The sequence below is a fragment of the Pagrus pagrus genome (assembly GCF_965226575.1).
Source record: "Pagrus pagrus genome assembly, chromosome: 13".
NCBI classification, from domain to species: Eukaryota; Metazoa; Chordata; class Actinopteri; order Spariformes; family Sparidae; genus Pagrus; species Pagrus pagrus.
The window spans coordinates 30210688-30759606 of NC_140197.1; the positions used below are offsets into that span (position 1 = coordinate 30210688).

Consider the following 548919-nt stretch of genomic DNA (forward strand, 5'->3'; position numbering starts at 1 on the left):
TAAGGAACCCTGGATGCAGTCACAGTTTACATTTCTGGTGAAAATTTGCAAATAAAAATGTGATCTGTTCCAATTTCATAATAAAATATATCTGTCTTCTAAAGATTTCATTTCAACTTTGCTCTATTTTTAAAAATTCAAGACAAACTTTATTCATTCATTTGTTTTTTTTAATCCCAACTATCTCTGGCTGGTTTGAGGAAGCTGCTTTACTTTTCATACAGCTCTGTCGGGGCCGTATATCACAATCAATGAACACACATTATTTCATAAAACAGATTTTACTGCACCGAGGTACGAGTACTTCCAAATCTGGACTAATCCAATAAAACAGACAGAGATCCGTTCACCTCTAAGTAGCTCATTAGATTCAATAAGACTTCTATCAGGACACAAAAACAGATTTTTATTATGTGATTATCATGTGATTATCATGTTATTATCATGTCGTACCTGTGAGCAGAGCTGGAGGAGACACTCCTGGCCTGCACTGCTTTTGCTTTAGGAGGAGGACTCGAACTTTCACTCTTCTTCCTTTTCTTCTTTGACACCTTCTGCTTCTCATCTGAGGAACTTTGAGAGGTCAAGGAAAGGAGAAAATTACACATCGCTATTACTTATAATTCTCACCATTTGTTATGTCACTGCGTTACAAAAGCAAGTTTGGTTGTACTGAATAGGTACTAATATTCAAGAAAAGAGTTGGAGCTACAGGTGTCAGACCAAGAGAAAAAAGACTCTTTCCAATAACACTTTCTGTGGATTTAAAGTATGAATTGTGCCAAGACAAGATCCAAGCAACAATGCTCTGCTGATTTTTTATGAGACAGGACAGATATTCAAAAAAACACCTACCTGTCTTCTTCCTCTTCTTCTGATGCATCACTGAAACACAAATGTTTCAGTCAATAATCCATATTGAAGTGAAAAAATTATGAGTAGAAAGGTTTTAAGTATAATGTATAATTATAATTTAAGAATAATGTAATAGAATACCGCTTCTTTTTCTTCTTTTTTGATTTCTTCTTCTCTCGTCGAGGAGACGAGGAGGGACTCTCTGAGCTGCTGACAGAAGGAACACAAAACGGTCAGTCGGTCTGTTCTTGGTTGTCAGGACCTTTTTCTGCTCTCATGCTCATTTTCTCACCTGTCTCTGTTCTTGTTTTTCTTCTTCTTCTTTCGACTGCGCTTCTTGGGTGGAGCATCTGAATTGTCTGAATCTTCCACCAACCTGAGAGAGCAAAGGCAACAGACCTTGAGTCAGGGGCAGAAAAAAATGCTGAGCAATGAGTGACAATTCACTGTAGTAAATGACTACAAAATGTTGGTTTTAGCTCATTAACTACAAACTTCTAAGCTTCACTGTGCTTCCAACTGAATTGGCCAAGAACACATCAAGTGTTACAGTTTCTTAAAAAGTTTTCTACTTTTGTCTGAAATGAAAAAGAGCCGTTAATCAGATATGCCCTCCAGCACTGTGGGTGTGTTTTGTGCTCATCATACTCACGTATATTTCTGCTGCTGCAGCCTCTCCCTCTCCATGCGCTCCTGCTCTCTCTTCTCCTTCTCTTTCTCCTTGCGGTCAGCTTGGAAGGATGATCCGTCCACATAGTCGCTGGAGATGCCGAAAGCAGCACGAAGACGGTCGTTCTTCTGCTGGTTGGCTGCAGCCAGAGCATGAGTCTCTGTCACCCTGAGAGAGAACAAACCACACAGCGTTGTTTTACTGACACTGTGCAATATGAACTGATGCGATGTACCAGATTCTAAATGTGGCACAGCACAACATCTGATATTGACCGTGTTGCAGTTTCAGCCCAGAGACTTTCGACAATCACATTTCATGTTTTCTAAATTTATTCTGTTTTGAAATCAAGAACTTTTCAAGCACAAATTCAAACAGGCTAGGGCAGTATACTATGAGGGAGCAATGCATAATGAAAGAGTAATATATTTCATTATTTTAATTTATATCAGCAAACGGCTTTAACATCTTTGCGGGCTGCACAATTATTCACAATGTAATCAAAATCGCAATGTGGCCAGGTGCAATTTCTAAATTGAAGAAGCCGCAATTTTTGTGACAAAAGGTAAAACGTGTGAAAAAACAGCATTATAATGAAGTACTGTTGCACTATACTGTAGCGTAGCTGCAGAGATGTCCGGGACTACAAACCTTGTTCTCCAGACATAAGAATACATGTTTGTTTTGTACAGACTCCAACACGTCACATCGTCATGATGCTCATTTTTTTCAGTGAAAATGAAAACTGTGATGCAGAAATGATCATTCCCACTAATTGTGAATAAGATTTTTTTTGACCATATCGTGCAGCCCTGACATCTTCATATTCAGATGTCTCAGATTTACACCCTACAGTATGTAACAAAGCACTATGATATGAATTTTGAGACACTTTCCAAGTATATATAGTCACGACTATCTTTTATTCCACCAGAATTGTTGGATTTCTTTTTAAAAATAATTTAAGCCATGTGGATTCTTGTTGTGCTTACGTTGGTCTGTCATTGGTGGTGGGAGCCGGCTCCTGCTTCTCCTGCAGCATCATGCGGAAACTGTTCACCTTCTCCTCGATTTCCTCAGCTGAATACCTGACCATCAAACAGAGCAGAGTGTTACATATTGTACAAGTTAAAAGCAACAATCTGGCTACTGTTCTTATTTGTGTCTTCCGGTAGGAAGCTTCTGTCCCTGCATGTTCCTGTTATACAGTAGACCTATTCTAGTAAATCATTAAAGAAACTCATATCCCTATGATGATCGTAAAATCATGATGAAAAGAAACATGTCATCACATAGTTAAAAAGAAAAGGTCAAAACAAATTCAGTAGTTCTGCGACAATTAGATGACTTTAACAAGCTGAACTGATCTCTATTTTGAGAACTGATTAATCCATCAAATAATAATAAAAAAAACCCAATACTTGACATTAGATCAAAATCAAAATGAGAGGATATGCAGCTTGGCGAAGTTTTACATACACATACATAATTTTTTTAGGTTTGTCACTGTTGTTGATCACATAAGCAATCTGAAGATACTACTTGTACTTTCGGCTCTGGTACTTGTAGTACACATATTATATGAGAGACCAAAAAATTATTGAAAACCAACAAAGCAATCAATAATGAAAATATCTCAGTAGCTGTGGGTCAGGGTTTAAGACATTATACAGCCGTTTACAGCCTGGACTTCAATAATTGTGTTGGACTCTACGTCAGACCCTACAAGACTTTTGGGCAGCAGCGATGGTTCATTTATCTTAAGGGTCGTTACAACTCCATTCGTGTCAGCAAAACCCTGTGTAGTCTGTTGGTACAGCATTTGTCTTACCCTTGCTCCTCCATCATGTCCTGCAGCTCGGCACACTTGACCTCCAGCTGCCTCTTCCGTTGGTGCTCCAGGATGTCAGCGTTGGGCTGCCTGTTGAGCTGACTCTCCAGCCTCTCCCGGTCCTTCTCATCCCGGTCACCACCACGCTCATCACGTGGCCTTTTGACCCGCAGGCTCGACAGGTTGCGTTGCACATAGCCATTGGTGCCGCTGCCCCGCGGAGTGGTCAGACCGATCCCATTGTACATGGCTCTGCAAAAAGAAGAAAACTGGTGAGAGATGCAGTAAGTGGTAGACCCACAAAACATCAAAACCCAGAAATAAGAGATAATGAACAACTATCACAGCATTAATCAGCATCTGTTTTCTGTAAGGACATTTTTGATTAATTTGATGTATATCCCTCCTTATCTTTCTGTAGTGGATGACGGTGGAAGTCATCTTTTGCATGAATCTTAGTTAAATGGCTGACAGTGACTATGAACAGGCCTTTAGTGGGAGGATTCATCTGAGGACAGCATTTGGTGATCATCTTTCCTGCTTGAAGCCATAATTATCTCCAGGATCTTACTTTTAACACAAATCATCACATAGTCAGATCTCCAAAATACAGAGAAAAAACCGGATCAAGACTTAAACCCAACATCCTAAAAATTAAATGTATATTACGTATTTTAACTTTTTTAAAAAGCCATCAGCCCAAGCCTCTGAAGTTTATCACTTTGCCATTTTACTATATTGAGGGACTCGGTATTCTAAAATGGCTGACATAAATAACAACGACCGTTGACCTGACCGTATTTTAAACTATATGAGGTTAATCGACAACATCATATAAACGGTGATGTTAATGCAGTGTCCTGAAATCACCGAAACATCGACAGAAACACCTTTAATTCAGGCGGCATTATGTTGCCAGTTTGTGTGAGGTGTGTGGCCCGTGTATCGTACAAAGCACCGTACATGCTGAAAGGCTTATGAAACACTGAGTTAATCCAGGTATAAATATACATCCTAGTTCACATTTGGTGAATTAATACAGGATAAAATGTATTTTGTCGCGCATTAGCACGTGCAACAGAATGGGCCTGTTGCTACATCTGAATCTAAAGCAGCAGATTTCTGATGACTAACGTTAAATACTAACATTAGCTAACACTGGATAAACCGAACCGTGGTTTAACTCACAGCTCTATTATTCAGTTTAATACGCAACAGGATGGATTCAATGCTACAACGCGACATTTCTAAAGGCCCCCCAGCCACACTTGTGCGTAGCGAACAATTCCAAACTAAGCTAGCTAGCTACAGTTAGCTAACGTATTTGTAACGTACCACTGTTTTCTCCGGGAGCGGAGAGAAAACGTTGTCGGAGGGAATCTGGCGATAAGTAATGTCCTGTAGAATCAGACACCGAAACGGACCTTACAATAACTGCGTCTTTAGAAATGTGAAAAAAAGAAGTTACGTGGCTAGTTAGCTATCAGCTAACTGGTGTGAGCTCCAACTAAAGGAGGAACGAGATGAAAACCCAATGACGTCAGACGCACAGGACGTCTGCGCTGCGTTGCGTTCACGTGTTGGGGGCGAAGTTGTACAATTACTGGAGATGGGATTTGATCAGAGTTTAGGTCTTTTTATCCATAAATTATGCTCCAGAAGTCCAGCTTCTCCCCAGATGAAATGGACATAATTCATTTCATTATTTTTTAAAGCAAAATATTACCTTCACAAAATGAAGTGGCTTGACAGATTGACCTCCTGTCATATTTTTAAAGATACAGATTTTAAATCATATTTGATTTCTATTAAAAATTAGAACTGGAAAACAGCAGATACTATTAAAGTATTTAGACATTTAAAATTGACTTCTTTCATTTAGCTTTCGTAGTGTTGATCAAGGGTCTCCTTACGTTGTCAAACACTGCCCCTCTGTGGCAAAGAAATAACACAATTTCCACTTTCTTGTTTTTTCTATAGTACTTCACTCATTTTTATAGTCACTCATTTTTTGTATTTTATTATTTTATATCATTGTATTTGAGTGAAAAGGCGAACCAAAAAAGGACTAGTGTGATCCTTCCATGTGACTCGTCCTTGACATAACGAATACAGAACTACATTTCCCAGAATGCCACGGGCTAATTTTGACGCAAATTTTGAGATAAAGGCACCCTGTCAAATTTCGACCGTTAGTGACGCCGAAGCCAGTGAAGAAGGCGTGTGTGCGGCTGCTCTGCGGGGTCGTTTTCCTCCAAATATACAAAGAAATTCACTATACGAACCCAACCGACGCTGGATCAGTAACGATGGCTGAAGGCGACAACAAAAGCGCAAATATGCTAGTGAGTATTAACCAAATGATGCCTGCGAATTTAAAGGGGTCTGTGTTAAAGGGTGTGTTTGTAACAGTAAAGTTAGCTTCAGCTGTTGTCGCTAACATGACGGCGTTCACGCAGCCGAGGATGGCCCTTATTTGTACATTTGTTCAATTAGCGTGAACTTTGTACCGCCAACCTTACTAGCGAGTTAGCTTTAATCGCTTATCCGACCATCCGTCAAGGTGCTACCGCAAGGCTGTGACGGTGACAGCAGCTAACAGCAGCTAACGCTAGCTGCCAGCTAAGCTAGCTACTCAGCTAGCTTCAACAGGGACGTTTACCCTCTGTAAGCTTGCTGCTGGCCTCTAACGCTAACTTGTCAGCCCTTGTACCTAAGATAGAAAGCATGACATCGATCAATGATGTTTCCACAGGATGAAAGATATGCGTGGTTAGCGCTGGTCATTTCCTTTCCCTGCGTGGAGGCATAAACTGCACAGTCATATCAATAACGAGAAATACCGTTATCAATAACTTGGCTTATCGCTAAAGGCACCCACCCATCGTAGACTTGTGACTTAGCGTTAAGTACATTGATATTCTTTAAATTCAGGGTACACTGCAGTGTGACAACTAGCCAACGTTAGCTAGTTGTCACACGCACATACGACGACGAATTTCAAATATGTCTGCAACAAGACAAACGGATATTACCTAAATTCAGTTTTTATAATTGAAGAGGTTACAAAAACTTTACTGTCCAATAATGTGAGAATTGGCTTCGGTTCCACCATGAGATACACCTTAAAATATAGATTATAAACATGCATTCATAATATGATCTGACATTCAAACACACCTTAAATAATGCTTATATAAAAGAGGAAATGTAAGACAGACATCTCAGCATTCGTCTCCTTTTCAGGGGAGTGTATTGCAGTTATCTAGAATGAATTTGGGAGAATGCGTTATTGAGAGATATCCCACCTCACTCCCAAATTGTGCTGATTTTATAGAAATGTTGAGTTTGAGGAACAGTTGTTAATGTTTGTAATTTTGTGTTGAGGCTCAGGAAACGGCCCAGCTGGAGGAGCAGCTGCAGGGCTGGGGTGAGGTGATCCTGGCTGGGGATCGCGTTGTTCGCTGGGAGAAGCCCTGGTTCCCTGGAGCCCTGATGGGTGGCACCACCGTGCTTTTCCTGTGAGTCCATTTTACTGTGTGCTGCACCGCAGACACACACACACACACACACACACACACACACACACACACACACACACACACACACACACACACACGGGCACATAGCTGGCATAGCACACATTTCCTCCCTCTCAGCAGTGAAACATCTGTTACAAGACAAAGGGTATCTACATCGATAAGTTGCTCTACACTGGTTCAAAATCCAAATCACAGATGGATGAAAGTGTTTTAAAACAATTGGGCTGAAATGTTAAGCTTTGCCCACACTTTGAAACTCAGAAGAAGGAAACAATGTAGATTATACCAGATTAGATTTTCTAAGTTGTTCTTTTGTTTGTCAGAGCAATTCTTGGCTCACATTGCAGGACATGACCAGAACACTAACACATTGTTTTCTGTGTGGTTACTGAATACCTTTTTGCTAACAATCCTTTTTTATGTAAAATATGTAATTGTGAACCTCTTTATCTCTGGTTCAGTCAGTCTCGGCGCAGGACCTTTTGTATTGTCTTTGCAGATGGTCTTTTAACATTACAGCATACATATGCAGAGATTTCTGATTCACAACAAGTAGCTATTTTGAAACTACAATAAGATAAGGGAAAGTGAACAAGTCTTAATCCCTGCATGGATTATACAAAATGCTCTTTGTTCCATAGTACTGGTTCATACCCATGACTGCCTGCTTTGTCTTCCTCCTTCCCCAGGCTGATTTACTACTTGGACCCTTCAGTGCTGACTGGGCTCTCCTGCTCCGTCATGCTGCTCTGCCTGGCAGACTACCTGGTGCCCACCCTCGCACCCAGAGTCTTCGGCTCCAATAAGTGGTGAGAGCCTGAGGATAAAAGTCATGTTGGGGATTAAATGGGTTTTCCATCAGACCATAAAGACATGTTTATTTCTCACCTATAAAATATGCCCTTCTGTTTTACCTTCCAAGGTCATTTTCCCAATGTTTTGTGAAATCTAGCAGCAGCATCCATCCGTTTCTTCCTAAACACTTTGTGATGTTATTTTTATTTTATGGTGTGTGTGATTAGAAGATGCAGTATGATTGGATGTCACACCAGTTGGCATGAGATGAAGAACAAACTCTACAAAGAGTGTACTGTAAATTACGCTGCAGCTGGAAATCTGAACTTCCTTCATTTGCTAAATTAAATTTGAACTAAATCATCAGTTTGAGATTATCACGGCTGTTTGATCTCAGTTCTCTTCTGCTCTGAGCCATTTCAGACTCACTTTGGAAGAAAATGGGAGTTTTTGCCGTCACTAAGGCGACAGTCTAAATGTTGTCACCTGAATCCCGTCTCACAGGGTGTCCAACCACTTCATGCAGCTTTGACATTACATAGTGCTTACCTAACATTGCCTTGACTCGGTTGTGTGGATGTGATGTTGAGAATCAGACACCCAGGACAGGATAGAGTAACAGCCTGCGGTTGGCACAGTGTCTTGGACGTCCATCTCTCATCGGACGCCTGCAGCCTCTCAATATATATCCCTTCATCAGCAGAGCGTGACCTGCACCCTTTTGCACCGCTGCACATTCCTCAGGCCGAACAGCAGACATACTGTCCAAGGAGGAGCAGCAGTTAATTATTTAGATAAATAAGTAGATTACATTGTATTTTTACATGCTATACTTGACATTAATTGAATTGGAGTCATTCAAAAGCACTAGCCTTTTGTCAGGGTTTACTCATGGAGGAAGTTAACTGCATAGATGAGTACCAACTTGCATGCCTGAGTTTAATAGACGGCGTTGTACTTCTAGATATGTCAGTAAAGTGTAGCTGTTGAACAGTACAGTCTGAAGACTGTTTAAGATTATGCTGTGTAGCTCAAGCTGCTGCTGATTCACTGAGCCTGCAGCAGAGTCAGCCAGATCGCAGCAGTGTGAGTCTGTTTAAATGGAGCTATTAAAGTCTGGTCATGGTCCCCATTTGGCTCCCTGACAACAAGGACAGAAATACGGAACGATGGCTAAGCAGAAAGTGAAGGCCACTTCTCCCAGCTGCTCTCCTTCTGTCCTCCAGTCGAGACCTTCAGTAGAGACATAACTCTTCACTCTCCTTCACTTCAGTCTCACAGCACTGTGACATAGAAACGCAGCGTGTTTTCTGTCCCTAGTGGTAGTAAGGAAATAAAGAATTGCCACTGCGCCATCAGGTCTTTGTCTAATGAAAAAGTAAAAATGCCCGTTGTCTCCAATTTGTTTTGTCCAATCAACAGAATAAAGCCCCCAAAATAATCGGCTTATTATTTTAAAGACAAAAAAAACAACAAATATTCACATTTAAGAACTCGGAACCAGTGAATTTCTGGCTCTGTTGTTTAAAATTACTCAAGAGAAATCGATTAACAAAATAACGTTTCTGTAAATTCACTTATGAAGTAATCATTTTGGCTCTAATGGAGATGACCTGAACAATCTGATGAAACCAGGGAGTTTTCTTTATTTGGTCATGATGTTAAAGCTTAATGCAACAACGCTAGCTCTACAGTCATGAAAGAGGGAACTTGAAGGCTATTAACAAGTGAGGAAAGCTGTCTTGATTTGGCAAACTGCACTGAACTCATCAGTTTCCTCTTGATGTCAAGGTTATTAAGAGCTGTTGGTCTGAAAAACATCCATCCGCTTCTGCCAGGATGCAGCAAGTTTTGTTTCTAATCAAGCCCTCAACCTTTCCTCGTTCACAGGACCACTGAGCAGCAGCAGCGTTTCCATGAGATCTGCGGTAATCTGGTGAAGACCCAGCGTCGGGTCGTGGGCTGGTGGAAACGTCTCTGTGCCCTCAAGGAGGAGAAGCCCAAAATGGTAAATGAAAATATAAAACTGAAACTAATCAGTTGGCTATCACACACTATAGGCCCATAGACCCATGTATCACCCGTAGAGCACTGCAGTAAATGGAGCCTTCCTGTTCATTTGACAATAGTGAACTTTCTCTGTGCTCCAGATAAAAATATCCTCAGCTGATTTGGCTTTGCTGCTCCACTTAGAAACCCTCAAACTGGGTTACAGTCTGTGATAACCGGGTTTTTCACAGTGTGCTTTAACACTGTTAGACACAGTCGTGAATTCAATGACAGCTTTGTTGGTTCCTTCAAAATGTTCTGCTAATTGAGTTATATTGCAGTACATCTGTGGCATGACTCTTTGAAACTCATTGAATGATTATGTGCGTGCAGTCGGGGTGTGCTGTAGGTTGACTGTCATGTGACCTCTGCTCTCCACAGTACTTTGCCTCAGTGATCAGCAGCTTGCTGGCAGTCGCCTGGATTGGACAGCAGGTGCACAACCTGTTCCTCACCTACCTGATTGGTGAGTTGGTAATCTAATCTGGATTGGCTTTTGTTTTATGGAATTTTTTTCCCCCCATTTTTACCTGTTTGGTCTGGATAAATGTCTTCATTCACTTAATTATTATGCCATAGTCTGTCAGTATAATGAGCAAGCATCAAAAATAAAATCATTCTAATCTTTCTGCTGTCACGAGACCTGATCACCATCATCCAGTCTTTATATGTTGTTTTAGTTTTCTGAATTCTGTCGTTCTTTAACACAAAATGTAAATACGATTATTCAGGAAGTCAGGTTTTGGTTACAAGTGTTCAGTTACGAGAAGGTGTTAACTTTTGAAATCTGCAATGAGATTTTAAAGCAGATACAGTAAAATGTTTGACGGTGATGAGCTTGTTGTGTTAAATGTAAAGCGTTGGTGAGAGATGTGAGACCTGACCTTTTTGATATAAATCAATTTCAACATATCTAGTAAACATTTGAGAAGAAAACTGGGTTCAGGGATTATGTTTCATTCACATTCTGTGTTGAATTTAATGAGACATTTAATCGATTCAAATGAGAGGCCAATTGGGAAACTGAAGCTTTGGTCATCATCTTCTATTGCTTCATCCATTGAATGTGCAGGTTTTGCTCTCTAAAAATGTCTGCTGTGGTTTACTACAGATCAGATGCTAGTCACACGTAACCTGGCAGAAACAGGAAGTGATAGTTGTTGTTTGTCAGTTGCAAATGTCACTGCTTGTCATGAGTTTTTATGCTTGTTCTCTGCGGGGAAGTGATTATTACCTCCTGCCAACGAGGGTTGTTTTCCCCCCTGTTTGTTGGTTGGTTGGTTTGTCAGCAGGATCACACAAAAACTACTGAACACGTCTCCATGAAATTTGGATGGAGTGTGGTTCTTGGCCAATAATAGACCACAATAACTTTTGGTCATTTCTCACTTTCTTTAACTATGTGAGATGGCGCATTTTGCAACATTTCCATTAATTTCTCAGGGAATAATTCATGGATTTTGATAGAAAAAATCAGTCTTAAGTGGCTGGTATCTGAGTCCAAAAGGGGACTGTTTCTAGTTGATGTATTCAGAGGCCGCTGTTATCTGTGTGTGTTGTAACTCTGGAGTACAAACTGCAGTATTCCTGCTGTTGAAAGGCTTTTTTTCTTCTCTTCCCCTCCCCATGACATCAGTTCTGCCCATGATTACAAAGCTTCCTGTTGCAGTGACTCAGAAGTGCAGCAGTAATTTAGATCAATACCTGCATCCCTGAGACACCAGACAGGAACAGTCGTATTCAATAAGCATGGTCATTGTTAACGACAGGTTTCAGGAAACCATTTAACTCATCAGTTTACTGCAAATTGAGATCACGATGGCAACTGCCAGATCAGCTCACAGACCTGTACCTTTTTTATTTTGGCTGGCTGGTTAACATCCTGTTTGGTAAATAGTTGCCCACTTCTTGAATAAACATCTGCATGAAAGATTGCATAGGTGGAGGGCACTTACAGTAATCTGGCTCACATTGAGGGTGAGAGACTGTTTCCAAATAATCTGCAGGACACAGAGAAACGAGATCCGTGTGAATAAATCGGACTCAGAAAGGGGAGAAATCACAGGGAGTACCACCCGCCTCCCCTGGATGATGGTCGGTTCAAGGATTATTACTCGTATGAGGATGACTCGGGGAGTCTCTTTTCTCCGGAGTTGACATTTTCTTTACTCGAGGCGTTCAGAGCACTCCTGGTAAACGTGAGGCGCTCTGATAGGGCGCTAAATCCGCTATAGGCTCTGCTGTGAATTTTAAAATGACGGGAGGGACACCTGTCAGTGTTACCGCTGCACAGGTGCCTCAGGGAGAATGACAGTTGGTGAATCAGTAGGTTGGCTGGCTGTGTGGGAGCCAGTCATCAGCTACATGAGCTGAGACTTGTTAAGTATTCAAATGAGGAGAAAACCTTGACGAGGTAATGACTTGAGAGAGGGAGCATGACTCTGAGACAACAAAGTGCTCTTTATTTTAATCTCAGATCGAGTTTCTATTGAGGCTTACTTGGTTCACCAGCTGTTTTGCTTTTTTTACAGTCTATTAAAGAAGCTGTCTGTTCGCCAGCCTGTACTGATTCGATCAGCTGATCATATACAAACAGAAGGCTCTGATTGGGTGTGGTCGGAATCGCATAACTTTCTTTACTTTAAGGACATACTGTTGCATGCAGCATGCATACAATTGGGACATATTACTTTGTGCGCCTTGAGCTTTGACCCTCTTTTTGGGACACACTAAATCTTTTCTGGCGTACTGAATGGTAGTGTGGGTGTTGGATTGCAGGGATAGACTTTACTTGGTCGGGTCCACCAGATATGTTCATGGCTGCCCAAGTATATTTGGCAACACATTGTAGCCAATGTGTGTTTTTGTTTTGTTTTTTTATTTCCAAGAGAGAACTTCAGAAACTCTTAAAATCCCAACAGTCCCCTGAAGTGTTTGTCTAATTACTTTAAAGGAAAGAAACACATTTAGCAGCGTTTTAATACAATGTTTAATCATAATTAAAAAAAAAAAAATGAGAGGGTATTAGGGCTGTAACTAAAGTATGATCTATGATCCTTGCTTCATCACCCACTGCTTTGGGATAGTTTTACTAAGAGAATTTATTATAGTCCTTTTTATTATTAATTGCAGTTTTAAGATTTCAGAAAAACATCTCTTTTTTTTTCCCTTTCTTTTTTTTAAGGATGACATTAGAAGTCTGTATGAAGTGCTCAATGGGACTTTATCAGTCAAACTAAAATGATGTATAATAACGTACTGTGTTTTTTTTGCCCTTTTATTATGCTCAGATGTTTATGTAGGATTTATGCAAATTTCAGTTTAATGTCAAGCACTTCTAATTAAAGTAAACCTTTCCAAGAACTGGTCATGACTATATATGATTAAAAAGCTTAACTCGTGTTTTTGTGCCCCCTGCAGTGAGCTTCCTCCTGCTGCTGCCTGGCCTGAACCAGCACGGCGTTATCACCAAGTACGCATCGATGGCCAAGCGGGAGATCAACAAACTGCTCAAACAGAAGGAGAAGAAGAACGAGTAGATGAAAGTGTGCAGGGGAATCTCTGAAAGATGAGCCACGACACGAAAAGGAAGGTGGAAGGAAGTCGTTTGAAGAAAAGAGAGGAGAGTTTCAAGTTAAAAAAGGGCCTCCTGCTCGCTTGGTCTCTGCCACAGAGGAAGACATGCGTCGTTATTTTATTTTCACACATTGGATAAGTTTCATTTCTCCTCCCACTTGTTGACACTTGCGCCTCATCACCCACTTGATTTTTTTTTTTTAATTATTTCTTTTGAATTTATCTTCATGCATGCAGCAACCACAAGTTTATCTGATGCTGTCACACTTTCATGCACAATAATGAAAAGCTCAACGCCACACATGCTCCCCTACCACGTACACAAAGGCTAAATCTTCCTTCTGTTTCCTAGTTTAAGTGTGCTTCATTTTAAGATGTCAGTAATGCTTGTAAGCCATTCCCTCTCTTAGACAAAGTGACTACTGAGCAGTTTTTGTAGCATTACTGCATCATTTTAACCTCTCAGATTCCTCACAGTAATGTTTTTTTTTGTTTTGTTTTTTTCTGAATTTGTCACATAAGAACAGGTCATGTAAATCGTACCTACCTTACATTTCTGCTTTGGTTGTTTTTAAAAATAGTGCTGAAAATAAAACTGGATTTAAAGCGGAGCTCGTCAGGAGTGAAACTGTCTAGAAACAAGCCTACTGCTGTACCGCTGCTAGCTGGACTCTGTGGTCTATTAGCTCTTCTATGAAACCCCAGTGTGTTACCGGTGTGGGGTGTCTCTGTGTAAATAGACCTCTCCCTGACTCTGTCCCTGTCAGTCATCTTTTCCTCTGTTCTTGTTATTTATCTGTGTTCTTTCCTCCTCCGTCTCCTCGTTTATGGTCTCATCACTGTCTTTAACTCATTTCATTATTTGTCTTTATTGGAGATCTTTACGAAGTGAATAAAGTTTGATTTAAATGAAGTTTTACTCTCCTTTTGTTGGTTGTTTCCTAGTTTAGCAGCTGTATTTTCATGGCTTTCATTGTTGTTTAAGGTTTTTTCACTGGCCTTATAATGTAAATATAGTATATTAACAATGTGACAAAGTTATTCATTTACGTTTTAGCTCCTTAAATTATATTTGTTGTATAATTCTGCTAATCTGAACAGTTGAAATTAAAAAAAAGGTTTGGTTTTTATGCATATTTGTTGATGTGAAAATATTTATAACATTATAGTGATGAAGGCTTGTTGGACGGGCCCCCTGGGGACGTCTGCTTTGGGCAACTGCCTAAAACAGCTGAGGAATAACCACATTTCCACCTTTTAGCAAATGCAAGAAAATGATATTACTTCAAGAAACGGGACATAGAAATCTTCATAGTTGGTCATTCCAGACAACGACACGTCAGCTGATGTTGACGACCAGATGGCTGAAATGTTTAGCCTGTCTCTTTGATTTGACATTTCTATTGATCCACAAACGTACTGATCGGGGGAGAACGTGTGTCCCAACACTTTCTTGGTCACAGGATGTTAAAAGACAAAACATGTCATATAAAGTGAAACAAGCTTTAAAACAATACGACATCAGTGGAAACTAAACCAAATACAACATGAAGACTTCCAGCGTGTATAACCTCACGTCACTCTATAAATATTTAACAATGACACAGATGTCCCAGAGGCAGCAGACCTGACAGACTCGATGGTTATGTTTCTCGACATGTTACAATACAAGAATAAACCAAACAAATGATATTTTAACGAGGCCTCTCTGGTTGCTTTTCTTTCTCTCCCTCAGACTGATCTCACAACATGACAGACTCCATGTTGTTTCCCTCCAGGGCTGTTCCCAGCTTTAACAAGTTCCTAGAGAGAGCTGTCTGGTGACATGCCACACTGAATATTTACTGTTATCTGCCGCGAGTCTGATGCACTTAACTCAGGCAAAATGTAATCTTTGAATCATCGCATTATCTTTGATAAACAGTTGCGTCACAGAGGGAGAAACAAGCTCTTCACTGGGACTTTCCCAATGAGAATTTCCGGCAACACATGAGAAGATGTTTTTCCACTTTTACCTTCACAATGTTCATCCTGGAAGGAGTCAAGCATCACAGGTGGGCATATATTTATTGTGCAGGTGTTTCCTGTCAGTCACTAGAGTGTATAAATGTTGTATTGTGTGTCAGTACAGCCTGAGTGAGCAGCAGTCTGTCTCCCAGCGCCTCGCCGCCCACAGCAGCCTGTCTCTGGACCGTCTGCTGGGACTCCCTGGACCGGCCGTCTGCCTCTGTTCACCTGCATATAATCATACATTTTATTTACATGGTGCTTTTCATGGTATATATTCAAACCCCTACACCAGACCTATTCAACTGGTGGCCCGTGGGCCGACTGCAGCCTTTAACAATCTCATTCTGGACCAAAAATACCAGAATCAGTCATTAGTAGTTTCATTAGTTACATCTCTTATTTCATTAACCCAGGCTGTTTAATCAGAGTGAATTTAGGAGAGGAAAAAGGTGCATTTTTTAACTGCACTTTTGTCTACATAATGATTATTTTTCAGTTGAGAGAACTAAAAAACAAAGAGGAGGAAAAAGCGTAAAGTGAAGACCCTTGATGCTTCACTTGAACGGCCCTGCCCTGCAGAGTGAGTGCTTTGTAATCCTTTATCACAGTATGTGTTACCTGATTGTGATATAGTACATTTTCTGGAAAATCAATTGATAAATTATGGATCAAATGTCCAGATTAGAAACATTAGAAAATGCAACACTGCTCATTGATTGATAATAACTAATATTCTGTGTGATGCAGTTCCTCACTGTGGCCACTGGAGGGCAGTGAACAACCAGGATTATAAACGCCCCCAAAACAAACAAGCACTTCCTGTAAGTACTTTTTAAATAAAACAATAAAAAGTGACAGCAATGTTTTTAATATTATAAAAGTGAATAACATATTCATAAATTAATATTTATTCAAGGGCAGTTTGGTGGAATGAATTACACGCAGGGTTTATATTGTTTAATAACAAAGTGTATATTATAACTACGACTATTGACACATAATAGGTAAAATTATAATGGAAATATTAATCATCACATTTCTGTCTCATTCCAACTGAAGAGTGAGCTGAAGTGAAACCTTCAACAGTCTCATGTTTGAATAATTTAGGTGAAATTTAAGACATCCAGAGTGAACTCTGCAGGTGTGACTGTGGACTTATTGATCACCCTGGATGTCATGTAAATATTGCAGTTGTGTGTATTGATCACACTACCTGTCAGTATGTTGTGATGGTGCCACTGTGTCGGTCTGCCACCTGCCAGCTGTGGTGAGCCGTCAGTGACGGGGAGTGTGTGCTCTGTTCTGTGGGTGGTCCGGTACTCAGGTGGATCCTGTGAGGTGGTGATCTCTCTGACGGCCTGCCCACTGTGATACCGAGCCCAGTTTTCCTTCTTCGGGTCGGTCCTCTGGAGAGAGACGTAGGTACTGAAAGGTTTGACGGACCCGGACGTGACAGGTCACAGGTGTTTTGTTTCTTAAAAAGAGATTTTATTTACAGAATGAACTAACTGTGGTGGATGAAGCTGTTCATAGAAACACCAGAACTCCAAAAAATAACCAGAAAGCAACATGTCACACCACATCCTGTCAAGAGAAAGACTGATACAGGGCTGACGAGGCTGATCTGTTATTGATTAGGAGTGGCCTGTGGAGTTTTTTGTAAACAAACAAAAGTTATAGCTACATTCAGTGTTACTCAACAGAACGTATTGTGTGTCTGTTTTTCTAATTATCAGAATCTTTTTCTAATTTTTGTTTTTTTTATTTAATTGCCAATGAATTAATGTTAAAATGCTCTAAACTTTGGCTCTGATGCAGTTTGAAAACAAATCCCATACAATCAGAAAAATCAGAAGTGTGACTATAAAATCTACAAGAATCAATTTCAAGATTTCATCACAGAAAGAATCAACAAGCTAAAAGTCTAAAACCATAAAACACATTCAGGACACTTGTAGTGATGGTGATGTATTCCTGGTGTCACGTGTTGAGTTGAGCAGCCGTACCGCTGTGATGTGTTTGGGCACTTCTTTACTGTGTGACTGCAGCTGACTCTGAGGCGGGTCCGTGCTGTCACTCAGATCCAGGCGTGTGTGGTGCTGTGAGGGGAAGCTGGGATCCCTCTGATAAAAGATTACAGGACCTCCGTCAGAAGACCTTCCAGAATAACTCTGACCAACACAAAGACACAAAGTGATGAAGACTGAGAAGCATCCTGATGGATCCATCTGACCCCAGGATCAGTTATTACAGCAGGCTGACCTGGTTGTGGGTGGTGGTGTAGCAGGGTGCCATGTCACCCAAGGTTATCGTGCTCTGATGCAGATGCCTCGGTCTGGTGATCTTTGCTTGACTTTGACAGCGACAACTATGGTGGGTCAACCTCTGGTCCATCAGACTGTCCATGTCGAGGCCTCAGCCGAAGCTCCTGAGGATTTCTGTTCTTCTCCGGACTGAAGTATGAAACAAAATAATACAAAAAATGTGTGCACAGATCCTGCTGGACTCTCAGAGAGAAAGAGACGTGTACATACAGAGTAAATCTTAATAATCTGATTCGTCATGTAGATACGACTCTGACACTGGAAACAATCTGCTCCTTGTTGTTCAGCTAAACTTTGAAAAAGTTTCTCACAACTCAACCGATTCACTCAATTCTTGTGCTATTTCTTACAACAATATTTTACAAGTGGAGTCTCAACAGTCCAGTTAAATGATGCTAATTCTGCTAAGCTTGATTTGGTCCCGATGCATCCACATGAACCAGAACATCCACATGAACCAGAACCTCAGTGTAGATGTTTCTCTGACTGAGGTTGTGTTTGTAAAGAATAAAGAGAAAGTTAAACCCACATGAAGAAATTAAGTAAATCAGTGACGATACCTCCCTCACCTGCCCGGCTGTTACTTACCTGAGACCAGTCAGGCTGCTTCTGTGGAAACTGTTGTCACGGTTACGAGAAAACAAAAACGCTGCAGGACGAATTTCAAACATTCACATGATAAATGGATCCAAGTTTACTTACGACCTTCTTATTGTGAACATTATCACACAGATTCTAGGACTGCGTCGTTCTGTCCCACTGGATAATCTACATAAACAAAAGCTACTCATATTTAATGGTGAAAGTAACTAAGTACATTTACCTCGGTACAATTTTCTCCTCCTGCTGCTGTACTTGAGTACTCTGATTATCTGTTATTTTATACTTCTGCTGCACCAAAATCCAGAGGATATTCATAAATATATAGTAAATATTGTTCTCCACTTCACTTATCAGGTACAGAATGTACTGACTTCTGTTTACATGTTGATAATGACTAAATAATATATATTGGTAATACTTTATAATATCTATCATATCATTAAAATTAACAATTATATACAATAAATGGCAAATTTATAGTTAATTAAACTGTATTTCACTGTTAACAAGCAATGTAATGCTTTTATAAACTATTTGTTCACAATTATTTATTGGAAAGTTGTTGTTTTTACCCCATAAATGTCTTATGAATCATTTTATAGTTTCTTAACAGTAAAATGACTTAACTAAATCTAATCAACTTCAAATTGACCAATTATTAATGATGGTTATTATAAAGTGTTACCCATGTCACTAAGTTCTTTTTAGCATAGAAATAAGTTTAAATAAGTTTAAATAAGTTTAATAAATGTATTTCAGAATGTGTCATATTTGTTCAGAGGTCTAATGTTCATATATGCGCTGGCACTGACTCTCAGCCATTACTGGTCAGTCAAGGTGCAGATGAAAGCCTGTATTATATTATATATTATAATATTATATTCATGCTTCAGTCTTCAGGGTGTTCTGGATGGTTCTGGGCTCAGTGTTGCTGAAGTTCTGGCTCTGGTCCACGTAATACATTGATAAGAACACAGGGGACGCTGTCGCCCCCGTGTGGCCGCAGGAGGAGCTGCAGGCGTGGACTGCTGCATCCATCTTCATCCTCCTCCTCCTCGGCTCGGTCCGTAAACAGCAGGCTGTTCGCTGGATTTCTTTTACAGTTAAAGGCTGTTTCTCGTACGTCAAAATGGCGTCTAACGGTGAGAAAAACAACGAACTTCTCTTTAATGCAATCGATATTTTTAACAGCAAGCTAGTTAGCTAACATTAGGAAATACTCCACCAAAGATGTAACGTTAGGTAACACCGGTGACTAGCTAGCGACAAGATGCTAACAGCTCGATAACAGTTGACGTTGAGGTCGATTAGTGTGAGTTATTCGTTAGCTGTTTATCTTCTCTGTGTAAAGATTTTTTATTTTCAAACCAGCTACTCGGTTATAATACAGAAAGACCGCACAGACTCCGACAGACTCACCGACTGGAGGTAAACCCACCGGCTAGCTAACACTGACTGACCGTTACCGTTCAGCTGGCTACCGGCTCAGTTAGCATGTAGCTCCCGGGGTCCGCGCTGTCAGTTGCTCGGGTCGCTTGTGCCACTGACCCATTTTCAGGAGGCGGGCCCGCCTCTCAGTCCGCTGCAGATGATGGGGACAGGATGGTGTGTTAAAATGTCAGCTGATACTGAACACGTGTGTGTTTTTATCATGTTAACTCAACGCTACAAAACAGCATGTTTGTAGACAATCTGGCTCCAGCTGTTGTTTCTGATTTGATTTCTGGTTAATTGCTCGTTAGAAGGTTTTATTTAATAATAAATGACATTACAAAGTGCCTCATGACATGTGTTTGGTTAGACTACAGCACATGCATGCCAAACAGAAGACAGCATCCAACTGATTTAATGTCTCCCCCAAACCCTGACCCCATTACTGTCACTAAAATGTACTTTTATTGTAAAATGACTTTAAAAAATATATATATATATATATTAACGCTCCATTTTGTTTGTACCACAGATTATTCCCAAACATCCTCTCAGGGGTAAGTACTTCAAAATCATTCACTTATCATAGCAGTATAACAGTAAAAGATAAGAAAATTGAAGATGAGTATGTTTATGTTTGATTTGTAAAACATTTATATCCTTGAAAGTTATGGGAAAGTGCTTATTCTCAATGCATAGTCATGTTTGTTTGTTTTTCTTGCAGCTATGGGTCCTATGGTGGTGGAGGAGGTGGAGGTGGTGGTGCTAACCAGGGCTACGGTCAGTCTTCTGGACAGAGTTACAGCCAGCAGGGCTACGGCGGCTACAACCAGAGCGCTGACAGCAGCCCTGGCTCCTACAGCCAGGGAGGATACGGCAGCTATGGTCAGCCCCCGTCAGGTAGAGGAAGACTCAGTAACTAAACCTCATTCAGTCTGTCAGTCACACGTTGTTGTATAGTTAACTTTGACTACATGTCCTATCGACTGTCTTCTCCCAGGAGGATACGGCTCTCCATCTTCTAACCAGGGCGGCGGCGGAGGTGGTGGTGGTGGTGGTGGTTATAGTCATTCTGGTCAGTCCTACGGTTCTGGAGGCTACAACAACAACCAGCCCTCCAACATGAGCTACAACCAGCAGTCATCCTTCTCTGGGTACAACCAGCAGCAGCCTCCTCCTTCATCCTCTTCAGGGTGAGCCACCATCAGCTTCTGCTTTTCTATTTTGTATTTACAAACTCAACTTTATGATTTGTATTAATTCTTTCCTTCATCAGCTATGATGGCAGCTCACCGACTTCTGGCTACAACCAGCCACTGAGTGGTGGACAGAGTGGGGGTGGTTACAGCGGCAGTGGAGGTCAGTCTGGTGGCTACGGAGGCAGCGGGAGCCACCAACAACCATCCCAACATGGAGGAGGTCACTACAACCAGCCTCCAAGCTACAACACCCCCCCTCCACAGAGCTACAGTCAGCAGAGCCAGTACGGTCAAGGTGGAGGTAAGGCATGAGTTTATATTTTTAATGTACAGGCTGTGTGTCTGACAGAGGACAAAGATGTGTACAACATCATGCAAATTTAGATCTGGGGATAATCCACAGACATAACAAGTGTCACAGGAACTGCTTCTTTGTTAGAAAAGCTCTCAGAAGGGTCTGACTGTCTCAACTCTCTCTCAGGATACGGAGACGAAAGCCCACCATTGAGCGGAGGAGGTGGAGGTTATGGTGGTCCTGATGGAGGATATGGTCAGGACAGCCGCGGTGGCAGGGGCCGTGGGGGTGGATTCGGAGGTCGCGGCGGTGGCGGATATGATCGCGGTTTCGACCGAGGTGGCCGAGGTGGACCAAGAGGACGAGGAGGCATGGGGTAAGTGTAATCAAGCGTACTGAATCTGAGTACAGTGATGCATGTAAATGTTTTCCTCACCTCCGGTTACAAAAAATAAGCAAGCTACAATCGTAGCTACATGCTAAAGCAAATGAGCGGTGTGTGCTGATGGGACAACACTTCCCTCCCTCTTGCTTTTGAGGAAAATGAATCCTGGGGATTCTTAAATTGCCACAAAGCAATTAAACATCTTCCGTCTGCAGTGACGACTGCACAGATCTGTTTGTTTTCAGAGGCGAGGGCCATGCACGCACCTTTCCCAGGTGAACACATACATACGTATTAGAACAGAGTCTCCAGAGTTGCACTGCAGTCAGATTGTATGGATATGTGGGTAATAACGCAAAGTTATATCTGATCACAAACCATACCAGGGCAAGAATCACTCATATCGATACACATTCTGGACTATGACAGAGGGAGAAGCTATGTGTCAGTATTTATACGGTGAATGCTTCATCAGTGAGCTACTTCTGTGTACGTTTTTATTAAAACTGAACTGAACTAATGTGGTGATCCAACGAGCAGACGTGCTCCCGAGCTGAAACATTTAGAAGAGGATTAAGAACGTAACGGTGCAAAGACAGAGTATCAAATCACGTTTTCTTTTTCTGAACAAAGTGTACAAGGAAATACTTACAAGCAAAATAATTCAGTTTATTTAAAAGAAATTCTGCTTCAAACTGTATTAAATAATTACATGATTATTCTATATACTGTACTCGGGTTCGGAAGTATATATATTTTAAATTTTGTATTGTGATGTAGGACCCCAGGAAGAATAGTCGCTGCTGAGGCAGTGACTAATGGGGATCCATAATAATAAACAATAAACAAGTAAGTCAGTTTAAGCACTTTTCAAGCATTTTCAAGGTGCATTTCCAAGCTTTTCCAGCACCTTACAGCTGTGGCAGATTAAAAATTACACACAGACAAAATTATTATTTGTCTTCCATCACATTCAATCAGATGTTATTGTGCTGTAAATGACCAAGATTATGTTTTGAGATGGCAGAAGGGTGACAAATTACAGGAAAACAAAAAAGTTTCATGTTTATAAATCTGCCACCTGTCTGTTAGTGCGCTCTGCATGCTAAATACTCTGACTGAACCCATAAAACAATTACTCAAGCAAGAGATTTGCTATGAAATTAATGAAGTTGCTATTTTAAGCAGTTTCAGCTTCAGCTTTATCCTCAATGTTCACTGAGGTCTTTGTGCCCTGAAGCCGCTCCTCCACCACCTGGTCACCTCAGCTCCCCTGTTCACTGTTTCATCAGTGAAAACCTTGTGAAGCAGAACATTCAGCAACTCATTTGGGCAGTTTTTACATACGGGTTGCCTGGAATCATTTACTTAAACGATGTAAAGGAGATAAAACATTAACACGATATTCAAATCAAGATGACATGATATCCTTATTGCCAGATGAAACATTAACACGATATTCAAATCAAGATGACATGATATCCTTATTGCCAGGCCTCCTGGGCTCTGGTTTCAAAACAAAACGTGAGGGCAGTGTTTTAAATGATGAGCTGAGTCTGTTAACGGTTGACATGTAATATACTGCCGGGGTTTGGAGTCTGCTGTGTAAGGTCCCTGTGGCTGAGTGCTGGTCAGAAATCACATCCCCAAAGACGTCGTTATGATTATTACCACCAAAAGCAAGAGGGCAGTTGTGTGACTAATACAAAGCATTTAAAATGGATCCTCCAATGAAAGTGCTACAACGTCACCCAGGAGAAATCACAGAAAGCCATAATGTGGGAAGGAATGAAAGAAAAGTGAAACTTTCAAAATGTAACTTACAGGCACAGACGGTAAACTTTTAAGGTTAAAGCTTTCAATAGCAAACATCTGCACTACTGAAGTGTCTCATCGTAAACGCTCTGCAAAAAGAAGCAACAACAACCAAAAAACCCCGTTTAAACTGAAGTGGAACATTAACCATATGATGCTGGTTTTTCATGGGGATTTGGTTGTATTACTAATATTAATCCCTTGTGGGGGAAATTGCGTTGTATACGGTGCATGGTGGTGCTGCTGCAGGTACTTCTACAGCCAGTCTGTATTTCAATACTTGATATAAAGTATTTGTCCTGCAACATCTCACGTCCCAAACTTTTATTCCATATTTGTTACAGAAATTGCGAAATCCAGGTTATAAACAGAAGCTGTGTCACAATACTACAGTGAATTTACTTAAAAATTAATTAAAATCTATTTTACTTTCATCTATATTTTACTTTAGTAAACTTAAACAGACTGAGCCAACTTAAGAGAGAAACACATATAAATACAGAGAAGTTGATAATTGACAGGTTGGGGCAAACTTATATAAACTAAATAAATTAAACGTGACAGAACAGATACAACACTGAATGAGTAAAGCCTTGAAGCAGACACTGGTAAGTTGATGTTTTTGTTTTTCTTGTAGCGGGTTCTTGTAGTTTCATGTAAGGTCATGATGTTGGTGCTGAAGTCACAGACAAACTAGTTTTTCATTTCATTGTATGTTTTTCATCCATTATGGACTATTATTAAAATCACCTTCCCCACATTACGATAAGTAGAACTCAGTCACAGAAGTATCTGTAGCAGGCAGACGACACACAGCATTGATCAGCCAACGCTTGTTCATCATGAAATGAACACTTAAAATAATTATGGAGCTGGTGTAACATTTGATAATGGAGGAACATGTGTGAGTAAAATAGCGACTGGTGCTTGTGTCCTACCACACCTCCACTGTTACCATGAGGTGCCTGTACTGTTTATAAAAGGCACAGTATGAGAAGTGTAAATTAAAGGCAGACTTCTGCACGGCCGTCCACACCCAGAACCATAACTGTAACGATTACTATTGCTGACAGTGGTGAACAACAGCTGTGAGATCACCTTCAGATCAAAATCCATCTGATACGACAGGAACATCAGTTAGCTTCATTTAAGGGACACGGTTTTATTTATTATTTCATTTTATTGATTTTAATATTTATTGATTTACTGATGTCCTCCTCTTTGACAATCGCCAGGATAATTGATTCTGACTCATACAAAAGTATGAATAACATTTGTCCTCAAAAGACGACAACTATATACTGTATATAAGTATATATACATATATATATATATATATATATAAGTATATTCTTCCTCCAAATCCTTTTCGAACGTGTGAATTGTGAGAATTTTTTTAGAATGTCTTTATTAAATTTATCATATTGCTTTTCAGTTTTTGTTTTCTATAAAAACATATGAATCAATCAAAAACTAGTCTCACGTTTTTGTTTTTTTTGTGTTATCGTTCATCGGTGTGGATGTTCACACTGTTATGTCAGTAGTTATCATCATGGTGATCGTCCTTGTTGTGGATGGCCCTTAACTCTAAATTCAGCTAGAAAGTTGTGTTAAAAAAAATCCAGCTAACTCGGCTCATGAGCGTCCACACACTGTAAAGTCCACAGCTAACATGGTGTTTTCCCTCCTCACGAGAGTCGTTTTGTGGCAGTAGACTGTGGTCTTGGTTCTGCCCACACGCTAACACGCCACGATACATTACCATCGCCTGCTTTTCTCACCTGTTACCACCACCTTCCCAACCAGCCCTGATAGCATCACTGTGTCGTACTCTGCTTTAATCAATCTTTGAATCTTCTCCTAGGCTTTTACCTTTTCTCCAGGCTGGCTTTCTGCTCTTAAGCCATCATTTGGGGAATTGCAAAATTGGGGAAGATTACAGACAGTTAATAGTGCTCTTTTAATTTTGAGAAAATGATTATTTAAAATAATTTGAGCTATCATGAGAAAAGTCTCAACAAAGACCTGTTTTTGGATTTGCTGCAATTCGTGTAAAATATAAAGGTTGTCTGAGACCTGAAAAGCATCCATGAAGGGATCAAAGGCATCGATGCTTGGGTTGGTTAATCGACACCAAATCAAGTTATCTGATGAAATGAAATGGGTGTATACAAGTCACTTAAAGACTTGAAGGGTAAAAATGGCAAATTTCAGCTGCTTGTGACAAAAAATGACAAGGTCTTTAAACTGGCCTCTTTACCTCGAGGTACATCCAAGAGACTCTGAACGAGAATAAGTAGGGGTTCAGGTGGACAAGCGGCAAATGATGAAGAGGGGTGGGTTTAATTAAGAGACTGTGAGAGTGAAGGTTACCCACAACCCCCTGAGAGAAATCGCTGTCAGCACCAGCCTTCAATGTGTGTCGTTTCTCTCCTCCTCATCAGAATGGGCGATCGTGGAGGATTCAATAAGTTTGGTGGTAAGTGACAAAAAAAAACACAATCATAAAAAAAGGTTTGAGTTCGAAGGGTCAAAGTTAAAAGGAGTGGAGATCAGTGTACATGAAGCATGAAGGGAGTGAAAAGAGCTGTTAAATTAAGAGATGGTTTAAAGTAAAGTAAAAGTCTGTTTATGCCGCTGCACTGAGGTAGAGTGTGGTGCCTAGTGTTTCCATAATGAAGCCTGGCAGGTGAACCCTCAGTGTCGGGCTGGGTGAAGTATTAAAATAACATCACATGAGCGTTGGCTGCATAAAATAATGGACAGCCGTCACCCACAGGGTTCGGAAGAACGAGATGAAGCCCAATGTTGGATGTACTGGCCGCGCCGTGCCCCACTCCGTCTTACGCCAAGCTGATCACAAATTGGCAAAGAGGTGGAGCATGAGTGGAGCTGCAGCGAGCCTAGTTAGTCAAACAAGCCCACCGAGCTGGAAGCTGCCGAGCTAGCTGAGGCTAAGAAGCTACTGTATCTCTGTTCACACATAAAGATTAGATCAAGTTAAGTGACTGGAATTACCTGAGGTGCAGCCGAGCACACAGCTGGTGGCTGCCTGCCACTCAAAGTGACCACGGCCATAATATTGCACAATTTTAAGCCTTAATATAATTTAAACCTGTGAAGGAATAAATTAGGTATAGAGACCGAAACCGTTTTTTGGCTGTAACCATTTAATTATTTATTTATATTTTATTGTGTGTTTCTGTCGTAAAGCATTTTAACACGGGCTTTTATGGGGATTAACTTACTTTCGCATTGGCTTCGTTTGTGGTTGACAAAAACAAATAACACAATATTTTTGACCAAATAATATTAGCACAAGTAGTCATCCATATTAAGTCACACAATGAGATTTGTTATCAATAATCGTCAGTAATGTGGATATAATGATCAAGTGGGTCAGTATGAGAACAGTCTGGTAAGCTCACAAAATTACATCACATTACTGTAATGTAGCCTTTTAAACCAGGAAAACACAACACCTATGTCTTATCACAATAATGATACATTTTATATATAATGCCCAGTTATACCTTAGTGTGATCAGATGTTATCTAAACGGATGATCTGGGCGTTCAGAGCGTTTGTCTCCTATGAGTCATTAAACTTTGTGTTCGATGGTTTCGCGTGTCAAGTCAACAAAAGAAATGTGATTTTAAAGACAGAATGGGATGACACATTTTGCAAGTATGATGCAGGTTGAGTGTCACACATGAGTGGATAAAACAACGTTGATGTGTCGGTCGTACTGTTCAAAGATGAGATTAATAGTAAAACTGGTTTGATTTCTATCTGATCGGGTACAAGGAACTCGATGCTGTAAAGGAAGGAAAAGGTTTTGGTTTTAAACAATCTGATGAAACAACAATAGACCGGCTTGTTTTAAGTTTAATCACATGACTCCCTCTATGGTCTGAGTGAACCACATGCAAAGGTTGTTTAGTTAACAAGGTTAACTGCTTTAATTATTATGAGCGCACGTTAGGCCGGGCTCACACCACAGGAGGACCGGGCTGATTTAACCACCAAATGCTCCTCCTGACAGAAAATAAAATAAAAGATAAGGATGTGTTCCTTTTAAGAGGAAAAAGACTTTACGGTAACAATTTTCTAATGACATGTTGTTTAATTGTTTAATTTGTAGTTACAGTGTTAGCCATCGGTTCAGATTATTGGGAAAACTGCTATTATAGTATATAGTTCAAAGAAAGCAGTTTGAAATAACTAACTAATGACGGCCAGTGAGAACACAATCTATCAGAAGAGCCTCTCTAGATTTTCTCAAATCTTAAAATGGACATGAATACCACATAGCTGAGACGTAAACGAGATACTTCTTCTGTGAACAAGGCAATTACGTTGGATTGAATATTTGTTGTGACGTTCCCAACTGATAATCCTCCAAAGATGGCTGCGTGTGGAGACGCTGGATCTGTGTTATTTCTGAGATTACTTTGAAGAAAGAGCCTCAATAACGTGGGACACGACCAAAGCATACGAGTTAGGTCACATGGTGAAAATGTATTTTTAATGTCAGGTGCGTTTGTTGTACGTTACATTTATTTAATCTGAAGACGTTCAAATAAGTTCCCTGTTGCCAGTTAGCTGTTCATATCAGTCATGGTAACAGCAAAAACACGTGAAATCACTTTCGAAAGACAGTGATACTGGGATAAAAGCTTTCTGGTCAGTTTACTGAGTCACATTCTTCGATGTAAAGAAGAATCATCAGTTAAATAACTTCTGTGTTGCTGTGAAAAAAGGTTCACTGGTTTCAGTCACTTCTCGCCTGGTTGGTTGTGGGAGTGACTCAAATGTTGTGTTGATGCAAGAGGTTGGGCTTCGGCTTCTGATGACAATTTAGTTCCAGAAACTCTGAAAATGCTGCCAATGACGCAGGATTCAGCCCGTCCACCAAGAGGTGATGGGATGTAACAACAAAAATTGTCGAAGGTGTTTTACACGGGAAGTTGGTTTTAAGTCTGCGTCACAAAACGCTTTGAAATCTGTCACTTTCACAGAATGACAAACATGGCGGTCACACTTCCAAGATGTGTGTTGGGACAATTTCCAACAATCTTTTGTTGAGCTGTGTGAAACCAAAACTAGACAAAGGACTGATTAATGGACAGGTAATAACAGTTGAAGGTGTACATGCTCTAAAAGGGGACGGTGTTGCAAAGTGTTTGGACATGGCTCAGAGAGTTGGTAATGTTTGTGTGAAGGAAATCATTTATAGCATATAAACTAAAGACATCGAGTTCAGGAGCCTGACCCGTGTGGCTCTGCATGAGGAGCCATCGAGTTAAACGTGGCTGTGTTTACGTGTTGGATCAAAAAAAAACAACCAAACCAAGGAAATGTGATGATGTGGGAATTATGGTGGTTTTCCTGATGCACAAATATTTCAAGGTAGGATCTCATTGTGGGCAATCTTGTTTTGTTCACCTGTTCCTGGGATTTAAAGATAATGTCAGGGATACTGTCGCCTCATGCAAATGAAAGAAGTGATGAAATAATGACACGTTTAAAAGACAGGGTGGTAAAATGTATGTTCAAATACACGAGGTGTTAGATCATATCTGTACACACAGAAGCTTAATACTTGTCCAGTTGTGGTTGGAAGAAGTAGATAAAACTATATGAAGAATCTTTAGTACGTGTTTGGTGTTTATGTGTTTGATCATTTGTTCTTTTCCACAACTAATTTCTGTTTTCTTGCCCTCTCAAGGACCAAGAGAGCCGGGACATGGAGGGCCTGGCTTCAGTAAGTCCTGTGTTGTTTTATTCTTTCCCTGCTAGCAACAACGCCCAATACTGTGTACACCAGACATTTTCAGCCATTCATGTGACGCCTGACAGAACACTGCCTCATCAGTTCTCATCAACTACTGGAAATCAAGCCAGAGCTAAAAGAAGGTTAATACTGGACTTAAATATTGGATGTGATTGCTTGATAACTGGGTGGGTACCATTCACAGTCTAACTGGTACAGGAACCTGAAATTCAGTGCCAGCAGCAGCTCTTTGCAGTGGCTGAGTGTCGGCATTTGTTGTAAAAATGCGACTCGTCAACCAAGACAGTGAAAAAAGCCCAGTTATCTTCAGCAACAACTTCTCGAACCTGCTTATTCATTACCTGACGTATTGAAAGAATGAACTTTCTTTCAGTGTCAGTCAGTTACTGTAGGTCAGAAGGTGACCTACACAGAGTGGCAGTTAAACATTTAAACGGTTACACGCCCAGCGTTAGCTTCTTGTTGCTGTGTTAACGTCTCCTCCTGTTGTCCTCCAACAGTGCAGGACCAGGATAACTCTGATAATAACACCATCTTTGTGCAAGGCCTGGGAGACGACTACACTGTTGAATCAGTGGCAGACTTTTTCAAGCAGATCGGGATCATTAAGGTATATATCTTTATGCATTGTGTTCACAGTCTGGTTTTGCATTTCAAAATCAGAAACTTTCTACTATTTTATATTGATTTTGGATTAATTACTGATTAAGGTTTTCAAATTTAGTTGAAGTTTGAGACAATAGATTTTCTACGACCAGTTCGCTCCGTTACCCCCCGACACTGCCCACATGTTTCTGCACCTGGATCACTTATTTTATCATGTGACCTTATTCACTCACTGCATCGTCCCTGTCCCCTTCTGTCCGTCCTCGTAGGTCAACAAGAAGACGGGCCTGCCGATGATCAACCTGTACACAGACAGAGAGACAGGGAAGCTGAAGGGGGAGGCCACAGTCTCCTTCGATGACCCCCCCTCAGCTAAAGCCGCCATCGACTGGTTTGATGGTGAGTTGTTTGTCTTCATCTCACAACTCTTAATGTTTGATCGCAGACAGGACGACATTATATTTGCAGTGTATTTAGCAATATTTTGGTTAAATATGAGATTGTGGATCATTTGTTTTAAAACTTTTTTCTTCACAAGACACTGATTCATACGTACAAGGTGATCACAGCTGCTGTCTCTCTGCTCTTTAAAGGACAGAACTAAAACGTTTAAGTCACGTTTTCATTTTTCTTTCTCGTCTGATTCCTTTCCGTCCTCGACAGGTAAGGACTTCAATGGAAATCCCATCAAGGTGTCTTTTGCCACCCGCAGAGCTGACTTTGGAGGCCGAGGTGGCATGAGAGGAGGTCGGGGACGAGGAGGTGAGCCTGTTTTTTTTTTTAAATGTATCATTTTGTAATAGCAATGTAAGATGTTTTTACAATCTCCTGTCTCATTTGAAACAAAGAGTGGTGTAGTCTGTAGTCCTTAAACCTGGAAATCAGTTTGTGTTTTAGCACATCTGGTTCCCTCGTCTCAAAGTCTGAGAGTTTGTTGAATTGATTTTCCTCTAAATGTCTGAAATAAGGTGTGTGGTCACCACAGGCTGAAGATATTTACAGATTTTGTTCTCCAACATAAATCCATCATTAAATGTCCCACAGTTTAATTATAAAGCTCTTCCGTGTGTTAAAAACGGTTAGCGGTTGCTAACAAGTGTCTAAATGAGACTACAGGGGTTGTCGGGGACATTAAACGTCCTCACAGCGAACACGGAGACTCATCTACTCACTCGTCCGTCATTGATCAGTTTAGAGAAAACATGTACGTTTACTTTTAGCGACATAATTTACGCTTCAAAATCACAAAAGTGGTGTTCGTCTGTGAAGTCACAAGTCTGTCTGTCTTATAATATCATGCAAAGGTTACAGTACAGATAAAGGTCTGAGTGTTCAGGAAGCAGTTACAACAGCTGTAAACGCTTGATAATTAATAATGTGAAGGCATCACCGGTTACACTGACAGAAGATCTGACTAGTTTGGTTCTTTGCTCTAGGGCCGATGGGTCGGGGTGGATTTGGAGGGGGTCGAGGTGGAGGGTTCCCAGGAGGCAATGGAGGCGGTGGAGGAGGTGGAGGAGGAGGTGGAGGAGGAGGAGGAGGAGGAGGAGGAGGCCAACAGAGAGCCGGAGACTGGAAATGTTCAAACCCGTGAGTCAGAGCTTCTCACTTGCAGAGGGATCTGGATAGAAACTTGTTTCAAATATTTTTTTCAAAAGAAATGTCCTTGTACATTTGCACACACTTTATTCCTAATACAACTATGCAAACACTGTCAACACATCTTGTATTGCTTTGGTTCCAGAAACTGTGGCAACCTGAACTTCTCGTGGCGTAACGAGTGTAACCAGTGCAAGGCGCCAAAACCTGAGGATGCTGGTGGGATGCCCCCAATGGACAGAGGTTAGACATGTGCAGCATTTATTTTATATACCACTCGAGATGGTCAGAAAAAGTGTGTCATTAGAACGGAGTAAAAGTGGCACTTTCTGTCAGCTATTTATAAATCATGACCAAGTTTCTCGTCGCTGTCAGGAGGTTACGGAGGCGAGCGCAGAGGGGGGTTTGAGAGGGGCGGCTTCAGGGGCCGAGGTGGCGACCGCGGGGGCTTCAGAGGGGGGAGAGGAGGCGACCGGGGAGGATACAGCCCTGGGAAGATGGACGCAAGGTGAGATACACTCAAACAAACAGCACAAACATAAAGGCATCATGGCCACTTTGGTTCAAAACATCAGAGGTTTATAATACTGTGTTCTCCACATGCTGGCTACATGTCGTCGGTCTGTAAACAATACTTACATGGCCGATTGTTGAATGAGCAGTTTTGTGTTGTTGTGATTGTTCCTGCTGTTCACACTGATTTGTAAAGTCATCTGTTCTTAACGTGACTTTAATGAAAGTGACGGAGGACAAACGTCCATCTGAAGCCTGTATGAGGAGCTGCTGTCACAGCAGCGTTTAAAATGGCCCAAACTGGCAGAGAAATCAATACATTTATATGAAATTGATGCATTAGTGGATTTACACATGTCAGTGAATACACTATACACTACAGACTGCAAATTTTTTAGATTAGAGTTTAGATTTGTCTGTGATAATATCAAGATATGATGTTGTACACAGTGTATAAGCTCCCGTCGCTGAGAGAGTATTGTCACTACGTCACACTTCAACACTTTCATGAAGACGTGCGGATGATTTTTTTTGGTGTGACCGCCGTCAAACCTGACGACCAAACGTGTTTCCACCGTGTTAGTTTTGTCTGAAATAATTCTATCATGAAAACTGAGTGTGTTGAAATGATGATACAGTCACATAGATGTGTTTCACTGTTCACCAGCATATCATTTACTGTACCAACACACACCTGTTCATCATGTGGACGCTGCTCATTGGCTGGATGATGATTATGTCATCGATGTGTTGTTTTTTTTCAGGGGTGACCGCAGACAGGAGCGGCGGGGCCGTCCCTACTAACTCACCCTTTAAGGACAACCTCTCACCTCGTCCCACCTCGGTACAGATACCATGTGTGAACTGTCGTCCACAGCGGGCCCGGCCCACACCAGGCCCGGCCCACACCAGGCCCGGCCCACACCTTCACCTTTTATATAACTGTGTAAACGCTGATCCTCTTTATTCAGTGTGAAGAAAAATGTCTGTCCCTGTTTTGTTTGTTTTTTTGTGTTTGCTCTTCTTCTTCACATCTATCCACTTCCTTCTTCTGCTCAGTGGGGCCTCATTTAGAAAAACTAGAGTGGATGATCATAGAGCGCATACCTCCGCCAAAACCTTCCTGGATCTGTTTATTTATCCGGATCCACTCCCAGAGTTAACGATGTCTATTCCATCCTCCAACCAAATTTTGTGGAAATCCCTTCAGTAGTTTTCACGGCAGGATTACATGTAAGCGCAGCAGCTAACTGTTTTCATCCTTAATAAATCTGCAGCGTCACTCTCACAGTTAAGTTCACTCAAATCTTTAGCGTATTGTGGGAAAAGATCTTTATGATCAAGTAAAATCCACTTTTGTAAATGAGGTCACGTCTCTGTAGATGTTCAGACAGAACTGTTGTTGGTGTATTTATTATTTATGAGTTGTTTTGTATTGTGCACGTGATGGTTTTCAAATGAAAGTGTTGATGAAACCAATTAAAGTGTCTGTGGTTCTTGTTCACTTCATATTTGTACATTGAATGTTTCTGCAGGATTTGTTAGTGAGCTCAGACGAGAGGAGACACAGCAGCTCCAACACGCTTTGTCTCAGCTGTCCATTAAACTGACTGAAGCAACGGTATTTTAATGCCCGCCTCATACATCAGTTGTGTTGGTCAGACATGGGTAGCTTTAAAATGTTGTTCCAATAACTGGAAGAACAAGTAGTTCATCCACAATAAGTCCTCTCCATCTGTCAACATGTCAACGCCTCTGGTTTTCTTTGTACATGTAGGTTTTGGCTTTTGACACATGTTCTGTGAGTAGCACTCCTGTTCAGACCTGACATATTGTTTGTACAGTAACATTACTCCTTGTGTCATCTTATGTGATGTATGTCTGAGAAAATACCTCCTTACAATGCTGCTGACAGTCGTTACCGTCCACATCATTTCAGTTGTCCCGCCCAACACTGATGTAAAGATGAATCCATGTCAAAACCATTTTTAGGTCTGAAGCACAAAAGCTGATTCTCCAGTTCAGGGAAAACGTTTCTGTGACAAAAATGAATTCATGTGTCGCAGCAATCTTTTGATTTTGAGGTTCAGTATTTTTCTGATCAGACATCTGACACACAGGCTGTTTCATTATTATTTATGTCGTAAAACAGCAGTGACGACGTGAAAATAAGATGACTAACGTGGAAAAACCCCTGCGCTTCTCATCAGCCTTCAATTTGATTAATAGAAAAATAAACTCAAAAGCTTAATACAAACATCTGTTAACAGGAGATCCTGGTACAGGCTCACAAACAGTTTCATTAGGTTGAATTTTCTATTTTAATCATCGCAGCTCTGGTTAAGGTTAGGAAAACATCATGATTTGGCTCGTAACACCTGTTTTGGTCGCCATGATCACGGATGGACTTTCTTCAGGTTTCCTGAACAAACACACAGGAACCAGCTGGAAGTCTCCACAGGTGCGACTCAAACTGCGGTCAGTCGTTTGTCTGTAATAACAACAACTGGTTTCTTTCTAAAGTAAGGAAAGTAAGTTATTTTAACTCTACTGTTTAATCGTCCAACTCAACATTTCGAGTCGAAATTAAAGTTTAATTAAAGTTTAATTAAAGTTTATGTGCTGATGTTTTGATATCAACTGAATGGAGGAGGACATGACAGGTGTATCAGACAGTCAGACTCTCCAGGAGGGGAGGAGACACGAAGAAACTGCTGTTGGCCGCTAGTTGAAATCCTGCCAACCAGCAGGTTCAGGTCACAGTCAGCTGCCACAGTAACCCAGCCAGAGTTCAAGTGTCCTCCTCAGCCTCCCTCATCTCAGGGTTTCTGGGGCTCTCTCAGATTTTTCAGCAAACCTTCCTTCTGAAGTGGAGTCCTGGATTTACACAGAACAACTAATCTGGATTACAGTTTCTTCAGGACTGTGCTGGTCTGACTCACAGAGATGCACCTTATCAACACCAAACATGTGACTGTGGCCCTGCTGTCAGCGCTGCTGCTGGGGTGAGTTCATGTACAAATACTACCACCACTACTAGTACTACTACTTGTTCCCTGTTGTGGGACTAATGAAGGATTATTTTGTTTCAGTACCAGGGCTGAACAAGTCTGTGCTTAATGAGAATCTGTATTTTGTCCCATCATTCTTTGGACAGCTTGTCTCCAGACAGACAAGAAACTAATTATCAGCTGCTTCTGATTTTAAAATCAATTCATCTGACAGTTATTTTCACAGTTAATTGATTAATAATGACTTCCCAGAGCCCACAGTGACGTCTTCAAATGTCTTCCTTTGTCCAACAAACCCAAATAATTCTTCTTCTTTCTTTAAAAGAAAAGCAGCAAATCCTCATTTAAAGACGCTGGAGCCAACAAATCTTTAACATCTGTGCTTGAAAACTGAGTGAAAACGATCATCAGAGTAGCTGATGATTAATCTCTCACTGCAGATTAATCTCTTAACTTTATTGTTCTTTCATCAAATCGTTGCAGCTCTAATTCAAACAAATTGCTCAGTTATCAGCTCATTCTGGGGTCGACTCTCAACAATGATTTATTTAAATTAAATAAAAAAATAAATAAAGGCGTGTTTCTGTCCAACGCAGCTCACCTGTCCTCGGGTGTAACCTGTGATCTGAAACTCTGAGGCTGTTGGTTACAAAGAAAGTTCTCAGTTAAAAGCTTTTTGACGTTAAGACGACTTCAGACGAGGATTCAGTAACAAATATCACCTACTGCTCTGTTATAACTGTTAATGTCACACTGAACTCATTCAGTTCATCCACACGACGAAGAGACAGTAACTCAAGACTGTCATTTTAAAAACCTACTAGAGCTGAGCAACATATAATATATAACATATTGTTATCATGATATGAGACTGTAAACAATACAAATAAAAGAATTGAGATTTATTCAATTGTTTCTGGTCATTTTTTTATGGGGGATCAAAATCTCAATATTTCTATAACTCTTGCTACAGCAGCTCTGCCTGTAATGCGTTATATGATTATTTAATAAGTAGGTGCATCACCAAATATTTGGACACGTTACACACTGGGACTGTTTTACATTAAACAAAACACGCATACAGGAGTTGTGTGATTTGCATGGTAAACAAAAGACTTCTTCTGACCTCTTACGTTTCTGTCAAAACAGGTAGAACAGGTGAAATCGCCCAGGTGCGTTTTCAGTGCGACCCAGGGTTGAGGACGGTCTGATTACAGTCAATAGCTCAGGAAGGAAGCGTAGGAAGCCTTTTCACCAGAGGTTTCAGGGTTAGTCTATTTGTATAAAGTGTGTGTCATATATATTACACACATACACACCCATACATATATATTAAACGCTTAATGTATGTAAACAATGACTAATTCATTGTAGCTTAAACAGCTTTCTAAATAAAAATGGCGGTGAATTGAACTGCAAGGCACTAAAATAAAAGCTCCTTCCAAGTTACGATTGTTATATATCAACTTAAATGATACAATGATACTTGTATTTAAGTGCATCAAATTATATTTTGATTTAAAAGCAAATGTATTTAATGGATCACTAGTTGTTTTCAATTATTTTTTATTTCATCCACCCCTCATAAAACATGTCAGCCTGTTAACACCACACTGAACATACAGTGAGGAAATCTGTGATTCAAATATCTGTCAGTGTAACTGGCACGTTAGTAATTTAACTGTATGTTTACTGCCCTTAATGTTCATGGCTCATACAGAGAGCCGGTGGACCTCCCGGGACCTCGTTCATGGTCAATGTAGAGAGACAAATACATTTTCAATCCTGTTTGAACTGTGACAAGAATCACACATGTTCCTCTGAATGATGATGAAGGATTGTTTCTGTTTCAATCCACAGAGGGCTGCTCTTCATCTCTCAGTCCTGCAGGTAGCACACACACACACACACGCACACACACACACACACACACACACACACACACACACACCATATTTTATCTCTGCACATTAAACATCAGAGCTGCACATAACAACTTCAGGTTTTATATATTTTATGTCTTTAAAGGACAAAGTCTACACAGAATATTCAGCTTTTCACACCTCTTACGTTCTCGAAGATTAGAAATGTAGAGTTAGAGTTAATATTTAATATCATGAAGCCAAGAAAAGCTGCTCAGTCTGAAACTCATCAAATATAAAAACTGAAAAAAATAACTGTTGCTAATTAATTTCTAAGAGCTAATCACACGGACAGATTGTGACAGTGTGTGTTTGTGTGTTGCAGAGAGTCCGGTGTGCAGGAGGAGATAACAGCTAACTTCAGGTCAGTCACACAGACACTCCCTCCTCTCTGTGCAGGTTTGCCTTGGGCGTGGACTGACCTACCTGTTCACCTGAACACCTCCAGCTGTAGTTCTGTGTATGGTCTTATGCAAAATGCTGCCAGTGTATTTCTGTACGAGTAAAAACCTGTTGAAAGTAGGAAAACCGATACAATGAAGGCATTGTATGTATATTGACTGGCACATCTCTTTTTCATTGGATTTTTTCTCCTGATAATTTATATTAAAATGTATATTTTAGCATCAACAGCAGTCAGTCGACAGCGAGATTCAGGTTCAGGTGTGATCACCTGGTGACACCTGGTGGCAGCTGAGAGAACTACAACGACACAGACGACAGTTACACTGAAACTGAAATAAAAATCTTGAAGAAAAATATTTTTCCTTGATTATTAATGATCAATGTTTAAGTGTCACAAAATGATGATGATTGTGTGTGTGTGTGTGTGTGTGTGTGTGTGTGTGTGTGTCTTGCAGATATGCTAAGCTAAATATTCATAGCCACAGCTTCCGCCTGGTGGCTCCTGAAAAGTAAGAGCTCTGTTCAGTATCTTTGTTGAGTTGTGTACTAACGTTATTACAAATGTTTCCAACATTGTTTAAACTTGGAGAAATCTAAATCTGCTCGCCCGTCGCTATAACTTCCAGGAGAGGGTCAGCGAGAGAGGAAGGAAGTCGGCGAGCGTAACAAAAACATTTCCTCGTCCACGAACATTTTGGTCCGAGTCATGTCAGATAGGTTTAATCAGCAGTGGTTGTTGAACAGTGAAGACAAACACTCCCATGATGCCACGCTGCTTACATCTTTAGTTTCGATTGTGAGACCCCTAGTGGCTGAACTGCTTCCGTATTGACATGAACGCTATTTACAAGTTGGAAACTCATAATTACGCTGCATTCATCTGCGTAGTCGTGCTTCTGACTTAAGTGTGTTCATGTTGCGTCAGTTCAGGATGTGGGAGCAGCGTGGACGATGTTTTACATTTCATCGCTCAGAGCGTTTAAACAACACGCTGACAGCTGTTTTACTGTATCTGAGTGACAAGGAAGAGCAAAGGATCATGTCAGCCGTGGAATATATTTTACAAATACGCATGTTAGAATCAACCCAATGTTGACTTTTGTCCGCCATGTTTCGGCAACTTGTGTAAAATTTTCTCTGACTTCATGAGTTGTTGCTCCGATTAGAGAAGAAATTGTTTCGACATCACGTGAACGCAGTATAAAGAAGTTAACCTCTCAGTATAGAGGAATTCTGGGTAATGAAGTCCTCAGCAGTTAAACAGAATTTTTTGGGTCCTGCAGCACTTTGCTTTGGTGCAGTAGATTTAAGGCTAATAGAGCTAACAATGCTAACAGAGCTAACAGTGCTAACAGCGCTTCAGACTCTTGTTCTGTTTGTGTTTCAGGCAGCAGTATGAAAAGCCCAGTGTCGTGAAGGGGTGCGTATCACTGACTGTTGTTGTCTGAGAGTCTCCATGTTGTTGACATTTGTTTGTTAGTGATGTCAGTCTGTGTCTTCGATCGTAGTCGTACCGACGTGATGACGGTGACGCCCTGGTTGGCTCCTGTCATCTGGGAGGGAACCTTTAACCCGGCTCTACTCGACGGCATCTACAAGCCACAGAACATCAGCATCGCAGCCACTGTGTTCGCTGTTGGAAAGTAGGTACAAAATCACAACGCTGTTGTTTCCACGCCACCCTAAACGCAGCATTCTGGTGACCCCTGTGCCCTTCTGGACAGGTACACCAAGTTCCTGAAAGACTTCCTACAGACGGCAGAGCAGCACTTCTTCGTTGGTTTCAACGTGCGCATGTATGTGTTCACCGACCGGCCAGAGGAGGTGCCCCAAGTCAAAATGGCCGCCGGCAGAGAGGTAAACAAGCTTTTAAAGAAAAGACACGGTTACTAAACAAAGCCACTGCAGGTTCAACAGATTCATTACCAGTAAAAGCAACTTCACACTGATCTCAGCCCTTTAACTCTTCTACCTTTGGAGTTTTGGTTTATTTTCAGAGATGAGTTATCACAAAAAGAGCAGCAGCGTTTCTGGACATTTCATTTCTTCCTCTTCCTCGTCCCCGTTCAGCTGATTGTGCGTTTGGTGCCCAGCTCAAACCGTTGGCAGGAGATCTCTGCTCGAAGGATGGAGATCATCCAGAAGCTGATAGAGGAGCTTGTTGACCGAACCGACTACATCTTCTGTCTGGACGTTGACTCTCTGTTCCGCGCCCGCTGGGGGACCGAGTCGCTGGGTGAACTGGTCGCTGTGATACATCCCGGTCAGTACACAGTGCTGCCCCTCCAGCACTAAAACACATTTGTAAGCGTGACGCCAGTTGTGCAGTGTGTTCCCTCCCACCTGTGTGTCTGCAGGTTACTTCAAATCTGAGCGCAGGGGGTTAGACTACGAGCGGAGGCCTGCATCCAGAGCCTACATGGCTCCTGACGAAGGGGACTTCTACTACTGTGGGGGCGCATTTGGAGGCGCCCTGAAGGACGTGCACCTGCTCGCCAAAACCTGCCACGAGAACTTCGAGGCTGACGCCCAGGAAAACATTGAGGCTAACTGGCAGGAGGAGAGTCACCTGAACAGGTAGGCAGGAGAGAGTCGTGTGAACAGGTGTTGACCCTGACTGTGTTTTCTGATGACTTACTGAACACCTCCTGTTCCTGTGTGTTCAGGTACATGTGGCTTAACAAACCCAGTAAGCTGTTGTCACCTGAGTACCTGTGGCAGGACATAGCGGCCAGAGAACCTGAGATTCGGATCATCAGATTCTCTGGAATTATCAAGAACTATCAAGATATACGACCCAACGTCTGAGAGTAAATGGATGTTGAATTGCTTTACACATCCTCTTTATAATACGTATGCAAATTGAGCAGGACCCAAATATATGGATATTGGTGGACATGAGTTGTAAAAAAGTGAACCACTACAAGAAATACTTTATTTTACTTGCCAGCACTGCAGTGAGAAAATGCATCCTAGTCAACTGGAAATCAGAAGATGCTCCATCCCCAAGACATTGGATCAACGAGCCTGTTTCTGCACAACTGACAACCTTTCAGAACATCTGGTCCCTTAATTAAATTAATTCTGCCCTCTTTAACCGACCACATTCATTTTATTGTCTCCATTGACATGTATTTATGTCCATCCATATAGTTAAGTGTTTTTTTTGTAAGTTTCTTTTGTTTAATATCATTATTTAGTATGTGTATTTTGTATTTTCACTTCCCTTCTTCTTAAAATAATATTTTATATGAGATTTATATACGGTATCTATGATGGGACCGCTAGCTGCATGGCCAACTGAGCTAACTAAGCTAACAACAGCTACAGTTGGCAGCAGGAAAACATGATGTTGCTATGGGGAAATATGTAATATCATGATTTGATCCAGCTCCATCCTGAAGTTTAACCCATATTTCGGGCACTACAGTGGCAGAGAAGAGTCTCCACCACCACAAGTGTCTTTCCTGGAGGTTAATAACAACAGAGGTCATCCCTCCCTTTAAAACCACGTCCTCCTGATCTGTTCTGAAGAGGGTCTCAAAACAATATTCATGTGCTGACACTACAAATACTGCTTTGTACGTTTAACAATGACACGATCAAGAGAATTTGTAATATGTGTTTTACATTAAAGGCTCCATGAACTGCTCCTCCGCCATCAATGCTAATGCTACATGCAAAACATACACACATTTCCACATTTTGCTTATTTCTTGAACAACATATAATGTACTTGTGGCTTTTGTAAAGTCTTTAAGGTTCTCACTGATTTGAGCCAATACAGAAAATAACACGTTGGCTGGTGGTTTGCTGCCCCCTGTCTGTCTGGAGGATGAACTTAACAGGTGGCCCATTCTTACATTTTGCACCTTTAAACAAACATTTAAACTGATGATGATTTGAGTTTAACCTGATGAACAACTGGAGACAACAGCTCACATTTAAGTTGATTCAAACTATAAAATATACAGCTGAAATAAAAAGATATATAGAAGAAACATTTCCTCAGGACCGGGAGTATACGAACCTCAGAGGAGACTTAAAACATCAGGACTCAACCACTGCTGGTTCAACTAACTGTGCGACGCGTGACAGACGAGGTCAAACTTGTGTAAAGTTTCAATATGCTACCGAATGTTGAGTGTGGTGTATATTGTTTCCCAGGTAACAAACCTGCAGGGTGCTAAAACGTTATCTAAACGGATAATAATCTCAGGTGCTGCAGGTGTGATCAGTGGCTGAAAATCCAGCAGAGGGAGATAAATGCTACATCATGGCTCCACATCTTCTCTATCCTGGATCTGTGGACGCCGTTCAGTCTCCTGTGAGTCATAACTTGCCGTGTTTGTGTCACATCAATAAAAGAAATGCGATTAAATAAAAAAAAAGGTGTGTCAACGTGATGCAGCAGGTTGTTTGCCCTTGTATTTTGATTGTATTTGTACCCGCCGCTATGATAACCTAATTTCCCCTATTAATATTAGTTATAGACAGATAGATAGATAATAAAGTTATCTATCCTATCTATCTATCTGTCTTGTCACATGAGAGGATGATATTTATGTTCATAAAGTGTAAGAAAGTGGGAACTTGCTCCTCGCCAGGCTGTAAAACTTGTTGCTCAGTGATCCGATCGGTAAAAACTGGTTTGATCGCAATGCTGTGGGTTTTTTATTAAGTACCGGTAACTCCATACGGTACACCCTGTACTGGTAAACTGTACTCAACAATGTGGTGAGACAAATAATAGACCAGCTGGTCTGAAGCTTAATGGCACGACTCCCTTTATTGTCAGAGTAAACCGCATGCAAAGGTTGTTAACCACACGCTCATTACCATCACGTTATCAGGGCCGCAGCTTCCACTGAGGTCACTGAGGTCACTGAGGTCACTGTTCCTAAACAAACTCAATCTGATTCAAATGTTGCCCGTGTTCATAAATCTTTTTAGTGTAGAAATAAGTTTAAATAACTTTAATAAATCTGTTCTTTTCTTCCTCTGTCAGAATTTGAGTCCAGTTTTTTCGACACTGATATTATTTCATCAGTGATTATCGGTCCTGTCATACTGCAGTCTTCAAAATGTTCTGGATGGATGGGTCGGGGTCGGGGCATGACCCTAGTAATCCTTAAATCCTAGCTACGGTCCTGCATGTTATCAGTTCACTGCCAACAACTGAAGGTTTTAATCTGTGGACACAGATACATGCTGATATTTCAAATACATTAAATATGTCGCCGGCTCCCTGTTCATATCAGTCACGTCGACACGGCAATCACTTTCGATAAAGCTGAGTCATCCACCTGTCGTACCAAGATTACTGCTCTGTGATCAGTTTGATTAGTTCCTTTGAAAACGGTTCGCCCGGTTTCACAGTGATCACTTAAACTGTTTGTTTTAAAGAAGGGGAACTTAATCCAGCTCCAGAAACTCAGGTAGATCAGGCTGCCAGTGTCACACGGACATTTGTACAGGTTTCACATGTAATCCCATGTATTTCACATGTAATCCTATAGGTTTCACATGTAATCCCATGGGTTTCACATGTATTCTCATAAATTTCACATGGGTTTTTACACGGGCTTCCCGTATCACACTGTGAACATGTTCCAGAACCTCGGTTCTGACGTGCAAATCTCGTTTCTTCAGTCTTAAAGTCATCACTCAGCATCTCTGGGTGGACGTGAGCTGAAGGTCTCGTGTTTCTCTGTTCATCAGCACATCATCCACTGTTCAGACACACACACCTGTTCATCCTGTGGACGCTGCTCATTGGCTGGATGATTATTATGTCATCAGTGTGTTGATTTTTCCAGGGGTGACCGCAGACAGGAGCGGCGGGGCCTCAAGAACAAAGTCTCCCCCCGCCTCACCTCAGTACAGATACCGTGGGTGAACCGTTGCCACACCGGGCCCGGCCCACAACTTCACCTTTTGTATAACTCGGTAAACTTTGATCGTCTTTATTCAGCGTGAAGAAAAAATGTGACTATCCCCGTTTTTAGTGTTTGCTCTTTTTTCTGTCATTCAACATGCTGACGTCCATCCACTCCTTCTTCTGCTCAGCGGGGCTCAGAGAGTCAATCATGTGGCCATCGGTCTTAGAGATTGTAATGTTTTATTCTCCAGAACCATCACAGCTCTGTGACACGCAGTCTGAAACCTTTCAAAGAGGTCCATCAAGATCAAACCCAGAGAGACAAGCTTTCTCATTTCCATCAAACATTGTTCAAACACACGTGCATGATGAAGCTGGATGTGGAGGTCAAGTAACCATCTCAGACATCCCTGCTGTCGACGTGTCGACTGCACGCTGCTTCTAAACGTGTGACATCGGTGTCATTGTGTTGTGTGGTGACACTGCAGAGTCATGCTGTTTAATGAGCATCATGATTGAAACATGAAAGCTAAAAAGCGTCGCGTCCACATTTTGTTGAGTGTATTTTTAGCCGAACACTCAAATAAAAAGCAGCTCGGCGGTGGCAGTAGCTTCACGGGTTTCACCTGTACCTGAGCAGGAAGAAAACTTCCCGGATCCAAACTGCTCACAGGATTCACACGTTGACTCCGACTGAATCCAGAACGACAGCGCTGATCTGAGCCATCACATCACTGCATGTACAGAGACTCGCTGCAATGAAGAGCCAGTTTGCCCCTCGGAGATGATTTTAGCATCAGAGCTGACAACTTGATTTACAGTAAATTTTAATGAGCAGATATCTGAACAAATGGTTACTCAGCTTATGTAAAACAATTAATTTGAAAATGTCACCTCAGGCTTTAAAAGATCAAACGATTCACAGGAAAATAATTACATGCTAAACCGAGGTGTATAACCTGTTTCAACGAGCCACTGCTGTAAAAAGTTTTACTGTCAACCACGTGGGTGTTCTGCGGATTTCCTGGAAAATATCAGCCTCTCAGCGTGGGCGTGCCGACAACACATACCTGTCACAGTCAGCCGACCTGTCGCACATCAAGGTCTGTCTGTGTGTTGGTCGCTCCATCGCTTTATCAGGGCTCACATATCTCAACCAGTATTTGGTGATTGCTTCATGGTCCTCAGAGGAGGAATCTTGACTTGATGCTCTGACTTTTACTTTATTGTCACCAGCTGGGTCAGATATCAGAGAATATCTATCAAATTACACTTAAGAATCATCAAAAACAGATACAGCAGTACCCGAGGCAAAAACAATAAAGACATGATGAAGCCCAACTAAGGTCACATAGAAACAATAAGCAAACATGTCTGGTATAATCATATGCAACAATAAAACAACACAAAAGAGCAGGAAGAAGAAGATTGTATGTTAGTTGTGCTTTTGTTGAGGAAATAAGACATTTTCTGAGTCTCTCTGGTAACACGTGAGGTCCAGTACTCTGCTGTTTGATGCTTTCTTTATTCTTAGACAATCATTCATTATTAGTCATCTCACTGGTTCAGATCTCGATCTTTTCTTTCTTCCATGAAGTCATTTTTTCCGGTGCTGTGGGATTTTCCCTGCATGACTTTGCACTTCTACATTTTTACCTCAGACTGTTTGCAGTCTTTAACTGGCTGATCCAGTTTGCCTCAACGGTTCAATGCCGTGTGAGTTCAGGGAATAAAAACACATCCTTGACGACACTAATCCGTCTTAAACTCTCCTGTGAGCATTATGTCCTGCACAGCTCAGTCACAGGATGTTTACGTGCTTCCAAATAAATCACAACTGTGCTGCGGTTACCCAAGACGTGCGTATTACCACAAATAGATAAAAATATAGGAACTTTAAAAAGTGTTGCCTACGTTGGCAGTTTACATTTCACTGTCACTGACTTAAAACAGATTTATTGTGGATTTTCTTGTCACAGATCGACAGAACTTTAATTTATTCTACAAAGTGATTTAAAATAATAACAAATATAAAAACACAAAATACATGTTTGCAGAATATTTTCTCCTTCTCTTATAAACCTGAATCATCAGCGGTGCAGCCAGTCGGTTTCTGAAGTCACAGAGTTAAAGATCAGCTGTGTGTTTGATTGTTGTATCAATACACTGAATATCGAGCGTTCGGTGAGTCAGTAAACAACGAAGACGGAGGAAAGAGGATGTTTCAAAGGTTTATCTGTTACTTTAGCTAATCGTTTACACTCCCTCAGTTCAACCGATGTGACAGCGGATTCAATATGTGGATTTATTATTTATCTTAAATGTGGTTAAAACAGTTTCAGTTTAATGCTGACGAAATGAGACCATCAGAGACAAGACTGGCTATTTCTGTAAGGCTGTGATAGTCATTCTTACAGCGTTTCACCGGCTCGTATTCTGCACATTAAAACATTTTTGTTGGCAGATTGATGACGATGAATCGAGGAACGAAGCTGCTCTGTCGCCTGGTGAAACGACAGCGATTACTTCTGTATATCTTGTCAGACGGCAGCAGATCAACTGGCTCACATGGTTTCATGTTGAGTTTAACTATCTTGATAACTTAAACAATAAAATAAATACATTCAAATGTTAATAAATGAATAAATAAAATGGAAAGGTAAATAAAAAGGAGACAAATCAAAACAACATTTACTCAATGTTATTCTCAATGGCATATTAATTCATGTATTCAGTCATTTATTTCCTTATTTGTTTTTGATTTTGGCGATTTCAGTCCTCCATATGACGACACCTCTAACTGCAAACAAGCTCAATTATGACTCTATCATGAATCTTTATCCAACCAGGTTTCTTTTGGAAAAAGTTTCCTCAAACCACGAAAAGTTATTTTCAAATCTCAGAATTCATCAAAGTCTGAAGTTATCAGAGAGGAAACACTTCAACACATGATTCAGGAATTAAACCTGGAAGCTACAAAACATTTTTGGCATCAACAAAAAAATAATAATAATAGTTCCTCTCGTTGGGAAGAAGGTGATTTTTTAAAGACCCAAGTTCAGTGGATGGTTCAGTTCAGTCAGTATAAGAAATGAACATGAATCAGATCACAGTGAGTATTTTTACAGAACAATTACTTTTGATTCTTTACACACATTATCTGATACAATACTTCTGCACACTACACACAACACTTCTGCACTTTTACAGAGATATTGATGATTTTGAAGAGAGAACTTTGACTTTCTTAACTTAAGAAAAGTGTCTGAACTTCTTCCACCACTGAAAGGTCCAATCTGGTGACACTAACCAACTCTCCTCAGTCACTGTCTTGTTTGTTACGACACAAACATCCAAGTTATTTGCTATTTTCGGAGACATCTGGATCTTGTTGAAACTGCGGTTTAGTTAATCGTGACGTTTTGCCTCGGTGCTGTTGAAAGCTTTTTCCTGGTTGGTGCTGTTTTACGAGCAATATCTGATGAAACTCAATGAGTTCATGTGTTGGTGGGACGTCAGACGCTGTTTGACCAGTTCACCACTATTGTGTACGTCTCCTACAGTAAGTCACGATGAGTCACACGGAAAAAACATTATCTTAAAAGAAACATTATCTTAAAGTTTCATGTGAAGGGTTGAAAGTCAGGTTGTGGCGTCAGAGTAAAAGTACTCAAAAGTCAAACTTGAGTCAAAGTATAAAATATTACAAAGTGAAAAACAGGATGCAAGGAGAGCTGCTCGGTGCTGAAAGTGACGTCCCTCTGGTGCTCTTCAGTTTACAGATCTTGTTCTTTCAGACTCATAGAAAAAGTCTGAGGCGCTCTGAGTCTGAAGGTTATGAGTTATTATAGCCCTTTTCCACTGGTCAAACGTCGCACTTAAACACTAAGATCAGGCTTTTGTGTGCAATGGGAGTGTGTAAATATTGTGTGCAGGCAGTGTTGCAAAACAGTCACTAAAAGTTTGGTTACACTTGAAGCCTGACATCACAGCAAAACAGCCAGTTCAAATAATAATGATTGAATTTAGGTACAAGTTGATTTAATATTAAAAACACATCCGTCCTGATCACTATAGGCTTGATGTTGAGAAGTTAACGGCAGGTGGTCCTTGATCTGAAAAAGTTTTAGAAACACGGGTGTAAGAGTTGAACTGGGATTGGGCCGGACTCTGTTTGTGTTTTACAAAACATGAATTCAGTATATTTATTTCCAGTAACTCTTCTTCTGCACGTCTCCATATTAGTAACTGAAAAAACAGATTATTCTATGAGCATAGTTCAGTACATAATGAAATAATACTGCCATCCCTGTTGTTAAGTATTCATTTGACAATAACCATGTCGTGTTTTTAGGTCAGAGAATGTAGGTCAGTTTCCTTTGTTTGGTTTCAGTTAATCACGTCTGACTCACTGATTCAAAATGAATCACTGCGTTATCAGATAATTATAATGTACACTACTTTTTATTTACATCTTTAGTCACTGTGCCAGGTACGATTTTATCTTAAATCAAATGTTACGTTTCCCCAGAAAACAAAATCTGAAGGACAGACGCACGGATCGCAACAGGCTCAGACCAAACGAGTCCCTTGTTGTCTAAAAGGTGGCGGTGGGAATAAAACCCACTTATTCACAACACAACAACTAACACACTAATTCTATCCTCAGCTGACTGATTGCAGCCAGCTGACTGAACATCACAGGTGAACCCAGTAGCTTCTGATTACCTGAGACCTGATCTTGAGAAATCCTTGTTCACATCAGGACCTTGTCCATAACACAAATAATAATAAGAAAACACAAGTTCAACAAATAAAACATGATTTGTTGTATAAATTAAACAATCCAAGATAAAGGTAGTAATCAATAATAATACTCCAATGTACTGTTTATAATAATATATCGTCCGGCAGCTAACAGATCAGGTTGATCAGTAAGAGTCATTTTGTTGAGTTGAAGCTAAAGTTATCAACATTTCTTGGCGACGTTTTGTCTCATGTTCATGAGCCAACAGAAACATATCGCTCAGCAGCAAAGTCAACATAACAGGTTATAATCCAGCCGCTCTGCTGCCGCCTGACAAGAGATACAGAAGTATCTGCTGCCTCCAGACTACAGAGGCAAAGTTTAGTAGTTCAACTTAAATTAAAAACTACTGTTATGGAGAAGAATCTGTTGAAAAAGCTATTTCTAAATCAGCAACATGAGTCGTGTCGGACGAGGAAACATACACCTGTAAGGTGTAAAACAGACGTGTGAGTGAAAGACGTCTGACTAATTGTGGGACAGAAGTGGTGTGACTGTTTCAAATTCAACAGGAAATCTGTGCAGAGACGCAGGAATGTCGTCAGGTGAGATCTGTCAACAATGTTACAGCGTCCGGGGGGTCAGAGGCGTTTAGGAGCACAACCATCCCTCCTCGTCCTTCACACATGATTCCTACTGAACATAAACACTGACTGAACTGGTTTGAAGACCTGTGAAAGAAGTGTTTGTACTTCTTACTGAAGCAAAAGTGCTGGTACAGAAATGTAACTACAAGTAAAAGTAATTATGTGACCTTATTACAGACATTACGTACTGATGCATCCACTTTAGAGCAGCTTCATCTCAGTGCTTTTCCACCAGAAAATAAAAAGGTGCTGTGGACACAGGCCCCGAAGAATCTAATCTGTTCTGACTTTTCTCTGATCTTTGAGTTATTGTTCTTCATGTGAGACTCAGCAACTCATAAACATCTACGCTTGTAGGTTTTTATAAGCCACAGAGGCAGAATCTATAATAATATGATGTATTTTAACGGTCTTATCATGTAAAATCAAGTGTCAAAGAAAATGTAAAAAGTGCATTTTCCACTGAAATGTAGTGGAGTAGGACATAAGAAAGAGAAACGCTCAAGAAAAGGACAAATATCTCCAAGAACAGCACTTGAGTGGATCTCATCTCAGAGACGGACATGTTTGCCGTTAGGAGGTTGAACAGGTGATTTGCGGTGGAGCGTGTTGTTTTGTTAAGCATTGTTTGTGAGCCAGGTATGCTCTGAGAGAGAGGGAGGGCGGAGGATGGTTATAAACCCCGCTGCACATCTGAGGTTATGGATTTACAGTCATGGCTCTCTACAAAGTGACCTGTGTAGCGGCTCTGCTGACTCTCCTGACACCAGGTAAGGACCCGTCCTACTCGCACACACCTGATCCAATCATGTTTGAGATCTGCTGACGAGGAAGCACACTGAGGAGGAAGTAAAAGCTATAAAATCAGTAAGAGAAGCAAATTCTGCTTTCAAAACTCAAAACTTGTGCAACAAAATGCACAAAATCAAAGTGTTCAGTGGAGCTTGGCATTACGTGGTCAAATCTGTGAGAGATATTTGTGCCTTTATTAATATTTACAGACCTTTGGTGTCTAGTAAGGATTGTGTGAATACTTAGTAATAATTTTGAAGAGACCAACATTTAGTAACATTTAGTCAATCCAAGACACAGAATCTGTTCATTTTGACACGACGTGCATGGAGATGAGTCACTTTAAATGGTATAATTATTATAATTTTATCTTTGATAGGCTGAGTAAAATCTTTTCACACCTGTGGATCGACAGGTGTGTACGAGAAGACCAAGGGCCGACAAAAAGCCGTTATCAGGTCATCTCCTGATGAATCTGTGTACAGAAACGTTGTTGTTAAAATTCATGCTTTCAGTTCATTCTTGATTGCAAGTGAGATGAACAGTGTGTGGGAGGTTTGGTCCTGATCCTTGACCGACCAAAAGCCATAAACTTTCTTGTTCTTTTCAGTCGTAGAAAGATTAAGAGTGTATGTCCCATAGCGGCTAATGTCATGTCACTATAGCACCTGTGATTTGTGTTTGTTTTCTGCGTTTCAGAGTCTCACTCACAAGCAGATGGTAAGTTAAAGTTTATTTTTTTATTTCCTCACTGTCCCTCCGTCATTTAGGAAACTTTTGTTTTGTTGATATTTTCATATCTGTAGTATTTTCTGTCAATCCCAGACTCAAAGGGTAACTCCACTAGTTTTACACATTTAAGTGTGTTTACAGGTCCGTCTCCAGTGATGTCACTCAGTGGCTGAATTGCATTGTGGGTAATGTAGGTACCAGGTTTTGGAAAGCAGTCCACTGGTCTATTTTTGAGAAAATCAAAACAGCAGAACCAGAGATATCACCTTCTTTGTTCCACGCGTTCTTTGTCCTTTTCAAAACCTGCTGCCTACATTACCCACAATGCAACTCAGCCACTCAGTGACATCACAAGAGACTTCATGCTAGTTTCTACACTTAAACCCCCTGAGACCTGCAGACACGCTTCAATGTGTGATAAATAAAATAAAAATACAAATTAATGTCACACTATTGAGTCATTTATTCTTTCCTATTTTTGATTTCAGCAATTTTGGTCTTCCAGATAATCGGCAACTGATTGATTGTTGAATTACTGAGACACTGTAAAACTGCAGGTGGTTCAGGTTCAGGTCGCGAGAATCTTTGCTTGATTCACAGATGAACACCTGGCAGGTGTGTGGAAAATCAGTGGAGTGACCCTTTAAGACGGCATGTAAAAGCTATGAAACATCTCGACTAATTCTGAAATGAGATAATTTACCTGTATAACTAAAGAATGATGGATTAGTCACACCTGAGACCACCGGCACACTCCCAGGATCATGAAGCAGCAGTTAAAGGTTATAATCCCGCTCGGCGCTGTCAGAGGCCACAGTGGTAATCCAGGCAGGAGACAGGATTTCTCACTCTGTGTTTGTATCATGTCTCTCCTCAGTGTGTGGTCAGCCTCCTCTCAACCCCAGGATTGTAGGAGGGCAGGTGGCCCCTGCAGGCGCCTGGCCCTGGCAGGTCAGTGTGCAAAGTGGATCTCACTTCTGTGGAGGATCCCTCATCAACAACCAGTGGGTGCTGTGTGCAGCTCACTGCTTCTCAAGGTGAGCAACAACATGCTGCGATGTCTCTCTAAGGCAGTGGCCCCCAGCCTGGAGGTCGAGACCAAGGACATTACATTAAAACCTGGACACAGCCTTGGAGACAGAGCCCCGTTCAGTCCTACGAAAGCTGCTCAGTTAATCCAAAATGGCTCGACCTCCGTGTTGTGCGGCCCGTAGAGCGAGCGCACTGGAGACTTCCGCTGACAGAACCGGTTAATTTTCTGTTTAGCGCCCGGCTAACTTGAATAGAGGTAAAATAATTTAACCGTGCGGCTCTTCTAGACTTTCCAAATGTTATAGGACCTAATGGCTGAAATTTGAAAGTCAAACAAGTCATTTCTCCAGGTTGTGATGCTCAAAAAAATTTATCCACCATTTTACAGACGCCTCTTTCCCATGTTAGCTAATAGGAAAAAGTATTTTTGGGCCGCAGTGCATCACGTGACGATGTAATTACACAGTTTGGCCAAAACGGAAACTGGCTTCAAAGCCTAGCACCTTTCCTGGGGGCTTGGTCTGGACCTTCAGGATACATCTGGATTAATATTTAAACTGAAAATGACAAAAAAAATATTAAAAAATACAAGCGATTCAAGTCATCGTGTCTCCGGTCAACTCGGTCACAGGTCTTCACTTCCAAGTCGAGTCTCATGTCTTTTATTTTCTGATGAAAATTTGAAAGTCGTCGACATAATGACTCAAGTTGACTTGAGTCCAAGGCACAATGACTCGAGTGCACGTCTCCGTCAAGAGGCGAGGGAGAAAATGAAAAGGGAACTCCACCAAGAGTTCAGGCTGTTTAATATCAGGTTCATTTCTGCCCTAACTAGCACTCATGCTAACAAGAAGGGTGAAAGGCCCAAGAGCCCTTCTGTGTGACAGAGACACTTAGTTTTCTCGGCTTCTCATGTCTCATCGTGTTTCTCTTCTGATCACCTCAGTACCAGCACAGGCGGTCTGGTAGTGAGTCTGGGTCGTCAGAGTCTGGAGGGATCAAACCCCAATGCCGTGTCTCGGACACTGGCACAGATCATCATCCATCCCGACTACAACCCCTCTACTAGTGACAACGACATCTCCCTCCTGAGACTCTCCTCACCTGTGGAGTTCAACGACTTCATCCGGCCCGTCTGCCTCGCAGCTTCAGACAGCACCTTCTTCAACGGCACCGACTCCTGGGTCACCGGGTGGGGAAGAATTGGATCTGGAGGTGGGTCAGAGAGCAACTACATCAGATTTAATTCCAGAGACAGTGTGACTGAACTTGTGTAGGGATACTTTTACCTTAATATGTCATTGTTGCTTCAACTGCTTTGTGTCTCTTCAGTGGACCTTCCTTCCCCACAAAACCTGATGGAGGTGGAGGTGCCGGTTGTGGGGAACAGACAGTGTAACTGTGACTATGGAGTGGGTCGAATCACAGAAAACATGATCTGCGCCGGCTTACGTGAAGGCGGGAGGGACTCCTGTCAGGTGATCACTGTCACACCTGTGTTTGTGTCACATTTTACCTGCTGCAAAGATTCCCTCTCCTAAATGTTTGTCTCCTCACAGGGAGACTCCGGCGGTCCGATGGTGAGCAAGCAGAACGGTCGCTGGATCCAGTCTGGAGTCGTCAGTTTTGGAAGAGGGTGTGCTTTGCCGAATTTCCCAGGAGTCTACACCAGAGTGTCCCGGTATCAGACCTGGATCAACAGCCAGATCTCCACCAACCAGCCCGGATTCTTAACCTTCACGTCCACCGGGACAGACGGAGACCTCAGCGTCAACTGTGCTGGTCTGCCACCACCACCGACCACCATCGCTCCAACAACCACCACCACAGCTCCAACAACCACCACCACAACTCCAACAACCACCACCACCACAACTCCAACAACCACCACCATCGCTCCAACAACCACCACAGCTCCAACAACCACAGCCCAACGTGAGTGTCTCTGAGTTTGTAAGCGCAGACTTTTAGTTTTTAAATGAGATATTTTTCTACACTTTAATTAGTGATGAAACTTTTCATCAGTTTCATAAATAATGTAGTTCAGCTTCTTCCATCTCCTCATCGAAGCTGTAAAATGTCTAAACTGAGAGAAACATTCAAACAAAAGTTCTGATGGGTCTACAGTATCTGGTCAGAATCATTCAAAGAAGATTTGATTGTGTACCTTTTGTTTTTCTCTCCAGCTGTGGTCTGTGGCCAGGCCCCGAGGAACACTCGTATTTTGGGAGGAAGCTCGGTGGCGACGGCCGGTGTTTGGCCCTGGATGGCGAGCCTCCAGAAGAATGGAAGTCACGTGTGTGGAGGGACTCTGGTGGCTGTGGACTCTGTGTTGAGCAATGCTGACTGCTTCCCCAGGTGAGACACCTGGAGTGACGTCATGGACGGTCTGTTAATATAAATGAGAGCAGCCACACGTCACAGAGCGACCGCGCCGCCCTTTGGGTGAAAACAAACGCTGTAAAAGTCAACAAACAAACAAAAATGTCTTTAAGAAGCTGTGAAGGTCCAGTCCTTGTTGTAATCAGATGTTTTGTGTCCTAATTCAGTCAATTCTGTCTCCCTCAGTTCTCCTGTAGCGTCTGAATGGACCGTCGTTTTGGGCCGTTTGAACCAGATTGGATCCAACCCCTTCGAGGTGACGCTGAATGTGACAAACATCACTCTGAGTAACCTCACTGGGTCCAATGTGGCAGTGCTGCATCTGTCAGCCCAACCCACCCTGTCCGACTACATCCAGCCCATCTGCCTGGACAACGGACAGACCTTCGCTGTGGGCTCGACCTGCTGGGCTGCTGGCTGGAGCTCCGGGCGAGGAGGAGGTGAGTCCGTGACACAGTGTGACACAGTTAAACTAACTCTCTGCATCAGTTTGCCTCTTTAGATCAAACATGTAGGCACTGCCATCTGTGTTTGACGAGCTGTTTCACATCATTCTCTCATTTCTAGCGGAAGAAGCTCTGCAGGAGATCCAGACCTCGGTGGTAAATTGTGGGAACGCGTCATCGAGTGACAGCATCTGTACAGGAACTTTTACACTGGAGCAGGTGAGCAGGTCATACTTTCATTTGTCGATGATTAATCTGAAACTTTAGTAACTTACCCTGCATTCACGTACCCACTGGATCGTCCCATTTCCAGAGTTGGAAGTTGTTCTTCTGACTTCGGTGTGTTCATGAGCTTTAAGTCGTCATGTGGAAACAACATGGACGCCATAAAGAAGATGTGTTGTATTGCATTTTCACCACATGTTTCGAGCCGTTTGAAGTCTGAAAACTTATATTGCAAAGTGATTTTAGGACTTTTCACACTGTATATTTCAAGTCCTGGGCTAAGAGCACCAGGCGCATGTCCGAGCCGCCGACGTCTGTGGACCTATATGTTGTTGTGTTCCTCGCCGCTGGCACTGGTCCACTCTTGAAAAATTCTCTGACTGACTGTACAGTTCGGTGAATAAATGCACAAGGAGAGAAAACAAAAGGAAAGCACCTTGAGCCTGTCGCTCCAGATTTTTCCGACACCACATGATGGAAACAACACAGCTTCATATTTATTTTATTGTATTCAGTAATTTTTTTCAAGGACGTCTTGTGATCCAAAGGCCCATTTTCAACTGCTGTGCTTCTCATCTGACTCTCATAAAATGTTCCTTTAAGGGATAAGAAAGTATTGTCCACAAAGCAAATTTATTGAAACTAAAGAAAAGAGAGATTTGTTTCTGTAGTACAAGTCATTAACTGTGATATTACAAACATGTTGTTTTTGACTGTACCCGTCTTCCTGTTTGTTCAGGGTGATTCTGGCGGTCCAATCATGTGTAAGCTGGACGGCTCCTGGTTCCAGGCGGCTGTGTTAACGGTTCAGAACAACTCCACCAGCAGCACCAACAGCAGCACACGATCAGAAACCAGAGAGGATGTGATGGTCTTCACCAAAATGAGCACCTATCAGACCTTCCTGGCTCGGACTGTGGGAGCGTTCTTATCTCCAGCCTCCAACAGCACCGCCACCAACAGCACCAGCTCCAACAGCACCGACTCCAACAGCACCACCACCACTGGGGGCGCACCTGCTCACTCCACCTTCCTCTTATTCTTCCACCTCCTCGTCTTGTTCGTGTGTGTCCACCTCTTCTAATAAGAACTTTACATGATGTCACAGGCACAAATGAATGTAAACAAGCTCAGATGTGGCTCGAAGCTGCATTAACTGATCTGAGACCTGATTCTTCTTCTGGTGCAAACCGACAGGAACAGAGGAGGGTTTTATGAAACGCTACGGGGTCGTACAGTAACACTTCTGTTCACCTGTAGCGTCTCAACCTCCAGCTTACTTCTCCACTCTGTCACAACAATAAAACGTGATTCATCTTAATTATCTGATCAGTCTCAGGAAATTCAGGACACTAAGTGCTTCCAGTCTAAAATGAAGGGTGTAAAATAAAGAATATTTAAGCTGTACTGAAGAAATGTATGAATGTTATTGAACCTGATGATGTATGTTTATTTAATCAATATTTGTCATATACATATTTTTTCATATACTGATGATTATTTTGTCCTTTGGCCTTATTTCTAGTAAAAACTATAGTTACAACTTTGCAAAGGCTCTTTTTTGATTCACTTCGATCTACAGACACAATCAGCTCAAGTCATTTACTCAGTGACATCATTAACTAACCTGTGATGAGGTGTTTGACACAGGCGGACACGCATTGACTGGCTCACGATTTAACATTTCCATCCTCTCTGTGGACGACCTGATCACAGATCTCTTCTCTTTCTGTCCTTCGTTCTTTGGGGAATTCAATAAAATCATAAACTTTGGGATTTTTTATTGTTTGATGTGAAAAATGCAACACAGCAGCTTTTAGTCATGTGGCTGCTCGCTGTTTTCAACGTGGCGTCAGCCAAAGGGGGCGTGGTCACGCCAGGAAGGCGACATGTGGCTGCTCTCATCAAAGTAAACAAACAGTGTGATTGGTTACTTCGCAGTTCTCCCATCACTGTGTCAGTCTGACATGTCTCACATGTTGTTGATTGTCAAAGTTTAATTAATTATTTTAATAAATTAACTAATTAAAGGCTACCTTAATGGAGGAAAATCAGTCTAAAACAGAAGAGCCACTTATTAACAACAAACACTGAGTGAGACAGATTGGGACAGCAGACGCTGAGTGTCAGATTCAACGCTGTAGGAATGTCGTCAGGTCGGATCTGTTAACGACGGTTAAAGTCTGTCAACGTTGCTCCAAACGTCCGAGGGGAGAGAGACTCGTGAAACCCTGCCACATCATTTGTAAACCAATCTCTGCCAGTTAAAGAAACAATGATGAAAAGAAAAGAAATTGTTCCATTGTAAAGCATATTCATGAGATTAAACTCATATTCATGAGATTAAACTCATATTCATGAGATTAAACTCATAATCATGAGATTAAACTGATAATCATGAGATTAAACTCATAATCATGAGATTAAACTGATAATCATGAGATTAAACTCATAATCATGAGATTAAACTGATATTCATGAGTCAGTGTACATGCTGTATTTATGATCTTCATCAAGTTTTTTCATGTAAAATCTTTGAAAAACAAAGAAACCTCAAGTGTCAAATAAATGTAAAAAGTACATCTTCTGAAATGTAGTTAAAGTGAGGAAAGCTCAGAGACTGACAGGATGATGTGGGGTGAAACAGGTGATTAGCAGTGAGGCGTGGGGCGTGTCACTGGACAGGTAAGGCTGTGTGTAAGAGAGGTAGAGGTGTGTTTGTGTTGGAGAGAGAGGGAGGGAGGGGAGAGGAAGGTTATAAACGCCGCTGCACATCTGATGTTATGGATTTACAGTCATGGCTCTCTACAAAGTGATCTGTGTGGCGGCTCTGCTGACTCTCCTGACACCAGGTAAGGACCCTCCTCCCCACACACACCTGAACCAATCATGTCTGAGATCTGCTGACGAGGAAACACACTGAGGAGGAAGTAAAAAACTATAATCCAGTAAGAGTAGCTGTTGCACAATACGGCAAATCCTGTGTTCAAAATTCAACTTTTTAAAAACGTTTTTATAACAAAATGCAGAAAATCAAAGTGCTGAGTGGAGCCTGTCACACTGGATCAGAACATGCATGAAGAAAGTGCATGAAAACGTTCTAACCTGCAGAGAAGTTTTATTTTTTTAAAACATTTCTTTAAAGTCAGAAAGTGAAACGTGTTGAAACTTTTGGGAAATAGATTTCTAGAGGGTAAAAACAACCATATACAATAAATGTTTAACAACATATCAGCAGCCAGCAGCTACGGTCATCAGATAAATGTAGGAAAGATTTAATCGAGAAAAACTTCCTTCAGTCTCAGTTCTTTATACTTCTGGCTTTGGAGTTACAGGAAACGACATGTTGCAGTTCGAGGAACTCACTCGATTTTGCCTCGAGGCATAAAAATAAAATGATGAATGATTTCCTTCTCTGCAACATCATAATGAATGAGTTCATTGAGTGTCAGTCACTTTCTGCTTTCACACTGAACAGCTGTCATTCTGTCAGGATTTATTCATGTTGGGTATTTTTTGGAGGTTTCTTTTCACTTGATGAACCTAAAGAGATGAACTGTGACTTCTGCGTTGATGTTTCTCATCGTCTTCTTCAGAATCAGAATCAGAAATACTTCATTGATCCCTGAATGTGACAGCGGCTCCTTCTAGAATAGAAAATATCACACTGTAAACATAAACAAGGTTTAAAGAGAAAGATAACAGGACAGAAGTAAAAAAAATAAAATAAAGTACTATATTTGTCATTTGTCTGTATTTATTTTCCTGAACTTCATGCGTCGCCTCTCTGATCTATTCCTGAAGTTTCTGTTTTTATTGCAGTTTTGTGTGTAATATTATTAGAATGACACTTTTTATATGTTATATAAAATGTATGTATATAGTTAAATCTACATTTGTCACACGTGTGATTTGTTAATTTGACTGACGAACCCACAGGAGACAGACACAACATCTTCCTCTTGCAGATAAATTTACAATAAATACAAATTATTTTTTATTTGGTCCAAAACTGAGATTATTTTTATTTTTCCCCTCAAACCTAGAAACGCTTCTGGGCTCCTCACTCTCCTATATTTACTCTGAAGTTTCAGTCCGGCTCATTAAAAGTCACAATTTTGCATTTGTTTTTTTCTGAGAATGGATGAATTTACCAGAATAATTAAAGCAGAACAGCCGTCAGACTTTGGTGGTTTTTACTGTGGACCTCAGGACGTTTACTTCTCTTACTTAAACGACGTGTTTGGATGTTTTAAACTTCCACATGAATTTGTATCTACTTCAGACCAAGTTAAAGATGTTTATTATAATATTATCCTCAGTGTTTTCAATAAAAACAGGCGTAATCCAACATTTAATTTTCTGCAGTGTTGTAAAAAAGTACCCAGAAGTCATACTAACAAGTTAAAGTAAAGTTATCGTGTTAAAATATTACTTTGGTCTAACTGAATGTCCCCAACTTGAGTAAAAGTGTTCAAGTATCTGATATTAAATGTACTTAAGCATCAAAAGTACAAGTAAAAGTAAATGATACATATTTTTTTACATGATGATACTGTATGCTTTGGGTCTGGATGATTATTTAATGCTGAAGTAATCCTAATGATCAGAATGTGATTTCTTTTGTTTTGTTTGTATTTTTAATCTGATTGCCGACAAAGTAAAAACATTTATGTAATCTAAAAAGTAACTAGTAACTAAATTACCAGATAAATGTAATGGAGTAAAGATATAGAGGAGCAAATGGAAATACTCAAGTCCAGGAACCCAGACAGACTTTATTACTGTGCAATAAGTATCTTTTGTTTTAAGTGTCACATCTTCGCACTGATGTGTGTCGTTGTTCATTTATTACTTATTTAACCAATTTTAACGATGTTTGACTTTAACTGAGGAGAGATTAGTGAAACTGTTTGGTCAGATTCAGGTCTTTCTCTGGTTTGTAGACCAACAGGGTGTGTTGAGGAACAAGTCCATTCATTTTACACCTTTGAACATTTCACATTAACATCAAAGTGAAGTGCAAAGAAAACCTCCTTTAATGGAAACAAACATGGACTCTGATCCTTGAAGTCAGAGAAATAAATGTGCATTAATAAACTATTTACAGATCCTTGGCGTCTATTGAGTAGTGTGTGGATGTGACTTCGAGGATGTTGGATACATTAATTAAGTTATTGTCAGGAACATATGGTTTGTAGAGACTAACATGTCGTAAGATTGAGTCAATCCAAGAAACACAGTCAGTTTTAAACTCAAACCCACGTTAAATGACATTAACATGATGTGTGCACTGAGATAAGTCACTTTAATCACCATAATTATGTAATTTAATCCTTGAAAAGAGTTTTTTGTAAGCGTGCAGATTAAGGAATATCTGTGGCTTTAATTGGGGACATTTACGGGGACTTTAGTTTCTCTTCAGTCCTCAGAGGAATGTCAGCAGGAGGTGGGTTTCAGGTGAACATGCAGCCACACCTCATTGTGTCCATGATTGCAAAATGTTTACTGAGAAAAGAAAAGAAAACTATTGACTGAACCATCAGGAAGGAGATTTTTCTTATCACACGGAAAGACTTGTCTGTTCGACAAAATGTGGAAAATTACAACTCAAACGTGAAGATGTTCTCTGATTAAAGTATGAAAATCGATGAATGATCAAATCAAATCAAACTACTACCTCATCTACACTATAATTATGGCTTCAGTATATATAATGATATCTCGGCTTTAAAGGAACAGCTCACCCAAAAATGTAAACTCAGTCATCATCTCCTGCCTCCATGCTGATGGAAAGTTTCTGTTTTAAATCATCTCCAGCTGCTTCAGGTGTTCAGCAGAATGCTGCGACTCTGTTTGACTGTGAAGCTCCAGAGATGTTCTGTGAAATGTTCCTTTAACGAACGCACACAGACTCACAAATGTGTTGCTGATGCACACAGTTAATCATTGTTTGAAATAACTGAAAAACAAACAAATATATCTACTGCAGTTAAATATTTTTGCATATTTGGATTATTTATAAACCTTCACGCGTGAACTTCTCTGCACTCACACTTCTCACTAGCTTATTAGATGTGTCAGACTTTAATGTGTTTTTCTTTTTGCAATGACTCATCGAGATCCATCTTATTACATTTATGTTGTCCGTGTTTCCTGTTGGAGCAGAAAATAAGAAAGTATGTTAACCACCCAGTCGGACGAGACAGCAAACTGGTCTGATGGGACAGCGGTCACACGCAACTGCAGACAGATCCGTTAAAACAACATGACATTGTGTAAAAGGAGGTTGTCAGGAGAGACATGAGGCTGAACGTCACTCACTCACTCACCTCATTAAAATCTTTGCTTTTTACTGCGTTTAAAGGGGACTATTTTTAAACAAGTCTGTAGTTGTGACAGGACATGTTAAAGCCTTATTCAGCTGCGTGTGTGCATTCTTTATATGAAGTGTTTGAGTGTTTACACTCAGAACAACCCGCCTACTCATGAAACGTCATGTTAGACTGAGGTGGAGGGTGAGGGGTCACTGCAGGCGCCGCTCTGCTGGCTTTAAGGTTCATTATGTCACAACAGTATGACATAATGTCTATATACAGAGGAGTCCACACAGTCTCTCCTCCAGGAGAAGTTCAGATACTTGTGTTAAAAAAGACTGATCCAGCTTCTTTACTCAGGTAAAAGTAATCGAGTACAGGCTCTGACATGTACTCAGAGTATCAGAGTAAAAAGTCTCCCTCTGAAGGACATCTGTGGTCAAAGCTAACTGAAGCTCACGTCATATTAATATAATTCAAAGACTATTAAAGTTAAAGGTAGAGTCAGCAGGATTTGTCCCAGCTGTTCCTGAACGCACCACAAAGATAGTTGATTGTTGAGTCTCATTCCCAGGACGTCAAATAGCCACATGTTGGGTTGGTAAAGCGTCCCGAGCAGCAACAAAGAGAGAAAATAAGAAACTCTCTGCAGATACGAGACACTAACACGCCTTTTCTCCCCATTCAGCCTCCCTCTCTGTCTGTTCACGTCTTTTACGTCTGCCGTGCGTGATGTGCACTGATAGATTGAAATCAGTCTTGTGATGTTGGGAAATAATCTATATTTGCCCTCAAATGCATCAAACTAAAGTAACGAGGCTGTTTTGAAGCTGTGAGGAGGAGAAAGTTCAGATGTTTGTGTTCAGATGTAGAGAGGGAGAGTCACAGAAATACAGTAAGCACAGATACCTGAAGCATATACTGATGCTGTCACATCTCAGGTAGTCTGACTCACCAGATGTAAACTGTCGGTATAAACCTCCCATTTGCTGACTATTTAAGGCGGCTAATGTCATCACATGTCACTGTTATCAGTAAATACAAACACAAGTGTTGTCTTAAAACTGATGTTTGTTTGTTTTCTGCTTTTCAGAGTCTCACTCACAAGCAGATGGTGAGTTAAAGTTGATTTTTTTACTTCCTGACTGTTCCTCCGTCATTCACGAAACTTTAAAATGTTGTCGGGACGTTTCTTTGGTGTATAATAACATTTTTGTTAGTATTTGCTGTCAATTCCAGACTTAAAGTGTGTTACAGGTCTCTGGGAGGAGCTACTGCATATATGAAATAGTCGTATTAAGCCTTTTTTGGCTCCAGAGGAAGCTCAGTGTAAGATGATAAATTACTACCAGTACTCACTCACTCACTCACTCACTCAGCTACATTGCATTGTGGGTAATGTAGGTGCCAGGTTTTGAAAAGCAGTCCACTGGTCTATTATTGTCAAAATCAAAACAGCAGAACCAGAGATATCACTTTCTTTATTCCACACGCTCGTCGTCATTTTCAAGACCTGCTGCCTACATTACCCACAGTGCAACTCAGCCACAGAGTGACATCACTAGATCAGAGTCTCTGTACACACTGTGGGTTTTTTTCTGCACTTGCGTCTTCTCTCTATGACACGATATCTTGATCCACTCGGATCCTTTGTGGCTTAAACTCTGGGCTTTATACTACTTTCTCACATGTGCAGTACTACTCCCTGTAAAGACCTGTAAACACACTCAAATGTGGAAAATCGGTGGAGCGACCCTTTAAGAGAGTAAAAATAAAGCTATGACACGTCTCGACTAATTATGAAATGAGATCATTTACCTGTATAACTAAAGAATGATGGATTAGCCACACCTGAGACCACCGGCACACTCCCAGGATCATGAAGCAGCAGTTAAAGGTTATAATCCCGCTCGGCGCTGTCAGAGGCCACAGTGGTAATCCAGGCAGGAGACAGGATTTCTCACTCTGTGTTTGTATCATGTCTCTCCTCAGTGTGTGGTCAGCCTCCTCTCAACCCCAGGATTGTAGGAGGGCAGGTGGCCCCTGCAGGCGCCTGGCCCTGGCAGGTCAGTGTGCAGAGTGGATCTCACTTCTGTGGAGGATCCCTCATCAACAACCAGTGGGTGCTGTGTGCAGCTCACTGCTTCTCAAGGTGAGCAACAACATGCTGCGATGTCTCTCTAAGGCAGTGGCCCCCAGTCCCAGGGGTCGGGACCCCTACAGGATGAACCTGGATTAGTATTTAAACTGACACATAAAATAAAGACAAGTCATTCAAGACATCGTGTCTCAAGTCAAGTCAGTCACAGGTCTTTCACTTCCAAGTCGAGTCTCATGTCGTTTATATTCTGGCAAATTGACAGTCAAGACGGCTTGAGTCCGAGACACAATGACTCGAGTTCATCTTTTCAACCTCAGTCACAGACGTCTAAAGAACTTCATGTGGTTCAAAATTAAAGTTTTAATGATGGCCAAATTTTACTTCATGCAACAAAAGCTACAGAGTGGATTCAAACCCCGAGCCTCGACCTCAGCAGGCTGCATGAGGCATGTATTTTACCAGGAATGCTACAGGAGAGCAAGTACCATGTTTTGGTCATCCAACGTTCATCAAGTCGGTTAATATTCCAAGGTTGAATGATGTCTCTTGGGCATCAATAGTTAACGTCTAAAAAACTTTGATTCTGGCTCTCCACTGCAGAGCGGTGGGTCAGTGGGTTCAGGCTGTTTAATATCAGGTTCATTTCTGCCCTAACTAGCACTCAAGCTAACAAGAAGGGTGAAAGGCCCAAGAGCCCTTCTGTGAGACAGAGACACTGTTAGTTTAATCAGCTTCTCATGTCTCATCGTGTTTCTCTTCTGATCACCTCAGTACCAGCACAGGCGGTCTGGTAGTGAGTCTGGGTCGTCAGAGTCTGGAGGGATCAAACCCCAATGCCGTGTCTCGGACACTGGCACAGATCATCATCCATCCCGACTACAACCCCTCTACTAGTGACAACGACATCTCCCTCCTGAGACTCTCCTCACCTGTGGAGTTCAACGACTTCATCCGGCCCGTCTGCCTCGCAGCTTCGGACAGCACCTTCTTCGAAGGCACCGACTCCTGGGTCACCGGGTGGGGAAGAATTGGATCTGGAGGTGGGTCAGAGAGCAACTACATCAGATTTAATTTCAGAGACAGTGTGACTGAACATGCGTAGGGATACTTTTACCTTAAACTGTCTGTGATTTTAGCAGGCACAGTTTAAATTTTAAATTTTATAAGGTTTTATAAATAAGTTTGAATATTTTTTATTACAGCTCACATTACAAAGGGGCAGACCAAACAAATGACATTCAGATAATTGATCTTCATCCTCCATATAATGGAGTAACTGATTGATTGTAAAATTACTGATACACTGTAAAACTGCAGGTAGTTCAGGTTCAGGTTGTGAGAATCTTTGCTTGATTCATAGAGGAACACCTGGCAGGTGTGCCACACACCGGCTGATGGGAAACAAGTTTCAACACTTGTGCTGTTTATTAAACTGCTTTGTGTCTCTTCAGTGGACCTTCCTTCCCCACAAAACCTGATGGAGGTGGAGGTGCCGGTTGTGGGGAACAGACAGTGTAACTGTGACTACGGAGTGGGTCGAATCACAGAAAACATGATCTGCGCCGGCTTACGTGAAGGCGGGAGGGACTCCTGTCAGGTGATCACTGTCACACCTGTGTTTGTGTCACATTTTACCTGCTGCAAAGATTCCCTCTCCTAAATGTTTGTCTCCTCACAGGGAGACTCCGGCGGTCCGATGGTGAGCAAGCAGAACGGTCGCTGGATCCAGTCTGGAGTCGTCAGTTTTGGAAGAGGTTGTGCTTTGCCCAATTTCCCAGGAGTCTACACCAGAGTGTCCCGGTATCAGACCTGGATCAACAGCCAGATCTCCACCAACCGGCCCGGATTCTTAACCTTCACGTCCACAGGGACAGACGGAGACCTCAGCGTCAACTGTGCTGGTCTGCCACCACCACCGACCACCATCGCTCCAACAACCACAGCCAGACGTGAGTGCATGTGACTCATTACACTGAAACAGTTTGATTCATAAAGTGGTTCAGCTGCTTCTTCCACCTCTTCATTGAAGCTGCATGATGTTTACACTTGCGATATAGTCCGCCACAGCTGTTCCTGTAATGCTAAGAAACTGGAGACGTACACAACGACTGAATGATGTGGAAAAGCAAACCAGTTCTTACAAGGTTTGCAGGTTGAACCAACTTAGAACCAGCACTAGCACCAGTCCAGAACCAGGACTTGGTTCACTTTGATCGATCGATTTGAGATATTTGTTATATTTGGAAACTTTGGGTTCTCCCTGTTGAGTTTATAGATGGGTATACAGTAGGTCAGACTCATTGTAAGAACATCAGTGATTGTGTACCTTTTGTTTTTCTCTCCAGCTTTGGTCTGTGGCCAGGCCCCGAGGAACACACGTATTTTGGGAGGAAGCTCGGTGGCGACGGCCGGTGTTTGGCCCTGGATGGCGAGCCTCCAGAAGAATGGAAGTCACGTGTGTGGAGGGACTCTGGTGGCTGTGGACTCTGTGTTGAGCAATGCTGACTGCTTCCCCAGGTGAGACACCTGGAGTGACGTCATGGACGGTCTGTTTAACACATTTGAATTCATCCTCTGAGAACCATGAATCTACTTCTACATATGAGATCATATAGATGTTTTTGAATATTTAGCCAAATTTCCAAAAACATGCGGTATGTTGATGATGTCTGAGTGTCCCTTAACGTCGACCGTTCCCTTTCATTCCTTTTATAATGTATGAAAACACTTTTGGGGACAATAATAATGACAGTGAGCATCATGTCTCCTTTGAATGTTGTTATTTAGATTATTGTTGTTCCGCTGACTTTTTAAATCAATCTGTACTGCAGATATGAAGCTTTCCATTACAGATTATTGTTGTTGAGCACATTTGAAGTCTGCGTAAATTGATTTTCATGCTGAGGTGAACTGAACCCAGTGGCTGCAGAAGAGGAGTAAAACACTACAGTGTGTTTTGGAAAGTCAGCTGGTGATATATTGACATGTTCTAACACTGGTATTGAAGCTGTGAAGGTCCAGTCCTTGTTGTAATCAGATGTTTTGTGTCCTAATTCAGTTACTTCTGTCTCCCTCAGTTCTCCTGTAGCGTCTGAATGGACCGTTGTTTTGGGCCGTTTGAACCAGATTGGATCCAACCCCTTCGAGGTGACGCTGAATGTGACAAACATCACTCTGAGTAACCTCACTGGGTCCAATGTGGCAGTGCTGCATCTGTCAGCCCAACCCACCCTGTCCGACTACATCCAGCCCATCTGCCTGGACAACGGACAGACCTTCGCTGTGGGCTCGACCTGCTGGGCTGCTGGCTGGAGCTCCGGGCGAGGAGGAGGTGAGTCCGTGACACAGTGTGACACAGTTAAACTAACTCTCTGCGTCAGTTTGCCTCTTTAGATCAAACATGTAGGCACTGCCATCTGTGTTTGACGAGCTGTTTCACATCATTCTCTCATTTCTAGCGGAAGAAGCTCTGCAGGAGATCCAGACCTCGGTGGTAAATTGTGGGAACGCGTCATCGAGTGACAGCATCTGTACAGGAACTTTTACACTGGAGCAGGTGAGCAGGTCATACTGTCATATGTCGATGGTATGTTCATGTTAGACCTAAAGACAAACATAATTTTGACATTTTCTTTGCTCTGTGGCCCGACAAGCAGATAAGCTCTCCAAGCGAACATCAGTGAGTGCATCAAAGCATTTATCGTCTGTGCAGGATGGCAGGGTTTTCTACCTGAAGTTATTATAAACAGTGTGTTTGGTCCTTTAATTTAGGCGCCTTTGTGTAAATATATTTTCAGGGGATATCCCCACAAAGTCGGGCCAGCAGGCGCTGGGCTAAAGTCGGGGTTAGCCCACTTAGGAAGGTGCCCGTGTGAACACTCCCTCAGCCGAGGACCAAGAAGGGTCTAAGAACGTGTTTAGCCCGGTGTTAAGTGCAGCATGAAAGCTGCACCAGTTCATTCCATAAAAACACTAAAATATTGTTTGACCTGACTGGTTTTCACAGTTAATGCTAATACAATGTTGAGCGATTCCTTTAAGGTATCGGAAAGTATTGTCCACAAAGCAGATTTGGTGAAACGAAGAAAAAAAAAGGATTGTTTCTGTAGTTTCATGATAAGATATGACTGAATGCTGAATTCATTAAACTGTTATAACACAAACATGTTGTTCTTGACTTTGTTCAGGGTGATTCTGGCGGTCCAATCATGTGTAAGCTGGACGGCTCCTGGTTCCAGGCGGCTGTGTTAACGGTTCAGAACAACTCCACCAGCAGCACCAACAGCAGCACACGATCAGAGACCAGAGAGGATGTGATGGTCTTCACCAAACTGAGCACCTATCAGACCTTCCTGGCTCGGACTTTGGGAACGTTCTTATCTCCAGCCTCCAACAGCACCGCCACCAACAGCACCACCACCACTGGGGGCGCACCTGCTCACTCCACCTTCCTCTTATTCTTCCACCTCCTCGTCTTGTTCGTGTGTGTCCACCTCTTCTAATAAGAACTTTACATGATGTCACAGGCACAAATGAATGTAAACAAGCTCAGATGTGGCTCGAAGCTGCATTAACTGATCTGAGACCTGATTCTTCTTCTGTTGCAAACCAACAGGAGGAGGGTTTTATGAAACGCTACGGGGTCGTACAGTAACACTTCTGTTCACCTGTAGCGTCTCAACCTCCAGCTTACTTCTCGACTCTGTCACAACAATAAAACGTGATTCATCTTAATTATCTGATCAGTCTCAGGAAATTCAGGACACTAAGTGCTTCCAGTCTAAAATGAAGGGTGTAAAATTAAGAATATTTAAGCTGTACTGAACAAGTGTATAAATGTTGTTCGTGGTTTTTGAACCGATGATATCTGTTTTTATTATGATTTATTGAATCAATACTATGTAAATGTGAGAAATCTTTGGCATATATGTTGATGATCTACCTCACATTATCAGACAGCTACTGTACCTTAATGTTTATCTGAAGCGACACAGCACTTAATGTGATCACAGTGTTTGCTCTACAAATACTTTATTTAGACTTTTGCTAGTTTATACACATATGCAGTGCTACTCCCCAATGCACAATTTTTGATGTGTAAAATTGGGGGAGTTTTCCTTTAAGCTGCACTTTACATTGATAGATATTTGGTTTGAAGGATAAATGTCAGCTGTAAGTCTTGCCATGCTTTGCTAAAGAATAAAACAGTCAGGAAAATGTGAAAATACTGAACAATTTCCCTCTTTGTCTTTTTGTCATGAAGTAAAAATCCTGTTTTCTTGATTCAGTCACATTTTCCATGGTGCTGTGAGCGTGCATTAACAGTGTGTTGTCTGTGAGGTGCTTGGAGCTAAATGCTAACGAACATCAGCAAGCTTATATACTCACACTAATACAGCTAAAATGCTGTTTTAATCCATTGTCTTCACAATATTCAACTGACGTGAATTTGTGATTTTCACGTGAGATGGCGTATTTCACAGGTCTAATGTAAAGATGATTCAATTATCTTCTGTTTACCATTGGAACCATCTTAGATTAGTTTCTAAGCAATGCTAACATTTGCTGATTAGCAGTTAAAGGACATATTGGTCATAAGCCAAAGCTCTATTGGACACATTAAAATGTTGACCTGATGAGATGAAAAGTTATATAATCCATCCTCAGGGGGTCTTTAAGTTAACGTTACCGCAGCAGGGGACATGAGTCGTGGGAACAGAGTTTGACAAGAAGACATAAAGTGGAATCAATCATGGTAATCACAATCTACAGAGAGAGTCTCTGTGCGACTGATGAATTCAAACTGTTGGAACAATTTTTAAAACATTGTAGAATTTAATAAAAATGTCGAAAAACAGAATTTATAAAACAAGAACGCAAAGTTACTTTAACCAACAACGTAGTTTACACCAAATGTAGATTAATCCGCTGCTGAAAGTAGTCCCAAACAAATGCACTTCCTCCTGTTTGAAAAGACATTGACCAGTGTTTAAGGCAATCACTTATATAAATATAAACACCTTACAACACATTACTGATTTGTGAGATGTATTATCAATGACAACAATATCGATTAACTCCAGCTTTAACTTAATGAATCGTCCTTAATAGAAAAGGCAACATATAAAATAAAGGAACACTTTACAGTCACTTTCATCAAAAATAAAAGATATACGAGATATGATCTCATATTCAAAATAGAGTAACGAACAACAGGTTGGTGTTGGTCGCCCTCACGAACCTGTAATTGTCCTGTGTTAGTGTTGTGTGAGACCACTGTGGCGTTTCAGGTCAATGAGCAGAACTTTTTGATGGTCACACTGAATGTTTATATCATTTTTGTAATCAGTGTAATAAAGTATCTTCATTAGAAGGTACTTATTTGCCAGATGAACAAAATAAGAGACATTTCCTGTCTGGTTATTTTATCCATTAACTGTTAATGTTTTAGCAGGGAACGTCTAAAACATGCAGGACGGAGGGCCCCAGGATTGAACAACACTGTCTTAACTGATTTTCAAAAAATGTTTTATCTCACAATATATTGATATTTTGATACAATATTTCATACAGTGGGGGGGTTTATCTTTGTCACACACTCCTGCTGAACACTTGGAGTCATTTGGTTTCAAACAGTCAAATTTAAAGACAGTGAACAACAGCAGCAGTTCTGTGACTTGTTGACCTGTTCTCTTGAAAATGACGGGAGGCTGCCACCTGGTGGCAGTCTTCTTCGTCAGTCTTCTACAAAGGTAAGAGAGCAAAAGAAAAAATCCCAGAGGAATAGTCATGAGGCCGTGCTTTAAGGTGCAGACCATCAGGGACATGTGCTGTTACTCTATGTCTCCATTGTAAACACTAATAAAGACATACATGTGCTCTACTTGATCCTGATCTCGAAGCAGAGACAGTTACAGGAGTCACACTCCGGAGGCTGACAGGTGCAGGCACAGTCCCAGTTGGCACACTGTGAGGAAACATAACACACAACTCACTGAAGAGAAACACATTGTAATGATCAATGATTCAAATATATGATATGATGTGTGGTTAATGTGCTAAATGTACATTTGGATGACACTTACATTAGAAGGAGGGCACGATGATTCCCTCCAACAGGAGTGGACGGTTGGCAGACTGCAGTTACACATTTCTGCCAGTCTGAAGCACTGCTCACATACAGAGATGTTTGGACAGCAGGCACCACAGTCTGAAGAACAGCGGTCCTTTGGGAGACAGAAAACAAACATCAGCATCACTTCTGCACTATTTTACTTCTCTGTGGTGACAAACAGAGGTAAAGTGGAGCATTTAGCCACTAATACACCAGTTTGTATTTTTGATGCATTTAAAAGCCAAGTTTAAACAATAAAATGATTAAAGCATGGTTAAGATATTACCAGCTGCTGCAAACTGGACGAATAAGATCTAAAAAGAGGACATCAAACACCTAATTCACTCTATATAAACATGGTGAGAGGTAAGTTCCTAAAATCGTACATTTTACAGACTTTAATAAGGAGAAAGGCCTCTCTTTAATTAACAGTGACCGGACCAGCAGCACCAACCTTGAGGCAAGATCTGATCCACAGCCCAATCCCCAGGACAATCATGTAAAGACTCAGAGTGATCATCAGCACCGCTGGGAGAGGGATGGCAAGCCCCCAAACAGGCAACACCTGAGGAATAAGAACAAGGAAATATAATAACGCATCCAACAGAGTCGAGCTGACATATTTCATGAACGGTATCCAGATAAAAGTATTCTTGCTTACTTGCATTGTCCGTTTCTGAGAGGACACCTTGAACTGTCACATCGTATCTGGGAATTCTGACAAAAATAACAGAGTTAAAACATGAATTATTTCAGCGTTTCAAAAGCTTCTGTTTATTTTCTTCTTCTGTGAATTTTTGCAGATAAATATGCAAGATTATTTCCATCCAAAGACTTATACGCACCACAATCTATGAGTGTTGTAGGTTAATTTGTCATGTTTAGTATAGTCAGTAGTGGAAAGAAACTAAGTTATTTCATTCAAGTACTGTACTCATTAAGTATTACCTTAAGGTATGTGTATCTTCAATTTGTGTTACTTTATTCTGCTATCTCAATGTCTGGGTTGTGGACAAAACAAGATGTCAGGGCCTAAAATAATATCATATATTATATGCTGTACTGAGGTACACAACATGTATTTCAATATTTTTAAATCTCCTCAGAAGCTCTTCATAAATGCTCGGACTGGGCACAAAAAAATAAAAAAATAAAAAAATTCACAATATCACAATATCGACCAATTACCTCAATATTGATACCGTGACATTATTGTAGGGATGACCACTGTTGCTTTGACAAAATATTAACACAATGAGATTTTTTTATCAATAATCATCAGTCATGAGGATGTAATGACTGTAGCGCAGCCTTTCAAACCAGGAAAAGACAACACTTATGTAATAATCCAACAACCTAAGAAGATATATGGTCTCTTACATTGATAATGACATAATATTGATAAAAATCTCACTCCTAGAGGACGTCATCTTGAGCTTTGGGAAACACTGATCAATAATACCACCATTTCCTGACATTTTACAGATCAAACAACTCATCAATTAACTGAGCAAAAGATCAACATATTAATCAAAAGTGAAAATAGTCATTAGTTATAATGTGAATTATTGTTATTATATAACACAGACACATAGAGAATAAAAATGTAATGCAGAAGTGTCAAGGAGTGATCTTAGAAAATATAAATACTCAGTTAAAGTACTTATACTTAATAGTTGAATTATTTTTTTTTACCACTGAGTATACAAGTACTACAGGCACTGGAAAAAGTTATTACCTTAACCAGCAGAAATGCTTGCAACCAGAGCAAGAAGATAAAAGCTTGACATCTTGTTCCGTTTAATATCTCCGGCTTCAAGTGGTGGAAAAGTACTTAAATCATTTGTTCCATGTGGAAGTAACTAAAGTGACTAAATACTGTTTCCAAAATGCCACTTAAAGCTAACTAAGTCAAACTGTTGGCAGTAACATGGACTCAAGTATCAGTACTTGTGTTGAGGAATCGTTCCTCACAGTATTAAATGCTCATGAACATGTAAAACTTAAAAAAGAAACATTAAATATGAGAAAACACCAGTTTTGTCAAACGGAACAAAGAATACAGCGCGTACCGTTTTATTTTTAACGGAAGCTAACCATGCTAACGTCTTACCTCCGTTACGGTCCTGTACTTTCATGAACACGTCTTATTTTATAAATGTAGAAGTTCGTCAATTTGAGGTAAAGTCACATTTTCCCTTTATTAGCGTTAATTGCAGAGAAGAGTCGTTTTGTTTGCCGCCTGCAGCTGAAAACAAACTGGACTAGCAATGGCGCTAGTTGCGTTGCCATGGAGTCAGAAGGGTCCCCAGAAGGGACAAATCAGGTGCACAGTAAGGCGAATGGTAAAATACCCCATATGATACGAGGTGAATTGAAAAGACATAATTAAGGAAAACCGTTGTCTAAAAAGGGTTTTAGGGCTAAATAAAATAATATACCTAATAACATGTTCACTGATTGTTTCTATTTCATGTTCGTTTCCCCCAAACCGACCTCTATTATAGTGAGTTTATTAGTGACAGGAACAAATTGTACTTTCTTTGCCTGGGTCACAATAGTAAATATGTATATAATCTTGATCTCCAACTGACTAGGAACATATGGGGGAGTTAAAGTATGTTATCATATAATTACATGTTAACCAAATAAACTTCAATATAGTACCTCTGTACTGTTCTGAGTGCTAAAGTAAATGTTACCAGATGTTCACACCCAGCACTGTGCCGAGTACAGTCATTGTTAAACCGTAGCAGAGATTGACAAACAATACACAGGACATGCTGATCAACTACAGAATTTTTATTGAACCAAATGTGAACTTTGCAAAACAGGCTCGCTCTCCATCACCGTCAGTCACAGGAGCACAGTATGACCTGGTCATGGCTTTGATCTTTACTGTATACATCTTAACGCATGTTCATAAATTATTGCATTATAGTACTGTAAATTAAATATTCAAGTGTCCATAATCGCAGGCCACATTACAGACCTCAATCTGACCAAAGTTAAGACCACCACTGACCACCCCTTTAGTTTTAATACTTGAATTGGCAGATAAAGAACAAAAAGAAAAATTAAAAAGAAAAAGAAAAATGTGCCATTAAATAAGCAAAACCAAATTTGCTGGACGGGATGGTGGAGAAGGTCAGTACTTTACACCCTCACTGCTCAGTAACCTGGGAGCAGGCAGCTGGGAATGTAAACAGACAACGTGGATATCGAAGCAGACTGAAAAGAGGGAAGTCACTAAATGTTGGCAAGCTTCAGAAACTAATTTCTGCAGCAAATGCCTCAACAGAAATCCCCCTTCTCCTCCCAGCTGCAGCCTTTGTTCTTCTACATTTACCCACTTCAGTCACAAACACACACCCAGCCCCCACCCCATTCCCCATGACACCACTCCACTCCAACATATGGACACTCATCGTTTTATTGAAACACCTTGAAGTACAAAACAAAAAGTTACACACGGTAACCACTTATCGTGGCACATGAACCTAAAAAGAAAAAAAAATTTAAAAAGGAAATAAACGAGGGGGAAAGGAAGGAGGAAGTGTGTGTGGGAGGGTCATCACCACTCATCCCTGATGTTGTGTGGAGCTGCAGTGGTGCGTCTTTGTGGGAGCGACCCTGCCCCCTGGTGTTGTAGGGGGGCGATGGTGTTACACAGTCCCATGTTTGTCAGAGGTAATTCACGTGTTAGCTAATAGGAGCTGGTGGGGCTGCAAGGGGGTAGAGGAAGAGCAACAGCAGCACATAGGAGGAGGGTAGGAGAGGGTGAGGGGGAGTTTAATTGCCTTCAAGGGGAGAAGGGGGAGAGGGCTGCTAGCAGCTTCTAGAAGCCGTGGACTTTGAGCTGCTCCTCCTTGGCCAGTTTAATCTGCAAAGAAGAAACAACAGATCAATTAATGAAATTGTCCTTTGACCTCCAGTCTGTGCCTCAACTTCCAAATCAGCATCGATCCCTCAAAGCAATAGTGTACAGTCAGTGAAGTGTTTTGGTATGTGTTTGCACCTACCTCCATGATGAAGTGGCAGATATTCTTACGCTGGTCTCCCTGAAGCTGGATCACTTCACCATACTCTGGGTGCTCAATCACTGTCCCATTGCAAGCGAACTTCTGTTGGGGTCAAAGAGAGCAAAACAATGAGTCAGTATAAGCCGAGCCAGACACCAAGGACATACACTGCCCCACCCCACAACAGCCAAAGGCTAGCAGCATGCTATTAAACAAAAAGGGTACCACCAACGAAGACTGAAACTGCTCGTTTGGTGGTGGAGCTCTAAAAGAGCAGTAAAAGCATCTGAAGCCCATCCCCCACCCTAAAGTCATACCTTCTTGAAAGCCTTGACCAGCTTCTTCAGATCATAGTCCGCGGCAATGCCCTGCACAGTGGTAAGGGTCTTCCTGCCGTTCCGCTGTTGGATTCTTATGTGGATGTAGTCGTCAGTCCCGGCTGGGAGGCGTTCATCACCCTTAGTTGCATCAGCAAAGGGGTCTAGAGGGAAGACAGCGGCAGAAAACAATATTGTAATAACAGTTTAAATAACTTTAAAAACAGATTGGCCTAAGAAAATACATTATACAAAAAAAAAGGATTGATCACGGATCACCCATGTCAAGCAAATTACTTGTTTATTAAATGAACTGTCTACTTCATAGACTACACAACGTTGCCGAATCAGCTTTCCATCTGCTCTGTGTTGTCATCTGACAAATCTCTTTGGAAGGCTCATATTTCAGATCAGGAACTGCGCAGACGTACGTGCTAAATATACAGCGCAACAGCTTATGGGCAGCGTCCGCCAGCCTCTGCTAAGCGGTGCCGTTAAGCCGTCCCAAAAAAAAAAAAGAAACAAAAAACGGCAGACATGACATGGCAACTTTCCTTTTCACTACATAATCAAAAGCCGAAAATAAGGTCGAACCAGGTGAACTGTGTTTTTCCAGCTGTGATACGATTTTCTTTCCAACGCAAAACAGACATGAAGAATAAGCTAACGAGCCTGTAGCAAAATTTAGGCCAAATGGCGGCCGCTAGCAAAGGCCTGCGAGTCGACCAAAATCACGGTCCAGACTGTCAGATTCTGACGCAAGAGATATAAGTACGAGTCACTCGTTTACTTCAAATGGATTATGATTGATAATATTAAGAAACAAGTATTATAACACATAGACAGCAGGTAAAACGTCGAAATAAGTTTCGGCAGCTTGACGTTAGCTTCGTGAACACTCGCCCTTCCCCCACCCCGTCTCAAGGTTCAGTTTGATTAAAAAATGACTTACCAAAAGTATGGAGGTTCTGGATACCGGACATACGATAAGATTTGCTTTCCTTTCGTATGATAACTTGGTTAGCGAGCGGTTCGTCGGCTAACTTTGACTTTTTGTGTCGATTATGGGTTTTGCCTTTTCACGGGGACGTCGCTCGACCCTCCTTCAACAGCTCTCACAAAATGGAGTTTGTCGAGCTCTTAGGACTGAAAAACAAGGCTTTATAGCCCCGCCCCGAAAGAAACGTCAGTACGTCGCTGACGCACGAATGAGACGTCGCCGGAAGCCACGCCCTGTTGTTTCTCAACTTTACAGTAAAGGTGATGTCATCATGTAGTCATTTTTGCAAAAGGAAAATTACACACACATATTATATTATGTTTTTGTTATATTAATGCACTTTTATCACATTTATTCTTTAAACATTTTATATTTAAAAAAATGTCTTTTGATCGTCTCAAATTCAAAAGGCTTTGCTGCTTGAAGTCACAGTATCAATATCATGTAAATTTTTCCTAATTTTAACCAATGATACCCATGATAGACCTACATTTACTACAGTGCTACACATTTTTATATTATTATCTTCATATATTTTTATTGAGACTGATTATTGTGCTCACACAAATCCACTATTTGTAGATGTCCATGTTTGGAACATAATGACTTGTTTTGTTATATGTATTAGCTATTTTTGTATTACCTAACATAACTTAATCAACATTTTCAAGTAAGATGCCTACATATGTTAGAGGTAGCATTAAGAAACTTAATAAAAATGTTGGGTCTAAGGCAAGGCCAATAAACAACAATGATAATAATAATTCTTATTCTGGTTTCACGTTAGTTATCCACACTTTAATTTAATTTGCAGCATGCTGTTTGTGAAGGGACAGATTGCAAAGTATCCAACAGTACAAACGTATGTAGAGATCCACTTCAACCTGTGGGTGAAAGAAGTGGGTCATCTGCCTTGACTGACAGGCTTCTGAGTGGAATCTAATCTAGCCGGTGTAACAGGTGTGGAGCTCAGTGCTGTCAGACAGCCAGCGGCCAAAACAACAGTGTTATGACCTGTCTTAGTCTGAGATATTAACATCAGGAGCCAACAGGAGATTAATATGTCTTTGTTCGAACAGACAAAGTCTATTTCTGTGTGATGGCCATTTTAGGTATTAATCACACACAAATGGATATGATTTTAGACAAGACACCTACTCTATCTGCAATTTTTGGCATAAGATTCCATTTTTGAAGCATGAAGTTGTCATGTACAACTTAAAAGTACCACAGCAGCTGTCCTTTTTTTGTATTTTCATCAACTGAATGTACAGTATGTAACCACAAACAGACATAGTGCCAGAGTAATTAATGAGAAGCCTTTATAGACCAAACACCAAAATCTTTAAGGATGGTCACGTTATGTCAAAGTTGGTAGGTCAGGATATATTGATGGTACCTGTTTTAATAAAAAATTAAACATTGAAATAATGTTAATAATGATATTGTGTGGATAATGCAGTGCAGATGTTAAGTCTTGCAGAGGAGGCAAAAGTCCACACATTTTTTAGTCAAGTATTAGTACAAAAGACTGTTGTATAAGTAGTACTGATTCAACTTCTTTACTCAAGTAAAAGCAATAAAGTCCAGACTGAAATGTACTCAGAGTATCAGAGTAAAAAGTCTCCCTCTGAAGGACATTTGCGGTCAAAGCTAACTGAAGCTCACGTCTAATAGAATTCAAAGACTATTAAAGTTAAAGGTAGAGTCAGTAGGATTTGTCTCAGCTGTTCCTGAACGCACCACAAAGGTAGTTGATTGTTGAGTCTCATTCCCAGGACGTCTAATAGCCACATTTTGGGTTGATGAAGCGTCCCGAGCAGCAACATGTTTAAACGTGTTCAGACTTAACAAACCTGTTTTGAAAATGTAAGGAGAAAGTTCAGATATTTGTGTTCACATGTAGGGAGGGAGTCAGAAGTTTAAGTACAGCAACAGTCTTCGTACTTCATTACTTCCCACCAGCTCACTTGTTGCCTTTTTGTTCATTTTGTAGTTTAATTTCACTTTAATTACCAAGAGACACAGTAAAATAAGTTAGATAAATCTGACCAATACCATTTTTTCCTCAAACTATTAGATATCTTGATTATATTGTTATTGTGACTTTTGGCTATAACCACGTAGTGAAAATCTGATAATGGGACAGTCATACTTGGTGTATGATTGCTGTAGACAGTTAAACTGAACTCGGGAGTCCTTTCTGTACAAAATACTGAACGTGAAAGTAAAGAAACTGGTTACCAGTTTGACTTCATGTGCAGTCTTTAGCGTCTGTGGTTATTTCTTGTCAGCCCTCCTAAATTTGAAGCAAGTTCTTGTACAACTTGTCTGAAATGTGTTGCCGGCGTCAAATTCAGATGTCAAAAAGGACTAACAAATCATCACCTTCTGTTTTGTTTTACACATCATAGTGTTTGTGGAGTTGGGGTTGTATGTAAATGTGCACAACAAAAACAAAACAGAGACCGTTATAGACAAAACACCAAAATCTTTAATCAAAGTCACATTTGTCATCCATGACCATGTGGGGGGGAAAAAACATGGCATTGTACAAAGGATGAGACTGTAGCAACTGCACCACTGGTAGTCACAGGAGCAATCTGGAGAATACTGGAAACATCCAAGCACTCAGCAGAGCAACACGCCACCTTAACAGCTAACCAGCAATATCAACTGCTACACAACTGCGCCTAGTGCACAAAAAAAACAACATACAAGCAGGATTAGGATCAAAAATTAAAAAGAAAAAGCAAAGACTGTGTCTGGAGTCCTGTGAGATTAAATGATCTTTCAATAACCTGAAACATTCCATAACCAATTACTTTTAGACTTTACATCACCAGTAATTTTACTGTAAATGCCATTTACAATTATATTTAACACATTCAATCCCAGGAGTTAAAATGATCTACTGTCCCGTTTAATAAAAGACACCCTGAGCTGCTGAAATCAAAGACAGTAAGGAAGCAGGTAAAGTTTCTGAGGGATTACTACTGTTTGATGAAATGGCTGCACTGATATGAAAACAATAATAAAAGCAAACTTAAGTTGGTGTGGATTATGTCACTTTGGATTTTTGTTTAAATCTCATGCTGAACAAGTAAAAGTAACAGTAATAAATGGCTTCTTCAGATGTGAGAGAAATGAGCCCTGATGTGTCGAGTATCCGACTGCTACACCACAGGCCTGTATCACAGAGCCATATGATTGTGTTAGCCATCTAACTCTGGACTTTACCCGAGCCATTAGGTATCAAGAAGCTGAGTCACTCACCAGGATACATCACCATGGCAAATGTGAAAAGAATCTACATTTCAACAGGATCTGCACACGGATGAAAGTATTAAATTTACCATGAAGTGAGCCCTCAGTAAAACATCAATTCAGCTTTCGCCATCTCCAATGAAACTGCAGCCCAAGAAATATTAGAAATGTTGCTTCCCATAATAATCATATCAAAGATAGGCTGAACAAAGCCAAAGAAAGCTTGTCACTTGCTTCTTGATACAGGCCAGGGGGTAGAAGAACTTAAAGCAAAAGGGGCAACTTGAGCCAAAAGTACAAAACTAAACATGAACATCTTTGTATATTATCCTGTGTGATCGGAACAAAAGAACAGAACAGAAACTCCTCTCCACATTGAACTGGATTATTAAAATGTTATGAAGAAATAAAATCACAGCACATTGATGAAATGGGGAAAAAAAAAAAGCCTGTTTGCGGCAAAATGAATAAAACAAACTAAAGCATGGAAGACACAATAATAACCTTTCACAGCAGGACACGGTTGCTTGCGTCGGATCCAGTCTTGGACTTGGAGTTCGGAAGTCACCTGAAACTGTCAAAACAGGAAGAGTTAGGAAGGTTTTCTTCTTCTTTCAAATCCCACCAGAACACTACATGAACTAAAACTATTAAAACTTTTTTTTTTTTTAAAAGTTGATACGAAAAATCTGAACTTTGACTCAACCTGGACTGATTTCAATGTTTAGTTCTATAGAATGTGATTATAATTATCATCTTGACTTTTAATGCAAAGCCACATATTCATATACATCACCTATCAACTCATATTTAATTTAATCCATTGGTTGCTATAGTACAACATAAATCTTGCATGCTATAAATAATGTATTTGTATAGATCGCATATAATGTACATAATCTACTCACCCCATGTTTGCATTGTATTCATATTCTTTGTAAGACATGTTAAGACACCATTTTGGGCACTGGGATGATGTGACAGGGTTTTTATTTTTGACACTAAAAAGACGAACCAATTAAATCGCAAAAATCAGCAGATAATAGATAATGACCATAATCATTAGTTGCAGCACTCGTCACAATCCCGGGTTTCACTACAATATTTGATTAAAAAAAATGAATAACAGCTCTTCAACTGGGATAATTGGTAATCTACAGGAAGCAGTTTAGAGGAGTAGAAAGATAAACACTGGGTATTGGAAAGTATTTGAGCTCGGCATTAATTTAGTATCTGAGCTGGTCTGATTCATGGCCTTCACTGCAGTCTAACTCAGTACATTTTGATAAAAGTTTTAATTGGAAATCTGTGATAATGAACAAAAATAAATGTTAGAATAGATGAAACTGAACAAACAGAGTGGGACTGACAAACCTCTGTGCCTCTCGAGCAGCAGCACCTGGATGTGGACGTGACCTGGAGGACAGTTTTATGTCCAGTGGTGGACAGACAGACGTACCTCACCACCAAACCCCAACACTGACTGCCTCCACCCTGCTGCTGCACAGACAGCCTCACCAGGATCAGGCGGGCAGCTCACCAAACACCTTCTAACTGCTCATACTGCCTCAGCTCAGCTCAAACTCCGCTTTAGCAAACAGGATGCCGCAGCTTGGGAGGGAGAGAATTCCACATCGGATTTACTGTCAGAACTGTTCTTAAAAAACACGTCGCTAGTGAAAATTATGAGCTTAGGTATGACTGAAAGTTATCTTTACAGGGGGAAAAATGTCTTAACTGCTAACTGGTCTAGATCTAAATGATGTCAGAGTACCTCCTGAATTGGCTGCTAATGGGGATAAACATAATAAAAGATATCAGCTACAGCCAATTTTTAACTAGCCTGTCGCTCACCCCGTTACTGACAACTGTAACAAAGAGACTGGAAACAGAACTTTAACAAAAGAAATCTCTGTTTGTGCAACAGCAACATCTTTTCCAAACTCACCTGCTGAGCTCTAAGGGGATTCGCCTCCATTTTCTGCTGCCGACTTGGGCTGGCTTTTAGATCTCGACCTGGACTCTCTTTTGGAGGCGGGGGTGGGGGTGCGGCTTCTGGACCTGGACTTGGACCGGGACCTGGATCTAGATCTGGAACGAGACTGGGACTTGGCCTTGGCCTTCTTGGTCCTGGGAGAGTGGGACTTGGATCGGGAGTAGGACCGGGACCTGGATTTGCTGTAGCGGGATCGGCTTCTGGATCGAGAGCGGCTCCTGCTGCGGGATCTGCTCCGTCTTCTGTGTCTCGGGCTGGGGGAAGAGCTGCATACATTCAGTGGGTTGAGTTATCATTTTTAATTAGGCAACAGATGGACCTGAACTGAGGACAACATGATCTTCAATGATGCTACAGTGATACAGAGGAGATATTTATACAGGTCTGTTGAGGGTTTGTTAACTCTCATTAAAAGATTAAACCGATTGGCTGGCATTAGCAGACACTATAACCTAATGAACACGACTGAGGGCTGTTCTAATATATTAGGTCTTGGACTTCAGCTGTTAGTTTCTATAACAGGAAGAACAAGAACATTACCACATAACTAACAGAATAGGTCAGATGTACAGCTGCAGAACACTATGTGCTCCTCCTGTTTCTTGCCGAATGATCTGGCTGGTTCACAAAACACTTAAAAAAAAGGTGCAATATGTAGTTCTGGGGAAACGTTAATGAGAAGAGAAAGCTCATCATCAAGTGATTTTTTAAAAAAATGCCTGAACGAACAAACAATCTCATGATTTTCATGACCGAATGAACAAACTGATCTTAAAGGACATGTGGCGGACCCCCTCACTTTTCTACCTTCAAACAGTGTTCTTGGACCTTATTTACATCTGAGAACAGCTTGTTTTTTCACTTATGGAAATGTTTTAATTTCTGAGTTTTTATTTTTACCTCATTAATATTGTAAATATTAAAATTCTGAGTTTGGATTTCTTCTCCAAAATTGCATAGTGCCCCTTTAACGTGTGTTCTATGGGCAATGTGTATTGAACAGTGACCAAGGCAACCTAAAATACGCCATTTTTTAAATGGAGTCTGGTAACAGAGCGCGTGCAGTCAACTAAAAGAAGCTATCCAACTAGCCGTTATGTGCTCGTTCTTACCTCCTGCTTCGGCGTCCATGCCCGCTGTATCTCCTGGGCGGCCCTCCTCCACCTCGCCGTCCTCCACCACCGCCGCCGCCGCCACCGCCACCACCACCACCGTAGTGGGAATCAGGGGGTCTTCCGTACCGGGCCATCTGGACCCGCAGCTCCCGTCCATCGAGGAGCGCGCCGTCCATGGCGTCCATCGCGTCTTCGGCGTCCCGTTTGTCGTGGAACCGCACAAACGCGAAACCGCGACTTTCTTTCGTGTAGCGGTCTCGGGGGATGTAGACGTCCCCTACTCGACCATACTTCTCGAAAACACGTCTGAGGGTTTCGGGGGATGTTCGGTACGTTAAGTTGTCCACTTTGAGGGAAGTCATGCCATCAACGTCTGGCGGTGCCCTACCGTAACTCATGGTGATTAGCTAGCCGTTGAGGCCTTGCAGCCTTCCGCCAAACAGTTTAAATCTCGGCTACGATGGAGCCTACTTGTTTCTGAAAGTACACGCACAGAAACGAGAGTGTAATTTAAATTGAATCTCCTTGCCTGTGGTGTATTCTGGGCTGCACGATCACAAAATAAGCGATTTCTTCCAGCACAACTCCGCTCACGTCGTTTTCAACCGCCCGAAACCAGTGAGGAGAATTTCTTCTTCTTAAGGAATGAGGCGCTCCGCCGTATATTGGCCGCATTAGCGCCCCCTCGCGGATTTACTTTAATTTATTACAAAACAGAAAATAGCGCCAAATATGTCAAACAATCAAAATAAAACAATTTCCTAACTTTCTGGGAAGCATTCGTTGGCCTCGATTTATAAGATCATTACATGTTAACGTGTTTTATGTTTATTTATTTCTTTTTTAATCAGGCGTTATTTTATTTTTGACCGGAAGTACTTTGAACTAGCTTGCTTGCTAGCTGTTAACACTCCCACAAAAGAAATTATTGTGAGCGTTAAAATAAGCAACGTGTTAGTATTCATATAAGCTTATTTAAAAAATATATCAAATGTGCTATATAAGCACTTACATCTACGCTGCCTTTTGATTGAAGTATAATTAACGCTGCTAAAACAAGGGCCCGGAAGTAGAATCCATTTTCCACAAACAAACTAAACAAAACTGGATCGGTTGACGCAGACTCGCTGTTGGTGAAGTTTGTCCGCTCTGAACGTTTGTACATCAGGGATGTCATGCTAAAATGTTAGCTAGTCACAGCGGCACAGCAGTCAGCTGACTAATTCACATGACATCTCAGTCTAGTTTCGGGCAAGTCCTGTTTACCGGTGCTGTTAAAAGTATTTCAGAGAATCTGTTTTACGCGACGGAAAATTGTCATGTTAAGTTAAATAAGGAGCCAAACGGAACAGATGAATGGCTACAGACATCGGACCTTCCTCAACGAGCAAACTATGTCACTAAAAGCACACTGAGTCCAGACGAAGAGTTAGCTTAACAGCTTCAGCATTGTTGGTAAGTTGTATTTTGCTATGTCAACAGTACATTAGGTTTTTTTTAAAGACTGTAGTTACACGTATGACAAGACACATCTGTCTCTTGCGATCAGTCATCGTCTTGATCCTTTCTGCTTTCTTCAGTTTAAGAAATAAACCCCAATACAGCCCTCTAAGAAAAAGCCGTCAATTAAATTCTCCTTTGATTATAGTCAGGTAAAATGTCTGATAGAAAACACATTTAGGTCTTGTGGTAATCCAAGTGATCCACTTTATAATTCGGCTGATAATTAATTAACCAAACAACACGTCTTTTAAGGCAATTTAACTTTCAGATAGCCCAGCTCCTGTAGGCTGTAGGCTGTAGGCTCCAAAACGCATCTAGGTAAGTGGCAGCGCGTGATGGGAAACTTTTCTACAAGTTATATTTTATCGAAATAAAATTGTTGTTCTGTAGATCTTTTGTATGCCGAAATTATCAGTGTGCCCTGTCAAATCATAAATGTCGCAAATAATTTAGGACTTATCACAATCTTCAAAGTTCTTATGTGTTTGTGATAAAACAACCGATTTTTTTATTAAGTTTGGTATGAAGAGATAAGTTTCTTTTAATGAGGTGCAATTAGTGCGTTAATGTTGCTTGAATATCAAACACTCTTCTGATTTCTACTTCTCTTCTTCTGTTTCCAGATGTGCTGTTCTCTCCAGTAGATTTTTTTTCTCGTCACTTCCTCAAGGAATATCCTGCAAAATGAGTCCAGAGGGGAAGAGGCTGCTAAATATCATTATCCTCGGCTTCGGCTTTATGTTCATGTTTACTGCCTTTCAAACATGTGGCAATATAGAGGTACACACTCCAGATTGATCACACATAACTTCAGATAAGATCTATTGAGTCCTAAACAGTCCTATGTCTTCTTCTTTACAGCAAACAGTTATCAAGAGCTTCAATAGCACTGAGTTCCATGGGAGCGGATACACAAGGTAAATTACTGCTGGTGTCCTTACAGCTACACTTAAGTTATTTAGTTTTACATTTAGTTTTTTATTTGATTCCCCAGAACACAATATCTGTAGATATTAGGCTGAGCACAACATGCCCCGGACTCATAGAGACACATTGATACAGACCTCATGCCACCTCCCATAATTAAATCTGTCACAAACAGAAATCCTTACAGGATAATTGAATCTATTAAGGGAACAGAATTAGCTCTGAGTCCAGTTTCTGGGAACATCATTCATGAATGTGATCTTCTTTAAAAGCACGCAAAAACAATGAATCAGTCTTTGTCTAAACCACGCAGCATCTTCTCTCCAGAAAGTTCTCCACAGTCTGGATCGTGTACAGTGGTCCATTAAGTGTCCTGCTATCTGTCTCTTGTAGCATGGCCATCATCTATGGCGTTTTCTCTGCATCCAACCTGATCGCCCCTTCAGTGGTGACTGTCATCGGACCGCAGCTGTCGATGTTTTTTAGTGGGCTTCTGTACAGGTAAACCTAACACAACTCCTGCTCCGTCCTTTATATGCAAATTCAGGTTTCTGATGTCTCTTTGTGTTGGTTTCTACAGCGGCTACATCGCCATGTTCATTTACCCGTACACTTGGAGCTTCTATACAGCGTCTGTGTTTGTTGGAATAGGAGCAGCAAGTAAAGAAATGTTATCTAATCACCTTTTCTACCTCAGGAACACGTCTTCTCCATGTTTATGTTTCCTCTTATGTTTCAGTCTTGTGGACGGCTCAGGGAAATGTGCTCGCCATCAACTCCACTGATAACACCATCGGAAGAAACAGTGGAATATTTTGGGCGCTGCTGCAGTTCAGGTGAACCTTTTTGAATCTAGATGAGTTTGATGGAGGTGTTTGCTGTTTGTATTCAGTTCTTAATGCAGACCTTTTTCTCTCTGCAGCTTATTCTTTGGAAATCTTTACATTTACTGTGCCTGGCATGGACATGATCACATCACAGGTAGGAGGGAAGCTGTATTCTCTAAAATCTCTGCCTCACATGCCTCAAGCAAACACACAAAGGATGTATTTACTGCTATTCATAGAGTCCAGCTGCCATGCCGACTTCTCATATGAAGTTTCATTTTAAGCGTGTGACTCATGCTGTGTGTCTCAGACAAGGACCGTCAGACAGTGTTCATCTCTCTCACGGTGATCAGTCTGGTGGGTTGCTTCCTCTTCTTTCTGATCCGGAAGCCCGACCCTGAACCGGCTCCCTCTGAGGCGTCAGAGTCGCTGCTGCAGGCGGAGTCCACAGAGAGCTGCTCCACAGCGAGGTGAGCGTCATCAGAAGTCACATGAGTCCTGGTTAACCTGAGTTCTGTTACTGTCGCTCACAAGTCATGAAAAAGTCCTGGAAAGTGACAATTCATCAAACAGTCTGGGAGAAAACAACCAGTTGTCCTCGAAAACTTTTGAATGTGCAGCAGACTTATGATCAGGTGTCTGTCTGAACATTTATTGGGGTAAAAAGCCACAAAAAATAACTTTTGCTGGAGGTCAGGGGATCATAACATGAATTTCAGCTGGTAATGACTTTCAAAGGTGAGTGAGAACAAGCACGAATCCGAGTCAACTGACCAAAGATCTGAGACGGAAACTAGACAAAATAAAAAAAAAACTAATCCAGATTTGACAAACCAGGTTACTGCAAGTCAGACTTTAAGTGTGAGCTCCAGAAATGCTGCATTATAGTACACATGAAAACATATGGGAGCTAGTGAATGCAGAAAAGAGGGAAACTTTAATACAAACTATGAGCACAAATATAGACACCTCAGTGTTTCCTCTGTAGTTGTTTTGCAGCAGTGGTGAAAGGGCGTCATTTTTGGTATTTATTCCACGTCGATCCCTGTTGGTCTCCGTTTTGATTCTAGTTATATAACTGGTTGCAGCACTCATTGAAACATTCATGTTTTCATAGTTCCATATCTACTTCTAAGCACTCTGACTTTTAGGCTTGTTGTGTCTTTTCGTTGTCCAGATCATAATGTCCAGTTTCCCATTTTCAGCTGAGGTAGTGGTGGTGTGAGGAAGGAAACGCTGCACTTGCTTAGAACAAATCGCATACAGAAAACAGCTGTGATCAACAATGACTCTGCATTACAACGCATTTGAAATGTGGTGCTCTTCCTCAAACAGCATCAAGACGTTTATGCTGATGTGTTTCAAGAAAGAAAGAAAAAACAGGAAGTGACGTGATAAATTTCATAACTATAAAACAGTCGTGGGATGCTAACAGTATGTCTGATTCTCACATATGTCAGTTTACAATGTTCATAAGGATAGACACTGAAACACATAACAATCAGGAGATAGTCTCGGTTTATGACAAAGACCGAGCAGGTATAAACTCAGAGTATACAAATATATAACAAAAGGTAATATACGCAGCTCAGATGAAACAAGCTAGATCTAATTCCTCAATGAGCCCATGAAGTGACATCATGCCCCGGCTAAATATATAAACCTCCATCTAACTCTGTTTGTAAAAAAGAAAGTAAATAGCTTAATTAATGCAGCACCTTTCAGGAGCGGAGACGTCATGGAGAGCTTCACAGAGGTGATAAAGCATTAACATACATGCAGACATCAAACACTATAAAGGAACAGAACAGAAAATTCACAAAGCAGAGCTGCTTTTAAAAGTGTCCACAGTGTCGACAGATTTTAAGTCAGGATCCAAAGTTTAGGAGCCAGAACCTCCAAAGCACGACTGGATCGAGGAACCAGCAAACCCTGATTGTTGGACCTTAAGGACCTACTGGTGACACAGGGCTACATCTCTGATGTAGGCAGAGCTCTATAGATGATCCTGTGAACTTTGAATTGGATTTGATACTTGATGGGATTAAAGTCAGTCTCAAATTTGGTGCAGCTAAAAAGCGACGATCACGATCACCTCCACCACCAGAGGCTGCGATGAGTTCAGTTTTCCTTGATGGAAGTTCATTGAAGAGTGCTGCTGTTGTGTCAAACATGCTGCAAGGGGTCACAATTCATTCTGCTCGTTAAGTGTTTGTTATCTCACTGCAATTAGTTTCACTGATGTATCGTTTGGGGGAAGGGCTCTCAGTGGCTTCCATATTCCAGGAAATGTTGTCTTCTGAATAATTCCCTGAACAGAGACCCTGCTACTGTCCACTGATCAGAGATATTTATTGTGTAATTGAACTGTCTTTAGGGGGCCCAAGATGTTTTAACAGTGCCCCAGCTCTAGGATCGTCCCTTAGTCTCATCGTCAGCGTTGAATAACCTGACATTATTAAGATTTAGGACTTCATAGATTGTTGAAAGCGCCCTGGAAATGTCCTGGAAAATATCTTTTTTAAAAGACAGATGGTCGCCCCGGCCGTCCCACCCGGAGCAGAACTGATATTTATTTTTTGTAGCGGAGACAGGTGACCTTTAACTGTAAATGCTATCCTTTGTTGTCCACTGTGATACAGTCGCCACGGCAACCGAGTTGAGTTTAGGGACGAGTTTGAAGGTGAAAATGTCCCAGAGGAAATATGAGCCTGTGAAAGGTCAAGGGACAGAGTGTTTTAAGACGAAAAGTCATGAAGTCCGTTATCATCGTGAGTTTATCAGTTTTTGTCTTCCTCTCCTCAGCTCACCTCACTCAGGCCTCTGCACACAAGCTCTGGACGCTTTTGGTACGTTTACTAAAATAACCTCCACCTCATGAGCTTTGAGCCTTCGGTGTAACAGTCTGAAAAATTAACCTTTGCTCTCTTTTTTGCAGTTAAAGCCTGTAAAATGTTTGTCACCAAAGAGATGCTGCTGCTGAGCACCTCCATCGGATACACAGGTGGGTGAGAGTCAGACGTGTTCAGGTGGAAGTCAAACTAAACTGGATGAGTTCATGCACACTGCTCCGTCTGCTCCGTCAGGTTTGGAGCTCACTTTCTACAGCGGGGTGTACGGGACGTGTATCGGAGCCATGACGCAGTTTGGCAAAGATGCAAAGAGTTTGATCGGCATCTCGGGCATTTGCATCGGAATAGGCGAGATCTTAGGTGAGTCCTCTGACGGGTAACTGACCTGAGGACTGTCACCAGGCACAGACTTAATCTTCCCCTTCCTCTCTCTGCTCTGTTCAACCAGGAGGGGGCGTCTTTGGGATGCTGAATAAGTGCAACCGGTTCGGGAGGAACCCGGTGGTGCTGCTGGGGCTCATCACTCACTTTGTTGCTTTTTATCTGATTTTCTTGAACATCGCCAGCGACGCTCCGATCGCTCCGGAGGCAGGAACAGATCTGCAGGCCTACATCACCCCCAGGTACAAAAAACACACATTTTTTTTACCTGAATCTGTTTATTCAGACTCGATTTGTAACTGTGATCTCTCTGTGTCGCGGCTCAGTCTCGGGGTGGCGTTGCTCTGCAGCTTCCTGCTCGGTTTGGGCGACAGCTGCTTCAACACTCAGCTCCTCAGCATCATCGGCTTCATATTCCGCGACAACAGCGCTCCGGCCTTCGCTGTCTTCAAGTTCATACAGGTGAGTTTGAGATGAGCTCACAGTGACGGTTACATTAAACGAGCTTCAACATTGATTCAACGGTGTGTAAGAAGATAATTCATTTATTTTTATTTGAGTTTCATTGTTGTTTTCTCTGCAGTCCATCATGGCCGCTCTGGCCTTCTTCTACAGTAACTACCTGCTGCTGCACTGGCAGCTGCTCATCCTGGTCGTGATGGGTTTTCTGGGCTCCATGACCTTCTTCATGGCCGAGGGGCTGGCCGAGTCCACCAGGCGAGAGTCGGACTACGACAGCATCTGATGTGAGTCTGAGGATGAGGAGGGCACAGCTGGAGGTGCTCCGCTCTCCACAGCTGGATGACTCTCCTGGGGATGATGCTGATGATGATGATGATGAAGGTATCCCAGCCTACAGAACCATCTCTGGCTGCAGGGACCAAACATTAAATCTCAATTCTCTTTACTAAATCAAAAGGTTTGAGGAGGCGTACACAAGATATACCTCAGTTTGGTTCGGCCCCAGCCTCGCTCTGATTATTCTCTGCACACCAATTTGAAATGAATCTGAAAATATACTTTAAACAGACTTCACTGAGACATGATGGATCGAGATCTGTTAATCAAATAAAAAGCACTTTTGATTCAGTGATATAAAGACAGGTGGGTCAGGGTCCCACTGTAAGTGCCTGCTTGAAGAAAACCTGATGAATAATGCTGATTATTGTGAATCAGCTGCAGGTTTCAACACAAAACTCTCCACAACTGAAGCAGCTGTTTCCAGCTGCATGTATTGACTTACAGAATCAGTCTGGTGATAATCTGTATTTTTCCTCTTGTCAACAAAATCCCAATAACCAGCAGTGAACGTATCTCCTGACAGGTATTGTCTCCTTTCTTTGTGCCATAGAGCTCCATTATTGTTAAAAAACTATTAAAAAAACAAACACATCACTGAGCCACACTGTTCCTTCATCACCATCAACACACACTGTAGTTTATTCACTAGAGCACCAAATGTGGATTCATCCGCTGCTGAAAGTAGTCCCTAAATGCACAATTTCTTCCTTTTTGTTTGATAAAAACTACAGTGTGCAGCTGTTTGAGGACATTTATGAACCTTGTTTGAACACTTAATGTAGGTACTAATGGGCTCAGAGCTGAAGCCACCGATAGGAAGTCAGAAAGTATCGACAGTCGGACTTATCGTTGGTTTTGCTGCTTTCATGGGATTTGTAGACGATAAAAATACAGAATAATGCCAGCCTGATTCTTCAAACTTTGTCCCCTCTCTTGTGACGTCTCTTGTGCTCATAAAATCATGTCAGGCCGCAAATTCATCCTTGATAACAATGAAATGCTGACAAAATGGCCACCTGCGGGCTCCGTACACCTGTTATAATATTCTTCTTTATTCTAATGTGCAAAGAACGCTTTCAGAGACTTTGATTCACACAAAATGAAGCAGCTGTGTTGTCTGACCACTGCTGCACTCAACAATGTGTCCGACATGCTCAGCTGTAGTTCACCCAAACAGTAAAACCCAGTCATCGTCTCTTCCCTCCATTCTGAGATTATTTTTCGCACCCGTGTGGTCGAGCTCGTGCACCCACTTCAGAGGAGGTGCGTGCTAACACTTCAGATCAGTTTGTGAACTCGGGGCTTCTGCAGACTTGGATTACAGCAGACGCGCTGTATGGAGACATCTGATGTTATTTTGGTTGTTGTTTCTGTTACTTCAGTTGTTTAGCAGCAGAATGCTGCAACTCTGTTTTACTGTGAAGCTCCAGAAATGTTTGTGAACTACGTAACTTCACCTGACTTTATATCAGCATGGAGGGAGGTGAACTATTCCTTTAAAATGTATCTTTCACAACACCTTCTGTGATCTCAAGTCATTTACCTGCCAAGTCTTCCTCGGCTTTGGACAGTGACTTTCATTTAAAGACATCACAGCATATTTGGAGCAAAGCAGTTAAAAGGGAAACATTATCAAGAAACTGAACTTGTTCTCATTTTTGCGTAAGTGTGAAATCGATTTTCAGCCTTATGTTGTTGGTGTTCTTTTCTTGTTCCTTCAACATACATTTAGTGCTGTATAATTGGTTTCCTGTAATAAGATCTTGATCATCAGTACGACCCGTGACTCTGCATTCCCGGAAACATTTCATAATGAGAAGTGGGTGACAGCGTTTAGTTCAGATGTCATTAGTAGAGGCTCAGAAGAAAGAAAAAACAGTCCTTTTCTCTCCCTTGCTACTTTTCTACTGTTTCTCACTTCCTAGTATGGATTTGGGTTATGAGACAGTCAATCAAGGAGCACTGGATGTTTTTTCTTTCACATTTTCACCTCAGTGACAACACACAGTTTTTATCTATGCTAGCAGCTCGGCTCTATAGATGAGTGCCAGTTAACTGGGTCCACTGCTTTGGTTTGAAATATCTGAGTGAAATATCTCCTCAAATATTAAATGTGTTGCCATGAAATTTGTTTCAGACATTCAAATTCCTCACAGGATGAATTATAATCACTTTGATAATATAAAGTGGTGTAAAGGGTCAAGAAAGTCACAGTTTGTTGAAACAAAAGTGAAATATCATTTAGTTTTGTGTGAAATACGTCGTCGTGAGGAAGGAAATGCGCTCAGTGTGTTTGTAAAACCTCAAAGAAAAGACATGATGAGTTTAAGTGATGATGAGTAAATGAATCTTGTAGTGGAGTGCCACTTTAACATATATTCTTCTCTGATGTCTTTCATGCTCCCAACATGATAAACCCTTCTGAATTAAGTTGCCAAAAGACCTTTTACTCAAAATCTGTCTTTATTTCTAAGCAAACTGTGGACCTTAACTTTAATCTTTCTCACAGTTTTGTGATGATCATTACAGGCTCACAAAGCTGCTAGCATGGCTGAAAACGCTGTCTACTTCCTTTTTTGTTGGTTTTAATTACCGTGGTCGTGTCACAACACTCATTTTAAACTGATCTGATGCCAAACCAACACAGTGCTAAATATGGGCCTTAAGAGATGTTGTCTTTTCCAGAAAGCCTTATGTAAAGTTGTTGTGGGAAAGGGCAACAAGGAACTTTATCATAGATGCTGTTTATTTTCCTTTTGTTAAAAGTGTCAAATGTGTGAATTATAGTACATTGTTCCAGTTAATTTATTGCTAAATGAAACATTACTGGGTGAGTTTGCTGAAGTTTTGTTTCACATTGCGACTGTTAAGGATGCAATCAATCTCAAGGATATTAAGGGAAATGCATGTGTACTATGAAGGTGATTTTATACTTGAATGTAGTAATTCAGAATGGCACCCAAACTTTTGCTTGCTTGTTTTTATTATCAATAAAATATTATTTTGAACACTAGTTGTGTGGTTTACCTTTTATAAACCCCAAACTGTCTGATAAACACTGGATAATCTGAGAAGAGCTGTCATTAATAGGAATGTGCTGGAGGTTCAATTAATTTTAAATGAGATTACACAGATTACTCACTTATGGTGATATGTGATATTGGCGAAAATTGTGACTTTGTTGTTGTATGACTCAACGGGACAGGAGCAACTACAGTTGTCAAGGTCACATGATGTGTGAAAACATCCAAGTTTTGAGATGTGAAGTTCCCCCATCTGATGGTAGTTCTCTTTTTAAACTCTTTACTCATGTTTAACTCATATACAAACACATGTAGCATACATAAACCATAACAAACTATACAAATCATTTTCAGTAAAACAGAAATTGTTTTTAAAAAAACAACTTGGAGTCATTGTGTTGGGGTATTGTACAACAAAAATCATATTTTCAATGTTTGATTACTCTTTTTGTTTTAGGTTTTTGGCTGTGCTAGTTTTAATTTATTCTTAAACTGATATTTGTTTTTATGAATAAAATATCGTTCGAATAAAATATGAAGATTGATTTTATTGTCTGTAGTATCATAAAAATTGTCGCGAATGTTGTAGACTGGAGGAAAATCCGACTGTTTTTCCCAGTCCGTTAACGTAGCATGATCGCCGCATGTTGCCTAGTAACCGGCAGCCGCGAGTTGGTTGATTCCAACGTGTGAATCTGCAGAGACAAATGACGTCAAGCTACAACCAACAACGGTTAATACTACATCCGGTATCAAGCGTGAAAATAAAAGATGGCGAACCCCAATGTGGCGATTTCACCATTAAGTAAGGAAGAAGTGTGGAACCAGCGGGTGAATTCATACCGAGAATTAAAGTTCTGTCCCGTTTTCATGCTAATTCAACACCGTGGTTCTTATAAACGTTCTTCTCCTTTTCGTCAAAGCTTTACTTTGCAGGGTAATTCGTTGTGTTTCCGGTAAATCCGGCTAGCCTGACGCGGCAGAGCGCGGTCGCTCCCGTCTCTTGGACATGACAACATTCAACTACCAACCTCCGAGATTACCGGCGCCGGCGGGACACGGGACAAGACAACTAACGTCAACAAAGTCATTTTAAAATTTGTCTTTATATTTTATCAAAATAAAAAAAACGCCATTAATCAACACAGGGGTCGTCACAAGCGGAATTTGCTAAAATATGGATATAGCGGTTTAAGTTTGATAAGCTAGCTAACTTTAGCTTAACTTTAACTTCAACTAATTAACGGCCGTGTTGTGTAAAAACAAAATGTCGGAGCAGAACATCAGCTTGTATGATTTGTTGAACTTATCCATCGGGACGCCTCAGAAAGGAGCTGTCAACTTCGCCGCCCTACACGCCCTGCTCCACGCCGTCCTGAGGCAGCTGGATATCCGGGAGATGAAGACCCGGTGGAGGGGCGCTACTCCCGGCGACGGGCAAACCGATGCGGTGGTGGGTGTAACGGCTCCCGAACAGGTCCACTACACAGAGGAGGACGAGGTTCAGAGGGACCCGGTGGAGCGGGAGGTTCGGCCCGGCACCGAGCTGCAGGAGCGGAGAGCCTCCTCTTCATCTCCGACCCCCTCCTCCGGTCCTGGGGCGGGCGGACAGGAGGGGCTCCGGCCCCGCATCGAGAGCTGCGAGGACGAGGTGTCCAAGGTCAGTTACAGTTTATTATTTATGTGACAACTTCTTTTCTATTATAACTGGTTTTATTTTGAACATTTACTGAACACAACGTTATAATTAACTTTATTCCCCAAACTGTGAAGTAAGAACTGGTCTTTCTCTATCAAACCAAATGGCTGATAACTGCAAAACAAACTTTTATATCATATTTCTCATCAGATTTATTATTTATATTAGGCTATGTGCAGTGGTGGAATGGATTTAAGTACATTTACTAAAATACCCTACTGGAGTATTTTCTTTTAATGCCTCTGCTCCACTACATTTATCTGACAGCTTTATTTACTTTACAAATTAAAACTTTAGCTTTTATAATAGATTAAACCACACAACGTTGTATAAAATAGTTAAATTTAAGTCCATCTCGACCAGCTGTAACAGTTAATACTGCTTAATGCATCACTAATAGTAATAAACCATTTCTTTCAGAATTATAATTACTTTTATTTCTTTGTCAAATCTGTTGATCGTCCTCAAATGTCTTTTTCTGTCCACAACCCACAGATATTCAGTTTACTGTCATAGAGGAGGAAAGACACCAGAAAATATTCACATTTAACAAGCTGACATCAGAGAATTGACAAACTGATTAATCAATCATCAAAATAGTTAACTAATCGATCAATCAATGCAGCTCTACTTTTGTTACAAACACTTTTAAGATAGTATTTCATTTTCAGAAAACAGTGAAAAGTGTCACATTGTGGTTTCCCTCATTTGCAATGATGTCAAGATACACAAAAATATATACGACGAGTTACAACATTTAAAAATAACAACATTTGAGATCATCAACAAATGTCTCGTTCTGTCGGACCAACAGTCCAAAACCCAAAGATATTTAATGACGAAAACTTTAATATAATAAGACAAAGAAAAGTGGCATCTACTGTTTAAGAGGCTGGAAACGTGGAATCTATAATAAAAGATTAATTAAATCGAAATTAATCAAAATAGTAGCTGAAAATTTTTTCGTTTTTTCTCCTGGACTAATGAATGAATGAATTGTTGCAGCTCTACACTAGATTATCAGCTGTTAATCAGCATGTTAAGACATATTGATCATCCTCAATAACACACTCACGAGGAACTGGTCATTTTTGTGCAGGTACTGACCACACCCTGTGCGGTGACGTCACAACAGGCGCTTCTCTTCTGTCACATGATGAAAACACCTGGTGACATCACTGATCAGGGTGACACCAGGTGTGCAACATGCTTCACAGTTTTTTTCTGTGTGATTCAGTGTTGATTTGTAACTCGTCCTCTCTCTGATCTCTCTGGTCGTTTGGTTAAACTAGGTTTTCTTTAAAGCAGAAGTCGTCTGAGCCTGAGGCGGCAGGACACTCTTCTTCTCCTCCTCCATCTCTGGCGGGCTGCAGTGAACTTTTCAGCGTAGTATTAAGCCGTTGCTGACAGAGCGGAGGACAATAGGAGATGGGCACCACCCTGACATCTCAAATGACCTCTGCGTGTCTCTGTTCAGGTTTCTGTCAGGCCGCCTCCAAAAGAGCGAAACAGTAGAGAGACGTGAGGACGTTCAGAAAACTGTTAGCTTTTATCTGAAAGAGACAAAGCGCAGAGTTTGATCAGAGCAGAATGTGTTGGAGGTGTTTTTGTGTCATTGTCTGGAGTTTCCATCATCTTTTCCATCTCGCTCTTGATCCTCCCTTCCTGTATGTGATAGGGGTAATTAGTCCCCTGCAGAGATGACTCTGGTTGTCAGGGGATGAATAACCCTCAGGTGAAAAGCAGGACATCAGGCAGGTGCAGGTGATGCTGCGTCTTTCAGAAGCCTGTCTGAATCATTCATGTCCTCTGTGGGCATCATCAGGGTCAGCTGGTGTATCCGCTGACTTAACTATGATGAGGTGACCCGGCGTGCCCTCGTCCACCAGTGTCTCCTCTCTGAAGGGCCCGGTTCTATTAGAAAGCCCTGTCTACAGAATGAGCTACATGTCGGAGGGTTCAGGCAGCGTGCCATGATCCACCTATTACTCTGTCAGAGCAACTGTTTTAATAAAACGTCTGTTTGGCTGAGGATCCCCCCTCAGAACAGCTGAGTGACGTTTGCTGCTCAAAGTGCAGCAACAGTCGGCTCAGTTAATGACTGACTGTTTGAATTAAAGAGTAACGAAGGTGAAGCGTAAAGCTGTTTCTTTTTCTGTCGCTGAATTATGACTCCTGCCCGGGAGGTCGTTTTTATGGTCCCGTTTCTTTATATTCATATATATTCATACCTGAATTGGATAAAATGTTGCCATGAACAAAGGAAGAAATGAGTTGTTGTTAGTTCAACAATTCCAACTGTTATCACTGAATGTAGTGCATGCTTCAGAAGATTAATCCTTTTACATTGATCTGCAGAAAATAATGAGCTAGATTAAATATAAATGTAATATTTCTGTTCCAGCTTCTCATATGTAAATATTTGCTGGTGTCGTAGTCTTCAGTGGGAGGAAATGAGACGCTTTTGAGTTGAGGACTGTTGGATAAACAAAAAAAGCATTTCTGTAGACTTTAAGCTTCTGTACACTCTAACAGTATTTTTTAAATTAGTTTTCTGATATTCATTGTTCTAAAGATTAATCTATTAATCAAGAAAATTATTGGTAGAAAAATCAGTAATGAAAATAATTGTTAGTTGCAGCTCTACTGCTGTTCACATCTTAGATTGTCTTGTTTAAAGAAAATTAATCTCCAACTATTTTGATAATCAATAAGTTGTTTCTGCCACGTTTCAAGCAAAATCTCAGCAAAATCTTTTTAAATGTGAGGATTTTCTGCTTGTCTTTGTCATTTATGACAGTACATTTCTGAGACTCTTCTGTGACTGAACTTATTAACAAGCTGTTAGTCATTCAGACGCTGCTGAAGCTCTGTGGGGTCGCTACGCATCATCTCATGTCCGGACACATTTGGCACAAGTTAAACACACAGCTCAGGAATGTCCTTTGTTTCAGTTTGTGTCTCACACACACACACACACACACACACACACACACACGCACGCACACACACACACACACAAAGAACAATTTGAATGTAACCGTTGACTCTGCCAACAAACCCTGACAGCCTCACAGGAAATTTAAATAACCTGGTTGAAGGAGGGATTATCAGCCTGAGAGAGCTCATGTGAAAAAGTGTAACAGCTGGATTTGTCTCTTCTGTAACACCTGGATCAATTTTCACCCTGTTTGTCAGCTTCAGTCTGCTTTCACTGAGGTCAGAGGTCAGAGGTCAGATGGATGAAGTCAGATTCCTGAGACATTCCTCAGATCTCTCAGGCAGAACAAACTGAGTCATTTTTTACATAAATCCATGCGTTGATAATCCTTTTATATTCTACAAGTTGAAGACAGAAGAAGTCCTTTGAACTGTATATGATCAGTGGTTGATTTTAAAGTGTCTGTCTGGTTTCTCTGTAGGTCATGAAGCTCATACAGGAACTCCACGAACAAAAAGACAACGTGAAGGAAGAGATGAAGGAGCTCCGCCAACAACACAAGGTGAGACGATCACTGACAAAACAAGACTCTAATCTTCATACTGTAACCAACAGCTATAATATTCAAAGTATTTTATGTAGCTGCTCCTCAAAGTTAGGCTTATGATCTGAGAACATGATAAGAGCTGAGTCAGACTCAGGTTTGCAAAAAGGAACCAAATGCAACTCCAGGCAGGTGAAGGCAACAAAAAGCAAGACAACATGCAGAAGCAATCCAATAACTAAGGAAATACAAAAACACAAAAAGTAGAAACCAGTGAAGCGCTGGGAACAAGAACACTGACATGAGCAGCAAACACAGACGTACTGACAGAGGGAAACACACGGGTGAAACAAATCAGGACAATCACAAAGACAAGGCAAGTTTATTTGTAGAGCACAACTCAGACACAAGGCAGCTCAAAGTGCTTTACAGGGGCCATCAAGTTCCATTAAAAGGCAAGAGACAGGAAGTGAAACAAAACATGACACATAAGCAGAGACTCTTAAGGTCAAACAGGACATCACTAAACCAGAACCACAAACCATCACCATCAGCTCTTCTCTGCTCTGAGAAAAGAGGACACAGTCCAGAGATTTGAATGAATTAACAATATTATTCGAACCTCAGTGGAGAAACAGTGTTGCAGTAATGTATTTCCTCTCCTGTGGTCAGATGGTTGGTGTAGAGACGGTCTCTGCTGTGGAGAAGTGCTGCCACCGTGTGGACGACCTGGAGGAAGCTGTGGTGAGTGAGAGAGATGAAGGACGTTCTCTCTGCAGGAGAGTCTCACTGCTCTCACAACTAAAAGTTGTTGCAATGACCTTTTGTCTATAAATAATGATTAAAGCTTCATCTCGTGTTCTCGCTGCGTCAGAGATCTTTGAAGGAAACATTTCAGAAGTATCCAGAGCCAGAGGAGCTGATCCAGTGTGTGACCTGGGACGACATGCAGTCGGCTCTGCTCGGTGAGACAGAAAGCATTCAGAAGGTGAGAGATGAAACTGGTATCAGGAAGGGGGAGGTGCAGTAATCCAGACTGTCATGACTAAATCCTGATGTGCACTGAGTTAACGGTTAAAGGGGACTCTAGTGATGCTACTTGTGTAGAAATCAGCAAAATCACCAAAATGACTCGCTTAGAAAGAGCAAAGAAGAAAATATTCGGAGAATCTACAATCCTGCTTTAGATTTCAGTGATTGAAACTGAAATCTCACAGTACACAGGTATGTGTCCCAATGTGGTGTTAATCATTAAGTCAGTTATCTCTCTTTATGTGGTTTGTGTGGAAAAGCTGAGAAGCGTTTGTTTGTAATCACAAAGTGATAATACCAGGCTGAGATCAAACTCTATAAAATCACCAGAAACCTAAAATAACCGTCAGCACGTCTCTATTTTTTTACAGGAGCGTGTAAATTCAGGGGTTATTGTGGTCAAACCCACACACACACCTTTCAGCAGCACCTTCACTGTAAACACTGCAGCCTCTCATACCAGCTCGTCCTCCTCCTCCCACCCTGTCGAGGGAACCGACAGGTCAGCAGCTCCTCGTTCTCCATCGATTAGTGGACAAATTTCAACTCTCCAGAAAGCAACTGACACCCAGCCGGACAGAGAGGCCTCTCCACAGCTGACTCGTCCACGAACAGGCCGGCCGTCTGCTGTTGTGTTTCAGTCTCTAAAGACCGGCGGCTCAGAGCGCTACCCAGAGATGGTGGCGGCTCTGAGGAACATCGGCAAACAGAGGGAGACGTTCAACAAGCTGGAAGCTCGTGTTGCAGCGCTGGAAGAAGCAAAGGTGGAGCAGTCAGAGCTGACACACCTGAGAGAGCTCATCACTCACAAAGGTAACTTTACATCACCTGATCTGCCCTTTAGTTACTGTACAGTGGACAGTGGTATCAGACTGAGCTGCTACTTATTGCAGCAGAATCTGTTACTTCACTGACTTGTACTAATTTCTTGATATCATATTCGACATTCAGGTTCACAGGATGTGTCGAGTCACCTGATGGATCAGCTGAACCAGCAGAGAGCTTTAATGAAGAACCTGATGAGTGAGCGGGACAAGGTGGGTGAAGTTAAACACGATCCAGACATCAGCACCAAGATCAACTCCTCAGTATCACATAGTGTGTTTTCTGGTTGTGATCATATGAGCTGATGTGTCTGTTTAAAGCTGGACAGTCTGGAGGACACGTTCATGAACCTGAAAAACTAATGTGACAGAAATTAGTGTTTAGTGTGTGTGTGAATTAAATATGTATGAATCAAGTTCTGGTGGGTGATGTTTTTATCTACTGATCCAACACTTCATTCACTTTCACTAAACTGATGCAGAACTGTATATTTTAACACTAATGTGTGTGTGTAATTGTGTGTGTGTGCGTCAGAACGTGGAGCTGGTGGACGACGTGAAGAAGGCGATCCTGCAGCTTCAGGCCGAATGTGAAAAACTTCATGAGAGCAGCCGGCGTCTACAAGAGGACAGCAGACAGAGACAGACACACATAGAGGTGGACAGACAGACAATTCACCGTCCATGTTGCTCTTCTTACTTTGTCTTTGTATTTTCAAGGGCTAGGATCAGTTTGGTGTTTCGTCTACAAAATGTCAGAAAATGGTGAAAAATGTAAAATCAGCATTTCGTCTTCAAATGTCTTGTTTTGTCCACAGTGAGAAGATATTCAGTTTACTAACATAGAGGAGGCAAGAAACCAGAAAATATTCAGATTAACTAACTTTTTTTGTGTAAAAAAATACCAAAGAATTGATTATCAAAGTAGCTGACAACTAATATATATACATATACATATATACATATATATATGTATAACTATGTATTGTTCCACTTTGACCCGTGCTTACTGCCAGATGATGTATTAACTTTTACAAATTTAATAGACGTCCAATACCTAAGATAATTGATCATCGCATACTTTTATTACTTTAAACATGGTGTTTGTTGTAATAATGATATTATGCACAAACTGTAATTGTTGCATTATGAATGTCTACTTGTCTGAGTCCTGAAGAAGTCAGATGAACTAATGATTTGTGATGGAAAAAGGAGAAAACTCTGGAAATATTCTGACCTTTGTTTAGCAGGAATGATTTTCATTGTTGCTCACAGTAACTGCTGAACTCTGTCTCCACAGGAGCTGTACAAGGCGACGGAGGAGCTGGAGGAGAAGAAGGCTGACAAACGGATGGTTGAGAGAGAAATCGTAAGTGGGTTCATTTTAACTTAGTGATAATAAATACTGTTGATACGAGAAGAGTCGGGCGGGTCTGTACAGATAAATACACAAGTTCATATTAACTACAGAGACAGAAACTCATTGTTTCAATGGGCAGTTTCTGAGATATGATCAGTTTAAAACATTCAGCAGTGTGAACCTTCCTTCAGATATGTTTCTGTAATGTGCTGCAGAGACGTATTTGTCCATCAATGTTGTAAAATATCACCTGTCCAGAAAAACTGCAGCTCTTAAGGTTCATTCAGCCGGTTTCATTATTCCAGCCTCCACAATGTCTCTGACTCTGTGAAATACAGAGACTCATCCTATTTTTGAGGAAGATAATTTATCTTGCTACATGAGCACAGTTAGAGGAAGGTTACTCACTGGATTTGAAAGAAAAATGGCTAAATGATATTTTGTATATATGTAGACATATGTTGAAGCAGAAGTATGACACTGGACCGTGTGTTATCTCGGTCTTTGGTCTTTGGTTGCACAGCTGAGAACAGGAATCACTTCAGAGGACAACAGGTTGTGTGTATACATGAATGATCTGGTTGTTTATGTTTAATGCTTATAACTTTGTTTCTAAAGCTCTAAAACATCAAGATGGTTGATTTGTTTAGTGATATTTGCAGTTTGTATGTTGCTAACCCTTTTTTATATTGGTGTCTTGTAAGCCTGTTCGGGTAATAAAATCAGTCAGTCAATTAATATATATTAATATATAGTCACAGTTCTAAGTGTGTTATGACTATCATGGAGCTTTCATATTTCTGATGATATTTCATTATCACCAGACTCTGAAGGCCTCTTGCAGTCCTGAACTTCTTGTTGTCCCTTCACACCTGCAGAAAGCAGATAAATCTGCTCTGGAGAGCAAAGTGAGCCGCCTGCAGTTTGACTCTGTGACGGAGCAGCTCAACGCCACGTTCCACGAGCTGCTGAACAAGGTGACGGGTCAGGAGCAGGACTGGCACAGAGTCATCGACAAACTCTCCACAGAGATGGAGTGTAAGGTGAATACCATCTGACAGGCGCGTCACATGTGAAGGTTTGATATGTGACATGATATCTGACCTCTGACCTCTGTAGTTGAACAGGATCGAGTTGGACTCTGTGAAGAAGCAGCTGGAAGGTCGCTGGAAGAACATCCACGAGAAGCTGCAGGCTCAGGAAGCTCCAGAGCACGAGGACGCTGCTGCTTTAAGAAAGTACGTGTTCATATGTCCATCTCATGGTTACTAATACACACAGCTGTGTATCTTCAGCTGTGAGGAGAAGTGACGTCTCTTTGTGTTTATTTCCAGACAACTCGTGGGCAGATTTCACTGCCTGTCCTGTGACCGACCTGTTGTCAAGTACACCTCTGGAACGTGAGTCAAAGCTGATAACACCGACCATTGAGATCCCAGATTATCTGGCATTTTTTTAAATGATCCCTCATATTACAAAATAAAATGACTAATTTGCTCTTGTTCGTTCGTGTCGCCCTTTTGGACAATAAAAGACATTTGGTGAAGCTTCCCTCCTCTCCTGGATTCCCGGCACACAAGTCGATCAGGCCGTTTACTGTTTACGCTCTGGAGCGGTTTCGACAGCACTACAGGAGGTGAGATCAGTAGTTACCTCCAGATTAACTGCTCTCACTTTATCTACTGTTCCCTCTTTCACCAGCAGGGGGCGCATGAGTCTCGAAAGCTTAAAGTGCTATAGCTTAGCAGTTAAAGGATCAGTTCACCCAAAATTGAAAATCCAGTCGTTATCTCCTCCCCCCACATGCTGATATAAAGTCAGGTGAAGTTTCTTAGTCCACAAAACATTTCTGGAGCTTCGCAGCAAAACAGCGTTGCAGCATTCTGCTAAACAACTAAAGAAACGGCCAGAAAGACATCAAATGTCTCGATACAGCTCGTCTGCTGTAATCCATGTCGACAGAAGCCCCGACGTCACAAACTGGTCTGAAAAAACGTTGTTTACGCCCTTTTTTAAGATGAAATCCTCACTGTGGCTGCTAAGCTAGAAGTGGGGTGTAAATGTGTAAAACAGAGATGCTGTAGATACTCTGTCCTCACTCTCTCTGACCGAACAGCGAGCGGATCTCTGAGCGGACCGACTACAGTCACCTGACTGTGTCGCGGAGCTGTGGGGGGAGGCACACTGTCACCTCGGCCAGCCAGCGACGCACCGGCCTGCACAAGCACCACACCCAGACCGAGGTGGACACGACGATTCAGGTACGACAAACAGGAGTTTATACATCTTTTATTATATATAAATTCAGTATAGAGTCATTTAATGTGGGAGAGACACTGAGTCACGCCTCCATCAGCGGCTTCTTTTTCTTTTGCAGTGTAAAGTTTCCACAGTTATTCTAGTTGTTCCACTGTGACCTGTGGACAGTGACCGGGGAAAACAATGCCTCTTCCTCTTTTGGTTGCACAATGGCAGCCTTCTTTGTGCCGGAGTTCGTCCTTCATTTTTGCATGAAAGTCCAGCCTGGTGTCAGATTGAATATCATAGTGAAAGTGATGTTTAAAGGGAACTAATCCATATGTGGATGGTGTCATTCTGCTACTGACGGTACACTGTGACATCAAGATTAACTTCAGAATGAGACGTTTAGAAAAAAAAGAATATTTCTCTCTTTTCAACAAATACACCGGATCGATCAGATGTCAATAACTTTCTTTCTCTCTGTGTGTGTGTGTGTGTGTGTGTGTTAGTCAGAGGAGGTTGATATTATTGGAATGGACGGGCATATTTACAAAGGCCGCCTGAACACACCTGCTGTCAGAAACACAGACAGTAAACTACCTACAATCTCCACCAAAGACGGTAAATTTTTATTTAAACATCCATAAATGTGACCAAATCACACTATGTAACATATTTGTAAACTTGTAAAATCCTTCTCTTTATTTGCCTCTCAGGTGTCTGCAGGTAGCACTGTTTGTATATTATTATTATTATTATTATTATTATTATTATTATGTTACTTTATGAGCTGTCAGGAATTTTAGCCCAGGTTCTTTGTTGGTTCTTTCAGCCTTGAACCTGAAGTTTCATGTGAAATATAATAAGAAGTGATTTGACACCTGCTGAAGTCCGTCCCTGCTGTCTGCTGTCCAACATGATTTGTGAGAACAAATGTCATTGAATGTATTTTGGCTGAGAGGCAACAGACGCTCTGTTTGCTCTGTGCTGCCGGTTGTTGTTGAACATCGTCGTGTTGTGCTCTGATGGCTGCAGGCTTGTGTAAAGACAAAAAGTCCTCTCTGTCCCACAAACCCGCTGCGTCTCCAGAGGTCGGACACGCTGCTCAGCTTCATCACACCCACAGTGCCAAGAGCGCCCAGTGCAGCCGCTCAGGTGAGTCACACACACACACACAGGTGAAGGTGTGACAGTTCTCCTCATCCCATCCGTGGTTTCCTCTCTCAGTGTACAGACGTCCATGTTGTGCTCATATTAATATAATATGTGAAAGCTGTTTGAACTGAAACCAAAGACCATCAAGCTGATTATCAGCTGTCTCTGTTCATCATCACAACACTGAGCAGAGACTTTTATATGAGATTAAACGTGAAAATTAGGTTGTTGTGGCAGAAAAAATGATATTCAACAAAGTCAAATATAAAATATAGTCACACAACCAGAGAAGAGTACACACCAACTTTTCTAGATCCACGCAGCCAACATGATTGATATCATGATGATATTAATATATATATATATTAATGATATTAATATAAAGGGGGAGACACTGCAGTGGAAAAAATTACCTGATAGATAGATACCACCTTTAAATTTCCAATTTCAAAGGTTGTTACAGAGGATTTCTCTTTTTATCACTCCATAAATCTGAAAATACTGTTAAAGGCCGTTAAAAAACATCAACACTCAGCATATTTCAGGAATAAAATGTTCTATAAATCAGGCTGTGAATGATATATGTGCTAAGCCCTCTGTAAAACCTTCAGAATATAGGTTTCTGCTTTTAAGATATGTATTGTAAGATTTCCGACGTTTATAGACAGAAAAAGATGAATAATGTGAACAGTTTTACTGACAGATAACAGCTTAACACTTTGAAGAAATGTCCAGAACAGAAAAACACTTAAATGTGTATTGTGGATGTTTTCTATCCACTAGTCTGAGAGAAGTCATGTGATGGCAGCAATGCATCGACCATCATCCTCCAGCAGGTGACCCCTGCATGCCTCCTCTAACCCCCCTCCTCTCCTCCTGTGTGTCCAGCCTCCAGCAGCTCGGGTCGGGACTGGCCCGTGTCGGCTCTGGGCTGCACGTCTCAGAGCTCCTTCACTCAGGCTTCAGCTGCAGCAGACAGCAACGCAGGGCGACAGGCTGACGAGCCGCTCGACCTATAGGGGGCGACAGAACGCTCTGTACTGTTTTATATGTGATTCTGCAGAGAGAAGGTAACCTGCTCGATACATGTCCCATAATGCACCTGTCAAACACCACTAGAGTCCACTACTTGCTTTTTTTTTTTTACTTTGTTGATTTTTTTGTGATCAGACACTTTAAATGTTGTTCTTATGAATGATAATGTCAATAATAATCAATAAACTTGAGTGTAAATTTGATCACTTCCTGTTGCTTCAGAGGATTTTTCCACTCAGTGAGACACAAGATATTGAATCAGTAAAAAGTACAATATTTGCCTGGAGTGGAAGTATAAAATAACAGAAAAAAGAAATACTCAAGTAAAGTACCTCAGAGTACTTGAGTAGATACTTATTCTTGCTTCAGTCACAATAAAACAGATAAAAAAATTGAAAGTGTCTTGAATCAAACCGAGTTCTTCAAACAGGACAGGAAGATGAACAGTTCAGAGTGAGTTCAGTCCTCCTCGTCTGTTTCATCTTTACTCATCAGCGAGTCCTTCCTGCCCTCAGCCTCGTGTTTCTGTGAACAGGAAGTACACTTCAGTTCGTAGTAGTGATGTGTTTCCCCTCATGATGCAACTCCCCAGGGTCCTGGCCTCCTGCCACACAGTCTGACAGTTGAAGGGAACAACACATGGAGGCTTGTATCACTGACTGTCGCCATGTATATATATTTATACTGCATGTTGTTTGGAGCAGCCAAGTGCGTCTCCTCTGCTGCATGTGGCAGAAATGTAGTGGAGTAAAAAGTGCAGTATTTGTCTCCAAAATGTAGTGGAGTGGAAGTGTAAAATAGCAGAAAAGTACCTCAAAATTGTACTTAATTACAGTACTTGAGTAAATGTACTTAGTTACATTCCATCACTGGAATCAGATGTCAGACTCAGGAGACATTTTACTTTTACTGCTGATATTCTCAGTGTATTTCAAAGTAATAACACTTCTGTGTTAGAAGAATTTTAAATGCAGGACTTTATAACTTATAATGGATTACTTTGACAGTGTTGTAATTGGCAGTGTTGTAACAAGTAAAAAAAAAAAAGTCATACTTGAGTAAAAGTAAAGATATGGTGTTAAAATATTACTTTTCTAAAAGTTAAAGTCAGACATATGAATAGTACTTGAGTAATACAATAGTATCAAAAGTACAAGTAAAAGTGAGTTACACATATTTACATGTATGTATAAACTTTATACTATCAGTTCTGATATTCAGCATTTTTGCTATCATGTTTTTGTTTTTTTCAATAAAATTACTGATAAAATAAATAGATTTAAAATGCACTACTACCAACAGGTACTTTAACTTCTGTTTAAATACATTTTGCTGATAATATTTCTGGACTTTTACTTGTAATAGAGTATTTTCCTGTGACTGTATTTGTACTTTAACTTCAGTGATTAATCTGAATACTTCACCGCTGAGTATTGTCTTCAGTCATGTCTGTGGCTCTTTAAAGCTCCGTGACTCACACTGTTATTGAATCTGTATTATCAGCAGTTGATTAATTGTGTCATTGAACGTAACTCTTCCTTTCTCTTCTTCGAATACGCTCTCGTTATCACGCATCATCTGATGAGAATCAGCAGCTCAGTTTGACACTTCCACCACTTCCTTCCTCAATCTTCAGTCACTTCAGAGGAACGTTTTTGTGCTTTCTCAACCGACCGTCAGCTCTTACAGTAAAAACACAGTGATGTAACACCGTCAGCAGTGAGGGAAAAGCACACAGGACGTAGCAGATCATACCTTGTTTTATTAAACATATAAATACAAATTTCAACAGAGGAAATGAACACAAAGTACTTGAGAGAAATCTCTAGAAAAGAGCCATGGATTAGAACAGAGTGAATAGCTGACAAAAAATACCATCGTCCACTTGGTGAGAGCAAAATAAGAGTTGACTGGGAGGTAAAGTGTCTTAAGAGGACGTCAGCCAGTTGACTTCAGGGTGGCTGGGACACATCAGCTGTCAGAGCTCCAGAGTCACCAGTTATCTGCTCTGCAGGAAGCTCGAACACAAACCTCCCAGACCTGCAGCTCGTTCATCAAAGACACATCCCGTCACCAAACTAACCAGGCAGCTCAACACATTTCAGACGTTTGTCTCAACTTGTCCACAAACAGCTGCAGCATTTGATTTAAAGGAAAAATCCGCCCTCAGGTCAAAATGTCTGCTTTTAAAACCACGCTGCTTATTAGAAATAATAACGCATGACGCCACCTTTCCACCGCAGGGACGAGGAACCTGAGGAGGAACTCGACCTTCCACCACCGAAACAAGGGTCTAAATTAAGTTCCTGGGACATTTTTTTTATTTGTCAAAAAATCCCTGCTTGGAGGATTGTACTTTCCCAAAGTACAGGAAGCCCTGAACGTTTCTGATTGGTCGAGTACTGGCAGCATTTTATTTCAGCATCCATTTTTAAAATCTGCTGCAGCAAACCAGTTTGTTTTTAGCTCACGGTGCTTCGACACAGAACAAAGCAAACGACAGACGGAACAAAGATAAAGTTGTTGTGCAGTCGAGCGTAAAAACACGTAGAAACAGCCGGCGCTTTTTCATACGTCAGCGGAGTAATTCATCAAATCTTCACGGGTCTTTAGGCTGCAGTGGAAACGCATAACGAGCTTTTAGTTCCTTGAAAAGTTTGTCCTGGGACTTCAAATTCTGGGTACTTTGTGTCCGTTGACCTACATTCACTTCAGCCAGCTGTAAAAATCAATTTGCAGACTGTTAACAGTGTGATCCATCACAAGTCTGCTGTCGGGACATTTTCCAGGTGGGTTACAGTCACAAAACCCTGAATTTAAGCCCAAAACATGATGATTTCCTGACAATAACCACGTGATTTTAGCGCCAAAACCTAACCAGACTGAACCGTCTCAATCACAACATATCTGTCGTTTGCAGTAACGTACTGAGCCAACATTTATTCTGCTGAACTTTTAAATAAATAATAATTTATCAGATTTTGAAAGCGGCTCACAGTTTTTGCATGAAAAGTAAAGTATTTCCTCTAACATGTGGTGCAGTAGAAGTATAAAGAAGCATCAAACTAAAATACTCAAGTACAAGTGCCAAAAAATTGCACTTAAGTACAGTACTCGAGTAAATGTACCTCGATACTTTCCATTCGTTATTATCAAATATTCCAATAATTGATTAATAGACGATGTAAAGTCATTTTTGAAGAGTAAAAGAGTATAAAAGTCTTGAAACATTTTAAGGTTTCAGCTTAAAAATGTGAAACTTTGCCGTTTTTACTCGTTCTACAAGATACTAAACAATCTGTTTCATTGTGGAGCGCTGAGACCGGCAGACGTTTCAGACCACACAAGTGATTATAGTGAAAAGAAAGAACTGCAGGTTGAGGCCTTGGAGGTGAGACTCAACACCTGATCCTGATAATGTTCACTGTGATGGATCAGATGAATAAAAACATCTTAAAGACTGCAAACTGAGTCTCATACTGTGAAAAAACTTGTCAAAAACACCTGTAACAGATAAAAAAGACTAAAAATGTAAATCTGTCTCACATTCAGGGCGTTTTTTAACTTGCACCAGAACCAGAACGCCTCATTAACAGGTGTTTTATAGGACGGATTTTTCCTTTACGTCAGCTCATTTGATTCATTTCTGCATCAGATGTTAAAATCTAATCAGATGTTATTAATGAAGGGAAAACAGCTGCGTCGGTGAAGTCTGACCTCCCCGAGACAAACAGACAGACCTGCAGGAAAAGTGAGCAGGCGTGAAAAGAAACAAGAAAATCAGAAACAGTTGATTGTCTGTGTGAAGCTGTGAAGAAAAACCTGTTTTCTTTTCGCGTCATCGCTCCCTGACGTCGACAATAACAACTTTCTCTCATGAAGTGAAGGTGACTGTTTGTTTTTTGACGCTAACCTACGGGTGAATCTTTGTGACCTACACGAGATCCTGTGTGCAGAGTCTCGTCGAGGTTCAATCGTTTAAGACTCTGGACTGAATTCTTTCAGCAGCAGTTTGTACTTGTTCAAACCGTCTGATCCTGTCTGTGTGTGAATACATTCAGAGCACATGAGGGGCCTCTCCCATTCAGACAGACAGAGGTAGGAGTGGTTGAGCGTCTGAAAGGTTGTGTGGAAAATCACTGAGTCGGCCTCTGACCCACACAGACGGACAGAAACATCATCGAAATATTCTCCAATCAGATTCATGTGCTTTTCTGTGAGTCAGTCGTCAGCGTGACTGAAATCATTTGGCTGAGGTTTTATTTACAGAACTGCCGCTCATTATCAAACTACCAGGAAGCCAGGAGCGACCGGGAACATGTAAAAACGACTCTCCTGCTCCTTCTTCTCCGACAGTCGGCCTGAAATGATTCCTAACAAAACTACGGTATAAACGTGGCAGCTCTCCGTCTCCCAATGATCAAATTATTGCAAACATTGCCGACATTTCTTTATCGTTCATCTTTCTTCACTCTGTTTCTCTGACACATCGTCCAACTGAACACCAGTTTGTGTCTCTCTTGTATGACCATGTTACTACAGTTCAGAAAAACACTTCCTGCGGTTCTGGAGGGGTTCAACAGAACCTTCTGAAAGGCGCTGCTACAAACTGTTTGAAAAGGGAAGGCCCTTTCAAAAATACTTGGCAGGTGATTGGACGAACCATCCGTATATCACAGGCTTACTTCAACCAATCAGATCAGCAGTAGGAGAGCACAGCTGGTGAATCAAACTCTTACTGAAGTCAGTCTGGAGAAGAGTGGAAACAGCACGTAGCAGCTACGCTAACCTCTTCAGGATACGCTAACGAACAGACGCTTCTCTCGTGGACTGACGCTGATTGGTTTGATGCTGCAGAACGTTTTGTCACCTCGACAGGTGAAGATTCCTGAAACACCTTCAGAACTGCAGGAAGTGTTTTAAAGCACAGAGATCACCTGGTGTCTCTGACGTTAACGTCACACACAACCAGCCTCAGTTCAGTGTCACTGAAGCGTTCATCAGGCTGTAAATCAAACTCCGCCTCCTCCAAACCACAGAACAGACGTGTGGAAACATCTGGGGATTTGAGCTCCGTTCCTTTTGTTTATCTGCTGGTTATTGCCGACTTCCTGCCTCTGACAGAGGAGTTTCTAAAAAAGAAAAGATCACTTCAGCAGATCACATGGCTCCTATCCTCAGTGAGTGCTCTGTCGGGTCCTGGGCTTGTTTGCATTGATGATGAAGAAGAAGTTTCTGCATTTTCCCCCGGACTCTGTGAAGTGTGTCATCAGTGAGCCAGGCGGTTCTTCCTCGGCTCGATGACGAAGATGAAGACGGAGTGAAAAGTGTCTCCTGCAGAGCCGAACTGCTCGTCTTCACTTAGAAAAACAAGAGGAAATCAGCAGTGTCTTTGTCTTTTTCCATTTCCTCTCATTCCACACATGTAACCCCCCTCCCACCCTCGACAACCCACCCCCGCCCCTCCCCCTCCCAAACAGATTATTTGGCTACACTTGAACCAGCCGCCCTGCCCCCCCGCAGCCCGCTACTCAGTCTCATCTCTGGCCGTGGAGCGCCGATACAACGGGGGGCTGCTGGGAGCCGCTGGGCTGAGAGACGGGGGGCCACATGGGAGTCTGTTGCATGTGGTGGTGGTAGTGGTGGTGGTGCATGTGGTGGCCGGTGGGCGATGATGGGGGCAGCCAGGCCGGCTGGTGGCTGGGTGGCGAGGAGGCCCAGAAGGAGCTGAAGCCTGAAGTAGAGGAAGGGCCCGGCGGGGAGCACGCCATCGACACCTGGGAGGGGCCGCTGCCGGCGCTGGAGCCGCACTCTGACGCCCGCAGCTTGGAGAACATGGTGATGGCGTCCGGGAAGTTGGGTGGCGTGGCGGGCGTGTTTCTGGGAGTGCACATCTGTAGGACAGACACAAGAGGAGGAAGTTAACAGGAAGTCGTTTTAACCAATTCTGTGTTCGCTTTTCTAAATGTTTTTAAAATTACACGGACAACAGCGAGCGAGTGAGTGTTTCTCCTCAACAACTCACTAAATTGAGACATTCTTTAAGGGAGTCTGGGGACTTTCTCCACAGGGACAAAGTCTGTTAACTTTGTCCTCATGAAACAACTCTTAAAATCACTACACTTGTTAAGGGAGTCCGGTGATGTTGTGGTGACTGGTTCAATGGTTGGATCAGTTGAAACAGACGGTTGTTCACAAACAGCTGCTGCTGACCAAAACATTTTTTCCTTCTCAACTTCTTAACTACCGATTGTTAATGTTCAATAATAAATTAAGAGTTAATTTAACTTTGCATCTGAATCAGAACGTTTGTGAGAATGTTGCAGGCCGCGTGTTTAAGGATGGAGGTGATGGAGGCCTTTTTAAAGTTGAGCTGCCACCAGGAGGTGTTTCACTCATCAAGATGATTTAAAAACAAACCAATGAGGGCTGAAAGTTCACGTCCAGGCCAGAGCTCACCTCGGGGAGGGAGGGGGGGGGGCGACCGTCAACGAGTAAAAACAGAGCAATCCCTCAGTCTGACGCAGGGATCAGAGTTCACCAGTTCAAGTCCTAACATGTACTTTGTTTTCATATTTATTCAGTAAACTATAGATTATTTCTCCAATGATTTAATATCAGCATCAGTCGAAACAAGACTGGAAAATCAAATATCACAGTTTGTGTTCAACACTTTGTTTTGTTGATTTATTATCTGATCACATGTTTCCTCTTTTAAATCAGGAAACTTTTGTACGTGTGTGATGTCATCACGTTGTGATGAGCCGTTAAAACAACACTGTGTTTTCTCTACAGTCCTCCGGCTCCGAGCGAGGCAACGTGAGCCGAGAGCGACACACTGCTAAATGCCAAAAGTCCTCAGTGAGAAGAACGTCTCACACACACACACACACACACACACACACACACACACACACACACACACACACACACACACACACACACACACACACACACACACACACACACACACACACACACACAAGCTGCCAGAAATGGAGGAAGGGTCCTCTCAGCTGTGCAGCAGGAGGCCGGGGGAAGGACTACCGGTATATTTAGAAAAAAAACACTCAGGCATGTGCACACACACATAAACACACACATTTGTGAGGATGTTTGTGTGACAACCAAAACAACTCAGTCACACAACTGAGCTGTTTCCCTCCTGAACTCTGTGTTTAGATGATGAGACACACACTGCGGACGCTGTTCCCTCCACCAGACTCCATTAACAAAACTGCAAACTGTAATTCATGTTAATGCAAGACTGTGAACGTTAGAAACAACAACACCTCTCAAGTGTACAGCAGACCATTTCTATCATCAAAAAGATCTTATCCAATTGTTACCAGCGAACTCAAACATGTTCTTGAACAACAAGTACTCAGGTCGCCTACCTCTGATCATTTTTAAGTAGTTTTACAACATTTAACATTTTTTAATAATCAAATAAAGACGTGAAATGTGAGAGATGTTAATAAATCGATTTAACGTTATTTTGTTGTCGACAGTCGTTCAGGACTCCTGTCCTTAAATAAAAATCAGATGTGGATCAGTGAGTTATAAGTTTGAGAATCCTTGCACAGTTTTGTTTTCACACGTCTGTTTATTTTATTGATCTGTGCTCGAGTCTATCAGTTTCTGTCTGAGACTAACTTTTCACAATAAGAGCTCTTTTTCGGAGCCTCCTCTCTGTGAATTTCCTCTGTGGTTAACTTGTCGTCAGCAGAGAGAGTTAATATTTGATTACGGTTTCATTATTGCTGCAACACTGACTTCTTTCTCCTGCACGCTCCTCAAGGCCATCATGGAGGAGATGGATGGGGGGGAGGAGCAAGAGGCCGTCCTGCAGCTGATGCTCACCCTGAGCGTCTACTTGCTTCGCTTTTCCAGTGAACAATCCTGTTCTCTCTACACACCAGAGCCTCGGGCGAGATGATGTCACTGCACTGCACCCAAAATAATAACAAACCATGGCCGCCGCCTCTCACACACTTCCTCGTTCTGTTGAGCTCCAACACGCTCCACCCAGAGAGACGGAGAGGCACGTACACCAACGAGAGAACAGCCGGAGGAAAAAAAACTGCTTCAGACTGAAAACAAAAACACGGCTGCAGATGTTGGCGTGCTGTTTCTGCACGATCAGGATGGGACAAATCCCAGGATGCACTGTGGTTGGTTAGTGGGAGAAGATTCAGACTGTTAAGAAACATGGTTGCATAAGCAGCAGTGGACCAAGGACACAGACGTCTCTGTTTGCACAGTGACGCAAGTTCTGCACCAACACAGTCATTATTTGATTCATTCAAACGGAGTGAATCCTCCTCATGAGCCGATAATTATTGTGTTACAGATTAAGTGTTATTATGACTGAACACACCCTCCTTATAGCACAAAGACTCTTAATGTAACTGTGATCAGAGGCAGACACTCCCTCTGGGATCGGTTTCAGCCCAAATGAAGTGAGAAGTCTGGAGTTTCCTGCCGAAAAACTAAATTACCACAAATAATAAAGAAGCTAAATGTGAATTTGACATAACAGAGCAGCAACGTTCAGAAGAGCACCGACTCTCAGCTCGGCCAAATAAACTCGTCCATCACCGTAACGAGCAGACCTGATGTTTTTACACAAAGTTAAGTTCCCCTCACGTGACAACTCTTAAAATCACAACATTTGTGAAGGGGGTCTGGTAATGTTGTGGTTACTGGTTCAATAGTTGGATCAGTGTGTTCACAAACATCTGCTGCTAATAATGGCAGGTTAAGGGAGCCCCATCATCATCATCATCATCATCTTCTTCAGACTGAGGTGTGATATTCTCCTCACACAACAACTCTTAAAATCATGCAATTTGTTAAGGGAGTCTGGTGATGTTATTTTATTGTTTATGTGTTAGCATTGAGCTAACAGAAGAGGCGCTAGTTGTATACAATTGATCCAGGAATGGTAAAAAACAGAATCATGATTCTTTAGTGAATGTATTTATTTTATTCTTTGTTTAAAGGTAATGGGGATCCAGCTGTGGGTAGTTCACAGGGCCCGGGAATTCAGAGCATTCGACAAAAGCAGTGTTTAGGAAGCTTAACACATCAGCAGCTGAGGACAATAAGTTGTACTGTGACCGTTTTATTACACTGCATTACTCTAGTTTATTACTGACTGTAATAAAACTATTCTTTATCCGACTGTTTCACATTTCATTAAAAAAGGTTTTGATTAAAAAACTGGATGTGCTTTTAAAGCACGCTTTTAGTGCTGATCCAGTTCACTGAGCCCTGCTGGTGTGTGTGTGTGTGTGTGTGTGTGTGTGTGTGTGTGTGTGTGTGTGTGTGTGTGGACCAGCTGTGTGTCTCTGCAGGTCAGTGGGTGCATCCATCCCACCATCCTGTACAGAGGAATCAGCCTCCGCTCAGCCACACATGCCTTAAGTCAAGTCTTTTTTCTTTTTAGAGGAACTGAATGCACTTACCATCTGGTGGTGGTGGCTGGGGATGTTGGCCTCCTGGAAGAAGGAGCTTAAGGCCGTCTGCAGAGAGACAGACAGAGAGGAGGTGTTATGAGCAGTTTGATTTATTCAGATTAGAAACACACAAGATGAAGAAGAGGAGATGTCAAACGTTAGAAGAAGAAAAGCTGACCCCTCCTCCTCCTCCTCCTCCTCCTCTCCAACATCAGTCCACGGGTCGGTTAACACAACAGGTCACATGAGCTCAGGGTTAAAACTATTATCTCCACGCTGGGATCTAAAACAGGGTTTGTCGACCACACAGGCTTTTACAGATTAGCTGTGAGCTAACTGACTGATAGTGTAACAGGAAGGCTTCAGATGAATTTGACTTCCTCTGAACAAAAGCTCATTTTGTTATATTAAAGGAGAATATCGACTATTATACACCAATCAAAATCCTCTTTGCTGATTAAAATCTATGTGACGTGACTCAATGTTCACAGACGAGGTGATGTTTTAAAGTTTTCTTCGTATTAACTTTAGTCTCATTCACCGACTTCCAAATCCCAGAAACAGCGACCAAACGAAACGTACCGTTACTTTGAGTAAACCTGTGGATCTCTGGTTTGAACATTGCTGGACTCATTTGGAATAATGTGAGTACACAACTCGACAAACTCTGTGAGACGGGTATCATGCAGGAAGTTTCTGTCTGAAAAACTACTAACAAATGTTCATGTTGGTTCAAAACTAATCTGAAAAACTTATTTTTTCAGATTAGTTGAGTTGAGTTGGCAACTACTTTAATTAAGAGTCAATAATATATTTGGCCCCAAAACATCACTGACTGGCTCCAGGTCCTCAAAAATGAATTATTCTCTTCTAAACTATAACAGCTGAAATGATTGATTGATCTATGGATTAGATGATTAATCGTCTTCTATATTAAAACTGGTTCCAGCTGTTAAAACGTGGATTCTTTGGCTCATTGATGTTAATCTGAATACTTCGGTTCAGACTGTTAGAAAATACAAAGAATTTCAAGACGTTACCAAAGATGGACATTTTTCACCACTTTCTTCATTTAAAGCCCAAACTATGGATCAATTAACTGGAAGAAGAATCTGCTCAGTAATTATTCATAAAGATGATCATAAGTCGAGTCTCCTTCCTGCTGGAGGACGAGAACCCGACTGACTGGAACACCGAGTCACTAGAAAATGTAAACAGCAGGTTTCATGGCTGCCTCCCTGTGTTAACAAGGAAATGAGCTGGCTCCTCGTATTGTTCCTCTTTGTTGTGAACGCAGACGAGGCCGGCGTGAACACAAACACACCGGATGACCTGAGAGAGACAGAAACAACCGTCTGATAAGAGAGCAGGACCAGCCTAAACACGTCAGGGAGGAGAAAACATTCCTCTGGATCTCATTCACGCTCATGTCGGGAAGAGCTGCTGTGATGTCATTCGTTAGGTAAACACTCACTCATGTGTGAAGTTAACTACCAAGATGGCCGACTCTATAACACAGTAGAGATCATTCAGCATTGGAAGATTCCTCCTTCTCCAAACGAAGTTTAGTAGTTTTTGATGCCACCCATTCAGAAGTTCATTCACTTTTTAGAAATTTAAGGGAAGATGGCGATCAGCCTCTAATGTTGGACACGATTGAAACGGCTTTTTCATCGAGCCATTTAACACAAACTTTGTGAGGTGTTTCCTGCTCATGATACGTAATCATTAGTCAGATTACTACTGCTGATGGAACAAGTGAAAATAGTTTAAAAATAATGTGTAATGTATTTCTGATTTATCTCACTGAAGTGCTTCTGTGTAGATGTTTGTCTTAGTGTAATGAGACGTTCTTGAACAGTCATTACACAAATATACTTGGTGAGATTTTGAGTATTTGTCGTGTTTGGAAACGAGACAAAAATCAGAACGTGTTGTGAAACAATATATTCATTTAAAGACGAATTGAAAGTTAAACTATGTGAACGTGATGGAGACACACGAGGCACCAACAGGACAGACGGTATGAGAGCAGGAGGGAGTGTGAGCTTGTTTTACTGCTCAGTGTAGCCTCCATTTCCCCTCCACCGGAGGCCTCTCCTCCTGCCAACACTTCAATGAATGCAGTGGTCCCCCCCCACAGCCTCCGCCCACCCACTCACCCCCACCCCCACGCTCTGGTTGTTTGACAACAGCAGCGGCGGTGCAGGAATGTCTGCCGTACAACGTGACACACATATCAAAGCGTCAAAGTGCTTTGCTGCTATTGTGTAAAGAGCCAGTGAGTCCACGCTGCTCTTTGTCTCCGCTCAGTTTATTTTTCAGGACCAGGTTCACTGAGCGTCACTCACTAATGTCACACTGTCAGCTCACATTTCCTGCTGCTGCAAACACAAACTGCACAGAGACACTAACCTACCGCTGACTGCCCAGTTCACCAAGGTTTTCTTAAAGGATCCTCAATGAAGAACGTTTCATTTCCTCAGTGGTGACCAAACAAGAAAGACAGAAAAGATAGTTTATGTAGTAATAATAATACCAACTGATCCAACGTCAGTTTAGCAGTTAAAGGAACAGTTAATCCAAAAGGTTAAGTCAGTCAAGGTTACGTCTCCTCCCTCCATGCTGATATGAAGTCAGGTGAAGTTTCGTAGTCCACAAAACATTTCTGGAGCTTCACAGCTGCAGCATTCTGCTAAACAGCTGAAGTAGCTGGAGACTTCTACAACGGAAAAACAACCAAAAAAACATCACATGTCTCCAAACGGCTCGTTCAGTGCAATCCAAAAGATGTTATGTACATCCTCAGCAAGCGGCACGCAAACACTTTTAGCTTAGCAGCTAACGATAGCTAAGATTTCCTCATATAAAAGGATGTAAATAACATCTTTTCAGATCAGTTTGTGATCTCGAGGCTTCTGGAGACGAGCTGTGTGGACACATTTGATGCTTTTTGGTTCAGGGAACTCAAACAACAATGACCCGCTGAAAAAAGGTTTTGTACTATCGTCAAACCAAATTGTTTTGTCCGACCAGCAGCTCATTATTTCTGCCTCTGAATATGAATTTTAATCACATGGTTATATAAATGACTTATGACGCTCTGTCCTGAAGGACAGCATCTGTAAAATTAAATGTTTATGTAGAAGGACGCCCTTTTATCCAACCTGAACTTTCATCAGTCAGATGTTTTCCTCTGTGTCTGTGGTTCTGCACTGTTTTCTGTTCAGGTGACATGAAGGTGAGTGACTCACTGCAGTGACAGGACCGTCTCTGAGAACTTGAGTCAGTTACCAACACTTAGCTTACACTCCTGTTTCACTTCACTGTCATATCAGTCTGACAGCAGCACAAAACTGTCTTACAGAGAAGCTGCAACCAACAAACTGAAACTGTATCCCCGCCCTGCAACTAACAATCATTTCATCATCCATTAATCTCAAGATTATTGCCACAATTATAACATTTATTGTCTACCAGGGCTGCACAATATAATTATTATAATAATACGGCAAATTAACTCAAAAGATGTCATGCTACAACTTCTTTACTGCCTGATACAGAAGGAAAACGTCCTGTAACCTACAAGAGCCTCGTTGAGTAATTCCATCTGATTTTAGGGAGTTTGTTGCTTCTGGAATGATTCTTTATTTCCAAACAGAGCGACTCAAGTTATGTTGTAACAATTCCTATCTATCGCAGAAAACCAAAATATTGCAATGTCAGTTATCCAATGTGCAGCCCAACTGTCTACAATATGTCCAAAAAAAAAGTTCCCAGAGTTCAAAGTGACGTCTTCAAACTGCTTCTTGTGTCCGACCAACAGTCCAAAACCCAAAGACTCTTCATTCACTGTCAGATATGACAAAGAAAAGCAGCAAATCCTCACAGTTAAGAAGCTGGAACCACACAATGTTTGAAAAGTGACTGAAAGAATGAATCAGTAAGTGGATCGATTATCACTGTCAGGCCAATATCAAACCTAAAATAAACCTCCTCCTGACTCCTTTGCAGCTCCACCTCTGAGCTCCTGAGCGAGTTAAGACAGCGATCACAACACAAGAGAGCAGCTGAGCCGAGCCGCCTCCACCCGCCCCTCTGGTGAACCACCTGGCCCGGCTGTGGCCCAACGCTGGCGGCACAGCCCCGACAGATTGGTCATTAACGCAGGCGGAGGAGTGGTCTGAGGAGAGAGCCATCTGGAAGATCCTTCAGGTGTCTGTCAGCTGTTCTGAGGCCAGAGGGCTTCTCACAGCCACTCATGTTAGGATCACTTTGAGGAGATGTCGGTAATACGGCGGCCATTTTGACCCCCAGTCAGCTGACGTGAGCAGCAGAGTTGAGGGTAATAACTGCAGGGCAGCAGATAAAGTCTATTTTCATTTCCTTTGACAAACTCTCTTTGTTTTCATGACTGAATATACTGAATACACAGACTGACCCTAAAGGACTGCACAACTTCATACTGTTTTACTTTGTTTATATGTGGCGGACCCTGCCACCTTTCTAGCTTCCCTTCCAGCCCTTTAAGCTGACAATTATGTTCTTGATTTTACTGAAACACGATGCATTCAAACGTCTTGCAGGGCTGCAACCAACAACTATTTTCATTGTCGATTATATTCTTGTTGAATAGATTAATTGTTTGGTCTGTAAAATGTCAGAAAATGGTAAAAAAAAATGTTCAGTGTTTTGTCGACAACCCAAAGTTATTCAGTTTACTGTCACAGAGGAGGAAAGAAACCAGAAAATATCCACATTTAACAAGCTGACATCAGAAGATCTGGACTTTCGATTTTCAAAAGAGTAGGCGATTAATCTAACAGCTGAGAGCCGGTCGATTAATGTTGCAGCTCTTGTTTTAACTCGCTCTCTCTGCTGCTCGTCGCTGAGAGATACAAGGTTGTTGAGCGGCGATGAAGAAAGTGTCTCTGATGTCGTGTTTTGTTTAAAATCCAAAATTAATTCAATTTCCAGTCGTGTAACGCAGACAGAAGCACATCAGAGGCGCTGGGAGCTGAGAATAGATTAACAGTCTAATTATTTCAGCTTTAAATAACCGTTCATAGCAGAGGAGGTTTATAAATGAGAACAGCTGGAAGGATAATACATCTTAATCAGTCTATATATAACTGAACAGGATCAATGTCACACCTCTCAGCTGTGAGTACAGGGAGTGTGAGCTCTTTATATCCTCCTGTAAAATGACTAAAACCTGAAATAATCCAGTCATTAAAGACATTTTTAAACCCTGTGATTGGCTGATTAAGTCCAAACTGTCCATCCACGCAGGAAACGTGATTACAGGGTTGTTTTGACTGGCAGGGATCCATCTATCATCCTGAGGGCTGACCGAACCAGCCCGACCTGTTTCTGATGTGGGTGCTGTGTGAGAACATGTCATCGGACGGGCCTGCTCTCACAAGATGGCATCACTGATCTCCACGTTAACATGCAGCCGTTTGTTTGCTGACAGCCATTAAACTACAGCTCAGGGAGCCAGCGCCAGCCTCCATGTTGTTTTGTGAGGAGTGGGTTATCACGACGAGCTGAAGCTAACAACAGTTAGCTCGGCGATGACACGGTGGATTCCTGAGGAGGATGTAAACAAAAACGGCCGTTGACTCAAACACCACGTCCTCAGCTGCTAGCTTAGCTTCTGCTAGCTCACAGCGGCGCGTGGTCGCGAGGAAGGACACACAACACTGAACATAACCGACACAGGAAGTTGCCGTGAGTGTGTGGAAACAGTGTGAAGGTTAAACAGCAGCTCGCCCACAGGAGGACACGAGTACACGCTGGGTAAAGCTCGCTCACCTCGAACTGCCAGTGGGCCGCTTGTAGGAGCTGCTTCGCCTGGTCGGCGGCGCAGCCCGCCGTCAAAACAAACTGGTTGATCATGACTTGGTGCCTCAGCTCGTCCATATTCACAGACATGGCCTCTTTCGTCGCCACGCGCAGCTGCTTTAGGGTCGAAAACAAAATAAAAAGTCAAGCAGTTCGCTTCGATGGACTCCTCTGAACCCTCAGACCCGGTCCTGCCTGCTGCCTGCTGCCTGTCTCCGCCGCTCAGTCTCCGCAGCCTCCGACCAGCAGCAACAACAATATTTTCATGTCATCACCAACAACAAAGACGAGAGCGCCGCTGATTGGACGGCTCCGCAGCGAGATAGTACTACAGAGGCGCTGATTGGTTACCACTGGCAAGCGTTTAAATTCACTGGAGCGCTTCTTTTACTCATCCGAGACACTGCCGGTGGGTGGAGTCAGTTAGTAATCACATCTCCGCCCTCTGTGGACATCCGGTAGATTTTGTACACGCGCTTTTATCCATGTCCGTTACACTGACGTAATGTGTGTTATTGGAGATCAGCTGAATACGGGCAGCTGATTGGCTGCTTCGTTTGGCAGGTAAACACAGGGAATAGTCCAATGTTTACAAATATTTTTAGATATTTCTGTTAAATCTAATAAATCCTATCAAAAGAGACCCAATGAGACAGAGCTGCGATGTTATTTTATTTATTTTATAGAGATTATATATAATTATTATTGTTAAATAAAGGACTATATTGAGTATTTTACAAACATAGACACATATTTATTAAATTACTCTTTAGCATGAAAATTACATGTGCTCCTATGTAACAAACTACTTTTGCAAACATAATATCTTTATACTTTTTATTTTGTATATTTCACTATTATTTAATACTCTGTTGTTTTTATTCTCATAAATATGGACCAAGTGTGTGACCCTGACCCTGGGAACCCACTTGTTGTTACTGTAATGTTTTATCTTTTATTTTTTTATTTGACTTTATTTTATTTTATTTTGAACAATCTCAGGCACAAGAATTTCCTTTGGGATTATAAAGTTTCTTTCTTATCTTTATCTTATCCTATGTAGTTGTGCATGCTTTTCTCAGATATGTTGTTGTGATTAGAGCTGCTACCAAAGATTATCTTTGTTGTTGAATAATCTGTTGTGTATTTCCTCGATTAATCGATCAGTAGTTTGGTCTATAAAATGTCAGAATAAGGTGAAAAATGTCGATCAGTGTTTCGTCCTCAAATGTCGATACCAAAGATATTCAGTTTACTGTCACAGAGGAGGAAAGAATAGAAATGTTGTGGCTGTAATCTGTAAACTCTGATTTTGTTGGTCTGTTCTGTACATGCAACATTAATTGCTGCGTGGTTTGTGATTTTTGGCTGTTTAAATCAAACTGCCTTGACTTCCACGTTGTTTTTACCGTTTTCAGCTTCAGTTTCAACATATTCAAATGATCCTGACTGTTATTTAGGTAAAATAGGACCTGGGTGGAGAACGGTTCTCCTGACAGAACAGCACTAATCTTCTTATCATGAGGCTGCAGCTCTCTTTGTGCCACCGGCCTGAATAATTCAGCCGTGGTGTAGGTGAAAGCACATGTGACAGAGGAGGCCTATTTATTATGTATTGTTGGAGGGTGTTGTTACCTGAAGGGTGTTTGGAGCTGGACCACAGAAAACTTGCATCTGAAGAGACCCGGCTGACAGTCCGACGGGTCAGAATTAATATAATATTTTATTATAACATTTTGTATCTTTGAGGTTAAAATCCTTTAACTCCACACCTGTAAAACAAACACATGTACACAGTCTGTTGTGTATGTGGGTGTTCTGATTATAAAGGACTGACATTGCTAAAATCAAAAATCAAAAAATTATTCAATCAATAAAAAACAAACAAATTCTATTCTTAAAAAAATGTTTTAAATAAAACTTTGTTTTTTAAAAAACCTGCTGATAAAGAAACACTGCATTCAATTATGAAATATTCTCCTGACTAATCACTAAATGAGTCATTTGATAAAGACAACACACATGAACATTGTAATGAAAAACTAACACAACAGAGTCAGTGAATCTCAGTGTCTCTTTTTTTAAATGAACTTTTATTGAAAAACATCTTTTTTAACAATACAATATATCAAAAGTCTTCAGGGAGCGTACTGTAGCACAATATACAGAAACCATAGAATTAAAGAAAAACAAAGATAACAAGATAACAAAGATAAGGAGTTGTTGTTCAGTCATCCTATCACGCGCTGTCTGCGATCAGCTCTCTGAAGCTGATTGGTTAAAGGTCACCTCAAGGTCGCTTCTCCACCATAACAACAACATACAGTAAAACTTAAAGCTCTGCGGTGAATGATTAACATGAAAACACCTCCACGTGCTGGACTTTGTCTCAGAGGGCCTCCTGTAACGTCCTGTTTGTTTTATGTTGGCTCCATAACGTGACTCCACCTCCATCCACCCACGTGTTCATCACACATGACAGAGTCAGTTTACACACAGACACAAGTTTCTACATCAGCGTCTGACTGTCAAACACCTCTGGTCAATAATGTGTTCAGTAAAAGTTAAAGTAAACTTTATATCACTTTACTGCCCAAAGTTAAAGACTTCAGTGTCTTTAAATACAGAATATTAACATTTAATATTGTCACAAACATCTAATAGGTTAGTTTACTGTCCAATACGTGCAGTACAACACACTACAACTAGCCAATGATGGAATGTAACTGAGTACAATTACTCAAGTACTGTACTTAAGTACAAATGTGAGGTACTGTCACTTTGTGCTTCTACTCTATTACATTTCAGAGGGAACTATTGTACTTTTTACTTCACTACATTTATCTAACAGCTTTAGTTACCAGTTACTTTATAATGAACAAATACATTCAGATCTGTGATTACAGACTCAGCAGTGACGTCATCACACTGAGCTCCTCTCTCACCAGCTGCAACATTAAAGGGACGAACACATGAAAGCATCAAACACTGTAACTCAGTAATATAATATATACTTATTATCCAAAGTACTTTACTTCAGTTACAGGTCAGAGTACTTCCTCTACCTCTGTAACTGACTCTCTCTGGTAATTAAATGGTGTGTGGCGCCCTCTTCTGTCCAAGAGTGAGTATTACTTATAAACACAAACGAAAGCAGCTTGAAACATATTTATAAAATAATTAATAAGGTAACAATGTGAAAGGTTGATTGTGAGGTTAAACTGTGTGGTTGTAGGTATTTTGACTTTTTAACTGACTGTAATGTTGTGTGTGTTTACAGGTTTTGGGAGAACTGCTGCATATGTGGAAACAGCAGCATGAAGCATCTCTGTGGCTCCAGAAGAGGCTGCATGTCATCTGATAAACGCCTCCAGAGATGTCACTCAGTGGCTGTGTTGCATTGTGGGTAATGGAGGCTCCAGGTTTTAAAAAGGAAGAAGATTGCGTGGAATAATAAAGTTGATATCTCTGGTTCATTTGTTTTTAAACTGTCCATAATGAGTCTGATGCAGCGTGAGACCAGTGACTGCTTTTCAAAACTGGAGCCTATATTACCCACAATGCAACACGGCCACTGACTGACATCACTGGAGGCAAGTTGTCAGGTTACATTCAGTTTCCTCTGGAGCCATAAAAGGCTTTACACGACTTTTATCTGCTCGACATGACTGTTATCTAAATCTGTGTGTGTGTGTGTGTGTGTGTGTGAGTGTGAGTGTGTGTGTGTGTGTGTGTGTGTGTGTGTGTGTGTCAGTCAAGTCCACCAGCAGACCTCTTCCTCCTCTTCCTCTTCTTCCTCCTCTCTAATCCCTCTCCCTCCCAACCCCTCTCTCTCTCTGTGAGGTCACTGTGGTTGGCTGCTCCAGCTCTGACCTTTGACCTCTGATGGAGCTGATGTGATGGTCCGGTGGGTGGAGGAGGAGGAGATGGAGGAGGAGGTGGAGGAGGAGATGGAGGAGGAGATGGAGGAGGAGGTGGAGGACTCTGACATGAAGGAGTTTGTCTTGTCAGGATCAATGACCCTTCAGAGTCTGAACAATGAGGTTCCTCCTCCTGGTCCTGGTTCCTCTACCTGGTCCTGGTCCCTCTTCCTGGTCCTGGTTCCTCCTGGTCCTGGTCCTGGTGCCTCCTGGTTCTGGTTCCTCCTCCTGGTCCTGGTCCCTCCTCCTTCTCTTGGTTCCTTCTCTTGGTCCTGGTTCCTCCTGGTCCTGGTTCCTCCTCCTGGTCCTGGTCCCTCCTCCTTCTCTTGGTCCCTCCTCCTGGTCCTGGTGCCTCCTGGTCCTGGTCCTCCTGTCGGCACCTGTTGATCCACAGGTGAAAAACTGAACTCTGTTTAAAACTACAGATGAATCGACAGAATGACAGATGCACTGAATGTGAGCGCAGTGTAACCTGTAACGTCTTTAAAGTAAAACATCTGAGGACGGTTTCCTCAAAACATACCTGAGAATCTAACCTGTGTGTGTGTGTGTGTGTGTGTGTGTGTGTGTGTGTGTGTGTGTGTGTGTGTGTGTGTGTGTGTGTGTGTGTGTGTGTGTGGAGACGTCAGCTCTGTTTATAGCTTTACAGTCGTCTTTGTGAGGCGCTTCAGGAAACCACTCAGCCACACTAACACTACGCTCACGGGGCCAAACCTTTTTGTTTCCCTTTTCTCCGTCTCTCTGTCGTATGAACAAAAGTACATTCCTTCACACACACACACACACACACACACACACACACACACACACACACACACACACACACGCACACCCTCCCCCTCTGCCTGTAAGTCCAAACTCTGGGTCCAGGTTGTTGTTCATTAAATAAATTCAGACATGACAGCAGAACTCTGTTTCCTTCTTTTGCGGTCAGCAGGAACAAATATATTCAGATCCGTTTCTGAAGTAAAAGTACCAATACCACAATGTAAAAGTAATCCATTACAAGTGAAAGTTCTGCACCCAAAACGCCACTTCATTTAAAGCACGGATGTATTGTTCTAAAACTAGAGCATCGAAAGTAAAAGTACAGCGTCTCCTGTAACTGATATCTGATTCCAGTGATGGAAAGTAACTAAGTACATTTACTCAAGTGTGATTTTAAGGTACCTGTTATTTACTTGAGTATTTCCATTTTCTGTTACTTTATACTTCCACTACATTTAAGAGGCAAATATTGTAATTTATTTAGAGTACTTTAGTTACTTTGCAGATTACATGCTGCATCAGAGCCATAAATTAATTCAGTAATCTACACGCACGTCGGCCTAAATGTAAAATGTCTGTACTTTCGATACTTAGGTACATTTAATGTCAGATACTAAAAATACTTTTACTCAAGTACTTTGACTTTCACATTTACCAAAGTAATATTTTTACACTACTACCAGTAAAAGTACTGCTTGTGCAGTAAAATGTCTCCTGTGACTGATATCTGATTCCAGTGATGGAATGTAACTAAGTACATTTACTCAAGTAGTATTTTAAGGTACCTGTACTTTACTCGAGTATATCCATTTTCTGTTATTTTATACTTCCACTTCACTTTGTAGAGGCAAATATTGTTATTTTTACATTCTAGTTACTAGTTACTCTGCAGATTACATGCTGCACCAGAGCCATAAATTAATAAACCTGATCAGTAATTTACACACTTGTCGGCCTAAATGTAAAATGTTTGTACCTTTAATATCAGATACTCAAACTACTTTTACTAAAGTAATATTTTAACACTACTTACTTCAGCGTTACTCTACAGACATTACATGTAAGTAGAAGTAATTTTCAGGACTCAGAGTGTTTGATGTTCTCACATTAATCGCATTTTAGAGTTTAATTACTGCAGAATTAAAGTAATCCCTATTTAAAGTCCTCGGAGGTCCCCTGGTGAGTCCCCGGGCCTCAGTTTGAGCACCTGCAGCCACAGTTGCCTTGAGAGTGATTAAAAATGAAGCGCCATGGAAACGAGCGGGCCAATGGAGGCGCGGGAAGCTGTTTACAAGGGGGAGTCCCGTTTCTATGGCTGCAGGACAAACCTCCTGCTGCAGGTATTAAACTGCCTCCCGACGGCCTGCAGCCGCTGACAGCACAGAGCCGAGCGCATCCGCAGGAATCCGGCTGCGTCTTTACTCACTGGACAAGTGAACAACAGGTGCACTTCACTCAGACTGAGGCTGAACATCCGACAACTGCTGCAGGTTTGGATTTACAAGGTCTCCATTCAACAGAGGAGCAGAAAGAAAAGGTGAGTCTGGAAGTTTATCATGAAGAGATTAAATCAGATTATCACACCTGTAACACCACAGCTCCGAACAACATACAGCACTTCACACACAAGCATCATTGAGGCCAATAATGGAATTAAAATATTTTTACTTTGCTTGTTTTAGTGAAATTAAACGGAATCCTGGATGCCTGAATTCTGAAAAATGCGCATTTTACGCGTTTACGCGTATCAAATATGAGGATCTAAATTTTGATAACGAAATAACAATTTGTTTTTAAAGTTTCTTTAAAAAAACAAACAGTTTAATGTATTTCTGCGCGTCAAAACGCTTCAGGTGCAGTTATAGTGGTGACGTGCGCTCTTCCCTGCGCTCCGTGCGTAGCGGAGTTTTTCGGGAAAGTTCTGTGCCAGAGGAGGCTGCGGCCCATCCAGACTTCACTCTTCTTCTTTTTAAAGGTTTTACATTTTTTTCTTGTTTTGAGTATTGAGTTTTAGTTTCTACATCTCCTCACCAGACACACACTCTCTCTCTCTCTCTCTCTCTCTCTCTCTCTCTCACACACACACACACACACACACACACAGGTGTCAGACAGGATTTAAATGTGGATCTGAGCGTCTTTACGCACGCACACACAGAGGCTCTGTTTTCAAATAGGGCCATCATTGTCCGGCCTTTCGCACTTTGTTGAAGTTGGGTGTATATTTTGGTTCCTGTCAGGCGGTGGCAGGAGGAAGAGGAGGAGGAGGAGGGTGACAGAGAGAGAGAGAGAGGGAGAGCCATGCTGTCTCTGAGCTGTGCTGACCCCTGGCCTGAAGGCTCGGTGGGGCTGGAGGAGGAGGTGGTGACGGCGGCGGCTCAGGCAGAGGAGCGGGACGGTGGTGGTGACAACAACAACAACAACAACAACAGTAGCTGCTGCAGCTCCATCAACCTGGACGACAGCCTGACCAGCTTGCAGTGGCTGCAGGAGTTCTCCATCCTCGGTGCCAACGTGCCGCAGCAGTCCCACCACCAGCCGCACCTGTTCGGCCACCAGCCGCCGGGCTCCGACGCCCCGGCCTCGCCTCTGGCCGGGGACCCCGCCTCCATCGGCATGCCTCTGACTCCCGGGAAGCCCACAGCGGCGGCCTACAGCAGGATGCAGTCCCTCCCGGGCATCGTGGCTCACGGCCACTGTCCCGACGAGGTGGACTACAAGACCAACGCGCACATCAAGCCGCCGTACTCGTACGCGACGCTCATCTGCATGGCCATGCAGGCGAGCAAGAAGAGCAAGATCACTCTGTCCTGCATCTACAAGTGGATCACTGACAACTTCTGCTACTACAGACACGCGGATCCCACCTGGCAGGTAACCGACCACACACACACACACACACACACACACACACACGCACACACACACGCACACACACTACACTGTTTTAAAGGACGCATCATTCTCACACACTTCCCTTTGTTTGAGCTTGTGTCAGGGGGTCAGGTCACAGCTGGACACAGGCTTTGCTTCTATTTAAAGAACAGAAAAATGTCATTTTAAAGGAACAGGACACACTGAGCGGCTCAGGCTGACCGAGCTGTGAGCTGGTTAATAACTGCAGAAGACAGAAACTGAGAAACTTCCCTGAACTGCACAGAAAACATGAATTAAACACTCAGCTCACTTCTTATTTTCTATCACTTTGCAGCTCACTGGTAGTTCTGACTGGACACACACAGGTGTTGGGGGTTAGAGGAGGAGCAGCAGAGTAATTCTCGGCAGAAGTGCAGGAATTTTGAAGAAAAGTTTAATTTCGCTGGATAAATGATTGATGAAGTTTGAGCGTCTGGTTCAGAGCGTTCTGTTATTGTAAGGCCGTGCATGGGGCAGATAATATTTAACAAAGGTCAGCGGGTCACTGCTCCATTTAGACTTCAGTGTGTGTGTGTGTGTGTGCGTGTGTGTGTGTGTGTGTGTGCGGTGCTCTGCCATGTGTACTTCCTGCCTCACAATCAGTTTAAAGTTTATTAGTTTAAAGGAACAGTTCAACATTTAGGGAAACGTACTAATTTGCTTTCTTGCAGAAAGTTAGACGTCAGATGAAAACTACAGTGAGTAGGACTTTAGCTTAGCTTAGCACAAAGACTGTAAACAGGGGGAAACAGCTAGCCATCGCCATCTCCATCCAAAGGTAACGATATCGACCTACAAGCTCACAGACTAAAGGGGTAGTTTGGGTCTTTTGATGCAGGGTTGTATGAGGTACTTATCTCTTAACTTTGTACTGCTGGAACTGTACCAGCAGCAAAACATATGTTTGCCACCAAAAATACATATATGTGTTTAATTGTACGCTGTGTTTTCAACATATTTGCAGCTTCACGTTGTCGTCAAACAGACTTTTGCTTTGGCACCACATTCTGCCTCTGCGTAGGAATACGGTTGTACGGTTGAGGGAATGTCAAAGTGCCAAAGGAAGAAGCTGCAAGTATGTTAAAAACTTAGCGTTCACTTAAACGGATATATATTTGTATATATTTTAGGTGACTTAAATACATCTGCTTCTCCAGAGAGAGCTGACGGTCATTTTCCGACATCAGGAGAGCTGAACGATCCCTTTAACATGTGATGTCTGTGTGAAAAAGACACACTGGGGAACCTTCTATAAACTGGACTATATAGTGAGTTCGCCATTATGTAAATGTACAGTGAAATGTATTATACCCTTTATAGTTAACTCAGAGTGTCCCACAATGCATCGGGAAAAGTAGCGTACAACCGATGGTCACTAACCGAGCGTTATTTACCATCATGCAAAGATCCAAACTGCGTCCAAAAGTATTTTTTCATTTGACCGATGCGCTCACAGTTCAGTCCACTGTGTAGAGCTCCCTGTGGTGTAGTGAGCAGTGAGTAAGTGGGTGGTTTCGGACACTCGGATAATTATCTGTGACTTCCTGGAGTACCGGCTGGTTGCCTGGCTGCAGCTTGGGTCTAATAGGAATCACCATGGCGACCTTCTATATACTGGACTCACCCAGACAAGTTTACGCTGCTCACGTCACACGAGATGAATTACTTCAGCAAAGTTTGGTTTCCTCAGTGAACCTGCCGTGTGATTAAGATGCAGTGTTTCATAATAAAGTAGCGTTATCAAAGCTGCTGTTAGCATTGTTGTTGTTTTTCAGCTAACTTCCCCTGAAGGCAGCAGTGTGAGGTGACCTCAGAAGAAATAGTGATTTTAAGCTAAACCCGGATATTTTCCTAAAACTAACAGAGTCGTTTTATGTTAAAAGTGTAACTGGACGTTATTGCTAACTTGACGACGGTGTTGTATTCGTGGGTAGGTGACGAACGTGACAGTGAGACCGTCGTGATGAGATAGTTTTGTTTTTTACTTAAAAATGTTTTTGTTTGCGTGCAAAGTGCTACTTCTGGAAAAAAACTCCCGCTGCAAAGAAATTCACTGAAGGAGTTCATACTGACCAGAGTGGCTAACTTTGGGTTTCGCCGTCCGCTAACATGACTGAGGATAAAATTACGTAATTGTGCATCTTGTTCTAAATGTTGTCAGACTGAAAGCATCAAATTCTGATAGTGAAACGAGTCTTGTAACCGGGTTTGTCTTTCAGAGGCTACAAGTCTGCAGGAAGGGTTGTTGGTGTTTTCTTTATAAATCGCCCCACAGTCCAAATATAAATATTTAAAGCTCCAGTGTGCAGGATTTAAGAGGATCTAATGGAATATAATCACCTGAAACGAAGAACTGTTGAATTTCGTTTCCTTCGTATAAGCTGGTCGTCTTCCACGGAGAACGCCATGTTTCTACAGTAGCCCAGAGCGGACAAACCAAACACTGACTCCAGCTGAAGGGTCATCCATGCATCACTGCTCCAGGCCAAGAGTTACCATCAGAGTTACCATCCCACATACGACCCTGTGAAACCACAACGTGTCATTTGCACAGTTTGGTTTCAGTGAATGAAATGTGAGATGATAGTCAGCGAGCTTCAGAGGTGCTGGGAGGTCGATATTGTTACTGTGGGAGAGAAAGGCTAGCTGTTCCCCCTTGTTTCTAGTCTTTATGCTACGCTAAGCTAAGTGGCTGCTGGCTGCAGACATGAGAGCTCAATCAATCCTCTCATCCATGATTATAATAATCAATATTTCCCATATCCTTCAATGTGCCGTCCAGAATAAGTAGAAGTTTGATGACTTTATTGCGTCTGTACTTTCAGAACTCGATCCGACACAACCTGTCGCTCAACAAGTGTTTCATCAAGGTGCCGCGGCAGAAGGACGAGCCGGGGAAGGGCGGTTTCTGGAAGATCGACCCGCAGTACGCTGAGCGTCTCCTGAGTGGCGCCTATAAGAAGAGGCGAATGCCTCCGGTCCAGATCAACCCGGCCCTGCAGAGCCGGCTCAGGATCAACCTCCAGCCCCAGTCCAGAGGCCCCTGCAGCCCCGCAGGAGGTCAGAGCGGTCTGTGCATCAACCCAGAGTCCCAGCAGCTCCTCCGGGAGTTCGAAGAGGCGACCGGTGCCGACCAGAACTGGGACCCTCACCTGGCTGAGGGGACCATGCTGGGGTCCTGGCCAGTGGTCAGAGGAAGAAGTGGGCAGAAGAGGAAACAGTCGCTGGAATCCAGACTCAGTGCCACCAAAGCTCCCCGACGCTCCAGCTCCCCGCTGCTCTCCGCAGACGAACAGAAGGAGATCGGACCTCTGAAGGGGGACTTTGACTGGGACGCCCTGCTGGACTCGGCCCTCAGTGGAGAGCTCAGTCTGGAGGGAGGAGAACCTCTGAGCCCCATCATGAAGGAGGAGGACCTGACGGTGCGAGGGACCCACATCTCTCCTGTTGAAGCCCCCGCAGGGACGGCAGACATCCACGTGTTGGTGGAGACTCAGAGGAATAATGACGTGTCAGACTTTGATGAGGAGACCTTCCTCGCCACGGCCTTCCTGGAGAGCCCCTGGCCGGAGGAGGAGGAACAGTGCCGCAGTGACTTCCTCTGTAGCTCCTCCGTCAACCTGGACCAGCTGTTTGACCTCGGAGACTCGTTAGGGGGAGACCCGAGCGCCCGGATCGACACCCTCCTTTGAGGAATAGTTGCTCTCCAGTTGCGAAAACTCTTGGCTACCCTACTGAGGAATAACAGACTACTTTTTTTTTTTTTTTTTTTACACTTAAACAACTTTTATTGTCCTTTTCAAGATGTTTAAAGTATTTTTAGATTTACCTTTTGAAGCTGATTCATAGAGGAAGTACATTCCCAATGCCTACTGAACAATGATGCCACAACGTACAGCAGCAGCTCACATCATCGCAGGGAAAATGTCAAATCCTTTTCAGGTGAAGATGTAATGAATGAAAATGAAAACTGAATATGGCCATTTTCAGAATTTAAGGCCTGGTTATGGCAAAATAAATCCGTCTTCAGAAATATTTCGTTCTTAAAGTGCAGTGATGTGGGGACTTCTCGCGGGTAGGTGAACCGCTAACATGCTAGTAAGCGAGGACATGCAGCGCTGGTTGATCACGTCACAATCTCGAGCTTCTATTTTCTCCTTAATGGGCTGTTTACTCCCTCCTGATGTTAACTGTCAGGTAGCAACATGCAGGATGAAGTGCATGGATGTATGAAGGTAGAACTGGATACAGCGTCGGAGGCGAGAAGGCAAATCTGGAAGTTAAAAAACATTTTCGGTTTATGGGCTCGATGAGCAGTTTTTACTCAGTTGAATGGGAGCCATCTTGGATTCTGGTATCCAGTTCCTGTAATACATCCATGGTTAGCAAGCAGTTAAAGTTAGTTAGTTCATTACTAACAGGAAAATCCTGTCTCGTGTGTGTGTGAGCATGTCTCTGTTGAAGAGCTAATAAACTACCATAGCTTCCTCCATTTTGGATCATCTGGCTCTTCATTCGTCGGCTCTGTTGAGATGTTTTGCTTTTGGCCAACGATGCTAATTTGTGTGTTAAACATGCTACAAGGAACTTTTAGCTGGTTATGAAACAGTTTAAAACTGACGCCTCTAATTCTCATAATCAGAAGGATTTTTTATGGCCGAGTGCTGAGGATGAAATCAGGCTTGAAGCTGCTCTGTGGTCTGCTGGTACGGCAGCGGATACTCCTGTATCTGCTGTCAAACTGGCTTAAAACATAACATTTTCTGTTGACCTTGCAACAGAGTTACATCTTGCTGTTGGCTTATTATTATAAAGATTATGAAGGTTAATTTAGCTTCAGGTAAACAAAATGACTATAACCGAGCAGCCACTCTGTAGCTGTAGGACTACATGTGAATGAACAGCACTAAAACAAAGCTAATCATGTTACAGTTATTAATCTTACATAAACACAAACTGATTCAAATTTAAAATACATTACAATTTTCCACGCGCCAGCGTGATCAAAATCGTTACCACTTTCATCCACAGGGGGCGCCAGAATCAATAAAAACAAAGATCCTTGTCGCTGCTTTAACCAAAATTGAACTCAAAGCAAACAATTCATGTTTTACTTAATGAGCTAATCCACTAATGTAGCAACTCCATTTGATAAAAATGTCTTTTGGTTTTTTAAATGAGGACGTGAACGGCCTTTAGGATGACACGTCATGGTCACTGTTTACATTAAGAGTGTGTCTCCATGTTGTTATTGTACATCAGGCTGAATTTATGGGACAAAGAAGATAAAAACAGGTGACCTGAATATTTTCAGAAGACGACGATCTTCAGTTCTTTCTGTCTTTAGAGAAGAAGTAACAGCTGAGGCTGACAGAGCAGTAACTTGTTTCTTGTTTTAATATGAGTGTAAATATTGTGACAGCAGCACTACGATGATGAAAAATGAGATATTTGCCAAATGATGTTTGGTGTAGAAGTAATTTACTGTACTAGTTGCGTTTGTGTTTGGGGTTTTTGGTACTAACTGTTCTCTGTCTGCGTTTGTCAAAAAATAATTAGGACCATTTTACCTAGAAATGTTAATTATGCAGGTTAACTTTTTTTTTTCAAGAGGAATGAAAACAGAATATTCTCATACAAGACTGAAAACATTTAGATTAATGTGGTCACAGATCTCTTTGACCCTGTGAACAGCAGATTGAAGGCAGTAGAGGAAACGTCCGAGCTTCATGGTGTAAAAGTTAAAATGGACACAAAATGGCTCAAGGCAAAATTCTCCAGCAAAGACCTATTAAGACTTTAAAATGCTGACTTTAGAAAGGACACGGCGCCTGTAAATGAATACCTGACCTTCTATGTGCCAAGAACAACACTTGGGACTCGACAGGGTGGCTGCGTTTTTATTACAGAGAAGAAAATGTCTTTTATTTGTGGCGGTGTTCATGAAGAGACGTTCACAAAAGATCTGCTGCAGCCTGGATTAAACAAATCAGACCATATTAACTCTAAAGATGCAGCTTTTGTTGCTCCTGTTTCCTCTAAAATGTGTGAAAGTGCAATCAATGTACAGTTGTTCTATTTTACATTCGGTCTGTTCATGCAGTTTACGTTGGAGTTTCACAGGTTTGTGTATTAAGAGGTGTGAATAAGGACTCTCTATAAGAACAAAGCAACCCTGAAACGTTTGTGTATTAGCTCTTCTCGATCAAATAACACTTTTAATGTCTCTTACCTCATGATTGCTTCTGTAACGTCAGACGCACTGTATGCATTCCTATACTTTCCTCTTTTTATTTTTTCACTTTTCTTTGTCAATAAAAAATACGTTTCACTGCATCTTGTTTGTCTAAATAATATATTCAACTTGTCTTTTGTCGTGCTAGCACGGATACGATGGAAGTCGGTCACAGGTGAGTTGTCAGCTGAGCAGTCAGTCTGTATGATGATGTCATAGTGAATGGTGCATGGCATTCATGTTTTTTTGTATTAATTAATTAACGGTCAGGATTCGTTTTGTACCACAGCAGCCAACAAACACAGAACAGGTCAAAGCATCCAGAGCAACTACACAGTACACAAAAGCAAGGAGATGACGGGAAGAAAGTCACCAGACTCCTTTAGAAAAATGCTCACTTTTGTTAATTGCTGCATCAGGAGAAACTTTACAAATGTTGTTAAAGGCTATCTATGATTAATTCTTAATTATTTGGGCCTTCTTGTAAATTCGGCAAAAGTTCTACTTTTCCATCAACATGGGGGGACGAGATAGTGACTCCATGAATCCACTTAGAAATTCTCAAAAAGAAAGACAATCCTCACATGCAGAACTTGCCTTAGAAACATCATGTTTTTAAGTTTTTCAGTGTTACAGTAATCCAGTGATAGTTGTCTGTACATCCATGAGTACACTGCAAACAGGAAGAGCTAACAGCTAATTCGGAAAAGTTTTAATGGGGTTTTGGAGCGTTTCTTCTGGGGTTTTTCCTTTTCCCCAGCTACTTCAGTTGTTTAGCAGAATGCTGCAACGCTGTTTTGCTGTGAAGCTCCAGAAATGTTTTGTGGACTACAAAACTTCACCTGACTTTATATCAGCATGTGGGGAAGAGATGATGACCATCCACAAATAAGACACTCCTCACATGTGCAACAACAACAGCCAATGCTACATGTTAGCATTTAGCTCAAAGCAGCACTAAGTCTCGCTGAGCTGCAGACCTTCTTGTTTTCTTGCTGTCCTACTCCCTCCTCCTCCCCCCGGTGCTTTAGTGTTTCTGTACGTGAGATTTACGTTGGTCTTTTCCTGCTCATCTCTTTGGGGCTCTGGCTGTGATCAGGCAGTGGATGGTAATAGTAGCAGGGGGTGGCTGGGTTTCTCTTTCAGGGCTTTGTCTGTGCTCAGTCACACTCTTGTTCCCCATGGCTCTTGGATCTGTGGCCCTTCATTGGGTCGGTGTGGGGTCTAACAGGGACAAGTGTCCCACGGCCCCATATATCACCGGCTGTCTGCGCCGCTGTAGACCACACCGTCTCTCTCTGACCCTGCTGCAGATTAGCTAGGTGGCTCGCGTTCAGAGCGCCACATGAATAGCCGCAGTAATCAAATGCAAATACGTAGAATTTAAGAAGGCAGCGTCCCCCCAGGGTCGCGAACAGACGGCTTCTCTGTCAGTGAGCGTGTCTGTCTGTGGTCACTGATGAGGTAATGATGGCTGAGAGATGAAGGGCACAGATAGTGCGCTGTAACGCTACACCTCCGTATGATGGACACCCAACACTCGGCTGGAAGGCCAGGATCCTGCAGCTTCAGGCCCAGCCTCAGAGCTGTTTTCCTGGAAAGGAGAGCTGACGTTTCCCCTTCCCCCCGGCCTGAGCTCCCTGCAGGCCCCCCTGGACCGCTTTTACCTGCTGGACTGAGCTCTCCAGCTGGATTGCAGGGCTCATAATTATAATGTGGCAGGCCGGTCAGATGAGAGGCCCGTGGTAACCTGATGCAGGTATTATTCACTGGCCCTGCTGACGGCTGCAGGTAAGAGGAGCCTCCAGGTGAAACGCTAACCCTCGCTGCTTGTTCCAACCCAGAAACGCTGCAAACTGAAAGTGCTAAACGCCAACACCCGATGTGGCCGGGACGATGATGCAGCCATTTACAGAAGAGCTCAGCTGCTCTGGAAAGATGAGGCTCAAACCAAGAGTTTGACATTTTGTGCTCAGAGATGATATTTACATTTACTGCAAGTTAATCCAAAGATCTCAGGGTTGAAGGAATCGCATGTTGTCTCGATCTTAAAGCTTTTTGAGGTGATGTGACATGAATAATATCAACTTGACTTTTAAACCAACATCTGACCACAAACTTCTACAGACAAAAGTCACGGCAAGTTATTTAAACTAAGTTACATAGTTTATAAGTTATGTCACAAGCGTAATGTAGCTGAAGTTACATAATTAGGTACGTTCGTAACGGAAGTTGTAACAGAGTGAGCGCACATACATCCTGCAGACGTCGGCCAGACAAATAGATTTATGTTGGAGAGAGCGTTTGCTAACGGGGAAGAAGTCGGCATTTGTTTGACGTCTTGCCAACATCTTGGAGAGCAGCTGAGTGAACTTCATGGTCAGAATCAATGTTCAATCTCATCGTGTGACGAGCTGCGTCGGACACTGCCACTTAAACTGGGAAAAGAAAAAAGGAATAGATTTATTTTATGAATAAACAAACAGGAAATTACAAAATGACCCAGCTGTTGGGTATGTGACATTTAAAAAGGGTTTGACTCATCTAATCATAATGTAAACTATTCCTCTGCTGAGATGTCGGCTTTACAACTAATCCAGACTTTTTCCATTTTTTCCTTCTTTAGCCTTTACTTTAAGTCCCGTTGAGATCAACGATATCTTTTACAGGGGAGACCTCTCCAAGAATGGCAGTTCGAACAGTAAATTGACAGAAAAACACACTGAAAAAATGAGTTTGGTGGTGTTAACATGCGAGTAACCAAGTGAAGGAGAGAGATCTACATGTAGTGTTTAAGTTCGGACTGCGTCGGCCTGAATCTGATGAAACTATCAGCCGTTCCTCCGTCCGTTGCCCCACGACTCGTCTGGTATTCCTCTGGAGGAACTCTTACAAAACGGACGCTGGTGAAGGATCTGCTGCGACTGGGACTGAAGCTTATCTCCAGGTCCAACCACAAAAACAAAGATGTGAAAAAGTGGACGGAGGAGAGACGGGGAATACATCTTTTTTATCACACAGCTAATGAAAGGCCTGTTGCCGAGGAAACGGCTGGTACCATTGTCATGTAGGGCCGGGGGGGGCGGGGATGGGTGAGGGTCTCTTGCTGGTCTGACTGGAGCTGTGGGGATGATTAGGACTGTGGAGGGAGGCTGGATGGAGCCCCAGATTTATTACAGAGCTGCTGTTTGTGAAAGTTCACTTACCTTCGCAAAGAGAGGCTCCACTCCTGTCAGAAAAACAGATCCCAGGGTCTTTGAATCGGAAATACCCCCTTCTGCTGAGTGTGACGCTTCGCTCGGCTCAACTTCATACATGCAGAACTTTACACCAGATCCAAACGTTCAGATCCTTTACTTTAATTAAAGTCTCCACAATATAAATGTTGCCACTTTTACGTTCCTGCAAACCATGAACATGTTAAATTAGTACGTTTCATACGTATCATCAACACTTCTACAAAACGTGTAAGATTACATTTATATGAGCTGATTTACTGTCAGGGGGAGCAGGGGGTGGTGGTGCTGTGACAGTCAAGCCAGAGACAACTGTTCAAGACTGTGTTTCAACATTTGTAACAGTGAAACTACTGGACATTTTTAACGAGACCTTTGGAGAATTTTTAACCATGTTTGTGGCACAGAAACCCGATATTTTAACGAGACATCGCAACGTCTTCCAGTCAAGTTTGTGGCGACAGAATCAGATATTTAAACCAAATCCGGATCTTTTCCTAACCAGGTTGTTTTTGTGCCTAAACCAAACCAGACTGTTGGCACAGCGTTGTCACAACATAAAACTGACAATTGAACATAAAGAAATGTAAAGTTGCAGCATATCCTTCGTTTTCGATTCTGGTGATTTGGTTGAAAAATGCTAATGTCACAAACTGATTTGAAAAGGTGTTTATGTTGTTTTCTTCAAGCCAAAATCTTCAACGTAGCTGCAAATTAATTTGGGATCTGCAGACTTGGATTACAGCAGACAAGCTGTATGGAGCCATTTTATGTTTTTTGGGTTGTTTTTTCCGTTTTAAATCATCTCCAGCTGCTTCAGTTGTTCAGCAGAATGCTGCAACGCTGTTTTACTGTGAAGCTCCAGAAATGTTCTGTGGACTACGAGACTTCACCTGACTTTATATCATCAGGAGGAGACGATGACTGAATTTGAAGGTGAACTGTTCCTTTAAATCCGGCTCTGAAATGACCTCTGATACAAGCAGACACTTTAAGAATATTTGATGGAGAGTTCAACAGGTTAAAAAACACTTATAAAGATCATATCAATCAGCTGATGTAAACATTAACTTTTGGTTTGTTTTTCTCTCCTGTATTTCCTGATGGGGATTTATGCTTTTATTCAGCACCACCATGTGTTTGAGGACGTCCTATTTTAGCATATTTGTGTCTTTGTGTTGTGTCAGTATCCATCAAAATGCACTAAAACACACTGTTGACTATAAAATCATAAATATTCTGTCAGAGCCGTACGGACACTGGTGTCGGGGTCAGGACAAAGATCTGTAGATCATTGTATGCAGGATGTTAAGGATGACGGTGGGTGTATGTTTGGGGAGTGTGTGTGTTTGCATGTTTGCCTCTGTGTGTGTGTTGCAGTGCAGGCTGATGCCCTCTTTGTCAGGAAGACACAGGCAGAGGGGTAATCCGACATCCATCACAGGCTTAGTGAGCAATACACACTCTGCGTAACAACCAGGAAACAATACCCGGGGAAACAGTGGGAGGGCCTCTTTATTCATTACGCAAGGCCGGGGGACGCTCTGAATGAGGCAGCAGAACACCAGCATGACAAAGCCAATTCTAGAGCGACCAGTAAAGCTCCACTGAGAGCTGGGAAAAACACTGGGACCCAGAGAGACACGACACTGAACGCCTCCTGAAGGGCCGATAGTGTATCTCTTGCTTGTTGCAGAGGACAGCTGGTACAGCAGGATTTATTGTGTGTTGATCTTTACAAACCTGTCTCCATCACATCTTTACAGAGACCTGTCCCCACCACATCTTTACACAGACCTGTCTCCATCACATCTTTACAAAGACCTGTCTCCATCACATCTTTACACAGACCTGTCTCCATCACATCTTTATAGAGACCTGTCTCCATCACATCTTTACACAGACCTCTCTCCATCACATCTTTACAGAGACCTGTCTCCATCACATCTTTACAGAGACCTGTCTACATCACATCTTTACACAGACCTCTCTCCATCACATCTTTACACAGACCTGTCTCCATCACATCTTTACACAGACCTGTCTCCATCACATCTTTATAGAGACCTGTCTCCATCACATCTTTACACAGACCTGTCTCCCTCACATCTTTACAGAGATCTGTCTCCATCACATCTTTACACATACCTGTCTCCACCACATCTTTACAGAGACCTGTCTCCATCACATCTTAACACAGACCTGTCTCCCTCACATCTTTACAGAGATCTGTCTCCATCACATCTTTACAGAGACCTGTCTCCACCACATCTTTACACAGACCTGTCTCCCTCACATCTTTATAGAGACCTGTCTCCATCACATCTTTACACAGACCTGTCTCCATTACATCTTTACATAGACCTGTCTCCATCACATCTTTACAGAGACCTGTCCCCATCACATCTTTACACAGACCTGTCTCCCTCACATCTTTACAGAGACCTGTCCCCATCACATCTTTACAGACCTGTCTACATCACATCTTTACACAGACCTGTCTCCACCACATCTTTACACAGACCTGTCTCCATCACATCTTTATAGAGACCTGTCTCCATCACATCTTTACAGAGACCTGTCTCCATCACATCTTTATAGAGACCTATCTCCATCACATCTTTACACAGACCTGTCTCCATTACATCTTTACATAGACCTGTCCCCATCACATCTTTACAGACCTGTCTCCATCACATCTTTACACAGACCTGTCTCCATCTTTACAGAGACCTGTCTCCATCACATCTTTACAGTGGCCTGTCTCCACCACATCTTTACAAAGACCTGTCTCCATCACATCTTTACACAGACCTGTCTCCACCACATCTTTACACAGACCTGTCTACATCACATCTTTACACAGACCTCTCTCCACCACATCATGCAGAAAATTTCCTGTCATCTCATTAAAATTATCCAGTAATTTCCGTTTACAAATGTTGAAACACTGTCTTAAAAAAATGTTCTGTGTCTTGGCAGCCGTATCATCAAACTGTAACGTGACTGCCATCCCCTCTCTACTTCTGACATGAAGGTCAGCTCATATACACGCAATGTGAACCTGATATGACACGTTTTGTCGATATGTGAATACGACACATATAAAACATACAATTTCAACATATCTGTGGTTTGCAGGAACATTTAATGTCAACATTTAATTCTGGCGACTGGGCTGTTGATCCACAAGTTGTAACAGGAGACATGTCAGACTAATATTATAACTTTTAACGTAAAAACCACAAAATTTTAACTTCCATTTCACTGGTCTGGTAGATGAATACTTAACAGTAATGAGTTCCAGGGAGGTGATATATCATTTATTTTTGTTCTTTTTATTAATTTCGAGACAAACTGAAGGACAAAAACAATTCATGCTTCTGATGAAAGCTGCTGCAGACCGCTGGACACCGACCCCTGCCTGCAGCTGCAGACAGACTCTGGTCCTGACTGTGGTGATAAAACACGTCGCCATGTGAAATCACAAATCAGCCGGCTGCCATTAAACGGTCCGACTGCAGCGGACTGATAGCAGAGAGAGAAAGAGCGAGATGTTACAGAGCGCTGCCAGAAACATCCCGACTGTGAGCCATTTGGGAATCGTCCTGGAGGGTCGCTCTCTCACTCTGTCCCACGTCCACTCTCATCAAGTCATTCTGTGGACGCTCTAAATGGAAACACAACAGAGACGCTGAGCAGCTCTTGCTGGGGGTGCGAGGCTGCTCCGGTGAATGGGGTCAGCTTCTGACTGGTGAGCAGCGAGGGGGTCTGAGGCTTGGACCGGGCCCGACCGGGTGTGTGTGCAGGAGGCCTTTGTCACTGTTGTCGCCACGGCAGCTCACCTATTGAGGGTAGAGTCTAAGATATGTAAAGCAGCAGCGTTTCAAAGCGTTCCCTCCGCTGTGGAACAAACAAAGAAATAAAGAAATCAAATTAAAGTTTGGAAAGGAGTGAGTAAAGAGAGGGAATAAGAGAGAAAGTATCCTCTGTGGTAAATGCTTATGCAGCGGGCCAAGCCATGTGTTGGAATCCGATGAGTGTTGAGGAATGGAAAAAGAAAGGAATGATTAAAAGACGGAGCGAGGTGGAGGGAGGCTGCTATGCTCTTGTTTGCAAGGAGAGGTATTTTCAGTTCTCATTGAGCCCGTCCAAGTCCTGCAGGCGGCTTGGTGAGTCTCCCACCCAGCATTGAGAGGCAGGCCTGGGCATGCCCGGCCAAGGTCAAACCGTGGCCGCCAAGAACGCACACGGCTCAGCCCGCCCCCAGCAGCCACCGCTCGCTCTGTTTATGTTTGTTTTTGTCGGTGAGTTTCCCTCCTCAGGGATCGCCTCGGCGGCTCGGCCCCTCCAGAGGGTTCAGCAGCACGCAGCAGGTGTCAGGTGACTCTTCCTCCAGGACGGCGTGTCCGAGGTGAAGAGCTGCTGCAGCGCTCCATCACACTGTATATAGGCCATCGGTATAAAGTCACCTGTTCCTGTTGAGTTATTTCAGGTGAGATGTCGTGTTATTGCCTCGTCGCTGCTCTGGAAGAGAACGAGCAGCTGTATTTGGAGGAAACAATGCTCATAGCTGGTGTGAAATGTCTCAGACAGGAGCGTAAGCTGAGAATCTGTTTGGTAACTGACTCTGGTATTTAGAGACCATTGTTCTGTCACTGCAGTGAGTCACTCACCTTTATGTTACCTGGACAGCAAAACACTGCAGAACGCTGGAAAACAACACAGAGGAAAAACATCTGACAAAAGCACAGACTGGTGAAACTTACAGTTTAATAAAGGTGTTAAAACCACGTGTTAGAAACGCTAACGCCTCCGATGGATCCCTGAACCTAAACAACTGAAGAGGTCGACTGCAGGTGACTCCCAACACAACATACAGTCGACGAGCGAGCCTGAAACAACATGGCATCTACAGCGGACGGGACCTTTATCATACGGTCGCAGTTGTGGTGACTTAAATCTGCCCGAAACAGGCACATGATGTTATTTACACAAAGACAGAAAGAAGTTCATGTAGAACATTTGCTGAATCTACAAGAAGGTCCAAATAATGAAGAATCAGTCAGAGACAGAGTTTCACACAGTTTATAAAGTGTCTCCAACTCAACAACTCACTAAACTGACACATTTGTTAAGGGAGTCTGGTGATGTTGTGGTTACTGGTTCAATAGTTGGATCAGTTCAAACAGACAGTGTGTTCACAAACAGCTGCTGACACTGGAGACCAAACTTCTTCTTCTTCTTCTTCTTCTTCTTCTTCTTCTTCTTCTTCTTCTTCTTCCTCTTCCTCTTAAGCATGACTGTGGACTCTCGTTCTGTTTTTCTTCTTCTATCTTTCCCCATTTTTCCCAAAATAAGGATAAAACCAGTGCTGGAGTTCCAGGTTCGGGGTTAATAGTTGATCTAATAACTTGTTTAGTCGGGGAATGATTGACTTCACAAGAGGGAAGAAAAACTGACAGTTTGAAACAGTTTCAGCTGCCAGAAAATGTTTCTCCACGACCAACCTGCAGACTTTAATCATCACACAGTCAGTATTATTGATTCACACTGTCCCTTCAGATCAGACCTCAGCTGTTTGTGTTTGCTCTGTTTGGATCGTTACAACCTGCTGCTTATTATAAAAGTTCATGTCTGAGCAGCGTGTCTATGAAATTTATGACACCTCCTCCTCCTCCTCCTCCTCCTCCTCCTCCTCTGTTCCTCGCAGCATCACTCCTGTCGTCTTTACAGCCGGGTGAGTCGGGGGGAGGCGGGACGCTGTGTTTGTGTGTGAGGAGGTCTTTACACCCCCCGCCGGGGATCAGACAAACACTTATTAACTGAGAGGAATGCAAACAGGCCGGAGCTGCTGCTGAGACGCAGGACGGTGGAGGGTGAGGGGTCGGGTGGGAGGTAGGGGGGAGGATGTGAGGGTGAAGAAAGGGAAAGGAGAAAAAGGAGAAGACACCTCCCTCCTCCTCCTCCTCCCCTCCTTCTCCTAAACTTCTTGTAAAGTCCCCACCCAGGAGATCCATCCAGAGTTTTCCAGAACAATGAGGCTCCAGCAGCAGACGAGGTCCAGTACGGAAGAAGATCAGAGCCTCTGTGAACAGAACAAAACACTCATTGAGTTCTGACTTCTTTCTGAGAATTTACTCTTTTTTCTTTGTTCTTATTCAATTTTAAACCAAGAATTGTGAAAGCTCAGAGACTTAATCTGAGAATTATGAGAGAAAAGTCAGAATAAGAAAAAGACTGAAACAGAATTCTGACTTTATTCTTTCTAAAGAAAAAAGTCAGAACTCAATGAGTTTTTGTTCTGTTACAGTGGCGCTGATCCTCTTTCGTAGGTCCAGAGACGAGGTGACCGGATTGGCTTCAGACGGCTGTCCACCTCCTGACATGTGGACCCTGTTTATTTCAATCTGAGTTATTCTCTGAATAAATGTTTATCTTAAATGTTGATAACCTTGTTTTTCTACAGTTAATAATAAAGATTAGCCTTTATTGATCCAACGAGACATTTTAAAGACGTCAATTAACTTCCTGTTTGATTCTCTTTATCTAATGAGTCCTGATGTGAACGAGCGGAGGACGTGCATCAGTGCAGCAGCAGGTTCCTGCAGAGGAGGGAGGGTCAGTGTCAATGAGGACAGACGACAACAGATTGAGCAGATTAGTGAGTGTGAAGCTGCGGCAGTGAGAGGACGGCCGAGGTGTCGCCGCTCTCTCTCTGAGCCTCTGTTTGTTAATGGATTTGACTTTTCCTCAACGCTTCAGATCTGTTTGCAAACGATCCACAGCTCTCAGATGTCAGAGGATGTGAGGCGGCGTTTAGTGGGCCGTGGAGTGGGATGAGGAAGTATTCAGATCCTTTAACTAAAGATATAATACGTAAGACTTCTGCATTAAAATGTCCCAGCTGTGTCTCATATTATCCTTAATCTTTCCAACAATGTTTAAACCAGAGAAATACACAAGTTTACTCAGGGTAACGACACTTGTCACCTTCAAGTGAGGCCTCGAGCTGCTTTTAAAGACTTCGTGGGAGGAACAACATTTTTACAGTTGTAGAAAAACACATGAAAAATGTCGTCAGTGAATGTTTCATTGATACTTTAAATTAATTAGAGAGTTTGTTCTAGACCTGCTCTAAATGAAAAGTGTCACGAGAAAACATTCGTTCTGAATTTGCACTATAAATTACAACATATTGAGGAAATCAATTTTTACGCTGCCAAGCCAGAGACCACTGTTCGAGACTGTGTTTCAATATTTCCAAAAGTGAAACCACTGAATAGTTTTGACGAGTTGTCAGGACATTTTGCAGCCATGTTGAACAGATTATATAATCCAAGTCTCCAGAAGCCCCGAGACCCCAAACTGATCTGAAAGGACGTGATTTACACCCTCGATGTGGTGCATGCTAACAAAACCTCAACTGACTTTCCATCAGCACGGAGGGAGGAGGTGATGGCTCCATAAATCTGCTTGGAAATCCCCAAAAAGACGCTCCTCACATGTGCAGAACTTGCCTTAGAAACATCGAGGTTTAAAGTTTTCTCAGTATCAAAGTGATCCAGTGATAGTTGTCTGTACACACAGGAATACACTGCAAACAGGAAGTGCTAACAGCCCATTCAGCAAGGTTTTAAAGCAGTTTTGGGGCATTTCTTTTGTTTTTTTGGTTGTTTTTTGCATTTTAAATCATCTCCAGCTACTTCAGTTGTTTAGCAGAATGCTGCGACGCTGTTTTACTGTGAAGCTCCAGAGATGTTCTGTGGACTACGAGACTTTATCTGACTTTGACTGAATTTAGACTTTTGAGTGAACTGTCCCTTTAGATGTGTGATGTTGGGCTGTATGAATAAAAATGTAAACTTTGAACTCTTCACTGTGTTTCTGGGTCGATCTCGTCTCTCTGATTCGTCCACATGTGAGCAGTATACGATGACCTTTCACCGTGACCTTGCTGGCAGTCGTCCCCTCGGTGTCTCAGCCTCTCGTCGTCCTCGGGGCTCGTTTTGCAAGTCAACAATTCACATAAAGCAGACGCACCCCGCCGCCCCTGGACCGAGCATACAAACGGCCGCTTTATTCAGTGCAGGATTAAGGAATCAGGGATCCTGAAAGGCCAGCGGACTCAGGAGTTAAGCGGCCGTGAATGAGATGTGGCGACTCCAAAACAAAGATACTGTGTCACTCACGCAGCACCGAGGGGAGCGCTGACGTCACGGCTCACAAAGGAGGCTGTAAAATACTGAACGCCACCAAACACTGCTGCTCTCAACTCAAATATGCACCAGAGCTGCTGCCAGCTCGCTCCTTTGAGTCCAAACAGAAAACCTTTGCAGTGTGACTCTACATTTTGATCCATATTGGGTAAAATATAGGCCCGTCTCCTCATGGGTGGCCCGGTTTGGCCACAGGACTCAGGACTGTGGACCCTCGTAGTGGTCTCCATGGGGATGAGCAGGACTTGGGGAGGTATCCGGCTTTACTGGAAACACGGTTTATTGTTGACTTTCAGGAATGGGGAGGGGGCTGCTGCCTCAGGAGGAGGGGAGGGAGGAGGAGGAGGAGGAGGAGGTGGAGGAGGAGGAGGTAGAGGAAAGGGAGGAGGAGAAGGACGATGAAGAGGAGGAGGAGAGGAGAGGAGGATAAAGAGGAGGAAGACGAAGAGGAGGAGGAGGAGGAGGAGGAGAGGGAGGAGGAGGAGGAGGTGGTGGAGGAGGAGGTGGAGGAGGAAGAGGTGGAGGAGGAGGAGGTGGAGGAGAGGAGGAGGTAGAGGAAAGGGAGGAGGAGGAGGAGGAGAGGAGGTGGAGGAGGTGGAGGAGAGGAGGAGGTAGAGGAGGAGGAGGAGAGGAGGATGAAGAGGAGGTGGAGGAGGAGTAGACGGAGTTTCCTTCCTGGTTGTGTGAACATGGTCTCAGCTGGTTCCCGCTCCCCTCACAGGTCAGGTGAGACGAACTGAGGTGCTGCACACTAAACTTATAATACAGATGTATCCGGATACTTTACTGAAATTAAAGTACCAAAACTTCCATTACAAGTAAAAATCCTGCATTCAAAACATCACTCTGTAAAGTGCAGTGTGTTATCAGATAAATGGATCAAAGGTTAAAGAACCCAACAGTCAAACTCGAGTGAAAGTAAAGATTAAACCACACGAGTAGTACTTGAGTAAAAGTATTACTAAGTACAAATAAATAATACATACATTAACATGTATGTATAAACTGTGGCCAACCAATCATTAAGTATTTTAAAACCATCTTTGTTTTTATTTTTTTATCCGACTGCCAAAATGTGCTTCTGATGCAGCATGTAATCTGTAAAGTAACTAGTAACTAAAGTTATCCAATAAATGTAGTAGTATAAAGTAGCAGAAAATAGAAATACTCAAGTATAAGTACCTCAAAATTGTAAGTGCAGTATTTGAGTAAATGTACTTAGTTACATTCCAGACAATGCTGCAGTACTTCAGAAGAGAAGTCAAGTGATGTTTGTGACAAATGTTGTGTTTTAGCTCCCTCTGCTGGGACTCTACACACACACACACACACACACACTCACACACACACACACACACACTGTGCTGCCTTCAGGGTATCAGACGTGAAAAAACATCATTGTATCCAAAGTTAATCAATTAAATGTATAAAACGTCAGTTAAAGTAAACAGGAGCACCAGTCAGAGCTCCACGTTTCATTTCATTCATTGAAAACTCAAAAATATTCAGTTTACTGTGAAATAAAACTCAAAAATCTACAAATTGAGGAAACTGGAACCAGCAAATATTTTACATTTTTGCGGAATTATTTTCTCTCAGTTAACTAATTGATAATTAACTATTAATGCTAATCTAACTAACTAACTACTAATCAGTTGGTCACTTTGGGGGGAAAAATACTTCAAATTCAGTCATTTCAGCTCTTAATGTGAATATTTACAGGTTTTCTTCGTCTCTACTGACAGTGAATTAAACTTTCGGGGGATTTGAAGAAAACAAAACATTTAAATGTTCTTTTACTGAAGGCTGCTTTTAATAAAATTACTAGAAATATTTATTATAATAGTATTTCACATGAGTGTATTTGCACGTGACATTTTAAGCCCACCTGAGTCTGTCTCTGCATCAACCTCTTGTTGTTGTGATCAGCTGACCTGCAGCTCCGCTTCGTCACATGACATCCGTTTCCCCTGTTCCTATCCGACGGACTCAGCTGAACTGGGGACAGAACCGACACAGACAAGCACATTAACACTGAAAACACTAGTTTGGATGTTTTTTTGCCTGTTTCAGGCGAAGTAGCTGAAGGTTAATACGGAATGTTCGCTCGCCGAACTCGGTTGAAAAACACAGTAGTTTAATGTAGCTTAGCTCCTGTATCTTGTGGAAGAAGAGCGACCTGGTGGCGGCTGGACAAGTTTGAATCTCACCTGAATAACGATTGTTTTCTGCTTTTACTGTATGCCGAATTGACAACTGGATTCTACAGATTCTCAGACGTCTGACGGCTTTCTCTAACAAGGTATGTAAATCAGATCAGAGCTGAGGAATGAATTAAATTGAGTCTTTTCTAGACGGAGTTTCGCATTCTGCATTTTCACGCAGAGAATGAACCAGACCCAGAAGGAATCGTGTCTTAAAGTAAAAGTGAACGTGGACAGGATTTTTAAAAAGCAGGTTATTGCTTATTTGTTTCTTGGAACAACATTCAAAAGCGCCATGAGAGCATGAAGAAGATCAGAGGTCAAAGTCAGCGGCTGCACCTTCACTGATAACTTATCACAGATCACAGATCAGATTTAACACTGCTGCATCTCTCCCTGGACACTTCACATCCAGTGAAAGAAGGAAATTAAAAGGAAAGTACACAAGAATTACTTTCATGTTCTTGTCCTGCTTAGCTGCTCAATAAAGAGACTTATTGCACATTTCTTAAGTAACAAGAGATAAAAGTCTGCATTCAAAACCTCACTGAAGTAAAAGTGTAAGAATTATCTGCTAAATGTGCTCAAAGTATGAAATATTCCCCGTCAGTGTTTTCCTCATGTCTTTTCCTGTTTCTGTAACACAGAGGAGCGTTTGATTTACTCCGCTGTGTCTCCCAGTCGTCTGAAGCAGAGTGGACTGTCTCCACCCGCCTGCTGAGGGACAAACATGCCGTCTAACAAATCAGTGTCAGACGCTCCCATCACTCAGTTCGTCAACTGCAGGATACTGAGAGAGCACCGGCTGCAGAGGTAACACACACCTCACCTGCTCACACACACCTCAGGTTAACAGAGCAGGCAGTGACTGTGTGTGTGTGTGTGTGTGTGTGTGTGTGTGTGTGTGTGTGCAGAGAGGACCTGTGGGTGCGTGAGGGGAGGATTTTAGATCCAGAGAAGCTGTTCTTTGATGAGCAGGGCTACGCCGACAAACGTGTGGACTGTGAAGGCAGCATCATCGCCCCGGGCTTTATAGACGTTCAGATCAATGGTAACACACACACACACACACACGCACACACACACACACACACACACAGTGAGACTCAGCATGTTGATGAGGAGCTTCTCTGCAGTTCATCTATCACCATCATGTCATGCTGTTTTTCAGGGTTCTGGTTCATTCGCTGTGTGAAAATACACAATGCCAGACTCCATCCAGAAAAGACTCAATTTAAGACTTCATTAGCTCTGATCTGATTTACATGCCTTGTGAGAGAAAAACAAATGATCAGATCACCAAGATTTTACAAAAATGTATAGATATGATTATGAAATGTACCTAAAGCCAAATATTCAGCAGGTCACGTCTCACAAATGTGAATATTTGCGACGGCCGTTGAGAGAATAATTGGCAGAGTAATCATCAGCGCGTCCTCTCCCTCCAGGTGGATACGGCATCGACTTCTCTCAGGCCTGCGAGGACGTCTGCAGTGGAGTTTCCTTTGTAGCCAAAAAGATCCTGGAGCACGGCGTGACGTCTTTCTGTCCCACGCTGGTCACGTCTCCTCCGGCTGTTTACCACAAGGTGCCGCCAACACTTCAGCTTCATGATAACCATCTTTTTCAGAGTATTGCTGACAGAATTATTGATTTGTTTCAGAAGGATTATCATGTTTTTGTCTAACTGAGCTGCATCGTAATCAAACTGTGTGTTTCAGGTTCTGCCTCAGGTCAAAGTTCACAATGGAGGATCTCATGGAGCTGGAGTTCTTGGTAAGACGTCGGTGCTGCACCAAAGCTCCTCCATAAAAATAAAGTTTAAATCCAGCTTTTAGAGTATGTCTACATTAAAGGTGTCAATATGCTAAATCCTGTCGCTAAATCCACCAGACTCCATTTACAGAAACAGTCATTTAACATCGAACGTTTTGTGTTTTTGGGCCAACTTTCGCCAGAGGGGTTATATTGGCGTGACATTTGGTGTGTGGGTGCAGCACAAGAGTCATCAAAAGTCCTGAATATTTCAGTTCTCTGGGTCTTTTCGTTCTAGTCAAGATATCGAGTTTCACCCTCATTTTCTTGCCTTAACCTAACCCCATGAAAACACCAAAACCAACAACGCGGCTGTCCGTCTCTCAACACTTCCTGTCGCTCTCAGCTCGAAGCCCATTGGTTGCTACTGACGACGTAAACCTTTAAAAACGCCTCACAAGTATAAAGTTTCATGTAGATGTCGTCCCACAGGCAGGAGGAGATTATCATCAGACTAATCTGAGATAATATTCTGCTCTTCGCTCGTCGCTCTGCAGGTTTCCATCTGGAGGGTCCGTTCATCAGTCTGGAGAAGAAAGGCGCTCACCCCGCACAGTTTCTCCGACCCTTTAAGTCTGGAGGCATCGACGACCTCATGGAGGCCTACGGCAGCCTGGACAACGTTGCCATGGTGACGCTGGCTCCTGAGCTGGCCAACAGCCAATCAGTGGTGAGGGAGCTCTCCCAGAGAGGCATCACTGTGTCTTTAGGTGAGCATCGTTTACTCAGTCACATCCACTGTGATACAAGCGCGGGACTGATGTGGCTTCTTCTACACCTTAAATGTAATAAAAACACGATGCAGTCTGGTGTGTTTATGTGCGACCACCTCTGACTCTGTTAACGGGATCTTTGCGCCCGTTTTCCTCATGTAGGTCACTCTGTGGCCAACCTGTCGCAGGCCGAGGACGCTGTCAAACACGGAGCCTCCTTCATCACTCACCTGTTCAACGCCATGCTCCCTGTGAGTCCTCACCCTCGTTCAAACCCTTTATCTATCTAATGTCACTGCATGATCGGAAAAAAAGGTCCTAAATGTTGTACTGTATGCTCCAAAATCATTCAACTATTTCTTTTAATGTCCACGCCCAGCAGCTTCATCCACCTGACAGTAGGGATATGTGATCAACATTTCTGCTATTAATCTTGAGGCCAGACCCAGACGAGCTTTAAAAGTGATCAGTGAAATCTTAAAATCAATTCTCAATCAGCCAGCGGAGGGAAGGTTTATTTTGTTTTGCGTCACAAAGGAGTCAGAGCAGCCGGGTCGAGTGCAGGAACGACCTTTTCCAGGTCAAACTGTGACAGCAGCGGTTTGATTGACGTCAGACTTGTTCTGTCTTCTTGGTAAACTAACAGCTTCTTCTTCTGTGCTCTCCTGTGTTGTGTTGTGGTCCAGTTCCACCATCGGGACCCGGGTATAGTGGGTCTGCTGACCAGCGACCAGGTTCCTGCAGGCAGGACGGTCTACTATGGGATGATCGCTGATGGGATCCACACCAACCCTGCAGCCCTACGAATCGCTCACAGAGCTCATCCATCCGGTCAGTGAAGGTGGTCCTCACAGATCTGACTGGGAGTCACATTTTATTTCAGTCTTTATCACTTTTTGTTCCTCTGTGAAAATGTTTCACTCAAACAGGCGTGGGGTTAAAGTACGTGATGACACGAGGTCATCAGGTACTCTGGTCCAATATGTTTGAAGCATTCACATCAGTGTTTCCTTCAGCGTGCCCTGCTAGCTCCCGAGCTCTTCAGGTCTTAGACTGTGGTGTATTAACGATCCACTCTGGGCTCGTCATCAGCCGACGTGACTGTGTTGTTTGTCGCACTGTGTGTACAGTTGGTGTTCCCAGCTGAAGACGAGCTCTTTTTACAGACCAGTACGCCCAGTAAGACATTACAGCGAGTGTAACAGCTGGTAGTCTCTTTGTTCAGGCTGTTGGAGTGTTTAGGGAGTCCCGAAAAATAGAACAGGACGTCTTTCACCATCTGTATCTCCCCAAACCCTCCTTCAGTTTGTCTCCACTGAATTAACATGATGACGCACAATGTGAAACAGTCGGATACAGTTTTTCTCTTAAACACCTGCAGAGTCGCTCTGTAGATGAAGAGAAAGATTAAATCTGGTCTTGTATTTGTTTGTCCCTTCAGGTTTGGTGTTGGTGACGGATGCGATCACCGCGATGGGTCTCCCTCCAGGTCGTCACACTCTGGGTCAGCAGGTCATTGAGATCCAGGGACTCCACGCCTACGTAGCAGGTCTCTGATCAGTTTCTACATCTATCAATACGTCTTCTATTAGCAATCAAACTGATTTTGGTTTGAAAGAAGAAACACAAATATAGCTATAGCCATATTTTTGTTAGGCCTGTATGTTCTGAACTTTACTTCATCTCACTCTCTCTGTGTCTCAGGCACTACGACGCTCTGCGGCAGCATAGCCACCATGGATATGTGTGTACGGCACTTTAAACAGGCTTCAGGTGAGGACAATATAATTAGTTTTTTTTATATAAAAAATCTTCTGTCTTTTTCTTAATATCCTTTTCGTGTCTATCCTTGTGTGTGTGCATGTGTGTGTTGACAGGCTGCAGTGTGGAGGAAGCTCTGGAAGCAGCGTCACTCCACCCGGCTCAGCTGCTGGGGGTCAGCAACAAGAAGGGAAACCTGGACTACGGTTCAGACGCAGGTCAGGATAAAGAGTTACTGTGATTGATTGGAGATTGAAACGTCTACAAATAAGTTCTGATGTAGCAAACATTCAACTCACTTGACTGATCAGCTGATTCCACTGAGGAGGAAGAAGAAGAAGAAGAAGAAGAGTTTAATTCTATGAGTTTAATTGGCGGTTGTCAAAAAGCTGATTTTGCGTCCTGGTTTTTCTACTTTTTCTTTTTTGTGACATTTCAAAAGTTCACTTCATATTTGCTCAACAATAAGATGAAAAAAACGAGTGATATCTGTCGAATACTGATGATGTTTATTGTGTGTCTGACTGTCTTGCAGACCTTGTGTTGCTCGATGATGCCCTCAACATCAAAGCCACCTACATATCTGGAGAGGAGGTCTGGAGAAAAGGACCATAGAAGAAGAAGCCTGCAGATGGAAACGGACCCGCGGTGCCTTCAGGGGACGCTGTTCACCACAGAACCACAAATCTGTTGAATGTTTTAATTCATCAGAACACACAGTGAACTTTATCTTCATCTAAACAAATTGGATGGATTCATCTTAAAATTCCCCCAGAGGATGATATCTGGTGACTTTTCTTCTAGTCCTGCAAAAAAGTCAAAACTTCCATTTGTCAAACGCTTTAGTTCATGAGAAGACACATCTAAAATCTCCTTAAATACAGTGAATGACTGCAACTCCCATGAGCCTCAGCTGTACCACCAAAAAGAGTCACTTTATGTTCAAAGTGCAACTTCAGCTGATGAAAGCTGACTGAAGTCTGATGTACAGCTGAGTCAGCTCATTCAGACGGGTGGGTGATAAAATATTTACCCTCCTCCATCGTCGACATAAATCCTGTCTGGTGTTCAGATGTCCCAAAAAGGCCACCGTACAGAGGTTAAAAACATGTCATGTTTCTGGAGAGTTGCAACCAGTGTGGTTACAGTAGTCTTGTTTACTTCACTGACGGCCAGTACTTTGATTTTCATTAAAAATACGTATTTTTTTTGTTTAAAGTATCTTTAAATCAAATAACAGCGATCGAGTTCTGAATCTGACTGTTTGCACTCTTATCTAAATTTTGTTGAAGGTGGGAACATGACAAATTAAGGGTTTTATAAATGCTTAAGCACTTACTACAAATGACAATTTTTTCTAAGCCTGCATTCGGATGCTTTACTGTGTGTTTAAATCACATTTATATAAGTGGACATGATGAAACATTTTGGTATTAAACGAGATAAATCAACTTTCAGAATGTTTTTACTGTAACATGATTGTTCCTCTTCCAAGCAATAATATTCACTTTGGTGATATCATCTGTTGTTTGGCTTACGTTGCTTTACGTTTTCACATATCATACAAGTGTTTTTACATGATTTTGCCTGTTTATTACACTTATATTCACCGTACAAGTCATAAATATGGGAAAATCGGTCCTTTTTGGAGAGAAAAAGCCATAAAGAATATGATTTTAAGAAAAGCGTCACGAGGAAAAAGGGCTGGGACCGGCTGCTTAAAAGCATCGCTGTTATTTTTTATGATGACGGCCATTTTACATTTCTGACGTTTAACAGACAAACACATCTGATTGGCTGGGCTCCTCACCGCTCTACGTCACATCAGCCTGAAGACGATTCGCGCTCCTTCAGACCGTTATCACAATTTCAGAAAATGGCGGCAAAAGAAACAAAGAAACACTACAGTGAATATTCATGCAACAGGACATAAAAGTACAATGTAGGTTTAACTGCAGAGGAGGAGCATTATAAGTAAAGTTAGTGTTCGCAACTTAAAGAAATGAGCAACTTTGGTGAGTCACTGGTGCCGAATTAACACCAAATATCCACTGATTCATCTGATGAACTTAGCTAGGTCAGGTTTAGCCTGTAAGCTAACTGCTAGATGTTAACTTTATTTCAGCTATTTTGCCGGGCAAGTTCTGACACATAGAGCTAGCCATTTAAACAGCGTTAAACGTCTGTGAAACCATTAACCGAGGCAAAACCAATAAATGTAGTCATATGTTCTGGTGATAAAGTGCTGCTTGGTGTATTAAAGCAGCAATGATTTATAAGAACACTTAAATTGATGCTTTACAAGGTGTACACATGCCTGAGAGCCAGGCAAATTACTGATAGATTTATAATGGAGTTTGGTGTGGGGAGATGGAGCTGGACAGACACGAGTCATTATCCAGCGTCCATCCTCCTGAGCCCTGATGAGGGAAGAAGATATTCATCTTGACCGGATAAGAGGTCGATTCGCCCCGGCTGCTGCCCGGTGTCCCGTCCTGTCCTGAAAATGTCCCCGGAGATGAGAGAGCCTCCACGGCGGCGAGCTGAAGGAGAACAGCGGCAAGTTAGCAACATTAGCATTAGCCCCGGTGAGACGTTAGAGGGAAGTGCCCTTCAAAATAAAAGAGGAACTGATGTGTGAGCATGCAGAGAAGAAGACTGAGGATTATTTTTGAATCGACTTCGGCACCAATAGTCTGACACGAGCTGCTGTGAGATCAATAACACACATTACTGCCTGCTGAAAAACCTCATTGATGATTTTGCACTGAAAATGATAGTAATATGCCATTAAATGCACCAATAATAATAATAAAAACAAATGAAGAGGTGATAATTTTATAAAATGTGACATAAGTTGATATTCCTGTTTTAAGTCATTTGCATAATGAATCAGAAATGTATAAAGAACATATAAATAATTACATTTTTAAAACGAATAAATTAATGTAAAAGATAGAAAATAAAATGTGACAGTGTATAAATATTAAATTTTATTAAAGAAGTAATGCTGAATTATCAATTTATGTCATTTATGAAAATTAAGGCCTTTGTTTATTGTCAATGTTATTTTTGGTGCATTTAATGGCATATTGATTTATTTATTGAACCATTTATTAATTTTTTGTTTTGGCAGTTTCGCTCCTCCATAGTATTTCCACTTGTTGAACTTCATTTTTACAGTGTCACCACGACCATTTACCTTCATTTTCATTTAAACAAGTTAATCAAATACAATTATTCTGTCACATACATTGTAAAAATAAAATTCAACACTTCTCTAACACTAACATTGTATCTGGTTATATAAGATCAGACTGTCCTCTTAGGGCTGATAAATACAAAGCTATGTGTGATTAATATATTGTTTTATTTATATGCCATAATTTTAGGCCATCAACAGAGTAGACCTTTTATTTCATTGTACGTGAGGAAGTTGGCTTTACTCAAGGAAAGTTTTATTCTGAACAGTTTGACAGGAAGTGTGATTTATTGCCTGCAGCTTGACGGTGGTGATGAGAGGGGAGCGTGGTGACGGTGCATCTGAGGGCTGAGATTAAAGAGGATGCATGGAGACCTCAGACCGCCGGCAGGAACATCCATCCCCTCCTCGCCTCCTCCAGCGTGTCCGGTCTGCAGTCGGTGAGTCCGCGTCCTCACAGAGCTGCTGCTTCTTCTCATCCTCACGCTGCTCTGCAGTTTCTCAGTCAGCCACCAGCTGTACTGCAGGTGCACCAGGTTACCTAAAGTCTATGTGAACTTCAGTATCAGCAGGGATGCATCTGCATTGAGGTACAGAGGAATTCACCTGCATGCAAACCACACAAAGAGGATTTACTCCGTTTTTACTCTTGAAATTTGGATTTTTGATGTATTGATTGTTATTTTTATCATTCAGAGACAAAACAGGCAAAGAAAGGACAAATTCAGTGTGACGTGATTGTGGTTTTATAAGATACAAGTTGTGGGTTTTCAGCAGAGAGCAGACAGTTTGTCTCTTCGGATCTGTGTGTCGTGTCGGAGACATCTGAAGCCGGAGCTCCCGAGGTTATCACACAGATTTTAAGTCCTTGTTCAAGGACAAAACTGTGTTGTGAGCAGAGAGGGAGCTGAAGCCAGCAGATAGATACCACAATAAGCAATACATGATATCTGTATGTCCCCTCTGAGTCAAACCAGCAATGTCACTCTCTAATGCAGCTGTGAATACTGCTCCTTTGCAGGACACTGAGGCAGATTTGTCCCTGTCAGTGCTGATTACGTGATAATATCATGCAGTTTTAAACTAATCAATATAAAACAAGTCATCAGTTTGATGTCTGTGTGAGGTTAAACTATTAAAATGAAGATTTAGGATATAGATTTTCAGTATTGTATGAAATAAGTATTATTATGGTGTGAATGTGACGTTATGATAGATAATAAATCATTTACCAGTATTACTGAGTGGTGGAAGTTATAGTTTGGTTATTTAAGTTTGGCTTTATTTAAAACTACGAACCAGACGTACAGAAGACTGATTGGTTTTGGGCTGAAAGTTAATTCTTGACCTTGGAAACAGCAGCTGGAAGAACAGTCTCACCTCAGGGTCCATTTTATAGCTTTCCACTGGATCAGACGATATTTCTCAGCAGATAATGTGTTTGTAGATTGTTGAGACTTCTGTCCCACTTTGGCTTAAAAGTTGAGATTGAAAGTTCTCTCTCAACTAAATGTTGAACATCAAAATTAAGTTTTAGTGATCACACACTGACCTGAAACGACGTTGTTTCCACCCTTTATTAAGATGCTGAGCTAAATGTGTTAGCGTTCACCCCGTCTGAAGTGGGTGCACGAGCTTGACCGCACGTCGAGGGTGTACATCACGTCTTCTGACATCAGTTTGTGATCTCGGGGCTTCTGAAGACTTGGATTACAGCAGGCGAGCTGTATGGAGACATCTGATTATTGTTTTTCTGTTTCAATCATCTCCAGCTGCTTCAGTTGTTCAGCAGAATGCTGCACCTCTGTTTTACTGTGAAGCTCCAGAAATGTTCTGTGGACTACGAGACTTCACCTGACTTTATATCATCAGGAGGAGATGATGGCTGAGCCTGACTTTATATCATCAGGAGGAGATGATGGCTGAGCCTGACTTTATATCATCAGGAGGAGACGATGACTGAGCCTGACTTTATATCATCAGGAGGTGATGACTGAGCCTGACTTTATGCCTGACTATGGATTTTTAGTTTTGGGTGAACTGTTCCTTTAATGAAACTTGTTTAAACCCTATTTTGTGGTTATTTGACAAAAATTCTAGCAGCTGTCAAATAAAAAAGACGGCCATGTTTCATATCAAACTGATATTCAGGTACAGAGAAGACGGATGCTACGCTTGTTGTCTACAGGAAGTTGTTTGTGTGCACACTTCTAATATAAATATTACTGATACAAACTGCTTGTTTTATCTGACCAACAGTCTAAAACCCAAAGATATTCAGTTTCATATTATGTGACAACAAAAGCAAAACTTCTTCGTAGTTTGAGACGCTGGAGAAAAATATTTTGTTGGAAAAATGATTGAAACAATGAGTCACCCTCCTTCTGCCTCCTCCCTCAGGTCCCCTCCACCTGAGCCAGCAGCATCATGGGAGGGTCCACCTCCTCCCTTGTTGAGGAGGCCGAGGGTGATGCACCCCGGGGTGCAGCTCTGCCTCCCTCCCCCATCATGGGATGTCTGAGGAGCAGCCAAAGCACCTCCATCCCTCGGCAGCTTCCCAGACCTGGCAGGCACAGAGAGCGCAGGTAAGAGACGAGACAGACTGCAGACATCACAGCAGTGTTTGGGACAGAGACTCTGCAGAGCACGGACTGAATCACATGTTTCAGGGTTTCTCAGAGGAAATCTGTTAGCGGGGATGGTTGATGCTTTTCTTCCAGACGCTGCTGTGTGCTGCTCCGATTAATTAATGCAAAGTGATCAATCAGTTACTCACCTGCTGAGCCTCATCTGATCTCATTATCAGTGAAGTTACTAGACAGAGGTTTAAACCATCTCCTCATTAAGCATCTGATCTTTTCAGTGTAATGCAGTTTTCCCTGGAGCCTAATAAGGACAACGTTGATCACATAACAGTGTAAAGATATGACGCGTCACATTTTTGCTTTAAAATGTCTAAAAACCTTTAATGTTATCAACAATGTTACAATAAATAGTTTTTCTGAATATTTAAACCTGCCACTGAGCCTAAACGTCCTTACTTGGACTGACTTGTTGGCAAAATGTAAATTAACATGAGTCACTCTAATAATCATATTCCTACGTGACCCTAACATTCACAGGAGCACATGCTTTAAACTTAACTGCAATGCTTGAATAAGATGATTTTTAATGATGATTTTTCCAGAAATCAGTCTCACATTTGGTTTAAATGATCTTGAAAGGTCTTCAGAAGCATTAGATGTAAGTCTGGACACATTTGACTTCTGCACTGTGTTTAATGTACCAACACTACAGTCGTTAGCTGTAAGCTAACTTGCAACAGCTCACCATGCTTGTGCTAGATGGTTTATTTGTGTTATTTCTACAACATCATAATTATTGTCGCTTCAGGACGATTATTGATTTTTTGAATGAACAAAAAGCATAAAAAGTCTGTGAAGGGAACAGTTTGTGGTGGTTAAGGTGGTAGAGTAGAGGACTTTGGTCCAGGAGACTGAGGTTTGTTTGTTTGTCTGTTTTTAACTTTCATTTTTTTTTTCCTTTTACAGTTTGGTTAGGTTTAGGAAGAGATGTTTTGGGATTAAATTCACCCTTTCACAATGTTAACCACGTCTTAGAAAGCTTAACTTCTGCCATGTGTGAATTACTTTTTCCCAAATCACAAAAAACTGAGTGTGCAGTTGCAGTGATGCTCCTGAAGCAACATCAGCACCAACACGCTGATATACCACTGAGCAAAAGACATCCAGTGGAGAGCCGGAGTGAAAGTTTACAGATGTCCGAAGTTGAATAGATGTCATACATCAAAAAAAATGATACTGTTTAAACTTCCCTGTCCCTGTCAGGATGTCACTTGGACATCAGTAGTGAATGACGTCTAAAACGCTTTAACTCCGGCTCCTCTGGACGTCTTCAGATATGTTTTTGTCAGATGTGTCAGATCAGGTGTGGTGATTTGTCAGTGTCTATATGTTGAGTTCGACCTCCAACTGATCTCAGAAACTCTCCCTCGTCTCGTTTCTGATTCATAAAGCCGAGGGACACGTGGGAACGATTTCAACATCAGGATTTCACATAATCAGGGCTCAGCTTCCTGCACTTGAGCCTCGTTCGATGTTTAAATTCAGAGCGTTTGCCTTCAGGCTCAGTTCTGTCTTCACTGCCAACTCTGTGCTAATTGGTCTGTTTATCTCACACTGCATCAGCTGATAAAAAACAACCCAGAGATACTTCAGTTCCTTCACTGGGGATAGCAGCCTGCTCCCAGCCACCAGTCAGTCACTTTTCTGGAGGTTTTCTCGTCCAAACTGCTGCACACTCGTCACAGAACCGGTGAAGGCCACAGTCCAGTTAAGCCTCTGTAGCTACGTTATTGCCAAAGTCAGAGGTCATCAAGCCATGAACTCCCCGACTCAGTCTGTCCATGGAAATCACCAACAGACACTGGAGAGAAATACGTCTCAGTATTAGTGACAAATGTAGCGACACCGGTCCAGAGAAATGACGTCAACCCATCGTTCAGATGTGAGTTTTATTTGAGCTTTCTCTCTCGTAAAAATTAAAGGACAATAAAAGACATACAGTCCCAGGGCTGTCTTTCCTCAGCAGCCATGTTGGTTCTGACCCATAATGCCACTGACCCATGACATAATCCCATGAACCTTAACCTTACCAAACCTCCCATAAAGAAGACTACATTTCTCTACCACATCATGTTAAGGTGCTCCATTTTAGACATTTAAAAACAAATCAATATAACCCTTGTTGAAGGTGCTCAGTCATCCGGGTCATGGTAGTTCTGTATCGTAGGCAACTGGACTTGTTTCAGTTTCTTGATCAAGTTCAGTTGCCTGCGATACGGCGCTTAGAATAACCCTTTTAACACCTCATGTTACATTTTTAATCACTTTTTAATGGTTGTATGAACTCAAATAATCACAAATTTATGACACCGAATGTCTCAATGAAACATCTCTGAGACGATCCCAGCGCGTTTCTTGGAGCCATCTTGTTTGGTCTTGTTTGTTTGTTGTTTCTACATGTAAAAATGTGATAATGATAATTTATTAATGTCATTGTGCCACACATTGCACCTTAAATGTGACTGGTGTTGATGCTTCATTTATATTCTGTACTTCTGTGGACGTCCTAGGCTCCAGTATGTGCTCATGAATTTCTTATGAATCAGTCGATATGAAGTAAACCCCAGCCTTCCCGAGTTTTGTTCAAATCTCCACTTATTAATAATTACTGTATCTCTGTCTAATGCACTGAGCAGATTCAGTCTGCTGCCACATTGTCGCAGCCTCCATCAGAGTCGGTCCCTGCAGGAGTCAAGTTACTCTCTGACAGGAAACGTAACGCTACCAGGGAAATCCCTGGTGATTGGACTGTCGGCAGGAGTCTGGAAACGCTCGTGCAAAGGGAGTTTGGGTCGGCGGATCTCTTAACATTTCGTTCGATGCATAAAGATCAAAATGGACCAGAAGTGACATGAAAGCAGGAGGTTTTAAAGTATCATTTCAAAATCTGTAAAATCAACAATTTTAGTGATTAAGTAATGAGTCAGACATCACGTCTTCATCTCCTGCGCAGGAAAGTCTCTCACTAACAGGACTGACTGTGTTTGTGGGGTTGTTTTCCGGTTGTTGGACGTGGGTCGGCCTTCCTTCCTCACTCTCTGACCCTCTGGTGGGAGCTATACTGTAGAGACAGGCCACCAAATGAAACGCACCCTGAGTGAACTTGTGGATCTGGTGTGAACATTGTTGGAAACATTTGGGATAATTTAAGAACACAACTCAACAACATGTAGAACAAAGGTCGAGTCGTTTTTAGACACTTTAATGCAGATTACATATTGTCTCTCCATTAGAAGCATTACCTTTTAAACAGTTGTCAAAAATAATTTCTTATGGAAGAGAAACTTGGTGGACACAAACGTTTTAACCTTCTGATACAGAACAGCAGTTCAGCTTCAGAGCTTTATAATCTTTTTCCATTTGATTACAGATTAATTAAAAACCAGCTTCAGTAAATGAAACTGAGGCACCCTCCAGTCTGGAGACCACTTCCTGTTTACAAAATATAATTAATCGCTAATAGTTTTAGTAAGTTATAACGGGAGTTTGTGTGTTTGTATTTCTGCATCAGTAATTAAGTCCTGCGTCACAGAAACACCTGCACCTCACAGACGGTTTGCGCTGCAGTAACCCGTCCAGGTTGGCGCTCTGCTGGAGGTTTCAGGAGTGATGCCAAAGCCACTTAGAGCGCAGCTTCAGAAATGTGGGCCAGCTTCCACACAGATGTCCCACCGGCTCCTCCTGTCTAAATTTCCCCCTGGATACCACCACACAGATAATCTGGGTCTGTTTTACAGTCGAGGCCTCTGAGCACAGAGAGGAACACGAGTCTCAGATGTATGACAGCGTTTCTGAAGCAAATTCAGTGGATTACAAAAAAGCCGAACAATGCACACACTGTAAACTGATCTGACTGGTGGGGAAACGGCTCCAGTAATACACAGGGAAGGTGGAAATCATAAATATTGTATAAAACGACCAGTTGAGGAACAGTTTATTTTGTTGCTGTAGTGCAGCTTTTTACATCATTTCCATATTCATGCATTTTAATTTCCTCCCCGCAGCCACTGCAGGGTATAGAAACACAAGAGCTGCTAATGCACCCGTTTATATTTGGATTTTTCCTTCATCCTCCAGCTTCTTCTTCCCTTTCTCCCCTCAGGATTTTACAGTTTCATAACTTTTAATTAGCAGCATAGCAGATATTTGTGGTGGTTATTATCAGAGAGTTTTAACACATTCACACCAGCGTCACAGGAAATACCCAAAACTGAAACTAATCATCACTGAAAGATATTTTTGACACATTCAAGGTTTAGTTTTCTCTGAAAAACTATTTCAGAGAATGGCAAAACTCTTCCAAGACCCATCATTATCATAAAAATAATTATTTACTGGAATAAATTTAAATGAAATACTTAATTGAACCAGTTATCACTCATGTCTTCATCGTTCTTAAATCCAAGTTATAGCAGCACAGACATCGGGCAAGAATTATTTCAATCAAATCAATAAAAATAAGTAATTAAATAAAAAATGAATTTTACAGGCTATACAGGAATAATACACCACCACAAAATACATTAGAGAACATCATATATCAGACCACATAAGTCTCAGGCTTCTGAGTGTCCTGCAGGTCTCATGTTTCACTGTTTACTCCTGTTATTATATTTTCTGTCTGTTCTTCTTCTTATTTATCTGCTTTCTGCTTTATTCGCTCTCACCACGTCTCAATATTCATCTTATTTTATTGTACAGCACCCTGGTTGTTTTTTAACGCTCTTTGTACTGAAATAAACTTGATTTGACGATCATAATAGAGCGTATGATGTTATGTATAATACAGTAAAATATAAAATCTGGACTGTGATTCTGAACTTTGGTGTTTTCTCTCCAGTTTCTCTTCTGGTTCGATGCCCATGCAGAGGAGTCAGTGGGCTTGTGGCTGTTGCACTTTCCTCAACGCAGCCGGCGCCCCCCGCTGCTCCATCTGTGAAGCTCCTCGTCGAGGAACCGACCCCCGCTGGATGTGGCCCGGAACCAGCAGGGAGGAAGGTCGCTGGTCCTGCCCGCGCTGCACGCTGTCCAACTCCCCTGACAAACTGTCCTGCTCTCTGTGTAGCTACACCGGAGCACTGGACCGAACCCAGGGCTCGTCTGAGGACCAGCCTCGGCCCCAGCGCTCCAGCAGCTGCTCCGGTCCCCTGAGGCCGCCGTCGACTGAGCTGTTCAAGCAGCAAAATAAAAAACAGCCTGAAGACGCAGATAAAAACAGCCTGATTTGGGAATGTTCGCGCTGCACTCTGCAGAACACTCCTACCTCCATGTCCTGCTCAGCTTGTGGCGGACCACGCAAACTGTCTCTCCCCCAGATCCCTGCAGACGCCCTGCTCCTGCCTGATGTCTGCAATCAGACCGGAGCAAAAGCAGAACCTGCAGCTGGGGCGCTGTCTCTTTCTATAACAACACGAGGGGAATGTTTACCGGTGGAGGCTTCGTACCCACACACGAGCTCCTCAGTGCTCAGCGCGGCGTCCTCAGCTCATAATAATCCTGTCCCCTGCAGCCGCAGAGAGGTGCCCCCTCCAGATGTTTGCCTCAGTCAGGCACATAACTTAAGTCCTTCTCCGTCGACGCTCACTGTTTCACACCTCTCTGCCCAGCCTGAGCTCCTGCCCAACAGACGGCTCAGCATCCTTAAAGAAGAAACATCACCGCTGTCACCTTCACCAGCTGCACTGTTTCCAGTCCCCGTCAACAGGACGGAGGAGTGGTCATGTCCGGCATGCACCCTCATCAACAAGGTCAAAGCCAAACACTGCCTGGCCTGCCACACGCCTCAGCAGCATGTCACGCAGCTGAAACCAGCGGCGTCCCCGAAGAGGAAGGAGAGCATGCTGGTGGAGGCGCTGCGACAGAGTGACGAAGGAGAGGCCAAAGAGCTGTGGGAGAACATCGTCAGCTTCTGCAGAGAGGTTTGTGTACGACTCCGTCAGAGATCACATTCAAACCAAAGTCATCTTTGACGGGCAGTCATGAGATTTCTTGTCCACTTGGCTAAAAAGTTGAGATTGAAAGCCAATCTGGACAAAAGCAACGCAAAGATACAGATTATTATTTATGTGAAAATAAATGCCGTCTGTCATTATATATGTGAACATCATCTCCTCCCTCCATGCTGATATAAAGTCAGGTGAAGTTTCGTAGTCCACAAAACATTTCTGGAGTTCACAGTTGTAGCATTCTGCTAAACAGCTGAAGTAGCTGGAGACTTAAAACAGAAACGCAACCAGAAAAACATCAAATGTCTCCATACAGCTCGTCTGCTGTAATCCACGCCTGAAGAGACGTTATTCACACCCTGAAGTCTTCACTGTAGCTGCTAAGATAAAAGTGTTAGCACAGCCCCCGTCTGAAGTGGGAAAAGGAAGAAGAAAAGGACAGACTGGAAATCAGATCAATCATTTTCTATCATTTTATCATGTGAATCTGAATATTTAGCAGAGCTGAAGCCTGGAAACTTCTACATGGCCTTTTCCTTATATTTTGTCATGAAGTCAGTTACGTTACTTTTTCTACAACATGCTTGAGGTTTTGTTGTTTCTGTTTCTGATTTACTCTTTCAGAAAGCTGAAGGACTCATCCTTTAGCCAATCTGACCTTGTTCTGTCCAGTGAATTCACTGTTATGCCTTCAGGCCGGAGTTATGTTATCCCCCTCAGGAGAACAAGCATTACTCTTAAGTCCTTCATTTCTGCCACTATTGGCCCTCTAAATACCGACAGAAATCATATTAAATGACTGTTACATTCTTTTACACTTAAAAACTACAACAAAATATTGTATTTGATCCGCTGCTGCTCGTATGTGTATATATATATATATATATATATATATATATATATATATAATATGTTGATCTGCTGTCTCTGACATAAACCGAGTTTGGTGTACGGACAGGTTAAGCTGCGAATGAATAATAAATTAAGTTCTCTGAGTCTGAATCTGAATCTTTCCCAGAACGCGGTGACGTTTGTGGACGACAGCTTCCCTCCTGGTTCAAAGTCTGTGGGCTTCCCTCTGGACGACAGCGTCCAACATCGGGTCAAAAAGTGGCTCCGTCCTCAAGAAATCAACTGCTGCAACCTGAGAGAGCGGGCGGTGAAGTGGTCCGTTTTCCGCACGCCTCGCCCATCTGACATCCTGCAGGGACTTCTGGGTAACTGCTGGTGAGCCAGCGCAGCCACACACAGTTACTGCTGAATCCAAACACACTGCACATCAGCAAAAGTTAAAACTGAAACCAGCTCTGCAACAGGCTTGGGCTGACATAAGATGTCATTGAACAATCACAGCATTTGCCATCATATGCGATATGTTTCACATTATCAAATATCGAACAGCTGTTATGGCATCTTTGGGCTTTTATTTTGAAAAGAACGCTGAGCTGTGGCATTGATATTTGACAGGGTGGGGAGCCAGTGACAGACCAGCTGCACTTGATATTGTAGGCTATCCTGTTTATGTGTGCACATCATTCTTTGCACTAAAGTTCAAATTAAAGTTCTTACTTATTTTAATTTAAGTCCCCAGAGCACATATTTGATATTTCACTGTGACACCGGGGAGCGTCTGTCATTTAAAATGGTTCGCAGGTGTATTAAAACACTGTTTTGGAGAGCAGGTTCCTGAGTGCCTTGGCTGTCCTGGCTGAACGTCCCGAGCTGGTGGAGAAGGTGATGGTGACTCGCTCGCTGTGTGCAGAAGGAGCCTATCAGGTGCGTCTGTGCAAAGACGGCTCGTGGACCACGGTGCTGGTGGACGACATGCTGCCCTGCGACGAGAACGGACACCTCCTCTTCTCTCAGGTCAAACACGCTCTGAACACGCAAATGTACTGTATGTTTGTGTGTTTGTGTGTATGTGTATGTTCATGTATACTGGGTATTTTAGCTTCTGGTTTCCTCAACACACACACACACACACACACAAACTGGGACTTTTTGCTTTAAAACAGCTACTGCAAGTACATGTAGGAACTAAGTAAACAGACTTAATTACCATTGCGATCAATATGTTTGTACAAATGCAGCGTGGAGAGTGGAGCTGCTGACACAGTGATCCAGAGATACTCGGCCTATAATACCGTTAACTCTGTTCTTCAGCTCAGATGAATCATGATGGTGCATTCTGCTCCAAACTCCTGCGTATTTATCAAACAGACAAACCAGGCTGGAGTCAGTTTTCACTGCTTTCTGCTTTTTTATTTAAGGGAGGATCATGCAAACAATTGGAGGAGACGTGAGAGCAGGTTCCCAAAGGTCCTTGGATCCTTGAAAGTGTCTGAATTCTTTGTTTTAATGACTGAATAAACAAACTGACCTTAATGCACAACACAATTTCATACTATTTTACTTTGAATCTAAAAAGGTGGCAGGGTCCGCCACATTGCTCTTCAACTCGTGAATAAGTCTCTATCCCTCAACTTATACAATATATTGTTTTGCTGTGCTGTTACAGGCGCCAGAGGACCACACAGTCTGTTGTGACTCCCACAGCAGCTCAGCTGAGAAGTGTCCGCACGTTACAGCCTCTCTCTCTTTTATTAGTTGTGTGAGAGCTTCTGTAAAGCCGCTAGTTCTCATTATAAAAAAGTCTCAGCATCGTAACAGTAATTAACCTTGATCCATGAGGAAATTAGGCCTGTGAGGTCTTTGAAAAGACTTTGAATTTGATGTTTTAGAAGGTGAGGTTGATGTTGAGCGATTTTAGATTTATATTGTGCTGGATTTACTGAAGCTTTCTGCAACGGTCGGGTCTCTGCAACAAGGAAGACTGGTGTGAAAAACATTTTGGTTTTTTTACCTCTATGCTGCAGAAATATATAGGACCTGAGATACAGAGCACTCCGTAAAACTAGAAAATAAGTAAACTGTTGAAAATACAGACCTAAAGTTACAGATTGTGCGTTTAAAGAAACTAAAATCTGACTGTATTCTTGCCACAGGCTGGAGCTGATGTCGGATGAAATACCTGAAAAATAAGTTCTGTTTCCGTTAATCTCTTAATAGCCTGATGTTCCTCTGCTCATCAGGTTTTTAAGCTGTGGTCCAGGAGTTAATTACTCAACTATAAATTCTTCTAATCCTTCTCTCACATCTTCCTCTGCAGGCCCAGCGGAAGCAGCTCTGGGTGGCTCTGATTGAAAAAGCTCTGGCCAAGCTCCACGGTTCATACTTTGCCTTGCAGGCGGGCCGAGCTATCGAGGGCCTGTCCACGCTGACCGGCGCCCCCTGCGAGTCGCTGGCCCTCCAGGTCAGCTCCACAAACCCCAAGGAAGAGCCCATCGACACGGACCTGATCTGGGCCAGAATGCTGAGCTCCAAAGAAGCGGGGTGAGCGTCAGGAGAGTTTCTAAATTTAATCAGTTCAACGATGAATCTTTCAACTCGTCCTGTGCTCGCAGGTTCCTGATGGGGGCTTCCTGCGGAGGAGGTAACATGAAGGTGGACGACTCGGAGTACGAGTCTCTGGGTTTACGTCCACGACACGCTTACTCTGTCCTGGATGTGAGAGACGTCGACGGTCACAGGTGAGGAGTAAACTCTGGTTTGATGAAGAAGTTTGAACTGTCTTGGGAAACGTGCTGGTAGATTAAGTGATATATCATCCACAGTAAAACTTCTGAGCAACATGTTCAGTCGTATTTTTGAAATGAAATCACAGCAGGTTGGGATTTAGGGATTATGCTCCAGGAGGCTCTTCTCTCCATTAAGGAAGAAAACACAAACTATTCAGAGCTGCCCAATCTGACTTTTTCTCTCCTGATGACCAAACTTGAGCATCTGCCACTCCAGAATCTGCCAGGGAGAAATGATCGATTCTTTCCCTCACCTCTAACCAGATCACCCTCTCAACTATAAGTGGAAAATATTCACCGTTTTCCTTTTAAAGCTTGTACATACTGTGTTTTTAGATTTAATTGTTATAATGCAGTATCCAACATCTGCTTCCTGCTTCAGATTACTGCAGCTGAGGAACCCGTGGGGGCGTTTCTCCTGGACTGGACCCTGGGCCGACGACTGGCCGAGCTGGCCTCCGCACCTGAAGAGGGAGCTGTGCGCCCAGAGAGCCGAGGACGGCCTGTTCTGGATGGACTTCTGGGATTTCATCAGGTAGATCAGGAGTTAACAAAGCTGCATTTTTTTCCTCGTATAATCTGATTGATTTAAAGTATTAATGCATCAATAAAATAAGGAAATTCATGAAAATCTTTTTATGTATTCGACAAAGATTTAAGCATCAGTCCATGTTGCAGAAGTGTGTTTCTCTGTTCACACATGTCTGTGAGTGTGTGTCTGACCCTGGCAGGTACTTTGACTCAGTGGATATCTGTAAGATTCATTCAGACTGGCAGGAGGTTCGAGTGCCGGGTGTTTTCCCTCGAGGGGCCGACGTCCCGGTGACGGTGGTGTCCATCACGGTTCTGGAGAGAACGGCCATGGAGCTGGCGTTGTTTCAGCAGGGCAGCAGGTACGACGACGCCCGACAAACACGGAGCAATCAACATGATGTTGTAGTGTTAAGGGACGTTTATAGACGAGCTGCTGAGTTACATCAGAGCTCTGTCCAACACAAGTGAGACACAACAGCTGTGACTGGTCAGTTTGGGCTGCCCGCTTTGTTTAGAAATTTAGATTTTATTGAATTTATGCCTCAAGAACCTTGAAAGATTTGAACATTTGCGATTTTGGACTGATTGTGTGCCACAGGAGCTATCCGGCTGTGAACAAGTGCATTTTCTAGCATTGAAAACTAAACAAAAATGTTTGAACACGAGGTTACTTGTCTTGTTTTCTCCGTCTTCTGTGGGGTCCCCCAAGGTTTGATACCTGACCTGATCCTTTTCTCCTTTTTTATGCTCCTGTTGGGTCACATTATCTGAAAACACAACCTCTCATCAGCAAACCAATAAATCCCTTTTTGTTGTCACATTTATCTCATGTAGTAACATCCAAACTAAACAGAGTGCCGGTCAGAAAGCCAGAGTGCAAATATGAGATCAAAATGACTTCAGACTGATGAATGTATAAACTCAACGTTTCTCCTCCTCCTGTGTCGTCAGGCGCTGGGACACAGCAGAGAGCCACCTGTTGGATCTGTGTGTGTTGGTGTTTCGGGTCTCCTTCGACAGCTCAGGTGTTCTGGCGCTCGGTCGCCTGCTGGCTCACAGCCGCCGCTCGGTGAGGAGGTTCGTGGGCTGCGACGTCATGCTGGAGCCCGGCGAGTACGCCGTGCTCTGCTGCGCCTTCAACCACTGGCACACCGCCGCCACGGAGGGGGCAGGTAGGAGCTGCAGCATCAGGCTGTTTGTCCGGATTAATGCTGATTTTTAAACATGTTTATTTCTTATTTAAAACAGACTTCAAAAATATGCATTCAGTAATATTCCTCGGCCTGTTCTTTAGAGCCCATACGGTTGAATAAGGTGAAGAAAGACTCATCTGACCGCTTCACTCTCTCCACATCTCTGTAGACCACAATTTCCAAACCTATTTACTGCTGTTTCCCATAAATCTAAATGTGTTTGTCACTTCAGTTTCCGTTGAGCAGCTCCTGAAACAAAACTCTTTTTAAAGATCTTTGCCATCTTGATATAAAAACAGAACCAGCTGACCTGCTCAGCGGTTTGATAAACCCGGCGGCCCGAGCACAAATCTTGTGCGAGGCCCTATTGGATTTGCTCGGATTATTATTATTATTGTTCCATCCCCAAGATCGCATTTTTGGTGGCCGCAACATACCCCAAAAGTCACCAAACTTGGAGCATACGTCACACCTGGCAAAAAATGTTATAATCTGTCATCGTTGTGAATTTCCACCAGTAGGTGGCGCTATAATCAAGGAAAGTGCATTTTGGCTAATAACTCCCACACACTTTGTCACACATTCAAAAACCTTACAACAATTTTTATTAATTTTTATATGTAAATATTAGCATTTTAGCTCAATAGCTTCCAGGTCATGTGATCAATTGACTCAAAATCATGTTGGGATCATGTAACTACACTGGCTGCATGAGATACACCTCTTGTTTTTACATTTTACATCTTTTCATATTTTTTATTAATTTTTTATTAATTTTTATATGTAAATATTAGCATGTTAGCTCAATAGCTTCCAGGTCATGTGATCAATTGACTCAAAATCATGTTGGGATCATGTAACTACACTGGCTGCATGAGTCATGGGTCACCAAATTCGGCCCGTAGCTCGTTACACGAGTACGTTAATTCGACACTACAACTGCCCTCATGTGCAGCACGATAGCTCAGTAGCGCCCCCTAACGCCCCCTTATGGCTTTTCCCATTAATTTTTTTTCATTTCTACGCCTCGTACTTTATCTCACTAGTCCTACAGATTTAACGCCACAGACTTCACACTCACTAAATATCATCTTCAGACCTTGATGATGACACCTTGTCAAAAGCTTTTGCCTCCGATATACATATGTATCATGACCAGATGCACAAAATACCCCTCGGCACCGAAACCCTCAGTCCAACAGGAAGTCGGCCATTTTGGTTCACAGCGGCCATTTTGTCAAACTTGAAGCCCCGCCTCCTACATGCACATACACTAACGAATTTCGGCACGCATAAGTATCGTGACCAAACGCATAAAAAAGCCTCTTGGACCCACAACCTCAGTCCAACGGGAAGTTTGCCATTTTGGTTCAAAGTTGAGATGTTGCCGCCATTTCCACCCATTTCCATGGCTCGTACTTTAATTAACTTGCCCTACAGATTTAACGCCACAGACTTCACAGTCACTGAGACTCATCCTCATACCTTGATGATGAAGAGTTGTAAAAAGCTTTCGCCTACGTTATTCCTGGTGGGCATGACAGTCTGAACTTTCAATGCTTGGCCACTGTAAGAGCCACGTCAATGTGTGGTGTGTGTTGGACACAAACTGTCCACTAGGTGGCTACGTTGTGTTGTGGGTCAGCCTGATATCAATCAATCAGACGTCATTTATATCGCACATTTAATACAAATACAATGTAGCACAAAGAGCTTCACACAATAAAAGCAAGCACAACAAAACAGAAGTGAACCAAAAGACACACACACACACACACACACTTTCTCTCACACATCACACACACATGCATTTCTGACAGAAGCTCACTGAGGCGCTATCTTTCGCTCAGCTATGTGCTGTGACGACAAACATCATCCAGTTTACATGACATTCACAGGCTGTTTTCTCCAAATCATACATTACAACATGACATATAATTGATGGGTGAGCTCTCGGGCCACATAGTGGACAGACTCGCCCTCTGCGTCTGCCCTCCGACGGCGCCGCGGCCCGACGTACGTGGGGGGGCGAGGGCCCGTTCATCGCTGCTTGCAGCTTTAATTGGATTTGATTTTCCGCCTCTGTGTCCTCTCAGCGAGCTGCAGCAGGTCGGAGGTTCCTGGTTACATGCTGGCCGTCTACAGCTCCCGACTGGTGATGGTGGAGCAGGTAACGGCCTCCAACACCACCATCGCCGACGCCATCATCCAGCTGACAGAAACTAAAGGAGAGAGACACGAGGTAACGCTGCGTTCATTTGGAAAATTAGTATTTACATGTTTGAGTTTGCAACAGTTATTCACAGCTTTCGATGCTGTTTTAAAATCCTGCTGGTAAAAGTGTTGACGAGGAGCTCCTGAACGCATCACAAGAGCCATTTTGTATTGGTTTACTCTTTGTTTATTTATTAATTATAAATAATGGATGCGTGTCATCAGGAAAATAATGTTTCTCTGCTCAGGATTAGATAAAAATAAATGTAATTAATATCTTTTATTACCTTTCACTACTTCTTAATGTCATTTTGTCTTCTCCCTTTTTTATTTTCGTTTTATTCTAGTTTACTTATTTTTCTAAATGTATCTTATTTTCATTGTTCTTCTGTTTGGCACTGATGTTAGTATTTACTCCTGTTACACTTTTTCTGTATTACTTTTATTGTGTTTTTGTTTTTATTCTTATGTTACTGGGATTTCTCAGCGGTCTCTGGCACAAGAAGGATTGTTGTAGAGAACAAGACGATTAAAGTCTAACAGAGTTTGCATAAAGACGCCTTTTACTTTTGAAACTAAGCTAAGTACTTTTACTTGTAGTGGAGTATTTTCACAGTGTGGTATTAGTCCTTGTACTGCAGTAAAGTATCTGAATCCTTCCTCGTCGTTCTTTCAGGGTCGCGAGGGGATGACGTGTTACTACCTGACCCACGGCTGGGCGGGGCTCATCGTCATGGTGGAGAACAGACACCCCAAACATCACCTCCACGTGTCGTGTGACTGCAGCGACAGCTTCAACGTGGTGTCGACACGCAGCAGCCTCAAAGCCATCGACAGCATCCCTCCTCTGCACAGGTTCACTGCAGCACACGTCGCCGCTCCTCGATCAGGCTGAGAGAAAGTTACTGATGACAAACAATTCATTACGGTCTTTATTTGTCTCTCAGACAGGTGCTTGTGGTTTTGTCTCAGCTGGAGGGAAACGCTGGATTCTCCATCACTCACAGGCTGGCTCATCGTAAAGCCGTCCAGGCTTCTCTGGGAAACTGGAGTCCCTCGAAGGCAACACACAGCCCCGCTCTGAGCCCCGAGACAGCAGGTCTGCATCAGCCTCGACCGCTCTGACCGCTGCCAGACAACAGATCTGTCCATACGCTGCACGTGAGATCACAACATGGAGGCAGCTTCACTGTAGGAGTCACACGTGTTCGTCTCATCTGACTGTTGCTTCGATGGAAAACTTCCTATAAATGTTGGACTGTTTTGCAAAGAGACGATCACTTTAGTGAGCAGGCTGAGCGCTGTTAGAGAGTCGGAGCTCCTCTGAGACAGAAATAATCTCATGGTTCAGTTGAATCTATGTGGGCTTTTTAAAGGAACAGTTCACCCAAAAATGTAAATCACCATTATCACCAATTATCATTTCCTGTTTTTCTCTGTTTTATATCATATTAACTGAATATCTTTGGGTTGGACTGACACACAGATCATTTAAAGACGTCACCTCGGACTTTGAGAAACGCTTTTCAGTATTTTCTGACATTTTTAAATTGATTAATCTTGGAAATAATCCTCAGATTAATGGATTATGAAAGTGATGGTTAGTTGCAGCCCTAGTGAATTATCCAGACTGTTGTTAGTTATTGTTTCAATATATTTTAAAGTGAAACAAAACACATGATCATAAAAGCAATATTACAGCAATAACAGTCGTCACAGCCACAACTACGTTACAAAATGTAGTTTATCTACTTTTTCTGTGTTTGATACCTCCAAAACTATTATTCATAAAAAGTTATATTTCCACCTAATTTTATCAACATTGTTGCAGAAATTTTCATTAAATGTTTAATTTTGACGGCAAAAAAAAAAAAAAAAAGACCTGAACATGCTGAACAGAAGCTTTTGGAGTGGCGTTGGGAGGAAAGTGTCCGGTTTGGGAAACTCAAAATTGCTCTTTGCAGAAGACGTGGTTTTGTTTGCTTCTTGGGCCGTGACCTCCAGCAGGCGCTGGGGGGGTTTGCAGTCGAGATGAAGGTCGGCACCTCTACGTCTGAGGCCTTGGTTCTCTTCCAGAAAATGGTGGACTGCCCCCTCCGGTTGGGGGGGGCAGTCCCCCAACCGGCGCCCCACCGATGGCCACGAGCTGTGGGCAGTGACCGAAAGAGCGAGGTCGCGGATACAAAATGCTGAACGATACAGGCTCAGCCTTAGAGGTGGGGTGAGGAGCTCGGTCACCTCTCTCTGTGCAAAACCAACATCTAAAGTCAAAGCTCATTTCCACATGACAGACGTCACAGACATTTTCTTGACTGTCTAGCTCCTCACTTCATATTTTATTTGTTTTAACTTGAATAATGAGCGACCTGACTCATTATTTGTTGAGTATTTTATAAATCACTGGATTAGAAAAGTAAAATAGATCACAAATGTAACTCACAGATCCAGTAAAATCCCTGAAAGAGACTCAATCAGATGTTTATAATCGTCCACAGTCGGAAAATGAGGGTTTTGAGCCAAAAAGTGAGATTATTAACGTCGTCAGAGCGGCTCTGCCTCGAGCCGACGTCCGGTCCACAGACACAAGTTGCACATTCCTCCACAAAGACATTAGAAGTGAACACATGAAGCACTTTATATTTTCCAAACACATTTCAGGTCACAGGCTGGTCTTCAGGTCCAAACCGTCTTAATTGCACTGGTGATAGATTATTAGAAGTTATTAGTTAGTCGTGTCTGAAGTGGCTGCCAACAAACCCGCTGTGTGTTTCTCCTCCTCAGTACTCTGCGGTCTTCACAGTGACACGTGTAGGGTGTTTAAATAAAGTTTTAGTTTTAGCGTGGAGACTCGCTGTGTGACGGCATTAGCACTTTATGAACTTTATGATGGGTTCATCGTATTGTTAGAGAAGACATGTAAACTATGCAAATGTTTGAAATGATGCTTCGTCGATTAAAACATGTAACTCTTTATCTTTGGCTGATCGATGTCCTTATATCTGAGGGGATAAAACTGAATTTTGATGTATTTTCTGGTGATTATTCCGTTTTATTTATTCATTAAGTTACTTTACAACTAAACTGCTCTGTTAGATTTTTCCATAAACCAAAGCTTAACTATTGTTGTTTTTTATCTTTATTGAGAAAACAGTCAAAGATACAAACAGTGCAGACATGAGGTCAACATGAAACAGTTGACATGATGGTATACAAAGAAACAAGAATATGAATTTAAATAAATACATTTAAACATTATTTATATGAAATTATGATTTTAAGAATTCATCAAATTACATTTTGACACTCAATTTTCATATTACGATTAGTTTTTACACAATATATTAAGTAACTGAATGTAAACAACGTTCAAATGATTATTTGTGCTTCAGAGTTGTAAAACATTACATTTGTTTTTTAATATCTAAAGATTTGGGAAAATGTAAAATCAATAAAATAAAATATTAAAAATACAAATTTGACACGATATTTTTTTGTTATGTTGAATTTGTATAGAAGAGATGTTTAATATTAAAGTAATGAACAGAATGAAATATAAATGTAATGTGTTTATATCATTTGGATATTTTTATTGTGAATATATTTTTTATACACAATTTACATTTTTATAACATTACTGTAACAGTATGATATGATATTTATAATAAATTAAATAGCAATAAAATATATACAATAAAATAAAATGTATGGTATTTGTAATATCATTAATATATGTACGTATATATTTTATTTTTAAAACGTATTGATCTGAACTGACGTTTACTGTCACTGTTGTTGGGCGTGTCTCCCGATGACGCGTTTTACGTCACCGATGAAAACCAAAACATCTGCCTGCTGCACGTCTCAACAACTTGTAGCTCGACAGTTAGCCACCGAGCTAAAGTACAGCAGCAGCTAGCAGCAGCTACATTCACCCGGGAGGTCAGACTGCAGCCGCACAGGTGACAGTCTCATGTTATTGATTATGTGACGGCACAGTTACAGTTAGCTTAGCGCGAGGAACGTGTCGTCATCAGGGGACGTTAGCTGGTCAGCGCTGAGGTGTGTTAGCTTCCTGCTGGCAGCCAGGCTAACTGCTAACTGCTAACTGTGAGACGAGCTGCGACACGGGGCTAGCGCGAAGCAGAGGGGAAGCTAACGTTAGCTACATGCTAACACAGTTTAGATGTGATGTTCGCTCAAAGGGGGAAATGTCTGCCTGTGTGTATGTGTGTGTGTGTGTGTGTGTGTGTGTGTGTGTAATGACAGCAGAGAGGAAACATCAGTGACGTGTTAGAACCAGGTAGAGGCAACACCTGAGGGCTGACAGAGAGAGTGTGTGTGTGTGTGTGTGTGTGTGTGTGTGTGGCTACAGATGTTTCTTATCTTTCATCCTTCTTCACTTCACTCTTCATGTTTTATATTGTGTGAAATTAAAATATAGTTTGCAGTTAATCCAGTTTACAGTGTTCAGACTGACACTGACACTCAGTTTAAATGATCTGATTAGTTTTACATGTTTCATCTTTAGTTTGAGTCCAAAAGTAACTGAATGTAAACGACTTTAAATGTAATAATTCTGACAGCGTTGTAAAACTTTACATATGATTTGTAACATGAACATTTTTTAAAAAATGTCGGAAAAATCTTTATCATTTTTCTATAATATATAACATGTATGATATAAAGATAATGAACATAAAAGTATATATTATTTGTAATATGTTTTGTAATTTTATAATATTTTATGTACTTTTTTACATTTTTAATATTAATATAATGTATTGATATATAAATTAGCTTTATTTGTTTTCTAGAAATATATTTTTATTTTACACAATAAATGTAATATTTATAACATTACTTAAACAGTATATAACAAAATATTTTTAATATTTGAAAACAATAATATCAATAATATTATATGTGCATATATATTTATTTTTTTCATTTATACAACAATTTTTATTTTATATTACATTGTCGTATAATATGTTTAATACAAAATAATAAACATCTATAATAAAATGTTACATTTTAAATATTCAAAATTGTATTATATCTTATATTTTTTTCATTTCTTTAAGTTATTGTTGTTTTGAATATGAATATATAGTGTTTAGCTTAATTTGTTTTCAAAGTTTTTAATTTAGAAAAATATATACTTGTTGTATGTATATATGTGTATATATATATATATATAGAGAGAGAGAGAGAGAGAGAGAAAGATGTATATAGATATTAGCCATGTAAGACATGGACTAAGTAATGAAGTGAAGTCACTAGTAACGGCAATATCACCAGACTCCATTACAAATTGTGTGATTTTAAGAGTTGTTGCATCACGAGGAGAAACTTAATCAACTCTGTGAAACGGCTTCGACACATTTTAAATCACTGGTGCCTTCTTGTAAATTCAGCATTAAATACAAAACATTAAGATTTTTCCTTCCTCGTAGAAAAGTGTCAGTTTAATTGGTTGTATTATCAGTAAAGATTTTTTAAATTACCTTCCTTGCCTGTTGTCTCCTATATTATATTATGATTCGGTAAATAAATCAGCAGCTCGTTCAAACACTAGACGATGTATTAACTTCCTGTTCTTTGATTTTTCTCGTCTCAGTTTCCGTCCCGTCCGTCGGATCCGAGCGTCAGGATAGGGAAGCAGAGTGAAGGGGCAGCTGCCGCCGGAGCAGCGAGCCTGGTGGACAAGATGTCCGAAAGCCCGGAGAAGAGCGCCTCGGTGTCGGCTCAGGAGCTGAAGGAGCAGGGGAACCGCCTGTTTCTGAGCCGCAAGTACCTGGAGGCTGCTGCCTGCTACAGCAAAGCCATCGTGAGTGAGGACAGAGTGACGGGGAACACCTGAATCTGATGTTTTGATTGAGACAGAAATAACATAGTGTACGGTTAAATAAGGCTGATCAGTACGTACAATCAAAATCAATGAACAGCTGGTAAAATAAGGAAACGGACAATATACAGTGATTGCTGCGGGTATAAAGAAATAGTTTAAACTTTATTTCCTGCAGTTGCATTTACTGTTACAATGTAGATGTGATTATAAAAGCTTCAGTCTGGAAAGTTGTGCTTCAAATGTGCTCGATTTTGACTCTTCAGAAGCTGCGATGTAACATTCAGTGTTTCCACTAATCAGTCGGTCAGTTTGAAATGCCACGGCGGCTCCACACACGTGAGGTTCACACATTATAACTTCGGGAGAAGTTGAGCCTCGGTATCAGCTCATGAGTCATGTCGGCAGATCCTCTGAGCTGAGCTGTTGGCATCTTTATCTGCAGAGTAAAAAGTTGTATTGGTGCATCTCTACAGTGCACGTCTTCGTCTTGTCCCCTCTCTCAGACCCACAGTCCGTCCGTCCCGGCGTACTACACCAACAGAGCGCTGTGCTACGTGAAGCTGCAGCAGTACGACAAAGCGCTGTCCGACTGCAGACACGCTCTGGAGCTGGACAGCCAGTCGGTCAAAGCTCACTTCTTCATGGGTCAGTGTCACCTGGAGATGGAGAACTACGACGAGGCCATCGGCAACCTGCAGAAAGGTACGATGGATTTAAAGTCGACAAGTCCGCGACAAACACACCTCAGACCTACAGCTCATCTGTGTGTTGTTGTTCCAGCGTATAACCTGGCGAAGGAGCAGCGTCTGAACTTCGGCGACGACATTCCCAGCGCTCTGCGGGTCGCCAAGAAGAAACGGTGGAACAGCCTGGAGGAGAGGAGGATCAACCAGGAGAGCGAGCTGCACGCCTACCTCAGCAAACTCATCCACGCCGAGAAAAAGAGGCACGCTCGACCCAGAAAACACGAAGATTTATGTTTTCTTCTTGTTCCTTTTTAAAATAAAGTGTGTTTGGTTTAACCTGCAGGGAACTGGAGGGCTGCAGACAGAAACAAGAAGACAAGTCGGACGACAGCCGAGTTCAACACAACCTCAACGAGATCCACACCAAACACGTATGTTGATTTATAATTTACATTTACATTTAGGGCGTTTAGCAGACGTTTTTGTCAAAAGCGACTTACAGTAATTCATACATTTATACACTGATGGCGGTGGCTGCCATGCAAGGTGCTGACCAGCACATCAGGAGCAGTTTGGGTTCAGTATCTTGCCCAAGGACACTTTGACATGCAGACCAAGAGAATCCAACTAGCGACCTTCCGATAACAAGATGCTGGCTCTACCCCTGAGCCACAGCCGCCCAATGAACTGGACTCATGAACCTCTGGTCTCTGTGTGTTGTTATAACCGAGGTGTTCGGCTCCAGACAGACAGACGGACTCTCGTCCTGCAGGTTTCCTGTTTCTGCTGCAGAAATGTTGCTTCACCTGAGAAACCTGTAGAAACACGTCGCAGTATAACCTTCTTAAAGGACTAAATGCAGGGATGTTGTACACCTGCACGCTTTAAGAAAAATATAAATAATCACAAGTCACAAGCGAATCAATGAATCCATTAATCAGCTGTCTTTCTCCAGAACTCTTCACCTCATCTTAAACAAAGACCTCAGTGATCACTGGAGGCATCATGGAAACAGACCTGAGAGAGTTGACGTCCTGCTGTTCACTGTGTTTCTCCTGCAGGACAAGTATCTGTCAGACATGGAGGAGCTGTTCTGTCAGGTGGACGAGAAGAGGAAGGTCAGTGATGAAGACTGAACTGTTATTCTCTAACATTTACTTCCAGAGTTTCCTGCTTTTGCTTGTTTGTCAAATCACTTTGCAATCCGTGTTTTTAAAGGTGCTGTAGAAATAAAGTGTATTGTTGTCATTAGTATCTTCCTTACTTACTTGAGGGTGACAAAAATAATCAAATCTCAAAGCGACTGTGACGATAATGTTGAGTGTTTGTTGTGTGTCTGACAGAAGCGTGAGATTCCCGACTTCCTGTGTGGAAAGATCAGCTTCGAGCTGATGAGAGAGCCGTGCATCACGCCCAGCGGAGTCACGTACGACAGAAAAGACATCGAGGAGCACCTGCAGGTAAAAACTGCCCCGCAGGAACACACCTGTGTCACCTCCACCGTCTGAGTGACGTCTTCATACAGTCGCTCAACATTTGTGTCTGACGTTAATGATTCTCGTCTCTCTGGATTCATTCTGCTGATGGTTTGTTGAAAATAGTGAATTCAGTGAATCTGAAACCAGACGATGATTTTACAGGAAAAATGACAAAACGTTATCAGAATAATTGATCATTCATTGATTAATATACTGAAAATAGACTGAAAATAAAAACCTGTCATGTTTCAGCAGCTGTGGCGCCAAAAGATAACCGAACACAACTCGAAAAAACTGAAGTTTATTCAACGTTTTTGTTTTGAAAAATGCTATAATTATAAAAAACAAATCTATTAAAACTACAGAACAAATACTTCTACTGCTGCTGCCACTAAGTTTATAAATATAAATACAGTATTAAACTTGACTGTTACAGTTTCATCTATTAAATGTGAAATTATGATAAATTAGCTATGAAGTATTTTCTGTTTCTGTCATTTTATTTGATATTTTTGTCAAATTAACATGAAAAACTCTTTAAGATGACGGATGTTGTTTCCTTTAAAAACTGTGCGATAGTTTAATTTATAACAAAACATCAGATTTTATAAACTCTTTAATATGTTTTGAGTGTAAAAGCACGATGTGTTTGTTGTTCTCTCGCAGCGAGTCGGCCATTTTGACCCGGTGACGCGCACTCCTCTGACCCAAGACCAGCTGATCCCGAACCTGGCCATGAAGGAAGTCATTGATGCTTTTATTTTGGAGAACGGATGGGTGGAGGACTACTGACCAATGAGAGGACGGAAGGGAAGTTATTTTTCCACAGTTCATGGCTGGAGACGGATCGCGACGTCTGTTCAGAAGAAAAGTTCAAACCTGCAACAAAATCACAAACTTTAAGGCTTAAACTCGACTTTGATGATCGACACAGCAAACAAAGTTTATTCTTTAAGAAAACAAAGTTACAAAGTGAAGAACTGAATGAATTGAGACAGATAATATATAAAACGAGGAGAGACGAATGTACTTCAACCCTCCAAATAAAAGTCGGGAGGAAGAGAACGGTCTGAAGACGCTTTTAGAGGATGTGCAATTATTTATCATCGGAGTCGCCACTAGAGGTCGCTGTTTGTTCAACCTGCAGAGTGTTTCAGCAGAGGAAGCAACAGTTCAACTAAACTAAAAATATGCTTAAAAGTCAGATTGTCCAAATACACAATCAAGTAAGAACCAAAAGTAGAAGACCTCAGTGTGCAGACTGGCCCAGAAACATATTTATTATATTTTTATTATTGATGCTTTAATGTTTTAAAGTTTTATTCTCGTTATGTTTAGTCTCGTTTCCCCCGATCCCTTCTGAGACGACCAAACGAAACGCAGCGTTACCTTAAATTAACTTGTGGTTTGTTGGAAACATTTGGATTAACGAGAACGCAACTCGACAAACCGAACAAAGAAACAGAGAAAGTTCCTCCGTCATCAGATGGACGGTGAATCACTGGACACGGTCCTGATGGACCCAATGTCCTGATTCTGTTTACCATCAGTGACATTAATAAAGTGAGATTTGTCTTATTTTATTTTTGTCTGAGGGACGACAGGAAGTCGTCTCTTCTGACTGAGCCCTTTTTTCACAATTCTGACTTTTTTTCTCTCTTTAATTCTGAGTTAAAGTCAGAAGTCACTCAGTCTTTTGTCTTCTCCACACTGATACGGATATTTAGCAACACAAACATTTTCCTGTGGCGTCCCGTCCACACAAACAGGTCACTAAAAACTGAGATTTTCTAAAGTGCATTTGTTGAAGAAACCTCCAACGTCTCACCTCAATACACAGCACGCGTCTGTAGATAAATGAATAATTAGCTTCAACTGTTTGTGTTTAAGTCACTGGCCCGTTTCAGTGTTTGTAATCGTTTTTCTCGGTCTCGTGTGTGTGGAGATATTTTGCTAAACGAAGGTCGTGTGGACAGGATTTTTAATTTTTTTTAAGCAGAGGGGGAAAATGTCCATGTAGAAAAATGGACCTATAAATCTGAGATTAAAGTCAGAATTGTGAAATAAAAGGCAGAACTTTATTTTTTCGTGGCACTAATCCTCTTCCGTACGCCCTCGGCAGTTTAGTCTCTGCACTTTGTTCAACAGGACGAGGACCAGTAACACCAGTAAAAATGAATCAGATGAGACGTTTGAGGACCGTCTGTACAGTCCTGACTTCACTGTCTCTCTGTGACCGTGTCATTTGTACAGAACCCAGTATTGACGACCATCAGTTAACGTATTGATCCGTGCTGCGGCTCAGAGAACCAACAGATCAGATTATCATCATTCCAGGTGGACGTGGAAGAGTGTTGCGTTTGCTGGCAAACTAAAAGACGGGAAACTGGAGCGTTGCAGCTGAGAGAGAAAGAGGAGGGACCAGATTTAGTTGTAAATTTAAGATCGTGTTTTCAGATTATTTTCTGTTTTTTATGAGTGGACTCTGGTGCAGCTTTGTGCAAAAACTACAGTTCTGCTTGTGATTTTTTCTTTCACAGAGTTTCCTTCTTGAATTGTTGTTGCTGCGTGTTCATACCAAGTGTGCACATAAAACACTTGTTACAGTTTGTCAGGACTAAGTTGAAGTCAAAGATCTCGGACTTTCTGTGCACATAAAAGATAATTCTCTCAAGTTTTGAGCACAGATTTGTTTCAGTGGTTTAATTCTCTCCTTTGTGAAGTGAATCCATCCATGAGTGGCCTTTCATTGTGACCGGCAGAGGAGAAGCAGCCACTAACATGGATTTTAACAAATCACGACAGAAGCAATTCTTTTGTTTCCATAAAATTCTTAAATCTTTTACTTGAACTTGTGAAAATAGAAAAACAAAAGTGAAGCGTTACATTTTTGCGTCGTGTTCATCAGAGTGAGGCCGCGGCTGCTTTCTGAGGCTGGAGCCTGACGACTAAATGAAATCTGAATCGTGTTTGTTTCTGTTTAAATGTGACGATTACAATCCAGCTTTCACTCAATCAAATGAAATCTGATGTTTTAAAAGACTGTAATGTGATAAAAATAAATGTTTCATGTTTTCTACGTCGGACTTTCACTCTTGAATAAAAGTGTCACGTTTGCTGAAACATCTCAACAACTGTCGGATGGATTGTGACGAAACGTTCCCGTCAGGATGGATTTTAATGTTTTCTGTGACTGAATGTCAAACTGAGTCTCGTTTCATCAGAACAAAGAGTGATGCAGCCGTCTGAATGTTCAGTTTCCTTTCTGGAGAAACCACAGTTTGACTTTGAACTGATAAAGATCATCAGATAACATTTATCAGTCAATTGAACTGTGTTGAAGTAATAAAGAGATATCAGAGATACATTAAACTCACAGACTTTGAGACGAGGGAACTGGATGTGCTAACATGCTAACTGAGTTCTGGGTTTTAGGACTAGCGACTACACGACTCTATAAACATTTAAAATAATCCTCATTATTATTAGTAGTATTTACCACTGATGGTTTATTAATTGGTCCTCATTCACCGTGGATATTCGAGGGTTTCAGGTTGTCTTTATGTTCAGTTTAATGTTGTGCTCTGGTTAGGTTTAGACACTAAGACCACTCGGTCAGGGTTTGGAAAACATCGTGTTTTGTCTTAAAATACCTGGAAAATGTCCCGACGCCTCGTTGAATATATCCAGTGGTTACTACACGTCAACAACAGCGGTAACTGGAAGTTATATGAAGGAATTGTACATAAAGATACCAACATTTTATTCTGGCGACTGCAAAGGAATTCAGTCCAATGTATGATGGCGCTGACCTCAACCAGTCACTAACATCTGTCAGCGGCACCTTTGAACACAGACATGATAACACCTCCCACACGAGCTTTCTTTATGTCGGAGCAAACGGTGCAACATTAACGCTGCTATAGAAAGTTAAAGGGTCACTTATTATACGACAGGCGAGTGAAGAAATGAAAGTTATAGTCGCTCAAAATAATGAAGCATTGTATTGTGAGGTGTGGATGATGAGCTCTCGTGACGAGAGGAGATGCTCTGTCATCAGATGATACTTCTGTATCTCTGGGCAGCAGGATGAGCATGAAGGCTGCGGTGGGTGCTTCAGTGTCCTTTGGACTGTCCACACCTCAGATATCACCGACGCTCCGGAAACAGAAACTATGTGACGTGGTGATGTAACATCAGAGCAACGTTTACCATGAAAAGCAATAAACTCCACGCTATCAGGGCACGGCCGCAACTCTTACCGTAAAGTTGCTCCTTCGACCTTGAGATAAGTGGTTTTGACATTTAAAAAAAACAACTGTTTATTAGTTAACTATTGAACAGTTTCAATCATTAACTGATGATAAACTTTATTTATGCAGCATTTTCCAAAAACAAGTTTGAGCGGGCAGAAAAAAAAGAAAAGGTACGATAAATTCATTTAAAATGTGCTACTTTGGCTCTGATGCAGCGTGTAATCTGAAAAGAAGTAACTGAAGTGAGTAAAGTAAATGTAGTGAAGAAAAAAAAGTACAATATTTGCCTCCAAAATGGAAGTATTAAGTAGTAAGTACACTCAAAGTACCTCACACGTGTTGAACTTCACAGTGTGGGCGGCCTCATTTGACTCTCTGCTCCTGAACATCTGCAGCTTTACAACTTCTTCCTCAGTCTGAGCGAGTGGAGTCGACCTCCCATATAAATATCGCAGGTCTCAGCGAGGCTCAGTCAAACCTTCCTGCTCCAGACTGATCAGCTTCTCACCTGATTACCAGACACAGTTGGCTGGAGGATTCACATCATGGAGGTCAAACTGTTAGTGTGTGTTGTTGTGGCCTTAGCGGTTACAGGTGAGTGCTGTTAATAATGTCTCAGAGGAACAGTGTGGATAATCTCATTTATTTAGTATTTATCATGAAAAGACGTCTGAACCATGTATGAATCTTCTGTTCAACCGAGGACAGTTCAGTCTTTGTGTTTTCAGCTGTAAATAATCGTCTTTTCTAATGAAGGGTGTGTTCAGTACATGGAATTACGAGTTAAAGTCAAAATTATGAGTTAAAGTCAGAATTATGAGTTAAAGTCAAAATTATAAGTTAAAGTCAGAATTATGAGTTAAAGTCAGAATTATGAGTTAAAGTCAAAATTATAAGTTAAAGTCAGAATTATGAGTTAAAGTCAGAATTATGAGTTAAAGTCAAAATTATAAGTTAAAGTCAGAATTATGAGTTAAAGTCAGAATTATGAGTTGAAGTCAAAATTATAAGTTAAAGTCAGAATTATGAGTTAAAGTCAGAATTATGAGTTAAAGTCAGAATTATAAGTAAAAGTCAGAATTATGAGTTAAAGTCAGAATTATAAGTTAAAGTCAGAATTATGAGTTAAAGTCAGAACTTTAAAGGGTGACCAGTTTTCTAACAACTTTTCTTAAATGTTTGATTTTCTGAGTAATGACACGTATGAAGAGATTTTGAAATCACTGTACAAAAAAATAATAATAACACGTTTTATTCTTTGTCTCTCCCACAGGAAGCAACGCACAGTTAGATGGTGAGTTTCGTTCTCTTACTTCAGTTTCTCTGTTGAAAGGTTTGAAACAATGCAGGTTTGACGTGCAGCAGGTTTCAGTCGCCTGGTCGAGAGTGAAATACTGATTTCTACACAGAAGTTGGTTAAAGGGTCATAAAATCTGATGGAGACACTCAGGACGAGTCCTCATAACTCTGATGATCAGATGACAGAACACCTCTAAAACTGACTTCCTGTTCGCTCCTGCTCTGCTTCAGGCAGATGCTAACTTGCTAACATTAGCTCACACATTTTGTTTGATAAGCTGCTTTTCGTACATTTATTGACTTTCTTACTGCGAGTGAGATGAGAGGATCAATATCAGTCTGTTGTCTGTGTGTTACGTATTGAGCTGGAGGCAGGAGGTGATTAGCTTAGCTTAGCTTAGCATAAAGACTGGAAGCAGGGGGAAACAGCTAGCCTGGCTCTGTTCAAAGTTTAAAAACAAGATGATGATGCTGATTTCCACACTATAAAAACCTGACATGAACTCTGACTGTCTCTCTCCAGTTTGCGGCACGGCACCGCTCAACACCAGGATCGTAGGCGGTAACACTGCTGCCGTCGGGTCCTGGCCCTGGCAGGTCAGCCTGCAGATCACAGGCCAGCATGTGTGTGGAGGCTCCCTGATCAACAACCAGTGGGTCCTGACTGCTGCCCAGTGTTTGGTCAGGTGAGCTCTGATCCTGTCACGTGACTCAGCACCTCACCCGTCTGAAAACAGTGAGCAGGAGACAAAAACACTCACCGTGTTTGTCTTCATGCTAACAGTCGAATAGCATTACAGCTGCTTCAGGTCAGTTCAGAACGTTTTGGTTCCACAAGCAGAAATTATTTTTGCAGCATAGAAAAAATAAATAAAAACAAAATAAGACCACTGAAGACATTGAAATTACTTCTACTATACACATGAAACAGAGTCAAACATGGTGAGAGTCACAGGTTTCTAGCGTGATTGTGTGTGAGCTGTTTTAAAAAATGCAGTCATCTGGTCAAATCACCAACAGAGGTTACGAGTAACAAAGTGTCCTTTGGGTGCCTGTAATCACAAAATAAAATGGTTTTATAGTTTTATCACTGATAAGGACACGACGTCACCACTCACATGAGAATCTTCTAGTGTCCGTCCTGTTAATGACTTACCAATAAAACCATCCGATGTTTGACAGCTGCGTGAGTCTTTCGGTCGTTGGATAGTCACAAGCCTCAACTCCAAACATCACATAAAACATTTTACAGTTTTATTGATAAGCCACCTACAGTAACCCCTTGTAAAAAAGACATAACTGAAAGAGCGGCCGTGGCTCAGGGGTGGAGTCAGCGTCTCATTATCGGACGGTCGCTGGTTCGATTCCCCTGGTCTGCATGTCGAAGTCTCCTTGATACTGAACCTCAGACTGCTCCTGATGTGCTGGTCAGCACCTCGCATGGCAATAATATCGTTATCCATTGCTATCAAACCTTGTGGTTTATCGCTTCATGGCATACCACTCACACACACGCCCATCCAACACCCACACTGGGCTGTAAAGATCAACACATTCGAAGGTTCATGTACAGCCGGCGACACGCCGTCTGGACAATGTGAAGAGCTTTGACTGTTATTCTTTGTCGACTCATTCTGGACAGTTTAAAAACAGAAATATCACCTTTTTTATTCCTCTTCTTCATTTTCTAAACCTGGTGCCTACATTACCCACAGTGCAACTCAGCCACTGAGTGACGTCATTGGAGGCAGTTTATCAGACCACATGCAGCTTCCTCTTGTAGCAGTCCCATCGTTTGAAACTTGCTATCTTTCTTTCTTTTGGGCTGATTTTCCAAAATCCCTCAAGACTAACTGCAGGTGATTCAGATCTTTTAGTAACTTCAGTTTATTCTGGATCCCCTTGAAACCCTGCAGCCCCGCTACACCTTCAGTGTGACATTTGTTTATTGGTTTATTGTCCAAGTAGCGGACATCGGGAATTTCCCGTAGCTGTCCCTGTTTTTTGTTGATATTGGTTGGGCCGGCCTGTGAGCGTGTACTGCCGGTACCGCCACACTCTGGAGCCGCAGGAGGCTTTTTATGACCTTTTTCACACGTGCAGTGGTCCTCCCTGTGAACACACCTTTGTGTGGAAAACTTTGACTTCATTTTAAATTATAGCCTCATTTCCCACAGTGAGCCTTCTGTTCCACTGTGGCTGCTGCTGACTGACGTTTTCAAATTAAAGGCTTATTCTGCTCAAACTGACGAACTAATGAACTTTCAAAAGAATAAAACTTTATACATATCAATGAACTCCAATAACGACCATATTTCTCATGTTGTCTTGTTTATTGAACATCATTAACAGTCACAGCAGAGTAGAAACATTGAAACATGTTGTCTTTTCTGTTTCTCAGCCCGTCGACATCCAGTTACAGGGTCATCCTCGGACGTGACTCACTACAATCCACGAGCCCTAACGAGGTGACCCGCACCGTGTCCCGGGTGATCAGCCATCCAAACTTTAATCCCAACACATTCGACAACGACGTAGCCTTGGTGCAGCTCTCTTCACCTGTTACGTTCACCAACTACATCAGACCGGTGTGCCTGGCGGCGGACCGCAGCGTCTTCAACGCCGGGTCGAGCTGCTGGGTCACCGGATGGGGAAGAATCCGAACTAACAGTAAGAATTTATTCTTCATTTCTAAATGTATTGTTTGTAGTGAATGATTGTACGGATTAAATCTTATCGAACTTCAACACAAGACGACACAAAGATATAAATCAGTGGCACAAGAAGATGACGTGATGAAAGAGCACCAAAAAAGGAAAAACAGAGGTGGAAGAAGCCCTTAAACATTTTACTAGAGTACAAGTACAAAATAATTAGCATCAAAATATACGTAGACAGTCCACACAGTCTGTCCTCCAGTAGAAGTACGGGGACTGGTAAAAGTAGAAGTACGGAGTACAGGCTCTGACATGTACTCAGAGTATCAGAGTACAAAGTCTCCCTCTGAAGGACATTTGTGGTCAAAGCTAACTGAAGCTCACGTCATATTAATATAATTCAAAGACTATTAAAGTTAAAGGTAGAATCAGTAGGATTTGTCCCAGCTGTTCCTGAACGCACCACAAAGATAGTTGATTGTTGAGTCTCATTCCCAGGACGTCAAATAGCCACATGTTGGGTTGGTAAAGCGTCCCGAGCAGCAACAAAGAGAGAAAATAAGAAACTCTCTGCAGATACGAGACACTAACACGCCTTTTCTCCCCATTCAGCCTCCCTCTCTGTCTGTTCACGTCTTTTACGTCTTTAACATCTTTGGTTCGTCTTTCTACGTATGCTGTGCGTGATGTGCACTTCAGTGAGCCACCGGGGAAGTTTTGTTATCTGGAGAAATGATAAGGAGCTCAGTCTTATCTGTGTTTAGTTGTAAAAGTAGAATAGATACTGCTTGCTGCACTGACCTTGAGAGGCTGCATATGAACAGAAACGGCTGGATGTCTCTTACCTCTTTAACGCAGGCGCCTCGGTGTCACCCAGCCACACAGCAGACGTCTTCTCTTCAGATCAAATCCTGTCCAATCCTGTTCGTGACGCCAAGTCATGTTGTAGATAAAATATTCTTCAGGAAAAATGCAGAGACTGCAGCAAAGGAGTTTAATTACAACAAAACTGTTTATACAGAATCAAACAATTAAGATTTGATCACAGGAAGGCATCTGTTTCTTGTTTATGTACTTTCAGTACACACCTATTTCCTGAAACATGAATTTAATAAAATATCCACACACGATGTCTCCAATACACTCAGTAATGCAGATACATGATATCAGCCATCAGATTCTTAAGGTCAGCCAGAAAAACAGACAGTTTGTCAAGAAATAACACATTTTCAAATAATCCGACCTGAAGAACACATTAAAGCAAATAACATACAGAACTGGAGGCTCACCACCGTCTGATGTGTTTTCATGGCGCTCTGTGGCTCAGAGCAACAACATGCATCAGATCAAATATACAATATATTTGAAATGTCTTCTTTTTCATCAGCTGATCTTCCGCTTCCCGAGAGGCTGCAGGAGGTGAGCATCCCCATCGTGTCCAACAAAGAGTGTAACGACGTGTTCAGGACGATCACCAACAACATGATGTGCACCGGCACGAGCGGCGGAGGAAAGGGCACCTGCTCGGTGAGTGTGTCTGCAAAACTCTCCATCGAGCTGTCAACACACACACGTTTAACAGAGCTGTCCATGTCGTCTCCAGTTAGCGTCCACGTTAGTCAGAGTCCCATGATGCTTCAGGGCGACGTTAACATTTTCACTGAACTGCCGGCTTCAACATGTGTCTTCTGTTTTGGGAAACGCGTGACATGGAAACACTTCAAAGGAAAAGTTTGACTTTTTGGCAAATTGTCCCATACGGGGTACATTCTGCTGGCCCGCATGAAGGCCGGTTGGGTCAACGACCCACAAGTGGTCCTCACGACTCTGAAACTCAGAGCTCACACGTGTCCTTAACGACTCTGTAAGGACACTCCCACACTATGTAAGGACACTCCCACACCATGTGAGGACACTCCCACACTCTGTAAGGACACTCCCACACCATGTAAGGACACTCCCACACAGAGTTTAAAGTCTGCAGCTCTCCAGTTAGTTAGAAGTGAAGAAGCCTTTGGGTACTTTTGGGTAACTAGTAACTAAAGTGTGCAAATAAATGTAGTGGAGTAAAATGTACAATATTTGCCTCCAAAATTTAGTAGAGCAGAAGTATCAAGTATGTACAAATTAATTTTAAATGCTCTGATGCAGTAGGTAATCTGCAAAGTAACTAGTAACTAAAGTGTTTAAATAAACGCAGTACAGTTAAAAGGACAATATTTGCTTCTGAACTGTTGTGGGGTGGAAGTATAAAGTAACAGAAAGCTGAAATACTCAGTACCTTTAAACTCTTCTTCTTCTTAAGAACACTACTTGACTAAATGTACTTAGTTACTTCCCCCTCTGTTTGCCGGCGATGTAACTGAGGCTTGTGTCTCTGTGCAGGGCGATGCAGGCGGCCCGTTGGTGAGGAAAACCGACACCACGTGGGTTCAGGGTGGAGTGGTGAGTTTTGTGAGTGCAGGAGGCTGTGCGCTGCCCAAAATCCCGTCAGGCTACGCCCGAGTATCCAAGTACCAGTCCTGGATCAACAGCCAGATCCCCACCGACAAGCCCGGCTTCGTCTACTCTGGAGCCGCTCAGCTCGCAGCTCCTCTGCTGCTGTCCGTCTCGCTGCTCCTCTCCTCACTCTTCGTCCTCTCATAGGAGGCTTTGTAAAAGATGTCCCGTTATACTTTTGATTGGATTGTTATTGTTTACTCCATCGTTTTGTCTTCAAAATGTCAGAAAATGCAGAAATATGTCCATCATAAGACCAACAGACAATAAATGAGCCTTTGTTTAAATGTTCAAAGATTCTGATTCATTTCTGTAACGTGTATGAGATTAATTATTATTATTATTATTATTATTATTATAGATGAAATATTAAGAAGTTGTGAGCTTGAATGTTGGGATGTGTCTGGAGCGATGGTGAAGATATGACTTTTATAACAGAAGGATTAAAGGAGAGGATCTTATGTTAAATCAGATATTAAACATAAACTGTGTCGTGTGTCCAGAGGATTCAAAGAGGTCCACTCCTCTGCAGTGTAATCTCTTCTTTGTCTCTGTGAGCGTCACGATCGAGGGAAACTCTGCAGATCTTTATTTTCGGCGCTGGTACACAGAATATCTTCTGTCGTGGCAGCTTTACCCTCAACACTGCAGAAAGGTCTTGTTATCTGTTGCTGTGCTGATGTGAAGCTGTGTTGATGTGAAACTGATGGAGGAATCAAATCGCTTCTTCTGGATCGTTTTTGAGTGTTAGAGTCGCTCCCTCAATCATTTCAGCTTCTGACTGCAGGATCAGTTAAAGGACTAGTCTAAATAAACTAAATAAAGATGTTATCATCGTATCTTATTGTAATTTTTAAATATTATTTTTGAAATACATTTCCACAACAACAAATACAATCTGTGTATCTACCCTGTTGACTTTTACTCGAGTACTATTCATACGGGAGACTCTTTTTACCAAAGTAATATTTTAACGTGATATCTTTACTTGTACTCAGTAAGTACTTCAGTATCAAAAATATACATATGTCCATATGTACAGATTAATTTAAAATTGATGCAGCAAGTAATCTGCAAAGTAACTAGTAAGTAGTAGTGGAGTAAAAGTACAATATTTGCCTCCAGAGAAAGTATAAAGTACGTCAAAGCCGTACTTAAGTACAGTACTTGAGTAAATGTACTTAGTTACATTCCATCACTGCTTATACCACGCTGTGAAAATACTCTGCTCGTGTTAACTGATGGAGTGTTTGATTCATCATGAAACATCATGAACTCTTCAGTTACTGGACTTTGGACCTATGAGGAGCAGAGATGTAGTCCGGACGGGTCACAGGCGCCACCTGGTGGTCGTTTGTACGCACTGCAGCCACGCCTGGAAACAGCTGGATAAAATAATAAGTGTCCTCCTGACTCCTGCTGCCACAGGACAACTTCACCTGCTAACAGCCTGAACTTCTGATCTTTATACTCGGGCGTCTCTGTTGGTCGGACACAAAACCTTGTTAGGAGGCAGAAACTGAAGCTTCCTCGACAGTTCGTCTACAGTCCGTCTATTAAAACATAATTTTGTAATCCAACATCTGAATAATTTAACATGTAAACCAGAAAAATTAAACCAATAACCAGAAAAAAATTATTTTTCATCTTTATTGCAAAGTCCAGCAAGGCAGAGATGAAAAACACATGAACGTGACAGAAATGATACAAAACTTCAGTATTTTATAAATCTTTAGCTCAAATACAACGACATGAAGTGAGAGATTTATTTTAAACCGCAGTCGTGATCCTGGTGAAAAATATTTACATGGAACGTCTTTAGATCGATAGATAACTTTATTAATCCCCAAGTTAAATTAGGTGACTGTAGCAGCGGGTACATTCAAATACAAATCTTTTAAACATCTGCATCTTCATAACTTATTCAAGACAGATTAAGTGACAGACCAAACTTATGAATACCAAACAGTCCCAGTGATCAGAGTCCAGATGAAGGGCCACTCTAGTCCACCTCCTCGATGGTGGGCCCCTGGGAGCCGGCTCCTGCCTGCTCTCCACAGCTGCCTGCAGGCGTTCCTCCCTGATACAACCTGCTGATGATGGGCTGACACACTTTCTCCAGCTCTTTCTGCTGGTGCTGGTACTCGTCTTTATCAGCCAGCTGGTTGTTCTCCAGCCAGCTGATGGTCTCGTCACACTTCTCGATCAGCTTCTTCCGCTCCTCCTCGCTCACTTTGCCCTTTAAGCTGTCGTCCTGCGCGGCGCTCTTCATGTTGAAGGCGTACGACTCCAGGGAGTTCTTGGCAGCGATTACTTCCCTCTGACGGTCGTCCTCAGCTTTGTATCTGTCGGCGTCCTGCACCATCCTCTCGATCTCTTCTTTGCTCAGACGGCCCTTATCGTTGGTGATGGTGATCTTGTTCTCTTTGCCGGTGCTTTTGTCCACCGCGGACACGTTCAGGATGCCGTTGGCGTCCACGTCGAAGGTGACCTCGATCTGTGGGACCCCTCGTGGAGCAGGTGGGATTCCCGTCAGCTCGAACTTGCCCAGCAGGTTGTTGTCCTTGGTCATGGCTCTCTCCCCCTCGTAGACCTGGATGAGGACCCCGGGCTGGTTGTCAGAGTAGGTGGTGAACACCTGGGTTTGTTTAGTGGGGATGGTGGTGTTGCGTTTAATCAGGGATGTCATGACTCCTCCAGCTGTCTCGATGCCCAGGGACAGAGGGGCCACGTCCAGCAGCAGCAGGTCCTGAACGTTGCCTGAGGTATCGCCTGTGAGGATGGCGGCCTGGACGGCGGCACCGTACGCCACCGCCTCGTCTGGGTTGATGCTCTTGTTCAGCTCCCTGCCGTTGAAGAAATCCTGCAGGAGTTTCTGGATTTTGGGGATTCGTGTGGAGCCTCCAACCAGGACGATGTCCTGGATCTGAGCCTTGTCCATCTTGGCGTCCCTCAGGGCTTTCTCCACCGGCTCCAATGTTCCCCTGAACAGGTCGGAGCACAGCTCCTCAAAGCGAGCCCTGGTGATGGAGGTGTAGAAGTCGACGCCCTCGTACAGAGAGTCGATCTCGATGCTGGCCTGGGAGCTGGAGGACAGGGTTCTCTTGGCCCTCTCACAAGCTGTGCGCAGCCTCCTCAAGGCTCTCTTGTTCTGGCTGATGTCCTTCTTGTGTTTCCTCTTGAATTCCTCCACAAAGTGGTTCACCATGCGGTTGTCAAAGTCTTCTCCGCCCAGGTGAGTGTCTCCAGCCGTGGCCTTCACCTCAAAGATGCCGTCCTCGATGGTCAGGATGGACACGTCGAAGGTGCCTCCGCCCAGGTCAAAGATCAGGACGTTACGCTCTCCTGTCTTGCCTTTGTCCAGACCGTACGCGATGGCGGCTGCCGTCGGCTCGTTGATGACCCTCAGGACGTTCAGTCCTGCGATGACGCCCGCGTCTTTAGTCGCCTGTCGCTGGGAGTCGTTGAAGTACGCTGGGACTGTGACGACTGCGTTGGACACCTGCTGGCCGAGGTAGGCCTCAGCAATCTCCTTCATCTTCACCAGGACCATGGAGGAGATCTCCTCAGGGTAGAAGCTTTTGTCCTCCCCTTTGTACTCCACCTGAATTTTAGGCTTCCCTCCTTCTCCAACCACCTTGAAGGGCCAGTGCTTCATGTCAGCCTGAACCACCGGATCATCTATCTTTCTTCCAATCAGCCTCTTGGCATCAAACACAGTGTTGCTGGGGTTCAGAGCCACCTGGTTCTTGGCCGCGTCCCCGATGAGCCTCTCGGTGTCAGTGAACGCCACATAGCTGGGCGTGGTCCTGTTGCCCTGGTCGTTGGCGATGATTTCTACTTTTCCGTGCTGGAACACCCCCACACAGGAGTAGGTGGTGCCCAGGTCGATGCCGATCGCTACACCTTTAGCTGGAGCCATGTCGATTGTTTCAGTTTGTGTCCTACAGATGCAGAGACAAAAATCAGAAAGGAAAGTCAGAAAATTAAATACCAACAACAAACATTATTGCTTCTGTAAGAGCATATTGTTTTCTGAAAATGCAACAGAGCTGTCTGAGCCCTGGACTGTGGAGTCATAAGCATGGAGCACAACTGGCCATTACAACCTTAAACAATTATTGACGAGTCAAAGAAGAGATTATTGTCTTTGGATAAATAACTGACTGTAAATTAAAATTAGTCTGACAGGTCCAATGACCACTGCAGTCTAAATCTGACAGCTATTCAGATGCAGGTTGGCGAAGTGTTATCTTTCTATTAACCTCATTACAATATTCACAAGGCGACACATACTTTATCACATAGCTTATTTTAACACCAGTAGCTTAAATTTAAACTCAAGGAGAAAGCTGTAGCACCTATTCAAACGCCCAATGCGTCCAAAATTGACAGTTTTTCTAATGGAGTTTGGTGAAATGTTCATTCAGTATGAGAAGATACCAAGTAGCGATTTAATCCAACAAAAAGTAACAATATTTCTATAATTCGCACATAATGTTAAGGATATTTCAGACGAAAGCAACACAGATTGAACTGAAGTAGTGTACTTACCCTTGTTAAAAGATGAAGATATAAAGAAAAGAAGAAGAAGTTTTTCTTCTGTGGTGTCTCCTCTGGTCTCTGTGTGGCTGCTGTATGATGCTCTCTTCATCCTCGCCCTCATTTATACTCTCTCTCTCCAGTCTGGTTGTTTCTCGAGCTTTCCCCACACCGTCTGCTGTCGTCCAATCACAGAGCTCAGCGACGGTTCTCGGCGTGATGACGTAACCCGGAAGCGTGAGTTCGGGAAGTTTCTACAAGCTTCTGGTCGGACGGAGAAACAGTCCGCGTGTGAAAACAGTGAAACAGTCAGTTTAAAGTACAAATAGAGCAAATACTGCGAGTCTCAGACGAACTGAGCAGGAAGATCATGTTTCACATTTATAAACGCAACCAGATAAATGAGTACACGAATTAAATGATCCGTTAAACACCTGATGTCCATACTATCAGGCTTAAATGTACACTTCGTGCCTGATTAACAAGTTGTTTTAATGCCGAATATTTGGTAAGACGTTAATGATGAGTCCTAATTAATTAAATGACTTTCACAAGACTGCATATTATTCAGACGACCAAAAAGGCCTAAAATTGATAGTTTTTCAGATGGAGTATTGGTGAGAGGCTGCTTCGAAACGAGAAACACCTCTCAGAAGGACATTTTTAAACGTTTTATTCAACATTTAACCAACAGTTTGTAATGTTCCTATTAAACCAGACAACAGTTAAGTATTGTAATATATTCTGATGCTGTTAGGCTAATGGTTGCAGCCAAGACACAGCAGTGAAAAAGGGACTATATCACTGTTTGTATGTTAACTTTAAAAAAGTAGTGAGTTAGTGGCCCCAACATAGTTTTATGATTAGTTAATTAAACCTTTATTTAATACGTGATGTGAGCTGGAGGTCACTGAAATCATTATTACCACCAGGTTCACAGCGTCACTCTTTATTTTACCAGCAGGTGGCACCAGAGGGAGCTTCAGATCCTGCACAGGTCAGAAAGTAAAGAGACTCGTGATGACCGGAAGCCGACTGTTCTCACTCACTGAGGATTTTTGAGTTATGAGGTCAGGACTAACTCAGCTGTCCGACAAACTGTTTATTTTATTATTTTATCCAGCTACACACCGATGCCACAGCCTGAAAGACTGAGAAAAAGTCATTTTCTTTACCAATATATTTTAGAAATACTTTGAAAAATACTTTGCACATCTATTTCATAGCTCAGGTTGTGCAGGAGAGGAACAAGTCGATCAGAAGTTGCAATCAAACTTCTGCATGCTGTCTGACTTACAGAAGAATTACATGTATTTTTGCACTGAGACAGTGATTGCAACTTCTGTCTGATTTAAGCAGAGGATAATTTAGGGCAGGCCATGTGAAAAAAGTAAAATCCCCAGGGGCCAGACTTTTATCTTGTCTGAACGGCACCACAGGAACCTGAAGAGCTGAAGTGAAGCAGCAGCAGGAACAACTTTGTGATGGAGCTGGACTCCACATCACAGCAGACACAGTGTGACACAGTCAGGGCAAAACAAAACATATTTGGTTATGTTTATAAAGGAGGGCGTGTGTCAGGTGTGTGAGGCGTGTCAGGTGTGTGAGGCGTGTTGCCTTGGACAGAGCATGACAGTAGGACAATGCACCTGGCAGGTGGGCAGGTTCACAGCAGACACACAGCTTCCTGTGCATTTACGAGCAGCCACAGTCCAGAGATCACATCATGGAGCTGCAGCTGTTAGTCTGCGTGCTCGTGGCCTTCACGGTTTCAGGTGAGTGATGTTTAATAATGTCTCAGTAGAGCAACAGTGTGATAATCTGATTTATTTATTGATTTGAATGTGAAGAAATCTGAATAGAACAGGTCGACTCTTCTGTTTCTGACCGTTCATTTTTACTGTATCAGGATGTGTGTTCATGTATTTACTGGGAGTTTTCCTGTCTGGACAGTCTCATGTGCTCGTTTAAAAAAGAGGTGAAGAACACACTTGTAACCTCACCTGTTCCCACAGGTGAGGTAAGGTAAGGTGAGAGAGGGAATGATAGAAACTTCAGAATCAGAGGTTTCATCTCAAAGATATTTCACTCAGCACGAAAATCCAGAAGAGCCAGTTTGACTGTGAGTGTTGACTGTTGACACAGGACAGGTCCAACACCTGAGCTCGGTGATTTGTCAGGATTTATTAGGTAACAAAGGAATCTGTCATCTCTCTTTGTGATTAAAGGAGCATTATGTAGATTTTGTGAAGAATTGTTCAGATCTTTGACTGATCATTGGCTGATTTTTTTTTATACACGTCTAAAAAAACTAAACAAACAAACTCATGAATAAACAAACTGACCTTAAAGGACAACACAGTTTACACTGTTTTATTTTGTTTAAATGTGGCGGACCCTGCCACCTTTCTAGCTTCAAACAGTGCTCTGGGAGCTTATTTTCCTCTGAGAGCAGCTCGTTTATTCACTGATGGAAACAGTTTGTATTATGACCTCATTAATATTGTATATATAAAAATTCTGAGTTTGGATTTTTTTTTCTCTAAAACTACATAATGTCCCTTTAATACATACATATATATTAGTGGTGGAGCGCTGAGGAGGGAGTGAGGACAGCAGCAGCTCTGCAGTCTGATGGTACACCACTAAGAGTCCAGGGTCTCACTCAACACCTGGTTTTCACCTGGATGGACGGTTCTGCAGGACGCAACACTTCCTGACCGTCTCAGCCGTGACGTACTTTATTTGAGCATTTCTATTTCAGTTTCTTTACAAATTAAGATTTTACACAGAAAATAACTCACTGAAAGAACAATAATCGCAGACCTTTACCTCAGTGCAGTCCTCAGTGTAACACCACGTTACTCTGAAAGTTATTCTGGAGAAAGATATCTGGGTTGGTCTGAGCTGAACCGCCAACCCAAGTGTTAATATTTGACACAGGACAGTCAGATATCTTTTGTACTTAGTAACTTATTGGTCTGGATCTTATCACTATAATAATAATATAATAATATAATAATAACTTTATACAGCACCTTGTAAACAGGGTTTACAAAGTGCTTTGACAAACAAAGCAGAGGCAGGATACTCAGGAACAATTAAGACAGAAACAGCAATAAAAAGATTTCATATAACAGAGAGCTGAAGCCCCGCCCCTTCCTGTTCCCCTCATTGACCTTATTGATCAGAGCTTTGTCTGTAGTGATGAAGAGACAGATGATGTATTGATCCTGTTTGAATCACGTCATTATAAAGACGACAGCCGACGGTGTCGTTAGTGACGTCATCTCCTGACTGAAACACTGTAGAGCTGCTCCTGTATATCAGCAGCTCACAGAACTGAACCAGAACCAGAACTGCAGTTGTCAATACGAGCAGATTTATTGTGATGTTCATCTTGTTTACGAGCTTTTCTGACCCAGTTGGCTCCATGCTGGTGTTGGTTCTGGTGCTGATGAGACGATGTAGTTCACTGAGCGCTTTAACACAAAACTACATGAGGTTTGACTTTAACACAACAAACTGACAAACATCATGTGACTCATGACCCAGTTCAACTGGATCAGTACATCATTAGTCTTCATTCACTACCAGACAAAGGGGTCGGAGCTTCAGCTCTCTGTTGACAGACACTCAGTATCAGTGATTATTTGTGGCGGTCCAAAGCATCATAGGATGTTAAAATAAATCATTTAAACACGACTCTGAAAGATTTGACGGATATCAGCTACGTCTCTCACTTCTTCTCTTTATTTATCGTTTCCGTCTGTGGTTTGAGCTCATGCCATGTTTATCATGAACATGTGAGAAACCAGATGGTCCAGTTTTATTCAAACGCGTGAAGACATTTTAAAATCACTGTGCAACAAACAAGCTGACGGTTTCCTGACTAATGGAGCGATTATTCTTTGTCTCCCCGCAGGAAGCAACGCACAGCTAGATGGTGAGTTGAGTTTAATTTATTCGATTAATTTCTCTTTTGCAAAGAAAACACACAGCGAATTCACAAAACACACACAACACAATTAACACAAACACACACAACTGTCACAGTTCAAACAGCTTTAAACTCTCAACATTAATCCAGAACAGCAGCTTCCAGACAAACTCATGAAACTGGAGGGAGAGAGAAGTATTTCTTTTATCCCCACTGAAGTTTAACTGTCATCAATCTCATGTCTGCGTGTTAATTACAGAGCTGGAATCAGGAGGTCATTAGCTTAGCTTAGCTTAGCTTAGCTTAGCATACAGCCTGTGAGGAACAGTTAGCCTGGCTCTGTCCAAAGTTCAGACATGAGATATACTCACGTTATTACAATTTATCAATTTTTTTTACAAAAAACCTTTTCTTGTTAAACAACATGCTATTTATCAGGTCATAGAGCTGTTTCCCCATTCCAGTCTTTACGCTAAGCTAAGCTAATCGCTCCCTGGCTATGAGTCTGTTCATAACGCACAGATATGAGGTTAATATCCACCTGATCAGCTCGTTCACACCAAGAAAGTCAAAAAAATGTGTTTCACCAACATCAAACTGACCTGAGAGCAGTCACCCGCCTCCCTCCTGCACTCTGATACCCATCAACACTGGGCTAAATACAAGCTCATGATGACAATGCTAACACGCTAACATCATCGACCTACAGCAGTGTCATGACCTCTGCCTGTTTCCCTCCAGTTTGTGGCACCGCCCCGCTCAACACCAGGATCGTGGGGGGGGAGGATGCTCCTGCAGGGGCCTGGCCCTGGCAGGTCAGCCTGCACAGGAGCGGCGGCCACTTCTGTGGAGGCTCCCTGATCAACAACCAGTGGGTCGTGACTGCTGCCCACTGCTTCACCAGGTGAGCTCTGATCCCGTCACGTCCCAGCACTTCACCTGACAAATGAGGGTATAGACCATAGTCACACGGCGGCCATTTTCTGATGATGTCACTCCCAGGGTGGGAAACTCAAATTCTGGGATGTTGTGAGTGGAAACGTGAGGTATCGTTAGATAAGTCACATTTTTGGTCCACCCCACAGTTTCTAATTAGGTTTTTAGAAGAAAAAGGTTGAAAGAGTCATTTCTCTATTCTAAGATGATCAATAATTGAAACCTTCCTGTGGGTGTGTCCGTCGCATATTTAAACATGTTGTCTTTCTTTGTTTCTCAGCACCCTCACGTTCGACCTCATCGTTTACCTTGGACGTGAGACCCAACAACTCCCGAACATTAACGAGCAGTCCCGGACAGTGATCAGGATCATCAACCATCCGGACTACAATGACAGGCCAAACAACAACGACATATCTCTGTTGCAGCTGTCCTCACCTGTTGAGTTCACCGACTACATCAGACCGGTGTGTCTGGCGGCGCCAAGCAGCGTCTTCAACGCCGGGACGACCTCCTGGGTCACCGGATGGGGAGCCATCCGAACCGACGGTGAGATTTGTTCAGTCATTTTTACATTTATTGTTATTTATTGTTGTGTTTCTGAGCAACTACAACACGAGACCCATATAACTCAGTGAATTAAGGGTTAACTGTGACATAACCAGAGTTGCTGATTGTTAGAAAAAGTGGAAAGATGAACCGAGATGGTTTTGGTGAGTTTTATTTTGTTTGTTTGTTTTTTACAATGATAAAATGACTGATTCTGTAAATGGAGTCTGGTGGTTTTGGCGAGAGTGATTTTTGGTGGCTGTTCTCATCCATCCCATAATGTCAGAATAACAAGCCGAGCCAGTCGTTGGCGTAAACAAGAGCTTTAAGTGGACGCACCGTCAAAAAGATAAGAAAAAGGGTCCAAGTTGAAAAGTACTGAAGTTTCCCTTCAACATTAAAACCTCAAAATGGGGAAAACAGCAGTGGAGTAATCCTAATGAGTACTTTTACTTTTGGTACTGTGATGTTAGTACTTTGTGCTTTTCCTGAAGTCATGCTTAAATGCAGGATGCTTGTAATACAGTATTTGTTACACTGTGGTGTTCATGATATCAGATCTGCTGGCAGCGCTGGAGCCTGAAGGCAACAGTTTTGATTTACGAGTCTGTCCAACCCTCACCTGAGCATCAGGGCGAGACCGAAAGAACAACAGAGAGAATAAAAGATGAATATGACTGTGACCACAGGATCAAACCTGTTGCTCCTCATACCATCAGTTCCTCCATCAGTTTATGAACCTGCCATGACGTCACCAGTGGTGCAAAGTGCAGACGTCTGTCCTCTCATGAGCTCGAAGGAGCGATCCAAAGGGATGAGTCACTCTGAGAGGCTCAGCAGAAAGAAAACAACCATTAACTCTCTACAGCTTCAGCCGCAGAAACATCACATTGTTCTCTCTACAGGGAAGTTAATATAATCATTTTATCATTTCAAGGAACCCTGAAGCACTCACGGGAGCACTACTGTAGTGCTTTCACACTGCACTTAGCCTGAGGGAGACGTTAGCCCCCGGCTAAGAGAGATGTTAGCCCCGAGCTGAGAGAGATGTTAGCCCCGAGCTGAGAGAGACGTTAGCCCCGGGCCGAGGGAGATGTGCCTCTAAACCAACATACACAAACAAGACCGACAGTGAGTTGTATAGTTGTAATAATTCTTAAACTGGTCCGATTCTGAACATTAAACACAGTTCAGGAGTCTCACAGTCTGAGGGCTGGTGGACGGCAGATACTTCTGTATCTCTTGTCAGACGGCAGCAGAACAACACATGCTGAAGGCAGTGGTACAGCCTGTCGGCAGGTTTAACACTGATGTCTCGGTCTCCTTCAGTTCCCCTGGGCTTCCCTCAGCGGCTGCAGGAGGTGAGTGTCCCCGTCGTGTCCAACACTCAGTGTGACGCTGCGTACGGTTCAATCACCAGCAACATGATCTGCGCCGGCCTGGACGAGGGAGGAAAGGACTCCTGCCAGGTGAGTCTGTGGAGAACCCTCCTCCATCAGCCGCTAACACTTTGAACTGGAGCAGAACCAGAACCAGTCTGTTTTAAATCTGATTGTTGATTAAGTAAATAATGCTCTACTTTGGCTCTGATGCAGCATGTAATCTGCAAAGTAACTAGTAACTCAAGTTATGAAATGAATGTAAAAAGTACAACATTGGCCTCCAAACTGCAGTGGAGTAGTATGAAGTAGCATAATGAAAAATACTCAAGTAAAGTACAAGTACCTCAAAATTTTACTTAAGTACCATACTTGAGTAAATGTACTACTCAAATATTACTTACAACAGAAAGTGAAAGTAAAAATACCAAAGTAAAAAAAAATACTTGAGTAAATGTACTTAGTTACATTCCATCATGGTGATTACCCACAAACTAAAGCCATCATAATAAATACATTAATTAATTATACTTTGTATTTATAATCTCAATCTGTGAAGTAACTTGTAACTGAATAAATAAATGTAATAGAGTAAAATATATCCCTCTGAAATGTAACAGAGTTGAAGCATAAAGTAGCTTAAAATGGTATAAACATTATATTTCTGTAGATGACTCGAGTAAAAGTACTCAGTTACTGTCTGCTGGTGCTGTAACGCTGTGTGGCCCTCAGGGGGACTCCGGCGGCCCGATGGTCAGTAAAAGCGGCTCGACGTGGGTTCTGGCTGGCGTGGTGAGCTTTGGACGAGGCTGTGCTGAGGCCGGCTTCCCCGGAGTCTACACCCGCGTGTCCCAGTACCAGGACTGGATCAACGGCCAGATCACCACCAACCAGCCCGGCTTCGTCCAGTTCCAGGGAGACGGGTCGACCTCCGGAACCACCAACCTGGTGTCCCTGTCTCTGCTGCTGTCCATCTTACCGGTTCTCTTTGTCTGTGTCCTCTCATAGGAAGTTAATGATGCACCAGATTAGAGTCTATATATTAATATATATAAATATATTATACATTATAAGTATTATAACACATTGAACCCTGCGGCCTCCACAGCAGTTTGTTGAGATTAAGGTTTTATAGAAAAGACAGAAATCACAAAGTAATGTCAAAATGTTTATCATTTAAAAGCAGTATATTTAATGTTAACACTGTTTTACTGTGTGAGAGTTACTGGAAGATGTCTTGTTATATTTCTGACCGGGGCTGAAGCTTATTAATATTTTGATTATTAGTTAATTAATATATTTATTTTCCTGATTAATTATCGTAAAAGTTCTAATTGTTTTTTATTTTATTTAAACAACATTCTAAGACAAGTTTATTGGTACGAAATTGGTTCATATTTTTAACTAAAATAAAGAAGTTATTGATCATTTTTTTAACTTTCTTAACAGAAAACTCAACTTAAGTGTCTTTAAAAGTTGTTGGTGTCGACCATGTTCTCACTGTTTCTTAGTCAACGAACCCACTTAAGAATTAAACATAGTTCATCAATACTGACAGTTAATTTCCTCATTTTGTGTTTAATGATGAATTGATTAAGTTTGTTTTTCCTCCATTTAACGACATCACTCTTTAACAGACGTGTCACCTGGAAATGAAAACGTTGAGTTATTAAATTGTAACACGTCAGTCAAAGTAATTAAAAAAAACAAACTTAAACACCAAACTGATCAGTTTTTGTCCTGAAACCGATCAAACACGCAGAAAATAAGTCTTTGTTCGAATGTTGAAACTTTCTGATGTTTTTACCTGAAAAACTGTGACTGTTTGAAATGTCTGAGCTCAAACATGAAACGTTTGCGACGTTGAATCTAAGAAGTTTATGAAGTTCATCCTGTGAGTGGTGAACGTGTGTCTGTCATGAACTCATCACTGTAACTACTAATGCACTGAACACCGACAGCTGTGATTGACTTTATGGAAAACGATCAATATTTACATGGACGGAGGTTTAACATGACACTGAGGCAGGATTCACTGCTCATCGCCTCGTACGGATATTTTTTATTATCTTTCTTTGTTTGATGATTGTGAGTAAATTCTTCTGGGATCCATTTAAACAACACCGAGTACAATCTGTATGTACATCTGTCCTTCACACTGCATTATGTTCAATAAATGATTGGAGTTATGAAATAAACATTTTTATTGTCTTTTCACTGTATCACAGTCTGTTTTTCCTCTACAGATGTCTGAGGAAAAAAGTCAGAATTCTGAGGAAAATAAAAATAAAAAAAAATAAAAAATTCAAGAAAAAGTCTGAATTTTGACTTTTTATCTAATAATGTTGACCTCAATGGGAACATTTCTCTCATCAGGTCTCTTTCTTCCTCCATTATTTATTCATTTATCTCCACCTCTAACCTTCGTTATCTGAGAGACCAAAATATCTCAGATGCAGGTGGCCGCTGCACGGTACCGCTGAGAACTGATCCGTTATCGCTCCCCACCACCGGCCCTCAGCACATAATGAGAATCACCTGAACTCTTCATCTTGTCTTCTTGATTTAAAGAACTAAGAAGTCAATGACAACACAAGAAGTATTTCCTGAAGGACTTCCTGAAGGACTTCCTGTCTACTATCCTCTCCTGTCTCTGTCTTCTGGCCATCTTCTCAAGATCCCTCCTGTGAACAACAGAGTAAACGTACAGTTAGAAACACAAACATCAGTCGCTGCTAACAAACACATTTTACTCTGAAATAAGACTCATCCACATGTTGGGAGGAAACAACTTCTGTCAGACTGTCACATGACTGCTCATCATGTCTGAGTCAAGAAACTCTGAGAAATTCTGGAAAAAAGTCAAAATATTTTGGAAAAAATGTCCAAATTCTGAGTTATAAGACATAATTCTGAGTTTGAAGTCAAGATCTTCTGAGAAATTCTGGAAAAAAGTCAAAATATTTTGGAAAAAAGGTTCAAGGTTCATCTTGCCTTCTTGATTTAAAGAACTAAGAAGTGAATGACAAACACAAGAAGTATTGATCACACAATCAAATACAAAACAGACCTTTCCCTCTCCTCTCTCTGTCTTCTGGCCGTCTGCTCAAGATTCCTCCTGTGAACAACAGAGTGAACGTACAGTTAGAAACACAAACATCAGTCGCTGCTGACAAACACGTTTCACTCTGAAATAAGACTCATCTTCATGTTGGGAGGAGACAACTTCTGTCAGACTGTCACATGACTGCTCATCATGTCTGAGGTCATTATCAGTGAAATGTGACGTTAACTCAATGACCTCATCACGTCACACATACTTGATGACGTCGAACTGCTTCTCCTGCGTCCGACACATCTCTCGCAGGGCGTCGGCTGCATCCCTCAGTGATTGGCTCACTTCAGACACTTGAAACATCTCTTTCCATTTGTTGATCCCCTGATGAACGACCATCGCCAACTCACAGCCTCCTCTCAGCGCCTGATGGTGAAGACAAATGACGTACGGATCAATACTTGATTTATTTTCATTACTGAAGTAAAGTCTCAAGCCTTCACTGTGATTATATGATATTTAGATTAGATCTCATTTACTGCGATTATCAAACAATACATGCATGTAGTTAATGAATCTTACCTCCAGTCGTGGGTCATCTGGGACTTCTGTGTTTCCAGTTAGAGATGAGAAGAACTGGTAAATGTTAACGGCCTGATCTTTCGCTGCAGCTAGTGCTGAATGAAGCTCCTTGGAGCTCGGCTTGATTTTTACCATTTTCTGATCTGCATTAAAATAAAACTCTGTGCTGTCATCGTCTTCCTGCTTCAGGCCACTTCGTCTGGCCACGGCTCTCACGATCTCAGTCACGACGTGTCGGTCCACCTCATCTGAGCCTGCAGAGGGAAACTTCTCCTTCACCTCTGCCCTCAGCTGCTCGAGCTGATTCTGGATTGTTTCTGTACACATGTTAATCTTCGTTACTATCTCCTCTGCCTCTTTCGAGGTGATGTAGTATGAACCGCGCTGAACGACCTCAGCAGTGGCGGTGATGATGAAACTTACACCTCTACATGCTTTTTCTAAGGCCAATAACACTGGAGCTGCTTTACTGGCGCGGGGCCAAAGGATCGAGATGTTAGCCAGGATCTTAAATACAGCTGCCAACACCTGCGCTATGATGCCAACCAATTCTGCGATGCAGCATCTCTTCCTGACCGACTCCAGCTCACTGGCCAGTTTCTCCAGCAGCTTCGCACAGCGAACTCCCTCCTCGATCCAGGAGAACATCAGCTCCAGCAGCTGGTCAGCTGTATCCATGATGGAGGTTTGTTCGTGTCCGTCTGAACCTCCAATCAGAAACCAGACAACTGTCACACCGTGATCAAGTCTGTAAAAAAAAGTCAGGAGAAGAGTTAGAGATTCAAACTCATTGACAGGATGAAGTGTCACAGACGTTGTTTTTAGTTCCTGTCTGTTTCCTGGATATATTTGTACGTGTGTGAATGTGTAAATGAGAGACATTAACTTTAGCACTTTGCAGAAGGAGCTTTATAAAGTTCACTCCATTGACTTGTATTAGTTCACGGGGCTGAGCTGCCTCCTCCAATATGGCGGTGACGTCGACGTACGGTCCAGCGCTCAATGAGGCGTCTACGTATATATGTCTATGGTTATAGGTATGTGTTGTGTTGGATGTGTAGGATAAGAGCTTGTATTTGTCTCCTTTTGAAGTTTTTGTGCTTTCGTTAATAGTGTTTTATTTTGAAAATCAGCCGGATGTAATGTTGTTGTTTCGTGTCTGACTTCCTGTCTGCTCTGTGCTGAATGCGGCTGGTTTGCTGCGGCACAAATACTTTCTCTGGAGTCTTCATGAACTTGAACTCTCTCTCAGTCTGTCCTCGTGTGCATTAAACATACACAAGTAATTAACTTCACCTCCAGCTTTTTACACATGAAGATATCAACATGAACATCTTCAGCATGAGAAGTCAAAATAGAAAAATAAGAAGAAAATAAGAAGTCGTGTTCAAGTGAACTCAACTCTGTGGGTCGTCTGACTGCAGCAGAGGTTCTTCCTCTCTGGACTTCCTCTGCAGCTCAGTTTCTGTAAGTCATGTGACTTCTTGGAAAGGGAGCAGCTACAGATAAGAAACTGAGGGAAACACCTCAGTTAGTCGTCTTGTAGAAGTTGTTATCTATAAAGTTCATCTGATTTGATGTATTCTGACTTTTTGGACTGTAATAAAGTATCTGTGAGTTCCTGTAAACGCCTAGTTAATTATCAGTGAGCAGGTGAGTCACGTAGCACTGCTTCATGAGGATTTAAACACCTGTACACCACCTGAACACTCTGGACTTACAGCTCATATTTCTGTTTGTCAGTCTCATTTCATGCAGCTCCTCCAAACACAGAGTCAGAAAAGAGCCATGAAGAGCTGCAGGATGACGTGTTTCTGTAGCTAACTGCAGTTAGCATCTCTCTGGTTCCTCTGTGGGATTATTGAACTGGATTCTGGATTATTACAGAAGATAATCTGAAGGTTCTGATCCTTCCAGGTTCTGTTCAGCAGATAATCTCCACAGATGAACTCCACTCTGTGATGTTTGAAGGTAAATTAAATGTGTAGCAGTAAAAAGCTAATGCTAGGCTACAAACAGACGACATCACGGTCACATGACTCAAACGTCTCCACCACTGAGCGTCTTACTGCACAATTACTATCCAGGTTTCTATAAACTGATCAATGTACAAGTTGTAAAGTCAGAGTGAGAACAGTGTGTAACTAAAGTGGGCCTGTAAAGACGGACTAGTGAGGAGACGAGTCTCCGTGTTCGCTGTGAGGACGTTTAATGTCCCCGACGACCTCTGTAGTCTCATTCAGACACTTGTTAGCAACCGCTAACCGTTTTTAACACATGAACAGCTTCATAATTAAAGTGTGGACATTTAATGATGGAGTTTATGTTGGAGAACAAAACATGTAAATATCGTAAAGGTGCAATATTAGAATAACTACTTATTGCTGCTAACTGAAGCTACTGTTAGCGAGACAGCTCAGTTAGCTGTGCAGCTAGTGGTCCAGACTGGGAGCTCAGATCATCGAGGGAGTGTCAGTGTTTACCCTGCTAACTCAGGAGCCTTGGACTGAGACAGGCTAGCCGGTTAGCGTGCTAACTTCAGTAGATCTCTCTGCAACACAACACACTTTCAGGCATCTCAGGAAAAAAAACACTGACTTTGAGTTTTTCGTGACACCTCCCACACCGGACCCCTGAGGACCACACTGGACCACTGAGGACCCCTGAGGACCCCTGAGGACCACACTTCTCAGACACATGGACAAGATGGATGACAAACAGAGTGTGAATCAAGATTTATTCATTTAAAGAAAATTCTGCTTTGAATTGGACAACAAAGTTAGCGTTAGCTAGCAGAAGCGTGAGTTCCTAACTATGACTGCAAACACTCATCTGTTAGCTTCTGCTAGCCTGCTGCTAAAGGAACTGTTAGCTCACATAGCCCAGCTCAGTGTCTAATATTTAGTATTGACTTAATGATTGTGATCATTAATCTTCACCAGCTCAGTGATTAAACTTATGAAACTAAGGCAGCAGATGTGTGTTCGCTCACCACTGTAGCTGCTGTTTCCCACCGTTGTTCTGACATGAATCTCCAACTGTCTCATCCTGCAGAGGAAACTGTCTCCTGTTCCCACCGACACATCCCTGTGACGGGTTTAAAAGCGTCCTCGTCTCTGCAGCACATCCGTCCCTTTGCTTTGCTCAGCCTCATGTGTATAAAACAACAATGGCATGGTTCATCCGCCCGGCCCTGTTTTAATGATCATAGTGATCAAACTGTTGATTGGCTGTTTGTGTTCTCAGCCAACAGATAACATGAACACATTTCTGCAGAAAACACTGTGACTACTCAGCTCTGACACTTAGTGAGTATTAAAGGAGCCTGTCTGATGAACCAGCTCCTGCAGGTTCTCGTTCACCTGAGTGAAGTGCTGCTGAATGTCACGCCTCTGCCTGCCGTACCTGTGGTCATAATAAAGCTCAGAACATTTGTTCCAGCTGTTGAACTCTCGTGAAAAGAGATGCCGCTCAGAATCTTCATCAATAAAATAATGAAACAGGACAGGTCCTCCCCCTTGGAAATCAAAAGAGCTGAAATCATAACTACACTTCCCTCTTATCATCTCCCTGTGCTCCTTGAACAGCAGGTCCAGGTCTCTCAGGTAAGCAGAGAGGAGTCTCTCTACAGGGGCGCAGCTTTGACTCCCTCCCAGTCTCACCAGGTGAATCAGCATCTGGACGTGGAAGGCTGCCCCGTTCACCCAGGCCTTCAGAGCCTCAGACGTCATGTGCCCGTCCCTCACCATGGAGTTCTTCAGCTTGGTGATGGCGGCGCTCAGCTGGACCTCGATCCGTCTGATGTCGGGCCCCAGCTCCTCCGCGTTGTCGATGTGCATCGTGCATCTCTTCAGACACTCGTCGATGTGATCCCAGACCCCGGAGGCCTTCTCTTCAGCAAACACACTTCGCAGAGCCTCCTTTGTGCTCTCCTCAGGTGGACCGGAGGAGCTGATGTCGATGAGCATGGCGATGGCCAGCGCGCCGAGGCCCGCCAGTTCAGGAGCTGGAGTCAAGTCACCCATCTTCTCCGTCAGGCTCTTGATCAGGTCTTCAGCGTGGCTGCCCGCCTCCTCTTTCCTCTTCTCGTAGTGTTGTTTCAGGTGGTTTGAAGAATCCAGACTGGTGAACATCTTGATGGTCTTGTTGACTCTCAGATCTGGACCCTCGCTGATTTGTCTCACAAATCCCTCCCTTTCTCTCTTCTCCTTGTCCCTCCTCTCCTCTTCGCTCATCCCGTTACCCATCTTCTTGTTTTGTCAGGATCAGATCAAAGATGGAGGCTGTAGTTTTCTGTAACACTGCAACACACAAACAAGTCAAGTTCAATTAAAAACTCAAAGGCTGAATAACTTTCATCACTGAGGTCTTCAGAAGGAACCGACCCAACCTGAAGTCGATCTGTTTGATTCTGAGGGACGAGTTCGTTTAAGTGCGACGCCTGTAAACAGCAGAAACTACAGTGTGTTGCACAGTGAATTCAAAATGGCTGCCAAGAGGCTTTTTTTCACATCTTGGGATGTTTCTACATACAGAACGTACAGCGAGGGCTTCTCTGTTGAAGTATCTGAGGTCACTGTGTTGGTACCTGCCCTTTGGTGTGTCTTACAGGGAACTGTTTGAAAACCACTGATTTAAACAGACTAAAGATTGTTTAAGTATTTGTTATTAATGGAGATTTGAACACATCGACATGATGAAGCTGAAAGTTTATTAAAGCACAGAGAAAGTAAAAGGTTGTTGTCTGAAGGTCTCGTTCATTAGAAGCAGGAAATAAGAGCGTCTCCTTAGTACAGACTGAGCAGATCTACAGGAAGGATCTTTTTCTGAAGCGTCTTCATGAACTTGACCTTCCTCTCACAATCTGTCCTCATGTGCATTAAACATACAAAGTGTGTTGAGACAGTAATTAACTTCACCTCCAGCTTTTTACACATGAAGATATCAACATGAAAATCTTCAGCATGAGAAGTGATAAAAGTAAAATAAGAGGAGTTTCTCACCTGTTGCTGGAAGTTCAAATCAAGAAGAAGGTGAACTCAGCTCTGTGGTTCTGTCTGACTGCAGCAGAGCTTCTTCTTCTCTGGACCTTGTTCAGCAGCTCAGTTGAAGAGGGTCTGGCTGCAGCTTCCGGTGCAGCCTCCAGTCTCAGGCCGGGAAGTGCATGCAAGAAACTTCAAAATAAAATCGTTTAGACACAATAAACTTCAAAATAAAATCATGTAGACACTTCCGGTGGAAGCGCAATTGTCGCTGATTTATATTTAATTAGTCAACATTGTAACGTTAGTATAGAGTACACTTTAATATCACCTGTAGTAACAAAGCTCTACAGTAGGTATCATAGTTCCCATTGGACCTGAACGCAACACACGTCCCGGTCAGGTGGTGGTTTCTGATTGGCTCTCTGACCGGAAGCGACAGCGGCTCAGTGCCTTGGTAAAATGAAAGTTGCTCCCCTCAGACGGAGCCAGTCATCTCCAGCGGACTCTGTTTTCCTCTGAATTAGTCACATTTCAGTCGCTGGTGACAAAGTTTTGAATGGAACAGAATAAAGTTTTATTGAACACGTTCACACAGTTTGTTCTGTTCTGTTTCGTCGTCCTGAAGGCGGAGCAGCGGTCAGATGACGGAGGCGGCTGGTGAGTCTCAGTGAACTGACTTATTTAAAAGGTTATTTTAAAATATAATGTTTGTGATTTACATGTTTGGACTTTTCTATAAAATCAGTTGCACGACTTGTAAAATGCCGCCTAGCTTAGCCCCGATACACGCTACTCTGACTGAACTTCACACCAAACTCCATTTAAAATTCTGTCGCTTTAACGTCCAACTTGCTTGACACGTCACGGAGGTTTTGAATCGCTAAAAGCAACTTTTCAACTCACAACCGAGAGTTAGAAGAAACACAAACTAAAAGAGAGAGAAAAAGTGAAATATGAACTATATTGAGAATAATGTGGTGAGAGTTCACAGAGAGGTGAAGGGGACCAGATTTATATAATCTCAGGTGATGAACTTGAATGGGGAATAAACTGCATTTGAACTTGACCGATATGTTTATGATCACTGCTCAACTGATTTGCCAAAATGTTTTATAAGCTAACTAACACTAAACTCTTCCTCGCTTGACTCTAAAGTAAAATATAATAAAAGTTAAATGAAGTTTTGAATGGCAGTGATAGAACGTGATCCCCTATTCTGATCTTCATGTCTGTGTTCAGGTCGTTGAATTCAGACTTCAGTCTGCAGGATGAAGGTCCCTGTACCATCGACGTGTGGGACAGCTCTTCACTGTCACACCAACAGTTCATCGAAAGGTACAGATGACTGTTTCCAACAGCTGGATGATGAATATATTCAGTATTGATCAATAATATCAGGATATTAGATACATTTGTGTTTATAAAGTGCACCATGGAAACCACCCACACCACAGAAGCAATTTAAATATCCAGGCAACAGAATAATTTCAATATCAGTTAATCAGCTGATTAATTTCTCGATTAAACATTTGGTCCATAAAAAGTCCTGACATACTGGAAAATGTCACAATATTCATCAAAATTGTCGCCGAGCAACCGGAGCTTCAACGACTGACCGACTAATTGATTATTTGTTCATTATTAAATGAATCGCCAACTATTTTTGATAAACAATGAATCGGTATAAATAAATTTTTTAGGGGAAAAAGTCAAAATTATCTGATTTCAGCTTCTATTATTCTGACTAATTTTGATTAATAAGATTTTTTTTTATCATAGATTAGTCCGTGACAGTAAAACTGAGTATCTTGTGGACAAAACAAGACATTTGAAGACACTGATGAACATTTTTCACCATTTTCTGACATTTTATAGACAAAACAGCTGATCGATTAATAGAAAAACTACTTGACACATTATTCGACAATGAAAATAATCATCATGTTGCAGCCCTTCCTCGGCAACCACGAACAAAAATGAATAAAACAGATTAAATGGAAGATAAATGATTGTTCTTCGGGTCTATTTCTCCGAGACGTTCATTTAAATTTGGACAGAGTTTCTGTTTTGTTTCTGTTCATATTCACACATTCTGATAAACGCACATGAGCAAGTGGAGATCACAAGATTTAAAAACTTTCTTGGATCTTTCTGTGAACGTGCGCTGACTCGCAGCTGCTGACCAGATGTTTGGTTTTTCCAGATATGCGTTCAGCCGGCCGGTGATCCTCAGAGGTCTGACTGATAACACGGTAAGTTTTGGATCAATCATTGACTGCATGTTGACACACTTAAACACTAACGAGCGGTTCTGTTAATGTGTCGAACAGGAAGTCGTAGAGCTGCGTTTGTGTTTCTAAATGTTTTAATGTATGAAGTGAAACATCCACCCACTGACAGCTGACAGGTGGGGATGATTGACAGGACTGTGGTGGGTCATCAGATAATTTAAAAAAAGGTTTGGAGCCACTTTATTATGAGAATATGACTTATAATTTTGCATTTGTGTGCCGCGGTGGATTTTTCCTTTAATGCATGCAGCATGCAGACATTATATAAAAGTTATATAAAACAAACTGTGCAACACTTTCTGTAATTATCAGGACAGAGACACATTTTTGTGTTTGGAGTAAAGAAACTTGATCTGAGGTGAAGATGAACACCTTCAGACTGAAGCTGACGGATCCAAAGTGCTTTTAAAATACAGAACCAGAACTTTCTAACAATGTGAGTGTAGAGTCATGAATACTGGAGTTAAACAAACTGACTTTGTTCTAGAAATTCAGGTCGCTGTGCTCCAGGTGGAGCTTACTACAAGAATACGGGGAGCGGCGGGTTCGGCTCAGTACAGCTAACACTTACTCGTACAGGAAAGGTATGCACGACTCACACTCCCTCCGCCGTGACGGCCTGAAGGAAATCCTGCACGGACTTTAATTATTCACATTTTATCTAACGAGTAAACGCTGAGCGACTGTCTGTGATCACTCTGTTCCAGTGGACGTCCCGTTTCAGGAGTACGTGGACATTTTACTGAGGCCTCAGTCTGCAGACGCCCTCGGCAGCGGTGAGACGAGCGTGTTTCTACCTCAGGAGGCAGAAACTGTTTTACATGTGTGTCTTTGTTTCCTGAGGGAGATGTTTAGTTTTACCTGCTGAGCGAGGAGAGAAGGTGTCTGTGAAGGCAAAACTAGCATTTTTTAATTTTGGCTGAAGTTGATTTAAAATGAAAAGTTCCTACTGAAGACGTCAACAACACGTCAAATATTCAGGTCTGTCAAAATACTTAAGTAAAGATATCGTGTTCAAATATTGCTTATTTTTATGCAACTGCCGATAAAAAAAAAAGTTAATGCTCTATTGGCTCTGATGCAGAATGTAATCTGTAAAGTAACTAGTAACTAAAGTTATCAGATAAATGTAGTGGAGTAAAAAGTACAATATTTTCCTCCAGAAAGTAGTGGAGTGGAAATATAGAGTAGCTGAAGAAGGAAATACTGAAGTACAAGTACCCCAAAATGGTGCAAGTACAATGCTGGAGTAATTGTACTTAGTTACATCTCATCTCTGTAGCCTGATAAGAATTTTTGTGAAATATTATTTGATTACTTTATATTTCAGAGTAAGATTTGACGTCTAAAACATGTTAGAAGCTGATAAAATACATCATGTTGTTGAAGTTTAAACCTGTTTGTCTTGATTTACATAATAAGTACAGTACTTGAGTAAATGTACTTAGTTACTTTTCGTCACAGCAAATATATAGTTTAAGTTTTAGAAAGAGTTTCAGCTGCTCACTGTTTTTATCAAACAGTCAGGAGGAAACAGTGCTGCGGGTCGGGGACTATTTTCAGCGGTGGATGAATCCAGGTTGGGTTCTGCAGTGATGAAGGACGGTGTGGCTCATCATCAGGCTGAGACACGCTCACTGTTGGTTTATTGATGAGGAGAGAAATACAGAACAACAGCAGACGTTTCCCTCAAGATCAAAAGTATTGATCGCAGGAGCATCGGAACAATAAACAGACGTGTGAACGTGACTGAAGGTGGATCTCTCGACCTGACGGTCGATGTTGTTGTCCCTGTCTCTCTCTCTCTCCTGCAGACACGCTGTATTTCTTCGGAGACAACAACTTCACGGAGTGGCAGAGTTTGTTCGATCACTACGAGTCTCCGCCGTACGTCCTGCCGCACACCAGCGGAGCGTTCAGCTTCGGGATCGCAGGTCGGTTCAGTTTGAAGGTGGAGCAGCTCTGTGAGGACGCAGAGGTGAACTCTGAGCCGACCTCTGTGTCGTCTTTAACTTCAGGGCTCGTATGGGCTCCTGGGAGAGGGACCCCCCCCCCCCCGTCAGCGTCTCTCATTAGACTCCTGCTAGCAAAGTCGATCCATATTTCAGCCCCATGATGTTAGAGAGACTTGAAGTTGGGTTAGGTGACAAACCCACCATGAGCCCTGAAGTAAAGACGACACTGAGGTGTTTTACCTGTCGCTCGGGTCAGATCCTGCAGAATTTAACTTTTTCTCAGAACTTAAATTTCAGTTTAATCCTGTCAGAGCTGTAAAAAGTTCTGACATCCAAACTCTGATAAAATACGTCTCAAACGAGCGTCGAGGAGAATGAAGGAGTCGACTGCAGCTTTCACCCTCAGATCTGCTCTTTGTGTCCAGGTCCTGGAACCGGAGTCCCGTTCCACTGGCACGGTCCCGGTTACTCTGAGGTCATCTATGGACGGAAGGTGAACGAATGACTTTTCCTTCCTTCGTGTGGTTTTGGTTTATTTCTGTGTCGTTTCCTGAATCTGACAAATGAACACAGATGAACTTGAACGATGTGTTTGTGACCACACAGCGCTGGTTCCTCTACCCGCCTGATCAGGAGCCTCATTTCCACCCGAACCGCACCACCCTGTCCTGGCTGACAGACACCTACCCCCACCTGCCCGAGGTCGAGGCTCCGCTGGAGTGCACCATCAGACCTGGAGAGGTGACCAGTCCGTCCATTTCTACACAACTCAGACAAAATAAAAACGTCTTGTCAAAACTCTCATCTCCCCTCTCCTCCATCAGGTGTTGTATTTCCCCGACCGTTGGTGGCACGCCACTCTCAACCTGGACACCAGCGTCTTCATCTCCACCTTCCTCGGCTGAGCTTCATTTTTAAATTTTTAAAGAGTTCGTCCCATCAGATTTATCAGTTTGTTCCTCTGACTGACGGCAGGAGAAACACTGTGATGTTCAGGTGAGACGCAGAGTGACGAAGTGGACGCAGGAACGTTCCAGGTTCAGAGGTTGTTCTGAAATTAAATCTAATGATAATTATTAATAATAAAATACTGTGTATTTTATGACCAAAGAAGCTAAAAGAGACGACGTTCCTGCTCACCCTCACAGATAGGGACAGGGTCACTTCCTGTGGGACCAACTGAAGGAAATACGTGTGAGAATTATTGATCTGCATCATGATATTGTTTCATAGTCAGTTGAACTGTGTTGACATAATAAAGCACAAAACATCTGATCGGTCAGTGTTGTTTCAGAAGTAAAGATGTCTGCCTCTCGGGAAGGATCGCTGTGGTTTTTTCCAACAGATAAAGATTTGAAGGTTTCACTGAAACATCATCATGTGTCTGCTTTCTTTGTTTCTTCTGATGGTGACTGAGCTGATGTCTGAACCTCAGGGAGTCTTCAGAGTTATTAGACTTCATCCTGAGGGGAACATGAACGTCTGACCGAGGTGTCACGACAACACTGTCCCAGGAATAATTACAGTAAATGATAATAATGTCATTTTAAGACTATTTTATGCTGCTGATATAAAGATAATTTAATAGTATATAATAATGGAAAGAAAAGGAAACATTAAAATCTTGATAATCAGACAGTGGAATGTAAAATAAACATTAAAATCCCTAAATCTCTGGTATCTGAAGGGTGAACATAGTATAGTTTATCTTTATTATTATTTACTAGGTTTTTTTGTTATTCTTTATTTTGTCTTATGTCAATTTATCTATCATGTATTCAGTTTTCCCCCTCTGTTTATGACTCTTGAGCTACTTGAACAAGTGAATTTCTATATAATAAAATGTAAAATTAATTAATAAAGCTACACAATAAATAAAATGTAAAAAACTGATTATCAGATCTGATAAACAGCATTTCTCTGATTATTGGAATATGTGTTTGGGTTTTCAAAAAAATACAGTTGATTAAAAGAGTACAATATTTACCTCCAAAATACTAACGTAAAGTACAAGTATCTCAAAATTGTACTTTAGTACAGTTATTGCTTGTACTTTTACACTCCATCACTGCTCAAAGATGGTGCTGATATTTGGATATGATGGGAAATAAATTATTATTGTTATTATTATTATTATTATTATTAATAATAATTCTGGTTTTTGCTCCAGAAAGTTCTCAAACCTACCAGAAGTATTACGTCATCACGTCAGGTTGCTAAAGATAGATACGTCAAGCGTCAAAGCGAATCAGAAACATTCCCGCTTTAAATTATTTCACCCTTCAAAATAAGACAACATCGCGTTGCTTGGTAGTTACTTACACCGGCTTTTAACGCGTGGGCGTTTTATTTTGAAATCGTAAACAGGAAGTTGTGTCTGTCATGGCCGCTGACTTGACGGAGTTGTAGTGAAGCGTCTAGAAACAACCAGACGGAGTCCAGAGGTTTAAAACTGCTGGTCTGAGAGCGGAGAGAGCAACAGACCAGAGAGCAACAGACCAGAGAGCAGCAGACCAGAGAGCAGCAGACCGGAGAGCAGTAGAGGAGCAGAAGATCCAGAGAGGAAGAAGAAGTCCATCCTCTGCATCACACTCAGCACTCAGCACTGAACTGTGAGTACAACACTTCAGAAAAGTAGTTTATATGAGAATCTGATGCTTTAATGTTTGGTAAACTTATTTTGAAGGAATAGTGGAGCAGCATTTCACCAAACTCCATATGAATAACCGTCAAATTTAGGTTGCAATGGTCGTCAGTCATGTCAAACAAATTTAAACTAAGAGATTGTAATGTATAAAAAAATATTTAACCTCTTCGTAAAATTTCGGATTGAAATAATAACCCATATGTTTGTTATTAAGACATGTAGCCACTGATAACAATTTTACGAAGCCATTAGCTTCTACACTTTTCCAAGTGATAATATACTGCAACACCAAACTCCATCTGAATAACTGTCAAATTTAGCCCGCATTGATCGTCAGACCTGTCAGACTAATTGAAAGTGACAGTTATTTATTATTATTATTATTTATACAAAATTATGAATCTCTTCTCAATAATTCGGCATTGAAATAATTGACAATGGCACTTGATAACAATTTGCAATGCTAGTAGGTACTACATCTTTTAAATAATCACTTTCACTGACAATGACATTTTTTTATTCACAGAACCATAAAAATATAACTCATTCATAATTGTTTAAGGTTTTAATGGCCAGTTGTGCTCCATGCTTATGACTCCACAGTCCAGGGCTCAGACAGCTCTGTTGTATTTTCAGAAAACAATATGCTCTTACAGAAGCAATAATGTTTGTTGTAGGTATTTAATTTTCTGACTTTCCTTTCTGATTTTTGTCTCTGCATCTGTAGGACACAAACTGAAACAATCGACATGGCTCCAGCTAAAGGTGTAGCGATCGGCATCGACCTTGGCACCACCTACTCCTGTGTGGGGGTGTTCCAGCACGGAAAAGTAGAAATCATCGCCAACGACCAGGGCAACAGGACCACGCCCAGCTATGTGGCGTTCACTGACACCGAGAGGCTCATCGGGGACGCGGCCAAGAACCAGGTGGCTCTGAACTCCAGCAACACTGTGTTTGATGCCAAGAGGCTGATTGGAAGAAAGATAGATGATCCGGTGGTTCAGGCTGACATGAAGCACTGGCCCTTCAAGGTGGTTGGAGAAGGAGGGAAGCCTAAAATTCAGGTGGAGTACAAAGGGGAGGACAAAAGCTTCTACCCTGAGGAGATCTCCTCCATGGTCCTGGTGAAGATGAAGGAGATTGCTGAGGCCTACCTCGGCCAGCAGGTGTCCAACGCAGTCGTCACAGTCCCAGCGTACTTCAACGACTCCCAGCGACAGGCGACTAAAGACGCGGGCGTCATCGCAGGACTGAACGTCCTGAGGATCATCAACGAGCCGACGGCAGCCGCCATCGCGTACGGTCTGGACAAAGGCAAGACAGGAGAGCGTAACGTCCTGATCTTTGACCTGGGCGGAGGCACCTTCGACGTGTCCATCCTGACCATCGAGGACGGCATCTTTGAGGTGAAGGCCACGGCTGGAGACACTCACCTGGGCGGAGAAGACTTTGACAACCGCATGGTGAACCACTTTGTGGAGGAATTCAAGAGGAAACACAAGAAGGACATCAGCCAGAACAAGAGAGCCTTGAGGAGGCTGCGCACAGCTTGTGAGAGGGCCAAGAGAACCCTGTCCTCCAGCTCCCAGGCCAGCATCGAGATCGACTCTCTGTACGAGGGCGTCGACTTCTACACCTCCATCACCAGGGCTCGCTTTGAGGAGCTGTGCTCCGACCTGTTCAGGGGAACATTGGAGCCGGTGGAGAAAGCCCTGAGGGACGCCAAGATGGACAAGGCTCAGATCCAGGACATCGTCCTGGTTGGAGGCTCCACACGAATCCCCAAAATCCAGAAACTCCTGCAGGATTTCTTCAACGGCAGGGAGCTGAACAAGAGCATCAACCCAGACGAGGCGGTGGCGTACGGTGCCGCCGTCCAGGCCGCCATCCTCACAGGCGATACCTCAGGCAACGTTCAGGACCTGCTGCTGCTGGACGTGGCCCCTCTGTCCCTGGGCATCGAGACAGCTGGAGGAGTCATGACATCCCTGATTAAACGCAACACCACCATCCCCACTAAACAAACCCAGGTGTTCACCACCTACTCTGACAACCAGCCCGGGGTCCTCATCCAGGTCTACGAGGGGGAGAGAGCCATGACCAAGGACAACAACCTGCTGGGCAAGTTCGAGCTGACGGGAATCCCACCTGCTCCACGAGGGGTCCCACAGATCGAGGTCACCTTCGACGTGGACGCCAACGGCATCCTGAACGTGTCCGCGGTGGACAAAAGCACCGGCAAAGAGAACAAGATCACCATCACCAACGATAAGGGCCGTCTGAGCAAAGAAGAGATCGAGAGGATGGTGCAGGACGCCGACAGATACAAAGCTGAGGACGACCGTCAGAGGGAAGTAATCGCTGCCAAGAACTCCCTGGAGTCGTACGCCTTCAACATGAAGAGCGCCGCGCAGGACGACAGCTTAAAGGGCAAAGTGAGCGAGGAGGAGCGGAAGAAGCTGATCGAGAAGTGTGACGAGACCATCAGCTGGCTGGAGAACAACCAGCTGGCTGATAAAGACGAGTACCAGCACCAGCAGAAAGAGCTGGAGAAAGTGTGTCAGCCCATCATCAGCAGGTTGTATCAGGGAGGAACGCCCGCAGGCAGCTGTGGAGAGCAGGCAGGAGCCGGCTCCCAGGGGCCCACCATCGAGGAGGTGGACTAGAGTGGCCCTTCATCTGGACTCTGATCACTGGGACTGTTTGGTATTCATAAGTTTGGTCTGTCACTTAATCTGTCTTGAATAAGTTATGAAGATGCAGATGTTTAAAAGATTTGTATTTGAATGTACCCGCTGCTACGGTCACCTAATTTAACTTGTTATCTATCGATCTAAAGACGTTCCATGTAAATATTTCTCATCTGGATCACTTTTTATCTCACCTTCATGTTTTTATCATTATTGTATTTGTAATAAATTTTCTTATAAGATACTAAACTTTTGGATGATAAGTGCCACATTAATGTTTTTATCTGCTGTTTTTCATGCTTAAATTTTTCATTATTAAATGTTCAAGAACTCTTCAGTTGTCTAAAGAGACTTAAAGGTCATGAGAGAAACAATAAACCACTGATACTCAGAGAAACTGTCCAGATGTTTGTGGGTGTTTGTTCTTTCAGCGATGATGTGTAAGAATAATAATCAAGACTTTCTGACAGCTGGCCTGTCCACATGTTTAGTGTTGTTATGCTGCTGGACCTTAGTGATGAAACAGTGAGTCATCAGAATTTAACATGAAATCAAACTTAAGATTATTAATATTCTACAAACAAACTGCAGGAAGAATTTCTATAAATTATTTAAAAATGACCCCATGTATGTTCCCTGAATAACTGAATAAGTATGTAAAAAACATAATTTGTAAACTTTATCATCTGAGATTACTGCTACTGCTTGTAATATTTGTGATGTTTGTTTTATTTTCATGTGATTGAGTCTGTTCTTATTTTGTGGGTTTTATTATGTCATTTTTTATAAATAAAAATAGAGAGAGAGAAAAGAAAATACTTAAAATGAGAGTCCATAGTTGTTTCATATATTGAAATAAATGTCATAGCCTTTCAAACTTAACTAACCCCTAACCTCATTCTTCTGAATTAAACAAATATATGTCAAAATAAATAGATAAATAAGTAAATAAATACCCTATGTAATCAAAGCGTTTGTTTCTTGTACATTTTTCAAAAAAAAGATAAATTATGAAGCTGTGATGAATGTTGAGCGCTGCAGTACACACAAGCACCACTAGATGTCGCCATTTCATTTGATTTGGCAGATTACCTCCCTGTCCTCTACTTCATGCGAGAAAAAAGACTTTTAATGTCTTGATTTAATATATTTTTTTAAGAAAATATGACATTTTATTTTTTTTTGTCTTCTAGATGTGTGTCCTCAGATGACATCACTGAATTTACTGTGACAATAACCATCAGCAGACACACAGGAAGTGTTAATAAGTGAACACGAACCTGGTCTCAGTTCAGGGTTACATTATCCAGGTTACATGTTTTTTTCTTCAGTTGTATCTCACACTGCCAAACTTCACTGTGAACAAAGAAAATAAAAATAGGATACAATACGGATTTTGTAAGAAAACAGAAAAAACACACTTAAGGAGCCTCAGTTAAAGCTTGTGAGAAAGTTTCCTATAAATGTATAACAGGGACACCTGGCTGCTGACGGGTTGTCCTGTCATACAGGGACACCTGGCTGCTGACGGGTTGTCCTGTCATGTCCTTCTCTCGTTTCTAAATCAACATTTTCATCAACAACACTGAACATTTTCATAATACAGAGTTTCTATTGCGTGCTGCGCCTCAGCGTTATTAAATGTGGCCAACATATATGAAGTCCCTGTAAAAATAATCGTTAAATGAAGCCTTCGAGCCTTTGTACCAGATTATTAATATTATCTAGGTCGATTTATTTATACCCTTTTATTTGTGAAGCGGAAACCTCACCGGAAATAGAACCCATCGGTTTCCGGTCAGCGCCTGAGTCCCGCCCCACCAGTCTGTGCCATCTTGTATTTAGCAAGAACAAAAACGGTGTAAGAAGCAAGTCCAGCCTCGGGATGGGGCGCAGGGTTTAGGACGGATTCTAGGAGTATATTTGAATAAGGTCCGGTGCGACGGGACAACATGCTCGGAAGTGGGGCGCCGCGGAGACACATCAGCCACACCCCGTAGAATAGCTAATGTTACCGTTAGCTTGCAAGCTATCAAAGCTAAGCTAGCCAATTAGCTAAGGCTAGTAACCCAGTAACGCAGGAGAGACAACTGGCGAGCTGGAAGTTTCTGCTCGAGCCAGCTTTATTAGCAGTGTATTTTCTGAAAGCGTAATTTATTTCACTGCTGCCCTGAAACCAGGAGGGACTTCGGTGGAAATGGGCCAAACGTCGTGCTGATTATCTGCTGAGAGGAGACTCGGGCTATGAGGATAGAGGCTCGCTAGCTTGGCTGCTAACAGTTGTTTTTCGTTCCAGAGCGGAACCACAATAAGCCGCGGTAAGTGATGCTACATTTAGCTAGCTGCGGTGCTAGCTCATCGAGTTAGCCGCTCCAGGGGTTTTCAAACTTGGGTCCGGGGACGCCCTGTGGTCTTTGATTTGTTTTCAGATGCCTTCAGTGAAATGAAACATTGTGTGAAATTGCTGCAGCTAACAGTTAGCTTAGCAGACTCTGGTGGGTCGTTTTATCGGCTTTTATTCAGTTAGCAGAATTTATCGCTATTTTTCTTTATGCCGAACAACCGAGATAAAGAATTCAGTGAGTCGGGAACAAAAAAGTAGGCAGACGTTATCTAACAGTGTCCTGTGGATGTTGTGCCTTTTCCAGCTGGGGGTCTGTAGATCAGCCCTGCTGAAAAAATAAAGTAACATTAGCTCCTGCTGTCATGAAGTGTTAGCTTCGCCCTTCATAAACATTTATCGGCATTTGCTAATGTTAGCACGTGAATAAAATGGCTGATTAAGAAATAAACTGTACAGTTGCATCTGATGCAGCTGGTTTCATCCAGGTGGAGTGAATCCTCGATTTTAATGAGCAACTTTGACCACAACAAAGAAAAACTGAGGCTGTGATGAGTTGAGCTGCTGACAGGATGCTACAGGCCGTCCACAACATTTACCACCAGCTGCATCACACTCATTTCTTTTGATGAGGAGTTCATCGGGGTGGTTTACAGTTTATTGATGCTGCTGCAATGCCCAAACAAGACTCACTTAATAGATCTGAGGTTTCACTTTTAGGGCAGAGGTTGATGCAACGCTTATGTAAACTTAAAAGTCAAAGCTTCACATGTTGAGTGTCTCCTTTTCATCCGAAATAACTGTGGAGAGATTCGGTTTGATATCAGGACGATGTCTGCCTTCAGGAGATTTGGTGTCAAATCACATAAAAGCATTCAGTTTTCCTTTGTATGCTCCCACAGACATGCGAAGCTTACAAGCCTCAGTATTACAGTTAGAGTCAAAATGTATTTATTGTCATAGTGGTGCAGTTTGTGGATATTTCAGATTTAATGTCAAAGTACGAACTTTTCCCAAAAGGTTGGACCACGCCCGGTGAACCGTGCTGATGCCTCCCAGCCTGTGATCAGACTTCTTTGCTGTGAAATCACATCAGTTTAGTTTTTAAGTGGTGCTGCTTATTGGTGCTAATAAACACTTATATACCCGCTTTGTGTGACTGTTTCACACGTTCACAACAAAGAGCTTCTGTTATGCAAAACTGTTTTCAGTTCAGTTCAGCCATGTGATCTCGGTCATTCGGCTCCACTGACACACCAAATTTCACGTCACGTCTGAGGCTTCGTTTCCCTTTTCCCTCCTCTGTCTTTAGTGTCGTCTGCTGCCTTCAAATGCAACTTCATTGAACTTGTGTGAGTTTGTTTTTTCCATATAGGATGTTGAGGAAACTTGCGTCCCCAGAGTTGTGTGTCTGAACTTGTGAGAACAACCTTGTTCACTGGAAAATAGCTGAAATGGAGCCGCAGGATGGCTTCTTGTTTAAAAATGGGGAATGATTTGGTGTTTTTTGCTTTTCAACGTGAAGCTGAGGAATCAGAAAATGGTTGACATCAACAGTGACGAACCTCTCTGTACTTTTTTTCTTTTTAAACACCAGTCTGCTCCTATGTCATCGTCCACGAGCTTTGGTTTTCAGAGAATTTCCATTTAGTCATGAATACCACAACACTGGGTCATTAAAGGACTAGTTCACCCACAAATGTAAATGAGTCATTATCTCCTCACCCCCATGCTCACCCTCACCCTGACAACAGCATTGCAGCATTCTCCTAAACGACTGAAGTAGCCGGGGACTTTTAAAACGTAGAAGAAACAGCCAGTTAAACCATAAAATGGCTCCATAATGCTCGTTTGCTGTAAACCTCCAGTCTCCAGATGCCCCGAGATCCCAAACTGATTTAAAAAGACATAATTTACACCCTCGATGTGCGGTTGAGCTCCTGCACCCACTCCAGACGGGGTGAATGCTAACACTTTTAGCTTAGCAGCTATATAGATAGTTTCTGATCTCGGGGCTCCTGCAGACTGTGATCACAGCAGACGAGCTGCATGGAGACATCTGATGTTTAAATCATCTCCAGCTGCTGCAGGTGTTCAGCAGAACGCTGCGACTCTGTTTAACTGTGAAGCTCCAGAAATGTTCTGTGGACTACGAGACTTCACCTGACCCGATTACATAATGACTGAATTTACATTTCTGGATGAACTAATCCTTTAATATCACGACCCTATTCGAAGGCAACATTTACTTTACTTTTTATTGTGAAAATGTTGTAGTGCAGATGATAGAAAACCGGAGAGGAATGTCATGATGAAGACTCCTGACGGATCAGAACCAGTAACATCACAGTTACAGTTTAGGCTTCAGGCAATCAGGACGCCCCATTTCTCTCCTTCTAATTAAAGAGAACTTGTTGTTCCTCCTGTAGAAAAATGTCTTTCCCTCTCACAGTTTCCGGCTTGCCTGTTTTCCTCCTGACTGTAGACGGTTGCTGCAGGCGTCTGAGTCCTCGGCTTGGACTGAACACCATCAGGCCACTGAGTGCCACATTATATATGATTGGAAATTGGTTCACTGCGTTCTGAAGAAACGTTGGGTTGGGGGTGGGAGGGTGGTAATAATCTGTCTCCTCGTCTAGCACAGATTTACTAGCACGTTTACACAGCAGTGCTTTAAAGGGAACACGCCCGGCAGTCCTGCATTAAACAGGGACCCCGAGGCCGTGTGTTCATGCATTCACCGACTCACAGAGGCCCGGTTATGTTGCCGGCTCTCCTCAGGGCTCCAGCTGACACTCAAGGATGAGCAGCTACATTAACCCCATTATAAAATGATGTTGCTCTCGTCAATAACCTAGGCTCCGTGTGCAGGCTGAGAATACATTCAGAGGGCTGAATCAGTCAGATGACTGAGGCTCACCCTCACGTCTTTATACAGACCTTTGGGTTGAGTTGGACGGTGAAGATCTTGTCAGTTTGGCTCTCTGCTGCGCTCTGAGTTCAGACGCACGAGGCAGCACAAGTGTCGAGCGTGTAATTAAATTACACGTATGTATAGATGCATCTTTCTCTTCATATTTTAAATTCTTTGTGAGCCTCTGATGGGCTGTTTTATTATTGATTTTCTTTTACGAAGGAGGACGTCTTCCCTCACATGACTTGAAACAAGAAAATGAAAAAAGAAATGTATCGACTGATCAACGATAATTAAGCTGCTGCAGCTTTGATAGTTGATTATTGGTAAAATGTCCACAATGTGCTCACGTTCTTAAATCAATCATCAAAATAGTTGGTAATTAAAATAATACTTGACAACTAATTGAGTAATTACTGCAACTTTAAGTTCTCGATGCAAATCTCCAAGATGATTCTGTCAGATATTACGTGATTAACTGTGATTTAAAGGACCTGTTTGTAAATAAGGTTGATTTTCTTGTCTCATTCCCGACTTGTCAAATACTGACGCTTTGGGATTACAGGACGGGCTGACCCTTTAAGTTTTCTTGACTACATGGGAGTTTGTTGTTTGATTGATATGAAGGCAAACAATCACTGATCGTTCTTGATCTAATCTGGTTCTTACAAAATCACCCAGTCAGTCCAGATTGATTATTTCCAAGTAAATCTATTCAGGTTATCTGGAGGGGAAATCCCTGTTTGTTCATGTATTTGGCAGAAAACCAAAAGGCAGAGTCGGTTTTTCCGACGTCACGCAGCCCTGATGCACGTTTCATCTTCAAGTATCTGCTCAAGTTTCTGATTTTAATTTGCATTTTCTGGCACAAAGTGTGACACTTACTGTCGCCGTTAGACTCTTAACTGATTGTAAATCCTGACTGTAGCTACGTGTTCTTGTTCTGGAAACCTTCGCAACATTAACGTATTTCAGTTAATAATTGAAATCATGTTGTGCACTTTGTATAAAACCAGCTGCCATTTTGTCTCCGCCACATCAGTACTCAGTCTCTGCTGTTCATGTCACTCTTGTTCACGTCTCCGTTCTGTTCAACTTGCTCGCTCCAGTTTTTCAGGACTTTCACAGTTGTTGTTTTTCTGTTGAACGTCTTCATGTCACAACCTGTCGGGCGGTTACTGTCCCAGATAGATCAGCTGTGGAAGATAGAGGCTGTTTTCCATCAGAGCCGTGATAACTCCAAACATTTACGCCAAACGCAGCCAGTCATGACATTCCTGAAATATTGCACAATATCTGAGACATGCTCCATAGATTGTGAACATCAGGCCGGCTGACGAAGTCTCTGATTTTCGGTGCACATGAGGGAGTTTTGCAAATGGGTCACTTTACAAGAGTACAAGAATGCATTTTCCAGCATGTTTAACACATTAATTAGACGGTTTTCTGCCCAACTGAAGTGGAAAACAGACGCTTCACATCCTTCAAAAACAGAATGGGCACACGCTCCATGATCCAAATATAAACCAGAGGGAAGTTCCTCCAGCAACGTTCAAAACACAGGGCTGCAACCTGCCGTCACACCCAGCCTGATGAACACGTCTACATCAAATATAAATGATTCATAATCCTTTTAAAGGATTGTTTAAGTCGGCGGCGTCACTGTTGTCCTCAGGGTTTGTGGCTGCGTGTATTTGTTCAGGGGTTTTAGGGCCCTCAAGGATTTTTAGATACAAAAAATGTAAATACAAATATTATGAGAATATCTGTGAACTTAAAGCAGATAATAAACTTCGACCTCAAAGCTTCACGATGAATCTTGTAGAATATGTTCGCTGCAGACGAACGACAACCATGTGATCCAGGAAAAGTCCTTTAATTAGTTTTGATGCTTTTCACATTGATTTTACATAATTCTGCTACAGTGGTGCCCAAAATGTTCTGAACTGAAACCAGTCAGCTGTGAGGAAACGTACGGGTTTGTTTTATTCAGCGCTGAACCCGACTGTGATGATCCAGGAGACGGATAACTGATAACTGGAACTGATTTACAGTAACAGGAAAAATCTGTGTGTCAAAGTCGAGAACAACCAGTGATGTAACGAACGACTTCACTTCAGTATTTCTATTTTCTGCTTCTTAAAACTTTCACTCACTTCATTTATTTGATCAGATAGTTGAGTGCTGATCAGCTGTTACTCCTGACATCAGGTAGTGTCGTGGGCACTGAGACCACAGAGGAGTCGAAGGACTGCAATAAAAAAGATAAAACTTTTATCTGACACAAAAAACACAGATAACCGTAAAAGTGTTGAGTATCAGCGCTGATGATCGTTCTGCCCTGACGAACGTGCCGACAGATCAAAAGTCAAAGAGATTCAATTAATTATGACGTGAATCGTCATTTCAGAATCTAAAACCTGTAAATGTTTAATATTTAAGTGTGAACAACAGATTAAATCAGAATTGTTGCCAACTGATTTCTTGTCTGTCGACTTGGTGATTGTTTGTTTCAGCTCCGGTGATTAAATCTTACAGATCAGACTGTTGTTGTTATTGTTGATTCATCTCTCGATTGATTAATTTGTTATAGTTAATAAAATGTCTCGTTTTGTCCACAACTCAAAGATCTTCAGTTTACTGTCACTGAGGAAAGAAACCAGGGTGTTACCTTGTTATGACCTTTGTCCTCTCCTCACCTGTCCTCCTCTCCTCACCTGTCCTCCTCTCCTCACCTGTCCTCCAGGCCCTGGCCATGCCCTCGAGTGCACGGGCGGGCAATCTCAAGGACCCGGAGGTGGCTGATCTGTTCTGCAAAGATGATCCGGAGAAGCTCTTCGCTGACCTCCGTGAGATCGGCCACGGCAGCTTTGGAGCTGTTTACTTTGTGAGTACAACATCAAGTCCATCAGTCAGAAGTGTGGTCGGTCACGTGTCTTCACGGTCAGCACGGCTTCTCCACGCCGTGGTAATCTGAACAAGAAGGAACTTGATTATTGGACTCGTTTTTCATGTTTGGGCCGAGTGATGATAGAAAAGGACGAGCTGTCTGATCTCGTGGGGGGACAAAGTTGTGTTAATACCTGTTCTGAACAGCTACACTTGAAGGTGGAGGATCTCCTTTAAATATGTGTTAACAGCTCGTTTTTATCTTCTCTCCTAGAAGATATTCATGGTTTTGAACTCTGCACTCTGCTCACTTTCTCACCTCCACACAGCTGCCAATCACAGTGTGAAGTGGGTGAGAATGAGGGGTCCACCGGGCTGATGTTCTGGTCTCATAGCTGATGTGAATACTGATGTTTTTTGGGGGTTTAGTTGTTTTTTATTTCCCCTTTTTGTTTCACTTTAAAACGCAACAATTCAATCGTACAAATCAATGAAACGATCCCAAATATAAGTTTCTGACGCATGAAATGAATCTCTTATTTTGAAAAGTAACTGCTTTAAAGCAGAGACGTCACGAGCCAGTAAATCATGAATGTGAGAAGTTGACGTGACGACTCAGAGAAACATCTGACGCTGCCAGCGGTGAATGTCATCGTAGCTGCTGATGGGCTGTTAGCTGTTTGTCCTGTACTGATGTTTGGCTGATGTCAGTGCATCATCAGGATCTCCTCCCCGTGCTGGTGGAAAGTCTCGGGGATGATTTGGTGTTTGTTGCGTTTTCAACATGAAGCTGAGGAATCAGAAAATGGCGGACATCAATAGTGACGAACTTCTCTGTTCTTCTCTCTTTAAACACACCAGTTCGTTCCAGTGTCGTCATCCATGAACCAGGGATTTCAGAGAGTTTCCACTTAGTCATGAATACCACAACACCGGGTGATTAAAGGAACAGTTCACCCGCAAATGTAAATTCAGTCAATCCAAGTCTCCTGAAGCCCAAAGAGCCCGAACTGATCTGAAGATAATTTATTTCCATCATTTTTTAAAGCTGAAATCTTCACTGTAGCTGCTAAGATAAAAGCATTAGCGTGCACCCCGTCTGAAGTGGGTGCACGAGCTCGACTGCACACCGAGGGTGTAAATAACATGTTCCCAGATCAGTTTGGGATCTCGGGGCTTCTGGGGACTCAATTTTGTGTTTTTTTTTTTTTTGGGTTGTTTTTTTACGTTGCTTTTAATCAGGGATGTGTTTCAGGATCATTGTAGAGTTGAGGAGTTGATCTTGAATCTGTGCCGGTCTCATCTGAGCTTGTTGTTGTTTTGTGGCTGTTTTTATGCAGCTTACATCAGGGATGTATGTAGAAGAAGTTCAGGTTGATATTCATAATCGTGCTGTAATTGGTCGATCGTTCACCACCTGGTGTAATCCACCATCAGTGAGCACAACCAATCAGATGTTTGACGCTGTTTTTGGAGCCAGAGAAACCGTACCATCAGAATAAGATTATCTTCTCCTTGTTTCTTCGTAGTTTTCTGCTTTCTGTGTAAATCTTGAGCAACAAGATCCTCCGTGTGCCGTTCCTGCTGCTCTGTGCTGCCGAGATTGTGTTGAAGTAAATCAGATGGTTCAGATCTTTATCAGATTTTTCCAGAGAAACGCTCCCTGAGCCCTGGAGGCCGGAGCAGTGTCGGTCTGTGTGGGTTTTCTAACAGACAGAAACTGTCTCATCTGCATCTTATCATTAATAAAGAAGCTGTGAATCTGAATATGTCCCCGTCTAATTATGAAAACAGTGGGAACACTGTGTGTGTGTGTCAGTTTACCTTCAGTCTTGAGGCTGTGTGGTAGACTCACACCTCCACAGTGTTCTCACCGCCACACCGAACGTCTGAGTTTCAGAGGATCCTTAAAAGGCCATTAGAGATGTGCTACAAAAATAGACGATGTGCATCAATTTGCATCAATTTAACAGGAGTGCCGCCGCTTGATGCTGAACTTCCTCTGAGCTCAGCCTGTGTTCGCTCGGTGTCCTCAGATGACCGCTCATCACATCAGCGGGGGCTGCAGAGCCTTATTTAATGTTGACGTGTTTTTAAATAAGCTCACGGCTCCGCTGGCTCATTCTGCCTGACGACTCTGTGTTTTAATGTTTGTATTCAGGAGTCATTCTCAGTACAAACAGTAATGAATGATGCAGCGTTGAGTTGTTTACAGTCTGGGTCGGGTCTGACTTCATGTTGTCGTCACAGTGAAACGTGCCGTCGTCTGCTGTCTGACAGCAGCAGCAGCATCCTCACTTGGGATTTGAGGATTAAGCCCTCTGGAGGATTAAAGCTCTGGCAATAGATTTGAGGAAATATGAGCATTTTATCTAAAAAAATGAATAATGAAGTTCAGCTGACGAGCAGATCGTTTGTACGTCTTTGTCCTCGGCTCACCGACGTGTCCGACTGAGGTTTTGGCTCCACCGAGTGGTGGAAAAATAATTCAGGATTTTATTAAAAGTAGTTTATTCACAGAAGCAGTGATGCAAAATTAAAAATGTAAGATGTTGTTGCGTTATAGCTGAATGTAAACACACTATGATTGAATGAATGGACAACAGAGCAGCAGATAAATAAGTAAAGCCTCATATTTAATGTTTTTATTGCTCTGATCCTGAAATTAAAATGAAATTGAATTGATTCTTGTGCCGTGACAGATGAACACCGATGATGATGATGATGATGATGATGGTGCTTTTGTTGGTGTTCTCAGTCGTATAAATGTAGTTAAGTAACCGGGTTACAGTCGGCTTTCTCCTCTAAGCTGATTTCTTAAACCTAATGTGAACATTAAACCTTGTTTCTGTAATCAGGGATTAGAGGAACCTAAATGTTCCCTGGAGAGGCTGATTTCATGTGTAGATGTTCCTAATCTGTGTTTTAGACGTAGAGCTCAGCTGATACTCGATTTTTGGGACTGATGCTGATTTTATGGAGTAAACGTGTTCATCAAACCGGCTACAGATCACATCGAATTAAAATCGGTGCACTGTAACTTCAAACTTCACTGGGATTTTAATAATGATAAATTACCCAGAGCGTCTTCTCCTGGATTATAATCTCTAAAATTTCTGACTACAGATCGACCGATGTGGTTTTTTCAGGGCCGACACAGATACCAGTTATTAGAAATCAGTCAGATAACTGATGTTACATATTTGCATCAAAAATGAAAATCTCTGTCTCAAACTTTAGAGATCCAGTGAGGGATGAACGTGAGTTTTATGTTTAAGGATAATTTAGACGTTTCCATTTCCTGCTACTTTATCTATCCACTGCTTTACATTTAATAACTTCTGTTACTCTCCAGATTCAGGTTATTCAGTGTTGATAGGCCGTGGGGAGACAGAGTGAGACCAGAGTGGTGACTTTAAATCAATTTACTTTATCAGCAGTTGGACACGATGCAGATTACCAGTCTGTCCCTACTTCTAACAGAACAGCTGGCCGAAGCGAGATCATTAAATGTCCAGGTTCATCCTCTCTCCTTCAAAATAATTGTATGTTTCTGTTCGATTTATCCATCAGACGGAACAAATCTCACACAAAGACTCTTAGAAGTCCAGATAACTCGGTTTGCACTCCTGAAAGATCACCAGCCGTCAGACACACAAACAGGAGGCAGCGCGTTGCATCGCGTCAGCAGTAGAAAAATATGAAACGGATTCTTTTAAAATAATGTTTGAGTAGAGAGAAACGTTTGCACGGATTAAGTCACCAGGTGAATACTGACGCTGCCTTCACCTCCAGACTGATGTCACAAATAAAATAACCAGCTTCGTCTGAGTAACTTGTTTTCTTTAGTGTTTAACGTTCTGATAATTGTGTTTGTGTCGTCAACAGGCCCGAGATGTGCGCAACAATGAGGTGGTGGCCATTAAGAAAATGTCCTACAGCGGCAAGCAGACGAACGAGGTAACAAACCACAAAGAGACGACTCGTTTCCCACACCCGAACTTTTCCTTTCTCATTCTCAAAGTATTTAATCTGAACTTTGGACACATTTGAGTTCAAGAAACTAAACTTCCTGATTATTCTTCATGTGATCTCATCCTCCATCTTCTGAACACATTATTTCTTTCTTAATGTTGATGAAGAAAGATGTTTAAAAAAAATACAGGACATCAAGGCTCTGGTAGTTCACTAAAATATCTCTCTGTAATATCAATGTGCTGAGAAGTCCAGCGGTCAGGATTGACTGAGTGTTGTGTTGCTGTGCAGAAATGGCAGGACATCATCAAAGAGGTGAAGTTCCTGCAGAAACTTCGCCACCCGAACACTATCGAGTATCGAGGATGTTACCTGAAAGAGCACACAGCATGGGTACGTACCGTCCGCTCTGTTTAGATAAAAACAATCTAAAAAGTCCTGTATGATCTGTGAACGTGATGGTACAGAACAACACGTGTCTGTTGATGATCCTGTTGAATGTTTGGTCCCTCAGCTGGTGATGGAGTACTGCCTCGGCTCGGCCTCGGACCTCCTCGAAGGTTCGTTCAACACCTGTTCAGTTATTAAGACGTGATTATTTCATCAGTCTCTTGTTGTTTCTGACTCTTATTCTTCTTCTCTTTTCCTCCCAGTTCACAAAAAGCCGCTCCAGGAAATAGAAATAGCTGCTATTACCCATGGTGCACTGCAGGGATTAGCATATCTTCACTCACACAATATGATTCACAGGTAAAATCTTCAGTTCCTTACACGGTGATCTTTGTGTGAGATTATTTTATTATTGCTATTACCAGTTTACTGCAACACATCCTTGTAAATGCTCCGTTCCAGAAAAGTTATTTTCTTTATAAAACATTTTACAGAAACTAGAACATTTTAAAAAACGTAATCTCACCCTGCGAACCTGTTTCCACAAATAAAAACACACAAATAAACAAGTTTAGCAGCAATCAGTCAAACATCAATAAAAAAACAAAGCTAAAATAAATGTAGATATGATTAATAATGACGCTTGTCTTTACAACAAAAATAAGACTAAATATATGGACTGTAGTGTTTCTCAGACGGTTAAGTGTGTTTACATGTTGAACATAATCAAGCTGTCCCGACGATGTTTTTACAAATAGGTTTTGGCTCCTGAAAGTCTTAATACGACCTGTTTATAACTTACTGTGCTGGACACGACTTGTTATCATTAGTCAGATTCAAGAGATATCTTGAATGTTACCGCAGCTGTTGTGACACAAAGGGAGTCGGTTACACAACTCAACTGTTTGGACACTGAACAAGATGAGCTGATGAGATGTGCGTGAACATGCCGTCAGAATAAACATGCACAAAGTGGTTCTTCCTGCTGTGAAGCGTCCAAACTGCCAGAAATATAACAGTTGACTAGTTATAACAAGTTTTTTTTCAACTTTATCGAGAAAATTCATTCGTTCTTTAGCTCCGCTGGTTAAAACGAATGATAAAAGACCCACACGGCGTCCTGGGAACACCTTTGTGTTCTGGTTCGGTGGATTGCAGCTTTGTCCGTCTTTTCAAACGCTTGTTTCAGCAGCTCGTTGTTTTGAGCTTTTCAACCATCGAGGCGTTCAACAATCTTTAAATCTGTGAAGATCTCCAGTTAAAAATGTCGTATCTGTCACAGACCAGCTCTGATTGGCTGCTGCCATGTTTCTGTCCCTCCTGAATTTTTCTCCCATGTGAAGCGAACGTGCTCCGGAAAAAAAAAAATAGATATATAACAAACTCAGATTAAGTGTTCACATGTTTTATATAATATTTTCCTATTGAAGAGATTCAGGCCAGATCAGATGATTCTCTTCTGACGGAGGTGTTTTTATTCTGAATGCTGTTAGGGTCCATGTAAACACAGCCAGTGGTTCTGTGTCCTGTTTGTGTCCAACCAGCACCACAGTCTGTTGAAGCCACGTGTCTGTGGATTCTTGTTAGAAGTAATACAGCTTGGAAACGTTAGTATAGACTCCAGACAAACTGACTGTGGTTTAACTGAGCTCGTCTCCCAGAGCTAAAAGCATCAGTACATAAACGTTAAATGTCTGTTGGTGCTGGTCCGATCTTCTGCAGGGACGTGAAGGCAGGAAACATCCTGCTGACGGAGCCCGGTCAGGTCAAACTGGGGGACTTTGGTTCTGCTTCGATCGTCGCTCCGGCCAACTCCTTCGTGGGGACTCCCTACTGGTGAGCGTTTTTGTCTTCTTCTACAGCGACTACGTTTAATCATCGAGCCGGATTGTTTGTTGAAATGTGTCGATCGAGGTTGTTTTAAGGTGTTTAGGTCGTCATTCCTCCTCTAAGAGATTTCATCTTAACCGGTCAGTCGACCTCGTGTTGTGCTGTAAATCATGCCGTCTTTAAAAAGAGTGAGAGGAGAATTATAAAGTTCCTGCTATGACTCAAGTGTTGTGTCTGAGAGTACTGCAGCTGTCTGCCGTAGTCTTGTTTCTAAATTCTGACGTATATTTCTAGTAAATGATCTTTAAAGCATGTGTTTTTCTTCAGAGCAGGGTCAGTGAAAGTGCAGATCGATGCCACGGCACTCTGAGGCTCTTAACTCTTCATGTATTATTGACGTCCTGCTGTTGTCTCTGTCAGGATGGCTCCAGAGGTGATCCTCGCCATGGATGAGGGACAGTACGACGGCAAGGTGGACGTCTGGTCGCTGGGCATCACCTCCATCGAGCTCGGTAAAACCTGCCGTCTGTGCAACGATAAATCCAGACGTGAATTTATAACAAACGAAAAAGTTCTTGACTTTGTGTTGTTCCCACAGCGGAGAGGAAGCCCCCACTGTTCAATATGAATGCTATGAGTGCCTTATATCACATCGCTCAGAATGAAAGCCCCATCCTTCAGTCCAATCACTGGTGAGAACATTTCTGTTTGATCTGCTCTCAGTTTGATCTTTACAGAAGCCATCATCTGCTTTTATCTCCACATGGAGACATAATTCCCTCAGAAAGCTTCGTGCAGAGTCTGAGAAGTCTGAAAAAGTGCTTAATTTTAACCACTGAACTCAAATATACTCCTTGTTTTCATCACGATCTGATGTTTCATTGACAAATCACTCGTGTAAACTAAACATCGTCTCACATTTAAAATGAAATGATCCCGTCGTTATAGTTGTTTGTTGTCTCGTGGCGTGTTCCCTCTGTCGATCCCTTCCTCTGTAAGAATTAAATATTTATTCATAACTACTTATATGTAATGATAAAACCTTTGAGTGTCTGGGATTTTTTGGTTTACGTTACTTGAGAGTGCTTGAATTGTCCCCTAAAAAGCTGCACGAGAGCCGTTAGAAACTCTTTTCTTTAAATCAGAAGTTTTAAATATTTAGATTTGTTTTTGTAAATTCTCTTCTTGAACTTCTCGAGGCTGAGAGCAGAGACAACATGAATAAATTATGACAGTCTATGAAATGTGGTGAGATGTTTAAGATGTGACGGATATCTTAATAATGTTAATATGAATTCTTAATCTCGGGATAAAGGACTTTTAAGAACTAAGTAGAAGTTTGTATCTTCAGAGGACGCAGACGATCCTCTCAGCTTCAGCAGATCTCTTAAAAATATAATCTCATGTTTCTCTGCAGGTCTGATTCCTTCCGCAACTTCGTTGACTCTTGCCTACAGAAGATTCCCCAGGACCGGCCTACCTCGGACGTGCTGCTCAATGTGAGACCTCACACGGATGAACCCAGCACACACACACACACACACACACACACACATATACACACCTCCTCTGCAGTGTCGTCAAGCTCACCTGTCCTCTCCGTCCTGCAGCATCGCTTCTTGTGCCGCGAGCGTCCGCTGACGGTCATCATGGACCTGATCGCACGAACCAAGGATGCAGTCCGGGAGCTGGACAACCTGCAGTACCGCAAGATGAAGAAGATCCTCTTCCAGGAGACCCAACAGAACGGCCCCGTGTCTGAAGGAGGGGAGGATGAGGAGGTGAGGAAGGAGGGGGAGATGAAGGTTGTGTGTGAGCAGACAGTCACAGATCCAGACTTAATTATTACACCATGTAGTGATATCAGGAAAAATAGGATGCATCCTCCATCAATAGAGTTTTCAGCACTTTTCAGATTTCAACAGGTCATATTTTTTGTGGTCCTCAGGCTGAGTATCCTGCTAGTGATGGTTACTATACCAACAATATGTAAAGACACGCTCCTTTGTAGTCAACGTTCAATTCAGTGATCGTTATAAATACTCCATCCATACAGAAAGCCTTTCCTCTGGGAGATGTCCCGGGTTTTGTCCCAAGCACATTTTCTAATGTTCTCGTGATGACGGGATGCTTTTAGTCTTGAGTCCTGGGGAAGTGGATGAAGGGAAGAAGGGGAGTGAATGATTGTGGAGGAGGAGGAGGAGGAGGAGGAGGAGGGAAAATGTGTAGAGAACGAGGAGGAAAGAGGACAAAGAAAGGAAGTAGGATCATGAAATGAAGGCACAGAGGTGAGGAGACTGAGGAAGTGCAGGAAGAGAGAATAATGACAGAAAGATTATGTCTGAATAGTTTAATGACTGAAAATGCTAAAAATAGCAGAATACACTGCAGAAAGTCTCTGACTGTTATTTTGCACATTACACACGTTATTTGTCCTGAAATAATACTCGAGAGCAAAAGGAACAAAAATGTTAAAATGCAGCGTCTCCATTTTATTCTCCATCTGCACTTCACATGTTTGTTCCTGCTACTTCTTCTCTTTTTGTGCGACTGCTGTAGAAACACGTGTTGTTGCACAGTCGGCCTGTTTCAGTCTGTCTGAAACACAAGAAAAGACAAATTATACAAGCAGACAAAGATGAAAACTTGAAGGTGTGTCCCAGAAATAACATCTTTATTGGATCTTTGTGTTTGTGTCAGGAGGTGGAGCAGTACCTGCTGCGGACCGGCACCGTCAACAGCATGGAGAGCTCCCAGTCTGTTCCCAGTATGTCCATCTCAGCCAGTTCACAGAGCAGCTCCGTCAACAGTCTGGCCGACGCCTCCGACGACAGCAGCAGTGAGATGGCCATGATGCAGGAGGGCGAGCACACCGTCACCTCCAACAGCTCCATCATCCACCGACCCACGGTAAATACATCCACCGGCTGTGTCTCAGAAAGTTCAGCTCCGGTTCTCCTGCTTCATGAGCCCCGATATTTACAGATGTTTGTCTTGTGATACCAGCGAACGTATAGTTTGCAGATTTGAGGATGTAGATCTGAAACCAAACTAAAGTTGCACCGTCCAGTTTCAGGAAAAATACATATGATGATATATTTGTAGTTTTGTGTGTGATATAAAAGTATCTCCTCCTCCTCCTCCTCCTCCTCCTCCTCCTCGTCCTCCTCAGGGTCAGGATAACATCTATGATGACCCTTACCAGCCAGAGATGGACCAACCACAGGCTCCGTCAGCTGGACGCCGTCGAGCTTACTATCGTAACCGTGACCACTTCGCCACCATCCGAACCGCCTCACTGGTAAGTTCACTCTTCAGGACTCTGTCGGTTCTGTCGGCTCAGAAAGAATCCAAACATTTGACTTTCAGTCTTTTGATTTAACAAATTATTAGTTTGGTTCTTTGGTGAAATGAATCAAGATTCTCATAATCTGTGATTTGGAGGTATATAATATTTAATAGGCTTTTTTTCTTGTATTTTATTAATGTTATTCTTGCTGCTAATCCAGTTATGAAGCACACAGCTGTGACCTTTAAGGTCTAAAGGTCTAATTAACTTTTTGTAAGAAAACTTTATGTTCCACAAAACTACTGAGTGCTGGATTTGATGTTCATCCTGAATAACTGAGACATCTTTTCTGTGGGCTGTTGCTGCTGACGAGGTTTTTGTTTTTACATTCTTGAGCTCAGCTCCATGAAGAAACGTCCTGGAAGTCAGCGTCTGATTTTATTTCATTATGTTTTATCTCAGTTGGGTCATTGTGTGCATTAGTAGTGATTTGGGCGACATGACGCTCTTAAAATTAAACAGTTCAGCTGGAGATGACTGATCGATCACACCACAGTTTACATGTCAGCTTTCAGAGCCCTCTGCTGGTCGTCTGTAATCATCTTCCTCATTCAGACATCAGTGTTGATCTGTTTGTTACCCCGTCCTCCAGGTGACCCGTCAGATCCAGGAACACGAGCAGGGCTCGGCGCTGCGGGAGCAGATGTCTGGGTACAAACGAATGAGGCGGCAGCACCAGAAGCAGCTGATGGGGCTGGAGAACAAGCTGAAGGCGGAGATGGACGAGCACCAGCTGAAGTTGGACAAAGAGCTGGAGAACCAGAGGAACAGTTTCTCCACTGAGGCTGACAAACTGGTGAAGAAGCACCAGGCCATCCTGGAGAAAGAGGTGAGACAGTCTGCTGCTCGTCTGGTTCATCAGCAACAGGAATCTGTGCTGGATCAGTATTAATGTGGTTTGTGTCGTCCTGCAGACGAAAGCGGCTCTGACAGAAGAGAAGAAGTTCCAGCAGCACATACTGGGCCAGCAGAAGAAAGAACTCACCAGTTTACTGGACTCACAGAAACGCCAGTACCGCCAGCGCAAAGACCAGCTGAAGGAGGTAACAGCCAACACATTCACACCTCAGACACCAGATACTGAGGATATCACCAAACCAGAGCACGAGCAGCTCATGCTACTCGTCCACTGGATGTTTGTGGCTCCTCGTTCCCTTCATTGTTCAAATGTCCACGGTTTCGTCTGTTTTCAGAACCGTGACACCCTGATGTTGTGAACATCAACATCTCTCTCTGTCAGCAGTTGTTCACAGCAGGTCTGACAGGATCCACTCTTTTTTCCGTTTTGTTCTTCAGGAGCTGAACGAGAACCAGTCGACTCCAAAGCGGGAGAAGCAGGAGTGGTTGATCCGTCAGAAGGAGTGTCTGCAGCAGATGCAGGCGGAGGAGGAGGCCAGTCTGCTGCGGAGGCAGCGGCAGTACTACGAGCTGCAGTGTCGTCAGTACAAGAGGAAGATGCTGCTGGCTCGACACAACCTGGAGCAGGACCTGCTCAGAGAGGTACAACAGCCTCATGTACACAGTTTAAATCCCACCTAGACATATGGTTGTTGGACATAGACAGTGATGTGAGTGAGAGTCATGGTGCCTTCCAGTGATCCCATTGGCCTTCAGGCCTCTACACACCAGGCTGACTGTTGTCGGAGCAGTCAGTGATGGTCAGTGGCTGTAGGCTGAGTGGTCTGTCTCGCACCATTAACACACGACAGCCCTTGTCGAAGGCTTTTTGGCTGATTCAGCAGAAAGAAGAAATCTCTCTGATTGGCTGTTCAGGTCAGGAGATCGGTGCAGAAAAGGGAAAGATCTTCACCGGTGACATTTACAACTTTTTAGCAGACATGTTCTCGAGTTGGAGCCGTTATAATAGTGAGAGTGGCGTCAAAATGTTGCTCAATCATAACAACAGTTTGTACGTCGGTACGATTTTTCTTTCTGGAGGCACAAAACATACAAACTTCTTCTGTCGTCTTTGTGCTCAAGTGCAGCTTTTTGGCCGAGTTAAAGGAGACGCGAGGCGAAGGAAATCGCTTGTCACGATCTTCCAGAGCTCAAAGTGACGTCTTCAACCAGGCGCGCAAAACCCAAAGACTCTTCACTTACTGTCAGCAGAATCCTCACATTAAAGAAGCCGGAGCAGCGACTGTCGGACATTTTTGTTTAAATAATGACTGAAGCGATTAATTGATGATCAGAACTTTCTTTCTTTTCGACTAATCATCGCAGCTCCAATGAAATAACAAAACATATTTGATTATGACACAAATACATTTTGTTTAATGGACCATAAATTCAGGCCTGGAGTTTAATTCACTGCTATCAGTCAGAAATAATCTCCTTTGTTAGAGAAGGTTGAACCCATCTCTGTGCAGCGGTCTGTATTTTCTTCCTCTCCCTCCTGGTTCCCTCTGACCTCGGTCTCGTCTCTCCTCCAGGACCTGAACAAGAAGCAGACCCAGAAGGATCTGGAGTGTGCCATGCTGCTGCGGCACCACGAGTCCACCCAGGAGCTCGAGTTCAGGCAGCTGAGCTCGGTGCAGAGAACTCGAGCCGAGCTGATCCGAACGCAGCATCAGACGGAGCTGACCAATCAGATGGAGTACAACAAGCGCCGAGAGCAGGAACTGCGACAGAAACACACCATTGAGGTCCGGCAGCAGCCCAAGAGCCTCAAGGTAACGAACGTCTCACAGATCCTGAAAACAACCAAACGTCCTGGAAAAGATTCAATCGAACACAAAATATTAAACTGTTAAAACCTGTTTTCAGTCCAAAGAGCTGCAGATCAAGCGTCAGTTCCAGGAGACCTGTAAGATCCAGACCCGCCAGTACAAGGCCCTGAGGAACCACCTGCTGGAGAGCACTCCCAAATCTGACCACAAGGCCGTCCTCAAACGCCTCAAAGAGGAACAAACACGTAAGCTGGCCATCCTGGCCGAGCAGTACGACCACTCCATCAACGACATGCTGTCCACACAGGCTGTGAGTAAGGCAAGGAAACCTCCGCGCACCTGCAACACCTGCACCTCAACACACCTGCAACACCTGCAACACCTGCACCTCAACACACCTGCAACACCTGCACCTCAACACATCTGCAACACCTGCACCTCAACACACCTGCAACACCTGCACCTCAACACACCTGCAACACCTGCACCATCATCAGCACAACTATCAGGATGAAGATGCATCCCCCAGTCAGAGAATAAAGGCAAAAGGATGAACTTTTAATCTGTGTAGGAAACATAAATGAATGATGAGCAGTCAGACCCACAGAAGGTTTCTACAGACGATTAATACAAACTTCAGTTCGTTTATTTCTCCCAGCAAAACAGAAATGTAGAAACAAGAGTCGATACTCTAATCTGATTGTAATCTGAATATCTTTTAGGTTTCGACAGACGGTCAGACAGAATAAAAAGAGCCTTTACTGTCATTGTACAGAACACAACCACATGAGCTGAACTCCTGATCAGTGCATCATAAAGAGACCGGACATAAAAACTACAAAACTCACAGGAACAAGAACCGCCTCGACAAACAAACATCTGCAGCAGAACAATCAGTAGAAAATGTCGACTTCTGGAATAAAACTAGTGATTGAGAACATGAATAAAGCTTTAAGATGAATTTGTGGATGAACCGTTCCTTGAAGCAGACGTAGTTTTAGTGTTTCATTTATTTTATTTAATCACACATAAGACAGTCAGATAAGTTGGTGATGACCGAGTTCCTCAGTGAAACTCTTAAATATTCCTGTTCTGTCTTGAAGGAGAGAAGAAAAAACAAATTTCCACTAAAAATCAAAACGTCGCTTCACATCACATCTTTAAATAAAACAGTGTTTCCTGCTGTCGGCTGCTGACGCTCGTCCCCGTTTGTCCCCACAGCTGCGGCTCGATGAGACCCAGGAGGCCGAGTACCAGGTGCTGAGGATGCAGCTGCAGCAGGAGCTGGAGCTGCTGAACGCCTACCAGAGCAAGATCAAGATCCACACCGACACCCAGCACGAGCGAGAGGTGAAGGACCTGGAGCAGAGGGTGTCCATCCGCCGGGCGCTGCTGGAGCAGAGGGTACGAACACTCGCCTTAACACGACCTATGAGATGTCTCAGGAAAAAGTGGAGTACGCTTCTTCTGGGTCAAGTAGATTATTAATTTTTTTTATTATTATTATTTTCATCGTCCAGTCCAGTCCCCATTTCGCAGGCTTCTTCTGGTGGATTGTTGTGAGCTAACAGATGATTTCATCAGTGAAATCTGCTCATAGCTTCTGATGTCTTTAAAATAGTTTGATTTATCCCACCAACAGTAAAATGAACCCCAAAGATCTTCAGTTAACTCTCGTATGACAAAGAAACACCTCGGATCCAAATCTGAGACTCTAAACCAGAGAACCAATCAGCAGATCATTGATCATGAACAGAAAGCATCAGTTGAGGACAGATGTTTGCAGCTGTAGAGGAAACGTTTTGTTGTGGTGTTGAATCGATCGCTGACTCTCCGTCTGTCTGTTGCAGATCGAGGAGGAGATGCTCTCCCTGCAGAACGAACGTTCGGAGCGGATCCGGACTCTCCTCGAGCGTCAGGCTCACGAGATCGAGGCCTTCGACTCTGAGAGCATGCGTCTCGGCTTCAGCAACATGGCGCTGACCGGCATCCCGGCCGAGGCCTTCAACCAGGGCTACCCGACCCCCAGCCCGTCCTCGGGCTCCAGCGGCTGGCCGTCGCGGCCAGTCCCGCGCTCGGGCAGCCACTGGAGCCACAGCGTCCAGAACTCGGTGGCGACTCCGTCCTGGCGCAGTCAGAACCACGGCGGAGGAGGCTTCAGCCGCGCCGAGTCCATCACCTCCGCCTCCCACGGCCTCGGCAGGGACAGCGAGCTGCACAAGAGCGGCAGGGTTCACTCCTCCTCCTCCTCCTCGTCCTCCTCCTCCCACCATCACCAGCAGCACTACCTCCCGCAGCACTACCAACACCACCAGAGCACGCCGCAGCTGTACCGCGACGAGCGCGACATCAGGGAGCGTGAGCGTGCCCGGGAGTGGGTGGGAGGCGGGGTCCACTACCCCCATCACTCCCAGGGCCACCACCACCACCACCATCACCACCACCTCTCCACCCACGCCTCCTCCCAGTCCCTGGCTCTCCTGCCTCCACCGCCACCTCCTCCCCCCATCTCCCTCTCCTCCTCCTCCCCTCCCTCCTCCGCCTCTTCCTCTTCATCGTCGCAGGGAGGCTACGGAGGCGGGGGCCTGAGCGTCAGGGGCCCCACTCTGATGGCCCTCAGGAACAGCCCCCAGCCGCTGAGGAGGACGGCGTCCGGGGGGCCGGGCGGCGGGGGGAGCGACGGCGGGCTGAGCCGGAGCACATCGGTCACCTCCCACATCTCCAACGGCTCTCACCTGTCCTACTCCTGAGAGGCTCCTCCTCCATGACCCTCTGCTTCTGTAAACAAACAAACAAACAAACAAACAAACAGGGCTACGACGTGTTTCAGATATCGAGAACAGAAGTAGAACCAGGCCCGTTAGAGAGAGAGTTCTGTTTTTAGCATGTTTTAAAAGGCTTCATAGAGCTAAAGTCAAACAAACCAAACCCCAGTTTAAAAAGTGTAAATTTTAAGATCTCCTTTCCTGAAGAAAGAGAGGAAAAGCCTTTTACAGTCACTGTTCTGAACGAGTATTCGCGTCACTGTCGAGCTCTTCCACACGTTACAGAGTTGCACAGAAACGGTGACGAAACGAAAACCAACGTCACGACACGTCCACGCGTGAAAATGAGCCGCGTGTCGCAAAATGAACGAGTCGAACCGTTTAAGATCCGAAACAGAAAACGCACTCGAGTCCATTTGTTGATTTTGCGACACGCTGATCCGTTGCACAGTATTGAGTCGCCTGTTGGACCAGTTTGAGATTCAGGTTTAAAGTCGAGCCGAACGAGCGGGTTTAGATTTTCAGTTTGTGTCGAGGTGAGCGACAGGTGTGGAGCTTCCACTTGGCTAGCGGTGCTTTAAAAACCACTGTAACTATGTAAATAACGGTAAATTGTAAACCCAGTTTTTTTTTTTTTTGGATCTGTCAGTGTTTCATACGTTCGGCGGGCGGCGGGGGGGATTTCTTGACGACACATTTCTTTTATTTGTAGTGATAAGATTCTGTATATGACAACTGAACAAACACTGCCATCTCAAGACGACTCGACCACTGCCCTTTAAATCTTCTTAAAGGGGCAGTCCAACAATTTGAGATCGTTCCTCCGTCTCAGCTCGAGTCAGACGACGAGATGAATCATGGGATTGATCTGTGGGTGTTCAGAACAGAACACGATCCAGTTCATTTATCTTAACGGTCACATTTACGAGCTGGAAGAAAGAAAGTACAGAAGAGATGTTTCAGCTCCATGATGAGAAATAAACACAGTCACAGTGAGAGGAGATTAATGTTGTGATGTCGACAATCGTGTTGCTCATTCATTTCATTTCCGCTGCTCATTCATTTCCATCATTACTGAACGGTGATCCCGACCTTTTTATTCTGATTATTTTTTGAAGCCTTTTAGTAGAAAGTCTTCAGTAGCCTGACGACAGAAAGTCGCTCATAGAGAATTATATGATTATGGGTGTTTAATAACATCCAGTTAAAATCCTTTTTACGTCTTTTTCACGTTGTTAACCTGCGAGTTCACAGGTTATTTTAAATATGCTGAAGATCAGACTCACTAAATACAAATCTGTGGAGCGATATATAGACTCATAGTTAGTCCACAATCTTTCCAACATCCACAAACAGATCGTTTTATTAGATTTTCTCGTCTTTCTTCCAGTTTCTGTTCTGAACTCAGAATCTGACTCGACGAGAAGAAAACGTCTCAAACTGTCGACGTGCTCCTTTAACAGGATTGTGTGTGTGTGTGTGTGTGTGTGTGTGCGTGTGTGTGTGTGTGTGTGTGTGTGTGTGTGTGTGTGTGTGTGTGTGTGTGTGGCTCACCTCCACCTGCCCCCCCCCCCCCCCTCCCCCACAGTCTGCTCTGCATCTGTAGATACGATGTTACATTACAGACGAACATGTCGGTGCATGGACTTTGTGTACAGGCGGCATTTGTATGGATCAACATGCACACTACCTATTTATATAAATGCATATAAATGTAAGTTACCTGTACATGTGGCAGGTATCCTGAAGATTGTTCACTGTCCAACACTTTTGACTTGCATTGTACTTACCAGTGTACATAAAAGCACTAACTTGAGACTGTGTTAGAGTAATAATAATGATTATTTTGTCACGTGACTTCGAACCGATTTGTACTAGATTCAGACGAATAGATGCTATCATTATTATTACCTCTACTGCAGCTGTAATATTTATGTTGTATGCTACTTTTTAATATGTAATTGCCAATTTTTGACCACTAGGTGGGTGAATAAGCGCAATGTTACTGTGATAGAGCTATAAAAAGACAAAAATATTAGTGTTTTTTAAGGAGGACAAAAAGGACTACCTTTCCCAGCATTCCTGTCGAGGTCTCAGGGAAGGAGTCTCCAGTTCTGGGCGGGGCTGCGATCCACTTTTTAATTTTTTATTTTTGAGCCAGTATTAAAGCGTGGAGCGTCCACGGTCGAGCGGAGCGATGTTTCCAGATTCTTTCACTACGTTTTGGTGCCATGTTGTTTTTTTTAAAAAACTTTCTTTGGTTTTATGTTTCGAAGTCTTCGGTCGCTGCGCAAAAAAGGACGTCCCCCCAAAACACACTGTAACCTGTGAAATACGGAGGCTCAGAGTGGACAATGTCAGATAATCACAGAGGAATGAAGAGTCGTGTGAGAACGTGTCAGATATGAAACGTGTGTCGCGATTAACTGAGAGAAAATACTGAATTTCTTTTGTTCAGTCGTTTTAATTTAAGACATTTTTATTTCAGATTCTCCTTTTTAAACTTTTTTTGTCCAAACAACAGTTAAAAATGACAGAGACATGCAGCAGATCATCACCTTTAAGAAGCTGAAACTGATTTTTGTCTTTGAAAAAAATACTGACATCATAAATCGATTTTCAAAAAAGTTGCTTTTAAATTTTCTTCTCGATCTGAAATCCTTTAATCGACTGATTGTTGCAGCTCTGACATTTAAATGATCCAATAAATGGCGAAATAATTGACATTTTTGTAAAAAAATTAGTTTCAGTTTTAATGAGTTTGAATGTTGAGCTCAGTTTATTCACACGACTCTTCGTCCTGACGTTGTTTGTTTGACGCTGAACACTTTGTGAACTCGACTCTGCGATTTAACGCCTCATCATTTTATTTTGCACAGTCCGAATGGGTAGAAAAATCCTCGGGAGGCTTCCTGCAGCAGGTGATCAAACCAATCAGCTGATCGCTCTGACTTCCTGTCACATGACCCTCGTGACGTCGCCGCTGCAGGAGGCCGACGTCCGTGTGATCTGATGCTGTCTGTCACGTCTACCTCATTTGCACTGATAGTAAAAGAATGTTTGGTGGGTTAACAAAGATCTTTAGTTTCTTTCCCGTATTTTTCTTTGTGCAAATGTTGCCGAGATGCTGAATGAGAGCCGGAGGGACGCAGACGAGCTCCTCCAGAGAGAAACATCAGAGTGGAAGCTGCGCTCAGTTTGATTTCCCTCCGCTGACTCGTCGCTACAGGACGTGCTGGACTTTAATCTCAGACACTAAAGACGCTCGCTGTCGATCTGTGGATGGATGTTTGGTGGGAACCTGCTGGTGGACGAACTTTTCCCCATCCTCAAAAAAAAAAAACTCAAGATGTTCAAACCGTGAGATTTCATTTTGCCAACTTTGTTTTTTCTTTTTTTTTTTAAATGCGTCTTTTTGTAGGGAGCTTCAGTTTTGAACCATTCCTGTGTTAATTCTGCCAATTAAAGCTGCACTGACGAAGATCCTGTGTCCACAGAGACGAGTGGACGTGGATCCAACATCACGTGTTCACGTGTTCATGTGTTCACATGTTTCAGGTCCCAGCAGCAGATAGACATGATCGTGCTGTGAGTAGTTCACTGACATCAGGAGTTCTGTGTTTTCAAACAGGAATGTTTTGGGAGATTTTCACGTTTGCTGTCGTCTCTGGAGTTTAATTACTGATTCATCTGCAGATTATTTTAATGATTCTTGATGATTTGATAAAATGTCCTGAAAGTAAGAAAAAAAATGCTTTGTGTAATTCTCTTAATCATTTTAACACAAATATTCAGTTTAGAGCCGAAACAGTCGACGATGGACAGAAACAGTTCATCTGATTACAGCTGCTGAAATGTGACAGTTTGTTTTTCTGTTTGATGATATTTTTATATTTTCAGACATCGTTTGAATGTGAGGAGCAAATTTCTGCCATAATTAATTAACAGACGGTTCATTCAAAGCTGATTTGATCAGTAACTTGTAAAAACTTGCTGGTTTTGTTATTTCACAGAAAAAAGAATATTTTAAAAAATTTGGGACAGAAAAAAGACATTTGATGACACCTGGATTGGGATGAATGATGAAACACTGGAAGTCCATCTCTCAAATGAAAAAGCCTAAAATAATTTCAGTTCCAGCTTCTAAAATGTGAGAAATTGATGTTTTTTATCTCCGTTTGATTTTAAAGTAAAGAAAATATAAGACGTAATCCGACTTGTGACGAGCTAATCCTTCATTTCTGACACGTCAGAGTAATCAGTCGATTAATCTAAAAAATAATCTGCAAAATGATAAAAATGAGTTGATGTAATCGATGATTTTCATTTTCTAAACAAAAAAATACAAAAATCTTAGTTACAGCCAGTAAATGTGATAAAATTCACAGTAAAACTGTATTTTTTAAAATTTTGTTTGTAAAATGTTTCTCCAGACTCGAGGGCAAACAAGCAAATTTCCCAGAATGCCGTTCTGTTAGTGTTCCTTGTTTTCTTCATGTGGGTCCATTTTGTTTCCTGGTGCAGTTTTAACAGCTTCCCCCCTCTGAAAGACTCAAACACCCGACGGTCCTGCTGTATGTGGCCGCAGGTTCAGGAACTGACAGCTGTGATGAGGATGAGGAGGATGAGGATGAGGATGATGATGAGGAGGATGAGGATGATGATGAGGATGAGGATGAGGATGTTTGTGTGGCGAGCAGGATGGATGTTGGATTAACACGAGTTTTAAATGTTCAGGTTCAATGCAAAATGTTCGGAGGAGCCGAGAGACGAGTTGTACAGAAACGTAACAAAATACTTTTGGAGAAATAAAAGAACAAAAAGAGACGCGTGGTTTGTTTTTATTGGGTGTGATGGTGGAGAGTAACTAAGTATTTACTCAAGTACTGTAATTAAAGGAGCAGTTCGCCCCCATGCTGATGGACCAAAACTTTTCTGGATGACGACATGACTCCATAAGTCCATTTAGAAATCCTCCACAAAGACGCTCCTCACTTGTGCAGAACTTGACTTAGAAACATCATGTTTCCTCAGTATCACAGTGATCCAGTGATAGTTGTCTGCACGTCCACAGGTCCACTGCTAACAGGAAGTGCTAACAGCTGATTCTGCAAAGTTTTAATGGAGGTTTTTTTTCTTTTTTTTTTCCGTTTTAAATCATCTCCAGCTGCTTCAGGTGTTCAGCAGAACGCTGCAACTCTGTTTTACTGTGAAGCTCCAGAAATGTTTGTGGACTACGAGACTTCACCTGACTTTATATCATCAGGAGGAGACGATGGCTGAGCCTGACTTTATATCATCAGGAGGAGACGATGACTGAGCCTGACTTTATATCATCAGGAGGAGACGATGACTGAGCCTGACTTTATATCATCAGGAGGAGAAGATGACTGAGCCTGACTTTATATCATCAGGAGGAGACGGTGACTGAGCCTGACTTTATATCATCAGGAGGAGACGATGACTGAGCCTGACTTTATATCGTCAGGAGGAGACGATGGCTGAGCCTGACTTTATATCATCAGGAGGAGACGATGACTGAGCCTGACTTTATATCATCAGGAGGAGACGATGACTGAGCCTGACTTTATATCATCAGGAGGAGACGATGGCTGAGCCTGACTTTATATCATCAGGAGGAGACGATGACTGAGCCTGACTTTATATCATCAGGAGGAGACGATGACTGAGCCTGACTTTATATCATCAGGAGGAGACGATGACTGAGCCTGACTTTATATCATCAGGAGGAGACGATGGCTGAGCCTGACTTTATATCATCAGGAGGAGACGATGACTGAGCCTGACTTTATATCATCAGGAGGAGACGATGGCTGAGCCTGACTTTATATCATCAGGAGTAGATGATGGCTGAGTTTACATTTTGGGTGAACTGCTCCTTTAAGTTTATCCAATTCATACTTCTGTACTTTTTACTGAACTACATTTATTTAATTAATTTTTTTTATGTTTCTGTGATAGAAAGTTGAGTCGCACACTTTTTTTATTTTAGTGAAAAACTTTATTTCATTGAAGCGAAAGAATCAACTGGAGTTCAACATGTGAAACAACAACAACAACAACACAACCACAACACAAACAAACCGACTGACACCTCAGTGACACACGGAGCTGCAGCGACCATCAGCAAACATCCTGATCAGTTATTGATCATCAAAACTCTGACGTCAGCGTCTTAAACATTCACACTGACAGTTTGTCAATCAACTTTCATTTTTATTTTTGGTGTAACGATTTCATTTTCAGTATCGGCGTCTTTCATCTTCCACACAACAGATCAATACTCCACCACCTCCAACAATCCTGGATCGTATCTGCATTATCTTTAAACTGAAGCCGATAACACTCAGAACAAGAACAGTTTCAGGACCCAGTGTGAAGACTGAAGGAACCGATCGACATCTTAATCATTACATCTTAAAATCAATATATTTGATCAATTTAAAGGACTAGTTCACAACGCTTCACTGTCACCTGAGGACTTTTCATTTTCTTAATTTTAAAAGACACATTTTTAGCCGCCGACAGAGTGAAGCATGAATTTAGACAATCAGAGATGAAAAGTAAAAATGATGCTGAAGATGTGAGAAGTAGAGCAGCAACGATCGATCGATCGATCGATTGGTCGGTCGGTCGTCAGCTACTGAAACAAAAAGTCAAATTCTCTGATATCAGTTTTCTGGTTTCTTTCTGAAGACGAAACACTGATCGACATTTTATAGATCGAACAGCTGATCGATCGATCCAGAAGATAATCGTTAGCTGGTCTTTTTTTACACCTGTGACCATATTTTTAAGATTCTTGAGCGTTTTAATTCAATATTTGACTTTTCATTCAACATGCGTGCATTAAAATTGGTAAATGAATTTAGAAATGTTACATCGCAGCTTCCACATGTTCCCGATCATGTTGTGTGTGAATACAGCAGGTCCGCCCAACGTGGGGCCCGCGGACCAGAGTCGGGCCGTCACAGGTTTGAGTCCAGAAAAACATAAAAATAAAGAATCGCTGTTTTTCTTCTGATTTATTTTCATGAGGTAAAAACGCTCTTTAAATACGTGAGATCCCGATCAGGAAGTCAGTCAATTAAGGTAAGTACGGAAGCCCGGAGGGACAAAAAGGAAATTTAGATTACCCTGAGAAAACATCAGCTTTTGGAATGGATCCCTTCAGTTTGTCTTTTGTCCTCTCGGGGCCTCCGTACTGAGCTCCGTGCAGCCATGTTGCATCTTATCAAAACATTATACGAGGTGCTTTGTTTTGGTCCAACGATGAGCTCCGGTTCTGGTCGTCTGAGGGGAAAAGTTTGGGCCAACGACCGATCGATCAATCGGGAAAATGATCAACAACGAACAGCGAAGCTTTAGTGATGCGTTCACTGTTCGTTGTAAATGTGCGTTCACGATGAACAAGGCAAGAAAAAAGGCAAAATTAAAGAATTAAAAGATTCACGAAGAGTCGAACGATCACGTTTGTGTCACGTTTCTCACTTTCACTGAAAAATCTGTTAAAATCGTGACGAAGTGACTTTTTCTAACGTCTGGAAACAAACTGACAAACAAACTGCAGCTTCTGATGTGGATGATGTTTGGATGATGTTTGGATGATGTATCGATGAGTCGTGCAGCTCCGGTCCGGACGGTATCAGGAGGTTCAGAAGTCGAAACACTTCATGATGGCGTCTCTGTCGAACTTGAAGTTGAGGAAAGTCTTGGAGGAGAAGCTCTGCAGGTCTCGGTCGAAGCTGTCCTGCAGCCGGCGCGGTTGGATCCTCTTGTCGTCCTTCTTCAGCTGCTGGCCGCCGGAGCCGTTGTTGTTCTTGACGTGAGGAGAGTCCTGACTTCTCCTCTCGTTCCCTCTCAGCTCGTACTGACCCACGGTCCGGCCCGGCTTCTGTTTGCTCCAGGCCTCTCCCGGGATCACCTCGGTCCCGGTGAGTCTGCGTGACTTGGACCGGCTGTCTGCGGGTTTTCCCGGAGTGTTGGTGAAGTCCTCGTCGCTGTCCGTGGACTCTCCTCTCAGCCGGCTGATCCACTCCCTCAGAGGCCTTATGAACGGGATCGCCATGAAGAACCGGTTCGGGGCCAGACCCAGCTTGGACTTGGGGGTCATGTCGTTCCGGTGACACGGCAGCTTCTCGATAGGAAACCACTCGATGTTCCGGATCTCCTTCCGGGTTTTGGGGTTGAACTTGGTGTCCTTGGACACTCCCGGGATGATGTAGAGCCGGACCAGCTGGTCGGTGATCTTCTGCTCGATGTACCGGTCTTTACTGATGCGGTTCTTGATATCGAAGCCGGTCTCCTCCATCACCTCCCGCACCGCGCAGTCATGCGGAGCCTCGTCCTCGTTCACCTTCCCCTTCGGGAACCCCCAGCCGGACTTGGCCAGGTAGCCCTGGACCAGCAGCGCGTTCTCCAGAGACTCGTCCAGGATGATCGCTCCGTACGTGGGCACCCCCATCTTGTACTCCTTCCACTGCTCCAGGACCTTCTGCACGTCCTCCCCGTGCGGCAGCAGGAAGGGGCAGTGCTGGAAGACCGCCTTAGCGAAGTCCCGGATCCCGCAGTGAGGAGCTCCCGGCGTGTTCTGCATGCAGAAGTCCAGGTAGAACCAGTGGGCCAGCTCGATCTGGAAGCACACCCGGATCGCGTTGTCCCGCTCCTCGCTGGGGATGTGCAGGATGAAGCGGCTGCAGAGGTCGTCCAGGACCCCGGTGGGGATCTCCGGTCTCTTTGTGTCCATGTTGGAGGAAAACATCCCGACTTCCCTTCAGAACATCCGCACACAGACTCACAAGGCCCCGCAGAGGAGAGCTACTCCCGCATGTGAGACTCAGCGGCTTCGGTTCTGATCCAGAAACTTTCTCCTGCGACCAAAACAAACCGACAAGTCCGCTCTGCTTCCGGTAAACCCCGCTGCATGCTGGGAGGGAGCTCACATGACGTCACGACCCAACCGGGGCTGCGGCTGCGCTGTGGACGCTGGCGTCATCAAGCTGGACAGAAACAGGAAACACAGACCGGAATATATATTTGGTCTTAAAATAAAAGCACAACTTGAAAATGTTTGTTTTTTTCCCCCTTGTTTTTATTTTATTTCACATTCTATCTTATTTTTGTATTTTGTTTATTTTTTTATTTAAAAATGTTTTGTTTTATTTTATTTTATTTTATTTCATATTTTATTATTTTGTTTTATTTTATTAGACTTACTCTACATGTCTGATGTGAGCAGAATGCCAAACACACAAGAAATTTAAAAAAATATTTAAAAAAATATTATTAAAACAAATTATAAAACTATATATAATGAAAACATCAAGTTAAATAAAGACATTAGATAAAATATTTCCATTAACAGCCTTTTTCTTGTGCAATATTTAACTGACAGTAAGTACAGTTCACACTTTTTATGAAAAACTGAGAATAGAGAAGTTTTTTGTTGGCAAACCTAGCTGAAATAATGATCATAATAATAATAAGAAGAAGAAGAAGAAGAAGAATTAGGTTGATGGTGTAGGCTTTGTAAGCTTGTTTCTTCTTCTTATTGCATTTTTTTAAAACAAACAGAACATATTTATAAGGTAACGTAAAATCATCTATAAATGTAACATGTAACTCGGTCACAGAAAAATAAACAGTGTTTGAAGTATTCAGTAAAGGTACTAATACCACACTGTAACAATACTCTGTAACTCTGCAAAGTCCTGAATTAAAAAATGTAACTTAATTAAAAGTATATAAGTACAATTAGAAAAAAATGTGCCCACGTATTAAAAGTAGACATACTGACTGCGGCAAAAAACGATTCAGCAGAAATAAGATGAAGACACTGTGCCACGTATTGAAAGATCTCATTGATAATATTTGATCAGATTCAGTTACACTAACGCGATCAGGATGACGCTTTTATTCTGAAATCCACCGGAAGTTGTGCTGTTGTTGTGGTCTGAGAACTGACGCTTGACTGTTAGCTGCTGTGAGGAAGTCGTCTCTGAAACAAACCTTCAGGCTGCTGCGGTTCGTCTGAGAGGACGGGTCCAACACACGGAACCGAAACAAGAAGACGACGAGTTTCCACCACAGAACCTCCCCGAACATCCAACATGGCGCAGGACAACATTTTCCTCTTCGTTCCCAATTTAATCGGTGAGTTATTACCGCCGCTGCTAACAGGGAGCTAGCTTAGCTTTAGCCTTCGTTCAGTGGATGCTGCTGAGAGAACAGTGTCACACCAAACTCCATTCAAAAAAGTGACAAATATAGCGATTAGATCAAACACATTTAACTTGTGTCTATCTACATATGTGTTTTTAAATCTGGTTCTTTTTCCTCTGATTTACGTTTCCATCAGTGTGAACTATTGAACACTTAGAGAAGTTCAGGCCTCTGAATCCTTCAAATACAATAAAATAACAGACAATCTTTGGCAGCTCATCACCAAAAACTATGACAAGAGACAGAAGGAGACTTTTATTTATGGGGGTCACAAATCAAAAGGTTTGGGGGAAAACTGCTCCAACTAATCCCACAATTATTCACCTGCTAACTGTTTCAACTAACCATGAAAGAAAAGAATCAGCATCACACAATTAATCTACTTTGTTGTTTGTTGTCAAAGTCCTGACAGTAATGTCATAACAACGCACACGGCAGGATGCACAATGACGTGAACAGACAACAGACAACAAAACCAAGTGCAATAAAAAATATATAGTCAAAAATAGACGCTCTTTTCCTGATGTTTATCCCAACATCAGGGTTTGAACAGAAAGTTTAATGTGAAAATGAAACTTTGTTCATTTACATCTTTATCACAGACAGCAGAGAGCTGACAGGAAGTGCAGCCTTAAACTGTCATGGCGGTTTCAAACTTGCCGCCCTTCATCTCTATTCTCTCACTTCCTGTCTGTTTATTGAAGGCAGAATAATCCTTTACTACACACATCATCCAGGTGTGACTTGTCATCTGTACCTGCAGGTTACGCCCGTGTTGTTCTGGCCTTCATCGCCTTCTACCTGATGCCCTGCTGCCCGTGGCCCGCCACCTTCTGCTACCTGCTCAGCGGTCTGCTCGACGCTTTCGACGGCCACGCTGCCCGGGCGCTCAACCAGTGTACGTATCTGGAGAGGCTCATCTAGTATATATTTGTATACATGTTAATATTCTGCTTTATTTTCTCATGGAACCCAGCCGACAGTGTTGTGTATCTGTACAAGGAGAAAACTGTCATTTACTAAAGAAACGTGTGGAAATATTCCAGCAGTTTGTGATAGTTTATGAGTTAAACCTGCTAAAACCGTGCTGAGAATGAACAGCCGAGTTTCTCAGATAAAATTAATCTGACTTTCTGCATTTTTTACTTTCAGCCACCAAGTTTGGCGCGATGTTGGACATGCTGACAGACCGCTGTGCCACCATGTGTCTGCTGGTCAACCTGTCCCTGCTCTACCCCTCCTACACCTTCCTGTTCCAGGTCAGCATGTGTCTGGACATCGCCAGCCACTGGCTGCACCTGCACAGGTACATCATCAGTGTTCCCGCAGTTCCACACGTGATTTTAAGAGTTGTTTCATGAGCAGAAAGTTAACAATCTTTGTGAAACGGCTACGACAGATTCTGAATCATCGGTGCCTTCTTGTAAATTCAGCAAATGTTCTACATGAACTTCTATGTCTTTGTGTAAAAACATGGAGTCTGTTTGTCTGAATATAGAGCAGGAAGTGAGATCTGATCACAGGTGGTCGCTCAGGATGGATGTTAACACCAGGTCTGATGAGGGCCTTATATGTGCACGTGTTGGCTCCGAGGACAAGAACTAAAAATACAGCTAGAACCGTGAGAACCAGCTCTCATCATGTTTTTTCTTTCTCAGCTCAACAATTCAGGGATCAGCCAGTCACAAGACTATCGACCTCTCCGGCAACCCCATCCTCCGTATCTACTACACATCCAAGGTGAAGAACACACACACACACACACACACACACACACACACACTGAACCTCTGTTAATGTCAGCGTCAGTAGAAAAGCTGACTGAATGTTTGTTCTCCTGCAGCCGGTGCTGTTTGTGATGTGCGCTGGGAACGAGCTCTTCTTCTGTCTGCTCTACCTCTTCTATCACATCGAGGAGCCTGCAGGTGAGATGTTCCTCCTCTTCACGTGACGTCCAAACGTCTCAGAGGCTTTAAAGTAAACCCATCCACTGTGAGCGGCTCGTGGTAATGAGTTGTGTTGTGTTGTGTGTGCTGCAGCGTGGCTCTACTGGCTGCAGGGTCTCTGCGGGATCATCTGCCTGCTCAAGTCTGGCATCAGCCTCCTGCACCTCATCACCGCCTCCCAGAACATGGCCGCCCTCGACACCGCCGAGCGAGAGAAGAACACGAAGACGCAGTGAGAGAGAAGCGGGCGAGAGCTTCAGCTACAGATCCACCATGTTTTTATGTTTTATTTATCTTTATTTTAGGGGTAACGGTAGACTTCATACACTTGAACCAAGGTGACTTAAATAAGACGTGAATCAGCGAGAACACACTTCAGTTTGTCACAAAACATCAGAGAGGAAGACGGAAGATTTATGACCAGATGTGACAAAATTAAATTTCCAAGCCGGCAGCAAAACTTCACAAGCTTCATTTATTTCAGAAGCCTCAGCAGAAAAGTCTCTGTAGCATTTTCATCTACTCCGTTTATAATAATCATGAAGATGTTTCACGGTCAGACGTGTGGAGTTAACCGTCACACAGCTCAGACAGAGGGACCACATCCACTCTGGTTTCAGCTGCTCCTGTTTTAAGGGCCCAGTTTGTTCAGTCAAAGTGAAAAAGACAATCAGACGAACACAAATATCAAAGTTATTCAGAAATGTGTTCGTAGATGTTGTTTACAGTGAAGCCAGATTAAACACTGTTGTGGGATTAAAGCAACACAATCTCCAGAATAAAGTCAGATACGTTTCTGTAAAACCACAGATAAATTCAAACTGAACGTTTCTTCATGTCGCAACTTTAAGTTTGTTTAGGTTGAATTTTCTGTTTCTCTCGTCACAACTCTGTGATTACGCTCTGGTTAGCTTTAGGCACAAAAACAGTTGGTAAAGGTTAAAAAAACATCAGGTTTGGCCTGAAATACCGATCACAGATGGAAATGTCTGCAGGTCTCCGTTAAAAAACACACAAACAGTGAAAGTCAGCTGATGAGCATATAATGTGAACGTGATGACACGTTTGGTACAAATATCAAGCTGGGACGTATCTGTGGTTTGCTGACATGATATCCTGGTGATGCGGCTGGATTAACAGCAAGTCAGCAGAAGTTAGAAAATCAATATTACCGTCGGTGTTTGGATATTTGGGTGTTGGAAATCAGAAGAAATCACAGTGATCTGTAGAGTTAAGATAAAAACATGACAGATGATCTCTGAGTTTGACGTGTTTTATCTGAACTGTCACGCTGACGGCCTTCATGTCTTTATTAATGATGAATAAATCTTAAATAATGCTCAATTTATCAGTTAGAAATCTGCCGAAACACAAAAACTCACTGGCTCCATCTTCTGTGATGTGAGATTCTTCTCATCTTTGAGCTCTGGACAGTTGCTCAGACAAAACCATTTAAATATTTCATGTTTTTTGGACCAAATATTGAACAGAGAAATTAATCTACAGATGAAACGATGAAGAAAATAATGGTGAGTCAGATTTTGGTCCCGAGGTCGTCATCCTCTTCAGGATCGCCCCGACTCAGCCTGACACTAAAGTGTTTCTGATTCCTGGTTTCTCACTGATGACTGATATTTATAAAAGATTTATTGACCAGCTGTCAGTTTACTGACACGTCGGACCTGAACTGATTCATTCAAACCAACTGTTGTAATGTTTTTGGACAAAATGGCCGCTGCGTCTTCGTCTCCTGCCGGGTGGAAGAATGAACAGAACGCGTAAAAACAATGAAATTGTGTCCCTGAAATCAAAACCAACCATAAAACTGAAGCTTCGATCACTTTATTCAGACGTCTTTTTGTTCTTGTTAAGAAAAAGTTCACCTTTCCTTTTTTACTTTATTTTCTTTAAATGGTTAAGATGAACTTGTGTCCCTGAAAGCGTCGACAGACCAAAACACTGAAGCTTTCTTTGTTTATTCAGACGTCTTTTTGTTCTTATTCACAATCTTTTACTCGTTGTTTGTTTGTAACGAAGCACTTAGTAGAAGACGTTGAAATATGCTCAAATATTCCTTTTGTGACGTCCGAGCCACTATTTTTTGCTGTTGTTGTTGATTTCTTGAGATTCCTGCTCGTATTTCGGTGCGGTTGAAGCGGTGATAGTCACATTAGAGGGATTTTGCCTATTTGACATTTATGATGCTGTTTTATTTTGTGGTAGACGAGACGTGTTTCCTGTTTGTTTTAGTCACTTAGAAACAAATAGAGAGTTATGCAGGTCATAAGTTATACCTCACGTGAAGAGCACCAAGTATTCTGGTTTATCGTTTTACATTTTAACGTCACACGTTTTTGTGCTGCTTATGGACGACTGTAAAGACAAGTGTCGACGCAAAGTGTGTGAAAAGTGTTAACATACAGATTTGCCTCTTTTTCCTAGAATGTATTATTATGAATTATAAATGTATATCAACAGCAAAGCCAAGTCTTATATTGTATTTAAGACACCAATTGTTGTAATTAATATATTTGATGGTTATTTTGTTTGAAGTGGTTTGAATTTACTGTAAAAGCAGCTACAAAATAAAGAAAATGAAAAACACATTTGTTTTTTTTTTGTTTCTGCAGGTGTGTGTCTGTCAGCAGTGTCAGTGTCCCGTCCTGATGTTAATTAAACCCTCTGAGACATAAACAGTAACTGTTTCCAGGATGTCTCCACTAATGAGATCGGTTTTATTATTGTAAACATTGTAAACCTCTGAAGAAACTTAGACAGATGTTCAGCTTCATGTGTATGAGGGGTCGAAATAACAAATTAACTGATAGAAATGGTTTAATTTCACATGCATAGAAAATATGTGAAATTAAAAATAGAGGGCGAAAAATGGATTTGAAATGTGAAAAAATTACATCACATTTGTTTTATTGTTGTTTTTTTATGGCATTTTGTATTTTGTATGTGATTGTAAAATTAAATTATGTGTATATGTATATGCATTAAAAATATGTATTTTCCTGCTTTCCATAGATTCATGTCCTCCAATATTATGAACAAATTCTCATTTAATTTACCCTCAAAATAATATAGACCAAGTCCAACTTCAGCTTCTGTCACATAATGAAAAAGTTTAGCTTTTCTTAAACAGGACACTGCTCGGTGTTTACATGCATGCCGAATTTATGAGCGACTATTACTGAATACAATAAAACATCGTTGGCCCTCTTAGTATTATTTTAACTGTGGGCGTAAAGCAAGCGTCGTGAAATGTAAGATTTTGTGAATGGAGTTTGGCGTGCCTTTCCGTCTGGCCCACCGAAGAATGGACGTCATGCGGACCGAGGTTAGATCCAGCTGTTGCACTTGCGCGCATCGTTACCTTTAAGATGCTGGAGGATAAAGCCTTGATTTAGCTAAACCCGACACCATTTTAGCTAAGAGTTCGGTGCGTCTGCTGCGCGAGGTCCGGACGACCCGCCGTGGGCTCGCAGCGGTACCGACGGACTCTCTCTCTCTCGAAGGCGACGCGGGGAGAAATAACGGCCGAGCTGATTCCATAAATGTCGGATTTCATTATTTGTCGGCCTACCGTGAAGAGGCGGCGGCGGCGGGGGCGAGAGGGACGGCACGAGACGAGCCGGGGTCCGCCAGGAGGGTGCATACACAAAATACTTTCCCTTTAAAGCGGAGAGGGACAGAGGGGGTGAAGAAGAGATAAAAAAAGAAAAGGAAGAAAGACCGAGAGGGAGGGAGGGCGAGAGGGAGTGAGGAGAGGGGGTGAAAAAAAGAGAAAGATGTCATCCTGTCGATTGAAACACCGAGGCGGAGCCATGGACCGCGGCCGACCAGGAGCGCTCTAGTTAGGGGACGAGCAGTACGCAACGCCGAGGCTTGGGACCCGACGCTGCGGCCTTTTTTTTTTGGAGCTATCGCAAATAAATGACTCCTGAACAGCTGCTGACTATGATTAGCACGTTTCGACTACATCCTTCTCATCTTCTGTATACAAATACTCTCTATTTTGCATGCAATTCACCAGATTTGATTACAGTAGACATAAGCAAATGATATTAAAACGCACCATTAAAGAAGCAAAGCATGATACCAACCATTTTGTCGCATTTACAAAACCATCTTGTCAGTGCCTGTTTACCGCCAACAGATCGCCATATTAATTCATAACTCATAGCAGCCTAATCCCTGATAAGTGTTGGGTATTTAAGCTAAATCTCGTCCGGTGTCATCATATATTTCCATGAATTAACCGGGCGGGAGAGCCGCGGTACAGGCCTCACATTGTGTTTTCATAGCAGCAGTTGGAGCTTTTCTTCTCGGCTCTGTTGCCCTCCTCCCTCCCCTCTTTGCTCCCCGGCCGTTAGCTCTCGGTCCCCGCAGTGTTCAGGATGGACACCTCCTGGAGTAACTTCCTCTTTCAGGTGAGTGTTAACTGAAGCTGGAGCTGCTGGCTGGTGGAGGGCACAGACGGGGGGTGTTTGACATCTGTGTGGGGTAAAGAAGGAGGGAGGGGGGCAACAAAGATGGAGCAGGTCACAGAGGGGTCAGGGAGAAGCTGGATCCGGGTTTGGTCTCCTCCAGCTGGCAGCTGTGTTACAGGTGCTCAGGAGGACATGGTCCTCTGAAGGTTTCACTCTCAGGTGGATGTTTACCTGTAACTCTCCCTCCTCCTTTAGACTTATGTTTGGAAACTTATCAATAATATAAACATTAGTTCTCTGGACCCTCGGGGGCCCCACGAGGCCCCGGGTCACTGGTTACAGTTTGGTGTAACTTGATTAATTGATTAATTTAATTTGTTTGTGAATATACACAATTAACTGACGTGACCAGGGCTCCTTCATTACTCCTGACTGTTGTGTAGAGCTGCAACTAACGATCACTGTCATTATCCATTAATCTGCAGATTGTTTTCCTGATAGATCGTTTAGTCTATAAAAAGTTTTAAAGTGACGTCTTCCAAATGCTTCTTCTGTCCAACAAACCGTTCAAAACACAAGCATGCTTCATTTATTAGACTCGGTGATACCCAGAATATTATATCACGATATTTTCCCGCCCAAAGAGAGAGGTTCAGTAATGAGCCGTAAAACCCAGATATCAGTTAGCATGTTAGCACGCCCAGTCCTCCTCTCAAAGTCTGAGCTTTTTTTTAATCGGTTTTTCGGTTAAATATCTGAAATATAAACACGTTTTGTTCTCCAACATAAAACTCATCATTAAATGTCCCACAGTTTAATTATAAAGCTCTTCATGTGTTAAAAACAGTTAGCGGTTGCTAACAAGTGTCTGAATGAGACTACAGAGGTTGTCGGGGACATTAAACGTCCTCACAGCGAACACGGAGACTCGTCTCCTCACTAGTCCGTCTTTACAGGCCCACTTTAGTTACACACTGTTCTCACTCTGACTTTACAACTTGTACATTGATCAGTTTATAGAAACCTGGATAGTAATTGTGCAGTAAGACGCTCAGTGGTGGAGACGTTTGAGTCATGTGACCGTGATGTCGTCTGTTTGTAGCCTAGCATTAGCTTTTTACTGCTACACATTTAATTTACCTTCAAACATCACAGAGTGGAGTTCATCTGTCCTCTGCTCTGATCTCTCCAGGGTCAGCCAGGTGAGAAATAACACTGTAATAAAGTCAGAGCGGTTCCTCTCAGGTGAAGAATCACACACCTGTTTCATATTCAGATCAATATTGTGAAAAATATCACTTATAACATCAAATATCACGATATTCAATATTATCTAATATCGATCCAAGTCTGTCAAGAAGCTGGAAGCAGAATTATTTTTGACATAATTGCTTTTAAAATGACTGAAATGATGAATCGAGTATCAGAGATTGATTTTGTCATGTTGTGGACCTCCAGTCTCAGCCCGCTGATCCGTCACCCTGGTGGGATCAATAAGGTGATCGGAGGAGCAAAAACATTCCTTCTGTTTTAGTTTGTATTAAAACCTGTGAAGCTGCCAGCCCGAGGCTCAGCTGTGTATCTGAGATTAATAAATATGTTCCTGTTGAATTCTGGCAGACGCCGTCGACTCAGAGCCAACCTGAGACGCCTCTTCAGTCTGAGCTGCTGCCCGAGCTGACCGGCGCCGCTCAGACTCCTCCAGCTGAGCACATCGTCACGCCGCCGTCCACCGTCGACACCGCCGCCCTGAGCGAGGAGCCGCTACCTGGTGAGAGGGGCGGGGCCTCACACTGTCACCACAGGGGCCCAACTCAGATCCACTTTGTTTACTTTTGTTGTTGTTTGTTCTCTGGACGTGTTTATGCCCCGATGGAGGGTTAGAGACGGGAGCCTGCCCGGAGGTGATGACACTTTGTATCTTCACTGAACGTGTAACATGAATATTTCTGGTGAGGATGTGAAGAGCGCTGAGAAGGCAGATATTAACTTACAACACAAACATCACTCGACATTCAGGCTGTTGGTGCCACGTTGGAACAGAATGATTTGTTTCTCCTTTCAGTGTTTTATTGACGCTTGTGTTGTTGCATATACTCAATCCAAAAACAAACTATAATCAGTGTCAGCGTTGGTTTATAACAAACAGGCTGGAATAAAAAGTGTAATCCTGATCCACATCATAAAAATACCTGTAAATATAGTTTATTTATCAATGATTTAGTTCTGTTTTCACAACTGATTCATCGTTTATTCATTTTTAAGCAAAAAAGCCAAATAGTCTCCAGCTTCAGGTTCTCTGATGTGATCACTTAATACGACCGTAAACATGTCGGTGGACTGTGGGAGGTTATAACAGACATTTTATTATTCAGAGAATTTTAAAGACAAAATGATTGATCGATAAAAAAGGAGCAGATCGATTGATTAAAAAGAAAATGTAAACGCTAACGGGGATGGCAGAAAGGGAAAGTGTAACAATAATAAGTATATTAAGGCAAATATATGGAAAATAAATATTGTTTTTTTTTATACCTCCATTAACAAACATCTGAACAACAAAATAAACGTGACCTTGATTCTCACTTTAAACTCGACTGAATTATAAAGTTTAAATCAAAGTTTATGTTTCTTCTCTGCGTCCGTCAGTCAAGCCGCTCACCAAGCCGAGCCGGCCGGCCCACATCTGCGCCACCTGCAACAAGGAGTTCAAGAACAGCTACAACCTGCGGCGGCACCAGTCGGTGCACACGGGCATCAAGATGAAGGACCGAGCCACCCGAGAGAAGGAGGAGGCGGGGAAGGTGGCCCGGGTGGAGAAGCAGATGGTTCCCCTCTCCCTCCTCCACCTCACCCTGCCCACCCAGCCTCCCCCTCCCCCCACCGCCGCCGTCCCCGACGCCCTCCCCCAGCCCGGCCAGCACGCCGACCAAGAGAGCCAGCCGGTCTCTGTGTCCATCGCCCCGGCAACCGTAACCATGGCTGCACCGCCTCAACCCATCCAGGCAGCTGTTGTGGTCGTGGGCTCCATGGAAACGGTGGGTTCATCACAGACCGTCATTAAAGGGCAGTTCAGGGTTTTTTATTCATGTGCATGCATCATGTAGAGATCTCTTCTCTTACCTGATTGGACGAAGCTTCATGACTTCTGCTGCTCCACAGAATCAGAACCCCAACCCGAACCCCAACACCAACCAGGTGAGGAAGAACCACGCCTGCGAGGCCTGCGGGAAGGCCTTCAGAGACGTCTACCACCTGAACCGCCACCGTCTGTCCCACTCGGACGAGAAGCCGTACTCCTGCCCCATCTGCCAGCAGCGCTTCAAGAGGAAAGACAGGATGAGCTACCACGTGCGCTCGCACCAGGGCGGCGTGGAGAAACCTTACATCTGTCCGCACTGCGCCAAGGCCTTCTCTCGGTACCGACCCAAATCCATGTCCTTCACACTTTTATCTCTTCACGACATCGCAGTTCTGTCTGCTACTGTTTCTTTTAAGAGGCGACCACACTGCTCATGTTCTTCTAGTGTGAAGATATTTAGTCGTCTGTAATGACCCGTTTTGTTTTTGTGGATTTTTTTCAGACCGGACCACCTCAACAGCCACGTCCGACAGGTTCACTCCACAGAGAGGCCGTTCAAGTGCACGGTAACGTCTTCATGTGTCTGCTGACTGACAGAAAACGTGTCTCCAGTGACCTCCTTCACATCAATGTGTTATATTCTTCAGTAAATTTGGTCTAAATGGTGAAATCAGCGTCTTCAAATAGCTTCAAGACGCAAACTGACACTTTTAACAAGGAAACAAACAACTTCATGTTTTCATTTAATGCTGAATTCACATGAAGCTCCAATGATTCAGAACTTGTTGTAGAAAGTGTTTCACAAAGTTAGTTCAGTTTCTCCTCATGAAATCAAATCACCTCATTTGTAAAGGGAGTCTGGTGATGTTGAGGTTACTGGTTCAGTAGTTAGTTTAAACAAACAGTGCTTTCACAGATGTTCACTGCTGACATCAGCATCTTCTTCTTCTTCTTCATCAGTTGAGTAAGTGGTCCTTCATGTGGTCCAGGACACGCTGCCTAAAGAACGAGGTCTGAGTGATCAGATCTTGCGTGTCCTCAGTGCGTCAGCTGTTTTGTAATCGTGGTTGTTTGTAGGCTGGACTTCATACCTGCCTTGTTGTCTGTCAGTCTTTGTGTCTTACTGAATGTATTCATGTTTGTCTGGTTGTTTTCTACAGACGTGCACGTCAGCGTTCGCCACGCGGGATCGTCTTCGCGCCCACCTGATCCGTCACGAGGAGAAGGTGCCGTGTCACATCTGTGGGAAGCTGCTGTCTGCCGCTTACATTACCGACCACATGAGGGTCCACAACCAGTCGCAGCACCACGCCTGTCACCTCTGCAACCGCAGTGAGTCGCAGCGACGTCACCACGTACCTCTGACCATCACACTGACACGTAGTCCTGCTGTGAACGAAACATACTCAGCCTGTGTGTGTGTGTGTGTGTGTGTGTGTGTGTGTGTGTGTGTGTGTTCCAGGCTTCACCACGCTCACCTACCTGCGTGTCCACGCTCAGAAGCATCACGGTCAGGAGTGGAAGGAGAGCGGCGGGGCGCGAGGGGGCTTCGGCGGGACGGGGGCCGGCGGCGTGCTGCTCTGCCAGCTGTGCGGCGTGCAGTGCAAGACGGCCACGCAGCTCCAGGGTCACATGGGCACCCACGCCAACCAGGGCGACCCCACCCCCGACCAGACGAGCGCGGGCCCCGTGGGCACCACCAGCGTGGCTGTCACTGTGTCCAGTGCGAGCACAGTGGGACTGCTGGTAACTGACTGCTCCAGTATCGCCCCCCAGCCCCACAGCTAGCACGCTGGACGGGCGAGGGGGGGAGGCTGGGGAGGGACGGGTGGGGCTGGGGGTGGAGGCGGGGGAGTTGGTTAAATGGAGGCAAAGGAGGAGGCGCAGAGGAGGAGCCAGAAGACGGCGTCCGATCCAGGTGCGTTTGAACCTCGTTCTTCTTCTGTTTCTCTCCAGCAGCTGTTTCAGGAATAAAACGTGTCGGTTGAAGACTAAAAGTTATAAATCTGTTGCCGTGGAGAAAAACAGATGTCTGCTGCATCACACACCCCAACGCTGAGTGAACTGTCAGTGCTCAGGTTGCATTGTGGGTAGTCTGACTCACTTGATGACTACTTTGGTGTAAAACCTGCTGTTAGTTGTCAGTCGGTGGTCATACTAGCAAACCATCACGATTTCAATCTGCTGAACTTCTGAGCTTCGTCCTCCTCAGTGTGTGAGAGACGAACACATCATTCAGACGCCTGCAGAGAAGAGTTCCCGCTTCCTGCATGAAGTCTGTAACATCTGACGTGACGTCACTTACATCCTGAAATCTTCTCTTCAGCTGCTGAGCTAACAGTGTTAGCACGAGCTCGACCACAGCTGAGGGTGTAAATCTGGTCTCCTCAGATCAGGTTGTGATCTCTGTGATCACAGCAGACGAGCTGCATGGAGACATCTGATGTTTAAATCATCTCCAGCTGCTTCAGGTGTTCAGCAGAACGCTGCAACTCTGTTTTACTGTGAAGCTCCAGAAATGTTCTGTGGACTACGAGACTTCACCTGACTTTACATCATCAGGAGGAGACGATGGCTGAGCCTGACTTTATATCATCAGGAGGAGATGATGGCTGAGCCTGACTTTATATCATCAGGAGGAGACGATGGCTGAGCCTGACTTTATATCATCAGGAGGAGACGATGACTGAGCCTGACTTTATATCATCAGGAGGAGATGATGACTGAGCCTGACTATACATCATCAGGAGGAGACGATGACTGAGCCTGACTGTAAACTAGATCTTCTCTGACTTTCTGAGTTGTCGCTCTGACTCACGTGACTTCTCCCAGTTGGAAATATGTTTTGATTATTCCTACGTCCCATGAACGCACTCTTAATGACTGATTTTTATTGTTTTGGGTGAACTGTTCCTTTAAAGCTGAATAAAAGTATCCAAACATTATTAGAAACTTCTTAAACCACGTCTGCAGCACGATCAGCTGATTCAAAACATAATCCATTTTTCCATTTTGCAGATTTTTCCTAACCAGACTGCCAACACAGGACACCGAGCGGGAGAAGCTGCCGGAGGTCGTCTGTCCTCCTCAGCGTGGCTCCTGGTGTCACGAGGACGTCCTCTCACCTTTGTCTCCAGCTCCATCAGCAGCGTTGAACAGCTCACCTGCCACGAACACTGTACATGTTTCACACTGTACAGCGTCCTGCAGACCGGACGAGTCGGGGCCAGGGAAGAGACTGTGGGTTAGACAATAAGGAAACCTCTGCTCATTCATTCAAAAGGAAGATTAATGTGTATTTTTATCCTCATGGCTTTTAGCAGTTAGCTGTTTGTATTTGCCATCATGTCATGTTTTGATTTCCACCTGACCTGCACAGCCCGTCATGATTTTGTAAAGCCGTTTGCTGTTTTTAGATCATTTATATTTCATGATATGTGTGTTTGTTTATAATGAGGAACCTGAGCTGAAGACCTCGAGGATGAATTATCTCAGTTTCTCCCCTAATTTATGACAAAAGTCTCCAGTTTGCCTTCGTCAGGCTCCTGGGAGCAGGGACCCCTGACAGGACGGGAACAAGTGTCTCAGACGGGCCATCATGTAAATACACTTTTATAAAGCTGATAAAGGCAAACTACTAGTTGTTTGTGTATATTCTCCATGAACATTGAATGTTGCATAACTTCTCTGCTTCATACGTTATGATCTTTGCTCTTAACGCTGGATGCTGATTTGTAATTCTTGGAAAAGGTAAATTGTACTTTGTAGCTACCTTGGTGACACATTTCTGTGGCTGTGCATATTGATTGTACTTGATGCATAGTGCATAGCGCCTCGTTACTACTGTATTAAAAGGCAGTAAAATGCATGTGTGGATTCAAGTGGAGGTGATCTTAATGGGCGTCTGGGTGATTATGCACTTTATCTTAATCGTCTCAGGTGGTTACGTGAAGCTAAGTTAGCGTTAGCATTGTTTACAGCGGGGTGAAAAGCTCCAACCCTCCCCCACCCGGCTTTACCAGCTCCTCCTACTTCATGAGCTAGCCAGCTAGCTGTAGCTGTCGCTGCAAACGCGACTGGAAACCCGGCTGGTTTAACATAACACCGAGGGCCTGCTGGATGAGACATATTCATCCGGAGAACACAAACAGCTGCCTTTATGGGACTTTCATTCTGTGGATATGACGAAGCGATGACCAGCTAGCGAGCAGTCCGGAGCTAGCAGCCGCTAGCTGGTCAGCTACATCACAGTGCAAGCTAACAATCCAGCTAGCTCCAGGAGCCGGGGAGCAGAGCTCCGCCGACGAGCATCCAACTCGGATTGTTCGCCTTTTGGGGATTTTTTCGTGCCATACGTTCACTGATTAACCGAGTTCTGTTTGTAATTCGGTTAAATTAAGTCACCAGGAGAAGGATTTCTACTGAAATGTGTAGCTAGGTCACCGTACCCGACCGATGATCGTTATATGGGTCACAGACATCATCGGGTTAACCTATTAGCTGGAACAGCTGGTTAGCAGGTAGCTAGCTGCTCGCTGACGGCAGGGCATTTTTTTTATATCAGTCATTTCAAACGGAGAGGCAGTAACGTTAACGCACATGCTCGTGTTGGTGAGAATTACTCTGCAGCTTGCCTGGCTGAGGTTCACATCGGGTGGGACTTTTAATTTTTTCATATTTTGGAGACGTCGCTGAGCATCGTTAGCTAGCTGGGTGCTGTTAGCAGAGTTAACCGAGCAGCTTCACTAACCAGGTAAGAGCCGCTCGACACAAACAAAGATTAATTATCTCTGCGATTAAAGTGTTTGGACCTGTGATCCGTCTGTTAGCCGTTAAAACACATCCAGGGACGTGTTTGATGAATCTACGTGTGTTTAAACCGACACGCTCCAGACTTTTAATGTGTTTTGTACGTGTTAGCTTGGTGGGTTAGCATCGTGCTGCGCTGTGAACACGGCAGCTCTGCTTTATCTTGTTTACATCAGGCTCAGTCTGTCATGTGATACATCAGGCTCAGTCGGTGCTGTTACATATCAGGCTCAGTCTGTCCTGTCTGCACACAGGACACTGATGGATCATGCTGAGTGACGAGCCGAGCTTCCTCCGCGCCTAGCCGGCCAGCAGCAGCAGCAGCTCGGTGCACTCAGCGGACTGTTTCGGGGAGAGGATGGCATTTCACGGCGCAGGCCGGCAGACCGTCTGCGGGGACCTGTTTCCGGGCTCTGAGCTGGGCCACAAGTATTTCTGTGTCAACTCCTCCTGCGGAGCCCCCTCCACGGGCCTCAGCGCCACGCCGTGCCTGACCGGACCCACTGCCCCGGCAGGAACCCCTCGTCACCCCACCGCCCTCGGAGGGAGCACCGGCGGCGGAGCAGCGGTGCCTCAGCCCTACAGCAACCCGGCCAGCGAGGTGCCCAGCCCCGCAGAGATGGAGCCGGACCGACCCATCGGTTATGGCGCATTTGGTGTTGTCTGGTAAATATACATTATTCAGGACCGAGCCAGTGTTCTGGTGCCACCCTGCAGTCCTGCTGGCCCGGTCACAGCCCGGTGCTGTTTCCTGTGTTCATCAGGAGACAGTTTGTCACAGGGACCATCAGGTGTCCTGTAAACCAGCCTGAAAGTTCTGTATGGTAGGAAACTGGACCTGTTTCAGTTCATTGAAGACGTTTCACCTCTCACTGACTGGAGGAGTCGCAGGTGTTAAACTCTGTGTGGGAGTGTCCTCACAGGGTGTCACCATTCACACCTGGGCTCACCTGGCAACCCACATGAAGGCCTGTTGGGTCCCTCAGGACCAGCTCACACGTGTCCTTACCGACTCTGTGAGGACACTCCCACACTGAGTTTGGATGAGACGTGAAACGTCTTCAACAAACTAAAACAAGTCCAGTTGACTGCGATACCGGACTGAGAGTCACCAGAACCTGACTGAGAACCTTCATCAGCAGCCTGTGTGTCAGCTGATCTGATCCAGGTTGTTGAAGACGATGTGTGTTTGCAGTAACTGAGCGGAAACATACAAAAAATAGATACAAAGATCCTGAATTTCTGCATCTTCTGACTCCGACTGGTGATAATTATCATTCATGAGTAATCAGCTGATCGTTTCCTCAATCAGGTGATTAAAGTTTTGATTATAAATCAAGAATAACGAAAAACGTCCATCAGACTTCCAGAGCTCAACACGATGGCCTCAAAATGCTTGTGTTTGTCCAAAACCCAAATCTGTTCAGTTTATTATCATGTGAGACAAAGAAAAGAGGAACAGCCTCACGTTGGTTAAAGGAGCAGTTCACCCAAAAGTGAAACATCAGCCACCGTCTCAAAACAGTGTTGCAGCAAAAAAACATCGAATGGCTCCAGATTGATTGAAAAGATGTTATTTACACCCTTTAATGCCACAATCTTCACTGAAGCTGCCAAACTAAAGGTCGATTGCACAAAACATCTTTCAGCTCAGTTTGTGATCTCGGGTCTGGGGACAGACGAGCCGTTTGGAGCCGGGCTCTCCAGAACAAACACCCTCGTATCAGAGGAACTCAGTAATCCATCAAATTAAGTCTGCGTTTGATTAGTGGAGCTGAAGCGACTTGATGAATCAGTCCTAGTCGACCTACTGAACGTTCATCAGCAGCTATTTTGAGAATATTTAAGCAAAACACCAAAAACTTCCTCCTGAAACACCTCCGATGATTCATCACGCTGCTGATTAACTCTGAGCTGTCGTTGAACTTGAAGAGCTTTTGGCTCGTTGAAGTAAAAGTTAACTTTGTCGAACGTGCGTTAAACTTCCTGTCCTGCTCGCTCTCTCGCAGGTCGGTCACAGACCCACGTGACGGCCGCAAGGTGGCGCTGAAGAAGATGCCTAATGTCTTCCAGAACCTGGTCTCCTGTAAGAGGGTGTTCAGAGAGCTGAGGATGCTCTGCTTCTTCAAACACGACAACGTAAGGACGGGACGCAGCGGCAGCAGCTGACTGTAGCTGATGACGTGTTAAAGAAACTAAATGTTTTGTGTCTGCAGGTTTTATCAGCGCTGGACATTCTGCAGCCGCCACAGATCGACTGCTTCGAGGAAATGTATCCTTCGTTTATATGTGAGAAAACAGCTGATCAGAGCAGGGTCGGGCTTCATATAGACACATCACATACATTTACTTCCTCACACCTTCTGTCCCAGTTTCTCTTCTTTTAATTGTCCCCATCACGTCCTCCTTTTCCTCCACTTAATTTAGCAGCTCAGGTCTAAATCCAGCTCCTCGCTGCTGGTGTGAGTCCGGCGGCCGCTGGTGTATATTTAACGCGGCGTGTTCACGATCCTCTTTGTTGTATTGACACAAACCTAAAACGAGACCTGAGCTGGGAGGAGTGGTGTGTCGGTGTAGGCGGAGGTCGTCCGTGTGTGAGCTGTTTCTGTTCCTTGACAGCGAATCTCCCCGCAGCTACGTGATCACAGAGCTGATGCAGAGCGACCTCCACAAAGTGATCGTGTCTCCTCAGCCTCTCACCACCGACCACATCAAGGTCTTCCTCTATCAGATCCTCCGAGGTGAGTGGACACGTGTCAGCTGAGCAGCAGAGAGGCAGCAGTGTTATATTTAGTCCGTCTATATCTGGGCTGTTATTTTCATTATTGATTACTCTGCTTATTAAAACGGACACAACGTCCTCCTGAACTCTTCACAGTGATTGTTTCATCTGATCATCAACCAGAAGATATTTCATTTACTGTCACTGAGGACAAAGACTGAATATCTGCAGCTTCATCGCCTATAAATTAATTTACTGATTATTATCACAGTGATTCTTAGCAGAGTGAAAAGACATTTTATTATAATTTCCTAACATATTGAGTCCTGACAAACATGAGACTTGATTATAAACCTGAGATTTAATTATTTATTTATTTTAAACAACACTGATCAGGTAGAGTTCTGTACCCGAGATAAATATGTATGATGTATGATAGTTGACATTTCCTTCCACTAAACTGAGAAAAAAGTTTCAGTTTTCCAAAATGTTGTTTTAATGTGAATTTAATTGTTATTGACTTGTAAAATTGTCTTCAGCTGCAGCTTCTTCTTCTTCTTCTTCTTCTTCTCCTTCTCCTCACTTTAGTTACATTTGAGATTTAAAAAGTTGCGTCTCAGCTGTGCCACCAGTCAAGATAAACATTTAAACCAACACGGCTGTTTTGACACCAAGTCTGAGTTTAATACGACGACTTCCTGTTTCCTCTGCAGGCAGAAAGCTGCTTCAGGTCTCATGTAGCCGCTCTGATCAGTCCGGCACACATGAGGAAGAAGACGTGCTGCGTGTGGATGAAATGTATTATTGATGATTAATAAGTGTGTTTGTTGTCTCCAGGTCTGAAGTACCTGCACTCTGCTGGGATCCTGCACAGAGACATCAAACCTGGAAACCTGCTGGTCAACAGTAACTGTCTGCTGAAGGTAAAACTTTACGACCACCAGTCAGAACCTCAGTCTGACCCTGACGTCCGACTTCCTGCTACATAATGTGTTTGATGCACCGACTGCTCACCTTGTTGCTTGTGAAGGTTTATATCAGAGCCAGTTCAGGTTGCGTCGTGTGTTTTAGCTCGACTGAACTTTAACTCTGTCTCTGTCAGATTTGTGACTTCGGGCTGGCGCGGGTGGAGGAGCCCGACCCGTCGCGCCACATGACCCAGGAAGTGGTGACGCAGTACTACAGAGCGCCGGAGGTTCTGATGGGCTGCCGACACTACGGCTCGGCCATCGACGTCTGGTCAGTGGGCTGCATCTTCGCCGAGCTGCTGGGACGACGCATCCTCTTCCAGGCTCAGAGCCCCATCCAGCAGGTGAGACGGGCTCCACCCTGACCCGTCCGTCTGGACCTGTGTGTGGGTCGGACTGGATGTCTTCACTATGTCCTGGAGAACTTGAGCATATGTTGACGCTAGTACTTATGAATGCAGGACTTTTACTTTTCCACAAAGTTTCTACATTTTAGTGGTAAAGATTATTTATACTTGAGTAATACTTGAGTGTAATCTGAGTACTTGTCCCAGAACTGTCTGTAACTCGTTCCTCCCGTTCTGCTCCAGCTGGATCTGATCACAGACCTGCTGGGAACGCCTCCTCTGTCGGCCCTGGCGTCGGCCTGTGAAGGAGCCAGAGCCCACATCCTGAGGGGGCCGCACAAACCGGTACGTGACTGCGTGGTCCGCTCACGCCGAGCCCGCCTCCGACACCGCCGACAGAAAACACCAGAGAACCTCGACCGAGCAGAAACTTCCTGCTGCCTCGTGTTCAAGTGTTTGTTTTTTTTTATAGCTTTTAACATTTGCGCGTAATTAAAGATATAAATAACCGTGTGAGGAGTCGCAGACGGAGCTGAGTGTCGGTTTAATTAATGCTGAGAAGAAAAATATGTGAAAGGTTGATTAAATACGTATCAGACAATTTGAACCAGCAGCCTCCAAACTTCTGCATCTTTATCTCCAGTTTGTTGCTCTGAATATAAAGACAGATTAATTAGTTTAATCTCAACGATGCCACAAAACAGCAGTAAATTAGCTGTCAGTGTCACAGAGTGATGCCTCTGTCGTCTCGTTAACTGTCTTTGACTGACAAACAGGATCAATACATCATCTGTCTCATCACTACCAGACAAAGCTTTATCAATCGGGTCCATGGGGGGACAGGAACGGGCGGAGCTTCAGGTCTCACTGAAGACCTGAAGACAAAACATCAACACTTAAAGCTGCTTTGTTGGTTTTTGGCCACCAGGGGGCAGAAAACCATCAGAGTCACAGTCTGCAGCAGGAGAACTTTTTATTCACAGGTCCAGATAAAAAGCTCCGTAAATCTAAAAGGGATAAGATTTATTGAATGTTTTATTGATCACCAGAGGTAAAAAATCCACAACAGGACGTAACAAAACTAAAACAAGAACACAGTTTAAAACACAGTGACAGAGCGGTGTGACCCCTGCAGCGTTTTATAATTTTAAGATAAACTGGGGTCACATTTTTACATTTGATTAAGCACTTGTACATTTAACATTTTAATCTTTCACTGGAAATTAGAGCTGCAACAATGCATTGATTAGTTGTCAATTAATAGTTAATACATCAGTTGATTTGTGTCATAATTTAAGGAAAATTCTCTGTCGGCTTCTAAAATGTGAATATTTCCTGGTTTGTGTGACGGTGAACTGAATACGAATCGCTGATCGACATTTTTCAACATTTGCTGACATTTTAGAGACCGAACATCTGATCGATCAATCAACAATGAAAGTAAACGTACCTGCAGCTCTGCAGGAAATCAAATCTCTGATATCTCAGATTATTTTCCAGCTCTGAAGTCTTTCAGTCATTTCTGACATGAGACCAGAGGCTCTGCTGTGTTTCATTAAACGTAACTGACGGCAGAGACGCAGCGTTTTCTGATGCGCCTGATGAAGAATGTGTTTGTTTTGCAGCCGTCGCTGTCGGTGCTCTACATGCTGTCTGACGGCGCCACACACGAGGCGGTGCACCTGCTCTGTCGGATGCTGGTCTTTGATCCGGTGAGTTCAGAAGGTTTGACTCTTCACACTGTTTAATGTTTAATGTTTGTGCTGAAAGTCTTCAGCTGACAAAATAAAAGTTCTCACAGAGTTTCTGCATGTTTTCACCTCGTCTCAACCCGCCTGTCCGACCCGCGTTTGTCTCCAGGCTAAACGGATCTCCGGCAGCGACGCTCTGTCCCACCCGTACCTGGACGAAGGTCGCCTGCGTTACCACACCTGCATGTGTCAGTGCTGCTACTCCGTTCCCAGCGGCCGAGTTTACACCCGGGACTTCGAGCCGGTCGCCGAGCGTCCGTTCAGCCACAGCTACGAGAACAGCCTGCTGTCCGTGTGGCAGGGAAAAGGTACGACGGGTCACTTCCTGTCCCGTAACCAGTGTTTGACCCTCGTTCTGTGACCCTGTGATTTAAATCCTGCTGTTCTGTCCCCACGTCAGAGTTAATCCATCGCTTCATCACGGAGCACCAGCAGGGCAAACGAGTGCCGCTGTGCATCAACCCTCAGAGTGCTGCCTTCAAGACCTTCATCAGGTGAGGAAGAGGACGAGCTCGTCATGAAGGATTATGTTTCCAAGATCTGATTCAGTCTGTCCGCTGTTAGCTGTTAGCTGTTAGCTGTTAGCTTTGCACTGAGACAAATCAGTTGTCTTCTAAAAGAGAAAAGGGACTCGAGCCTTTAACTCGAGACGTGAAGCAAACACATTCAGTGTGTAGTCGACCTCCAACAGACGTGTTTTCTTTGGATGTGAAACAGGATTTCAAATCTGTTGGATGGTGGATTATTTTCTTCGTCTCTGATGTGATCAGTGAAAACTGATGTGACACAAAGACTCGAATACAAAAAGTAAAAGTAGTTCTTCTTTAAAGGTAGTATTTTTAAAGGAGTAAGATTTGTAGACAGAGCTGTAGTTTACAACATTATGAACAGGGTGAAGAAACGACAGTGTTGTTGTTCTGTGTTCCAGTCTGAACACTCTGTGATCTGAATGTCTTAAACTGACGGACAAATGTTTTATCTCCTGTTTGTGTCGCCAGGTCGACTGCGTGGCACTCGTCCAAGGTGTCCAGGAAGGAGGAGAGATGAACGCTCCTCCTCTTCCTCTCGAGGAGCGACAGCAGTCTGAAAGGATTTCATCGGCCGCAGCATCTGAAAATACCGAAGAGTTTGGGTCTTTTTTTTTTTTTCTCTCTCTCTCTTCTTCTGGAGGACGCGGAGGGAAACGACTCATCCAACCACCAGAGAGAATAAACACCCGACCCACCTGAGCTCCTCCTGAAAATCCTCCCTTCGTTGTCTCCTCCTACAAAGTTTCCAGAATCTGAGAACGACTGCTTTCCTTTTCGAAACGACCCAAACAGCTGATGCTCGAGGCGTTTTCGGTGCTGAATTAAAAAAAAAAAAAAAAAAAGAAAATGCTGCTGAAGAAAGAGGAAAATAACTGAACTCGGTACTAGATTGGGTTTTTCCATCTATGTTAGTTGAGAAATAATGGTTTTAATTGTTTGGTAGATTGTTGCTTAGTTGATTTTTGAAGTCATTCCAGCCCTGTGCAATATGGTTTAATTTAAACAAGCGATAAACACACTGATATCAGACTTCTGCTGTAGGACGACGTTCAGATCGGTGTGTGTCGAGCTCCCGGACGTAATAACCCGCCAAACAACACGACATCATTAACCGCCAACACCTCCAAGTTTTTCCTTTTTTTTCCGAACTGCATTTGAACGCATCACTCACTCACTCACTGTGTTTCCTGTCATCGCGCGGCGTCTGCGTGCGTCGACACGGCGATAATAATGCAATCTAACAGATGTAGCAGGTTTTAACCACAGATCTCCACACACACACACACACACACACACACTCGGCTTTGTTTGTTTCTTCATCGCGGTGAGCCGTCTGTCGTTTCTGCCGTCTTTAAAAACAGGAAGTCATTCCCCCGCAAGTCTGTGTGATTTTATTTTGAAAAATATGACAGGAAATTGTGACTTTTAAGTGTTTTAATTTGACGGAAAGATGCCGAAACTTAAACATTTGGCTGTTCCTGTCCCTCCCGTCTCGTCGCGTCTCATCTGAACACCGTGTGGACTGATCGTTTTACCTGCTGACCTCCTCGGCCTCGACTTTTTTGTCCCACCAGCGGAGAAACGACGGCGCTGATGGTTTCTTTTTTTATTTCTTAATTTATTGAGTGTTTGTTGAAGAGTGTGTGTCTCCACCCTTTTAGTTTTGAAGCGACTCCTCTGCAGGTCTGCGGCCGTCTCGGTTACCTCAAACCCTGGAAAGACAAAAAAAACAAAACCAGAACTGATGTGCATATCTGTAACCCTCCCGTCACAACTTTATCGTCATTCCTCCAGATGGTTGTTTTACCTCGTGCTCGCTCCTCGTCTCTCGCCCCGCCGCTCAGAATCAGCGTGAGGTTTTTGAGATGTTGTCGGTGAAATGCTGCTGTTTTTGTTTCTGTTCTCCAGTTTGTTGTTTTAGTTCCTGTTTTTTAGTTTAAGGCTCAGGTGTCCCGTTATAAACAGACTATGAATTGTACAAAGCTACGTGAGGACGCTCCAGTATTGATCCTGGATCGGATGATCAGATTCTCCACTGTAAGAAGTTTAGTAGAAGAGTGTCGGCTCTGTCGTGGTGTGATGAAGAGCTTTTCTGTTCTGTGACGACAAACTGATGGATCATGTTTTAATGTCATCACTCAGGTGACACGGTGACGTCTGATTGGTTGAATTTGAGCGTGCTGGTGGTTTTGCATGTTTAACCCGTTAAATTGTGTCGACTTTGCTTCCGTCAGTTTAACGAATCGTCCTGGAAGTTTGATTTTCCAGCTGCTTGTTTGAGTTCAGGGAAAATGAACCTGCACAGACGTGAAACTTCTGATTCAAATCGATCCGATGGTGCATTCAGGTGCACCATATTTCACCTGGAAAACTCAGAAATCTGTACATGAATGACCAGGAAGGCAAAGTTTTCTATATTTTTCTTATTTCAGTTTAATTTACAGCATTCGTTCTCTCAGAATCTTTTTCTTTTCAAAAACAACATTTGTATTCTGACTAAAATCTTTGTAACTGAATCAACTTAATCGAACGTTTGGTTGATCAAACATCAGCAGCTCGAGCTGACGTCTGAAACATTAATGTCAAAGCTCCGATTAATTTTCTGTCCAACAAAAAAAAATGTATTTACCAACCAGCTGTGTCCAGCTGTTGTTATCATCTCCATCTGAAGCCATACGGAGCAGATCTCCACTGTGATGCGTTCAAAGACGCTCCGACTCTCTAAAACTAATTTGTCTAATATGGAAATTGTGGCTCGGATCTTAATTTGCCTTAAAGCTGCGATCCAAATCACATTTAGACTCAAAACAGATGTTGTCTAAACACTTTGGATACAGAAGAAGATGAAGGCGAGTGTGATTTAATCTGAGAAAAATGGCAGAATTTTTACTTTAAAGGCCTTTAAACTCTTAAGATTAATTCATTAAACCATCAAAGTGACAAACAAACGGACCGATAGAGGCAGAGTTGCACCAGCAGCTCTGTGAGGTTAAATGTCGGTAAAACAAATATTGAAATTATCACACAGACATAAGTCACAATTCTGAGGAACAACATCAGAACTGAAATAAATAAATGCCTGTGATGTCGCTGCAGAGACCAGATGTCTGCAGAACGTCTCCAGTCTGTGCAGGTTCATGTTCATGGAGATAAACTGAGTGGAAGTTAAGTTCCTGCTTTGACAGCTGTGACAAACATGCAGATCCATCAGCACCATCCTCTGGTTTCTGAGACGTCCGGCCCCTGTTTGACTGCAGGAACCTTTTTTTTTTTTTAGGATCTCAGGAACTTTTTCTCGAAGAGGCTCAACTAGTTTCACCTCAACATTCAAACATCGCAGCAGTTTGTCTCGTCACACGTTAACGATTCGGTCTCTAACAGGCTGTTTTTCTTTTTAAATCCACGTTTGGTTCCTTTTCCTGAGAACACACTGAAGGAAGCTTCAGCTCCTGGTTCAGTTCCTCACTTCCTGGATCGTGTGTTTGAAAGGTTTTGGTTTTTTTTCTTGTACATGCCCTGAACCTCCAGCAGGCGGGGCCCCTGAGCCGCGGGGCCCCTGAGCGTCCTCGTTGGTCCCTGACAGTTTCCTGAAACCTCAGCTCCTCTTCTCCAGGAACACACAGCGAGTCTCTGTTCGTCACGAGGCTGCCACGTTACCTGACTTGTATATCTGCATGTGTATATTTATTATCCCATGGAGAGCATCTGGGTTTGAATGCTGTGCAATGGTTGAGTTTGTCGACGATGACGCAAACGTACATTTTGTGGTAATTTTTATTTAATTCATCTTAGGAAGTGATTTTTATTAGAAGTTTTTGTTTTTGTTTGTTGTGATCTGATTAGATTTTTACAAAAGGCCAAGAGAACGTTTTGATGATTGTTCCCTCAAAATATCAGAACAGCGGTTGAACATCTGCGCTGTCGTATTGAAACGTTTGTTAGTTCATCAGTGGTTGTTTTTAAAGTGGTGACGTTTCATTTTGATCATGACTGAAACGTTACGACCTGAAATAAACTTATTGGTGTAGAATTATTGGTATAATTTGTGTCTTGATGGATTAGTTCCCTCAAATTACTTCATTTCTTCAAATTGCTGACTTTGTTCTCTCAAACTACCAATTAACTTTCTCCAACTTAAAGAATTGGTTCCCTCAATTACTACTTTATTCCTCCAATTGTTTTGGATTAGTTCCCTCAATTCTAATTCATTTCCTCCATTTTTTTTAAACTAGTTCCCTCAAATGACGACTTAATTTTCTGCTATTTTAAGAATTGGTTCCTTGTCTTCATCACTCCCACTGTGGATTTACACTTTGACTCCCATCACACAGATGAAATTAACCTGCAGCTGCAGCGTTTAATCGATAATTAATCCCACGATCGATTCTTTATTTTGAACATCGAGTCTATAAAGAACTAAAATATTCTGATTGTCTCGTTTGAAAGTTTTGGGTTTTCTTGTGAAGGCGGATGAACAAAGTTTACATCTCGAGTCCCGTTTGTGGCGACATTTTGGGAACTAAATCACTTCTGTGAAGTCGAGGGAAAGATGATGTCAGTGAAATGTTTAAAAAAACTGAACATCTGTTGGTGTGTTTGGACAGAAGACGATTAGAGCTGTAACTCGAGTCTTTGACATTTAAAATCAATTAAAATGATGAATAAATGTAAAAAAGGAAGCTGATTCATCCATTGAGGTAATTTGGGAACGTTTGTTATTTGAAGCTGAAGCGTAAAGATTTAGGGAACAGTGAATCAAAACTTTTCCCTCTTGGACTTTTCCTTTTCTTTTCTTTCTTTTCTGTTGTTGTGTTGGTAGAGATCCTTCCAGGTGAGGAGCAGTTTTTTAAACTAGATGACCTGTTTGGTCTTCTCCCTCCCTGCACACTGATCAGAGATCAGCTGACGAGTGTTTCAGCTCTCGTCTGTTCAGTCTTCAGCCGGCGGACGTTGAAGGGAAGCAGAGACGGACGGACGGACAGAAAGACGGCTGGTCATCTGTAGAGATTAGACTCGTTTTTCTTCTATGAAAAGAAACTTGATGTTTTTATTATTCTAAATATGAAACTGATGTTTTAAACAGATGTTTTGTCTTCGTTTTAGCAAAAAGTTTTTTGTTTGTTTTTTGACTTGTGTTCCCGACAAATACTTGAATTTCTTAAAAAAAAAATGTTTAGACTTAAAGTAGTGAATGATAAATAAATAAATGGACACTGGATAATATGCAGAGGTCGCTTCTTTTCTCACCAGCTTCCCCTGAAATCTACGGGCTCACGTGAGGGACAATAAGGTCCAGAGTTTGTGAAGTGTTTGGATTTAAGGATACTTGTACTTTTTATACTAAAGTACATTTAATATCAGATACTTTAAGACTTTTATTCAAGCGTGACTTTCACTTTAACCAACATAATATTTTAACGTTATCTTACTTTTATTCAAGTCTGGCTTTTGGTTACTTCTTTACGACACTGACAATACCACAATGTAAAAGTAATCCATTACAAGTTTAAAACTCTAGTAAATGTACAGAAGTGTTATTACTTAAGAAATACTTGGACTCTTGGAGTATCAGCAAAAGTACTGGCTGTGCTGACTGATATCTGCTCGGAGTGTAACCAAGTACATTTACTCAACTACTGTACTTCATATAAACCACAAGACAAACAGGTTTAAACTTCAACAACAGCTTCTCTTGTTTTTTTAATGTAAAATCTTCTCTGAAATGTAACTAAGTATCAGATATGTAATGGAGTAAAAGTAGAAAGTAGCAGAACATTGACAAACACAACTGATACTTTAAGTACATGTTCAAATGACTTATGTGTTTTTACTTAATTAGGATCTTCATTTGTACTTGTAATAGAGTACTTTTACTTGAGTACTTCCCCATGTGGTGACAGGTGGCAGCAGGAGGCTCCTCCCTCCTGATCCTCCTCTCTGAGCTCCTAGAAACCTGCCCTCATTTTACACTCGCAGCACATCCAGAGAGTGTGTGACTCCAAACACACACACTCACACACGCACTCACACACACACACAATCACACACACTTTAAAGACACACACACACACACACACACAGTCCCAGGTGAAAGCAGGAGCCATGTTGGCCCTGGTGGCGGCCGGCTCCGTCTTCTTCCCCGGACTCTTCGTTCTGTCCAAACAGACTCTGAAACACTTGATGGGATGGAGCGAAGGAGACGCTGCCATCGTGTCCACACGGTAAGAACACACACACACACACACACACACACACACCATTGACTTACATTCATTAAAAATCTAAACTCTGTAATTTAATGCTAAACTTAATGTTTGTGTCTGTGAGCCGACTGTAAGACGACTCTTCAGAGTTTATTAATAAAAAGTCAGAATTGTTGTTTGTTATTTTCTGTTTGCAGTGATGGAATGTAACTAAGTACTCTAAGTACTTAAGTACAGTTTTGCTCCTTCATACTTCTGCTCCACTACATTTATCTGATAACTTGACTGCAGTGTGTTTTGTAAAGCACGTTGTGGCGCAACAGAAACAAAGCTTTGCATTGTTATTTATCATTATTGTAGTTACTAGTTACTTTTCAGATTACACGTTGCATCAGAGCCAAAGTAGCACATCTTTAAACTGATTCCTGTTTTATGATCTGATCTTTTGATGTAATGTGATAAAAAAATATCATAATCATCAGAAAAATGTTCACACAATCCTCCTTCTTCCTCCTCCTCTTCTTCTTCTTCTTCTTCTTCTTCCTCTTCTTCTTTCTTTTCTTCTCCTCCTCCTCCTTCTTTTCCACCTTAAGATGTTTTAACTGTTTTGACTCAGTTCATAACGGTGCAGTGCATCCTGGGAGATATCATCAACAAAATATCTTGAATCATATCTGTGGAAACGTGTCTTTGGAGCAGCTGTGCTGAGTTTTAACATTAACATATTATTTTAAACTCTCTCAGTCTGGTGTCGTCCATCCAGGCCCTCATGGCCTCATCAGCCGGGTGCATCATCGCCTCGTCCTGCAGGGACGTCATGGAGGACAGGTGAGGACCTTCTTCTTCCTCTCCTCCTCCCTTTCTTATCCTTCTTCCCTGCTTCTTTAACTTCTTCACCATCTGTCTATACGTCTATATTTCTCTTCTTCCTGAATCTCATATTCAGAGAGTAAATCACCTTCATCACCATGAACACACATGCTGTTGCCCAACAAACGCACTATTTCCTGAATGAAATTATATATATGTGAGGTGGGAGGTTTTTTGCAGATAGGAACCAATGAGCCGCAAACAGGAAGTCAGACAGTATTCAGAGACGGACTGACGTGTTGTTGTTTTGAGTCTGAACATGATGAGAACATTTTATTTAGATGTTGCCAGTTTTATCCTTTGAATCAGTCTGATGAGTCCAAACTGTCAGTTAGTCCACATTCAAAACTTCCTTTATATTTTCAATGATTTAAACTTTTAAAGTGTTTTCTACTGGGATTGTTTTGGTTAAAATCACAGTTAATATTCTCAGTGTAGTTTGTGGAGACTCCTGCTCACAGATAATAACATCAGCACTGACTCATGAATGTGTGTTTGAGCCGAACCTCCGAGTCTGTAATCTAATTAACAATCTGAGGCTAATTCATCTCCTGAGCCGAGCGGCAGCAGCAGCAGCAGCTATTTCAGTCCCACAGTCGGTCCCAGAGTTCACTAATCCTCCACGCTGAGGATGATGGGAAATGAAACGATGAAGAGGAGGACCGGGCAGGGCCGGGGGGGGGGGGGGGGGGGTGTCGGGGTTGTGTCAGTAAATCCCAGGTTTCCTCTGGCAGCTCCTTCATTTCCCAGTCAAAGTGGAGAGGAGCTGCATTTGTTTATCAAATCAGAGTCTGAGAGCTGCAGCTCCTCGTTCAGTCACTGAAAACTCAACATGAACGATCCTACGAGTTAGAAACGTTTCATCTGAGACGTTTGTGTCGGGACAACAACAACATAAACCAAAACTCAATAACATACACAACACGTATATTAACTGGTATAAAGTATTCAAAAGTGAAGAAGAGGGAAAAGAAGGATTGAAATAAATATGTTAGTAAATAAATGCATAAATAACCAACCAACCAATCAACCAACCAACTAAACAACCAACCAACCAACCAACTAAACAACCAACCAACCAACCAATCAACCAACTAAACAACCAACCAATCAACCAACCAACCAACTAAACAACCAACCAACCAACCAACCAACCAATAAACCAACTAAACAACCAACCAATCAACCAACTAAACAACCAACCAACCAACCAACCAACTAAACAACCAACCAATCAACCAACCAACTAAACAACCAACCAACCAACTAAACAACCAACCAACCAACCAACTAAACAACCAACCAACCAACCAACTAAACAACCAACCAATCAACCAACTAAACAACCAACCAACCAACCAACTAAACAACCAACCAACCAACCAACTAAACAACCAACCAATCAACCAACTAAACAACCAATCAACCAACCAACTAAACAACCAACCAACCAACCAACCAACCAACCAACCAACTAAACAACCAACCAACCAACCAACTAAAAAACCAACCAACCAACCAACCAACCAACTAAACAACCAACCAATCAACCAACTAAACAACCAACCAACCAACCAACCAACCAACCAACTAAACAACCAACCAACCAACCAACCAGCTAAACAACCAACCAACCAACCAACCAACCAACCAACTAAACAACCAACCAACCAACCAACCAACCAACTAAACAACCAACCAACTAAACAACCAACCAATCAACCAACTAAACAACCAACCAACTAAACAACCAACCAATCAACCAACCAACCAACTAAACAACCAACCAATCAACCAACCAACCAACTAAACAACCAACCAATCAACCAACCAACCAACTAAACAACCAACCAATCAATCAACCAACCAACCAACCAACCAACCAACCAACCAACCAACCAACTAAACAACCAACCAACCAACCAACCAGCTAAACAACCAACCAACCAACCAACCAACTAAACAACCAACCAACCAACCAACTAAACAACCAACCAACCAACCAACTAACTAACTAAACAACCAACCAACCAACCAACCAACCAACCAATTAAACAACCAACCAACCAACCAACCAACCAATCAACCAACCAATCACATTTAAACGCGACGTTTACAGATGATTAGGTCTGTGTGTCTCACTTCCTGTTTCCTCCTCAGACATTGGCTGACTGAGGCCTACATCCTGTTCGCCACGCCTTACTTCGCCTACGACATCTACGCCATGTTCCTATGTTACTGGCACAAGCTGCAGGTCAAAGGTCACGAGGAGGAGGAGGGGGGCGGGGTCAGGTCGATGGGAGCTGCTGTGATTGGTTACCTGCGCAGAGAGACGCTCATGGTGCTGCATCACGTCTTCATGGTGGCCTTCTGCTTCCCCGCCTCACTGGTAACCACGGCAACAACGGCCATTTTACAGATTTAGCTTCACTGCTGGTCAACAAGTGTTCATATGTCTTTTGTGTGTGTGTGTGTGTGTGTGTGTGTGTGTGTGTGTGTGTCTCAGCTGTGGAGGCGGGGTCAAGGTGACTTCTTTCAGGGCGTTCTGTTTCTGGCCGAGCTCAGCACGCCGTCCGTCTGTCTGGGGAAAGTCCTGATCCGGGTAACGAGTGCAGACCGAAGACACTTTGATCTGTTTCCTCAAGATCACAACTTCATTATCTCCTGATTCATTAATGACAAAGAAGTGTTGTTGTGTTTGTGCTAATGACGACGAGAAAACAGCTTCGTTACTTTAAATAAGAAGATTAACTTCAGAACTCACCTCGAGGTCTGAGAAACACTGAATCACTGACCCTCCTCAGCCACCGTACTGTTATATTTACTCTCCTCCTCCTCCTCCTCCTCTACTCCCCCTCCTCCTCACTTCCTCTTCTCCTCCTCCTCTCCTCCTCCTCCTCCTCCTCCTCTCCTCTCCTCCTCTGCTCCTCCTCTCCTCCTCCTCCTCCTCTCCTCCTCCTCCTCTACTCCCCCTCCTCCTCACTTCCTCTTCTCCTCCTCCTCTCCTCCTCCTCCTCCTCCTCCTCTCCTCCTCTGCTCCTCCTCCTCCTCTCCTCCTCTGCTCCTCCTCCTCCTCCTCTCCTCCTCTCCTCCTCCTCTCCTCCTCTGCTCCTCCTCTCCTCCTCCTCCTCTCCTCCTCTCCTCCTCCTCCTCTCCTCCTCTCCTCCTCTCCTCCTCCTCTCCTCCTCCTCCTCCTCCTCCTCTCCTCCTCCTCCTCCCCCTCCTCTCCTCCTCCTCCTCCTCTCCTCCTCTCCTCCTCCTCCTCCTCCTCCTCTGTGTTTCAGTATAAGCAGCAGCACACTCTGCTGCACAGGGTCAATGGAGGCGTCATGCTGCTCACCTTCTTCAGCTGCAGGGTGCTGCTCTTCCCGTACCTGTACTACGCCTACAGCAGGTAACTGGACCCACCACGACTGTCGCAGCGGTGGAAAGTAACTAAGTACACTAAGTAACTAAGTACTCGACTTTATGATACAGTAGTGTTTTGTAGTCCAGTCACTGACTGTCCATCAGTGTGGGGGGAGGAGATGAAGCTCAGATCGTCAGGATCAATCACCTGTCTGAACGTCTCTGACATCAGCTCTCTGTTCCAGGTACGCCTCCATCCCGGTGTACCGGGTCCCCCTGGTGGCCCCGTGGCAGTGTAACCTGGGGGCCGCTCTGCTGTGGCCCCTGCAGCTCTACTGGTTCACTCTGATCTGCAGAGGAGCTCTGAGGCAGCTCACCACAGGACGCTCCAGCTCAGCGCCGCCGCCTGGTGCAGCCGAACACGCCGGCTGTCTGACGTCCAGCAACGGCTGCACGTCTCATCGGGAGGACGGACGGACGGACAGACACTGAAGAAGAAGGAGAAGAAGAAGAAGGAGAAGAAGAAGGATGTGAGGACTGGTGAGGGGAGAGGCTGCAGAGGAGTCAGAGAAAGTCTGACTGATGACTGAAATGAAGAACAAGAACAAATGAATGTGTGTTGAGGTCTCTCTCTCTCTCTCTCTCTCTCTCTCTCTCTCTCCCTCCAACCTGTGACGACACAGAGAGAAGCTGGTTCTGATCCGTGAGATCAATAAAGAGAGATGATCTGATCAGGAACAGGATGTGAGACCATGTTTGATCAGAACAGAAGATCATCAATCTGAAATCAAACATGAGCTGAACTTCAAACCTTCAGAGGGTTTGGACACGTCTCTGAGATGAGGTGGAGGTGTGGACACGTCTCTGAGATGAAGTGGAGGAGTGGACACGTCTCTGAGATGAAGTGGAGGTGTGGACACGTCTCTGAGATGAAGTGGAGGAGTGGACACGTCTCTGAGGTTAAGTTAAGGTGTGGACACGTCTCTGAGGTTAAGTTAAGGTGTGGACACGTCTCTGAGGTGAAGTGGAGGAGTGGACACGTCTCTGAGGTTAAGTTAAGGTGTGGACACATCTCTGAGGTGAAGTGGAGGTGTGGACACGTCTCTGAGATGAGGTGGAGGAGTGGACACGTCTCTGAGATGAAGTGAAGGTGTGGACACGTCTCTGAGATGAAGTGAAGGTGTGGACACGTCTCTGAGATGAGGTGGAGGAGTGGACACGTCTCTGAGATGAGGTGGAGGAGTGGACACGTCTCTGAGATGAGGTGGAGGTGTGGACACGTCTCTGAGATGAGGTGGAGGAGTGGACACGTCTCTGAGGACAGGAACTTTACTGTGTTGTTGTGTTTAACTCATTAAAGTCTCATTAAACCTTAAACAGCTGTCGTCTCCTCTGACTGAAGCTGCTGCTGCACACATGAAGGTAACTTGTACTTTACAAGTCATGTAATCTGTACTCCATTACCATCATCTGGCAGCTTTACTCAGTTACTTCTCAGCTGTCATCTGTTCCTGGTTATGGAGGACTGAAACTGCCAAAATCAAAAGTACTAAACGTCTCGATGAATAAATGAATGTTGACATTTAATGAATCAAAACATTTATTAGTTTAATTTAATATCACAGACGAGCTGCTGATGAGCTGCATGTTACTGTTGACTGTCAATGATCCTGCCTCCGTTACACACACAGTGTTTCATAACAATAGAAATTAGTTTATATATATTATATTATATTATATTATATTATATTATATCAGAATCGCTTGTATCGGGTCAGTTGACACATACTGTGGTCTGCTGTGGTCTGTAGCTGCAAAACAACAAACAACACTAAAAATACTTAAAAGACATAATAAAATAAATAGTTTGACTGATTTAAAAGCAGGTGAAGATACATTATGTTATATTTTATATTATATAACTGATATAAATAATGAATACTAGCTGATATAAAGATTTTCTCAGTCTCAGTCGGGCTCTATACATAAATAATATAAATGAGTAGGTGAGAAATGCAAATGAATGCATGAATAAATAAAATAGAAACAGATAAAAAGGTGAATTAATACAAAGATGAGAGATACAGAAGAAAATTAAATCTGAAATATCAACTTATCTCACTTTTTTAAATGAGTTAATGTCTGTGTTTGTTCTTATTATTATTTTAATTAATGAATTTAACATCATGTGTTCGGTTCTGGTAGTTCTGCTCCTCCAGATGTTCACAGCTGTCCGTCAGCACAAGCTTTGACTTAAATCAATGAAACTGAACCTCAGACAGTACTTGAGTAAATGTACTCGGATACTCTCCAGCACTCATAGATCCAGCGTGAGCATCATCAATCACAGCCCCATGATGCACCAGGCTCAGACGTCCTGCAGGAGACAGATCGATGACGGGACAGAAGATGGACTCTGTCATCAGTGACCGTCAGTGATGATGCGGGACCCTCAGGACGGATCAGGCTCTCCGTGATCCACCAGCACCGGGTCACTCGCTCACTTTGTGGCCGGGGTGAGGCGGAGGTGCGACTGGAAGGCGTCGGCCTGCTTCTCCGGTGTGTGTCCGGTGTGTGTCCGGTGTGTCTCCGGGTCCACCGACACGGTTCTGGGACGTGAATCCAGCGGTTTGTTAACGGCAGCTGTCAGGACCCAACACGGAGCCTCCAACTATCGCGAGAACCACAGCAGTGCGAGAAGAACGGGTCCAGGCAAGGCATAGCAATATTCATATTTAGCAACAACAACAACCTTTACGATAATGATTATTCCGTTATGTAGACTGAGAGAAAGGTGAAATGTGCGCCAGTTCCACCAAAAGACACGGATGAAAACATTGGACTGTGATAAACAGGTAGAGAAAACACACAACACTGTGGTGAAGCAATATTGATAGCTAGCTAGCTGGTTTATTAATAGCTAGCTAGCTGGCTAACGGTTAACAGCTAGCTTAGCTCGCAAAGAATCTTTCGTGATAGCTGCTGTTGGATGATTCAATATGTGTTCATCTCAGCGACAGGGTACAGCAGTCGTCACGACACGAGCTACAGTCAACCAACATTTACGAATAAAGATGCTAACTATTAGCAGGTCCGTAAGCAAGTGGACGTTAGGTAGCTATTGTTAGCTAGCGAACGTTACACGTCTTTAAAGAAAGCTGAATGAGCAAGACTCACACATTGCTTGCTAGTTCATGCTAGCTTAGCTAGCGAGGTGATATATTCATCTTAACGATGCTTAAGCCACATTGTGCAGTAGTTGGCATCATTAATCTGCAGGGCTGCCTGTCATTTTCACCAGTTGTTGGCTTATTTGTATGACATGTAACGACAGAGAGGACAGGCTGCTCACATGCCTCATTAATGACCACAGACAGCACATAGATTTAATGGTTTATAAGTAATTACTAATAACATCAGTCAGCAAGAATAATCAGAGAAGGAAACATCAGGTCAGCTGCATGTTCACAGTTTCATCCTCTAAAGTACAAAAGTGAGAATGTAGGTTTGCTCTGTGGAGGAAGTATTCAGATCATTTAAAAGTAATGGAGTAGAAAGTATAAAACTAAATTAATTACAAGTAGATCCCAAAGATATATATCTGTTGGCCCATGTTGGCCTCTCACAGTTATATCAGTGTCAGTGTGCATGTTGTCTGATATTAAAACTTTTCTTCAGACATTATAATACAGAAAAGATGCTTTGAGTAATGTAGCATTATTAAATCCTGTAAAATATCCAGCCTCTGTTACATATCTTCATCACACGTGTTTGATAACCACATTTGAGGCATCAGTGCAAAAAAAATGTGTGTGTGTCGATATATTGATGTTGGAATTTAATATGTCTTAAAATCAGTATCAGCCCCATAAATCCAGTATCAGTTCAGCTGTAATAGAAATCTGAATTCCTCTATTAAAATCCTAAAAATCCTGTTTTATCATCTGAATTTACTGAAAGTATCAAAATTAAAAGTCCTCATGATGAAGTAGAAGAAGACCCGTCAGTGTCTGATAATAATAATGATGAAAAACCTTTACTGTCATTGAACATGCACAACGAGACACAAGGAGGAAGAGGCAGGTTAGAGCAGCACAAACATGAGATTATTGATTCATAATAATGTAAAGATATAAGTGTTGTTGGATCTGATTCTCGGAGCCCCACAGACGACTATGGGAGTATTTTGTGTCTATTACAGATGCTGAAATCATTATACCACAACGAGGAGTCTTCATTTGGTCCAGAATGAAGCTGCTTTGGTTTCCATCACAAACCAGACCTGGTTTTAAAATCCTCAGTTTGATAAATTGGCTCCCTGCTGTATCTTTATTATATATAACTAAACTCCATCATGTCCTTGGTTCTCCCTCCAGGCTGTTTATTAAAAGCTTTCTAGATTTATAGGGAATAAACTCCCAGTGCACATTTAGAAAGGCAAAACATTTTTTTATCTTTCCGTGAACTTTGGTCACCTCTAGTTTCACTGACTGAGTGAACTAGTAGTTTGGATTCTCTTGTTGTTTATGTGTCATGTTTGTGTCCACAGACTTTTAGGTTCTTTGCACTCTCACAGTTTGTCTCTGTCTCTACAGGATGTGTCCTCTCTCCTCCGGACGTTTGACAGACGGTGAAGAAGCGGCCGACCTCGTGAATCCCACACATCTTACCTCCTCCATCCATCTGTTTACTGGCTGTCTGAACCCCATCTCTTCTTGTTGAAACGATAAGATATTTAATTTCATAAAATAATGTAGCAGAAATTTTATCCTTGGAGATATTTGACCTGGTCCTGCAGCAGTCTGGTGCGTTGTGGTGTTTCCTCTTCGATGGGGCTGAGCTCGACTCTTCACTTCACACTCGTTTGTAACTTATTAGACCAATGTGCCGTGTTTGCCCCCCTCAGTCCCCCCAGCTGTGCAGTCACTTCAGCTGTCTGTCGTATGTTTGAAGTGATTTGATTTGATCACAATGAACGGCTCTCTGTTAACCCCGCCCAGCCCACGGGCGACAAACTCCTCCCCTTTACCTCCCTCCCCCTCCCCCTCTCCCTCCCCTCCATCTCCCTCCTTGCTGCCCCTGTCCCCCCGGCCCCCTCCTCTCCCACCTCTGGTGAGCCCTCCCCCCCAGGCTCACCCGTCCTCCCTGTCAGACACCCCCACGCCGTCCCCCTCTCCCTGCCTGAGCTGGACCGAATTCTGTGAGCTCCACGCCCGCGTCGCAGCCGGTGACTTTGCACGCCACTTCCGGGCGTTTCTCCTGGAGAACCCCCACTACTCCCCAGACTCAGCCGCCGCTTTCTGTCGGCGCTTCACCGACCGCTTTGTTCGTCACTTCCAGAGTGAGCTGGAGGGGGCGCTCCCGCCGAGCTGTGCTTCTGGGAGGGAGGACATGGTGAGCTGGGCTCCCCAGTCAGATGCTACTTCCCTGGAAGAGGAAGCCGTCTCACCCCTGTCGGCGTCTGGGGGAGCCGTCCTCCCGTGTCCTCCGACTAACACGACACGGGCCTCATCCAAGCCGGCGCCGACGCGGTTGGTGTTGGATAACCGCAGCGGGGACAGGTTTCAAGACTCTTACGCCCACGGCCAAGTCCTGCCTCCATCTTCGTCGTCGTCCTGTTGCTCCTCAGTCGGAGGGAACAACGGGAGGCGTGAGGAGAGGGGAGCCATGATCGCCCCGGGCAACGGGGAAGCACCGGTTGAGGAAGAGGAGGACAGCTGGTTAGGGGTGGCGTCTGTGGGGGAGGACGTTGAGCCAGAAGAGCGGGAGGGAGAATCCACAGAGGTGGACGGTGCGGACCCCTCCCACACTCCTCAGATTCAACCCTCCTCTTCCTCGGTCACTCCTCCGCCGGGCTCCAAAGGTAACAGTACGCCCAACTCCTCCAAAAACAAACTGAAGAAGCGCTTCTCTCTGCGGAGTGTGGGTCGTAGTGTGCGGGGGAGTGTCCGGGGCATCCTGCACTGGCGAAGCTCCTCCAGTGACTCGGCCCAGAGCCAGCTGCCCTCCAGCTACAGCTACACGATGGGTGTGCAGGACGCTACCTTGGTTTCAACCTCAAAGAGGAACTCTGGGACGCAGCCTCCCACGCCCACCTCCTCCATGCCTGTTTCTCTGTCCATGCCCCTCTCCCTTCCCCACTCCTCCTCCTCCTCACTGCCCCCTTCGTCTTCAAGCAGCGCCACCTCCCTGTCTCTGTCCGAAGCTGCTCGGGATCGGCGGCGGAGCAACGGTGAAGGAGGCGAGAAGGAGAAGTGGAGCCATCGACTGGAGAAACTCCGCCTGTCACGATCCCCTCCTCCCGTCCTCACCCCGAACACCGCCGGCTCTCACTCCGCCTCCTCCACGCTGCCCCCGAGCAGCGCTGCCGCCGCCGGCATGGGTCCTCCGAGGAAGGTTGGCCGGCTGGTGCGGGAGGGCGGGGTGAGCGTCAGCTCATCCAACGACGAGTTAAGTGGAAGCCACGGCTTTTCTGGCTTCTCCTTCGGTCTCCTGCATCACGGTACGGACAACAACAACGCTGCCTCAGCTTCATCGGCTGCAGCTCAGGCGGGTTCAGTTCAGCCTCTGGCCAGCGGAGGGAACGTGCCCTGGAGAGGAGGACGCTGGCATAAATGTCGCCTGGTCCTCAAAGAGAGGGACAGAGAAGGTGGTGAGCGGGGAGAAGAGTACTACTTGGAATTCTTCATTCCACCCAAAGTAAGTGTTTCCCTCCTGTGCAGCTGAAGGTGCAGCATCATTTCACTGTTTATAAATCAGTTACATGATTGGTCTTTGAAATGTCTGAAAATGGTGGCAGTAGTTCTTGGATTCAGTGTTTGCAGCATGAATCTGCCTCTGACGTTTCACTGATTTCATCATTTTTGTCTCTCATATGTGATATTAAACAAAATATGTTTGCTGGAATAGAATGAGAAGTCTGAAGACGTCACGTTGAACTGGGACATGTTGAAGGGGTTTATGCAGAGACAGTAACTGTCGTCAGTTCAGCCCCAGCAGCTCTGTTTAAAGGAGGAGTTTGACACTGAAGAGAAGAGAGTCACGTGTTCAGATTGATGCCACTCTCATGTCTCAACGGTTAACATGAAGCTACAGCTGGTTAGCTTAGCTTAGCATTAAGACTGGCATCAGCTCACCTGGCTCTGAACAGGTGTTATGTGTTGGACTATGTCACGGCGTCTTCGCTGACATGAAATGGTTTCAGATTCAGTAACGTTTCAGATGTTTGTGTTGAGAGCTGATCAGTAAACTAATGTAGAAACACCAGTGATTGATTTTACTTGTCTCATAGTCATCGAAGCCCCGGCTGACTGTCCCGTGCTGCTCCATCGTGGATGTGAGGAGCACCACGGCGCTGGAGGTCCCCGACAAGGAAAACACCTTCCTGCTGCAGGTAATCACTCCTCCATCACTCCTCCATCACGACTCCATCACTCCTCCATCACACCTCCATCACTCCTCCATCACTCCTCCATCACACCTCCATCACTCCTCCATCACTCCTCCATCACACCTCCATCACGACTCCATCACTCCTCCATCACTCCTCCATCACATCTCCATCACTCCTCCATCACACCTCCATGACTCCTCCATGACTCCTCCATCACTCCTCCATCACACCTCCATCACACCTCCATCACACCTCCATCACTCCTCCATCACTCCTCAATCACACCTCCATCACTCCTCCATCACTCCTCCATCACTCCTCCATGCCTCCTCCATCACTCCTCCATCACACCTCCATCACTCCTCAATCACACCTCCATCACTCCTCCATGCCTCCTCCATCACTCCTCCATCACACCTCCATCACTCCTCAATCACACCTCCATCACTCCTCCATCACTCCTCCATCACATCTCCATCACTCCTCCATCACACCTCCATGACTCCTCCATGACTCCTCCATCACTCCTCCATCACACCTCCATCACACCTCCATCACACCTCCATCACTCCTCAATCACACCTCCATCACTCCTCAATCACACCTCCATCACTCCTCCATGCCTCCTCCATCACTCCTCAATCACACCTCAATCACACCTCCATCACTCCTCCATCACACCTCCATCACTCCTCCATCACTCCTCAATCACACCTCCATCACTCCTCCATCACACCTCCATCACTCCTCAATCACACCTCCATCACTCCTCAATCACACCTCCATCACTCCTCCATCACTCCTCCATGACTCCTCCATCACTCCTCAATCACACCTCCATCACACCTCCATCACTCCTCCATCACTCCTCAATCACACCTCCATCACTCCTCAATCACACCTCCATCACTCCTCCATGCCTCCTCCATCACTCCTCCATCACACCTCCATCACTCCTCAATCACACCTCCATCACTCCTCCATCACTCCTCCATCACATCTCCATCACTCCTCCATCACACCTCCATGACTCCTCCATGACTCCTCCATCACTCCTCCATCACACCTCCATCACACCTCCATCACACCTCCATCACTCCTCCATCACTCCTCCATCACTCCTCCATCACTCCTCCATCACTCCTCCATCACTCCTCCATCACTCCTCAATCACACTCCCTCTGTCTTCTCGTCGCCGAGTCTCTCGGGGTAAATCCACACTGGCAGCTGCTCTGAAGCATTTTGACCACAGATGTCAGACGTATCAATGATTCAGGTCGTCTGTGAAGTTTCTGTGAAGTTTCTTCTCCTCCTGCTGCATCGTCCTTTTGAGGACAAAGATGCTGTCATGGAGGACGGATTGAAAAATGTATGTTTTTGTATATTGTGTAAAAAAATCTAAATCTTTATCCTCAACGTGTCAGTGTTTCCCTGTGGTGTCGAACATGGTATCAAATATTGATATTTTTCAAGGTATTGTATCAAAGTTAGAAATGTCAGTGTGGTGCGTTTAGTTAAATGACCAACAGAGATTTAAACCTGAGCCCTTCGCTCCTGCAGCTGGAGGGGGCGGCGCAGTACGTGATCGAGACGCGTGACGCTGTTCAGATGAGAGCCTGGCTGAGCGACATCAGGAACGGCATCTGTCTCAGGTAGAGAACGAACAGTGACGGACGAACTGAGCAGCTTTAAATTATGTGGTTTTCAATGTTTATACTTATTTTTAATTCATTTGTTTTTTATCTTAAATATTTGATTCTGTTATTTTATTAACATTTGTTTATTTTAACGTTTGTTTTTGTCTTTTTTCTTTTTCTTTTATTGCTGTCGGTGTGCGTTAGTCTCTTTAATCACTTGTAGAGCACTTTTGAGTTGCATTTAGATTTGTTTAAAGATGCTTTATAAATAAAGTTTGATTGATAAATGCATCTTCGTTCTGTCTCCAGTGAGCAGGAGGATGCTGAAGGTGTGTGTGGGGGGCCGCTGGACATCAGCGGGACGCCTGAGATCGTCGATCGTCTTTCACAAGGTGCGTCCGTGATACTGTGACTGCAGAGTCAAACTTCTTTTTATAACAATAAGTTGAGCAGTAAATGAGCTGGTGGATGTTTACAGCTTCTCTCTGAGACGTTTGTGACTCGTCCTGTGAGAATATAATCAGTGTGAGAGCAGATCCATGAGGGTAACTGGTGAACTGTTCTCTCAGTGTGTTACGGAGGCATCGGAGGCTCCTCTCCTCTGATGGATCCTCTCCCACCGGAGCTGCCGCCTCGAGCCCCTCTCGACGAACCAGACAGCCGGATCCTCGGGGGAGGCGGGGCTAGTCTGGGCACACCGTTCGCTGAGACGCCAGACGCCACAGGTGAGTACGATCCAGAGATGTGTTTTTATTTAAAGCTGCTACAAAGAGCTTTTGTTTTTGGTTTATTCTGGCGCCGTCTTTGTTTTCATGCTCGACCTCCAGACTACAAAGCAGCTTCTTCCCTCAATTCATCCTCAGCACTTTGCCTTGAAAAATAGTTTTAGTTTTGTGACTTTTCCGACCCGGCGACAGGCAGAAAGAATCACCAGTCTTCTCTCTGATGGTCTTGTTTACTCATGTAGGTCATAAAGAGGCCGCAGTATTTAACTGAGACTGTTTTATAACAAGTTAAAAACTCCTTGTAGGACGTTTAAATCAATGAAAATGTAAAAACTGAACCAAAAACTACTTCTTTTAAACTTTTCATACGTACGTTCACCTGTGCAGGCTCCTTCCTGTTCTCGGAGACGACCACTGCAGAGGCGGTGGAGCACCCGCTCAGCGAGTGTCAGTGGTTCCACGGCACGCTGTCCCGTCTCAAAGCTGCTCAGCTGGTGTTGGCCGGAGGCCCGGCGAGCCACGGCGTCTTCCTGGTCCGCCAGAGCGAGACACGGCGTGGAGAGTACGTCCTCACCTTTAACTTCCAGGGCAAGGCCAAGGTGAGACCGTGAGAGATGTCGTTGTGTGTTGTGGTGATTACACTTTAACCTTTTGTGAGCACGAGAACAAAACAAGAAACCTTTAAGATAACTGTGTGTCCAGTCACAGATGTGACCAGATAATAATCAGCCAACATGTTTTCAAATTAAAATCCTTAAGAAACTTTTCCTCTGTTGACCTTTGACCTCTGAATCTTCCCCTCAGCACCTCCGTCTGTCCCTGAACGAGGACGGTCAGTGCCGAGTGCAGCACCTTTGGTTCCAGTCCATCTTCGACATGTTGGAGCACTTCCGGGTGCACCCGATCCCCCTGGAGTCCGGCGGCGCCTCGGACGTCACGCTCATCAGCTTCGTGGGTGCCACCGCTGTTCGACAGCCAGGTATGAGTGAACCCAGCCGTCCAACGTTACAAAGAGACGAGGCAGAAAAAACAAAACCAGCAACAGAGAAAGGAAGCACAGTTTCAGACGTGACCGTTTAAAATGTCGATCTCATGTCTTTCATGCTACACTTCACACACGGATCTCATTAACAAGAAGAGTACGTCCGCTTTAATACACAGAGAGATTAAACACACGGCTCGTTCCCACTGCTGAAAACAAACCGATCACTTATTCATCTTCTCTCATGTGTAAAGAAAATAAAATCAGTTTAATCCAACTGGAAATGCTGTAAATGAGATCCTTCTAATGTCAGGTCAGTTTATAAAATGCAGTATATCTATTGATTTCATGCCGACGGCAGAGATTAAAGTAAAACACAGTGTCAGTGTAACACCTCGTCTTTACTTCTGCACTGTTATAACACAGATATAACAAATAGCACTGTGAGGAACTTAATGTAGAGAGCAAGTATAATATACTGGAAAGAGAGCAGGAGCGCCTCAGAGTGACTTTAAACTTCATCTATCTGTCTGTCCGTCCGTCATTCTTCAGTTAAAAAAGACAATAAGACATCTTGAGCAGCAGAGAAAGCCTCCCCTGAAGCTTAAGGAGTGTATGGAGGAGGAACAGTTCACCTAAAAGGTCAAATACAGTCATCGTCTCCTCCTGATGATATAAAGTCAGGCTCAGTCATCGTCTCCTCCTGATGATATAAAGTCAGGCTCAGTCATCATCTCCTCCTGATGATATAAAGTCAGGCTCAGTCATCATCTCCTCCTGATGATATAAAGTCAGGCTCAGCCATCATCTCCTCCTGATGATATAAATTCAGGCTCAGTCATCGTCTCCTCCTGATGATATAAAGTCAGGCTCAGTCATCATCTCCTCCTGATGATATAAAGTCAGGCTCAGCCATCATCTCCTCCTGATGATATAAAGTCAGGCTCAGTCATCGTCTCCTCCTGATGATATAAAGTCAGGCTCAGCCATCATCTCCTCCTGATGATATAAAGTCAGGTGAAGTCTCGTAGTCCACAGAACATTTCTGGAGCTTCACTGTAAAACAGAGTTGCAGCGTTCTGCTAAACAACTGAAGGAGCTGGAGACTTGATTTAAAACGGAAAAACAACCAAAGAAACTAAAACTAAATACTCCAAACATCATTAAAACTTTGCTGAATTAGCTGTTAGCGCTTCCTGTTAGCAGTGGACCTGTGGACGTACAGACAACTATCACTGGATCACTGTGATCCTGAGAAACCTTAAAAACATGATGTTTCTAAGGCAGGTTCTGCACATGTGAGGAGCGCCTCTTTAGTTAGAGAAAGTTTGAACCTCTCAGTCAGGTGTTCTGCTGCTGGTTGGAAAAAAAAGTGTCTGTGTGTGTGTTTAAACTAAATCCATCTCTCGTGTGTGTGTGTGTGTGTGTGTGTGTGTGTGTGTGTGTGTGTGTGTGTGCCACACTGTTTGTAGTCTGCAGCTTCTTCTCTCATCTTCTGCCTCATCATGTCTGAAGTCTTTATCTCTGTCTAATCAGATTATAATCAGATTATAATTTAGATCAGCATTGTTGATTTCACTTTCACAGTAAAAGTGAAAGAGTGTGTGTGTGTGTGTGTGTGTGTGTGTGTTAAATGTGTGGCCTGCAGTCGTCTCCACCTGCTCACTGTGTAACTGCACCATTCTGACCTCTCTGTTGTTGTCTGTTGTATCCGTTGGCTCATCCCTTGCAGGCCGAGACAGGGCAGGCAGTCGGCCTACAGTCTGTGATGTCATCACCACGCGCCATCCTGACTCTCCATCAACCCCCATCTCTGACTGTGTGTAAGTGAGACCGGACTCGGCTGAGCGAAAGAAGGCGAGAGAGAGGGAGGGAGTGTGTGTGGGACTGAGAGGCTGAATGAGTCGATTTAATTTGATCCATGTGATTATTCAGACTGACGTATGAACGTCTCTCTCGTTCCGGTCGCGACTCTTCAGGTCTTTATTTCATCACGATGTGCCTTTTGAATCACGATGGTGATTGTGTTCATGTGTCGCACCGATCAGGGCGAGCTTGACTCAGACAGTCGAAGTTGAGCGAGGAAAACGATGAACATCAGATTGTGATTTAACTGTCACACGTTTGTTTTACCTTTAAAACTTTATTGTAACTTTAATTTCTTGCGAGCAGTCTGAACACTACACCTGTATGTTAAATATTAAATCTGTGAACATGAAAATAATGACAAGTTGCAGCCAGCAGTGTTAAAACTGTGTGTGTGTGTGTGTGTGTGTGTGTGTGTGTGTGTGTGTGTGTGTGTGTGCTCCTGGAGTTGGACTGCCTCCATGACTCCCATGGACTCCATGACCACAGACTTGTTCCACTTAACCGTTCACTCACTGTCATTTTCTCTGTTTCTCCCCCGCCTCACCCCTCTCTCCTCCGACTACACTCTCACCTCACTCCTCACACTTTTCACCTTATTTCCTCCTCCTCCTCGTCCTGCTCCTCCTCGTTCTCCTCCTCCTCTGCCTCTGCCTCCCTTTATTTACACTTTTCTCTCATTTCCCCTCTTTTTTTTTCTTTCTTCTCGCTTCCTCTCGTCTGTTTCTCCTCCCTGCAGACTTGACCAGCAGACCCCGTAGCCCTCCCCAGCCTCCTCCGCTGCCGCCGGGCCGACCGCCGCCGCCGACTCCTCCCCAGGAGAGAGGAAATGAGACGGAGGTCGCAGGAGGAGGAGCAGCAGCAGGAGGAGGAGGCGGAGGAGGAGGAGCAGCTGTGGTGACAATGACAACGACAGCGGCGGCAGGAGCCGGAGGAGGAGGAAGTGGAGGCAGCGGAGGTGGTAGCGGAGGAGGAGTGGAGGACTGGGAGGAGAGGGACAGGGACACTCCTCTCCGCCAACTAGAAGCTGTGGAGGGGGAGGAGAGGGAGGGAGCGAGGGCGCCCCGAGCCATCGATAACCAGTACTCCTTCTTCTGATGAAGGGAAGGCCAGGAGGGGGAGGAGGAGTGTGTGTGAGTGTGTGTGTGACGGTGTGTGTGTGAGCGAACGTGAGATTGGATGAGGCGGCGTACATCATAGCCATTCATAACCAGTATTTTTATTTTGTTAGCAAGGTGGAGGAGACGAGGAGGAGGAGGTGTAAAAGTACTAACACTATAGGAGAGAGAGAGAGAAGACTAAGCAGACGGAGAGACGGGTGAGAGCAGCTTTATGACACTAACACGCGGTACTTTTTATTTTATTTCTTAGTCCAATAAGCTTTGTTTTTGCCGGTACGCCTCACAGCAGCTCTTTGTTGAACAGTGGAGGAGCTGGAGCCCTGTGAAGCCAGCAGCCCCAATACCTCACAGTGGTCCTGCCAAGACAGCACACGCTACCAGAGGCCAAACACACTCTACACACACCTGTACTGTGGCAGGTAGACCGGACGCGCTGCAGTCTGACTGCTGCGGAGACGATGCCACACCAAACTCCATTCAAAAATGAACAGATTTAAAGGTATAGAAGTGTCTGATTGGCCGAATTTAAGATTAACAATAATCACAACGTGGTTGAATGTATAACAGTAAAACACTAATGACAGGAAGTTTCCTGCTTCACTGACACAATTGCTAAAAGTGTTTAGTCTTGTAACTACGAGGAAGATTTTGGTCGTTGGGACGTTTTAAAAACTTTCAAACCGGTTTGCAAGGTGCTGGAAATCCTTGAATTTTAATGTGCTTTCAAGGTCTAAACCTTGCTGGGATTTTTGATAAAGTTCTTGAAACTGCTTGAAATTGTTACTGCGTTGCTTTCCTGAAAAATTTGCTACCTGACTGAATGTTTCAATGATTAGATAAAGAGATAAAAACGCAAATTAAAGTAATTAACTGATTGGCCCGTTTCTGTAATGGAAAGGTGTATGAACACAGTTTGAGACTCAGCCGTCCACCAGAGGACATAATGAGAGCGCAGCAGCACTACAGTCCATCAGGACGACGTGACACATCACGTTTTCAACAATTGGATCAACATTTCGTCTTCTAAAGTTTAACATCAAAATAATAAATAAAATAAGACTTAAATATGACAGAAGTGACATTTCAAGGAGGGCATGTATGGAGGGTTTTTAAACTGAGCTTCAATCAGCAAAACCAGGAGCCCAATCAACCCGACTCGGTTCACACTGAGCCGATTCATTACTCTTCTCTGGATGAGATCGCTGTCTGATGTTAAAACGTCTAAATGTAACAAAGAAGCAGAAACATTGGATTTTATCCAGACACTCGAACACTGTAACTCGGGCTGTTGGCCGATTGGACTGACTGAATATGACACTAAAGTTAACATTACAACTACAACTACTACTTCAGATATACACAAAAAACAGGCTGCTCTAAGGTCAAGAACGGGATGAAGATGAGAAGATGTATTTTAGACTTTTAGTAACATGTATTTTAGCTCAGAAGCTGATATTTGAAGGTGAAAAATTAAGCAAAATGAGGCAAAATTAAGGTGAAAGTGAGTCTAAAATAATAATGTGCAGATTATTGGCAGGAGCCTTATTAATAACTACTTGTGGGTTGCCAGATCTGGTGTACCTTTTGTAATAACACAGCTATAAATGTTGGCAATCGCTTAATGAACACTCATGTTTTTGGGTAGTAAATGCTTTATTAACGATACATAAGGAGATTATTTATAACGGGTGCCTTATTTGATAAGTTGCACCAAAGGAGTAAAACACAAACCAATGCGATATTTCACAACCTGGCAACTCAGATGTTTTCATATTGATTTTAATTGATCTGTGAAATGGATTTATCAAAGTGGTTCAGAATTATATTTCAATTCAAAGGGAAAAAAACGAAATCCATAAGGTTACCGATATTAACATGTCTTCTGATAGATTTAAGATTCTAACAGACAAAAATGATCAATTTGTTTTTCAATAGATGGAAATTTTGATTTTCAAAAACCGGCCTTCATAAACGTGAACAATCTGTTCTGAATGCTGATTTAAAGAGACATTACAAAAAATCCTCTTAGAACTCATGTTTTCATTTGTCAGCCTTAAACTGACAGTTTTTTGAATGGAGTTTGGTTTGACGTCTCGACCCAGCGGTGACTGTGGCGTCTTCGGTCTGAGTGACACCTGAACTGAAGCAGGCAGGAAACATTTACCTCAGACACACTCAGCAGCATCACTCACACTATGTGTCTCTCTCTCTTTCTCTCTCTCTCTGTTGCTCTCTGTCAAACTGCGAGACGAGACGCGTTTCCTCAGAGAGAAATTATTGATGATACCAATAACAATAATATTGATGGAAATAATAATAATAATAATAACGGTCAGAATAATAGTATTAATTTTATTTGTTTTTAAGACACCTTTTTATTTTGTATGCTTACTCCATGTAACACTTTGTTCCGACTCCATCTTGTAATTCAGTTGAAAATGTGTTTGTGCCTTTTTTTATTTTTGGGATAAAAAGAAGGAAAAAAAAAATATAAGATTTGCTGTAAAGCCTCGTTCTCAAGGCTGAACAGTGTCCTCACTCTTCTTTCATGCTGTCTTCTCCTCCTCGACCTCATCCTCCATTCATCAAAAAATATACAATTAGCAGAAAATGTCAATGAATACCTACTTTTTCTACTTGTGCCTTTCTGTGTCTGTCGTCTCGTCATCGGCCTCTGCCTGCATTCGTGTCGCTCTGTCTTCATTCATCACTCAGTTTAGAGCTTGCCTGTTTCTTTATGCACCACATAACCTCCCCAGTCATTTCCACCCGTCTTTTCTTTGCTCATGTATTTGTCTATATGCACCTTTCTTCCCCCCCGATCATCATGTTCTGTGTCCTTTTCTCAGTTTCAAAACTCTTTGTGCCTTTCTCTGTCTCTTTTCTCTCTTTGCTGGGACCGTGTGTTGAGGGCGGGCAGTGTCGTCTGTCCACCCTGTGTGGTTAGTTTCAGGTACTACATTGAATTTAATGATATAATATAAATATAGTGAAACATACTGGCTGGTGTTTGGTCTTTTGTTCTCACTGAGGGGTCACTTTGGTAACAGACTTCTGAATGTTGCCTAACAGGTGTGAGGACACCACCTTCATACCACCGACTGTATGATGCTGAAGAAGCAAAACCTGCAGGAGAGATGGTGTTTTATCGTTAACTGTTAATTAATAGATAAGCTTTGCTTTAGCATCAAAGACGTTTGAGGAGGAAAGTCAAATTTTTAAAGCATTAATTAGATTAACGAATAAAAATTTAAATTTTGATTTCTTCCTCAAAATTTTGACTTTTTTTTCTCAGAATTCTGACTTTCATGAAAATAATTGCCTCTGCATCTTAAAAAATACAAGCTGGACGTGACGTGAGGTCAAGTTTAACCTTAAGAAATAAACTGGTCTAAAATGTTATTGTGATCCTGCACACATGAAATGTTTATGATGAACCACAAACTTCTAATTATGAGCCTGTAGGTGTCCAAGAGACCAGGAACGGACAGAAACGACCAAAGAATGACAGAAAGTGAGTTGTTCTGTGAAAAGACAAAGTCTTTATAACTTGATTTTGATGTTTGTTTCTATAAGAAGGTCAATGTGTCAAAATCTAGTTTTATAGCATTCACTAGTTCAGCTGATTCCTTTATACAATGCTGATTCATAAATTAAGTTGTGTTTATTGAATTATGATGCAGAACCGTCGGGGCCAGGTGATCCAACATGAGCTTCAGTCATCAGGTACATCGGTGTGTCGATGAAACGGTTTATAGATTTTCATGGATACAATTAATTATCTTGGGCAAAACGTTTTGTATAAAATTTCATATTTACAGAACAGCCACTGGTTCATTATCAGACTAATAAACGAGAACAGCAACCATCATACAGTTTAAACCAAACTTGTCACGAGCTGCTGTTGTTGCCAAAATTAAAGACTAGAGAGATTTCGACAGCCTCGTCTGCAGCTGGAGAACAAGAGATCTGGTTGAAAATCCAGTAAGTGGTCTTTGAGTTAATTTATTTTATTTACTGTTTCTACTGTTTCCAAGGTCAAGAAGGACATTTTATTCTGATTGCACATTTTATAAAATAGTTAACTTTGTAGATTAAAGTTCAAGAAATGGAAATGTTCCCCCTTTTTTTGGTAATTGAGTTAAAAACAATCTGTTAAGATATTTTCTTAATTGTTGTCATGGATATGAAGCAGAACTTAGACCAGATCACATTTGTTGAAATTAAGTTTTGATTCGTCATTTCTCCAAAACAACAACAACAACAACAACAACAAAACGTCCCGCAGCCTCAGTTTCCTTACATGACCTTTAGCGGGACAGCCCGTCAGATTAATGATCGACATCAAATCAAACCAATTAGAAACAAGGTCAGAAATTATCGACAGAAAGGCCGTCCAATCAGCTTTCAGATGCAATCAGTAGGCGGGATTTAGGATGGATGCGTTCGTTTTGCGTTCTCGGTTGAGCCCGGCGGCTCTTGATTCGCTCTTGATGTGCGGCAGGACTGAGTCCGCCCGCCGGGGTCGACACCTGTCACGTGCCGCGCTGTTGCCGGGGTTTGCCAAATCGAGCGCCCCTGTTGCCGTGTTTTGTTGTTTTTCAGCGGCGGACCGTGTTCGGCCTGTCAAACCGTGTGACTTCTCACTGGAGCGACGAGACTGGAATAACAGGGATGCACATGACTAAAAAGTATAGTTTATTTCCTCAGACTTCTTCATCTGTCAGTTTCTGATGTGATCACAACACCGTTTCTGGCGGTTCGTCTGCGTCTCTGTCGCTAAAACTCGACGTCTGCGCTAAGCTAGCAACGTTAGCCGAGTTAGCTAGCTGATTTTACTGTTCTGTACAACAACAACAACATGCAGCTTCTCTGGCTTCAGCTTCATACAGACAGTGTAGCCTGTGGTAGTTAATGTAATCTTTACCTACTCATGTCATGTCAACGTTTAAATTGCTCACTCGCTAGCTACACGCGTTGCTGTGTTGCCTGTTTGGGGCTTGTTATTGTTCTCAGTCTTTATTAGCTGTTAGCTCACGTTTATTTCACCTCCTGCAGGACCAGAAACACAATGAAGCCACCGTCACAGACTCAGTCCTCTCCTCTGAACAGCTTAGTAAGTACCGACAGCTCAATGTGTCCATGAACACATTAAACTGGGATTGTTGTTGTCAGCAGCTGATGAATTATTTATGACAGTCAGGTGCTCATTGTTACCTGGACCTGTCTGATGAAAGTGATGTTTGTGGGCAGGGATCCGCAGCAGCAGATCACACACACGGGTTTCCTTTAAAACTAGATGGGAGTCCTCTTTCTTAAATGTGATGACTGATCAGTGGTGCCAGAAGTATTGTAATCTATTATTTATGTACATTTAGTAACACATCAGTATCACAATATATTTACTATAAGTTTTTTGGGTTTTTTTTTTTTAACTCTTTTTTGTTACTTTTACTCAAGATTACAGAAGTATTACCAACAAATTTACTAAAAGTTTCAAAACTAGCATTATGATAACAAACAGTGTATTGTATTGTTGTGTTGTTATTACTGTTGGTCCACTTACCCACCTGGGTCATATTCCTATGTGAAAAGTTAATATGTATGTGTATAGTCCTTATTTTTATTTAAGGCAGTATGTTATTCTGTATTTCTGTCCTATTGTGTATTCTGTCTTTGCTTTTGTCTTCAGTTTTCTTCCCTGGTGACAGATCAGTTGAGTCTTATCTATGACATCACAAAGTCTTAAATTACATTTTAGAAAGGTGCGGTCACAGTAGTTATTAAGTCAGGGGCAACAAAGAAAAATATGATTTGCCAAAAAAAATCTGTCTTTAATTTGGTTAAAAATTATCTTGAAAAATTATTTTAAAGGCATAAAATGTAGTTGTCTGACAGCTGTAGACATCCTGTTTAACTGTTGTTAATACTGACTCAGAGCTTTCCTCTGTAACGGTTTAATCAGCTCCATCAGATGGTGACACTCAGATCCTTTGCTGTAGTAACTATAACACACTGTTAATGTCCTGTACTCAGTAACAGCTCAGGTATTTGCTGCAAAATGTACAAAGTAAAGTATGTGAGTAATCTACTTTGTTACATTCCACCACTGACGAAGGTTTATAACAGATGACGTTCTTTTTATTATTGTTGTTTACTTATTGTTTAAGTAAATACTCCAAAAGAGAGTAGTCGAGTAAATCTTAATGACAGATACAGAGCAGGTGAGTGACAGTGACACGATTATAATATATATTTATATATATTTATATGTAATATAACATTAAATAAATAAAAAGTGTGAAATATGTTAAGGAGTTTTGGGCAGAGTGTAAAAGTGTTCACAGTGACCAAGAAATAGCTTTTAAATCAACATAGGAACAGACTAAATGTAATATGTGTTGTTGATATAAACATTATGATTATAATAACTCATGAACTCAGACTTGTGTGTACATTAAAGCTGACAAATTAAACAGATATTATCAGGACATATCAGCCTGACATCAGCTGTTCTGAAGTTTGTCCACCAGGGAGCGCTGAACACTGTATTGTGACCATTTTACTGGACAATGAGTACTTTTACTTTTCATACTTTTAGTACATTGTGCTCACATTTTCTTAAGCACAGTTTTGAATGCAGGACTTTAACTTGTAATGGAGTATTTTCACAGGGTGGTATTGGTACTTGTACTGTAGTAAAGAATCTGAATACTTCCTCCACCTCTGTCCATGGACGGAGCTGTTCCTCCTGTACGTCGTGTCGTAACGCCGTCTGTGTTTCAGATGTTTGAAGGCGTCTACAACAACGCTAGGATGCTTCATTTCCTCACAGCGGTCGTGGTGAGTCGTTCTCTCCTCTGTCTGACTGAAGTCGTAGTAAAACAAACAGAAAGAGAAAATAGAGACTGAGTCGTTCCTCTCTGCTGGTTTCAGGGCTCCACCTGTGACGTCAGAGTGAAAAATGGCGCCGTGTACGAAGGAATCTTCAAGACTTTAAGCTCACAGGTGAAACGCCTCGCTACAATCCTTCACTGTCTGTCCTCACACTCACAGCAGCGCTGGAGCAGTGACTGATTTATCATCTGTGTGTTCTCTACCAGTGTGAGCTGGCCGTGGATGCTGTTCATAAACAGAGTGATGGAGATGGAGGAGGAGGAGGAGGAGGAGGAGGAGGTGAGGAAGGAGGTGGAAGCTCGTCCTGTCTTCCGAGGATTGAAGACATCACTGACACGATGATCTTCAGTCCCACCGACCTGGTGACCATGACCTGCCGCGATGTCGACTTGAGCTTCGCTGTCAGAGGTAAGATGACGAACACACTGTAGTTGGTGTTACTGGTGTTACTGGTGTTACTGGTGTTCAGGCATACAACAGATGACAAAATGGCTGCCGTTCTGCTCTGTAAATGCATTTTGCAAAGTGGATTAAAACAGATGTTTTTCTTTGACAGCCTCCTCAAGGGTTATTTTGATTTATCATTGACCTGTGTGTGTGTGTGTGTGTGTGTGTGTGTGTGTGTGTGTGTGTGTGTGTGTGTGTGTGTGTGTGTATTCAGACACATTCACCGACACGGCCATCAGCTCTGTGAGGGTGAACGGTGAACACCGGGAGAAAGTTCTGCAGAGGTGGGACGGACACGGGAACGGAGAAAACTTTGAGCTGGAGGCGGACACAGTGAGGGAACACACACACACACACACACACACACACACACACACACACACACACACACACGAAAGCAACTCTGACGAATGACTGATTAGCATTCTGGTCATGTTGCTTTTAGCAGACATGCAGTTTGTGTCTTTCAAAACAAAATGCTTTAATGTAAAACAAATAAAAACTTTAACTAAATAAAATCCTGAACATGAAATATATAACTGTCCAGTTTAAAGATGATCACAGCAGAGAGAGAGAAGCTTCTTCTTCTTCTTCTTCCTGATGTTGGATGTTTTTCTTTCAGTCTAACGGCTGGGACGCCAACGAGATGTTCAAGTTTAACGAGGAGGCGTACGGCGTCAAGTCCACCTACGACGCCAGCCTCTCCATGTACACGTGAGTCCTGTCACAGTTCATACGTACGGGTCAACGCATGTGCGGCTTCCACTCGACCGTCCTGATAATCCTGTATTTTTGTCATGTATGTTGTTTTCCCAGCATGCCTTTAGAGAAGGGGAACTCTGAGGTTTTTCGTCAGCGGGAGGCTCGAGCGGCTCGGTTAGCCAACGAGATCGAGAGCAGCCTGCAGTACCGCCGGCGGGTTTCTTTAGAGAACGACGAGGGCCGGAGCGAGGAGGACAAATTCAGCTCGGTGGTCCGAGAGAGGGAGGAACGGTCCAGCCCCGGGTTCTCCTCCAGCAGCAGGTCAGAGTTATAAATCAACAAGTCATTTAAATATGAAAATCTGTGACGAAGGACAAATGAGTTCACGGCACCATCCAGACTTGTTTATTCGGGTAAAAAACCTCTCACTTTCTCTTTTCTTGTTTCCAGGGAGGGTAAATACATCCCTCTCCCTCAGCGGGCTCGAGACATCGGCCTGTCGGGCAGCAGCATGAGGACCGGAGGCTCCGGCCGAACCTCAGCACCTTCCTCCTCCAGACACCCGCCACCCAGCTCCTCCTCCCCCAAACCTCCCTCTGACAGGAGCAGCCCACTGTCCGTCAGGACCGCCTACTCTCCCCACCAATCACAGAGCAGCCCGCCGGCAGCCAACAGCCCTCCCTGCACCAATCACGTTCTCCCACACTCCCTGTCCCATCCTCAGGCGCTGGCCGACACGACGCGCTCGTCTGTTAACGGAGGTACGGAGCTGGGCGTCCTGACAGGACGTTCACAGTGTCAAAGTATTAAGTGAAAAATATTGAGTGATATTAGATGTTGTGGCCCAGTATGAGCTTTGATTAAATGATTTACAATACGAAGATATTTATTGTGAGTCAAGATGAAACCTGAAAATATCTCAGTGATGCTTTAAGTTCATGTCACCGTCTCTCAGTCTCATCCAGAACTTCTCCAAAGTCTCAGAGACTCCAGAGCAACAGGAACCTGCGAACCCCGAACTCCCAGTCCTCCCCTGCAGGTAACACACACACAGAGACACACACACACACACACACACACAGAGACACACACACACACACACACACACACACACACACACACTCACACATATACTCACACACACACACAGAGACACACACACACACACACACACACACACACACACACTCACTCACACACAGAGACACACACACATACACTCACACACACACACACACACACATACACACTCACACACACACACACATACACACTCACACACACACACACACAGAGACACACACACACACACACACACACACATACACACACACATACACACACACACATACACTCACACACACTCCTCCTCTCTCTCTTCCCTTCATCTCTGCTTCTCGTCCTCCCTCCAGTCTCTCGTGGTCCGAAACCAGACGCCCCTCCCCAGGACCTCCCCCTGGTCGGCCCTGCCTTCTTGGACTCCTCCCCCTCCGCTGTCACTATGGCAACCACCACCACCAAACCCTCCGGCCCCACCCCGATCTTCCCTGTCGATGGTGAGATGTCTGTAGTTACATGTCAGTGAACAGTCTCTGAACAACAGGAATGGTTCAGTAATAATAAGTTGTACTGACGACAGTTTTCAGCAGCTTGAAACTTTCTGAACGAAAAATGATGGAAAAGTTGAATTCAAAGAAACATTAAATCTTGAAAGTGGAAAACGCAGCACTTTGTTACAGCATGTAGAGATGATACAGTGAGTGACGGCAGACGTGCAGTCAGTCGGTTGTTGAAGGTCTCTGTGGTTCACAGTGAACGAGATCCTGAACTCGGCAGCTAAAGAGCGAACTGACGGTCCGTCCGGTCCGTCCGGTCCGTCCGGTCCGTCCGGTCCACAGGAAGCAAAGAGCAGCAAAGGTAAAACTCTTCCCGACCTTCATCACCTTCACACCTGTCTCCTGTTTGATGTGCAGTCTTCCTCTTTACTTTATCAAACCTTCGCCTGATCCGTCCCGTCTGTCTCCCTCAGCTCCCTCAGTGCAGCAGAGGTCTCAGCTCGAGGAGCTCCGCAAGTTCGGCAAAGAGTTCAGGGTGAGAATAACGTGACACTGAGGGTCAGAGGTCACGCAGGGGTCATACAGGGGTCACACTGGGGTCACACTGGGTCACAGAATAATTCTTTTCATGTGTGAAATTGAGCGGATTTTGATTTTGATTTTCCTGGGGGAGTTTTTTTTTTTTTTTGCCCAAACTTTCGAAGTTCCTTAATTTGTTTTCCGTCGGTGAAAACGTGTGATTTTATTTTTTTTCTGGCAAAATCTTTAATAAATTAAAAAATTAAATTCACGCTTGAAACCGTGAGGAAAATGTCGTCAGCAGAAAAAAAAACTTTTTTCTTCATGTGTGAAACTGAGTGAAAGATTTTCCCGGCAAAAAAAAAAAGAAATGTTTTCCAGGAGAAAAGTTTTTTTATTTTTCCGACTTGTTTCACAAAAAATTTCTAAATTCTGCTTCTTTTTTTTTTACGTCTGTGAAAACGTGGGTTTTGTTTCATTATTTTAAAAACAAAACTAGTGTGAAAACTGTTCTACTGGGAAAAACCCAGTCTGACAACATTTTGTTGTTTTTTCTCTCCTGGAGAAAAATAAATGACTTTTTTTTTTTCATGTGTGAAACGTGGATTGTTTTTTCCCATCTACAAAATTAAATAATTTTTTGTTCTGGGATTTTTTTTTTTTTTTTTTCTGAGAAAAATGTTCAGAGTGGAATTGTGAAAAGAAATTGAAGAAAAAAAAAATGGAAAGATTAGTCTGACGAGACTTTTCTACCAGCTCTCGAGTCAGAAGAACAGGAGAGAAAACTGAGATCAGACCTTCTGTAGCCGACCACTGAAAATGTGCCATTCATTACTGTAAAGTTAATCCTGTAAGTTCATCACATAGTGAGGGACTGATTGACTCTGTCAGTCAGCTGTTCAGTCAGTTTGTAGTTTGTTCATCCTGTAGACGTGTGGAGGTCTGAGACTCGAGCACGGAGCTGAAGGACAGACTGATGATCTATGAATCAGCTGTTCATGTTTGAGTTTGTGTCTCAGCTGCAGCCCAGCTCGTCTCCCTCAGTGGGTCCGGCCTCTGCAGATCCTCCTGCAGACTCTTCCTCCTCCTCCTCCTCTCCCGCGCCTCCTAAACCCTCCCTCACCTCCTCCGCCCAAGACCTGCCGCCGACCACAGAGGCAGCCGCGACCCCCGCTGCCCCGACACCGACCGCTCCTGCTGGCCCTCAGTCCTCCGGACCAGAGGGGCCTGCCGGAGCGAGCACAGCGGCCCCCGGCAGTGAGGAGGGCTGTTCAGAGAGCGGCGACAGATCTGAGGCTGCGTCTGCAGCTGCTGTTGTGTAAGTATCTACACTCAGGTGGTGTTAGCACAAGGTGGTGTTAGCACAAGGTGGTGTACTGTTACAAAGGAAACTGAAGGAAAAGAGTTTCTTCAGCCATGTTGGAAATCACAGATGTCCTGAACGGTCACGGTCGACGGCGGAGTGACGAGCTGACTGTCAGGAGATGAGATGATTTGAAATATATTTTGTAGCTGAATAATATTTTCTGGTTTCGTGTTTTCAGGCAGGTGAAAAACTCAACTTTGAATCCGAACGCTAAAGAGTTTCTTCCCGTCAAAGGAAACGCAGCCGTGGTCAGTCTGATGAACACACACACCGACAGTTTGATCTCTTCAGATTTTCCTCTCTGAAGTTATTTGTCTCCATGTTGTGTCAGAAACCAGCTCCGACCCCGACCCCTCCTCGACCGACCCAACCCAGCCCCACTGTGGTTCTGCCTCCACAGCCAGGAGGAGGAGGAGGAGGAGGAGCCCTCTACAGCAACCCACCTGGACACTACCTGTCCTACGTCTCCCCGCTCCACATCCAGGGACCCTCCATCCAGGTCTGAGTCCTGTCTCTCCTGTCCGTCACCATCGACGTGACATCATTCATGTCTTCACTCTGCTGTAACGTCTCCTCGTGTCCTCCTCAGGCTCCTCAGATGTATCAGTACAGCATGTCGACCGTCAACCAGGGCAAATACCCCAGACCCAAAGGTACACACACACACACACACACTTATTTAATATTATTAATGTTTCAGGCAGCAAGCACATCTTGTTTTGTCCACAACAAAGATCTTCAGTTTACTGTCACAGAGGAAAGAAGCCAGAAAATATTCACATTAAACAAACTGACATCAGAGAATGTTTTCCCCTTAAAAAATAACTCAAACTAATTCATCAATAATCAAAATAGTTGACAGTTGATCAATTAATCATTGCAGCTCTATGTCTGTACACAACATTTCAGACGTTAAAGAGTGTGCAGGTTTCAATTTAAATTAATTATCTCATCTTCTGCCACTCATCAGTGAGTGTCGCAGGGATGTTGTCCCCCCCTTTCAGGGGGCCAATCCCAGTTTTGGGTGGGCGAAGGCCAGGGTACACGCCTGGATGAGTCACCAGGGCCCTTTTCTGGGCTGACCCCCCAAGGTGCCAACAATTTTGGGGTTCAGTATGTGGGGGTGGTATCAGTATCTTGCTCAAGGGTACTTCGACATGTAGCTCAGTTCCGCCCAGGGGAGCCGGGATTCGAACCAGCGACCTTTTGATTGCTGGTCACCTGCTCTATCACTGAGCTACAGCTGCCCCTTAGATGAATTATAAATACACTTATAGAGATATCAAACAAAATCTAAAGAACCGCAGCCGACAGTGTAAATCACCGACTCCACTGTGAACTCCCTCTTTATCTCAATCCATCAATATTAACTTTGTCTGTGTTGAACTATCAATAACTCTCCGTCCTGTCCTGCCGCGTCAGGTCCCGTGGTGGGACAGCGTCCGGAGCACCATCCCTCCCCCGCCTCCCCCATGATCTCGGCTGCGGCCTCGGCAGCAGGACCCCCGCTGGTGGCCTCGCCTTACCCCCAGTCCTACCTGCAGTACGGTCAGGTGATCCAGGCCATGCCGCCGCACTACCACGGACAGGTACGAGACTGTCGCTGTAAAAAATGTCTGACAGCTTGGATTTGATTTTTTAATCTTAATTTAAAAAAGCAGACGATGGATCGATGGAGAATCAACCTCTGCAGTTAAGAGCTGAGTTCTGAGGAACACGTTCGTTCAAAGTGATTAAAGTGAAACTGAATCATTTTTCTTTTCAGAGCTGATTAAAAATCTCTTCCGTGTCTTTGTTTCCAGGCGGTTTACTCGATGCTGCAGGGAGGTGCGAGGATGCTGACGTCCGGGGCCCCTCATCAGCAGATGGGTCATCCGGGCCCCCAGTACCCCGGCCAGGCTGAGGGCCAGCCGGGGCCACAACAGGCCGTGTACGGTAAGAAGAGCTCAGATTGATCATATCTGATGAAACTTACACAAAGTTTTAAATAAATGTAACTCAGATCTGTGTTCTGTCCTTCGTCCTGCTCCGGTTCTGTTTCTCTCTCAGCTCAGTCGTTCTCGCACCACGCGGGCTCCATCCATCACCCTCAGCCCTCCACCACCCCCACAGGAAACCAACCGCCACCACAGCACACAGCACCCAGTCCAGGACACAACCAGGTAAAGGTGCTGACATTTACGGTAAATAACATCTGCATGGAGAAACTCTTTATTTCTGTAGTGAAGCATGAAAATGTCCTTTAACGTTGGTGTGATGGTCGTTACTGTGCGCAGACTTCAATACAACATATAAAACTTCTGCTAATGGATCAGAACATTCAGCGGTTCTGTGATTTAAAACCTACATCATGAAATAAAATGCTACTAGATGTGACATCATGTGTAGTTACAGCTTGTGAAAACCAGGTTTGATTAATGTCGAGTGTTTCTCTTCATCTTCTCTCTCAGTCGAGTCCGGCTGCTCCTCAGCCTCAGTCCCTGTTCCACTCTGGAGGTCTGTCGGCTCCGACTCCTCCTAACCTCCAGCCGGGCCACAGCTCCCCGCAGGCCTCCTACGCCATGCAGGGGTACGGCCTCCCGGGCCACCAGCCGCTGCCCCACGGCTTCCCCTCCATCAGCCAGCTGTCACAGGTGAGCGGCAACATCAGGAAACGTCGTCTGTAAGACGCTCTGCTTCCTGTTGAAGAGGAACCGATGAAGCAAAACGAAGAGTTCTGACTTTTTCTGACTTCTCAGTGAACCCAGAACTCATCTTTTGTTTTAAGTCCATGACAAAGTAAAAAAACCAACCCGTCCGGACACGGATCACAGTTTAGTCCCGAGTGTAACTGCGGCTCTGATCTCACTCTGCAGCCGCTCACATGGCGTCTTGTTTGTCCTCTGCAGGCTCACGTCCCTGGAGGCATGTCCGGTCCTCACCACTCTGCAGGTCACGGACTGCCGCCCGTCATGCTGCACTACGTCTCCCCTCAGCAGGGCGGCGGCTCCAACCCCCAGCAGGGGGCGCCACAACACTTCTACATCGGACCACCACAAGGTAAAACACACCTGGACGACACACGTTGTTGAAGAACACTGAATTCAAAAACATCAGACTGAGTTTTCCAGTTCGTTCATCGACGATGTTTCTGTGTTCCAGCTGTTCAGGTTCAGGCCCACCCGACCCAGCAGCTGTCCTTCCACCCCTCCGCAAACTGACCCTCCTCGTCACAGCTGGATCCAGAGCGAGGAAGACGAGCGTTCCTGCGCGACATCACAACATTCCCTCCTCCTGACTTCACATTAACACGTCGTCCTCCTCCGCGGGACGCTTCTCATTTTAAATGTAAATACAGACGAAGCTGGACTGAAGACGAGAACTGGTGGAAACTTTTGGACTTACGACAGCGGAAACAGTTTGTTTCTCCCCGTCCCACCTCTGTCCTTTTACAGACCAAACCAGTTCATTAATAATAAAACCACTGAAAACAACACGAGTGTTTGGATTTCATTTAAAGTCGTCTGCCTGGTTTTAATCACACGAACCGGACGGCCGCTCGAAACACGTCCAGAGAAACACAAAGTCTCCGTCAGGAAGAAAAGAGACGTCACATTTTTCTTGAAGTTTAATTGTAGTTATTTAAAAAAAATTCTAGTTCACACAGATCCAGAGACGACAGTAACCATGGCAACAGCAACACATAAATACACTGTAAAAAACAAACATGTTGTGAATTCAGACATTCTCAGGAGTTGTCAGTAAAATCAAAGTAAAGCTGGAACATGAACAGACGTCTCGTACCGTCAGAGGAGGAAAGGCTGGAAATCAAACTGCAGAGGGACTTTTAACGACGTCTGACTGATGTAGACAGTTGATGTCATTTTTAAAACAATCAGATAGCTGAAGATAATTACTAATAATAGATAAGAAGGTTGTGTCTGGCCTCAGGTGGGTTTTAAGATAAAGATCTGACTTTAAGGAGTGGAATATAGAAGAATCTCGTTTCACCCCCACAGATCACAACCAGACGAGAGACACGATCCTGAGCTGAACCTTCAGAGATGAAGGACGAAACGCGCCGCTGAGAGCTCACTGCGGTTGTTCAGACGATCCCTTCGTTCACGTTGACGTAGTTCCCCTCATCGCCGCTGTCGCTTTCGCTTTCAGACGACGGTTCTGGAAACACAGAGAAACACCAGAATGAGTCCAAAGAGCTGTCGCTTTCAGACGACGGTTCTGGAAACACAGAAACACCAGAATGAGTCCAAAGAGTTCGTCTCACTGTGTTTCAGCAGCAGCTTGCACATTTCAAGTGTCGTGGTGATGATGTCATTTATTAGCCAATTTACAGGCAGACTGTTCGGCCAGGACCATCTTTCAAGTTTTTAAAACATTTTCAGGAGAATTTTTTCACCTGGTTTCAGACCTAAAACAAATCTCCTGGAAAAAAGTGTCCTATTGTAAAAAACATGTTTTTGATCAGATTCACACATTAAATAAAACGTTTTTGTCACCCAACTTTTCTTCACTCGCATGTGAAAGAAAAAATCACCTGAAAGAAAAATGTTCACTCAGTTTGAAAAATGAAATTATTTTTTTTCGCCTCCTCAGAAATTCTTTGAAAAAAAAAATTTCCCAAAAGATTTTTTTTTTTTTTTACACAAAGACTCAGTTTCGCAATAAAATTTCATTTTTTTTCCTCCTCAAAAAGTTTTTTCCCGCCTGGTTTCAGACCTAAAATAAATCTGCTCTATCAGATTCACAGATGTTTTTTGTTTCACATCACAAACATAAATGTTTTTTCTTCTTCTCGATTCAGACACCTTAAAAAAAAAAAAAAAAAAAATTCAGGAGAATTTTTTTTTTATTTCTGTCACTTTATGTTTCACACTCAAAAAAATCTCCTGAATTTTTTTATTTTTCACTCAGTTTCACACATGAAATTCCACATTTTCCCCCTCAAATAGTTTTTTTTCATCTGGTTTCAGACACCTAAAAAAAAATTTTTTTATATTTCTGTTATTTTTTCTGTTTCCGGTTCAAAAAATCTCCTAAAAATCATTGAAATTGAAAATGTGAACGTTTTGTCACTCAGGTTCACAAAATGGATGATTCTTTTGTTTCACACATCACAAACATAAAAATAAAAAAATTGTCCTGAAATTTTTTTATCTGGTTTCAGACACCTAAAATATATTTTTTTTCCAGGAGAATTTTTTTATATTTCTGTCTTTTTATCTGTTTCACACTCAAACAATCTCCTGAAAATGTATTTTTCACTCAGTTTTACAAATGAAATTAAATTTTTTTCCTCCTCAAAAAGTTTTTTTTCCACCTGGTTTCGGACATTTAAAGAAAAATTCCTTTTAAAATATTGTTTTTCATTCAGTTTCACACATTAAAATTGAAAATGTGAATGTTTCATCACTCAGGTTCACAGATGGATGATTCTTTTGTTTCACACATCACAAACATAAAAAAATTTCCTGAAATTTTGTTTTTTTCCACCTGGTTTCAGACACCAAAAAAAAAAAAAAATCTTTTTCAGGAGAACATTTTTATATTTCTCTTTTATATTTTATATTTTTATTTTTCTGTTTCAGGCTCAAAAAATCTCCTGAAAAACATTAAAATTGAAAATGTGAACGTTTTGTCACTTTCAAACATCACAAACATAAAAATTTAAAATAAGTTTCCACCTGGTTTCAGACTCCTGAAGAAGAACATTCTTTAAAAAAATGTTTTTCATTCAGTTTCAAAGATTAATTTCAGACCTAAAAAAAAATATCCTGGAATTTTCTATCAGATTCACACCTTTTTTGTTTTGCGCATCAAAAGTAAAAAAATTTGTCCTGAAATTTCTTTTCATCTGGTTTCAGACACACAATTTTTTTTTAAAACAATTCAAAAGATTTTTTTTTTTATTCTGTTTTTTTCTGTTTCACACAAACATCTCCTGAAAATGTATTTTTCACTCAGTTCACATGAAATTCCTCCTCAAAAAGTTTTTTTTTCTTCCACATTTTTTCATTTATTTTTTCCAACACATGATTTTACTTTTTCCTCCTGAAAGGTTTCTCATGTGTGAAACAAACAAAAAAATAAATAAATGATCATCTGAATCTGTTAGAAAAACAACATTCAGCAGAAATCTTAAAATGAATATTTTTCACAGATCTGTGAAACTGAGTGAAAGAAAAATTCAGAAGATTTTTTTTCACCATCTATCACACAAATTTTTCCTAAAAAATTTCAGGAGGAAAAAATAAAATTTCACGTGTGAAAAAATAAAATATCTGGAGAATTTTTTAAACATGTTTGAGGCCGGATGAACAATAAAGTTTATAAATATTACTTATTACCGGCAGTTGCAGCATTTAGAGTTCAGTACTTTTGTGTTTTCTAATGTTTTATGTTCAAAATATAATTTATACACCAACAGTAGATTTTACTCAGTTTCACACGGAAAATGTGAAAATACTTTTTTTCTTCGGTTCTTACGTCTTAAACACTCGATCAGACTTAAATATAAATAACCAGAACAACAGATTTCTTCTCTTGTAACACTGCAAATATTTTCTACATCCAGACATTAAGGAAAGAAACATCTTCATCTGCGAGTGTTTTTTCCACAGATGCAATAAAAACGAAAGAGGCACAAACCAGGACTTCCTGTGTGACGCACCACAGAAGAAGAAGATCACGTCACATGATCTGAAACTGAAACTCAGACTCACTTTGAAAGTGCAGCGGTTCCACATTGAGATATTCTCGGTCCTCTGAGGAGACAACAGGAGGAAACACGGTTACTATGGTGACGGGAATGAGTTCATCGACGTGTAAGAAAATATGTGAAGTCACGTGAACTAATTAAAGACGACAAGTTAATTCAAACTGAGGTGCACAAAACGAAAAAAGTACAAATTTAAAGAGGAAAATATCCATCACGTTAATCACATTCAGTTTATTATTCAGTAAAAGTGAATATCAACAAAACGCTGCTCACCGTCTTCTCCGTCCTCCGACAGCCGGGTAGGACTTGGGCTGACCGACAGTTTGTTGGCCGGAGCTGCGACTGCACAACGACAGACAGCTGATTAAAGTATTGATCACATTTCAGATAAATAAACACGTTGGGAGCGGATAATGTTGAACTACAGACTGTGTTTCAGGGAAATACAACCACCTTGTTGTACTGTAGCTGGCATGACACGTTCTTTAGATAATTTATGTTCTATATACTTATTTAATAATAATAATAATACTATGTCATTAAGCTGTTGCAGACTGCCGAAGAGACAGAAGATAATTCACAGAATGGTCCTTTACCATCAGCTCACATTAGAAACATCTCACCTTCTTTTTGTGGGACGTTTTCATAATCATGTAGAATATCTGTGGATGAAAACAGCTGATCAGTTCTCAGGTGACCTCTAACAGACAGGAAACACCTGCTGATCAATCTGTGTTTCAGACTGTACCTGAACTGGGCGTCGAGGATCGGCTCTGATTGGTCAGAGGAGCTTCACCTTCAGGCAACACGACTCTGCAGGAACCAAAGAAGAAGAGACGATGAGATCAGAGTTTCTGCTGCAGAACTGAAGAGCTGAAATATGAAGATGGAAACCCACATGTATCCTGATTCATCTCCGTCGCTCTCGTTTATGTAGTCCGGTCCTGGAGAAAGACAACATGTCAGATCAGCTCATCCACCATCATCTGACATAGTGACATCACGCTGACATCACTCTGACATCACACTGAACTCCCAAGTCGTGGACAACAAGTTTAAAATCAGGGTCAATTCTGCTGGAGTGGAAACAAAGATGATCTCACCATCAGCTGGATTCTCGTAACTTGGATTACTCTCTGTGGGATGGAAGAAGACACGTTGTTTAGAGTTCAGGAGTCTGAGTATGACAGACGCAACATCATTTTATATAAAGAATAAAGATACATTACTTATAAAACATTACTCGTCAGGTGTGAGCACAACAACACACTGGACAACACAAAGCAGGAAGGAGGATCTCACCAGTTTCTGTGGTGAAGGATCTGGGTTTCCGCTGAGTTCCAGCATCGACTGAAGCTGAGCTGAGAAATCAGAAATGAAACCGTTAAACCTCAGAGACAAGTTTTCTGTCTCAATCAAAACGTTGGACACGACTGTGTCTTCTCGAGTCAAACTATAAAGTCCAAGACTCAGATCTGAGAGATCAGACTGATCATCATGAATGTGACTCACAAAGGTGACAGCAGGTTGGAGGACGGATGGATGGAGTTTCGGTTGATGGTCGGCTGAGCTGCAAGTCAACAAAGGAGAGAGTCACCTTCATCATCGTCCTCATCCTCAACATCATCATTAACACGAAGATCAATGTAAATGTGAGCATCGTCTGCATAGAGTCGTTATCGCGGTCAGACGGTTGGACGCTGACGTGTCAAAATGAAAACTGTGATCTCTTCCTACGTGATTAAACTTCTCTGCCGGCCCAGAAATTAATTTTTATAAACTAATCAGTCAGCGCTTCATTTTAGTCTCACTGCTGCCTCCTGTCAGTTTTACATCAACAGAGCACATCGTCCTGTTTATTGTCGGTGTCTGATCCTCTGAAGTGAGTCCATGTGACCAAACACGTCACTTTTACTTCTGTTTATTGTAACAAAGAAGATGCATAACTTATTTTATTTGTCTTTTCAATGCAATTTCTTTCATCTTTTCCTATTTATTTGATAGTTTTTGCTGTTTTAATCTTATTTTTTATGTATTTCTATTAAGACCTCTTGTATGTCCAGTTATTATTTTTGAACTTGTTTTCATTGTTCATGTTTGATCCATCTTTAAAATCAGTGTGTCAGTTCAGCGTGACAGCATGATGTTGATATTTTCCATCTTCTGTGAAGCATCTTTTCGTCCCAAAGACACGAGCTGTGGAGCATTGTTATCATTCCAGGTGTTTCGGTCTCACCTGGATGGATGACTCTGAAGTCAGTGGATCTGACAGAAAGAGAGAAAACAAACACTTCAACTCATCATTCAGTCTTTACTTTATACAACACAGTGAGACTGAACCTGACACGTGGACCAGCAGAAGAAAAGACTTACTCCTCTGAAGCTTGTCTGATGGACACTGTCAACAGAACGAGAACAACATTTAGTTTCATCTGATTTAAATGATTTAAATGTAAAGACGTCGTCTGTCAGCAGCTAAAATAAAAACAATCAAAGCGTTGTCATCATTGACCATCAGATGTGTGAGAACATGGTTGTGAAACCGGTTTAAACCACAGGATGTAACATGTAGGTCAGTTCAGCAGCTGTTAACCACGTGTTGGTGCACGATGAAGCGAGACATCATCTCACCCAGCGGGCCGTCGTTCCTGCAGCGCAGACACACGACCGCCAGCAGCACCATGGAGACGAAGACGGCGGCCGCCATGACGATGAGGAGCCAGGTGACAGCCATGTTTCACCTGAGGAGGACGGAGGAGACGACTGAGACTGACGGAGGTTTGATCGATGGACTGTGATGAAACATTCAGACATTCATGTTCGAATCAGGATGAACCGTTAAAACTGTGACGAGCTCAGTGAAGACGATTAAGGCCGCTGGAAATCAGAAACATGAGATATGACTTGTTTTCAGTTGAAATCTGAGAAAAAAGTCTGAAGTTTTTGTCTACGCAGCCTTTTGTTGAACTCCGCACATTAAACGCACAACTAAGGATTATTTTCATTATTAATTTATCTTCTCAATATTTTCTTCTGTCTATAAAATGTCATAAAATTGTGAAAAATGTTCAAACCAAACCCCAAAGACTCCATGAAAAGCAGCAAATCCTCAAATCCAAGAAGCTGGAAACAGACAATGTTTGATATTTTCTCTTAAAAGACTAAAATGATAAATCGATCAGCAAAATAGTTGGTGAATAACTTTCTTTTGATTGACCAGCTGATAAATGGACCAATAACTACAGCTCCAAAGTGCACGACCTGTTAAACAGACCAGTGAATGAATTTAATTAATAATTCAAGCCTTTAAACAGTGACTCTGTTATTTTATGTTTCTTCTTATTAAAGTCAGAATTGTGATAAAAGCTTTTTTCTCTCAGTGGCACTAACCCTGTTTATTTTTTTCCGATTCCTGATAAAAATAAATGAATTTAAAAATGTCCAGCTTCGGCTCTGATGCAGCGTGTGATCTGCAGAGTAACTAACAAACTCAAGGAATCAAATTAATGTATAAAAGAACAAAACTTGCCTCCGAACTTTAAAGTACACTTTAAAAATAACCTGTAAACTTCCTGTTTTGTTTTTCCAAAGTAAAACAAAACTGTCGTCAAATTACAAAAACAGATTGTGAATTTAATGATTAGTGTAAAATAACACATGAAATCAGTTCATGTTTATGAGCGAATTTATCATAAATTCAGAAATATTCATGTTTTATTGAACAGATGAAATCTTCCAGTTTGTTTCTGTAATTGATTCATAAACTAGATCAATGTGTGTTCTGTTCCTGATGATCTGTGCCAACATGTGAACATCATTAAATAAAGCAGATCTGATGTGAAGTTTTCTTCTCAGTGTCGTTGACATCCACAGAAGTCAAACCACTGACTATAAATACCGTCACTCGGTCTGAAGCCTCAGAGATGAAGCTCCTTCATGTCTCTGGTTCACAGTCAGCAGTGAACCGGAGGAAGCCATGTTTTTTAAATTAACTGCTCTCTTCTTTTAACAACTGGTGGTTTTCACTTTCCTGAAGCATCAGAACGAGAACACGACGACGATCTGATCTCAGAGCTGCTTCACACAGGAAGGAAAACCAGCTCACATGTGCTGCGACCGACTGGTTCAGCTCGGCTCTTCCTCTGCTGCCGGCCTCCGCTCTCAAACACAAACACCGTCTGACCCGGTTCACAGCCTCCTCACAGAACCGCCTCACAGAACCGCCTCTCCTCCTCGACTCTACCAGTTTAATATCTACTTATTTAAAAGCTTCGTTGTCCTCACAGAGGTTTAACGACCAATCAGCCGCTGACACAGAGCTCTATGACTGGCGGCCATCTTGTGAGTTGTGGCTCCATCTTTAATCTTATTTCATGTTGTTTGACCACAAAACCCCCTGATAGGTGTTAAAAAAAGGCAGCCGGCCGATAGAAACGAGAGTAACAGGGTCAAACATGTGTGAAGGAAGTGTGACAGGAAGACATGAACAGATTTAATCACACAGACCGAAGTTAAAGACGCTGCTGAGATCAGATCGTGTTCAGTAAAGAACCACCGTGATGTTCGGACGCGTTATATATTCTTAACTTCACATTTACATGTTTCATCAGATTTTCTGCTGTAAATCAGTTTAAAATGACCAAAACGATCCTTTGAGGTGAAGAGTTACTACAATTTTGAAGTACTTATACTTAACTTGAGTATTTCCATTATCTGCTACTTTATAATACTTCCACTCCATCAGAGGCAAATTCTGCAGCTTTTACTACATTTATCTGAAAACTTTTCTTGTGGACACGACTTCACTGCAGACGATGCTGATGAAGAAAGACCACAACAACATCTGTATCACAGACATGTCAACTACGGGTACCTGCAAGGGTCAAAAGCCTGATACATGACAAATATTACATATACAATATTCAGAAGAAGAAGAAGAAGAAGAAGAAGAAGGAGAAGAAGAAGAAGGAGAAGAAGAAGGAATATTATTATTATTATTATTATTAATAATACTAATGTGGAGGATCAGAAGGATAGAGCAGCATAACATGGAAATACTCAAGTAAGTAAGTACTTCACTATCCTGAAGTGAAGTACTTGAGTTAGCTGAGCAGTTTCTTCTTTATCTTTGTGACATCAGCTTCAGACTCAGTGACTTCCTGCAGTTTTTCTGTTCATCTCAACATGACGACAAAACTCCAGGAAGTGACGGCTCACACAGACGATCCTGAAGTTACAACAACATCTTAGTTTCTGTACGAGGAAATCGAACGAGACACGTGTTAATTAGTGAGCTTCAGAGGTAGATTCTGTAGCCTTCAGTCAGGCTAGCTGTTTCTGCTAAGCTAAGCTAACCGGCTCCTGGCGGCAGCTTCATCTCGACAGCACAGACCAACCTGACTCTCAGCAAAATGTCCCGAACTGATTTAAAATGGCGACAGCGGCTCCTCACAGGAGCTGACTGTCATTATTTATTCATGTCTTTATGTTTTAGATCATGAGGCTCTTTCACACCTGCTGTCACCATCCGTCACTTCACACCTGACATTAGCATGCGTCTGATCAGATGTCACTTCCTGCTCCATGTACATATAAACCTCACTGAGACAAACAGACTCCATGTTTCTGCTCAAAGACAGAAAGAAGTTCATGCAGAACATTTGCTGAATTTACAAGAAGGAACAAATCAGTCAGAATCAGTCAGAGACAGAGTTTCACACAGTTTATAAAGTGTCTCCAACTCAACAACTCACTAAACTGACACATTTGTTAAGGGAGTCTGGGGACAAAGAAGTCGCCTATACTGGTTACTGTTTAGTGTGTTTGTAAAATGTGACATGTTTAGATCAATAACATGTTTCTTCTTTCATAAATTGAGTGTAAATGGTGAAATCAGTGTAAACAGTGTGTTCAAACAGCTGCTACATGTTGGCAGGTGAGACTTTAGCACTTTAGACACAGAAGCAGACAGGCTGGTACAGCCATGCTGCCACAAACTGACACTTTGTACAAGGAAACAAACAACTTACTGTTTTCATTTAATGCTGAATTTACAAGAAGGAGACAATGATTCAGAGTCTGTCAGAGACAGAGTTTCACTACGTTACAAAGTTTGTTTTAACTCAGCAACTCTTAAAATCACCACATTTGTTAAGGGAGTCTGGTGGTTGCTAGCTGGTGCTTCACTGTGGCTCAGGGAACACTTCAGCTGAGAGAACGTGGTCACATGTGACTCTGAATGTGGTCTGAGCGATCAGATCACTCAGGACAGATGTTGACAGGTCTGAACCCTCGAGGTCACCGAGGGACCAGGTACGAACATTTTGTCTCTCAGAAAATATCTTGTAACTTCTGCTGATTGTCTTAAAGCACATTACATGAAGTGGGTTTTTTAGTGTTTCTTTGAATTGTGATTTCTCTCACAGGCCGGATTAATGGAGAACTTCATCATGACCATGTTTGTCTTTTCTCAGTGCTTTTTGTAAAATGTGTGACAGGATGGATGCTGCGCTACAAGAATACTGTTAATAAGTGCATTATAACGGATTTATTAACCTGATTAAAGTATTGCTCTCAGCTGAAAATTGTAGTTAACTGTAACACATAATAAAGTTTGTGTGAGTTAAAGTTTAACGATGACACAATACGTCAATTAAACCCAATAAATATGTTTATATTGATATTATTAACACTTTTATTAATGTTCTTAAGCATCTACAAACTGCTATGTGCTTATAAATGTTTTATAATCTTACTATTAACATTTTTGTGATGATATTATTAATGCTAATATAATCTTATTATTGTTAATAAGCATCCGCCCTGCTTGAGACTGTTTACTCACATCCTGGCTGCATCAGAGAGCAGCGCTGCAACGATCAGTAGATTTAATTGATAAGTCGATGGAAGGAAATTAGTTCTTATTTTGCTGATCGTAATCATCGTCTGGCTCCAGCTGCTTAAACATGAGAAGTAGAAGTTCAGATACTTGAGTAAAAACAGACTCTGGTAAAAGTAGAAGTACTGATTCAGCTTCTTTCCTCCAGTAAAAGTAATCGAGTACAGGCTCTGACATGTACTCAGAGTATCAGAGTAAAAAGTCTCCCTCTGAAGGACATTTGTGGTCAAAGCTAACTGAAGCTCACGTCATTAATATAATTAAAGACTATTAAAGTTAAAGGTAGAGTCAGCAGGATTTGTCTCAGCTGCTCTGGGTTTGTAAAGCGTCGTTAATAATCCATAATTCTGCTCAGATACATTGAAACTAAAATTAACGAGCCTGTTTTTTGAGGAGGAGAAAGTCAGAAGTTGTTCAGAAACCTAAAACATCTACTCAAGTATTTGTACTCTGTTACTTCTCCCCTCTGATGAAGAGTCTCTGGGTTGTGGGGATGTGAAGACGTCACTTTGGGCTCCAGGAAACTGTGACGAGCATTTTTTTAGAAATGTTTGACATTTTATAGACTAAATGATGAACTGTGAAAACAATCAGCAGTGGCTGGATAATGACAATAAGCGTTAGTTGTGTGTTAAATGTGCCGGAGTTCAACAAAAGTCTGCGTAGACAAATAAAATAGTAAATCTTAAAAAATAACTCAAAGAAAAACAGTGAGTGAAGTGATTTAACTACTTTTTGACAGTTTGATTGATTGATAGTGGAAATAAATAGCAGGACTAATGGATGGTGAGAATAAAGGTGAGCTGCAGCTCCAGAGCTTATTCTTATTACATATTATATTACTACAGTTATTCAGAGGTTGTTCATGACTTCCTCCTTCCGTTCACATCATCCTGCCAGATTCACGCTGCAGAGGTCAAAGTCTCAGTGAATAACGTCTTCACTCTTTGTGATGTTGAACTTGAGAACTAAACGTGTGAACGACGGCCGGCGGCAGCTGAGAGGTGAAGGCCTGAACTCTGCAGCGATCACCTTCATCTCTCAGTGCATGCTGGGAACATCATCACTCAGGTCATAAAATCATCGGCAGAGAAACTAAAAAGACGGAGAGCTCACCTACACCTGAGGACAAGCTGCGACCGAAGAGACGAGGATGAGGAGGACGGAGGACGGGTGAAGTTTCGGGGCCTGCTGCTGCTCTCGTGTCCCCCGACGGTGTCTGGTCCACATGAGGCGACTACTGTAACCGAACATCCGCCATATCTGAAGACGTCTTCGCTCTCTTTCTCCGTCTTCCCTCCCTGATGATCTTGATCTCGAGTCTTTCCTCCCTCCCTCTTTGTCACTGACTCTCCTCTGTCATCGCTGCACCCAATCACCTCGCTGGGGTTTGTCTCACCTCCCGCCACAGATCCTCTGATCTCGTGTCCTCTTCCTCAGTGTTTCCTACGAGGAAGGTGACGATGGACCATCAACGCAGGTCACCTTTGTCCAGACAGATGCAGGACGGCCCTCTGAAAGTTTAAAAAAACACACAGGTGAGGCTTAAAACAAACACCTGAACATAAGATTAGAGTTCAAGCGTGAGATAAAGTGCTGCAGAGGTTGACTCACCAGCCAGGTGACTCACTGTGTGTGGGCTGATCAAACTGTCCTCTTTCAACTGCAATCTGCAACTGGTAGTGGAGACCGGGGAGAAGTTTCACACCGACGCCTCGAACCAATCAGGAGATGTAACTGTGACACCTCAGAGCGTCGCCGGGTGATAAAAGCTGCAGCGCTGCGTGAAAAAGCTGCTGCAACCGTCTCAACATCCTCCCACCTACAAACAGGAAACCACACCGAGGGGAGGAAGCCGAGTCCTCCTCTCCTCTCCTCTCCTCTCCTCTCGTCTTCTTCTGTTGAGAGAAAAGACAGCAGAGGAAAAAGAGACGAGGAGGAGCAGAGAAACCCCCCATGAACAAGGGAGGACAGGGGGGACACCTGATGAGAAAATGGCGGGAAACCACCCGAGGACAGCTGCCAGAGTCGGCCTGTTTTCGACCCAACTGAGCTACTTTTCATGTGATTATAAAGTTTGGGTGCCGCTGAAAACAGACACTCAACACGTGTTTTTCTGAGGAAGCATCCATAAAAAAAGCCATTTTGTGAGCTGAACATCCTGCTGCCGGAGAGTAACAGGAGCAGTAATCTCATATTTCCTTACTTACACTAAGTTTGTGCAGAAAAAAGTCAGAAGCAAGTGATGAGGTGGAACAGCAGCAAGAGCAAAACACATAACACTACTTACATTTGCATCATTTCATCAGTTTTTTAGGGCTTTAAAAACTGATATAAACTATATATTGGCTGTTGTAGTTGTAGGACGGGCGTAGAAGCTCATATCTGTCCAGATGAGCTGTGAATCAAACAGGGACCATCTCAGGATCTCTGGTGTGGAGGGCTGATGGCGGTCTATTACAGATAAAAGCATCTTTGATCAGTTTTTTCAGTGTTTTGGACTAAATACGCTCCTGGACTGGATCTAATGGACATTTAGGAATAAGAGACGACAGTTTTATTGGAGTTTGATGCTCTACTGAAACACACGGACACTTTATTGATGAGTTGGCAAAACTTTGTACATGCTAATTTTTTTAGCTTGTTTGTTTGTTGATTGTATCTTTCTGATTTGGTTTAATGTTGAAATAGTTTGCATGAATGGAAACATGAGACTCTTTTCTAACAATGACTACACTTAAATCAACGCATCTATTTGCTCTGCTGTGTTTGCTGTTCAGGTTATTTTCACCCTTTTTTAAAAGGTGAGATCTTCACTGCAGCTGCTGAGCTGAAAGTGTTAGCGTGCACCCCGTCTGAGGAGGGTGCATGAGCTTGACCGCATGTCGAAGGTGTAAATAACATCTTTTAAAATCAGGTTGTGATCTCTGTGATCACAGCAGACGAGCTGCATGGAGACATCTGATGTTTGAATCATCTCCAGCTGCTGCAGGTGTTCAGCAGAACGCTGCAACTCTGTTTTACTGTGAAGCTCCAGAAATGTTCTGTGGACGACGAGACTTCACCTGACTTTATATCATCAGGAGGAGATGATGACTGAGCCTGACTTTATATCATCAGGAGGAGACGATGACTGAGCCTGACTTTATATCATCAGGAGGAGATGATGACTGAGCCTGACTTTATATCATCAGGAGGAGACGATGGCTGAGCCTGACTTTATATCATCAGGAGGAGACGATGACTGAGCCTGACTTTATATCATCAGGAGGAGACGATGGCTGAGCCTGACTTTATATCATCAGGAGGAGACGATGGCTGAGCCTGACTTTATATCATCAGGAGGAGACGATGGCTGAGCCTGACTTTATATCATCAGAGGAGACGATGGCTGAGCCTGACTTTATATCATCAGGAGGAGACGATGGCTGAGCCTGACTTTATATCATCAGGAGGAGACGATGACTGAGCCTGACTTTATATCATCAGAGGAGACGATGGCTGAGCCTGACTTTATATCATCAGGAGGAGACGATGGCTGAGCCTGACTTTATATCATCAGGAGGAGACGATGGCTGAGCCTGACTTTATATCATCAGGAGGAGACGATGGCTGAGCCTGACTTTATATCATCAGGAGGAGACGATGGCTGAGCCTGACTTTATATCATCAGGAGGAGACGATGGCTGAGCCTGACTTTATATCATCAGGAGGAGACGATGGCTGAGCCTGACTTTATATCATCAGGAGGAGACGATGGCTGAGCCTGACTTTATATCATCAGGAGGAGACGATGGCTGAGCCTGACTTTATATCATCAGGAGGAGACGATGACTGAGCCTGACTTTATATCATCAGGAGGAGACGATGACTGAAATTTACATTGAAAATTCCCCGTTCCAACTACCAAGTCCTGAACTTTTAAGCTTTGATTGAAGCAACAGAGGTGAGACTGAAGCTTTAACGTGGTTATTGAACAGTATTTTAGTTTTACATGAGAGAGCACTTGCAGGATGAGGACTGACTGGCTGTGTCGGTAAATGTGCGTCTGGTTAACCACAGCTCAAAGTGGAGCTTTACTATGAGAATCGTCCGGGTCGTCTCCCACACAGTGAATGAGGCAGTTTTTATTTTTTCAGGGTTGGAAACAACACAAAAACAAGCTGGTGTCAGTTTTGTTTGCCGTCACTGTGGTATTAAAGTCTCCTTGTTCTACTTCCTCTGATGTTCAGTTGGTGTTGGACTCTGTTCTGTTTGTGATCTGACAGGATCTCAAGGTGCAGCCTGGTTTTGGGGGGCGTCTGCTTCTTTGCAGATGATGTGGTTCTGTTCACCTCATCGACTTTCAGCACATTGGGAGAGATTTGCAGCCTCACAGCCATTAGTGCAGCCAGCACCTCCATGTCTGAGATTCTCTGCTGGAAAATGGTGAAGCTTGTGTATCTGAGGTCACCAGTGAAGGTATGAGCTTTAGCTTAGGCTGAAGACCTCAAACATCAGGATGGAGTTCAGAGTAGAGCTGCTGCTCCTTTGTGTCGATGAGAGACTGTTTACAACATTAATTAAATCATCCTTCCAGTCAGTTATTAGAAAATGAGACTTTTCCTTGTAAATATAGTTTCTTAAATCTCCCTTTTACATTTTTTTTTATGATTTCCCTTCTTGCCCAGGTCTCTGATCATATCGTCTGTTTTGAGTGCACATCTTTCATGTTTAAAGCAACGTTATGTAGAAATTGTTGCTTTAATGTTGCTTTAAATGCTTTTTCACACAAATAAAATAAACTTTAAATATGGTTTATGTACTTGGGACGTTTTGGACACTTGGTTTTGACTAACAGATGTTGAGTCGCTCAAGCTTAATTTTCTTATTTAGAAAATGTTGCTGGATTGTGGATTGATTTGGACAGGCTAGTTGTTTTATGCTAAGCTAAACTTAGCTAATAGGCTGCCCATTCAATCTGAGCATCCAACTCTGCAACAAGGAGGTCAAACTTTTCCTTTCATATGATATGAAGTCGAACAGACTACGACTGCTTTATGTGCCTCCGTTTTCCTTCTTGGCTTTGAATATAATAATCTTTAGATTCAAGTCTTTGCTGAAACTGGTCAAAGAGCAGACGTATTTTCTCCTCCGTCAGTAAAAATTCTGATTTCACATCGTTGTTCAAACACATTTCATTCACAATATCAGTGCAAACACACAAAAACATGTTACAAGTTAATTCTCGTTTAATAGTTCACAAAAAAGATTTGCTAAAATAATTTGAGGTTAAACAATTTTGATAATTAACATTCATTTAAAAGCTTGTTTTTCTTTTTTAAATAACCAACGTTAACAGGATATTTTCTGCTCGACTCGCTGAGGTGAATTGTGAAGCTGGTTTCTCGTCTCGGTCGACTCTGAAACCAGACTGAGCTCCGACCTGAGACCAAGAATGAAACAGAAACAGACCTGCAAGAAATAAAACGTCCCAGCTCTCCTTCAAATGCCAGAAACATTTTAAAATTAAAATAAAAACCTGCAGGAATGTTTTAAAAGTTAAACAGAATTAAAAAAAGGTACAGAATGAAGGAGTTTCTTCTTATTCTCTTTTGCATTGTTCTGGACGTTGATCATGAAGGTTAGTGTTATATTTAAAACTAGTTCAAACATATACAAACAGAAGGTTATGAAACTGATTAATAAAGCTGTCCTGTGAATAAAATCCCTCCAGGTTTGGGAGCACAGCCCGTCTTCGGTTGAGGATCTTTATGTTTCCGAGAGTGCCGACTGAAGTTAAGACAGTTTTTCTTTTTTCAGACGGTCGGGTCATTTCGCTCCTGAGTGTCGACTAAAACGGTAAAAACAACCTGACAGAGCAGCTTCAGTCGCTTCTCCTCACAGAGTCTCTTTCAACATCATGTCCACTCTGATAAACTCTCCAACGAGCCTCGTGTTGAGCTAAAAAAATAACATAAAAATGCAAAAGTTCCTCCAAAACGACGCCGTGTTCCCGAGCAAGGTAAAAATATAAAAGTTAAATTTAAAAAATAAACCCATCCTATAACTTTTCTGCATGGCAGATAATCCAATTAAAGTGTTTGCAGTCCTAAAAAAATTAAATAAAATAACCACAGGTGTGTGTTTGACTGGCTGAACCTCCGCCAGGCGTCCTCAGATCAGGACGCTGGACACCGGGACTCTGGTGGACCGGCCGCTTCTCGGCACGACAATCGGCTCGTCGTCTGTGAACAGACAGAAATGAGATGAACGTTTGAATCATTACTAAGAAATTAAGAAAATATCCTCCAAACACAGAAAAAAGATAGAAATATCTGTGACTGGAGTCCAATCATCCATGTAAACATTAAAGATGCTGTGCGACGGCTGTAGTTCAGTTAATAACCTGTTGGGACGTAGTTCTCGGCTCGATTGCGGTCTGCTTCGATGAACAGGGCGGTGGCGAGGAAGAAACCTCCACCGATGACGGCCACGAAGGAGCAGAGCAGCAGAGAGAGCTGCAGGGAGCGAAACTGCCAGAGGAACGAGTCCGTCTTCCTCAGAAAGTCCGAAACCTGAGAGGACACAGAGTAGAGAGAGGAGCTGAAACCTGCTGATACACACTGTAACTGAGTACATCTACTCAGTTACAGACCTGAGGTACTTGTAATGTGTTCGAGTCTTCTGTTAAAGCTACTTTCTACTTCTACTCCACTTCACGGTACTGAAACAGCTGACGGAGTAGAACTGTTTTGATTCTGCATATTTACGTGTTTCCTGTAGGAACAGGCGGACACAGACGGACTTGTTGCAGATATTAACTGGTGCTTGACACCCCCTGCCTGCAGCCAGCAGTCCTATGAGCCAGATCCCAGTCAATGCAGCCGAATGGGAACCAAACAGTCTTATCTGACGACAGGATATAAAGTGCTGAGCTGAGGTGGTCTTCTCCCCAGGTTCAGCTGCTTGGCCGACCCAGTTATCGTTTACTTTAGCATCAGGTGAAGCTTTACGTTCATCAGTTAACTCCACAAACTCCAGAGAGTCGAGGCCGAGCAGCTGGAGATTATTCATCCATGAAATATGGATAACACTAAAAATAAGAAACTGTTTCATTGAGCGCAAAATGAGTACACTCCCTCGAGTGCAGGAGGAGTCATCATTTTATTGTTTTCCAGGAATTAAACTGTGAAACACTATAAAGAAAAGCTCCAAGATGACTTCTACGGTCACTGTCGGGCCCGACTCTGGAGCATCGGTGAAAAGTACGTGATAAAAACACTTAACGTCCATTTTGATTTCATGGGAGCTTCAACAGAAAGGACTGAGACCTTCACAAGTGTACGCCTGTGTGTGTGTGTGTGTGTGTGTGTGTGTGTGTGTGTGTGTGTGTGTGTGTGTACACTTAAATGAACAGTTAGATGAGTAAACTAAATCCTGTGTGCGCCTCAGGCTCGGGGTGACATCACGTGATCGTCTCCACAGACTCTGAGGTGAGACTGTCGCCCTGTTCAGTTAACACCTGGTTAAAGCGCTGCATCGAACCAATTAACCTGTAGTCACATCACACATATCAACGCACGCTGCGACAGTTCTGCATGCATTTCTTTTCAAAATAAAAGCCTGAAGATGATCTAACAGCTGTTTGACATAATAATATCTCATGTGTGTCTCAGGTTTAATCCACATGCAGTTTTATAGAGCAGATTAAAAACTGTTTTTGTTTTCTGGAGGAACCGGTTTTCTTCAGTCAGCTACTCGGAAAAAACAGAAGCTGTGTTTCTCGTTTATGTGACAGTTAAAATCTGATTAGATCAGATCAGTTAGATCTTCACTTTATTTCCCTTATTTAAGTTACTTCCTCCAATGGAAATTACATGATGTATTTTATATCTCTGTAGCATCTAAATATTACTAATGACTGACGGGATCTTTCTTATATTCCTCAGTTAAGTGACATACCACTCCGATGAGGTACGGACTTCCTGCGTCTCCCAGCAGATGTGAGATGACGATCTGAAAAGCCTCGGCTGTGGAGCGACGAGTGGGAACGACGACGTACTGAAAAACAACCAGAACAAAGTTTCATGAAACAAAATGAAAGGTTTGATTTAACTTATGACAACAGAAAGATGATTCATGTACACTAAATATTAAAGATCTGAAGTGTTCTCCAGCTTGTGAGGAGGGATTCTCACCAGCAGTATATCAGCCACGATGGCCCAGTTCATGGACAGGAACGTCTCTCCGAGGAAAATAAAGACCTGAGGTGGTTCAGAAGGGGAACACGTCGCACTTAAAGCTCAAATCTCAACATTTTAACAGTTTAACATTCAGTGACGCCGACGAGAGGAAGAACTCACGTATGTGGCGATGGTGCTGGCCTGAGCGAACACGATGGCCAGGTAGAGGAAAGGTGCTGAGAGGAGCAGACCGGCAGCACACACCAGCGGGTCGGCTCTGGGCGTCCTCGACCTCAACTTCCGACTCACCTGCACGCCGCTGGCCACGCCCAGAACACCTGTGATGCAGGTGATGGCCCCGAAGATCAGACTGTTGGAGGAGAAACGGAGCCAGGGAAGATGGTGGAGTTAATTTCTCACCTCCAGGGATGAACATGAAGCTGCTCTGCTGCAGGTTAAGCACACATATGTTACCTGTCTGATGCGGCGCAGTTTCCCTCCACACACGGATCTCTCTCCCCGGTGAAGACGGCGGCTCTGAAGAGGAAGGTTGGAGCCCAAAGAGCCAGGGAGCCGGTGACAAACGCCACCGCTGTGAAGCCGAAGGTCGACAACACGAAGCTGTAGCTGCAGGAGAGAAAACAGGGACGCACGTCAGACACTTCATTATCAGGCTAACTGGAGTAAACAGTAAGTCACGTTAGTTTAGTTCAGTTTCTCTTCATCTGAAGCTCTTCACAGGGAAAAAGTACAAAGAATCTGCCAAAGGAAAACGTCCTCATGACAGATTTCTAGGTGATTGTGTCTTAAATTAAAGCTACAATTAATTTTCTTTCTCTGTTGATTCTGGCGCCTGTGCACAGAAGCAGTATGAGCTCCTCCTGTCGTAAAGATCTTGATCTGCTGCTTCATGCACTGAAAGCAGACTCAATATATTTAAATCACTGTCTGCAGGACGCGTGAACTCTTTAGTGAAGCTGAACGTACTTCTTGCTGAGAGCCAGCAGGTCCATCAGCCAGCTGGTCTGGTGCAGGTGATGCTCGGGTCGAGCCTCCACAGCTCCTCTTTTAGGCTCCTTGATCACGAACAGCAGCAGCAGCACCGCGATCAGTCCCAGACCAGGAGTCACCTGAGGAGAGGAAACACACACATCGTCCATCAGCACCGATCCACACGTTTCACAACAGATCTGTGTTTTTAAAAAGTGAGACTCACCCGCAGAGCCCAGTGCCAATCCTTCGCCAGGCTACCGACCTGTGAGCCCACGATGTATCCAAGACCGCTGAGAAAAAGACAAGAAGGTCAGAGGAACACTTCCTGTGTTCAAGTGTTCATTCACACTGTTGTTTATCCCTCAGTGAGGACAGAAGACACCGAACAGAGGCCGACACCACAGTGTTTTTATCATGGAAGAGGAACTAAATATCAAAGTCAATGAAAGTCATAATTTGAAAAAGGAGACATCATCTCCTCCCTCCATGCTGATGGAAAGTGATCCAAACTCCAAAGTTTTAATGGAGTTTGGAGTATTTGTTTTTTGTTTTCCCATTTTAAATCAAGTCTCCAGCTGCTTCAGTTGTTCAGCAGAATGCTGCAACTCTGTTTTACTGTGAAGCTCTGAGCCTGACTTTATATCATCAGGAGGAGACGATGGCTGAGCCTGACTTTATATCATCAGGAGGAGACGATGGCTGAGCCTGACTTTATATCATCAGGAGGAGACGATGGCTGAGCCTGACTTTATATCATCAGGAGGAGACGATGACTGAGCCTGACTTTATATCATCAGGAGGAGACGATGACTGAGCCTGACTTTATATCATCAGGAGGAGACGATGACTGAGCCTGACTTTATATCATCAGGAGGAGACGATGGCTGATATTACTTTTGGGGTGAACTGCTCCTTTAACAAACTCTCAGCAGCATTTACAAAAGACGTCTCATCACCAGCACAAAAGAGAACACTTAGTTTAAACTGCACATTTAAAGCAAAGTTAAAGTGCTTTTAAGTAAAACTGCAACAAAAAGATACATAAAATCCAAAACACAAAAAATAAAACAAGATAAATGAAAAGTGTGTCACCAGAACAATTACAGGCTGTTTAATGTATTACTGTAATAAACTGTAATTTAACGTGCGCTCTAATGATGCAAATAAACAAAAACAATAATAACATTTTGAAATGGATTTGCTGCATCTTCTGCTTCAACAGTTACAGCTTCTGTTTCACTGTTGAAACTGGATCAGCTGGTTTGTGGCGACCGAGCGTTCAAACAATATCATTCTTTCATTTTTATCTGTCAGCGTCGGCTCGTCTCATCGTTGTGAAGCAGAAGCAGCCAAACATTGAATTGTTCCCTCACTGGGAGGAAACGTGAGGCAGGATTAGACCAAACACACCACCGACTCACTCCAGGCTCCAAACAGGCCGATAACAGGGACCTTCATTATTATTATTATTATTGTTATTATTATCATAAACCCACCTGCCGACAGGAATGGCGAAATAAAAGATGGAGAGCATGTTCGTCCTCTTTCCCTTCACGTAGAGGTCGGCGATGATGGTGGGAGCGATGGTGGAGTAACTGGCCTCGCCGACTCCGACCAGACCTCGAGTCAGCAGCAGGACCCAGAAGTGCTGCGAGAGGAAAAAACACAGGCAGGAGGATTTAAATGCATCAAATTTAAACTTTCACACAAGGCGAGTTAACTGTGTTTTCGGGTCACTGTGGTTCAGTATTTCAGGAAATGGTGTCAGAACAGGAAAAGCAGCATGTGACTCACCTCTCTGGGGGTGTAGGAGCTGGCGAGAGTCACCAGAGACCAGAAAGAGATGCCGACGCTCATGATGATCTTCCTGTTGTACCTGTCGCCCAAGTAACCAAAGACCGGAGCCAGGAACATGTAGCTGCAGATAAAAACTGGAAACAAACAGGAAACTCTGAGACTGGACCCGGATCCCACCTGGATTTATTTACATGATTATTTACATACATTCATGCACACAGGACCAAAATGATCAGACACAACCGGCCCAGCTCACTGCAGTCTGTGTTCACAGTCAACTGTGCAAATTTCACAACATTTTGAAATCATTACTCTCCTGGAATCGATCCCAGCAGAATAAAAAGACTAATCCATCATTTAGGAGTAAAAACAAACACAAGACCGACTGCACAGAACAGACTGGATCCAAATCAGCTGTTCTGACGCGTCACATTCCTGATTTATAGATAATTCTTCTTACCTGTTTGGAGTAATCCAGACTTCCCATCATCAATCCCAAAATACTGCTCGATGTCGGGGAGAACACCTGCAGGACGATCAGTTTAATGACAAGAAATTAATAAGAATTTAATTCGATGATTCATTTTTTCATTCAAAAATGTCAAATTTTCTGTTTCAAGATTCAAAACGCTTCAATAACCCTTTTTAGGGAAATTTGATTTTGTTTCCGTTTCTTTTTCCATTGTTAGTTCAGTTTCTATTGAACTGAATATCTTTAAGACTTCTGGTTGGACATTTGAAGAGTTTTCTTCTGTCACTTATTTGAGCTGCAGCCGGTCTGAACATGCCGGTCAGGAGAGTTCTGGTTTGTTTTTTTCGCTGTAAAAGTTCTTTATTCATTCAACAGCGTCACACAGCGTCACACAGCGTCACACAGCGTCACACAGCGTCACACAGCGTCAGCGGCTCCATGGCCACGTTATTTAACACAATTTCCCTCACAGGAACCAAAAAAGTATCTCTGATTCTGATCGCTGACAAAAATCATCTTTACTTATACTCTAACATCGAACTCTTGAACGTAGTCGACCACTAAAACGTGTCAAAGCAGGAGCGTTTCCAAGAAAAATATTTGGAAAGGTTTAAACTTCTTTTAAATGTAATGAATTCTGATTATGTTTTTCTGATTATTGAAAAGGGTCCACGTTATTTTTTACAGGGCCCATAATGTCAAAATATTTGCCTTAAAAATTTCATGTTTCCTAAAAAATAAATGTATTTGGTACAAAATCTGTGGAAAATAAAACAAATGTTCTGATTAACTTCCCGTCTTTACTCGTCAGATCAACATGTAAGAGTTCAAATGTGTCTAAGGTCAAAGCACTTAATTCATCATATATAAAATAATTATGTTTTTAATAATAAGTTCATAAAGCTTTTAAAGGAGATTTCTATTGTCCCTTCAGTCTGTAAAAATTATCTTTACAGGAAATGAATAAGAAATATTAATGATTGCATTTTCTCGTGCTCAAACATCCGCCTGGACTCATGTTTAATATGTAATGACCTCTAACGAGCGTACGTGACGGTGTGGGAGGTGTCGTACCTGCCACGGTGAACCGGTCCATGTAGTTGAGCAGGTTGATGTAGCAGAGGATGAAGACGGTCAGCAGGGCTCGGACACTCGACACCCCGCTGGGGGACTCCTCCTGCGACCTCTGACCCTCCGCCGCCCCGCCATGCTCCTCCGCACCCTCCGCCTCGCTGTCATCGGAGAAGAACGGCGTCGAGTCCGACGTGGGCTCGCCCAGAGACATAGCCGCGGCTGAGGGGGAGGAATGATTGAATAAATGTTCTTTAATTATCAAAAGAATCATTTACTTTGTTTTATTGCTTGTTTTCAGCTGAAGTTGGTGTTTCTGTTATTTGTTCTCTCTGATTTTGCATCAAACACAGATCACGTCAGTGGTTAAAACTGTTTTCTAAAAGGAAAACCGTCTTCATATTCCATATTTTATAAATGATCAACAGATAATCGACTGTTAAGAAACTGCTTAAAACTTGCATCAGCAGTTTGAGACAAAAGTAACAGATGAGCTTAAAAGATCAGTTCAATGTCTGCAGGAGAGAAAACTTTAATGAGGAGCTGCTTCAGAGCAAAGAGGTGAAGAAGATCATGAGTTCAGAAGAGGAAGAGGTCGAGAAAGGAGAAGCCGTGATGAACGTGACTTCGGTGAAACTTCAGTCATGTGATCAGTCCGACGTGTTCCTCAGATTTGATGACATCGGGTCGAAGACGATCAGCTGATCTGGTCGTTTCAGACTTCATCGTCTTCTGTTAAAGGACTCAGGATGGTTGTTTTATAGTTTTTACATTGCTCAGTGAACTCATCTTGAACTCGTGTTATACGCCTGATTGTTTTATTTGTCCGTTCTGTTGACCTTCATTTTCTCTTCCTCTGTTTGTGAAGCACTTTGTTCACCTCATGCTGCTACAGAACTGGATCTGGTGGTGAAGGTTCACCATCAGACTGGATTCCTGTCTTTAATCCTCACACACACACATAAATCATCTCCTGACACCTGCAGTCACAGATGAAGCATGTTGTCTTACAGCACAGTTCCTCTGAAGATGGAAAGTCGCTGATTTTCTGACGTTATCAGCCGGTAATGATTAACTTCTGTCTGAACTCGGCGCCGGCACATAGATCAAACACTTAAGGTCAATTCCTGAAGGAGAGAAGCACTCAGGCAGAGCAGCTGACAGGATTCAGTCCAAAACTATTCTTCTCTTAATTAAATCACCTGATTTGTAAAAAACTATAAATGATCTTATCTTTTAAATATTTATAATCCCCTGTGGAGGTTATCGGACCTTCACCCATCACAAATTCTCTCTTTGTATTTGCTTAATGTTTGGGTTGTTTTGGTTTTTGACATTTTTATTTTATTTCTATTTTAATCATTTGATTCACTTAAGTGATTTTTTTTAGATCATAAATAAACAAAATGCTTTTGTACAGTTTCTTAAATATAAATATCTGTTGGCTTTCCTAGTTTTCTGTGACAGTAAACTGAATATCGTTGGGTTGGTCAGACAGAACGAGATGAGACACCTGAAGACGTCATCTTGGACTCTGGAAGACGCCGATGGACATTTTTTTTTACTAGTATATGACATTTTACTGAGCAAATAATCAATTTATTGCTCAAGAATATAATCAATTCTATCGCTGCAGCCATCGTCCTGCTCAGACGAGATCGATGATCTAATAAATACTCAGTGATGTCATTGTTTTTATGAGTTTTCAAAATCACATGTTAAAAAGTTAAACTCATGCCCATCCCACTGAGCCGAACAGATTTCTGTCCGCTGCTGTGAAGCTTTCTGATTTTCTTCACTTTCACATGAAATGATTATATTAAATTATTAGGTTTATTCTATTAAGATTTGGCCAGTAAACACAGAGAAAAGACAGACGATGACACGAGAAGAGAGCTGCATGTAAAGAGTGACTCACTCACACATCTTGATCTTTGCCTCCTTCACAAACTCACCTGATTGATCAGGGGGCTCTCAGTGTCAGTGTCACTGATCAAAAGCTCATTAATCCACACGACAGCTGCAGAATGACAATAAACAAATAAGGAAATCCTGCAGCTCTGTTGTCTCATGAACTGTTCAGGGACTCACGCGGTGTGTCTGCACGAGTAAATAATAAGACGCCACGGCTAAAAATACCATCAGCCCGCCCGAGTGTTGGGTGCCACTCAGAACTCCATTCAGAATTCTGCCACTTTTACGCACCTTTGTTTCCAACAAGCGTAACTTTACGTTCTGACTGTTGAGAAGTGACTTGTTACGTTTTAACAGCTCTGCTGATAAAGTAGGCAGATACATTAACTTTAAAAAGCTCTAGCACAGAGAGAAAGATGCTCCAAGCTCGATATATGTGATACATGACGGAAGACGTTTAAGAGAACTGCCAATAAATTTGGCCAAAAAAAAATGAACAAAGGCAATAAAAAGCTTTGTATTTCAAAAGAAATGACTAGCAGAGAAAGACTGGCAGCCCAGATCCCATTCAGAATTTTGTCAGTTTTAGGTACTTCGCTTTGCAACATATACAATGTTAATTTTTGACTGTTGAAAAATGAGCCCTTATGTTTTAACGGGATTCCTGATAAATTCGGCAGATACGTTTAACTAAAAAAACAAACACTAGTGCACCGAGAAAACGGTGCCCCAAACCTGTCCAAACTCAACTTCCTGTAGTCCTTTGTTAGCTTTTTACAACCGAACTTCACAACGCACCTGCTGCAATAAATGACACAAGACATTTAATGGACCGTCTGAAAAGTTCGGCAGAAATGTGAAAAGGATAACCAAAAGTTTAGACTTCAAAAGAAATGGCTGTCAGGGAGAGGACGGCACACCAGATTCCATTCAGAATTCTGTCGGTTTAACGAACCTCTCTTTGTAACAAATGCAGCGTTAATTTCTGACTGTTAAGAAATGACCTGTTTCGTTTAAAGGGGTCTTTTGATAAATTCGGCAGAAGATTAAGAAAGATAACCAGAAGCGTTAACGTTATATTGTAAAAGAAATGACTGGCACGGAGAGAACGGCACACCAGATTTCATTCAGAATTCGGTCAGTTTAACGAACCTTGTTTCGGAACAAACGTAACGTTAGTTTTTAATCGTTGGAGAATGACATGGGACATTTTAAAGGATCCTTCTGATTAATTCGGCAGTCAAGCCGGGTGATTAAAAGCACTTTGGCACAGAGGAAACGCTTCTCCAGACTCCATTCAGGAGTCTGTAAATTGTATCTACCCCGAACAAACAAACTGCGACTGTAAAACGGTCTTTTGATAAATGACACGAGTTGACTTAAGCATCTTCTGTAGTCGGAACCTTTATTAAATTGTCTGCAGCGCTTTTTATCGACGACGGTTTGATACAAATCATCTTAAAGGAATATGAGGTAGTGCGTAGTAAGAAAGCTAAAGCAACGCTAAATTTGCAGTGTTTTGAGTTGAGTTTGGCGTGATTCTGCCTGTGTAACGAGAAGACACAGGCGCAGAGTTCATCAAACCTTTAGCTTCATGAGCCTTTGGGAGGAGACGTTAACGCGATGGTTATATTTCACTATAAATGTGGCGCTTCATTGTTCCGCTAACTCGCGCTAAGCTAGCGGCTGACAGTGCGCCGCTACGAGCCTGCTGTTCGTGTTGTTTACCTCGGAGGATGAGTCAGGGCTGACGCTTCTGTCTTCTTTCTGCACCGCCCGAAGCTTTTCTCCGTCACACACACTTTTCACAGCAGATTAAAACCCATCCTGGTGCTTCGCGATTAAAAGTCGTCCCGTGAACAGCGTCTGCGGGACCCCGCTGAATCAAACTGGGTGTTTACTGCCGGACAGCTCGCAGAAGACAACTCTTCTGTGCCGCCGCCATGTTGGATCCGACTGAACTTCCGCTCCGCAGCTCACATGACTTTGATCAGTGGGTCACGTGACGTCATCAAGCGGTTAGCTAATCGAGGGATGTTTACAAATGAAGTACCCGTTACTTTACTGTTAGAGTAGTGGAAGTCAGCTGAGTACAGTTACTCAAGTACTCACTACAGGTACAGCCTCGATGTACTCGAGTATTTAAATTTTATATCAGTGTTTACTTTCTCTACATTTTACATTTCTACTCCACTACATTTATATGACCGGTATAGTTACTAGTTACGTTTTCAGCTAATGTTTTGCTTTAAATACTTGTGGAATCAAGTACCCAAAAGCTGTGGTGTATTGTAATTAAGTACATTTACTCAAGTATTGAGGTACTTTAACATGAGTATTTCCATTTCCTGCTGCTTTACACTTCTACTCCATTACATCTACATTTTCATCCAAAACTTGTAGATTCAAGTAGCCAAAAGGAGTCAAGGAATGTAACTAAGTACATTTACTCAAGTACTGTACTTAAGTACAACTTTAAGTTTCGTGTAATTGAGTATTTCCATCTCCTGCTACTTTATACTTCACTACATTTTGGAGACAATATTTGTACTTTTTACTCCACTACATTTATATGACATGTAAGTTACTAGTTACATATTTGGCTAAAACATTTCAACCAAAGTTTATGAAGGTGATAAACTGTTGTAGAATCAAGTACCCAAAAACTGTGGTGGATTGTAACTAAGTACATTTACTCAAGTACTGTACTTAAGTACAATTTTGCGGTACATTAACTTGTACTTTTGATACTTAAGTACATTTAATATTAGATACCGTCAGACTTTTACTCGGGTAACTTTTACTTCCACCAAAGTAATATTTTAACACAATATCTCTACTTGTACTCGAGTATGACTGATGGGTACTTTTTACATCACTGAATAAAACCACATGTACTTGAGTAAGATTTTGAATGCAGGACTTTTACCTGTAATGGAGTATTTTAATATGTAGTCCTGTTACTTTAGTTACTGAATGATTCTTCCTCCAGTCGCAGACTCAGTATCACCTCAGAGTTTTCTCACAGAGTAACTTGTACTCCTTTTATTAGAATTATCAGTAACAATAAAAAGAACGTGCTATCGTACAGTCACACAACATTAAAATAAGTTTACAGTTGTACTTTGAATCTCAAATGTTTTCTTTACATTTCATTTGAATAGTGTCTAAAAATATAATCCTGTTTCTGAGAGCTGTCGGCTCTTTGTATTCAACTTTACAAATAAGGTGACTTTTACAAATCAAGTAACTGAACAGTTTTTACATGAAGCTGAAGTTTTCAAATGAGGTCGAAGGTTTAAATCCAAACTTCGATGATGTCTCCGTCCTCCATGTCGAGCTGAGCCGGCGTCTGGCTGTGCGTCACTTTGCAGCCGTCGAAGTGGAAGCGGACCGTCCTCTGAGCTCTGGTGGACATCTTGGACAGATACTGGGAGAAGATGGAGCCCAGCGGGGCGTCCTGAAACACACACACACACACACACACACACACACACACACACACACAATGACATCATTAGTTTGTGTGCTGCTGCTGAAACAAACATAAAGCTGACGATGGAGTGAAGAAGAAGAAACATGACGAACTCTGTGCAGAGAGAACTCCTGAGAAGAGTCTCGGTCTTTGCTCTGCAGCCTCACAGTGATGCTGCCGTCGCCGCCGCCGCCGCCACCGCCACCGCCACCGCCATCTTTACTTTTATCCTCTGCTGCCATGACAACACATTCTGTACAAGAAAAAGATGAACAACAGTTTAAACTGATCTGAAAAGATGTTATGCTGCTGCACGAGCTTCTCTCCTGCAGACTGATCACAGCAGACGAGCTGCATGGAGACATCTGATGTTTAAATCATCTCCAGCTGCTTCAGTTGTTCAGCAGAATGCTGCAACTCTGTTTTACTGTGAAGCTCCAGAAATGTTCTGTGGACTACGAGACTTCAGCTGACTGACGGACACGTCTAAACAGGTCAGGCTAACACCAGCAGCTGAAGTATAAGACTTAGTCACCACACCTACTGTACAGAATCCCTGTTTTTCAGCTCTGGTTGGTTGAGAAAGTTGCCTGCTTGGATCTGAAATGTCGCAGTTGCTGTCGACTGAACACATTTCACTGTAACTACTTTATTAAAGACAAAAAGGTCCCAATGAACAACTTGTTCCATGGAGCCGGACGGATTAACCAGCAGTGTGAAGCTACAAACTGCAGATCTGTTGTGGACTCGTTAAAGTCCAATAAGAAGTGATGTGACGGCTGCTTTCTGTGATGTTGTGACCCGGACCAACACTGCTGGGATGCAGCTGAGGGATGCGGTCGAGAACAACACTTTAGTTCCCTCTGGTGGTGTGAAGAAAAACATCACACGCACAAAATAGAAAAGAAATCAGGTCAACTGGATAAATTCTGTATACACAGGAAGAGCCGTTCATTACTGTTGTTTTCGTTGTTTGTTAACAAACTCTAAGAAAACGAAGGATGACTTTCACTGATGACTGAAAATCCACAGCTTGATTTACATGATAACAACTTTAATGACAACTGAGCTGAAGAAGCCCTGAGATGTGGCTGACAGCTTCAGAAACAGTCAGTTGGACCTTTTAGCCTCATATGAACAGTTTGAGTGAACTCGTGTGTCACGTGACTCACCGATGATGTCAGCGATGCCGAGGCCGAGCTCGCCGATGGTCGAGTCTGTGGGGAGCTCCACCTCCTCCCTCATCAGCAGGAGGCAAGGAGGAGGAACGTTCAGGATGACGGACAGCTCGGCCAACACGTAACTCAGAGGTGTCGACTGAAAACACAAATCAGCCGTCAGTCAAACATAACGATGACATCATCCTATAACTTAATGTCTTTAAAGGGACGCACCGACAGCACCGGGATCTTGTGGACGTCCGTCCGGCAGCGGATCTTCAGGGGGATCTCTCTGACCGAGGAGCTGTACGGAGAATCCTGACCTCCAGAGACGGGGTTCGAGACGATGACATCATCATCGTTAGAGTTTGTGATGATGACGACATCGTCGTCGTTTGAGTTCATGATGATGACATCATCGTCGTTTGTGGATCGGCGACCTTTGCGGCGCCTGGTCCTGCTGTTCTGAGGTTCAGGAGACATGAGGGAGCTGACGGCCCGCAGCTTCCTGTCGATCTCACTGAGGAGACAAACAAACACACAAGAGGGTTTTTATACATGTAAACATCTGATCAGTGACCGGTCACCGGGATTAAAACATTTCAGGAGGCAATGAAGCGAATACAATCAGATAATTCAAAATAAATCAATGTTAATTAAAATGGAACAAAATACTAATATACCAACATTAGACAAAATTTTGAGAAGCGGTTTAAAAAATATTTATATTTTTTACACCTGCAAAAATGGTACAGGTAGAGATGATAACACAACTTATTACTCTCAGTTTTCTATCATTATTTTTATTTATGTCCAGTAATCTTTCTTCATGTCTGAAGCACTTTGAGCTTCATCCAGTCCATAAATAAAATCTTCATAATTATCAACCTAACTGTTTTTTGTCTTCTTGTATCAGATAGAACAGCTGAAGATCGTCATGGTGGGATGAGAGAGAAGAGGGAGGACATGCAGCAGAGGACACAGCCTGCTGATCCACTGGGACGCCACATTATCACTACAACGGAGCAAAGAGTCCAGACTCACCTGATCTTCTGTTTGACCCGTCTGGACTGTTTCTGGACCGGACTCTCTGGAGGAGGAGGAGACGGGCAGCGAACAGCTTCTCTGAAATAAAAGAGAGAAAACAAAGAAAAAAGGATTCATGTGAAATTAATCTTTGACTTTGAGCAGAGGAGGACGTGAGTGAAACCAAACCTGGAGAAATCGATGACTCATAATGGATCAGAGCTCATTCTGTTGAGATGACCCGGTTCTCTGAGCTTCTCTACTTACGGCTCTGTTTTCTTCTTCGTGTGTTCTGCTTCGTCCTCCTCAGAGTCACTGAGTCTCAGAGGAGCAGCAGCTGCTGACGACCGTCCTCGAGATGAAAACTGTGGCCACAAACTGTCGTCTGAAACGTCGTCTGTTCAAAACACAAACAGTCAAACAGCATAAAAACACCTGAACATCAGTTCAAACTCTTTTGAACAGCTTTTACCTGTCGTTTCCTTTTCAGTGAACATGGCTGCCGTTGGCTTCAGCTGCAGACTGCTGCTCACCTGACAACACAAACACTTGTGATTAACAAGTATAATAATTCTAATTAACTTTATTCATACAGCACTTTTCAGAACAAAGTTACAAAGTGATGTACGTGGTTGAACCAGGATTAAATCATATCAGGAGGCAATGAGGCAAATCAATACAAATAAACGTGAAATAAATATTTCAGCAATAAAATATGACAGAAACAAAAATAATAAAATAGAGCGACATATTGGACATGTGTGCTAGCTTTAATAAAAAGTTTTTTTAAAAAGAGTTTTCTGATTCGACAGCCTCATCAGAGAGTTCAGGTCTGACGGGTCCCGACTGTTTATTCAGGAGCAGCAGAGTCCTGCCTGAGGCTCTGAGGCTCTGAGGCTCTGAGGCTCGTACAGGAGCAGATATTCAGCAAAATAACTGGAAGCAGAATCATGAAGTGCATCGAAGGTGATCAGCAAAATCTTAAAATCATTTCTAAAACTGAAATCATCTGTTTGTTTATAGCAGAGCAGCTGTGTTTTGTACCAGGAGAGGCGTGAGACTGTTTATTGGCTCAATAATGAATAAAATGAATTATAATATTCTAACTGTGACGACATTAAAGCATGAAAGATCCTTTTCAGATCAGGTTGTGAGAAAAAAAAAGAGCAGACTAAACCACCTTAATTACTTGTTTTGCAAATGAAAGTTGGTGTGAAACGTCTGCTAGTTGTATCAGAGTCTTCCTCACTGTTCTGGGATCAGTGTTTACTGACCTTGTTGGAGTAAACGGGCACCGGGACGATGGCTGACGGGTCGAGGATGCGTCTGCGTTTGGGCGGCGGCTTCACAGCCTGGAGGTCGCTGTCAGACACCTAAGGAACAGACAGAGGCTCTGCTGACATCTACAGAAGATATACACTCACTGGCCACTTTATTAGGTACACCTGTCCAACTGCTCGTTAACGCAAATTTCTAATCAGCCAATCACATGGCAGCAACTCAATGCATTTAGGCATGTAGATATGGTCAAGACGATCTGCTGCAGTTCAAACCGGGCATCAAAATGGGGAAGAAAGGTGATTTAAGTGACTTTGAACGTGGCATGGTTGTTGGTGCCAGACGGGCTGGTCTGAGTATTTCAGAAACTGCTGATCTACTGGGATTTTCACGCACAACCATCTCTAGGGTTTACAGAGAATGGTCCGAAAAAGAGAAAATATCCAGTGAGCGGCAGTTCTGTGGGCGCAAATTCCTTGTTGATGCCAGAGGTCAGAGGAGAGTGGCCAGACTGGTTCGAGCTGATAGAAAGGCAACAGTAACTCAAATAACCACTTGTTACAACCGAGGTATGCAGAAGAGCATCTCTGAACGCACAACACGTCGAACCTTGAGGCGGATGGGCTACAGCAGCAGAAGACCACACCGGGTGCCACTCCTGTCAGCTAAGAAAAGGAAACTGAGGCCACAATTCGCACAGGCTCAGCAAAATTGGACAATAGAAGATTGGAAAGACGTTGCCTGGTCTGATGAGTCTCGATTTCTGCTGCGACATTCGGACGGTAGGGTCAGAATTTGGCGTCAACAACATGAAAGCATGGATCCATCCTGCCTTGTATCAACGGTTCAGGCTGGTGGTGGTGGTGTAATGGTGTGGGGGATATTTTCTTGGCACACTTTGGGCCCATTAGTACCCATTGAGCATCGTGTCAACGCCACAGCCTACCTGAGTATTGTTGCTGACCATGTCCATCCCTTTATGACCACAGTGTACCCATCTTCTGATGGCTACCTCCAGCAGGATAACGAGCCATGTCATAAAGCGCGAATCATCTCAGACTGGTTTCTTGAACATGACAATGAGTTCACTGTACTCAAATGGCCTCCACAGTCACCAGATCTCAATCCAATAGAGCACCTTTGGGATGTGGTGGAACGGGAGATTCGCATCATGGATGTGCAGCCGACAAATCTGCAGCAACTGCGTGATGCTATCATGTCAATATGGACCAAACTCTCTGAGGAATGTTTCCAGTACCTTGTTGAATCTATGCCACGAAGGATTAAAGCAGTTCTGAAGGCAAAAGGGGGTCCAACCCGGTACTAGCAAGGTGTACCTAATAAAGTGGCCGGTGAGTGTACATCGTTTAAATCAATGATAGGTGCGTTCCTGAGGACTTCACTGTGAAAGTCTAACATGATCCACCAGTGATGTCGCTGTAGTTTGCTTATTAACCTGTTAACAGTAGAACTGAGCAGTATTATACTGCTGACTCAGTTTCACCTAAAACAACAGCTTCATTTAAATTCTCATATTTAACAAGCTGGAATCAGAGAAGTTTGACTTTTATTTTAATGAAACTGATTAAATGATTATCAAATTAGTTGGTGATTGATTTAATAGTTGACAACTAATCGACCAATCGCTGCAGCTCTATTAAACATCTCTCCAGGCTCAGTCACCAGTTTGTTCAGTCCAGTTAAATCAGAACAATGTAATCTAACACAACAACACCACAATAAATCCTCCATTCATGAAGGTTTTAATCTTCAGTTTGTGTTGAAACTGTTCAGAGAGCAGTTTATTTAAATATTTGTCATCTTGTATGTATTTGCAACACTCTCTTTAATGCAGTAAAGTTCAGTAACAACCAAACTACAGCCACAAAAATGACATTTATAGCTAAATCTCACAGTTTCAACCAAAACTGAGCCTTAAACTCGTTTTAACGTCAGGATGTATTTTCCTGACATGGCTGACTGCAGTGCCTCAGGTAAGAGGAACTATTTAAAAAGAGTAAACTGAGGGTAACGTTACATTTGTTGGTGATTACACCTGCTAACGTTACCGTTACCTTTAGGGAGCTAGCTTAAACGCTAACTAGCCAACTCTTTAAACGGAGTTCGGCGACACTCTTGCAATAACATTATAAGCACATCAAATTACAAAGTGTCGATCTGTGTTTACGAGGTTTTACTGGTGGTTCAATAAGTCACCATCTCATCACAACGAACTAAAAACGAAACCAAACTCCGCCGTCACCTCCAACCTGCAGGCTTTTATTTTGAAGAACCCTGATAGACTTTAAATTAACGGAGCTAACCTACGACTGATGCTAATGTTGTGTTTATCTGCTGTTAGCGGCAGTTTGTTCTGTTTCTCTGCCTTCCCGCCAAAACTGTTCGCTTTTTGTTGGCAGCGAGTTTAATTAAAACAACAGTACACTTGTTATTTCTGATCAAACTCAGTGATTAAGAGGTTTTTAACGGAGCGGAGCAGCAGATGTGTCAAACACTCACCGCTTCAGCCATGATGGTTTCCTTTCCGCGCGCTGCTGATGCGTTCAGGGACTGTGGGATAAAGTGAGTCATGAGCGGACTTTCCGTGATCTGCTGTTGCATTCAGGTACGATGGGAAAAGTCCAAAACACAAATTTAAGAGCAAGTCACGGTCACATAGACAAGTTAGTTACAGTCAGTGATGTAATGTAACTAAGTACATTTACTCACGTACTTCTAAATTGTACGTACTACTGTACTTGAGTAAATGTACTTAGTTACATTCCACCACCGCATGTAAATATGTGTATTATTTACTTTTTCCATTTATTTGATAACTTTAGTTACAATAATTCCCTCTGAGATGTAGCAGAGTAGAAGTAGAAAGTGGCAAAGCACAAAGACTCGAGTAGACTTAAAAAGGCTTGAGTAAATGTACTTAGTTACAGTTACCGACTGGTAATAACACATCTGCCCCCAGTGATGAAGCTGTAACCGTAATGTGTTGAGTGCTGGAGAATAAAGAGACTGAACGATGAAGCATGAAAACGTTTTTTCATTTTAAGTTTCACACAATAATCAGAAACACTCGACATGTAAAAAATAAACAGTTGAGGCAGAACAACCAATCAGCAGCTTCTCTCCAGCCTCCGTGTGTCCAACCTCTCTGTGAGAACACACACTCAGCTGCTGCTCCATCTCAACACTACATACAAAGTATTTACAGTATGTACTCATATTTATAGGGATGTTTTCGAGGAGTCCCTGAAGCTGTTTCCCCGTCAGCCATAATTAGTTTTAGTCTAGACTCAAAGATCAGAGGTACTTCAGTGTCCACACTCAGTGTTTGAGCATCTCTACAGACTTTATTCTGACTGTGTGCTGTAACGATGCGATCGTTTGGGACAAAGCTAACATTTTTCCCCATGAGACGTTCAGGTGTTCGTGGGTACTTTCACTTCTTCTTTGTGTGTCTTGATGTTGATTTTGACAAACACAGTCTCATTTATATAAAAAAGTCTGTTCAGGTGTTGTTTCCTGATTGATTATCACCTTCCATGATCAAATCTACAAAACACAACAGATCTGACAAATATTTCTGAACGTATTTTCATACAAAAATGGAAATCAATCCTCCTGAACAGGCTCCATGTTTGTCCCTCCGGTCGTCGCTCACTTCTTCTTGTTCTCTTTGCAGGCGACCACGTATCTCTGAGCCACGTTGAGCGGCGGGGAGTAACCGTCAGCGTACGATGTGTCCTCGAACAGCACCGAGTAGTCGTCCTGCGGCTGCAAACACAAGCGGAGGTCAGTCTGAGAGAATCAGAGGAGACTCAAACATATTGTACTGTGACGATAACTTCACTTGTCTCGTCAGAGATCTGTGACGTCTGTGAGTCTCACCCTGTGTGGTGGGGTGTGGATGAGGGCCCGGTAGAAGCAGGTGGTCTGGGGGTAGAGGGCCAGAACCAGCTGGTCTTTACTGAACAGAGCTTCAGGGTCCGTCTCTGGGTTCGCCTTCCACTGAGGCAGCGGGATGATCCGCCGCCTGCTCAGAGTGTGTCTCCTGAAAACACACAGACACTTTCAGACACGTTTGGACGAACAGATCTGGAGTCTGTTGATGAAAGATGCTTTATTAAGGTCTTCTATGTATTTAAAGGTCGTCAGGGCTGCACACTGACAATTTTTATTTACACTCAAAGCTTCTCGAGGTCCTCGAATCATATTTTATGACGCCGTGACCGTAAAGAGAATCCTTAATTTGAATTAAGTGCTTCATCAGATTAAACAAGTTCGTCTTTAAAGTTAAATCATCTTTCTTTAATGAGAAGAACTGAAACAAACTGCTGATTTCATCATAACAGGACATTTCAACACAACCTGATGATTTGAGTTTGATGTGTAACCCTGACGGTGCGTTACATCCAGAGACACTTTCCTTTATACTTTGTCTGAACTGAAAGGTAAAACCTGTATGGATACAGTATTTTTAATAAAAAATAGATCTTTTTTTTTTATCCATCTTTTCTGCAAAGTGGACCATCAACCGACGCTGATGAAGGACATGACTGTAAACTATTATAATCGTGTCAGAGAAGAAGCTGTGGTGATGGAAATGTAGCTGATGTTGCTGTCAGACTGCTGCTGACAGATGTGTTGTTTTATAAAGTCTAAACACGACAAATACCGACTGAAGCAGAATATTGTGCGACATAAAAACATGTTGTGAATTTTGGAAATGATAACATTCATCTCTTCTCAATACATTTTGACTTTTCACATTTAATATTTAGTGAGCTGCGTCTCACAGCACAGAGCGGTGGATGTCCGGACACAAAGGCAGTACTGACATCAACAATACCAGATTAAACCCGAAAGGAACTGATAAAGACTGAAAAAGTGACTGAAGAAGGCGACAACACAAAGAGAAAACTGAGAAAATAATTCATAAAGAAGAAGAAATGACACAGGTTGAAAACATGATGAATATTTGAAATGTTTAAGATGAACTCACTCTTTTCCTTCTTCGTCGATGTCGTCCACTTCATATCTGCAGGCAGAAGAGAAGAATCGTCAGGTCCGTCTGAGAACATTTCACTGGTAACGGGAACACTTCACACTTCGACTCACTTGTTGGTGGAGTGGTTGTAGCTGACCACCTCAGCCAGGATCCACTGCTCGTCTCCGTCCACCGCCTTCACCCTCGCCGCCACCTTGTCGCCCTGTTTGGCCACGTAGTCGCTGCTGGCTGGAGTCGCCCCGCACAGCGGAGGAGGGCTGATGGGAGATAACACACAGAACGAAACAACTGACATTCATTTTAGTATTTAGTTGGTGTGTGTGTGTGTGTGTGTGTGTGTGTGTGTGTGTAGACAGAAGTACAGACAGAAAGTGGCATAAAAACATCTCATCGTACGTTAAGATTCAAATACACGACAAGCACAGCAGAAGATGCTTGATCGGGCTTTGGGTAACCTGTGATGGGTTAGTGTGTGTTTACATGTGTGCTGAGATCCTGGTCGTGAGTTGCACATGTTAACAGATTATCCTGGTTTCAGAAATCTGCATGTGCTCCGACAGAAACCAGGATCCTGAATATGAAGCAGGATTTGAGTTAACTTACACTGAACATGTAACATACTCCAGAGCAGGTTATGTCTGAGATAACAGATCAACGTGTGTAAACGCACCGCCCTCTGACCAATCAAATCTCTGGAAAATGGCATCAGAAAGCTCGTGGAGCGAAGTGTGAGGTGGTGAACATAATAATCTGTAACTGTGTGTCAGCAGCAGCTACCTATCCCCCGGCTTTCCGATCCACAGAGGGAGCGTCATGGCCGACTGCTGGAGGAGCGTCATCAGGACGCCTCGCCTCATCGTCTTCCTGGGAGGGTCGCTGTCGCTGTAAACTCCCGCCATCTTAGCAGCTACGATAGAAAAAACTCAAATATGAATCTCATTAAATCTGGCAAGTTGGATTTCATCAGTAAATCTCTTCATCACACACTCACCTATTCTCCTCTCCTCCAACAAAGACTTGATCTCTGCTATTTTATCGAGAGCGTGACGCAGAATACTGAGAGGAAGAAGAAGAAATACGTGAACAAAGAGCATCACAAGTATTTCACTGTAGCCTCGGACAGAAATGACCTGAATGTGATCTGGAAATTTAAAGGCGAACTGACAGCAGCGCTACAGGACAAATCTAAATCATTCAGACGGATTAGATCCTCCAGAGACCTTCAACATCCAGACAAAATTGTTTGTTACTTGTCTTTAACTAAAAGATAAATTAATGACACAAGATTCAAGATCTGAAATCAAAAATATATTTTTTAAAATGTGTAATTACAGATCAACAACCCAGACTGATGAAGGACATGAAGGTTTAACTGTATATTTTATATCTATAATCCAGAAGAACTGACGTCTGTGTGTCTCCGGTAGTTACCACAAACTACATTCTGCCAGCTGAGTCAGTTAAATTAAACCAGCTTGTCTTAATCCTTTTCCTTAACGGGCCGATTAATGTTGGTGAATCAGAATGAGTCAAGTTGAAATGTGAGTAAAGGACTATAAATGTGACTCGACGTGTTTCTCATGACGAGTCACTGCTGTGCAAATGAAAATTCATTGTCAAAACGTGCCAAAGACACAAGACTCTTCTGCTACATTGACAACAAACTCAACAGTATTAAAATCATTATTTTCTCCCATCACTTTTAACCTAAAAAAGTCAGTGTGTTGTTACTCACCTGCACTCTGCCTCAGCATCAGCTTTGGCTGTGGTGTACAGTCCTCTCAGCTTGGTCCGGTAGTATGGGGACGCTGTGGGAGACAGAGGGACAGGACAAGAGATCAGAGCTACTCAGGACTCAGAACAGCAGCTGATGAGCCTTCAGACGAGCTGACAGAGCGGTGACTGACTTTTGTTCTCCGTCTGCATCCTCTCGTGTGTTTTCTGAATGTTGAGCAGGTTGTGTTCACTGCGGGATCTTTCCTCCTGAGAACACAGACATGGTGATTATTTAGATTTGGGGGACAGACTGACACAGTTTCTCCTTCATCACTGTGGAGTAACAGTTAACCTGACTCACCTGGGTCTGTTTGATGAGCTGATGGAGCTCTGTGAGCAGCTCGGCAATCTTTGTATCAGCTGACATGATCCTGCCTCCAAGCTGTAGGCATTCAGAGAAAGTCTATCAGAACGGCGTCCACACAGACAGAACCCCATAACAAAATCTGTCATTTTAGAAGCACGGGGCAGAGCTTTTGATAGGAACATGGAACAAATCGTGCTATAGATTTAAATAGTGTAGTAAATGGTACGCTGGATGAAAGCCGAATTAAAAACGTGGATCATACCATTTTTTATAAATGTGTCTTCATGTTTTTATTCCTCCTGAATAACAACATATCTCTGAATAGACACATTTCTGAATGGAGTTTGGTGTAAACCTTTTTGCTTGTGCAGAAATGGCTCGTATTGCGCTTAAAGCGACAACTATATCATTTCGGGTTTACAAGGCGGGAAAATGCATGACTTTGTTTCAGTCCGGCTGGATAAAATGCAAACATGACCTTAATTAGTGGAAATGAATGAGTATGATTCATTTTACAGCCACTGAGGTGCTAGCTGCCTGGGTTAGCAAGGGGTTTAATGCGCTAACGTTAGCCCTGTTGCTAGCTAAACGGTGAGATTTGTGCTGCTCGTGCAACATAAACATTAGCTGTATACATTTCCACGGTGATCAGTTAACACACACGATATGATTCATCGTTTCCTCCGCACGACACGTTACATTTCTTACCGTGTTAGTTTTTCTGTTTATTTATTGCCGACTTGCTAACTACACGGATTAGCTTCTTCTTCTTCGTTGGTGTTCGTGGGGAGCTTCACGCGGCGCCGCCTGCTGGACGGAGGGAGCAGCGCACACATGTAAACGTCACCTCAGGTTGTTGTTGACTGAACAGCTGGGTGGGAAGTAACTAAGTATATTTACTCAAGTATAATTGTGAGGTACTTCTGCTACAGCTCATCGGGAAATGTTGTACTTTTTAATCCACTACATTTATGAGGTAACTTTAGTTCAGATTAAGAATTAAATAATAGTCAATAAATTAGTTGTTTGTATTATATATATGTATTATTTTAAGTTTAAATGGTGAATACTCGAGCTAGAAGCGTATGAAGTAATTACATTCAGCTCCACCTTTAACAGCAGCAACATTAAAGTCATGAACAAATCTTTTTAATCAGACTCATTTAAATGTTCTGAAATGAACCATTCTGCATCATGAGTACTTTTATTTTTGGAACTTTTATTTTCTTTATGATAATACTTTTGTACTTTTGCCTAAGGAACATTTCTACTTGTAATAATGTAATCTCTAGACTGTGGTAGCCCATTACTGCCTACTGTTACTAGGGTAAAAAAGATCTGATTGCTTCTTCCACCAATGTAAAACAACTACTCGTTAACCTTCAACGTCGTCTTCTTCCTCCACTCCTCTAAAATAATATCTGAGAATATTTTGTCCTTCAGTGTCTGTTTGGTGTATTTAAAGTCTGATCTGAGGTCAGTTTCTTTACATCTGCTTGTTTGCACACGTTTTCCCACAGTTCATGTCGGCTGCTCCTCCTGACCAACAGGACTTCAGCTCAAACTCTCAGAATAAAATCCTGCTGATTAACTTGTTTCACCTGAAGGTCGGTGAGTGAAAAACAAACAGCAGCTGTTGGCAGAAATCTATCTTTGTACTTCTGCGGACCTGTTGGTACTTTGGCCGGATGTCAGGTACAAACTGTTCCATCATCACATTTTGTCGGCAGATAAACATCCTGTGGATTAATGATTAACGTCTCTGCAGTGGTGTGATGTTTGAAACAGGTCAGAGTGTTTATGCATCAATAGGATCATTTTAAACACACAGCTGTAATAATCACACCTTCAGATTAACTTCACGAGCTCATAATCTGCAGACAGTTCTGCACATATCAACACAAACCTCTGCAGACGTGTTGAAGGATGAAGTATCGTCTATCCAAGTTCTCCTGACACTTTTATCTACTTTCTGAATCCTCAAACTTTCTGATTATTTCCACGTTTATGTGACAACAGAGATATATTTATGTGGTCTCAGACTTTTGGACCTCACTGCAGCTACCACTCCATCTGTAGATGATATTCTTGGTGTGTTTTACACGTGTACACCTCCAGATCTGACTAACACCTTTCATCTTGATTATTCTGCATGAAAACTGTATTACACTGTGTGGAGGTTCACTGGGGACAATCACAGCTGTGTAAAACTGAGCTCAAACATAGAAAGTTCCTTTATTTTGAATCTGAAGACTAATTTATTATCAAGAATAAACATTAATCTGTCAATCTGACGGCGAGCTGAGAGGAATCTGATGACTGGGAACAAAACGAGGGCGTGATAATATTCATAACCTATTTTAAAAGGAGGTTAAAACACGTGTGAGGATCCGGCCACAGAGCTGACAGGCTGATATCTTATCTGTGACCTGGTTTACAGCTCGCTCTCTCTCTCTGTGTACACAAGGCTGAAACGTGCAGCTCAGCCAGGTCGACTCATATTCACGAAAATATTTACAGAGTCTGAAGAGAAGACGAAGAATCAGCTGCAGCTGGATTCAGGCAGAGAGCTCAGAGCAAACATCCTGAAACCAGAGTCCTCGCTCTGCTGCTGGAACAACAGGCAGCAGGGCGGAGAGGAGACGCCTCCTCAGACCGACTGAGACACGTGACTGCAGCTGGACGTCTCCTCCTCAGACAGTCACGTCCAGCTCGTCTCTGCTGCGTTTCACAGGAGGGAGTTTAAAATCAGCTGCTGGCCGAGTGAAGTGAAGGATGATGAGTCATGAAGTCGTGACGTGATGATGAAACACGTCAGACAATCACAGAAACAAGTTACTCTCATAAACTCATAAACAAACAGTCTGCTGACACACGAACAACACGAGTGATGTCAAACCTTTGTCAGGTACTTTCACTCAAATACATGTACAACACTCAGATATTTGTACTTTTAGCAATACATTTAGCTGTAACTGATAATGGATGACATTTTAAATGACATTTTCAGTCACAGAAAACAAAGTAAAAACATCTGGATTAAGTGTCTGAGGCCGTATTTACAGAATAAAAGGGTTTAACAGTCCTGTCATGAATCTCCTCATCAGAGCTCTGAATCTACGACACTATTTCTCAGAATGATAAAGAAATACAAAGATAATAAACAACAGGAGGGTTAAAGGGTTAATGCACTGAACACTGAATACTTCCTTACTGAAGTAAAATGTTTGAAGTACTCTCTGGAGTATTTTCCTCCTGCAGTTGATGACATATTTGTTCCAGCTCTGCTCAGAAGTCAAACCACTGTAACATCTGGAGTATATTTAAACATGAGCTGCTCTGCTCTGTAATTACAGCCTGACGATGATGATGATGATGATGATGATGATGATGTGAGGGTGACTGGATTGTTCCCTCTGCTGTCATGGAAACAGTGTTTGTGTTGACAGAGTGACTGAGGTCTGTGAGGAAGATGAACTTCATGATCATCAGTGATACGTTTCTTCTGAAGCCAAACCTGCAGTGATGAAGGAGGATGAAGGTCACTGTTCTGACTTTAATCTCAGAAGTCTGAGTTATAATTTTGGGTGTAAAGTCAGAACTCCATTTTATTCATTGTATTATTTTGTGACCTCTTCCGTACAGTGTTAGTGCGTACAGAGGGAGATTACTCTACATGTTTCTGTTAAATGTTCTTGTTGCTCACAAAATGTTCAAAAACACATTTTATTTCTGTCTGTGGAGGATCAAGTTTTAAGTTCCTTCCTGTCTGTGTGTCAGATCCCGTTCATCCTGCTCTCATATCATTTCTGATTTAACAGAGTTCAGTGTGAATTAGTCAGTTTATTTATTTATTGTCACGTGTGGAGTTCAGTCACCAACTGACACAGGAAGCTAAAGATATAAGATATACGTTATCTGACAGGTTCAGTCCAAAGTTAGTTTGACATGGAGGTGTGTGTCCCCCCCCCACCCCACACACACGCACACACACACACACACACGCACACACACACACACAGGTAGGTCAGGGTTGTGTGAAACGTTCAGCTGCTGATAAACAAAGAAAATAAAGTAGGTCTGATGTTCTGCTCACATGAAGCTGGAGGTCGGCTGGAGGTCGGCTGGAGGTCAGCTGGAGGTCGTGTGCTGTGTCATTACACAGACTGTAAATACAGGGATGCACCTGTGTGCTGGAGAAAGTATTCAGATTACTTACCACAGTAACAGTATTGATACCACACTGTAAAAATACTCAGTTACAAGTCAAAGTACTGCACTGAAAATGTATCTTAATTAAAAGTATGTAAGTATAATCAGTTAAATGTAGTTTAAGTATTAAGTATAAATATCTGATGTGACTGTTGTTCTGTTTTATCTGATTACAGTGATGGATGTAACTAAGTACATTTACTCAAGTACTGCACAATTTTGATGTACTTGTACTTTACTTGAGTATTTTCTGCTACTTTATACTTACATACCACTCCACTACATTTATTTGACTAACTTTAGTTACTAGTTACTTTACAGATCACAGATCAGAGCTGAAGAAGCAGTTTATATTTTATTGGTAATTGGATGAAAAAACATTGATTCAATAATCCAAAATAAATAAATGAATAAAAATGCTGATTATCAGATCTGTTGATGACTCAAAAACACGTCAGTGTAACTTTACTTGTAATTCTGATACTCTGGTACATTTAATATCAGATACTTTATGATTTCTACTCGAGTACTATTCACGTGAGTTACTTTCACCTTTACCAAAATCATATTTCATCACCATATCTTCACTTTCACTCGAGTATTTTTGAGTATTTTTTACAACACTGGATGTGAAGGAGGAGCTTGTGAATTTCTCCACATAATCTTTTATTTAATTAATTTATTAAATGTTCACAGTCTGTATAAACTCTTCACCTGTAGAGTAACTAGTAACTGAAGCTGTCAGGTGAACGTAGTGAAGAGAAACGTCCAACAGGTTCCTCTGAGATGAAGTGGAGAAGAAGAAATTGTCATAAATGTCACATATTTAAGTAAATGTAACTCAATTTTGTACTTAAGTAGTTTGCAGTACTCGAGTAAATGTAGTTAGTTACTTTCCACCATTGAGCAGACTCCTGCAGTAACACTGGACACTTAAACTGACTTTAACGACACTTTCATGTTAAATGATGCAACATTTCTGCAGCTGAAGGAGGAGAGCTGAGGGAGGAGTCTGCCTGTCTGTCTGCCTGCCTGTCTGTCTGTCTGTCTGTCTGCCTGCCTGTCTGTCTGTCTGTCTGCCCGTCTGTCTGCCTGTCTGCCTGCCTGCCTGCCTGCCTGTCTGTCTGTCTGTCTGCCCGTCTGTCTGCCTGTCTGCCTGCCTGCCTGCCTGCCTGTCTGTCTGTCTGCCTGCCTGCCTGCCTGCCTGCCTGTCTGTCTGTCTGTCTGCCTGCCTGCCTGCCTGTCTGTCTGCCTGTCTGTCTGCCTGCCTGTCTGTCTGCCTGTCTGTCTGCCCGCCTGTCTGCCTGCCTGTCTGCCTGTCTGCCTGTCTGCCTGCCCGCCTGTCTGTCTGTCTGCCTGTATGTCTGCCTGTCTGCCTGTCTCTCTGTCTGTCTGTCTGTCTGTCTGCCTGCCTGTCTGCCTGTCTGTCTGTCTGCCTGTCTGTCTGCCTGCCTGCCTGTCTGCCTGTCTGTCTGCCTGCCTGCCTGCCTGCCTGTCTGCCTGTCTGCCTGCCTGTCTGTCTGTCTGCCTGCCTGTCTGCCTGCCTGCTGTCTGTCTGCCTGCCTGTCTGCCCGCCTGGAGGAGGAGCTGAGTGTCCCGTTATAAAGCCTGACTGAGCCTCAGCCTAACATCTTGTTTCCTCTCGGAGCCTCAGAGCCGCTGCAGCTTCACAGTTTCACTGCTTCTGTTGTTTCTTGTGAAACGTGACTTCCCTTCAGCAGCAGATCTCAGAGCAGCAGTCATGAGTCACGTCGACGTGAAAAACTTGAAGCCCACCAGCTTTGAAGACGAATACTACGACCAGTATGAATATTACAACCTGACAGATAAATATGCAGGTGAGATGACGTCACTCTTTACGCTTTCAAACTCACCTGAAACGAGTTGCGTTGTCAGGATTAAACTTTAAATGTTGTTGTTGTTGTGTGTGATCAGAGGGCTCGGCCCGGAAAGGCAGGACAAAGAAGGAGGCCAGTGACAACACCAACAGACCCAACCCGTCCGGACACGAGCGCAAAATAGTGGAGAAACTGCAAAACAGCGAGAAGAAAGCCAAGGAGTGAATTCTGAGGTGAGCCTGGGTTTGGTACCGACACCTGTGTTAAACCTGAGCCGAATGAAAGAGTGCGTGTTGTAGTTTGGGCCTGTGAAGGTGCTGGATCATGTGAGCGGTTCTGTATTTAAACAGACTCAGTTAATTCTTAAAACTGGAAAATCTGTGTGCGTCGTACTGTCAGAACTTGGCAGAAACTTAAAATTGGCGGATTTCTTAATGAGGTTTGGTGTATGAAACTTGAGAAACGTTGGTTAGATAAATTTAAGAGCAACAGAAGTGTTGATTTGATTTTTATTGATGACAAACTTTCCCTCTGGTCTCCGGCTGCCCATCCTCCACAGCTCAAGGATTCACAACAAGTGGTCGCTGCCAACAGGCCCTCACAGATGTTAACTCTTTGTTTGTCTCAGTAACACTGCGCCGAATTTCACATCGACGACTGTTCTTGTTACTGATGAAGTTATTAAATCATTTTATATTCTCTGTGACTTCACATATTGTTGAATACCTTAAATTGGAGAATTTTTAAATGATATTTGGCATATGGAACAGTTGACTGTTCCCATGTGTAGGTATGTGTTGTTAAACAGACTTCAGTGTCGAAACTGTCTTTACACGACAGGACTTGTCCATAATCTGTCCTGTCTGTGCTGAGCGGCTGCAGTCCAGCTGAGTCCAGAGCCGCTTCTGTCCTGACAGAGTGAACTGTTTGTTCACCAGGTGTTTGTTCACCAGGTGTTTGTTCACCAGGTGTTTGTTCACCAGGTGTTTGTTCACCAGGTGCTGAACCTGTGGGACTGTTTGACTTGTGGTCCGTGAAGCTGCTGACTCAGTGTATCTGCTCTGCACGTCCACAAATCACTTTTTACTTTAAATTGACCAATTTCCAAATGAGATTTGGAATGTGGAACTTTAAGATGTGTCGAGATGATCATATTGTAGAAGTTGCAGCATGAGGGTGTTTTTACTGAACCGTAACCAGACTGTTATTTTGCTAACGCAGGGCGACTCGGACGGCTTATCCTGGACACCGACCACGGCTCCACGGCGACAGAACGAGACGTACAGACTGCAGGAGCGTCCTGAGCTCCGATGGGCGAGAGGAGGAGCCCGCAGCCGCAGCAGCGACCTGCTGACCGGCGGCTCCCCGAGGCTCCTCACCTGTTGGTGTTGAGCACTCACCTGTGGTGGCGTGTACCTGGCTCCCTGCTCAGGATGGTGCACATGTGATTGTGGTGGTGGGAGACGGGTGATTTTTGATGTGGTGACAAGTTTGTGATGGATTTTTTTAACGACTATTTTTACTATTAAAACTGTTTTTAAATGACTCTGTGGTCTGTTTTCCTCTCACGAGATGTTCAGTAACACTGTGTCTGTTTCGGGACATATCGGATGTTTTGAAGTGAGCAGAACTGAGTCTTTATAACTGAGACTGAATCTTTGATCAGATCATTCCTGATGTAAAATGTAAAAACAATCATTCAGGCTGCCTTATTCAGTCTAAAGCCAAAATACTGGCAACACAAACTGCTCCAGTATCTGATTTAGAGAATCAGGGTTATACATCTGACTTATGAACCCTTAAACATGAAGCTGTGTCACAAACCCCCATGACTGGTGGACTGAGTGTTTATTCTTAGAGGTCTGAAGATGTTAGAAAATACATGTCCAGTAATTGACAAGAGAAATGTAAGGCGGTTAAAAAATAATGTATTAAGACACAGAAATGCTCACAAAGTACAAGTATACTTGAGTAAATGTACTCAGTTACTTTCTGGTCACATGAGCTGATGACTGCTCTGAGAGTGCAGCTATTTACCGAGGTGCTGCCCTCTGCTGGTTAGAAGAAGAAACGGTTCATCTGGAGGAGCAGTGGAGGTCAACTGCTCATCTATTGTGAATGTCGTCCTGATGTAAATAAATGTGACAAACCACCGACTGTAGAAAAGAAATAAGATATTGAGCCTGAAAAAACCCATCAGGAACGTTTCAGCCAGAAAAAGCTCAATATATCATGTAGTTTATAGTTTGTTCCTCCTGCAGTTTCAGAGACGCTCTCATCATCCTGTAATAGTAATAATAAATATAATATAGTCGTTTATATCGGTGTCTTTAGTTACAATACTTCTGGAAACACTTACGATGGATTTTTTCAACATCTCAGCCTTAAGATGGTTTAAAGAAACAGTCAGTGAGCCGGAGCCGTCCAACACTCAGTCAGAAATCACTGGGTCAGTGATCCAGAGAAGACACGTGTTGAGTGTTTGTCCTGACTGACCGGCCTGAACGGTCCAACGCACCAACATTTCAAAGACTGACAACACATCAGGATACAGTTCATATTGTTATTAACATGTAAAATGTGACTTTCTTCAAAACTCTCCATGTTTAATGTTTGTTTCTCTGTAAACATATAAAAACATACTTCTCCACCTTCTGACATCAGTTTTAGTGATTTCTGTAACAAATCCCAAATGTTAAAATATTTTTCCCAAAGTGTGACACACGCTGTTCCTCTGGGAGACATCAGACAATAATCTGTCACCGTCCATCGTCTCCTGTCTTCAGTGTGATGATCATCATGTAGATGCTGTGGCTGCCTGGTAGAGTCGACCCAGCCAGCTCAGGTTTATCTGCGTCAAACGTTTCCAGACGAACCTCGACGCAGTTCAGCTTCCACCTGTGGAGCAAAGCTTCGATCGACCAATCAGCACTGAGAACACACAGAGGAGGAAGAGGGGGGTCAAACCCACACTGGTTCACGGCATTTAAAGAGAAGAGGGGTATACTCAGGTATAGGTATACTGGACCTTCTCTCCTGGTACGTGGTCCAGAACTGAGCTCTGGGGTTCTTTCTTAGAAGAAAAGCAACAGTGACGAGGACGTCTTCAAAATCTGAAACCGGTTACACATGTTTACTCAGTTTTTAGATTCATACAACATGGCCTAAAGTATGTGGACACTGTGTCAAAAAGTCAAATATGAATAAATAAGAATGCAATAGGGTGTCCACATACTTTCGGCCATGTGTTGTTCATACCGTTGTGTTACTCTGTAGGAACAAACCTTGCGGCTCGTAGAAAACATCTGATCCCAGGATGACGTCCAGTTTAGGAAGCAGAACGAGATCAGGTGAGATTTCCCCCCAGGTGAGACCCAACACGTCCACATCATGGAGGCCGTTGGCCTCACAGCTGCGCCTGCAGTTCTCCAGACACAGAGGATTCTTGGTGCTGTCTGACAGGGTCACCTTCGCACCGCACCTCGCAGCCACCACACCTGGCAGACTCACACCTGCACCGAGCTGCAGAGACACAACACACAGGAATGTCCACGATTCTCTGACAGGACACGTTTAACAAGAGGTGAAATGTGCTTCTTCTTCTTCTTCTTCACCTCCAGCACGGTCTTGTCTCTCAGCTCCTCTCTGTGTGTCCAGAGATACTGGGCCAGCACCACAGCACAGGGCCACACATACATCCCATACTGTGGATCCAGAACCTGAGAGCGTAGATCAGTGTTATGAAGAGAAATTATAAAGGGTGTGTTGCATACCATGACACACATGTACAAGCCTGATTCAAGACATTAGACAGTGTATGAATAGTTAGTGTCTTGTAATATCTCCCATCATGCAGTTTGTTATTGATCTTAACATTTTGAGCTGGTCTATGTGGTTTGTCAGCCTGCGGGACGAGTAGAGGGAAGCAGGTATATTAGTCCAAAGTGTATTTAAACAAATTCACCTTTATGTTCGGGATGTTTGCCGAATTATAGTCAGGAGTCTCACATGTCGTATTCATCTGCTCCTTGTTTAGCAGGTACAAACCACTTACATAAATTACCTCATTAATTTAAACGAACCATAAATAGGTTAAAGATTAAGGCAATGCCAGCTTTCTAAATTCAGATTTTGTTTAAATCAACGTTTGTGTCAAGTGGATTATGCCGAATTGAGGGCAGGACTGTAACGCATCGTATTCAGTCTCGTTACTTTCATTTCAACAGGTGAATATCATTTATATAAACGTATTTATCTTAAATTGACTTTTTTTCCAAGTGTTCGCAGTTTGAACACACCACAGCACCGAAACAACCGCTAATTTACATCATAAGTTTTAGTCAGTTTTACATGAATTAAAAGCTGATGCAGCTTGAACACACTGAAGCAGGACTCACACACACCTCAGGTACGGACACACGAAGTGACTCCTGCGTGCTTTTCTTGTTTTCTTCAAGCGTGAACACTTTGTATGCTATGCTAGGTGTTTCAGCTCCACTGTCGTCCATTATGCCGGCTACTACTGTATCATATTACTTTATCACATCACCAGCTATTATTCTGGATATTTGTATTGTCATTAGAAATTAATATCAACCAGTTTTAATGTTATTTATGTTGAAATCTAACACTAGCAGCCACGCATGTGTGTATTTCCGCCATCGACCCAAACACAAGAAGAACATTATAACAGCCAATCAAATCGACGTAAACGCCTGGCGGGAAGGCTTGTTCGACATCACATCCAATAAACGCTTCGCTTATGCTGACGCTGTAGCCAATGAGCTTTCTATTCCCTCTACAGGGGCGGGCGCTCTGTGACGCCGACCCGTTGCCTAAGCATTGTGTCTCCTGCTAGCCAGCTAGCAAGCTTTTCTGTCAGCTGTTTATGAAACTGTAACGAGCAGCCAGGTTTTAAAAGTGTTCTTACATTTGTTGGTAAAGATCTGAGGACGTGTTTAACACATAAACGATTTGTGGTGTTGTTGTCTAACCAAATATATAAGGTGAGACTGTCAGAACAGCGCAGCTAGCCGGGTGTCAGTGCAGGCTAGTGGATGTGTTTCTGTGGTAGCCCCAGGTTAGCTCGATAGCTAGCTGAGCAGCGGTAACACGTTTTCTCTTTAAAGCCACCGGGAGGAGGAATGAACCATAAGAGTAAGAAGAGGATTAAAGAGGCGAAACGGAGCGCCAGGCCCGAACTGAAGGATTCATTAGACTGGATAAAACACGGCTATCATGAGACTTTCGACCTGTCGCACATCACCGTGAAGGTAACTGTCAATGTAGCACTGTACGCTAAGCTAACACTAGCTAGCCGCAGCTCTCAGTAGGAGTGCAGTTTGTCACGTAGACACCGACCTGCTGAGCCGGTGTTTCACCAGATCATCTCACCGGTCAGTGTCTGAGTCATGATGACTTTAACATCAGGTCCTGACAACTTTTGTCTTATTTTGTCACATATTTTATTTTTTACAGCTGATACCATCATGTGAGATGTGCTGAAGTGATATCTGATCATTATGAACACATATATCTCTGCATATTTATATTTATGGACGTTTATCTGATCCAACATCTGTTCTTCATGTAACTGAACACTGCACGAATATACTGTGCAATGTATCCCCATATAAGTAACATATAAATAGTAGAAATGTAGTTTTGTAATAAATGTATATCTTAAAAGTGTTATACTAATGTTCTAGATATGGTAAAATACTGTTACCTAAAGGCCTGTGAAGCCTCACGTGCTGCCTGTGTGCTTTGCAAAATATTTGGAAATAAAAGTATTTTATATTCTAAGAAATATTGTGTTTATCAGGCAGAGATGGAGAAGACACAGTATTCATTAACACAATAAAACAAGCAAAAGTAATTATCATATTTTTCGTAAACCCAACCTGTAAAACTCACCTTCATGCAGTTGTAATGCACATGACGGTCCACATTTCGGGGTGTCTGCACCACATCTGTCAGTCTCTGGATGTAAATGTGAAGTTACTACTAATGTTTACACTAGTTTGTGTGGTGCAACCAGTTTTAATGAAATTACGTGAAAACCGTATATTCACTTGGTAAATGTTGTATTTTGTAGGCGAAAGTTTAACTAGAAGTAAAGGTTAATAAGTATCTGGATGAGCTAAATCAGGTAGAGATCATCAAATGTCTTTTTAGGACAAGAAGAAAGAAGGATTCTGATTAATAGACTAACTGATGACCTACATACCTGATTTGTCTAATTTAGTTGTATACTTGTACGACTGTGAGCGTCTCCTGTGAGGAGCGCCGGGCTGACTGGGCTGCAGGGCTGCAGGGCTGCAGGGCTGCGCTGCTCACCGTCAGCAGCCTGTCGGATCATTTCTGCTGTTGCAGTAAACAAAATGGAGAACCACAGAGTTATTTAGAGACAAGTTCTCATTCTTAGCAATGTGAGTTGAGAAATAACAGCAGCTGCTGTGGTGTTATGTTGTTCTGCAAGTGTGTGTGTGTGTGTGTGTGTGTGTGTGTGTGTGTGTGTGTGTGTGTGTGTGTGTGTGTGTGTGTGTGTGTGTGTGTGTGTGTGTGTGTGAGCGCGCGCCCGCCCTCAGGTTATGAAAGAGGTGTTTAAAACAAAGAAGAACAAGCAGTCAATCACAGCACTGACCTGAATTCCTCAACACAGTTTGTTGTGCAGACACTCACCCTGAGCTCAGTGTCCTGATATCAGCTCCAGTCTGTGTCTCTGATGTTTGATCAACACAGGAAGATAAATACAGCTGAAGGTTTTTTCACACCTGTGTTCTGAAGCTGCGACTCCATTTTATAATCCAAACAAAGATGGTAGTTAGAAACGGGTTAAACCTAATAATTTGGGATCCAGGTCGACAGAAGAGTCTTAGAAATGCTTTGAGAACAGTTGAGAATGAAACACTGTACTGACACACGCTTTGTTCCAGGACAACGTAGAGCGTGTGGACACCCTCCACCTCAGTCCTGAGGAGTTCATCCAGCGCTACGAGCGGCCCTACAAGCCCGCCGTCCTGCTCAACTGCCAGGAGACCTGGCCCGCTCGGGAAAAATGGACTCTGGAACGCCTCAAACGCAAATACCGCAACCAGAAATTCAAATGTGGCGAGGACAACGACGGTTACTCGGTGAAGATGAAGATGAAGTACTACATGGAGTATCTGGAGACCACGAGGGACGACAGCCCGCTCTACATCTTTGACAGCAGCTACGGTGAACACGCCAAGCGCCGGAAGCTGCTGGAGGACTACCAGGTGCCGCTCTTCTTCAGGGACGACCTGTTCCAGTTTGCAGGAGAGAAGCGCCGCCCGCCGTACAGGTTTGATCTTTGTTTCACTTTTTACATGATTAAAGTTTCTCTGTGGAGCTGCTGTTTTTCAGGATGGCAACAGAAAGTCATATTTTTTTAATCCAGTCATAGCGGACAAACATTCTTTACGTCAAACCCAAGAAGGCTATCATCAGGGTCAGGATTATTCTGTTGCCATCCAAGGATGATTCAGTCCCTCCAATGAGAACAAAACAAAGCGTGAAAACCCGACGGACTTCTAATGAAGAGTGGCCGGTTGAATATGAGTTGAATATCCACAAGCTGCATGTTGACAATAAAAACAGCCACCTGTCAGTCTCATGTCACTCACCTGGTAAATCGTCTCCTCTCAGGTGGTTTGTGATGGGTCCGGCTCGCTCCGGCACCGGCATCCACATCGACCCGCTGGGCACCAGCGCCTGGAACGCTCTGGTTCAAGGACACAAGAGGTGGTGTCTGTTCCCCACCAGCACCCCCCGAGAGCTGATCAAGGTGTCCAGAGAGGAGGGAGGCAACCAGCAGGACGAGGCTATCACCTGGTTCAACGTGGTTTATCCCCGGACGCAGCAGCCAAACTGGCCTCCAGAGTTCACGCCGCTGGAGATCCTTCAGAGACCCGGAGAGACCGTGTTTGTGCCTGGTACGTATAATAACATATATTCTGCAGCTTTCTTCTTGTAAACAAATCTCATGAAAACAACCAAACCAACAATTATTTGTTTTTTCCTAATTTTAGTTCTTTAATACTCTCTATCTGCTGACTCGGAGTCTGGACTGACTCCCTGACTGTACAGACACGGTTGTCGAGTGGTGTCACAGAGTGAAACTTCTTAACTCACAGAGGATCTTTTTGTCGAGTTCAGTCTCGGGATGTGCACGATTCGTCGAGTAGTCGATTAAAAGTTTCTACCTTCGCTAGTTGGCACCAGAAATACTCATCAGTTAAATATTTGAATATTTTATTAATGAACACATTTAAACACATAATTTGAGTTTAACACCTTTCCAGTCACGTTGTGCTGTCAGAAGAGACAGAACCGCTCGACTGGAGCGAAGCTTGTAGGTTGTCATGTTTACGTGCAGTGTTCATAGCGCACAGTACAAAGTGCCACATGTTTCAGCAGCAGTTTGTGTGTCTTCTTACTTTTAGACTTTTCAACTCATCTTAGTTTGAGCTTCTGTTTAAACGTAATAATCAGTCAGTGATGCTCTGAGCTCCCTTTGTCATTTTAACTGGCTAAACATGAGCAGCTGCTTCCTGAATGTACTTTCTTCACTCTAATTATGAGTCTGGGTGTAAAGAAAGTAAAGAAGAGTTTCTTTTCTATGAACACGGTGTTCAGTTCTCTCACGGCGTCCTGAGTCTGAAGTTCAGACAGTTTGTGTCAGCAGAGTGAAACCAGTGTGACCCAGATTCACCTAATGCTACCAGAGCTGATGGTGATGAGGGTGGATTAAACCCAGGATTTAGACCTCACCTGTCTGACACTGAACTCCTCAGGGACTGTTCGTCTGTAGTGAAGTTAATTATCCAGTTAGTTATGTTCACAATATAATTTGACACTTACAAACTAACACTAGCACAAAAAGACATGTAATCACACAACAACTATCCCGTCATCTCCAACTGCTCCCTCCTGATTTAAATAATAATGTGTAGACAGTGTTTCTGATGTCAGTGCTGACTCCGTCTGTGTCTGCAGGCGGCTGGTGGCACGTCGTCCTCAACCTGGACACGACGATCGCCGTCACTCAGAACTTTGCCAGCACGACCAACTTCCCCATCGTGTGGCACAAAACAGTCCGAGGACGACCCAAGCTCTCCAGGAAGTGGTACCGGTAAGGATTCAACGCCGCTGCCATGTCAGAAACACTCCAGAGATTAGACTCATCCCAGGTCCCTCAGACACAGGAGAGCTTTAAAAAATGAAAAGGCCTCAGGTCTGTTTTTATTATGTAATGAAGCACCAGCTGCTTCTCACCTTCTCAAACTCTTGTGTTTTGACATTTAACATTTTTGAAAGTTCTTCTTTCAAATATTGACATTTTGAGATATTGATAAATGTCAATACTAAATAGTGTTTCAAAAAAATGTCACAGTAATGAAACTCCAGTATGGACTGGACTGTGTTTCTGTCGCACAGTCCGACCTCCTCCAGAACTTAGTTAAATGAGATGATGTTTTGCTGAACACACCTGAAGCCTCGTTATATTTACCTTTTAATAAAAATCTGATTTTATGCCCCCAATGTGTCAGTTTTTCCCTGAGGTATTGAATATCGTTAGTATTTCTACTACTTACTGATATTTTTGATCCCTGTGGGGGAAATTGTGTATATTGATATTTGATAAATAGATTACAGATGTCTTTTATTTTGAAATGAAGCTGAGCTGAATCATGAGTTAGAGCTCGTCTCCACCTCGTATTTACATGTGATCTTATTTGAGTGTCTTGTTTCAGATAAATCCTGTAAATGCAGCCGTCAGATCTGAGAAGACATTTTATTCAGACAGACATGACTGAGAGTGAAAGTGTGTTTTTGTTCTTCCAGGATTCTGAAGCAGGAGCGTCCGGACCTGGCCGCTCTGGCAGACAAAGTGGACCTTCAGGAGTCGACGGGCATCGCCTCAGACAGCTCCAGTGACTCTTCATCATCCTCCTCCAGCTCGTCCGACTCCGACTCTGATGTATGTGCTGAAACACACACAAGCTAAGCTAACTAAGAATAGTCTGAGAAGCGGCTCATTAAAAGTTCAAACATCTTCAGTCTCTGTTGATAGTCCACCGTGTGTCGGGTCACACATGTCTGAGGTCGCAGCAGCTGCTAACATGTGACATGCGACACCGTCAGTCTGAGCGTCTGTACTCTCTGTCCCTGCAGGCCGAGTCGGGCTCCGAGGGCGACGCCTCCTCTCACCGCAGGAAGAAGAGACGCACCTGCGGCATGACGGCCAACGGAGACACCAGCAGCCAGGACGACTGCGTCAGCAAGGAGAGGAGCTCGTCACGGTGACCTCCGTCCAGCCTCCGCCCGCCTCCGCCCCGACTCCTCACGCTGCTAGTCTAGCTTAGGTAAATGTCTGAACCCCTGAGTGACGGCCGCCTTAAAGACAAGATGGAGGTGTAGATGAAGGAGGAGGATCTGCTGGAGACCTGCCACCACTGTGCTTTCAACAATCTGTCTGTCCCTGTGGCTTCTGTAGTGATGAACTGACCAGTAACAGACTGGTGACGTCATACTGGGAACTCGATGGGCTTTAAAAGTCTCTGCGCTGCTCTCTCATGCGAGTTTGGTGGGAAAATGTAGGTGATGTAATATTTTTAGTTAAAGGTGGAGACACCTTCATGATCCTCTGTAGTTTAACATGCACCAAAAGGTTCACGACAACAGTGCGGCGATTTGATCTGGAGAGGATCACCAGCAGCCAGAGATCTGAACGCTTAACGATTTTAAACCAAACTAACTTCAATTAACAAAGTCATGAAGAGTCGGGCCTCCAGCTCCACAGACGTGGATCTGTGTAGACGTGCAGCCGAAGCTCTGAGCAGACGGAGAATCCAAAATGGAGGACGTTTAAACTTCTTCACAACAGAGACATGAGCAGCGTCTGACATCACCCAATCATTACTCACTGCAGGCTCATTCTGTCATCACTGACAGCTGAACTACAGAACATTGCATTCTGGGATGGTTAGCAGACGAGTGTACGCACAGTTATGAAACACATCTCAATAAACTGTCTGAACTTGATCGATCTGAAGATAAGAGGTTAAAAATTAGTCGACTGATCAATCAGAAAATTAATTTGCAGCAGTTTAGTTTTGATTAATCGTTAAAGTAATTTTTAAAGCAATTATGTCTAAATAAATCTGTTTCAGCTTCTTAAATGTGAAGAGTTTTATTGATCTCTTATCATCAGCAGTTCAGGCAGTTTGTTGAACGATGTGTTCGAGTTAAAGGATCAATATGTGAGAATTTTTAACTGAAAGCATTTTTAAAAAATAATCAAAATTATCAGCAGAATGTGAAGAAACAACAGTTTTGACGATGTGTTGAAGTAGCAAGCTAGCAAGCTAACCAGCTAACCCTCGTGCCTGATAACCTCTCTCCCAGCAGCCCATAGCTCCTGTGCTAGCGGTGTAAACACCAACACTCCCTCCTGGTTGTCTGGCTAACTGCAGCAGTAGCGACAGTCGTAGCAGTTACTCTGGTGATGTGCTGCCTCTGCCTCTGTCTGCAGAATGAACCTCTTAAAGTTGCACAATCAAACAAAAACATTGCGTCTACAGCATGTACACTGAATCCCAGAATGCACTGCTCTTCACTTTATAAACGCCTAATGTACGAGAGATTTCAGACGCTAATGTGAAGAAGTTGATTGATTTTACGTCCTCCATTTTGAACTCTGACTCTCCGTACCCTTAAAAAAATCAGCTGTCAGGACGTCACACACACACACACACACACACACACAGCCCTCTCTCTCCTGTTACCTGGAGTCTTTACGAACGCACTAGAAGACTCCAGAGCGTTTAATTTTCCACTGAGAAGATATCAAGTGATTATTTTTATGGTTGGTTCAATGAGCCACTTCAGATTGAGATACTAACTCCTACTCATTGGACACATTATGTTATTTGTTTCTGGTTGTTTTTGTCAGATTTCTGTCGGCTGCTGGAGGCTAATATTAGTTTGTGACGATCTCAGTCTGTAACTGATGAGCTTCATGATGTCAGCAGCTGTTAACGAGCTCGTCACACAGCTCATTATTGTTAGATCATGTCGGTCCTGTTGCAGCTGTGGAGCTAGAGGCCCGTGTCTCTTATATTCGGGGCCAAAATGAAACCTCACGGTTGATTCAGTATAACTCTGGTCTCTGCTGGTTCCTCCTTCAGATGGTTGGAGGTGGTGTCGTCTCTTCTGCCTTTGATGATTGAACTTGATGTCAGCAGCCTTAATGAAATTCAACGACACGTCGGAGCAGTTAAACGTGTCTCTACCTGCTGTTTTACTGTGTGAACTACAGGACGAGACTCTGGTGTGCTCGGGTGGAGGTGGAGGTGGTGGTGATGGTGGAGATGGTGGAGGAGGTGGTGATGGTGGAGATGGTGGAGGAGGTGGAGGGAGTTTCAGGAGCTTTCTGTCATTGTGATGTTCTGCTCGGTGCCATACAGAACGCTGCTGAGGAGCAGGAGGCTCGTTAAATGTTGACTCGTTGGTTTTGTGCTGTGACAGTATGGGGCACTACATTGACCAGAATGCACTGCTGCAGTCGGAGCTCCAGACGATGAAGAGCTGAGCAGTTAATGAGCATTTCTTCAGGTCCTGCAGCTCGTTAGAGAGCAGCTGAGACTTCAGAGTGAGTCGAGTTACTAATCAGTGGTTTACTGTGGCTGAGGAGTCAAACAGGGACGTGTTATTGATTAATCTGAAGATTAGAGCTGAAACTTTGTTGATTATTGAACAGAAAGTAAGAAATGAATCTGCAGCCGTTTATTAATGATCGATTCAGCAAAAATATGTTTCCAGCTTCTTAAACGTGACTTTTTCTTCGACCAACTGAATATCAAAACAAAACGACCGGTCATTTCTAACTAAACCACCAGAAGTACTGTTGTCCCTGGAGGAGGTTCATGGGTGATGCAGAGTCACTCTGTTAGATGCAGAATAGTCATATTGATTCGGTAAATTCTCCACGTTTCTGTCACAGGAAACACCTGAACGTCACCTGCTGAGACCGAGAGGTCATGAAAAATGTTGATAAACGGTTAAAACGTCCAGTTTCTGTGGTCAAAAACTCGACCACAGCTCCTGGAACAAAGAAAGAAAAGCGACGAAGCCTGAAAACATAAACAACATAAAGAATTAACGTTTTGTTTGAAAAACACTTTTACATAATCAATCATGTTAAACGACATCCAGTTTAAATCAGTTCAGTAGAAGATGTTTTAAAGAAGTCGATGAAGGAACGTTTGAGCTCATCTGACAAAAACACTGAGAGAAAGTTGCTGCTACAAACAATTAATGTAGAAAATACTCAGCAGATTAATCGCTAATGAAAACGATCATTAGCTGCAGCCTTCCTGCTGATTATTCCTCCGTTAATTGTATTTTTAACATCAGAAAACTCATCTAAAGTATAATTGAATTGTTTTGTCCGAAACTCAACGAGATTCAGTTTACAAACAGAAAAGAAAGAACATGTTGACGTTGGAGAGGCTGGAAACATCAGCAGGACTTTAAAAATGGATCGTTATCAGATGAGCTGCTGATGGATCTTCTGAGGATCGTCTGTTGGTATGAAATCAGCTGTGACGTTCTCCAGACTCATCCGTTGCTGTTTCTGTGTGCAGTCGATGTAAATGTGTGGCTTTAGACTAAAGTGCCTATAAAGAAGTGACGTGGAGGCGTGTCTGTGACTGACTGCAGGAGGCTGTGGTTCTGTTGGGTCTGTTTCGAGGCACTGTGTTGGTCTGTGAGGTCGGTCACACGGTGCCTTCAGTCCGTCTGCCGAAGGTCGTCTGAACTGACCTGAGCTCAGCTTCAGGTTGAAATGTTGCTGAAGAGGAGCCCGATGAGATGAATTAACTTTTGTCGCTCAATAAAATCTTTTCTATGATTCAACATGTTTGTCTAATTGTTTTTGTTTATAAAATACTTTTGCAGAACTCTTCAAACGTTTAGTTAAAAATCTAAAGATATTTATTTTATTGTGATGTTACGAAGAAAAGCAGCAAATTATTTCATTTCAGAATCAGAATATTTGAGATTATTTAGCTTTTCTGTTGTTTCTGCTTGAAAAATATCTGAAATTATGAACTTGATTATGAAAGAAGTCGCCCGATATCGTTCTGTCATCTGATAACCTGCTCATCAACCAGCTGCCCTGCTTTTTATATTAAAAACATCTGGTATAAAGTACTGTCGACCGGAAAGAGGTGGCTTGCTCCCTCCGGGTTGGGGGAAAGTTCCTGCCTCAAGTGGAGGAGTTCAAGTATCTTGGGGTCTTGGTTTACCGGTCAGTCTACGTTCCTACCCTCACCTGTGGTCATGAACTTTGGGTCATGACCGAAAGAATAAGTTCCCAGATACAAGCTGCCGAACTTCAGTGAAGTTAGTTTTAAGTTGGATATTCGACAGACATTCACAAGCCACTCACACATTTCAAGTGCACCCGTATTGCAGACTTTACAGTAAACACACGGAGAAGACGGCTACAGCGTGTACCGACTTCCTGTTTTCAAAATGAAAATGTGGGATATTTAAAGCAGAGATACTGTGTTTGAAGCTATTGAGCTAAAATGCTAATATTTACATATAAAAATTAATAAAAAATATTTACAGATGTAAAATGTAAAAACAAGAGGCGTATCTCATGCAGCCAGTGTAGTTACATGATCCCACACTGATTTTGAGTCAATTGATCACATGACCTGGAAGCTATTGAGCTAAATTGCTAGTACCTGGGAGCTATTGAGCTAAAATGTTAATATTTACATATAAAAATTAATAAAAAATATTTACAGATGTAAAATGCAAAAACAAGAGGTGTATCTCATGCAGCCAGTGTAGGTACATGATCATAACATGGTTTTGAGTCAATTGATCACATGACCTGGAATCCAAACTCTTGGGTACTTTTTACAACACTGCCTCTACCTCCGGAGTACAGCAGTCCTACTTGAGTAAATGTACTTGATTACATTTAACTGCTGCTTTAGGTCTGTTTTCATGTCTTATTTTGACATCTAACAGGCAGTAACATACACTTCCGGTAAGGCCTTTTATTTTTGAAACACCTCCGGAAGTGTGTGTGTCGGTGTTAGCCCGTGCGGAGGAGAGGCTGAGCTCAGTGTGTGTGTGACCGCAGCCTGATACACACACCGTCCTCCTCTCTCACACACACACACACACTGAACACACACGCACGGAACACACTTTAACTTTATCTTGTTTAATAATCCGCCATGATGGATCTGGACCCGGCCGTCATTATTCCCGCCATCATCTTCACCGTCGTGGCCATTTATTTCGCCTCCTCGCTGCTCAGTAAGAAGCCCGACGCCTCCTCCTCCTCTGCCCAGAGCAAGAAGCCCAAAGTCGGCTACGGAGATGACGTCCCCCCGTCCAGAGCTCTGGCCCCACCGCGACCAGAACCTCCGGCTCCGGCCGTGGAGGAGGTCGGACCCGCCGAGAAGAGCTCACTCGTGAAGGTCAGACCCATCATCAATGTGATGTTATTGATTTATTGGAAAATGTCCAATAATCACAAGTTATTAGAAACTCGTATTGATTATTTCACTGAGAAAACACACTTCTCCTTTTAATTCTGTATAAATCTGTAAAAGCCACAAAAACTTTGTTAATCCAGAAAAACATGTTTTAATTAAAGATGCTCAGAATAAAATGTTTAAACAAGAACAATAGACTAAAGATAGAAACAAATATATACATGTACAGAAAATCACTTTAAACTCCTTATATTGGTAAAAACAATTCAAATATATTGAATTTTCAGTAACATTTAAAAGGTATTTATTCAGTATTCTGTTATTATATAAGTCTGAAATCACGTCAGTGACCAGTACTTCAAACATCTAAGACAGCAGACACATGAAGCAGGAGGTTTAATTTTATTTTATTTTGTTTTATTTTATTTTATTTAAAGGAAATTCAGACTGAGGTCTGAAGTCAGAAATATGAATTTGTTCCATCAGTGAATAAACGAGCTGCTCTTAGAAAAATAAGTCCCCACAACACTGTTTGGAGCAGGAGAGGTGGCAGGGTCCGCCACGTACAAACACAGTAAAACAGTGTAAATTGTCCTGTAAGGTCAGTTTGTGTATTCATGAGAACAAAGAGAGTTTGTCTGAAGATCTTTGTGTTGTGCTGCTTTAAGTCAGAACAACACAAACAGCACAAACAACACAAACAGCACAAACAACACAAACAACACAAACAGCTCAACACTTCAGTAAAAATACCAGAATGAGCCAAAAAGCTAAAAGTAAAGAAGTAAAAAGATTTCCTGAAACAAACAACAACACAAACATCACAACTTTAGTTGTGTTACCTTCAGTGAGTTGATTCAGTTCAACTGTATCGTCATGACTCCTGCGTACAGTCAACAGTCCGGTCATAATCTCACAAACAATAAACATTTGCCTAAATTAACATAAAGAGGATGATTAAAGTGTCCTCAGTTGTTTACACTGTAGAGAAACTGCACATTATACTGATAACTGATTTTATTTCAGGACAAATTAAACCGACATGAATATGATTGAACATTTAAAATGACTTTAATTCTTTATTTTGGACGAAAAAAATGTAAATGTGCAGAATTTGCAGTAACATTGAAGAGGAAGGCGACTTTATCAGTGTTTTATAATCAACTGACCGATTTAATAAATTAAAGACAACACAAAGACGTTTGATCTCACAGCTTTCTGTGTTTTTTATAGAAAGATAAGAGATTTATGATCGAGACTGAAACATTTAACTAAGACACAGCCTCTCTTCTGTCTTCTCTGTGAAGCGTTTTGTTTCCTGACGCTCGTTTTACAGTTTCTGAACAGTTAATCATCAGGATGACTTCACTTTAAACTGCTTAATGACTTTATTGAGTTCAACTCAACTTTATTGCCATGATGTCTGTGTACAATGAACACAGTCTTGTCAATGTCTCATAAAATAATGAAGAGAGCATTATAGCCTCAATAACTGATGACATCATGTCAGCCTCCAATCTGTGTTCACTGATGATGAGCTATTTTTAGCATGCTAACATGCTAATCTAAGATAGTGAACATCTGTATAGCAGCATGTGCACAATATGCTAAAAAATATCATATAGCGGTTGCAGCAATTTCAGGCTACTGCAAGCTAATTAACGCTGTCATTATGTAAAAGCTCAAATAAATGATTAACTGACTATTGATTGTTAACACGTCTAATAATCAGTGAAGTGTAGTGAAGTCTCTGTACCCGAGATAGCTACTTTAGTTAGCATGCTAACCAGCTCGCCTCGGTCAGAGCTCCCTCTCTGGATCACTAGATTAATGGCTAGCTGAGCTAACTAGCTGACAGCAGCTACAGTTAGCAGCAGTTAGCAGCTGGTGTCCACTTCTCTCTTGTCACATATTTCTGCCTGGTTATGGTTGATGCTGACACCCTGACACGTCACCATCTGTGGCCACTGGATGCTGATTTGCTTGTGCACACAGTGACAGACTTTATGAAAATGTTATGAACTGTTTTAAAGCGTCCACAGCTGGAGTCACTGTGGTTCTGATCTGACATGTAAATCAGCTTTTATTGGACACAGTTAGTCTCCGGAGGTCCGACCATCATGTGTTGGATGGTTGTGACCTTCTCCACCTGCAGCCTTCACAGCCTGGAGAATGTGCCCACGGCGGCTGTAACATGCGACGGACAGACTGAGCGTCTATATTTGGTGGCGACATGAATCCTATATTTACACCTGTGTGTGTTCACGGTGTCACATGTCTGAGATGTTCTCTGCTGTGGGGAGAGGTGGACGTGGGTGTGACTGCTCACATGGCTTCATGTGATGTTTGACAACTGGGAGGTCTGTTCTGGTATTTCATCCTGCCGATTCAGCCAGAACAGACTGAGTTCGCTTCAACAGGCTGTAAATTCACATTTCCACGTCCTTTAATGGATTCTTCAACGTTCTTCAGTCGAGTCCTGGACAGTTTTAATCACACTTTAACTTTCAGTTCACATCAGTTTGAATTATTTCATCATGAGCTGCAGCACCAAGATTCAAAAAGCGACAAATGAAATCTGACTCGTGTTTTATTGGCATTTGGTTCTTGTTAGTTTAATTAAGCTGCTGCTGTTTTAGCAACCAGAATTGCAACTTGCACCGGTAAACACAGGATCCACAGGGCTGAGGTGGAGGACGGACTCTGTCACTGAAGTTAAAGTCTTGAAGTTTGAGCCTCAAAATAAACTGCGAGCAGAAAAACAACTTGTGCTCTTCCCTCCTGGAGTTTCCCTGTGGTGCCGCTGTGTTAGCGACATGGCTACCACCAGCAGCCTGTAAATAAAAACTGTAATTTTTAAGTGAACCCTGGTGCAGTGATGTTGGTGCTATAAGCTAACCACAGGCTAACTGTTGAGACTCCCTCACAGACAAAGGCCGAAACAACAAGCCCGTCTGTGTCTCAGCTCCACACAGACCTCCTTTATGCCCACAGAGAAAGCTGTAAAAAGACCATGATGCTTTGCTGCAGCTGTACGGTACAGACAGTGAGGGCGACCTCTCAGTGCTGAAACCTTATCAGCGGACAGGAGGGCGTGACTGCAGAATTTAGCTGCTCGCTGACACTCAGCATAAAGATTGATGTCAGTGAACGTCTCACAGTGACTCTGTTATATTTGGCTCAGACCAACACGACAGCTCCGTTTTATGTTACACAGCATGTTGTGAGCTCCACGTGAAGACGCGGTGGTGAACGACCTACTGCCGCCATTTCTGTCTGCTGTGATAATATTTTACTCAGAATCAGTTTAATACTGTCTGCTGCTGCCAGACGGTTTGTGATGGACCTGAAATAATAGAAGAAATCAGTTTTTTTTATAAAAAGTCGAAGTTAAAGAAACCTGTCAACAAACAACTGAAGGAGAGGAGCAGTGGTGGAGTTTGACTACAAACATTTACTCGAGTACTTCCGTACAGTTCTGAGGAGGTTATATTTGTACTTAAAGCTGCTAAAAGCGTTGACCGTGGCGCCCCCTGTGGACAAAAGCAGTATGAGCACGGCTCAAATTGATTTAAAACATATTTTTAGTTTTATGAACAGCTGTTTGCAGGATGTGTGGAGATGAGGAGACGTATCTGGGTATGTAAGTAAAAACTGTAAGATGACGGTAAACTCTGTTCTGGTTCTGTTCAGCTAACAGATGCAGTTGCTCAGTAAAAGTAAATTTGTTGAGCTAAAGCTAAAGTTAGCAACATTTATGCCAGTTATGTTATGTGTTCATAATAATAGGCCAACACCAACATAAACCTCGTTAGCAAGGCCAGAACATTGCTAACGAGGACGTTAGCTACAGACCGTTCAGACCGTGATGTCAGCAACAGACAAACCTCGTCAGCTCTCATGCTAGCTGCTAACATTAGCATGAATGGCTAACCAGCTCGCTACCTACACTAGTATTTTTAACTTGTGGGGTTACATTAAAAATGAAAAATTGTCTGTGTTCATGACGAGCACTTGTACAGTGAAGCTGGTCGTAGGTGCTGTAAGAATTTAGGCTAACGTTAGCAGCTCTGCCCACATCTGCATCAACGTTACAGCAGATGTTACATCAGCAAAACACCTCTGATAGTCCTCACCGAAAGGACTGTGTTAGCTTTAGCTTCAGTCTGTTAGCATGATATCATGCTAACAGACTGTGTTAGCTTTAGCTTCAGTCTGTTAGCATGATATCATGACCAGGGAACAGAGTATTTTTACAAGTTACACTTTTAGTACTTTACGTGTAATAATAACCTGGTCCTGTATAAACGGACCCTGAGCAGCCTGCAGTGTCTCCATGGTCCAGTCTGTTCTCAGTACCTGACTGCAGCAGCGTCCTGTGCACAGATTTACAGCCCTGCAGATGCTCGTTGTATCTCTGCCATCTGACCCGAGGCCCAGTATGGCTCTCTGACATTTATGTTCTTAGCATGTTGTCCTGTTCCATCTTCTAAAGTTGCAGCTGCAGCGGCTCCACCTCCGTCCAGCCTGCAGCCTTAAAAGGCAACGAGCACATTAGCTGCATTTCATCCTGTAATTTATGCATTAAACTGTCGCAGCCTTTTGTTATTCTAATGAAGTCTGTGAGGACGAGTTTTATTCATGCACGGGATCAAAAATGTGTTGAAAATGAGAAGAGTGAGCGATGAAGAGAACTGCTGTGAGTCTGCAGAACAAAGTGAAGTTAGCGAGCAGCTTTATTCAGACTGTTTCTTCTCCTCATTCTTTGAAAATTACCGGCGTGTTGCTCGTGGCGACGCAGCTCTCTCCATATTTGGACACGTGAGTGTGCACATATTCATGCAGGTCTGAAGGAGGACGGACGGTGAGAGAGCAGCTGCCGTCTGGACAGAACAGAGCCAGAGTCAACTATCACAGGACCGGACCTGCCGGGTCTGCATGAAATATATAATATGACACCTACAAAGAAACAATTCACTTTGGTTCAGGACAGTTAAATCATTTCTAAAAGTAGTTCACCTGAGGACGATGGTATCCAATGGTTTATAGCACCAGTGTCATAATTAAAATATATATATATAATATAATCTTTGTTATAATTCTGCAGTCTGCAGTATATCTGTTGGGTTGTTGGGTTGAAACGTTGTTAAACTTAACGTCAGGTGAAGTTGACAGTGAGCGAGTCTTTTCCTGTTCGTTCAGTTCATCATTTTTATTTCCCGTCATAATTCTCAGATCTTTGTGTTCCTCTAACGTTTATTTGTTACAATAGTCTAAAAATGCTTTTGTCATAATTCAGAAATGTATCTCCCTCACGGCCTCCACCTTTATTCTGGAGCAGCATCCGTCAGAAGGACCACGCCCCCGTCTGAGTGAAAACAGCTGTTAAAGTGCTAAATATAAAATATTAAACTGTCGTCAGTCAGACTAACAGTCACTGTGGATGTAATGAGTGAAATGTAACCTGTTGGGAAAAATGTGTTTTAAACGTTATTTTCAGGCAGTCACTGAACCACTGAACCACAGTTTTTATGTCCAGGGGAGCGAGGTAACCTGGTAGGCCTGGTGTTGTTAGCCAGGCTGAGTCACGATGAGTCTCCTGACTGAAGGTTTTGGGCTCTGAATATCTAAAAAGCAGTAATTTATTCTTATTTTTATACTTTTAATTTGAAAAGACATCAGAATTTACCACCTGTCAGCTCAGAGCGTCTGCGTTCGCCATAAAGGGGGCGGGGCCTGACTCAAGGTTAAAGTACCCAGATGTTGGTCCCATGACTCAGCTGTTCTCTGTCCAGAGGCCGGGGGGTGTGGCCTGCGTGGCGTTCACAGACCCCTGGTCTCTCTGGGTTTTATCAGCGCTGTGTTCTCATCGGACCTCCTGTTGTCTGACATACCTCTGCTGGTATTTCCCCCCTTGGCCTGGCCCAGTTCCTGCCTCTCCTCCTCCCTCTGGAGCCGGGCCTTGTCTGGTCCGGTCCGGTCTGACGACACCTCTGCCTCTCTGCTGCGCTCAGAGCTGTTGGCTGGGCGTCAAATCCAGGAGAAAACAATGGCTGTAATATCACAGCATGGCAGCTAATTCCTCCTCTGTGGTGATTCCAGAACCACACCCAGCAGTGAGGGCCCATCCTGGCACGGTTTGGACTTTTTGTTTTGGGATGTGATGAAGATGATACGGAGGAGAGTTCAGAAGCTTTTGACAGTAACGGGCGAGCTGAAAGGAAAAAAAAAAGCTGCACAGAGGACGAGTTGTTCTGTTGTTTCCACTGAGGAAGCCAAGCGGGCCGGTACCAGACTGAAGAGACACAAAACGAGAGCGCTGAGCCTGATGCTGAGGTTTGATCCTGATGTGAGCGCACGTGTCGTCACAGTGGATCCACCTCGACACTGTCAGAAGTCAACACCTGAGAGAGCCGACGGTCCTGCAGAGGACAGACAGATGGTCTCCCTGCAGAGGACAGACAGTCTCCCTGCAGAGGACAGACAGTCCTGCAGAGGACAGACAGATGGTCTCCCTGCAGGACAGACAATCCTGCAGAAGACTGACGGTCTCCCTGCAGGACAGACAGTCCTGCAGAGGACAGACGGTCTCCCTGCAGAGGACAGACAGTCCTGCAGAGGACAGACGGTCTCCCTGCAGGACAGACTGGACGTGTCTCGCTGTGTCCTCCATCAGTGGAGGCGGCGTCAGAGAGCCGAGGTGGACATGAGGCAGCAGAACAATGAGTCTGTGTTTGGACAGCGAGGCCGAGCGGAGACTGAAGCTCTCTGACACAACACATGCCAGCCTGCCTCCCTCTGGACTCGCTACATGCTCCTGCTGTTTCTTCCTCAGCAAACACACCAGCTGCACCTCATTTCAGAGACACATCGTACTTCCTCCTCCGTAACGTTTGTCTCACAGCTGCTCTGTCCTGGTCTGACACTGACAGCTAGTTAAAGTAAAACATGTTAACTGGACTTTAACCGTCAGTTTAACCTCTCTGCTTGTTTCTCTCACAAACATCACAATAATCAGAAAACATTCGTTCTCAAGACGGAAAATTATTGGCAGGTTATAATTCTGTTAACACAACAATGAAAATACACAAATGAATAAAAATGCTGCCACACCGGCGAGCTTTCCCCCCCGTCAGCGCTCATGATCTCACTCTGGTGCTGAGTTGTGCTTGAGTTGTGCTTGTGGTTGGTTTGTAAAACACTCGGCCGGCTGCAGAGCTGAACACATCGGACTGAGGGCCGTAGTTGTCCCGGTAAACACAGCGACCACTTCAGCAGTCAGCCTGTCCGCTCGACCTCACCGGTCCAGAGACACTACTGCTGCGAAGAGCGGCTCCGGGGGATGGGCGACCTCGAGAGGCACAGCAGTGGACCGAGAGAGAGGCCGAAGAGGTCAGTGTGTTTACCAGGGAAACTACAGCTCATAAACCACCGTATCAGACCGCAAGTAAAGCAGAGCAGCACCAGAGATACTGTGAGAGTCAACAGTTTACAGACGGAGTCGGCACACTGGAGGAGACCCTCACTCCTCCGAGTCTCGGTGTGACGGGCGGCTAAATGTGTTCCTGACAGTTCAGACGATCAAGAAGCTGCGTCTGAAATCAAGGACCAAACAGTCATCATCTCGGGAAATGAAGCCAAACATGTAAAGCTAGTTAGCTCGGTTAGCTGTGCAGCTAGCGGCCCTATCAGTCTGCTCGGACAGGGAGCTCGGAGCACAGGGGAGGTCTGGACCATCAGGAGGAGGTTTTCATGTTTTGAATGTTTTAAACTAAGAATATTTTAGATAAATGCTAAGCAGCATCACTGACTGACCGTCTGTCCATCTGTCCGTCTGTCCGTCTGTGCATGTGTAGTAACGGAGGCTCTCAGCTCTGGCCGAACAGCTTGCTGTGTTCGGCCTCCGGCTCTTCACCAACTGGAGCTGCTTCCTCAGTGTTTGCTCAGGTTGTTTCCTCGTGCCAGCAGATCTGATGCTCCTCTGCTGCTGAGCTAAAATGGCTTTTACGAGTGAAGCACTCAGTGTAATGTTACAGATCAGGATACAATTATCCAGGAAGTGCTCTCAGAGGTTGTGAAGGCCGAGATGATTTAATCCACAGCGGCACAGCTCGTTCTCCAAACGTGTCAGAGCTTTGTTTTAGTTTGATTCTTTGAGAAATACAGATGATTTTATATTTATCTTACAATATGTTTAATCTGATTATGTTCTTATCTTGATTTAGAGTTTTATAATCTTCATGCAGCATCTGACAAATGTTATGAGGAATATCATGATCTGAACATAATTATGGTGTAGTGTCTCATAATCTTGATTTACTCTGGTTATCATGATTTGGTTTAGTATTTTATTACCTTGGTTTCTATAGTATCTTAGTGTTTCCTATAATCCTGATCTCACACCTACAAATCTAAACTCTGTCATTCTGACATTCATTCATCTTTTTCTGGCAGAAATGAGTTTTCATATCTCTCTAATGCAGCTTGATTGATTGAGCAGAACTATAACGGTCACAGCCTGAAAGACTCACGATGATCTCATGTTGGATCACCCAACAAACATATCTGACCAATTTAGGATGCCGGTACAAGCCGGGCCTGAGAATACAGTTTATCATCCCGCTGACTCATAAAGTGATTTAATGACGCTGCATTTAGCATCCTGACCCGGAGCACATTGTTTCAGCGAGTCGGCACTTTGCCGTTGAGATTATTTTGGTGTTTCATGGTTCAGGAATTCAGAGGCTGAGGAAATGTTTCTGCATTCCTGTCGGAGGGCGTGAGGGCGGCTGCTGTGGGATTAAGGAACCAGGCTGGCAGCAGACGGCCCAGTGGGACGGTTTAATACAGTCAGGACTGATGCATTTCACTGTCTGACCTCCCATGATGCCACCAGTTGTCACCACAGTGAGTCATCAGTAGCTGAACTGTGGCGTCTGTCCGGGTCGAGGCTGGATTTGACTGATTGGACCAGACAAGAACTCTGCAGTCTCTTTTGTGAAAGTCCGTCTCCTGGTCCTGATATCTCTGCTGTCGAATGATGTAACCACAGGATGATTTAAAATATAGTTGTTTCCTGAAGAGAAGATTGATCTTTGTTTCATGTCTCTGCATCCAGTAAACAACAGAGATAAGTCCAGGATGTTTTTAGCCTAGCTTAGCACAAAGACTGGAAGCAGGGGGAAACACCTAGCCACCTTCTAACAACCTGAGTTACATGTTGTTGGCTAGCTTGTGAGCTAACTAGTCACCAGTCCATCCTGTAGTTGGCAGAAGAGATGCCTTGATGCTAACTCTAAGCTAAAGAGACGCATAAAAAAACTTTCAGCGTGCTAACTCCCCAGACCAACACGGCTGGTTACTGTAAGATGTTTGTGTTTTCAGCAGGATCCACGCTAAATGGACCCCAAATTAAGCTAATACTAAGCTAAAAGAACAACTAACTCTAAGCTAAATGGAGCTGAATTTAAGCTAATGCTACATTATCATGGTATTGTTCAGTTCATAAAACCATTGATGAAGTTAATTTAAAAGAACTACACAGTTCGTCTGTATCTGGTTTGACTTGTTAATAAGTGGCTACTAATAAATAAACATTACAAAAGGAGCTAATTGAGGCTATTTAGAAGCTAATCAGACTAAAAAGGTATTTTGCAATCTTGGATTATCTTTGAATTCTCTGCTGATGTTGTTTGAATGAAGCCAACAGGACCTTAAAGCTAGCTTCATGCTAACAGGCTAATCTAAACATGTGTTCGATCTCACAGCATGTAAGAAAACTCATTACTGACTGTCAAGAATAATAAAAATGAGAAGAGAACTCATATTTGTACGTTCTTGGACCGAGCTTCTACTGAAACGGGTCAAGTCAAGAAGCATGAAGCTCAATTAAAATGGATCCTAACAAACCAGCTGTTCTACTTAAAACTAGACGCTCCTGAGTGTTTAAAAGGAATGAAAAGAAAAAGGTCTGTTCGTCTTTACATTGTTTGGTTTTCTGTTTTTATTGAACGCGTCATTAAAGAAAACCTCAGTGACGAGTCGTTAATGAAGCTGCTGTTTGTCTGTTCGGCTCAGAGCTGCTGGAGAAACCAGAGCTGCTGCTCAGATGATCAGAGCAGAGTCAGCACTTTACAGAAGACACGGACAGGTGTAGGACGAGCAGGGAGGACGAGATGGGTGTGTGTGTGTGTGTGTGTGTGTGTGACAGGTTGGCAGACACTGAAGTGGGCTCAGTTTGTTCTGGTGTCAGCGGCAGGCGGCGGCTGATCCTCAACGAGGAGCTGCAACTGACACGAGTCAGTCAGTCTGTCAGAGGTCAGCCGGCCAATCAGCTGTCAGCACAGCAGAGGGTTTATTATTTACACAATGTTGCTATGACAACAAGCACCTCAGCTGATGATGTGTTTAGTACACATTGGATCAGAACCGCAGACTTTGTTCATCTGAGGAATTTAACATGAAATGTCATTTTTAACATTCTGATGATTTTTGTGCTTTTATTTTGAAAGAAGTTAACTGTTTGAAACATTTTGTCTCTCCAGGCTGCACCAGAACCAGTAAAAGCTCCAGAACCAGTAAAAGCACCAGAACCAGTTAAGGCACCAGAACCAGTACCAGAACCAATTCCAGAGCCAGTTAAGGCACCAGAGCCACTACCAGAACCAGTTCCAGAACCAGTTAAGGCACCAGAACCAGTTCCAGAACCAATTCCAGAGCCAGTTAAGGCACCAGAGCCAGTTCCAGAGCCAGTTCCAGAGCCAGTAAAAGTCCCAGAACCTGTCCCAGAACCAGAGACTGTACCAGAACCAGAACTTGTTCCAGAACCAGTTGCAGCACAAGAGGTAGCTGCAGTACCAGAACCCACCCCAGAGCCAGAACCTGTACCAGAGCCAGTGTCTGTACCTGAATCTCTCCCAGAACCAGTATCAATCCCAGAGCCTGTCCCAGAGGCAGATCCAGAGCCTGTGGTCGAGTCTGAACCGGTATCTGAACCTGAACCTGTCGTGGAGGAGTCCTTACCTGAGCTGATCCCTGGAACCACAGAAGACCGCCTGCCGACCCCTGAACCTGTTGTCGAGGTAGCACCTGAGCCTGAACCTGAACCAGAACCAGAACCAGAACCAGAGACCATGGTGAACAGCGGTAAGACTCTCAGTGGACATGTGTTCAGTTTATTTAGAGGGTTTGTTTGTAATGCACATTTATACCGACCTCTGAGTTCTGTCTCACTGTGTCACAGTCGGTCTCATTAATCCGACCCGGTCTCATTAATCTGACCCGGTCTCATTAATCTGACCCGGTCTCGTCCAGATGTGACGGATCAACATCAAACTCATCAAAGCAAACTAAACAAAACAAAGCAGCAGGTTTAGTTTTTGGGTCCAACTGAACACGAACATCATCGAGCTCATCGAGCAATAAACACTCTGAAACTCTGAAGTTAAAAATGACTTCAGTACCAGTGTTTGGGTCGTGTGCAGCAGAAGCCTCCAGAATAAATAAAGACTTAAGTACATAAATAAACAAATGAAAATGATGTTTATTTAATGTGAGGCTGTAAACGTCATCGTCTTCCTCCTCAGTGCTCAACATGAGTCAGCAGAATAAATCCTATTTTTATATTTTAGTTTTTAAAGATTCACGTCGTCCGTACGATCCGATGAGCTCGGAGCTGAGCGCCGCAGACAGGAAGTAAAGACCGCATCGTTTATAGTTTTAATATTTCTTTATTTCGTCTCTTGTAACAGAAACAAACAATTATCAGAAAGAACAACCAAAGAAAATAACAGTGAAGGATTAAAGGTCATAAAAATAATATTCCTGATAAAAACAATAAAACAAGAAGAAGTCATGTGAAACATATAAAATGAACTTGCCTCTTCGAGCTTCGCGCTCTGAGCGTGACGTCACAGACGATGGTCGCTGGTCCGTTGACAGACGGACTGACGTGTCGCTGGCAGAAGCTTTTCTTCTCCTGAGTCATGTATCTAATTATATCTAATTATATCTAATTATATCTAATTGGATTCTTGAGTCTTAGCAGCTTCCTTTGTTGACTGGAGCAGACCGGCAGCTTGCTGCAGCAGGCAGATGCCAGCGGCTGTGCTCGGCTGATAAGGAAGAAGCCGGCAGATCTGAGCCGAGAGGCTCCTCTGACACCGGTTCACTGAGTGACACCGCGCTGGAGGAGGACCGGACCGCTGCAGGCTCAGAGAGGAAATATTCAAAATCAACACGTTTACAGTAAAATATTAATATAATCCCACGAATCCACCGAGCAGAAACTCCTCCATCTACAATCTGACAGATCTGAGGACGTTACGTCTCAACACGACACTGAAACAAACGTGTTCAGGTCCGATAGGTCCGATACGCTTAGCTTCAATAAGCAGCACCTCAGACTCTTCACCAGGTGTTTACTTCCTGTCTCCTCAGTGTCTCCGCTGACACGAAGGTATTGACAGTGTGTGTGTGTGTGTGTGTGTGTGTGTGTGTGTGTGTGTGTGTGTGTGTGTGTGTGTGTGGAGGCGCAGCAGCCATCTGCTTTTAATCTTGAACAGTCAGTTAAGCACTTGGCAGCTTTGAACAACAGCCGCTGCCCAGACTGACAATCTGCTTTGTGTCCCTCCAACCTGTGACACGACAGGTGGAACAACAGGTGTGTGTGTGTGTTGTGTGTGTGTGTGTGTGTGTGTGTGTGTGTGTGTGTGTGTGTGTGTGTGTGTGTGTGTGCACAGTATCATTCTTTCAAGTTACACATTTAGCTGACGTTGGTAAAACAGCTAAAACACCAACATCCTCGACACGTCCGGAGTCAACTGGTTTGACAGAAGCACAGAGCAAATGTATTTATTTATTTATTTAATGTTTATTTAACAGGGACGATACAACATTGCCACAGAAAATGGGAAAATGTGATGCATATAAGACGTCTAGCTTCAGCTAATTTGCAGTCTTTGTCCCTGGTCAGGCTTTAGAATAGAATAAAATAACAAGATACATTTATTTAATTATTTTTTTTCAAACACTGGTGTTTAGAAAAAAACGTTTAATGGAGTGTTGATGATGGAGTTGAGCATGTAGAAGTAAATTAAATGCTAACACGTCAGCACACACCTGAGGCTGAATAACTGAATGAAGTGAACATGGTGTCACATACTTTCATAAGTTCAGTCTGAGAGGTTTTCAGTTTCAGGTTTGATTTGGCTCCGTGTCAAACGTCCCAGACATCTGTGATCCTGCTCACTCAACAATAAACACCTGATTCTCTGGTTCTGTTGAAGTCTCTGCTGCCAGTGTTTGACTGCTGACTGAACCGGGTCGGGCCGGCTAACCGTGTCTCCTCTGTGTATCTCCTGTGTGTCAGATGTGGCTGCAGCTGAAGATAAAGTGACGTTCACTCCGGGGAAGAAACAGAGCAAGTTTGAGACGATGATGACGAAGGAGGAGATCGAAGAGGAGCAGAGGTCAGTTTAACCTCCTGTCGCCCCCACAGCATGAAGTCTGACATGATGTCAGACATGATGTCAGACATGATGTTTGACCTGATGTCAGACATGATGTTAGCATGATGTTAGCATGAAGTCTGACATGAAGTCTGACATGATGCCTGACATGTCAGACATCAGTCTGCATGTTGAGACAAACACACAGCCGCCTCCCGCTCGCTGCCCTGTTGTATGTTTCGTTTCATCCTTTGCCTGCATGAAAAGAAAGAAAGAGCAGCTGGTGTGAGAGGAAGCTGCTGAAGCTGCTGAAGCTGCTGAAGCTGCTGAAGTTTCTGAAGCTGCTGAAGCTGCTGAAGCTTCTGAAGCTGCTGAAGTTTCTGAAGCTGCTGAAGCTGCTGAAGCTTCTGAAGCTGCTGAAGCTGCTGAAGTTTCTGAAGCTGCTGAAGTTTCTGAAGCTTCTGAAGCTGCTGAAGCTTCTGAAGCTTCTGAAGCTGCTGAAGCTTCTGAAGCTTCTGAAGCTGCTGAAGTTTCTGAAGCTTCTGAAGCTGCTGAAGCTTCTGAAGCTGCTGAAGCTGCTGAAGTTTCTGAAGCTGCTGAAGTTTCTGAAGCTTCTGAAGCTGCTGAAGCTTCTGAAGCTGCTGAAGCTGCTGAAGTTTCTGAAGCTTCTGAAGCTGCTGAAGCTTCTGAAGCTTCTGAAGCTGCTGAAGTTTCTGAAGCTTCTGAAGCTGCTGAAGTTTCTGAAGCTTCTGAAGCTGCTGAAGCTGCTGAAGCTTCTGAAGCTTCTGAAGCTGCTGAAGCTGCAGCGTGATGATACGATACGCAGCTGAAGAGATTTACTCGATTTAGTGCGAACTGAAGGAAAAACAGACTTATGAACAGTTTCTTTTACTTTACGCTGAGATTTCCTACATCTGCCTTTCTACTTTTAACCTCACAACAATTAGCCGAGCTTACGGCCGATAGCATTTTCATCCAGCGGCTCTAATTGTTTTTAGGGTAAAAAATCTATATTTTGATTTCAACATTGGTGGAAGAATTAGAACCAAAACTATAAAAAACACAGAGTAGAAACACTCAAGTCAGAGACCTACGTTCAAAACCCTACGTGAGTAAAAGTACTGTAGTATTTGCATCAAAATACTGATGTTTCATTTAAAATATTTATCAGGCAGGACAACGAGCTGATGAAGACTAAACAATGTTAGTTAGCTTAGCACAATCAGATATTTATGAATACCGTTAACTCTGCCGTACACAGACAGACAGACGTTACACAAATACCTACGTTTACAACAATCTACCTTTCAGCTTCAGAAACTGTTTTTAAAGTCATTAATTTATGAAGAGCTGCTAAAAGTTGTCAGTTGTCAGTCACATGTCTTCTCACCACGACTCTCAGGTCACGTAGCTTCATGTCACGCTCGTTTTCCTCGTCAATAATCGATTTGATCTTATCTTAGTTTTAATGTGTAGAAATGTTTTCGGTCTCGGTGGATTCACACAGAGCAGCTTCTGCTTCTCCATCACTTTCTCTGGTGGACACATCCTGAGGCTGGACGATGAGTGAATAGAGGGAGATGTTGTGTAATCCCGTGTTACGTAGCGTCTCTGTTCAGAGCCTGAAGCCTGAAAGTGGACCGAGTGTTTCAGCCCAGATAAAGAAAAGAGGGCGAGTGAGGAAAAGACACGGTTCAGTTTAGTTTACAGTTTTCTGCCTGTCAGCTCAGGGAGTGAACGTCTGCGGCTGCTCTGATTGGAGGCAGGTTTTTTTTTTTAACTCCAGAAGCTGTTAAAATGTCTCTGCGGCCTGGCAGCGCTGCGTTATTGTGTTCCTGCTGAGGTTTTGGGAGCAGCGGAGAGTCTTTGTGTGGAGATGTGTCTCAGGGCCAGATGACCTCACAGAGGAATAAATATTTCTGCAGCGGAGGAAACAGTTCGATGCTGAACGGCCTCCAACTTCCTCGTTCCAGCTCCGCTCAGCTCATGTGAGCGATGTTTAACTCTCAGTCCAGAGCTCCACTAAACCTGTGGAGCCAAAATGTGTTCAACGCATCATCGAGTATGAAACGTGAAAAGGATCATCTACTCACCTTCAGGAGAACTGTTTGGGTGAACTGTTCCTTTAAGTTGTAGTTTGGTGCTTAAATTAACTTGATTTATGATTTTAAAACATATTTTTTTACATATCTTGTCCACAAGATAATAACTTGTGAACCTGCATGATTGAGATATGGATCAAATATATTATTTTGGGGCTTCACGGTTTATATTTTTATATAAATAATGTTTTTCAGAAGAATGTGAGTTTAGTTCTGACGTTAAGGGATCAAAGTATGGAGGACTGAAGCTGCTAAAATCAAACACAGATAAATAAATAAATAGCTCAATAAATATATTTATACACCATTTAATGCATCAAAAATAATATTAAAACCTGACATATGCATTGAATATTAATTTAATTTATTTTGTTTTTTCCCCCATTTAATTGTACCGACTGAACATAAATAAAGTTTCTTTAATCTTATTTTTTCTTTCTTTAAATTAAACAACTCTTGAAACTCAGTTACACTTCATCCTGTTCAAATACGACTTTATTGTTTCCCATAATCCTTCTCGTCCTGGATATCTTTTTACATTACTTTATTTGATTCTGCTGCATTATGTTCAGATAAATAGATAAATTAAAATTAAATCAGAAAGTGACTAAACAGCTGATTATATACAGAAGCAAACTAAAAACAGAAAAATGAATTTGACGTTTAACATTTCTATTAGTGTGTTTCATGGTGACTTGATTTATTTATTGAGACACTTATATTTTTGATTTTGTCAGCTTCAGTCCTCCATATAAAAACAATATATAAACCTGAATCCTGTCAGTATGTGATCAGCTGTGTCTCGGTGGTCGTCCTCCTCCCCGTCTGTCCTTCAGTTCATCGTCTCGTCTCCTGACTCCTGGTTATCTGGAACATCGAGCATGACGCCCAGTTTTCTGGATAATTCACATTTTTTATGCCTCAAATGTGCAACAACAAATGTGTGACTGCCTCCAACTTTATCGTTTCAGGATAGAGCTTACGTCTGACTTTACTTCTCTATAATGAAACCAGCAGACTGTCAGTGTGTTAGGAGGAGCTGGTAGGTGATGTTTATATTCAATAATCCCCCAGTAACACCAGAACCTCCAGTCCTCCCCGACCTCCAGTCCTCCCCGTCCTCCAGTCCTCCCCGACCTCCAGTCCCCCCCGACAGAACCCCGACCAGTACGGATCGACTGATGACTCACACATTTTATGTGTTTTCTACCAATTATATTCATAGAAAAATATGATGTTATTTATTATTTCTTAATATAAAACTAAACACAAAATGTTTCTCTGAACCAGAACAGAACCAGAAGATCATGAATCTGTTTAATGTGCGAAACATGTGATTCAAAAACAACAACAAAAGATTAGTTAGTTTTTGTGACTCTATAAATGTTTATAACTGATAACGTCTAAAACAGAAATGTGAAGTTTTTGTATCCGACCGCTTCTGTAACTTTCAGTGTGACATCACGCCTGCTCCACGCTGTGATTGGTCAGATGAGAAAGGAGGTGGGGCTTAAACTCCTTTTAATTCTACTCAACTATTTCTGTAATTTTTATTTTTACTTTTTTATTATTACTGGATTATAATTATTGATGCATTAATGTTACACGGGAGCTCAGTTTAATGACTTTATACACAGCTGAGTAGTGTAATCTATTACAATACAGCATTTATACAGCAATTATCAGTCTATCCCTGCTCATCAGTCCACCTGTCCTCCCTGTGGTGCCTTCACTGCCCTCCTCTTCTTCCTCCTCTTCTTCCTCCTCCTCCTCCTCCTGCTCTCCTGGTATCTGGGTCACATGGTTCATCTGTTTACAGCAGGAGTACTGCTCAGTATTACTCTGTAGTACTGTGTAGTACTGTGTTGTACTCTGTAGTAGAGCTGGAGGATGTTTCAGATCCTCTCAGTATTCTGCTGCTGTCACTGCATCCTCCCAGTATAAACCAGTACACACACACTCAGGGGACAAAGGAGGGACTGGGAGGACGGGCCGATGTGGGTCATGTGTTGTTAGAGGCGCTGAGACGTCCATACAGGAAACACAAAGGATCCTATAGGAACCTTCAGCTTTAAGAGGGAACACAAAGGAGACGCTCTGCAGCTCAGGACTGAGACGCTGAGACACTGAGACACTCATCAGGACGAGCAGTGTGTACAACCAGGAAGTAAACAAGACAACTAGGAAGTAAACAAGACAACCAGGAAGTAAACAAGACAACCGGGAAGTAAACTAGACAACAGGAGGGTAAATAAGACGACAGGGAGGAAAACTTAATACAAAAGTCCCTTTAGAAAATCACTGTTTTTAAAGGTTCAGCTTGTATTGACTTCAAATGTATTAATTTATCGTTAATATACATCAAACTACATGTTCCTGACTCTACTGAAGTACTTTTCCTTCAGTAAATCTTCTTCCTCCCTCTGAGATGTTTCCTCCAGCAGCTGAACTGGTGCCACATCTTCACCAGTTTGATTCTGTGGGTGGAGACGTTTGTATCAGAGCAGCTCAGATTTCATATCAGACTCACAGCAGCTCTGTTGGTTCATATCTGAGGCTCACACACGTTTTCCTGCAGATTCATTCAGCCGGACATTAATATAATCACACTGATGCTTCAGAAAACTCTTCTTCTTCTATAAAGTGATTTTATTCTTCATGTCTGCAGGAAAACAACTCAAACTATCAGAGTTATTTTATGTTTTAGAGAGTTTAAGAATAAAAAAGTGTTTCAGAGCCACAAAACAAACAAACGTAATATTAACATCAGACAAAACAGAAGTTTGTAGCAGTTTTAACTGTTTTAATGTATTAATTAATTGTTTATTGTAAAGTTTATAAACTTTAATAAACAGTTTAAAAAGCATTTAATTGTCTGTTAACTGAAGTTTAATGAAGCGTTCATTAATGATGTCATTATAAAGTTTTACCTGAGGACAGTTTCTTCTTCTGTTGATTAGTTTCAGCTGCTGTCTGCACCTTTATAACCCAGCAGGACGTGTTGTTGTGTGAGAGCGCCCCCTGCAGGACAAACACAGTCATTACAGCTGAAACTTAAGTGTCAGTCAGGTGTTTTTACCTGAAGCTGGACAGTTAATATAAAGTGTTTATGAAGCTCATTGAAGGCACGTTGTGATGTCTGAATTATTATCAGAGAGAAAAACGTTAAACAAAAGTTTTAAAATGTGAATAAATACATAAAAACATGTTAAATATGACATCCGGTTATTTTTGTTATTGAATCCAAACTTTGTCTTAAAAATCATAACTTTTAAAATGAAGGTAGAGACGTGTTTATTCATATAAACACATAATCTGACATTTGAGATTTGTAAATACAATATGTGGCAAAAAATATGTGGACGGCTCAGAGCTGATACATTCGGCCTCTTTGCTCCAGTGAAGGGAAACCTGGTGTTTTGTGTCAAACACGTTTTATGATCATCACTTTTTAAAGTTAATCGTGGTTTTTCAAAGACCTGCACAGCTGCACAGCCGCACACCTGCACAGCTGCACACCTGCACAGCTGCTCTGATGTGTGAGACGTCTGAAACAGTCGTCAAACATCAGAAGTTAAAGTGCGACAGAGCGAACAGCAGAATCACAGACGTTGATCAAACTCCAGGAATCCTCCAGAACAACCGCTCTGTTTCCCTCATCACGTTCAGTTTCTGCCTCCGTGTGGTGCTGCTTGGGTTCTGGTTCTGGTTCTGGTCTCTGAGGGCCGAGCGCTCGCTTCTGTTACTTCATTTATTTATTCCAGCTGCTGTCCAGCTGTGCTGCTCGCCTGCTAACCCTGCATGCTACCTGCTAACACCTCAGCTAACGGTGAGTGCTGCCGCTCAGATCTGAAACCTCTTAATGCAAACACACACACACACACACACACAGACACACGTCACACACACAGACACACACACACACACACACACACACACACAGAGTTAAAGCTGCATTATGTTAGAGTACAGGGGGCACCATACATCCACAGCTATAGCTACTGTTAGCGTGTTAGCTCAGTTAGCCGTGCAGCTGCAGCTCTTATATTCTTACGTATTGCACCTTTAAATTAAAACAGTAACGAGTTTTAATTCTGTTCTGACTCATTTTAATCAGTGAACAACAGTCGGGTCAGATTTCTGACTACAGAGTTCAAGTTACATTTCAGAGTTAATTAGTAAAGTAATCCATTACATTACAAAGACGTGATGTAATCTGAATACATAATTGATTACTTAAAACCAGAACTTAAAGGAGCAGTTCACCCAAAAATGAAACTTCAGTCAGTCAGGTGTTGTGTTGCATCGAGCAGCCTCAGTCTGTTATTAACCTTTATTTTCTCATGATATCACATCTGAGTCGACTCTTAATTACTAATTAATTACTAACTATTGATCCAGTCTAACATTAATAACACATTAACACATTTAAAGGATCAAACCAGCGAGTTGTTTCTGTATAACTTCAATTCTTCTGACATTTTCAACACGTGTTGACAAGTTTAAATGTTTTAAATGTTCTGATGATTCAAACTCGCTGCTTTGCTTCTTTAAAAGTCGTCTTGACAAATTAAAAATCATGTTTTATATTTGTGATCCTGAGCTGAACTCCTGTCTCTTCTTCAGAGTTCCTGAATGATCCTCATCAGACGCAGCTCGGCGTCTTCAGTCGTCTTCATCTTCCAGCTGATGTGAAGACGACGGACGCCGACGACAGAGTCGACTCTTTATTTCACCCTTCGTGTCCTCGGAGCCTTCAGGCGACGAGCTGCTTGTGAATAGCGAATGTCTTTACACCAAAGTGCCTTCAGGAAACCTGCGTTTTTACCCGTCTGCTTTGTGTGTGTGGAGGATTTTTAAAGTGAAGGAGAAAATACAGAAACAGAGTGTGACGTCATTGATTACAGGACGGAGAGATGATGATGATGATGATGATGATGATGATGATGATGATGTGTGACAGTGTTGTTGAAAGACTTTAAAACTATTTAACTGTGATTTAAATGAAGTTTAGTTTAGTCTGCCAGTTAAAACAGTAACAACAAACCGTCTGTCTGCTGATTTAAAGCGTCAGTTTGAGGTTTTGAGTTCTTCTTCTGTGTTTGATTTAAATGTTGAACATGAAATAAATGTGTGAGACGAACACGTGATGTAACTGTGTGTTTGTTCCAGCAGGAAGCGTCGACAACACGCAGTCATGTCACAATATAAACATTAATGTGGGTCACGAACAAGACAACAGCGCCACCAAGTGACCGTGTAGAGACAGAACAAGACGTCTGAAATGATACGAAACAAACGTGAAGATGTGACATCAGCTGATTGATAACTTGTTTTTGTTTGATCAACTTCATGAGAAAATCTTCTGAACACATTTCTTCAATTATCGTGTCTGAAACAGAGAAGAAATTATTTTAAAGTGTGTTTATGAGAAAAGTTTCTTTAACTGCAGAATAAAATCAAATTTAGATTTATAATTATTAATATTTAATATTTCAAGATCCACCGAAGAACTTTATCTCAAAAATCATGACTGTTCTCAAAAATATTATGATTTTTCTTGAAATGTTTCGACATTAAAATGTTCAATAAATAATATTTATGTAAAAACTTTAGTTTAAAACGCCACCAACCAGTCTGATAGTTCAGTGGTGCAGCTTTAAGTGTCGTAAACAAACAAAAATAAACTCTCAAAATGTCAAAAAATTTCAAAAATTAAATATTTATACACAAATTTTCTTTATTAAACAGTAAAATGCAGCCGTATACTGTCTGAGTTCAAGTTTCTGTCTTTTACTGAACGAAGACGAGCTTCATCGCCTCATTAACTCATCGTTAAACACACTCGCTAGCTGCACGGCTAACTGAGCTAACGACAGCGAGCATACAGCCATAGATAGCTACAGCAGAGATTATAGTGAGCAGCAGTTAGCAGGTAATCTAACTGCTGCTCACGTCTAAAGTCACAAATCCTGAAGTATTTTGAAGTTTCGATGATATTGTTGTTGAATTATGTGTAAAAGTGTGAACGTGTCCTTTAATGTGGCCTCAGGACAAACACACATCAGCCTTGAGTCTCTCATGAGTGTGTGTGTGTGTGTGTTGTGACTGACTTCCCAGGGTGCAACAGGAGCAGCTGGCGGCCATCTTCCTGCTGCTGAGGGAGAACCAGGAGGCGCTGGGGGAGGTGACGGAGGGAGACATGGAGGAGCAGCTGAAGCTCTACTCGCTCTGAGGCCCCGCCCATCATCACGTCCTGTTACCGCGGCAACACTAAAACTTGAATGTAAAAATAGTTTAGTAGATTTAAATTTCCAAAGATGAAACTTGTTCCAGTTTAAATGTTTTATTTGTGGCTCTGCAGCGCCGAGAGTCTCGACAGTGTCGCGATTAAAGCTGCGATTATTGATCACCGATCACACAGATCAATACGTTACTGACGGGGATATTACACAATGTTATATTTTATAAACTTTACATTATTCAACATCTGTCAGCAGCATTTCAAAGTTCAAAGTTAGCTTCATGCTAACATCAGTGTTTGCTGTTTAGTTTTACCGTCTCTTAATTAAAACAGATCGCAAACTAGTTCTGACGAAGAGGTTAGTTACTAACTATTTACAGCTGCTAACTGCAGGTGGAGCTGCTGAGACGCTAACTGAACAAACGTTAGCGTTAGCATGCTAATATCTGGCCTGTCCAGAGTTAAAGAAGACGCTAAGAACGAGACAAAACGTGTCCATCAGTGAGCTTCAGAGGAGCTGGTTGGTGGATTTTGCTTCCTCTGTTTTGAATCTTTATGCTAAGCTAAGCTAACCAGCTGCTAGCTGTAGCTTGATATTGTACATGCTGTACAGACATGAGACAGTCTGAACATCTGAGTCCGTGAGAGAAGAAGAGAGTTTGATCACCAGCTGATCGTCTCTGTTGATTAGAGAACATTATTATCATCTTCACGCTGGTTTCATCAGAATGAGCTGGTGCCTTCTGGTTTACTGGATTCTGCTTCATGTTTGAAGCTCTCACACCTTCACACTGTCAGCACAACCAGTGGAGGTCTTATCTTCATTTTTATCAATCAGAACCAAACGGGCCGGCAGCACCGGACCAACAGGACGTCTGTCTTTAAAAACAGGAAGTGATGCACCTGAGAGGAAAACATCCATCAGATCTTTCTTGAAATATGACGACTTTACTCGAAAACATTCTTTAATATATTCAAAATATTTCAACTTTTTTCTTTTTGTCAGAGTTTTTATTTTAGAAAAAAGCCCCTGAAGTTACACCGGCTTGTATATCAACTGTAGGTGCTGCACTCTGGGTAATGTAGTGTTTTCTGTAATGACTTTTATGTGTTTTTAAATAGACAATCTAACAGACTGGAGCCCGACAGACGTTCAGCGGGCTGAAGTCTCAGATTCATCAGATTCACAATAGTTACTGATGTGAAAACTCTTGATGTGATCGTGCAGGAGAAGATGAAAACTCAACTCAGTGAGGTTTACTGTCGACATGACATCTGAAACAGTGTATCAGCTGATTAATATCAATATCAGACTTTATTAACTCTGAAGATCAACATCAGCCCCAAACAGTCAGTCAGTCAGTCTGTCAGTCAGTCAGTCAGCCTGTCAGTCAGTCAGTCAGTCAGTCAGTCAGTCAGTCAGTCAGTCAGCCTGTCAGTCAGTCAGTCAGTCAGTCAGTCAGCCTGTCAGTCAGTCAGTCAGTCAGTCAGTAAGTCAGTCGGCTCAACAGACTGTTTTTATTCTGAGTTTTTTTTTTAAATAAAATGTGTTATAACTTTTTTTCATGACAATAAATCTGTGAATATAAAACATCTGGACTGTTTACTGATATTTTAATGCAAATACAAAAACATGTAACTTCAGTGAAGAAGAAGAAAAAGAAGAAGAAGAAGAAGTCAGTTTTCTTCTTCTTCTTCTTCTTCTTCTTCTTCTTCCTCTGACATGTTCAGGAGGATCCAGCCTGAAGGCTGAACATGTTTCTGACTGTATAAACTTCAACATCAAGAAGTACTCAACTTCTTTACTCCAGTAAAAGAAATGGAGTATTCAGTAAAATGAACTCAAGTAAAGTACAGCTACATGAAGAATATACTCAAGTATTTGTACTCCATTACTTCCTGTGCCTGTGTGTAAAACGAGCAGCTGTTCCTCAGAAGAGGTCAGACCGGTCCGGCTGCCTTCAGCTGTTTGTTGAACACAGAAACAATGCATTCTTACCTGAGCGGCTGAACAGGTGATATGTGTACAGGTTCCCTCTGACCCTCACACCTTCTGTCCACGCCCCTGACAGCCTCGTATGAAAGGCAGCAGGTGAATGAAGATGACTCACCTGAGCTCCTGTCATAACAAGCTTTCATTAATCCTCCTGTCTGCTCGCTCTGGGCTGCAGTTTTGTCTCTTACCTGTGGACAGGTGAGACATTTACAACCCCTCAGTCTTCATCTGATCACCTGAGACACCTCGTGCTGCTTCTGCCTCACTGGACTTTAACCCGAGCTCACCTGAGCTCACCTGACAGGAGAGCAGTGAGGAGCAGAAGAGGGAGTCAGTGATTCAGACTCGTCGGTCATGAGGAGTCGTCTCTTCCTGTTGGGGATCTTCTGTTTCATCATCTCCACCATTTTATACTCAAAGTACAGCGAGCCGAGCCCGGACAGGTGGGAGGACAGGTGAGCTCCTGGTTCTGATCCACGGTCAGAAACTCTCAGTGATCATTTACTCAAGTAAAAGTACTGATACCACCCTGTGAAAGTAATCTGTTGCAAGTTTAATCAGTAAACCTTTGTACTTTGTACTCTTGTAGATCAGATAGATCAGATAAATGTGGTGAAGTAAAAAGTTCAGTATTTGTCTCCAAACTGTAGTGGAGCAGCACAAAATGTAAATACTCAAGTAAAGTACAAGTACCTCAACACTGTATTTAAGTACAGTACTTAAGTGAATGTACTTAGTTACATTCCGTTACTGCTTTCATGTTTCTGATAAAAGAAAATCATTCAAAAATGTTTTCTTTGTCTCTGATGCAGCATGTAATCTGTAAAGTAACTAAAGTAACTGAAGTAGTTAAATACATGTACTGGAGTAAAAAGTACAATATTCGCCTCTGAGATGTAAAAGTGGTGTAGAAGAAGAAAGTCAAATATACTTTAGTACCTTGAATATGTACATGAGTAAGTTTACTCTGCTGATTTGATCTGAAGGAGAAATATGAAGTACAACTACCTCAAAGTACAGTACTTGAGTAAATGTACTCAGTTACTGGTGTTAAATCTTGTCTGTGTGTGTGTGTGTGTGTGTGTGATGTCAGTCAGCAGACAGCAGGTGGTGACGATGAGTTCGACTGGACCAACATCTCAGCAGCTCATGAAGAAGAAGAGGCAGTGAGTTCCTCTTCTTCTTCATTTTCTTCTTCTTCTTCTTTTTCTTCTTCTCATTCTTCTTCTACAGAAGTTTTAAAAGTCTCCTGGTCTTTTTATATTTCACAGCGTCTCTTTTGAAGTCTCAGTGATCCACAGCTGATGTTTCCTTCATGTTTCATTCTGTTCATCAGCACGTTGAAGCTCGGTGTTCTCTGAGGAAAGCAGCGAGGAACAATGTTCTCCTCAGAAACGGGTTCAGGTTCTCGGTGCCGGTTCTTCAGTGGGCCGGAAGTTTCTCCAAACAGTCCTGGGACCAGCTGAAGGACCAAGCGCCACCATACGGCTGGAAGGGACTTCCTGTCAACGGTAAACTTCTTCAGACCTGTTAAACTTGAGTCAGTCGGTGGAGCAGCAGTAATATCAATACTTTAATATTCAATATTTAGTATTTACGTCAACACTTGAAGTATTTGACGTAGTTTCTGCTGATAACACTCAGAGTTCTGATGCTGTTTGTCTTCTGGGCCTCAGTGGTTCGGTCGGCGCTCTCCCTCCTCAACAGCTCCCGTCTGATCCGTCCAGGTTCACCTGACAGGTGTGTTCGCTGTGCTGTGGTGGGAAACGGAGGAATCCTGCGCGGCTCCGGTCAGGGGCGCGACATCGACAGCCACGACTTCGTCTTCAGGTGACACCAGGACACCTCCACACGTGTTGTCCGTCATTTGTAAGAGTTCAGTTATATAAAAGGACGTGTCAGTTGTTAGTATTATCCTGCTGCTGCTTCACCTCGAGTCCCCGCCTTCTCTGGGTTGGTTAATCTCCTGTCTGTTGAACGGGTCAGGATGCGTCCTCCACCTGTCCTCCTTCACTGTGTGCGTTCCTCCAGGATCTAGTTTAGGTTCCCTCTTGTTTAACATTGACATGCAGCCACTGAGGTGAAGCCTGTAGACGTGCCAGTGACTTCCATCACTATGCAGATGACACCCAGCTGTACCTTCAGATAAATCCTCAAATAAAAAGTTGATGTCCAGAAACTAAATAATTCAAAATCAGATGTAATAATAACGACTGTACCGTCTGTGGCACCAGTGGCAGCATTAATAACCTCTCCACTGTCTGGGTGCCTGTAAAGAGGCCACGACCTCGGTGTGACCTTTGACTAAAACGCTTCAGTCCTGCTTTTGCACAACTCAGCAACTAACTGAGGTCAGCTCATTCCTCCCGTCTGCAGACTTGGAAAAGGGCATCAATGCTTTAATCTCTTCCAGACTGGACTTTTGCGAGGCTCTTTAAAGGTGCTTTATAAATGAAGTTATTGTCTGTTTGAAAATACTGTTTCAATGCTGGTCAGCAGATTTTGGTAAAACGTGTCTCCTCTGTCAGGATGAACGGAGCTGTGATCAGAGGTTTTGAAGAAGACGTGGGGACGAAGATTTCCTTCTATGGTTTCACCACCAACACCATGAAGAACGGACTCCGGATGTACCGCAAAGCCGGGTTCACCAAGATCCCCCAGAGTCCAGTGAGGACGCGGCCTGTTCTCCAGCTGTGGTTTAACTAATCCAGACCGACGTTATCAGGATAAAATAATCTGGATTATTCTCCACATAATTAGTTTTTTGGTCTTCAATTCTTTTTGTTCACAGCTTCTACATCTATTAATTATATCAACACGAGCCGTTTGTATCTGAAGTGACCTCCTCCTCCTCCTCCTCCTCCTCCTCCTCCTCCTTCGTCTTCTTCTGCAGGAGATAAACTACATCTTCATCCCATCAGACCTCAGGGATTATGTGATGATGGCGGCTGCTCTTCAGGATCAGACTGTCGGCTCGGGTCGAGACAAAGGAGACATGTGAGTCTGAATCAAACACATTAAATCCTGCAGAACGAGATCAGCTGCAGGTTTGTGTCTCTGACACGGTAACGGACAGAAAGACTCTGATGTTTCTGATCCTCTCTCCGTCCTGTAACACTGTGTTCTGACCTGCAGGTGGCAGCACAACACCTGAAAGCTCAGCACTGATCCTGAAAACACTAAACTTGTGTTTGTACTCGTTGTTTAATTTATTTTAAAGTTGTTGTCTTTGAAGGGAACAAGCTTGTGTTACTGACATGAAACTTGTATTTGAGTAAATACTCAATTACATTCCACCACAGCTGAGAGTCCAGGATCTTTGTTGTTGTTGTTGTTGTTGTTGTTGTTGTTGTTGATCCAGGTCGTGTGTCTCCGACAGGCCCTCTAGATATTTTGGTCACAAACCTCCAGAAGACTTCAGGATGCTCCACCCACAATTTATTTCCTACCTGACCGACAGGTGAAGGACGGCTGTGATTGGTCGATATTTTGATATTGATTATTAGATCTTTGTTGATATTTAATTATTCGTCAGTAACAGACGTGAATCTTCTCTCCGTGGTTTTATCAGTTTCCTGTCATCTCGTCGGAGGACCAGCATCAAGTTCGGTCACCTGTACATACCGAGCACCGGAGCTCTGATGCTGCTGACCGCCCTGCACACCTGTGACCAGGTGAGCACACACACACACACACACAAGCACACACACACACACATTCAGTATTTTATTATATCTATATATTATATTTATCGATATTAGAGACATTGAGATTATTATAAATGAGATGGTGGAGACCTGATGTCAACACTGATGGACTGATGGACGTCTTGTCCGTCCCTCCTGCAGGTTTCTGCTTACGGCTTCATCACCAGGAACTACGCAGACTTCTCGGATCATTACTACGACTCCAGGCCGAGTCCTCTGAGGTTCTTCGCCAACCACGACCTGAGGATGGAGAGCCGGCTGTGGGAGACGCTGCACCAGAGCAGAGTGATGAGGCTGTACCAGAGGGGGGGCTGACCCGGGGGGGGGGCTGACCCGGGAGAGAGACGGGCCTCTGGTTCAGTTTGATGTTTAAATCATCTCCTTCAGGACGCAGGAACATTTTAAATCTGCCTCCAGATTTTTGCACAAACGTTCAAACACCTGCAACATGTTTCACATCTGAGCTGGTGGAAGCAGCTTCTGATGTCTGATCACGTTATTTCATTTCAACCAGCTTCAAAGTGTTTTTATTATTATTAAGTGTTTTTAAAACGTATTATACAGTTTTTAATAAATACTTATTTTATACTGAATGTAGCTGCAGATTTTATACGATGATATGTTTTACGTTTAATTTGTTTTTAGTGCTGACGTCATTTAATTAAATGAACTGTTTCATTCTTTTGTTTGAAGCAAATATTTTGATTATTTGAGCATTTTGTGAATTCTTCACTATTTATTCAAAAGTACCAAGAAGATAATAATGTTGCAAATCTCCATTAAAAACAAAACACCCGTATGTTTTATATGTAAAGTCTGCAAAGTGACGACTGTCACAAATATTTGGTAGATTTTTAATCATAATATCTCAAAAAACGATTAAAGCAGCTTATTAAATATTTGTATTTATATCATAAACAGTGAACCTGCTGAGAGTTGCAGCTCTGTGCAGCTGTCAGCTGCTGGACGCTGCATGTGTCTGTTAGTGGACTTTATTTTATATTTTAACCAGTTTACAGGCAAAGAAAGTGTCCGAGGCCTCGTCCGATCAATAACAGAGAAGAGAAATGGTTTAATACAATAAAATAATATGTCACTTTGTTTACAGTCACTCTGCTGCCCCAAGAGGCCGAAACATCCCACACAGCTTTAAATAAAACCATGAAACTCTGAGTAAGTAAAAACATGAAAACAGTTTGAATATTCAGAAGAGAAGCGACAGAAAAAATATCAGTTTCATCAAGTTATAACAGTGTGTGTGTGTGTGTGAGTGTGTGAGTGTGTGTGTGTGTGAGTGTGTGTGTGTGTGTGTGTGTGTGTGTGTGTGTAAAAGGACACAGATTAGATGTGGGGGGGTGTCGAGAGTGTTTTATGAAGTTACCCACCGAGAACAAGAACAAAACCGGAAAATGATTCGTGGATTTTTCAAAATAAAAGCACGCCTTAAACTCTTGTTATTGACTCATTCATGTGATGACATGTAAACATACCGGGATGTGCACATGAACAAAAACATATCCAAAATGAATATTAAGATCACTGTCAGGAATGTTCCTCCATCAGACATCGATTCAACCAAAAGGAGAAATTATTTTTATCATTTTCATTTTTATTAATCTGCTGATTATTTTTATGATAAATTGATCAATCTTTTTTATTATTGTTATTAAATAGCTCGTTTTGTCCAAATAACAGTCTTTGTTATAAACTGTGACATTAATCGTCTCATTTCAGAAGATTAAATCAGATAATATTTAGTATTTTTGATGATAATTTGAATTTCTGTCAGTGAACTAAGGAATGAATCAGCTGATCTCTCAGGCTTCACATAAATTATCACAAACGCTTTCATTCACTGTCGTCACAAATTTACTTCACAGCACAAAAATACATCCTCAAACAGTCCTGGACAAAATACTCTAAGTTATACTCGAGTAAAAGTAAAGACATCATGTTCAAATGTTACTTTGGTAACAGTGAAAGTCATCATATGAATGGTACTCGAGTAAAAGTCTTAAAGTATCTGATATTAAATGTACTTAAGTTTAAAGATTTTTTTAATAATTGCCAATAAAATAAATCAGTTTAAAAAGTAACTAGTAACTAAAGTTATCTAATCAATGTAGTGGAGTAAAAAGTACAATATTTGTCTCCAAAATGTAGTGAAGTGTAAAGTAGCAGAAAAAGGAAACTAAAGTACAAGTACCTCAAAGTTGTACTTAAGTAAAGTACCTGAGTAAATGTCCTTAGTTACATTCCACCACTGGACACCTGGAGAAACATTGTTATCCAAAAAGTAACTAAGTAACTAAACTGTCAGAAAAATATAGTTGAGTAAAAGTACAATACTTGGCTCTGAGTTGTAATGGAGTAGAAGCATAATGTTTTATTGAACGGGAAATACTTAAGTAAAAGTACTTTAGTGTCCTCCTTAGGTCCAGTTCTTGAGTAAATGTACTTAGTTACACTCCGTCTCTCCACACCTGGAGTTGTTATGGAAAACTGTAATCCGAAAAGTAACTAAAGTTTTCAGACACATGTAGTCTTGATTTACTTGAGTAAATATACTCTGATTACTGTCCTGAAATATGTCACAAGCGGTTAAAAAGAAATGCATTTAATTTTGTAAGGAGAGTTAGCATTGTCCGTGTTTATTTTGAAAGGCTACGCCGGAAGTCCCGTACGTGCATATACGTAGCTTGACGCCGCGTCACGTTCAGGAGAATGCGGCGGAGAGAATGAGGCATTCACGGCGAGGAGGGAAAACCAGGAGCAGCGTCAACCAGCGGCGGGTCCGACAGAGTGCCGAAGTCCTGACAACACTCGTATTTCCACGTTTATCTGCTCCGGGATTAAACTTCACTCTTACACGTCTGGATAATAAAACTTTTGTGGAGTATAAAACCGCACGGAGCTCGACCTCTCCGGGATTTACCTCCGCCAGCCTCTCGGAGTTTTCCGCCGCGGTCCGTTAAACTTCAGGAGGAGAAAACTTCCAGAAACTCTCGACTAAACGAGGTAAAAGTCATTTATTCTGTCCGCAGTCATGAATTTAACGAAGCTGATGTTACAAGCGCGCTCACTAACTTCGGTACAAAGGTCGGTGGCGGAGGTGACGGTGTGTTTACATGCCAGACTCCTGCCGCGATGTGCCACTTTCTCCGGTCCGGGCTCGGAGCCACACCGACCCGTTCACGTCTGTGTGATCTGGAGCAGTTTGTCTGAAAATGAGCTTCATGTCTGAACAACAGAGACTTTCTGTCCCTTTAGAAACACGTCTTCAATTCGGCGAACTTGGACGTCACCAAGAATCACTTGAATTCAGTTATATTTAAAGTTACAACAGGGTCACAAAGCCCGCTGACCTCCGCCCCCAGCGTGCGTAATTCAACACAAGACTTCCAGTGTGAGCGGTTTAACAGTGCGTGTTGGTGCTGTAAGTGTTCCCGAGCTGGAGACTGACTCCTACAGATTCAGACAAAACCTGGAATCACACGTTGTGTTTGTGTTTTATGTGGGTGACAAGCACGGGGACATAGAATTAGTGACTTCTTAAAGGGAGTCTGGCATGACAGTATTTATATATCAAAGAAAAGGGTATATTATGTAGCTGATCAGGCTGCAAGTTCTCTCTGCACACCTTTGATCTGGTAATTAAACTGTGTGAACACAAACAGCTCAAGAAATGTTTAAAATACTCCATCGTGCACCACCCTAACTTTCACTGTCAAGTGATTCTTGTTTGTGAGCAATAACCTGATTTATTCGTTTCCACTTGGGACGACTTCACTGAGACTCGAGTCCCTGCAGTGTCAGAGTGAAATGTGTGAGTATTGTTCCTCTTGTCATGAATGCTGTGAGAATACAAAACGCCCGAGGGAGGTGGAAGGAGAAAGGGGACATGGTCGGTGTAAATGGGAATGACAGCTCTGCTTACGCCCTGTGCTCCTCTGTGGCCGCCTGGTTATGTAATGAAACAAGTTGGAACCAGGAAACCGTTCAGAACTCAGCGCCCGGACCAGTGTTCCTGAGGACTGTGTGATCCGGCTGCAAACCCTCCCTCTGTTTATACAGCAACACTGCCTGTGAGGCCTGGTGCTGCAGCTCTGACCGTGTTTTCATGGGACTGTCAGCAGCGATGTGAGTTATCTGCAGAAAACTGGAGCAGAGACGAAGCTCGGACTAACTTCTCCCTCCTGTGTGTGTGAGTGGAGGCTGGTCAGTGGGCTGGAAGAGTTTAAGTAGCTGCTCTGCAGCTGAAACGAAGTCGATGGTCAGAGCGAGCATACATTCAGCACAGAGCCTGGAGGGAGGCAGCAGAGGAGAGTGCCACACAGGGCCGAGCGTCAGGTGCGTCCACTGATCACTTATTCTGCTGTAAAAACGTGAAATGTCTCAGTGGAGTTTGGTTCACACACTCTGGATGTCCCAGCAGTGTTTACACAGCAGCCCACAAGTGGATCCCTCATGAGCGCTTTGTGTTTGAAGGTTTACTGAGCTGTAATTAAAGCGACCTCTGAGCTCACAGCAGGTTAAACAGCCCGTCGCTGTGGTCACACGGCCCTGATCTCACCTGTCACAGGTGTGTGTGTCCACACGTAGCCTGTCATGTTTACCTCCAGGCTGTTTTAACGTCACAGCAGAGGAAAAACAAACCCACAGTGATCAGTGCTCACACCGAGGCCACGAGGAGGTCAGAGACTTTCTTCAGATCAAACACAAGACACCAGACACGTGACGTGTAGTAGACTGCTCCTGATGATATAAAGTCAGGCTCAGCCATCATCTCCTCCTGATGATATAAAGTCAGGCTCAGCCATCATCTCCTCCTGATGATATAAAGTCAGGCTCAGCCATCGTCTCCTCCTGATGATATAAAGTCAGGCTCAGCCATCGTCTCCTCCTGATGATATAAAGTCAGGCTCAGTCATCGTCTCCTCCTGATGATATAAAGTCAGGCTCAGCCATCGTCTCCTCCTGATGATATAAAGTCAGGCTCAGCCATCATCTCCTCCTGATGATATAAAGTCAGGCTCAGCCATCGTCTCCTCCTGATGATATAAAGTCAGGCTCAGCCATCGTCTCCTCCTGATGATATAAAGTCAGGCTCAGTCATCATCTCCTGATGATATAAAGTCAGGCTCAGCCATCGTCTCCTCCTGATGATATAAAGTCAGGCTCAGTCATCATCTCCTCCTGATGATATAAAGTCAGGCTCAGCCATCGTCTCCTCCTGATGATATAAAGTCAGGCTCAGTCATCATCTCCTGATGATATAAAGTCAGGCTCAGCCATCGTCTCCTCCTGATGATATAAAGTCAGGCTCAGTCATCATCTCCTCCTGATGATATAAAGTCAGGCTCAGCCATCGTCTCCTCCTGATGATATAAAGTCAGGCTCAGTCATCGTCTCCTCCTGATGATATAAAGTCAGGCTCAGTCATCGTCTCCTCCTGATGATATAAAGTCAGGCTCAGTCATCGTCTCCTCCTGATGATATAAAGTCAGGCTCAGTCATGATCTCCTCCTGATGATATAAAGTCAGGCTCAGTCATGATCTCCTCCTGATGATATAAAGTCAGGCTCAGTCATCGTCTAGCGAGGTACAACTACATGAACCATCTCCAGTCACCTCCAGCTCGGCCTGTCAGACGATATATTGTCTCATCTTATTGGGATAAACTAAATAAAACATAGAATAAATTAAATTAAACCACTCAACCAAAATAATAATTAAAATGGACTCTTGTCAACAAAAAATGCTCTTAAATAAATAATAAACATTTAACACAGGGGTGAGAGTCATTTATTCAACTGTTAAAACAATTTATCCTGACAATCCGCTTTTGCCACTTTTTGTTCAGTCATTTATCAATAAGTGGGTAAGTCCTCTATGATCAGGTGACAACGTGATGATCCTGACGGCCCTACTTCTCATCCAAAAAGTGTCACTTTTGTGACGCCTCCATTGATCTTTTAGTTTGACAACACATGAATCAGATTGTGATGTCATCGCTGCAGCTGATGACATCATAAACAACATGTGACTCACAGAAACAACAAACCTTTGCTCGGTCTCACTGACACAGATTTAATCCAGTCAGTCCGGAGGCTGTCACAACAGTAAATGATCCATAAATATAAACACTGATTATAAGACAAATCCAGTATTTATAGATTCTTTCATCCTCTTTGAATGAATCAGGTTGTCAACATTAATTAGATTCACACTCAGACAGAGCTGCAACTAATTAATCCTTTGATCAGCGATTAATCTGCTGATTATTTAACGAGGTTTAGTTTATAAAACATAAGAAAACAGTGAAAAATGTCCTTTACATCACATTATTTCAGTTAACATCCACGTCAGGGCTGCGACAGAGGATTACTATCATTGATGATTATTATCTTGATCGATCGATCAGTTGTTTTGTCTATAAAATGTCAGAAAAAGTTGAAAAATGTCGATCAGTGTTTCATCATCGAACCCAAAGATCTTCAGTTTACTGTCACAGCGGAGGAAAGTCACCAGGAAGTATTCACATTTAACAAGCTGGAGTCAGAAGTTTTCCTGCTCAAACTGATGAATTGATTATCAGAATAATTGATAAGTGACTAATTGATGGATGGTTGCAGCTCTGATCGTCTCACTCAGCAGCAGACAGGAGAGCTGCTGTGCTTTCTGCTCCTCTGATAAAATAAACTGATCTGGTTTTCTCATTTCTTTCAGTCTGGACCACATCTCCTCCTCCTCCTCCTCCTCCTCCTCCTCCTCCTCCAGGAGCTCCACCAGCCTCCACCCCCCCGACTGGAAATAAAGCCTGAAAGAAGAAAAGTCTGAGCAGGAAATTAAGCAGCAGAGGAGTTTTTCCATCTCTGCGGCTCAGAGGAAATCACACCACACACTGGATCTGCGAGTGCGTTTCCTGGCTGTCAGCTGAGCGTCAGAGGGAGGAAGTGGAGGCTCACCTGAGGCAGGTCCATGTCTCCGGCGCTCAGCATGAGGCTCTGAGGAGGCGGCGGGCAGGCGGGGTTTTAAATAAAGCTGATTCAAACTCGCGGACATGGGGAAGGAGCAGGACCTGCTGCAGGCGGTGAAGAGTGGAGACCTGCCGTCCACTCAGAAGCTGCTGTCCAAGCTCAAGACCAACAGGAACAGTGAGTACCCCACGCTCTTAATCTGAAGTAACACGCCGCTTTTATTCTGAAATATGGCTGTGTCAACATGTGGTTTATACTGTCTGTCTGTATCACATGTGAAGCTTTGATGAGTTTGATGATGTCACATGATTTTCATATCGCCATAGCAACACATGGACCTGTTGTTGTGAGGCGTTTTACAAAACTGGTAAAAATATCACATCTGACAGAACCGCAGCTTCGTGTGTCGCCACGTCTCTGTTGAGAGCTGCACATGCTCAGTGGAGACCTCGTGCTGACAGGCCGGCGATGATGTCGCTGTCACATCTCTGTCTTCAGTCTCTCTTTAAAACTCGTCGTAGACCGAACGATGTTTGAGCTGCTTGAACAGAGACGACTGGAAGCCGACGTGCCGACATCCTTTTCTGTCGTGGCGCAGGGACAGGTGCGAACATTAGCGTGTCCACCTGAGCGTCGCGTCTCCATCACAAACGGTTTGAGCTGGAACTGATTCACAAAATGAATGAACGCTGATTCGTCCACTGAAGACAGATGTGGCTGTTTCTTTCTGTCCAGTGTGAAGTGGATAACAGCACTGTGCCTCTGTGTCGACCCCTCAGATGAGCTGTGTTTCAGACCTCCTCCTTCAGTCTGCAGCTGCAGCGGCTCTGCTTTTTCCATCAGCAGCTGGAGGTTTGGTGCTGCAGACAGTCGACAGGCTGTGGAGGTGTTGACTTACTGAAACAAGCTTTCTGCTGACTTCTGCCTCCTGCTGCTGTCACACCTCCTAAAACTGCGTCTGAATGAGCGACGATGCCAGTGATTCTCCAACAGCCGGCTGAAACCAGCAGCTCCAGTTCAGACGTGAACAAAGTCTGCTGCCTGCATGAATATTTCAAACCTCCAACACACACACGTGTTTTAGTGCTGAGTGGAAAAACTGAAGCTACAAACTCATTTTCATTGGATTTGAAGCAGCCTATTACCAGCCGGACTGATCGGTGTTTGGTGTCAGGTGGGACGGTTGATGGTTCAGCTGGTGCAGTGAATCAGATTGTGACAGAAAGACGCTCAGGTCGCACTATTTCATATTTTCTCGCTGAGTTTGACAGATTCTTCAACATGTTTGGTGACGTGTGTTTGTGTGTTTGTGTGTAAGAGTTGATCCGGTCGGTGCTGATCCGGTCGGTGCTGATCCAGTCGGTGCTGATCCTCGCCACTGAGGGAAGGTGATTAAACGTAGTTGATGCAGAAGCCGAGAGTTTAATTTGGGCTTCAGTCTGAAACTGGGACATCCCAGCTGGTGTGTTGGGATTTGGAGAATATTTAACTGTATTCTTTATTATTTATTTGGATCCCACCAGCTTCCACACAGCGACGTGAAGTCTTCCTGCAAACTAACAGGAATTTAAATTTAAAAACAAAATCCTAAACCGTCACCATGGTGACAGGCTTTGTTAAGGCTGACATGATGCACTCAACATCAGACTTAACGTAATCGAGCGATCAACAGCTTTTTCAAGTCTCTAATTTCCTCCCATCCGGATATAACCACCAGAAACTGAGTGAAACAACTCGACATATGAAACAAAAGCTGACAATGACAGAAAATCTAAATTATGACAAATATACAGAAACAAAAAGAGAAAGTCTTGAAACAGCAGAAACATCACTTTTTGTTTTTTAATCTGTCTGAAGTTGGTTTGTTGCAGAGCTGCAACTGTTGGTTCATCATCACATCGTCACCAACAATAAAAGTGGTTGTATTGTAAAAATGAGTCCATCAAAAGAGAATTAATTAATATTATGACAAAGAAAATCATTTTGTGTCCGACTGTTGGTTGGATAAAAGAAATGTAAAGACGTCTTTAAGTGTCTTCATTGATTAATCGTATAATAGTGAAAATAACCAGCAGATTGATTTGTTAGTTTCTGCTGCAGTGTGTTGACCAGAGCTCACGTCACATGTATGTTGTACAGGATCTGTCACTTTTACTTTGGACAAAGACTCTGAAGATCACATCGTCAGTTTGTTTTCAGTTTGAGGTGAATTTTTGAGACAAAACTTGAGTTTTCCTGCAGCTCTGTGAATCTGATTCATACAAACAGACTCGTTAATGAGCCTCAGAACAGACAGACGTGAAGGATTCAGTTAGTTTATCAACATTAAAGTTAAAAACAGCTGATCACTGGCTGGATCTGCTGCTGTGAAGATGAACTGACAGCTGTTTCATAACCAGTGTTTTATATTTGAGGCTGATGGTTCGTAGAGTTCAGTCCTCCTCTCTGTGACTGATGTCTCTGCCTGACAGTCGGTTTTGTTTTCTGTTGCGAGTGACCAAGGAAAAGGGGCCCTCTGAGGCCCCGGGGCCGGCAGGAGGTCGGTCTTTATCAGGACGATAACCTCTCACCTGTCACACGGCCGGCGTGACCGCTGACCTCCGACCTCTGCAGCAGGAACGGAGGAGGCTCTGATCCGTTTTCACCAAACATGGACAGGATGATGAAGCTGTGATGTAACAAAGACTGGGAGGCTCCTATTATTAGTCTTTATTATGTTTTTATTATTAATCCAATCCTCTAAAGTTAGACGCTCAGATTTACTCTGCATGCTTGAATTATTGAATTAAGACATTTATTAACTCTCCCAGACAGATTCGTCCCCGTTTACAGCTCAACGACAGAAAAGGAGTAAAGCTGCTCGTCGTCTGTGCGACTGAACCGTAACAAGCTGCCGAGGCTCCGATAGGATCAATAAAGTCCCTTCAGACGTCTGAATGATCCTATAAGTTGGTGTTTATGTAACTTCTATATGACGTGGACCATCATCATCCACATGTCGGTGGCAGGTGTGGAGGAGGACGTAGATCTCCGTCCCTCTGTGCTGTCAGGGTGTAGATGTCTCCTCGGCCAGCTGACGGGCCTGTCCCGCTCCCTCAGGGACGTCCTGCAGACCGTCACATGACCCCCACCCATTGTTCTCCACCTCAACACGCCCCATCCATCAGCTCGTACGTTACCGGAGAGCCTTTCAACCATTGTTCCCGCCGACACATTAAACGCCACGTTTTCTCCCCGTGGAGCAGAAATATTTAGACTTGTTTTTTTCATATTTGGGGACGTTCCCTCTGGTTTTTAAAGGACATGTGTGAGTCTGTCCTCCCGACATCTGGTGCTTCAGTATCTCCCCCTCGTCCAACTGCTATCACCCAAATCACAAGGAGCTCCCAGCTGGTGCCCAGCCAGGATTAAAGGGTATTATAGCAGGGGTGGAGGAGGGTGGAGGGTGGAGGGTGGAGGGTGGAGGGGGTCCGGCTCTGCTCGTCAGATGCTGTGGCATCTCGTCCGGTACACTGTGGCTCTGCTGCTCTATTAAATTAGGACTTAATGGATTAATCCTGTAAGCTGCGTTTACTTCTGAGGCGTCCTTTGATAAGTGAAAGATGTGTTCAGTGTTTCTGGAACATGACACAGTTACAGAACCACCAGAACAGTTCTGTAGTTCACTGGGTTCAGCTGGTTCAGGTTCAGACAAGTTATTACAATTTATTAATTAATTTAAAGTCTTACAGTCGGTGGAAAAACTGTTAGACTGTCTTCAGGGAAGCAGATAATGGGACAATAATGGAGACAAAAGTATGCTGAGAAATACTGAGATATTATTCTCTACAGCCGAGCGGCCTTAAGATAATACCACAGTATTTGTTGGCTGTATCAGGATACATCATCTATATTTCATCTCCTGCAAAGCAAAATATCAAACATTCAGTCAGAAATGTTTCAGTTTGAGACGAAGCCTTTCATATTGTAGCGACGACTGTTGGTACTTTGACACAATATGAACACATCTGATCAATAATCATCAGTAACGTTGATAAAATGACTCAGTGGGCGAAGATTTGACTCAGTTTTCAGCGTTGACAGTTTTGCCGTTGTTGGGCTGTCACAGGGGGAATCACTGATCCCGCTTCTGAGTTTGATGTTTGAAATTTAAAGCTTATAATCAAATCTTATAAGCCCGTCATCTCAGAGTGTTATAAAAGTGAGTTGAACCAAATATAAAAGTTGATTGACGGAAAATTAGTTGCCACTTATTTTGTAAATTGACTTCTTTGCTGCGTCTTTTTGGTTTTGGACTGTCGGTCGGACAGAAGAAGCAGTTTGAAGACGTCACTTTTGGGAAACTGTGATTAGCATTTCTCACAATGTTTTGACATTTTAAAGATGATTATACAATTTAAACGTGACAATAATCATCTGATAATTGATAATTAAAATAATTGTTGAAGCCATGCTAACTATTGAAATGATTATCCGCTCCATATTAGTCTTCTCACCCGCTGCATTTAGCTGTTTTAGCTGAAAGTCACAAGCTGAGGCTGACTGAGCCGTACGACTTAATATTATTACTGAGTAAAGTTTAATTTCCTGACGAGAGCTCTGACTCTCTTCACGTCTATAATCTAGAAATGCTTCAGAACTAATTTAACGACTTTTTTAAAGGACAGAAATTGTCGCAGCTTTTCAGACATTGAACCGGCAAACAAAGGCAAATAAAAGCCTCCTCGGCCTCGAACATCCCGTCTGTCTTCTCTAACAAAAGTGTGCCACAGGAGGTTTTATTATCGACCCTGAGGACTGATGTTTGGGACTGAAGCTCATCAGTGTCCCATTATTGGAGCCTCGTAAACCTGTCGTCTCTCCATGAAAAGCCGGCCGTTGAGAACCGAAACAAAACGGCGGCGGCGTGTTGGAGACTCCTCTGTCGGCGGGGGAGGGACGGGGGAGGGACGGGGGAGGGAGACGTCTCTCCTCGCTCGCTCAGACTGAATCTGTCTCGTGTTTTATTCATGAGTTTGGGTTCAAACTCTCCTCAGCCAATCATCCACCCCAGAACCCGTCCTTTCTTAAACGCTGCTGGCAGAACTCCAGTTTTATTCTGGACGGTTTTCCTCTGCAGCGCCGCTCGCTTCCTCCTTCACTGTCCCTCTCAGTGCGATCAATAAAAGAAGTAAATCTTCTGATATCAGCTTGTTAAATATGAATATTTTCTGTTTTCTTTCCTCCTCTGTGACACTTAACTGAATATCTTTGTGTTGTGGACAAAACAAGACGTCTGAGGACGAAACACTGATCGACATTTTATAACATTTTATAACATTTTATAAACCAAACAACTAAAAATGATCTTTATCTGCTGCCCTCGCGTTAACTATGGTAACTTAGCATGTTAAAGCAGTCCTACATATGTACACAAATCTGTTTTATTTCTTTTACTTTACAAATTTATTTTGTAGGACTGGTTTTAGTCCGAGTTTAACTTTCCAAGTGATCCCTGTGAGTGGTTCTGAGATGATACCAGGCTCAGAGTTGAACCGGATCAAACCAAAGTAAAGCTTTGTTGGTTTTCTTTTCCGTCCCGTCCCGTCAGTCAGGACGGGCCCCAGACATCCAGAGGTCCTGACGGGCCCCAGTCATCCAGAGGTCCTGACGGGCCCCTCCACAGGAGCTTTGTTTCCCGTCTTCACAGCCCAGAGTCTTCCTGCCTGTTTGTTCGGCTAATTAAACATTTAACACACCAACAGCAGAGTTGACAGGTAAACACCATCAGCTGAAACTCGGAGGCAGAATTTCACACACTTTCCCTCCAATCTGTGGAAACTTCCCTCCTCATTATCCACCGGGTTTACAGCCTGGTGTTCAGAGCCGCAGCAGCAGAGACCCACTAAACTCCTTCACCCCTCAGTCAGAAGTGACTGATTGGCTGAACAAACAGTCTCCTGTATTGACTCGACCTTTCCTCACAGCAGAGCACACGCTACGGAAAGGAAACGTCCTGTTGAAGGAACCGTGAGTGTGACTCTCTGAATGTGTTGGTTACATACGAGCCGTCGAGTGACTGCGTTATTCCACTTTTGTCAGCAGGAAAACCAGAACGTATGACAGCGACACAAAACGCTGCAGTTAATGATTTTCTGGAGACGTTTGCAGTCTGAGTTTGTTTATCAGAGCAGGAAATCATTTCGACCTAAAATCCTCCGGGACGAAGAATACAGACGGTAAAGAAACGTCAGTTAACCTGAGAACAGGTGCTCAGACTCACCTGTGGAGCTGCAGGTCAGGAGAGGTGTTTCCAGAGAGCTTGACTGACCCGTTCACACCTCGAACAATGTGGATTCTATCAGAACCGACAATTTCCAGCTAATAGAAGGTCCTGCATCTTATTAACTGTTTCTCAAGGCTCCAACTAATTATTGTTTTAATTCATTAATCCGCCTTTTCATCTTCAGATGTCTGTTTTGTACAAACAACAATCAAAAACACAAAAATATTAAATTTACTATCGTGTCTGACAAAACATCATCATCCTCATCTGACACGCTAATTAATGATTAACTGACTAATCCCTGTAATTTAGAAACAGTTCAGAGAAAGATGACCTTAGATTAAACCGGTCCTCCATCAGAGAGAGACACCTGGACTAAACTGTCCTGATCAGTGAAGTTAAATTAGGATTCAAACGTACGAGCTCGTTTAATTCAAACTAAAAACTGGTCCAGGTTCAACAGAAGCTCTCTGCTTCTTTGGTGCTTCGTTGTCTGAGGGAGTAAAAATACTTTCAGTCCTAGTTTTTAAAAGTATGACCAGAAATGTTTCTTCCCTCTGAGAGTTTCATCAGATTCATAAATACAGATTCTCATTTTCACTAATGAACCACGTAAAGTTTTAATTTACTCTTCTGGTCCCGTCAGCCTCTGGGACGTCGCCTGAACTGTTTTTGAACTGACGCTCTCATGTTGGTGGTTCTTCTTCTTCTTCTTCTTCTTCTTCTTGTTCTTCTATGTTTTCTTCTTCTTCTTCTATGCTTTCTTCTTCATATAAACGGTCTCCATTATAATTTGGCCTCCTCTAAAATAAAATAACGTGCCTGTGAGCGTGCTCTCAGCGGCGGCGCAGGAAACTCGACTTTTTATAGAGGCTTTGAAATGAAAACGAGACAATGATAATGAATGTAGTTGGAGGCAGTATCCTGTGTGTGTGTGTGTGTGTGTGTGGTGTGTGTTGTGTGTGTGGTGTGTGTTGTGTGTAGTGTGTAGTAGGATGCAGTGTGTAATGGCTGCTGCTGGTTTTCTTTATTCGCTGTTATGTAATGGAGGTTCTGCACTCGGCTCTCGTGTTCGGGGGTTTTCTTTGCTTTTCTCTGAGCAGCTCAGACGTCACATGACTGAACCACTGTGAGGTTACAAGATGTGACTTTTACATGAAATGACACTGGAAGCATCTTCATCAGTGTTAAAGTCAGTTTGGAGACTGTACACAGCTGTGATGACGTCGCTGTGAGGTCACTGCTTTTCAACAACAGATTTATTCTGCTCTGCTGCTGCTGGACGAGCTGACTGACATTCAGATCCAGTAGAGTTCAGTCCACCAGCCGTTCATCAGGACGGAGACACATCAAGTATCTGACTGTAAGAAATATTACAACAAGAAAGAAAAGTGAAGCACGTGAACCAACAATTAACACCTTTCTAACAGGTGAAATGACTTCTGGACACTCAAACTATTTGGTTTCCCTCAAATTCTTTCAAACTTCTTTTATTACCTTACAAGGAGGTTGTGGAGGTGTTTGGTCGGTCGGTCGGTCGGTTGGTTGGGTGGTTGGTTGGTTTAGTGGTTGGTTGGTTGGTTGGTTGGTTGGTTTAGTGGTTGGTTGGTCGGTTGGTTGGTTGGTTGGTTGGTTGGTTTAGTGGTTGGTTGGTTGGTTGGTTGGTTTAGTGGTTGGTTGGTCGGTTGGTTGGTTGGTTGGTTGGTTGGTTGGTTGGTTGGTTGGTTTAGTGGTTGGTTTAGTGGTTGGTTGGGTGGTTGGTTGGTTGGTTTAGTGGTTGGTTGGTTGGTTTAGTGGTTGGTTGGTTGGTTGGTTGGGTGGGTGGTTGGTTGGTTGGTTGGTTTAGTGGTTGGTTGGTTGGTTGGTTGGTTGGTTGGTTTAGTGGTTGGTTGGTTGGTTGGTTGGTTTAGCGGTTGGTTGGTTGGTCGGTCGGTTGGTTGGTTGGGTGGTTGGTTGGTTGGTTTAGTGGTTGGTTGGTTGGTTGGTTGGTTGGTTGGTTGGTTGGTTTAGTGGTTGGTTGGTTGGTTGGTTGGTTGGTTTAGTTGTCAGCCTGGAGGACATTTGAGGGTAAAGCAGAAAACATCGTCTCCATTAAATATGATCCGAATTCACCCAGAAAAGTGAATAAATGTGTGTTTTTGTTTATTAATCAGTGAAACTCTTTGGATTTGTTGGTTCAAGCTTACGTAAACACACGTGACACTTTGTTTTACAGGACAAAGACGTGACTGGATTTAATATAAAAATACAAGAAATGTATTTTTTTGTTCATTTTTTGTCACATATTTCTAAATAGGAGCCCAGTGAGACCGTGGATGTGATCTAAAATGGTTAGAAAGGCAATTTCTCATTTCAGCTCGACTTCAGAAAAATCTGAAAATATTTACATTTTGAGAAAACAGTTAATTTATTTAATAGTCGACATCTAACTGAATAATCGTTGCAGCTGTTTCTGACACCACAGAGCTTCAGTACAAACTGGACTTTATTCAGGCGCCGGCTTTGAAATAATTCCTGAAGATCATTGTGTGAATCTTACTGACCCTTATTATTTATACTGTATATTATATAACATCCCTTCTGTAAAATGTTCCTTCCTATTGAAACTAGCAGACGATCCCCTTTGAAGATTCATCAGTAGATTACCCAGAATCCTCTCTGCTGATGTCTGTAAAGAAGTTGGACAAACTCATTGTGTGCTGTTAGCTCGACTGTCTCGGGTCTGATTTATAAGTTCTGACTCTGACTCTGTATGAAGAACATTTCCCACCGCTGAGCATGAGAGGAATTCAGAGAGCTCTCATTTGGGTCAGAATTGTGGTAAGATGCTAAAAATGGTTTTATTTTCACTGTGAAAACTCGGCCTGCGCATATTTAAGGTCGTCACAGTCGAGGTTTGCACCTTCAGACCTTTCAGACGTTGAAGTCTGCAGCTCAGCGTGACGTCTGAGTCACAGCTGCGTCCTCGCAGCTCCAAAAGTTTCAGTTATTTTTCACCCTAAAATCCTCCGAGTTGAATGTGTGCCAGCCATTGTGCGAGCAGCAGAGTGCGTTTGAATGCAGAGGGAAGAATGGAGGCGGTGATGTCATGGTGTTGGTATGTGGACCCCAGAGCGCTACCTTCGATCCCCCTTTCTGAGGCTGGAATTTGACTCCGGTGAACAGAGTTTCCTGAAGTTTTCAGTCGATGACAAAGAGAGAAAGGCGAAGCGAGGCCTCGTGGGTGTCGCAGCGCTGCCAGCAGACTCTGCTGCTCTTTTCCCAGCGACGCTTTAAGACGACTTCAAACAGAATCTCAGTCGGAGGAAGAAAGAGTGGTCGAGGTTTTGTGGTGCGGATCGGGGCCAGGAAAAGACCGTTTTACTACTGAAAGTGTAGTCTGCTGTTTCTGTCCTGTACTTCTGTTTATTTTTATGTTTTCAGTTTCCCTGATGGCAGCAGTTATTCTCCTCTATCGCAAGCTGCTCAAACTATTTGTCATGATTCATTATTCAGTTGATACTTCTACTGCAGATATGTCAAACATTCATTACTTCAAACCTCCCGGACGTCTCCAGTGTTTGTCTCAGTTTTCTATCACAGTAAAGTCTTTAAGCATCTGAAGACGTCACTTTGTCAGAACCAGTGTCAAAGTGATTTCAGACTGAAAGACTTATTCACTCATGTTCTCATTTTACCATCCAGACGATGGATTACCATCGGTTTTTATTTTCTCTTCTTAATCCAGCAGCTACTTACATATTTTGCCAGCGTGTGGCTGATGGCAGCGGCTCACAACAAGAGGAAGATTCAGATAACAGACTTTAATCCGGGTCTTTCTTCTGCTGGTGTAAACATGTAAACTGAAAGTAACGTGACTCAAATGTTATGACTCTCGATAATTTGACTTTAACATATAAATAAACGTCCATCTGCTGTGTTTTTCTGGTTTGTTTCAGCCGCTTTATTGATGCTTTTTGTTTAATTCTTGAAGGAAACTGTTCCCTGGATACACGCAGGTCATTTATTAAGACTTTATCTGTTTCTTGACGTTATACTTTAGTTGTTATTTGTTGATGAACGTGTAAAACCTCCTGGTGTTGTTGAAGAAACAAACTCTACCTCTAGAAAATGAAAGTTGTCGGTGTTCTCGCTGCTGCAGTTCATACGTCACCTTATCTCTGTTACTGTAAGCGGAGGCGGGGTCCGCCGCACCCACAGGCATGCCCGGTCACATGCTGGAGGAGGGGGGGTGGTGGGGGTGGGGGGGTGGAGGCGGGAGGCGTAGAGAGTGATGGAGGTTTGTCCATAATGAGCAGAGGAACGGGTGTGGAGCTGAACTCACATCCACCCTGAACAATATGTGTGGAGAGCTGAGTGTTTTCTTCTTCTAGGTTCAGATAGAAACAGGAAGAGACACACACACACACACACACACACACACACACACACACACACACACACACACACACGCTCCACCCTGAACCACTTTGAACATTGATGGTTTCTGCTGTTTAGTTCGAGAAATAAAAGTTCTTTTTAATTTAAAACGTTTAAAGTCGTAACTCTTGGTTCGTTCGTTCAGACACAACAGGAAGTTGTGTTTTTACTTCTTTAACTACAAATTAGACTCCTCATGTCTTCTACTCTCATCAGACACTTGAATGCAGGAGACACATTTTTAGATCCTGGATGAATGTTTTTCCTTCTCTTTCGTTGACATGCAGGAGTTACACACCACATTTAATCTAGTTGCAGTATTGTTGCTTGGTAACACAGTTTAATTGCAGATTAATTGAAAAACACCGTGCGGTGCTTTACTCCACTTTTGAGCGGTACTATTATACAACATTTTAATGTTTTGATTACAATAATCTGCAGATTATTTTCTGGATGAATCGATCGACTAGCCGACAGAAAACCCACTAAGTGTCATTTAGGACCTGTGATCTTAATGGGTGTGTTAAGATCAGTAATTAGTAACTGTGACCAGCAAGTAGACTGAATGAATGAATCTGTCTCACCACGTCAGTATGAACCCAGAACGAAGAGATTTCTCTGTGATCTGACTCAATAAATGGATCAGAAGCTGAAATGACAACATCTTAATGTCGGCTTGTAAAAAGCCTGGACTCAAGCAGCTCAGGTCTGTCAGCCAGACGACAAACTTTTAAAATGTTCGTTCCCTGAATGGAGTTCGGCTCGATCAGAGCTATGCTGAGACGTATTTCCAAAACTTACCAGGTAGCTCGACTTCCTCACTCACTTTCCTCCACGCCGGCTCCTTTTTGTCCTGTGTTGGTATGAATAGATGTGCTATCAGCTCTCGGTGTCGGCAAACGGACACACGACACATGAATGCCCGGACATAAACGACGTTACATCATGACGTCAGTGTGAATGTCCGATAGGCTTTCTGACACAGCATCTAGACGTGCAAATAATTGGTGTTTGGTCTGATATTTCCATTATTGTTCTTTTGGTTCCGAAGCTCAAGTGTAATCGGGCCGATACATTATGACTCACACAAACCTCAAATCATTTAAGTAATCGGTGAGTCAGGCAGACGAGGCTGACATTTAAACCGAAAATATTCAGTTGTTGAGTCAGAAACACTGAGCACGTGATTCAAACCTGCAGGTATTATAAGATTAGGTGTTACTAAAGAGAAATGTCAGCTGTCCATCAGCCTCCATCAGGTCCTGCTGTCCTGCAGTCTGACAGTCTGAAGGCTCCTCATCAGCATCAACAGCAGCGTGTGAATGAGACGTCAGTCAGCAGCTTCCAGCTGGATCAACACAGGAAACATCTCTGCTTCATTAGACTGTCGACTCCACTCAGAGGAAACAAACATCACAGATACAGAAACTTCTGTCTGTGGTCGGAGAGTGAACATGACACATTTCTAATTACCTCCACCAACTCGTGTCCAGTGGTTGGTTGTTTGACTGGTTGGTTGATTTGCTGGTTGACTGGCTGGCTGGCTGGTTGGTTTATTTGTTGGTTGGCTGGTTGAGCAGCAGAGATTAGAGGTGATGATCAAAAACTTAATCTGCAAGTATTTTAATTATTGATTCAAGTATAAATCTTAAATATTCTGACGTTCCTCAGATGTTAAGATTTGTTGCTTTGTCAAGTAAAGACTGTGATGGACTAAACGATGAATTGATTATCTGAGAAAGTGATCAGCAGATCAATAGATAATGTAAACATCAACAATTAGCACCTGAACACTCACCTGCAGTCTGATTCTCGGTCAGTGTGTGTCTGTTTATGATTAGGAAAGTGTGTGTGTGTGTGTGTGTGTGTGTGTGTGTGTGTGTGTGTGTGTGTGTGTGTGTGTGTGTGTGTGTGTGTGTGTGTGTGTGTGCTGTAACCTGACCATGACTCGTGTCAGAGGAAGAGGAGGGTGGGGGGTGTTTTGTGTTGACAGAGGCTCTCGAGGCGTGGAGCAGCTCTCAGGAACAAAGCCTGGACTCTGGGCCTCTTCTACACTTCCTGTCCGACACCATTGTTCCTCAGACCGGGAGGCTGAAGCTTTGTGTCGGCTCAGACGCCCGAGTCCCCCCCCCCCCCCCGCCCTCCTGAAGGAAACCACAAACTCTCTGACTGATGTGGTCTATACTCTGTGACCTCTTCTCACTTTCTGATGACCTGTGGAGACGTCCTGCTGCTCTGCTTCCACCTGACTCACACAGAAGATCTCCACACGTGCTGCAGATGATCATGTTCCCTCAGGATGAACCATAATGACTTTTAATGTAGCGCCATCATCACGTCAACTTAATGAGTCCAAATAAATCAGCTGGTCGAAAAGCTTCAGAAAAGTTTAACATCTAACAGTTTCAGTAACTTTCCACAACTGACAATCCAACATTAGTCAGATTCAGTGAAGAGGAAACGGGAACGATCAGTCCATTTATAGATCAGTGCCAACCATTTTGTTAATCGATCAGCTGTTTCCTTCAGTTTCCAAGCAAAGAAAGCCAAAGCTCGTCAGTGTCCAGCCTCTCTAACAGCAGATTCTAACTAAAGACTTCATGTTGAACTTCTGATTGAACGGTGAACCCGTCCTGCCGCCTGCCTGCTGCTCTGTTGTTGGCTCATTTATCAGCGGGCTGATAACACCGTCGTCACACACAACAGAGCCGATAAGACCGCCACCGTCCTCCCTCCGCCTGAACCTCCACACGCCTCTGAGCGACACCGCCCGGCGCTCCGCAGGCTGCACGGGAATGTAAACAACACGTCTACGGTCCATCGGAGCGTTTAAACGCTGCAGAGTTCAAGATAAAGAAAGTTGAGGAGACCCTGATCGAAGGTGTAACACACAAACACACACCAGGAGACTCACAACACACGGTTCAGTGTGTGACCTGGTTTCTTCCTCTTTATTTTAATAGATGCAAACACATTCCTGCTGAAAACCAACAACACTCAACATTTACATAACAGCAGGACGTCCTGACAGGAGACGATCACAGGGTGAATATCAGTCGTTCATAATGAACATTACAGCTGATAGATATTTACATTGATCGTTTAGTTTATAAAACGTTAAATGTATATTCAGTTTACAGTCGTAACACAACAGTTAGAAGCTGGAACCACATGTATTTTTGCATTTCTCCTCAAATGACTTCAATAATTAAGCGATTATTGCAGAAACTATTCCTGCCTTAAAACTCAAACACTGTCTCAACAATCGACTGTCTTACACTTTACACCTGTAAAGTTTCACATATAGTCTCTTTATTTAAACATGCAGAGAAAATGTCTTACAGTTTGTTCCCTTACAGTTTCCAAGGACGTCACATTTAATCAGGAGACGGCGTTGGAGGAGGAGCCCCGTGCTGTCGGGCCTGTAGAGCGTTGAGCCGGCTAACTTCCTGTTTAGCGCCCGGCTAACTTGAATGGCGGATACAATAATTTAATCGTGCGGCTCCTCTAGACTTTCCAAATGTTATTGGACTGAATGGATCCAGTGATGACAGTGGAACGAGTCGTGTCTCAGGGCTGTGAGGTTTCCACTGCTCTACCGCTGCTTCTTCCACATGTAAGCTTACGGGAAAAAGTGTTTTTGGGCCTCAGTGCATCACGTGACGATGTAGAGAACTGGCTTCAGAGCCTGGAGCTCCTCCTGGTCCTGCTCACAGATCAGCTGTCTCTTCTCAGTGTGTCCAGCTGTTTCAATTCAACTTGATGTCGCTGCTGTCGTCACTTTAAAGGAGCAGTTCCCCTCACACTGATGGAAAGTCAGGAGAAGTTCTGTAGTCCACAGAACATTTCTGCTACAGATCCAAAATGTTTGTACGCACGGGTCAGTTTACCTGGGTTAAAGGTATGAGTGTGTGTGTGTGTGTGTGTGTGTGAGTGTGTGAGTGTGACACTGCTCCCGTCAGTGTTTACTACCAGAGGTCACAGGAGGTCAAAGGTCAGTCAGCAGGGGATGATGGGAAAAAGATCCCAGACTTTGGATCCACCCACAGCGTCCAGACCAGCAGACAGCACCGCCTCTGATCAGCCTCTAAACATGGCCGCTCTGCCCCCCCGCCCCAACGTTAACCTCCACCCGCTCCACCCTCAGCCTCGACAACAGAGCTGTTTGAAGTGTTTCAGACGGGGGAACACAGCGGGCTCTGCCTCTGGGGATCACAGCGCTGCTTTGATAATGACCTGGATTTTTTATAATTAATCAGCACAAGACAGAAATTAGAGGCCGACACAGCGAACACGCGGGGAGGGAAACTGTCTGCGCTCATTAAAACTCCTCACAACACCAGAAGACACAAAAACACTGCAGCTGAACGCTGTCTACACTTCTTGTGTCTTCACCTGTCCCTCGCCTGTCCCTCACCTGTCCAACTCCTGCATGAACTCACTCTTAAAGGGACAGTTCACCCAGAAATGAAAATTCAGTCATCATCTGCTCACAGGTGTATCTAATCATGAGCATGAAGCTGAGTAGATGATGACTGAAGTTTCATTTTTGGGTGATTTGTTCCAAAGTAAATTCAAGGAGACAGTTTTTATTGGTGAGTTTGCAAAACTTCATACATGCTAGTTTGTTAGCTTGTTTGTTTGTTGATTGAACCTTGCTGATGTGGTTTTATTTTGAAAGGGTTTGAATGAATCAGGAGAATGTGAACTATCTAAAGACGTACAACATGACTGTAAACTGCTCTGCCGTGTCTGTGTTGGTCGGAGGTTCCTCCTTCACTGAATGATTCACTGGTGAAGTTTTATGGCTCAGTCTGTCTTTGTTGGCTGAGACATGAAGACGTAGAGTCTGAGTGAAGCAGACGAACCGGAGACTTTACTGTTTGATATCTAACATCCACTCAGTATTTGTTCTGTACAGTGAGCAAACTGATAAAACTGTGTGATTGAGCTCCAGTGTGGCGTCGTGTCCAGACTTCGGGGGGGTGTTGGAGCGTCTCTCGTCTCGCTGCAGTTCATCTGTGTCCAAACATGAGTGTGAGCTGGAGGACGGGTCGAAGGGACGGACCTCCGTCGTCGTCTTCATCCCCAGAGAGACGATAAGATGAAGCTCGCTGTCGCGTCTCTGCGCTAACGTCACCGTCCTCATTCAGTCAGCAGATAAGAGACGGACGTGTCCCACTCCTGCTCTGGACAAACACTTCCACAGCTTCCTGTGTTCCTGTGCCAGGCTCTCTCTGAAGGCCAGGGGGGAGGAGGGGGGAGGAGGGGGGAGGGAGGGAGGAGGAGGCTGCTGATTGGTTCCCACGTTTCCCTCCGAGAGCGAATCTTCAAACAGACCTGCTGCATCAAACAAAGCCACTATCACAGAGTTAAAGGAGCGCTGCAGACAGATTACACTGTTTCTGTTTCTACAAGTCAGGAATAAAATCTGAGTCGCACAAAGTCTTATTGTGTCAAACTAAAAGTCCAAAAGTCAGAGATTATCAGTTTATGAGCATATAAAAGAGATGAGCAGAACATCTGAGACAAGTATTTGTAGATTAAGTTTGTGTCGGTTTAAGCATCAGTAGTTTCAGGTTGACTCTGACTGTGTTCTCACGCTGTTAATGCAAACTGAACGTTTCTCACTGCTGCAGCTTCAGACACAAGTGTGTAACTTCAGGCCTTGCAAGATGGATTTGTGAGATTACATATCTGTGATCTCACAAATCCATCTGATCCGTCAGATAATCCGTCCATCCCTGAGCTGGAGGTGCCACTGCAGAACTTTAACAGGACAATAATGTGGAGGTGTCCTCATACTTTTGGACACATATTGTCAGTTGAGGCGATGAAGTTTATCTTTAGCCTCGGAGCTGTAATCTGCATGAACTCTGCTGTGTTTCAGGAACACTTTCTGGCTCTCTGACTGGAGTCTGTTGTGGTTTTTTATTCAGAGTTCGGCCAGTTTTCATGAAGGGAAACGTATATTTAGTGCCGAGCTGCTGCTCGGTCTGCACTCTGCACCACAATGAGAGCAGAGAAGCTGCTGGATCGTCGTGTTTATGAGTCCACGATGGAGCTGAGACACAAAGAGACGTCTTATCGCACATCTGATTCTCACACAGTCGGCTAATTTTAGTCAACAGATTTTTACTACAGATTCTCCACGAGCCTGATCCTGACGAGACCTCGCAAATCTGTCGACTCCTGCAGGTCCTCCTCCTCCTCCTCCTCCTCCTCCTCCTCCTCCTGCTGCATTCTTGTGGCAGCAGATCCACGGGACGTTAAACTTTCAGCTGAAATTATAAAACGAGTCCCTGTAAATGTAGGAGCTCTGCTGCGGGCCTCTCCGCCTCGCTCCATAAACACAATCAAAAATAACTTTGAACAAACGTGCAGCAGACGATGATGATGATGATGATGAGGATGAGGATGGGCACAATATTTGCATCAACCAGAGAGAGCTCAGAGTTTGATATCCGATCGGTCTTTTTACTCACAGGAGAAGCTTTAATTCAGATTTTTTACTGATACAACAACATTATAACATGTATTATTATTATACACTGTATACTACAGGTTGACTGATTATCACAGTCACATTGATTTTTATCATTTTTATGATTACCAATAAAATAGATTAATTTAAAAATCTGCTATTTTGGCTCTGATGCAGCATGTAATCTGTAAAGTAAATAGTTATCAAATAAATATAGTGGAGTTAAGTAAAGTACAATATTTGTAAATGGACGTTGGAGTGGAGGTATAAAGTACTGGAAAAGGAAAAGTACAAGAGCCTCTAAATTGTACTTAGTACTTGAGTAAATGTACTTAGTTACATTCCATCCCTGCATGTGCACAAAAACATGTGGATTGAAACACACTGTGTCAGGAACATCCTCGCACACACACCTTGTTATAAACCAGGTCAGTACTGGTTAAACGGGTCTGCAGACGTACTGGACTGTATCTGCGCCTGCCATGATTCAGATTCTGGTCTTAGTGACTTCCAGCTCAGAGTCAGTGACCGTGGCATTATAATGACATGCTGATCAGACCGAGGCCGGGCCGCCACTGTACCGAACAGAGCTCCGACTGTCAGAGACGCTGCACGGGTCAAGAGGCTGAACGCCACGACATGCCAGAGAGCACGAGTCAGAACGAGGCAGGAGAGGAGGAGGAGGAGGAGCCGCGAGATGAGTCTGTGGAGAGACGAAGAAGAAGCAGGAAGTCTTTAAAGAGTTTGATCCTTCAGGATCGTAGCAGGTCCGTCCTCTGACCCAGCTGAGGGAGGAAAACTCTAATCAAGCTTCCTCAGGAAGTCCAGCAGAGAGACAGGAAATGTATGACCAGGTGGATAAAGTCTCTGCAGGCATCTCCAGATATCCAGATTTCCTCCAATGATACCAGTGGAGATGTGATGGAGACAGGTCTGTGTAAAGATGTGATGGAGACAGGTCTGTGTGAAGATGTGGTGGAGACAGGTCTGTGTGAAGATGTGGTGGAGACAGGTCTCTGTAAAGATGTGATGGAGACAGGTCTGTGTAAAGATGTGATGGAGACAGGTCTGTGTGAAGATGTGATGGAGACAGGTCTGTGTAAAGGTGTGATGGAGACAGGTCTCTGTGAAGATGTGACAGAGACAGGTCTGTGTAAAGGTGTGATGGAGACAGGTCTGTGTGAAGATGTGATGGAGACAGGTCTGTGTGAAGATGTGATGGAGACAGGTCTGTGTAAAGATGTGATGGAGACAGGTCTGTGTGAAGATGTGATGGAGACAGGTCTCTGTGAAGATGTGGTGGAGACAGGTCTCTGTAAAGATGTGGTGGAGACAGGTCTCTGTAAAGATGTGGTGGAGACAGGTCTGTGTGAAGATGTGGTGGAGACAGGTCTGTGTAAAGATGTGATGGAGACAGGTCTGTGTGAAGATGTTATGGAGACAGGTCTGTGTGAAGATGTGGTGGAGACAGGTCTCTGTAAAGATGTGATGGAGACAGGTCTGTGTGAAGATGTGATGGAGACAGGTCTCTGTGAAGATGTGATGGAGACAGGTCTCTGTAAAGATGTGATGGAGACAGGTCTGTGTGAAGATGTGGTGGAGACAGGTCTCTGTAAAGATGTGATGGAGACAGGTCTGTGTGAAGATGTGATGGAGACAGGTCTGTGTGAAGATGTGGTGGAGACAGGTCTCTGTAAAGATGTGATGGAGACAGGTCTGTGTGAAGATGTGATGGAGACAGGTCTGTGTAAAGATGTGATGGAGACAGGTCTGTGTGAAGATGTGGTGGAGACAGGTCTCTGTAAAGATGTGATGGAGACAGGTCTCTGTAAAGATGTGATGGAGACAGGTCTGTGTGAAGATGTGGTGGAGACAGGTCTGTGTAAATTGCTGATTATAAATGTGTTTTGTGATCATTCATACATTTCCCTGTGTTGAGATGGTTGTTGTTGTTGTTAGCATCATTGTTAGCCGTCCACTGACAGTGAGGAAGACGCTGCGTGAGCTGTTTCAAAACTTGAACTCTGGAGTTAATGAAGCTCACACTGATGTTTGATAGTTAACTTACCAACATGATCTGTTTAATTCACATGACATTCAAACATGAGCACGTATCCTCTCCTCCACTGTGGACAGTCTGTGACTTGGAGGACCTGGAGGACCTGGAGGACCTGGTCCACAGACAGCAGGTCCAGACTCTCACATCACGATCACATGTTAATATTGTGTGTTTTGTTGTGTGTTTTCAGAGTTGCTCGGCTCCACCAAGAGACTGAATGTGAACTACCAGGACTCGGATGGGTGAGTGATGAAGTCAGACTGTTTCTGCTCCCTCTGCTGCTGTAAAACTGTTTCCACTTCGCTGTAACTCTGCAGCTGATCTCAGACCTGTCGGCTCGCTGTGGAGCTGTGAGCTGAGTCAGCACTTTCAGTAACGTGGTGTCATTTCAGCCTCTTTCTTGTTTGTTTTAATAGTTTTATTTAATTTAGATATTTCGCTGCAGTGGGTTGATGTTCTCTCAGTTGATAAGAAGCTGTTTGATATTGTTGGCTCTCTCTTAATCTTCTCCAGAGCCGTATTTGTTGGTATCACACAGATCATTTGGGGTTAATGTAATCTGATTTTATTTCTCTGGCCTCTCGCTGCCTCTGTTTGAACCCGGAGCCTCTGATGATGTTAAATTCCCCCTCGCAGCTCATTAGCCTGGAAGAAGAAACAGATGAAGAAAGTTTCTCCTCATCAATATTTCTCTTTGTTCAAACTTTTTATTATCCTCCATGTAGCATCCGACTGCTGCTTCCTCTCGACCGCCTCCCCCAGACTCCGAGGTGTCTCGTCTTTCAGACACTCTCACCGGCTGAATCTCATGGATATTTAGATTTTATAAAAACTTTGAGCCGCACTGAAAAATGTGTGAAATGTGGTTCAGACCTTCATGTTCCCCTCAGGATGAACTGATAACTTTGGTGATCCTCTGACTTTTCGTCTAGCGCCATCATCAGGTCAACATTTTAATACTTTTATGACCAACTACCTGAAGAACTAAAGACTTTCACATCAGCCTCAGCTGGACCGAGAATTAGCCAATTGTTAGCATGCTAACATGCTACAATAAGATGGTGACAGTTCACAGAGCTGGATGGCTGTAGACTCTCAGAAGCTGTTCAGACTTTGCTCTATATGCAAATAAACCTCACTGGGACAAACAGACTCCATGTTTCTCCTCAAAGACAGAAAGAAGTTCATGTAGAACATTTGCTGAATTTACAAGAAGGAACAAATCAGTCAGAATCAGTCAGAGACAGAGTTTCACACAGTTTATAAAGTGTCTCCAACTCAACAACTCACTAAACTGACACATTTGTTAAGGGAGTCTGGGGACAAAGAAGTAGCCTATACTGGTTACTGTTTAGTGTGTTCGTAAAATGTGACATGTTTAGATCAATAAAATGGCCGCTCCATTGTGGCTGAGGACACGTGCGTATACACGCTGTTAAAAGCTTGAGGTCACTTGTGATCCAGACCTCCTCCACATCAAACTGTATCGTAAGATTGTTTTACTGATGCCAATAGAAGAGTTCAAAACTTAAAGATAGCAGGATTTTCTACATTTTATTTCTGATCTGAGGGTCGTTTCAGATGAAGACTTGAATGTCGTCAACATAGAAAAAAACATCCTCATTTTGAATAAAGTTATTGATTGGATCAAAAAGGTTCGTCTTTTATATTAAATCAACTTTCTTTGATTAATGTAGTTTCGTCATCATACATACAGCTACAGACACCAAATACCAACAGAAAAATACTTTGTTAGATACAAATGTGAAATGATATCCATCTTTTTTCAATACATTTGGACTTTTGGAGTAATTGTAACTTTTTGGTTCGCAGGAGTCAGAAACGTAACACAAAAGATGCACAACGACCAAACAACAGTAAAAGTTGTCACATATTTAATAAAGCGTCTCCCGTGGAGCTCCGTGCTCGTCAGCCTGTGATTTAATGATCTTCAGCTAAAACAACTCGAAGCCTTTTCAGCTCTGAGTCAACACGACTGAACAAAAGCTCAGAGAGACGACGAGCCGACAGACTGAGAGGGCCGTAAAACACAAGAGTCAGAGACAATGTGGAGCAGCACAGCAGTCCTGAGACATCGTCAAGTGTTGGAGCCCTTTGTTGGCCCCTCAGAGGCCAGAGGGGACTCCAGCGGGGTCAGAGGTCAGGGAGAGGAGGGCTGGACCGCGACCCATTAGAGAGAAGTGTTTACAAAGAGCCTGGACGACTTAATGCAGCTCTGACAGCTGAGAAACGAGACAGGAAAGACTTAAAGTTCACACGGACGATAACGTACGTGGTATTTTTTAACTCATTTAGTTTTCATGACGCTGAACTAGAGCTGCAGCTAACGATGGTTTTCATCCTGGATTAATCTGTTGAGTATTTTCTTGATGAATCGATCAGTTGTTTGATCTATAAAATGTTGATCAGTGTTTCGTCCTCAAGCCGAAGATATTCAGTTCACTATCACAGAGGAAAATAATCACGTTTAGCAAACTGACATCAGAGCATCTGCACTTTGTTTTCTTTAAAAATGACTCAAATGGATCAACTGATTATCAAAATAAACAACTAATCGACTGATTGATTAATCGTTGCGGCTCTAAACTAAACAAATTAGAATTTTAGGAAATTTTAAAATCATGTGGATGAAAAATCACCAGCTGATATTTTCAGACTGAAGGTTTGTTATAGTGTTATATTATATTCTCCACAATTTCTCATTCGTGCTCATGTTGTTGATCAGATCGCCTCTCAAAGTTCACCAGACTGAAGGTGTGGGGGGAAACACTGGTTACAGATATAACTCCAGTGTGTGTGTGTGTGTGTGTGTGTGTGTGTGTGTGTGTGTGTGTGTGTGTGTGTGTGTGTGTGTGTGTGTGTGTGTGTGTGTGTGTGTGTGTGTGTGTGTTGGGGCTAATAGTCTCCACAGGGACGTGGATCTCAGGCAGGAAAAGGTTTTTCATTATTCATCAGCGCCGCTGGCGGCTCGCCGGGCGAAGCTCTGCCTCCCTCGGCTGCAGTAATCACAACGCTGCATCTAAACACAACATCCCAACACACAACTTCCCACAATCCTCCAGTGTTCGCACGTCAGCGGCTTCATTTGTTGATGTGGGCTCATGTTTACACACGGTCGGTCAGTTTTCTCACGACTACATTTCTTCGTCAAGTTTCTTCTCCTCTGTTCAGGAGCTTCGGTGACTCAGCTGAAAACGTGGAGAAGCTTTTAGTCGTCACGTCTGTGAGGATTAAAGTTTCCACCGGTTCAGTCTGCTGACACACCGAGCAGTCAGAGGGAGGTGGAGGAGCTGAGGCTCGCTGCAGGCACAGACAATAAATGATTCAATGATTCATCAATCAGAGCAGTTCATAAATTAATGCACAGCTCTAGTGTGCTTTCAGACCAAAGCAGAGACCAAGTGACTCACTCTGTTTCAGATCAATAAGTAACTTGTTGTCAACATCTTAAATTAGCGTGTTAGCATGCTAACATTAGCCACAGTCCAGGTGAGGCTGATGTGAGTGTCTGTAGTTCTGCAGGTGTGTGTTTGTGTCTGAAGCTGACGCGACAGCTGAATGTTCACAGCTGCTCTCATCTTTCACAAAATGGAGGAAAGATGAACTTTTCTGTTGATGTAATACAAACTGTGACATCGTGTGTGAGCGAGCTCATCTGCAGTGAGGCCGATGACGATGATGTAAAAGGTTGTGACTGTTCATGAAACACTGACTGCTGTTGGTGCTGATCCGGTTTGTTCCAACAGTCCAACCAGAGCGCAACAATGACTGTTTATCATGATGGTGGTTGTAGTTGTAGAGATGTTTCTTCTTCAAATACTGTAAGTTATTATTAAATATCAGATTAGTTACACGTCACGATTAACAGCCTTTAAACACTGAGCTCGACCTTATTTCTTTAATCACAGAGGCTGTAAAGCAACAAGAAACATTTGAATCTTGGCTTTTTGTAGAAAAACGTGTAAAAATAAGTAAACATGACTTTATTATCTGAGACCAGCTGCAGCTCTGTGGTTCTGTTGGTCCACACAACTGAGTCGACCCATGACAACCAGCGCTTTCTGTCTGTGAGGGTGAAGTTTACCCCGGAGGTCACAGAGTGTTTGTGAGGTTGTGTTCATGTTATTGTCTTTATTAGGTTGTTCAGGGATCAGTCAGCTGTTGTTTACTTGTTTGTTTGCTTGTTAAATGTTTAATGAGTGAACGTGTGGATGTCTGGACGTGCTCGGTCGCAGGTATTGTACATCTTTAGTGTTTATTATTGGTAGTTTCAGGAACACAAGCTTTAGTTTTGCCACCTGTATGATTCTGATCCTGTTTGTGTTAAAACAAGCCGATCGTGAGAGACGATGTTGAATAATGAGAATTCATGCGTTCATAGTCCATAAATATCTGATCTCAGTGTGTTTGAATCACACGCAGATCAAAGTCTTCAACAACAAATTAATGCAGAAACTGAGCTCCAGTTAATTTATTCATCTGATCGTTAAACTCTGGAGGATTCGTCGTCTTTTGTCGAGCATCTTGTTGACAGAGAGAGCATCAACAATCAGAGAAGAAGGAGAAGAAGAAGAAGAAGAAGAAGAAGAGGAAGAAGAAGAAGACAGAAGACAGAAGAAGGAGAAGAAGAAGAAGACAGAAGAAGGAGAAGAAGAAGAAGACAGAAGACAGAAGAAGGAGAAGAAGAAGAAGACAGAAGACAGAAGAAGGAGAAGAAGACAGAAGAAGGAGAAGAAGACAGAAGAAGGAGAAGAAGAAGAAGAAGACAGGAGAAGGAGAAGAAGAAGAAGACAGAAGAAGAAGAAGTAGAAGACAGGAGAAGGAGAAGAAGAAGAAGAAGAGCGCCGGAGGTGATGGTTAATGAAACAGAACGGCATCCAGCTCGTCCTGCCAGAACTCCCGACAATAGCTGACATACTTTCCTCCTGGCTCACGGTGTTCCTCCTGCAGCCCCTCCCCCTCCAGGTGTATCTCACCTGCACTCTGTTATTACCTCTGATGTGATTGGATGGAAAGTTTGAGACAGGAAGTGACCCGACGACTGTGACCTCAGGCATAAATCAGTGTTATTAAGGGTGCGTGAGTGTTTGAGCAGGTCGTCATTCATCACCCAGAATATTTGTCTTTATTGACTGTGTGTGTGTGTGTGTGTGTGTGTGTGTGTGTGTGTGTGTGTGTGTGTGTGTGTGTGTGTGTGTGTGTGTGTGTGTGTGTGTGTGAGAAACAAACACACCGCGGGTATAAAGGACGTTTCTTTCTGCGTCCCTGTGAGACAAATGAGTGTTTGAGTCGGAGCCGGCGTCTCCTGTTGGCTCGCTGTGTGGACGTGTTTCCATGGCGAGGCGAGCTGGAATGGGTCCGTGTGAACCGGCGCTGGCAGCGCTGGTTCTTTTGTCCCCGCGGGACAGAGAGCCGAGCCGTCACACGTCTGAGGAGGACGAGTCCTGCTGAAGGCTTCTGTGATTATTAATCGGAGACGCTCTCAGATCCTCATGTAGAGATCAGAGAACAGAGCTGGACCGAAGCAAAGTCGTTACACTTCAATTAAAAACTTTTAAAAGAATCTGTAAGATTAGAAAATTGAAAACAGCTACAAGATAAACAAGACTCTCACTTTGAAGCACCAGCAGACTGTTCATTAAACTGTTGGACAACATTTGATTTGTTTATGTCTGTGTTGTCTTTATTGCAGCTAATAGTTATTTCATTATTCATTCATCTGCAGATTATGATCAGGATTAACTGATTCATTGTTTAGTCTATAAAATGCTTGTGAGAGAGAAAGTGACGTCGTCTTCTTCTTCTGTGGTGATTATCAGAAGACTCATTTTCTTTGCATCGCCTCACATATTAGTGATCTGCTCTTTGTGTCTCTAGTTTATTCTGAAACGAGCTTTAAAGTCGTTACTGTCGATCGACAGGTGTTTCCATGTTTCCTCACAGTTCAGTATTCAGATGTGTTTCAGCTCTGTGAAACACTGTCGGTGTGAATGTGAGCACCAGCGTGATGAGGATCAGCCGGTGCAGGTGCAAAGACACAAGAGCGCGAAAAATATCGGTTAGTTAATGAACTGGTGCAGGAGGAGGGAGTGTGTGTCAGCTGGCTGTCAGACGGGAGAGCCAGGTAAACCACACGACTAACACTGGAGTATTAATGAGTACTGAAACCATGTCAAATATTCAGTATCGATATCTGGATACTTTTGACAACACTGCTGTTAAAATAGTCACAATATTAATGGAAAAGTCCAGAACAGGTCGGCTGATATTGTGCTGCTGAAACACCTGAAACAAATGAGATTAAACAAGTTACAAGTTGAAGGAGCTGAAGCTTCACGTGTGGAGTGATGTCATGATGTCAGTGTGATGTCATGGTGTCAGTGTGATGTCATGGTGTCAGTGTGATGTCATGATGTCAGTGTGATGTCATGGTGTCAGTGTGATGTCATGGTGTCAGTGTGAGACAGACTGAACTGTCCGTGTAAATAAAGTTATTTCTCAAGGAAAAGTCCAACCCAGTATTAGAAGACGTGACCCTCCAGGTGAGCCACTCCATGATAACACCTTATTATCCTTATTGTTATCACCTGAGGTGTTTAAATATTAATGAACTTGATGTATTGATTCATGATCAGATGTGTTTCTAAGCAGCTTCGTGTCCTTCAGACAGACATGAAGACAAACTGAAGGGTCGCAGCTCAGGATCAATAATGTTTGTAATAATGTGACTTTATTCTAAAAGGCCTGTTTCTGATAACTCTGTCAGTGTTGTGTGTTTGAACCCAGTCAGGATGTGTGACGAGCAGCTGTTTGTGTGTTTCTACTGTAAATGTTCTCCATGTGCCAACACGCCCGACCAGAACTCATAAAGAGCCGTGAACGCCTGTGAACGTTCTCAGTAACACGATCACCACAAAAAAAGCAAAAAAGCTTTGTGTCGTAAAAACAGGCGAGTGGATGAAGCACAGTGAGCTGCGAGCATGAGCACAACACTTCAGGAGAAAGAGACATGACGGGTTTCCTCTGGAGAGAGATCCGGTCTGTGACGGGTCACTGGGAGGTCCACATGGAGGTCCACATGGAGGTCCACATGGAGGTCCACACTCATCTACCAAGTGTTGATTAGTGAAAACTGACAGATGCAGTGAAATCTTCTGTAAAATGTTCTTCATGTACAAAATACCTGCAGTACTCCACCACAGGGGAGGAGGGAGGTCAGGGTGGAGGTCAGGGCGGAGGTCAGGGCGGTGAAGGTTACAGCCTCTTCTCCTGAATATCGAGTGATGTTGGTGAGGTCACAGAGGGGTGAGGAGAGGAGAGACTGGTTAACAGGTTTTAACAGGTTTACACAGAACCTACCGGAAAGTCTCGGTCCAGAATAGAGCCCATTAATATCTGGTGGAGCTGATAACAACTGTGAGACGTGAACGATCAGCCAGACACTGATTATTCTCTCTCTCTCTGACTGACCGTCTCCTCCTCCTCCTCCTCCTCCACCTCTCACTGACCGTCTCCTCCTCTGATCCTCTGCTGGTAACGAGGCGTCTCTTCATTAAGGCCTCTGATCTCTCTCAGACTCATGATCTTGGAGCTGCCTCCTCTGGTTTCTTCTTCTTCTGTCCTGCTCCGTCTCTGTCCTGCTCTTTGTGACCTCTCTCAGTAATCCGTCCATTATTGTGGAGCTGCCGTCGGCGCCGTCTCTCTGCGCCCTCATGAATGCTCACGTTACGCAACAGAGAGAAAGGCAGCACTAAAAACAGCCCTGCTCTCTGCTCTTTATGCATTTCTTTCTTTTCTCCTCCTGCTTTATTTACAGGCCGCCACACGTCGCCTGTAGCTGTGTTTCCTCTGCTGTCTGTCTCCACATGTGGACGAGGAGCTCAGGGACATGTGGAGCATGTTAGGCTCTTTACAGTGCAGAGGCAGGACGTTAGTGGTCTGTAGAGGAGACATGGACGTGTTCGAAGAAACCTTTTGTTTCCTAAAGATCAACATGACGTCATCAAGATGTTCAGTTTATAATGATTGAAGACAAACAGTGAGTTTACTGTTTTAAATAAAGTGAATCTACATTATAATGAACAGGAAGGGGGTTTGAAAATCTGCTGCTTGTGTTTAAGACTTCAGTAAAGAGGCGTCAAACAAATGCAACAAACAGGGATCCTCCTCTCTCCTCCTCCTCCTCTCCTCTCCTCTCTCCTCCTCCTCCTCTCCTCTCTCTCCCTCCTCCTCTCCTCCTCCTCCTCCTCTCCTCTCCTCCTCCTCCTCTCCTCCTCCTCCTCCTCTCCTCTCCTCCTCCTCCTCTCCTCCTCCTCCTCCTCTCCTCTCCTCCTCCTCCTCTCCTCTCCTCCTCCTCCTCTCCTCCTCCTCCTCCTCCTCTCCTCTCCTCCTCCTCCTCTCCTCTCCTCCTCCTCCTCTCCTCTCCTCCTCTTCCTCCTCCTCCTCCTCCTCCTCTCCTCTCCTCCTCCTCCTCCTCCTCCTCTCCTCTCCTCTCCTCCTCTCCTCCTCTTCCTCTTCCTCCTCCTCCTCCTCCTCCTCTCCTCTTCCTCTCCTCTCCTCTCCTCTCCTCTCCTCCTCCTCCTCCTCCTCCTCCTCCTCCTTCCTCTTCTTCTGACATCTCAGTGAATCTTTGTTGTTTTTCTCTCATGAGCTTTATTGAGCTCATAGTTTGTTTAACACCTCACACATGAAATATAATATAATCAGACTTCTGATGAATTCTGACATTAAGTGAACTTTAATTCTACGTGTTTATATAAATAATAACTAATTCAAACTAATCTACATTTTCAAACACGTCCATGTTTCAGATGATCACATCAGGTAGAAGCAGTTCTGTTCATCAGGGTGTGTCTGAGGTCCTGGTGTGTTTCCAGGTGTGTTTCTGTACCTGTAGCTGCAGGTCCACGTCTGACTCACACACACACACACACACACACACACACACACACACACACACACACACACACACACACACACACACACACACACACACACACACACACAGCAACACACAGCAACACAATTATCTGACTCACACAGCGAGTCCAGACGCAACACACAACATCACTAATCACACAGCCTTTTGTTTCACACACACACACACACACACACACACACACACACACACACACACACACATTCTTCACTGAGACGTTTCAACAGATCTGTAATAATCTCTGAAATCAATACAGAACAAGAACTGTTGTGTTTTACTGAATGAAAGAGAAACGTGACATCATCATCATTGTTCTGTAGTTCTGAGGGTGATCCATTACTGATGAATCCATTACTGATGACTCCATTACTGATGAATCCATTACTGATGACTCCATTACTGATGAATCCATTACTGATGACTCCATTAATCACTGATAATCAACACATGAACACGTTGCTGCAGCCTGAACACCAGTCCAGTCAAATGTTGCATCAAGATCAGTTCAGGTGCGTCTGAGTGACCTCCTGTGATGTGATGTCACTTCCTGCTCTGGATGAGACAAACCCGTCCATCACTGGGACAAACAGACGCCATGTTTCTGCTCAAAGACAGAAAGAACATTTGCTGAATTTACAAGAAGGAACAAATCAGTGAGAATCAGTCACAGACAGAGTTTCACACAGTTTCAGTTTCTCCTCATGAAGCAACTCTTAAAATGACTACTTTTGTTAAGGGAGTCTGGTGATGTTGTGGTCACTGGTTCCCGGAGCTGTCCACGTGTGATTGGATCAGTCAGGCTGGATGTTGATACCAGGTCAGAACAGAACTCATCAGAGGCTCAGAGGAGGGAGGTCTGTCTCCATGTACAGTTTTAATTTGTAGTTTTAAGAGATTGTTATCTTTTCCATAAAGTCTGTTGGGGTTTCAGGTTTCTTGTGTCTCATGTAAAGTCTGTAATGAGATCCAGTTTGTCGTCTGTCCACTGATGTGGTGTGTTCAGTGTCTCATGTCTCTGTGGGAGGTGAAACCAGAAGAGCAGCACAACTCATGTTTACTCTCTCTCTCTCTCTCTCTCTCTCTCTCCCCCCCTCCCCCCCCTCTCTCTGTGACCTTTGACCTCTCAGGTTTTCGGCCCTCCATCACGCTGCTCTCACAGGGACCCCTGAGCTGCTGTCTGCACTGCTGGAGGCTCAGGCCACTGTGGACGTCAAGGACAGCAACGGTAACACACACACACACACACACACACACACACACACACACACACACACACACACACACACACACACACACTAAGTCTCTAAGGTTCAGTTTATTGTCATCTTATAAAACAGGAAATGAACTGCAGCAGCCTCCACATGAGAATAAACAAAACCATCATTTTAGCCCCAACAAACATTTTAAGATGATTAATTCACGATCATAATAACAGATTTATTCTGCTCTTTTAAAGTGTATTAAAATATCAATGAACATAAAACATTATCAGTCTGACCTTTAAGTTTCAGCTCAGCTCTTCCTCCGCTGATCGATAGACGTTTAATTAAACTCAGATACAGATGATAGTAAATATAATGAATGTCTGTGTGCAGGAATGCGTCCGCTGCATTACGCAGCCTGGCAGGGAAAAGCCGAGTCCGTCCTGACGCTGCTTCGCTCCGGTGCTTCGGTCAACGGCGTCTCTCTGGACGGACACATCCCGCTGCACCTGGCAGCTCAGTACGGACACTACGAAGTGGTGAGCTCACTCGTCAATACATCACTCGTCAATAACTGATCACCTGCCGGCTGGTCTCTGTTCACTACATGTGACTGGATGTGTGGGGATCAGTTGGTGATGAGGAGGAGGAGGTGGAGGAGGTGGAGCCTGTAACTGTGGGGTGGAGGAGGAGGAGGAGGAGGAGGAGGAGGAGGGAGGAGGAGGAGGGAGGAGGTGTAGCTGTAGCTGTGGGGTGGAGGAGGTGGAGGAGGAGGTGGAGGAGGAGGAGGTGTAGCCTGTAGCTGTGGGTGGAGGAGGAGGTGTAGCCTGTAGCTGTGGGTGGAGGAGGTGCAGCTGTAGCTGTGGGTGGAGGAGGAGGAGGAGGAGGTGTAGCTGTAGCTGTGGGTGGAGGAGGAGGAGGTGTAGCTGTAGCTGTGGGGTGGAGGAGGTGGAGGAGGTGGAGCTGTATCTGTGGGTGGAGGAGGAGGAGGAGGAGGAGGAGGAGCCTGTAGCTGTGGGTGGAGGAGGTGGAGGAGGTGTAGCTGTAGCTGTGGGTGGAGGAGGAGGAGGAGGAGGAGGAGGAGGTGGAGGAGGTGCAGCTGTAGCTGTGGGTGGAGGAGGTGGAGGAGGTGCAGCTGTATCTGTAGCTGGTCAGACTGACTGTCGTCTCGTCAGCAGCTGTGAGGATGTTGTGACTGATGAAATGAACACTGAGGTTTTGGTGTTAATCCTGAGGTCAGATTAATTTTCGGGGGATTAAAGATGAATGTCGGTGAATCAGACTGTGTTTGTGTCGTGACCCCCCGCTGAGAAACACTTTCAGACCGTTCACAGAGAATTAACTCACAAACATCTCATTACATCTTTAGAGACGAACTGAGACTGTAAACACATGAAAGTATCTTTAATAATCAGATTACTTTGTTTTTGTTGCTCACATTTACCGGAGTGACTCATTTAGTTACAGACTGCACTTAAATACAGATTTGAGGACATTTGAGCTGAGTATTTCTTTATGCTGTCACTTTTACTTCTACTCCACCACATTTATTTGATGTTTTTATTACATTCACAGTCAAAATGATCCTGATCAATCAGCTGTTCGTCCCTGAATGAATCCGCTCAGTAACAGAACAATATAAACACTCAGTCCAGCTGTTTCTCTCCCGTTCACTCAATATATTATTTTACCTCTCGTGAGGTCACATCAGGCTTCGTTCCACTAACGAACTGCGATCAGTTACTCTTTTTGTTTTTTGTTTAAGGAATGAAAAACGAAACAAGTCAGAGACGTGATCGTAACACTGAGGACAGAAACACACAGCGAGACGAGACTAGACACAGGAACAAGCAGGAACACGTCTCTGTGTGTGTGTGTGTGTGTGTGTGTGTGTGTGTGTGTGTGTGTGTGTGTGTGTGTGTGTGTGTGTGTGTGTGTGTGTGAGAGTGTGTGTGTGTGTGTGTGTGTGTGTGTGTGTGTGTGTTCATTGGTTTAAAAAGTAGCTGAGACGGCTGAGAGGTCGTGTGTAAAAATAAAAAATTAAATAAATAAACAAATAACAAAATCAGCGGCTGTTCCTCCAGACGATAACTGATATTAAAAGATTTAATGATCGTCTCAGCTGTTTGCTGAAAGCTTTAATGTGGCTTCTAAACCATAGAAGAAGAAAAGCCGCTCGATAGATCAATACTTTGACTTTTGATCCTTTAAGTTTTAAAGGCACAGCTTTCACCTGCAGACTGGTGGAGTGTGTTTGTTGTTGTGGAGGAGCAGACAGATCTCTGAGATATTTATATTTTCACACGTGTGATGTTTCATATTAAACTGTATTATTCTGATGAACCTCAGCGCTGTGTGACTCTCTTAGTGTTGGAGCATCTGTCTGATGTGATTGTTTGACTGTAAACAGATGAAATAATCTGAGCGTTCATCAGCGTCTCAGACAGGACAGAGTGAGCAGTCGCCTTAAATCCTCTTTTATTTCGCAGCTGTGGGTTCCTGCTGAGCGTCTCTGTTTTTTTGGGGGTCGTATTAAAATCAGCTCCTCGTCTGTAATCCGTCCTGCAGCGTCTCTGTTTGTCCACCGAGTGTGTCCACGTTTACATCATCTGCTGAAACATCGTCCACATTACAGCATCGACACACACACACACACACACACACACACACACACACTGAGCCAGGCTAACAGTTTCCCTTTGCTTACAGTCTTTATGCTAAGCTAGGCTAACCACATCCGACAGATCACACAGACTGGTTATTTATTGCTGCATCACCATTATTATAAAATATCTATTTTTGTGTTTGTTTTGTTTTTATTACTTTATACAAACACGCATTAAAACACACACACCATCTTTTCTTTCTCTTTTTCAGTCGCGTCTTTTCTGTTGTGGAGATTTGTTGCAACGTTTGTATGAAGTTGTTTCCTGTTTGTTTGTTTCCAGTCGGAGATGTTGCTGCAGCACCAGTCCAACCCCTGTCTGGTCAACAAGGCCAAGAAGACTCCTCTGGACCTGGCCTGTGAGTTCGGACGAGTCCAGGTGAGAACGGTTGTCTGGTCTGGGAACAGTTCTGTTGTGTGAGTCGGGGAAATGTTCTGTTTGAGAGACACAGCTGTACACACACACACACACACACACACAGGTTTGATTGCGTTGCCACGGTTACTTTTCTGTCAGTCAGTAAACGTCACTGTTATCTTTGTCTTTGTCTCACTGTTGATCTGTTGTAGCTACACAAACCAATCTGACTACATCAGTGTGTTATATGTTGACCTTGAGTACAGTACTCGAGTAAAGGTACTTAGTTACTTTCCAGCAGTGGCCCCGTCTTTTTTTTAACTTGTGTAAGTTTTTTTAATCGAGACATGAAAGTGAAGCCTGATCCCCCCACAGCTGATCCAAGCTGCACCCAGATATCTTTAGAGCGTGTGTGTGTGTGTGTGTGTGTGTGTGTGTGTGTGTGTGTGTGTGTGTGTGTGTGTGTGTGTGTGTGTGTGTGTGTGTGTGTGTGTGTGTGTGTGTGTGTGTGTGTGTGTGTCAGCTGCCACTCAGTGATGTCAGGGTGTGTCGACGGCAGCTGCTGTGTTTCCATTCAGCTCTCCTCAGTTTCACCTCCTGCACTCAGTCCAAACTCCTCATTCAAACCCACAAAACTTTATTTAGATTTTATTTAAAGTCAAAAATGTCTCCGGCTGAGATTTTTTCGGGAAAATCATACAGCAGACATGAGATCTGATTCAACGATGCAGCCATAAAAACACAAAGTCCAGTGAAAGGAACAAGTTCATGAATAAGACATAAGGTGAGTTTAACAACATTAAAGCTGCTTAAAGGAACAGTACACTAAAATATAAACTCATCATCTCCTCCTGATGATATAAAGTCAGGCTCAGTCATCGTCTCCTTAATGCATCAAAACATAATGACGAAATACTGTCAGTTAGCTTAGCTTAATTGTGTATTTGCTGCTAACGCTGAACACTCAGATTTCTTCATGACAACATAAATTCAACAAATTCAGACCCACGTTTACAAAGTACTGACAGTAGTTGTAGTTTATCATTTAGCCTCCTGACTCTGATCTTGTCATGTTGTATCACAGCTCATAATGTAGCTTCCTGTTTACACAGCTGATGGTTGTGACTCACCGCGCTGCTGCCAAACATCTGGACTCATCTCTGGAGTTGTGAGCTCACGCTCACCTGCAGGGCGGCTCTCTGACGCTGTCGGTCGCTCCCTGATGTGTCTGCAGAGTTCTGGCAGCTCTTCGTCTCACCGCAGCTTTGTCTCGTCTCCTCCCTCAGGTGGCCCAGCTGCTGCTGAGCAGTAACATGGTCGTGGCGTTGTTGGAAGGAGAGAGGAAGGAGCCGACGGACTCGGCCTTCACCACGCCGCTACACCTCGCCGCCCGCAACGGACACAAAGACGTCATACGGTGAGAGAGCTTCACACTCTCGTTTAACGGAGTCACACACACTCTGCCCTCCAGAGAGTCGGTCAGTCTGTCGCTAATAGATAAAGAAGCAGGTTGAAGGTGATGGAGTGATTTTTACTGTTTATTTGCCGTTTTAAAAAATGTTTTACCGAATGAACTTCACAGAGTTGATGAAGTGGACGGTTCCAAAATGACTTAATATGCTTCAGTTGTGTCTTTTACTAAATTACTATAAAGTCAAAGGACAGTTCAGGATCACTTACCTTTCTCTGGAAAAGACAGTTTTGGATGGAGACCAGAAAAAATCAATAGTTTATTTTGAGTGGAGTTAATCTTTAACCCGGTGAGACTGGCTGCAACGTGAATGTGTTCTGGATGATGTGACTGAGGAAATGCAGTGTAATGATCGTTAGAGCAAAAGGAAATCATCTCCAATTAAAGCCAAAGTCTTAAAATGCTTGAATCTGCTGAGAAATAAAATGTTTCAGCGTTCAGTTTTTCAGAAACCGTTCAGGTGTTTTAGATGTTTAATGAGCGCTCCGGGTCTCAGTGGGTTAAATAGTTAAAAGGTCCAGTGTGTAGGATTTAGTGCCATCTAGTGTTGTGGTTCAGATTAACAGCTAACTGAAAACTTTTGCCTACGGTGGAAACTAAAGCCCCCAAAGTGTCTCTGCAGTCAGTGTTTGAAACATGGCGGCGTCATGGATTCTTACTTTAATGTGATTATACACTAATGAAAACATAATAATGAATATTATCTTCCATCTCTGCCAGTAGATCCGTCCTGATCATACACTTTGGACCTTTAACACGTCTTAAACATGATCTTTTTTTATAGCAGTCATAAAATACAGACTTCTGATTGGCAGGAACAAAAACAAATCTAATATTTGTTGATTTATTGAATATCACACAGGGCTCCATTCAAACCACTTCTGTTTATTGTCTACACGCTCCCACCGACTCAGATTATAGAAGACAACAGAATATTTTACAACATTATGCAGACGACACACAGATTTATATCAGCAGGTGACTCTGGTCCCGTACAGACATCTCACTGATAAGTGATTGGATGTTTAACCAAATGAAACAGAAATGATTTTATTTTATATTCAGGCTCAGTCACTATTGTTAAAAACCAGAACAGAGACTCGGACCTTAATTAAGACAATTACCAAAATCAGCCGACTCTCACCTGAAGAATATCTCTTCTGTCTCATCAGGATTCAGAAAACTTCATCTTCAGTAGACTCCTGTATAGATGCTGTCTTCACAGGTCTCAGATCAGAGTCCTCACTGAGACCAGGAGGGACCACGTGACTCCAGCTCTCAGATCTGTGTTGACTGTCCTCAGGGTCCAAACTGAACCCGGAGGAGCCGACTCCAGTTTTCATGTTTCACACATCAGAAACAAACTGCAGCTCTGCTTCAACTCAAAACTTTTCTGTGTGCACTTCCTTCAGTTATCAGTGATCCAGACTCAGTTTCACAATGAAATCAGCCTGTTTTTATGTTTTATTTATTTATATGTGAGTCAGTGGAGACGGGAGACGGTGTTGTGATGGAGTCTCTGTGGGGATGTCGGAGGCAGAGGGCAGGGCTGCTGCGGTTTGTGGTCGCTCACCGCTGAGCCGGCACGTTTCACTGCTGATGTGGGAGCATGAACTCTTGATGTGTGTGTGTGTGTGTGTGTGTGTGTGTGTGTGTGTGTGTGTGTGTGTGTGTGTGTGTGTGTTGTGAGCTTGTCTCTTCTTCATGCCTCACATTCCCAGCGGAGCTCTGAAACACTACAACATCCCTGTGACCCAGTTTTACAGCACTCTTATCTCTGTCTGTCGTGTGTGTGTGTGTGTGTGTGTGTGTGTGGTGTGTGTGTGTGTGTGTGTGTGTGTGTGTGTGTGCAGTCAGCGTTCAGACTTTGACATGAAGCTGCTGTATAACAAAGGCAGAGCTGCTTCACTGAATAACTCAGGAAGTCACATTTTAAGACATTAGTGTCAGAAATAATAAATGATGTATTTTAATATAATAATATCAGGTCGGATGCATCAGAAGGCTCCTTTCAACATGTTTATTAGAAAAAAAAGATTTTCTACTAAAATCAGACAAAACTTACAAGGAAAGTAAAGTTTCAAATTAAGATGACGTTTAAACGCAGAAACAATCAGAAGTGTTCAGAAACAATAATGATTAAACAGCACGATAACAATCAGTTACAATTAAAGAGTATTTTGATGGAATTTAATAAAATGCAAATGGAAGTAATCAGATTACACTTGAAGTGCACACAAAACACATGAGAAGTAAAAAGACACTTTTTAACCAAACTCCCTTTGAAATAATGCTGATTTTCGAGCTCAGAAGATCTGCTCAGGTTCAGGACTCACAGGTGGACCATGTGTGTCTCAGCACAGAGGAGGTAGTAGCGATATCCTGGACTCTCTGTCTGAAAAGGACTGTTTCTGTTCCAGGCTGCTGCTGAAGGCCGGCATCGACATCAACAAGACCACCAAGTCTGGAACGGCTCTGCATGAAGCGTCTCTGTACGGGAAGAAGGAGGTGGTCCGACTGCTGCTCGACGTAAGTTCACCTGAGGAGAAACACGTGCAGCACGTCTGCGATGGTGGAAGATGGAGGCTTTCTCTATCAGATTATTTCTAAAATCAAGTATCATTTCCTTCATATTAGTGCAGAAATGGAAAGAAATGTATAGTTTAGGAGCAAACCGACCTCTTCAGGAGAAGACACAGAGACACTGTTCAGCATCCCTTCATTCATCCCTGCAGCGGCCCGTCTCAGTTCAGTCCAACACTGATGTAAGATCAGATCAAACCTCAACAGAACCCCACAGGCCAACCTGCATATTTTAGGCTGAACGTGTTCCACATCAGAGAGAAGAGACGAGTTAACGTACAGCACTGTCCGTCCCGTCTGTTGTCCCCGCAGGCCGGCGTGGACGTGAACATCAGAAACACCTACAACCAGACGGCGCTGGACATCGTCAACCAGTTCACCACGTCGCACGCCAGCAGGGACATCAAGCAGCTGCTCCGAGGTAACGCCTCTTCTGTGTGTGTGTGCGTGTGTGTGTGTGTGTGCGTGTGTGTGTGTGTGTGTGCGTGTGTGTGTGTGTCGAGGCTTCACCTGACTTCATTGAAGCAGCAGCTGTGTTTAAATTCTGGGTTATGTAACGTTAAACTCTTATCAGTCGGCTCTCACAGCTTCAAAGAGCCGACTGCTCACATTCAGCCTCAAATTTACCAGAGCTGTATATATACAGTGTGTGTGTGTGTGTGTGTGTGTGTGTGTGTGTGTGTGTGTGTGTGTGTGTGTGTGTGTGTGTGTGTGTGTGTGTGTGTGTGTGTGTGCGCTCTGTAATCCTGCAGGCTTTTGAAGTTCCTGTGGGAACAGACCGAGGGCATAATGAGCGGTTGTGTTGAAGAAGTGATTCAAACAGAGTTTCTGGTGTTGTCTGCTGCTGCAGAGACGACTCAGTGTGTTTCAGTGTCTCTCTGTGTGTCTCGATGTGTCTCAGTGTGTCTCGGTGTGTCTCAGTGTGTCTCAGTGTGTCTCAGTGTGTCTCAGTGTGTTTCAGTGTCTCTCTGTGTGTTTCAGTGTGTCTCGATGTGTCTCAGTGTGTCTCTGTGTGTTTCAGTGTGTCTCAGTGTGTCTCAGTGTGTCTCAGCGTGTCTCAGCGTGTCTCAGTGTGTTTCGGTGTGTCTCGGTGTGTCTCGGTGTGTCTCTGTGTGTCTCAGTGTGTCTCAGTGTGTCTCGGTGTGTCTTGATGTGTCTCTGTGTGTCTCAGTGTGTCTCAGTGTGTCTTGATTGATTCACTTTTAAGCAGAAACCTGGAACAGCGTCTGGTTCAGCTTCTTGAATGTGACCATCTGCTGCTGTGTTTGACAGTAGATGAAGAATCTCAACATTAAAGAAGAAAAATGATCAATTTTTTTAACCTTTTTTATATTTTATTGATTAAACAATTAATTAATTGTAGAAATAGTTGGCTGAATAATCGATAATGAAAATAATCTTATTTTAGCTGCATCACTTTTATTATTGATTAATGTGTCGATTACTTTTTCTTATAAATCAATTGGACTCATTTATTACTTAATCCTGGTTCTGGTCTGGTTCCTGACCGCCTGAGTCTAACGGTGGATGTTTCCTCGACAGATGCGACGGGCGTTCTGCAGGTCCGGGCTCTGAAGGATTACTGGAACCTCCACGATCCGACCGCCCTCAACATCCGAGCCGGAGACGTCATCATGGTGAGACGCCTCCACACCTCAGTGATTAATGTGAGCGGGTCGTTAGAGGCAGCAGGTTCTGATTACACCACAATTTAAGCTTCATTTGGACAAATTCAGCGTCATTAAACAAACTTTAGCGACGCATGAAGGTAAGTGAAGAATGAAACGATCCATTATAATGAATTTCATCACATTGTAATGACGATCAGCTGTTTCACTGTGCATTTAGGTTTTTATCGCCTCATTTGAAATTTGGCTCAACTCATCTTATTTTGTAGTTTTGTCCCTCATTTTATTGAAAAAACGATATATTCACAGTACGAGAACAAACCGAGGACATTCTGACATTGTAAAGATTTAAAGATAAAGCAGTGAACCTTTTACATTTACCAGAAATTAATTAATGTAACAGGGAGAAATAATATAAATAAAAAACAAGGTAAAGATGAAGATTCAAGATTAAAGAAGAACTGAAAGAAGTTTGCTGCTTTTTCATTTTGCAGTTGGTTTCAGGTTGGGTTTTGTATTTGTCCATTTCTTTTTATATATTCAGTTTATAATTTAGAAGACAACAAACATTATCTGTTGTATATGTTTCAAAACATAAAGTCACCACAACAAAGTGTAAAACATCTACATCAGTTATTTAGAGATATTCTGGTCGCTCAGTTAAATCTTCTCCAGATGATAAAACTCTCTCGTCTGTTTCTCGTCTCAACTCACCAAAAATAGATAATTAGAGATTTTTCTCTGGAGGGAAAATGTTCAGTTATTCTCCTAATGTGCTTATTACTACACTTTTTAATGAAGGACGTCTGAATCAACAGTGAATAAATTCCCTCGCCAGCACCTCTGAAGTCATTTCCACCTTGTGAGGAGAGGAGACCTGATATTCACTCATTCACTCATTTATTCTGGGTCGGGGGTTGTACCAGGTCCCAGGGGCCCGTAGTGACCCGTCTCGTCCCCTGCAGGTGATGGAGCAGCACGTGGACGGACGCTGGAAGGGCCACATCCACGACACCCAGAGAGGGACGGACCGGGTCGGCTTCTTCCCTCCGTCCATCGTGGAGGTCATCAGCAGGAGAAACGGTCAGTCACAGAGAGAGAGAGAGGACTGAGGACGGAAACTGGACCTGATCTCTGTTTTTCTCTTAAAGACGACAAATCCAACAACATGTCCGTCTCTTTACACTGTCTGACTTCCTGTCTGTGGCTCTCAGCTGCAAGCTGACATGTATAGTTTCATTTAAACTAGATCTGCAGATCAGTAAACTGATGGCACGACTGTCAACAAAGTTTACGACCTGGACCGAGAAAGCTGTGAGCATTTGTCATTTTGGTACATTTTATATAAACGAGCTTTATTTCCTAGTTTAAAACATTTTTTAATGAACAAAGTTGGGAAGTTGTTATGGAAGAAGATTTGAGCCAAGGTGAGAAAATACTTAGAAACTCAGAATTCTGAGATTTATTTTTCTTTGACAGTGGCCCTGATCCTCATCTATAGGTTTTAAAGGGTCAGTATTTCTCTATATTTTTTATTCTCATCATCAAACTCGATGTTCAGGTCCAAACCAGCACTGTGTTGGTTCTGGTGTACCTCAGGGTTCAATGTTCAGTCCCCTGTTGCTCCTAATTCACATCCATGATCCACTGAATATTCAAAAACTGAGGTCTGATATTTTCTTTGCAGACGACTCTGTAGTATTTATTTTAGTCGCATAAAGCATAAAGTAAACATTAATCTGCTGTTCTTTCATATTTTTCTTACTCACATTCATGTAGAAACCAACTACATGTTCGTCCGTCTCTCAGTGCGTCCTGACTTCCTGTCTGTGGCTGACTGATATATGTTATTCATGCTCAGAAAAGTTTATATAATTATAACATTATATATAAACAAACAGGAGGGAAGTGTATTTTTTGGGACTATTTTCAGCAGCAGATTAATCCTCATTTGATGACTCTCCTGTGTTTGTGGCAGCAGGACGGTGTGTGTTGTTAGAGCTCAGGGGAAGAAGATATTTATCAGATATATCAGACTTTCACTTTAACTTTGTGTACTTGGAGTCATCTCTTCTTCCATTCGATGGTCAGCAGTTTGTTCAATCACTTCATTTCCGTCCAGAGCAGAGACGACCTCATCACCTCATACAGGAAGTGATGCAGAAACTAATCCGCCTGCTTCCAGACCATCCCATGCTTCCTCCTCCTGTCCTCCCTCCTGCATCCATCTCTCCATCCATACCACATAATGACTGACCTCCACCTCTAACCATCAGCTTGATAACCTCCTCCTCCTCCTCCTCCTCCTCCTCCTCCTCCCTGTCTCGCCCTGTAGGGGGCACCCTGTCCCGGCACGCCTCTCTGCCCACCCAGCGCCAGCAGCTGCTCTCCAGAGCCCCCCTCTCCTCCAGCCTCAGCTCCGCCCCTCAGACCGACGACTCCTACACTCTGTACGCACCCCCCACCCACGTGGTGCTGCCGCTAGCCAACGGCCTCACTGCCAGCACAGGTATACACACTCAGGACAAACACACTCTGAAGTCTCTTTGAAAACACTCATGATGACGTTCACTGTAATGTGCTCACTACTGCCCCGAGAGGCCGGAGGGCTGAAAACACTCACTGATACTTGATGGTTTTTTCCTCAACGGCCACAAGAGGCAACAATGAGCCCATTAAACACACATAAACATCAACAGTTAACTATAATGGAGACGTGACTGACTGACTGACTGCCAGCCAGAACTTCTTCAACCTCTAATCCAGGTTATTGATCGCTTATCTGCACAGCTGTTTCTAACCCTAACCCTGATTTCAACAGGAAGTAACATCACTAATCTGCATCAGAACAAAGATTTCTTTGTCCCAGAGTCCCAGATCAAACATCAGGTCCACAGATTCCTCCTCAGTTCAAGCTTTTTGTCCTCAAACCCACCTCTCCCCCTCAGTCAGCCCCCGTCCAGACAGAACCAGTCGATCAGAGTCTTTGTGTCTGATAGGTTTGTCTCCGAGCCGCCTGTCTCAGTCTGAGTTTCCCTTCGAGGACATCTGGGTTCTCAGGGACTCGTGTCATGGTAAGAGCCCCCGAACAACAGCTTCTCCTCCCCGGCTGTTCTGAAGCTGCCTCGCTGCCCCGCTCAACGCTCTGCATCAGGACCCGACACACCGAGACAGCTGAACACAACCACTGTCGATAAAATATGAGGCTGGTTCACCTCGCTTCACCTCACGTCGCTTCACCTCAGGTCGCTTCACCTCAGGTCGCTTCACATGTCATCTACCGTCGCCTCAGGCCTTTTATGTTATCTCATGTCCTCAAATGTCGCCTCGCGTCACCTCAAGTCGCCTCACATTATCACATGTCATCTCACTCTGACTCATGTCGTCTTACATCCCAAGTTGAAAAAAAAGATGACGGTGCAAATTAACAAAACACACAAATTCCTAAAGCCAGAACTTGAGTCGTGACGTTGACAGACAGTCATCTCGGTGTGTCGGGTCCAAACACTCTGTATGATTCACTGTACCGTCTGCTTCAGGCTGAACCTGCCATCAGAGTGTCTAACTGTCAGGACGCCCTGCTGCTGTTTTATCTGGTGCCACAGGAGGGCGACACTGGTTCATCTCTGTCCTCATTGTTTTAACTGTCACACTGCAAAATGTTGAGAGCCAGAAGCTGAGTGGAGGCTCAGGATCCTCACATGTAGCTGAAGGGTTCAGTTAAATTATTAAGCTGTGATCTTATTTTTCAGTATTTTAGAGTTGAGTTTGGGGTTTTTACTTGTTTGATTTCCTGCTGGTCGTCTAAACCTGAAAGAAAAGTGTCATTCAGATACTCAACCTGAAAGCTTTTCAAACCAGGACATCATTTATTTATAACCTGTTATCAGAATAACGATGATGTCATCCTGTGACAGTCCGACATGTAAACAGTGTGTTAGTCCTGATGCTACGTGACTGTCATTAATGGACTCGTGCCTGCAGCTGTGCGCTCCTGCTCTGCACCAGCACAGCTTTTATACCAGACCCCTGCATCCTGCCGTCACCCCCGTCGTCGCTGCAGTCGTCACCCCCCAGCCCCCTCACCCCCTGCAGGCTTGTAGTCCTGTCAGCCTGCTGCGACCCGACACAGAGCATCTGCTGCTTCCTCCAGCCTGACGCCGATCCTCTCCTCTGACGTGAACTCCTGCGCTCAGCGGTTCATCTGAACTTTGTTTTTGTGTTTGTTGTGGCGGCAGCTGGAGACAGGAACAGCGTCGGGAGCACCGGCAGTGTTGGCAGCACCCGCAGCGCCGGGAGCGGACAGAGCACCGAGAGCAACAACGCACCCAACGGGCTCCAGCACAACTCTGGTCACCATGACAACGCCAACAAGGTACAATCAGACCGGTCCATCGCGGTTACAGAACCGAGCCGCCTGTCTCCTCCAGCCATGATGTGACAGATCTCCACCTTTGAGTTCATATTTATTTTACATCTTATATATGAAATCCTAAACTGATCATCGTCTCCAGTTTTTAACTTAATTTAAAATTTATACATTTTTTTGAATCACGAAAAAGTCAAAGATATCTGGAAGCAGGCGACTAAAAATCAGCTGATTCATGCAACATTTGATCAAACGGCACAGAAATGAAGGATTCCTCCAGGATTTAACTTTTAAAGTTTGTCTCGGTGTTAAACGTTGTTTTCCTGCAGAATAAATCCAGTTTTTCAAGATGTTTCTGTACAAACAAAGTTCACAGATCAGATGTTGAAAATCAGCTGTTAGCAGCTGGTGTTTAGATCAGCAGCTCTTCTCTCTGCTCTCCAGTTAATCCTCTGTGTTTCTGTGTGCAGCCGGCGCCCTCTGCTGTCGACTCTGGACACTCAGACATCAGCACACAGTCTGACCATCCTGCAGGAACCTTCTCATCAGGTACCGCTGTCTGTTGTTTCCATTAATGCATACGTGGTCCACCAGGTACCTCTGAACAGGTTGTAAGCAGAAAAACGTGGTTCCTTTTGTACCACGTCCTTCATTTTCTCACTTTTCTATCTGCATGAGTAGATTGGTGAAGCGACCTGAGGCAAACTGTGATTTGTGAATTTGGGCTATACAAATAAAATTTGATTTGATTTGATTTGATTACATTTTAGCTGCTGGTCGACTGTCTGAAGTAGCAGAATAACAGAAACCATACATACATTTCTTTATACTTCATATTTTACTACATCATAATTTTTTTAGATTTCTTCAGTACGCAGCTCAAAATGTGAATCATTTTTTAAGTCCTGTATAATATGGCCTCCTCCTCCTTTAACTGATCTATACTTGTTATGTGTTTTTTCCCAGTGATCAATAAATGTATTTGTAATATTTACGTCTCAATAAATTTAAACTGCTTAAAGCATCTTATGATTTTTGGGGATTTAACCCTGATAAAAAAAAAAAAGAAATCATGATGCTGCGTTAAAACATAAATAAAAACACAAAAATCCTCTTCTATTAATATTTCAAAGTTTGTTGTTGATGATATGGACCACTTTTTGTGTCTGCAATAAAGATTAATAAAGATTAATAATATTTAATCAATTACAGTACAAAGATATACTGTATTGTTCTTTGTAAATATACACTTAAGATGAAGTACTTTAGGTGCACCTGCTGAGGTGTGTTGTGATGTCGCTGCAGGCGGGACTCCTCGGAGGCAGACGGTGACGGTGCAGAGACCTGCAGAGCAAAGTTTCTCACAGCAGTTTGTTCGTCCTCAGCAGCTGCTGGAGGGGAAGGTAAACACGCCGTCACGTAACCTGTCCTGAAACACATATTCTGCTTTATTCAACCTTTTCTTTTTACGTCTCTCAAACCTTTGAGACACTTGAGATGTAAATAAACTACAAATGATTCTGTCCAGTGTGTAGAGAAGATTAATTTCCATCATGGAGGAAAGGTTCAGTAGTTTCCTTCCTGTTCCTGTTGAACAACCGTGTGTTTTGTGTGTTGCAGGATGCCGAGGCCATCTATCAGTGGCTGAGTGACTTCCAGCTGGAGCAGTATACTGCCAACTTCATCAGTGCTGGTTATGATGTTCCCACCATCAGCAGGATGACTCCTGAGGTGAGTGCAGACTGGACCTTGTTGTTTTTGCAGCACTGATACTCATTTCTATTCGAATGTAAAGGTTCATACGTCTTCTGTCCTGTTGTGTCTGCAGGATCTGACGGCCATCGGCGTGACCAAACCAGGCCACCGCAAGAAAATCTCCATCGAGATCAACAACCTGAACATCCCTGAGTGGCTGCCGGAGTACATCCCGGTAAGACTCCCGACTGTTTACTGCTGAAGACACTGACTGTCGGCCTCTGTGTCACCAGTTGATCTGAGCGATCTGTTTTCTCTCTCACAGTCTGATCTGGTCGAGTGGCTCAGTGCCATCGGTCTCCCACAGTACCACAAAAAACTCGCAGAGAACGGCTACGACTCCATCAGCATCGTCAAAGACCTCACATGGGAGGATCTGCAGGAGATCGGCATCACCAAGCTGGGTGAGGACACAGGACATGTTCGCGCTCAGGCATGAGGCTCAATGACTGTGAGGACGAGTGTTTTTACTTTGACGTAATGTTTGAATTTTCCCTCCAGGCCACCAGAAGAAACTGATGCTGGCGGTGAAGAAGCTGTGTGACATCCAGAGGGCGATCCTTCAGGCTGAATCAGGTCAAGGCACGCTGCGGCGCAAAGCCCCCGGCGCCCTGCACCTGGTCACCATTGAGCCGCCTGACTCAGCAGGTGAATGCTCTTCTCCTCACACTCCAAAGATGTTGACCTTCCAGGACAGCGAGCTGAGCGCTGAGCTGCAGACCGCCATGTCCAGCCACTACGGAGGCTGCGAGGAAGGCTTGGCCATCAAGAACGCAGTGGGAATGTCCCAGAGCCAGGAGAGCATCGACACCCGGTCCAGAGGCTCCGGACGCTCCCAGGAGCCTCCCACGGTGTCCATCAACCCCCACAGCTGGTCCCAGGAGAGCCTGGATGGTAGCCCTGCCAAGGAGAGGAACCTCCCTGAGGGCTGGGACCAGAGGCCTCTGCAGCAGCAGCAGCTACCTAAGCAGGTTCCTTTGGGCACAGCAACCGTGTTTAAGTACCCGGCAATCCCAGCCAAACCCAAACTGCCTGGATCTCGCGGGCCCTCACCTCATGGCTCCCCAGCATTGAAGGGTTTTAGCTATCTGCATTCTCATTGTGGCTCCACAGACCTGAGCTCGTCTCCAAAGCGTGAGGACCGAACCATGACCCTGACCCAGCCCAAGAAACGCACCCAGAGCATGACCCGCTACGCTCTGTCGGACGGGGAGCCCGATGAGGACGACGAGGAGTCGGCATTTCCTCATGGAAACCTGTCATCCTACGCCACCTTGACCCGCAAACCTGGCCGCAGCCAGTTGGCTCGATTACAGTCGAGTCCAGAAAAGAATGGCAGCGTTGGACGCAGCCAGTCCTTCGCAGTGCGCGCCAGGAAAAAAGGTCCCCCTCCTCCTCCTCCGAAGAGACTGAGCTCAGTGAGCAGCACCACCAGCGGGGAGTTGAGCGACAGCAGCACCACGTCATCCAGTGGCGGGGCGGTGACAGACAGTCCAGTGAGCGTGAGGAGCATTGCAGCCTCTTTGGAAGGCAGGACAGACGGGAAAAGCCCACCAGGACCTAAAACAGACCACGTCCAGCAGGAGCCACCTCCTCCCTCCCTCAGCTCTGCAGGGCTGGAGCCTAGGGAGGCTTCTGGGGTGAGGCGGAGGGTGCAGAGCGAGTGTATTCCCTCTCAGAACAGCATCACTGAGCCAGATCGAGGGGTGAAGTCTGACTCTGAGGAAGAAGACTCAAAAGGTCGTGGACTGGAGGGCTCCTCCTCCCCTCACAACAGCTCCAGTGAGTGCATCCCCTTCGCCGAGGAGGGCAACTTGACCATCAAACAGAGACCCAAAGCTCCAGGGCCACCCAGGGCTGAGGCCGTGCTGGAGCCTCCAGAGAAACCAGCAGCCAAGAGCCTGGATGTACCCGAGTTTAATCTGAAGGAGTCGGACACAGTGAAGCGCAGACACAAACCCAAAGACAGGGAGCAGGGAGGAGGCTCCCCCAGCAGAGAGGGAGGTGAGGATGCAGAGTCCAGCAGCAGCAGACCTGCGTCTCAGAGCCAGGAGGAGATCAATCTGAGGATCAGTGAGGCCAGCATGGAGAGACCGGCCAGTCCGGCAACAAGTTCTCCCATCAAACCTCCGCTCTCCCCAAAACCTCCTGCTGTGGCCCCGAAACCCATCCGCCACAGTCTGCTGGCAGCACAAGGTAAGACTGGTACCTGAGGACTCTTTGGTCTTGACTTGGGACCTGTTGGATTTGACCTGCTACTTGACTTGTGACTTGTTGCTCTGAGCTTGGGTTATATCTGTTGTGACTTTAGACTCTTGAGTCTCTGTTGCTCATCTTGACTTGGGGCTTGTTAAATTTGACCTGGGACTTTAATGTGGACTTGTTGGTATTTGACCTGCTCTTGTCTCTGCAGCTGGACTCTCTCCACCAGTCTCTCCATCTGTGACCATCAGTGTGACTCAAAGTGTGGCCTTCAGCTCTCCGTCCTCTCCTGCTCACGTGCCCCGAGCTCCAGCTCCAGCTCCAGCTCCAGCTCCAGCTCCAGCACCGGCTCCAGCACCACAGAGTCCGTCTCTGAACTCAGTGAGGACTCAGGTGTGTGTGTTGGGACCGGACCATGTCCCAGAGTCCTCCAGCGGGGCTGAGGTGGCTCAGCAGAGACTGGATCAGACCAGTACTTGTTTGGAAGCAGCTCTGAAGGCCGTCGAGACAAAACTGAACCAGGAGGAAAACTCGGACAGGTGAGACTGTCGGATTTAGTCTCTTTTTGGTTTTAACGTGTGAATATCCTGTTCAGTGTGTTTCTTTCTCATTACCAGTGAAAATGAAGAAAAATGAACATTTAGGACTCTCTAACCTGCTCTTTAACGCCCCCCTGAGGTCAAACTTAACACTAGTGCAGCTCTAAGACAGTAACATCATCAGTAGGCGTGTTACGATTCTCAGAATCCACCGTTCTATTTGACTTTTTGATTTAAGGTCATGATTCGACTAAGATTTCAAAACTTTTCAGCACTCGCTGCTCTGCTGTTGTTAGACTGACACCAAGAATAAAGACTAAAGAGTTCAACAAATAATACCAGCCTTCAGTGATTCAAGAATAAACAACAAGAGACAGAAATTCAGTTTGTCACGAAGTTCAGTTTCTCAGATCTGTCCTGAGTGAACCCTCTTCTCAAAGAAATCAATAAAGGATCTTTGGTAGTGTTATCAGCTCAGTTTTTTCTCTATGAGTGAGCCCTCTTCTTGAACGAATCAATAAAGGATCTCTGATCCAGGGTTTCAGTGATGCTGTATTAATATGGCTTGTGTGTCCTGTCCTCTCTGCAGTGGATCGAACACGGTGAAGGCTGCGAGGACGATCCTGGACGACATCGGCAACATGTTTGACGACCTGGCCGATCAGCTGGACGCCATGTTGGACTGAAGACTTTTCATAAACGCTCCAAAATAAAAAAAAGTTCTGCTTCAACCTCAGGAAGTGAACCAGAGAAAGAGAAAACGGGGGAACGGACTCGACGGAGAGATTTCCCTCCAGTGTTTTAAAGCTCTGCTCTGAACATGATGAACGCTGTCGGAGGAGACGCAGTCGGACTCGTCTCGTGTCTCAGCCTGAACACCAGCACTTAACCTCCTCTGTGCTTCCTCAACACGGTCCTGGACTCACTCTGCTAACTGACAGTGGATTCTGGTGACCGGACGGATCCATTCACTTTTTTTAACCTTTTTAACGCTCGTGTCGTCGTCGTGTCTTATCGAACAGGAACCAGACACACAGACAGAAGTTGGACCAGCGGATTATTTTCGGCCCACTGAGAAGAAAAACTCCTCAGATTATTATAATGACTCCTGTTAAACATTAATATTATAACATGAAGTGTTTCTGATAGAGAGCCGAAGTCCTGACGTCACTTCCTGTCCAGCGTCTGTCCCACTGACACCATGATTTAATTTAATGAGTATCTTCGTATCCGAAGCAGCAGATTGAGTGTTTCACACCTTGGTTATTGTTTCTTCCTTTGCTGGTCGCCGCGGGTCTAATTTGCAATTGCACTCTCTCAAAGTTCATCCACTAAAAGTTGACGCACACGACATTTAAACTCGACAGGAAGTTCCCAAATATTTGTGAATTTATCCGAGACTGTTTCATAAAGTTTATCAAGTTTCATGTAACTCACGAAATTGAGTGATTTTTTAAGAATTGATAAAATTGCTGATTCTGTCAATGGAGTCTGGTTAGCTTTGGCTGTTCCTGGTTAAACGTCCCCAGACTCCCTTAACAAATGTGTCAGTTTAGTGAGTTGTTGAGTTGGAGACACTTTATAAACTGTGTGAAACTCTGTCTCTGACTGATTCTCACTTATTTGTTCCTTCTGGTAAATTCGGCAAATCATCTACATGAACTTCTTTCTGTCTTTGTGTAGAAACATGGAGTCTGTTTGTCCCACTGATGTTTATGTATCATGTCATCCATCTTTATTTATGTTCAACGGTGAGATTCATCAATTTTTGTGACTTTTAAGAAAGAAAATCTACTAAGGAAGTTCCTTAAAGCTGCTAAAAAACAAATATTAATTAAACAATTAATATTACAGAGTTTAAAGATCCGTTACTAAACAAACCACATGACAAACCGTCAGATAAACGTCAGTTTCTGGGCTGATTTTTAGTGATTTGTCTCGATGTAAATGAGTTTCCTTCCTTGTGGAACAGAACCTGGAGCCTCGGTTTCACTTCGGCTCTCAGATAAACTCGTCTGACCATTTCAAATTTTACCTTTTTAATATTTAAAAATGTATTTTATACCAAGTGATCTTAACCACGTGCAGTTCGTCTTCCACGCTGTGTGTTTGTGTCGTCGAAGCAACAAACGTGTCAAAGTGCTCGATCATGTTCGTACAAAGGGAAGCATGTTCGGCTCAGTCTGTGTACAGAGGAGGACAGCATGTGATATACAGACTATTTTTTGATATTCATTTTAGCCAAATTAGTATTTAAATTAGAGTGATCTAAATATGTATATTGTACACTAGAGGTATATACAGGAGCAGATACTCAACCAAAGTCTGTACAGATTCTCCTCAAATATTTTCAAACCCTTCCTGAGCTGTCCTCTTCCTCTTCCTCTTCCTCTTAAGATGTGTATGTGTTATTTTCTTGGATCTCCATATTTAGCATGTAGCTGCGTCTGAACGCGTTGTTGAAGCGACCGTTAGGCCCGGTGTGTCTGGTTCTGTCCCGTGATCATGTGACCTCTGTGTGTTTGTGTGTTTATCTCTCAGGTAAAATCCCTCCTGACCCGAACACGTCAGCTCCTCCGTCAGATGAGGAGGATTTAAACATTAAAGAGAAATCAAACAAAAGAAATGAAATACACCACACTTTCTCTCATGTATTTCTTTATAATATATGTATTTACTTTGTCATAATTAAATGAAAACATTTGGTAAAAGGAGAAGTGTTCAGCTTGTTGTCTTTAATTCCTCTAACAGGTGTTTTACATGTCCGTGTTGTCCAGCAGGGGGCAGCGAAGGCTTGTGAAACGTCCCAACACACATTTTACTATCGAGTCGTGTGGCGATGACGTTTCTTTGCAGCTCACCTGGAAGTTAGCCCCGCCCTGGTTCCATCAACCCTCCAGGAGAACCGTGTAACTACATCGTCCCATGATGCACTGCAGCCCAAAAAGACGTTTTCTCATAAGCTTACATTGTGAAAGAAGCGGATATAAAATGGTGGATAGATTTTCAGCGTCACAACCCCGAGAAATGACTCGTTTCCCTGTCAGGATTTGAGCCATTTGGTTTAATAAAATAAAAAATAACATCTTGAAGAGCCGCACGATTAAATTATTTCATCCCCATTCAAATTAGCCGGGCGCTAAACAGGAAGTTAGCCGGCTCGGTCAGAGGAAGTCTCTAGTGCACACGCTCTAAGATCTGAGCGTTTAATACCCAGGAGGTCGAAGGTCGGCTTCAGACGCCTCCAACGCTGTCCAGGTTTAATATAACGTCCACGTGTTCCCGCCACAAAAAGCCTGTGAGATTAATGAGCTGGATTCTGGATTATTACAGAAGATAATGTGAAGGTTCTGATCCGTCCAGGTTCTGTTCAGCAGATCATCTCCACAGATGAACTCCACTCTGTGATGTTTGAAGGTAAATTAAATGTGTAGCAGTAAAAAGCTAATGCTAGGCTACGAACAGACGACATCACGGTCACATGACTCGAACGTCTCCACCACTGAGCGTCTTACTGCACAATCACTATCCAGGTTTCTATAAACTGATCAATGTACAAGTTGTAAAGTCAGAGTGAGAACAGTGTGTAACTAAAGTGGGCCTGTAAAGACGGACTAGTGAGGAGACGAGTCTCCGTGTTCGCTGTGAGGACGTTTAATGTCCCCGACGACCTCTGTAGTCTCATTCAGACACTTGTTAGCAACAAGTGTTTATTTTTAAAACACATAAACGCTTTAAAATTCACAGATGACGTATTTACTGATGTTTTTTATCCACATCAAAACCTCCACAGCTTGTTTTAACCACAGACTTTATTTCAGGTATTTTACCCAAAAATTAAAATAACAACAGACGAGGGAACCGGAAGTACACAATGCTAACTTACTTCCAGGTTTAAGATGAATTCCTGCGGCACTCTAATAATAATAATAATAATAATAATAATAATAATATTAATAATACATTTTATTTATATAGCACCTTTCAGGTACCCAAGGACGCGTAACAAAGTGGAACATACAAAACAAAGAATAGTTACTGAAAACTGACAGTTAGCTAGCTGGTTAGCTAGCTGGGTCGCTTGGTTGCTAATGAGACAAAGCTCTGATTATTGAGGAGACGGGGAAGTCTGGACCGTCTCTGCGTCCTGTCCCCCTCAAGGATCCATATCAGTGAAAACATGTGATTTTAAATCTTAAAGTTTTATGCATTGAAAACACTGAAGTTAAAGACATACAAAAAGTGTTTTTGAGTTTTTAAAGATCGCCCCCCTCCTCCTCCTCCTCCTCCCTACAGTGGTTTGGTCCACTGCCAATCACCTCCACCTGCTCGGACCTCAGCGTGAGTGCTGGTGCTGTCAGGTCCGGTCCGGTCCGGTCCGGTGAGGTGAGTCGCTTCTCTTCAAACATGTACTTCAGACAGAAGATGGTGTCTCTGTGGCGTCACAGGTTCAGGTTTCAGCGCAGAAACACTTGGGCTGAGTTAAAATGGCCGCCTGCCTGTGAGCCTGCGGACCCACCGACGTCTCGCTGAAGACACCCGGTGTTGGTGCCACAGACGCGGCTGCAGTTGAACCGAAGTCCCGTCAAAAATACCGTGTTTTACCCGCCTCAAAGTGTCCGAAGATCTCCTTAAAGAAATCCAATAACTACACAATGACGATATAAAGTTGAAACGCTTCAGTCCCGTGTCAGAAATACAGAGTAACAGAAAATATTACTTAAGAAATTATTTAGAAAACAAAAACAAACATCTCTCAGGGTTTTTCTCCTGACTTACTTCTTTTTCATCTTTTGAAAACCGGTGAAAAAATGTTTGGACGGAAGAAAAAAAAGATATAAAAAACTAAAGCAGATGAAAAAAGTATTTTCATGTCTCAAAACTTAATACTGGAAAAAGTATTATTCTGTAAGAGTATTCTTGTTTTGTGTTTATTCAGCTGTTAAGTCATAAATACAAAAGAGGAAACAATTCAGATCTGATGTAGAAATGGTTCACTATGACTTTTGGCCTTCTGGGCTTCTGTAGATTAAAGTCATGATAATTAATAATGTTTAGGCTGTTATTATTTTTAAAAAAAATTTGCTGTTAGATCACAACAATCTTTAACAAATATATTGTATTTAACTTTTTAAAAAACTTTTCTGGTCTTTAAATTAGTTTTTAAATACTTTTGTGAAATGTGACCGAAGAATAAACTCAGACTTGATTGTGAAATCTGTCAGAATAACTTTGTTTTAATTGTAATAATTACACCAAACTCTGGTTGTTTAAGTTGTTTATCGCTGCACAGTCAAATATAAACTTTACATTTTAATAATATGTCAATAAGTCCTTCATTTATTAACTGTTGCGTCCTTTAATACAACATGAGACCAGCAGATGTCGTCATTCTCTCTGGGTCAACACGTCAGAGGTTTTTTTGTGACGTCAGAGTTTCAGCCCTTTAAAAGGTCGCTGTGACGTCAGTACACACAGTTTTACGTACATTGAGGATTAAAACCTGATGAAAGTGTTTCTGTTGTCGGGTCAGCCACCTGAGTGTGACGTAGCGCTCTGCAGCAGCGCAAGTCGGTAAACCACGTGACTCTTGACTTTTCCGGGATCACAACACATCCGGGCAGCCACGCCCCCAAATCACCGTCCCGCTGCCGTCATGTTGGTGCTGCTTTCTGCTCAGTTTGTCCTCCGTCAGTGAGTCTGGACCCGCCGGAGCTGCCTGCTGCACACCGCTGCTGAGCCGAGGTAAGAAACCAGGAACTCCCTCCACCTCGCAGAACTCCACTGGAAAATCCCCACATTTAACACTTCCTCATTATCCGCAAATATTCATGCACGATATGATTTATCTTAATGTGTCACGTGAATGAGTCGGAGCTGAACCTTAAATCGGCGTCTTGTGACGCAGCTGGGAGGACTCACTTCAGCCACATCTCAGCTTTAACGAGTGTGTGTCTGAGTGATATTCTGCCTGCGTCATGGTGGAGCGGAGCGGCTTTAAAAGTGATGATTAAACCTATTCTGAGACTATGACGAACAATGATGGCACATTGTGTTTGGTAATGCACGCCGAACTCAACACAGATTTCTATTAATTCCCTAAATGCCTTAATCGATGTTGTATGTTGTGAACACAGCCCTCACCATGGTGAGGAAGTTAAATTTGTAGGATTTGTAAAGGGAGTTTTGTTTTGTTTTCTTCTCCGTGCAGTAAGAAGTTGCCAGGGTGTCCAGTGGCACAATCAGGAAGTTGACTCATGCAGTAACCAGATTAGCTCCAGTATGTGAGGCCTGCTGTTTGTGCCTGACTCATCTGTGGGATGGATGTGTTTACACAGTGAGCTGGGAGTGACTGATCAACACATTGATCATGTAACATGGCTGCAGTCATAAACCATTCCAGGCGGTCCGCTGCTGCTGCACTTTGTCCTGAACAATGAGCCTCATAAAGACACACAGAGCCCCTCCCAGCTCAGACTGCATGACTCTGACATGTTTTACATCTGTGGCTTTTGTCTCTGTCATAACTCCATGTTTGAAAAATGACTCAGGACTTAATGATCAATTAATAATTTGAAATTGGATCAGTGTCACAGCTGACGAGAAGAAAATCCCTCTTACGTTATAAACTCTGGAACAAAATCACTTTTATACAAACGTCTCCCACTTAAAGGGTCTTTACCACATTTTCCTTTAAAGTTAAAAGTAGTATAAAACCTTTGTTGGCTCCAGAGGAAGCTGCAGGTAATCTGATTAATGGCCTCCAGTGATGTCATTCAGTGGCTCCATGGATGGATTATGGGTAATGTCTTCATTTGTAAAACAACTGAGAACTAAAGTTGTAGAGAAAAACTTAAGTACTAAGTACAGTACTTAAGTAAATATACTCAGTTACATTCCTCAGTCGTGTCTTCATTGTATTTCTAAGTTACTGAACAGTCTGTATGTGACAGAAGTCCAGTCATCATGCTGTAAACTTTGTACCTTGTGTAGCAGGTGTGTCTGCCTTCATACCTGAGCTTCAGTGTTTGAGCTCCACTCAGGACTAAATAATCTCAAAGTCTATATAAGTCATTTATCTTCAAACCTTCATGACGAGCTCACTGTTTAATTCTCCTTCAGATAAAATCGTACAGAGTTCACAGCTACATTAACCTGAGTGACCACAGTGATCAGATCTCACTTCTGCTCTACATGCAAATAAACCTCACTGAGACAAACGGACTCCATGTTTCTACTCAAAGACAGAAAGAAGTTCATGTAGAACATTTGCTGAATTTACAAGAAGGAACAAATAAGTCAGAATCAGTCAGAGACAGAGTTTCACACGGTTTATAAAGTGTCTCCAACTCAACAACTCACTAAACTGACACATTTGTTAAGGGAGTCTGGTGACTTTCTCAACGGACGGCACATTGTCTGATTTGCATGTGGTTCACTGTGATGTTAATGACATGTTTAGTCTCTGTTGACCTGTCAGTGTCAGCAGCTGTTTGTGAACACACCGTCTGTTTGAAGTGATCCAACTATTGAACCAGTAAAACAACATCACCAGACTCCCTTAACAAATGTGTCAGTTTAGTGAGTTGTTGAGTTGGAGACACTTTATAAACTGTGTGAAACTCTGTCTCTGACTGATTCTGACTTATTTGTTCCTTCTTGTAAATTCAGCAAACACTATGATTGGATTCAGCTTCTATAAAGATTAAAGATGATAAAAGCAGCTGAAGTGAGTTTCAAGTCCTCACAAGTTAAATTTCATTTATTCACTTCAAAACAAAAAATAAGCAGTAATCTGATTACTTCATACATATTCCATGATTTAACAGGAGCTGGGAGAAGACAAACATGTTATATAACGGGTCCCCTTACTGAAACAATAACTCAGTGTTGTATCAAACACGACTGAACCAGAAGTCCGACTGGAGTTAAAGTAATCTGGTTAAATTAAATCCAGAACTCGTCTCTTCTGTTGTCTCTGCAGAGTTTAGTGTCACATCATGTCTAAGAAGGGAGGAAACCGCGGGCAGGAGTTTGAGGGGCCGGTGGATGCGTCAATCATCAGGATCCCGCCCCATCACTACATCCATGTGCTGGACCAGAACACCAACATCGCCCGGGTGGAGATCGGACCGCTCACCTACATCCGCCAGGACAATGAGAGGTCAGAACGTCCAAGTGAAACACACACGTTTCTAAAACAACACACCTGACCTGTTAGCTCGTGATAACATTATCACACAGTGATGTTAGCGAGGAGGTGGTTGAATGCTAACGTTAGCTAACAGGTGAGAAATATGTTGTTTACCTTGAAATACTCAGTTTCCCTCCTCTGAGGAAAATGGCGGCTGTGTGAATGTGGTCTATAATCTCCTAGATTACACACACGCACACGCACACACACACACACACACACAAACTCACACGCACACACACACACTCTCACACACACACACACACACACACACACACACACACAGTACTGATGTGAATATATTGATTTACTGTATCCGGATCTTGTTGCTCATCACTTTCTGATGAGTGGTGTTTGAAGAAGTCACTGTAGGCTGATCACGTGTCTGAGTATTGGTTTCATTATTGATTAGGCCGGATACATTCACTGTAGTCACTGTTTCTCTCAGATAGGAGACTTGAATGCATCGTGTGTTTCTCAACTTTGGACAGAGACATGCTAACTGTTCCCCCTGCTTCCAGTCTTTATGCTAAGCTATGCTAACCACATCATTGGTTTGAGAGCCAGTTAAATTTGAGTTGAAGCATTTTTGAAGGATAAAAACATTAAAGTATGATAACTGTAATAAAAGGACAAAATGGCGTCTGTAAACAGAGTCACGTGACGATCATGTGACCTGTTTCCTGTTTCTTCTCTCAGGGTGCTCTTCTCTCCGGTTCGTATGATCATGGTGCCGCCGCGTCACTACTGCGTGGTCGTCAACCCCGTGGCCCGTGATGATGACAACCAGGTCCTCTTTGACCAATCGGGTCAGGCCAAGCTGCGCCACGCCGATCTGGAGATCCGTCTGACCCGGGACCCGTTCCCCCTGTACCCCGGAGAGGAGATCCAGCAGGTCCGAAAGAAACCCGAGTCCTAGTCTCATCTGAGAGCTTGTTATCCGTCACATCACTGTGGACGACTCGCACATAAAAACATACATGTTGAGTTACAAACAGGGATTTTTACCCATTAATGAAAAAAAATCATGTTTAGAGACGAGATGAGTTTTTACCGTGTGGTCTGTTCTGTATTCATAACATAAATAAATAAAACATAACTGTGTGTGTGTGTGTTTGTGTGTCAGGACGTGACTCCGCTGCAGATCGTGTATCCCGACACGGCGCTGCGTCTTCAGGCTCTGCTGGACTTTGAGGAGGAGGGAGGAGAGAAGAGAGTCGCTGGAGACGAGTGGCTGTTTGAAGGACCAGGTGAAAATATTCTGTTCAATAAAAGTATCCAGATCAGATTTCATTTTTGGGTGAACTGTTCCTTTAACTTATCCGATCACACCTGTGTGTGTGTGTGTGTGTGTGTGTGTGTCTCTCTCTCTCGCAGGGACCTACATCCCCAAGAAGGAGGTGGCGGTGCTGGAGACCATCAAGGCCACAGTGATCCGAGAGAACCAGGCCATCAGACTGAGAGCTCGCAAGGAAGGAGTGGACCGAGGAGGAGTCCGCCGGGTCACAGGTACCGACCAGTTCAGGAGTAGTTTAAAGTCAGAGGAGTCAACAGTCCACACGTCCTCTCCTCCAGGAGAAGTTCAGATACTTGTGTAAAAACATTTCAGAGCCTGTACTCTATTACTTTTACCAGAGTATCAGAGTAAAAAGTCTCCCTCTGAAGGACATCTGTGGTCAAAGCTAACTGAAGCTCACGTCATATTAATATAATTCAAAGACTATTAAAGTTAAAGGTAGAGTCAGTAGGATTTGTCCCAGCTGGTCCTGAACGCACCACAAAGATAGTTGATTGTTGAGTCTCATTCCCAGGACGTCAAATAGCCACATGTTGGGTTGGTAAAGCGTCCCGAGCAGCAACAAAGAGAGAAAATAAGAAACTCTCTGCAGATACGAGACACTAACACAACTGTGTGTGTGTGTGTGTGTGTCTCAGGTGAGGAGTGGATGGTCAGTAAGGTGGGAGCGTACCTGCCAGGTGCTCATGAAGAAGTCATCGACATCGTGAACGCGTTCATCCTGACAGACAAGGTGACGACGACCGTCACTGTGTCTCTGTGATGTAACTGTGATCGTCTGCACGAAAAACCAAAGATTTTAAAAGTACACAGAAATGTATTTACAGCGGTGTGGTTCTGGTTCTGTGTCGTCTCCTCAGAAAGCGCTCCATGTCCGCGCCGTGCGGGCCTTCAAAGACGCCGGCGGGCGGGACCGTCGTACGGGGGAGGAGTGGCTCGTCACCATGGCGGACAGCGAGGCTCACATCCCCTCTGTGGCGGAGGAGGTGGTGGGGGTGGTGGACGTGACCACGCTGAACAGCAGGCAGTACTGTGTGATCCTGGACCCGGTCGGACCTGACGGGAAACCTCAGCTGGGGAAGAAGAGGGTGGTGAAGGTGAGGAGGAGCAAGCAGCCGCCATCTTGTTGAACCTGAAGCTCCGTGGTTTCTATTTTCTCTTCTGACGGACTGAAATAGCTTTAAAGTAACATCGTGTTCGTAGCAGCTCGAATTTTCATCTGTTTAAAATATTTTTCTCTTGAAATCAGCAAATTTTACAAGTAAAAGGAGCATTGCACCCAAAAAAAGCATCATCATCATCTCCTCCCGACACAACATCCCACACTGATCTGAAAAGACGCTATGTAAACGACGTGCTGCCGAGCTCGTGCTAACACTGTTAGCTCAGCAGCTCCAGAGAGGACTTGATCTTAATAAAGGGTTAAATCTGGTCTCCTCAGGTCAGGTTGTGATCTCTGTGATCACTTTAGGGGGCGCTATGGAGCCACTGTGCAACATGAGTTTTCGAGCATGTGATTTAATGGTAAACAAACAAAAACATATTTTTCCTTTTCTATAATGAATATTTCCTGGAACTTTTAGGAAAATAAAACAAAATGAAAACATTTCATGATTATTTTTTTCATTTATTTCATTATTTCTAGTTAATAAATAAAAGCCTCCATCTGTCTCCTGTTGTTTTATTAAATTATATATCCTCGTCTTGTCTCTACGTTTCCTCCTCAGGGTGAGCGCTCGTTTTTCCTGCAGCCAGGCGAGTACCTTGAACAGGGCATCCAGGACGTGTACGTGCTGTCGGAGGAGGAGGGTCTGGTGCTGAGAGCTGTGGAGGCGTTCAATGACACCGAGGAGGTACGGACAGCAGAGAGCTGTGGAGGAGTGAAGGGATGAAGGGAGGCGTCGGTCACACTGTGTTTACTTGTAGCTGATGTTGTGAAACCGGTTGAGTCAGAAACTGATTGAAAAGCAAAGTTCTTCCTCAGAGTCTGAGCTGGTTCTCAGCTCGGACCGCGCCCGTCGCCACTGACTGCTCCAGCTGTTACTTTAACCGTCGCTCTACAGGACGAGATGTTTGTCAGCAGGAACACACCGAGCAGTTTATTGAATCTCTTATCAAAAGGTTCAGCTTCAAATATTTCTAAGAAGCCAAGCTGATTGTCCTCCACTGCTCCACCTTCCCTTCAGAACCTGGATGACCCATTACACCCCGACTCTCTTCTTCTTCTTCCTCTTCTCCCTCTTCTTCTTCCCTCCCTCCATCCTTTACGTTCTCCTCATTTATATTTCCCTCACTTTTGTTTGAAACATCTTTTTTCCTCTCAGTGCTCCTCTCCCCCTCCTCCTCCACCTCCTCCCCCGTCTCCTCCACCTCCTCCCCCGTCTCCCCCTCCTCCTCCCCCGTCTCCCCCTCCTCCTCCGCTCCAATGCATCGCCACGTTAACCCTTCTCTCCCTCCTCCACCTCTCTCTCTCCCGTTCTCTCTGTCAGCACGCTGAGGAGGAGGAGGAGGCGGAGGAGGAGGAGCTGATGGAGGAGAGGGCGAAGCGCTCGCGGAGGAGCGGCGTCCTCCGTCGCCCCGGAGACCGCTGGATGCTGCGGGGTCCCCTCGAGTACGTCCCGCCTGCTGCCGTGGAGGTGGTGCTGACAAGACAGGCCATCCCATTGGACGAGAACGAGGGCATCTACGTCAGAGACATCAAAACTGGAAAGGTACGGGTCCGGCAGGTCCGGCGCTCTTTAAAGGACCAGACCGCTGTTTTCTGTGGGCTTTGACCTTCTTCCTGCCTCTCAGGTGCGAGCGGTGATCGGTCACACCTACATGCTGACTCAGGATGAGGAGCTGTGGGAGAAGGAGCTTCCTGCTAACGTCGAGGCCCTGCTGGCCACTCCTCACGACCCGCTGGCCGACCGCTCAGACAGAACCAGAACCGGAAGTGACCAGGAGAGGTGCAAGACCAAGGTGGTCTCCTACAGGGTCCCCCACAACGCTGCCATCCAGGTCTACGACTACAGAGAGAAGAAGGCCAGGTGGGTCTCCTGCTCCTGTCCTGATGGAGGCATGTGGAGGTGAAGGTAACTGACTGACTGGGTGGTGCTGTCTCGTCTGCAGGGTGGTGTTCGGACCAGAGATGGTGATGTTGGGACCCGACGAGCAGTTCACCATGCTGTCGCTGTCCGGAGACAAACCAAAGAGGGCCAACGTCATCAAGGCCGTCTGCCTCCTGCTGGGGCCCGACTTCTTCACCGACATCATCACCATCGAGACGGCCGACCACGCCCGCCTGCAGCTGCAGCTCTCCTACAACTGGTACCTGAACACCGTCAGCTGGGTCACAAACACGAAGGCTGATCAGAGGACAGCTCCAGAGCTGAGCAGAGTCCAGAAACCTCTGAAAATCAGCACTAAAACTGTCTCTACAATCCATCTGCAATATAAATCAAACATCAGTTAAAAACAACAACATCTGAAGCTAAGAGGAACAAGAGGCTAACTATAAGCTAAGCTAACTCCAAGCTAAGAGCGACCACAGGACACGGGTCTGTAAACTTTGTGTCAGCTGTGGGAAAAACATTGTTTAAAACCAGATACACTGAACTTAAATCAATATCCTGACTCACTTTGTGGATTCAATTAGTGAGTTTCAGCTTATTAAAGGTTCAAAGATCCTGTGACATCATCATCGTATGTGAGTGTGACCCGTCTTCACTTCCTGTTTCTTTCTCTTCAGGCACTTTGAGCTGAAGACTCCAGCTGACTCTGCCCAGGCAGCAGCTCTGTTCTCAGTCCCGGACTTTGTCGGAGACGCCTGTAAAGCCATCGCCTCCCGGGTCAGAGGAGCCGTCGCCTCGGTGCAGTTTGATGATTTCCACAAGGTTTGTCTTTCCCTCAGTCAGTCAACAAACGGTGATGTTACTGTAACAGTAAAAAAGTGAAGATATCAGTCTTGTAAAGGTGTAATCTTCGTTAATCTCAGGTCTGTTTTTGTTCTGTAGAACTCGAACCGGATCATCTGCTCGGCGGTGTTTGGCTTCGATGAGAAGCTGGCGGTCCGTCCCAGCCTCCGCTTCAACCAGAACAACCTGGTGATCAGCAGCGTGGACATCCAGTCTGTGGAGCCCATCGACCAGAGGACACGAGACGCCCTGCAGAAGAGCGTCCAGCTGGCCATCGAGATCACCACCAACTCCCAGGAGGCCGCCGCACGGTGCGCACGCACACACACACACACACACACACACACGGTTAAAGTTTCTGCTCGCAGCTTCAAAACAGACGTTCAACATTAAAATGAATGTAGTTTTACCCTGTATGACATCTGATTTACTATAAAAATACACTGTTACACTTTAAAACTATTATGGCATAGAAACAGATTAATATTTTAAAGAAAGCCAGAAACTAAAAGCTGACGAGGCTTCAAGCAAAACTAACTGGAATCAGCAGATGACAGGACGTAAACTGAAAGGAGCTACGAGCTAACTGAGATGAAGCTAACTCAAGTTTATTTAGGTGAACAGACTAGTCCTAGCTACATCAGAAGATAACAGGCTAACAGGCTAACAGGCTAACTCTAAGATAAAAAGGACCTTGAAGCTAAAATCCAAACTACAAGTTTACACCAGCCTCCTAAACTAATCAGGAGCTAACAGGCCTTTGAAGCTAACTGTGAAGCTAAAGGGATTCAGAGGCTACTCCCAGGAGTCGTTAGCTTTTTACTAACTACTGCTGAAAACTTAACTTCTCGTCCATTTAATAAACAAGTTACAGCACATTGATCAGACGTACTCTGAGTTGTTGGATGGTAAACGGCTATAAGTAAAAATGTCTCCGTCTGCAGACACGAGGCGGAGCGTCTGGAGCAGGAGGCCCGGGGGAAGCTGGAGAGGCAGAGGATCACCGACCAGGCCGAGGCTGAGAGAGCCAGGAAGGAGCTGCTGGAGCTGGAGGCGCTCAGGTAACCTCACCTTCATCTCACCTCACCTGTCGGACTGGACAGGAAGCACTGCAGCTGCTGAACTGTGTGTGTGTGTGTGTGTGTGTGTGTGTTTCAGTGCTGCGGTGGAGAGCACAGGAGCTGCCAAGGCTGAAGCTCAGTCTCGGGCGGAGGCGGCTCGTATTCAGGGAGAGGCGGCGGTGAACGAGGCCAAACTGAAGGCTGAAGCTCAGAGGATCGAGGCGGTACGTCAGCGCAGTGACGTGCTGTTACAAGTGAAACACCTGCAGTCACACCTTTACTATAATATAGTGTGTGTGTGTGTGTGTGTGTGTGTGTGTGTGTGTGTGCAGGAGGCGGAGCTCCAGCGGCTGGCGAAGGCTCGTGAGCAGGAGCTGAGCTACAAGCAGCAGATGGACAATCTGGAGGTGGAGAAGCAGAAGAGCCTGGCTCACATCGAGAGCGAGCGCTTCGGTCAGCTGGTGCAGAGTCTGGGCAGCGACACGCTCAAGGAGATGGCCCGAGCCGGACCCGAGCTCCAGGTACTGACAACACACCGACAGAACTTTATTCATAAAGAGAGGGGGTCAGAGAGAGGGGGGGAGAGAGAGGGAGGGAGGGGGAGTCAGGCGGAGATGGAGTGAGAGTCAGAGGGGGGAGAGGGAGAGAGAGGGGGGAGAGGGAGAGAGTCAGAGGGGGAGAGAGGGAGAGAGTGAGAGAGTCAGGGGGGGAGAGAGGGAGAGAGTGAGAGAGTCAGGGGGGAGAGAGTCAGAGGGGGGAGAGAGGGAGAGAGTGAGAGAGTCAGAGGGGGGAGAGTGAGAGAGTCAGAGAGGGAGAGAGTGAGAGAGTCAGGGGGGGAGAGAGGGAGAGAGTGAGAGAGTCAGGGGGGGAGAGAGGGAGAGAGTGAGAGAGTCAGGGGGGAGAGAGTCAGAGGGGGGAGAGAGGGAGAGAGTGAGAGGGGGGAGAGGGAGAGAGTGTGAGAGTCAGAGGGGGGAGAGAGGGAGTGAGTCAGAGGGGGGAGAGGGAGAGAGTGAGAGAGTCAGGGGGGAGAGAGGGAGTGAGAGTCAGAGGGGGGAGAGAGGGAGTGAGAGAGTCAGAGGGGGGAGAGGGAGAGAGTCAGAGTCAGGGGGGAGAGAGGGAGTGAGAGTCAGAGGGGGGAGAGAGGGAGTGAGAGAGTCAGAGGGGGAGAGAGGGAGTGAGAGAGTCAGAGGGGGGAGAGAGGGAGTGAGAGAGTCAGAGGGGGGAGAGAGGGAGTGAGAGAGTCAGAGGGGGGAGAGAGGGAGTGAGAGAGTCGGAGGGGGAGAGAGGGAGAGAGTGAGAGAGTCGGGGGAGAGAGGGAGTGAGAGAGTCAGAGGGGGGAGAGAGGGAGTGAGAGAGTCAGAGGGGGAGAGAGGGAGTGAGAGAGTCAGAGGGGGGAGAGAGGGAGTGAGAGAGTGAGAGAGTCAGAGAGGGGAGAGAGTGAGAGAGTCAGGGGGGAGAGAGTCAGAGGGGGGAGAGAGGGAGTGAGTCAGAGGGGGGAGAGGGAGAGAGTGTGAGAGTCAGAGGGGGGAGAGAGGGAGTGAGTCAGAGGGGGGAGAGGGAGAGAGTGAGAGAGTCAGGGGGGAGAGAGGGAGTGAGAGTCAGAGGGGGGAGAGAGGGAGTGAGAGAGTCAGAGGGGGGAGAGGGAGTGAGAGAGTCAGAGGGGGGAGAGGGAGAGAGTCAGAGGGGGGGAGTGAGAGAGTCAGAGTCAGGGGGGAGAGAGGGAGTGAGAGTCAGAGGGGGGAGAGAGGGAGTGAGAGAGTCAGAGGGGGAGAGAGGGAGTGAGAGAGTCAGAGGGGGGAGAGAGGGAGTGAGAGAGTCAGAGGGGGGAGAGAGGGAGTGAGAGAGTCAGAGGGAGAGAGTGAGAGAGTCGGGGGAGAGAGGGAGTGAGAGAGTCAGAGGGGGAGAGAGGGAGAGAGTGAGAGAGGGAGTGAGAGAGTCAGAGGGGGGAGAGAGAGTGAGAGAGTCAGAGGGGGGAGAGAGTGAGAGGGGGAGAGAGAGAGTCAGAGGGGGGAGAGAGAGTGAGAGAGGGAGTGAGAGAGTCAGACAGGTGAAACTGACCGGCTGCTTCCTGTCCTCCTCCTCCTCCTGCAGGTGAAGATGCTTCAGGCTCTGGGGTTGAAGTCGACCCTCATCACAGACGGCTCGTCACCCATCAACCTCTTCACTACAGCTAACGGCCTGCTGGGGGCGCTGCCGGGTCTGGACCAGGGCCAGTGAGGAGGAGGAGGAAGGAAAAGAGGGAAGAGTCCAAAAGTAAACCTGACTTGTTTCTGATGAGACAGATGATGTGCCTTTTCAAAATAAAAGATTCACTTCTTTAAAATCAACTCTAATTAAAAGTCTCAAATAAACGGACATCAGCAGAACCTCAGCTGACATCAGCAGAACCTCAGCTGATCCAATCGTCTGTACAAAGAAACAACTGTTAGAAAACGTGATTCTTTGCTCCTGAAGTCAACTACAACTCCCAGGGTGCATTTCACTGACAAACATGCCATCAGAGAGTTCACTTTAAGATTCAGGGTCACTAACGTCCAGATTCACCTTTGAATGGCTCCTCCTCCATAGCAACGGCAGCTGAGGCTCATGGGTATTGTAGTTTTTAGAGCTGTCAACTAAACTTGTGTTTTAAATCAGTCGCTCAGCCCTGATGAAAAACGTTTAGCAAAGCGTTTATTTAGACGCAGACGGTGGTGCCTCACGCCGTGCTGACTTTATATACACGTCGCTGCTGATTGGTTAACACGTCTGACACGCCCACCAAATGATTGTATATGTTCACCAAAACTTGTCGCGCACCGCTTTGAGTAAACAGTTAGCAAAGTGTTAGCTTCAGTTGATCGTTAGCGGTTCCTTACTGAAATGCATCCTGGGAGTTGTAGTGAACATCTTCCTCTGAAGCAGATTTTTTATGTTCGTTCGTCTTGACTGAGAATCTAAAACACCTCCTGACACTGTGATGGCCGACGCGTTACAAAAACAGCTCATCCTGTTTTTTTCTGTTTAATCTATAAATCCTGTTTCTGCTGACCTCTAGTGGTTGAAGATGGAGCTGAAACTCATTTCACATCTTCAACCAGCAGCTGTCAGTGAAACGAGCTCGTCAGAAATGAGACTCAGGTTTACTTTTGGACGATGACCAGCATGAAGACGCGTCACAGGGAGAAGCAATCGATCGTAACGTGCTGCAAATGAAGACTTGTGCCTTTTGTTGTTCTGACAGCCAATGATTTCTGTTCCTGCTTTGCACTATCTGCTAGATATAAAACAGCTGATGTTTACACTTTAGTTTCTGTGCTGTGGTAAAATAAAAATGGGACGGTCCGACTGTTTTCTACATAACGATCTGTGTGTGAAGCCATTAAAGTGCTGCTGCTGTCCACGTCTGTCTCTGCGTCATTCATCAACATCATACGCTCGCACACGGACGCAGCGTGAGGACGCAGCGTGAGGACGCAGCGTGAGGACGCAGCGCGAGGACGCAGCATGAGGACGCAGCGCGAGACCTCAGTGATGACTCGCTGATCCTGAACATATAATCTAATGAAACTACGGAAGCCCTGAGGGACAAGTGAGAGTGTGTTTTGTAATGATGATCCAGTTTTCTGGGTCTGATCTTACTTATTCTCTCTCCTGGGTTCATGACGGGATGCTCTTTCTTAGTTCCTAAATTACTTTTCTTTCTATCTGTGAAAACCTGAATAAAACAAAACATTTCATGTTTTCACAGATGGAAAAAAAATAAGGAATTTAAAAAGATTATTCTGGCAAAACATTTTTTAAAAACACAGGAGAGAAATGATTCAGGTCAGACGTCACCACGCGTCCTCTGGGCTTCCATAGAAACAACCACAATATGTTTAATGTCAGTGTTTTTTGTTAATTTTAACTTCTGAGCTTGATGGCAGCTATAAAACACCTGTTGAGATGTAATCTGATTACAAGTAATCCATTACTTCACATCATCTCTCTATAAAATGAGTGACTTTTGATACAAGTGTTGCTCAAGTTTGGACCGCTCACTGTGTCCTGCTGCTGCTGAGGAGCATCAGGGGTCTGACCTGTGAGGAGGAGCAGGAGGAGCAGGAGGAGGAGGAGGAGGAGGTGGAGGAGGAGGTGGAAGAGGAGGAGGAGGAGGTTGGGGAGGAGGAGGGGGAGGCAGGGGAGGAGGAGGGGGAGGCAGGGGGGGAGGCAGGGGAGGAGGAGGAGGTGGAGGAGGAGGAGGAGGAGGGGGAGGAGGAGGAGGAGAAGGAAGAAGGGGAGGAGGAGGTGGAAGAGGAGGAGGTTGGGGAGGAGGAGGGGGAGGCAGGGGAGGAGGTGGAGGACGGGGAGGAGGAGAAGGAAGAAGGGGAGGAGGAGGTGGAAGAGGAGGAGGAGGAGGTTGGGGAGGAGGAGGGGGAGGCAGGGGAGGAGGAGGAGGTGGAGGAGGAGGAGGAGGGGGAGGAGGAGGAGGAGAAGGAAGCAGGGGAGGAGGAGGTTGGGGAGGAGGAGGGGGAGGCAGGGGAGGAGGAGGAGGTGGAGGAGGAGGAGGAGGGGGAGGAGGAGGAGGAGAAGGAAGAAGGGGAGGAGGAGGTGGAAGAAGGGGAGGAGGAGGTGGAAGAGGAGGAGGAGGAGGTTGGGGAGGAGGAGGGGGAGGCAGGGGAGGAGGTGGAGGACGGGGAGGAGGAGGAGGAAGAAGGGGAGGAGGAGGTGGAAGAGGAGGAGGAGGAGGAGGAGGTTGGGGAGGAGGAGGGGGAGGCAGGGGAGGAGGAGGAGGTGGAGGAGGAGGAGGAGGGGGAGGAGGAGGAGGAGAAGGAAGCAGGGGAGGAGGAGGTTGGGGAGGAGGAGGGGGAGGCAGGGGAGGAGGAGGAGGTGGAGGAGGGGGAGGAGGAGGAGGAGAAGGAAGCAGGGGAGGAGGAGGTGGAAGAGGAGGAGGAGGTGGAGGAGGAGGAGGAGGGGAGGCAGGGGAGGTGGAGGAGGAGGCAGGGGAGGAGGAGGGGGAGGAGGAGCAGGAGGAGGTGGGGGAGGAGGAAGAGGAGGAGGAGGAGGTGGAAGAGGAGCAGGAGGAGGTGGAGGAGGGGGAGGAGGAGGAGGAGCAGGAGGAGGAGGAAGAGGAAGAAGGGGAGGAGGAGGTGGAAGAGGAGGAGGAGGAGGAGGAGGAGGAGGAGGAGGCAGAGGAGGAGGCAGAGGGGGAGGAGGAGGTGGAAGAGGAGCAGGAGGAGGAGGAGAAGGAAGAAGGGGAGGAGGAGAAGGAGGAGGAGGAGGCAGAGGGGGAGGAGGAGGTGGAAGAGGAGCAGGAGGTGGAGGAGGAGAAAGAAGAAGGGGAGGAGGAGGTGGAAGAGGAGAAGGAGGTTGGGGAGGAGGAGGAGGAGGAGAAGGAGGAGGGGGAGAAGGAGGAGGAGAAGGTGGAGGAGGAGCAGGAGGTGGAGGAGGAGAAGGAAGAAGGGGAGGAGGAGGTGGAAGAGGTTGGGGAAGAGGAGGAGGAGGAGGAGGAGGAGGAGGCAGGGGAGGAGGAGGAGGTGGAGGAGAAGGAGGAGGAGGAGGGGGAGGCAGGGGAGGTGGAGGAGGAGAAAGAAGAAGGGGAGGAGGAGGTGGAAGAGGAGAAGGAGGTTGGGGAGGTGGAGGAGCAGGAGGAGGTGGAGGAGGAGCAGGAGCAGGAGGAGGTGGGGGAGGAGGAAGAGGAGGAGGGGGAGGAGGAGAGGAGGAGGAGGAAGAGGGGGAGGAGGAGGTGGAGCAGGAGGTGGAGGAGGAGGAGGAGAAGGAAGAGGGGGAGGAGGAGGTGGAGGTGGAGGAGGAGGAGGAGGAGGAAGAGGGGGAGGAGGAGGTGTAAGAGGAGCAGGAGGTGGAGGAGGAGAAAGAAGAAGGGGAGGAGGAGGTGGAAGAGGAGGAGGAGGAGGTGGAGCAGGAGGAGGAGGAGGAGGAGGAGGAGGTGGAAGAGGAGGAGAAGGAAGAAGGGGAGGAGGAGGTGACCACAGACGCTGCAGTTAACAGCCAGTCAGCTGTGCAGACTGACGTGCAGACGTCCACTAGATGGAGCTCACACACCTCACTGCTACAGAGTGTGTGTGTGTGTGTGTGTGTGAAATTGCAGTTTAAGGGACCACACCAGCATCCATTCATTTTTTAGCCAATTTAGTGACTAAGTCACAGACACTGTAGTTTACTACCAATGCTGCAGTGATGGAATGTAACTAAGTACATTTACTTAAGTACAATTTGAGGTACTACTTGAGTATTTCTAATTTCTGCTACTTTATACTTCCACTCCATTTTAGAGGCAAATATTGTACTTGTTACTCCACTACATTTATTTTATTACTGTAGTTACTAGTTACTTTACAGGTGCAGAACTCCAGTGACTCGTCTGCACATACGTGAGCACACTGAGAACAGGACGCGCTAACAGCTGATTCTGCAGAGTTTTAATGCAGTTTTAAATCAAGTCTCCAGCTGCTTCAGTTGTTTAGCTGAATGCTGCGCTGACGCTGTTTTGGTGACCTGCTCCTTTAAGGGCTGCAGCAGTAAACCTGCACAGCACTGGATAAAGTTCCCGTCCTGGTGTGGTCGGGTCTTTAGGACGGTCCTGGTATCACAGGGGACATCAGGACTGCAGCCAACAGATGCCGATCGGGCTCCTCTTTAATTTAATTCATCGATCAGATAATTCACTCAGCCGAGGATAATGAAATCTCTCAGGTTGACTCGAACTCTGTCCAACTGTCTCCTCTCATATGTTTTCCACTTTGTCTTCTGTAATCGGGCCGTCGGTCTCCTCGTCCCTCACAGACGCCCGCTGAGGTTCTGACCCTGACGTTTGTGTTGGTGAAGCAGATTTAATATCAAAAGGTCCAACAGAAGACGAGACTGACAACAAGATTTCTGTCTGTTTTGCAGGTTTGATATTGAATCTAAAGGTTTGTTTTTAAAGATCAGACGATTTAGAATTTAATTTAAAAAGAAGAAACGTATTTTAAAAATGATTGATAATGAAAATAATCAGTGTTTGCAGCACGTCCTGCGAATGAGAAGCCAAAAATCAATCGAGCATGAGACTGAAACTATTAACCAGTGAGTCGACTGACAGGAAATTAAACGGTAACAGATCAATTAAGACTTTTTTTAAACTAAACGATAGAAATTTGTTGTTTTAGCCTCTTAATTATTAAATATTTGCTGTTTTCTTTTTGATAATTAATGAAATCTCTCTGATGCTCGAACCAAACGAGACATCTGAAGTATGTATGAAATAATCAGTGGTTTCAGCGCTTCAGTCTAAAAACTGACTGACAGAAAAATAATTGGCAACTATTTTGATTACTGGTTAATGATTAGTTCGTTATTATGAGTGGTTTTAATCGCAAATGAGACTATTTGCTGTTTTTTGGTCTTTTCTAATCATTAATAATAATAATAATAATAATAGGATTACAGTTATTATTTACTGCACTCAATCAATATGAGTTACAGCTCTTCATCCAAAAAATGTCCTTTAATCCAAATAGAAACATTATAACTTATAAAAACTGCATCATAAGACAGAAAACTACATTAAAATACATCAGCTCGATATTTATTGTGCATTAAGATCGAAAACATCTTTAAAATAAAAACTGCTTCCTGGTTCTGTCTGAGCTCACAGTAAAGAAAAGTTTTAAAATCCTTATAAATTCATTCTCAGACAGAACAAATGTAAAACTGTGACTTTAATGAGTCGTAACTTCAGATTCTCCTCAATCAAATGACGTCAGACACCTGGTGCTGATCCAACAGGAGGAGCACAAACTGTTCTCAGACTTTTTAAATGAAACGCTAATTAAACATCATTATTTTTAAAATATAGAAACACGTCGTCCACCGAGTCGACGTCACATCCTGCTGCAGGTTTCTCTCCCGGGTCAGAACAGATACAATACTGAAGTTTCTCACTTCCATATCATATCATGTTTGATACACCGGATCTGTGAACCGTCATCAACCCGACTCATCTCATCAGAACCTCCATCAGCAGGAACACAAACACTTTACTGTGTGACGAGACCAAACCTGACGACCTCGATACAAACTGCCATCAGATCATCACCAACAACTGCTGCTAACTGCTGCTGCTAACTGCTGCTGCTGCAAACTGCTGCTGCTAGCTGCTGCTGCTGCTAACTGCTGCTGCTAGCTGCTGCTGCTAGCTGCTGCTGCTAACTGCTGCTGCTGCTAACTGCTGCTGCTGCTGCTAACTGCTGCTGCCCTGACGGCTTGTAAAGGTCAAAGGTGACACAAAATCACCAGAATACACAGAAACCCTCAAAAGACAAGAAAACTGCAAGCTGGCAGATTATTTTACAGCAGAACAACAGAAACATGAAGCCAGAACCAGAGCCGAGTCCGGAGGTTCTGCAGGACGTGTACACCAAACAATCAGAATAATATTAACATCAGGGTCACAGAACTGGACACGTTTCACATTCACAAGGTTCAGATTATAATTATGTTAATTAAATTTGAGGTATCTGTCGCTGCAATCCGACTGGTCCAACCAGTACCAGAACCAACACCAGCATGGAGCAGAACATGTAGAAACACCTGAACCAGCCTGGTTCTGATGTTTGACTTTAATACAACAAACTGACAAACATCTGTGATTCATAAAGTCAACACAGTTTAATTACTAACGTTAATTAAAATATTAACACTGAGTGACACAAGGATTTTAGCGCTAACAGCTAATGTTGCAGGAAGCTGTCTAAGCTAGCAGGTGATTGTTTTTAGCACAGTGAGCTGACGTCACTCACACTTCCGTTAGCTATCATTAACTTTTAATTATTTTAATTGATCTGTGACTTAAAGCAGCTGACGTCATCCACACCGGGAGGCGGCGCTGTCGCGACAAACTACGTCCCTCCGCCGCTGCAGCGTCACGGGCCTCATGTTTGTGTAGCCTGTAAAACACCTCCACGTGCACAGGTGAACACACACCTGTGTAATGTTTGTTAGCACTCACCAGCTGATGGGACGTCACCTGTAGCAGGTGTATGAAGCGTGAGCCACGCGAAGGTGACTGGTTCACATCCTGACGGCTGTCACAGGTGGAGATAGTTAGCATGCTAACGACGGTTAGCATCACAGATCAGTTCGGTTCGGTTCGGACAAACACGAGTTTTAACCTGCAGCACGTCATATTAAACTCTCCAGGTGTGCTCAGGCCGAACTGTTCTAACTCTGGACCACAGCTGCTGACGTCACTCTGCTGATTTGACCTGTGACCTCACCTGTTCGACCCGCCCCCTCCCCGCCTTCACCCTGACAGCTGATTGGACAGCAGCAGGCGCACGTCATCCAGAACAAAATGTTTCTGCGTCAAACAAACATTTAATAAAATGTTCGAGTTGTTTTCATCAAATAATCAGAAATTACAAAAATGTGACGCGATTAACTTTTATTTTATTTTCACCTGAGTGCAACATGTCGCGAGCACCCAGCGAAGCACCTGAGTCATCCTGAGTCAGCGTAAAGACGTGGTGTTCAGGTTACTCTGGTACAAGTGAAAGTCCCCCATATGAAAAGTACTCGAGTAAAAGTATCTGATATTAAATGTAGTTAAGTAAAGTACCAGTGAAGTAAAGTACAGGCCACATACGTTCACGTCTGATTATCAGAATAATGGTTTTTTTTTGTTTTTCAATCTGATGTCGATCAAACATTTTTTTTAACTACTTTGTCTCTGATGCAGCAAGTAATCTGCAAAGTAACTAGTAACTATAGTAATCAAATAAATGTAGTTGAGTAAACTACAAGTTGTTGTTATGTTTCGGACACAGTGAGTGATTTCGAATATTTGCCTTCAAAGTGTAGTGGAAGTGTGAAGGAGCAGAAAATGGAAATACTAAAGTACAGTTACCTCAGTACTTGAGTAAATGTACTTAGTTACATTCCATCACTGTAATTATTTTATAAATGGAGTAAAATATAGTTTGGATTCAAGAACCTGACGAACAAAATGATCATTAAGACGTCGTTTCATTAATTAATCTTATTTTTATTCATCGGTTAATTGTTCATTTTTGACCAGTTACTCATCAGCTTAATCAAACTCCTCCTCCTCCTCTGCCTCCTCCTCCTCCTCCTCTTCTCTTCCAACTCGTCTTCTTCCTCTCCCTCCTCCTCCTCCTCTGCCTCCTCCTCCTCCTCTGCCTCACCCTGCTCCTCCTCCTCTGCCTCCTCCTCCTCCTCCTCCTCCTCTGCCTCACCCTGCTCCTCCTCCTCCTCCTCCTCCTCCTCCTCCGCCTCACCCTGCTCCTCCTCCTCCTCCTCCTCCTCCTCCTCTTCTCTTCCAACTCGTCTTCTTCCTCTCCCTCCTCCTCATACAGCTTCTCTTACTGCACCACTGCCTCCTCCTCCTCCTCCTCTTCTCCTTCCTCCTCTTAATGCTTTGATTCCTTCTCCTAATCTCCCTCTTCCTCTCCTCCTCCTCCTCCTCTTCCTCATACAGCTTCTCTTGCTGCACTGCTGCCTCCTCCTCCTCCTCCTCTTCCTCCTCTCATCCTCCCTCCTCCTCCTCCTCCCTCCTCCCCCTCCTCTTCCTCTTCCTCTTCCTCCTCCTCCTCTTCCACACTCAGTTAGCTTCCTCGTTGTCAGATTTCCTGCAGCTCGATGTTTCTCTCTCGTACTGACAGATAATTAACTGTCAGGGAGTCATTACACACACACACACACACACACACACACACACACACACACACACACACACACCCACCAACAGTGGAAGATCAATGACACAGAAGAAGAATATGGATTTTCTCACCAGACTTAATTTAAAAAATCTCTAATTTTACAGTTCTTAGTTCTCAAACTCTTTAAACCAGTCTGACAGTGTCTGTTATTATTATCTCCTCCTTTCCTCCACCTCCTCCTCCTCCTCCTCCTCCTCCTCCTCCTCTTCCTCTGCCGCTCCATCTCACCACACTCCGCTGCATTATGACACACCACCTCCTCTTCATGTGTCTCTTCTCTCTCCGTCTTGTTCCTTCTCCACTTTTTGTTTTCTCTGCAGTCACCACACCCAGAAACTCAGGAGCACCTCCTCCGTCTCAATTAAGCCTCCACCTCTCACTTTTCATCCTCCTCCTCTGCTCCCTCCTCTCCTCCCTCCCTCCCCTCCCCCTCTGCTCCCTCCTCTCCTCCCTCCCTCCTCCTCTTGATCTCTCATCTTGTAGCTCGGCGGTCGACTCTCTTAATAATTTATAAGAATCTAAAATTCAAATGAAGCAGGAAGAGAGATGGAGGCATCAGACCTCTCTCTCTCTCTCTCTCTCTCTCTCTCCATCCCCGGCTGCCTCTCACTCCCTTGCCGACGGTTGCCGTGACAACGCAGGCTCTCGTCCTAGAAACAGGGTGCAGTAAATGAAGAAGAAAGATGAAGAAGAGGAGAAGCTCACGCCTTCGCTGTGTCCGCCGCTCCTTCTTTACAGCTCTCATTTCCTCATGCCACAAAAATAAAAGCACGTGAACACACAGGGAGCAAGATTTAAGAAAATAAAAGCATTTCCTGCTGAGTGAGATCATTTCTATTTTAGAGGTTTTGTTTTGATTTCAAACTCAGACACTTTATCATGTTTCATCTTCATGTGTTCATAATTAATATCTGGTGCCTCCTGTGTGACTGACGCAGTTTAAATTTATTATTTCACAGACTAATAAACTTCATCCATCAGACGTGAAGCTGTTGAACCAGCAGGTTTTGTTGAGTGTAAATAATTCATTTACTAAAGTCGTCTCCTGACAGACGCCGCCCTCCACAGGAAGCCTCAAACATGTTTATTGTGTTTGGTTTCATAAAGTAAGTTGATGTTTTTGCCAAAAGTTTGGCAGTTTTTATTCTAAGATCAAAACTACACGATGTACTTTTGCTTCAGAGAAAAGATGTTTCTGGATGTCTGCATTATTTAAAGATAACCACGAGGTTCATAACTTCCTCATCGGAGTCCTGAATTAATCATTAAGAGACTGCAGGTTTCAGCTGTTAGTTACTTTGACTCTGAACATTGACGGGAAGCTCCTAAATATAAATAGTCTTAATATTTCAACACATGCTCAAACCTGTCAGGAGAAAGGGCTCCTGGTGGCACGACCATAACAAACCCCCCAAAAACACAAAACACAGCTGTAGTGATGACGTGTGTCTGCAGCTGACTGAAGTTAGCATCGCTCTGGTTCCTCTGCTGGATTATTGAACTGGATTCTGGATTATTGCAGAAAATAACCTGAAGTTTCTGACCCTAATCTCCACAGATGAACTCCACTCTGTGATGTTTGAAGGTAAATTAAATGTGGAGCAGTAAAAAACATTTTATGTTGGAGAACAAAAGGTGTAAATATGTTCAGCCTGTTTCCACCAGCGTCTTCTGTGGGATTGATGCAGACTCAGAGGAGGTTCGTATTTAACTGGGATTTATTCCCTTCAAACATGAGCAGAAACTCAACATCAGTAGTCAAGATCAACAGTGTCTTTGATAAATGTGTGAACACCCGTACTCATTCTGGATGCTTCATAACGCAGTCAAGTTAAGGCATGCACAGGCACAAAAAGAGTCCGGTGTCAGGAGATAGCAACAGCAATATCTAATAGGAGAATGACATAATGAAGCCGGTCTACTCATGCTAACAGCAGCCTCCCGCCCCGCCCCCGACCACCTCGCCGTTTAAAAAAGCAGTCAGGAAGCAGATTATACCGAGCGTCACAGACAGTAGATCATCACGTGAATACAAAAGATCCAGAGAGGGAATAGAAATATAAAAATACAAAGATCAGGTGTCAAAAGAGCGTTTACAAAAGAAATGAAATGACAAACGGAGTGAAAAAAACTCTTCAGACACAAAAACACAAAACAAAAGGAGTGTTTCCTTCAGCGAGGCGCCGCTGAGAGTCGACCTCACTGATCCGTGACTCACAGCAGCTCCACAGCCTGAACAGTCAACAGACGTCAGAGGAAGATTTTCAGCATTTCAGCTTCATGACAAGTCAAACCTCTTTCTTTCTATATTCACTTATATAAAGTGCCTGAGCCTGTATTGGACTCTGTATCTATTAAATGCAACAATCCCTTTTTTTATAACTATTAACGCTCGTCTACAGCTCCTGCTGCACCTTCACCATCTACTGAGGGAATCATGTCAATCTGAATATTCATTTAACATAAACACACCGACATTTTAACTAATCACAAACGTCTTTCATTTCCTCTTTGGGTTTTTTGGCAAGTTTTCCAGCGTTGGCTGATATGAGCCGTAAATCAAAATAAAATAAAATATTATTAAGCGTTTATATTATAAAGAAAATATTAATTTATAATTGAGCTACAGCGCAGCAGTTTCAGTATACAGTAGCCTAATGTTAGCTAGGAAGCTAAAACATTGTAGAATTGATGTTGCCTCATTTCCTCACTGAGAGACGAGCTAATGCGAGCTAGCTAAAACGTAGGCGTTCAGTCTGACATGTCTGCATGTCAACAGAACAACATGAACTCTGTCGTCTAAAAATCTTCCTCAGAACTGAACGTTTCTTTGCGTCTGATCGGGCAGTTTTCTGTGGGAATGTTCACAATTCAGATGCTGCACATTAATATCATAAATACGATGTTAGCAGTGAAAATGTCCGACAGTAACACAACAGAGCACAAACACAAACGCGAGATTTAACAGTCAGTTGAAATCATCGGAGTGGAGCGATGTGAGGCGCGTCGATAAACACTGTAGGCGACTCTGAGAGGTAGCGCAAGCAAGTTCAAACACTGTGTACGAGTACACGACCAGAACAGAACCATGAAGCTAGCATTCGGACCGACATCGAGCTGGGACCATTGTTTTGCATAATGTGATTAGTAAACAGCATGCTACATACAGACAGGAGTGGTGGGTGGAGGTGTGAGCAGGACGGAGGCGACCTGACAGGACCCCCCGTCCTCCCCCACCTGAGCCTGACCTCACCTGACCTCACCTGACCTCACCTCCACGCCGTCTCTCACACGTGTCACTGCTTTCGAACCTTCACGCCGAGTTTCTTCTTCATGTGCTTTTTTGGCGGCAGGTTGATTGTGGGTCAGTCACATCTCCATGACAACGTGGTGTCTTCACTTGGCGGACATGTTGAAACGTCTCATAACATTTATGTACAAGCTCAGTTAAATGAGGCTACAGTCTTCTGTAATAAATACTGTAAACATGCGGGTTATAGTGGCCGACGCTCAGAGCGTCCGTCAGTTCACACGTTGGAACAGAGAAGGCGATCCTGTGCAGGCTGGCGCTCGCTCTGCTGTTTGGCAACGGATTCCTGTGTAAAAATCAAGCTGTTCGTCAGCCAGTAAACCACAAACTGTGACACATCAGAGCCAAAGCTGCGTCCAACGCCCAGCCGGTCAGAACCAGCTCGTTCCAGTCAGTTTCTATGAAGATCAGAACAGAACAACGTGTCCCTGGATGTTCCCTCAACAAGAACGACGATCCAGACTGCAGGTTTGTTGGATTACAAACGCTGTGACGGAGCCTCAGAGCTGCAGACTGTTCGTCACAGACCTTCATATTAACGCTGGCTGGACTGAAACCGTCTGTAAAGAGTGCTGTCACACTGGATAAGTGCCAAAACTAAACATACAAAAGATATATGATATTAACAATCGGTGGATTTTATAAGAGTGCTCTTAATGCGCTCTAAATTCCCACAATGCACTGCAGAGGAAACAGAGGAGCACTCTCACCGTTTACTTAAAGGAGACGTATTCTGCTCATTTACAGGCTCATCATTGATTTTGGATTATTACTAGAATATGTTTACATGCTTTACTGTCTCTTTAAGGCCCCGCCTCCTGAATACCCAGTCTGCTCTGATTGGTCAGCTCACACACGCCTGAGCCAGCACGGCTAACAACAGTAGCATTTGTGCTAAATCACTTCCTACATGCTAATTTTAAAAATCATGCAAATGTGCGACATGGTGACGTAGCGTGATGTCACAAAGTCACAGAATTAAAGGCGGGGCTGCTGACGAGGCGTTCAGGAGCAGTGTTTTCTGCGGGAGAGAGGAGCGTTGTGTTGGTGCGGACGTTTTTAGTATTCGAGATCTTTAACATGCAGAAACATAAAAAACACTGAAGGAAACATAAGAAGTCTCCTTCAAAGTAAAAGTCCTGCATTCAAAATCATGAATAAAAGTAGAAAAATATTTGCATCCAAGTCCAAAAAGTAAAAGTTCTCATCATGCAGAATATTATTCAATTATGATTTATGAATATTAATGTGGAGCTGATTTTAATGACTTTATATTCTGTCTGTTAGTTTGTGAAGTTCTTGTTAAAATCTGATTTTAACCAATAAAAAAACATCAGATTTTATTTGTTAATGACATTTTATATTAATAATTTTAATCTGGAAAGTACGTTGTTATCAAATAATCAAGTGGAGTAAGTAGTTTCTCTCTTAATTACTCCGAATTGTACTTTAATAAATGTGATTTCTCTCGATGTAAAATATTAAGTTAGTAAGTTAATATAAGTGAAGAAGAGTTTTAAATCATTAGTCTACTTCACTTTGTCAGATTTTACAGTTTGAGCGAACAGAAACCTGAACTTCTGAGAGACGTCGTCAGCAGGTGACGTGTTGTATGACTTCCTGTTACTACAACGATTAAGTAGGTTCATTTTCTATCACAGTAACTGCATAAATAAGGTAATTAGTACAATTACTGTACGTATAATAAGTATGTAGGAGGAACACAGCGTACTTTGAGTCTTGTTTTGATCAGTCGGGTTGATTTAGTTGACGGACGGTTCTGGGGAATAAAGTTAAAAGCTAAAACAACTCAGGTCGATGTGACGTCGGATCATCGCTGTGGGTTTCTGATCGGTCAGACGGAGCTGAGATCTGTGACCACAATCATTCAGACGAACAGAAGCTCTGCAGATCAGAGTGGAAACAAACCGACTTCATGTCCATTAGATGGAAACACTGCACCTCCTGCGCTCAGACAGAAGACTTCATTATGTCTGAATCAGAGGCAACACACACTTCATCTCTCGTCACACACTCATAAGTCAAAGAGGGCAAAGTCGATAATTCTTATAGTTTCTCCAGCTGATTTTGTGGCAACGAAAGTGGGAAACTATAAATTTGTGGCCCCGGAGCTGAGAGCCAGAGACAGGAAGTGAGGCGGTACTGAGAGACGGACCAACATGTTGTTGTTTGAGTCTGAATATGAGAGTTTATCCTTTAACTTTGTGCTAATATGAAGGTCTGTCATGGGTCATTATTTACTGTATATCAAAATATTGATAGTAAAACACTTTCAGAAAGATCGATGACACGAAACTTTGATCGAGATCGTTTTCAGTCCCAGATGTGGAGCAGCAGCAGTGTGTGTGTGTGTGTGTGTGTGTGTGTGTGTGTGTGTGTGTGTGTGTGTGTGTGTGTGTGTCTCTAACAGGAACAGATGGAGGATGAAACAGTCCAACAGAAATCAGTGTCTCTCTCTCTTTGTGTTTCTGTCTCCTGCAGTTTGTCTTCAGTCCATGTTGAACCATCACAGCAGCAGCAGAATCTCCCAGTTTACATTTTTTGGCATCAAAAAGTGAAACCACGTCCCAAAAGTTTGCACCATTACTGAACCAGTCGTGTAGACATCAGAATAATCCCATTTCCATGGAGACAGATGTTGTTTCCCATGACAACAGACACACTTGATCATCGCTGGGAGAAAGTGGAGGAGATGAGCTGCTGAACCACAGAGTCAAACGAGCGTCTCGTCATCCTTCCTTCTCTCCTCTTCCGTCGGGCGGCGGTGTCGGGAGCGGGTTGTCGGAGGAAGAGCGTCAGGCGGACCATGCTCGTCGTGCAGCAAGAAACAACAGCGAAGTACAGGAACAGGTTTGATTTTCATCTGGTGCAGGCGCTTGAGAACGATAGTGCTTCAGGAAATCGGAGGGGGCGGTGTCGTGTCGGTCGGATGTCGTCGTGAAGTCAGTCTCGCCATTCCAGCCGATTGTTGTCGTTTTCATCAGGATTTTAAAATCACTGCAGACACAAGAGACAGAATGTACAGATGATAAATATCAAACTGATAATATTTATATGCTTTTAAAAAATAACATCTACAGAGCATAAAGATAAAAGTCTCTTCTCCTTCAATACATTCTGATTGTGAATCAATGATTTTAAAATGTTTGTCAGCCAATAAATAACTCGTGGTGTCTGTTTCATCAGCGTCGTCTTGATAAACCTGCAGAACTTTTTAAATTGTCGTGTAGATCCCAACGTTTCCAAACATTTCAAATCTATCAGGCTATCTCAGTAAAGGATGTGACTTACATCCCCAGTTGAGGGCGATGGCGGCGGTGATGATGGCGATCCCTCCCAGGATGGCGACGATGGACAGGACCATGGCATTGCGGCCCAAACGGCGAGCTCCGTCGATGTTGCCCTGCTGCAGACTGTTTCGGGACTGAACAGAGTGAAAACAGTGAAGAGGTGTTGAAGTTTAAACTCATCAGCATTTGTACATTTGGTTATTTAAAACAGTCCTGGTCACAACAGGAAGTGGCAAAATTAAGTCTTGGTTTAATAGTAACAACAACATTGGGCTAGCTGGCAAGCTAATGGCTAACCAGTCGCCAGCGGAGAACATGCTAGCTCTAGCCAGTTAGAATAGTTCTCTTAGTTTAGCAAGCTAGTTAGCTTAGTTGCTAATGTGGAACTGGGGTCACGGAGGTTATTTAAGACACTCGTATATACGACTCGTCTGAAACTTGATGGTGCATCACAGCTAATAAACAACGTCCTCCTCTGGACCGTTTGTCCCCACAAAGCTCAGAACTGTCAGGACGGTCTGAAGAACCAAACGACCTCAACACAGAAGATTAACTTGGATTTACTTCTTCTTGTGATATTTGTGACAAAGGAATCGATTCTGCTGCCAAATCTGACGTTTTGGGAAAAAATGCTAGTCTAGCATAAAGACTGGACGAAGCACCAGACATGTTGTTTACAGCTTCGACCTGAATTGAGACAGTGTCCTTTTTTTAGCAGTCGTGGTTTTGTAGTCAAAGACATCGTGATGTTTCTTTCAGGACCATCAGCAGAATAAAATCATAGTTTTTAGGAAACCAGATTTCTTTTCAATGGAGAACTTTATTGTTTCCTTGTTTAATTTAAAAGACAAATGTCCATCATTTCTTTCAATAATGGACTATAAAGTTTTTGAACCTTGAATCTTAATTAGTATCTGTATGTTTACAGTCGTACCATCACTGAGAAGGTGAGGGCGACGATGTTGATGGGCCACAGCGGGCAGAAGCAGGACAGGATGGCCAGGAACAGGTAGTCTCTCGGCTTGGACCCGTCCACAGTGGCTTCTGTGATACCGCTGGGCTGGCGGGTGAGCGAGGGCCTTGGTGAGCCCGCCGCCACCGAGCCGGACCGGCTGCCCAAACCAGGCCGACCGTTAGCGTGACCGCCCGGCTTAGCGTGAAGTTTGGGCGACACAGAGGACACTGTGGGAGACGAGTCGACCCGGACAGGACCGACGCCGTTACCTGGAGGAGAAAAACGATATTAATAAGTGTCAACAGATTTCCTTTTGTTTGAGTCAATACAGTTTTGTGTTTCTGTGGGAGTCAGACAGGAAGTCAGAGGCATTCAGACAAACTAACTAATTGTTGGTTTGAATCTTTTCCTAAATTTTGACAACAAATGTTTAAAAACAATCACAAAATATCTCATAATATAATAAACATCCAGATGATGCTTTGACGTTAACACCAATAAAATGCCTCCATTTGATCTAAAATAACAGAGATGGGAAGTAACAAAGTACAAATACTTCATTACTGTCCTTCAGTACATGTCTCAGGTATCTGTACTGCACCTGAGTATCTCTGAGACTTTCCCTCTCTACATCTGAACACAAACATCTGAACTTTCTCCTCCTCACAGCTTCAAACAGCCTCGTTACTTTAGTTTGATGCATTTGAGGTGAATTATGGATTATTGTTATTTCCCAACATCACCAGACTGATGTCGACCTATCAGAGCACATCACGCACGGCAGACGCAGCGAGACGAAACAAAGACGTAAAAGACGTGAACAGACAGAGAGGGAGGCTGAATGGGGAGAAAAGGCGTGTTAGTGTCTCGTATCTGCAGAGAGTTTCTTATTTTCTCTCTTTGTTGCTGCTCGGGACGCTTTACCAACCCAACATGTGGCTATTTGACGTCCTGGGAATGAGACTCAACAATCAGCTATCTTTGTGGTGCGTTCAGGAACAGCTGGGACAAATCCTGCTGACTCTACCTTTAACTTTAATAGTCTGAATTATATTAATATGACGTGAGCTTCAGTTAGCTTTGACACAAACGTCCTTCAGAGGGAGACTTTTTACTCTGATACTCTGAGTACATGTCAGAGCCTGTACTCGATTACTTTTACTGGAGTAAACAAGTTGAATCAGCACTTCTACTTTTACCAGAATCTGTTTTACACAAGTATCTGAACTTCTCCTGGAGGACAGACTGTGTGGACAGTAGAAGTTCACTACAGGCAGCAGAATCAGAGAGAAAGGAGATATTGGCGTGAAACACTGAACAACGTGTTGGACGGTGTCCCTGGAGGCTCATGCACAGGTAGAGGACAGGTGTATTTACTGGTCTCCATGTTTTCACTGATCACTGTCAGGTGGTCCATGTCTTTGCTCTCCTCTGTTTGTTTGGCGTCGTCTGCGGTCGAGGGCGGGGCTTGTTGCTCCGCGCTGACCGGTTGAGAAGTCACGGCGGCGTGGTCGGCTTCTCCGTCGTGCTGCGTGCCGATTGGCTGGTCTGGCTGCTGGGACTCCTCCATGCTGCTGGACGGCTGGGCGGCGCTGGCCATCAGACGGTGAAGATGAAGCTGAGTGATGAAGAGGAGCTGAAGGCAGGGTGCGAGCTGAAACAGATGAAGGAGACGAGTGTGTGGATCATTAACTGGCTGCAGAACAGAACAACACCAGACGTCGTAGTTAAATATTTAAAAAGTCAACAGTCGTGTATAAATGGAGCTTTTAGAGGAACGTGATGAAGAATCACGACTCTGATGTTAAAATAAAGAAAGTCCTGCTGAGAACGTCTCTGTGTGACTGTCGGAGGAGTCAGAACCAAACAAACCAGACACCAACTTATTTATGGATCAAACGAGAGCTGAACGATCAGTCCTCATCTGGTCCGTCAGAAACTCTGACTGCAGGAAGAACCTCGGTCAGAACAGAAACAGGCTTCAGACAGAAGCTGGAGGTGGAGACGAATCAACTTTCACATATTTACAACAACAACAACTTCTTGCTTCTCCTACGTTGTTCAGTTTTCAGTGGTTTAACTAATTCAAAGTGTCGACACCTCGAGGACGAGTTTCTACTCCGGATTTTTTATGTGCAAATTGAAAATCTGCAGGAAACTGTTGGATAGAAATGTTTCCAATGTTCAACACGTTCTGACTCGCAGCTCGTTAAGAGGCCTTCAGCTTTAAACGATGACACAGGAAGTCAGCAACGATACGCAAACATGCAACATCCGGTCAGACTTTCAGGTTCACACCGTGACATAACTTTTGGACTGTTCTTAATGCTGTGAAACATTCGTGGTTCGGTTTAGATAAAATAAAAATCATACTGAGCCACAGACCACACGGGTGTGTTCTTCATCATGTGTGTTGTTCTGTGTTGGACGATTAAGCCGATGGTTTTTGTTTTCTAAAGGGAGATTGTTGCTTTAAAAACCAGGTGTTGAATACAATCACCCCACAAACCTCCTGCAGCACAGCGACGCATCAGAGCTGCAGTATCGGTAGTTTCAGACTGAACAGCTGCTGTGTTATTAAAAACTGAGTCAGGAGATCAGAGAGAGAATATTAAAACTTCTGCACATAATGAAAGAACATTATTACATTTTCCAGATGAAACTGCAGACGACAGTAAGAAAGAAGTCTGCAGAGTTCATGTACTCTGAATATTAAAACACAGAACATGAGGCAGCAGCCAGACGCTGTTTCACTCTGCAGCATGAAGCCGCTGCATGTTTTTAACAAGACGTCGGGACATTTTCCAGCCGTGTTTGTGCCTGAACAGAACCAGACCGAGAGCACAGTGTCGTCACGACGCAACATTAAAAACTGAACCTGAAAAATGTAACGTTGCAACATATCCGTGGCTGCAGAAACGTGAGGATCATAAATAAACATTTAAACATCGTGTGATACGACAGAAAGCTCCCGGTCAGCTTCTTCATCAACGTTTAGTTGTGGACTATCAGTCAGACTTCATCTGCTGAGGAAGATGGAGAAGAAGGATTAAAAGCTCCAGATCAGCTCCTCAGAGGATGTCGTGGTCAGTTTGTTTTCAGATGTCACAGTTTCTCTGTAGACGTCAATAAATCACCAGAAGTTACGAATGAGTCACGACAAGATGAACCGTCCTGTTCGTCCAAAAGAGCAACGAGAAGAAAGTTTCTGTTTCCTCGAGCACAAAATATAAATACCACAGATCTCTGTGTGTGTGTGTGTGTGTGTGTGTGTGTGTGTGTGTGTGTGTGTGTGTGTGTGTGGGCTGGAGGTTTCTGGCTCTGGTCGTTTGTGTAGGTGGACATGAGCTCAGTCAGTATTTGATTTAAGTCCCACTGGTCACTGCTGGAGTTTATTTAGACTCACTGAACGCCTCGTTAAACACAAACACCAAGAGAAGCGTTAATCAGCTGCAGATATTAACGATCCTGAAACTGAAACGTCCTGACGACACTGTCTCCAATAAATAAGATGATTCACTGAGAAGGTGAGGGAGGTTATTAAAGAAGTGATGGGATATAAAAGGTGAAGAAACATTATCGCACAAAGTAATTATGACAAAATGTTGACCTCATCTTTGTTTTGTTGTCTGAAAGTTTGTTGTGTTTTAAGAAATGCCATTTGTGTTTTGACCTTCAGGGCCACCGTAGTCTCCTGTAAGAAATCACATCTAGTTTTTAGACGTCGTCCACACGTGATGCTGCAGCTCTGTTCACACCCTCCTCCGCTCGTCGTGTCTCTCAGCGTGGTCGCTGAGCGCCACCGATCACTCAGGCTCATTGATCTGAGGACAAACAGCTTCTTAAAGAGCAGATTTTGGGGGAAAGCTGAGCTGCAGCAGCTTCACGCTGAACTCAGTAACGAGCTGTCGGGACTCGATGGATGAGTCGTCCTGTTTCCCCCTGAGGAGGGAAAACGCTGCAGCGCTGCTTCGCTCCGTAAAAGCTGACGGTGGCAGCTCCGTGTTCGTTACAGCTGCAGTGAAACTTAAAACATGTTACAGGAAACACGTGATCTTCAGAGCACGACTGCACAAACACTCAGACGTCTGTGAACAGACCGACGTGATGCTGGAACATGTTTGTTTAATCACAAATTGTTTTTGACTCTTAATCATTCGCAGATATCCTGATAACAGAACACAGATTCTGTTCATCAGTCAAAGTTAAAGATATTTCAGATTTTGAGTTTCAGTGAGAAGCTGATGAATTTTAATTCAGTCTAAACGACCTCATCAGCATCACGTGCAGAGACGCAAGACTGTATTAGTTACATTATTGTACTTTTAACGCCACTACATTTATTTGATTTAGTTACTGATTACTTTGCAGATTACAGCATGTTGCTGCATCAGAGCCAGTGGAGCTCATTTTTAAATTATTTCCCAATTGGAAAAAAAAAAAGATAAATGTTGAATATCAGATCCACAGTATATACATGTAAATATATCTACTTTTACTTTTGATACTTGAGTACATTTAATATCAGATACTTTAAGACTTTTACTCGAGTACTATTCATATGGGTGACTTTCACTTTGAACAAAGTAATATTTTAACACCACATCTTTACTTTACCTTCACTCAACTTCACCTCAGAGGTAAATACTGTACTTACTCCACTACATTTATTTAATAACTTTAGTTACTTTGCAGATTACATGCTGCATCAGAGCCAAAGTATATGTAAGTAATGTATTTAATCTGCAATCAGATCAACACTTTGCTGATAAAACGAGGTTTTTGTGCAGGACTAAAAAATAAAATCTGAATACTTTGATTTGACTTGAGAGAAAAACAAAGTTCGAGTCGACAGTTTGAGTTAAAGTTTGGGACTTTAGTTATTTTTTTCACTCTTGGTGACCTTCAGAGTTGTAGAAAAGGTGAAAGTGTTTAATTCTTTAATCGGGGCTCTGAACAGTCGGCTCGCATCAATTAACCTGCTGCTGCTCTCGTCTGTTTGCAGGAAGTGGCAGGATTAGTGTCGGCAGCATCGAGCAGCGTCGGACACTCAGGAGTCAGGAGGAGAATTAGCAGGAAGAGTCGACCATTAAAGACATCAGACTCGGCTGTTTGTAGCTCTGCAGCAGCACCAGAACCTGCAGCAGCAGCGCCACCTGCAGCAGCAGCACCTGCAGCAGCACCTGCAGCAGCAGCACCTGCAGCAGCAGCGCCACCTGCAGCAGCAGCACCACCTGCAGCAGCAGCACCTGCAGCCGCAGCAGCACCTGCAGCAGCAGCAGCACCTGCAGCAGCACCACCTGCAGCAGCAGCAGCACCTGCAGCAGCACCACCTGCAGCAGCAGCAGCGCCACCTGCAGCACCTCTGCCAAGTCCACTTTAGTTCTCACTCATAAATCCCAGACACCTAATCACACCTGACGATCTGTTTGTTATTCTGAGAAAACTGGAGAACCCCACCAGCTCACGATTGCAAAGTAAGTGAGAAGACTTCCTGGATCCGTCTCTTTATCTGGATCTGCATCAAAAGTTAAAGTGGTCTTCTCTGGGCTGAGATCATCCTCCATCATAGTTTGGTGGAAATCTGTTCAGTTCAATCCAACAAACTGACTGCAGTGAAAACAACCTGTGAGCTCCTGCTGAACCCAGATGAAGCAGGAAGTGTTGTTCGGGTGCAGGCGGAGCTGCAGGCCGAGCGGCTGCAGTACGAGGCGGTCTGGAGGTGGAGGTGTGAATGCTGCATTGATGCTGCAGAGGCTGATTTCAGCCGGCTCAGACCACCTGTTACAGCACAAAGATCAATTTTCAGGGGGATTTTGCAGAACTGCACACTCACAGAAAACCTTGAATTATGTTGAGTGTGACTCTTTAACTCTGGTTTATGTTTCTACTGAAGTTATCTGCAGTCGTCACACAGCTGCAGACGTGAACGTTACGTCCAACTCATCACAGTTTCCTCCAAACTGAGCGTCCGGCTGAGTTTCTGATGATCAGAGGAACGACAGAGGCGACAGGAGACGATCGACTGTGGTTTGTTCGTCAAGATTTTAGGAAATGAATCTCACCTTCATCCTGCTGCCACCTCAGCTCCATCACACACACACACACACACACGTTGACTACGGAGCAGCCATGTTGCTGCAGCTTCACACACTTTAATCTAAAATACGACTCCCTCTGTCAGTGACTTCAGCTCCTCACTCAGAGCCGAACGTCTCTCTCTTATTTCTGGGTGTCAGCAGGTCCTTTAAATGTCTTAAATTATATAATATTTTGACGTTAAAAATCAAACAGTTATTATTATTTTATTATATTATATAATTATAATCTGTGAAATCTTAATTGCCACAAACATTTGATCTAATGCCGTTTATTTATCTTTTTAATTTCTTCTGTGTGAACGTCCACACGTGATGTTAAATCATGTTTCTGATATTTGTACTTAATTCACTATAACAATAATAATATTCTTATATAAAGTCTATCTGCACAGGGCCACACACACACTACTCGCCTTCATACAGCTCTGCTCTGTAAAGCCTGAATAAGGTTCCTCTGGTCAACATGATCTTTAAAAGCATTCAGTTCAGTTTAACCGTCTGGAGCCTGCAGACTTTATATGGAGGCTCAGTTCAGCCGGTTAAAGTAAAAATATAATAATAATAAATGTATTTCCATTGTGAGTATTATTATGAAATAAAAAGCAGAAATTATGGGATAGAAAGTCATTATGAGATAAATGTTTTTTTACATTTATTTCATGTTATAGTTATGACTTTTTTGATCATTTCTACCTTTTAATTAATAATTGTTGATGTTTTTACTTCACAATTTTTACATTAATGTATAATTTTAACTGTTTCTCATAATTTTGATCTTTTATTTCATTATTTTTTACTTTTTCATAATTTCCTGGAGGATTTTTTTTCTCTCATTCAGTTTAGTTTTCATCTTATTTTTCTCTTTGACTGCAGAACCGGGCCTCCACAGCAGAAACCTTTCATTTATTTAATGCTATTTTTCTTGTCTTTTTTCAGCTTGGGAGGATTTCTCTTCTTCTGTGGTGTTGAAACTGTCGATAATCAAAATGAATACGTTACAGTTTTGATTATCCTTTAAATCTTTCATAAAGAGAAAATAACGTTTATTTGTGGCTAAAGCTTCTCTAATGTGAAGTGTTGCCCCGCTCTATATCTATTTCTTTATAAGCTGAATATTTGTGTTTCTTTTTACTGTTGTTCAGACAGAACGAGACGTTTGAGAACGATCACCAGCTGCAGCCTCGTTCTGAGTATCGTTTCATGTGAGTTCCCTGTGGAGGGAGGACGAGGCACGACTGAAGGAGCGGTGATCCTGACGAACCAGCTCCTCTCTGCCTTTTATACAAAACATGTTTAACAGTTGTGACACTGAACACGTGAAACAGACGATTCCTGCTGGTGAAGGAAAATAAAACAATAAATAAATCACATTGTTAAAGCATCAGGGCTTCAAAACTGAAAGCAACATGACTCAACCACATTTAATACACGATTAACACACACTGATGCATGAACATGTCTGACATCAGTTCTCACTCACACACACACACACACACACACACACACAGTGGTACATATGCACCAAATGCTTTAGACAAAAGGAAGAGAGAAGATGGGATGCAGGCTGAGCTGGTGGGAGCCGACACACCCACGGAGTCACCGTAGAAGCAGCGGCACATGTTTTAAATTAAAAAGCAGATTTCCAGGTCTTACCTGGTCCTAGTCCACAGGAAGCTGCAGCAGGATGTTCATGGTGTCTCTGCAGGAGGTCCAGGAGGTCCAGTCCAGAGGTGTGGGAGGAAGAAACAAAGCTGGGAAATACAAAAAGGTTTAAACAGCCGGTCAGAGCTTTAAAAAAACAGTGAAATGTCCCTTTAACCCGTCTGTTTTATTTCTTATGGCTGTGTTGATTTGTGATGATGCAGAGATGTCGCTGCTGCAGCTTCTGCTCTACTGCAAGAGCCGAGAGGAAAGGGAGGGGTGCTTTAACAGCGTGTGTGTGTGTGTGTGTGTGTGTGTGTGTGTGTGCGCGCAGCACTTGCAGTACAGTCGTTCCTCTCCAGCTCACAGCAGCGTGAAGCTGACTGAAGCTAAAAGCACTGCCTGTTGAAACCTTCAAAATAAAAGCCCAACAGGAGTCTGATTTGAGTTTGAGTAGCAGTGATGAATGTAACTAAGTACATTTACTCAAAAACAATTGTGAAGTACTTTTCCACTCACTACAATTTGGAGGCAAATATTGCATTTTTTACTCAACTACATTTATTAGATTACTTTAGTTACTAGTTACTTTACAGATTACATGCTGCATGAGAGCCAAAGTAGCACATTTTAAATTAATTTATTTTAAGGCAAAGGATTAAAAAAACTGATTCAGCCATCCACATGAAAAGTAATTGTATCTGTTACTTTGACTTGTACTTCTGAAGGTAACATCAGATACTCAGATACTTTTTTCATTCAACATCAACACATCTGGAGATACGAGGTTTTCGCTGGACAGGAAGGTCATCTGAAAAGTAACTAGTAACTAAAGCTGCGGTGGTACCAGCCGCCATCTTGGCGTCACTGAGCCGCCTGATTCCCGCCTAATCCAACCGGACAAAGAGGTGGAGCACGAACAGCTAGCTGGAAGCTACCAAGCTAGCTAAAGCTAACGAGCTGTCTGTGTCCTCACATACAGAGAAGACATGTCCCCTCACATACAGAGAAGACATGTCCCCTCACAGCTCTGACTCAGTCTGAGGTCTGACCGCAGCGTCACCGGACACAAACAGCCTGAGCTCTGCAGTTAGACACAAGATGGCGACCAACAACCGACACTGACCGTGTTCAATCTGAAGCTACTCACCACGTCCTCCTGTCTGTCCTCCTGCTGTCTGTCCTCCTCTCTGTCCTGCTGTCTTCTCTTCCCTCATCTCTTCTCTGTACGTCCATGTCCACAGTAACGTCTCATCTGTCCTCCATTGAGCCGTCAGCTAACGCAGCTGCAGAACATCAGAGGTTTCAGCTCAGAGAAGATAAGTCCAGTTTGGTCCCGGGCCCGGCCTCTGTCCCTCCACTGCGGTCACTTAGTCCAGTGGACACACAGAAGGACAGAATATGTTCTGACATCTGGATTAAAATCCTCCAACAGCACAAACACGAGGACAGGTGAAGTGAACACCTGCAGAGGCTCACAGCCACCTGTCAGTCACCGAGGCCACGCCCCCTGATTATCATATGATTTAGAGCAGCGAGTTATAAAAGTTGTGATGAAGAGATCAGCTGTTATTATTATATTTGATACACAGTAAACAAGCGTAATATAATATACTATATACAATATCTGGTTATGTGTATAAAATACAATGAATAATATACAATATGAGGATTATAGCTTATTTTCATACACATAAAATAGAATAAATAAATAATAAACAGCTGGTGATTGTCTGAGCCCCTCTTCATCCCTGTACTGGTGAGAATCATGTCTTTATACCTTATTTCAGCCTGCTTTGTGTTTGGCCCTTTAGCTCTGCATTAAAACGCCTCAGTTTCACTCCACAGATTGATTGATTGATTGATTGATTGATTGATTGATTGATTGATGATTGATTGATATACAAAAACATTTCCTGTTTGTAGGAACAGTAAAATTGTTGAAGTGAAATTTTCACCTTAAATTATAATAATGTGATATCAGTGCTCTTATTCTGGTGATAGATGGGCCCACTTCCTGTTTGGTCTGTGTTAGCTGATGACAGCTTTGTGCTCCTTCTCTGTCGCCGTCCTGCTGAGTTTCTGCTGACGGAGCACAATCCCAACAATGCACCACTACTGTAGACAGTACACCTTCTCCACCAGCGATAATCAATATGTTCATACTGATTATTAATGTTATCAAGAGGTTTCAATAAAGACAATCATTCATTCATTCATTCATTCATTCATTCATATATTAATGTTTAGTAAACAACGTGACCTCTGCATCAGGACATAAACATGAACACACCTGCAGATAAAATAAAATAAATGCTGACATGAATGTTTGGGAACAAACCGACGGACTGAATTTATCTCATGTATTTGTGTTTTATTTTGAAGGAGTCAGTGTGACGCTGTCTGTGTTGATGTGCTGCAGGAGTCGTGAGTGTCCACTGCCCCCCTGTGGCCACAGTGAGGAACTGCAGCACATTTAATTCCCCAGGCTGCAGACCAGAACCAGAACCAGAACCAGACCCAGACCAGTGATGTTCAGCCCAGCACTGTGAAAGCACACACGTGCTTCTGGAGAATACTTTCAAAATAAAAGACCTGAGTGAAGACAGAGCAGTTCACTACAGTCACGTTTGTCTTCACCAGAACTCATCGTGTTAGTTTGAGCTTTAACAAACATCTTTTACAGCTTCATGGATAAAAACCAACCAGAGCTACAGCCGAGACTCAACAAACCAAATACTTTCCTCCAGAATTGATGTAAAATTTACATAATGTTGCTTTAAATCTGGGTTTGGTGACACCCTGTTTACTTCTTCTTCTTCTCTTCTTCTTCTCTTCTTCTTCTTCTTCTTCTTCTTCTTCACAACACTTCACAAGTCTCACACTCTGGTCTACATAAATATACGTCCTGTCTTTAATGGAATATGCTTAATGTTGAGGTAATCCGAAGGTAACAGAAAGTAATCAAGTTACATTACTTTAATATGGTGATACTTTAATACTACATGTTTTAAAATATAATTAATAACTTTATTGGAATACATTTTTACAGTAACCCTCCCAACCCTGATTACAATCAAGTTAAAAGAACAAAAATATTATAATCAAAATGTCCTTAAAGGAACAGTTCACCCAGAAATACAAATCCACTCATCACCTCGTCAGGTGAGTCAGGTCAGGTGAAGTTTCCAGCTTCACAGAACATTTCTGGAGCTTCACAGTAAAACGTCTGCTGTGATCACAGTCTGCAGAAGAGAAGAGGTCACAAACTGATGTGAAGAAAGTTAATTACACCCTTTTAAGATGAATTCTTCACTGTAGCTGCTGAGATAACAGTCTTAGCAACTGTTCGTCGAGTAATAAATGAACAAACATGTCAGAACACTTAGTCTGAACCGTCACTTCTCCTCTTTCACACTCAGTTTGAGGATTTTCCTAAATTCAGATTTTTTTGAAAACCCACTTTTATTCTGAAGGAGCACCTGTCAGAGGAGAAGCGCCGTTTCCGGTTTCGTTTGTTGTTGTCTGTGCTGTTTCCGGTGTGGATGCAGCCGCAGCTGTTCATGGTGCCAAAATGACCAAACTCCAGCTACTGAACGCCTACCTGACGGAGCGGCTGACGGTCGTGGTGAAGGAGATCCTGGACGTGGTGGAGGACACGGTGACCGAGTACCGGGAGGAGACCGCCAGGACCAAGCGGGAGAACGAGAGCCTGCGGAGGCAGCTGCGGGACATCCTGCTGCTGGAGGCCGAGACGGAGTGGCTGAGTAAGGGCCGAGCTACAGCTAGCTCCCAGGCGAGCTGTGACAGTACAGCGTTCCAAACTTCACTTAGAAATACGTCAAGTTTAAGCTTCGCACGCGTAACAGCGCTAAATTCCCACTAAAAAACAGACTGTAAAGTTATTTCCTGTTGACAAGGAGTCGTTCTTAAATTCGGCACCTGTAAAATATACCGACTCGGTCCAAATGTTCTGACAAATGAGACTTTTCGGTGCCTTTTTCCATTTACTTCCTCTTTTGACACCGAGCATCAGTTCAGGTTCCGGAATAAAGTTAACTACTGTAATTGAGAAGCGCTGCTGTTTGGATGGTCTAACTATGTGCCGAATTAACGACTGAAATGTGTTGCGACTGAATCTAAAATATAATCCATGTTCATGCTCTCTGTGTTTTAATGTGTAATGTTAGATTAAATTGACACATTATCGAATGCAGTCTGGCGTGATGTTCTCTACTCAGTATGATCTTCAGTTTTGGGACTACTGGCTAAATAAACTACTTTCTTCAACTTAAATTCACAAAGTCAGCTGATTGTCATTGATTCACTTTTTCATTAAAGTAGAATTCAGCTCACTTTTAACTTGTTATTCGTGTTTTTCATTAACTAATGTATGAATGGACACAAAAATCATCACTTCTGAAATATGAAAAAAAAAAAAAAACAACTGAAAACTGAGCTCATGTTGTCCTGAGCTGGTTTACTTTGAATGTGAATGTTCACAGCATGTTGGTGAAGACACAGTCCAGATCTGGACATGAAGAGCAGAGCTGACGTTAGAGCTCAGCCCGTCTTCACCTCCTCAGCCTCAGCCTCAGCCTCAGCGTCAGTGATGTAATATTAATATTTCTGTGTTAACTGTCGTGTTATTCTGTGTTGTTTCAGGGTCGACCCGGTCCCGTCTTGGTTTTGCGGCTCCTGAGCAGCCGTCCTGTGATCCAGAGCCGAGGCCCCGCTCTGAGGAGCCCGACTCCACGCTGAACCAGCCCCGACAGCCTCCAGCCAACACAGCCAAGCCGACACACGAGCAGATCGTTTCTGTGCAGTTACTGTCGGTCCACGGCGACCCGTCCCCGGGGCCGGGGATCCTGCCGGGGGACCAGAAGCCTGCTGAGGCCTGGGAGCCGGCGCTGAAGCCCGACCTTGAGACAGAGGCGTTGGTGAAAGCTTCCCCTCTTCCCTCTCACTCCACCCTGAGTCCTCCGTCCGCCTCAGCCCCTAAAGTCCATGTTGAAGTTCCTGCAGTCAGAGAGGAGCTGGGGCCCGGTCCGGCCCCGCAGATTAAAACTGAACCTGAGGAATACAACGTGAGTGAACCTGAAGGCCACACGGACTCTCTGACACACACTCCGGTCACACAGGAGACGTTCAGGAACAGATCAGATGGAGGCAGGACGGTGGTGGTGCGCGCAGAGCGACGTGAAGTCCACGGAAACAGGAAGTTGTCTCAGGAGAAGCCTCCAGTCGATGATGTCACTGCAGCCGGGTACATCCCAGAACTGGTCCACCGCTGTCCGCGCTGCGGCGAGGCGTTCGGCCAGGCCAGCAGCCTCCGCCTCCACCTGGAGCAGAAGAGAAAAGCCTACGCCTGCGAGTGGTGCTGCAAATCCTTCGCGCAGTCGGCGGACCTGCGGCGTCACCTGCGCACGCACACGGGCGAGAGGCCGCACCGCTGCACCTTCTGCTCCAAGAGCTTCAGCCAGAGAGGAAACCTGCGGCGACACCTTCGCATCCACACGGGCGAGCGTCCGTACAGCTGCCCGTACTGCTGCCGCACCTTCAGCGACGGAGACACCATGAAGAAACACAAGCGCACACACTCAGGAGAGAAGGCGTACCGCTGCGTCCAGTGCTCCAAGACCTTCAGCAGCGCCAGCGGCCTGCAGATACACCTGAAGAAGGACATGTGCTACGTGGCTAACGCCTGATTGGTCCACACAGAGACACATCACTCAGAATGAAGACTAATGAAAGGAAGTGAGCGTCACAAGCCAGAAGGACACAGATGCACAAACATATGTTTATTACGAGCGTCATCATGTGATTGTCTTTTACACACTAAACAGACAACCAGCTGTTTTCTGAGGGGCAGAAACGTCGTCCACGCTAAAAACATCACAGACAAACTCATCGTGTCGTAAACATGTCGTAAACATGTCGCTGCGTCCAGACCTGTTCAGTCAGCCGGCTCAGTCGTGGCTACAGTGTTCAGGTGACGCGCTCCAGAACGCAACAACGCGTAAAATCGATCTTGTTTGAAGCGTCCACGTTTCTGCCGCTTGTCTTTAGAAGTTGGTCTGGACCAGAGTTGGAAGAAGTTGCTGAAGGTCCTCAGTCATCCAGGTCATGGGAGTTCTGCTGCTGCTGTGTCGTAGTCAACTGGACTCGTTTCAGTGTCTTGAAGACGTTTCAACACTCATCCAAGTTCTGAACTGAAGATCTGCTGTGTTGAGAACATCACACCAGACTGCATTCAATAATGTGGCGATTTAATGTAACATTTTACGTTAAAAGCATAAAAAAGGGTTTGATGTAGTAACAACACATTTTAAATGTTAACTCTGCATCTTGTTAGATGATCCAAAGAGCTGCACTCCTCCGGTCCGGTCCGGTCCGGTCCGGTCCGGTCGTTGACTCTCTTCAACCTCAGCTGATGCTCGCTGTCAGAAGAGGAAGCCTGACGTTTCCTCTTTCAGCCAAGAGATGAAACGTCTTCATGAAACTGAAACGAGTCCAGTTGTCAACGACAGAGAACTTAGAAAGTTCTGAGATTCTTTACAAAGTAAAAATGTTAAAACTACAAACATCACATTGTGAAAATACTCTGTTTATATTAGTTTCTAGTAAAAGTCCTGCGTTCATAATTAAAGTACAAAAGTACAGAATCAACTAAATTAACTTAAAATATCAGCAGCTTGTTATGCAGAGTCTTCTTTCAGTGTGGTAAATTACATTATTGGATTATTTTACTGATGCTGATGATAAAAAGAAAAAGTACAAAGTAGCAGAAAATGGAAATACTCAAGTACAAGTACCTCAAAATTGTATTTAAGACCAGCACTTACACAAACGTACTTTATCATCAACTTTATCATATTTATTGTTAACATCAATGTTTTCAGGCACTGATGTGGCAGCAAGTCGTTGGTCGTTTTCACTATTTGCAGATTATTTTCTCAGTAAATCGTCTCGTCTATAAAAATGTCAAGAAATACTGACGTGAAATCTTCAAGTTGTCCAAAAACTGACGATCAAACAAGATAAAGAAGAGCAGCAAATGTTTTTCATTGGACTAATTATTAATTATTGGACTTATGAGTCAGGCTTCTATTTGAATGCACCTTTTATTTCTCAATTCAAACTTTACTGCTACGTCTGACAAGAGAATGTTAAAGAACATGTTGAATTAAGTAAAGTTTGTCGTTTTCAGGCTGTAAACCTGAACAACACGTCAGTAAAACACTGAACTCGTTAACTCGCTGCGAACACGTCCAAATGTTTTAGTGTGTAAAGATGTTACGACCTGCTGGCTCGTGCTGCGGCTCTGTGATGCAGCTCCGTGATGCAGCTCTGTGATGCAGCTCTGTGCTGCGGCTCTGTGCTGCAGCTCTGTGATGCAGCTCTGTGCTGCAGCTCTGTGCTGCAGCTCTGTGATGCAGCTCTGTGCTGCAGCTCTGTGCTGCAGCTCTGTGCTGCAGCTCTGTGCTGCAGCTCTGTGCTGCAGCTCTGTGATGCAGCTCTGTGATGTGGCCTCAGTTTATTCCTGCAGTAAAAAATAATATATTTGACTTTTCGAGGACGACCTTTATGGACCATAACAAGCAGCCAATCAGTGACAAGGATTCCAGGAGAACTCCTCCTCGTCCCTGCTGAGCGTCTTTAATGCAGTTTGTGTTCTGATCGGGACGGGATGCAGTTTATTGGCAGCTACACTGACATGAAGTCATCCAGGCCTTCATATTTATTGATCTATTTATTTTCTAGTCTGAAGTTTTGTTTCCAGGCAGATCTGTGGGGCGACGACCAGCAGCTGAGAGACACCTGAGTGCTGAGCAGAGTTACAGCGAAGCCCCGAGCAGAGGCGACGACTAAAGCAAAAACTGCGAGGAAGTCAAATATTTGTCACTTTGCACTGAACTGTACTTCCTGAACTGGTTCTGATGAAAGTTTCTTCAGTTCCTGTCGGATTCAAATGGATTTACAGCACAAATCTGTCAATGTGTCGTCGGATATTTTAGTTACAGGAACACGTTACATCTTCTGAAACACTCAGTCGTCACTTAAATATCTCATGCTGATGTGATGCTACGTTTGACTGAGTTGCCAGTTTATTAGAAACCCCCTCCAGAGCTCCAGACTGACTGGTTGTACTGGTTGTCACACCCAGAAATACAATTTAACTTAAAGGTGCAACATGTAAGAAACCTGTCGAGACAGACCGGGCAGCACATCACCAGAATAACCTCCATCTGTAGCTACCTTTAGCTTGTTAGCTTGGTTAGCTGTGTAGCTAGTTGGTGTTTACACTGCTGACACAGGAGCTTTGAACCAGGGAGGGTCAGGGCTAACTGGTTAGCATGCTAACATCAATAGATACCCGTGCAACACGGTGCATAACGTCAAAACTGATATCTGTTCACATGATGTTGAAAATGTAAGTTCATGTTTCATCATCGTGTCGTTGTTTTCACGCCTCAAACAGCTGTTGTTCCAAACATCTGCCCCTCAAGTGGTTTCCAGTTTGTTGCACTAGCTCAGGTTGCTAACGCTAATGTTGACATTGCTAACATTAGGGCGGTACAGGTGCTGGGTGCTTCCTGTAGAAATCAGCCATTTATATATTTTTTTCCACAAACTGGCAACAACCAGGGCTGATGAAGCACCGACACCACGTGACACCAACGGAGTGATTCTATTGGCTGAACCGCCAACCATCACAGTGTTGTTAAGGAGAAGCTACGAGCTCTGTGGATGTGATATTATAAAGTGATCCGTCTACATGAAAATGTTCAGTATGACCTGAAAACATACAGTTCTTGTCCCGACCCTCTTCACGACCTCTGAGGTCGCCGACATCTTACACGTATAAACTTGTTTAAAACAAGCAAACTGGTCTCACATGGTCAACATCTGTCTGCTTGTCTCTGCAGCTGTTTCCAGATGTGAACTGATGGTTTCTGCTGTCGTAAAAATAGAATAATACATTATTTATTTTCTTTTAATCATCAGTGTTGATTTCAGTCTGATCTCGTTCTGGCTCGAGACGTCTGACAGGAAGCTGCTTCACGCCGCAGAGACGACAGACTGCAGATCTGAGGTTTCACAGTCAACAAGAACAAACAGTCGACAGCTTCAGCGTCTCTGATGATCAGCTCTGTGGTGATCAGCTCTGTGGTGATCAGCTCTGTGTTGATCAGCTCTGTGATCAGCTCTGTGGTGATCAGCTCTGTGGTGATCAGCTCTGTGTTGATCAGCTCTGTGGTGATCAGCTCTGGTGATCAGCTCTGATGATCAGTGTTGTTTTGTATCAATGTGAAACATCTTGTTTTTTTTTACAAAATAAATGTTCAGTGAAACTGTTCGATTATAAAACTACAGTTTTTCTTCCAGTTAGATTTTAGTTTGATTTATAAAAGGTCAGATTTTAAAAGTTCTTGAGATTTGTACTTGAGTAAAAGTACTCGGTTACATTCCCCCGGCTGCCTGCAGCTCTGCAGCCTCTCACACTTCACAGTATTGATTGTTTACTTGCGGTTTGTATTGATTACTTCACTTCCTGTTTCAGGAGGCGTTCACTGACCTTTGAGGCTCAGTTTCTCACCACACGTCTACAGCTGATCAGTTTATATCATTATGATTTGTTAGAGGTGGAGGTGAAGCTTCATATGAGTGTTAATAATAAACATTTATTGACAAGTTTATGATCAGTTTATATTGATTAAGACCTTTAATAAAAAGCCTGATGACTTTTTACTTCACTTGTTATGTTATTTTAAACCTTTAAGATTATTAATATTTTATCATGCATTTATAAGCAGTTATAATAAATGTATCAGCAGTTTTTTTTAGCTGCTTAAGGACCTTAATTATTAAATGAATTAAATCATTTCTTTATTTCTGAGTTTGGCGGATTTTCAGCTCACACACTAATTTATCAATATTGATCCAGTGATATAACATATAACACTGACGGGTCGTAAAGTACGGAGGACTGAAGCAGCAACAACAAACAAATGAAGAAATATATAAACGGCTCAATACATAAATACATTAACTTTCCATTTTATTTACTAATTGATTCATTTTTATTTATTTAAGTATTTATTTCTGAACTTTGACTTTTGTGCTAAATATAAATATCAGAGTCATTTCGCAGTAGTTTCACTACTTTGACTGAACAAGGTGACACGAACTCACCTGCAGTAATAAAAGTGATTTACAGCAGTGTGCTGTTGTGCAGGTGCAGCTGTAGGTCTCTGCTCTGCCTGCGGGGGGCAGCAGTGACTCACTCACCTGAGGAGCGTCACAGTGTGAGAACAGACTCAGTCACTGTTGCATTCCAAATTTATTGTTGCATCATCGTACATAAAACACCTGATAGAAATGTAAGATCACCTGTAAAGCACGAGCTCAGTGTAAACAACAGGTCGACGATATCGTATAGAAAGCCACAGTCGTACATTCAGTCGTGCAGAAGAGATGAAGAAGAACACTGTAAACAGAGGACGTACCTGAAGGTGTCATCATGTCTCACCTCAACACTTTGAGTTAGAAAACAGGCAGAGATATATATATATATATATCACAGATATAAAGAAGTATATCAACATATTGCATCATGCAACAGAGAGGAAGAACACTTGTATTAAAATCATCATCATCATCATCATCATGGACAGAAGGATGCAGTTGTTCACAGTCGTATTAAGAAGTGCAAGAGATCAGATCTGTGTGTCACAGACCAACAGGAAGGTGAAACATGGCGGCTGTACAGGTTTCAAATGGAAGCTGCTGATCAGATGTTCACTAAGCCCCGCCCACCAAACAGTGATTGTCCAATCATAGCTAAGCAACCGTCACCAGGCACAGCAGTGTGGCGGGAGGCTTTTACACTAAACACAAAACATCAGTTTGTAAGGAGAATAAGTTGTAAAGGATGTGTTAAACAGTTATCTGCTCTAATGTGATCGTTAGCATGTCCAGCTAGCATGTCCAGTTAGCTGTCTAAGATAAGATAATCCTTCATTAGCCCCATAACAGGGAAATTTGCTAAATTAGCTTATACCAACTGTAGTAAATGAGTGTTGCAAAGGAGAACGTGACTAATTGAGTTAACGAGGTTAAACCCGGTCGATCACTAGCATGTCCGTTGTGTCGAGGCTGGTCCTGAATTCTGACTAACTTTAGCTTTGGCTCTTAAACTCTCCTCCAGTAACCAGAGCCAATGCTAACCGAGCTAGCATTAAATCAGTTAAAGTGAAAATCAGTAAACAAGGAGCTCTGTGAGCTCAGCAGCTCCCACAGTTGTTCCTCAAAATACTCGAAATCCTACTTTTTAGCAGCACATCATGGAGCTAATGTTAGCTAGCTAGCGGCAGCTGGTGAATCTGATAGTGACGGCTGGTAAAGATGGTTGCTGGTGAGAAGAAGAATAAAAAGCTGCTTTTTAGCTAAACTTAGGCTCCTACATGAAAAGAAATCGAGGTAACTACTCCAGGAAGTAGATCGGTCCTTAGTTACCACCCAGCAACAGAGACGGCTTCTCGTCCCTGTCCAGTCAGCTAGCCAACTCGAGCTAACGAATGCCTTTTACAGATTGTGGGATTTCCTAAACTGAGTAACTTCCACACAAATAAACACAAAACTGCTCAGCTAGCTCGATCTTGATATAATAGTGATCTATACGAAAAGAAACGTACTGCAAAGGCCAGATTGAGCTAACATGTTAGCGCTGTGTCAGGGAAATGGCGCGCAATCTGATATTACCGCGTCTATGTTAATACAAACCATCTTTTCTGAAACTAACCAAGACTTCTGCTGCTGGAAGTGAACCACACAGTGACAGAAGCCTGTAAACTTATCATACAGATAATAAATGGACAGTGTAAACATACGTCTTGTTGGAAAGACGTCGTCTGGAGCACGTTTCCCAATAAAGAAGACGATGGCGAGAGGTCGGTATCTGTTTGACGTCTCGCCAACATCTTCGTGTTGACATCTGCCAGACGTTAGTGTGCTGTGGGGACATTTAAGGTTGACTTTTTCCGGTCTTTAGGTTGAAATGATGTTCCTGGAACATTAATTAAAGGTTACACCCACAGATTTATAGAAGAACTAGATACCAGATGCAAAGATGGCGCCGATTCAAACCAATGAGAATCAGTCGCCAAGAGAAGTTCTCTGGCTTCAGCGTTTACTTCCTGGTGCAGTAAAGTTCCCTCAAAAAATCACCTCAGATTTTTAAATCACTTTTCTCAGTTTGACGGAAGTTTTACAAATATAAAACCTCCATGAATCAAAAACTCGTAATGTAAAGAGTCATCATGGACGCTGTTTGCAGTTCTTGGTGTCTCTTTCATAACGGCGCTCTGAGGGGATGATGTTTTTGGGCTGTGGGGGAAGTTTTCGCTGTGATACTGCGATCGGAGGCGAAGCTGAGCAGCTCCGTCTTATCTACGTTCTCTTAAAATCTCTGGCTACACCTGGAGTAATATTTCTAGCGACGTGCTTCATGATGATTCGATGTTGAACAATCAGATGGTTCGAACTTCTTGTGACTGTTGACAGAACAAACTGCAGGTCAGGCTGCAACATGCACAAACAGGCGGCGTCATGACACCAAAACTGATTTTTCTTCCAGAGATCACAGGACGTTTGATTCACAATCTGTAGTAGAGAAGAAACATGCACTTTAAAGTCCGACATCCTCGGCTGAGGTGTCGACTGAGCCGTGTTCGTTCAGCCCCTCAGGAGTCGAGTGTGTCGGTCCGACCCTGATGTGGATGAGCTTCATGCTGAGGGCAGGTGTGATGAAGTGTTGATGGAGCCGACGAGCTTCTTCTTCTGGATGATGGATAATGAAGGCACACCACCGTGCTGCTCCAGCTCCACCCTGCTCTCCACCCGTCACGGTGGTTCTTATTATAATACACTTTCCCTTTCAATTACGCTGCTTCCCGTGGTGAAGTATCTCCAGTCCGTCCCATAAAGTAACCAGAGGACCTCATGTGATCCTCGCCAGCCACCGTCTGCACGCACCGATGATGCTGCTCGACAGGTTTAGTCGTGGCCGAGGGTTCGTGGCAGCTCATTGGACAGGATGTGCCACCGCTCCACCCTCATGCCTTTGTTCTTCAGGCAGTCCATCCAGTGACGGAGGGCGTCGCCCTGAGAGTGACAGCTCAGACAGACGCCACCTGAAGGAGCAACAAACAGGAAGTCACTTCAAATTAAAGGTTTCAGGTCAGGTGTTCACTTTTTATTTATATCTGTGCTCAGTTTCATGTTTGTTATGACGCTCCCTCAGTGAAGCTAACCGTCCTCTGGCTGCTAACACACCGTCGACTATCCAACCTGAAACTAACTTCTCCACACAAACAGCAGTAAACACATCACGCTGAACGAGGTTCAAGACTAATGAAACTGTGCTTCTCAGATAAATAATCAGCGAGAATATTAATGTACTGATACACAGATATGTGTAGTGATCAGTGGTGAGGCAGTAATACAGATGGTTAGACTAATAAAAATGCATTAATAATCATAACAAACATACACAAGCTCCCTCTGAGCAGCTTGCTGACACTAACGAGCAGCTTGTGTTACATTCATTAATATTTACAGCTGAAACAGAGGACCTTCCTGTCAAATATGTTCAGTTGATTTGTGATTATTTCCTCAGACGTTCTCACTGAACCATGAAACATGTCCCTGAGATCCAACATGAAGCTCACTGAGCTCAGGACGAGCCGTCAGCGCCTCACCTATGAAGTCGTTGGAGCGTCCGAGGTCGTAGTCCCACACCGTCACCTCCAGAGTCTTGTTGGTGAGCTCGGACAGGGAGATCTCATAGAAAAACTCCTGCAGCGATCACACACACACACACACACACACACACACACACACACAAGCACACACACACACAACAGTGTTAAAAACTACAACCGGCACCGACTCATGAATGCATCATGTTACCTGTTTCAACAAGAACAACACCTGTGATGTCAGAAGTCTCTGAACTCAGGTGAGGATGATGTTTACAGAAACAATCCTACATTATTTGAGCTATAATTCATTACTGAATAATCTTATAGAGGCATAGATTCAAAATGCTCCGTTAGCTCTGTATGCTAATGACATGAAGATGACATACAACAATATAAACACTGAAATACTGTTTAATACTGTAAGAAGCTAATACTGATATTAGCCTTTTGGAGAAGCTAACACTGATGTTAGCCTGTGGGAGAAGCTAACACTGATGTTAGCCTTTTGGAGAAGCTAACACTGATGTTAGCCTGTGGGAGAAGCTAACACTGATGTTAGCCTGTTGGAGAAGCTAACACTGATGTTAGCCTGTTGGAGAAGCTAACACTGATGTTAGCCTGTAGGAGAAGCTAACACTGATGTTAGCCTGTGGGAGAAGCTAACACTGATGTTAGCCTGTGGGAGAAGCTAACACTGATGTTAGCCTGTTGGAGAAGCTAACACTGATGTTAGCCTGTGGGAGAAGCTAACACTGATGTTAGCCTGTTGGAGAAGCTAAGCTTTTCTTGTCGATTATAGCGAGCTAGCTAGCCGGAGACAAGTGATTGACAGGTGATGATGAAGAATGAAGTCTTAAAGTTCTACTTAAGATAAAAACGAGGTCCGAGGTCAGACGGGACTCAGACATGAGTTCAGGAGAGACGTTAGGCTTTTTACTGTCTTAACTCAAGGCAGGACAAGAGGTGAAGAACATCCTCTGTAATGAGGTCCCAGATGTGGAGCTGATGTGGAGCTCAGGGTCGGTGCTGGACGTGCTGGGGCACCTGGGAAATCTTACCTCATTGAACTCAGGGTTGAGGGTCTTTTTCATCACCGCTGTTTTGTGCTTAGACTTCTTCTCGATGTCGGGCTTCAGGTATCTGAGGGCAGAGAGGTGTGAGTCAGTGGTGGTAAATTATTCCCCTTCATTCGCTCTGTGTAAGAATCCATCTGATCAGAGGTGAAGCTCCCGATCAGAGCAGAGACCTCCAGATACTTTAAACAGAGAAGCTAGATTTTTGCGTCATGTATCGCTGTGAGCCTAATTAAAACCCATTAAGAGAAAACATGACGATGTGAAGTTACAGGAGTGGAAACGCCTCCGTGTGCTTCATTAAAGCAGTGTTTGAGTGCCGGGAGCCGACGTTAGCTCTCTGCAGTCTGATGAAATCATGCAAATCATCATTAATGAAACAGCAATTAATAATTAATCACACACACACTGTGAGCTCAGTGTCTCACAGCAGGACGGAGAGGCCTGAGCGCCACTCTTCATCTTCATCTTCGTCAGTGGCTGCTGTCGTGGGAGCCAGACAGAACTGAACTGCCACCGGTTCTGATCCGTTATTTTAACAGAGGATATGAGGAAATAAAGATGCTGAAGTGGAGCCACGTCTGATGTAACGTCTCTACAAACCGCAGACAGCAGGGGGCCTCGTTCCATCTCAGGCCCCTGGTACCCTGAGATCTGCCTGTGAAGCTGAGCCCTGAGCTGGAGCATCAGACAGTCCAGTTTCTGACGGGTCCCAACCGGGAAGTCTGGAACCTCCTCAAGGGATTGAAAGGTTGAAAGATAAATCTGAGGTTCAGGCTGAATCTTTCAAAGACACAAGGAAATGAAATAAACTCCTTCATGCTACACAAAGTACAGAACATACACAGTTATTCATTTACAGAAACACATGGTGCATTTTTTCAGTCTGCGTCCAGCTGAATGTAACCTGGATGTTGAGGTGGAGACGGGTCTCTGTAAAGATGTTCCTGGATGTTGAGGTGGAGACGGGTCTCTGTAAAGATGTTCCTGGATGTTGAGGTGGAGGCGGGTCTCTGTAAAGATGTTCCTGGATGTTGAGGTGGAGACGGGTCTCTGTAAAGATGTTCCTGGATGTTGAGGTGGAGACGGGTCTCTGTAAAGATGTTCCTGGATGTTGAGGTGGAGGCGGGTCTCTGTAAAGATGTTCCTGGATGTTGAGGTGGAGGCGGGTCTCTGTAAAGATGTTCCTGGATGTGTCACACCACTTTTTCTATTAACTACATGTGATCGCACACACAGCTTCACTGTTTCATCCAACAAGCATTTCCGAGGGCTTTTTGAAGCAGCTGCTGTATCGACGAGTCTCAGTGTGATCAGGGATTAATTATCCTCAGGTGTAATTTCACAAGTCAGACTGATATCAGATCTTCAGCTTTCACTGCAGGTTTGAGAAGTAGCTCTGCACCATGGACAGATTTGTCTGCATTAATAAAAAGTCAATAACAAAGCCAGACAGAGATGATCAGAGAGGAACAGGTGATGACACTGACTGTCTGAGTTTTAAAAGGCAGCTTCGTCAGTTTAAAGTCGATATATTGGCTGAAAGCGAGCCGTGACGCAGCATGCTGATGCCGAGTGATTTTTAAAGCTATCAGCCGCCTTCTTGTTCTCGCTCAGACTCAGTTTGTATTCTGATGGCGTGCGACAGAAAAACTCTCCTTCTCTTCAAAGCGAGAGTCCCTCGAGTGCCGGAGGAAACAAGAGCAAAACAGAAAGCCTTAAATCCTCGACTCTGCCCCGAGTGTTTCCTCCTGACAGAGCTCAGCTCGTTTCCTTCTCCTCGCTCATCATCCTCCTGCTGGAAGACAGATGGTGCTTCTTCATCAACAGTTGCATCATTGATTCGCAAAGTTAATAAGATGGCACAACTCCAGCGTTTAGAGCTCATTAGAGCTGAAGTCCAGTATTGTAGTCCTCTGTGGTCATTATCTGTTAGCTTTACTGATAACGTACATTTATACAGTGAATCTAACAGGCAGGACATGATCGTTAACTCACTCTCATTTTCATTTCTCTGCTCATGTTTCTGTAATGTGTTGTGAATCTCATCAAACTAAACGTACCCTGTTTTTTTACAACAGCAGCTGATAATCAGACCAGATGTTCGACCAATCAGGACCGAGTCGCTGTGAGATGATTAGTGATTTATTAAATCAGGTTTCACTCGGCAGATATAAGGAATGTTCTTGACAGTGAGCTGTAAATAAAACCTTAAATAAACCTTTAATAATGTGGCTCAGAGTTTGTCTTCAGTCATGAAGCCTGTGTGTTAGAAGTCGCTGACAGACGACAGATTTTAGTCCACATTATTCTGATAAACTGACTATACAGGAAATATAAACAGCTGATTTCTCAGTTGCTGCTGCTGAGTTGACCTGATGTGTGACATCATGTTTGTGTCCAGTCAGATGTCTCACATTTTCACGTAGGGGTCAGAGAACCCGTTGACGTCCATGGCTGCCAGGTGGGCGCAGCGCCTCACGCCCACACAGAGACCTCCGCTGCGACGTCCTCCTCCTCCTCCTCCTCCTCCTCCTCCTCCTCCCTCCACGTCTTGCTCCTCCAAACCGAGTGGAGGCAGAAACTGCAGCGAGAGAAGGAGACGTCCTCTCTCCTCCAGACTGTGCAGCTGCTCGTTCTCCCACTGAGGACCAAATCAGATTAATCACATTAGTCGGATTAAATTTGATCAGATTTCCTTCACACATGCTGATAATTCATTTTATAATACAGACAGAAAGAAATACAGAAACATGTTTCAGACGTTCAGAGCGAATGATGGAGGAAGAAGGAAGTGTCCACATGTTGCTCAACAGATTGAAACATTAAATAATAACGTCACATGTTCGGTCGGGCCTGTGTGATGATGGCAGGACTTCACTGTCTCTGGTGTTTTCAGCTGCCTGTTTCTGCTTCAGGCTCTTTAAATTGAAACAAATCCAGCATTTCCCATCCAGGGATCAGCGTGGCTCCCACAGGTGAGGACATCAGACGATCTGCCGTGTGTCCTCTGAGGACTCGCTCTGCAGCAGGTGTCTGAACTCGCCGTCTCTCTGTTTGTTGTCTCTCGTCCTCTCGCTGTGGGCGAAGCTCCACTTTCAGCTTCAAAAAGTCGACCGTCGAAATCAATTACACCAGTTTTTTCCCTTCGCAACAAAACCAACTTGCTGTTAACTGTGTTGAGGCTTTCACACTTCAGGTGTGTCTGTCAGACTGCAGGTCATCAGTCCTGAGAGCGATGAAGACCATGTGGTCTGTAGCACCGAGTGTCAACGAGTCAAATCAAAGCATCAAAACATCCATAACTTCACAGAGTAAACATGAAAGTCTGACTCTTGTAACTCCATATTTTACTGATATTAATAACTTTTAGATGTTTTCTTCTGTATTGACGGTAAAACAGTGATATTCAATCCAAAACACGCTGCAGCTCAAACACTGAGACTCAGTGCGATGACGTCTGACAGAGTGACAACATGTATGAAGATCCAGATGTTCTGGAGGAACAAACACCTGGAGTCTCATCAGATTCTGTTCTGATCCGGAGCTGTTCACCGACGGGAGGAGAGCTCAGAGAGGAAGTGGATTTATCTTCACTCCTGTTTATCAGCCTGACTGCAGCAGTGACCCGGAGGTGACCTCCAGGCTCTGTAATGTCGGCTGCTGACTGGAGCTGGAGGGGAAATGGACTTTACTTCATGAACGTACCGTTACAGAGAGGAGACAGAGAACCAGAACCAGAACCAGAGTCTCTGCTGAGTGCTGACTTCATTCAGAGGTTCAGGTCTGGGTCGACACTCACTCATCTGTTGGTGAACACGCCGTTAAACAAACCACTGCTGGTGAAAGTCTGTCTGACGAGGCTCACAAACGTTCAGACGCAGGAATGTCTCGTTCGTCACGTTAAGTTTAACCTCGTTAGCCGACTTCCCAACGCCGGAGGGAGCGACAGCGAACAAGGAAATGCATTTTGTTACTTCGATTAAACTTTCTGTGGTTTAAACATTGTTAATATCAATAAAGTACACAACTCAACAACATACATAAGAGCGGTGGACACAAATTCATATATCAAGATTTTTATTTACATTTAACTAAAATCCTGATCTCAATCCTGCACTTTTACATTTTAAAGGAACGTTTACATTACGTGCTACATCTGGTGACATTTTCAAAATAAAGGCACCGAAGACACTTGGTTCGGTTCGGTTGAGGATAATATCACGGTGATACTTAAAATAACTTCTTGTTGCACTGTTCTCACAGTCGACAGGATTTCACCACGTTTCTCTCACAGCTGATGAAATGTTCGGTGTTTTTACTGTAAAGACTCGAGGACAGAATTAGACAGCGATTCATCATCCTGTGTCACCTGTACCAGCTGAAGCTTCACAGGTACGACTGACTCAAAGCGTCAGCCATGACGGGATAATGAGGGTTTTATTTCTGCTCTCAGCCTAATCTGAAACTGAACCAGCAGTCGGAGGGACTCGAGCCTTTTGAGTCCAGCTGTAATCTTATTTTCTACTGATGAGCTGGAAATTTAATTTCATCCCCAAAGAAGTTTCCAGAGAGAGAAGTGATGGAGGATTCACAGAGCGCCTCACTGTGAAACACTCAGGAAGCACAAAGTGGCACGAAGACGACAAAGTAAAGCACCTCGATATTGTACTTCACTACAGTACTTGAGTAAATGTACTTAGTTACATTCCAGCACTGATGGTGTATCTGTTGAAATTCTTCCCTCTGCAGGTCTTTGAGTTGATCTTCCTGCTCGTGACCCAGCAGAGGGTGAGAAGATCGATGGTTTAATCCTCCATCTTTGTCTCTCTGCTCCTCCCCCCTCCTGTGGGAGGTTTACAGACTCTCCCTCCATCTCACCCCATCATCCCACCAACCCTCATTAAAGAGCTGACGGTTCACCGCCTCTTTGATCGGCTCCTCCGTCTTCACACTTTGACCTTTCACTGAGCTTCAAAACATCCTAAACGCTTCAGTTTTGAACAAAAGGCGAGTGTTTTTCACGTTATTTGTATTAAAGGCTTCCTACAAATTCAGCCGGTGTTCAGCTGCTTCCCACCAGCCTCACAATCAAACTGCAGCTAAAAACAGAAAAAAGGTCAGAAAATAAGCAGATCGATGGCCTGTAGCGGGAGTCAGCTCGGCTTGGCAGGATTTATCTCCCGCCCACCTCCGATTGGTGGGAAAGGCACTTTGTAGATGAGCCTGCGCTGGATGAGATTTCAGCTCTGTCACATTTACAAAGTCAGCCTCTCCGGATGGATTGAAATGAGGCCTCGGTCCAGCTTCAGATTTCTGCTCACTTCAAATAAACGTGTTTCCCAGCTGGAGGAAATGTCATCGAGCTGCAGGTTCACGCTCCAGCTGAGCGGCTGAGGGATGGACGGTGCTCGGCGTCTCCGTCAGAGTGAGAGGTCCGTCCTCGTGTTTGAAGTGAGAGAGTTCATCCAGAGCTCAGTGCAACACGCCGCCCTCGCAGGACGGCTCAGCGTTTGATGTGTTCAGCAGAGACGACGGCGCCAGACTGGGTCCAAACACTCACTGATTCTATGTAACTGATCCGGACCCGTGGGAAACAAGACCATGCTGTGTGTTTCCTATTGACAGCAGTGGTGGAATGTAACTAAGTACATTTACTCAAGTACTTTACCTAAACTTAGTTTTAAGATACTTCATTATTTCCATTTTATGCAACTTTATATTCCTACTACGCGGAGGAAGTTATTGTACTTTTTACCAAACAGCACTTGTTAAATTCAAAGACAAACGAGTCCCCGATCAACCCTGAATCAACACCAACCAGTTTTATGGACGTTTCTCACATCTCAGCCAGAAATCCACAGTGTTTCAGTCGAAGACCTCAGGACGTCTGATCACATGTTGTTGACTCTCCCCATTCACTTCAATGAAGTCGAGACAAACATCAGTTAAATCTGCAGAATCGCGAAGCTGTTGTGTTATTTTATAACTGCAGAGTAAAATAAATCAAACAGCAGTGAAGGAGGGATGACGGGTTATTTTTCTACTTCTGACACGCTTATTATAAATAATAAATATTAACAAAGAGATCGAGCATTGAATGTTAATTATATTACTCTGTAAGGCAGAATAATTAGAGGCTGCTGCTTCGACATGTTGAGCTACTAGCAACACATTCATTCATAGCAGCTCAAAATTAATAACCAATCCAAAGCCATTAATTATTGAACCCAGTGATTCGTTTCAAATCAGGCAAACAGTTTCATGTCCGTCAGCAGACAAACAGTGAAACTGAGCAGCAGCAGCTGTCCTCTAATAAACAGACCGGCTGAGCCGCTGTTTGTCTCCAGGCGTTCAGTTTTACAGCCGGCTGCGCTCAGATCAGCCTGGACACAAACAAAAGACTGAAGGTGAGTCATTAAGCTAAGCTCCTGGTTGTCACCACTCTGAGGTCAATTGTCTGAAAACACTGGAGGGATTTCACTGACAACAAAACACCTCCGCCGCCTCCGTCTGTGTTCAAACACCTGTAGGCTCGCCGAGGTGACGGCAGGCGGCTAATGAGCTCACGGCAGGTTAACAACCAGAGCGGACACAAACAAACATACAAGGAGCTTAAATCAGCCGGCGTCACTCAAACCACAGGAACCAAACCAATGTTTAGACGGCTCTAATTGGACCCTGACATCTCTGAACCAGTGAAGGATTCACATGATGGGACAGGCTGCCAATAAGAGAACAAAGACCAAACACCAGAGACAACCGGACCCTGCTCTGTAGCACCTGGTGGGACACTGTTGCCGTGGAAACACATTTTTCTGGCCAAAAAATGTTAGAAAAGAAACGACAAACAGAAAATATGAAAATGTGCCGCAGGTTTCAACTGCAAGGACAAAATAAAAACAGAGTTTTTATTTCAGATTCTGTCCTTAACAACAAAAGTGTCAACAAGTCCCAAATAAAGACCAACAAGTCAAAATCAAGACCAACAAGTCCCAAATAAAGATCAACAAGTCCCAAATAAAGACCAACAAGTCCCAAGTCAATAACCAACAAGTCCCAAGTTAAGCCCAACAAGTCCAGAGTCAAGACCAAAATCAAGACCAACAAGTCCCAAATAAAGACCAACAAGTCAAAATCAAGACCAACAAGTCCCAAATAAAGATCAACAAGTCCCAAATAAAGACCAACAAGTCCCAAGTCAATAACCAACAAGTCCCAAGTTAAGCCCAACAAGTCCAGAGTCAAGACCAAAATCAAGACCAACAAGTCCCAAATAAAGACCAACAAGTCAAAATCAAGACCAACAAGTCCCAAATAAAGATCAACAAGTCCCAAATAAAGACCAACAAGTCCCAAGTCAATAACCAACAAGTCCCAAGTTAAGCCCAACAAGTCCAGAGTCAAGACCAAAATCAAGACCAACAAGTCCCAAGTTAAGCCCAACAAGTCCAGAGTCAAGACCAAAATCAAGACCAACAAGTCCCAAATAAAGACCAACAAGTCAAAATCAAGACCAACAAGTCCCAAATAAAGATCAACAAGTCCCAAATAAAGACCAACAAGTCCCAAGTCAATAACCAACAAGTCCCAAGTTAAGCCCAACAAGTCCAGAGTCAAGACCAAAATCAAGACCAACAAGACCAAAATCAAGACCAACAAGTCCAGGTCAAATCTAGATCAAGACCACCAGCAGCACATGAGACCAGGTGACTGTGAGATTTTGTCTCCTGAGCATCAACCAGACTTTGATTTGTTTCTCACAAACACCTCTGAAATATTTGAGAGCAGAATCTGTTTCTGTACAAACACGTTTGGTTTCATAAGCTACAAACCATCCAGTCGCCAGGAATAAACTCACACAGGTCCATTATCCGTCCCCGAGGCCCGGCTGGGTGCAGTTCGGTAAATGGATGTGACAGACTAATAACAGAACATCCGATCCTGTCCTGAGGTTTGGACGGATGAACATGAGCTCGTCCTGTCGTGGTGAGATTATCTAAGCTGCAGTTCAGAGAAGTGTTGAGGAGTTTTTACCAGAAAAATGAGAAGTAGTTTCATCTCATGACGGTTTATTTAGTGAATGATCTCCGTTAGAGAGCGTGTAATAAGGACTAATTCAGATAATAGCTTTTACTCCACTCTGCTCCAGTTATCTGCCCACATGGAGCGGAGGAAGTCTGAGCTGATGAAAGCTGAAGCTCGGGGAGTAAAACAATGTGAAATGGACTCGATACATCCTCTTCATCTGATAAACCACCCTTCAAAGAGCCCGTCCGACATTTTGGGAAACCCTCTTGTTCTCCTTCTGTCTGTGACGTCTGAGTGTTGAATACAAAGATTAAAACAGAAATAAACATCAGGACCTCGAGGAAACATTCTCATATTCAGATTTCATAAGATTAAACTTTGGACGATCGTCTTTGATCTCTCTCCACAGTCACACATCAGCCTGCAGTCGGCGACGACAAGAAGCACAAACAGAGTCCAAACAGGCCCGAAGCGTCGGCGCTGATGAATATTTTATAACTCAATTTACCTGCGACTCTGAGACCTTTTCAACAGCACACTTCATCTGAGGGAGGATTCAGTCACTCTGAGGCTGCATTCGCCGTCACGCTTCTTTCTGAAGCATCTCTGATTACTTTTACCAATAATTTGACTTCTTTCTGTCGTTTGAACCCCGAGGTCAGCGAATTTCCACCTAATCCCTCCTAGAAATGGAAGAAAGGCGGCGGCGGGACACTTCAAGGACCCTGAATCCTGCAGGCAGGTTTATAAGGGTGCTGGACTGAGCTGTGAAGTTTCACCTGTATTTTCACAGTTTTTCTCACAAATACTTTCTACATGACGAATGCGTCTTCTTGTGCGATCGAGGATTCAGTCTGAAGAGCGAAGCCACCAAAAATATCGCTCAAGTGATATCCTGCAATTTAAAAACACTCTCTATCTTTCGTGTCTGATGCTCCTGGAGGCTTGTTTCAGTTTGGTGTTTTCTTCTTTCACAGCAGGTGAATGAAGCCGAGTCAAAAACCAGAGTCAGAGTCAAGACCTGCAGCACATCAAGACCAACGAGTCATAAAACAAGACCAACAAATCCCAGGTTAAGATCTAGATGAAGATCAGGCACACGAGACCACAGATTCAACAGATTCAAGATTTCACCACCATTATAACATGAAGACATCAGAGGATCTTCTCGAACCAGCCTGACAGACCTCCTCTTCATCACTGGAAGCTTGGAGGTCTTTTTAAAATAAAGCCTGAAATCTTTGGACGGAGCTCAGCGACGTGACTTCAGATTTTTATTTTCATGGACTGACCTGAGTGCAGCGCAGGGGAGGAGGTCCTGTTTTAAAATGTTAAATTCTCTCTATTTAGTCCTCGTTGTTGTCATCTCTGTTCCCTGCAGACCATCTCGTCTCCTCAGTGGGCGACTCATCATCTGCCAGTCCTTCTCCTCCACACTGACTCGTCCTCCTCCAGCTGTCACTCACAGCTCTGCTGATGAATTATCTCTCATGTGTCCTCGTGTCCGTCTGCTCTCTGACCTTCTGACCACAGAGAGCAGCAGGTGTTTTCATCTGAACAAACTCCAGCAGCTGTTGTAGATCTGCTCTCACACAAACACAGGTTCAGCCTGAGCCGAGCTTAATACCAAAATGGAGACGAACAAGTCCTGAGTCAAAACACAACAGGTCTCAAGCCCAGACCATAAAGACACCACAAAGTTAAGACTTAAACGGAGAGCAACACGTCCCGAGTTGAGCCCGACAAGCTTGAAGCACTTCGTACCAACAAAAACTGGAATTTTAACGAGACATCGGGACATTTTCCAGACGTGTTTGCGTCGTCAGAACCAGAACCAGCAATTTTAAGACAATAATTGATGTTTTCTGTACCCGAACCAATAACGAGACAACAAGCCGCACCACATGAAACTGAAAATTTAAACTAAAGAAACGTTTGCAGAAACGTACATTACAAAGCATTTAATTAAATCAAATTCATATTAACTGTATATTGACCTTTATCTTAAAATGTTTCTGAGCAGATGATGGTCTGGTTCATGTCTTTTATATTAATGAAACACCTTTTAAAGGATAAGTACCGTTTTTTACAACCTGGACCTTATTTCTGGCAAAACATATGGTCATTTACTCACCCAGATAACTTTGGTGTCATTCGGCGTCGTTCGGACGAAATTAGATCCAGTGTAGCGGCGATATATCCATATAATGGGAGAGACGGGGCATCGACACACAGCCTCTATATAACGCATTATCTGCCACGAAACTAGTTCATTTCATCAATATTTTGTTATGATATGCTAGCGCTATTAGCCTCTGAGTCCGGGCTCGTCCGTTATCAACATCCGGGGTCAAACTAGCAGCAGCAGCTACAGGTAAACAAGGCGCGCTGTCGCGGGTGCGCGCGCAGCTCAGAGACGACATCTTCCAGGTCAGAGGTAGTAGATCAACCTACAGACCCCGGATGTTGACAATAGACGAGCCCGGACTCAGAGGCTAATAGCGCTAGCATTTCATAACAAAATATTGATGAAATGAACTAGTTTCGTGGCAGATAATGCGTTATATAGAGGCTGTGTGTCGCTGCCCCGTCTCTCCCATTATATGGATATATCGGCGCTACACTGGATCTAATTTCGTCCGAACGACGCCGAATGACACCAAAGTTATCTGGGTGAGTAAATGACCATATCTTTTGCCAGAAATAAGGTCCAGGTTGTAAAAAACGGTACTTATCCTTTAAATCAACTTGTAAATGCAAGTTTTACATTGAAGTGCTGGTTTGTAGTAAATATCTGCTGCTCTCAGAGCACAAATTCAGATTTTGAGGGAAATAAAGTGGAGAATTAATAAAGTGCTTCAGCTCGTGAATCATTTCAGTGAAAACTGGAGTGGAGCTTGAACTGACTCCTCTCATGCAGCAGCTGAGAGCCTCTTACCTTCCTCTGATGGCTCAGACTTCACAGATCCAGAGACAGTTTGAGTCCACTTCAAGCTGAAGAGCTTCCTCTCCTCAACATGTACGCCCTCCACAGGCTAATGAATGAGATTAGTGGCCTGATTGAAGTTCAACAATTTACAGAACAACAAGTGAGCAGAGAGAGATCTGATACTCCGACTGAGCAGGGGAATAATAAAAACATCGACCAGAGGCTGATTAAAGCATCACTTCCTCTTCATCTCTACTCATTGATACATCAGAGATAATCCGTCCTGACGCCGCCTCAGACCGAAAGTCACGTTCAGTTTAAACTGAGGAGAAATCTCTTTGTTCATTAAATCAGGATGTGGAGATTTATTCATCACAACAACAGACCTCGTTAGTGGAACGATTCAACTTCAGTTCAGCCTCGCATCGTCCAGACCTTCATCACAGCAACGTCAGCAAAAACTGACGGCTTCAACAACGAGCAGACAGCAGCTCGGTCCATTAATGATCACACTGTGGAGCTGATTATGTTCATAATGAGGCAACGATCAAAACTCATTAATGAGATGATAATGTGGTTCAATCGAGAACAATGAGATGGTCAGAGCATCAGTAATGAGATGTGACTGTCACACTGAGTCGGCCGAACGTCGATACTGAGGAGGAATTTATTAATGACACGCATTTAAGTGTGTTGTTGTTTTTAACATGTAATCTGTAAAATACGACCACAACTCCAAAAACACAGGTCACAAGACCAACAAGTCCCGAGTCACAGCCTTAATCCAGACCAACAAGTCCCGAGTCACAGCCTTAATCCAGACCAACAAGTCCCGAGTCACAGCCTTAATCCAGACCAACAAGTCCGAGTCAAAGTCTTAATCCAGACCAACAAGTCCCGAGTCAAAATCTTAATCCAGACCAACAAATCCCGAGTCACAGCCTTAATCCAGACCAACAAGTCCCGAGTCACAGCCTTAATCCAGACCAACAAGTCCCGAGTCACAGCCTTAATCCAGACCAACAAGTCCCGAGTCACAGCCTTAATCCAGACCAACAAGTCCGAGTCAAAGTCTTAATCCAGACCAACAAGTCCCGAGTCACAGCCTTAATCCAGACCAACAAGTCCGAGTCAAAGTCTTAATCCAGACCAACAAATCCGAGTCAAAGTCTTAATCCAGACCAACAAGTCCCGAGTCAAAGTCTTAATCCAGACCAACAAGTCCCGAGTCACAGCCTTAATCCAGACCAACAAGTCCCGAGTCACAGCCTTAATCCAGACCAACAAGTCCGAGTCAAAGTCTTAATCCAGACCAACAAGTCCCGAGTCACAGCCTTAATCCAGACCAACAAGTCCGAGTCAAAGTCTTAATCCAGACCAACAAATCCGAGTCAAAGTCTTAATCCAGACCAACAAGTCCCGAGTCAAAGTCTTAATCCAGACCAACAAGTCCCGAGTCAAAGTCTTAATCCAGACCAACAAGTCCGAGTCAAAGTCTTAATCCAGACCAACAAGTCCGAGTCAAAGTCTTAATCCAGACCAACAAGTCCCGAGTCAAAGTCTTAATCCAGACCAACAAGTCCCGAGTCATTTTCTAATGTTTTAAACTAAAATTCTTACAGATCTTACACAGCGCTCCTTTAATAATGAGCCGTTCCTTAAAGTTATTGATGAGGTTGAACACATTCATCCTGATGTCACTGCGTCATAACTAACATTATTATTTCCGCCTGAGCTTTTCTGCTTCAGGAAAGTAAAACATCCGCAGCCAATAACGATCCCCTCATTCTGATTTCAATTTAAAACTAAATGAGCAATAATTCATTTCCACAAATGAACACGTCGCTGCTGCAGTCTGAGAAAATTACATTTATTTTCAAGGCTGAAGCTGTTTTTCTGCAGTAACAGCAGCTCAGTGTGTCCAACACAGTTTCACTCTCACAGCTCTGACTCAGCTGGGGAGCGACGCTCAGCTGGGAGGGTTTCAGTTAAAATGCCACATCACTTCTCATAAAGCAAAAAGTCAATCCAGAGGTTTTTCTCAGCGTTTATACCCGTAAATCTTCACAGCAGTTACATCACCATCAGGGAGCAGGAGGTCATGTGACCTCTGTTGTCTCTGTCACTCTCAGGAGGCAGGAAGCTGTTGATTTAAACAAACTCCTGACCTTTTGTCTGGTGTCAGCGCATCACACGGATCAGAGCCGAATGTGAACACGACCTCAGAGACCTGCAACCTGCGGGTCGGACTGACAGATGTATAGATGGACGAATGGACGGACTGACGGATGTATAGATGGACGGATGGACGGACTGACGGATGTATAGATGGACGGATGGACGGACTGACGGATGTATAGATGGACGGATGGACGGACTCTCACCTCTCTTAAGTAGCAGGATATCCCTCGCAGGGCTTCTCCCATGGCGGTAGGAGAGGGCAGCTGGAGGAGAGAGAGTGTCGATCGGTCAACACCACTTCCTGTGTGTGTGTGTGTGTGTGTGTGTGTGTGTGTGTGTGTGTTTGTGTGTGTGTGTGTGTGTGTGTGTGTGTGTGTGTGTGTGTGTGTGTGTTACCGGCGGCGGGTGCTCCAGGCAGGTGTGGAAATGTTTCGTCTGGTCCAGTTTGACTCGTTTGAGAGGAACTCGAGACTCTCCGATTAACTCATTATGAGTCAACTTATCCTCGTCACACACCGTCAACCTGCAGAGACAGGAGAGGAGACAAGGAGGCAAGGAGAGGAGACAAGGAGAGGAAAGAGGAAAATGTAACTGCATGATGCAGACTGTGATCTGTAGTTTCCCCAGTAAACACACCACCTTCTTCAGCCCTGCTGAGCGGCTGGCTGCGGCTCTTCTCGGGGTCCAGGCTACATCTCCTCTGCTATTCGCTGCCGGAGTGTCTCTGAGATCTAGAGTGGACACACCTGATGTCCAACAGGCTGAAGAGGTCGGTTTGTTTACCAGGGAAAGTACAGCTGGCACTCTGCTCACCACCGCCGCTGAGGCCGACACACCAGCTCACATGAAAACCACCTTTGAGTAGTTATTTATGAAACTTTACTTTAAAGTGGAAACGGTCGTATCTCTAATCAGTGTCACTGATTCTCCTGCTGGTCATGTTGAGGTTTTGCAGGCTGGGTCCAAAACTGTGGTGAACTCTGTATGAGCTCGATGAACGATGTGCAGCAGCGACACAAGTTGTGTGTTTTTCTTTGTTTGTCAACCTTTTATTTAGTTCACTGAATAATACATGTAGTCTGGCTTCAGTCTCCTCCACCGACGCTGTGATGTCGTCTTTCATCGGTCGATCGTTATTCCTGACTAAACCCTCATTTACTCCCGTTCCACCGAAGCTAACCAAGCGTTAATATAAATCCAAGAACGTTTCTGAATGTGAGGTTCTGACTGTTTGTGTGGTCAGTTTCAGCCTCTGACAGGTGAGTCTGAGGCCGACTCACTGGTGTCGACCCGAACAGACACAAAACCAACAACAGAGACTTTCCTGCTTCTTAATAAAGTGAATCAGATCAAAGCAGCAGGATGAAGTGACGGCAGAGACAGAGCGTTAACACAGCGACGCCAGTGAAGCAAATACAAACAGCATTTTAAATGTGCAGGTAAACAACGTGACGGGTCGACAGACAGAACCAAGAAGAATGAGTCAGAACCTCTGACGGCACACGTCTCATCACTACTCAGGTGTCATATATAAGATGAATAACAGATATAGATACATAAAATATCAAAGTGTGAAGTCATGCAAACACTGAATGTGTGTGTGTGTCTGTGTCTGTGTGTGTGTGTGTGTGTGTGTGTGTGTGTGTGTGTGTGTGTGTATTCTGGTACAAATATGATAGTGACGGCTGAACTCAACCAACAGGATGGAAACAAACAGTAAGAATTTGCGCCTCGTCTGGATGAAAACTTGGCTAGTGCTAATATTAGAAAGCTAAGCTAACTAGCCTCCACTGTGTAAACAGCAGGAGTGGTCAGAGACCGACAGACGCTACACGTCGTCATGTTTTCCTCGTTTCGTCTTTCTGGATGTTTCAGAGTTTTGAGTTGGTCGTGCATCACAGAAGTTGACAGCTGGTCTCCTAGCAACAGCAGCTCTCAGATGTTCGGTCGTCGTTTGAAGCAAAATGAGTCCGTAAACTTTTTATGGAAATGATGCACGACAGCTGCGTTTTAATTGTACTTTATATTCCCTCAAACAATTAGAGAGAAGAGCTCAAACTGCAGTTTGACAAACAAAGTGTGTCGACTTCCTGAAGAAGTGAAGACACCGAAAATCAATCTCGACGTCTGAGACGTGTCGCAGAGACGGAAACAAACGCAGGAACACACACTCGCTCTCACACACACTCTCGTGGCCCTCAGGATGGACCTGAACGTTGCCACGAAGGTCTGAGGAGGCAGCGGAGCTCGTCACGGGCCGACCTCGTCACGGTCGGGCCGACCTCATCACGGGCCGACCTTGTCACGGTCGGGCCGACCTCGTCACGGTCGGGCTGACCTCATCTCCAACATTCACTCACGAACACGTTGAGGAGGAAACGTTGGTCCCTGCCTGCATTATGCTCGCTGTTTCCTAAAGCGACAACTGAGGGAAGAAAACTGACCGCAAAAGATTTCAGAGAACAAAGAACCAGAACCTGATCTCAGTAAGTCAGCCTGCCTGTCTGAAGGCAGCAGTGACAGTGACCCGCATCCATAAATGTTTTTGTCATAATGATTTAAATAATTATTCGAGGCCACCAGAGGTCACCGTCACCGTCGAGATCCACTTCAGTCACATATTCACAGGAAACATCATTAAATGGAGACAAAATGTAAAAATCATAAACTGACTGGTTTCATCTGTGAGAAGACTAAAGAGCAGAGACGAGCTCCTCCTCCCAGTAATATATAGTTTATATCTGATTTTTAAAGCCCTAAACTTGGAAATTATGCAAGTTTATATAGTTTTATGTAGTTATAAGCTGCTTTTTCCACCTCAGCTCTTGTTTCTGACTATTTTATCTGCACAAAGTCAGTGTGAATAAGGAAATAAAGATCTATAATGAGGTTTTACTTCAGTGATATTGTTATTAAATTTGAACTTTGACCATTTCAGACTGTATGATGTGGAAACACTGTGTTTTCCAGCTGACAGAGGCAGTTACAGCTCCTCTGCAGGCTGACACCATGTCTGCTCTCCACAGGTTCAGCAGCAGCTCTGAGCTGACTTTGATCCACACTGAGAGATGTTCAGGATCATTTCACATCAGCAGGTGAAGACGTTGTGGTTCACTGTGTCAAACCCTGAGAGCTACACGTGATTGTTTTTATGAAATAAATCAAATAAAGGCTCTGAATCCGTCTCCCACAGCTGGATTAAAGGCTTCAGGACAAACTGTTGCTGAGTGTTAAACACCTCAGCCACCGTGTTTTCAGATTAATGATGGTTTTCATCCGACACGCTCGTTCTCTCCTAGTTTCCCTCAGAGGTGCGTTCACAGTCACGCCGGCTTCTTCATGTTCAGTTGAGATGAAACGTTTGCTCCTGAGCGCAGTAATTAAAGGTTTCCTGCTCTGTTATTTCACTCTGCTTTTCATTATGGACACGCTCCTCTGGTCGCCCCCATCTGTGCCTTCAGTGCTACAAACATTAATTCATCATTTGCGGGTGTAAAACGTTCTGAGCTCCTTTCAAACCCTTCACGCTGCAAACACCAGACTTCTGTGACAAACAGCCCGTTTCTACACTCATCATGTTGCTCTTAACAGCTGACGGCTGTTAACTGCAGGTGTTTACAAGAAGGAACAGGAAAGAGATCAGTTCCCCTGCTGGATCCTGCTGGATCCTCCTGGATCCTGCTGGATCCTGCTGGATCCTCCTGGATCCTGCTGGATCCTGCTGGATGCTGTGAGAGCAGCGCTCGGCGCCGACAGCTCAGATAATTACAGATGACACCTGGGCTGCAGGTCTGAATGTCAACGTGTCCCTGCGCTTGATTAATGACTGTAAGTGTAATGAGTCCGAAATGAGATCTGATGAAACCACACACACACACACACACACACACACACACACCTGAGCGTCTTCCTGTGCATGTCCTCCTCTGTGATCCCGACGTAAGTGAGCGTTTCATTCCACACCGGATTCAGAGAGTTACGGATCGTCTTCGTCTTCAGCTTATTGGCCTGAAGGACACACACACACACACACACACACACACACACTCATTAATCAGTGTTGATTTCAGGTTGGTATTTCACACACTGTAGCTCAGCAAATGCTGCACATGTTGAGGTCCTTCTCATATTTCGCTCCATTTTAGTCAGAAAGAATCTGTCAAACCTGATCTGATCCAGTTTACATTTAAAGGAACAGTTCACACATTCTTTTAAAAAAACTCAGTACTCAGTAAAGTCAGGCTCAGCCATCGTCTCCTCCTGATGATATAAAGTCAGGCTCAGCCATCGTCTCCTCCTGATGATATAAAGTCAGGCTCAGTCATCGTCTCCTCCTGATGATATAAAGTCAGGCTCAGCCATCGTCTCCTCCTGATGATATAAAGTCAGGCTCAGCCATCGTCTCCTCCTGATGATATAAAGTCAGGCTCAGTCATCGTCTCCTCCTGATGATATAAAGTCAGGCTCAGCCATCGTCTCCTCCTGATGATATAAAGTCAGGCTCAGCCATCGTCTCCTCCTGATGATGTAAAGTCAGGCTCCTCCTGATGATATAAAGTCAGGCTCAGTCATCATCTCCTCCTGATGATATAAAGTCAGGCTCAGTCATCATCTCCTCCTGATGATATAAAGTCAGGCTCAGCCATCGTCTCCTCCTGATGATATAAAGTCAGGCTCCTCCTGATGATATAAAGTCAGGCTCAGCCATCATCAGTGAGCCTGACTTTACATCATCAGGAGGAGGTGAACTGCTCCTTTACCATTGAATTGAATGTAATCGAGGTTGATAATTAAATTGATATTCAGCTTCAGTCTCATCAGAGCTGCAGACTTAAAGATGAATTTTAAACTGTTACTTTAGTTTCTGAGTCTCAGTTGAACACAAACTTCTCCTCCTGTAACCAGAACTACTGATATAAATCCTGCTTTTTCAATCGTTGTTGTATTTCCTGACTTTGTGCTCCACACGTCCTTGATTTCATTTCGAGGCTTTTGAGAAATACTGTGTGAACCTGAGACCAGATGAATCCACCTCGCTCTGCAGCATCTGACAGGCTTTCAGCTCAACAACACCACGGTGCTGACGACAGCGTCGGCTCTGCCTGAGTCTCACCTTACAGGCTCCAGGCAGCAGGTGCAGTTTGACGTACGGGTCGGCCAAACCGTTAAAGTCCATCGGCTTCAGACCCTGAACACACAAACAACGACAGACGTCAGCAGGACACCTCCTCAGTTTATCACATTAACACAGACACTGTTCAAGTTTTAGCATACTTTATGTTTAAATATCCAAATTATGTAATCTTAATACATTGGTGGACATTTTTTACATGTTATGAAGCAAAATATTCTAATAAAAGCAGATGTTTCCACCTGCTGTCTGTTTAAAGTAAATATGAATGATTGAAGCTCATGTTCAGAATCTGCATCATTACATTATTTAATTCATTCTGTCATCGATCTCTCTCTCGTACGTATCGACTGTTCAGTGATGAATCTAACAATCAGCTCCCAGTTGTGTAATCAGATTACTATAAATCACTTCCCTGCGTGTCTCCTGACCTTTCCACAGCTCACTGATATGAACACGCTGTGTTAACTGATGCAGGAGGATGAAGACGACAGCGACAGGGACGAAGGATCAAACCACAGCCGGCTGATTTCAGCCTGTTGGCCTCATCAGCAGATCATCAGGAGAAAGTGCTCCTAAATTTACTTCAACAGCTTTGACATTTGCAGCGACGGCAGAGAGCGAGATGTTTTTATTATTTTGAATGAGTCTGAGGGAACAGAGAGAGACTGAGCTGACAGACGACAGCGTCACTACAGCAGCATTTATATTTAAAGCACATGTAGGAGTCAGCTCGGTACCAGAGCAGCTTCAGTCTGAGTCCTCTGCACAGGCCGGCAGTCTGTCAATGAGCTCACCTCAGTTTCATCTCAAAGATAAATGTTGCCTTCAGGTGCAGATGTTGTCCACAGGTGAGTTCACAGGTCGTCACAGAAACACCGACGCTTTGAAAATGTTGCTCTGATAAAATAACGACTCTTCACGTGTTCACCAGAAAGTCTGCTAGCTGCTAACATGCTAACATGCTAAATGTCAGCATGTTAACCAGTTAGCATGTTAGCATAACAATAAAACTGACCAAAAGCACAGCTGAACTTCTTCATTACAAAACAACTGTTTTTTTAAAAAGACGACATCCTGAACTGGAAAAGATTTCATGTTTTAATGTAACTGTTGTTTCCAGAGCAGCTGCAGTAAAATCACTGTTAACTCAAACACATCTCAGTGGAAACAGAACTTACATGTCACTGAAATAAATAATACTAAGTGTAGAAGTAATGAGACGTCAGGAGAGGCTTCAACAATGTGAGGATGACGAGAGAATACCGTAAAAGACCAAACCAGCGGAGGTGATCAATCCTACGGCATTTCATATTTTATTGATTAATGTTATTATATCTGTAACCTCCTTTCTGTACCAATCACTGGTGTTAAAGACGCAGATACAGAGACACGACTGAGACGATTAAATGAACAATTTCTTTGATGAATTAGGATTTGATGTACCGTGCTCTGATCGTTCAGGATTTAACAGCATCCTCCGGACGTATTGAACACATTCAGAGAGCGGCGGTGTCGAGGTGACACGCTTCTGCAGCTAACTGAAGCTAACTGAAGCTAGCATCGCTCCGCTTCCCTCTGTGGGATTATTGAACTGTGTTTTGGATTATTACAGAAAATAATCTCAGGTTTTTGATACTTACAGGTTTTGATTTTCCTCCGTGTTCGCTGTGAGGACGTTTAATGTCCCCGACGACCTCTGTAGTCTCATTTAGACACTTGTTAGCAACCGCTAACCGTTTTTAACACACAAAGAGCTTTATAATTAAACTGTGGGACATTTAATGAAGGATTTTATGTCGGAGAACTAAACCTGTAAATATGTTGAGCCCGTCTGAACCCAGACACTCGCTGACTTTGAGACGAGGGAACAGGAAGTGCTGAAATGCAACTTATTTCCAGGTTATCTTCTCTGTCTGCAGCTGTTAATATTCATGATTTTACCTCTTTGTGTCTCAGACAGTTGACCAGTCACTGAAGCTGTCTCATAAATGTAGTGCAGTAAAAAGTACAGTAAGAGTTTGTTACAGTCTGCAGCTTTCTGTCGTCCGTCACATGTTGTTCCTTTAACCTGCTGCAACACGGCGGCTGCAGCAGCAGCGTTCATCCTCAGTGTAAAACTCAAGCTGTTAACAATCTAAACGTTTCCATCACGCTCACGGAGAACTGCCTCCACGTCGAGCAGCGCCCAGTCAATCCACCCTTTCAAACATTAAAGTAGCTCCTCAAGTAAAGAAATCTCAGCGGCAGCAGGTGTGCTGATTACCTCCCGTCTCACCTGATAATGAAGCAATTTAAAGTCCTCCTGTCTCCGTCCTCTCATGTTGTTCTGCTCATGTAACGAACTGAAGCTGCACAAAGTCTCATTAGATTTTTGTCACGATGATCTTAGAAGAGTTGAGTCACAGTCCTGCAGATTAGTTTCAGTACATGTTGTCCTTTTTTATTATCACCATCTGGACGCTGCAGACCTCCACCAACACTGTCGTCTCTAAACTAACGACCACAGTGACACATAATGTTTAGAAATGTTCAGCCTGAGTAACTTGAGCTTCCCTGCAAGAAGCCAGTAAAGTGTATTTCGTGCACGGAGACACAGTCGTGGATAAAATATTCATAACCGATCCTGCAACGCAGAGAAATCCTTTAACATGCAGGTTTTATCTCCTCCTACAGACTCTGTATCATAAATGATCAAAACCACATCCTGTCTCAGCGTGTTGGTGTCGTAAACACGTGATCTCAGCAGGAATTTAAATCAAACCTATGTGAGTCTGACTGTACAGGATGAGTCTGTGACGTCAGCAGGTAACTGGAGCTGTTATTAGTGACCAAAACAGCAGAATTAGTTTGTTGGGGAGAAAAAACATTCACGAGTCATTTTAGAGACGACGATGATGCAAAACTTTCTCTTATCCTCAAATATCCACTGGATCCAGTTCAGTCACACATTTAGTCCAAAACACGACAAAAACACTGAGATCGTTTCGACTTCTTCATGTTTTTATCTGTAAAAGACTCGTTTCACTCAGTTTCTACGCCCGCCCTCCAGCCTGCAACAGCCAGTGAGTGATGGTGTAGACCAGTGACCCACTCTCTCTTCTTCCTCCTCTCCTGAGCCAATCACACGCCAGCCTCTGGATGATTGATGTATCATGTAGCCAATGAGCTTTCAGATCCAGTAATATATAGTTTATATCAGTTTTTAAAGCCCTAAACATGGAAATTATGCAATTTTGTAGCAGTTTGTGTTTGTTTTTCCAGCTCAGCTCTTATTTTTGACTGTTTTATCAGCACAAAGTTAATGTTAATAAGGAAATAAAGAAATATAGTGAGTTTAATGCCCCCGTCACTGTCCTGTCAGCAGGATTATAAGGTCACAAAATGCCTTTTTTTGCAACATGCCTGAATATTTCCACAGTAAAACGTGTTAAGTGTTTATTTTCAGTGATGTTGTGATTAAATCAGACCATGTCAGACTGTTTGCTGTGGATACATTGTGTTTCCAGCTGATGGAGGCAGTTACAGCTCATCTGTAGGCTGATTTCGGCATTAAACATTTAATCATGTTCGGCCTCCTATGGATCAATGAGCTGCTGACTCCAGAGTCTGTAGAACAGCTGGTTCAATAACACTACGAACTAGAAGTCCAGCATCATTTTTCACATATTTTCAGGATGAGACCGGGTTACTGAGTATTTATGGTGCTGCAGGTTCATACAGTATTATATACACAGTATATAATAAAGAAATGAAGTGTTTTACATGATTCACAGCTCCGATCATAAATGAAATCTGCTCTCGTCGTCTGTGCAGCAGCTGCTGTGGGTGGAGGCTTCAGTGTAAAATACAAATAAAATCAATAACAGTATTTCAGAACACGTTCAGGCTGATTGTGTTCTGTTCTGCTGAACGGGTCGGGTCCCGGAGCGGCAGAGCTTCAGGCTGTGAAGACGAGGTGATGAAGAGACGACAGATACCTGCACACTCTCAGGTGGAGCAGGTGTCAGGTGAACTGTAGCTGTAGATTTATGACGGAGCAGCTCGACGTCTCTTTATTGTCTCCGACTCTTTAATTGGGCTCCGGTGTGACAGTTTGCTCTGAATCATGTTACGAACGACTGTAAATCTTTACGAACGTCTTCTCCCTCTCTGGTCTGCACAGACGTTTGATTTGATCCCAGCAGCTTCAGGTGAAGCAGGATTGTTCTCAGCCTGGCAGAAGACTCAGACTCTCAGCTGTGACGGATGCTACAGAAAGTACCGAAGGCCACTTCCTGTGTAATGACGACAGAAGCTGACTACGACTCTTCGGGTGTATTTCAGTCAGAAAATGAAGTTAAGACAGAAGCTCAAGATTCAACCAGCTGAAACAAACTGAAGCTTAAATCGATTTTCTCTCAACGCAGCATGTTGAATAAAAATAATGAAGGTGTTTGACATTGTTACAGATGCTAGAGGTGGAAGAAGGACTCAGATCCTTTACTCCAGTAAAAGCACTAAAACCACACTGTGAAAATACTATGGCTGCACCCCGTCAAAATAAAACACCCTGCAGACTCTTTACACCACAACCTCAAGTCTCTGTCTCCATCAGCAGCTTCACGGCTCCGAGCTAACGAGCTAACGAGCTGCCAGGACACGAACACTGAACGACTTCAACTGTCCCGTCAGAGCCGACAGCCTCAGGCTGCTGACAGACAGAGACAGACGCTTTATAGCTGCGAATACTTCATCCACCTACATCCACCTACATCCACCAACGTCCACCTACATCCACCAACATCCACCTACATCCACCTACATCCACCAACAACCACCTACATCCACCTACATCCACCAACATCCACCTACATCCACCTACATCCACCAACATCCACCTACATCCACCAACAACCACCAACATCCACCTACATCCACCAACATCCGCCTACATCCACCTACATCCACCAACATCCGCCTACATCCACCTACGTCCACCAACATCCGCCTACGTCCATCAACATCCACCAACATCCGCCTACATCCGCCTACATCCACCTACATCCACCAACAACCACCAACATCCGCCTACATCCACCAACAACCACCTACATCCACCTACATCCACCAACATCCACCTACATCCACCTACATCCGCCTATATCCACCTACGTCCACCAACATCCACCAACATCCGCCTACATCCGCCTACATCCACCTACATCCACCTACATCCACCAACATCCAGCCAACATCCGCCTACATCCACCAACAACCACCTACATCCACCTACATCCACCAACAACCACCAACATCCGCCTACATCCACCTACATCCACCAACATCCGCCTACATCCACCTACGTCCACCAACATCCACCAACATCCGCCTACATCCGCCTACATCCACCTACATCCACCAACAACCACCTACATCCACCTACATCCACCAACAACCACCAACATCCGCCTACATCCACCTACATCCACCAACATCCGCCTACATCCACCTACGTCCACCAACATCCACCTACGTCCACCAACATCCACCAACATCCGCCTACATCCGCCTACATCCACCTACATCCACCAACAACCACCAACATCCACCTACATCCACCAACATCCACCTACATCCACCTACATCCACCAACGTCCACCAACATCCACCAACATTCGCCTACATCCGCCTACATCCACCTACATCCACCAACAACCACCTACATCCACCTACATCCACCAATGTCCACCTACATCAGCCTACATCCACCTACATCCACCTACATCCACCAACGTCCACCTACATCCACCAACATCCGCCTACATCCACCTACATCCACCAACATCCACCTACATCCACCTACATCCGCCTCTGCCTCTGAGCGACACCAGTCATCCCTCTCAAGGTCATGATCACGTTGTTTCTCTGTTTCTTTGTCTGGATTTGAAAAGATTTGAAAGAGTGCTGACGAGGCAGCGAGACAAACAGGAAGCTTCAGTATATTTTTATGATTACAGCATTCATCAGTATCTGTTTGTAGTAACATGAAATAACTCCAGTGGAAATTGGTTTCAGTCTTTGTGTTGCTCATGAGATTATCACCAGTCAGTTGGTTATTTTTATTGCTTGTACTATATTTTATTCTTTATCTGTTTTTGTTTTATTCATCCATATTTCACTGCTGTCTCAGTTCGCATTAGTCTCTTAATCCATTTTTGCAGCCTTCAAAGTCTCGAGATGAAACGACCACAAACAGATTCAAAACCTCTGAAACACACACAAACTGACCACGAAGAGACACAAAACTGCGACACGTTCACCAAGTTTGCTTTCTTTTCCTGAGTTCCTGTGAAGATAATCTGAACTGTGCAGCAGACAGATCCGACTCTGACTGACCAGCAGGAGGCTCTTCATTTGAAGCCCACTGAGGCCTAAAAGCACTTGTGTGTGAATGGGAGATAAATCTCTGCAGCCAGCCTCCAGACTCTGCCGTAAAGCCGAGCCCAGCAGAGCGGAGGCCGTTACAGCGGCACGTTAACGGTCTGCAGAGCGTCCTTACCTTGGCCCGCAGCACGGTGCAGTGCAGCTCGCTGGAGCTCTGCTCGTATCTCAGCTCGAACTCCAGCGTCCCCAGAGCAGCTGAGGAAACACATGGAGGCAGAGAGGACAGAGACGATCAGACCTGATACAAAAACATGATTTACAACAACCTGTCAGAATGAATAATAAAGAGGAGCCATGCAACAGCAGAGAGGAATCTGAGGAGCTTCATGCGTTCAGTGGATGGAAATCCAATTTAGTGGAGCAGCAACTGTCACAGTGATGTGAACACAACTCATCACATGTCAACACGCAAAAGCCTCTTAAACAGGAGAGCCGACACATTCGTCACGCCTCGTTACAACCGTGCACACATAGTGAGACATGTTCATACAACACACACACACACACACCAAACACAACCTGATGTTCTTCCAGTGCTGTTATATAAGCCCATACATGCAGCGTATGATTCACAGGGATTAGAACAAATATGTATTTTAAGCATCAGCTCCAGAAACAGACCACAGCTTACACAACACATTGTTTATATGCTAAGCTACGAGCTGCTGTGAGATACTGTATGAGTGACCCACACAGAGCTGGAGTCGTGCCGGCAGCCTGCTCACACAGGACTATTTAAAGTGACTGTTACTATTTCCTGTTGGATCTGCGAGAAATCAACTGCTACCGACCACGAAGCTCATGAAACAGCCACAAAGACACAAAACAACAAAGAGACGACCACAACGAGATACAGATGACTACAACCAGACAAAAACTAACAGAGAGACAATGTGACCATAAAGACACACAAATAACTACAGACAACCGCAAACAGACGCACAAAGCAGCAAAATGAGCCACAAAGAGAAACAAATCAACTACGAAGGACCACAAGGGAGAAAAGACAACCACAGACACAAAACACGACCACAAAAAGTGGGATGCAAAATGAACGATGAGATGCAAAACAACTACAAGGAGACACAATATGACCACAAAGAAACTTGAACACAAAGAGATGATGCTAACAGACGGACAAAGAGGGACACAAAATGACGACGGGAGATGTAAAATGACTACAAAGAGACAGAAAATGACCACAGAAAGACAAAACTACAGTGACACAACGATCAGACACAAAATGACCACAAAGACACATAAAACGACGGACGACCAGCTGACGGAGGAAGAGGAGGAAGTCAGCTCACAGAGATCACAGGTGCAGAACAAAGCAGCTACTGTCCACAGAACGAGGTCAGCGACGATGAATTATTGATTAAAGGACGGTTACACACTTTGAATAATACATACTTTTCTTTTCTTTTCTTGCTGGGAGTTAGGAGAGCAGTATAAGTACACAAGTACTGTCAGTTTCATGCAGTAAAAGTACGTGTTGCGCTGTTGTGTCTGTGACTGATTCTGTTCATCTTCATCTGTGCAAACAACCTTTAATACACAGACTCATAAATATAATGCAGTAAAAACTTCCTTCTGCTGAAAGTACAACGTGACATAAACGAAAGACTCAAGCAAAGGACCTAAAATTGTAATTAAGATTGTACTCGGATAAATGCACTGTACTTAGTTACTTTCCACCGCTGCATCGCTGCAGCCCCAAACATCTATTCAGGTTTCATGTCTTTGTCTCGCCCACATACGTCTGAGCTCCACTGATGCAGGACTGAGGCTGCTGCGATGTGGAGGAAGTGTTTACAGACAAAACATAAATGATGTCAGACGGCAGCTGTGACGCTGACTTCATCCAGTCATAGAGGAGAAACTACAGGAAGTAGTTTCAGCTCTACAGAAACCACGAGGACACGACGCTGGAGCCAACATGGAGGATCATCCAGACCCTCACCCCTCCAAAATAAGAGCAGGACCCTCCGACTGAGAGAGGCAGAACGTGCTGAATATCCTCGTTGGTCATTTTGTCTCCATGTCGTGGTTTTGTGTCTCTCTTTGTGTCTCTGTTTGTGTCTCTTCATAGTTGCTGCCTGCTGTCTGTTTGTGGTTCTTCAGTGTTTCTTTGTAGTAGTTTTGTGTCTCTATGATATTTTTGTGTGTCTGTTTTTGTAGCTTTTTGTCTCTTTGTAGTCTTTTGACATCTCTTGTGGTCATTTTGTATCTATGTGTTCATCTGTAGTTGTTTTGCATCATCCATCCATCATCCATCCATCATCCATCCATCCATCCATCCATCCATCCATCCAACAACCATCCATCCATCCATCCATCCATCCAACCAACCATCCATCCATCCATCCATCCAACCAACCATCCATCCATCCATCCATCCATCCAACCAACCGTCCGTCCATCCATCCAACCATCCATCCATCCATCCATCCATCCATCCATCCATCATCCAACAGCCATCCATCCCTCCATCAATCCAACATCCATCCATCCATCCATCCAACCATCCATCCATCCATCCATCCATCCATCCATCCATCCATCATCCAACATCCATCCACCCCTCCATCCAACCAACCATCCATTCATCCATCCATCCAACCATCCATCCATCCATCCATCCATCCATCATCCAACATCCATCCAACCTACCATCCATCCATCCATCCAACCAACCATCCATCCATCCATCAATCCAACTTCCATCCAACCTACCATCCATCCATCCATCCAACCATCCATCCATCCATCCATCCAACTATCCATCCATCCATCCAACCTACCATCCATCCATCCATCCATCTATTAATCCAACCAACCATCCATCCAACTATCCATCCATCCATCCAACCTACCATCCATCCATCCATCCAACCATCCATCCATCCATCCATCCATCTATTAATCCATCCAACCATCCATCCAACTATCCATCCATCCATCCATCCATCCATCCTCAGCTCGTCTCTGCAGTCCTCAACATAAATGTAAATAAAGAGGCTCTTGGATGTTTTATTCAGTTTTTCGGAGGTGGATTATTCTCCACCCACCTCGTCTGCCTCAGGCTGCAGTAACAACATCCTGCACCAACACAAGCAGCAGCATCCTGCAGACGTCACTGTGCTGTAATAATGAAACGTGAGGCTGATGAAGTCTCTGCAGATCATCTGTGTCTGCTCTCACACATCAGGGTCTCCTGCTCTGATCAATCTGATCATTACAAAGCAGCAGAAATCAGCGACCAGTGACTGCAAAACAAATCTGATTATGAAAACATGTTAACGAGGGAAAACCTCTAATTAGTCTTTACTGTAGAGATGTGAATCAGTGAGGAGGCTGACAACCTGCCGGAGGCTCTGCAGCGCTGAGAGCATCAGCCATTTATCACAATCTACTGTGAACCTGAAGGTGGAGAGCGTGAAGGAGTGACGCTCCCTCACTGAGAGCTCATCAGTCCTCTCCTGTCTCTGAAGCACTGATTGTGTTTCCGCTGCCTCGATGTGGAAATATTCTCACTAACACACGATCTGAAGAGGCTTGTGTTGCATTATTCAAGTTATTGTGACACAACGACATGAATCATTTATCGGTCGTGTCTGAGCTGAACTGGTCGTCGATGTGGAGGCCGGTCGTAATGTCAGACTCCTCTTCAGCTTCAGTTTCAGACGTCTGAAGAACTTCTTGTCGTTCAAAATTTAAGGTTTTATGATGACTAAATTACGACTACTACAACTACAAAGAGTCTCTGTGGATCTACAGCTGACGTCTTCTTGAGTTCACTTCAGTTCCTCTAATCTGTCCAGAGTGAACTCTCTTCACAGACAAATCAATAAAGGATCTTTGAAAAAGAAAATAAACCAACATGTCCTCTGGTACCAGTCAGCTGATCGTCTTCGTCACACAGGAGAAGAGTCCTGAAGGCTAACGCTAAGCTAGCTAAGATCAATAGTGGACGAATCTCAGAGCTCTGATCAGAAGTTACAGCTTGACTTTCAAAATAAACTCAGAATGTTACATCACAGCAGAAACCTGATTTTCAAAATAAAGGTAAGAAAAAAAATCTGTTTTTGTCTGACACACACACACACACACACACACACTCACACTCACACACACACACACACACAGACACACACACACACACACACACACACACACAGACACACACACACACACACACACACACACACACAGACACACACACAGACACACACACACACACACAGACACACACACATGCCAACAGTGAGGCTCACTGCAGTCGTCGCTGTCGGAGCTGTTGATCTCCACCGACGTGTCCACGCTGCTGGTCAGAGACAGCGACCCGCCGCCGCCGGGCCGGCCGTGGGCCAGCAGAGGAGACAGGAGGTGAGCCCCGCCCATCCCGGAGGCCACGGAGCCGGGGCTGAGGGCCTGAGGGGACACGGCCGGGTTGGGGGACAGGGGCCCGGGGGAGGTGGGGGACAGGCGGGGGAAGTAGGCGGAGATCTGTCGGATGGGTCTGATGGGGCCGGGGCAGACGTCGATGGCCATGTGTTCCTGGATGGAGATGCTGAGCTTCTTTCCTCTCCGCACCGTCATAGAGTCTGACAGGACGAGAGACAAGAGACAAGAGACAAGAGACAGATCACACGAGCTTCATCAGCAGCACTGAGCTCCCAGTCTGGACACGTCTCACAGGTTTCTGTCGACTCAGGTGTAAAGTAATGGAGTACTCACCCCAGTTTACTGGACTTTTTCTATTTTGAGCTACTGTCTACTTCTACTCCATTACATCTTGGGGAGATATGTTGAGCTTGTTACTCCACTACATTTATTTGCTAACTTTAGTTACTAGTTACATTTCAGATTAAAAAAACAGACGATAAAATACTTTATTAACTGAACATTTTGCTGATTGACTGTTTGTCTTGTTGGTTTGTATCAATTTAAAATGTTCTACTTTGGCTCTGATGCAGAATGTAATCTGTAAAGTAACTAGTAACTAAAGTTTGCAAATAAATGTAGTGGAGTATAAAGTATAAATATATATGTATAAGTATATAAATACTCAAGTAAAGTACAAGTACCACAACATTGAACTTAAGTACTGTACTTGAGTAAATGTACTTAGTTACATTCCTTTGCTCTTAGTCTCGTATATTCAGAACCAAGTGGACTCATGAAGACTCTCAGCTCCTAAAGGCAGCTCAGAACCAACACGTCAGTCCGTCTCTAAATACTTCCTGTTTGTGGCTCTCAGCTCGCAGCTCATTGGTTCCCGCTGACGGGGGCAGTGATGTCATCACAGTGGAGCTCTGAGTTTGAGTCTGAACATGAAGGAAAATATAAAACATCTCCACAGACGCGTCACAGCTCACGTCCACTCTCTCCGTCTCTGCAGCGGCTCTGACTCGACCCGTTTGGTTCCGTTCTCTTCTCTCAACAGCATCTCTGACTCAATTTATCCCAACGGCACCTGACAGCAGGACTTTAATGAGGACTGAGAAGAGGGAAGACAGTGAGCGAGGTCTGCAGAGAGCGGAGTGGATCCTGAGAAAAGATGTGAAGATGATGTTTAATATCAACCTCTGCTGGACAGGTGTGAAGATATGACAGAGGAGATACAGGAGGAGTTCTGCACAGGACCAGGAGCAGCAGAGCGAGCAGCCAGCTCCCTAATGAGGTTTCCATCTCCTGCACACTGAGACCTCCAGCCTGCAGTCACAGCTGCTTCATTCACCGCAACACAGAGAAACACCCACCTGTCAGGACGTCACACTGTTTAACATGCAACTCTCAATACTGCTGCTTTAAAGGAGCAGTCAGGCTCAGTCAACATCTCCTCCTGATGATATAAAGTCAGGCTCAGTCAACTCCTCCTGATGATATAAAGTCAGGCTCAGCCATCGTCTCCTCCTGATGATATAAAGTCAGGCTCAGCCATCGTCTCCTCCTGATGATATAAAGTCAGGCTCAGTCATCGTCTCCTCCTGATGATATAAAGTCAGGCTCAGTCATCGTCTCCTCCTGATGATATAAAGTCAGGTGAAGTCTCGTAGTCCACAGAACATTTCTGGAGCTTCACAGTAAAACAGAGTTGCAGCATTCTGCTGAACACCTGAAGCAGCTGGAGATGATTTAAACATCAGATGTCTCCATGCAGCTCGTCTGCTGTGATCACAGAGATCACAACCTGATCTGAGGAGATGATGTTTACTCCCTCAGCTGTGGTCGAGCTCCTGCTGACACTTCAGACGATCTGAGCAGCTGCAAGATGGAAATAAGTAATTTTAACTGACCAGCGTAGTGAAGTTAACAGCGTACGTAATGACACTGCAGCTACACATGTGATGTCAGTATTTAAACCCAAACCACAATGTTTTCTTTCTTTACAATGTTCTGGTCCAGATCCTGCACGGCTCATGGTCCTCGTCGTCTCTGAGAAATCCTTAAAATCATTAGCAAGGAAAGTAAAACCTCACTGGACTGTTGTCATTTTAGCAAGAGAACGAAAATGATGCAAACTATTGAAAACTCAGACACTCAGCAGCCTGTTCAAGCTAACGTTGTGCTCGCGTCAACAGTAGCTAGCTTTAAGGATCAGCTGCTCTCCTCGTTGCTTCTCTGCAGACACACCGAGTGTGAAGCTGCTGTCACCTTCCTGTAGAAACTGAACAAATGTGTCTGACCTCCGTCACATCTCTTCAGTCTGAGTCACAGCTGAAGCTTCAGGCTGCTGACATTTACAAAGACATTTTTTTTTTTTTTTACAATTGTTTTTACTTTTAACAGGATATTTATTTATTTATTTATTATCTTGGCAGGTTCAGTCCTCCATAAATTTGAGCTGCGTTATGGCAACAAAAATAGTTTCTGATGAGACGTCAGGACATTTTCCAGACGTGTTTGTGGAGACTTTAAAGATTCACACGATGTTTTCTGAACCTTAACCAGGTGGTTTTTGTGCCTGAACCCGACCAGACTAAAATTATTGTTATTTATGTATTCAGCCGTCCGTCATTAGGAACAAAAACACAATGGCTTTAAATAACTATCCATTAAACCCTCATCACAAACATAAACTTCCCTCCATAATTTTGGATCAGTGGCTATAACTGATCAAAATTCTGGTGTAGTCTAATTTCCGGGACAACTGGGTCAAGGTTCAGGACTTGTCAGGATGTCCGGACCCTCTTTTACCTCCTGATGACTTAACGAGGCTGAGAGCGATCCCTCCAGAGCCTCAGCAGACGTTATGTAACTCACCAGGGTCGGAGCTGAGCGGCGCTGATAATGACCCTGCTGAGTAAACTGATCCTCATGTGTGAAAACACCAGACTGCCCCTTTAATCTGCAGCTCCCTGTGAGCCTGCTGCAGCCGCCGCAGGGGTAACAGAGGTCACAGAGGTCACAGGTCGGTGTGATCGCTCACTGCTTCAGCTCGTCTGAGTGATGAAACAAAGGAAATGTGAGTGAGACACATTCACCAGACAGACTGACGGCTGATCCTGATCGTCCAGCTCGTCCTCAGAGGACGGTGCAGTTTTAGTTACTTTACTTTACTCGAGGATTTCCAAGTTCCATATTGTACTTTTACTCCACTACATTTATCTGACAACTTCAGTTACTTTGCAGATATCAGATTACTCAGCGTTGATGGCTGTTACTTACGACGTGTAACCGATCAGAGTGTGTCGCAGACTGAGAAAGACTCTTGTGAGTAAAGTAACTAGAAACTAAAACTGTCACATGGAGGAAAAAACAATATTTAAAGTGGCATGAAAAGAAAGGACTCAAAGAACAGTACTCAAGTAAATGTACTTAGTTACATCCCAGCAGGAGGAGGCAGAGCAGAAACAAGATCACTGAAGCTGAGTTTGTTTGTGATGGTTGAGCTGGTCTCGTGTTTCCTGACCGTCCTCCGTCAGCTTCACCGTGAGGAGACGTGATCATGAGGGAACCAATCAGACGTGGAGCTGACGACGAAGACGTGAAGCGGTGGGAGGAAACACTGTTTAAAAAGCTCTGCAGGGCGTCTGAAGTAAAGTGTGAGCAGAGTGAGGGGGCCGATCATCATCATCATCACCATCATCATCATCATCACACCACGCAAACCTTTAATATGAATCATTCATCTCACACTCGTCTGTTTGTGGAGACGTTCGGAGGATTTGTGGTTTCTGAAGTTAATCAGAGCTTTTGTTGATATCAGTGATCGTCCGATCTGAGAGAGAACAGCTGATTCACTCCTGCAGCACTCACACATACAACAAACTAAATCACTGCGTGTTAACCATCGCTGCAGACACGAGGCGGCAGTTTGAAGGAAAACAGCTGAGACAGAAGATCTGAGTTACTGACCTGAGAGACATAAAACACTGCAGGACAGCAGAGTTATCACACTGACTGACTGTTTAATCCTCTCCTTCACTTTGAGCTCAACAGGCGTCTGTCATCACCTCTGTGTTACAACAACGATCTCGTAGGAGTAACTGCCGTGTTTAACGAGTTCAGCTACAGTTACAGGATGTGAAGCTCCACAAATACAACCAAGTTCAGGGCAGAGCTGCTAACGTTAGCTTAAACTCTGATAGCATCCAGGACGGATGTGCTAGCTGTGAACAAAGCTGTTTATTTGTGTAACGTTACCTGAAACCTCAGGAAACAAGCCAACAACATGGCACCTGACAACACGAGGGGAAAGAGCTGATGAACAGGACGCCAGGTGCGTTGTTGTTGTGAAACCGCCGCGTTTGTTTACGTTCACGCATCAAAACAAAGAAGATAACAAAATGTATTTTAATTCAAACTATGATTTCTCTCTTTTTCCCACTTTTAAATATTCTGTGATTGTCGGATATCTAGTGTGTGTTAAATCACTTTCTTCTAATAATGTGAAGTTAACTCGCTGCAGCCTGAAACAAGCCACACCCACTGCTCACCTTGGCGTAGGTCTGTAGAAAGCTAGTTAGCCGGACATGCTAATGTTAGCAGCTACCACTGGGTTGGTTGCTAAACTGTGAATGGATTATCACACAGCTTTTAAGCTTTTAACATTAGTTAAGTTATTATTATTATTATTATTATTATTAGTTATTATTGTTATTATCAATAACTTTTCTCTCAACATTCAGACTTTTTCGCAAAATTGTGAAAATTCCCAGACAAAAGCCTGAATTTAAGAAAAAGTCAGATTTTTGAGAATTCTCACATTTCTTTAATATTGACCCTAATCCTCTTCCGTATGACACAAACTAATCAATATGAAGTCATTTATAAGATACAAAGTCATCGTGTTGATTTCTTTAAGTACAATAATGATTTACTCATATTATTAAACAATACTGAGTGTAAAGTTTAACTTCAGATATATAATTTACCCACCGCACCATAATTACAAGATATAAAGAGTGTAAATAATAATTATTAATCACCAGGTTCATTAAGTGTCCTCACATATTTAACGATCTGCAGGGTTCAACTTAGACACTGAGTGATCGCAGAGTGTAATTATTATAATTAAGAATTTAAAGGTCAAAGACACTTTTATTACGCTGTTCTGTGTTCAGAGGAGTGAAGCTGCTGTCATCAGGTTTCATCACGCCGGTCCAGAGATCGAGCTTCAGTCAGAGGAGAGTGAGCTTCAGTCAGAGTGAGCTTCAGTCAGAGTGAGCTTCAGTCAGAGGAGAGTGAGCTTCAGTCAGAGTGAGCTTCAGTCAGAGGAGAGTGAGCTTCAGTCAGAGGAGAGTGAGCTTCAGTCAGAGGAGAGTGATTTGTGGAGAGACATTTTAATGCAGAATAAAGTTTCTGTCTTTGCCGGCAGCATGAAATCTTCCAGCTCATTATATTTGTGGTAATAAACTGATAATTGCCGTGAGGTTGAGCTGTTAATTAACACACTCAGGGATCTGTGTCTCCAAACAGTGAGAACGACCTGGAGGCTGCGTCTCAGGTGGAAATGAGGGTTATTGATTAGCTACGCTCCACTGAATGTGTGTGTGGGTGAAGAGCTGTGATTGGTCGGCTCAGCAGATCATCAGCCACATGTGTTGCAGCGAGGATGAGGAAACACTTCTCAACAATTCCCTGCTCTTCTCCAAACTGTTCTGTTTGTGTGGGGTTTAAAACCTCCCGTCACAGCAGCACATTAAAATTCATCTCCAGCAGCAGCTGCATGTAAATCAACAGTGTGTGAGCAGCGACACACAGCTGATGCTGCTGCAGCAGAGACCAGTCAGACCTCCTCTGAGGACTGCACACATCCAGCAAAAACACATCTGATCAGCGTAATTAAAGTTTCAATGTTGTCCGAGCTCATTTTAACAGCTTCATATCCTGTCGGCTACTTTAATCTACAGCAGAGCATCGTGGTCTATAAGATCATCACGTGTCTGTAGCCTGTTTTATGTTTACGCTACTCTTATATGCTAGCAATAGCTGTCAAAATGCTAACCATACTTTTTTATGCTAATGCTACAGTTTATGCTAATATTACTGAATAGAAATTACTTTTGACTCAAATGCTAAAATTACTTTTTTAATGCAAACCAATGTTAAAATGCTAACCTGACTTTTTAATGCTAATTCTTTATGCTAACTATACTTTTAAAAATCGTTTCATTTTAAAATGCCAACATTGCTTTTTTATGCTATGTCATTTTTTTTATTCTAACTATATTTTTAAAAACGCTAACCATACCATACCCCTAACCATACCTCTTAATGCTAACTTCAAAATAATATTAATTCTACTTTTCAAAAACATAACATTTTTAAATGCTAACGTTTCTTTTTTATGCTAACTTATATATTATTTTATTATTTTATTTTATGCTAATGTTACTTTTTAACGTGCTAACCATGTTTTTTTATGCATTTATTACTTTTTATGCTAACAATTTTTAAAATGCTAACCTGACTTGAATTCTAATGTTACTTTTTTGTGGTAATATATTAAAAAACATGCTAACCTTTTTATGCTAACATTACTTTTTGAAATGCTAACATTACTTTGCTATGCTAATGTAATTTTTTAATGCTAAAATTACCATTTTATGCAAAAAATGTTTAAATTGCTAACCTCACGTTTTAATGCTAATGATTTTTTTTACTTTTCAAAATGCTAACATTACTTTTTACGCTAGCCTTTTTGATAATGCTAATCTTGCTTTTAAATGCTAATGATAATTCTTTAATGCTAAGATCCTAACGAACATGCTAACCATCTGTGATATTTTGTTCGTTCTTGAAGTGACATTTTTCTTTTAGGAGATTTTTTTTCTGGAAACTTTGTTTTTCATCATTTTCACATTTGAAAAATACATTTAGCTCCTGAAAAAACTAATTCAGCAGTTTTGTTGTTCTCGTGTGAAACCGAGTGAAAAAAAACTACAAAATTGCGGGAAAAAGGTTTTTAAAAAAAATTGGTTTCAAACAAACAAAATAAATCACAGATGAAAAACTAAATATGAAACTTATACAGATCATCCTGACGAAACCTTTTCTCCGACCAGACCTCAGGTCACAAACAGATCATGACCGGATCACCAGAACAAAACGAACGGTCCTCACTGGACCCTCGAAGCTTCTGTAAAAAGGCTTCTGATGAAAAAATCCTTAAAGTACAAAAACAACAAAATTCAGCTTGAAATGTTCAAACTGCATCACGTTTTCTGAGATGAATCAAACTGCATTCATTGACACGTTTGTCCGAAGAGATTTAACACAACTGTGTTCAAACTGAGAAACAGAACGAGTGACAGCCTGAAAATACACGACAGAAAAGTTCTCAGGTTTGTGTTTTTCTCTAATTTGATGTTTTATTGTTACTTTATTTCAATGTTTTGCAGAAAAATGTAAATCTGAGCTGTGACCAGCCTCTGAGACAGAAACACAGCAGCACACTGAAACTCAGAGGAAATATTAAATAGAATAAAATAAAAATTCAAGTTTAATAAAAAAAAAAAAGATCCTGCATTAATTAGTGACTTCCTCTCCTCACATTCACACATGGGAGTCAAAATGTTTGAGACGAGAGGAGACGGAGGAGGCGAAGAGGAGGATGAAGACATGGAAGTGAAATTGAAATGAAATGAAATGAGAGAAACACGAGAGCATCTTTGTTCTTACCTCTGGTTGTGTGAGTGCAGCAGATTCCAGCACAAACAGGTGGACGTCAGCGGGGTCCGCAGGAACAGGTGGAGAGAGAGGCACTGAGCAGCCGAGTGGTCGAGAGAGGTAGGGGGAGGAGAGAGAGAGAGAGAGAGAGGGAGAGAGAGAGAGAGAGAGAGAGAGCTCCCTCTGATTTGGACTTTTAACCCTTCGTCTTCCTCCTTTTTCCTGTGGTTTTGTTTAATATCCTCTCACTGAGCCTCACATTCATCTGAAGTGTCAGCAGCGATGAAGCTCTTCCTTTAATCACACGACACATGTATTAGATTAACTCTCCCTCACCCTCTCCCTCACCCTCTCCCTCCTTTGTCTCCCGCGGGCTGCAGACTGCAGGGGGGACACTGGAGCTCAGTAATGTGCCAACAGCAGCATCTGTCCGGCTCTGCTCGCTGTATAATTTGTGCCTAATGATGCCTAATGATACATCCAACACACATATACAATCAATGTCAATGCAGCGTGTTCACTCCTCCCCTCCAGGAAAGGGTGTAGATGATCTGAGCCCTCCACCCCTCATTTTTTCTTCTTCATCCCTCCTCCTCCTCATCAACCTTTCATTCCTTCCCCTCTCCCCGGGCCGACAGATAGACGTCCCTGAGGTGAAGGAACCTCTCGTTAAAAAAAACCCCTCCTCCTCCTCCTCCTCCTCTTCCTCCTCCACCTCCTCCTCGTCCTCCTCCACCTCCTCCTCCTCCACCTCCTCTCTGCATCCCATCCACCCACACACTGTCTCTACCCGTCCATGCATGCCAAACGGAGGAAACCCTGAGATGTTTTTTCATTTTCCATACCTCTGCTCTCTCTCCCTCTGCTCTCCAGTGTAACCTGATATAAATCGCTGCAGGACGCCTCACAGGAAATCAGAGATATCACCTCTGCTGCTGCTGTGTTGGCTTTTGTCTTGTAAAGCTCAAATTGAACAATGATCTTTTCTTTTCTCTTTTTTTTCTCCCACCAGCCGTCGGTGGAGTCGGACCGAACCAAACGAAGCCCGAGAAGCTGCTGGGAGAAACAAACACTCGCACAGGTTTGAGGAGGAGGTTTTTTTTTTAAGAACACAAAACTTTTTATTTGTTCAGAGAAGAAATGTTTGCAGCGCGTGGGAGGGAGACGTCTGCAGTCAGACCAACACAGCTATAATGATTTAATAAAGAGCCAGCAGTGATCCCTCACATGTGCTCATCAAACTTGTAACGTAACGTAACTCAATAAAGTTTGACATCTGAGAAACACGCCGAGCATCACCGCTGTAAACACTGAGTCCACCGCTCCTCGCCCACCGCAGTCACGTTACATCACCGACTGACTTGTGGGATGTAACTTACATTCAATACGAACCTGAAGCAGTTTTGAGATCCAGAGTGATTTTGTTTTTAAGTTCATGAATGTAAGCGGCTGACAGACGTACGCAGCTGTGTTCATTTGGTCATTAGCCGTAAGCTAGCAGGCAGCGAGGACGGGCCTCTGACTGAAGTCAGCACTCAGCAGAGACTCTGGTTCTCTCTCTTCTTCGTCCTCCTCTCCGTGACGTCACGCTCATATTCATCCGCCATTTTCCTCTGACATCACGATAACTGAGGGAAAATGTAACAAAAACGTTCCAACAAAAGTTACTTTACTGCTTCCTGGTTGATCGGCGGCTGGTTTTTCTGCGTCTGTACTTCAGTGACCTGCTCTCCTGACCACAGGGAATCCAGTGACGGCTGACCAAGCTGAAGCTCGGTCCGACTCTTAGATGGTTTGTGCTGCTCAAAACCCGGGTCAGAAACGGGCTTGAACCATACAGTTTGTACCGTCCTCTTTAGTATTGGCGTCACATAGTGCTGCCCTCTGATGGACGACAGTTTAATTAAACTCTGGTGAAACAATGAGACAGTGAACGACGTCACCAGTTCATCTTCAGCAGCTTCCTGTCGCTCCTTCACTCACTGAGATGATTCCTCAGGAACCCAACGCTCAGGGTCCGCTTAATTATTCATGATCCTGAGTCAGGTGACTGAAAGTGTTAACTGCCCTCCTCCTCCTCCTCCTCCTCCTCCTCCTCCTGCCTCCTCCTGCCTCCTCCACCTCCTCCTCCTCCTCCTCCTGCCACCTCCTCCTGCCTCCTCCACCTCCTCCTCCTCCTCCTCCTCCTGCCACCTCCTCCTCCTCCTGCCACCTCCTCCTGCCTCCTCCTCCTCCTCCTCCTCCTCCTCCTCCTGCCTCCTCCTCCTCCTGGATTCTGCAGGTGGACTGTTATTAACCCGAGTGGCCTGAAGAAGAAATGAGACATTAACCTTTCAGGTCTAATTTCACTCAGTGTGTCCTCTCCGTCCTCTCCGTCCTCTCCGTCCTGTCGGCCTCCGTCCTCCTCGTCCGTTCACCTCCGTCACTGTTCATCCTTCACACCACACAGGCTCATCTGCAACGAAAGACACAACGCTGTCAGAAATGAAGTCTGTCCTCGTCACGGCTGCTGTGAGCGAGATGATGTTCCTCCACAGGGGAGGACGACACGTGACTTGTTTTCAACTTTAGATTCAGTTGGACTGAGCGGATCAGAACATCTGTCTCTCTACAGAGCAGAACTGTTCATGTGGTTCCTCAAGACGACTGCAGGACTCAACAACCGGAGAAAAGGTCTGGAGGAAAAATACAATAAAAAAACAACTGAAACTGTTTTTCTGCTGAAAGGAACCAAAAGAAACACGACGACAGGTGAAGATCAGTGAGTGAAACACCTGCAGACGGCTCACAGCCACCTGTCAGAGGCCACGCCCCCTAATTATACGTAACCTAATAAGCCTTGATAT

At 43.3% G+C, this 548919-nt stretch overlaps 44 protein-coding genes and 1 long non-coding RNA gene across 95 annotated transcripts in view; 28 read left to right on the forward strand and 17 right to left on the reverse strand.

Annotated features, from left to right (window-relative positions):
* srrm2 (serine/arginine repetitive matrix 2) overlaps positions 1-7625 on the reverse strand; it is a 13398-nt gene extending 5773 nt beyond the window's left edge. The window contains exons 1-8 of one of the 3 annotated variants that reach the window (XM_084372434.1): positions 7553-7625; positions 3357-3608; positions 2518-2613; positions 1508-1693; positions 1148-1231; positions 997-1065; positions 856-885; positions 454-573 (exon numbers count right to left, since the gene is read on the reverse strand). In XM_084372434.1, coding sequence (XP_084228560.1) covers positions 454-573; positions 856-885; positions 997-1065; positions 1148-1231; positions 1508-1693; positions 2518-2613; positions 3357-3604 — 833 coding nt within the window. In that variant the 5' untranslated portion in view covers positions 3605-3608; positions 7553-7625. Of the gene's footprint in view, positions 1-453; positions 574-855; positions 886-996; positions 1066-1147; positions 1232-1507; positions 1694-2517; positions 2614-3356; positions 3609-4691; positions 4909-7552 lie in introns of those variants that run through there. The other 2 variants (XM_084372435.1, XM_084372433.1) reach the window with 2 other exon arrangements.
* Positions 5542-14231, forward strand: arl6ip1 (ARL6 interacting reticulophagy regulator 1). The gene is made up of 6 exons (XM_084372447.1): positions 5542-5701; positions 6744-6877; positions 7588-7707; positions 9584-9701; positions 10124-10208; positions 13163-14231. The coding sequence occupies exons 1-6, from the start codon at positions 5666-5668 to the stop codon at positions 13279-13281; spliced, it is 612 nt and encodes a 203-aa protein (XP_084228573.1). The 5' UTR covers positions 5542-5665; the 3' UTR covers positions 13282-14231.
* Positions 8237-19788, reverse strand: LOC311268682 (uncharacterized protein). Of its 9 annotated transcripts, XM_084372443.1 has the most exons (7): positions 18241-18293; positions 17591-17781; positions 17335-17499; positions 16542-16734; positions 15448-15553; positions 11698-11742; positions 8440-8454 (listed from the first exon to the last, which is right to left on the reverse strand). In XM_084372443.1, the coding sequence occupies exons 2-6, from the start codon at positions 17732-17734 to the stop codon at positions 11709-11711; spliced, it is 642 nt and encodes a 213-aa protein (XP_084228569.1). In that variant the 5' UTR covers positions 17735-17781; positions 18241-18293; the 3' UTR covers positions 8440-8454; positions 11698-11708. The 9 variants fall into 9 exon arrangements, with proteins under 9 accessions (XP_084228567.1, XP_084228564.1, XP_084228566.1 ...); XM_084372441.1 differs by lacking the exon at positions 11698-11742 and having other exon boundaries at positions 8237-8454; positions 17335-17451; XM_084372438.1 differs by lacking the exons at positions 11698-11742; positions 18241-18293 and adding an exon at positions 19716-19788 and having other exon boundaries at positions 8243-8454.
* On the forward strand, positions 18527-37173 carry fus (FUS RNA binding protein). Of its 2 annotated transcripts, none has more exons than XM_084372436.1 (16): positions 18527-18609; positions 19149-19397; positions 20219-20243; positions 20411-20586; positions 20687-20879; positions 20963-21186; positions 21367-21556; positions 25825-25859; positions 29112-29147; positions 29678-29787; positions 30053-30182; positions 30447-30545; positions 31220-31373; positions 31528-31625; positions 31758-31890; positions 32660-33404. In XM_084372436.1, exons 2-16 carry the CDS (start codon positions 19385-19387, stop codon positions 32697-32699), a joined length of 1656 nt encoding a protein of 551 aa, XP_084228562.1. In that variant the 5' UTR covers positions 18527-18609; positions 19149-19384; the 3' UTR covers positions 32700-33404. The 2 variants fall into 2 exon arrangements, 1 of the variants encoding a protein (XP_084228562.1); XR_014623998.1 differs by lacking the exons at positions 18527-18609; positions 31758-31890; positions 32660-33404 and adding exons at positions 34817-34900; positions 36767-36796; positions 37154-37173 and having other exon boundaries at positions 18814-19397.
* Positions 37174-38754: 1581 nt separating this feature from the next.
* On the forward strand, positions 38755-40041 carry LOC311268518 (globoside alpha-1,3-N-acetylgalactosaminyltransferase 1-like; the record flags this gene model as incomplete). The annotated part of the gene is made up of 5 exons (XM_084372196.1): positions 38755-38876; positions 38958-39090; positions 39304-39496; positions 39591-39810; positions 39900-40041. The coding sequence occupies 5 exons, from the start codon at positions 38755-38757 to the stop codon at positions 40039-40041; spliced, it is 810 nt and encodes a 269-aa protein (XP_084228322.1).
* Positions 40042-49223: 9182 nt separating this feature from the next.
* LOC311268519 (transmembrane protease serine 9-like) lies at positions 49224-67818 on the forward strand (the record flags this gene model as incomplete). Its single annotated transcript, XM_084372197.1, has 20 exons — positions 49224-49278; positions 50000-50020; positions 50910-51069; positions 52011-52279; positions 52397-52542; positions 52624-52893; positions 53268-53422; positions 53633-53886; positions 54014-54111; positions 54857-55127; positions 56913-56969; positions 61528-61548; positions 62427-62586; positions 63307-63575; positions 63987-64132; positions 64214-64484; positions 64881-65052; positions 65613-65866; positions 65994-66091; positions 66723-67818. The coding sequence occupies 20 exons, from the start codon at positions 49224-49226 to the stop codon at positions 67035-67037; spliced, it is 3462 nt and encodes a 1153-aa protein (XP_084228323.1). The 3' UTR covers positions 67038-67818.
* Positions 67819-68122: 304 nt separating this feature from the next.
* On the reverse strand, positions 68123-71953 carry LOC311268122 (uncharacterized protein). 3 transcript variants are annotated; one of them, XM_084371516.1, is made up of 6 exons: positions 71763-71953; positions 70311-70366; positions 70104-70214; positions 69621-69761; positions 69409-69502; positions 68123-68498 (listed from the first exon to the last, which is right to left on the reverse strand). In XM_084371516.1, exons 2-5 carry the CDS (start codon positions 70314-70316, stop codon positions 69416-69418), a joined length of 345 nt encoding a protein of 114 aa, XP_084227642.1. In that variant the 5' UTR covers positions 70317-70366; positions 71763-71953; the 3' UTR covers positions 68123-68498; positions 69409-69415. The 3 variants fall into 3 exon arrangements, with proteins under 3 accessions (XP_084227642.1, XP_084227641.1, XP_084227640.1); XM_084371515.1 differs by having other exon boundaries at positions 68123-69279; XM_084371514.1 differs by having other exon boundaries at positions 68123-69502.
* Positions 71954-73064: 1111 nt separating this feature from the next.
* Positions 73065-75124, reverse strand: eif1 (eukaryotic translation initiation factor 1). The gene is made up of 4 exons (XM_084371517.1): positions 74941-75124; positions 73989-74152; positions 73672-73773; positions 73065-73532 (listed from the first exon to the last, which is right to left on the reverse strand). The coding sequence occupies exons 1-4, from the start codon at positions 74969-74971 to the stop codon at positions 73488-73490; spliced, it is 342 nt and encodes a 113-aa protein (XP_084227643.1). The 5' UTR covers positions 74972-75124; the 3' UTR covers positions 73065-73487.
* A 2335-nt stretch (positions 75125-77459) lies between these two features.
* srsf2b (serine and arginine rich splicing factor 2b) lies at positions 77460-82004 on the reverse strand. Of its 6 annotated transcripts, XR_014623941.1 has the most exons (5): positions 81364-82000; positions 80204-80517; positions 79630-79866; positions 78760-78829; positions 77662-77681 (listed from the first exon to the last, which is right to left on the reverse strand). XR_014623941.1 is itself a non-coding variant. In XM_084371512.1 (3 exons), the coding sequence occupies exons 1-2, from the start codon at positions 81762-81764 to the stop codon at positions 80214-80216; spliced, it is 693 nt and encodes a 230-aa protein (XP_084227638.1). In that variant the 5' UTR covers positions 81765-82004; the 3' UTR covers positions 77460-78829; positions 80204-80213. The 6 variants fall into 6 exon arrangements, 3 of the variants coding, with proteins under 3 accessions (XP_084227638.1, XP_084227637.1, XP_084227636.1); XR_014623939.1 differs by having other exon boundaries at positions 77460-78829; XR_014623940.1 differs by lacking the exon at positions 79630-79866 and having other exon boundaries at positions 77460-77681; positions 81364-81999.
* Positions 82005-82177: 173 nt separating this feature from the next.
* Positions 82178-91670, forward strand: mfsd11 (major facilitator superfamily domain containing 11). The gene is made up of 14 exons (XM_084371507.1): positions 82178-82821; positions 83493-83649; positions 83731-83786; positions 84190-84297; positions 84377-84456; positions 84536-84632; positions 84719-84777; positions 84934-85093; positions 87429-87472; positions 87562-87627; positions 87710-87835; positions 87924-88098; positions 88183-88318; positions 88440-91670. Exons 2-14 carry the CDS (start codon positions 83554-83556, stop codon positions 88599-88601), a joined length of 1365 nt encoding a protein of 454 aa, XP_084227633.1. The 5' UTR covers positions 82178-82821; positions 83493-83553; the 3' UTR covers positions 88602-91670.
* Positions 91671-92420: 750 nt separating this feature from the next.
* LOC311268115 (uncharacterized protein) lies at positions 92421-113694 on the forward strand. 5 transcript variants are annotated; one of them, XR_014623937.1, is made up of 18 exons: positions 92422-93340; positions 96802-96882; positions 97537-97608; positions 97739-97852; positions 98268-98709; positions 98848-98933; positions 99256-99378; positions 100021-100089; positions 100959-101123; positions 101200-101318; positions 101415-101480; positions 101615-101716; positions 102197-102341; positions 102831-102942; positions 103357-103476; positions 104365-104546; positions 112434-113103; positions 113372-113694. XR_014623937.1 is itself a non-coding variant. In XM_084371504.1 (16 exons), exons 1-16 carry the CDS (start codon positions 92948-92950, stop codon positions 104493-104495), a joined length of 2340 nt encoding a protein of 779 aa, XP_084227630.1. In that variant the 5' UTR covers positions 92423-92947; the 3' UTR covers positions 104496-104714. The 5 variants fall into 5 exon arrangements, 1 of the variants encoding a protein (XP_084227630.1); XR_014623936.1 differs by having other exon boundaries at positions 112434-113694; XR_014623938.1 differs by lacking the exons at positions 112434-113103; positions 113372-113694 and adding an exon at positions 112313-112427.
* ubald2 (UBA-like domain containing 2) lies at positions 109989-120471 on the reverse strand. The gene is made up of 3 exons (XM_084371513.1): positions 119790-120471; positions 113982-114038; positions 109989-110405 (listed from the first exon to the last, which is right to left on the reverse strand). Exons 1-3 carry the CDS (start codon positions 119907-119909, stop codon positions 110049-110051), a joined length of 534 nt encoding a protein of 177 aa, XP_084227639.1. The 5' UTR covers positions 119910-120471; the 3' UTR covers positions 109989-110048.
* A 5335-nt stretch (positions 120472-125806) lies between these two features.
* foxj1a (forkhead box J1a) lies at positions 125807-131458 on the forward strand. Its single transcript, XM_084371506.1, has 3 exons — positions 125807-126044; positions 126748-127381; positions 130249-131458. The coding sequence occupies exons 2-3, from the start codon at positions 126809-126811 to the stop codon at positions 131113-131115; spliced, it is 1440 nt and encodes a 479-aa protein (XP_084227632.1). The 5' UTR covers positions 125807-126044; positions 126748-126808; the 3' UTR covers positions 131116-131458.
* Positions 131459-147058: 15600 nt separating this feature from the next.
* On the forward strand, positions 147059-153127 carry amdhd2 (amidohydrolase domain containing 2). 2 transcript variants are annotated; one of them, XM_084371508.1, is made up of 12 exons: positions 147059-147415; positions 147965-148130; positions 148232-148368; positions 148766-148905; positions 149039-149093; positions 149630-149842; positions 150008-150096; positions 150532-150676; positions 151287-151394; positions 151550-151618; positions 151723-151824; positions 152142-153127. In XM_084371508.1, exons 2-12 carry the CDS (start codon positions 148048-148050, stop codon positions 152219-152221), a joined length of 1221 nt encoding a protein of 406 aa, XP_084227634.1. In that variant the 5' UTR covers positions 147059-147415; positions 147965-148047; the 3' UTR covers positions 152222-153127. The 2 variants fall into 2 exon arrangements, with proteins under 2 accessions (XP_084227634.1, XP_084227635.1); XM_084371509.1 differs by having other exon boundaries at positions 147999-148130.
* Positions 153128-153459: 332 nt separating this feature from the next.
* LOC311268114 (calpain-15-like) lies at positions 153460-173950 on the forward strand. Of its 5 annotated transcripts, none has more exons than XM_084371499.1 (14): positions 153460-153621; positions 155109-155248; positions 157209-157393; positions 162294-163371; positions 164417-164625; positions 165081-165264; positions 166568-166791; positions 166863-166988; positions 167419-167571; positions 167768-167929; positions 168522-168742; positions 170860-171005; positions 171654-171832; positions 171925-173950. In XM_084371499.1, exons 3-14 carry the CDS (start codon positions 157236-157238, stop codon positions 172100-172102), a joined length of 3018 nt encoding a protein of 1005 aa, XP_084227625.1. In that variant the 5' UTR covers positions 153460-153621; positions 155109-155248; positions 157209-157235; the 3' UTR covers positions 172103-173950. The 5 variants fall into 5 exon arrangements, with proteins under 5 accessions (XP_084227625.1, XP_084227629.1, XP_084227626.1 ...); XM_084371500.1 differs by having other exon boundaries at positions 153465-153548; XM_084371502.1 differs by lacking the exon at positions 153460-153621 and adding an exon at positions 153638-154194.
* An 845-nt stretch (positions 173951-174795) lies between these two features.
* On the forward strand, positions 174796-182071 carry LOC311268124 (E3 ubiquitin-protein ligase CHIP-like). The gene is made up of 8 exons (XM_084371518.1): positions 174796-174936; positions 176598-176807; positions 177332-177530; positions 177609-177774; positions 177858-177945; positions 178576-178632; positions 178858-178974; positions 179659-182071. Exons 2-8 carry the CDS (start codon positions 176688-176690, stop codon positions 179782-179784), a joined length of 873 nt encoding a protein of 290 aa, XP_084227644.1. The 5' UTR covers positions 174796-174936; positions 176598-176687; the 3' UTR covers positions 179785-182071.
* A 1722-nt stretch (positions 182072-183793) lies between these two features.
* On the forward strand, positions 183794-203225 carry LOC311268520 (transmembrane protease serine 9-like; the record flags this gene model as incomplete). Its single annotated transcript, XM_084372198.1, has 15 exons — positions 183794-183842; positions 184522-184542; positions 185071-185233; positions 186949-187217; positions 188592-188731; positions 189590-189838; positions 192093-192326; positions 192483-193574; positions 194389-194534; positions 195902-196020; positions 198171-198191; positions 198927-199089; positions 199402-199670; positions 201000-201139; positions 201782-203225. 15 exons carry the CDS (start codon positions 183794-183796, stop codon positions 202055-202057), a joined length of 3351 nt encoding a protein of 1116 aa, XP_084228324.1. The 3' UTR covers positions 202058-203225.
* On the reverse strand, positions 191336-194348 carry LOC311268116 (heat shock 70 kDa protein 1). The gene is made up of 2 exons (XM_084371505.1): positions 194258-194348; positions 191336-193647 (listed from the first exon to the last, which is right to left on the reverse strand). Exon 2 carries the CDS (start codon positions 193623-193625, stop codon positions 191706-191708), a length of 1920 nt encoding a protein of 639 aa, XP_084227631.1. The 5' UTR covers positions 193626-193647; positions 194258-194348; the 3' UTR covers positions 191336-191705.
* Positions 203226-203475: 250 nt separating the features above from the next.
* On the reverse strand, positions 203476-207840 carry LOC311268521 (uncharacterized protein; the record flags this gene model as incomplete). Its single annotated transcript, XM_084372199.1, has 6 exons — positions 203476-203733; positions 204120-204167; positions 204370-204530; positions 204687-205434; positions 207285-207371; positions 207764-207840. The coding sequence occupies 6 exons, from the start codon at positions 207838-207840 to the stop codon at positions 203631-203633; spliced, it is 1224 nt and encodes a 407-aa protein (XP_084228325.1). The 3' UTR covers positions 203476-203630.
* Positions 207410-209811, reverse strand: LOC311267816 (uncharacterized protein). Of its 2 annotated transcripts, none has more exons than XM_084371052.1 (2): positions 209690-209811; positions 207410-208987 (listed from the first exon to the last, which is right to left on the reverse strand). In XM_084371052.1, the coding sequence occupies exon 2, from the start codon at positions 208931-208933 to the stop codon at positions 207992-207994; it is 942 nt and encodes a 313-aa protein (XP_084227178.1). In that variant the 5' UTR covers positions 208934-208987; positions 209690-209811; the 3' UTR covers positions 207410-207991. The 2 variants fall into 2 exon arrangements, with proteins under 2 accessions (XP_084227178.1, XP_084227179.1); XM_084371053.1 differs by lacking the exon at positions 209690-209811 and adding an exon at positions 209077-209163.
* A 284-nt stretch (positions 209812-210095) lies between these two features.
* Positions 210096-215293, forward strand: jmjd8 (jumonji domain containing 8). 3 transcript variants are annotated; one of them, XR_014623849.1, is made up of 10 exons: positions 210096-210328; positions 210911-211006; positions 211875-211923; positions 212450-212546; positions 212670-212738; positions 213777-213896; positions 214343-214410; positions 214524-214658; positions 214742-214913; positions 215029-215293. XR_014623849.1 is itself a non-coding variant. In XM_084370787.1 (9 exons), the coding sequence occupies exons 1-9, from the start codon at positions 210228-210230 to the stop codon at positions 214820-214822; spliced, it is 816 nt and encodes a 271-aa protein (XP_084226913.1). In that variant the 5' UTR covers positions 210096-210227; the 3' UTR covers positions 214823-215293. The 3 variants fall into 3 exon arrangements, 1 of the variants encoding a protein (XP_084226913.1); XR_014623850.1 differs by having other exon boundaries at positions 215032-215293; XM_084370787.1 differs by having other exon boundaries at positions 214742-215293.
* Positions 215294-216295: 1002 nt separating this feature from the next.
* On the forward strand, positions 216296-219685 carry LOC311267641 (heat shock 70 kDa protein 1-like). Its single transcript, XM_084370828.1, has 2 exons — positions 216296-216529; positions 217292-219685. Exon 2 carries the CDS (start codon positions 217314-217316, stop codon positions 219231-219233), a length of 1920 nt encoding a protein of 639 aa, XP_084226954.1. The 5' UTR covers positions 216296-216529; positions 217292-217313; the 3' UTR covers positions 219234-219685.
* A 1387-nt stretch (positions 219686-221072) lies between these two features.
* taok2a (TAO kinase 2a) lies at positions 221073-247206 on the forward strand. 2 transcript variants are annotated; one of them, XM_084371850.1, is made up of 20 exons: positions 221073-221575; positions 227259-227399; positions 231290-231361; positions 231668-231769; positions 231891-231936; positions 232030-232126; positions 233489-233602; positions 234017-234108; positions 234195-234288; positions 235014-235095; positions 235207-235377; positions 236297-236506; positions 236769-236897; positions 237538-237774; positions 237860-237988; positions 238242-238445; positions 239378-239617; positions 239712-239933; positions 240836-241018; positions 241465-247206. In XM_084371850.1, the coding sequence occupies exons 2-20, from the start codon at positions 227268-227270 to the stop codon at positions 242362-242364; spliced, it is 3456 nt and encodes a 1151-aa protein (XP_084227976.1). In that variant the 5' UTR covers positions 221073-221575; positions 227259-227267; the 3' UTR covers positions 242365-247206. The 2 variants fall into 2 exon arrangements, with proteins under 2 accessions (XP_084227976.1, XP_084227977.1); XM_084371851.1 differs by having other exon boundaries at positions 239712-239924.
* Positions 247207-248386: 1180 nt separating this feature from the next.
* Positions 248387-258210, reverse strand: dcp2 (decapping mRNA 2). Its single transcript, XM_084370363.1, has 2 exons — positions 258157-258210; positions 248387-251399 (listed from the first exon to the last, which is right to left on the reverse strand). Exon 2 carries the CDS (start codon positions 251159-251161, stop codon positions 250055-250057), a length of 1107 nt encoding a protein of 368 aa, XP_084226489.1. The 5' UTR covers positions 251162-251399; positions 258157-258210; the 3' UTR covers positions 248387-250054.
* Positions 252361-257171, forward strand: cdipt (CDP-diacylglycerol--inositol 3-phosphatidyltransferase (phosphatidylinositol synthase)). Its single transcript, XM_084370364.1, has 6 exons — positions 252361-252552; positions 253385-253519; positions 253774-253927; positions 254280-254361; positions 254465-254546; positions 254661-257171. The coding sequence occupies exons 1-6, from the start codon at positions 252510-252512 to the stop codon at positions 254801-254803; spliced, it is 639 nt and encodes a 212-aa protein (XP_084226490.1). The 5' UTR covers positions 252361-252509; the 3' UTR covers positions 254804-257171.
* A 127-nt stretch (positions 258211-258337) lies between the features above and the next one.
* On the forward strand, positions 258338-263882 carry maza (MYC-associated zinc finger protein a (purine-binding transcription factor)). The gene is made up of 7 exons (XM_084370362.1): positions 258338-259003; positions 260624-260774; positions 261653-262041; positions 262166-262422; positions 262588-262651; positions 263246-263417; positions 263548-263882. Exons 1-7 carry the CDS (start codon positions 258971-258973, stop codon positions 263871-263873), a joined length of 1392 nt encoding a protein of 463 aa, XP_084226488.1. The 5' UTR covers positions 258338-258970; the 3' UTR covers positions 263874-263882.
* Positions 263883-263917: 35 nt separating this feature from the next.
* LOC311267845 lies at positions 263918-265953 on the forward strand. The gene is made up of 2 exons (XR_014623880.1): positions 263918-264003; positions 265104-265953. It is a non-coding gene; the product is annotated as an uncharacterized lncRNA (long non-coding RNA).
* Positions 265954-266102: 149 nt separating this feature from the next.
* On the forward strand, positions 266103-277242 carry nlk1 (nemo-like kinase, type 1). The gene is made up of 12 exons (XM_084370696.1): positions 266103-266838; positions 267149-267560; positions 268904-269033; positions 269111-269166; positions 269529-269635; positions 270454-270539; positions 270719-270928; positions 271175-271276; positions 272557-272643; positions 272792-272990; positions 273083-273176; positions 273681-277242. Exons 2-12 carry the CDS (start codon positions 267253-267255, stop codon positions 273727-273729), a joined length of 1428 nt encoding a protein of 475 aa, XP_084226822.1. The 5' UTR covers positions 266103-266838; positions 267149-267252; the 3' UTR covers positions 273730-277242.
* Positions 277243-279314: 2072 nt separating this feature from the next.
* tlcd3ba (TLC domain containing 3Ba) lies at positions 279315-284237 on the forward strand (the record flags this gene model as incomplete). The annotated part of the gene is made up of 6 exons (XM_084370605.1): positions 279315-279433; positions 280160-280243; positions 282446-282674; positions 282792-282887; positions 283570-283679; positions 283879-284237. 6 exons carry the CDS (start codon positions 279315-279317, stop codon positions 284123-284125), a joined length of 885 nt encoding a protein of 294 aa, XP_084226731.1. The 3' UTR covers positions 284126-284237.
* A 1607-nt stretch (positions 284238-285844) lies between these two features.
* On the forward strand, positions 285845-300356 carry sh2b1 (SH2B adaptor protein 1). Of its 6 annotated transcripts, none has more exons than XR_014623988.1 (10): positions 285845-286488; positions 288229-290332; positions 290925-291026; positions 292587-292678; positions 292973-293055; positions 293233-293388; positions 293776-293987; positions 294193-294367; positions 296976-297554; positions 297644-300356. XR_014623988.1 is itself a non-coding variant. In XM_084372348.1 (10 exons), the coding sequence occupies exons 2-9, from the start codon at positions 288605-288607 to the stop codon at positions 297332-297334; spliced, it is 2907 nt and encodes a 968-aa protein (XP_084228474.1). In that variant the 5' UTR covers positions 285845-286488; positions 288229-288604; the 3' UTR covers positions 297335-297369; positions 297468-300356. The 6 variants fall into 6 exon arrangements, 4 of the variants coding, with proteins under 4 accessions (XP_084228474.1, XP_084228472.1, XP_084228473.1 ...); XR_014623989.1 differs by having other exon boundaries at positions 297662-300356; XM_084372348.1 differs by having other exon boundaries at positions 296976-297369; positions 297468-300356.
* Positions 300357-301946: 1590 nt separating this feature from the next.
* Positions 301947-312317, forward strand: atxn2l (ataxin 2-like). 2 transcript variants are annotated; one of them, XM_084372240.1, is made up of 23 exons: positions 301947-302048; positions 302416-302473; positions 304144-304200; positions 304294-304365; positions 304461-304662; positions 304916-305034; positions 305324-305415; positions 305518-305724; positions 305854-306164; positions 306359-306442; positions 306816-306959; positions 307216-307320; positions 307433-307494; positions 308498-308796; positions 309023-309092; positions 309176-309343; positions 309434-309497; positions 310267-310433; positions 310647-310779; positions 310894-311027; positions 311295-311477; positions 311733-311883; positions 311986-312317. In XM_084372240.1, the coding sequence occupies exons 1-23, from the start codon at positions 302032-302034 to the stop codon at positions 312042-312044; spliced, it is 2958 nt and encodes a 985-aa protein (XP_084228366.1). In that variant the 5' UTR covers positions 301947-302031; the 3' UTR covers positions 312045-312317. The 2 variants fall into 2 exon arrangements, with proteins under 2 accessions (XP_084228366.1, XP_084228367.1); XM_084372241.1 differs by having other exon boundaries at positions 310894-311006.
* A 107-nt stretch (positions 312318-312424) lies between these two features.
* LOC311268559 (uncharacterized protein) lies at positions 312425-324131 on the reverse strand. 2 transcript variants are annotated; one of them, XM_084372243.1, is made up of 14 exons: positions 324072-324131; positions 323578-323971; positions 318191-318300; positions 317933-317957; positions 317796-317824; positions 317072-317129; positions 316862-316920; positions 316663-316695; positions 316458-316503; positions 316308-316372; positions 316183-316221; positions 315833-315901; positions 315564-315605; positions 312425-313002 (listed from the first exon to the last, which is right to left on the reverse strand). In XM_084372243.1, exons 3-14 carry the CDS (start codon positions 318291-318293, stop codon positions 312929-312931), a joined length of 642 nt encoding a protein of 213 aa, XP_084228369.1. In that variant the 5' UTR covers positions 318294-318300; positions 323578-323971; positions 324072-324131; the 3' UTR covers positions 312425-312928. The 2 variants fall into 2 exon arrangements, with proteins under 2 accessions (XP_084228369.1, XP_084228368.1); XM_084372242.1 differs by having other exon boundaries at positions 312426-313002; positions 323574-323971.
* A 3539-nt stretch (positions 324132-327670) lies between these two features.
* Positions 327671-338820, reverse strand: spns1 (SPNS lysolipid transporter 1, lysophospholipid). Its single transcript, XM_084371631.1, has 13 exons — positions 338598-338820; positions 334959-335177; positions 333873-333938; positions 333410-333546; positions 333112-333263; positions 331839-331905; positions 331610-331752; positions 331097-331249; positions 330803-330992; positions 330638-330703; positions 330402-330500; positions 328846-329014; positions 327671-328684 (listed from the first exon to the last, which is right to left on the reverse strand). Exons 2-13 carry the CDS (start codon positions 335167-335169, stop codon positions 328614-328616), a joined length of 1524 nt encoding a protein of 507 aa, XP_084227757.1. The 5' UTR covers positions 335170-335177; positions 338598-338820; the 3' UTR covers positions 327671-328613.
* Positions 338821-339883: 1063 nt separating this feature from the next.
* On the reverse strand, positions 339884-346409 carry nfatc2ip (nuclear factor of activated T cells 2 interacting protein). Of its 2 annotated transcripts, none has more exons than XM_084372405.1 (9): positions 346329-346409; positions 343805-343903; positions 343003-343063; positions 342798-342915; positions 342549-342629; positions 341739-342024; positions 341517-341661; positions 340458-340597; positions 339884-340329 (listed from the first exon to the last, which is right to left on the reverse strand). In XM_084372405.1, the coding sequence occupies exons 1-9, from the start codon at positions 346398-346400 to the stop codon at positions 340168-340170; spliced, it is 1164 nt and encodes a 387-aa protein (XP_084228531.1). In that variant the 5' UTR covers positions 346401-346409; the 3' UTR covers positions 339884-340167. The 2 variants fall into 2 exon arrangements, with proteins under 2 accessions (XP_084228531.1, XP_084228530.1); XM_084372404.1 differs by having other exon boundaries at positions 342798-342927.
* Positions 346410-346843: 434 nt separating this feature from the next.
* sgf29 (SAGA complex associated factor 29) lies at positions 346844-351711 on the reverse strand. The gene is made up of 10 exons (XM_084370833.1): positions 351623-351711; positions 350909-350989; positions 350739-350814; positions 350567-350639; positions 349823-349887; positions 349609-349738; positions 348942-349088; positions 348826-348861; positions 347712-347874; positions 346844-347597 (listed from the first exon to the last, which is right to left on the reverse strand). Exons 2-10 carry the CDS (start codon positions 350972-350974, stop codon positions 347481-347483), a joined length of 873 nt encoding a protein of 290 aa, XP_084226959.1. The 5' UTR covers positions 350975-350989; positions 351623-351711; the 3' UTR covers positions 346844-347480.
* Positions 351712-356751: 5040 nt separating this feature from the next.
* nupr1b (nuclear protein 1b) lies at positions 356752-358509 on the forward strand. The gene is made up of 3 exons (XM_084370755.1): positions 356752-356964; positions 357062-357197; positions 358186-358509. Exons 1-2 carry the CDS (start codon positions 356868-356870, stop codon positions 357187-357189), a joined length of 225 nt encoding a protein of 74 aa, XP_084226881.1. The 5' UTR covers positions 356752-356867; the 3' UTR covers positions 357190-357197; positions 358186-358509.
* Positions 358510-358875: 366 nt separating this feature from the next.
* Positions 358876-361623, reverse strand: mettl23 (methyltransferase 23, arginine). Its single transcript, XM_084372406.1, has 5 exons — positions 361368-361623; positions 360579-360683; positions 360249-360486; positions 359993-360077; positions 358876-359895 (listed from the first exon to the last, which is right to left on the reverse strand). The coding sequence occupies exons 1-5, from the start codon at positions 361470-361472 to the stop codon at positions 359724-359726; spliced, it is 705 nt and encodes a 234-aa protein (XP_084228532.1). The 5' UTR covers positions 361473-361623; the 3' UTR covers positions 358876-359723.
* A 171-nt stretch (positions 361624-361794) lies between these two features.
* On the forward strand, positions 361795-370908 carry jmjd6 (jumonji domain containing 6, arginine demethylase and lysine hydroxylase). Its single transcript, XM_084371366.1, has 6 exons — positions 361795-362237; positions 363903-364291; positions 364636-364922; positions 365986-366121; positions 366835-366970; positions 367165-370908. The coding sequence occupies exons 1-6, from the start codon at positions 362109-362111 to the stop codon at positions 367294-367296; spliced, it is 1209 nt and encodes a 402-aa protein (XP_084227492.1). The 5' UTR covers positions 361795-362108; the 3' UTR covers positions 367297-370908.
* Positions 370909-372124: 1216 nt separating this feature from the next.
* On the forward strand, positions 372125-395902 carry LOC311267445 (uncharacterized protein). Of its 3 annotated transcripts, XM_084370522.1 has the most exons (5): positions 372125-372497; positions 383060-383660; positions 385885-385984; positions 389037-389107; positions 392692-393208. In XM_084370522.1, the coding sequence occupies exons 1-4, from the start codon at positions 372252-372254 to the stop codon at positions 389068-389070; spliced, it is 981 nt and encodes a 326-aa protein (XP_084226648.1). In that variant the 5' UTR covers positions 372125-372251; the 3' UTR covers positions 389071-389107; positions 392692-393208. The 3 variants fall into 3 exon arrangements, with proteins under 3 accessions (XP_084226648.1, XP_084226647.1, XP_084226649.1); XM_084370521.1 differs by lacking the exons at positions 389037-389107; positions 392692-393208 and adding an exon at positions 394186-395902; XM_084370523.1 differs by lacking the exon at positions 389037-389107.
* Positions 395903-396115: 213 nt separating this feature from the next.
* On the forward strand, positions 396116-400650 carry st6galnac2 (ST6 (alpha-N-acetyl-neuraminyl-2,3-beta-galactosyl-1,3)-N-acetylgalactosaminide alpha-2,6-sialyltransferase 2). The gene is made up of 9 exons (XM_084370461.1): positions 396116-396760; positions 397399-397471; positions 397642-397816; positions 397982-398135; positions 398834-398972; positions 399199-399302; positions 399685-399765; positions 399877-399979; positions 400154-400650. Exons 1-9 carry the CDS (start codon positions 396660-396662, stop codon positions 400325-400327), a joined length of 1104 nt encoding a protein of 367 aa, XP_084226587.1. The 5' UTR covers positions 396116-396659; the 3' UTR covers positions 400328-400650.
* Positions 400651-402758: 2108 nt separating this feature from the next.
* On the forward strand, positions 402759-456661 carry LOC311268378 (CASK interacting protein 2). Of its 7 annotated transcripts, none has more exons than XM_084371994.1 (22): positions 402759-403030; positions 406742-407169; positions 426410-426461; positions 436306-436403; positions 436774-436919; positions 439329-439424; positions 440690-440820; positions 443295-443403; positions 443770-443878; positions 445000-445094; positions 446012-446168; positions 447421-447594; positions 448085-448159; positions 449324-449460; positions 449925-450003; positions 450760-450857; positions 451075-451185; positions 451283-451384; positions 451475-451613; positions 451711-453405; positions 453623-453950; positions 454540-456661. In XM_084371994.1, exons 2-22 carry the CDS (start codon positions 407076-407078, stop codon positions 454634-454636), a joined length of 4122 nt encoding a protein of 1373 aa, XP_084228120.1. In that variant the 5' UTR covers positions 402759-403030; positions 406742-407075; the 3' UTR covers positions 454637-456661. The 7 variants fall into 7 exon arrangements, with proteins under 7 accessions (XP_084228120.1, XP_084228121.1, XP_084228122.1 ...); XM_084371995.1 differs by having other exon boundaries at positions 446051-446168; XM_084371996.1 differs by lacking the exon at positions 448085-448159.
* A 1590-nt stretch (positions 456662-458251) lies between these two features.
* Positions 458252-471780, forward strand: mvp (major vault protein). 3 transcript variants are annotated; one of them, XM_084370435.1, is made up of 19 exons: positions 458264-458336; positions 459484-459695; positions 460162-460230; positions 461935-462114; positions 462844-463039; positions 463271-463394; positions 463522-463653; positions 464080-464174; positions 464302-464538; positions 465169-465294; positions 465931-466152; positions 466235-466470; positions 466553-466750; positions 467172-467316; positions 467437-467648; positions 468282-468398; positions 468496-468622; positions 468731-468919; positions 470490-471780. In XM_084370435.1, the coding sequence occupies exons 4-19, from the start codon at positions 461951-461953 to the stop codon at positions 470613-470615; spliced, it is 2646 nt and encodes an 881-aa protein (XP_084226561.1). In that variant the 5' UTR covers positions 458264-458336; positions 459484-459695; positions 460162-460230; positions 461935-461950; the 3' UTR covers positions 470616-471780. The 3 variants fall into 3 exon arrangements, with proteins under 3 accessions (XP_084226562.1, XP_084226561.1, XP_084226560.1); XM_084370434.1 differs by lacking the exon at positions 460162-460230; XM_084370436.1 differs by lacking the exons at positions 459484-459695; positions 460162-460230 and having other exon boundaries at positions 458252-458336.
* A 9788-nt stretch (positions 471781-481568) lies between these two features.
* Positions 481569-495891, reverse strand: LOC311267393 (uncharacterized protein). 2 transcript variants are annotated; one of them, XM_084370450.1, is made up of 6 exons: positions 495567-495891; positions 494429-494526; positions 488052-488328; positions 486654-486943; positions 485721-485853; positions 481569-485426 (listed from the first exon to the last, which is right to left on the reverse strand). In XM_084370450.1, exons 3-6 carry the CDS (start codon positions 488272-488274, stop codon positions 485410-485412), a joined length of 663 nt encoding a protein of 220 aa, XP_084226576.1. In that variant the 5' UTR covers positions 488275-488328; positions 494429-494526; positions 495567-495891; the 3' UTR covers positions 481569-485409. The 2 variants fall into 2 exon arrangements, with proteins under 2 accessions (XP_084226576.1, XP_084226575.1); XM_084370449.1 differs by lacking the exon at positions 495567-495891 and having other exon boundaries at positions 494429-494732.
* Positions 495892-497954: 2063 nt separating this feature from the next.
* Positions 497955-503776, forward strand: LOC311267389 (uncharacterized protein). Its single transcript, XM_084370443.1, has 2 exons — positions 497955-498183; positions 499082-503776. The coding sequence occupies exons 1-2, from the start codon at positions 497991-497993 to the stop codon at positions 500122-500124; spliced, it is 1236 nt and encodes a 411-aa protein (XP_084226569.1). The 5' UTR covers positions 497955-497990; the 3' UTR covers positions 500125-503776.
* Positions 503777-504742: 966 nt separating this feature from the next.
* Positions 504743-546599, reverse strand: doc2a (double C2-like domains, alpha). The gene is made up of 11 exons (XM_084370442.1): positions 546086-546599; positions 538231-538560; positions 534069-534148; positions 527510-527584; positions 526295-526404; positions 522793-522919; positions 522600-522659; positions 511673-511899; positions 509241-509322; positions 508180-508276; positions 504743-507612 (listed from the first exon to the last, which is right to left on the reverse strand). The coding sequence occupies exons 2-11, from the start codon at positions 538553-538555 to the stop codon at positions 507476-507478; spliced, it is 1320 nt and encodes a 439-aa protein (XP_084226568.1). The 5' UTR covers positions 538556-538560; positions 546086-546599; the 3' UTR covers positions 504743-507475.
* Positions 546600-548919: the final 2320 nt, after the last annotated feature.

Excerpts from the sequence above, each read along its gene's own strand:
- arl6ip1 (XM_084372447.1), top strand. The coding sequence starts at position 5,666 with ATGGCTGAAGGCGACAACAAAAGCGCAAATATGCTA. Across the intron at positions 5,702-6,743 it reads ACAAAAGCGCAAATATGCTA|GCTCAGGAAACGGCCCAGCT; the intron begins GTGAGTATTAAC and ends TTTTGTGTTGAG. Across the intron at positions 10,209-13,162 it reads GTTCCTCACCTACCTGATTG|TGAGCTTCCTCCTGCTGCTG; the intron begins GTGAGTTGGTAA and ends TGCCCCCTGCAG.
- LOC311268682 (XM_084372438.1), bottom strand. The coding sequence starts at position 17,734 with ATGGACAGTCTGATGGACCAGAGGTTGACCCACCATAGTTGTCGCTGT. Across the intron at positions 17,500-17,590 it reads ACACCACCACCCACAACCAG|AGTTATTCTGGAAGGTCTTC; the intron begins GTCAGCCTGCTG and ends TGTGTTGGTCAG. Across the intron at positions 15,554-16,541 it reads CCATCACAACATACTGACAG|GTGAACAGAGGCAGACGGCC; the intron begins GTAGTGTGATCA and ends GATTATATGCAG.
- fus (XM_084372436.1), top strand. Across the intron at positions 20,244-20,410 it reads TCCCAAACATCCTCTCAGGG|CTATGGGTCCTATGGTGGTG; the intron begins GTAAGTACTTCA and ends TTTTTCTTGCAG. Across the intron at positions 30,183-30,446 it reads CGCCATCGACTGGTTTGATG|GTAAGGACTTCAATGGAAAT; the intron begins GTGAGTTGTTTG and ends CGTCCTCGACAG.
- LOC311268122 (XM_084371516.1), bottom strand. Across the intron at positions 69,762-70,103 it reads GGATCAGATCTTGCCTCAAG|GACCGCTGTTCTTCAGACTG; the intron begins GTTGGTGCTGCT and ends TGTCTCCCAAAG. Across the intron at positions 69,503-69,620 it reads CATCGTGCCCTCCTTCTAAT|TGTGCCAACTGGGACTGTGC; the intron begins GTAAGTGTCATC and ends GTTTCCTCACAG.
- eif1 (XM_084371517.1), bottom strand. The coding sequence starts at position 74,971 with ATGTCCGGTATCCAGAACCTCCATACTTTTG. Across the intron at positions 74,153-74,940 it reads CCAGAACCTCCATACTTTTG|ACCCCTTTGCTGATGCAACT; the intron begins GTAAGTCATTTT and ends TCTTCCCTCTAG. Across the intron at positions 73,533-73,671 it reads TCTGCCACTTCATCATGGAG|ATTAAACTGGCCAAGGAGGA; the intron begins GTAGGTGCAAAC and ends TCTTCTTTGCAG.
- srsf2b (XM_084371511.1), bottom strand. The coding sequence starts at position 81,764 with ATGAGTTACGGTAGGGCACCGCCAGACGTTGATGGCATGACTTCCCTC. Across the intron at positions 80,518-81,363 it reads CATGGACGCCGAAGCAGGAG|CTCTTCCCCCAGCCCGAGAC; the intron begins GTAAGAACGAGC and ends GAATGTATGCAG.
- mfsd11 (XM_084371507.1), top strand. The coding sequence starts at position 83,554 with ATGAGTCCAGAGGGGAAGAGGCTGCTAAATATCATTATCCTCGGCTTC. Across the intron at positions 83,787-84,189 it reads CATGGGAGCGGATACACAAG|CATGGCCATCATCTATGGCG; the intron begins GTAAATTACTGC and ends TGTCTCTTGTAG. Across the intron at positions 85,094-87,428 it reads GAGAGCTGCTCCACAGCGAG|CTCACCTCACTCAGGCCTCT; the intron begins GTGAGCGTCATC and ends TCCTCTCCTCAG.
- LOC311268115 (XM_084371504.1), top strand. The coding sequence starts at position 92,948 with ATGTCGGAGCAGAACATCAGCTTGTATGATTTGTTGAACTTATCCATC. Across the intron at positions 102,943-103,356 it reads TACAATCTCCACCAAAGACG|GCTTGTGTAAAGACAAAAAG; the intron begins GTAAATTTTTAT and ends TGATGGCTGCAG. Across the intron at positions 103,477-104,364 it reads CGCCCAGTGCAGCCGCTCAG|CCTCCAGCAGCTCGGGTCGG; the intron begins GTGAGTCACACA and ends CTGTGTGTCCAG.
- ubald2 (XM_084371513.1), bottom strand. The coding sequence starts at position 119,909 with ATGTCTGTGAATATGGACGAGCTGAGGCACCAAGTCATGATCAACCAG. Across the intron at positions 114,039-119,789 it reads CGGCCCACTGGCAGTTCGAG|ACGGCCTTAAGCTCCTTCTT; the intron begins GTGAGCGAGCTT and ends GTCTCTCTGCAG. Across the intron at positions 110,406-113,981 it reads CCAGCCACCACCACCAGATG|ATGTGCACTCCCAGAAACAC; the intron begins GTAAGTGCATTC and ends TCTGTCCTACAG.
- foxj1a (XM_084371506.1), top strand. The coding sequence starts at position 126,809 with ATGCTGTCTCTGAGCTGTGCTGACCCCTGGCCTGAAGGCTCGGTGGGG. Across the intron at positions 127,382-130,248 it reads ACGCGGATCCCACCTGGCAG|AACTCGATCCGACACAACCT; the intron begins GTAACCGACCAC and ends CTGTACTTTCAG.
- amdhd2 (XM_084371508.1), top strand. The coding sequence starts at position 148,048 with ATGCCGTCTAACAAATCAGTGTCAGACGCTCCCATCACTCAGTTCGTC. Across the intron at positions 148,369-148,765 it reads TATAGACGTTCAGATCAATG|GTGGATACGGCATCGACTTC; the intron begins GTAACACACACA and ends CTCTCCCTCCAG. Across the intron at positions 148,906-149,038 it reads CTCCGGCTGTTTACCACAAG|GTTCTGCCTCAGGTCAAAGT; the intron begins GTGCCGCCAACA and ends TGTGTGTTTCAG.
- LOC311268114 (XM_084371499.1), top strand. The coding sequence starts at position 157,236 with ATGGGAGGGTCCACCTCCTCCCTTGTTGAGGAGGCCGAGGGTGATGCA. Across the intron at positions 166,792-166,862 it reads CTGAGCTCCAAAGAAGCGGG|GTTCCTGATGGGGGCTTCCT; the intron begins GTGAGCGTCAGG and ends CTGTGCTCGCAG. Across the intron at positions 171,006-171,653 it reads CTAAAGGAGAGAGACACGAG|GGTCGCGAGGGGATGACGTG; the intron begins GTAACGCTGCGT and ends TCGTTCTTTCAG.
- LOC311268124 (XM_084371518.1), top strand. The coding sequence starts at position 176,688 with ATGTCCGAAAGCCCGGAGAAGAGCGCCTCGGTGTCGGCTCAGGAGCTG. Across the intron at positions 177,775-177,857 it reads ATCCACGCCGAGAAAAAGAG|GGAACTGGAGGGCTGCAGAC; the intron begins GCACGCTCGACC and ends TTTAACCTGCAG. Across the intron at positions 178,633-178,857 it reads AGGTGGACGAGAAGAGGAAG|AAGCGTGAGATTCCCGACTT; the intron begins GTCAGTGATGAA and ends TGTGTCTGACAG.
- LOC311268116 (XM_084371505.1), bottom strand. The coding sequence starts at position 193,625 with ATGGCTCCAGCTAAAGGTGTAGCGATCGGCATCGACCTGGGCACCACC.
- LOC311267816 (XM_084371052.1), bottom strand. The coding sequence starts at position 208,933 with ATGGGTAACGGGATGAGCGAAGAGGAGAGGAGGGACAAGGAGAAGAGA.
- jmjd8 (XM_084370787.1), top strand. The coding sequence starts at position 210,228 with ATGGAACAGAATAAAGTTTTATTGAACACGTTCACACAGTTTGTTCTG. Across the intron at positions 211,924-212,449 it reads GAGGTCTGACTGATAACACG|AAATTCAGGTCGCTGTGCTC; the intron begins GTAAGTTTTGGA and ends ACTTTGTTCTAG. Across the intron at positions 214,659-214,741 it reads GCACCATCAGACCTGGAGAG|GTGTTGTATTTCCCCGACCG; the intron begins GTGACCAGTCCG and ends CTCCTCCATCAG.
- LOC311267641 (XM_084370828.1), top strand. The coding sequence starts at position 217,314 with ATGGCTCCAGCTAAAGGTGTAGCGATCGGCATCGACCTTGGCACCACC.
- taok2a (XM_084371850.1), top strand. The coding sequence starts at position 227,268 with ATGCCCTCGAGTGCACGGGCGGGCAATCTCAAGGACCCGGAGGTGGCT. Across the intron at positions 233,603-234,016 it reads TTCGTGGGGACTCCCTACTG|GATGGCTCCAGAGGTGATCC; the intron begins GTGAGCGTTTTT and ends TGTCTCTGTCAG. Across the intron at positions 237,989-238,241 it reads GCAAAGACCAGCTGAAGGAG|GAGCTGAACGAGAACCAGTC; the intron begins GTAACAGCCAAC and ends TTTGTTCTTCAG.
- dcp2 (XM_084370363.1), bottom strand. The coding sequence starts at position 251,161 with ATGTTTTCCTCCAACATGGACACAAAGAGACCGGAGATCCCCACCGGG.
- cdipt (XM_084370364.1), top strand. The coding sequence starts at position 252,510 with ATGGCGCAGGACAACATTTTCCTCTTCGTTCCCAATTTAATCG. Across the intron at positions 253,520-253,773 it reads TGCCCGGGCGCTCAACCAGT|CCACCAAGTTTGGCGCGATG; the intron begins GTACGTATCTGG and ends TTTTACTTTCAG. Across the intron at positions 253,928-254,279 it reads CACTGGCTGCACCTGCACAG|CTCAACAATTCAGGGATCAG; the intron begins GTACATCATCAG and ends TTTCTTTCTCAG.
- maza (XM_084370362.1), top strand. The coding sequence starts at position 258,971 with ATGGACACCTCCTGGAGTAACTTCCTCTTTCAG. Across the intron at positions 262,652-263,245 it reads AGAGGCCGTTCAAGTGCACG|ACGTGCACGTCAGCGTTCGC; the intron begins GTAACGTCTTCA and ends TGTTTTCTACAG. Across the intron at positions 263,418-263,547 it reads CTGTCACCTCTGCAACCGCA|GCTTCACCACGCTCACCTAC; the intron begins GTGAGTCGCAGC and ends TGTGTGTTCCAG.
- nlk1 (XM_084370696.1), top strand. The coding sequence starts at position 267,253 with ATGGCATTTCACGGCGCAGGCCGGCAGACCGTCTGCGGGGACCTGTTT. Across the intron at positions 269,167-269,528 it reads ATCGACTGCTTCGAGGAAAT|CTACGTGATCACAGAGCTGA; the intron begins GTATCCTTCGTT and ends ATCTCCCCGCAG. Across the intron at positions 272,991-273,082 it reads GTCCGTGTGGCAGGGAAAAG|AGTTAATCCATCGCTTCATC; the intron begins GTACGACGGGTC and ends TCCCCACGTCAG.
- sh2b1 (XM_084372346.1), top strand. The coding sequence starts at position 288,605 with ATGAACGGCTCTCTGTTAACCCCGCCCAGCCCACGGGCGACAAACTCC. Across the intron at positions 293,389-293,775 it reads TGAGACGCCAGACGCCACAG|GCTCCTTCCTGTTCTCGGAG; the intron begins GTGAGTACGATC and ends TCACCTGTGCAG. Across the intron at positions 294,368-296,975 it reads CACCGCTGTTCGACAGCCAG|ACTTGACCAGCAGACCCCGT; the intron begins GTATGAGTGAAC and ends TCCTCCCTGCAG.
- atxn2l (XM_084372240.1), top strand. Across the intron at positions 304,201-304,293 it reads ATTTCCTCACAGCGGTCGTG|GGCTCCACCTGTGACGTCAG; the intron begins GTGAGTCGTTCT and ends TGCTGGTTTCAG. Across the intron at positions 309,344-309,433 it reads TCCAGGGACCCTCCATCCAG|GCTCCTCAGATGTATCAGTA; the intron begins GTCTGAGTCCTG and ends TGTCCTCCTCAG.
- LOC311268559 (XM_084372243.1), bottom strand. The coding sequence starts at position 318,293 with ATGGCTGTCACCTGGCTCCTCATCGTCATGGCGGCCGCCGTCTTCGTC. Across the intron at positions 317,825-317,932 it reads ATCAGACAAGCTTCAGAGGA|ATCCACTGACTTCAGAGTCA; the intron begins GTAAGTCTTTTC and ends TCTTTCTGTCAG. Across the intron at positions 316,222-316,307 it reads ATCCTCGACGCCCAGTTCAG|ATATTCTACATGATTATGAA; the intron begins GTACAGTCTGAA and ends TTTCATCCACAG.
- spns1 (XM_084371631.1), bottom strand. The coding sequence starts at position 335,169 with ATGTCTCTGGGCGAGCCCACGTCGGACTCGACGCCGTTCTTCTCCGAT. Across the intron at positions 330,704-330,802 it reads CCAGCACCATCGCCACATAC|GTCTTTATTTTCCTCGGAGA; the intron begins GTGAGTTCTTCC and ends GAACCACCTCAG. Across the intron at positions 328,685-328,845 it reads CGAGAACTACGTCCCAACAG|ACGACGAGCCGATTGTCGTG; the intron begins GTTATTAACTGA and ends GTCTGTTCACAG.
- nfatc2ip (XM_084372404.1), bottom strand. The coding sequence starts at position 346,400 with ATGACTCACTTTATCCCACAGTCCCTGAACGCATCAGCAGCGCGCGGA. Across the intron at positions 342,025-342,548 it reads CGGGTCAAACAGAAGATCAG|TGAGATCGACAGGAAGCTGC; the intron begins GTGAGTCTGGAC and ends TTGTCTCCTCAG. Across the intron at positions 340,330-340,457 it reads AGGAGTTCTCTCTGCACAGA|GACGCCCCGCTGGGCTCCAT; the intron begins GTTCGTCATGTT and ends TGTGTGTTTCAG.
- sgf29 (XM_084370833.1), bottom strand. The coding sequence starts at position 350,974 with ATGTCAGCTGATACAAAGATTGCCGAGCTGCTCACAGAGCTCCATCAG. Across the intron at positions 350,640-350,738 it reads GATGCAGACGGAGAACAAAA|CGTCCCCATACTACCGGACC; the intron begins GTCAGTCACCGC and ends TGTCTCCCACAG. Across the intron at positions 349,888-350,566 it reads GATGCTGAGGCAGAGTGCAG|TATTCTGCGTCACGCTCTCG; the intron begins GTGAGTAACAAC and ends TCTTCCTCTCAG.
- nupr1b (XM_084370755.1), top strand. The coding sequence starts at position 356,868 with ATGAGTCACGTCGACGTGAAAAACTTGAAGCCCACCAGCTTTGAAGAC. Across the intron at positions 356,965-357,061 it reads CCTGACAGATAAATATGCAG|AGGGCTCGGCCCGGAAAGGC; the intron begins GTGAGATGACGT and ends GTGTGTGATCAG.
- mettl23 (XM_084372406.1), bottom strand. The coding sequence starts at position 361,472 with ATGGACGACAGTGGAGCTGAAACACCTAGCATAGCATACAAAGTGTTC. Across the intron at positions 360,684-361,367 it reads TTCGTGTGTCCGTACCTGAG|GTTCTGGATCCACAGTATGG; the intron begins GTGTGTGTGAGT and ends CTACGCTCTCAG. Across the intron at positions 359,896-359,992 it reads ACCACGTACCAGGAGAGAAG|TGCTGATTGGTCGATCGAAG; the intron begins GTCCAGTATACC and ends GTGTGTTCTCAG.
- jmjd6 (XM_084371366.1), top strand. The coding sequence starts at position 362,109 with ATGAACCATAAGAGTAAGAAGAGGATTAAAGAGGCGAAACGGAGCGCC. Across the intron at positions 362,238-363,902 it reads TGTCGCACATCACCGTGAAG|GACAACGTAGAGCGTGTGGA; the intron begins GTAACTGTCAAT and ends GCTTTGTTCCAG. Across the intron at positions 366,971-367,164 it reads CGTCCGACTCCGACTCTGAT|GCCGAGTCGGGCTCCGAGGG; the intron begins GTATGTGCTGAA and ends CTGTCCCTGCAG.
- LOC311267445 (XM_084370521.1), top strand. The coding sequence starts at position 372,252 with ATGATGGATCTGGACCCGGCCGTCATTATTCCCGCCATCATCTTCACC. Across the intron at positions 383,661-385,884 it reads AGAGACCATGGTGAACAGCG|ATGTGGCTGCAGCTGAAGAT; the intron begins GTAAGACTCTCA and ends CCTGTGTGTCAG. Across the intron at positions 385,985-394,185 it reads GAGATCGAAGAGGAGCAGAG|GGTGCAACAGGAGCAGCTGG; the intron begins GTCAGTTTAACC and ends CTGACTTCCCAG.
- st6galnac2 (XM_084370461.1), top strand. The coding sequence starts at position 396,660 with ATGAGGAGTCGTCTCTTCCTGTTGGGGATCTTCTGTTTCATCATCTCC. Across the intron at positions 398,973-399,198 it reads CCAAGATCCCCCAGAGTCCA|GAGATAAACTACATCTTCAT; the intron begins GTGAGGACGCGG and ends CTTCTTCTGCAG. Across the intron at positions 399,766-399,876 it reads ATTTCCTACCTGACCGACAG|TTTCCTGTCATCTCGTCGGA; the intron begins GTGAAGGACGGC and ends TGGTTTTATCAG.
- LOC311268378 (XM_084371994.1), top strand. The coding sequence starts at position 407,076 with ATGGGGAAGGAGCAGGACCTGCTGCAGGCGGTGAAGAGTGGAGACCTG. Across the intron at positions 436,920-439,328 it reads AGTACGGACACTACGAAGTG|TCGGAGATGTTGCTGCAGCA; the intron begins GTGAGCTCACTC and ends GTTTGTTTCCAG. Across the intron at positions 447,595-448,084 it reads CGGCCTCACTGCCAGCACAG|GTTTGTCTCCGAGCCGCCTG; the intron begins GTATACACACTC and ends TGTGTCTGATAG.
- mvp (XM_084370436.1), top strand. The coding sequence starts at position 461,951 with ATGTCTAAGAAGGGAGGAAACCGCGGGCAGGAGTTTGAGGGGCCGGTG. Across the intron at positions 463,395-463,521 it reads GTGGCTGTTTGAAGGACCAG|GGACCTACATCCCCAAGAAG; the intron begins GTGAAAATATTC and ends TCTCTCTCGCAG. Across the intron at positions 464,175-464,301 it reads CGTTCATCCTGACAGACAAG|AAAGCGCTCCATGTCCGCGC; the intron begins GTGACGACGACC and ends TCGTCTCCTCAG.
- LOC311267393 (XM_084370450.1), bottom strand. The coding sequence starts at position 488,274 with ATGGCCAGCGCCGCCCAGCCGTCCAGCAGCATGGAGGAGTCCCAGCAG. Across the intron at positions 486,944-488,051 it reads CAGTGAAAACATGGAGACCA|GTAACGGCGTCGGTCCTGTC; the intron begins GTAAATACACCT and ends TTTCTCCTCCAG. Across the intron at positions 485,854-486,653 it reads CCCTCACCTTCTCAGTGATG|TCCCGAAACAGTCTGCAGCA; the intron begins GTACGACTGTAA and ends CACTCTGTTCAG.
- LOC311267389 (XM_084370443.1), top strand. The coding sequence starts at position 497,991 with ATGACCAAACTCCAGCTACTGAACGCCTACCTGACGGAGCGGCTGACG. Across the intron at positions 498,184-499,081 it reads GGCCGAGACGGAGTGGCTGA|GGTCGACCCGGTCCCGTCTT; the intron begins GTAAGGGCCGAG and ends GTGTTGTTTCAG.
- doc2a (XM_084370442.1), bottom strand. The coding sequence starts at position 538,555 with ATGACGGTGCGGAGAGGAAAGAAGCTCAGCATCTCCATCCAGGAACAC. Across the intron at positions 527,585-534,068 it reads GCACCGTGCTGCGGGCCAAG|GGTCTGAAGCCGATGGACTT; the intron begins GTAAGGACGCTC and ends TTGTGTGTTCAG. Across the intron at positions 522,920-526,294 it reads ATGCACAGGAAGACGCTCAG|GTTGACGGTGTGTGACGAGG; the intron begins GTGTGTGTGTGT and ends CTGTCTCTGCAG.